General features: G+C 42.2%; 5 protein-coding genes and 1 pseudogene across 12 annotated transcripts; 1 reads left to right on the top strand and 5 right to left on the bottom strand.

Moving 5' to 3' along the window:
* Positions 1 to 81,506: 81,506 nt before the first annotated feature.
* On the bottom strand, positions 81,507 to 82,444 carry LOC101135230 (pre-mRNA-splicing factor 38A-like; annotated as a pseudogene).
* An 85,114-nt stretch (positions 82,445 to 167,558) lies between these two features.
* GATA3 (GATA binding protein 3) lies at positions 167,559 to 189,695 on the bottom strand. 3 transcript variants are annotated; one of them, XM_019035610.3, is made up of 6 exons: positions 189,555 to 189,695; positions 187,440 to 188,049; positions 184,486 to 185,022; positions 179,189 to 179,334; positions 173,709 to 173,834; positions 167,559 to 169,578 (listed from the first exon to the last, which is right to left on the bottom strand). In XM_019035610.3, exons 2-6 carry the CDS (start codon positions 187,678 to 187,680, stop codon positions 169,294 to 169,296), a joined length of 1,335 nt encoding a protein of 444 aa, XP_018891155.1. In that variant the 5' UTR covers positions 187,681 to 188,049; positions 189,555 to 189,695; the 3' UTR covers positions 167,559 to 169,293. The 3 variants fall into 3 exon arrangements, with proteins under 3 accessions (XP_018891155.1, XP_004049093.1, XP_018891156.1); XM_004049045.5 differs by lacking the exon at positions 189,555 to 189,695 and adding an exon at positions 188,443 to 188,679; XM_019035611.4 differs by lacking the exon at positions 189,555 to 189,695 and adding an exon at positions 188,443 to 188,679 and having other exon boundaries at positions 179,189 to 179,331.
* A 35,472-nt stretch (positions 189,696 to 225,167) lies between these two features.
* TAF3 (TATA-box binding protein associated factor 3) lies at positions 225,168 to 424,577 on the bottom strand. Of its 4 annotated transcripts, none has more exons than XM_031015617.3 (7): positions 424,197 to 424,577; positions 418,463 to 418,705; positions 278,144 to 279,972; positions 266,574 to 266,656; positions 234,490 to 234,742; positions 229,956 to 230,062; positions 225,168 to 229,153 (listed from the first exon to the last, which is right to left on the bottom strand). In XM_031015617.3, exons 1-7 carry the CDS (start codon positions 424,360 to 424,362, stop codon positions 229,039 to 229,041), a joined length of 2,796 nt encoding a protein of 931 aa, XP_030871477.1. In that variant the 5' UTR covers positions 424,363 to 424,577; the 3' UTR covers positions 225,168 to 229,038. The 4 variants fall into 4 exon arrangements, 3 of the variants coding, with proteins under 3 accessions (XP_030871477.1, XP_030871478.1, XP_055209731.1); XM_031015618.3 differs by having other exon boundaries at positions 278,144 to 279,969; XM_055353756.2 differs by lacking the exons at positions 418,463 to 418,705; positions 424,197 to 424,577 and adding an exon at positions 369,043 to 369,062.
* Positions 424,578 to 435,299: 10,722 nt separating this feature from the next.
* ATP5F1C (ATP synthase F1 subunit gamma) lies at positions 435,300 to 455,028 on the bottom strand. Of its 2 annotated transcripts, XM_004049042.5 has the most exons (10): positions 454,819 to 454,975; positions 446,935 to 446,969; positions 445,921 to 446,052; positions 443,906 to 444,110; positions 443,185 to 443,328; positions 443,009 to 443,073; positions 440,678 to 440,833; positions 440,249 to 440,345; positions 436,091 to 436,127; positions 435,300 to 435,442 (listed from the first exon to the last, which is right to left on the bottom strand). In XM_004049042.5, the coding sequence occupies exons 1-9, from the start codon at positions 454,872 to 454,874 to the stop codon at positions 436,121 to 436,123; spliced, it is 897 nt and encodes a 298-aa protein (XP_004049090.1). In that variant the 5' UTR covers positions 454,875 to 454,975; the 3' UTR covers positions 435,300 to 435,442; positions 436,091 to 436,120. The 2 variants fall into 2 exon arrangements, with proteins under 2 accessions (XP_004049090.1, XP_004049091.1); XM_004049043.4 differs by lacking the exon at positions 436,091 to 436,127 and having other exon boundaries at positions 454,819 to 455,028.
* Positions 455,029 to 455,059: 31 nt separating this feature from the next.
* Positions 455,060 to 487,275, top strand: KIN (Kin17 DNA and RNA binding protein). 2 transcript variants are annotated; one of them, XM_019034814.4, is made up of 13 exons: positions 455,060 to 455,262; positions 459,907 to 460,001; positions 462,781 to 462,824; positions 462,910 to 463,032; positions 464,062 to 464,243; positions 467,321 to 467,369; positions 468,229 to 468,289; positions 473,724 to 473,853; positions 476,967 to 477,017; positions 479,272 to 479,340; positions 480,503 to 480,602; positions 483,075 to 483,175; positions 486,930 to 487,275. In XM_019034814.4, the coding sequence occupies exons 1-13, from the start codon at positions 455,149 to 455,151 to the stop codon at positions 486,990 to 486,992; spliced, it is 1,182 nt and encodes a 393-aa protein (XP_018890359.3). In that variant the 5' UTR covers positions 455,060 to 455,148; the 3' UTR covers positions 486,993 to 487,275. The 2 variants fall into 2 exon arrangements, with proteins under 2 accessions (XP_018890359.3, XP_063565934.1); XM_063709864.1 differs by lacking the exon at positions 459,907 to 460,001 and having other exon boundaries at positions 455,164 to 455,262.
* A 6,089-nt stretch (positions 487,276 to 493,364) lies between these two features.
* ITIH2 (inter-alpha-trypsin inhibitor heavy chain 2) lies at positions 493,365 to 542,303 on the bottom strand. Its single transcript, XM_019035440.4, has 21 exons — positions 542,100 to 542,303; positions 540,437 to 540,511; positions 538,387 to 538,419; positions 536,429 to 536,598; positions 532,315 to 532,419; positions 527,793 to 527,955; positions 524,591 to 524,698; positions 523,777 to 523,905; positions 521,359 to 521,475; positions 517,808 to 517,976; positions 517,098 to 517,223; positions 514,807 to 514,988; positions 512,950 to 513,135; positions 512,469 to 512,608; positions 509,833 to 510,002; positions 504,176 to 504,313; positions 499,651 to 499,764; positions 498,615 to 498,813; positions 497,933 to 498,105; positions 496,196 to 496,307; positions 493,365 to 493,698 (listed from the first exon to the last, which is right to left on the bottom strand). The coding sequence occupies exons 1-21, from the start codon at positions 542,181 to 542,183 to the stop codon at positions 493,551 to 493,553; spliced, it is 2,841 nt and encodes a 946-aa protein (XP_018890985.3). The 5' UTR covers positions 542,184 to 542,303; the 3' UTR covers positions 493,365 to 493,550.
* Between the last annotated feature and the right edge of the window lie 34,413 nt (positions 542,304 to 576,716).

Raw genomic sequence — 576,716 nt, 5'->3', positions numbered from 1 at the left:
ACCCAAGCCTTCCTCCTCAGCTCTAGGCCAATTGCAAGAAGATCATTCAGGTTTTCCAGGCAAGATGTTTCCGGGCGAAAGGCCCTGAGTTCTGGCATGGGTTGTTTTGTTTCCTCATTCAGCCGAGCGGCTACTGACAGCAGCCCATAGCCCAGGCCCCCCGGAATTTGTTAATGATCAAGCGAGGACTGAACCAGACCCATGGTTCTCAAACCTGAGGTCTGAGATTCTTCATTTTTAGCCTGTTCCCTGGTGTCAGCCTAGAGACTTCACTTTAAGAATCACTAAATGAGAGTGTGGGTAGATAAAAGCAAAGTACAATGCCCCTTTCGGGAAAAGTATGCAAAATGCATATCTAAACAAAGGCCTGTTGGGAGCATCGGTCCTTGCTGAAGCTGCACCTCCTAGCCTAGGCGGTTATATTACATCATTTTACTAGGTGTTCAGCATCAGGAACTCAGGAAGTCTCAAAGACCTGGCTCCACTAAACAAATATTTCTTGAACCCCTGCCATGGAACAAGGGCTTTGCTGTGATATCATCCCACTGCAATGTTCATCTCATTTCGACGGGTCTGAGCTAAACTGTGCAAAAATGATTCTTTGAGTTGACACAAAGGGAAGCGGGGGATAGACATGGATCTTGCATGAGATTTGAGACACACACACACCACGCACCCTGAAGTGACCTAGCACAGGAAGGGGTGGAGGCCAGAAAAAGGGACCAAAGAGAAAAAAACAACTCACGGCAGACAACAGATAAACCACTTTGCGGTTAGGTCCAGAGTATAGGAATTGAATCAATTCTGGAAAGTGGTTTCCTCCCAGATCTGCTTGATTCTCACCTTGCACATTTGTGACGAGCATTTTCTTCCTTTTTAAAAAAAGCTACTTAGCCATAAAGGCAACCTTGCATCCCATTTGCTATTTTACAGAGCCTCTTACTGAATTCCTATGGAGCAGATAGACACTCACCCATGGCAAATCTGAGCTCATCCTTGCAATGAAGACCAGAGCCATTCTCTGCCAGCAGAGCTGCTTTTTATTTCTTTTTAATGAGTGAAGTTGAAAAATAAGTTCATCAGCTGAAACTGCCAGGGAAATTTGAGACAGCAAATGCAATTATCAACTCAGTTGAAATGTATTATTAAGAATAATGCCCAGCTCTGTTGTAGCATTTTCTGGCTTGAAAGCCATTTACAAACATCAACTAATTAATCCTTACCTCAGCATGGTGAAGCAATTAAGTATGATTATCCCCATTTTACAGAGGGGGAAACTGAGGCACCCAGAGGTTAAGCACCTTGCCCAAGGCCACAGAAAGGATGGGGGTCTAGAATCACAGGCATTCTCTGACTTCAATTACACACTGAAAAGCTCTCATGGCCAAGGAAAAGTGAAGTCCATCAGCAGAGAGCGTCCCTGAAAAAAAAAGGAGGGGAGACTGATGGAGAAATCTTTAGCCCCTGCTTTCCATAGCACCTTTTTACAAATAATCAGAATTTTATTTTTCTTTAGTGTTTTCCTTCCTCATTAACTTTTTTAAAACATGCTGACTTGGGGAAAATGCCAAAGCATTTTAATGATGTATGAAATAAAATAATAATAATAAAACCTTCTGCCCACACAAAGAGAATCCGAGCCTGGTGTTTGGAATGGTGCTTTTCTTCTCCCCTCACACGTTCATAGCACCCCATTTCTGTGCCATGTCACTCAGCTGCAGCCAGAAACTTATTTTTATTATTTAGGGAAAATAAAATGAACATTGAAACTCAGCAGGCTTGGCCAGAAGAGCAGAACTTTGCCTTTTCTACCCTTTTACAAATCCTATATTCTCTTCCATTCCCATTCCCCTGAACTTTTCACCAAGCTGCCAGCCCCACCAGAAAAACCTATGTGGGTGTTTTGTTTGTTCCTTGCATTTTGCCTGATTTTCTCTCATTTTCCCTTCTGTTTTCAGATCTTCATCAGGAAAGGTGAGTGCTGCGACTAAGTCTCCCCTCGTTCACGTTAAAGGCCCCATGGTTGATAGTTAAGGGTCCGAGACAGGCTGGAAGCACCAGTGTCACATCACAATGTCCCAGGGCCCACAGCTGCTTTTGAGCCCATCACCATCGTCTTCCTGGGCTTTAGTGGACTCCTCTTGCACCTGTCCTTGCAGTGGTGAGCACAGTCTCCTCTTCCTTCAATCGCCCACTGATGGCAGATAGGGAAGGCAGAGGGGATGGGGTGAAGGCACCGGGTCAGCTCCCCCACACCCTGCTCCTGCCAGGTAGGAGCCCCCCACAAGTCTTCTCTCAATCCTGCACCCCAGCTTAAGCTTTTCCTGCTGCACGAACCCATCAGCACTATCCCCGAGCCTGTCTGTTCACCAGCGGTACTCTCTTCTCCTTGGGTTCATGTAAAGTTGTCTCAATGAGTTTTTAAAATGCCGTACTGTTTAAAAGACATATATAAAAACTCTTTTGAAACAGGCAAAGTTAAACTTTAGGTTGGTGATGAGGGACACCCATTTGGGTGCTAAAACTAGAAAGAAAATAATAGCACAGAAATAATTACCACATGGATCGGGCACCACTCCTGGACCAGGAAGCTTGGATCAGGTGCTGCCACCACTCCTGATGCAGATGCCACTCGGAATCCACAAAGCCAGCTAATGGATACCAAAATATGGCAGTGGAAAAACTCCATGTCTTCACCGCCATATCTGTGGTGGAAAAAATCACCAAATGTCATGTCAAATCACCTGAGTAGTGAAATCTAATTTGCATCCAGAACCCTCGCTGCAAGGGAGTCAAATAACGTGTTCTTCAGCTTCCTAATCTCTGCAGTTCAGGAAAACACACCAGAAAGGGATGGAAATGGATTCTGAGAGTCAAAGACCCATATTCACCCCAAGCAGTGTATAAACGTTTGCAACTAATAAAGGCTGTGAAAATTTGTCCTTTAGAGGTGCTTGTGCCTCATGAAGCAGCAAAGGCAAGCACCAAACAATATGACAGAGCTATCTTACAGGAAAACAATAGCACAAAGGAGGCAAGCCAGAAGTTAGGACCTACAGCTGTGGGCCTGGCACAGTGGCTCATACCTGTAATCCCAGTGCTTTGAAAGTCTGAGACAGGAAGATCGCTTGAGCCCAGGAGTTCGAGACCAGCCTGGGCAACATGGTGAGACTCTGTCTCAAAAAAAAAAAAAAAAAAAAAAAAAAAAAAAAAAAATTAGCCAGGCATGGTGGTGCATGCCTGTAGTCCCAGCTACTGTGGAGGCTAAGGTGGAAGGATAGCTTGAGCACAGGAGTTCAAGGCCGCAGTGAGCCAAGATTGTGCCACTGCACTCCAGCCTAGGTGACAGAGAGAAAAACCCATCTCTTAAAAAAAAAAAAAAAACTACAGAGACCCAACTTCTGATGGGTAGCTTTGTCTACTCTATCATAATGGTTTCCTCATAAGAATGTTGCAATGATTCAACAAATTGATGCATGTAAAGTATATAGGATACTGCTGGGCACTTAAAAAGTATTATTAAACGTTAGCTATTGTTAACATTATAAACATTAATAGTACATGTGAATATAATACTATTAATATTAATTATTTGTGCCTGGTTTTTTTATATGCCAGACTTTGACTAAAATTGGACTGAGAGTGATCACCTCGTGCCAGACTTACCTTCTGCCCTTATAGATCCCCAGTCATGCCCAGGAAATAATCACAGCCTTCATTCTAAAGAATAGTGGGAGACACTTGCTTCAATATAAAAATAAGCGCCGTGTGCTTACTAATTCCCCTTTAATGCAGCACACTCTTTCTTTTCTTCTCCTGCATTGGAGTTGTCTATCGCTTGGTCTCTGGAAATGTGGGACGGGGGGGTGAGTGCCATTCCCCCCATGAGAAATATCAATATCAGCCTTGATTCTGTATGATAAACTCGGAAAACAAGGCCCCTTGCGCCTTGGCTCTGCCCTCCCCACTTAGCTCTGCCCCACTCTGCTCAGCCCCGCCCAGCCTAGCCCCTCCCACCCTGCATAGCCCCGCCCCATCTCGTCTAGCCCGGCCCTGTCCCATATAGCCCCGCCCCACCCAGCTTGCCTCCCGGCTCCCGCCCCCCCTTCCCACCCCCGACTCCTGCCCTCCTGGTTGACCACACCTGTGTGAACTGTTCCTGCAGCCTCCTCCACACAGCAGCCATCACTGTCTGTCAAGGTTCACCTTAGGTGCCTTCTTCAGGAGCCTTCTCTCAACCCCAGAGCTCAGCCAAGTGTCCCGCCTCGAACTCCGTCTTGACACAACCGCGTTCAATGGAAAGTGTCTGTTCCGCGTCAGTCCCTCTCGCTAGACTAGGGGAACATCAGGGTTGTAGCTGGCTCTTGTTCATTTCAACATTCTCGTGCCTGGCATGCAGCCAGCACATAGTAGGTATTCAATAAATGTTTGTTTAATCCAAACACAAGCGAACAATTGATTGGACCCTGCCTTCTACCAAGGTGGCAACGACGAGGCCCCTTTTTCCGTTTCTGTCTGCCTTCTTGCACACACACCTCTCCATAGGGGCCTCCCACACTCGTCCATCACCATGGTCATCTGGGGAGAGTTTCAGATACAGATTTCTAGGCCCCCACGTGGAGATTTTAAAAATCTTTCCCCACATAATTCTGATACAGAGACAGGTTTTGGAATCATTGGTAAAGTTCGGTGAGATAAATCTGAAATGATGTAAAAATGATGTTTCTGGAGAAATGGAAATGAAACAGTAACATTCACATAAAACGCTTGACAAGCCATGGCCAGAGGGGAGGGGAAAGGGGAAAAAAATCTTGTCTTGAGTGCTGGAATTTTAGATTTGTAGCGCAAATAACCTCAAGCAAAATAAATTTAGTCGAAGACAGTGCACAACACCAGGCCACCTGTCAAATACACAGTTTCTTCTCTTTCAAGAAAGCAGGAGAGAGAGAGAGAGAGAAAAGTAGCAGTTCTCCTTAGTGAAAGCCTGCAAACTTGAATCTTTGGTAAACGCCAGAATATCTTCGATAACACATTTACACACCTATAAAAACAAGAAGTTCGGTCAGAAATGCCAATAAATGATTCTGAGCCTGTCTTAAAGCCATACAGCTGCAAAAACATAAAACATCTCTCAGACTTTTAGAGCAACAGCTTCAGAAGAAGAAAAAATGCCCATATACAGTCTAAAGTAGAATGACTTTTTGAAGTTTTTATAGTAAAAAAAAAAAAGACAGTCTTCGCCGTTTTATTTTGTGTATTTTATTTCTTTTTGCAAAATTGACTAAAGAGATATACAAAGACTAGAAGTTTACATAGAAGGAGAGAAGAGTGTGTGATCAGAGCCGGAGAAGAGGAAGCGAATGGGTTGAAATTAAGTTGAACTTTTTCTTGCTTAGTATCCAGCCTGATTCCAGGCTGAAACTTTGCCATTGGCACAGATTAAAATAAAGGAGATTATTAAGAGGAAACTGTGAGTAGTCAAAGCCAGGTACAAGAAGAATGTCCCATGCCATCTTGACATTGAACCAAGCCAGTGATGGGTAGAGAAGAGATCTGTTAAGCCCTCAAGATAACATTTCAACACCCGCCATCCTAGCCACTAGCCACCCTTGGATCTGGGTTTCCATGAAGCCACTTTCAGCTGTCTCAGATGTCGTTCTACCCATTTCTGATCCGACTGGAAGTGCTTGTTTGTTCAGCTTTCCCCCTTCGGCACAGCAAGAAGTTACTCTGTTGTAATTCCAGTTCTAGTGAGCTTGGTGCATCTTTAACAGTTCTTGTGTTGCTATTAACTTAGTGACTAACTGAGAGGTGTTTAGCTTTTGAAACAGTGCCACAAAAACTTCGCCCTCATCTCTGGGTGATGTCAGCCCCATAAACGGGAGCACTGGAGGGGACAATAGAGATTGCAGTGGTAAATTTTAATGAGGTGGACCCTTCTTTGCCCCAAATCTGAAATTACGCCCAGGTTTTGCACCAGGCAGTGAAATGTATCTCTGAAATAATTTAGGATGTAAATTCTGATTTAAGAGTAATTTTGGTGCTTTGGCTTTTAAATTCCATCGGGGGGAAAAAATCATCAAGTCTTTTTACATTCTCCACTACCAGATGATTTCAAGAGACTCATAAAGACTTTATGAGAAGAAACTGCTGATTTCTCAATGGAGTTGGCATAGATGGTCCAAACAAGCCTTAAAGCAGCTCTTAAAGGTAGGAGACAGTAAATTTAGCACGAGAAACTAAAAGACACTAGCCTCGGAAAGCCTCAGTGAAAACACCCAGCAAGCAGACAGTTCAAGGTGAGACCAAAACTCAGCACTCTTCTTTATAGGGACCTAGATTCGTTCAGAGTTAGAGAAATAGTCTAGACATCAATGTACCCTAGATGGCTATGTGTGCCCAGAAGAAAGACACAGTCGTGATCTTAAATCCATAGTTTAACTTCACAGTCATGATTTTAAGTCTATGTTTTAACTTTACAGACGAATCATGAAATTCAGCACCCATGTTGACCTGCTGACAACTAAACCATAATATTAATTAATGGTTCATGGGACCCTGGCCAAGGCCTACATTAAAACAGACAATGCTTATGCTGACGTCGCACAATCTCTTCAATAAGTACAATTAACTTTTCACTTTTTTAATGGTTTCCTCCAGCCAATGCCATAAAGAGGCGTTTCCGTCTATCTTCAATGGCCTCCCAGTCACTCTCAGGCCTTTATATCCAGCAAAAACAAACAAGCTACATGATGCTAAGTGTTGCAAAAAATAAAGAGTTTAGGAGCTCAGTCAAATGCATGGGTTTGTATTTCTAAATTCCGAGTTTGTTTTTTTTTGTTGTTGCTTTTTGTTTTTTTTGTTTTTTGTTTTTTGTTTTTTGAGATGGAGTCTCACTCTGCTGCCCAGGCTGGAGGCAGTGGCTCGAACTAGGCTCACTGCAACCTCCGCCTCCTGGGTTCAAGCAATTTTCTGCCTCAGCCTCCTGAATAGCTGGGATTACAGGCACCTGCCACCATGCCGGGCTAATTTTTGTATTTTTAGTACAGATGGGGTTTCACTATCTTGGCCAGGCTGGTCTTGAACTCCTGACCTCGTGATCCACCCACCTCAGCCTCCCAAAGTGTTGGGATTACAGGCGTGAGCCACTGTGCCCAGCCGTTTTGTTGTTTTTGAATTCTACTTCTTATGCTCAATCACTTTCTCTGGTAGTTATTAGGCTCCTAAGAGAATTTGATTTTAAACCCAATTCCAAATAGCTAATGTAAATGATGAGCATCTCAAGAAAGTTTTCTTTATTTATTATGTATGTGAAGTCCCTTTTGCTACTGTTGACTAAATGACCCCGTGATAGAATGGGCCACCATCCCAAAATTACAGCACAGATTGAGAATTTCTAACATGAAGAGGCAAAGTACCTGTGCTTTGCTGGGGAAAGTATCTCATGCTATCACCCTCATTTTTTCTTAGCACTCTATCCTTTTTTATTTGTTTTTGTCTCAGTTTGTACCTTAGCATCTAGGACTCCTTGGAATAGTCAGCCTGTTTCCAAGTAGCAACTGAGACCTGAATTTTGGAGCCATGCAAGGGATTTTAAACACACGGTTTTATATCTACATGTCAAATAACAGAATCCGCATTACCATAGAATGACCATAAACTTGCGGGGTTTTTTTTAAGTTCTTCACTTAAATAAATGCATGTCTGTCATTGAAAAATAGCCACTCCCCAAGATACAAATAATGCCACCACTTTAATGCAGAGCTAATATAGTCCTAGAAGCCCCTTTGACATTGAAGAAATCTTCTTGAAGCAATGTCTAGAAAGTGCGTCCATAGATAACTCTCAGTCCACAGAGGGTATCTTCACAAGCAGGTGCCAGTGAACTGGCTGAAATATCAAGATGCACTTTTCGAAATAATGAGAATCTATAACAGCTAGAAACCATTCAGTCATTCTTTTTTTCCAGTTCTGCTTCTTCTAATGTGAGTTTTGGGGAATGGATATTGATAGGTAATAAACAGCAGCTGCAATAATGCTATTGAATGAATATAGCCATTTTTCTTCTATAGTGTTCTATCCATGGGCTCAAGATCCTACAAACTAAAAGACAGCAGAGGCAGCATTACCAGCTTACTAAGGACCACAAGCGTGACTAGTCCAAAAGTTTAACAGTATTCGTTTCACTTATTCCTAAACCAGGGTTTTCTTAATCCCACTGTATCGTATCTGCAAAGTAATTAAAAATAAGTCTTGTGAATTATGCCCTAAGGAAGGCTAGCTTTCCAGAAATTAAAAAAAAAATCAGGCAGAAAGATGTGAAATGGTTTATTTAGCATAGGCCAGAATAAAGAACTGCCAGCTGCATCTTTCCTCATCCATTGCTAAATAAATCCCATTAATTTTCTCAATCTGATAAATTACTGATAAAATCAAAGGGAACATGAATCCCAATGTTCTTGTCTCCAAAATGAGGCCTAAAATCTGTGTTTGTTTACATATGCATTTCCAAAATGAGTAATTTAAGATTGCATTGTTTATGTCATTTGGTACAGGCTGCCTTTAGGCATGAAGGACACCAGCATTTTAGTGGCAAATGCTGCCCCTGTCACCTGCACCAGCCAAACCTTTCAAAGAGAAGCCAGAGGAAGTCTTGGTGAAGAAGCTGGAAATGTTAGCACAAGACAGGATCTCCTGCTTCCTTCCTGTGCTGCTGATTCAAGATAGATGGTGGGCATGGGACTGGTTGAACAAGCCTGTGGGTGTAAGGAAATCACAGCTTGTGTGTACGGCATAAATCATTAGAGAAGGGTACATCAGCCTGACATGGGTGGTTAACACCCAGCCTGGCTCATTCTAAATAGAAAAGAAAATGAGACCAGGCACTGGTGGCTCACACCTGTAATCCTAGCACTCTGAGAGGCTGAGGCGGGAGAATCACTTGAGCCCAGGAGTTTGAGACCAGCCTGGGCAACATAGCAAGACCTATCTCTATTTTTTTTTAAATTATAAATGAAAAAAAATTTTAAAGAAAAAAATGACATCACCTGACCCTATGATATTATTGGCCTTAACCAATGCAGCAAACTCAACAGAAACTGGTTATTATAAGCATAGTGGTTGACAATTACTACAAATTATTACTCACAGTGATTGAGTATTTACTAAGTATCAGATACTATGGTGTTAAGATAAGTTGTCTAATTTCATCCTCCCCACAACCTTTGCAAGTGAAGTCATAAAAAGAATCAGTATGGAATGAACTGGGAATCCGGTTAAAGCTCTTTCTCTTAGCAGGCATGTGATGTTGGGCAACTAACCTTTCTAGACCTCAGTTTCCTTATCTGAAAAATGAGACAGTAATGCTGCATGCCTCACAGGGCTCTTGTAAGGACTGAGCCAGCTGATGTACATAGAGCACTAAGCATATCATAAGCACTGTTTACTTTTAATTTTATTTATTATTATTATTTCTTTTTTAAAAAAAGACAGAGTTTCACTCTGTCACACAGGCTAGAATGCAATGGTGCAATCTCGGCTCACTGCAACCTCCGTCTCCCAGGTTCAAGTGATCCTCCTGCCTCAGCCTTCCAGGTAGTTGAGATTACAGGTGTCCGCTACCACACCCAGCTAATTTTTTTGTAATTTAGTAGAGACGAGGTTTCATCATGTGTTCCAGGCTGGTCTTGAACTCCTGACTTCAAGTGATCTGCCTGCCTTGGCCTCCCAAAGTGCTGTGATCACAGGTGTGAAATCCCATGCCTGGCCAATTATTTTATTTTTAAGTTTTGGGGTTTTTGTGTTTTGTTCTTATTGTTTGTTTGTTTTTTGAGACAGGGTCTTCCTCTGCTGCCCTGGCTGGAGTGCTGTGGCTAGATCACAGCTCACTGTAACTTCTGCCTAATAGGTTCAAGTGATCCTCCCACCTTAGCCTCCCAAGTAGCTATGATTACAGGTGCATACCACCATGCCCAGCTAACTTTTTATATTTTTTTTTGTACAGACAGGATCTCTCTATGTTGCCCAGGCTGGTCTTGAACTCCTGGACTCAAGCAATCTTCCCACCTCTGCCTCCCAAAGTCCTGGGATTACAGGCATAAGCCACTGCACCCTGCCCTTTTAGTTATGTTTGATTTATGCTTAGAAAGTAAATTGACACTGAGAGTGCAATATCTTTCGAAAATATCAAACATAATATTTTTCGTGAGAAAAAATGCACAATAGCGAGTATAAGTATCCCGCCATTGATTGCCAGAGAGTTCCGTTTCTGTGCCTGGCTGCAAGCTTATCGCTTTCCTCCTTCATGACCACCATGAGTGTCCCTCCCATGGTCTTGCTGTTTGTGCAACAACCTGTCCAGGTTGGACAAAACCGTGCTTCTGTGAAAGATACACAAGCCCCTGCACTTTCCAGAAAAGTGAAAGAGAAGGTTAAGGATGGCACAACTCTCTCAAGCTCAAGTGCAGTTCAGGTGTGTCCTGCAGTAGCTGCCTTGGCTCTCTGTGCAGCCACAGCTCACACTGCTCTGTGTCATCACCGCACTCTCTAGATCTGCTGAGATATGGATGTTTATCCCCGTAGCCTTATAACAGAGTGAAGGGGCAAGAATTGCTCTCCCTGTCTTCACGAGGTGATTATATTAAAACCTTATTGCCAACATGACCTCCTAATTATTCCAGAGTGCCAAGATCTGGCCTTCCACAGTGCCTTTCCACACAATTACCATTGAGCCTGATGACCCTGCTCTTTTCCTATTTTCAATTTCACTTTTAAAATTACCAGGTTCTCTCAATCCGATGAAGGACTACCTCCACCATAAGAAAACAGCATATAAGGCACTGCATTTTCTATTTGTAAATATTAAAATAAAAGGGGGACTTCAGCCCCTGTCGATACAAATGTCAGCCTTGGGCTACAACCCCTGATTCCTCTAAGATTTTTGTGTCCCCATCCTCCAGGGAATGGATACAACTAATTGCACCAAGCAAGGTTGGAATCGCCATGCTGGCAACGTGGTTCTCTCTAGAATTGTGCCTGCACCTAAAACCATTTCCTAGAAGCAAGGGAAGGTGAGACTATTGGCCTGTGGAACAGTGAGTTTTCTATCATTTAATGCTCCCATCTTGTTCCCACTCACAGAAGAGCAAGCATAGGAAAATGTGTTTTCTATGAAAGTTCATTCTTGATCTTTTTTGAGCACTGGAATCACAGGATGAACTACTTTCTGAATATATTGTGTTTAAAAAGAGAATAAAGCCAGGCATGGAAATGCACACCTGTAATCCCAGCTACTTGAGAGGTTGAGGCAGGAAGATCACTTGAGCCAAGGAGTCCAAGACCAGCCTGGGCAACATAGAAAGACCTGGTCTCTTAAAAAAAAAAAAAAAAAAAAAGAGAGAGAGAGACAGAAAATAAAACTAGTATGCCCAGTAGCTCTGATATTTGAAGGTGGGGTGGGTGACGGTGAATAGGTGAATAGAATGTATTTTTGAGGAATATTTCTTCATTCTTCCTGGCAAAGGAAGAATCATGGAGAGGGCTGGGATTCTCTTTGCTCATTTTTTTTTTTTTTGAGGCAGAGTCTCACTTTGTCACCCAAGCTGAAGTGCAGTGGCTTGATCTCAGCTCACTGCAGTCTCTGCCTCCCCGGTTCAAGCAATTCTCCTGTCTCAGCCTCCAGAGTAGCTGGGATTGCAGGTGTGCACCACCATGCCCAGCTAATTTTTGTATTTTTAGTAGAGATGGGGTTTCATCATGTTGGCCAGACTGGTCTTGAACTCCTGACCTCAAGTGATCCACCTGCCTCGGTCTCCCAAAGTGCTAGGATTACAAGCATGAGCCATCATGCTCCGCCTGTCTTTGCATTCTGAAAGCCTTCATGATGGTGATCTGTAGGGTGTTGAAATTTAAATGCACAGACTCTGAAAAGGTCAAAGAAATAAATGCTGGGTTCTTTTTGGTGCTGTCATTAGATACCATTTTACCAGCTTCATGGCCCTCAGAGGTCGGGTAGTGGAAGCGTGGCTGTCAGAACGTCAGGGTTTGTGGATGGTGCTTCTAGTACCCACCTATTTAGGATCTGTCACTGGTTCACTGGCCTTTTGGGCTGCCACTCTGGGTTTCTGGTTACTCACCTGTGAAGGACAAGTAATAATACCTCCTTTACCTTCCTCCAAGGGACATGGCTGCCCAATATAATTAAGAACTTTTAAGGTTCTCGTATTAAAGTGTTAACAAGAATCCCCCCAAAATGGAAAAAAATAAACAAGATAGGAGTTCGTGGCTGCACTTGTCTGTTACTCCTGAGTACCTCACAACCATTAATGGCTAAAGGCAAGAAGACGCCAGGACTGATGTCACCGGCTCTGTAGTTCAACCGTCTTCTCCCCTGGTATGCTGGGAACCCTTAGGCAATTGACTTAAGCACCCCATGGCTCAGTTTGCTCACCTGTAAAATGGGTATAATCATACTCACTACCTCATTCATAGTTAATGATGTATAAAGTTTTTGAAACTATAAAATCCAATGTATGTGCTAATTATTATAAATCCAAAAAAGCACCACAGTTCAATTTTTAATTACCTATATATTTTATTGAAAATACATAAAGCACATAATAAAATTAACCTAAGTGTCAAAAATTACTGCTTGCCTGTGCTGTCTTGTCCATCTCTCTGCCAGAATTACAGGAGCAATTTTCTAAACTAGATTAATAATTTCATTTTAGTGGTAGAAGTTGAACCAATATGACCAGGCCTAACCTGTGATTTAATGTGTTATAAAATAGCATCTCCCATTCTTGCCTCAATTTCCCTTAGTTATTATAACTCATTTAATATAATACTAGAGCCTATTACCAAAATGTTGTAATAAAATTAAATAGAGATTTATGTCAATTTCATGTTAAGGGGTTTAAACACTGAAGAATGATCACATTTTAAATTTAGATCTTTGAAGAGTAACCTAAAATATTCCATACAAGGGAAAAATATTTTTAAACTATTTTAAGATATAATTTAGAAGGAGAAAATCTACAGGTACCCGTCTTGGGCTTCTAACACTCAATTACCAAAAAAAAAAAAAATGTCATTTTCTACATTCTTCACTTTCTCAAAAAAGAATAGATTCTAGATCATAACAGTGAACACAAGCCCAGCAAACTCTGGGCTTATTCTTGTTTAATAATCAGTGGCCCATGGACATTAGACATTCAGAATTTCAAGTCCAAGAAGAGGACAAGAGATACAAAATGAAATTTTGGGTGTCGTTGGCCTTTAGAAGATGAGAGTAAAATTAATATCAGCCACATTTCTGAAGCCCGTTAGAATAAAATACTATAATAAAGCCAGGAAGACCAAGACCATATGGCCCCCTGTTTCAAATTAGTTAGCAGGTAGCTGGGAGATAACACCAAAGATTTCAAGAAACAACCTGAGACTCGTCTGAAAGGCGTATGTAGGAAAGGCACATGGTAGCTGAAGGAATGAAAGAATGGGAAATGGAGGAATAAGTCCGTGCTGCTGCTAAGGGAATTCAGTGCAAGGAAAAGAGCTCTGTGAAAATTTCTGGGGGCCAGGCATGGTGGCTCACACCTGTAATCCCAGCACTTTGGAAGGCTAAGGCAGGAAGATGGCTTGAAGCCAGGAGTTTGAGACCAGCCTGGGCAACATAGCGAGACCCTGTCTCTAACAAACATTTAAAAATTAGCCGGGCATGGTAGCATGCGTCTATAGTCCCAACTATTTGGGAAGCTGAGGCAAGAGGATCCATTGAGCCTGAGAGTTCAAGGCTACAATGAGCTGTGATTGTGCAATTGCATTCTAGCTTGGGCAACGGAGAGAGACCTCGGCTCTAAAAAATAAAAATAAATAAAAAGGGAAAAAAGAAAAATTCTGGGTGTGTGTTCTCATTGTAGCCATAAAGAAAGGATGAGATCAGGAAGGGTACAGAGTTAGGGGAAATTAAGCTCTGCAAGGGAGTGTGTGATCCAGGTGTGGACGAGGGACCTTGGGAAGGAGGAAGACACATGAGGCTGCCCTTCCCGTGAAACCAAGCAAGCTAAACCAGCAGCGTTGCTCTGCACCCTGTCTGATTATATTTTAAGCTACAGACAAATCTGCAGCTATTACGGAACCACTTCTTCTAAGTGCCACCTTCAGTTGGCAATTCTTGATGGTACTGTCTCATTTGATGGTAAGTGTGTCCCCCAGAGGGTTTAGCATAGGTGACAATGAGTGAAATTAATTCCTATGCTTTTAGCAGCAAACATGCTGGGTACTGCTTGGAAAAGTTGGCCCTCACTGTTGTTTGTCTTATCCCAGACTCCCCCTCACTCCCACTCTCTCCTCTGCTGGCCACAAGCTGCAAAAGGCACAAGACACATAATGTGTGCAGTTGGACTGGACCCAGAGCCATATTGGTTGCAACTGCATCATTGCTATGGCTTAAAATCACATTATGGGTCCATTCAGCACACATCCAAGGTTTTGGGGGAAAAAGCACGAATTGTTAAGTGGGGCAGTGGTAGGTATAGTACATAAACCGTTAGAAGAGGAAGCTAATGTTCCCAGAGTGAGTAGCTCCCCTGCTTCAAATATAGGTAGGCTGAGGAAGAGAGAGGAGAGATTTAATCAGCTTCCTCCAGAGTTGTTTTTTTTTAAGAGCTTGATTACGATGCATATGAAACATTTTAAAGTTTCAGTGCTACCTATAAACCTGTTCCCTTTTTGCTAATTGCTCTCCATAAAACTAGATCAAGAAGTAGGACTCCCAGCCCAGTTCAAGTTCTAACATGCCTGCTGGGTACACGTTCAGAGTGCCTAGGTGCTATCTGACGGGCCCTCTGGAAACAGATAGCCTGATGGATAGTGATAAATAGGCAGATGCATTATATTAATAGGTAAATGGCCGTGCAAGGAACTCAAGGTGATGGAAAATAGGATACAATAAACAGTTTGTCATCACAGATATTTCCTAAGAGAAAATGCTTGGGAGGGAGGAGACACCATGTTGCACCTGCATGATTCATCGGCACTGCGGGCCGCTCCAGCAGGGACCCACACCAGCCTTCTAACACCTTTGAACTGGAATCTGAACAGCTGTGTCAATGGCTGGCACACAAGAGCAGGAATCCAAGTGAACCGGCTCGCAGTCAATTTCCCCCGCGTTAGTGGCAATCCATAAACAAGGTGACTGTGGGACATCCCTGAGTCTTTTGCCAAGGATTTCACGAGAACAGCCACCAGCTCTGATCTTTGACTCTGCGACACTTTAGGAAACCAGGAGATCCAAGGGCTGGCCAGATCTGAGCAGGACCTTGGAGCTCTTCCCCTGGATTTGGCAATTCCGATGAGTTGGTCTCAAAAACGTGTGCTTGTTCAGGGCATCTTTCATACAGAGTGAGGGGCTTAGATCCTTGGTTCTTCCTCATCACAGCATCTAACAAGCCTGACAAAGTGTTGTGTACCTTGTGTGAATCCCGCCCGCTCCAGTGGAAGCCTATGGCTTCTGTTAAATCTTAACGTGCACACTCCTTCACAGAGAAACCCCTTCATGGACCCACAGTGGAATATCTGCTAGCTCGTTTGTAATCCGTCCCAGTTTTCTATAAGAATGGCAATCAGTGCGGATGATAAAAACCAATGCCTTTGGCTTACACCACCAAGCCCTTGTGAGATGGCATGATTTGTGATGAGATACCATTGATTCTGTCTAGGCCATTCACACACCATCACAACAAGCAGAATCAAAGCTCTTACGAAGGCTTTTAAGGAATGTGTCCCTAAAACACTGATTTATTAAAGAGTCTCTCTGTGCAGTATTTGGAAGGTAAGAAGAAAGGAGGGTGTGTGTGTGTGTGTGTGTGTGTGCGTGATTTTAAGGTGTTAGCACTAACCTGCTGACAACAACTTTGGATCAGATGTAGCTTTCCCAGTGGTTCTTATGCCAGGATCCAAGATTTAACACACAGAAGGAATGGGGCAATGTGCCTACAAAAATTAGAGTAACTGATCACATGAATTTTAGGGTCATGAGAGAAAGGTAACTGATTGCATCTCTCAGCAATTCCATCAGAGTTTCACAAACATTTAAAAGATGGCCTTTTTACATCCTTGAAGATGAATTCTGCAAGAATTGCAGTACCAGAAAAAGAGCTCCTCAAGTCCCAGCTCCCAGGCCACTGGAAGGTGACCTAACGTGCAAAGATTGAGCATGTCTCTGAAGTGGCTTATTGCTAAGGATTAAAATAGCATGGAAAGTCATTTCTCACTTGTTCATTTGGAGGAGCAAAATGTATGCCAGCTTTTAAAAAATAGTAATGATTATTTTCTGAATTTTACTACCTGGGTGATACTTCTAGGCAGGCCACAGCAAAACTAGTTGGGACTAGACATTATATAATTATTTGTAAAGCTACTTTCTGGATTTTGTCAGGTGCATTTCTCTAACTTAAATAATATTGCATTTGTAAAGAAAAAACCTAAATTTCTCACTTTTGCCAATAGGTTAAAGCCTTAAAAAAAATAGGCACAACTTAAAGAGAACATTGGGGAATAGCAGGATTTCATTGGGGCTGTTGAAAGGCAAGAAATAGGCTAGGTGCAGTGACTCATGCCTGTAATCACAGCACTTTGGGAAGCCGAGGTGGACAGATCACTTGAGGTCAGGAGTTCGAGACCAGCATGGCCAACATGGTGAAACCTCGTCTCTACTTAAAATACAAAAAAAAATTAGCCAGGCATAGTGGCTCGCACCTGTAGTCTCAGCTACTTGGGAGGCTGAGACATGAGAATTGCTTGAACCCGGGAGGCAGAGGTTGCAGTGAGCCAAGATCACGCCACTGCACTCCAGCCTGGGCAACAGAGCGCGACTCTGTCTCAAAGGAAAAGAAGAAAAAGAAAGAGAGGCAGGAAATGAGTTCTTGGACAGAAAAGAGTCAGATGACTTACCAGCATCCCCCTTGGCATGGCACTGCAGTTTCCCTCCCCATCTCAGCATCCCATGAAAGCAAATCATGAATTTGATTCCTAAAAAACTATAGCTTGACTGATAACAGCATTACAGAACATTGAATGTATTCTGACTTCAAATGGGTTCGCTTTCTTTGATTAAGGAAAGGAAGTGACTTAGATGACTAAGTAAAATGTAATAGCATCCTGGAAGAACTAATATTCCCAAACTAGTTCTATCATAGGTATGGATTCCAATCCTGTATAATGTGGAAAATAGGTACACCATCAGTACTAATCAGCAGAGAATTGACGGTGTCATGCCCAACAACTATACTCAACATAAAAATTGTGTCCAGAAAATAGTTGTATGGGAGGCCAAGGTAGGAGGATGGCTTGAGGTCAGGAGTTCAAGACCAGCGTGGGAAAACAAGACCCAGTCTCTACAAAAAAATTTAAAAATTAGTCCGGTGTGATGGCATGCACCTGAAGTCCTAGCTACTTTGGAGGCTAAGGAGGGAGGATCACTGGAGCCCAGGAGTTGGAGGCTGCAGTGAACCATGATTGCACCACTGCACTCCAGCCTGGGCAACAGAGCAAGACTCTGCCTCAAAAAAAAAAGCTGTAATAAAACAGTCCCTTCTTAATATTCTTCTCTATTAATTTGGTACAATTCTCACCCCTAAAATGAACGATTTTACCTTCATTCTCTCTGCAGATGAATCTGGAGATCAGGAATATGAAGGGAAACATTTGCCTACTTTCAACAGAAGGATAGTCTCAGAATTGTGCATTCTTTTGTTGTCCTATATGCTCAAAGCCAGTGAGCACTGTAGGGAAATAAACATGTTTTCAGAATAACCATTTAAGACCAACTGAACCTAAACTAACAGGACTAAGAATAATATTGTCATAGCTATTCAAACTGATTCTGAATCCCATGGGAAGTTGTAGATAATTCCTATCACATATCACAGCAATCTCAGCTTCTCAGCGATGGGAGATGATTAACATTTATCCAGAATCTTCTATGTGCTACACACTGTACAAGGCATTTTTACTTGTATTTAATCCCCAATCCAGGGCTGATGTTCAGCTGGTCTGCTCCAATACAAAGTCCTGGCTGACGTCCAGTACAATTGGCCAGATATCACTTCTGATTGGTCTGTGTCCCTAATGACCCTTCAAGAGTACTGTTATTATTATCTCAATATTTACAAGTAAGGAAACTGGAGTTCAGTGAATAACTAACTTCCTGAGGGTCACATGGATTTTAAGGGAAAACACAACTGACCTCTTCTTATGCTTCGTTTGTCTCTTTAGGGACTCTATTTCATGTTTTTACTCTGCCAGGAAAGTTGAAGCTGGATTTTGGTTTCATTTTTCCCCAATATATGCTCAGGGAGGTGAATAGTGTCACTCGAGTACCCTCATAAGTATTCATTGAGGACCCTGTTTATAAGGCAATTGAGTATGGCCTATTATGTATATATGAAAGGGATTTTTATTTTTTTAAATATCTTTAACAGCATTGAGTACTTTTTTTTTTGAGATGGAATTTACATTGTTTCCTTTTTTTCTTTCTTTCTTTGAGACAGAGTCTTGTTCTTGTTGCCCAGGTTGGAGTGCAGTGGCGTGATCTCGGCTCACTGCAACCTCCGCTTCCCGGGTTCAAGTGATTCTCCTGCCTCAGCCTCCCAAGTAGCTGGGACTACAGGCACCCGCCACCAAGCCCGGCTAATTTTTGTATATTTGGTAGAGATGGGGGTTTCTCCATGTTGGCCAGCCTAGTCTCAAACTCCTGGCCTCAAGCGATCTGCCCACCTGGGCTTCCCAAAGTGCTGAGATTACAGGTGTGAGCCACCACACCCAACCATTATGAGTATATCTTAATTGATACTGAACAAAAATAAGAAAGATTGGTGTGCAGATATACACGCTGAACTGTGTATTTGGTTTCCCAAGGGTTATGAGGTCATTCTTTTTAGAATCCATAACCCAATTCTTAAGTATCTCAAATTCATATTTTCCCTCCTTGGAGAAATAGCCCTGAAACAGGAAGACTTAGAAGCCTTATCTGCTGGGATTGAAATTATAACTGTGACTCTGTGGTGTCTCTTCCTAATTTCTTTCTTTTTTTTTTTTTCTTTTTTGAGACAGGATCTCACTGTCTTGCCCAGGCTGAGGTACAGTGGTATAATCACAGCTCACTGAAGCCTCTATGTCCTGGACTTAAGTGATCCTCCCACCTCAGACTCCCAAGTAGCTGGGACTACAGATGCACCACCACACTCAGCTAACTTTTTTATATTTTGTAGAGATAGGGTCTTACTGTGTTGTCCAGCCTGATTCCAAACTCCTGGACTCAGGCAATCCTCCCACCTCGGCCTCCCAAAGCATTGGAATGACAGGTGTGAACCATGGCATCTGGCCAGTCTCCTCCTAATTTTAAAGTCGGCCTGAGGACGAGTGAGGTGACAGGTCATGATGATGAGCTCCCCTTCAAGTGTCGCTCCTTGGATCTTCCTGTTCTTTTGTTCTTTAGGTAGAAATCCGTCCTAAGAAATTTTGTAAAAGCCCAAAACTCTCATCAGCTCCCTTGTCCCAGGTTATTCATACAGACATGACAAGAATTAAAGGTGCTCACTGGGCTTCTGTTATTTCCTTTTCTCTTCTTTATTTTCTTTTTTTTTTTTCAATATTTTGCATCAAAAGTGTGTTTTTTTTTTTCCTGGACGCTTAGCAGGTTTTAATTTTATAAAACATTGTGCAACCAGGTACCTTAGGGAACAGTAATTAAATGGGATTATGTTTTCGTTTCAGTGAATTTTAAATGAGAAGACTAAAGACTGATTTTCGTCTATCGCCAAATGGGAAAACACACAGCTGTGATCATTTCTTAAGTATATTCCTTTGCTTATGATAAACATTTTCCTAGTGCTATTTGCAATCTGCCCCCTTGCTTAAACAGGCCATGCCATGGATTATTTAATATAGTGAAAAATGTTTACTTTTAATTTTAATACATGTTCTTGGCTGCCTCCAATCTGCCTTCTTCCCACCAGGGGCTGACAACTACCCCAAAACAAGCTAGAATATCTGTTTTTTACTTTTTTATTTACTTATTTATTTATTGAGACAGGGCCTTACTCTGTTGCCCAGTGCAGTGACATGATCATGGTTCACTGCAGCCTTAACCTCCTGCATTCAAGCAATCCTCCTCCCTCAGCCTCTCAAGTAGGTGGGACTACAGGCATGTACCATCATGCCCAGCTAATTTTTTTTTTAATGTTTTGTAGAGAAAGGGTCTCACTACATTGCCTAGAACAGTCTCGAACTCCTGGCCTCAAGCAATCCACTCGCCTTGGCTTCCCAAAGTGCTGAGTTTACAAGCATGAGTCACCTCTAGAATATTTATTTAACAAGAATTTTTTTGCGCATCTGCTGTGGGCTAGGCATTGTTTCAGGTGCTCTGTATTGCAGTAAATACAGCATCAGTTTCAAGTTGAACTCAAGATCACTTCAAAATGAGGATTAGAAGATGAAGAACTGTGGTTGCATCTAAATTATATACTAATTATAAGTTCAGAGAAAGAATAAACCTTACTGGTGTGACATCCCTGCAAGGTAGTAGCAAGCCTTGGAGTTAACTTGATTCAAAATCCAGTTCTACTATTTCCTAGATATTGATCTTGGACAGCGAATTATTTCCCAAGCCTCTTTCTTCATCTGTAAAATGGGAAAAATAGTTTGCCATCCTAGGTGGCCATTGAAGCATTTAGTGAGATACTGATACTCAATATGTGGCAACTATCATCCTCCTCATCATCATCAATCACATGAAACTCCAAGGAAACTTCCCAGTGGGCAGAAAATAGCCACTAACTTGCAGCTATTGCTATTCTGTCTACACAGTGAGAAGTCTCTGATGGTAACCTCTGTAGAACAGATCTATATGCACACATAGGTTAAGATGATCTTTTTATCTCTGGCCTATGTCTCTCGCATCTTGTAACCAAAAGATCACAATAAAGTTTTAATTTGAATAAATTCTATATTATGTCAAGAAATAGTCATTAATTATGAATATGTCCTATGAATGATTTTCTTGAAGAGTGATTTTATTAATTTCAAGTTCATAAGGCAATCAAACTAAGCTGGGGTGATTTCTGCTAGCAGTCCTTAGGCAACCTGTTTTAACCAACAAATGGGAGACATTTATAGCGAACCTGCCAATTGCTTCTCTCTCTATGGGTCCACTCTCACAAGGCTTTAGGTACAGAAAACAAGCTTGTCTTCTCATTCACAGTGTTGATGTCTGTGATCTGTGCAGAGTTTGCTGTATAAAGACACAGTTCATCTTGATGCCTGTCTGAATTTTAACACGTTTTTAAATTTTTTTCAGCTCTATTGAGGTATGATTGCAAATAAAAATTGTATATATTTAAGGTGTACAATATTATGATTTGATACACATATATATCTTGGAATGTGAGTAACACAATCAAGCTAATCAACACATCCAACACCTCACATAGTTATCCCTTTTTTAAAAAACACTGAATAAAGAAAATGTGGCACATATACACCACGGAATACTATGCAACTATAAAAATAATGAGTTCATGTCCTTTGCAGGGACATGGATGAAGCTGGAAGCCATCATTCTCAGCAAACCAACACAGGAACAGAAAACCAAATACCACATAAGTGGGAGTCGAACAATGAGAAAACATGGACACAGGGAGTGGAACATCACACATCAGGGCCTGTAGAGGGGTGGGAGGCAAGGGGAGGGAGAGCATTAGGACAAATACTTAATGCATGCGGGGCTTAAAACCTAGATGATAGGTTGATAGGTGCAGCAAACCACCATGGCACATGCATACCTATGTAACGAATCTGCACATTCTGCACATGTATCCTAGAACTTAAAGTAAAATAAAAAATAAAATAAATAAATAAAAATAAACAAAAACACATTTTTCTTTTTAAAAATTTTTGTAGCTTATTCTCTATTTTTTATTTTTCATTTTTGTGGGTACATAGTAGGTGTATACATTTATGGGGTACATGCAATGTTTTGATATAGGCATGCAATGTGAAATAAGCACATCATGGAGAATGGGGTATCAAAATCACATTTTTCTTAATAAAGCTCCACTCTGGTCTCTGTACTAATAAGAAGACAAGCAAATTCTGAAGTGATTTTAACCAATTAGGATCATTATCTCAGAATGGAATGAAATGTTCTTGTTTGTGGCCTCTTGAAAGGAAGTACTTGTGTCCATCTTGGTGTGGGGAGACCCTTGCACCAAGGCAGGGAATAAAATGAATGCCCTTCGGTTGTGCAGCCATGACTCTCCTAATGGAGTTTGGTGGCCAGACTTTCAGGAAGTTCATAGGTTCAGACAGTTCAAGTGGGTCTCTGAAAAATGGGCCAAACGACTGATGGCCAGTGTAGGATGAAAACAATGAAGGTGTCAACAAGTCACTCTCATCTGCCCATTAGTGCATGTCCCCCAAGGACTTTTAGCAGGCCATATTGCCAACTTGAGTTGGATTACTAGCTTGGGTGTTAAGAGGATGTAATAAAAAAAGGCATTTCTTCCAATAAGTCTGTTTCTCATGTAGTTTTTAAATAAAAGCACACCTATAAAAAAAAAGAAAGAAAGAAAGAAAGAAAATACTTTTGCCCCACTTTTTGAAATGTGACCACAAACTATATTCTTCACCCCAGATCACTCTCCACACCATCACTATCAAAGGCTTAGGTGACAAAATAACCTCAACTTCAAAACCATGTTATTTTTCTCTATGCTTCTCCCTTGAAGGTTAGTTCTTAGAAACAAGAACTCTCTATTTGAAGTTTTAAACTTGCAGCATAGACGTATAACCTTAGCAAGAAACAGAATATTTAAAAAAATTTACACTAGTATAACATTATGAGGCTTACAAGTAATGTTACATCAAACATTTTGCTTGATACATTATTCAGTAAAGATCGACCCAGTCACTGCTATTCAAGTACTAGTGGGAGGCACCAGACCTACAAAGCAAAGGGGATCCCAGTCCCCAAAAGGTTCACAGACCACCCTTGAGACAGACAGGATATTATTATTCTATCCATTTTGGGTGAAGGAGGCTAAGGGACATGCCTAAAGTCACATAGCTAGAGAAAACCCAAGCTGGGCCAGGTGCAGAGGCTCATGCCTGTAATCCCAGTACTTTGGGAGGTCGAGGTGGTGGATCACCTGAGGTCAGGAGTTCGAGACCAGCTTGGTCAACACAGTAAAACTCCGTCTCTACTAACAACACAAAAAAATTAGCCGGATGTGGTGGCAGATGTCTGTAATCCCAGCTATTTGGGAGACTGAGGCAGGAGAATTGCTTGCACCTGGGAGGTGGAGGCTGCCATGAATCAAGATCACGCCACTGCACTCCAGCTTGAGCAACAAGAGCAAAACATCATCTCAAAAGAAAAGAAAGGAAGCAGGAAAGAAAGAAAGAAAGGAAGCAGGAAAGAAAGAAAGAAAAAAGAAAGAAAGAAAGAAAGAAAGAAAGAAAGAAGGAAAGAAAGAAAGAAAGAAGGAAAGGAAGGGAGAAAAGAAAGAAAGAAAAAGAAAGAAAGAAAGAAAGAAAGAAAGAAAGAAAGAAAGAAAGAAAGAAAGAAAGAAAGAAAGAAAGAAAGAAAAAGAAAGCAAGCCAGAAAAAAGAAAGAAAGGGCCCGAGCTGGAGTTAAAAGTGAAGTCTTTCTTCACTAAGTACTTTGTTCATTTCTTTCTACAAGGCTGCCTGTGCATGCTCTCACAATGGAGGGACTTTCTCTGACTCTCACTGATAGAAATCTTCCTCATGTAGTCAACACTAGAAATTGGTTGGAAATTAATGAGGATTCAGCATAACTAGAGTTCCTTCTGAAAAAGACATTTGTCCCATATATGCCCTGAGTTTAATCTCAAGCCTACTGCAATATAAGCTATAACCCATGTGTAAAGTGCCAGGAGTTTCTTAAAGGTTTTTGTGTGGTGCAAACTGGAGAAAAATGTTTTAAAATGGTTAAGTGGAGTTTTTTCTGCCTCATCTATGTAGATTTTAATGCGCAGTGGATATTATCTGACTTTCTAACATCTCTTTCATGGGACTTTCAAATATTTACTCTTCAAGAGTAAATATGATAAACTTGTCATATGCTCAAAAATAATTTCATTTATTTTTAAAAGGTGTCATAAAGAAGCTTTCTATTTTATCAGCATAAAAAATATGATTTGCCAAAGAAAGATTCTTGCCTAATCAAGGGCATAAAGGAAGCATCTCATTAATTTGAGGAAGACATTATGCCTATTAAGGCAACATCTTAATTGTACTGCAAGAAAAATAAAGATAGCATTACATGAACAGGAAAGAAACCTCTGTGTTCTATATGCCAATCAGTCACAGGAGCACACTAAGTAAGAAGAACTTCTAAGATATAATAATTGTTTTCATAACTCAGGAACTCCCAAGCACATTCAGCCTAGGCTATGGCATTAGTCGCATAGCCTAATGATTATGTGCAAATCCTTCTTGAAAAAGCCACGTTCATCAATTTTACACGTGTTTTTTGTGCCATTCTTGTTGCCTTTATTTTCTCTTATACTTGTAGGGGGGAACTCTGAGTACCTTTGTGCCCTCTTCTGATTCTTGCCACTGGGACTTTTTCAGCATCTGGTTCATAACATTTCTCGTTTCCGTTGTAATTTCTCTGATACAGATAAAAACAAAAGAATGGAGTCAATGCAGTAAAATGTCATCTAAAGAGACCTTCAGAACATCTTGATATTGTGTTGATATATCTCCTGCCACTGGAGCCAGGTCTAGATCAAAACAGAAGAGACAGTTACTAAGGGCACTGTTCTTTGGAGGACAGCTACAAGGTTGTAATGGGTGAGGAGAGCACAAATAGCCAGGCTGCAGTGGAATAGTGACTGCCATGCGAAGAGGTAGAGGGAAAGTTAAGCACTGTCCAATATGGCAGCCACTTGCCACAAGTGGCTAGGTGGAGCATTCAAAATGTGGTTAATCCGGCTGGGCTTGTTGACTCATTCCTGTAATCCCAGCACTTTGGGAGGCCCAGGCGGGCGGATCATTTGAGGTTAGGAGTTCATGACCAGCCTGGCCAACATGGCAAAATCCCGTCTCTACTAAAAATACAAAAATTAGCAGGGTGTGGTGGTGTGCTCCTGTAATCCCAGCTACTCAGGAGGCTGACACAGGAGAATCACTTGAACCTGGGAGGTGGAGGTTGCAGTGGGCCAAGATTGCGCCACTGCATTCCAGCCTGGGCGACAGAGTGAGACTCCATCTAAAAATAAAAATTAAAAAATATGGTTAATCCAAAGTTGATGTGCTGTAAGTAAAAAATATACACAAGATTTCATATTCAAAGAAAACAAAGAATGCAAATATCTCTCTAATAAATTTTGTATTGATTACATGTTTTTGTTTGTTTGTTTGTTTGTTTGCTTTTGAGACAGGGTCTCACTCTCTCACCCAGACTGGAGTGCAGTGGCACAATCTCAGCTCACCACAACCTCCGCCTTCCAGGATCAAGTGATCCTCCTGCCTCAGTTTTCCAAGTAGCTGGGATTACAGGCATGTACCACTACTGCCTGTCTAATTTTTGTATTTTTAGTGGAGATAAGGTTTCACTATGTTGGCCAGGCTGGCCTCAAACTCCTAACCTCAAATGATCCACCCACTTCAGCATCCAAAAGTGCTGGGATTACAGGCACGAGCCACCGCCAGATTGCAGTTTAAATGAGATGTTGGTTATCTCATGTTAAAGTACACTACTAGAATTAATCTCACCTGTTTTGTTTCACTTTTTAATCTACTAGAAAATTGAAATTACATACATGACTCACATTATATTTCTATCAGACAGAACTGTTATTGACTGTCTAGCTTGTCTTATCTCTATCTAAAACAACAAACACATCTGAGGATCAGAAAATAGACACATTACTCTGAAGCATTCTGTCTTGGCTGAGAGATCCCAAAGGGCAAAAGAAAGAAACAAAGGTTTGATTAAGGAGACTTGCCTTCACTCTCATGTAATCTTTCTCTTCCTCCCAAGCAGAAATGGCCTCTTAAATGCTCTAAGAAGAGCGTTGTTGGGACAGGCATGGTGGCTTATGCCCTTAGTCCCAGCACTTTAGGAAGCCAAAGCAGGAGGATCACATGAGTCCAGGAGTTCGAGGCTAGCCTGGCAACATAGCGAGACCCCATCTCTACAAAAATAAAAATAATCATCCAGGTGTGGTGGTGCATGCCTGTATTCCCAACTACTAGGGAAGCTGAGGTGGGAGGATCCCTTAAGCCCAGAAATTCAAGCCTGCAGTGAGCTATGATCACACCATTGCACTCTAGCCTGGGCAACAGAGTAAGAACCTGTCTCAAAAAGAAAATAAAAAGAAAGAAAAAAAAAGCTGTTGTCACAATAGTTTCCTTTACAGTGTCCTAAATAAGATCAGAAAGAGCCTCCAAATCAAGAAAACCTCAACTCTAGAGAGCCTTACCTTCTTAGAACCATAACATTCCAACAACTATCTAAACTTTAAGGTGATGAGCCAATCTAAAATGAACAATTAAAGTTTGAAAACACCATTTCTAGATCAGCGTTCAGCCCTATGCTCTATGTGGCTGGGAGTATTTAAACCTTGGACCATGTGAAAAAACGAAAGAACAGTCATTCTCAAAGCATTTTAATCCTGTTGAGATAGTTTGGGGAAAGAGCTTCTCACACTTGGATGCCATATGGAAGAACATCAACGCACTTTCGTTAGCAATTACTCTAAAATAGCTTTGGGTCTAATTAGTGACACTTGAAGTGCTCATCATAGTAATCTGTAGTTATCAAATTTTCATCAAAGAGTAAGACAGATGCAGAAATTTTAAAAATGGAATGAATCAGTGCTGTCATTTATTTGATTACAGGTCACAAATAAAATCTGGTATTAATGGCTGGGCACAGTGGCTCACACTTGTAATCCCAGCACTTTGGGAGGCCAAAGCAGGTAGATCATTTGAGGTCAGGAGTTCGAGACCAGCCTGGCCAACATGGTGAAACCCTGTCTCTACTAAAAATACAAAAATTAGCTGGGTGTGGTGGTGTGTACCTGTAGTCCCAGCTACTCAGAAGGCTGAACCAGGGAGGCAGAGGCTGCAATGAGCAGAGATTGCACCACTGTACTCCAGCCTGGGCAACAGAGTGAGACTCTGTCAAGGAAAGGAAGAAGAAGAGGAAGAGGAAGAAGAAGAACAACAAGAAGAAGAAGAACAAGAACAAGAACAGGGACAAGAACAAGAACAAGAACTAGTAGTTAGAGGCTTAATATTTTCTTCACATAATCAGAGATCTGCAAGTGGGCCATCCATAGGTGATGTTGCTGCTCTGGGCTGCCATCAGGGATCCAGGCTCTTTTTTTGCTTTGTAATGGAGTCTTGCTCTGTTGCCCAGGCTGAAGTTCAGTGGCACAGTTATGGCTCACTGCACCCTCAATCTCCTGAGCTCAAGCGATCCTCCCACCTCATCCTTTCAAGTACCTGGGACCACAGGAGCACACCACCACATTCAGATAATTTTTTTTTTATTTTTTGTAGAGATGAGGTCTTGCTCTGTTGCTCAGGCTGGTCTCAAACTCCTGGGCTCAAGCAGTTTTTCCACCTTAGCCTCCTAAAGTGCTGGGATCACAGGAATGAGCCATCACACCCATCCTGGGCTCTTTCTACATATCTGCTCAATGACATTTAGCTAGTACATCCTCATTGTCACACTTGGTACCTTGTAGTTGCAAGATGGCTGCTGAATATCCAGATAGGGGTATTTTCTGTTTCAGGAAAGCAAAATCCCTCCCAGAAACCCTCAGACATAAGCTAAGGGTTTCTGCGAGGGCTTTTGCTTTGCTGAAACAGGAAATACCGCTATGTGGGCATTCATTAGTCAGAACTATGTCACATGAGCTGTCCTGAGGGAAGGGAGGTTGAATAAACAAGTGTTTTTTGCTGGGCTGGCCTCTGTCCCCCAGGCTGGAGTGCAGTGGTATGATCATAGCTCACTGCAGGCTTGAATTCCTGAGCTCAAGTGATCCTCCCACCTCAGCCTCCCTAGTAGATGGGATGGCAGGCATGTGCCACCACACTTGGCTAATTTTTGTAGTTTTATTTTTGTAGAGGTGAGGTGTCACCATGTTGCCCAAGCTGGTAAGGAAGAGGAGGATGCTCTTGGGTGGGCAATAGCAGTTCCTGCCACAGAAAGATCTGCAAAGGTTATTCAATCACCTTAGACACAGTGAACCTCAAACATCTAATAACACTGACCTCTGACAAGTATGAAAAAGTGGACCAAGAAAAGTATACAAACTCCCAAGCACCCATCAGATTTATATATCTGGGGAAAGGCAAATAAGCCTGAGAGCTATCTGGGGACTAAGCACTTGAAATCAGATTTTTATTGATTTAATGATGGTTTTATGAACAATTGGTATAACTAAATTTGAATAATAATGGGCTCATTTGATGATTATCAGAATAGTATTGAAGAAATAGCACTGGATTCTAAAAGGGCATCTAAGAGTTTCGTGGCCAGGAAAGCAATTTGTAAGGGAAGAGACTAAAGGAAAATAACCTGTTGAGTCCTAGTTTTCTTGGAATACTGTCTTTCAAGCAGCCTCTCTAACAAATTTTTAAGCATTTGCCCCCAAGGAATATATAAATAGTCCCTTCCAGTCTGGTGATTAGAATGGTGTCAGTTGAATCACTGAGATACCACAAATATTGTGAGCCTACCAGGAGGAAATGACGTAGCCACTCTGGCCATTGATCCTGGGGCTCTATGAGGCATGTCCTTAGAAGACCAGGAGTGTGATTTGAGAGATTTCTACTTTTTTGAAAACCTTGCAAGGGAGACAAGTCTTAGAGCAGTGTTTTTCAAACCATAGCTCTTGAATCACGTGAATTGTGAAATGAATATTTTTTTAAAGAAATAGAATTGAATAGAATAATAGAATAGAGTGGAGTCCATCATGTGCAGTAAGGATGGTATCACTCCAAGAACATTCCATGTCAATTATGTATGTCTGTGTGTACTGGGCACCATGTAACATGAATGTCTTTCTGTAAGCCATGGTCAAAAATGTTTGCAAACCCACTGCTAACCGGGTGTGGTGGCTCACCTCTGTATTCCCAGCACTTTGGGAGGCCAAGGTGGGAGGATCAATTAAGTCCAGGAATGCAAGGCTGCAGTGAGCTATGATTTCACCATTGCACTCCAGTCTGGGTGACAGAGTAAGACTCTGTCTAAAAAGTAATAATAGTAAAGAGAAGCCACTGCTTTTGCAGTTTCAGGACACCTAAGAGAGCCGTTAGCACAGGTCACCAAAAAGAAAACACAGCCCTGAAAACAGTATAAAAACTCAAAACAAGAAATGAGCCCAAGAAAATGGAAGTCAACATAAGGTAATGCAACCTCCACACCTCAGCATGAATAAAAAGTAGTAGGAATAGCAATAGAAAGGATAGCAAATCTTTATCCTATCATAATTTATCTTCATTCATGGTGAATAAGAGAAGATATGACAATGGCGAACAAGGAGCCGTGGCATCCAAGAAGAAAACGACACCAGTCTGAAAGGACTTTAGAAAAGCAGAAAGACTGCAATTCTGACCAGCCTTCTATGACACTTGCTACCTAGAGAGAAAAGATCAGCAGTTAAACAAGACTATGCTTGCAGGAGTCCCAGGTAATTAGTTGTGTTTCTGTCTCTAAATTAACAGTTACTGCACTGTGTTGTTTTTACTCTTTGCAAGTAATTACTTCTGTTGTTTTCTAAAGTCATGAGTTAAAGAACACTGTCAGGAACGTTTCATGAAAATGCCTGATATGGTGGACCTAATATTTTTTCCAGAATTTACCATGGGAATGAATGCCCTGTAAGCCAGCACTCCATCACCATTACCCTGGTACTAACTGTTTTACACATAGCACCCAAACAGGAAGTGGCCCTGGACGAGAACTGCATGCTGTTTGCATAAGCCATGTTGAGTGGCTCCAGAAAATTTAAAGATCAGATGCCACAAACCAATATCCTGTAAACATTTCTTCAGTATTTATTCAGGTAAGAAGCTGAGCTGTGGAATCCTCTGCTGCAAAACTCACATACCCACTCAGCAAATGCAAAGTTGTAGGGTTAACCAGACCTGTCCCTTTGAAGGTGGTTTAGCTACCACTTAAGCCTGGCCCTTGCCTCAAGCAGCTTCTAACCAATAGAGTATTTTCCCTGAGGTAAATTCTATAAAATAAAGTTCTCTCCATCTTATCACATTTCCAGTGATTGTGAAGTTCCTCTTTTAGTTGGATCCAGCCCAGCCTGCTCCTGATCTCTCTTTTTCTCTACTTTTCTCTAAATGTCCCTACCACTTGGGTAAAGTCCTTGTTCTAGCCTTTGCATGAAACAAGAGAGTCGCTGATTGTCAATGGTCCACAGTAATCTTCCCATCACAACCAAGGTGCCAAGGCCGGACTACTCTCTCCTCCATCCACAGATTCTGCCCTGCTAGGATTTCATTACCCCCTTGATATTTGCTTGACCAAACCTTAGCTACATAAAAATGTTTACGATAGAAAAAGGATAAGCTATGATATGTGCAAGTTCTAAAGAAAGCCCTTAGCTATTACCCTCCTTGAGGAGGCTGTATTTTCTGAAATAAAACAAAATCCCCTTTTAAAAAATCCAGGAAAGTACAAAACTACTTAGGTAAATACCTAAATGAGCTTTGAAAAAAAATCAATCCTAATGCTAAGAAATATCTTTGTCAAATTCACAGCAATTGAGTCAAATTTGTCTACTCTTGTAGACAACTATTCTCTCTGTGTGTTTAGCCACCTGGATTCTGCCACCACCACCACATGTGCCCAGCCATTTATTTGGGGAACTGCTCCTTCTCCACTCCAGTTGAACCTGTGTCAAGCTACTAATCAGATGCTGAAGCCCCCACCAGAGGAATGAACCAATGGCAGTTGGGGGCTATCACTGAGATTGTTTGAACTGAAGCCTATTGGGTAAAGAGGCAGATGGATGTGCACAGGGAACCATAGTGGCTCTCTTCCCTATTTGAACCAAAAGTCTCTCTGAAGGAGAAGAGGAGGAGGGCAACTCCAAGTAACAAACAAACCCAAGAAAGAAAGCAAGATGATGACCTTATATGAGTTTCTGAATGGAGTTGTTTCTAAAGCCAGACTTCCCAGCCAATGTGTTAGCCACTACATTGCCTCTTGGCTTAAACTAGGTGGCGTTGAGTTTCTGTCACTTACAATCACATGAGTTCTGTTTGAGGGTCCTTGTATATTTCTCCACTCTAAGCCTATGGCTTACTCTGACAGATATATGCATACTACCCACTCAACTTCTCTGAGCCAAGACTCACTTACCATGTTTCCTCCTCTAGAAAGCCTTCTTTGACCTTCCAGGGAAAGACAAGCATATTCTCCCATTTTCCCAGAAGGCCCTGTGCCTGCCTCTTTCCAGCTCTTCTCTCCTGGTCAGTCTCTCCCTTTAGACCATAAGCCTCTGGAAAGACTGATTCACCCTCCTTTTTACATCCTTAGGTCCAAAGCTGTGCATGGCACATGACAGATATTCAGTAGAAGTCCACCAAGTAATGTTTGTTAAATGAAAGCCAAAGAACTTGCCAATATGAGATATTCAGACAAAGAAATAGCTCTCTATAGAACTGCCACTAAATAATATCTTCTGATTTAAAAACGATAGGTTAAATACAAACATCTCCCTGGTGAACTATAAAAGTTATGGACCTATTTTCTTTCCACCTTCATCGACTCTGTAAGAATAAGGAAATATCATTTATAGCTAATTTTTAATTAATGTTTCTATTTGCTCAACAAATGTATCTATTGAGTACTCAATATTAAACTCTATAAATTCAAAAGTGAGATTGTCACTATTTATGTCAGCCATCCAAAATTGAACTTATTCCATCATGCCATTGGATGAAGGAAACTAGGTTTACAAAATGGGATACAGGCCGGGCACGGTGGCTCATGCCTGTAATCCCAGCACTTTGGGAGGCCAAGGTGGGCAGATCATGAGGTCAAGAGATCGAGACCATCCTGGCTAACAGGGTGACACCCCGTCTCTACTAAAAATACAAAAATTAGCTAGGAGTGGTGGTACGCGCCTGTAGTCCCAGCTACTCGAGAGGCTGAGGCAGGAGAATCGCTTGAACCCGGGAGGCAGAGGTTGCAGTGAGCCGAGATGGTGCCACTGCACTCCAGCCTGGTGACAAAGCGAGACTCCATCTCAAAAAAAAAAGAAAAAAGAAAATGAGATACATGCAGATCAATACTTCTATTTTCTCTCTTTGATGCTTTTAGATCTTCCAAATTCTTTTAGAATTTTCAACACTGTAAAAACTGTGTGCGTGGCTATACTCTGATTTTGCATCATCAGAAGCCCAGAAGTAGGCAAATTAAGGAAGACAATTTGCATCCACCAAAGTTGACAAAACTCACCATAAGGTTTGCAACCTGTGAAGTCTGTGGTGAGCCCTAAGATTTTTAGCATGAAGTACAACTGGCATGTTTTCACTGCTGCCATTTCAGGGCAATAGCAGAAGTCTGAAAAGTATCTTCATAAAACTATCCATAAAACCAGATAGTTATCTCCAGGATTTCACTATGCTGATCATGTAACCAGATTCATCTGCTTATCAACCCACTCATCATTATCTATCACTACATCTAGGTGAGAGTAGCACAGATCTGGAATATTTCATCAGGGCAAAGGTGTCTTAGAGGAGAGGAAAACCCTAGGGGGACAATAGTTGTGTCATTTTTTTAAATGACAGACTAACAAACATTTATGGTGATTGCAGGATGACCACTAACACAATGGTAAGTACAGATAGTAATAGATTCTAAAGATCATTCTGCTCTTTCAGCCAGAGGACAAGTGATTATCAAAATTAACCCAAGCAAAATGAATGCAACTCGAGGTAAAGCAAAATAAAACCCCTCAGGAGTGTCCAGGAAAATCATATAAAATTCTATTTTCCTATGGACCAGTACCCCAAGTTTTGAATGTTTTCTCAACAGAGAATTCATAGTTGTAATTCTACCGTTAAATGTGCCAGCAGTTCCCAAAGTGTGGTCGAATAAGCCCTATGGGTCCCCAAAATAGGCTCAGGGGGATGGAAGGGCCTCTCTTTTCCAGCTACATAGACATGTGAGGCCACCACCAACAGAATACAGACATGAAAATCCAGCTGTTTCTACTGAATCCAGACAGTAAAGAGATGTATAAAATCAAAAACAAGGCCACTCTTCTCACTAATCTTGTTTTACTTTGGAAAACTCAATTATTTCTCATAAAAATATATTAGTTATGTTACTTCATATGTTTTAATTTATTAGAGTGACATTTAAATAAATTTTAAAATAAGCATTTTTAAAGCATTCTATTTAAAATTCTAATGGAGTAAAAGCATAGATATAACACACATAAACAAAAGCAACCGTGGTCCTTAGTAATTTCTAAGAGGGTAAAAGGATCCTAACATCAAGAAGCTTGAGAACTACTGAAATATACATTCTAATTAAATTTTTCAGTATCATTCCAAATAGTTTGATGCCTCTTCTTTTTTCTTTTTTTAAGTGGAGATGGGGTCTTGCTATGTTACCCAGGCTGTTCTTGAACTCCAGTGTAATGGCTCAAGCGATCCTCCAAGCTCAGCTTCCTAAACTGTTGGAATTAGAAGTGTGAGCCACTGCACCTGGCCTTTGATGTCTTCAAAGCTACTGCCTTACCAGTTTCAAAACACATAAGAGAGCCATTAGCACAGGTCACCATAAAGAAAACACAACCTCGAAAACAGCAAAAGTACTCAAAAAAAGAAATGAGCCCCAAAAAATGGAAGTCAACATAGGGTGATGCAACCTCCACACTTCAACATGAATAAAAAGCAGCAGGAATAGCAACAAAATAGATAGCAAATCTCTATCCTATCATAATTAATCTTCATTCATGGAAAAGATATGGCTCTTGAGAAAAGGAACAAGACTGTTTTCTTAAGCCTTTTTTAATTCTTTATCTTTTCTTTTTTATTATTTTTTGCTTGTATGTTTGTTTTCAGAATCACCATCTGTTCTGATTTCTTCTTCTTTTTTTTTTTTTTTTTGAGACAGGATCCCACTCTGTCGCCCAGGCTGTAGTGCGGGTGGCACAATCTCGGCTCACTGCAACCTCTGCCTCCTGGGTTCAAGCGATTCTCATGTCTCAGTCTCCTGAGTAGCTGGGATTACAGACATGTGACACCACACCCAGCTAATTTTTTGTATTTTCAGTAGAGGCAGGGTTTCACCATGTTGGCCAGGCTGCTCTCGAACTCCCAGCCTGAAGTTGACCCACCTCGGCCTCCCGAAGTGCTGGGATTGCTGGTGTGAGCCACCGTGTCCCTCCCACTCTAATTTCTTCTTAACTTTATGCTTCATCAGTTCACTAAAGAGTAAGCCAATACAGGAATCTTACCAATTCAGCAGATTAAGTCACAGTAAACAAACAGTGGTCGACAGCCTACTAAGTGCAAAGTATTACATAGGTACACAAAGACCAAGGCAGATATCTATGTGCCAAGTCCTTTCCTGGAGATATTTGCTCTGTAGTAAATTTACAGTATGTAATGCATACAACATTTTCCTGGATTTAGATCAACCATGTGGAAGGGTTCACCTCTGAGCACATACAAGAGAAAAGCCAGAATTTCTTAGAACAATTAATTCTGTCACCTAAAACAGGAACCTGATTATTTCCTTCCAGGGCTTTGTAAAGTGTGTGGCTCTTCTCTACCATGTTGATGGATGGTCTTTTTAATCATAAAAGGACAAGCCGAAACACAGATTCCTAATTTCAAATAATATCAGCACACTTCACATAGACACGCCCATTGCAAGCGGCTGTGATGTAACCTCTTATTGCACATGATGCTTAAGGAGTGACCAGTTGTCTTACTTCAAGGATATTGGAAGACCAGAAAGTAACTATGCATAAAACAAACAGGAAATGCGAAGAATAACAGTCTGGGAACAAAATTTCATCGCTGGGGTCTTTCAAAGCATGTTGTCAAATGTCTGTAAGAACTATGTCCCACTTGAATTCAGTTTGAGAGATTTCACAAAATCCACCTAAAACATAGTCTGCACTTTCCCATTCATTACCATGACAGCAAAAATATTACATAAAGGTGACCTACCCAGAAAACCTTTATACGCCTCATACCTTACAAATATGTCCTATGAATTTCTTTAAATGTGTAAAAGATGGTTAATAATTTTTTCTTTATTATTTAGAGACGGGGTCTTGCTCTGTCCCCCAGGCTGGAGTGCAGTGCCATGACCTTGGCTCACTTCAACCTCAACCTAGTAAGCTTAAGCCATCCTCTCTCCCCAGCCTCTCAAGTAGCGGGGACTACAGGTGCATGCCACAACTGGCTAATTGTTGTCTTGTTTTTCCAGAGATGGAGTCTCATTACGTTGCCCAGACTGATCTCGAACTCCTGGGCTCAAGCGATCCTCCTGTCCCAGCCTCCCAAAGTGTTGGGAATATAGGTATAAGGTACTGCTCACAGCGGTTAATCATTTTCCAAACAAATTATGGGAAATTAGTAAATTCTAACCAGTTAGTTGTAACTTACATTTTATTTTATATTATTAGAGAACTAAGTTCTGTCCATGCTTCTTTACAGATTATTATTTTATTTTATTAAAGAAACAATTTGTGGATGATTTCTAGAAACTTCACAGTACTCTAGGATAATTACACAATTTGAAATCATTTCAGATAATTTGGTATGGACAGAATTAAGGAAAAAGCAGCTTGTGCCTCTGGATTTTTGTGTAAAAATAAGTTATTGTTTATTAAATATAGCTGTTTAATAAACATAATCAATTAGGTGATAAATGCTTTCTACATATTGGGTGCAATATTTGGCTTGGTGGTAAAAATGTACTGGTAACTACCTTGTTTATTAACTGAATTTTAATGGCACTATTGTTAAGAAATTATAGTCAGACAATAAGCCCTATTCTGTAACTCTTGTTATTTTAGAAGAAGGTAACTCTTGTTATTTTAAGAGATTTTCCATGGAAATAATGATCAGTCTTGGGAATATAGGATGAAATTCAGTTAAATCTCCCTCTTCCTCCTCTTCCTTTCCTCAACTTCCTCTCCCTCTTTCCTTCAACTTCTCTTTTTCTATGTCTCCTTTTCTCTTCTCTCAGTTCATCATTAAATAATATTTTTGTGTGCACTTCGCCACATTATAAGACCTCGAAATTATTCTGTGTGCTTACCTGGTTGGCAATTGGTCCCTGTGCCACATTCGCAGTGAGAAGATAAGCTCTTAGGCTAAATCTTGGCCAAAGACTGGCACATAAGCGAAAATCACTTCTTGTATCAAATTATATTTTTTGCAAGTCTTCAAAATTAGTGGAACCTCATAAACATCTCATGCCATTGATGGCAAATGCCATCAAAGACTTAAGGTAAGATGATTTTTTCAGCTCTGAAATGCTACCAGCAGAAGGCCAGATTACACCTGCTGAGCCGATCAGAAGAGCACAAACTTTTCCATTGTTTGAGAGCTTTTCCTCAAATCTCAAAATACTGGGATTTCTGTCATGTTTCTAAAAGCTCAGTGATGCTCAATATCACTAATCATCAGAGAAATGCAAATTACAACCAGAATGACATATCATTTTGTAGCCAGAGCGACTATTATTAAAAAGTCAAAAAATAACAGATGTTGGCAAGGTTGCAGGAAAAAAAGGAACACTTATACACAGTTGGTGGGTATGTAAATTTGTACAGCCTCTATGGAAAACTGTATGGAGAATTAAAAAACTAAAAATGGAATCACCAGTCAATCCAGCAACCCCGCTACTGGATATCTACCCAAAGGAAAAGAAATCAAGATATCAAAAAGATACCCGCACTAATATGTTTATTTCAGCACTAGTTACAAAAGCAAAGCTATAGAATCAACCTGTAGGTCCATCAACAGATGATTAGATAAAGAAAATGTGGTATGTATACACCATGAAATACTATTCAGCCATGAAAAAAATGAAATCATGTCTTTTGCAGCAATGTGGATGGAACTGGAAGCTGTTATCTTAAGTAAAGCAACTCAGAAAAAAGAAAGATAAATACTGCATGTTCTCGACTGGGCACAGTGGCTTATGCCTGTAATCCCAGCACTTTGAGAGGCAGAGGCGGGCCGATCACGAGGTCAGGAGATCACGACCATCCTGGCTAACTCGGTGAAACCTCATCTCTACTAAAAATACAAAACATTAGCCAAGTGAGGTGGCACGTGCCTGTAATCCCAGCTACTTGGGAGGCTAAGGCAGGAGAATTGCTTGAACCCAGGAGGCAGAGGTTGCAGTGGCAGAGGTTGCCACTGTACTCCAGCCTGGGTGTCAGAGCAAGACTCTGTCTCAAAAAAAAAAAAAAAGTACTGCATGTTCTCATGTATAAGTGGGAGCTAAATAATACGTACACTTGGAAATAGAGTCTGGAATGACAGACACTTAGGCTAGGAAAGGTGGGAGGGTGAGAGGAGGTGGGAGATCAGAAATTACATAATGGCTATAATGTACATTATTCAGGTGATGGATACACCAAAAGCCCACACTTCACCACTACACAGTATGTCCATGTAACAAAACTACACTTATACCCCTTAAATTTACACACTAAAACATAAAATAATAATTCACTAATGCACTTTCGTAGGCCAGAATTGGCAGAGTTCTTTAAACTCTCTCTGTGGAGGCAAATGGAAACACGGAATTAAATCTAAAAAAAAAAAAAAAGTCACGTCAAAAGCAATAGACTGACCCCCTTTCAGCTTACACAATGCACCGAGACACAGACATATTAAGTCAAGCCTGGAGCTCTAACCACTTCCAAAAGAAAACTTTTCTATAAGTAATAGCTGACACTTGTTTTTTTGAAACTTTTTCACCAAAAGGAGATTTGAACTAATTTTCTAAAGAGTTCAGAAAGAAAATAATTTTAAGGCCTGAAATATCTGGACGTAATGTGCCAAAGTCGTTTACTTTCCAAATGATTTAAATGAGGGATTCGGTTTTTTATTTTTATTTTTTGCTCATATAGGAACATCTCTGAAATTTTTTGTCGTTTATGTCTTCAGAAACAATATCACAAGTATGCTGTGAAAAAAAAATCCTTTATCAAACAACCACACTTTAAATATTTACTTAAACACCTACTATGTGTCATCTGTGCTATGAAACAGAATGGTGCATAGAACACGCTTAGAACTTTGCCTACAGTTCATTGCTCCTTTGTTAAAATCACCATCCGTTTTTTTTTTTTTTTTTTTTGGACGGAGTTTTGTTCTTGTCACCTAGGCTGGAGTGCAATGGCGCAGTCTCAGCTCACTACAACCTCTGCCTCCTGGGTTCAAGCGATTCTCCTGCCTCAGCCTCCCGCATAGCTGGGATTACAGGCGACCACCACCACGCCCAGCTAATTTTTGTATTTTTAGTCGAGATGGAGTTTCACCATGTGGGCCAGGTTGGTCTCCAACTCCTGACCTCAGGTGATCCGCTTGCCTCGGCCTCCCAAAGTGCTGGGATGACAAGCGTGAGTCACCACACCCTACCTTCTTTTTTAAATCTTTAAATTCAAAATCATGTATTCATCATAAAGTGATAAAAATCTTAGAGTTGAAATGGACGTTAAACGTCATGTAACCTACTCTTTTAACACAGTAAAATTACCTAATGATTTTCACAGATGACAGTACTATGCTTTTATAAAGGCCATTTTGTAATTATAAAATCAATTATAACTGACCTATGGAAATATCTCTCAAGTGAGTTTCTAAGCCCTTGAATCTCATATTTTAAAATTTGTACATAAACTCATTATCCAGGAAGCGCGGATTGAATTACTCCTATTGGATTTTCTTGGCAGCAAGCTCGTCTTTTCCGAGCAGTGCCCTGCCAAAATCTCCAACTCCCACCTAGCGTCACTCCTCAGAAAGCCATCATATCTTTTATCAGTTGACTAAACAAGAAACCAACTAAAATCAGTTTTTTTAATCAAGTAAGTAACTTGGAACATTTAAGGGATAAGTCACTGCATATTTAATTATTATTATAAATTAAATATATATAAATATATATAAATTAAATAATAGCCAATACGCTATTTATAGAAAGCAACAGAAATAGGTTGCATGAAGAATATTTACTTCCGAAGACTGCTTCAGAGCTTACATCACAATAATCTCCTTTATCTATGCCTTTGCTTTCCTGTTGTGTCTGCTTGGAATTTTTTTTCCAGCCCAGTGAGACCCCTCCTCCTTTGAATAGGACTACCATAAAGCATTCTTGGATTCTGCCAAGACACTGCTAAGCACAGACTCCTCTGAGCACACGTATTCACTGCAGTTCTTACCACATAGTTCTGTAATTATGAGCTCTTACTCATCTTTCTATCCTTAAGTACCTGATACTGTTCCTCTGCAAGAGAAATATCCCCCTGAAACTCCTAAAGCAGCAGCTCTGCGAGTGTGGTCCTGGGACCAACAGCACCATCTGATTCTCTGTATCACATGGGAACGTATTATAAATGCACATTTCCAGTCTACACCCTGAAACTACTTGAATCAGAAACTCTGGTGGGAGGCCTGACGCGTTACCCTGTAATCCCAGCACTTTGGGAGGCCGAGGCGGGCTGATCACCTGAGGTCAGGAGTTTGAGACCAGCCAGCCTGGCCAACATAGTGAAACCCCGTCTCTACTAAAAATACAAAAATTAGCTGGACATGGTGGCATGCCTGGAGTCTCAGCTCAGGAGGCTGAGGCACAAGAATCGCTGGAACCTGGAAGGTGGAGGTTGCAGTGAGCCGAGATCGCGCCATCGCACTCCAGCCTGGGCAACAGAATGAGACTCTGTCTCAAAATAAAGAAACTCTGGTGGGGGTCGGGGAACAGTGAGGAAGGGACAGCAAGGTGGGTTGTAACCAGCTCTCCAGGTCATTCTAATGCATGCCAAAATGAGGGCTTTATCTCTGAAAGAAAATTTCCCAGGTGGGGAAATGCCCCTGATGCGAGGATTCTCAGCCCTTTTCCCTGGACTTTAATCTTGTCCTTGGGATTCTGTCACTCTGACCCCACTCGCTGCTATCACACATGGATTTTCCTTGAAAACTCTGACCATCAACAAAGGAGGATGGTGTGTATTTCTTCATTCCCGTTAGTTTAGCTGGCACAAGCCACGGTTTTCAGACTTTTCTAAATGCAAAGAAAAGCAAACGCTTAAAAAGAAAGAAAGAATAGGAAACAAAGCACAGTGAAATTTGCAGAGCAGCTGATTATCCTGCAGTTAACTTTAACCAAAAAGAATGACTGTCCTACTCCACGCCCTTTCTGAAAAAGAAGCAATTCTGATATCCTAGAATTCCAATAAAGTGGCCGTCTCACATACCCTGCCAGCCAAGTCATGTTCCCAAACACAGCCTCATAGAGCAAACCCACCTGGGTGACGCAGAAGTAGCTCTGGAGGTACAGACATCAGGGGGTCTGCCTGACCAGCAGAGAGACTTTTGAGCAGGTTATTAAAGTTTTTAACCTCTCTTTTTGCTTCCATAAAATGGAGATAACACCTTTTATACATGATCTAAGAGCTAAATAAGATCATCTCTGAAAAGGCACTTTATAAGCTGTGAAGCGTTAAGGCATCATGTCATATCTATATGACAGGTGTGATATAGTGTATCATACATAGAAAGACGTTATATGTAGTTACATAAAATCGATACATAATATTAGAAACATGTATAATTATATTAAGGTTTGCTTACTGTTAATATTTACATGGCAAGTATTAATCATGTACCCAAAGATCAATATAATTAATTAAGTTTATAAAAACAGTAATAAATTTCTTTTCTTTCTTTTTTTTTTTTTTTTTGAGATGGAGTTTCACTCTTGTTGCCCAGGCTGGAGTGCAGTGGTGCAATCTCGGCTCACTGCAACCTCTGACTCCTGGGTTCAAGCGATTCTCCTGCTTCAGCCTCCCAAGTAGCTGGGATTACAGGCACTCGCCACCACACCCAGCTAATTTTGTATTTTCAGTAGAGACCGGGTTTCTCCATGCTGGTCAGGCTGATCTTGAACTCCTGACCTCAGGTGATCCGCCTGCCTCAGCCTCCCAAAGTGCTGGGATTACAGGCGTGAGCCACCGCACCCAGACTTCAAAAATAGTAGTAAGTTTCAATGTCTGATAAACTTTGATTTTTACAATTGCATTGCATTCTCCTCCCTTTAAAACCTTTTTTTTTTTTTTTTTTTGAGACAGTCTCCCTCTGTTGCCCAGGGTGGAATGCAGTAGTACTACCTTGGCTCACTACAACCTCCGCCTCCCAAGTTCCAGTGATTCTTGTGCCTCAGCCTCTTTGAGTAGCTGGGATTACAGGTGTGCTCTACCATGCCCGGCTAATTTTTGTATTTTTAGTAGAGATGTGGTTTCACCATGTTGACCAGACTGGTCTTGAACTCCTGACCTCAAGTGATCCACCCACCTCGGCCTCCCAAAGTGCTGGGATTACAGGCATGCACCACCACACCTGGCCTAAAATCATATTTTTTATTGGAGAAATTATGGGAATTTTGAAAAAAAAAACAAGAAAAAGTAAAAACACTTGTAATATCCTAGTCAGAAATTAACAGTTAATATTTTCCATTTTTCTATACATCTCTGGTGTAGAATTATAACCATATAGTAAATAGTGTATTGTAATCTGCTATCTTCACTAAGCAACATATCCTGAATCTTTTTGCTATCTGGAAACATTCTCTCACGGAACTATTTCTATTAGCTACATAGTAGGCTATCATAAGGATACACCAGAATTCATTTCACCAGTACTCTTTGTTAGACATTTGGATTGCTTCTAGGGCTTCAAAATTTAAAATTTATATTTCATATATTTATCCTTTTCCCGTCTCTATTTCCTAAGAGTAAATTATTAGAAGAGAAGCAAAATTGTTAGGTTTGTGTTATGAGCACTTTTAAGACTTTGAAATCTTAGAGCCAACCTGCTGTACCAGAAAGTTGCATCAATTTACACTCTTGCCAGCGGTAAATGAAACTCCTTCGTTTCTCACATTGTTGCCCAATATAGTGTGATTATTTCTTTGGGCTTTGCCAATTTTGTAGGGTTGTAATGCTATCACATTTTTATTTCTATTTACATTCATTTGATTACAGTAGAAGTTGATATAGGTAAGTTGTTGAGAGTATTTTAGAGTTAATAAACCTCCAAAGGAGACTATTTTAAGCTTAAAACAAGAAAATCAACATTTCATTTATCAGAAAGAAGCATATAAATAATGTTTATTATAGGTATCACTGAGATCAGAAAGGCTGACTGCGGTGGCTTACTCCTATAATCCAGCACTTTGGGAAGCTAAGGTAGGAGGATCACTTGAGCCCAGGATGTTGAGACCAGCCTAGGCAACATAGCAAGACACCATCTCTACAAAAAATGATAATAAGTAATAAATAAAAATAAGTTTTAAAAGAATCAGAGCCAGGTGCTGTGGCTCACACCTGTAATCCCAACACATTGGGAGGCCAAGGCAGGCTGATCGCATGAGCCCAGGAGTTACAGGCCAGCCTGGACAACATGACAAAACGTGGTCTCTATAAAAAAAAAATACAAAAAAAAAAAAATAGCTGGGCTAGGTGGCATGCGCCTTAGTCCCAACTTCTTAGAAGGCTGAGGTGGGAGGATTTCTTGAGCCCAGGAGGTTGAGGCTACAGTGAACTGTGATTGTGCCACTGCACTCCAGCCTGCGTGACAGAGTGAGAAATAATTTAGATAGTATAACTACAGATTGTAAATAATTAAATTCATGTTATGGATGTGTACGTAAACATGAATATAGATTATATAGATAGAGAGAGAGATCTGTATCAAATGCAACTTTATCCTTAGGATCTTTTATAGTTCAATTAAAGGCCATTTTATTAGGTCTTTGCTGGTGTTTTAATGGGTATCTTCATGCTAGTCCCACAAACACCCCTAACATATGGTAATATCAGAGGAGCAACATGGCAGATGCAAGAATTTAATCATAAACAATAATGGCAACCTTGCCTTCAAACCACTGTCATTACAGTGATAGCTCTAATTTGCATCATTGCAATTTGTTCATTCTTTTCCAGGAGGATTACATTTTACATGCAGCTAAAAATTGAATCCTGCAGGGTGTAGTGGCTCACACCTCTAATCGCAGCACTTTGGAAGCCAAGGTGGGAGGATCGCTTGAGTTCAGGAGTTCAAAACCAACCTGGGTAACATAGTGAGACCCTGTCTCTACAAAAAGAAAGAAAAAGAGAAAGAGAGAGAGAGAAGGAGGGAGGGAGAGAGAGAGGGAGACAGGGAGGGAGAAAGTTTAAAACCTGAATCTTTGGCTGAGCGCAGTGGCTCATGCCTGTAATCCCAGCACTTTGGGAGGCCAAGGCAGGTGGATCATTTGAGGTCAGGAGTTCGAGACCAGCCTGGCCAACATGGGGAAACCCCATCTCTACTTAAAAAATTAAAAAATAGAATACAAAATTAGCTGGGCATGGTGGCACATGCCTGCAATCCCAGTTACTCAGGAGGCTGAGGAAGGAGAACCGCTTGAACCTGGGAGGAGGAAGTTACAGTGAGCCGAGATCATGCCACTGCATTCCAGCCTGCTGGGCAACAGAGTGAGACTGTCTCAAAAAGAAAAGAAAAGAAAAGAATCTTCAAGATTTACGCTGCATTTCTTAAAACCTGCATTCTGCTTCTCTTCTGCACTTTATGACCATAATTCAAAAATGAGAGCTTTGTATCTTTGTAAATGTGATCCAAGTTAATCCCAAGAAGCTCCTTATGTTCGCTAGGATGAAGAGGGTCCCCCACAGCTATTTGACTGAGGATTTACTAATGCCTTTATTTTCATTTTTTGGCTTATAAGTATAAAAAACAGAAGTGGAACGCCTATAATCCCAGCACTTTGGGAGACCCGGACAAGTGAATCACCTGAGGTCAGGAGTTCAAGACCAACCTGGCCAACATGGCGAAACCCCGTCTCTACTAAAAATACAAAAATTAGCTGTGCATGGTGGTGCGCACATGTAATCCCAGCTACTCTGGAGGCTGAGGCGGAGAATCGCTTGAACCTGGGAGGCAGAGGTTGCAGTGTGCTGAGATCACGCCACTGCACTCCAGCCTGGGTGACAGAGCAAGACACTGTCTCAGAAAAAAAAAAAAAAAATTAGCCAGGCATGGTGATGCACACCTGTAGTCCCAACTACTCAAGAGGCTAAGATGGGAGGATTGCTTGAGCCCAGGAGGTAGAGGCAGTAAGCCAAGACTGTGACACTGCACTCCAGCCTGGGCCACAAAGCAAGACCTTGTCTCAAAAAAAAAAAAAAAAGAAAAAAAAAGAAAGAAAAGAAAAGAAGCAGAGGTTGACCATACATCCAAAAGAAACATTCCCTATTTGTAAGTTTTTAAATAGTACCACAGAAAAAGCAAGCAATGAGCTTTCTTGAAGTAAATTAGCCATCACATGTGGCATAGCAGTGGACTCAGAAGTTAGAGATGATGAGTAAGAAGACAGTGAGGCGAAGGCTGAGAGAGAACATCTGAAATGTAAAAAAGAAAAGTTTCTTGAAAATCTACCATGTGCTATGTAATGGGTATGGGGTTTTACATAAATTGACTAGTATTTCAAATGCTGGTTCTCCAGGGAATATTACATGAGTTGTACAGTACACATACACAAAATATATGCCCAAGGGTTATGTCTCCATAGGAGGGTTCCAAATTGCTTTTGGTTTTTGTTTTGTTTTATTTTATTTTATTTTTTGAGACAGAGTCTCACTCTGTCTCTCAGGCTAGAGTGCAGTGGTGCGATCTCAGCTCACTGCAGCCTCGAACTCCCGGGCTCAGGCTATCCTGCCTCAGCCTCCTGAGTAGCTGAAACTACAGATGTGCACCACCATGCCTAGCTATTTTTTTTTTTTTTTAGAGATGGGTTCTTGCTATGTTACACAGGGTGGTCTCAAACTCCTGGGCTCAAGCAGTCTGCCTGCCTTGACTTCCCAAAGTGCTGGGATTACAGGTGTGAGCCACATGTTAATAATATGTTTTTTAATACTAAATACATGGTAAATTATAATAATGGTAAAAGCGCACTCCCTCAGACAGATTTGAAGTATAGGAAAATAGGAAATCCTGATTCTACAAATACAAGCTCTGGGTACAAATTTTTTCAGTGCTACAGGACAGCATCTTAAGCATGTTTCTGATTTGTTACCATTTTCTTAGATGAGTCTTTTCAGGCCCTTGGCACTGCTCTGTGGGTGGAGACATAGTTGCTACATGCGCAAATACAGTACACCTGAGGACAAAGCTTGTCAAATCACATCAGCTCCTAGGTGGGTCTGTTAGCTGTTGAATTCACACGAGAACATCGTTGCTCAACCCTGTACCCTTGCATATTCCTTAAACCAGTCTGGCTTTAATTGGATTGTAACTAAGCAAAAAGTGTATCTACTCAACATTTACTTGGAGTGCTCTAAAAGAAGGCTTTTCATTTCAGTCGTATTCTGGTTTAATTCTATCTCTCAGGAAATAAGGAGTCTTCTTCAAGATAACGAATATTGTTTGCATCTTAAATCTCCTGCCCTCTGTGACAAGCCCTACTCGGTCAGCTAGAATTAGGGAGAACTACTAGGAATGCGCTCTGCCCTAAAGGCAGTTTTAAATGTAGGTGGGCTTATCCCCTGAATTCAAGGCGTGATGTAGGGGGACTAATCCCCTGAATTCAAGGTGTGTCGTGATTCTTATGCTGTTTGTCCATGAATATGGGTGCTAAGGGCTAAAGACTAAACAGCAAAGGAATGACACACGTAGTATTTTCCTGGTTAGTCGGAGTTATAGAATTTTAGAAATGGAAAGAATCCCAGATATTTATCTAGACTGATTCTCTCATTTCCAGGTAAGAAACCCACCTACAAAGGCTATGACTCACTCAAATTCATACAATACATTAGGGAAATCAATCCTTCTCTCTGCATCAAGAGAGTAAAGTTTTAAAAGATAAATGATACAGAAAATACCCTCCCCCAAAGTGGTTTCATAGAGAGTTATGTTTAATAATTTGGTGAAAATAAAGCAATTATTTAAAAATGAAAAACTAGGAGACTTCCCCGCAGTGAGTGTTTACTCCCTTTATTTATTTATTGTCCCGCTGAAACTTAATTTTTAAACATTTTATTATGAAAAATCTTAAATGTATACGATAACAGAAAATGGTCAAGTGAGCCCTTGGGTACACATCAAGGGTCATCACTTATCAAACCACGACCAATCTTGTTTAATCTAAACTCTCCACTCCATCTCATCATTTTTGAAGTGGATATCAGACATTCTTGTCATTTCATCTGTAAACATTTCAGAGTCTATCCCCAAAAGATAAGGATTCTTTTTTTAAGCATCACCATGATACCATTATCACTCATAAAAATTTAACAATAACTCCTTAATTTAAATAGACTTTTTAAATTTACATAAATTATCCTTGGCCTTAGAATTGTGACATACTACTACAATTTGATAAATACTGCTTCACTGATTTATTCATTCAACAAATAGTGGCCAGGCACGGTGGTTCAGGCCTACAATCCCAGCACTTTGGGAAGTCAAGGCCAGTGGATTACTTGAGCTCAGGAGTTTGAGATCAGCCTGAGCAACATGGTGAAACCCTTTCTCTACAAAAAAATACAAAAATTAACCAGGCGTGGTGGCATGCACCTGTAGTCCCAACTACTTGGGAGGCTGAGGTGGGAGATTCGCCTGAGCCAGGGGAGGTTGAGGCTGCAGTGGGCCGTGATTACTGCAGTGGGCCGTGATTACGTGCAGTGGGCCGTGATCACTGCACTCCCGCCTGGATGACAGAGTGAGGCCCTATCTCAAAAAAAAAAAAAAAAAGTAAATACTTAGTGAGCATTTACAAAAACACCCACATATGTTTTATTTGCATGGAAGGCTTGGGAGGAGGCCTAGATTCTTGCTTCTTGAAAGAGAGTAGAGAATGGAAGGAGAAAGAATTCTGGAATGAGGCAGAGTTGAGTTAATAGCTGTGTAAACACAAGCAAATTTCTCAATCTCTCAAAGCCTCACTTTGCTTATCTGTAAAATGGAGATAATGATGCCTATTAGCAGAGCTACTAGGAGGGCTAAGTGAGATTAGATACATAAGGTTACAGAGCCCAGCACAAGTCAACACTCAAAAAATAGCAGCTCTTTTTCTCTCAGACACTTTTGAAAGATTGAGTTACTAATATTTGTTCAATCAGATTTATTAGCGTTAATTAATTGGATATGTACTTTAAGGCTCATTGTTCTCTGAGTTGTACACACAATGCTTTAAAATAACTAAAAGGTCTATTCTCACTTATGTTTTTTGTTTATTTGCTTTTAACTTATATTTTAGAGACAGGGTCTTGCTCTGTCACCCAGTCTGGAGTACAGTGGCACCATCATAGCTTGCTGTAGTCTCAGCCTCTCAGGTTCAAACAATCCTCATAGCTCAGCCCCCTGAGAAGCTAAGACTACAGGTGCACGCCACCACATTTGGCTAATTTTCATATTTTATTTTAGAGATGGGGTCTTGCTATGTTGCCTAAGCTGGTCTCAAACTCCTGGCCCCAAGCAATTCTTCTACCTCAGCCTCCCAAAGTGCTAGGATTACCAGCATGAGCCACTGCACCTGGCCTATTTCTCACTTACGAAAACTGAAAGCCAGTGTATCAATGGCCAGAGAGGTCCAAGAATTATCAGAGATTTGTTAAACACTGTCAGGTTCAACAAATAATATTTGATGAATTAATGAGTGAATGAGGGAATGAGGGAATGAGGAAATCTCCTCCTTTTCCTCAATATCTTCAAGAAAAAAAAATCCTTATCCACATAGAATATTTAAAAGGCTTAAATGATGTTTCCTTTTGGACTTCTTACTGTGCACTTTTTCAATACATGTTCCTATTATTAAGGGGACAAGTTTTTATCCTAGGTAACTTGTGAAAGTAAGCTGTTGTTCTGAGATTTAATGCTAGAACATTGCCCAACTGGCTTTTACCTTTGATGAAGATGTAATCTCATTTCATAATTCAGCATTCATGTAGCACTAATTGCTAATAAACCCTTTACCATTTACTGTTCAGTTGTTTTATTAGTGTATTAGTCCATTTTCACACTGCTTTAAAGATACTACCCGAGACTGGGTAATTTATAAAGGAAAGAGGTTTAATTGGCTCACAGTTCTGCATGGCTGGGGAGGCCTCAGGAACCTTACAATCATGGCAGAAGGAGAAGCAGTCACGTCTTCCATGGCAACAGGAGAGAGATAGGATCCAGAGCAGAGAAAAACTGTCTTATAAAACCATCGAATCTTGTGAGAACACACTCACTATCAAGAGAACAGCATGAGGAAACTATCTCCATGATCCAATCACCTCCCTCAGTCAACATGGGGGAATTACAATTTGAGATGAGATTTAGGTGGGGACAGAAAGCCAAACCCTATCAATTAGACTTTTCTCAATGTGCTCCTCTAAGGTAAGCCACTATTATTATCCTAACTTGGTAAACAAAGAAACTGAGGCACAGAAAATTTAAATAATTTGTTTCAGGTAAGGAGATGAGTCACTGCATAGAAGAGCCTAGAACTCCTGTGTTTCAGCAGATCTCACCAAGCTAAGCACTGAACACACAAGGCCATTCAACACAGTGGTACTCCGACACCCCTGTGTCACGACCCCTGTGTCACCTCTCCCACTAGCTTGGTTGTACTTCCACTGTAATTCATTTTTGCAGCCCCCGTTGCTAACATATACTGGGTATACAGTAGGTGTTTAATCAGTGGTTGAATAATTGATTTTTAAAAAATTATTTTTAGAGATAATGTCTGGCTTTGTCACCAGGCTGGAGTGCAGTAGTGCGATCATAGCTCACTTTAACCTAAAACTCTTGGGCTCAAGCGATCCTCCTACCTTTGAAAGATGTTTGTTGAGAATCTACCATGTGCTATGTAACGTACCTGGAGTTTTACATAAATTGACTAGTATTTCAAATGCTAGTTCTCTGGGGAATATTACATGAGTTATAGAGTACACAAACAGAAAATGTATATACCCAAAGTTATGTCTCTATAAGAAGATTACAGATTTTGATTTGTTTGGGCTGGCTTGCTTTCTTCCTTCCTTCCTTTCTTTCTTTCTTTCTTTCTTTCAGACAGAATCTTACTCTGTCACCTAGGCTGGAGTGCAGTGGCATGATCTGGACTTATTGTAGCCTTGACCTCCTGGGCTCAAGCAGTCCTTCCACCTCAGCCTCCTGAGTAGCTGGAACTGCAGGTACATGCCATCACACCTGGCTTTTCTTTTTTTTTTTTTTTTTTTTTTTGTAGAGATGGGGTCTCTCCGTGTTGCCCTGGCTGGTCTTGAACTCCTAGGTTCAAGCAATCCTCCCAAAGTGCTGTGATTACAGGCGTGGGCCACTGCACCCGGCCATGGTTGAATAATTGAGATATAGTGCCCACTGAACTGACTGCCCTGATGAGGTACACAGCAAGACACTCTGCTAATACCTCCGGGAGTCAAAGGCACGCCCGTCAGCCCATTCTCCATTTGTGGCTTGGATCCCACTCTCTCCTGCCTTCTTGAGAAGCGTCTATTCTTTATTAGTTCGTCTCTCTCAACTCCACTGTTCCCCTTCTTCCAGATCCTTCCATTAGCATTAACATGCTCAAGCCTCTACATCATCTCTAGAGATCACATGGATTTGGAGATTTTAAAGGAACTGAGCTTCAATTACACACATCCTCCAGAGACTGCCGCTTTTCCCTTTACCTCTTCCAGACCTTCCGCCTCCATTTCCCGCCCAGCCCAGCTTCCATTCCCACTCTCCAACTGCAGGGGTTCTCAACAGCCACCAGAGCTACGTAGATCTCACGTTACAAAATCCCCTGGTAGTTACTTTAATGCTCAAGCCTTCCACACAATGACCCCACCCTCTCCAGCCATCCTCCTCTCTGCGGCCACCCGACCCATCCGCCTTGCCAGTTTATTCTGCTTGACTAGGTGATTAAATGGTAGAGATTCTGAAAAGACTCTCTCTCTTCTCATCCTGTATTCTTTCCCTCGGCAATCTCTGCCATGCCCGTGGTCTGTTTGCCAGATGAATATCATTAGATCAGCGACTTCCCAAATTACATCTCCAGCCCAGAACTCTTCTCGGCATTCTAGATCCATCTATCAAAGTACCCATCCAATGACTGCACGCTTCAACCTTCCTGTTTCTGAAACCTCCCCCAAAATGCCAGATTCTCCGCTCTGGACATGGTTTTCCTCTCTGTTTCAGGAAATAGAAAGACAATCTGTCCAGTTGCAGAAGCCAGAAACCTAGGAATGGCCTTTGTTCCCCCTCTCCGCTCCCACGCATTTCAAGTCATTCACCAAGCCCCATCAATATCACTTCCTGAAAATCTTCCGGTGTGCCCACATCCCTTTCCGCCCCTCCCTTAGACCCTAACTCTTCTCTCCACACTCACTCTTTCTTTCTCTCTCTCTCCTTTTTTTTTTTTTTTTTTTTTTTGAGACAGAATCTTGCTCTCTCTCCCAGGCTGGAGTATGATGGCATCTCAGCTGACTACAACCTCTGCCTCTTGGGTTCAAGTGGTCTCATGCCTCAGCCTCCCAAGTAGCTGGGATTGCAGGTGCGCCACCATGTCCAGCTAATTTTTGTATTTGTTTGTTTGTTTGTTTGTTTGTTTGTTTGTTTGTTTGTTTTTTGAGATGGAGTTTCACTCTTTGTTGCCCAGGCTGGAGTGCAGTGGCACGATCTCGGCTCACTGCAACCCCCGCCTCCTGGGTTCAAGCGAGTCTCCTGTCTCAGCCTCCCAAGTAGCTGGGATTACAGATACCTGCCACCACACCCCAGCTAACTTTTGTATTTTTAGTAGAGATGGAGTTTCACTATGTTGGCCAGGTTGGTCTCAAACTCCTGACCTCAGGTGATCCACCAACCATAGAGATGGGGTTTCAACACTCTTGCTCAGCCCTCTCCCCACTCCAATCCACACTCCACACAGAAAACACTACCCTGACCTTGTAACACATATGCCTCCCTTAAAAGCCCTCCAGTGTCTGCCCCTTGCTCTGAGATTAAAGACCTAAATCTTCAGCATGGCCCATTAGGTTTGCAGGATTCGGCCTCTATATCCACCTGCAATGTCATTCCCTCCCACTCTCACCCTGAACTTCTGTCTTCCATCCTCTGACCTTCCCCCAGGTTCTTAATTGTGAAGTGCACCCTTCCCCTCAGGACTTGACCTATGCCGTTCCCCCACCTAAAGACCTTTCCTAACAACCAGCGACCTTCAGATAATAAACAAAATACATTAGATCAAAAAACAGCTCAAATATTTCCTCAGGGAAGGCTTTTACGATGTGATCTCCCAGATTAAATCAAGTCCCATAGTCTCTGTGACGTGGAGTTTTTCCAAAGAAATGAAACTTTCATGGGATTCAATTTCAATGACATGCCGGGATAACAAAGTAATTCCACTATGTTGTTTCTATGAGCAGAGTTCGAATAACCAAATATTATCACTGGAACAGATTTTAAGGTCCTTCAATTCAACTGTACCCCACCTGGTTTCCACAGTGCTCTGGTGATTAAAGCCACTAAGGAAAAGGCCCATCGGCAGGACTTTGCATTCCTTTACCCCTGTTTCACCTCTGTCTTCATCAGAAAACTCTACTGTTACAGGGAGCCTCTCTGTACCTATTCTGGTTCAGGGACTGCTCAATTTAAAAAAAAAAAAGGAAAAAGAAAACTCTACTATTATAAATTGAGATTCCATAGAATATTCTGCAGGAGGAAATGGTTTAGCTACTAAAAGGGATTTGAAATACATTGGTCTAGCCCAGCTATTTCACGATCTAAATTGGGAGGTTGAGTCCTGCAAACAGAAAGTGACTTGCACCAAGTCCCAAAGCTAATTAATCGCAAGGTCAGGGTTGCATTCCATAGAATCTGTGCAAAATGGTCAGCTTGCAACCTGGAGAAGAGCTTCCAGCAGAACTACTGGCCAGAAGTGTAAAATGAGTGAGTTGTTCATTGCGAGGAAGAGCCAGTAGGCTGAGATACAGGGCGTGGAACACATTGTGAAATAAAAGTCAGATATAAACAATTCTGGAGATATGTGAATCTTATTTTACTGGCTGTCATTTTCAAGATTACAAAACCCCAAACTAATTTTCTCCTTCAGCCTTTGTTGATACAAAGATGCACATATCTCAAGTATCTAGCCTAATCTCAGTGAGTACAATAAATATTATGACAAACAACTACTTAACAAATTTTCCTTAGGCCTTATACTGTCAATGTCTCCTGGATCCAAAAAAAGAAAAGCAGATGGATTGAAAACCCACAGTGATAAGGTGCTATCACTGGCTAGTTCAGATGGCCAGAGTACAGTGTGACTAAGGCCTGGACCTTGCAATGCATCTCTTTTCCATAGCTAACTGTTCCCTAATCTTTGGCCAACAGATGCACCACTGGGTCACTGACTACCAAATGCTACTCAATCATCCTTCAAGGTCAGCTCAAGCATCTCATTATACTGTCTTCAATGTGGTCTCCCCTCTGACTTCTTGTAGGTTTTAGTAGCCATAGTATTCACTTGGTGGCCAGGCTCAGTGTCTCATGCCGGTAATCCCAGCAATTTGAGAGGCCGAGGAGGAAGGATCACTTGAAGCCAGGAATCTGACAACAGATGGGGTCACAAAGCAAGACTGTGTCTCTACAAAAAATAAAATAAAATAAATTAGCCAAGCATGGTGGTGCACTGTAGTTCCAGCTACTTGAAAGGCTGAAATGGGAGGATCACTTGAGCCCAGGAGGTCGAGGCTGTAAGTGAGTCGTGATTGTGCCACTGCACTCCAGCCTGGGCAACAGACCCTGTCTCAAAAGACAAAACAAAATAAAACAAAGTATTCACTTGGCATTTATCTTGGGATACTCCACATTGTTATTTAATCCATTAGCATATGTGGTCTTCCTAATTAAATTATAAATCTCTCTGCTACAAAGATGACATCTTATGCTTCTCAGCAGATCTTATACCCTGCCCCACTGATGATAAGTACTCAATAAATGTTCATTGATAATAGTAATGATAATGCTGACAACAATGAGAGATGAACCAAGAAAATTTCCCCTTCATCCTCTGCTGGAAAAAACTGCTCCAAATGCATACCCTGCTGTTCAAGGCATTTCTTATGAAAGCACAATGGATAAAAAATAATAATAAACATTTGTGCTTGCTTTACAGTTTATACACATTATCTCACATGAAAGCTCCTCTTATTTTCTCTGTTTTCTGGGGAAGAATGTTGAGGCAGAGAAGAATTAGGCAGCTCTCTCATCATTCCATAGAGGCCCTGAAGAAGGAAGAGAAAGCAATGTTTTCATATTGGTAAAGACCAGTAGGAAAAGAAAAACCATCACTAAGTAGACATCTTATTTAAAATTTAGCAAATAAATAATCATGGAGAAATAAGTTCCACATTGGGAGAAGCATATAAAAGGAGACATATCATTATTGCGATTAAACAAATCCTTCTTTCTCTGTTTTTTGTTTGTTTGTTTGTTTTTTGTGAGACAGGGTCTCACTCTGTCACCTAGGCTGGAGTGCAGTGGCACAATCACAGCTTACTGGAGCCTTGACCTCCTGGATTGAAGTGATCCTCCCACCTCAGCCTCCCGAGTAGCTGATATGACAGGCACACAGCACCATGCCTAGCTAATTTTTTTTTAATTTTGGTAGAGATAGGGGTCTCTCTATGTTGTCCAGGCTGGTCTTGAACTCCTGGCCTCAAGCAATTCTCCCATCTCAGCCTCCCAAAGTGCTGAAATTACAGGCATGAAGAGATTACACCTTGCATAGGAATTACATTTTGTGTTTTAAGAGCACAGAAAATAAATTAAGACATCATGCCAAACACAGTGTTTCATGCCTGTAATCCCAGCACTTTGGGAGGCTAAGGCAGGCAGATCACCTGAGGTCGGGACTTCAAGATCAGCCTGGTGAACATGGTGAAACCCCGTCTCTACTAAAAATACAAAAATTAGCAGGGCATGGTGGTGCACACTTGTAGTCCCACTTACTCAGAAAGCTGAGGCAGGAGAATCACTTGAACCCAAGACAGAGGTTGAAGTGAGCTGAGATGGCACCAGTGAACTCCAGCCTTGGCAACAGAGAGAGACTCGATCTCAGAAAAAATAAATAAACAAATAAATAAAAATTAAGACATGATCCTGTCATTCATTTATTAATTCAATGGATATTTATTAAATGCCTGCTCTGTGCCAGCATTGAATGAAAATAACACTTGACTACCAGACAAAAGACCTAGATTTAAGACTGGCTTTGTTATTTAGTAGCTGTGTGGCCTCTCTTTGCCTCATTTTCTTTGCCTGCACAGTAGCAATAATAATAAAACTGACCTCACAGGTTATTCTAGATATGAAAAGATAAAACACAGCCCCCAGCTTGCAGGAGGCTGCAGAAACACCATGGTGACATCTGGCTCAAACCCAGACTTAACAAATAAACTTCTCAATATTTGCCGCATCAGAACACGTGATTGCTATTGCTTTGGGGCTATAAAATTAGGGGTGCTAAAAAAAAAATCAGAGGTGGTGAAATACACAGAGTAAGATACAGAGTAGGGAAGACAATGGCAACCTAGGCACAGAGAATTAGAGAGCCAAAAGGAACCTCGGGGCTGGTCCAAGGCTCTCACTTTTCTTGTAAGGAGACAGCACAGGCTTTGAAGACAAAAAGTCTTGGGATCTTTTTTTTTGAGACAGAGTCTTGCTCTGTCACCCAGGCTAGAGTACAGAGGCAGGATTTCGGCTCACTGCAACCTCCGCCTCCCGGGTTCAAGTGATTCTCCTGCCTCAGCCTCCCGAGTAGCTGAGCTTACAGGCATGCGCCACCATGTCTGGCTAATTTTTGTGTTTTTAGTAAAGACGGGGTTTTGCCATGTTGGCCAGGCTGGTCTCGAACTCCTGACCTCAGGTAATCCATACACCTCGGCCTCCCAAAGTAGATCCTTGGGTTCTAATCCTAGCTCCCATACTTTCTAGTTGTGTGGCTTTGTGTCCAGGACAACCCCTTTAGCCTCATTATGTCATTTAATGGGAATAATCACGACTACAGCACAATTGTTGTGTGGATTCAGTAAAATAGAGCATGAAAATGTGGAATGTAGTAAGCTAACAGTAAATGACATATTCTTTTTACCATTTAGATGTTTTTGAAATATTTTTGTTTTCTGGGATATTTTTATGGCCAGGAGAGGGTGGGGTGAGTTACATGGTAGCCGAAGAGAGAAAGACTGGAGTCCGGAGTAAAGACTGGTACAGAAAGAAGATGCCAGATCGAGTTCCGTTCCTTTTTCTGCTGGGAATTCTGACAAATCCAGGGACAAGAATGGTATAGAAACTGAGTCATAACTGTGCTATAAGACTCTGCTGTATTCTATGAGAAATGGAGTCAACTTTACCGGGAGAAGACTGTAATCTAAGCTAGAAGAGAAACTACAGCCAAGAAAAGCTGTGCTCTCCGGGAGCAGGCAGCTAGTTATTGATGGAGCTGGAGTTCACGTGCACATTTTTTCAGGATACCAAGCTTTGTACAATCCATTTATTCATTCATTCAAAAATAAATAACGGCCACCATCCCAGTACCTAGAATCATAATCATAGGGTAATATACAAAACTCAGCTTACCAGAAATGTACAATGGCAAGCAATGGCCTCAGTGAAAATTACCGTAATCTAGAAACCCAAGGAGAACAAATCAATGCTGCCTCTCCGTGCTCATTATCCACTGTGGATTTCACACCAATCAGAAGAGATGTGCATGCTGGGAGAACACTGAGAAGCTAGGAGCAGCAATCTCTGCCAGCCACTTGTGACTTCCTGTTCTGTCTACTGTGCTTCAGGGAGGGACTTTCCTAGGTGGTATGCTAACCTATATTTTTCAAACAATTAGATTGTCTTCAAACCAAAACCTGCCAAAACAGAAGAAACATTTTAACAAAACCAGCGAAAGTAGCGTATACCTTTTTTTTTTTTTTAATCCACAAATGTAAAAAGTTTTTGGTAAGCTTGAATACTCTGCTACCAAATATTACATCCAATTCTGTTGTCTGAGAAATGTTTGAGGCCACACGATAAGAGCACCACATCCTAATGAGTAATGAGGGTTACATAACAGCAGAGATAAGCAACACCACCCGCAGATTGCATGAAAATGCTAATACCGACTTCTTGGCCACAATGTGAAGTAAAAGGAAAGAACAAAACCTCCAAATATTACTCCCAATTGTTGCAGAAAACCATGCTTGGTTTGACGTGAGTGCTGATGACACTTTTCTAATTGTTAGCTCTTTGTTTGAAAGGTCACTTTTTTTCATTCACAAATCGGAGTGTTTAACAAGAACCTTAGGAAAGTTGATTGAATGAGAACTGAAACCATGGTTTGTGGACGATGGAACAAAAATTCTGGGAAAGGAAAAATCCTAGAGTCTTCCTCATTCAACTGTGACACAATTTCACAATGGAAAGCTCTTCAATATGTCTAAGTTGAAACTCCCTTGCTGAGACACCAAGGGGACAGCTCTTCAAGAGAATAAGTGAAGATTAAAAGCATGGACTCCCTGAGGCAATGTTCCCCTAACTATCCTCCTCAGAACACCAGCGACTTAAGATAATAATAACAGTGAATTCCCTTGAACCCAAAATAAAACTTGGAAAGAGAAAAAGAAAGTAGAGGGATAGGTAAAGATAGCAACAAAGTAAAATATGCTATTTATATAAAATATGTTTTCCCAGCCAGTAGCTTATCTTTTCGTTTTCTCAAAGACGTCTTTTGGTAAAAAATTTTTGATTTTAGTAAGATGTTATTTTCTTTTATGATTGATGTCTTTGCATTCTATTTAATAAAACTTTGCCTTTAACCTGCCCCCCAAAAAATAATAATCATAATGAGTTTGTGGGGGAAAGATTAACTATAATTAAAGGAATTATAATTAAATGAGTTAAGTAAATACTATATTCCCACCTTAAAAGTTTGAAATGTACTATTAGCATATTAAAATTTTTCGGAAGTCCAGTAGTAATGATGCCCACATAGCCTAGTTTATAAGCAGGGTCCTTCCCCCACCCCCACCCCCAGACAGTTGTTATTAGTTCTTGAAATTTCACTGCAAAATGCACATTGGGAGATAGTGCTTAAATCCCCAGGCCAATATCTTTATTTTATGATTAAGGAATTTAGAAAGACTGTAACTTGCAAATGTTTTGTATGGAAAAGTTATCAACCCTTCCTGAACAAAAATATCACTTTTTTTATGCTTTGAAATTGCAGATCAATTCCCTTTTGCAGGGAAGAAGTCTCTCATTTTGTGCACTTGTCCCTAAAATACAGGAGCTGCTTAAAAATAATTCACCTACATTGGAAGCCTGTGATCCCAGCTTAAATCTAGGCCCATCTCAGATCACCCCCTTCAGTCAGCCAGTGCCTGGTTGTGTGAGCTTGTGTGTGACTCCACCATTTACACACACTGGGTAGGTGTGAAGAGGCCTGGCACACAGCCATGTCAGGGCTAAAAGGAGCTTAGAGATCATCAGCCCTGATGCCTTCACTTTATAGCAATAAGGGAACTGTTGCTTCAAGAGGGAAGTTGGCGTCCCCTAAGACAGTTCATTCGTAGCCAAGCCAAGACTTACCTGAATCTCTCCTGACTGCCTCTCCTGCCTTCTCTACATTCACCTTCCCCAGGGTTACGCAAACCTGCTCCCTGACCTACAGACTAGAAAATTGGACTCGGCCGGCAGAAGCACTTGCTTACCTAAGAGTATGCCGAAGCCAATTTACTGTTAATGCCGAGTTGCTTTATTCTAAGTGCAAAGGTGAAATGATTTCCACTCCTGACAGCTCTAGAAGAATAACGGGAGCATGGAGAAACACTGTCTTCGCCGATGCCCCAACTCAGTCTTCTCTGTACAGATCCATCAAGTTCCAGGTAACTCTCCTGCGATGTGCATAAGGTTAAGGATTTAGCTAAAGATGAAAAGGATGTCATTTAAAAGCAAAAGCTATGAAGAATTCAATACAAATGTCCTAGGAGCTTACAGCTCCCTCTGTATGTGGCGGTAGATTTTAGCATTGAAATTTGATTTTTTTTCCACTTTGGGTTTTTATTTTATATCCATCACTTGACAAGGATTAGCTCCTTCTCTTCATTCACCCCCTGGGAGCATTTAAATGATACTTTGTTCTTGAAAATGAGCATTTTTACTTTTAGCTATTGATTTCAGAGTTCTATGAACTTTCCCTTGAAGTCATTTCCTCAGACCCCTCTACAAGCTCAGGGACTCTCATCCCTATTCCACATAGGGTCACATTTCAACAGATCTTCTGCCCTCCTGGTCCTCCTGGTGCCTGACCCCCGGGAAATAAGGAGCATGTTGCATTGAGATAGCCATTATGTATCTCCACTCACCAGAAACACCATCGCCAGGTGGCAGGGATACAGGATGACAAGAAAACAATCCCATCTTTCATTTCCCAGCTTCTGTCACCATCACCCTCCAACCTGAAAAAGGACCAGAAAAATCCAGTGAGAAAAGGTTAGAGAGCTTCTGTACCAAGGTGAGGAGGAATCGCAAAGGCCCACTGTTGCCTGCCTGGAGAGAAAGCGTTCGAGTGAAAGAGAATAAATCGTATTCACCAAGCAAATCATTCATCTTGACTGTTTAGGGCAATTCCCTTTTGATATTTTTGTTTTCTCTAAGCTTGGCCTAGCCTTTAAAAAAAAAAAAAAAAGAACTGTCATTTCTATTCAATTAACTGCTTCTCCCTCTGACTTTAAATCAAGGGCAGTGTCTGTTCAATCTAATTACTTTCCAAAGAGGCTGTGTGGTAAAGCAGCCACCACAAAAGCAAAAGAGCCATATGGTGCTTTACAAGGCAAGAATTCGATATAATTTAAGGATATTCTCCTAACAGAAAATGCAATAAAGCTGATTTCCCCCCTGCTGTTTTTCTAGCCACTTGACATATAATATGTTTGTAGGTCAAGATTTCAGCTGAACAATTCAAAGCAAGTAAAATGAGGAGAGTGTCATTTACCTATGGAAGGTCTACAGAAGAGAATCATTGAAGGCCTTGCTGTCCCAACTGTTCTGATTCTGCGTAAAAAGTGACCTTTTTATTTAAGAAGGGTGCTTATTTGTATTATGTACATGCACAAAATTTTCAGATATAATGGCATTAATAATTGCTTCACTTTTACACTGTTGGTGGGAATGTAAATTAGTTCAACCATTGTGGAAGACTATGTGGAGATTCCTCAAAGATCTAGAACCAGAAATACCATTTGACCCAGCAATCCCATTACTGGATATATGCCCAAAGGAATATAAATCATTCTATTACAAAGATATATGCTTGCATAGATATCTTTATGCATATATTCACAATAGCAAAGACATGGAATCAATCCAAATGCTCATCAACAATAGACTGGATAAAGAAAGTGTGGTACATATACATCATGGAATACTATGCAGCCATAAAAAGGAATAAGATCATATCCTTTGTAGGGACATGGATGAAGCTGGAAGCCATTATCCTCAGCAAACTAACACAAGAACAGAAAACCAAACACCACATGTTCTCACTTATAAGTGGGAGTTGAACAACGAGAACACATGGACACAAGGAGGGGAAAAACACACATTGGGGCCTGTCTGGGGCTGGGGTGGTGGGAGGGAGAGCATTAGGAAAAATAGCTAATGCATGCCGGGCTTAATACCTAGGTGAAGGGTTGATAGGTGCAGCAAACCACCATGGCACACGTTTACCTGTGTAACAAACCTGCACATCCTACACGTGTACCCCAGAACTTAAAATAAAATTGTTTTAAAGGCTGGGGACCCAAATGTCACTTTAAGTAATAAACAGAATACCTTTTGGTTTAAACAAGAATTGCTTCAACATTACGAAACAAGATTAGGCCAGAATTGTGACGCTGAAGGGGAAAAATTGCAGAAATATAGTATGGCCAGAACACCAACACCCTAATTCTAAGCTTGACTTGGACACCAACGAGCTGTGGAACGTTGAGCAAGTGGCTTTGCTTCTCTGTGTCTGTGTTACCATCTGTGAAAAGAGGGACCTCCATTAAATCAACACTAGGACTGTGTCTGTAACATTCATTAAGACTATCGGATGACAGCACGGCACCTACCAACTGCCAGTTACAGTCTAAAATGAAGCACTCCCCTCCCCCCAGCAGAAGAATCAGCATGAGGACAGCTTCAAGCAATGACATAAACCTAGAATATCCACAAAGACGTAACTTAGAGTGAAGCCACCTGAGAAGGAGTTGCTTGCTCTGTGGCCAGACTCTGGGGTGCAGTGGCATGATCTCAGCTCACTGCAGCCTCCGACTCCCCAATTCAAGTGATTCTCCCGCCTCAGCCTCCCAAGTAGCTGGGATTACAGGCACACACACCATGCCCAGCTAATCTTTGTATTTTCAGTAGAAACGGGGTTTCACCATGTTGGACAGGATGGTCTCAATCTCCTGACCTCATGATCCACCTGCTTCAGCCTCCCAAAGTGCTGGGATTACAGGCAAGAACTACTGCACCCGGCCAGAGTGGCTTTTTTTAATTAATGGCATCATAGGCTCCAGAAAAATGCCGGTCAAAAGATGAAATGGAATGTTAAGGCATGAGGAATTGCACTTTTAACATGTTAATTTACACGGTGTAATCAGATATGCTGGGATTCAATATATTCTGTCCTTGGGTAAACTTTTTCATTTATGTACACTGTACATAATACAAAATTTGTATTACATAATGTGTAACAAGGTACATCATTTCACCCAAGTTATCTATAGTCTTATGTAGACTCCTCAGTTTGGTCTGTCTACATTAGATAACTACTTAAGATTATAGGAAGCAAGTGAGAATCAAAGAAATATACACACGTTTTTAGTAGAAAATTCCCCTTGCAGTATACCAGCCAAAAATGATGGATTATCTAGTAAATCAAAAATTAATTAGATAGTCTCAAATTACTCAGTAGGTCTTTTCCATGTCTTCATATACATTCACCCCTGAATAAAAATGTCACCCTTTTATTCAAATGATAATGATGTGTTTTGTGAGTTCAACACAAAAGTGATCCGCCACTCAGGTGTAAAATCCCAAGACAGATTATGCTCTTTAGGCTTAGGTTAAGTTTGAATTAATCAAAATCTTAGGCATGTTCTGTGTAATAATATATATATATTTAATGTAAATGACTCAAGGGGACCTTAATCTATGGATTCTTAGTCTTTCCAGGTCTCAAGTTCTGTCCATCATTTTTTCTTCATGTTGGTATATTATTGTATGAATTTGATTCAAAGGCTGGGTAAACCATGCTCTTGCCCATTTTCTGTGTGGCTCTGTTCTCAGCTGTCATTAGCCTTTGTTAGCCAGGCACAGTGGTTTACACCTATAATCCCAGCACTTCAGGAAAGCAAGGTAGGTGGATTGCTTGAGCCCAGGAGTTCGAGACCAGCCTGGGTAACATAGTGACACTCTGTCTCTCAAAATGAAGACAAACTAGCCGGGCATTGTGGTGCACATCTGTAGTCCTAGCTACTCAGGAGGCTGAGGTGGAAGGATCACTTGAGTCCAGGAGGTCAAGGCTGCAGTGAGTCATGATTGCACCACTGCACTCCAGCCTGGGGGGAAAAAAAGCCTTGGTTTAACTCATTAAATGAAGATGAGGTAAGGGCATGAGATAGAGAGAAATCTTTGTAAAATGAATCAGTTGGGCTGGGTGCGGTGGCTCATGCCTGTAATCCCACCATTTTGGGAGGCCAAGGCAGGTGGATCACCAGAGGTCAGGAGTTCAAGACCAGCGTGGCCAACATGGTGAAACCCCGTCTCTACTAAAAGTACAAAAATTAGCCAGGTATGGTGCCAGGCAGCTGTAATCACAGCTACTCAGGTGGCTGAGGCAGGAAAATCGCTTAAATCCGGGAGGCGGAGGTTGCAGTGAGCCAAGATAGCGCCACCGCACTCCAGCCTGGATGACAAGAGCAAGACTCCGTCTCAAAAAAAAAAAAAAAGAATCAGTTGATAGTACAGCCTTCCGACAGAACAGTAAATAATTTAAGACACTATCCAAACACCTCCTGGAAAAGATATTCTACTACCTACTCCAATTTTAAACAATTTTGATAATATAAAACAAAATAGCAAATTTGAGTCTTTGTTGTTGTTATTAGAGATAGGGTCTTGCTCTGTTGCCCAGGCTGGAGTACAGTGGCACAATCATAGCTCACTACAGCCTCAAATTCTTTGGCTTAAGGGAGCCTCCCACTTCAGCCTCCAAAGTAATTGGGACTGCAGGCTCACACAACCATACCTGGCTAAATTATTTTTACTTTTTGTAGAGACAGGGTCTCAATATATTGCCCAGGCTGGTCTTAAACTCCTGGGCTCAAGCAATCCTCCCCACTTGGCCTCCCAAATTGCTTAGATTACAGGTGTGAGCCACCGCACCTGGCCAAATTTGAGTCTTTTATACAGTTATTTCCCATGAATGGCAGATAACTGTAATTTTTATGTATGTTATTGCTGTAAATTCACAACATGTATTTAGGCTCTGTAAATCAAATATGGATTTTCTCTTTGCCTAAATGCATCAACCAAATGCCAGTGGAAAATATCAACCAATTAATTAATCAAAAACGTATCTTGTCAGTGCTGCTCTGGGCACTATCATATTTGGTCCATATCCAAGCAGGTTTATTATATATTTGAAGATATAGGGCTAAAATACTTTTTTTAATTATACATATTATATTCATAATGATATGCACCTATGACACAGAGTGCAAGAGTTTAGAAGGGAAAAAGAATAAGTGCACGTGAAAAGAGATCACATGATGTGTGTTCATGCCATGGAAACTTTTTATTGTATATTTAATATAGTTTTATGTTTTCACAGGTCTCACTTGTAGTCTTTTCAGTAATGACTTTTCAGCTATGGGTTCTAAGTTCTTTAAGCTGCGTAATTAGTTACTTTGCAATGAAGACATCACCTTTACTGGACTAATGAATAGCTACAGAGAGTAATGATATAGCTGAGTAAGACCTTTCTTTAGAGGGTAAGACTTTACAATAAAAGAGCTTACTCTTTCAAGTATTATATTCCCCAAATCATAACATCTTTTATTTATTTTCTAGGCTATCCCTCCCTATTTTTATAAGATTTACCTAACAAAGTTAATGTTTGCTATGAGACAGTGTGGTTTAATTAGACTGTGGTTCCAGGTAAAATGTAGTAGGAAACAAAAGAACACTGTTCCAGCTGCAACAACTTTCAGAAGCCAGATAAATTACTAAAACCATATTGTCCAAGACATCAGAAAGCTATTAAAGCAAAGGAGACTTAATGAACCCAACCCAAGACAGAAGAGCCCTTCCAAGTTCAGTGGGCAGCCACTGGCTGCTTTCTGCCCTGGGAATAGTTGCCATTTCTGAGTGCAAGATGAGGCTCAACTTGGCATAAATACAAGGACATTACTGTGAGAAAGAAAAACTAGAAAGCTGTTGGAGGTTGTGTGGGGCTGAAATGACAATTTGGAAACCTCACAAGCCCTAAATGCACAAGACTACTTTCCCCTGTAGTTCACTTGCTGGTTGAGGGGCACATAGAATATTTGAAATCCTTAAAATAAAAGACAGAAATACATGAGGGGTCCTCAAAAAGTTCATGCAAGGTGCATATTATGAAAAAACGATGCATGAATTTCAAAAAAATTTTGCAACAAAATATACTCATAGTAACTCGTTATACCATATCTAACAGAATCTAGATTCAGGGCCTAAGAAGGATGAGATGTCGATTTGAAAAGACCCCCTATCAAATGAATTCTGCAAAAATTAAAGCAAGAACAAACGTCAAACTGATGGTGAAGCTTGGGAAAAAGAATGGTGAAATCGCTGCTTTAAAAACAGTTTATGAATACAGCGTCCCAAATAAATCAGCAGTTTACAAATGGATAACTTGTTTTAAGAGGGGAAGAAGCAATGTTGAAGATGAAACCAGCAGCATCAGATCATCCACATCAATTTGCAAGAGAAAAAAAATGCATCTTCTTTGCGCTCTAATTGAAGAGGACTGACAATTAAAAGCAGAAACAGTAGCCGACACCATATACTTCTTAATTGATTCTGCTTACCCAATTCTGACTGAAAAATGAAAGTTGAGCAAACTTCCACTTAGTGGGTGCCAGAATTGTTGCATCCAGCTCACCTGCATACAGGAGCAGGAGCTTTCAATGGAAATTTTAAACAGGTGGAATCAAGATCCTAAAGCATTTTGAAGATTTGTAACAAGAAGTGAAACACAGCTTTCCCAGTACCATCCTGAAGACAAAGCACAACCAAAGCTATTGCTACTGAGAAGTAGAAGTGGCCGAGTCAAAGCAAAAGCAGACCAGCCAAGACCAAAGATCATGGCTACAGTTTTTTGGGATGCTCAAGGTTTTCACTTGTTAACTTTCTGGAGAGCCAAAGATTGTAACACCTGCTTATTATGAGAGTATTTTGAGAAAGTTAGCCAAAGCTTAACCAGAAAAATGCCCAGGAAAACTCCACCAGAGAGTCCTCCACCACAGCAATGCTCTTACTCATTTCTCTCATCAAACAAGGAGAATTTTGTGAGAATTTCAATGAAAAGCATTAGGCATCCATCTTACAGTCCTGATTTGGCTCCTTGTGACTTTTGTATGTTTGTTTCTTAATCTTAAAAAAACTTTAAATGGAACTCATTTTTCTTCAACTAATAAGGTGAAAAAAAAGAGTGCATTGACTTGGTCAAATTCCCAGGACTCTGGTCCTTTAGGGGTGGACTTAATGGCTAGTATCATTACTTACCAAAGTGTATTGAATTTGATGGAGCTTATGTTGAGAAATGAAGTTTATAGCTTTTATTTTTACCTTTTCATTCAATTTTTCCATCAACTATTTGAAGCCCCTTCATAGTGTCACAGTAATGGAAAGACAAAGTTGCTGTCAGGGAAGAGCGTCTGCTGCAAAAACACAGCCAGTCTCTTTCATAGGTATTTGTCAAAGTTGGGAGAAGCAGGCGGCTGGAGACTAGACAGCAAAATTCAAAACAGCTGAAAGGAAGACAAGTTACTTTGTAGTCCTGGCAGGCAGAAATGGGGAAGGCAGAGATCTGCTAGGCTAGTAGTAAAAAACCATACAGGGTCTTCTCCACCCTAAAATTATATTTTTTAATTTTATTCATTTATTTATTTTGAGACAGGGTCTCACTCCATCATCCAGGATGGAGTGCAATGGCATGATTACGGCTCACTGCAGCCTCAACCTCCCATGTTCAAGCAATCCTCCCACTTCAGCCTCCTGAATAATGGAGACTACAGGCACATACCACCATGCCCAGCTAATTTTTTTATTATTTGTAGAGGTGAGGTTTTATTACGTTGCCCAGGCTGATCTCAAACTCATGTACTCAAGGGATCCTACTGCCTCAGCATCCCAAAATGCTGGGATTACAGGTGTGAGCCACAGCACCTGACCTAAAACATTTTAAACCAGAGATAAACAGTTTGACTAATGCCTTATCCATGACTAAATCCTCAAAGAGCAAATCCTTTCTGGACCAAAGAAATACAAACTTTATTCTCTATTGTCCCTTTATGCACAGTGTCCAGCATAAAGTAAAAAGTTACAAGACATGAGAAGAAGCAGAAAATGGCTAATTATCACAGGAAGAAAATAAACAGCCATTTGAAGCGACAGAGATGTTACACATGTTGGAACTAGCATTTTAAATAAGTGCTGTTAATATGTTAAATAAAATAATATTTTATTCTATATAAAAAAGAATCAAAGGATTCTCTACAATTAAAAATTAAAATATCTGGAAGTAAGAATTCATTGGTTAGGTTTAACATCAGACTGGCAAGTTAGAACCCAGGATTGGCAAACTCAAAAACAGGTGAACTTTAAAATATTTTTTTAAAAAGTACACAGAGAAAAAAAAAAAGAGCAGAAAACAAAGGACACACAAAACATAGTCAAATGATCTAACAAATGTATAATTGCAACCTCAGAAACAGAAGAAAATGGGTAAAAAACAATATTTGAAAGAATCACAACTGAAAATTTTCTAAAACTGATGAAAGATGTCAGTCTGTAGAGTCAAACAGCTCAACAAATTCCAAGCAGGATAAATATAAAGAAAGCCACACATGAATTAATTGCTATGGGGCAAGATTTGAGCATCAGTGTATTTTAAAGCTTCCTAGACAAATAATTCTGTATAGTCAGTGCTGAAAAACACTGGTCTGGGGAATGCCATATTTTAAAAGTACGTACAGTTTGTTTAATGTGTTATGTTTTCAAGGGAACATAAAACGAAGCAAGTCATAGCCTCTTTCTTCTTAAAATGCCCCCTAATAGGAGCCAGAAAACAAGTTAAAAATCTCAGTTATCATCTCCATACCACAATTCCACAATTTTTTTTGAGATAGAGTCTCTCTCTGTTGCGCAGGTTGGAGTACAGTAGTGCAATCTCAGCTCACTGCAGCTTCTGCCTCCCGGTTCAAGCGATTCTCATATCTCAGACTCTTGAGTAGCTGGAATTACAGGTGTGCACCACCACACCTGGCTAATTTTTGTACTTTTAGCAGAGATGGAGTTTTGTCATGTTGGCAAGGCTGGTCTTGAACTCTTGACCTCAAGTGATCCACCTGCCTCAACCTCCCAAAATGCTATGATTACAAGTGTGAGCCACTGTATCCGGCCGATTTCACCATTTTTAAATCAACATCTTTCTCTCTATAATCCATTGATTATCATGGAAAGAAAAGTGAAGTGGTATAGAATAAATCTGGCTGGAAGTTTTCTGATTGAAAAAAAAAATTCAGAAAAATGCTGCAGGAAGGAAGGAGTACAAAATAGGCTTTATATAGCACTTGCTATATAAAGGAGCCCTGTCACTTGACATGCGTCTTCAGAGAAGACTCCAAAAGATCAAAAGAAGGTAGATTTTTATCCTGGGTGAAGATACTTAACAGTCAAGTCGACTAAAGCTTGTCTCTTAACTGGATAGAACAGCCAAAGCAAAGGACAGTCTATGTGAGACCGAGGCTGATGAATGACTAGAAAGAGAAGACAAATCCCAATGGGGCTTTGGGCACTGGGTTTGCTACCATCTCAGATTTGGGGTCCATTTCCAGAATAAGAATTTAGAGCTGAGAAAGAAAGAGTTGTTTTTGTCCAGTCTGAAGGTAAGATTACATTAAATCATGACTAACAGCATGACAAAATTTGATGACAAAAGTAGACATTTTGAGTTTAAGTTTATTTTACATAATTGTTATGCATTATGTGTTTGTGTGTGTGTGTGTATGCTTAAAAAAAAAAGGAAAAGGCTGGGTGTGGTGGCTCAGGCCTGTAATCCCAGCACTTTGGGAGGCTGAGGTGGGCGGATCACTTGAGGTCAGGAGTTTGAGACCAGCCTGGGCAACGTGGTGAAACCCCGTCTCTACTAAAAAATACCAAAAAATTACCTGGGTATGGAAACGCATGCCTGTAGTCCCAGCTACTTGGGAGGCTGAGGCAGAAGAATTGCTTGAACCTGGGAGGCAGAGGTTGCAATGAACTAAGATCGTGCCCCTGTGCTCCAGCCTGGGTGATAGAGTGAGACTCTGACTCAAAAAACAAATAAAAAGAAAAAGAAGGAACAGAAATTGTAGCATTAAACGTAGACTGTCCCAGACCTAGATCTACTAGGAGAATCTTCTTTTTGATTTTTCAAGACATGATCTCCCTGTCACCCAGTCTCAGTGCAGTGGCACAATCACAGCTCACTGCAGCCTCCACCTCCTGGGCTCAAGCCATCCTCCCACCTCAGCCTCCTGAGTAACCAGGACCACAGGCATGCATACCACATCTGGCTAATTTTTTATTTTTTGTAGAGACAGGGTCTCACTATGTTGCCCAAGCTGGTCTCAAACTCCTGGAAGCAAGCAATCCTCCTGCTCCAGCCTCCCAAAGTGCTGGGATTACAAGTGTGAGCCACCGTGCCTGGCCAAAAGGGAGAATCTGTACAATCAGGAGCACGTGCTCTAAAGCAGCTCCTGCATTCTGTTAACCCAATTTCTTTGTCCTGGGTAATAGCCCCCCAAATACTGAATTTACCGAAATTTATAAAAGTGACCAAAATGAATGTGAAGTTGTTGCCCTTGTAATTACCAGATTTTAAAGTCCAAATAGTGAATCAGCACAAGACAGAGCATTTCCTGGTATAACCAGGTATAAACTCTCCACCAGGCAGTCCCAGAGAGCTCCTGGCCAGAGGCCCCTCCCCATGCACTCCCACTTCCCCCACCCGTGGCCCGCCCCTCACCTTCCACTGCGTCCAGCTTGCAGGAGCTGTCCCCGCGTTGGTCCAGCCAGGGCTGTAACCTAATGCTACGAATTCTCATGGGAGACAGCTCTGCTCTGTAGCTGCCCACATGTTCTACACAGTCGCAACAGGAGGTACCGCACTTCTCATCCATTTTTCATGTTGCATCAGCTCCATGTGACAAAATAATTTGCTGTTGATGTGGGGTTTTATTATATTCCCCTTCCCAAGACGTATCCATTTTTTCTGCTTCTAAATATTACTTCAGCGAATGTGTGTTGTACATGAAATCAGCCTATCTTGCCCACGCTGTGTTTTTGCCATTTACCCTTCCACAAAACATATGATGATTACATTTAGTCCTATCCTCAGGGCCACTACTTTACATTTCCTTTCAAAATTCTCAAAGTGACTCAAAGTTTGCTGGTGCTCCTGATCTGTGTAAGACCTTGAGCCGTCTTTGTCCTCAGCGCCCATTTCTGTAATGCACTATGCCCAGTCACTTTTGACATACTGGTTCAAGTCATTTACCTGTAGATTAGTTCAAAAGACTAAAAATACCATTGGAATCCCAAGCTTTTTCTGCTAGTTTTACTTGTGGGGTTTTCGTTTTGTTGTGTTTTGCTTTGGTTTCTTGCCGCTCACTACAAAGTGGAAATCTGGACAAATTCCTTTTAATGCGTTTTCTTTATTGCTCATCTTACATAAATCAGTTGCCCTTAACCTAGATACTAGCTGCCAAATGATTACAAATATAAAAGAGGTTAATGCGTTACCTTTGAAAGAAGAAAATTATTTTTCTTTCTCTAGACCCACCATGTTTTTCTAGAAAGCTTCTCGATAAGAGGATTTTGTGTTAAAAATATCTATTTATATACCTATTTCTACCACTAGGCATGACACGTGATTGGCCTTAGTCCATGGTGGATGAATGAACGACATTCCCTGCACTCTCACCACTGAATGTCATGTGACCAGCCATGAACCATAAACCTGAACTTTGAGCAATTCAGTGGCATCCTACAATGATCTTTGGCTCTTATATTTATGAGTTTGTTTGTTTGGTTCAAAACCATAAAGACACTAAGAGCTTCTTTGTCTAAGCTTTATATATAACAGAGGAATCTGCAGGAAAGGTAAGAACAGAAAGTTGGCATTTTGATTTTAAAAATTGGAAGGCACCTTGGATTTCTTCAAGGGAGCAGCATGGGGTGAACACTTGGCTGCTATTTACATGTACCCGGATGGCAGGCCTCCTGCAGCCCTGCAGTGTGTCTTCCGTGCCATCCTCAGGGGACAGGAAAACATGAGAATCATCACTGTTGTCCCACACAGGTTATCATCAGGGTATTGACACTCCTCACTGTCCAGAGTCCATAATGAGCCACTGCTCTGCAAAACAGAACTACTCTTTACTGATTCTGATGCTAAAAACCTCTAGCCCTCCTCTCTTCCCTGAACCAAATTTATATAAATGTCTAGTAGCTTTTTACAGGAACGTTCAGGTGGCTGCAGGTTGCAGTATAGTTGTCCGGTTTATGCATTGCACAAGGCGGCTGACACAGGGGAAAGTGCAGTCTGAGGTTCAGCCTGTGTTTTGTTTGCCAAGCCCTGAGCCTTGGCACTGGCATGTGTCCATGTGGAAGAAGAGATGCTTTTTCCGCACAAAAAGATGTAGTCTCCTTGCCAAGCCATGTGCCTGTAGGCCCAAGGATGCCTAGGGGTGGCTCCTTGTTCTAAATTGACTGTCCAGAAGAGAACCTTGCTCTAGTTCACACACAGGTTCAGTATAGGCAAGTGGAAGCCTGGGATGGTCATTCAAAGTGTGTGCATGTGGCCGGGTGTGGTGGCTCACACCTGTAATCCTAACACTTTGGGAGGCTGAGGCAGGCAGATCACTTGAGTTCCAGAGTTTGGAAACAGCCTGGCCAACATGGTTAAACCTTGTCTCTAATAAAACTGCAAAAAAATTAGCCGGGCGTCATGGTGGACGCCTGCAATCCCAGCTACTTGGGAGGCTGAGGGAGGCGAATTGCTTGAACCTGGGAGGCGGCTGTTGCAGTCAGCTGAGATCACAGCACGGCACTCCAGCCTAGGTGGCAGAGCAAGACTCCATCAAAAAAAAAAAAAAGTGTATGCATGTGTGTCTGTGTGCATGTGTGTGTGCATGCATGTGTGTGTGCATGCGTGTGAGTGTGCGTGCATGTGTGTGCATGCGTGTGAGTGTGCGTGCATGTATGTCATGGTGGGGGTGCTGCCCAGGGGTACTGTGCACGTGAGCCCACCACTTCATTCCTTCTCACTGTGTCAAGGGCACAGCCTTATTTCCTCAGCCTTGCCTTGGGCATCACACACACATGTTCTCAAGGTCATCAGAGAATATTCATGCCCTAACTCTCCTCTTTTTCTTTCCAGATTTCTCTTCTCATAAACTCCACCCCATCTGAAGTCCCTTTTCCCTTGTGCCCCGCGATGCACCAACTCTACCTGGAAAAGGATAAAGTGCTAAGATCCTGCTCCCTCCTTGCATCTCGCATATTCCAAGATTGCAGGTATTTGCTGAATGCCAGTGGCATTCTACTAGCAATCCACTGATGCATAATGAATTACCAAAACTTAGCAGCTTGAAACAGCAAAGATTTTTCTCGAAACGAACAAGTTCTCTGTGGGTCTAGAATCCAGGAGTGGATGAGCTGGGTCACTCATGAAGGTGGAATCAATCAACCAGGACGCAGTCATGTGACAGTTCAGCAGCGTCTTCCAAGCTCCCCCACATGGCATTGGCTCTAAGTTCCTCTCTGGCTGTTGATTTGAGGCCTTAGTGTCTTCCCACCAAGGACTCTCCCTAGAGTGGCAGCCAGCTTCCCCAGAAGCCAGGGACCCAAGAGGGATGTAGAGGCAATGAGTGGAGAATGCTCAAGGTAGAAGCCCGAGTCTTTTATAACCTAATCTCAGAAATGGCACATCACTTCGCCAAACACTGTTGGTCTTGCAGACCAGCCCTGATACAATGGGCAGCAGGGGCCCCTGGGGGCCACCTTGAAGGCTGGCTACTACAGAGTCATTCTCAGTCCATGCCTACTAGCTCACCAGGGCAGGAAGGCAGAGGCAGGCAGTGAGCTCACATTCTTCAACTAGGTGTTTACAACACTATGAAGCAAATCCCAGTTTTCTTTTCATTTTGTTTTGTTTGTTTGTTTATTTGTTTGTTGCTCGTTTTGGAAATGGGGTCTCACTCTGTCACCCAGGCTGGAGTATAGTAGCATGATCATAGCTGACTACATCCTCGACTTCCCAGGCTCAAGCAATCCTCCTGCCTCAGCCTCCCAAGTAGCTGGGACTACAGGCGTGCACCGCCACGCCCAGATTGTTTTTGTTCTCATTTTTCAGATGAGAAAACAAACTCTAGGAATGAAATAATTCATCCACAGACCCAAAACTAATAGTAGACAGAATCTACTCCATCCTTTCCTAAGGACAATGTCTCACCTTTGGAATATTTTTCTCTGCCCTCCTGCCCACCCTCGGTACATTTACCTGGGTTATCATCCTACTCAAAATAGTTCCATCTTTCAGTTGAATAGAAGAGAGGATCCCATCTCCTCATAATGGCATTCAAACTCTTCTACAGTTTTGGTAGAACCTACCTGTGACAATTGATCTTGTGTGTCCACTTCGCCTGGCCATGGTGTCTGGATATTCAGTCAAATAATATTCTGGGTGTTTCTGGGAGGGTGTTTTGGAGTGAGATTAATAGTTAAATCAGTGGACTTTGATTAAAGCAGATCACCCTCCCTAATATGGGTGGGCCTCATCTGATCAGTTGAAGACCAGAATAGAACAAAACCGCTGAACTTGCTCAAGCAAGAGGAGCTTCTCCACAGACACCTTCAGACTGCATCTGCAGCAGGAGGTCTTCCTGGTTTCCCAGCAGACAGCCTTCATGCTCGAATGACAGCTCTTTCATGAGTCTCCGGCCTGCAGACCTCCATCATCAGATTTTGGACTCACAAGACATCCACAATCACTTGAGCCAACACACACACTCACACACTCACACTCACACACACTCACAATCACACACACACACACTCACACTTACACACACATTCTCCAAGTTCTGCTTCTCCAAGAACTGTGACTAATATACTCCTTTCTAGCCTTTCTTTTTACCATGATGCCCATCACCATCTCCTCAGCATCACAGTTGCTGCCCACACACTCACACGCATGGCCACGAGCATACACTCCCACACTCAGGTTCACCCACCCAGGACACTCAGCATTTCCCCAGCATGTCCTGCATCTTCCCATTTCCATGTCTTTGCTCAAACAGCTACGACCTCTCTTATAAATGCCCTCTCTCCTGCCCCTACCCAGTCTGTTCCACACCTATAATCTCACTGTTCTTTGTTGTACATCCTCCACTACAGCATTTATCACTGGGTTCTCCAGTATAAAAGTTAATATTGGCTGGGAACAGTGGCTTGTGCCTGTAATCTCGACACTTTGGGAGGCTGGGGCAGGAGGATTGCTTGAGTCCAGGAGTTTGAGACCAGTCTGGGCAATATAGCAAGACCCAATCTCTAAAAAAATTATTAATTAACTGGGTGTGGTGGTGCATGACTCTAGTCCCAGCTACTTGGGTGGCTGAGGCAGGAGGATTGCTTGAGCCTAAGAGTTCAAGGCTGCAGTGAGCTGTGGTCACACCACTGCACTCCAGCCTGGGCAAGAGAGTAAGACCCTGTCTGCAAAAGTAAAATTTTTTTAAAAGTTTTAATGCCTATCTCCAATACTAGATTTGGAGCTTCTGGAGGGCAGGAATGATGCCTTTCATCTGTCTTCAGCACACCCCAGTCACAAGTACAGTGCTTTACTCGCGAGGACTAAGTATCAATAAATATTTTCAGAACTGAACTCTTCATCAATACTCACTACGTGTTGAAATCTATAGAATCGCATCTCATTGTATCCAGGGCAAAATTACACACACACACACACACACACACACACACACACATATAGTATATACATATATAAAGTTACCTATATACATATCATATATACATATATAAAGTTACATATATATGTATAGAGTGGGACAGATATGCTAATAAATATCTTTTGAAATAATACAGTAAAAGCTCTTGGAGAGGTATTATGTCCTATAATTGCCACTATTTAAAAATGAAACGGGTACACGCTGGAAACATGGTGTGCTTGTCTCCTAAAATGGCTCACTTGCTGAAAAGAACTAAAATTCCGCATGAAAAGAAATGTCATCTCCTTAAAAGAATCAATGAGCTGGCAAATCCATATCGGGTAAAGGGTATAGGAGATGAAGGCCAGGACCTGCCCAAGGTGGGCACTTTCTCATCTACAGCCCCAGAGCAGGGTCTAGGAAGAACGGGAATGCCAGACCCTGAGTTCTCATGACAGGCTAGCCCCAATGTGGATTTGTAGCTTGAATTTATTGTATCTAAATATTGAGACAGAGGGAGAGAGGAATAAAATTTTTTTAAATACCTCATATTGAGAATGTATTTAAAGTAATCCCAAGATCAATAAAGTACAGTAAGCATATATAAATACTCTCTGAAGAGACTCTCCTTCACCCCCCACATCAAAGAATTACCAAAAATAAAATTCCATGGATCATGAGCAGCTCAGAGGGAAGCAGTCACTAAACACTTGATGGAGAAACAGAAGACACAGCAGTCAGAAGAAAAAGATTATGAAAGTTTTCAGATATTGGAATTATCAGAAGCAGAATATTAAATAATTAAGTTTACTATGTCTAATTAACAAAGAACAAAATTGAAAATATTTGGAGGGCCTAAAAATGTATAAAGAATTATTACATAGATTTGAATAATTAAATAAACCTATTAGAGATAAAAATAAGAATAATTAAAATTAAAACAAAAGCAGGTATAAGAACAGATTAGACACAGGTGAAGAAAGAATTAATGAACTGAAGGATGATTCTGAAGAAATTATTCAGACTGAAGCAAGAGAGAGAAAGTTACAGAGACAAGAAAGAGAGAATAAGAAAGATGGGGATAAGATAGAGGACTAATAATGCTCCCAATTTTTAGGGTGTAATCAGAGTTCTAGAGGAAGAAAGAAAAGTAATGTAGAAGACACAATATTTAAAAGAGATAATTGAGAATAACTTTACAGAACTGATAATAGACATCACTCCAATTCAAGAAGACAAGAGAATCTAAAGCAAGATACATAAAATGAAATCCACAGCTAGACATCATAGTGAATATGCAAAATGTCAAAGAAAAAGATTTTTAAAGTAGCCAAAAAGAAATGACAGATAATCCTCAAGGGAGTGACAAACTAACAGCTAGCTTCTCAACTGCAGCAAGAGAAGACGTTGAAATTACATCCTTGATGTGCTGGGGGAAAAGAAAAGACTATTAACTTAGAATTCTATACCCAGCAAAAATATCGTCCAAGAATGAGGACAAAACAAAGACATTTTCAGACATGCAAAACCAGAGAGTCTGCCACCAACAGACCCTACCAAAAAAAAATCTAAAAGTTGTACTTCAGGAAAAAGAAAAGTAATTCCAGACTGCAAGAGAGACTCTCCAAGCTTCAAGATGGAATATATTATAATGTGGGAAATCAAAACTAAGACTGCATCAGGCAATTAAAATGTCCTGAGAGATTTAAAAAATAGAATTAAAATACAAAACAATGATATCAGATAAATTAGGAGAAATATAATTGCAGTTACTGTGTTCTAAGTGTCTTTGAGAGGAAAATGAAGATATCATTTAACTTAGGCCTTGTTAAACTGATAAGCATGTTTTAATTTCTAGGCTAGTGACAAAATGGAAATAATATATACAAATTCCAGGTAGAAGAAAAAACAGAATGAGAAAAAAGGCAAGAAATAAGAGAAAGAAGGGACAAATAGAAAATAAAAAGTACTATAAAAGATTTAAACACATATACATGGGCAATTACATTTATAATTCATAGACTAAATGCTTCTCATTAAAAGACAAATGTTGATATACCAGTGATATGGTTTGGCTCTGTGTCCCCACTCAAATCTCACCTTGAATTGTAATAGTCCCCACGTGTCAAGGGCAGGGCCAGGTGGAGATAATTGAATCATGGAGCTGATTTCCCCCATACTGTTCCTGTGGCATCTAATAAGTCTTATGAGATCTGATGGGTTTATAAATCGGAGTTCACCTGCACAAGCTGTCTTGCCTGCTGCCATGTAAGACATGTCTTGCTTCCCTTTTGCCTTCTGCCATGATTGTGAGGCCTCCCAGCCATGTGGAACTGTGAGTCAATTAAACCTCTTTCCTTTATAAATTACCCAGTCTCTGATATGTCTTTATTAGCAGCATAAGAACAGACTAATTCAAGCAGATAAAATGAAATGAAATTTGACCATAAGCTTTTTGCAAACAGCACATCTAAAACAAGATAAAGAGAGGTGAAAAATAAAAGGATGGAAAAGAATATGCATTTAAGTATTGGCCAAAAGAAAAGTATATGGTATAAGATATATTAATCTCAGCTATTTAATTTTTAAAAGATCTCTTCATAAATATGAGAAAATAAAGTCACAAAGAAGATATAATAATTGCATATCTGTTTGTATCTCATAGCACAGTCCTAAAATACATAATGCAGAAACTGACAAAATTGTAAGAAAAAACAATCTAGAATCATAGTGAAAGATTTTTCACACAACTCATTCAATAACTGATATATCTAGCACATAAAAATAAAAAAGAATAAGAAAGTTTTGAACAACATAATAAACAAGTCTTACCTAATAGACACATGTAGGACCCTTCACCCAGTTACCGTGGAATACATGTTCTTTGCAAGCTTGTGCACAGATTGACCATATGCCGAGCTATAAAGCAAGTTTCAGCAAGTTTCAAAGATTATCATAGAGATTCTCATTATCTCATCACAACCTAATTAAGCTACAAGTCAAAAATGAAAAGTTAACTAGAAAACTCTTGGGTATTTGGAAATTAAGAAATACACTATACACAAATGCCAATTCTGGGTTGATTAAAATACCTAAATTTATAAGGCAAAACTATACAACTTGTAAAAGGAAAAATAAGCAAATATCTTAATGACCTCAAGGTAGAAAATACTTTTTAAAACATGACATATAAAAACAAACCATAAAAAATATGGTTGTTAAATTCAACCACACTGCAGTGAAGAACTTCAGTCCATCAGAAGACACCATGCAGAGTGAAAAGACTAAGAATAAAGATCTTTGAAATATCAGCTGGGCTCAGTGGCTCATGCCTGTAATCCCAACGCTTTGGGAGTCTGAGGCTGGCAGATCACTTGAGCCCAGGTGTTTGAGACCAGCCTGGGCGACATGATGAAACCCCATCTCTACAAAAAATACAAAAATCAGCCAGGCGTGGTGGCACACACCTGTAGTCCCAGCTACTCAGGAGAATAATTTGTGCCTGGGAGGCAGAGGTTGCAGTGAGCCAAGATCATGCCACTGCACTCCAGCCTGAGCAACAGAGCCAGACCCTATCTCCATAAATAAACTAAGTAAATAAATTTTACATAATTTCCATGTGTCCTGAAATATTCTCTCTCAAAAAAAAAAAAAAAAAAAACGTGATATGCACTACCATGAGAAACGTGATGTGGTTAGAAACAGGGAGGAGGAGTGAGAAGCAATAAAGGTATAGATAAGCTCTGAAGGCTAAGCCAACAGGATCTGCTGACAGTTTAAATGTGGATGCGGGAGAAAGAAAAAAGTCAAGGATAACTCCATGATTTTTGACCTATGCAAAGGTAGAATTAGCATCCACCAAGGAGCCATGAGTGGGGCTACAGCTGGGGTGTGTTTGGAGGAGTTAGCCTTGGATAGAAGTTTGTGATGATCGTGAGACAGTCAGGTAGAGAAGTCGAGTTGGCAACTGAATACATGAGTCTGGAGTTCATGAGACAGATCTGTGCTAGGGGTGTAAATGAATTTTGGCCTAAGAAATGAAAATAGTAGCATTTCCATGAGCTGAGATGAGGAAGGTTGTAGTGGGAATAGGTTTGGAGAGGTGATCATTTGGATGTCAGTTTTAGACAGGTTAAATTTGAAAACCCAAGTGGGAATCTTGAGGAAGCAGGTCAAAATATGAGTTTAGAGTTCAAAAGAGAGGTCCAGTCTGGAGTTGTAAATTTTGGAGTCACCAGTTTCTAGATGATGCTTAAGTGCATGAGGCAAGATGAATCACTAAGGCACAAGTATGGATGGAGAACATAAGGGGCCAGGCACAGTGGTTCACACTTGTAATCCCAGCACTTTGGGAGACTGAGGTGGGAGGATCACTTGAGGTCAGGAGTTCGAGACCAGCCTGGCCAACATGGTGAAACTCTGTCTCTACTAAAAATACAAAAATTAGCCAGGCATGGTGATGGGTGCCTGTAACCCCGGCTGCTTGGGAGGCTGAGGCATGAGAATCGCTTGAACTTGGAAAGTGGAGGTTTCAGTGAGCCGAGATCGTGCTGTTGCACCCAAGCCTGGGTGACAAAGCAAGACTCCGCCTCAAAAAAAAAAGAGAGAGAGAGAACATAAGGGGCCAAGAGAAGAGCCTTAGGGCATCCCAACATGAAGAAGCCCAGGAGGTGGGGTAGGAGAAGAGCCAGAGTAGGACACCATGCAGGAGGCCAAGAGTAAAAGCATGTCCAGGAGTGATCCACTGTGCGAAAAGCCATCAGCCATGATGAAAATGTCTTCACAACAATTACAAAATATTTGGTGCGAGTCATTGAAGACAACACCGAATATTAAAATCCCAAACCTAGGCTATTTCATTCATTTTTTCTAAGTTTTAGTTTAAGTTCAGGGGTACAAGTACAGGTTTGTTAGGTAAACTTGTGTCTCAGGGGGTTGTTGTACAGATTATTTTATCACCCGGGTATTAAGCCTAGTACCCATTAGTTATTTTTCCTGATCCTCTCCTTCCTCCCACCTTCTACTCTCCAACACGTCCCAGTGTGTGCTGTTCCCCTCTATGCGTCCATGTGTTCTCATCATTTATTCCCCACTTATAAGGGAGAACATGAAGTATTTGGTTTTCTGTTTCTGTGTTAGTTTGCTAAGGATAATGGCCTCCAGTTTCATCAATGTTCCTGCAAAGGACATAATCTCATTCTTATTTATGGCTGCAGAGTATTCCATGGTATATATGTACCACATTTTTTTATCCAGTCTATCACTGATTGGCATTTAGTTTGCTATTGTGAATAATGCTGCAATGAACATATGTGTGATTGTGTCTGTATGATAGAATGATTCATATTCCTTTGGGTATATACATTCTTTACATTGAACTTCTTATTCTCATTCTTAATGATTCCATAAAGTCCACTGCTCTGTAAAAGTTGGTTCAGTATTTAAATATAAATCAAATCAATCAAACACCCAGAGTGATTAACAGAGAATAATTTAGGTTGCCAAGCACAAAAAAGATCCAGATACTGTCCAAAGGCCTGAACCGAGAAGATACAAAAGGAAGGGAATTGCAAACTACTTGTTGAAAAAACGTCTCCTATTCGTCTGTTTAGCATCTACTTGATGGTGAATGTACTCTCCTTTGAGAAGATTTTAACATTGCATTTCAGTAGGAATACTCTTAAAAGCAGCATTAATACCTATGATTCAGGAAGACCTTTTTCAGAAATACCCAGAGCAATGAACCATTGTCTCTCTTCTCCCTAAGAGTCTCCCCTCCTCCTCATTTTCGGTCCCAGAGAGTATTTTCCCAAGCCAGCTTAGGGAGCAGAACTATGCTACCTTGACAAAAATATTCCATTACCTTTAGGTGACCTTTCTCTGAGACTCAGAAATTGAGTGCTTCAACTGTAGGTCAGGCACAGGATGACTTTACTAGTGCTCCCTGAAAGACAGGGCTGATGAATGGCATTTGAACCCTGCTTCCCTAATCCTTCAGGCAGAATTAGAGGCTCTCCATAAGGGTAATCCTGAATGATTCATGATGCCTGCTTCAGCACAGTCACACATCATAGAAATACAAATTGACAGTTCGCACACATTGGCCTCATGGTGGTATTTACTTAAAATCCTCTCAAGTACACTTCCAATGACTGTTGTGGGGACAGCTCTCTCTGGAAGGCTAACAAACAAAGAAGCACTAACTTGTCATATCTGGCCACCAGACTTGCAGGTGCACAGGAGCCTTTGGAATATTCTGCTCTTTTTGTGCCACTTGGCACTTACCTCTCATTGGTTCAGGCAATTGGTTTGTTGGTTGACTGCAAGGATAATCCTTTAAAAAACAAAGAAACAAAAAAGGCAGTAAAACTGAGACCTTTGGATGACCCCTTTGGCTTGTCCTGGAGTTTAAGTTGGACCAAAAAAATCAAGGCAATGAAACAGTAACAGAGGTGAGGAAGAGATGGACTGTTAATAACATGGGAGGAGGAAACAGGACACACCTGAGTGTGTTCATAAGCTCTTGTCGGTGAATCTGTAAAGAGTAAAATTGAGATAGAGATCCCCAAGAAAACATATAAGTCCATTATTTTTCAAAAAAGAAAAGGTGGGTAGTATTGAAAAACCAATAGGCAAGTGTCAACTGTTTAATATCTACATTTGTGTTCTCCTCACCAGCAACCCCACTTCTGTGTCAAAAACAGAGGCTGGGCACGGTGGCTTATGCCTGTAATCCCAGCACTTTGGGAGGCCGAGGCAGGCAGATCATGAGGTCAAGAGATCAAGACCATCCTGGCCAACATGGTGAAACCCCATCTCTACTAAAAGTACAAAAATTAGCTGGGCATGGTGGTACACACCTGTAGACCCAGCTACTTGGGAAGCTGAGACAGAACCCGGGAGGCAGAGGTTGCAGTGAGCTGACATTGCGCCACTGCACTCTAGCCTAGCAACAGAGCGAGACTCCTTCTATTTAAAAAAAAGGAAAGAAAGAAAGAAACACTTGTCACTTTGAGAAATATTGAGGTCGCCCACACCATTGCATCCTGATGGCTAACCCTGGATCCAGGAAGAAAAAGAAAGATACAGTATTTGGAAAATCATGGAAGTCATGTCAATAAAATCAGAACCCACTCAGAACTGCATCAATACCAGCTTTTGCATAGACCCCTTTGGTGGTTAAACACGGTGAGAAATAATATTTTTAGTGGTAGTGGGGAGCTTCATTTCCATTGTGTGTAAGCCCATAATGTGTTGACTTGAAAGAACTCCCCTTCTCCTTTCTGGCTTTCTCTGACATTCACCCTATAGCTGGCCCCTTTCCTGTCCAGAGTATGAAGCTGCATCCTTTGGAGATTAAGGAGGAAAGAAAACACCACACAAGCAGATCAAGAGGTGGCAAGGCTCCAGGCAAAAACCTACAGGAGAGAAACTGTATTCTTCAAGTCGCCTGTCTTTACCCTTTGTGCGTGACCTAATTAGGTTTTTGCCCTTTTCGAATTTTTTTTTTTACAGGTGTGTCCAGTTTAATAAAAAGGGAAAACGTCACCAGGTGGACACATCCAATCCTTGTCATTCATATCCCCAACCTTCAGATCCTTTCTACCCTCATAAGTTTGAATACAGTCAAGGTAAGTTGGGTCAGAAACTGTTGTTGATTATGATTAAAAAGAGATATAAAACTCAGCACCTCCTTCATTGAAAATAAAGGTTGAGAAACTTGATAAGAAAAAAACTAAAATATTCTTATAGCTGCCTGGGAAGATCTTAGTCCTTCCACATAGACAGATATCCTCATATCCACAGGAGCCCATTTGGACTAAAGCCAAACTGAGTCCATTACTCATTCCCTCTCCGGCTCTTCTCGTGGCTCTTCTTAGACCTTTTGGGAGACTTTGAGTGGCTCCTGTGTCTGTGACTACGGTGAGGATCTGGGGACTTGGAACGGGATCTGTGCCGCCGGTCTCGGGATCTGCTGCGGTGATGTCTTGGACCCTTGCTCGGATGCCTTTCTCGGCGGGAGAAGGGGCTTCTACTTTTGGGAGATCGATTCCGCCTTCTGGGAGACAGACTCCTACTCCTTCTGTAGCACAGTGTGGGAGATGGACGGGGCTTGTCCAAGTCTCCGTAGCTTCTCCGGAGGCGATCAGGTGATGGCACTCTTTCCAACTTCTCATCCTCCTCTTCTTCCTCTTCACTGGACTCCACATCATCTATGTCCTCTTCCAGAGCACTAACTCAAGGCTCCAGTTGCTCAGCTTCCTCTAATACCTAGCGTTTCTGTAGCCGGGGAAGAATGATATCACAGACTCTCTCCCTGTGCACCAGTTCATCAATAAACTCATCTACATGCATCAGCTCAAACCCCCATTTCTGTTCTGGCTCTTGATTTTTCGGTAGTCATTGTACAAAGGTTCCAAGTACTTGTAGCAATCAATTGCAGTGCCCGTCAGCCTCATGTAAAGTGCCCCCAACATGTGGACATACTTGAAATCTTCATTTTCTATAAACTCTGCAGTGATACCTTTCTGGGATTGAATTTGAAGCATCTTCAAGATTAAACACAGAAAGTGTGTTGGTTTTATGTTGCCACCCTAGACGCCACCCACAAACATTAACTCCATGGCTTTACCGACTACAAGTTCAGCCATAAGTCCAAAGCACTCCTCTTTCCAGTACTTGGACTCGCAGATTCGCGTTCGAATGATCTTCCCCACCAGATATTGAGGGTTGGTGCCGCGGACGCTGTGCGCATCCTTCAGTGTACGGTTAGCCATTTTAGAATGCCTTCGATTCTATTTGCGTCGGGTCCTTTAATGTGTTACATCCAGGTTCAGAAAAATAAATAAATAAACACCTAGAGGGATGGAGAAAGGTGGAAGAAGTTTCACTAAACAGCTTAGGAGACCATCTTGAAACTGGAAACACTGCAGCGCTCAAATTCTTAAATAAATTCCACTTACTTTTTTTTAAGTAGGTACAATATTTTTATTACGGTTAACTGGTGATCAATCGTTTTTACCATGTAGATAGCCCCTTTGGCTTAGACACACTGTCCTGAAGTTTAGATGGTAGGAAAAAATCCAGGCAATGGAACAGTAACAAAGATGGGGAAAAGATGGACTACTAATAACACAGCAAAAGAAAGCCGGACATGCTTGAAAGTGCTGATAAGCACTAAGATGTGTTGTTGACAGAGCGCCACATCAGTGCTCTACAATCTGCTTACTGCACTCTGATGATTGCATAAACAACCTTCTAAGTTACCCGGTGGTGGGCATCAGGGCTTTCCTGGGTTCTGATTGGTTGGATGTGCTTATGGTTTGATTGGTCTGAAGTTGCAGATGTCCAGGGATAAGAGTATAGGTTAGAGTGGCTGTTCTCACAGAAGAAGTTACCAAATGCTATGGTTTGAATCTATGTCCCCACCCAAATTTCATCTCAACTTGTGATCCCCAGTGTTGGAGGTGTTGGAGATGGGGCCTGGTGGGAGGTAATTGGATCGTGGGGTGGGATTTGTCAGGAATGGTTTAGCACCATCTCACTGGTGCTGTTTTCCTAATAGTGAATTCTCGCGAGATCTGGTTGTTTAGAAGTGTGTGGCACCTCGTCCCTCTCTCTCTTGCTGTTCTGGCCATGAGAAGTGCCTGCTGCCCCTTCACCTTCCGCCATGATTGGAATTTTCCTGAGGCAGAAGCTGCCATGCTTCCTGTACAGCCCATGGAGCCAGGAGCCAATAAAACCTTTTTCTTTATAAATGACCTAGTCTCAGATATTTCTTTATAGCAATGTGAGAATGAACTAATACACCAAAGTTTTATATTTTATATCAAATATCTATGCCTCAACCATGGCTCTTTACAAGGTAAAGGTTTCTGAGTCATCCACAGAACTGACCTCATCCTGGGCCAGAAGCATGTCTAAAGTACTTCTTCTTAAAGCTGAGGTATTTGATATTTACTCTTCAAAACCTACTCTACTTTGTGTTTACTCCTCAAAACCTACTTGTAAAGTGAACCCTCAAAGGTTACACAAGCCCACTCTCTGGCCCTTGAGCCCTTTATGACTAATGTCATACAGCTATAATTAAGCTGTGCTATAATCAACAAGCTGACAATTCAGCCAAAACTTATCCCTGGCAAGAGCTTCTGTATGGCACAGGAAGTGCCATCTGGATGACACAGGAAGTGTCCTTGATTGATGGGTGAAGAAGGATTCGTGGAAAGAAAGACAAGGGAGTACAAGACGGTGTCATGGAAAAGGTAAAATATGGACTGTGATGTTTCCCCTGTCTCCCCACTACTAAGTTATAAAGTGTGCCTTCGTGTGTTCAAAGTAACCTAGGGATTCCTAGATATAACTGAGGGTGTGCCAGAGATAGGATGACTGACTGTCAGATTTGGAAAGAATGCAAGTAAGAGCAGCAGAAGTGAGCTCTCGGGAAAGTGAGACCCGGAAGTTTAATTGCCTGTGAAAGAAACCAGAGTAGAAGAGCTAAACCAAGAAGTTTCCAGTAGCTTCGTTCACCATGAGCGAGGTCACCAACAAAAATGGGGAATTTGATGACAGAGGGGATTTTGGCTCCCAGGTGCCACTGCCTGACTTTATGTTAATTTTATGTACATTTTCTTCCCCTCATGTTTCTGACAAAGGCTAACAAAATAATTGTGTTCACCACACCAGTCCCATATCTCAGATAGTTCTAGAGGCATTGGGAAAAGAGAGGGAACAGGGCAAGGAAGATTTCAACACTGAAAACCCGGAACCAACACAAATACTAAAGTCAATGTTTTCCTGGCCAGGATTTAGTCTTGATCTTGTTAGAAGATCTTGTAGTACAGTAGACAAATTTGGCCACCTCAGCCTTTTTAATAATTTGAACCTTTGAGTTTACTTTGGGAAAATACCAACTGTCACCATTCTCAAAGTGTTCATGACAACATTCCATCCTTTAACTACAGTCCTTCATCCGCAGTCATTTGATGTCTTTATTTTTCAAGCAGACAAATCGTGGTACTCAGAAGAGCAGAATCATTTGCAGTTCAATAGAAATGTACAAATAATTAAAAGACATTTTAAAGCTCCGCGGGAAATGCTACAGTGGAGCTCAAATAGTCTTTTACTTCCTATATATCTCGGAATATGAGTCAACCCAGCCTAGAGGTTGACCTGAATTCTGGCATAATTACCTATATAAAAAGTTGGATTTCATCCCAAACTCAATAAGTTGCCCTTCTGATGGCAGCTGCTGCCTTCCAAGGCTGGGAGATCTCTAATTCCCACTAGAGAGACAGCCCTGGCAGGATTCAAGGCTGGCTGAGGTCATCTCTGCCCAGTCATTCCTGACTAAACACAGCATGGAACTGGAGGAAAGAACGGGGCTGAGGGTGCACCCAGGAGAGCGGTCAGCGTTCACCAGGGCTCTGTGTTGCACACTCTAACTAGCCTAAGCAGAAAATTTATTAAAGACTGTTAGGAAGCTCACACAAGTTCCTGGAGAGCCAGAGAATTAGGCTCAAAAGCTATCCAGCCAAGAGCAGTCCGCAAATTGTCCTCCCTCTGCAAACTGCTGAAGGTACAGTCCCAGAACACTGGGTCCACCACAGCACTTTCCAGAGAGGCTCAGTGTCTCTACCACCCTCCCCAGCAAAACGGAAACTGTGCCCATCTCCAGCCTCTGAGACTCACATCTAAATCCAAGCCTCACGTGTGGCCATGTCCAGCTGATAAAATCCTAGCTGGAAAGGAGCTGAGAGGGCATCTTCTGGCTTCTTTCCACCTGTCCACCTCGAGGCAGAGATCATGGTGTAGGAAAGTACAAAAAATTAAACAGACAGACATGATAGACAGATATAGAAGATAGATAGACAAGAGAGATAGAGAGAGAGAGAGAGAGATGATAAATAGATAGATATAGATATTAGATAGATAGATAACATATATCTGTGCTAAAAGGGAATGAGCTCTCAAGCCACAAAAAGATATAGAGATGTAGGTATATTTTCATTCTTGCAAATTCATGGTAATATTGTGAATAAATTAACATAAGAATCCATCTTCTCCCTCTGCAATTTTAATTCACACTCATTTGTTCAAATAGTCATTTCCTGTAAGAATATAAAATCCTAGTGGGTAGGAATCTTTGGAGTTTTTTTGTGAAGCTTTCTGAACCTAACAGCACAATTCCAAGCACACAGATGTGCAACAAATATCTGTTGCAGATATTCTTTTAATTTAGATTTAATTTAGATTGATTTCATGTCTACTAGACATTGTGGATACAAAGGTAAACAAGACAGAGTCCCAGAATCTAACCTGCTTTTGGTGGCTACTGAACCTGGGTCTCACGGGAAGGATAGTAGTCACCAAGACCCTGCGAGAGGCACTTTGACAGCAGAAGGACAGGATGGAAAGTTCAGAAGAAGGTCCCTATTCTGGCGTTGGGAAGAGAGTGTCTGTAAGGACTTCCCAGTGAGGTAGACAGAAGGGTACAGGGGAGCCCAGGCAAATGGAGCAGTGAGAGAGAGAGTCTCGGACCACAGTCATTCAATGTGGGCATCATTCAACACCCACCTCTGAGGAAGCTGCATTCAGCCTTTGGATTTCCACCCAGCTACACGGTCACACCAAGGACAGGGAGTGAAAAAAGAGCCAAGTTGTGGTGGAAATCAAAAATTATTAATAACTTCTCAAAATGCTGCTTTGGAAGAAGTTGTCATTTTCAGCAAATCAGTCACAGACAGTATCACCTCTACAGAGTCAGTGTCAGACAGTGTCACTTCTACCTGGCTCAGTAACATGATGGACAGTGTCACCTCTACCAGTTCAGCACCGGACAGTATCACCTCTCTCTGGATTGGTGTTGGACAGGATCACCTCTACATGGGTCAGTGTTGGACAGTGTCACCTCTACCTGGGTTGGTGTTGGACCGTGTCACCTCTACTGGGGTCAGTATTGTATAGTGTAACCTCTACCTGAGTTTGTGTTAAATAGTGTCACCTCTACCTGAGTCAGTGTTGGACAGTGTCACCTCTACCTTGTTCACTGTTGGACAGTGTCACCTCTACCCTGAGTTGTTGTTGAACAGTGTCACCTTTGTATTGCTGAGCTGGCATTGGATATTGTCACCTCTACCCTCAGTTGGTGTTGGACAGTGTCACCTTTGGATTGCTGAGCTGGCATTGGATAGTGTCACCTCTACCTGAGTTGGTGTTGGACTGTGTCACCTTTGGATTGCTGAGCTGGCATTGGATAGTGTCACCTCTACCCTGAGCTGGTGTTGGACTGTGTCACCTTTGGATTGCTGAGCTGGCATTGGATAGTGTCACCTCTACCTGAGTTGGTGTTGGACTGTGTCATCTTTAGATCGCTGGAGCATTGGTTGGAACTCCCTTTCCCATTACACATGGGCAAACTGTGGTCAAAAATACTTTTTCAATAAGAAAACAAAAAGTCCAGTTTTTAAATGGGCAAAAAATCTGGATAGACACATCACTGAAGAAGAGCTACAGATGTCAAATAAGCATATGAAAAGATACTCCTCATCAAATATCATCAGGCATATGCAAATTAAACAACAGTGAGTTCCCACTGCACACCTATTACACTTACTAGGATGGCCAAAATCCAGAACACTAACAACACGAAATGCAGGAGGGGACGTGGAGCAACAGGATCTCTCCATCCATGGCTGATGGGAATGCAAAATGGTGCAGCCCCTTTGGGAGACAGTTTGGCGATCTCTTACACAACTAAACCTACTCTTACCATATGACCCAGCAATTGTGCTCCTCGGTATTTGTCCAAAGGAGTTGAAAACTGGCATCTACCCAGAAACCTGCAGATGGATGTTTACAGCAGCTTTATTCATGATTGCCAAAATCTGTAAGCAGCCAAGATGTCCTGCAGTAAGTGAGTGGATAAATATACTGTGGTACATCCAAACAAAGGAATATTATTTGGCTTGAAAAAGATACGAGCTATCAAACCCCAAAAGTCATGGAGGAAACTTAAATGCATATTACTTAGTGAAGGATGCCAGTCTTTAAAAGGCTACATATTATATGATTCCAATTATATGACATTCTGGAAAAGACAAAGCTATAGAGACAGTGAAAAGATCAGTGGTAGGTCAGTCACAGTGGCTCATGCCTGTAATCCCAGAGCTTTGGGAGGCTGAGGCAGGAGGACCGCTAGAGCACAGAAGTTTAAGAACAGCCTGCACAACATAGCAAGACCCCGTCTCTACTGAAAATCAAAAAAGCTAAAGCAGGAGGATTGCTTGAGCCCAGGAGTTCAAGACTGCAGTGAGCTATGATCACACCATTGCATTATAGCCTGGGCAACAGAGTGAGACCCTGTCTCAAAAAAAAAAAAAAAAAATCAGTGATTGCCAGGGACTTGGGGAGAGGGAGGGATGAATAATCTACACACACAGGATTTTTAGGCCAATGAAACCATTCTGTATGATGCTACAATGGTGGATGCATGCATGTCATTATGCGTTTGTGAAAACCCATAGAATGTACAACACCAAGAGCGAGGCCTCATGTTAACTCTGGAAAAGTGGTTTTTTTGTTGTTGTTTATTTCTTTGTTTGTTTTTGAGACAGAGTCTCACTCTGTCACCCCAGGCTGGAATGCAGTGGTATGATCTTGGCTCACTGCAACCTCTGCCTCCCAGGTTCAAGCGATTCTCCTGCCTCAGCCTTCCAAGTAGCTGGGATGACAGGTGCACACCGCCATGCCTGGCTAATTTTTCTATTTTTAGTAGGGACAGGGTTTCACCATGTTGGCCAGGCTGGTCTCCAACTCCTGAGTTTGTGATCCGCTGGCCTCGGTCTCCCAACGTGGTGGGATTACAGGCGTGAGCCACCGCGAAGGGTGGAAAAAGTAATTTTCATATACTCTTTTATATTCATTCATTCAATCAGCAGCTATAGAGGCACTCACACAATCCCATCAAGCAGTGTGTCTCACCATTTTTAATCCACGCCCCTTTTGATACTGTCATTGAAAGGGTCCAAATAAATGTCATACTAACCTAAAAAATAAACAGGAGGTAATTTTTTTTTTTTTTTTTGAGACAGAGTCTTACTCTGCCACCCAGGTCGGAGAGCAGTGGCACAATCTCGGCTCACCGCAACCTCCACGCCAGGGTTCAAGCAATTCTCCTGCCTCAGCCTCCCGAGTAGCTGGGATTACAGACACCTGCCACCACGCCCAGCTAATTTTTGTATTTTTAGTAGAGACGGGGTTTCACCATGTTAGTCAGGCTGATCTTGAACACCTGACCTCAGGCAATCCACCCACCTCAGCCTTCCAAAGTGGTGGGATTACAGGGGTGAGCCATCGTGCCCGGCCTGGTAATGGCTATTTTTAATAGTCTGTTTTAAACCACCGCAGGGCCTGCCCACCACGATTCTGATATTCGCTCCTCTCTGGGGAACTCCCCATCTCCACCCAACCCTCCCCCAGCCCTGCCCTGGCCCAAGCAGGTTGGTCCCTGTGTGACTCAAAATCTCTGCCTGCTGGAGTAAAATACAGTGTGTGAGGAGAGCTGTACGAAACGTACAAAGAAGGGGCCAGGCGCGGTGGCTCACACCTGTAATCCCAGCACTTTGGGAGGCCGAGGTGGGCAGATCACGAGGTCAGGAGATCGAGACCATCCTGGCTAACACGGTGAAACCCTGTCTCTACTAAAAATACAAAAAATTAGCCGGGCGAGGTGGCAGGCGCCTGTAGTCCCAGCTACTCAGGAGGCTGAGGCAGGAGAATGGCGTGAACCTGGGAGGCGGAGCTTGCAGTGAGCCAAGATCGCGCCACTGCACTCCAGCCTGGGGGACAGAGCGAGACTCTGTCTCAAAAAAAAAAAGGAAATGTACAAAGAAGGAATTCTTCAGAAAAATAAAGCCATTACCACCTGGAACTAGTAGGTGTCACCTGGACTGGGACTCTCAGAAAGGGTGGAATTTGAAAAGCAGAAGTGGAAGAAAGAACACTCATAAAAAGAAAACAGCCTAAGAGAAAACACAGAGATGACTAACCACAAATCACAGATGAGAAAGCTGAATTGTCTAGTTCGACGAGAACAAACTATGTATGTCAGCACCTCGCATGGTGTCCTACACGTAATAAGAATTCATTAAATATGGGTTGATGAATCCATGAATATTGTGGAGTCTGGAAGGTTAGACAGGAAAACAGATTGCCACAAGAGAGTGAAGGAACTTCACGATGGGCAGAAAAAGGCTGGAGTTTATTCTGAGGGATCATAACAGGAATTTATGGTTTTTGAACAGGGATGTGGCATGATTGTATCTGTGTGCTTCAGAAAATTTATCTCGCCACTATCTATGAGATGGAGAAACACCTGGCAGAAAGGCAGTAAGCAGAAGTATCTACAGTGATCCATGTGTAAGAATAACTCTGAGAGTTTGCATTAACTCTTATAAGTAACTTTCCTTTGAAATTGCATCTTAAGGCAGGGCATAGTGGCTCACGCCTGTAATCCCAGCACTTTGGGAGGTCCAGGAGGGTGGATCCCAGTAGCTGGGATTATAGGCGGCCGCCACCAAGCCTGGTTAATTTTTGTATGTTTAGTAGAGACGGGGTTTCACCATGTTGGCCAGGCTGGTCTCGAACTCCTGACTTCAGGTGATCCACCCACCCTGGGCCTCCCAAAGTGCTGGGATTATAGCATGAGTCACTGCGCCTGGCCAATTCCTTTTATTATATTTTCTTTCTGCTTTCCAAAGTATTACGTGTTTTTGGCCAAAAAAAAATTGTAAAATACAAAAAAAGTATTCATCACCTGCAATTTTATCACCTATGGAAACTGTATATATTTTGTTGCATTTATTTATGATCCATTTTTTTAGGCATGACAGACATACATAGCCACACATGTGATAAGACCATTTTCCACATAATTATTTTATAATCTGGATTTTTTTCCTTTAAAAGTGAATGGTTTTAATTAATCTATAACTGTGAAAGTAACATGTTCATTACAAAAAACAAAAACAATGAAAACTGTGAAGAAGGAAAATGAAATCATCTAAAATCCCACCATCGAATGAAACTGCTGCTGTCAACATTTTGTCGTAGAACCTAGGTTTTTCTTTCCTTTATATCACTTTTCACATAATTCTATATAGACTAGATATATATAAAGATTATATATAATTAGATGATATGCATAGATTAGATACATGATGTTTTTTTAATGATCATACTTCATTCATTCTTGTGTAATCTCTTTATCTAACAATCTATAAAATGGACATTTCCCCACATTGTTAAATATTGTTTTACAACGTGACTGTTTAATGACTGTACACAGTTTCACCATATAATTGTTTCATAATTTAGTTAACAATTCATCCATAATGTTCAGGTAGTGCGCAGTCTTTGCTGTTGGAAACACCTCTACAGAAAACATCAATGTCAGTTACTCTTTGCTCAAATTCAAGATTTTCTTAGGATAAACTCATGTAGGTGAAACTGTTCATTAAGAGACTCCTACTCTTGTTCATTTACAAACTCCTAAATTCAATGCACATAATCTGCTAAAATACTGTACATCGGATTTATTTTTGAGATAGCTCTAATTTCTAAATGGAGCAGTTGATCACTCTTCTTCAGAATACCACAGAGATATTAATTGATGCAAAAATAAAGGCAGTAACTAGAATGCGAGTTATCCATCACTACCGGAGCTCTGGGCTAGGGGTTGGGAGAGCTTCAGCCACCACCCAACAGAGGAGAGGCTATCCAGTGATCACTGCCTGCCCCACTGGGATCTACCCCCACATCATATTCCTTGCAATGTGCTTCATGGAGCCCAGGGGTGTCTTTGTTTCCTCCCTCCTTCCCTCATTCATTCATTCCATTCATTCATTCATTTAACTAACGCCAATGCTACCCCAACCTTTCTTTCTTCTGTATTTTTTAAACATCCCTCGCCCACTTTTTTAAGCTCCCCTCCCATATTTTTACTCTTCTAATCTCTACTTTTATTTTGTATTTTTTTTATTGGTTTTTTTTTAATAAAAATAAAGTTTCTTTTTAGTCCTCGCAGAGCAGGACCACCCATAAGTACCCCATAGGGTGGTACTTATACTTTTTTAGGATAAGTGCCCAGAGTAGCCTAATGTCTGCTTTTAAATCTTCATGTATTGGAGGGAGAGAGAGAGAGAGAGAGAGAGAGAGAGAGAGTGTGTGCACGCGCACGTGCATATGTGTGTACACAGATTATTATGTGAACAGGGCATGTCTTTCTCAGCCAAATGGGTGATATAACTGACTGACATTTGGCTCCATTTATTCCATGTGGCAAGTCTAAAACACTGGGTTTGCATGCACCAACCATGAGTTGAATGCACAAACCATAGCTATCTAGGATTTCTAAATATCACGGAACACAAGTACAAACAAAACTATCACACTAAAGATTCCAAGTATTTGTATTGCTAAAAAATGTCGATACAACAATCGACTAACATAACATTGGAGCATTTTTTTTTGAGTCGGGATCTTACTCTGTTACCCAGTCTGGAGTTCAGTGGCACAATCATAGCTCACTACAACCTTGAACTCCTGGACTCAAGCAATCTTCCCGCCTCAGGCTCACAGACAGCTAGGATTATAGGTGCATGCCACCACACCAAAGATTAATGATGAACAAATTATGAAATTTTTAAATAAAGACAGAAGCGTTCATTTTACAATTTTTCTTATGTTGCATTCAAATATTATTTATCTCTGTTACTGGGTTTGTGCCCAAGGCAATGACTCACTGTCCTCACCATGGTCCCTAAAACAAGTAAGTGCCAGCTTTGAGTTAAAACCTAGTCTAAGGCCGGGTGCAGTGGCTCATGCCTGTAATCCTAAAACTTTGGGAGGGCAAGGTGAGAGGATCTCTTGAAGCCAAGAGTTTGGGAGCAGCCTGAGCAGCAGCAAGACCCTGTTCCCACAAAAAATTTTAAAAAATAATTTAATTTAAAAAAAAAATCCTAGTCTTCTTTCTGTCTAGGAAAAGAAAAAGACAGTGGGAAGAGCAGCTCCCACCCTACATCCCTGGGAATGTCTCAGCCCCACAGGCCCTTCCTCCCCTCACCAAAGGGGCTCTGTGTCTCCCTGAATTTAACAAATAAAAACACAGGGCACTCAGTCCCATTTGAATTTCAGATAAACAAGGGTACTTTTTTAGTATAAGTACATCCCATGCAATGTTTGGGATATACTTATGCTTAAAAAAAAAAAAAACTCCACGTGTTTATTTGAAATTCAAATGGCACTGAACATCCTGTAGGTTGTCTGCCAATCCTCTCTCCATTCCACCCCCACCCTCCACCCCCCAGGAAGGCTTCCCTAAGCCCAGACAAGAGTTTCTATCTACCCCAGAGAGACGGTCACTCTGAAGGCTAATAGCAAGAACAAAAGAAATAAAAATAACAAACGGACTGAAAACTGCCCAGCACGGAAAGAATGTTACAGCACATTTGCTGACAGAGACGGAGGGAGATTTCCAACATAAACAAGGAAATTTAATCTCTCATTTGCAAAAGCTTCCCTTGTGCTAATTTGTTAGTCACTCATGTAAAGACACAGAACCAAGTGCATTTTTATTGAGCTGCTTTTTTCTTATATTATGCAAATCAAAGCCATCCCTGCTGATAAGTGCAGTTAGAGATGCGAGAAACAGCGAGGTGAGGGCTGTGCCCCCACAGGCTCGAACCAGTTTTATGAACTGAGCAAGTCCATCAAATTTAGCTTCTTTTCCCAACCACATTGGTTGTTTGGCCAACCAACTGCACGAAGTACTTCAGTCAAACGTTGTGCATTTTGCCGTAGCTCTGAGGCTGCAGATTGCTTCAGACCCCGGATCAACGTGCGTCTGACTATTCTGCTCATTTTCGTTCTTTAGCCTGCTCGCTGGCCCCAGGTAGGAAGAAGGAGGATTGTAAACCATAAGAGGAAAGCTACCATCTTGCAGGCACCTCTGCTGCCTCAGAAGGTGGCCAGGGAGGGCTTTTGTCCCCTCCTCAACATCAGCGGGCACGCTAAGGCACCTAGCTGAAGCAGAATGAAGGCAGCAATGGTTTTCATCTGAAAATCAGAGTTTTCCAACTAAGGATCTTCTTTATGGTTTCCACATTTGAGCGACTGCTACTCATGATACTAAGTACAACTGCTGTCCTCTGAACCTGGCTCCCAAGGAGATGTGCCTTGATCATATGGATGTAAGCTGAAAGTCGGCTAGAAAAGCCTCTCTCTCTCTCTCACTTACTTCTCATTATTTTCTATGTATTTTTTCTTTGTTACAAAATTTCAATTATTTTTTTATTTTTTCATTTTTTAAAAAAATTGAAATGAGACCTTGCTCTGTTGCCTAGGCAGGTCTCAAACTCCCAGGCTCAAGCGATCATCCCATCTCAGTCTCCCAAGTGCTGAGATTACAGGCGTGAGCCACTGCACCTGGCCTTGGATGCAACTTTTATGTGTAATTTTATATTCTATTCACATCTTTGCTTTTCTTATTTTTATTTCCACCTTTTTGAGACAAGGTCTTGCTCTGTCACCCATGCTGAAGTGCAGCGGCAAGAAAATAGCTCACTGCAGCCTCGAACTCCTGGGCTCAAGTGATCTTCTTGCTTCAACCTCCCAAGTAGCTGGGACCACAGGCATGTGTCACCATACCACACTAATTTTTTTTATTTTTAGTAGAGAAAGAGTCTCACTATGTTGCCCAGGCTGGTCTCGAACTCCTGAGCTCCAGCAATCCTCCCACCTTGGCACCTTGACCTCCCAAAGTGCTGGAATTACAGGCATGAGCCACTGTGCCTGGCCTACATCATCACTTTTTTAAACTAAAAATAAACAGCTCTCCACCTCCCTAACCATAGAAAGAAACAGAAGGACCTATGCACTCATAAAGATTCCAAACAGTCAATGATTGGCCAAACTGTCCTTAAAAATAGATAAAACTGCTTCTTTTCCATTTGTGGCTAGAATCAAGGTCTTGTCCCTCATATTGCCTGTGTGACCTTGGGTGAGCCAGTTCACAGCTTTGGCCTTTGTATATTCATCTAGAAACATGAACTAAATCATTTTTATAAACACTTCCAGATCTAAGATTTTAAGGTGAAAACCGGCTTTCAGTAAGTACTATCTTTGGAAAGTTTAAGAGATTTGGGCAATATGGGTATTATAAAGAGAAACATTGTCTAGGATCTCCCGCCATCTCCAACTGCTTGTTGAATTTGCAGAAGCTTGAATTGATAGATTAGGGGAAAAGGTTAAGAGAAAAGGGATCATTTCCACCCCTCTACTGCATGGAACGTTCATCTCTTGAAGACCAGTCAACTTGCAGAGATTGCTTAGATAGTAGCTACAGTTAGCACCAAGGGTCGTGCAAGCCTCCCTTGAGCCCAGGAGGTCGAGGCTGCAGTGAGCTATAATTGCACCACTGTACTCCAGCCTGGGCAGAAAAAAAAAAATTAGAGATCTGTTTTAGAATTCCAACACAAAGAAAAAAGAAAGGTGGAGTGAGATTATCAAATACATTATTCAAGAAATTTTCCCAGAATTTAAGTACGTGGGTTTCCAGATTGTAAAAGCTTGAGTGCCCCCAGAGAATGAATGAAAAGAGACCCACACCAAGGTAGAGCTTTGTGAAGCTTTAATCACTGGAGACAAAGACAAGATACTAAAATACTGAAGGGAGAAAACAGAAAGCCAGAGGAGGTTCTCCAGCAAGTGAAGTGAGGAAAGGAGGGGGAAGACATGAAGACACAGCGACCAGGAAACAGGGCTCCAACCCCCTAAAGGGCCAAAGAGTATCTTTAGGATGAGGGGAAGGGAAATTTCAAGGCCAGAGAGCAGTCACCAGGTTGTCAATCACAAGCAAAGAGCTTTCCAAAACATAAATTTATTGCACACCAGATGAATGTGAACACATGGAACAGAGATTAAAACAAGCAGATGTTTCAGGGCTTATTTATCTTTATTTTATTTTATTTATTTTTTGAGACAGAGTTTCCCTCTGTCGCCCAGGTTGGAATGCAATGGTACTATCTCAGCTCACTACAACCTCCGCCTCCCTCCCAGGTTCAAGCAATTCTCCTGCCTCAGCCTCTTCAGTAGCTGGGATTAAAGGGGTGCGCCACCATGCCTGACTAATTTTTGTATTTTTAGTAGAGACAGGGTTTTGCCATGTTGGCCAGGCTGGTCTCAAACTCCTGACTTCAGGTGATCCACCCACCCCAGCCTCCCGAAGTGCTGGGATTACAAGCTTGAGCCACTGCACCTGGCTCTGATCATTATTTTAAAAAACTAAATAAAAATAAGACAATTATTAACTCCAAGAAAGTGAAAACGTTTTGTAAGAAAACAGGGTAATCATAGTATTTTAAAAGTCTTGGTTGTGATTAACACTCACGTAAAACAGCATGACCACATTTACTGCATAACTGTAGTGGAAGAATGGGGAGAGGGGAGTGAATGTTGAGAGGTAATCAGAGGTAGCTGAGGGGCAGATTTGGTGAAAGAGAAAGAAAGTTTCATCTCCAGCAGTGGAAAGAAAACAGAAAATGCCTAATGGTGAAATTCAATAAATAGCATTCAAAACATGTTACTTAGAGATAACGGAGGTGAATACCAAAGGAACAATTAAAATTGTTGAAAAGCATGCCTGCAGTCCCAGCTACTCAGGAGGCTGAGGCAGGAGTTTCCCTTGAGCCCCAGAGTTCAAGACCAGCCTGGACAACATAGTGAGACTTCATAAAAAAAAAAAAAAAAAGTGATATTCTCTGGGGATTAGGAAAGTGTAGGAGGGTTTTGGGCAAGGGATTGCCATTTTTCATAATAAGCTTCATAATCTGACTCTCTAAACTATGTACATGTGCAACTTTGATACAAATAAAATCAAAAATATTAAAATTCAGATGTCATTTTATATCTGCATCATTGAGATACCCAGGGTAGAATGTATAGAGCAGGGAAAAATTATAAAGAACATTGGCGGTCACAGGGAGAATACCAGCAAATATCTGGTGGCTGTTCTTAGGAACGTTTGCTGGAATTCCTTGACTCCGCAATTGAATGAAAGCTAGTTTTTGATCGTCTGTCTTGAAAAGCAATATGGCCTCTTTCCAAACACGTGTGACTGCCCATGTGCTGGGCATTAAAAGCAGTAACAAAGCTAATCAAAGGGGCCTCCCGCAAATATTTTCACGACATAGACCAGACCACAACATTTTTCCTACACCTACTAATCACAGCAAAGGTATGTCAGTGGCGGGAAGCTGTAATGACAGAGGAAAATCTAGTACAAGGGGAGGGAATAGTATCCTTATTAAAGTTCATAATAACCAAGGGCCACAGGGACAGAAAACAACCTGCCTTCCTCGGGGAACTGACTGTAATTCCACTCGAATCTAAGTGAGTTGAATAATGAATTGAAATAGTTAACATGTACTGAGCATCAGTGCGTTAACATTTATTTATTATATGTCGTAAACTTCTTATTGCTTTGTGTATATTAAGTCCTTTAATCCAATAGCAACCTAATGAAGTAGGTATGATTCTTCTCCTCATTTTAGAGACGAGCAAACCAGGGCACAAAGAGGTGAGATAACAGGCTCAGGATGGACTAACTGGGAAGTGATGGAGCCAGGAGGGGCACAGAAGTTCCAGCCGCATTGCCTGTGTGCACTCAGGCATTTCATCTCCACCCCTCATTGCAAGGCTTCAGTCCCCATTTCTCCCTTGGGAGTACTAAGTCAAACATCTCAAAGAAGAGGGAGGTAGGACAGCATGGGATGAGGCCCAACTGCCCAATTCCAACACCTTCAATAGTCCAGATTTATCACCACTGATTCTTTGCTGTGCCTGGCTCTGGCTGTGTCCTTTCTGCAGCCAAACATCATCTGGTAGATCGGATAAACCAAGCACCCCAGGTGCAGCAAGAAATCAGTGTGACCAATATCCAAACACCAACAAGGAGGGCATCTAAAGCAGATGGGACTGACATCCCTCGAGCCACTCTTGCAGGCCAGGGCTGCTCCAACCTTGCAGAGGTGGGGAAGCACACTCCCACTTTTCTTCAGGACAGCAGCCCACCTGTGTGGATCCCCTGAAGCTGGTCACAGCCATGAAACAGATCCTTAAAGCATAAGAAGAGATGCTATTATTGAGTCCTTAGCACATGCCAGTTCTCTGCTATGCATTTCACAAGAATCAATCTCAGTTAATCTTCCAGCAATCCTAACAAGTAGGCATATTACCAGGCCGGGCGGCGGAGCTTGCAGTGAGCCAAGATCGCACCACTGCACTCCAGCCTGGGCGACAGAGCGAGACTCCATTTCAAAAGAAAAAAAGAAGTAGACATATTGCCATCATGTCTGGATGGGGAAACTGAGGCTCCCAGATAGTGAGTGACTCACTCAAGTTCACAGTTACTAAGTGACAGAGCCAAATTACAAACCCTAACTGTCTCATTCCAAAGCCCTCTGCCTTTTACAAACACAAATGATTGACAGAAAAAAAACGACTGGTAAAGTTGGAGAACCCAACAGGAAAGAACCTAGAAGTTCTTTGAGGCTAATAGGATCATAGTTATTTCCCATCCTTACAACAATCGACAAGATATTCTTTTATTTAGACTTTTGTCATTATTGTCATCATTGCCATTCTTGTTGTTCAAAGATGACCATTTGCTTAAAATAAAACTGCCAGTCTGGGACAGAGACAGAAGTAGAGGCCTGCAGTCTCCATACTCTGTTTATAACCCTCCTGGCTGACTTTGATGCTTGAGAACACTGATTTTCCATGGCAACTTTGTACATATCCCTAGCAATCGCTAAGAAAACATCTATTTTCTAGCTAAGGCAGCATTTACTCAAGAGAGGTCAAGGTAAGCACTTCCATTTTCTAGCATACACTGCAAGTTAAAGGCAAGTTACAACCCAGATCCTCATATATGTTTATGAACTCAGAGAAGAGAAAGAAGTGAAAGAAAAGATTACACCTCCAGCTAAAGGGTGGGCTTCTTTCCTCCGGAACCAAGGCTTCTGGGACAATCAGTCCTACGGTGTTGCAGTTTTGCTTTCTCTGAACTCTGACAGCAGTCTGTCTGTGTCATCCACTGGGTCCTCACTATATATAGTGACTCTGTCCTTTCTGTGACCATTTTAGTCTTCTCGTGTGAGAATCTTACTTCCTAAGAGGCACCCAGGGGGCTTGGACTAGATCTAACCCACTTTGTCTCTCCCCGTGCCCTTATACAGCACTGGCTGTGTGCAATCTGGAACCGGACAAATGTTTGTTGGATTTACTAGTTCCTGTAGCAGGAGAGAGAACTGGAGGTGCTTACGAGCAAATCCAGCTCAAGCATTGAGAAAACATCTCAGAACAGCATAATCTGCTGATGTATTTCTCCTTTGTTGACACTGCTACAGAAAATGCTCTCTTGCATAATGAGGGCACATGATGGGAAGGAAAAATGACTACAATCTTGCATGTGAGAATCCAACTTCACAGACTTTTCCATTTCAGCCAACAAACCAGAACAACTTCTGTTTCTGATCTTTTCCCCGTCTACCCAGCCCGCCAGAGCACAGTGGGCTTTCATGCGTAAACGTTTGCAAGCCCTTCAAGAAGCAGAATGAACCATACCGTGTGATTGCAGCATTTTATCAAGAATCAGCGTGATTTTGCAGGAATAGAAGCAATCATAATCAGAACAACTCGTGTTTTGTTACAAAAAGAATTAGGTCCCTTTGTTTTTTCTGAGTTTTAACAGGAGCATAAAGAACTAATGGAGCATCTGTCTACAAACAGAGGACTTTCAAAACTACAGAACTGAGGCCTCAGCAGAAAGGCGCACCTCCCGGAAAAAGCTCATAGCAGCTGTGACTTGCTGCAATGACAACCTCCAGGCAACCTCAAGGAATTTCTAAATGCGAACGGCCACAAAGAGGCATTTCTTCATAATGTCTTCCTGTGAAGCAAAATAAAGGTAGACTTAATGATCTTTCAGTAATCCCTTTTGCTTTAAGAGTTAAAAATATTTGGTATTTCCCCCACATCAATTCACTCCCAAATAATTCATTGTTCCACTAGGAGTTGAATGGAAATTGTCTTCTTGCTCTTTATTTTCCACCAACTGCCCCTCATACCAAACCTCCTCTCCCCAAACAAATGAGCAAACAGATACACTCTTAGGGCCCATGCCACTGAAGGGCCAGCCATGGGCTCAGTAAGGCCAGGTGTGGCCAGTGACAGGCCTTAAGCACCAACCCAGATCCCAGGAGCCAAAAGCTTCTACAGCTTTGGAAATTGATCTGAACGTTTTGTCCTCTTCGAGTCCCTTCCAGGTGGCCAGTACAGTGTGCATGCTCACCTCAGCTGGGACCTGTCTGTCGGAATGCTGACTCCCCAACTCAAAGCCCCCAAGCCTTTGGGCACCATCTTGGAAGGAAATAGACAAAGGCCACTTAGTCATTAAAAAATGCAGACCTAGACCTGGGAAGCATTTTTGAATGCAGCTCGTGGTCAGAGGCTGCCAGCAAGCTCAAAGGGCTCACTTCCTACGATCAAATTCCAGTTCTTCTTCCTGAAAGGAAACACTGAAGCATCCTTTTTTCATGGCTTACAATAAAAAAAAAAGAAAAATCAGATGAACAATGATAGAAAGGAGATGTTGACAGGTCATACTTCCCTCTGAGCCCAAATAGATTTCAAACCTATCATGGGCAGGTTCTCTAAATGCAGGGCAGTACCTCCCACAGAAATTTGCCTCTGAGAGGATGGCATCATTAACCCTCTGAACCTGAGACAGGCTTCCTCTCACCACATCCCCCAGCCCCACACATTCAGGACCCCTTCAGGGGACATGGAGTAAGGGCATGTTTTCTGTAAGTCAATCCCTGTGTCCTCTTAGGCTGGAATCTTGATACCTCAACACTGACAACCTATTAACATGCTTTTTTCAATATTCCCTCCAAAAAAAAAATCTTTTAAAAATGTGACCCATTCATTTGTATTTTTAATTGCATTTTCTGTGCAAAGAGATATAAAAGAAACTAGACAACAATGATAGAGAATCATGACCTCCAAAATGAGGTTCATCCATCGCTGGTGGGTGCCAGGTTACAAACGATGGCCTCTGCCATAGTGGGGAATGTGATTGACCCAACATCTTGTTTCAAGAACCTACCAAGTGCAAGGTATTGACTGGACACAGTTCAGGCCTTCAGAGCTCTTCACATTCAGTACAGGAGCGATGATGTATTAAATGAATGACTGTAGCACGGGAACAAGTATTAGAAATACCACAAAAGCCAGGCTCAGTGCCTCATGCCTCTAATCCTCATACTTTGGGAGGCTGAGGTGGGAGGATCGATTGAGCCCAGGAGTTCAATACCAGCCTGGGCAGCCTGGCAAAATCCCACCTCTACAAAAACTAGCCCAGCATGGTGGCATGAACCTGCAATTCCAGATACTTAGGAGGCTGAGGCAAGAGGATGGCTTGAGCCCAGCAGGTCAAGACTGAAGTGAGCTGTGATCGTACCACTGTACTCCAGGTGGGGTGATAGAGTGAGACCCCATCTCAAAAAAAAAAAAAAATACTACAAAAGTGATACAGGGAAAATGTAATGGGCATTCAAATCAGGAAGAGATGATAGGTTGCCTGGTACACGTCTACAAGCTAGAGATGCTTATACATTTTGTTCATAAGTTTGATTTACAACCAGCTCTGAAACTCACCAGACTCAAATCCAAAAGGAACGGGAAGGTTCTGGAAAAACATAGCCTTGCTATACTTCTCAGGTCCCAGCTCCTTGGCCAAAAAGATGGCAATGTCAAATCTTCCTACAATTATATTGGAACAACAAGTTGGAACAACCCTCTTCCCCAGGCCCCTACACTCTTCAAAAAATAAAATAAAATTAAAACCACTTCCTAAGCTTCAGAAATGGTTAACGCTAAAGCGCCCTGTCACAGAAAATGATGGATCTGCTTCTCCGAAGGGTTTTCAGAAAGATGTCTATAGTCATTTCTCTGAAGCGGCTTAGTATAGAGGCAGCAACTTTGTTCCCAGACGGTGGGCAAACCTCAGTGTCTCAGCTCTGCCATCAGTCAAGGGTGATCTGTGAGGCCCTTTCCAGCCCCAACACTGCGTCTTCCCTTGACTCTAAATCACCATCTGAGGAGCCTCACAGGCATCAGAATCCACAGAGCTTAGAGGCCATAGTTGCTAAACTCCAAACTACTCCTGAGAACCAAATCAAAAGAGGTACAAGGGGAAAAACCGTCTCACTCATTAAAAAAAAAAAAAAAAAAAAAAACTACATAAAAAAATAGAACCATTGCTTAGCTCTAATATGAAACAAGAAAGTTAAGCAGAGTGGGGGTGGGGATGGGGGTGCGGTGGGGGGCATTTTTCCAGAACCCGTTTGCCTCTCCCAAGTGGCAACACCCATGTGCCTCTCACTGGAAGCATTGCAACACTCCATCCCTGAAACTGACCTAGTTTGTGGCTGGTTCTTTAAGAATGTGCTTCTTGCTCCAAAGATGGTCCTCACCTTGTCCAGGTACAAGGAGAGGGAACCTATACCTGGACACTCGCTAGGACTCTTTCTATCACTCTGGAGGCAGCTTTGGGTGAGATGAGGAAAATGCCAGTCACTGCTCTACAAAGACCCCAGAGCCCCAAAGAGAGACGGGGCACCTCCCCAGCCACATTGCTCACAAGTCCCAGAAGCCACCTGCATTTGTTTCTCACCTAGCCTGGGATCACTTGTGACCCAGAAGCAGCTGTCAGCCCCGCCCTGCCCCGGGACCCCGCCAGCGGAGGCCACTCTCCCTCAGTCTCTCTGTCCCTTCTCATGGGCACAGACCTGGGACGGGAACACCAGACTCCACTGTGGGTAGAAACACAGCTTGTTTTTAAGTTGCAAGAAACAGAAATGAGCTCAAGCTTTTGTACCCAGTCTCCCCTTCTTGCACCCAGTCTCCTCCCCCCCAGGAAGCTTCCTGAAGTAGGTAGGACAGGTCTTGGCTCCTGCCTGCCTTTCACTGGCCTTGGCCTTGTTTCTTCTCCTCCAGGGGCCTTCCTCCACCATGCATCAGCCTGAAGAGCAGCAGTGGCCTCAGCCTCGCCCCTCCAAGGACAATCTCTCCCAGTGTCCTGTCCTCCTGGGACACACCCAGGCCTCCCACACCTCCTTGCCAATGGAGACTGCTTTTCCACCCATCCCTGGCTTCCAGGGGAAAACTTGGCCTCAAGAAGCAAAGACTCCAATGCCACTGACAACTCTTTCCCTGTCCCCACCCCAGCTCCTGTCTTCCCTCAGGTGGGAGCACTGACCTACTGCCTGGGTGACCTTTTCCCTGAGGCTCCAGCATTTCCTTCCGAAGCAACTGGAAGAAAAACCCAGGCCACACCAGTTCCCATAGGACGAGGCTTTCACCTTCCCTGAATTCCTGTACTGATGCCGAGGGCCCTGGGTCCCATGCCCTGCTCCCTCACCCCACATTTCCCCAGGAGTGTCCTGAGGCCAGAAGATCCCCTTTGTTTGAAGCCCACCTTACTAAGTGGTGTTTCTACTTTAGGATGTGATAAGGCTTTCTAGACAGCTGATGAGTCAAACCACCATCTCATTATTCCACTGTGTGAGTGGTATCAAGAAGTCAGGGCTTAGTCGGCACTGGATTCAACTCCAGATCTCAATGGCATGGGATCAATGAAGCATGCTCCTTCCCTCGCACCATTCCCCTCCTTGATTTAGGAGCTTCCTTCAACCCAGTCATTGTCCTCCGCTCTCCTGTGAGGGTTGCACAGACACTTTAAAGGGGCTACTTCCCAGGGGGCAAAGAGCAGAGTTCACATTTCTCTGCCTCTCTCTCATCGGGACCTAATACGATGTACAGTGCTTCCTTGGGGCTCATTGTATGGGGTCTTGCTGATTTTCTGAGGGAAGCATTTGGGAAATGCAGGCTCCAGGAGCCAAAAAAACTTCTTTCCAGTGGTTCTCAAAATGAGGTCTTGTGTCCACGTGCATCAGAATGTCCAAGAGCCCTTACTCAAAATGCAGATTCTTCAGCCGAACCCAAGACCTGCTGGCTCAAAACACATCAGGGTAAGGCGGATCCTAAAACTACTTTTTTTTTGAGATGGGGTCTTGCTCTGTTACCCAGGCTGGAGTGCAGTGGTACAATCATAGCTCACTGCAGCCTCAACCTCCTAGGCTCAAGCGATCCTCCCAACTCAGCCTCCCAAGTAGCTGGGACTGTAGGCACACCCCACCATGCCTGGCTCATTTTTCTTTCCTTTCCCCCCCACCCCCCTTTGTAGAGAGGAGTCTTCCTATGTTTCCCAGGCTGGTCTCAAACTCATGGACCCAAGCAATCCTCCTGCTTTGGCTTCCCAAAGTGCTGAGATTACAGGCATCATCCACCAGGCCCAACCTACATCCTTTAACAAGCTTCCCAGATGAGTCTCCTGTGCATCAGAGTTTACTGAGCCACTAATTCAACTCTATTTTCACTGCCTTGAGACTTTTCTGGGTAAGAGGGAGGTGACTTTTGACTGAAGGAGGAATATGGAAGTGGTTACAAGTCCCTTAGCAACTACATCGTGTACATGAATGGCCTCCTACTAACTGTTAAGGTGAGATGACCTTGCCTTGAGCTCTTCACATATAACCTCCAGGCCTCCCTGATCATCAATTCAGCCTTCCTAAGGTGACCACACAGGAGCAAGGGGGCCAGCAATTCCTGGTACATCTCCCACTCGTTATTTGCCTGGGCGAGGCAATGGTGGAGACCCCAAACCTTGCCCAGGTGAAACAAACTCCACAGGTGTGTGGAGGGTGGGGTGTACTGGGCCATCCAGCCCCAGTCTTTCGTGTTAGGATAAGGGGAGGGAGAAGGAGTCTATAGGACACAGAAGAGTTCATTCCATTTTAATCTATTTGATGGTCATGTTTTCTCCGGGACAGTTGCTTTGGCTTATATTTACTAAACCACAGAGCAGTTGACCCGTCCATTCAGTCAAATCAGTCAAACAGGTAATGCACCCAGGCCCAGCTTTGTGACAGGGCATCAGGACAAAGAAAGAGATGAATACCGAGAGTAGTGGTCTCTGCCACTTGTAGCTGAAAGCTCTCATCCTCTGTCCACCTGCAAAATAGTGGGACTTGCCTGGGAAGTGCTATGTGATGCAAATGAAAAGAAGTGGTAAGGGTGCAATATGTGTCCAAGGAGAGACACGTTTACACTTCAGCTCTGTACAGAGGGTGAAATACAAAAAAAAAAATAGATGAAAAGAGATAGATTTGAGCCTCAGGACATAATTAATTCATTTCAGCATTGCAGTAGAGTACATCCATTCCTCCTTTATAACCACATTTTCGGTGGCACAAATTCTGAGTCTTTATCCCTAATGACTCAGATGGAAATGACTCAGAGTCTTTATCCCTAACAGCTCAGATGGAAATACTCCTTACTTAGAAATACACCATGACTTCTGAAAGCATTGGAAAGGCTGAATTGTGGAAAGCCTGGGCTCACACAGGGGACAGAGAACGGGCCTGGCGTAAGGTGGTGCAGAGGCCAGGCACAGTGGCTCTCACCTGTAATCCCAGCACTTTGGGAGGCAGAGGCAGGTGGATCACCTAAGGTCAGGAGTTCAAGACCAGCCTGGACAACATGGCAAAACTCCCATCTCTACTAAAAACACAAAACATTAGCCAGGTGTGGTGGTGCACCCCTGTAATCCCACCTACTCAGGAGTCTGAGGGAGGAGAATCACTTGAATCCAAGAGGCAGAGGTTGCAGTGAGCCAAGACCACACCACTGCACTCCAGCCTGGGTGACAGAGTGAGACTCCACCTAAAAAAAAAAAAAAAAAAAAAAGACAGAAATGTGGCGGTGGTGTGTGTGTGCGTGTGTGGGTGCACTTGTGTGTATCTGCATGCATGAGTGTGTGCATGCACGTGTGTGTGTCCATGCACGTGTGTGTGCAAGCACACATGCTCTCTTAAGAGACAGGTGCTATTTCAGACTTTCTCACTTACAAATAAGTCTCACTAACAAAGAGTCCAGAGCTGAGAGCCGCTGTGTGCCCATCTGTTGACAGGCTGTTCAATTAACTTATTGTTACCAGTGAGACAGCAACTCAGTGTCTGGAGAAGAGGAAGTCCCAGGCACGAAAGGCACAGCCATGAAGCTGCTGGCAAGGCCAAGAAGGCAAGGTGTTCCCTCCGAGGCACGCGGCTCCGTCCCTCTCTCAGCCTCTTCGCCTCCTTCCTCCCCACTCCTGGTTACTTCCTCGTTTTTTCTTCTCCTGGTTCCTGCTTCTCTCCTTTTCTTCTCACTCTCTTCCTTCTCTCATCATGGTCTCACTGCTGGGGAATAGAAAGTGCCACCTTCTCCGTGGCAAGGATGCACTAATTCCGGAACAATAGGCACTGACGAAACAGAAATGGGCTCAGTTCTGAGAACTTGGTAAAGCTTCTGCTTATTTGAACAGAGCCAAGGAAGGAGAAAGGGGGAAGATGGGTTTTTGCCACCTCAGATGAACTTCAAACTCTTCCCCGCCCTTCTCTCACATGGAGGAGATTGTATTTTCTAATCTCCTCCCTCCCACCCTGTAAGTCATTTCTTGGTTTCACTCTTGAGGCAAAGAAGCCAAAAAGGTGGAGCTTGTGGGGGCTGGAACATTACCCAAAACAGAGTCATTGGACTACAACAGAGCCCTGGTTCAACTAAAAAGGTGTGCATCGCCCAGGGATATAGATGTGAACCAACCTTGGGGGAATGGCGATTTCCCATGTGGACACAGCTGGCTCTGTCTTGACTCATGGCCACAGCAACTGCAAATTTCAGGTTGCGCTGAGATGGCTGCATTTATCAACCTGTTTTCATGATCTATGTCCATTGGCAATGGCTCAGAGGGGAAAATAATCACCCTTAAAGGAAAAATGTTAATGTGATATACGTGGACATATTCTAAGCATTAGACCAAATTATAAAGAATGAATCACAAATTTAAGCATCTTAAATATAGACATAAAAAGAAATAATTAACCCTCAAACAGGAAGCTGCTGCACTATCAGATTGCATCATTTGAGAACCCAAAAAAAAGCAAGTCAGCACACTGAAAGCATGAGAAAGGCAGAGGTTACTCTTCTGGTGGGGTTTCAATATTCTGTTCATTTCTACAGATACGTTAGGAAGGTCCTTAAATGAGCAGAAGAGTCTATTCACGGGACTATGAAACTACCGCGGTGGAAACGCCCTCTGTTCTTTGGAAAGCGGCACTCTTCAGATGGGTCCAGCCTTAATCCCTCCCATCAGGAGAGCATTGCATTGCATGAGGCGTTCAGCATTGTTGTTATAAGGAAGCATCAACCCCAAAGCAGACAAACACCACAGTTTTATAAAGAAATTTCACTCGTGTGTTATTTACCCTCAGCTCCATTTCAAACACTGTCTAAGAATTCTTTATTGTCATTCTCTAGATAATCACAACAACTATTTATCTCAGATTAGAAGATCCTAGAAATAAGAGGTCGAGGTCTCATTCAACTAAGTCTTATTGTTTTCCTTGAAGAGCCAAAAATCCCAAGGCAGAGCCATATGGCATTCACAGATGATGGTGAAAATGGGCTTGATGGTTGGTGCCACATAGTGAAACCCACATCAGGAACCAGAAGCCGTGGAGTCTAGATTCAATTACTTTATCTGCATCTTGATGATGGCGGAAGAACAATACCTCATCTCACCCAGTCTCAGTATAGTTGTCTGTAAAATACAGATAACAAGGACTACCTTACTTCTCCATACAGGGCTCTCACGAAGTCCAAATGAGATCATTTCTTGAGAAGAGCTTTAGGACGGGTGTGATGGCTCACACATATAATCCCAGCACTTTGGGAGGCCGAGGAGGGTGGATCATTTGAAGCAGGGAGTTTGAGACCAGCCTGGCCAACATGGTGACTGAAACCCTGTCTCTACTAAAAATACAAAAACAATAGCTGGGCACGGTGATGAACACCTGTGATCCCAGGTACTCAGGAGGCTGAGGCAGGAGACTCATTTGAACCCGGGAGACAGAGGTTGCAGTGAACTGAGATCACACCACTGCACTCCAGCCTGGGTAATAGAGTGAGACTCTGTCTCAAAAATAAAAAAAGAGAGAGAGCTTTGAAAAATTATAAAACCATATGGGTCATGTGCTTGTGACAGGTAGCCTAAGAAAGTTCTAAAATCCAGTACAATTTTTACCCCATTTAAAGTAAGGTGTTCATGTCCTTGGAGTTCACTTTGTGTCCACCTGAATGAAAAATAAATTTCTTAACTGGCACAGTGGCTTATGCCTGTAATTCCAACATTTCGGGAGGCCAAGGCAGGAAGATTGCTTGAGCCCAGAAGTTTGAGACCAGCCTGGGCAACACAGTGAGGCCCCATCTCTACAAAAAAAAAAAATTAATAGAAAATATGAGCCAGGCATGGTGGTGCATGCCTATAGTCCCAGCTACTCAGGAGGCTGAGGTGGGAGGATTGTTTGAGCCCGGGAGTGTGAGGCTGCGATGAGCTGTGATTGCACTCCAGCCTGGGTGGTAAATAAAGTAGAAAATACATTTTTTGGCACTTCTTGGTATCTGTGGGCTCCTCCACATCAAAGTCTGAGAGAATAGGAAGGATTATCTCTTTTACTCCTGTTATAGTAGCTTAGATTTCAGTTTTCTCAAAATACCCCCCTCTCCCTAAGAGCACTCGTGTTGCTGCTTCTCTCTGTCTTTGGACCCATCTTGACATTTTCCATTCACAAGCACCGAGCGCCACGATGGCTGGCAATGTCCTCTAAATCCACACTTCACTTCTCCACGTGTTGATTGCCTTTAAAAAGTACCTAAACTGAGTGCAATTCCACCATTTTATTTTTATTTTATTTTTATTTTTTTATTTTTATTTATTTATTTATTTTTGAGACGGAGTCTTGCTCTTGTCCCCCAGACTGGAGTGCAATGGCGTGATCTCGGCTCACTGCAACCTCCGCCTCCCAGGTTCAAGCAATTCTCCTGCCTCAGCCTCCTGAGTAGCTGGGATTACAGGCACCTGCCACCAGGCCCGGCTAATTTTTGTATTTTTTAGTAGAGATGGGGTTTCACCATGTTGGCCAGGCTGGTCTCGAACTCCTGACCTCAGATGATCCGCCTGCCTTGGCCTCCCAAAGTACTGAGACTACAGGCGTGAGCCACCGCACCCGGCCAATTCCACCATTTTAAATGGCATTTTAGAAACATATACTTAATATGCTCATAATACATGGTTATTTGAAAAGCACAGGTTACAAAATTATATGTACTATAATCCCATCTAACACACACACACACATCCTAAAAAAGTGAGAGGATGCACATCAAAACACGCTTATACATAGTTATCTCCAGGTAGCAAGATAAAATTTTAATTTATTTTTCTTTGCGCTTATCTGTATTCTCTATAGTTTCTAAAATAAGCATATATTTATTTCAGAAAAAGAAAAGAATGTTATTTTTAAGTGCTGTTTCTCTTCTTCTGTCGAAAGGAACATATTGTACTAAATAAACCAAGGACAAAGCATCCTCCTCTAACTGAAATTGCCTTCATCATGGCTGTAATGATCTAGAGAGAATAAAGTAATCACCTATCATGGTGACCCGCAACCTTTTTCCACCATAAGAAAGTTAATATTGATTTAATACATACATATGGATATATATGTGACTGAGTGAAAAATCTCAAGAAAGAGCATATGCACTGTTCTTACATTTGAGGAACTCTGACATTTTTATATTCCTTCCTATTGTAGTATTTTAATGCTAGTTGCATTAAATTGAATTCCCCAACTATGGTTGGAAACGACCTGATCTATTGCAAATTCCTTGTTTTATAAAATTAGGAGCCTTACCATCAAGCTCAAGTTTGCTTTCAGGAATGAAAAGCAAGTCATCATAAAGAGTATCCTTTGGTGACATTGTTTCTCCATCTGTTACCTGAGGTCTCTCCAAGAGTGAATTACACTACGGCTCTCTGATCCAGATCTACATGTGTTCAATGCCCAAATCAACGGATACCAAGATACATTGTCAGACCACTGATCTCCTGTGAGGATGTTGATGAGACCAGTTTCTTGGTTCTAGACATGATCACATCAGAAGTGATGCTCTCTCTTGGAAATGAGCGTAAGCTCCCCTGAGCTTGGAAATTGGTATGAATAAAAGTGGTGAAAATGAACCCAAATCTCAATGATAAGCTGGTGTATTACACAGGCACAACTCATGGCCTTCTGTCCTCATCATCTTCCTGTCTTTTGGTCAATTAGAAAACTACACAATGATCATCTTCTTCAAGATTATAGGATCCAAGTCACCACGCAAGTTACGCTGAGCTAAGGAATATCATTATTTCTAAGACCAGTCCCTTCCCGAGTACACAGTTTCCCTTTTTGGTGTCACCACACAAACAATGGCACTCAAACTAGAAATGCAAGGAGTGGACGGAAACAGCAGTGAATAACAGCACGCTAAGATTCTCGGCTTGGAGGACGCTGCTCCCCTACCAAATCAGGATGGTTCATTCACATGTTGATGTGATCAACAAACACCAACAAATTCTTGTGGTGCCTTCTTCACTGCTCTGTAGATGAATTTCTAACCGATGTGACCGACATTTATGGTCAGAATGCTTTCTAGAATGATTCTGCCACTGAGAGTGTGGTTGTGGCCATAATGTCCCTAGACTGAGGTTTCTGGAGTTTCCATTCGTGGTCTGGGCTGAGATGATGTGATTAAGCTTCACATCTGCTACGGGTTTGAGGTGGAGGAAAAAGGGAACTGGAATCGTTCTCACCTCATCAATTCTGACCACATCCTCCCTCTCCAGTTACCCCAAGAGAAGGAAAAAGAAAGATACCAGGAGGAGAAAAAGATGACGGGAAGAAATAGAATAGAAGAAAAAAAGAAAAGATTGGGGAAGGGAAGAGAAGAAGGCTGGAGGGAACCTCCAAAATGGATTATTCTCAGAGATGAAAGCTCGGAGCTTAAGTCTCTAAAACACCGAAGCACTAGTGATTCTTTGTTTTCGTTTTTGTTTCTCTTCCTTCCTTTTTTCCTCAAGCTATCTACTAACTATGAAATTTTAAATGACTTATTATCTGTGAGCATTCAAAACAGGGTCTTCAGCAATACATTATGTGTAGTAATGCTTTTGTAAGCACAGCACCCAGGCATACTTGTCATAATGGTGGCATATTAGACAATAACAGCTTCCAGCTGGGCACAGTGGCTCACTCCTATAATCCCAGCACTTCAGGAGACCAAGGTGGGGCTAATCATCTGAGGTCAGGAATTTGAGACCAGCCTGGCCAACATGGTGAAACCTCGTCTCTACAAAAAATACAAAAATTAGCTGGGTGCAGTGGCACATTCCTGTAGTCCCAGCTACTTGGGAAGCTGAGGCACTTGAACCTGGGAGGCAGAGGTTGCAGTGAGCCGAGATCGCACCACTGTACTCTAGCCTGGGCAATAGCATAAGATTCTGTCTTAAAAAAAAAAGAAAAAAATAAAAAGAAAAAAAAACCTTTCAAATAAAGATTTTTTTTTCCTAAATAAGGACACAATATTACTCTGTCATACATATTATTTTTCAAATAATGTTCATTTCTTTGGGTTTTTTTGGCTAGTCAAGTGATATAGTGGGCATAAAGACGGAACAAAGAAACCTGTAATGGGCTGGGCATGGTGGCTCACGCCTATAATCCCAGGACTTGGGGAGGCCAAGGTGGGAGGATCCCTTAATCTCAGGAGTTCAAGACCAGCCAGGCTACACAGTGAGACCTTATCTCTACTAGAAATTAAAAAATTAGCCAAGCATGGTGGCATGCGCCTATAGTCTCAGCTACTCGGGAGGCTGACGCAGGAGGATAGCTTGAGCCCAGGAAGTTGAGGCCACAGTGACCTGTGATCATGCCACTGCACTCCGTCCTGGGCAACAGAGCAAGATCCTGTCTGAAACCCAAATAAAAGAAAAAAGAAAGAAAAGAGATCTGCAACTGGTTGTGATCAATTGACACTCTGCACTCGGACCAGCCTCAGATAAAGTTTCTTTCTAAGTACTTTAAGTAGCCTAGTGGTCTTGGAACCCGGTGAAAGCGGCAAGCAGGGGAAGTAGGCAAGTGCAAGTTAAGGAGTGAAGAGATAAGAAACAGAGCCCCATTCCCTTCATAGCACTGCACACTTCAGAGTATTTTACCATGTCCCTGAGCAACAGGTACACCTTATACCCACAGTGGGGCACAGATTCTCAGAAGCATTGCTATTATCCCATCCACTACTTCCCCTTTCTATTTCAGGAAATATCTGACAAGGAAATTTGCGTAACCTGCCGAAGGCCAGGTGGTGGCTGGGTTGGATGTGTAATTCAAGTGTCCTCCTGCTTCTTTCTAATCCTGTCTTCTGACCACCAGCCAGAATTATCCCTTCCAATGCCACTTTGAGTCACATGGAGTCTACCTCTGCCGAGATCAAAACCACCAGTTCAAAAATGGAAAACCCAGTAGACCAGTTTGTTTCACCTACATGCAACCGAACAACTAGTCGGACGGATCTGAGTCACCAACTGGACTCATTTTTTTTTCAACGAATGAAACTAACTTTTCTGGCAGGATAGAGACTAAGTCATAATGAGTCACCAGAGCAGAAGTTATGGAACACTATTCAAAATAGCAGGTGATCAGAATATTACCATTTCAAGAGATCATTGTGATGAGACCCTCCCTTAGCCACCAACAGATTGCATGACTGAAAAACATAAACAAAGCCTGTCACTGGCTTTAGCAGAATATCCCAGAAAGTGATATCTATAAGCAACCACACTGAGGGGGGTGATAGTTGCTAGTTTCATTCACTCCTGCATTTGCCCATTCATTTGTATTGCATGCCTATTGTGTGCCAGAAACTAAGCTAGATGCTGTGTAGCATTCGAAAATAAGCAAACATGGTCCCTGCCATCATGCAGTTTACAACAGAAAATTAGAGATTAGATACAAGTTAGACAGGATAGACCAGGCACAGTGGCTCACACCTGTAATCCCAGCACTTTGGGAGGCTGGAGTAGGAGGATCACTGGAGCCCGGGAATTCGAGACTAGCCTGGACAACATGGTGAAACTCTGTCTCTACAAAAACTACAAAAAAAATTAGCCAAGCATGGCGGTGTGCGTCTATAATCCCACCTACCTGGGAGGCTGAGGTAGGAGGATCGCTTGAGCTCAGGAGGCCGAGGCTGCAGTGAGCCAAGATTGTACCACTGAACTCCAGCCTGGGTGACAGTGAGACCATGTCTCCAAAAAAAAAAAAAAATTAGACAGGATAAAATAAGGGCTAAATTCTAAAAGCCTCTGTATGCATCATGAGATTGTAGAAGAAAAAGTAATTGATCTCAGCAGTGACAGCTCTGCCAGGAGGCATTGGTATCTGATCGGGAAACTCTGGAGCCAGGAGATCCAGGAGCATAGGAACTGAAGCCCTGAATATCCGTACATGAGAACCAAGGCCTGATCCAACGCAGGAAACCAAAGGAAACGACCCCATGGAAGAAGCAACCCAGGTCAAAGACCGAACTACAAATTCTAGCTTCTCCTATAACTCAAAAAACAGTCAAAGTGAGGGTAAAAGTAATAAACATCAGAGTTTTGAAAAGGAAAAATAAAAAGAAGTTGTGGGGGAGGTTACATGTTGTTTATTGCCATGTGTAAAGCAATATGCTAGAGCATCATATAGGTTATCTCATTTAGTCTTTGCAACAATCCTACCAACTGGATATCTTTATTCCTATTTTACAGATATCATCAGTGATTCCTACAGAGCTTTATCAGTGTACGAGGGACTTTCACATGTAGTGTATCATCTAATCCTCACATTTCCTGCCCAATAAGTAGGACAGGAATATCCACTTATGAAGGAAGAAACTGAGGCTTTGGAACCTAAGCAGCTAGCCCAGGAGAGTGGTAAAGCCACTGCAATATTTCCATTCTGTTGCTAGCCTTTCATAGCCAACTACAGAGCCGATTGACCCACTCACTTTCTCCCCAGTTCAGTTTTTATCTATTTTACTAGATAATCAGTCCAGTTATCTGAAATCCAGCTGACATGATCCCAGATTTGTAAAAGCAGCCTACAAATGGCTCATGGAAGAGTTGGAAAATTCAGCATTCCCCATTCTTGGAGCAGCCAATGTTGAGTAACATCCCCATAGACATTTTAGGGATACATGACTGTGCCCTCTTACTTGAGAATGACAGCTCAGTCTGAATGTGTTGTCAGATCTACATAGCCCAAGTGAAGTGCCACAGCCCCAAGAGACTGCAAGATTATTTAGGGAGTATGTTGCAGATTGACCTGGAAGAAAACCAAATCATGATTTCCCAAGTCTCAACAAAACTTAAAAAAAGAAAAAAGCAAGTCTCGCTTGGCAACTGTACAAAGACCACACCTTACCCTACACATACCTGGCCTTCATCATTCTTGCATAAGGGTGTTTCAGAACATCCAATAAAACATTTCAAGATAAAGCTCCTTCGACTTTGAGCACTGTTTTAAAAGTCCTCAGGCAAAGCAGGTCCTGAATTTCTCCAAAAACATAATTTAGCAACCATAACAAATAAGCCAGTGATTTGATAAGCTACAGCCCATTGCCAACAGAAAGCTCAGGATCACAATTTCCCATTAAATATCTCTGTCACAAGGGTATTCACCCATTGAAATTCACCCCCAAAGTGCTATTACGAGTCCAAAAAGCATAAAGATACAGGGAACCATGAGAGACGATTTCTCCCATTCCTGCCTCTCAAGAGAATCACTTTCTGATGAAGAATCACTCTTTTCTCAGAGATCTCCCAAACCAAAAATAAGTCCTAGCCATGGATTTGATTCTGATATGCAACTTGCTCACATCTCAGCAATATTCGAGTCCAAGCTCATACTATAAACAGCTCCCCTGAAAAATAAACACCACCTAAGGCAATAGGCCAAAGACTACAAAAAAAAAAAAATAGTACGAATCTAATGGGAAAAAAGGAAAACAAGCTCTGATGTTCTTGTCTCCCTATATAGCTTTATCAAGAAAGACTATCTGCCTAGAAAGTCACAAGAACCTACCAAATTAACACGCACAGCACCACACCTAGCCCACTGTGTACTTGTACCATAGAGCCAACCATCTCATCACTTTGAGCTCCCATTTCCTCATGTGTAAAATAAGGATAATAATAGCTGTTTCCTATTTACTCTACAATGGTATATGGAAGATTAGCAAGATACTGTTTGTAAAAGTACTTTGATCTCTTCTGAGATAGGGTACTAAGTAAATTTCAGCCGGCGTTACTGCCACACGTTGGCACACATGAAACCTCAATGGCCACTGGGCAATAAAGAACTGGTCATCATACGGTAGAAACAGAAAACAGGATAAGGTGCAAGGAGAGCAGAAATCCAAGATGTGTGATTAGAGTGAAAACAGAGGACTTACATCTGATCAACAGAAGAACCCAGTGAGGAAACAGAAATGAATATGTCCAAAGAGAGAAGCACATGGCAGGACAACCTGACCCAATTCTTGGAAACCAGTCACCAGATCAGAAATCAAAATAAAGTGCACTGGATGTTTATTCAAGAAGCTCCTAAAATCTGGACTTCTCTAGAAAGGCTTCCCAGCCTCATAGAAACATGGCTAGCCAATTCTCTCATTCTACCCTTTCTGTTCTGGGGAATCTCCTTCTGGAATTTACCATGATATAATTTGCAGTTTTCCCTGCACTTAGGCTTAATGGGAATGCTGTTTGTGAAGAATTTTTAAAAAACGAAAAAGAAAAGAAACTTTTTTTTTTTTGAGACAAGGTCTCCGTCTGTCACCAAGGCTAGAGTGCAGTGGCATGATTATAGCTCATGACAGCCTCAGTCTCCTGGGCTCAAGTAATCCTCTCATTTCAGCCTCCCAAGTAGCTGGACTATAGGTGTGTGCCACCACTCCTAGCTACTTTTTTTTTTTTTTTTTTAGAGAAGGGGTCTCACTATGTTGCCCAGGCTGGTCTTGAATTCCTGGGCTGAAGCAATCCTCCCCAATTGGCCTCCCAGAATGCTGGGATTTATAATGTTAGTTTCTTCATTTAATATGTTTCTGTGCTATTTTCTGTTTTTTTCCTTCACATTGCTTCATCCCAATATTGTTATGTTTTCTAATATTTTCAGACAAACACTCTGTCCAAACAAAATTATTTCGACCTACCCAACTTGTCATTACTTTGCTCAGCCTACATACATTGTGCACCTACTATGTGTCTGAAGGAAGCTACCAGAATGAGTTTTGTGAACAGGTAAGTGCTTAAGCATTTAATCTTAATAGTGATCTTAATAGTTTTATGTTCCTTGTAAGCAATAAAATATTCTCAATTCAGCTGTTAAAAGAAAAAAACAGCAATATATCTGCATGATAACATCAGAACCATCAAAAACACAATGCAAATACTCTAGTGTTGATGCTCTGAACTTCAGAAACATATCCCCATGATGAGTGGGGCAAATGTCACCAAAATTACACTTCGATATTTGTGTTTGTCCTTCTCTGGCCTTCTCCAACTCTAGGACAACTTGAATCCCACAACATACTCAAGAAATGAGGTGGGATGCAATGGTTCATGCTTGTAATCCCAGCACTTTGGGAGGCCGAGATGGGAGGATCAGTTGAGGCCAGGAGTTCGAGACCAGCCTGATCAACATAGCGAAACCCCCGTCTCTTATAAAAAATAAAAAAATAAAATAAATAAAAGAAAGAAAAAGAAATGAAACTCTTTTTTGCCAAAGCATGGATGAGGGTGTCTATTTTGTTCTCAAAACTCTTCTGGTGGAACCAGGAAAGACTCAATACCTGAACATCCACCAGGTGCTCAATAAATAAATCAATATCTTGTGGATTGATTACTTGTCATTCAGGAGTCTCAGAGTGGTCCTGGACCACGATCCAGGTTGCTATGTGAGAACTCCGGGTCAAGGTTTCTGTAACTCGGCTTTGGTCTGTCGCCTGGGTTCATTCACTTCCTCTCGTCCACACAGTAACACAACCTGCTGCTTTTCTGCTTCCTTGCACTCCCCTGGGCTCTCCCTGCTCTTATTCCCATAGCATTTTACTGTCCAAAAGAGCCACCTGTCATTGACACACTTGGAGATTCTATCGTGAGCTCATTATGACAAATGGCCTCGAAAGAGACTGAAGACCAGGCAGAGTAAGCCCAGGCCTCTAGAGTTGTGTTTTTCCATCTTGCATCCTTGTAGTCACAGGGGGTATGTTATGCTATATGAAGAAGAAGATTGAAGTCAGACAAGTCCTAGGTGCTTTTTCCTTTACCACATCTCTTCCTGGGTGTTCTGATACAGAACTTTAATTTTCAGTATCATCTACATGGTGATGACTCCCAAATTCAGATCTCTAGCCCTGGCTTCCTATCCAATTCCAACTGGATGTCTTAAAGACACTCAAAATTAATGTGTTCAAATGACAACTCATGAGCCGGTCACAGTGGCTTGTGCTTATAGTCCCAATTACTCAAGAGCCTGAGGCAGGAGGATCTCTTGAGCCCAGGAGGTGAAGGTTCCAATGCACCATGATCATACCTATGAATAGCCACTGCACTCCGGGCTGGGCAACCTAGTGAGACCCTGTCTCAAAAAAAAAAAAGAAGGCCAGGCACATTGGCTCATGCCTGTAATCCCAGCACTTTGGGAGGCTGAGGCACGTGGATCACTTGAGGTCAGGAGTTCAAGACAAGCCTGGCCAACATAGGAAAACCCCATCTCTACAAAATAAAGCAAAAATTATCCAGGCTTGGGGGCATATGGTCCCACCTACTCAAGAGGGTGAGGCATGAGAATCACTTGAACCTAAGAGGTGGAGGTTGGAGTTAGTTGAGACCACACCAGCGCTCTCCAGTCTGGGTGACACAGTGAGACCTCTTCGAAAGAAAGGAAAGAAAAGAAAGAAAGAAAGAAAGAAAGAAAGAAAGAAAGAAAGAAAGAAAGAAAGAAAGAAAGAAAGAAAGAAAGAAAGAAGGAAAGAAGGAAAGAAAGAAAGAAAAAAGAAAGAAAGGAAGGAAGGAAGGAAGGGAGAAAGAGAAAGAGACAACTTTTGATTTTCCCATCTTAGCCTATCTTCCCATAATCATCTCATTCAAGGAAATCACCATCCACTCATTTGCTTAAGCAAACAACCTTGACTGAAATATTAAAACATTTAGAAAATAGAGGCTGGGAGATAGAGCAGATTTCTTTGATTTCCTGGGTTGATTCTTTTTATATGCATAGGATCAGCCCTATGGTAAGAAAGCATAGAAACAAAATAAGTTTTAACAAGACTGCTAGACCAAAATCTCAAATCAAATAGAATAAACTCTCCTATTTTCAATTATATAATGATACAAACTCTTACACGTGTGACTTCTTTGGTTCCTTGGAAAACCTCTTAGCCTCTCTATGGTTCAATATAGAAGACAGTTGTTTGCACTTTAAGCAAATAAACACGTGTGTTTGGTCCTATGTCCATTTTAAAGCAAAATTTTTTAAATTTCTATATAACATGCCTGATGGATCTTGTGAGAAATCATGTTGCAATACGCAAACGCCTTATCTAAAGTATTAGATCCACTTGGTTTGCCTATTACCATAGTTCCTGTTAAGACTTGTTAATATAAAATTGACAGTTTCCAGACTGACCAGCAATCAAACAATGCAAGCAAATGGGGTCATTTGATTCAATCACTAAAACAACTAAAATAGCTCAGACCACTGACTGGAGCACACTAGAGCCACTTCTCGGTAATTTGTCTGCATTAACTTCCCACATTCACTATGGTGCTTGGTGCAGATGGAGCCATGCAGTGCCCAAAGCCTGAGGCTGACTTGAGAGTCAAACTCCCCTCCATTCATTTTCATGTATGTCAGGCAGCACCTACAAAAAACAAGAATAAGGCAAGATTTCATGTTCATTTCTTATGCTACGGTGCTTTTTTTAATTAATTTATTTATTTTTTTGTTTGTTTGTTTTGTTTTGAGACAGGGTCTTATTCTGTTGCCCAGGCTAGAGTGCAGTGGCACAATCACGGCTCATTGCAACCTTGACCTCCCAGGCTCAAGAAATCCTTCCACCTCAGCTTCCCAAGTAGCTGGGACTACAAGCAAGTGCCATCATGCCTAATTTTCGTGTTTTTTGTAGAGACAGCATATCACTCTGTTGCCCAGGCTGGTCTTGAACTTTGGTCCTGCCTTAGCTTCCCAAAGTGCTGGATTTACAGGTGAGCCACTGCACCCAGCTAGTGCTTTTTTATGTATCTGGATTTCAGAGTAGGCACGCACCTAGGAGTGAAATGGAGTTCCTGAAGACTTTCTTTGGAAAGGCATAGCTCTACCACCATCCAAGTATCTTCTCACTGCTGGGAACTTCAAAGCAAACCCATTAGCTGTCTCTGAGGTTTGTTTTAAAGACTTGGATTGGGCCGGTGCTGTGGCTCACACCTGTAATCTCAGCACTTTGGGAGTCCGAGGTGGGCAAATCATGTGCGGTCAGGAGTTCGAGGCCAGCCTGGCCAACGTGGTAAAACCCTGTATCTACTAAAAATACAAAAATTAGCCAAGTGTAGTGGCAGGTGCCTGTAATCCCAGCTACTCAGGGGGCTGAGACATGAGAATTGCTTGAACCCAGGAGGCAGAGGTTGCAGTGAGCCGAGATCGCAGCACCGCCCTCCAGCCTGGGTGACAGAATAAGACTCTGTCTCAAAAAAAAAAAAGAAAAAGACTTGGGTTGAATGATACTCCATAGAAAATTCATGTTTTTTTCTGTACATGTGTCCTAACTGGTCTCATGTCTGTGGTAACACGACCATGCCTAAATGACCACCTTCTTGGGAACATCATTAGTGCAGAAGCTCTACAGAAAAAAGCAACCTTCCTGAAGACAGTGAGGGCAGGCACAAAAGCTAGGGCAGACTAAAAGATCTGGGCGAGCAGAGCCACCTGGAGTGGGAAGTCATTTCCTCCCTCCTATAGCAACACCGGATGACATGCAAACGCCAGCAAAAATACATTGCTTCCATTGAAAAGTCATGATTCTGTGCACGTACTTCATAACTTTCATCAGCTCCCTAATAGCATTTGGTCTTTGAGTCCTTTTCACGTGTAGGAAACTGGGTCAGTGACCACAGGATACTACCAAGAGAGAGGCTAAGGCAGGAGGATTGCTTGAGCCCAGGAATTTGAGTCCAGCCTGGGCATCCTAGCAACATCCCACCTCTAAGATAGATAGATAGATAGATAGATAGATAGATAGATAGATAATTGATAGATGGGTGGATGAATGGATGGATAGATAGATATAGATAATAGATTAGATAGATAGATGATGATGATAGTAGAGATAGATGATAGATAATAGATAGACAGATGATCGATAGATGGGTGGATGGATAGTTAGATAGAGATAATAGATAGATTAGATAGATGATAGATAGGTGATAGATATATGATAGATAGATAGATAGATAGATAATAGATGATTGATAGATGGGTGGATGGATGGATAGATAGAGATAATACATAGATAAGATAGATGTTAGATGATAGATGATAGATAGATAGATAGATAGATAGATAGATAGATAGATAGATAGATAGAAGATAGGAAAACCAAGAGTGTAGACTAGCAATGAAACACAGGCTAAAAGGAGCATTTTTGTCTATGGCCCAGTCCCAAAGGAATTAAAGAAAACCCACATTTCTGTGGATTTGCCAGAGAATGAAAAGAGTCAAGACAGGATGGATTTGAATGAGTTCCTTCTAAGATGTTGGTGATGTAAACCAGGCGTGTCTAGAAGCATGCAAAGAACAGGCTGCAGGGAAAACTGTTTCCCGCAAAGCAGTGGAGGCGCTCATTCAAATCATACTGACTCTCAATGCAGAGCAGGGTAGGTTTTGTTTTTCTCTTTTTGGCGTTTCCGAAGAAAGCCTAATGGGACCTTTTTCCATCACTTTTCTACAATTCTATCAGAAGCTGTGCAACCCAACAAAACCACATATGGAAACGTGTTTGGGAATTGTAAACTATACACAAATACATGTGGGTACACAAATATGTATATCCACGAGTATGTGCACCAATATAATATTCCAGAAAATATGACATTAGAACAATTTCCAAACCATTTTCTACAAACAATGAAATATAATTTTAAAGTCTTAATTCACTAATTTTGCGAACTTTTATTAAGGACCATGACATGCCTTTCTCTTCATGGGGCTTTTGGGGTGGAAGACATTCTTTGCCCTCAAAGAGCTCACAGTCCAATGGGGAGGGCAAAGAAGCGGATTCTGTTCAATGTTGGATAAATGTTTTGACACAGATAAACATATGGTTCTGCTGGATGCAGCAAGGGTTGGGCGTGGTGGCTCACACCTGCAATCCCAGCACTTTGGGAGGCTGAGGTGGGAGGATCGCTGGAGCCCAGGAGTTCAAGACCAGCCTGGGCAACATAGCAAGACCCCATCTCCACACACACAAAAAAATATCCAGCAGTAGTGATGTGCACATGTAATCCTAGATACTAGGGAGGCTGAGACAGGAGGATAGCTTGAGCCCAGGGGTAGTTTAAGGCTCCAATGAGATCAGATTACACCACTGCACTCCAGCCTGGGTGACAGAGACCTTGTCTCTAAAAAATAAAAATAAATCTCCATTCCAGATCTGAGGGCAGGAGGAAGTTTGGGGAAGGCTTTCCTGAAAAGGTGACAAGTGAATCAGGTGAAGGGGTCAGAAAAGGTACAAGATGAAGAGAGAGCTTGCGGAGCACTGCAGCGTGGCCCACAGGCTGAGAATGAGTGTGTGGACTGAAGACGCCTGTTGCTGTGGCATCCTGTGAAGGTTGCATGCTGTCATGAACAAAGTGAGTAGCTAGTGCAAGTTGCTAACCAGGGGAGAGGCATACTCATATTTGCACAGTAGAAAGCCCCCTCTGGCAGCAATTTGGAGATGACTGAAGTGGGCTGAGATGAAAGACCAAGAGACCTGTTAGAACACTGCTGAAAAAATCCAAGCTGAAAAAATGATGAAGGCTTGAACGAATGCCATCCGAATACTTCTTCAGGTAATATCAACAGGATTTTACGACCAATTAGAGGTGAATGAGAAGGACTCGTGGCCAACTGCCAGGCTTCCGGTTTGGGTAGCAGGGTGGCTAACAATGCCATTGGCCAAAATAAGGAAATAGGGTTCCCTCACTCTGCCTGCAGCTCTTTCTGAACTCTGTGTGATCCTATCTCTCATAGTCTCCACGAACTACAGGAAAATTCTGTGGCGATAGCTAATCGCAGTCCACTCCTTTCAGGCAATTTGGATCCTGGCCTTCTTTCTCCAAAAGGTGAGAAGGCGTCAGGAAGAAATTTTAACTGTGTGAGGCAGGTACATGAGACGCAAACCAACCAGCCCAGTGAACTGCAGGCCAGGCAGAAATTTCTAAATTTCCAAATTTGTAAATTTTCAAAGGGAAGCAGGATAAAATCCTATGGCACAAGGAAGAGTTTACTACAGAGGTGCTGGCCTTCACTCAGCATGCAAATGTTTATAGAGGTTGATTCCAAATTCACTAATGTCTTCGCAGAAATAAAGCCAAATTTGTATCTTCACTAAGTATACAGCCAGTGTGTGTGTGCGTGTGTGTAAAATGTATTTATTTTTAGAGTTGGGATTTTGCTCTGCTGCCCAGGCTGGAGTGCAATGGTGTGATCATAGCTCACTGTAACCTCAAATTCCTGGGCTCAAGGGATCTTCTCTCGTCAGCCTCCACAGGTGCACAAGCTCACATGGGTTATAGAATTAAGAGAAAACAGACAATGAAATAGAGGTATTCAATGTATTCTTCTCTGAGATGGGCGTTTAGTAAAAAATAATAATAATAAAATACTGTATTCAATGGAAAATGGTATACATCTCAGAAAATATGGCATATCTCCTTGGGTCCTATTTTATACAGTCCTACTTTAGAGCATAAACTATGTTAAGGTTCCCACTCATTAGTTTTTATTGTGCTCAGAATTTCTTGGCTGGGCACAGTGGCTCACGCCTGTAATCCCAGCACTTTGGGAGGCCAAGGCGGGCGGATCATCTGAGATCAGGAGTTCAAAACCAGCCTGACCAACATGGAGAAACCCCGTCTCTACTAAAAATACAAAAAATTTAGCCAGGCGTGGTGATGCATGCCTGTAATCCCAGCTACTTGGGAGACTGAGGTGGGAGAATCGCTTGAACCCGGGAGGTGGAGGTTGCAGTGAGCCGAGATCACACCATTGCACTCCAGCCTGGGCAACAAGAGCAAAAAACTCCATCTCAAAAAAAAAAAAAAAAGAGAGAGAGAGAGAGAGGATTTCTTCCAGATCAATCTGTATTCATTTGGCTAACATGTCTAGATACACCTCCTATGTTCTGGTTTGGGAATTGTACATTTGAAATGACGGCTGCACCACCACACAAAGGTGAAAGATTTGGGGAAAGAAATGTTTCCTGATACCTCTGCTTCCCTCTCATGGGGAAGGAAGATCCTGGGACCTACCTGGCGGCAGCATTTGGAAGGATTAATGAGTGTTTGTAGAGCACTCTCAGGTCTGAAGATGAAAGACATCCTATGAGCACACAGTCTAATTGATGTTTGTTATTTTGAATGTTTCACTAAAGGACTTTTCTCCACATAAATGAACTCTCAGCCAGGAGCTTTGAGAAGGACATAGGATTGAAGAGTCTCAAGTGTGGTCTTTTACCAACTTTTTTTTTTTTCAGCAATAATTTCAAACATGGCAATTTCCCACTCAGTAGTGATTATCTCTGCTAAAGAAGAAGATTGGCTGCAGGTGGTGTGATCCTTAGGCTGAGTCTATTTACAGCCAAAACAACCATTTAATTCCATTTCTTCGGTAGTAAATTAATACAGAAATAAATAAATAAGCTCAGGCCTTTGATGGGCTAAATGAGCTACTTTTCTACCTATTTTTAAGCGGTGTTGAAACAGTTTTATTTCTCTTATACATGGGAAATAAATAGATGATCAAACATTTGAACATTATACTGTATATTTGGCTTGGCTTCATTTTCCAATAAGTTGTTTTCATAATTCAAAGGCTCAAGGGAAAATCAAGTTGGTTCATTCCATTTTCAAGACAGGCCCCATTTTACTTTATAATTTAGCCATAAGTTGTTGACCAATACCCAACTCATTCCCCCACTCCTGGTCAAATGTCTGTGGGTCCCAGGCTAAGGAAGACGCATCAGTGTTAGGTCATACGTGGGCACTAAGGCAATGGTGCTGCCCTGAATCTAAGTAGAAGAAACTTTTTGCTTCTCCCAGGCCAAGCAAGCTAACAGTCTTCCTTCCCCATTCTTCTCTTCTCCATAATAATTCATATTATTTAGGCTGGGCATGGTGACTCACACTTATAATCCCAGCACTTCATGAGGCAGAGGAAGGAAGATCACTTAAGGCTAGAAGTTCAAGACCAGCCTGGGGCACATAGTGAAATCCCATCTCAAAAAATAAATAAGTAAAAAAGTAAATAAATAAATAAAAATTCATATTATTTAAGACTGAAGAAGGAGATTACAAACTCAACTTCAAGCACATCCTCCATCAAGCCAGAGAGTTCAGTTCCTAAATCAGCAGATACAAATGAAAGGACATGAGTGACCACAGATTAAATGCCGTCTCTTCAGATTTCTTTGAAGTTGCCAACAATGAGAGAAGCAAAGACACTCTATGGAACTTGGCCACCATTTACATAGATCTTTCAAAATTTAATTTCACCAACCAAGCTTTAGGCCAGCTCTCCTAGAGTTAGCCATGTCTGAAGAGATTGGACTTCAGGAAACGTCTCTAGGAAATTCATGTCTTTATCTGTCATGGGTCCATCTGTCTCCAAAGAAAACACCTGCGGTTTAGTTTCAGTTCTTGGTGGACACATCTCCAAGGTAAGGCAGAAAGCCTGGTCACTCCATCCCCAATCTCTGCCTCCACTCCTGCCCTCCAGTCTAGAAAGGGTACTCTTCAGGCCTTGCCTTTGTTATGTTTTTCTCCTTCAAAGCTTTCCCTCTGTGCTTTTTTTTTTTGACAAGGTCTCATTGTCGCCCAGGCTGGAGTCAGTGGCTCACTGCAGCCTCTTCCTAGTGAGCTCAAGCGATCCTCCTGAGTAGCTGGGACTACAGGTACCTGCCACTACGCTTGGCTAATTTTTCGTATTTTTATTAGAGACGGGGTTTCACCACATTAGCCAGGATAGTCTCGATCTCCTGACCTCGTGATCCACCCACCTCGGCCTCCCAAAGTGCTGGGATTACAGGCATGAGCCACCGCGCCCGGCCTTGGTATTAAACTCTTGGCCTCAAGTGATCCTCCAACCTTGGCCTCCCAAAATACTGGGATTATGGACAGCAGCCACCACATCCAGCCCTCTGCTTTTTTTTTTTGATATCATTTTGCCTTTAAAAATATTGTCTGGGCCAGGCACAGTGGCTCACGCCTGTAATCCCAGCACTTTGGGAGGCTGACGCAGGTGGATCCCTTGAGCTCAGGAGTTCGAGACCAGCCTGGGCAACATGGTGAAACCCTGTCGCTACAAAAACATACAAACCAGGTATGGTGGCACACACCTACAGTCCCAGCTACTCTGGAGGCTGAGGTTGGGGGATCTCTTGACCCTGAGAGGCAGAAGTTGCAGTGAGCCAAGACCACGCCACTGCAGTCTAGCCTGGGCAACAGAGTGAGATTCTGTCTCAAAAATAGAAATAAATAAATAATGTTTGTTGGAAAGGATCAATACACAACATGACTGCCCCCTGGGCACTATACTCCCTCCAAAGATGGCCCTGAATCTTAAACTGGAGTTCACCTCAAAACAGAGTTTTGTCCTGAACTACAGATGAGTCGGGGACTCTCTCGAGCAGTGCACAGCCCTTGTCAAGCTAGGGCTGGAATCGCACACACAGCACACGAGAGACAGGACAAGGCGCTGTTAGAGGAATCCAAACAACATAAAGCTCCATCCTGAAATCAGATTTCCACAAATAAAATTAAGCAAACGGCAGGGCAATGATCATCTATCTGTTAGAAAGGATGCCAATGACAGTAAAAGCTCTGTTATCAGACCACTGTGGGGAGTGACTGCAGGTCTGCTAAAAATTCAGGCTAGCTAAAGCTTTACGCCTATGGCCTCGGGAGCTTTGCCTCTTATCTCTTCCCTGGCTCTCCCTTTTAGAAATGAAAGAAAGTGGATCTGGTTTGTGTGCAAGTGGCCATTTAAAGACTGCGGAGATGGAGAATTCATCTTGTTTCTCCAAAACCAGCAGGCAGAGTCGATGCCACTCCCCTAACCACCCTGCCCTGACTCCCCTTTGTGCCTTCTACTCTGGTGGGCTTTCGCTGGTGACCAGAGTGAAGATTTTTTGCCCTGGGCCATTTCTGGAATTCAGTTCTAATCCAGAGCTTTTTAAAGTGGTATCTAATACTTTGGAGTTGATTTTACTACCAAAACTAGGTTTAACTTTCTGTTAAATAATCTTCAAGTTATAAACTGTCAAAGCAGCATGGAAAAGTGAGCTCCAAGAAGTAGCAGAGATTGGCAGGAGCCTGGTCTCCTGGTGTCCACGTGGCTCCCCTGCCTTCGCCACTACCATCTGTATGGACTGGAGCAGTCGGTAAGCTTCCCTGCTCCCAGTTTTCCCATCTGTAAAATGGGAACATTAGACTAGGAGATCTGTGGGGCCCCTTCTCATCTAGGATTCTCAACACAACGGTTTTTTCTTTATTTTTATGTTTTTGTTTTTGTTTTGTTTTGGTTTAGTTTGGGTTTTTTTGAGACAGAGTCTCACTCTATCACCTAGGCTAGAGTGCAGTGGTATGATCTCGGCTCACTGTAACCTCTGCCGCCCGAGTTCAAGCAATTCTCCTGCCTCAGCCTCCTGGCTAGCTGGGATTACAGGTGTCTGCCACCGTGCCTGGCTAATTTTTGTAGTTTTAGTAGAGACGGGGTTTCACCGTCTTGGCCAGGCTGGTCTTGAACTCCTGACCCTGTGATCCACCCACCTCAGACCTCCAAAAGTGCTGGGATTACAGTCGTGAGCCACCACGCCTGGCCAATTTTATTTTTAAAGACAGGGTCTCCTTCTGTCTCCCAAGCTGGAATACAGTGGCGTGACCAAAGTTCACTGCAGCTTTGAACTCCTGGGCTTAAGTGATCCTCCTGCCTCAGCCTCCCAAGTAGCTGGGACTACAGGCAGATGCCACCGCACCTGGCTAATTTTTTTTTTTAATAGAGATGGGGATCTCACTGTGTTGCCCAGCTGGTCTCAAACTCCTGGCTTCAAGCCATCCCCCTTTCTCGGCCTCCCAGTGCACTGGATTACAGGTGTGAACCACCATGCCCAGCCTCTACATACTTTCAAGGGAGAAAAGTCTGTACTCTCGCTTACTCTTCAAGAGCCTCCAAATGAGTGTTGCCATGACAACCCACACCCTCTGAAAACTTTTACATTAGAGAACATGGCTAAGTCCTCCGGAAAATAAAGCTGGTTTTAAGTCACTAGTGCAAATTCTTTTAAAAGCCCTTGACATTCAAACTGGTCCACCCAAGATCATGAATATCTGTTCATTCTCTTCTTTCTGAAAATATAGAGAGGACCTAGTAAAACTTGGCCTCAGCCTCTTTCTTTGAAACCAAGACACTGCATGCTGGAGTCAGAAGAAATGGAACGGGCTTTAAATCGCCCCAAGGGGATGCAGATGTGAGACCACCTTTCACCAAAAGCAGGGCCTTCCCACTCATTTGGAACAGCATAGGGATCCCCGTCAACTCAGATGTGCGTTGTCATGCAGCCTGGTGAAATCGGAGAGGCAGCTGCTGTGAGGTCAGGAAGTCCTGGAGTTGAAGCCTAGTCTATCATATATTGTGTAACTTTGGGTAAATTACTCAATCTCTCTAAACCTGAGCTTTCTTTTGTAGATAATAATAACTACCTTTCAGAATTGTGATGAAGATTAAATGGGATGATCTGTAAGGTGCCACACACAGTGCCTTGTACATACTAAATACTTGACAAATTGCAGCTATCCGTGTTCCAGTCAGTGGACTGAGGATATCCAAGAGTGGCCTACGCAACTCCTAGAAAATGCTGGTGCAAAACCATCTTGCGTTGGCCAAGGAAGACAGGTCCAGATTACCTCAGAGGCATTACTACCCCTCAGAGACCACTAAGAAATAAAGAACAGAAGGAGGCAAGGTTCTCTTTGTTAAGAACCTGAACTGACTCCTTCCTCTCACTACAGGGAAGAGAGGGACTGAGAAGAACTTTAGGAATGAAGGGAATTAACCCATGAAGCGATATGGCAGTTATCAACATGCTGATAACAACAGGGAAGTGAAGGAAACATCTGCATTTAAAGCTCAAAAAAGACCCAAGGAGCTGGGCGTGGTGGCTCATGCCATAATCCCAGCACTTTGGGAGGCTGAAGCAGAAGGATCGCTTGAGGCCAGGAGATCAAGGCTGCAGTGAGCCATGATTGCGCCACTGCACTCCAGCTTGAGCAGCAGAGCGAGACCCTGTCTCAAAACAAAAAAGCAAAAAACTCAAGGAGTGCTCTGTAAGAGATGAAGGCATCCATCTGGAAGAACCTGGATCATATTTCCCTTCAAAGTCATTTATTTTCCTCTCTGGTGTAGAAGGGGAAAGGTTAGTTGTTCTTGCATAAAAGGAAGTAGAATAGAAAAAGCGAACTGGATACAGATCCGGTGGCTGTCAATCAGCACCATATTGGCTGCTGTTTAACTGCCTCCTCCCAACCTCAACCCAGAAAGGTGGTGCCTGGAAGGGTCCTGCCATAATAGCATCAACCTTCATCAACAACACATCTCATCCCAAGTCTAGCAACACCCAAAGGAGAGAAGGGCGAGTCAGAAACGGGGCTCAGTGGCATTCGCCCTCCTGTTGAGCTTCAAGGATTTGAGTAGGGTCCCACTGAAAGACTCAGCCTTTAGGCTTTCAGAGACATCACTTTTTCACGAACCCAAAAGATAGAAAAGCCTGAAGAGCAAATGCTCCCTAGACTTTAGTGACGTCTTGTCTCTGTGTGACTGTCTATCATTAAAGATAATGGGGTAAAGGAGCATGTCATTAAGTGGGAAAGAGAGGTCATTATTTGTTACACCACCTCCCTTTAAAGGGAATATTTAGAACAAAGAGCAATGACTAAAAGTCTTTAGGCCAGGCTCTTGACGGCAGCAGACATGTTATTGGTGACCCCACACCAGGTTCTAGGGTGTCCAGACAGACCCCAGGCCAATTCCCTGTAGGAGGCAAAGTGGATTATTCCATCATCAAGAGCACTAGGCTACGAGTCAACAGGCGTGGGTTCCAGTCCCAGCTAGATTGAAAATGCGCTGTGAGACTCAGAATAGCCACCATGTCATGGGGCCCTTTCTCATCTAAACAATGACGAGGCCATACAGAGCAATTCCTCAGATTCCAAAGTTAATAGTAACCGAGAGCACGGGCCTGGCCCTGGGTTGAGTCCCGGATCTGCCCCTTTGTACCTGTTTGACCTTGGCAATGTTCCGTAAAATGTCATGATAAGAGTATCTGCCTCGCAAGATTTAGGAACATTAAATAGTGAATGTATTGGGTATACACTCTAACGTGATTAAAAAAAAAGAGAAAGAGAGGGTCTCTGTCTTCAATGTGTTTTTAATTTAGAAGTGGCACTGGAACAAGCACATTTGGTAGAAATTAATTAAAGGAATAAGATAGGTGTGTGGGTATTTCTGTGCTTGTATGTGTGTCTCCTTGGGGGGGGGGCGTGTGTGTCTCTGTGTGTGTATCTGTGTGTGTGTCTCCGTGTGTGCATCTGTGTATGTCTATGTGTGTGTCTGTGTGTGTCTCTGTGTGTGTGTCTGTGTGTGTGACTGTGTGTGTGTGCCTGTGTGTCTCTGTGTGGGGGGGCGTGTGTGTTTCTGTGTGTGTATCTGTGTGTGTGTCTCTGTGTGTGCATCTGTGTATGTGTCTCTGTGTGTCTCTGTGTGTGCATCTGTGTATCTCTATGTGTGTGTCTGTGTGTGTCTCTCTATGTGTGTCTCTCTGTGTGTGTCTGTATGTGTGGGTATGTGTGTCTGTGTATGTCTACGTGTGTGTCTCTCTATGTGTGTCTCTCTGTGTGTGTCTGTATGTGTGGGTATGTGTGTCTGTGTATGTCTACGTGTGTGTCTGTGTGTGTCTCTGTGTGTATGTCTGTGTGTGCGGGTGTGTGTCTGTATCTGTGTGTCTGTGTCTGTGTGTCTCTATGTGTGTCTCTGTGTGTGTGTCTCTGTGTGTGTCTGTGTGTGTCTCTGTGTGTGTCTCTGTGTGGATGTCTGTGTGTGTCTGTGTGTGACTGTGTATGCGTGTCTGTGTGTGTCTGTCTCTGTGTGTGTGTCTGTGTGTGTCTGCCTCTGTGTGTGTGTGTCTGTGTGTGTGTGTCTGTCTCTGTGTGTGTGTGTGTCTGTATGTGTATGTGACTTGGGTTGGTACATTTCTTTATAAAAACTCCTTCTTAGCTAACAATTGCTGTGATGCTCCTAAAAGGCCTGCCTTAGTAGTTCTATGGAGACGCATGCTTCAGCCTGTGACACACAGCAGGCCCTGGAATAAGTGGGTCAGAATTTGTACAGAGATTAATGCGCCAGAGCTCGGTGTTGAAAAAAGGCACAGTTTATAGGGACTGATGCCCGTGGGTGCCTGCTTGCAAAAACAGGAAGAAAGAGAAGTAGAAATGAGACAGAAAATATTCCAAGCGAAATGAATGGGATTCTGGAGGTAAAATGGCAGTGGGAGCTAAGGAAACGCCAGCCTGTTTCTCGGCTGGGGCTGAGGCCACAGCCAGCAGGAGTAAGGTGGGTGAACCTTATTCCCAGGTCAGGCCCAGTGGCAGGCCGTGGCTGGCCAGGGCACATTCCTGCGGGCACTCCAGGCTCACAGGGAAGGGAGCATGATGGCCCCACAGCATCAGCCTTAGCTGAAACAACCCCATGCAGCATCGCGTGCCTCTCCCAGGCCAATATCCAGTTGTAGAGGGGAAAAACGTACACCCAGAGAGGTAGCAGCCAAGAAACAAAGCAGGGAAGAGAAACTTGAGGTGAAAACCATTCAAGGCCAGGCCCAGTGGCTCACGCCTGCAATCCCAACACTTTGGGAGGCAAAGGAAAGAGGATCACTTGAGCCCAGGAGTTCAAAACCAGCCTAGGCAATATAGCAAGACCATGTCTCTACAAAAAAAAAAAACCCACAAAAATTAGCTGGGCATGGTGGTGCATGCCTGTAGTCCCAGCTATTTGGGAGGCCAAGGCAGGAAGATGGCTTGAGCTCAAGAGCTGAAGGCTGCAATGAGCTATGATTGCACCACTGCAGTCCAGCCTGGGCGACAGAGCAAGACACCATCAATAAATAAATAAATAAATAAATAAATAAATAAATAAATAAATAAATAAATAGGTAAACTCTCACAACCAACCTGAAGAGGAGGGCAGTGCCCGCCCAGCAGACAAAACCTCCCAAGCCAGCTCCTTCACCTTCCAACCCCCATGGTCTCCGCACAGGTCCCAGGACAAACACTTTCCTGGGAGGAAGCATCTGCTGAAGTCTGTGAGGTTAAGACAGGAGACCCTGTGATGTTATGAAAATAAACCTATGTTACTTTTATAATAAGAAACTAACATTAAAAAAAGGAAGAAAAGAAAAAACCTGTGATTACAAAAACCAATTTTGATTGTTCTTCTTTTATTTTTTTTCTTTCTGCTTTTGAGATGAGTCTCGTTCTGTTGCCCAGGCTGGAGTGCAGTGGAGTGATCTCAGCTCACTACAACCTCCACCTCCCGGGCTTAAGCGATTCTCCTGCCTCAGATTCAAAGTCAACCACTTATCAATGGCATGGCTGGCTCAGGCCAGGATTCCATATCCCTTGAGAGAAAAGCAAGAGGGAAATATCTCTGTGCCATTCCATCGTCGTCACCGTCAACTCGTGCCCCACTCTCCTGACTTCTGGAGAACCCTCCAGCTCTTACAGCATTCTCGAAACACTGCCAGGGTTGATTTTCATACTTCAACTAGACTGCAAATCTTTTGAGGGCAGAAACTGTCTTTCCCCCCTTTCTGGCTGCCTTGGTATGGAATGAGCATTTGTTCAATATCACCAATATGGCCTTTCTCTGCCCATCCCAAGCCGTCGGCCTGGCCCCAGGTTCCCCCTCACCTCCTTTCTGCCTGCCAGGATTGAGCACCATTTCTTGTGATTTCTCGAGAGAGAAACAGCTGCAGTTTGCTGATCTCTGTCTAACCAGGTGGCAGCATGTGTCAGTCTTCCCCAGGGCCCTGGTGTTTTGAATCCCAACTTCTGTGGACATCAAGAGATGATTCCAAACCCATCAGTCTCCCCAGGGCCGGCTGCCTGGTGATGTGGTCCACCTAATAATCATCTTATCCTTCAACCGCAGCTTCTATAAGCCTCTTCAAAGCCTTTTGCGATCATTAGCTAATTAAGTCACAGCCCTGCCCTGGTGACTACAGTTATAATTCCCACTTTACAGATAGGGAAACTGAGGCAGCTTTTAAGTGAGCTCCCTCAGGCCAGAGTCAGTGTCTGAGCCAGAATTAGAAGTTACAGGTGTCTAATTCTGTGTTTCAGCCGCTATACCTCACACCCTTTTTATTCTAAATAAATGGTTCCTGAGTACATGGGTGGAGAGGTCTCTCCCCTAGGCTGTGTTCACAGTTTTTGAGAGAATAAGAGTTGAATTGTCCCATTCAGTACTTTTGTGGCTCTGCAGGCTCAGGTTGAGTTTAGCTTCAAACAGGGGCCGCAAACAAAGAGTCAAAAAGGACCAAAAATGGGCTTTCCCTGGAATTTTTATTTACTTATTTATTTATTTATTTGAAACAGAGTCTCACTCTGTCACCCAGGCTAAAGTGCAGTGGTGCAATCTCAGCTCACTGCAACCTCTGCCTCCTGGGTTCAAGGGGTTCTCCTGCCTCGGCCTCCTGAGTAGCTGGGATTACAGGCCCGCACCACCATGCCTGGCTAAATTTTTTTTTTTTTTTTTGTACTTTAAGTAGAGACAGGGTTTCAGCATGTTGGCCAGGCTGGTTGCAAACTCCTGACCTCAAGTGATCCTCCTGCCTCGACCTTCCAAAGTGCTGGGATTGCAAGTGTGAGCCACCATGTCCAGCCTATTTTCTTAAAAAAGAATTATCTGCTACACCTTTTTTTTAGCATATTTAAAATGCATATGGCATTTTAGAGCCAATTAAATATTGTTACCCACTTCTTGCCTGAGCCAGCTTCCTCCCTGAATGAGATTTAAGAACAAGAAATAAAAAGAGAAATAAGGAGATGTAACAAAACTTGAAACTACAAGAATCCTTGACTGGTAGCAAAAATAATAATAATAACTAGCCGCAGTCCAGTGATGCAATGTAGCATACAATTAGGAGAATCAATACTTCTGGCCTTTGAGGTAAAGGTGTTAAGAAGGAAAACTTGATTGATTTGCTTGGCAGAAAGCTCAATGAACTTTCTGAAAGAAAACCCAAGACTCTTCATGACTGAGCACAGATTCCAAGCATTGGCACAGAATACCGCCACACATCTCATCCAACATGGCGGGCTTTGGGATTCTGGGGTGGGGGTATGTGTGTGTGTTAAGACCAGGACAGGAAACAAATATTTGAGAGTCCTATAAAAACAAGGTCCCTCTCTCTGGTCAATAATAGTAAACTAACTACATTCAGAGGACAGGAACGATGGCAGAGCTGTGGGTTCCTGAAAGGCACCTTCTGGAAGGCTCTGGCTTGCTAGGGGTCTATACAGATGATAAGGTTGGGTTACTAGGAATGGGAAGGCGCGGTGAGGACATTCCATGCTTAGCATGCATGAAGACGCAGAGATAAGGAGGAGGAAGGGGTCAGGGGACCTAACCAAAGGGAAGAAAGCCAAGTTGAGGAAAAACATGTTTATTGACTTTTTTTCCTCTTTTTGTTTCCACACTATGCCGACGTACTTTCATTTATTGACTTTTAAATAAGACAGTTTTCTGTGGTCCTGAATCATGGCAACCCCCATATAAGAGTGCCCCATATAACGTTTCTTGGAAGGAGGTAGGCCGGGCATGATGGCTCACACCTGTAAATTCCAGCACTTTGGAAGGCTGAGGTGGGAGGATTGTTTGAACCCAGGAGTTCAAGACCAGCCTGGGCAACATAGTGAGACCCCGCCTCTACAAAAAAAATTTCTAATTAGCTGAGTGTGGTGGCACTCACCTATAGTCCCAGCTACTCGGGAAGTTGAGGCAGGAGGATCAATTGAATCCAAGAGGTCGAGGCTGCAGTGAGCTGTGATTGTGCCACTGCACTCCAGCCTCAGATACAGAGCACGACCCTGTCTCAAAAAATCAAAAAGTTAAAAAATGTTTAAAATAAGCTTGGTAGAGATAATCTGTTAAACCATATAGGCCTAGTGGGTTTTGAATGGATAGACTTTAAATTATAGGTCTATTTATTTTCAAGTCTAAAATGCATACAGGCTTTCCATTTCTAAGTCAATTTTATTGACTGTGTTTTTCTGGAAATTTGCCCGCTTAATCTATGTATGTATTTAAAATCTAATCTATGTATTTAAATTTATCATAAAGTAGTTTTTTTCTTTTTCATAAAAAAAAGTTTAAAATTAAAATTTTTCAGCCGGGCGCGGTGGCTCACGCCTGTAATCCCAGCACTTTGCGAGGCCGACACGGGCGGATCACAAGGTCAGGAGATCAAGATCATCCTGGCTAACACGGTGAAACCCCGTCTCTACTAAAACTATAAAAAAAAATTAGCCGGCCGTGGTGGCGGGCGCCTGTAGTCCCAGCTACTCAGGAGGCTGAGGCAGGAGAATGGCATGGACCCGGGAGGCGGAGGTTGCAGTGAGCTGAGATCGCGCCACTGCACTCCAGCCTGGGTGACAGATGAGACTCCATCTCAGGAAAAAAAAGTAAATTCAATTAAATTATAATTTTTTAAAAAAGATAATAGCAGGCAGCTCCAATCTAAACCCCATAAAGTACATACTTCTTGTGTTTTAGAAAAAAAAAAAAAACGTGTTTTGTGTGTCCAGAAGAGCTTAAAAATGAATGCTGAGCAGTGAGCATTTGCAGCCTGTGCGTACTTCCATTTATAACTCCCTGAGGAACTAAGTCGAATTCATCCGATGCTTCTTAGCAACACGGCAGAAAACTCGGGGCAGAGCAAATATTCTAGGACAGAATCAGGGTTTTCCTGTACAGGGACAGTGTAACTTTGTTCCCAAAGCAAATACCAAAGGAAATAAAATCATAAATATTTAAGTCACAAATTCCCTCCTTAGGCATTACATGAGAGGTGTTCACGAAGAATAGGGAGTTGAATTTAGATTTTGGGGGTTTTTTGCTTGCTTGGTTTTTATGGAATTAACTTTTGGAATTAAAGGAATTAAACACTATTACCTAAACAGTTTTTGATTATTCTAATAGCCCAAGCTTGAACCAGGTAGGTTCCAGCTGGATTTCAGGTCCTACATATATTTGGGCCTTGAACTCTGTTTTGTTTCTCATGGATGGTAAGAGGAGTTAGGAAATAAATACTGGGTGGTTAGAAAAAGAGGAAGATTAATCCTGTGAGAACTTGTGTCCAAGCTGAAACAGCCTGGGCACAATGGGAGGCTCACAGTACCTGAGCTTGGTCTTTTTCACCCCCAAGCCTCTGAGCATAAAAGAGGCTGAGATAAAAGGTTTGAGAGGACGTGTCAGAAAGGAAATATATGAGGGCACATATTCTCTTCATCCTCCCCTACACAGAGTGGCTGGGAGACACGGCAGGAGAGATCGGCTGGCTATGGAAAAGTTAACATTTTCTGCATCATAGGTAGGTTTGCCAGATAAAATACACAACTAGGGCCAGGCACAGTGGTTCATACCCATAACCCCAGCACGTTGGGAGGCTGAGGCAGGAGAATCCCTTGAGCCTGGGCGATAGAGGCTGCCGTGGGCCTATATCGTACGATTGCACTCCAGCCTGGATGACAGAGTGAGACCCTGTCTCAAAAAATAAATAGATAAATAAAATGCATGACTCTCACCTAAACTTGAATTTCAGGTAAGCAACAAATAACTATTTACTATAAGTATGGACCAAATACTGCATGGGACATACTTATACTAAAATAGTAGCCATCATTTATGTGAAGTGCAAATTTAACTGGGTGTTCTGTATTTGTATTTGCTAAATCTGGCAACCCTAATCACAACAAAAAGTTCACATGTATAAAAAAAGTGAAAAATCAAAGTACGGGAATAGAAGCACACGGTTTTGAGACAGGAAGAGAACTATCTCAATAAACAACTGAAAGCATGGAAGTAGCTTCCTCTTGGTATCAGGATTTGAGGGTGGGCAAAGTTCCAGGCAAGGAACTGCTGTCTTTCTTAAGCCTGAGCAATAAAGTTTGGATATTTTCATCTGTGTACTTCCATAACTTAGACAAAAATTAAAATTTAGTTTAAAAAAGGGAAATAGCCTTCAATGGTTTTCATAACATCTTTTGCCCTTCCAGAAAAAAACTGGCATGCCAAGTTGCCAAGTTTCAAGGGACTATAAGGAAAACAGCAAAAAATAAAAATAAAAAGAGAGACAGTGAAAGTTTTCTGCTGCATCTTCTCCCTCCCCAGTGAATATCTGGGGTCCCTCATCATTTCCTCCACAGTGGGCAGGTAGATTCAGACCTCCAGCCTAGAGGATCCCCTCACAGCAGCTTGCAGACGAAGGAGGTAGGAGGAAGGTAGGTTTTCCAGCAGGGAGAGTGGGGATTAGGGATTTAGCTAGTCATTATTGAGTGCTTGCTAAATGCCAAGCAGTATGCAAAGAACTGGACTCCGTGTTTGCTCCAATCCTTCCAGGAACCCTGTGAGATACTGTTATCTTCACTTTCAGATGAGGACATTGAGGCTAACTGAGGCCAAGTGACTTTCCAGAGATCTCCTAGTTAACAAGTGGCAGAGCTGCTATTGGAACCCAGACATGTCTGCCCCCCAAAACTGCACTCACATGCATGTTCAGCACAGCACTATGCACAATAACAAGGCGTGGCATCAACCTAAATGCCTATCCACCACGGACTGGACAAAGAAAACGAGGCCCATGTACACCATGGAATGCTATGCAGCCATTAAAAAGAACAAGATCATGTCCTTTGCAGCCACATGGATGGGGTTGGAAGCCATTATCCTAAGCAAACTAACACAGGAACAGAAAATCAAATTCCACATGTTCTCACTTATCAGTGGGAGCTAAACTTTGAGGACACATGGACAGAAAGAAGGGAACAACAGACTCTGGGGCCTCCTCGAGGGTGGAGGATGGAAGGAGGGAGAGATCAAAAAACTATCGTGGGTGAAGCATAGTATCTGTATGACAAAATCATTTGCACGCCAAACCCCCAAAACCCACAATTTACCTATATAACAAACCTGCACATGGAACCCCTGAACATAAAATAAAACTTTAAAAAAAATTAAAAATTTTTAAAACTCTGCACTCAACCGAAATGTTACACCATGCTTCAGGTGGGATACCAGCATGTGGAACTCAGGGAGCCATCGTTCTTCAAGATCGCCAAATCTAGCTGTCGCCAGAAAGAATGACCCAACACTGGCCTTGCTATAGCCAATGCCTGTTGTGCTGGGAAAGGAGACACTCAGGCTCTGATGGCCCAGGACCCTGCTGTGTTGCCTCGGGGGTCTCATGATAAGCCCACCCAGAAAAAGAACGCTCGTCCTGTGACATTCCCACAAGGATCCTTCCCCGGACTGGGCTTCCACCCGGAACGCCTCCCACAGCGGGTAAAGGAATCTAAGTGGCGTCCTGAGCGCTGCCTTCCCAGGAGCCTCTGTAAGCCTGGGCTTTTGGAGAGCACCCCCTAAGAAGGTGCTGGACCTCATGTTCTCCCTGTTTGTTTCCCTCGAGTTCCCACCGGGGGAGAGAAGATGGAAGAGGAGATGTGAGCATTGCTGGGGAAGGGGGTAAGGTCTGCCAAGGGCACAGTTCAAAGCCAAGAAGAGAGAAGACGGCTGGAGTTTGTTGTTCCGTGCCTGGGTATTTTCCAACTTGTGTTTCTAGAGAAAATAAGCCTAGGGCGGCCAAGGCTGTGGAGACAATATGGGCATGTAAACGCTGTCACTCAAATTAACACTTTTCGTCTCAGCTTTGATGCCGTCCAAGCCACCACACCTGAACATGATAAACTCATGAAATTATCTCACCAGATCAGAGTTTTGGGAACTGTCAAAGTCCTGTTTCCTTCCTTCAAGATGGTACAGATCTATGGTTAGAGAGAAAGGACACGATGGGGGTGGGGGTGAGAGGGGCTGCCACTGTCCATCCATCGTTATGACTATGACTTGCAGAAAGGCCAGCTGCACAGTCAGCAGGGTTTAAGCTCCCAGAACGTCGTGGGGAATGCCCCCTGGTGATTCTCAGGGCTCCCTCTTGCCAGCATCAGATAATGACCAGGATGATAAGTTTCACCTACCTGGACTGGAACCTCTTCCCGTATTTGATCCCAGTTAGGGATCTGATTCCCTCCTAAGGTGAGTTGCCTTTGATGTCTGAGATTCTCCCGGGGATAAGGGAGAGTCTTCAGGGATGACTCCTTGGCCCTGGCCGGCTGGATACCCTGCCTGGCTCCATGTGGAATCCCTGTAGCCCTTAGGAGTTTCTCCCACCCTGGAGGCCCCTCACTTCAAGCAGCCCGTTCCCTGAGGTCTACAGGGAAATTAAAAATACTTTTTTCTAAAACAAACATCAAGAAAAAGCTTTCTATTTTTATATGCTAAGGATGTGAGTCTTTAGCCAGCAAATAGGAGGTTTATTTTTGTTTGTTTTGTTTTTGTTTGTTGTTTTAGGAAGCCAAAGATGAAATGTTTTTAAGATTCTGGCTTATAGAAGCTTCCATGGGACCTCACTCTCTCACTGAGCAGAATTTCTGTTCTGTTAGCCTCTTTCCCTAACTATCACAGATATTTCTGAGAGGACTGGGAGGCTCTTGCAGGTGTCTCAGGGTGGGCTGACGCCTCCAGAGAGAAGGATGATGGCTGGTGGTGTGGAACCCACTCAGGGAGCTCTGTCTGTCGTTTTGTTTGTTGAGTCACTGAAAATCCCCAAGCTGTTAGCGTGAGTTGGGAACTAAAAGAAGAAAACAGACTTTAGGTAGCTCACTCTTTCCCTAATCCTTGGCTGGCATTTGACACTGATTGGCACAGTTGCTCACAAGTGTTTCAGGGTAGAAAGGGGCTTATTCCGAGTTCTCAACTTCTGGACCAAAAAAAAAAAAAAAAATCCCGTATTAGCCAACTGACACACATGCACTCTAAAGAACATCAGATGTCGGACGTGATAAGCCACATGGGGTGAGGTGCGTACATGGAGCATCAAACACCAGCACAGAAGTCACCTGGGCTCTGGGCTGTCCTAACCAGTGCAGAGCCAAGGGGCTCTCTTCAAATCTAGTTGACCCAGTTTTCCCCAAGCGGGAAGGCCACAGCACTTCACAGCACTTGGGGAGGTCAGGAAGGTCAGGCAGGACAAACTAGACAAATCCTCCGCTTTCCATTGCCCCCACGCCCCATGAAGAATGAAGGTGGGGTTGGGGGAGAGAACAAGCTAGACCACGGGGCAAATTCCGACAGGCTGGAGGAAAACGCTGTGGAGGACAGGATTCTTTCGCCTCTAGTTCCTCCTTCCAAAAGTGCATTTTTCCAGATTCTGAATCTTCTAAATTAGGAGCAATCCCAGTGGCCTAGAAAATTCTGGCCAAGGTTCTCCAAGGCAGCATCTGCCACCCTGAGATCTGCTCCCAACTTCTTGAAACCTTGGCAAACATCTGCCTGTTCTCAGCTCCCGCCAACCCCCCCGCCCCCCCCACCTCCAGCCTCGGGCCCCCCAGGCGGGCATGCAGCAGCTCGAGATAGCAGCTCCGCCCTCTTCCCGGGAGGGAGGCAGCAGCCCTAGCAGGTGTCTCTGGCTTTTCTCCTGCGGCAAGAGGCATATGCAGGTGCCTCCTGCCACTCCCTTTTTCCTCCCAGTGGGAGTGGGCGGCTAGGGAGGTGTCCCAGCCACTCCCTCTGCCTCCCTGGGGCTGGTGGCTTAGGGAGGCACCTCAACTCCTTTCTCAGAGCAGAAGGCTGGAGTCCCTGAGCCACACCACACCCTCCCACGCTGCTTTTGCACCAGCCCTTCCAGCGAGCAGCACTCACCCTCACCACCTCTGAGGAGCTCTGGAACTCCCCTTACAAAGCAGAAAATCCCCGTAGCCATTGGGGACCCCATGAGTTCTCCTTTCTAGACTCCATCAGCCTGTCACTCAGGCTCTCCTCTCCCATATCTGATTCCCACATTGAGAAGAAAAGAGGAGAGAGAATTCCTCCTCAAGGTTGTGTAGGTTGAGGGTGGATGATAACAATCCAATCCTTTTTTAGAAAGAAAGGGTCTTGCTCTGTCACCCAGTCTGGAGTGCAGTGATGCAATCCTAGCTCACTGCAGCCTCAACCTTCTGAGATCAAGCAATCCTCCCATCCCAAGTAGCTGGGACCACATGCATGCACCACCATGCCTGGCTAATTTTTTTTATTTTTTTTGTAAAGATGGGGGTGGGGGGGGTCTTATCATGTTGCCCAGGCTGATCTTGAACTCCTTGGGTCAAGTGACCCTCCCGCCTCAGCCTCCCAAAGAGCTGGGATTACAGGTGTGAGCCACCATGTCTGACCAGATTTTTTCAATTCAATTCTCCGCTAAGACAGAACTTGAGGCCTGTAATCCCAGCACTTTGGGAGACCGAGGCCGGCAGATCATGAGGTCAGGGGTTTGAGACAAGCCTGACCAACATGATGAAACCCCATCTCTACTAAAAATACAAAAATTAGCCAGGCATGGTGGCACACGCCTGTAATTCCAAGTACTCGGGAGGCTGAGGCAGGAGAATCGCTTGAACCTGGGAGGCAGAGGTTGCAGTGAGCCAAGATCGCACCATTGCACTCCAGCCCGGGCTACAGAGCAAGACTCCGTCTCAAAAAAAAAAAAAAAAAAAATAGAAACAAAGAACTTCAGGTCCAGCTCATCCATGTCTGGAGGGTGATGGCAAAAGAATGAATGAGTGAAACATGGGGCCCTTCCAGGAAATGGCTCCCGCATGTGTGCCTCCATCCCTACCTCATTTCTGTGTGCACTTCGGGGGCTACCAAGAGGAAGCCCAGGTAGACAGGTTAGCCCACCACAGCACAGCCCACCCAGCCCCCAGTGAAGGGCCATGGCTCCGTGACAGAGCAAGTTGCCTTACGGAGAAGTGTCTTGCCTCACTGGGAGGGAGCTACCCAGAGAAGTAGAGTTCCAGGGACACAGAGAGCCCCTGAGAGCCCAGCCTCCCAAACGCATATTACAGAAGGAACCCTGGAGAGGAGAAGGCAGTCGGTGGGGAGAAAATGCTCCAAGGAAAATCTGCTAGGATGGCAGTGACATTTGGTTAAAAAAAAAAAAAAAAAGAGGAACAAGAAGGTAAGAAGGAGTTGACAGTGATAACAAAAATGACCCAGCCTAGAAAAAGCACCACCCCCCCACCCAAAAAGAAGGGTCCTGGCATTCAAAATAATTGTAATTTTTAAAAAACCAGGATAATTTGTTGTTCTAATCCAAGGATTGGTGACTTTTTTACTACAATGATGATGTCCTTTGTTCCTCGGTCCCCTGGGGATATCCAGGCATGGCCTGTGTCTGTTCTATTCTGGATGTGAACGAGCTCACACCTTGGTTAGCTAGGCTGAGCTTGAACTGAAATTCCAGGAGTCTTCGGCTAAAAATCCAGTCACCAGACACTTGGGTAAAGGGGGCATTTTCCCAGGAGCTGTTGACCAGGGATTTGGGGTTCAGTCTTAAAGACAATCTCTCATGATTAAGCCTCTGACCTCATCCCTTTTCCCAAGATCTGTCTGTGAGACAGAATTGCTTCATTATGAAAGTGGAGCTTCTTTGGTCTTTCTTTTCATCTAGTGCATCTCCCTCAGCCCAGTGCAGTTAATAATGATCTTCTGGCCAGGCGCGGTGGCTCACGCCTGTTAGTTTCAGCATTTTGGGAGGCTGAAGGGGGCAGATCATGAGGTCAGGAGTTTGAGAACAGCTTGACCAACATGGTGAAACTCTATCTCTACTAAAAATACAAAAATTAGCTGGGCATTGTGTTGCGCACCGTGCCGGGCACCTGTAATCCCAGCTACTTGGGAGGTTGAGACAGGAGGATCATTTGAACCCGGGAGGCAGAGGTTGCAGTGAGCCAAGATTGCACCATTGCACTCCAGCCTGGATGATGGGGCGAGACTCTGTCTCAAAAAATAAAAAATAATCATCTTCTACCTTGCACAAGTGTTCCATGAGTCAAACAAAGAATTGACAAATGAACCATCTTACAGACAGGGAAACTGAGGTGCTGAAAAGGGAAGTGTTGCACCTTAAAGATGATAACAGCCACAGCAAAGAAGCCTCCTCATCTCCACGAGCCTACATGTGACCTAGAGTTTTCACAGTCCAGTGTCTGGGCGGAAGAACTTCAGTTTCCCTCTAGGTCCTGCAAGAGGAGTGGGAATGTCAGTAATGTATGATCCCTTATCTTGGGTCAATCCAGTCTGGGCTTTTCGTACCCTTCCTGGAAGTATGTAACTATGAAACAACACTGTCTTTTAGAAATGCTGTTTCTTACCTCTATGCGTTCTGTGAAATTCCTTAAAACCCATAGAACTGTAATCAGATGAAGTAAAATTCCAAAATCTCCTGTGCAACTCCCAAGAGAGTCCCAGCCTCCTATCCACATAGCTGAATGTGATCAAAGAATGAGGAAATTAGGTCGAGAATGACCTGCACAGACTCTCTAGGACATACTTCTGATTAAAGAGATGAACAAAGGGCATCGAAGGGCTATGGGATTAGCCCAAGAACAGCCACTAGGAATTGACTGAACCAACATGAGTCCCAGTCTCTTGACTTCCCATTCATAAGAAGATGAAATTAGCATTACCAGAATCAGACAGCCCCTCTGTAATGGTTTACACAGAATAATGCTGTGAGCTCAGTGCTGATTAGCTTAACCTCACTCACAACCACAATTTGAGTTCCATAATACTGTCAGCAGCATCACCTTTGGGGTGACAAGATAGTCCTACAGTCTCCAGAGAAAACATGGCATTGGGGTTCCTGATAATACAGGCATGTGCAGGTATGCCTTACTTCCTGAAAATTCTATGCTACTGAATTCATATTGAATTTTTGTAATGATAGCATTTCTTTTTTTATATACTTTTTTTATTATACTTTAAGTTTTAGGGTACATGTGCACAACGTGCAGGTTTATTACATGTGTATACATGTGCCATGTTGGTGTGCTGCATAGCATTTCTATGCACTGGGAAGTTGACTATATAAAATATCCTACGGTGATTTCTTATTATTAGCAAAGCATCTTTTTGCAAAGCAAATCATTCCTCCTGATGTTTATAAATAAGTTTTACTTAAAGTGAACTGTGTATCTGTACTGAAAGCTAATCTCCATATTATTCTAAGCACAGCTCAGATTCCATAAAGGACCTCACTTTGGGAGCAGCGTGGGAAGAAACCATTTGAATAAGAGCAGGTCCAGGAGAGAAATCAGATAGATCCACCTCTTTCCTAACTTCTCCCGTCTTCTAGGTGTCTCTTTATCAGAGCAAAGTCCCAACCATAATGCCCAAAATTAAGATTTTGGAGGAATTTCATGGGAGGAAAATAACAATTTTCTTAATTTTTTTATTTTAGCATCTGAGTCACCACACTAGAAGAAGAAAATAATTATTAACATGGTAGACAAGAAAGCCTATCATTTGGTGAAAAATAAATGGCGTCATTTATTTTATTGGGAAAGTATTCCCAAATTCTCAGCAGCATTATTCCAAAGCAAGGACGGGAGAAGCAAGATTCTACATATATGCAGAAAAGATTAAAAGGAAGTCAAAAAACTGTTTAAGAGATTAAGCCCATGGGCCTGGTGTGGTGATTTCACACCTGTAATCCCAGCACTTTGGGAAGCCAAGGCAGGAGGATCACTTAAGGCCAGGAGTTCAAGACCAGCTTGAGCAACATAGGAAGACCCAATCTCTAAAAAAAAAATTATTTTAATTAGCTGGGCATGGTGGCAGACACCTATAGTCTCAACTACTCAGGAGGCTAAGGTGGGAGGATCACTTGAGCCTGGGAGGTTGAGGCTCTAGTGAGCCATGATTGCACCACTGAAATCCAGCCTGAGTGAGAGAGAGAGAGACTGCCTCAAAAACAAAGAAAAAGTTAAATACATACATACATACATACATATATAAATAAATAAATAAATAAATAAATAAATAAATAAATAAATAAATATCCAGGCCGGGCATGGTGGCTCATGCCTCTAATCCCAGCACTTTGGGAGTCCGAAGTAGGCAGATCACCTGAGGTCAGGAGTTCAAGACCAGCCTGGCCAACATAGCGAAACCCATCTCTACTAAAAATACAAAAATGAGCCAGGTGTGCTGGCATGTGCTTGTAATCCCAGCTACTTGGGAGGCCGAGGCAGGAGAATCACTAGAACCCAGCAGGTGGAGGTTGCAGTGAGCTGAGATCGCACCACTGCCCTCCAGCCTGGGCAACAGAGCAAGCTCCTGTCTAGAAAAAAAAAAATCCAGGAGTTTGAGAGATTAAGCCCATCATAGGAGTCCAATAAATACTTTAGATCGATTATCAGATTTGTTTGCTGGCATGGTTGGTTGGTTGGTTGGTTGGTTGGTTGGTTGGTTGGTTGGTTTTAAGTGGGAGCTGTAAGGAAAAATTACAGGACCAGGAATTGCACTGGGTGTGAAGTGAGATAGGGTACGCTCAGAGGAGAAAGGAAGCCATTGTCTTCGTTTTCCCCAAAGAGAGGGATCTGGTGAGCACACAGGAGGCTAATGTCATGCTAGAGTTTTCTTTCCCTGATTACTAAAGCAATATATGCTCATTGTAGAACATCTGAAAGGAAACTGTGAAGTAGAAGTCACCATGGAGGTAACCACTGTTAACCTGGGGACAGACTTCTAGAGCTCTTTAAAGGCAGAAAATGTTCTTTCTTTCTCGAATGGTGTCAATGAGGCTCTGTTCAGAGGCAGGACAGCGTCCTGCTTCAGCGTCAGGGAACCCCAGGGTGCTAAGCTTCGGTTCCTGCTACAGGAGCCTTTGCATTCCGTGCAGCAAGATGACTAAAGCAGAGGGACCTGGAAAATAACAACCCCATATTCTCAGGGCCCCTGCCCCCCGCAGAGCAATGGGGCCCAAGCCTGGGGAGTTGTCGCCTGGCTTGATCCCCACCTTGCCCTCCTGCAACGTGAGACATCTGTCCAGGTGAGGGTGGAGTACGCCAGGTACTGACAAATGGGAAAGTATCACCCTGAGGCACTCACAGCTCCTACATGGAGCTCTCGGTTCAGGGAAAAAAATAAACCAAGGGAGGAATTTTCCACTGTCCCATTAATCAAGAGAGCAGCAGGCTCGGTGCAGAAAACTCATTGTAGGCACTCCAGGTCTTGGGACCCGCCCAGCCCCACCACGAGTCAACACTTCCCTGGTGGGGTTGCCGTCTGTTGTACATGGTCGCTAATGCATCTTCATGTGTATAAACAGCTTCTGAATATTTTTTACCTAATACGGGCCTGCAAGATGGGCCAGGTGGTCTTAGCTCTTTGCACAGCTGTAGTAGGAGAAGCTACTTGAAGAGAGTTAGGAGAAAGCTCGCCACCACACATCTTCCCCATCTTGGTTCACAGTGGCTGTGAACACCCCTGAGATTCAAATCCTCAGCTGGAGGCTTTCCCAGTCCCTCTAAGAGTGGATAAGAGGTCGCTCCACCACTAACTAGCTGTGCAGTTAGTAGTGGATAAGAGGTCGCTCCACCACTAAGTAGCTGTGCAGTTATTGAACCTCTTTAAGCCTCTGTATCCCCATCTGTAAATAAGTTGTTATTTATCTGTAAATAAGTTGTTATCCCCATCCCTCATTAAGTTGTTACGAAGATTCAGTGAGATACACACATGGAACCTGGCACATCCACGCTTAGCAAATGCGAGTTGTGAATATCCAGCAACTCATTTATTCAACAGCTACTTATTGAGAGCCAACATACTTCTGGGGACACATGGTTTCTGCCTTCAAGGATGGCATCATATAGTTGGGGAGAGAAATGTTAAAAACCAACAATGACTACATGCCGTGATCACTTCTGTGAGGTGTGTAGAATAATCACCCTTTTGTGGCCTATCACATATATCTCCCCAATGATGCTACAAGGCACATATTAGCATGCCCATCTTACAGACGATGAGTCTGAGGCCCAGAGGTCACCTTGTGGACTTCAACTCAGGTTTGACCACAATGCTCTTGGTCCACATTCACTGGCTCCTTTTTATTTATTTATTTTTTTAGACAGAGTCTCACTTTCTTGCCCAGGCTGGAGTGCAGTGGCGGCTCGGCTCACTGCAGCCTGCACTTCCTGGGTTCAAGTGATTCTCCTGCCTTAGCCTCCCAAATAGCTGGGACTACAGGCATGCACCACCACACTCAGCTAATTTTTATATTTTTAGTAGAGAAGGGGTTTCATTACATTGGCCAGGCTGTCCTTTTTTGGGGGGGCAGGGGTGGGGCGGGAACAGAGTCTCATTCTGTTGCCCAGACTGGAGTGCAGTGGCACCATCTTGGCTCACTGCAACCTTCACCTTCCAGGTTCAAGCAATCCTCCTGCCTCAGCTCCCCCTAGTAGGTGGGATTACAGGCATGTGCCACCTCACCTGGCCAATTTTTGTATTTTTAGTAGAGACAGGGTTTCTCCATGTTGGCCTGGCTGGTCTCGAACTCCTGACCTCAGGTGATCCACGTGCTTTGGCCTCCCAAAGTGCTGGGGTTACAGGCGTGAGCCACCGCACCCAGGCTTTTTTTTTTTTTTTTTTTTTTTAATATTATAGGATCCACCAAAGCTTCAGGTGGACCTACTCAGGATAACTCACGTGATCCCTTGACGCTGTACACAGCTTTAAATCTGAACCCAAATACACTCACCCATTATGCAAGCCACACTGCCGGGTTGATGCAAAAATCCCTGCAGATTGTCATCAGTCGTGGTTCACGCTGTGGTCACCGCAGCTGTTCTTTGTCATTGCAGAATTGCAACCCTGCATGTCACTCTGGGACATATGGCCCTGGGCCTATAAACTGCCACCAGGCCACCGACGGCTGCTCCTCACCGCCTGACAGTGATGATTAAACATGGTCTATTTAGAGGAGCCGTAAAGAAGCCAGATATCCCTCGCAGAGGAGCAGAGGGGCGCACAAACAATGGGACAGATTTTCCTGTCTCTCGGGAGAGTCACTCTCTCATCTTTCACCGAGAGAAAAAAGTCATGCAATGAGAATCTGGCAGGAGAACCCAAGGGGGGTTTCGGGGCAGGAGAGGCAGCCAGGACATGGATGCCCGCCCAACGCTTCCGCTGCCCACGCTCCCACTTCCAGCGAAGAAATGGAAAGCACTTTTATTTCTTCTGAACTCCCGGCCTGTGCCGCTAGTTTCGTTCATTTGCTGCTCTTGAAGGTAGGAATCCCCCAGCCCCAAGACAGCCCACCCAGCATGCCAGGCCTGTCCAGTCTCCATCCAGTTTCTGTGCCCTGGTACCCAAATTTCAGAGTACACCTGCAGAAAGCCCCTAACTTCACCCAAGTCCACCCAAGGGCTCCACCATCCTTCAGTCATCTCCCTCGGATTCCCTGCTGTGTTCCCTGGGGAATTCCCTGGACTCTCCAACCTGCCCAGCCCTGCTGTTCTCCCCGTAGATGGCCTGGCCTCTTCCCGCCATGACCGTCCTCAACTTCCCTGTTCATCATTAACATCAAACACCCAGAGACGCCACAGCCATGTGCAGACACTGCCTTGTCTACCCCACTCCTTACCCCAACTTCTGAATTTTTTTCCTTCTCTTTTTCTCTCTCTTGGGAGAGGGCCTTTGTTCCTGATCCTTTTCTCTTCCATCTCCTGGAGGATTTTTCGCCATTCGGCTCCAACAGTCTTGCACTTTTATTTATTTATTTATTTTTAATAGAGACAAGGGCCTCACTCTGCTGCCCAGTCTGTTCTCAAACTCCTGGCCTCAAGCAATCCTCCCACCTTGGCCTCCACAAGTGTTGGGATTACAGGCGTAAGCCACCATGCCTGGTCCTGTTTGGTACCTTTTATCCTTGTCTTCACTCCAGTCACTCCTTCTCTTCTGCTCGATAACTTGATTGCATCACTTCTAATCTAAAAAACTTGAGAGCAACACTTTCACCCCCTCAATTTATTAGTTTATTACTTTATTTAGACATTGTCTCGCTCTGTCACCCAGGCTGGAGTGCAGTGGTATAATCGCAACTCGCTGCAACCTCCCTCTCCCAGGTTCAAGCAATTCTCATGCCTCAGACTCCCGAGTAGCTGGGACTACAGGCATGGGCCACCATACCTGGCTAATTTTTGTATTTTTAGTAGAGACAGGGTTTTGCCATGTTGGCCAGGCTGGTCTTGAACTCCTGACCTCAAGTGATCCACCCACCTCAGCCTCTCAAAGTGCTGGGATTACAGGCATGAGCCACCGTGCCTGGCCTCATCCATCAGTTTAATACCCCAGTCTCTTCTCTGACAAAGATTTCCAGGATAAATCTCCAGGACTTCTTCCTCTCTTCCAACATGTGCTTTTTCCCCTAACCGTCTGATGCCTACCACTACCATCTCACTGAAATTCTTTTCCCAAGTCAAAATATCCACCTCCTTCTAAAACCTAGTGATCTCTTTAACCCTGATTTCTGCAACATTTCACTTTCCTCCTTGAGCTGCCTCCTGGCTTGGCTTCCAGGAAACAGGTCTTCCCGGAGGCTGCTCTCACCTCTCAGACTGCCTTCTCATCTCCCTGTCCAGCTCCAGCGCTCTCTGCCTTCCACCTCTTATGCAGGGTGATTGTCAAATCAATGGGATTCCCCATTGATAAATCCATGCTCTCCACTGTCAAGGTCTCTCTTTGTGACCTCACAGCCTTCCCATGACTGCAAGGGGGATTCTGGGCAGACCGCCCCCATGCATATCTCTTCCTAACTCCACTCTCTGCCTGTTGAACCACTTGATCAAGATACCCCATCAGCAACTCAAGATGTCTGAAGCTCAGTTTATCATCTCTTCTCAAACACTGCCTTCTCGGGACTTGATATACCCTTCAAAGAGGCTCCAGGGGTGTTTGAGAAAGCAGCATAAAGGAGTCGCTTCCCCGTCACCCAGCATAGACTCATTCTACCTCAGTCTACCTCATCCAGTCAATTTCCAGGTTCCCCTGATTCTCCTTTGCAAGTTCTCTCGCATCCATCCCCATCTCTCCAAGTTGCCCTCTTAGATGCCCCCTTTTACCTGGGCTCCTGCAATGGCCTAGGGCTAGTTTCTCCTTTTCCCATCTTTCTACCTGCTAATCCATCCCATATCCATTGTCAAATGTGGAGCTGTGATTAGATCACTCCTCCGCTAAAATGTCTTTAATGTCTCCATATTGAATACAAAAAAAGTCCCAATTCTTTGTTTTGTTTTGTTTCTGAGTTTTTTTCCTTGAGACGGAGTCTCGCTCTGTCGCCCAGGCTGGAGTGCAATAGCACAATCTCGGCTCACTGCAACCGCCGCCTCCCAGGTTCAAGCGATTCTCCTGCCTCAGCCTGTTGAGTAGCCAGGATTACAGGTGGATGCCACCACGCCCAGCTAAATTATTATGATGATGATTATTTTGAGACAGAGTCTCCCAGGCTCAAGCAATTCTCCTGCCTTAACCTCCCGAGTAGTTAATTTTTGTATTTTTAGTAGAGACGGGGTTTCACCATGTTGCCCAGGCTGGCTGTGAGCTCCAGACCTCAGGTGATCCACCTGCCTCAGCCTCCCAAAGTGCTAGGATTATAGGTGTGAGCCACCGCGCCCGACTTTTTCTTTCTTTCTTTTTTTTTTTTTTTTTTTTGTATTTTTAGTAGAGACGGGGGTTTCTCCATGTTGGCCAGGCTGGACTCAAACTCCTGACCTTAAGTGATCTGCCTGCCTCGGCCTCCTAAAGTGCTGGGACTACAAGTGTGAGCCACCGTGCATGGCCTGATTTTCAAAGGTATTAAATATATTGATAGTCAGGCATTGTTTTTTTTAATAGAGAGAGACAGGGTCTCGCTGTATTGCCCAGGCTGGTCTCAAACTCCTGGGCTCAAGCAATCCACCCACCTTGGCCTCCCAAAGTGCTGGCATTACAGGCATGAGCCACTGCACCCAGCAGGGCCTATTCTAATAATAATAGTCACTATCTATGGAATATTTACTCTATGCCATGCACTAGGTTAAATGTTGTACCTATGTTGTCTCATTTAATCCTCATTGCAGCTCCCATTTTACTGGTAAGAAAATATATTTTCTACAGTCTAAAAGTATGTGACTCAGTGATCCTCCACCCCTGCCCCACTCCCAACCAGACCTCCATGGCCCTTTGCTCCACTTCAGCTCTGGAAGCTTGGGGAGTTAAATGGCAATTAGTCTTCATGCCTAATTTTAAGAATATCTGAGTTTATGCAGCCACTAATTCTCTTTATGAAGAGCCACTCATATAGAATCTGCCACTGCTGTTAATCAGCACTAGCCACGAGTCAGTAAGATAACAGGCAGGAGAAGCAATCAGACCTGTTTGTCTTAATGTGTCTGAATCATTTCTACTTCAGTATTGAAGTTTTATGCATCTTTCATACCACAGGGTCACCCCCAAAGGTACAGCACAATGTCTGGGCACAGTGGACACTTTATATTTTTATTGAATTTTTTTTCCTTTTTAGGGTGTAATTGAATTTTTGTACATGCACTGCTGTCATACATGCACTGCTGTACATACACACAAGTCTGCCTTACTCACATGGAAACACATCTCTAGATAGTGCAGAAGAGAAAGTATTTCCCTCCTCTGCCTGCCCAGGACTCTAAAACCTTCATATTTTAAGAGAGTCAAGAGATCTGAGTGACGGCTGACTGCAGCCCTGGCCTGAATGCTTTGGGAGACTGGTCTAGGTAAGAGGTCAGGGCTTGATTGGCCCTGAAACAAGGAGCTAAGGGCTCTTCCCAGTCTCTCTGAGCTCCATGGAAAGCATGAGGCCAGCACCAAACAGAACAGAAACCTGTCTACACAACAGATAGCACACTCCCCTACACCTGCCTCACCAAGGGAGAACAGGGCCCTGAACTTTTGGGGACCTTGTCAAAGCTGGCCTCCAATCCAAACATCAGCGAATCAGGGTGGATCTCACTGCCTTTTTCCTACTTAAAGAAAGGGAAATGCTAAAAAATATTCTCGGCCGGGGGTGGTGGCTCACGCCTGTAGTCACAGCACTTTGGGAGGCCAAGGTGGGCGGATCACGAGGTCAGGAGCTTGAGACCAGCCTGGCAAACATGGTGAAACCCCATCTCTACTAAAAATACAAAAATTAGCCGGGTGTGGTGGTGGGCACCTGTAATCCCAGCTACTCGGGAGACTGAGGCAGGAGAATCGCTTGAACCTGGGAGGCAGAGGTTGCAGTGAGCTGAGATTGCGCCGTTGCACTCCAGCCTGGGTGACAGAGCAAGACTCCGTCTCAAACACATATTCTCTTCCCCACCCAATATTGAGCTTCAGATATCTGCTCTGATGGAAGAAGGAAAAAAAATACAGGCACTAAACTAATTTAAATTTGGATTTGGAATGTCAAGGTGAACACACAAACATGTAAACACTTGCACATCCATTGAGAAAGACACAGGTACACATTCTCCAGACGTAAATACTCACTTTTGTAGCCATCTGACATGTGACTAACCTGATCCTATTATTGGGGGCCAACGCCTTGATCACATTAAGCTATAAACTTTCTCTTTTCTTTTTCTTTTTTTTAAAAGGCAGGATCTCGCTCTGTCACCCAGACTGGAGTACAGTGGTGTAGTCATAACTCACTACAACCTTGATTTCCTGGGTTCAAGCGATCCTCTCACCTCCACCTCCCAAGTTGCTGGGACTACAGACACCACCATGCCTGACTATTTTTTAAATTTTTCTGTAGAGACACGGTCTCACTATATGTTTCCCAGGCTGTTCTCCAACTCGTGGCCTCAAGCAACCCTCCCATCTCGCCTTCCCAAAGTACTAGGATTATAGGCATGAACCACCACTCCTGGCCCAACATTTTCCTTTTCTGAGGATCCCCTGAGTTCATACGGGGCTGATGTCCACACCACTGATATTCCACTCTGGATGCCAAGAGTACATTTAGACGTTGAGTCGAATAGCACGTTGCATTGTGACATTTTTCAAATACTGTCCAACTATTTGACCTCACCCTAGGCTGGAACAACAATTCTTGTGGGGGGGTGGTCACAAAATAGGCCGCCATGGACAACATATTCTTATCAATACTCCCTTCGCCAAAGATCCCACAAGCTACAATTACCATCGTATTCCACTTTCTTGAAAGGAGAAAACTGTAGCGCGAAGGAAGTCAGCCCCTGGTCTGGTATTGTGTAACAAGAGAAACTTAGGACAAAGACGGTGAATCTCTCACGTTCTGCATATTTTCATCACTTTCTTTCATAAACCCAGTGATTCCAAGAGGAAGAAAAGAGAACTTGAAGGATCAAATCCCAGCCCTTGGTGGGCATCCATTTCTCTTCATAAGGATGATTTTCCTTCTTGCCTTTTTATAGCATTGACAGGTGCTATTAAAAAAAAAAATGACTTGTACCTAGCATTGCCCTACTCATCCTTCCAACTCTAGGGATTTTTTTATATTTTTAAAAAGGAATTTCAGACACTTAGAAATTTGACTTTATTGATCTCATAAGTGGGAGCTGAACAATGAGAACACATGGTCACAGGGAGGGGAATGACACATACTGGGGTCTGTCAGGGGGTTGAGGGAGGGAGAGCATTAGGAAAAATAGCTAATGCATGCAGGGCTTAATACCTAGGTGATGGGTTGATGGGTGCAGCAAACCACCATGGCACACGTTTACCTGTGTAACAAACATGCACATCCTGCACATGTATCCTGGAACTTTAAATTAAATTAAATTAAATTAAATTAAATTAAATTAAATTAAATTAAATTAGAAATTTGACTTTATTGGCCAATTCCTGGTGGGTAGCAGCATTCATATTCCTGTTTATTGCCTTTTTATGACTGATTCTTTCATTGTCCAGTAAATGGCTTAATGAAGTCCAATAGCCACCTCTCAGAAGGCAAGTTGTTTTTATCTTCATTTAGTTTTGCTTTGCTATAAATGCTTCAGTTTGTTCTGCCATCCCTTGAAGGATGTCACGTATAGTAATGACAGAGTGGGGCCACCTATTTTATGCCACATGGGAATGTTTGGTTTCACAGGGTGTGCTAGGTGCAAGAGTAATTCAGGACAGTGACTCCTAATACCTAGCCTAACCTTGGATATCACAGAGAGTTCATAAGTCTCCTTCACAACCCCTAAGAAATATAATGGGGGGCCGGGCACAGTGGCTCATGCCTGTAATCCCAGCATTTTGGAAGGCTGAGGTGGGAAGATCACTTAAGCCAGGAGTTCAAGATCAGCCTGAACATCACAGCAAGACCCCATCTCTAAAAAAAAAAAAAAAATTAAAAACAAGCTTAGCATGGTGGCATGTGTCTGTAGTCCCAGCTTCTCAGGAGGCTGAGGCAGGGAGATCTCTTGAGACCAGAAGTTCAAGGCTGCAGTGAGCTAGGATCAGTCCACTACACTCTCGCCTGGGTGCCAGAGCAAGTTCTCTCCTGTAAAAAAATTTTATTTATTTATTTATTTTGAAATGGAGTCTCTCACTGTCAGCCAGGCTGGAGTGCACTGGCACAACCATGGCTCACTGCAACCTCCGCCTCCCAGGTTCAAGCAATTCTCCTGCCTCAGCCTCCCGAGTAGTTGCGATTACAGGTGCCCACCAACACGCTATAGAATAGAAATAATTTTTCTATTTTTAGCAGAGATGAGGCTTCACCACATTCACCAGGCTGGTCTCAAACTCGTGACCTCAAATGATCCGCCTGCCTCGGCTTCCCAAAGTGCTGGGATTACCAGCATGAGCCACTGCGCATGGCCAAAAATTTAAATTTAAATTTAAATTTTCAAAAAAACTTCTGTCTTCATATTAATTCTGTTCAACCTCCAAAAGGGGGAGTGAGCAAGGCTAAGCCCACCGCTTCCACTCCCCAGGACAGAGAAAGTAGGATGGGATTCGCAGTGAAAAACAGACAAACAAAACATTGCTGCTTCTTTTTCTAGATCCATGTACAGTTATAACAGGGCCAATCATGCTCGCTAACATTAATTAACCAGTCAGCCACTCTCAGATCTGGAATGAAAGGCAAGAGGCATGCAGAATGTACCTCTATTAATATTATTATGGTTATAATTATATCTTATGGCAGTTTCCCTACCCTCTACTACTCAACACTGGTTAATTTCTCCGTCATAAAAAGAGGGTTCTTTTATGGGACGAAGTGTTTGGTGATTAGTTTGGTTTGAGTTTTATCAGCCTAGACCTAATTCAGGGTAGCAAGCCTCCACGTGGGGCCTGAAATCCGTTATGTGCTTAAGTGTGTGGGCAGGCAGGCAGTCTGAAAGGAAATGGCCACTCCCTGCAGTCTGTCCAATAGGAAACCACATCCTCCTTCAGCCTTAGAAGGGGATTTTCTTTTTTTAATTTATCTTAATTTTTTTTTTTAAGAGACAGAGTGTTGCTCTGTCTCCAAGGCTGGAGTACAGTGGCACCATCACGGCTCACTGCAGCCTCAGACTCCTGGGCTCAAGTGATTCTCCTGCCTCAGCCTCCCAAGTAGCTGGGACTCCAGGCATGCACCACCATTGTCATGTAATTTTTTAATTTTTTGGTAGAGATGGTGTCTCTCTATGTTGCCCAGGCTGGTCTTGAACTCTTGGGCTCAAGTGATCCTCTGGCCTCAGCCTGTAATCTCAAAGTGCTGGGATTACAGGCATGAGCCACTGCACCTGGCTATGGGAGGGGGATTTTTTTTTTTTTTTAGACGGAGTCTCACTCTGTTGCCAGGCTGGAATGCAGTGACATCATCTCCACTCACTGCAACCTCCACCTCCCAGGTTTAAGTGATTCTCCTGCCTCAGCCTCCCGAGGAGCTGGGACTACAGGTGCATGCCACCACGCCCAGTTAATTTGTGTATTTTTAGTAGAGACAGGGTTTCACCATGATGGCCAGGATGGTCTCCATCTCTTGACCTCATGCTCCGCCAGCCTCGGCCTCCCAAAGTGCTGGAATTACAGGCATGAGCCACTGTGCCCAGCCGGGAGGGGATTTTTTTAAACCAGAGCTTCCAAATTGGAGATGATGCTAGGCTCCTCAAGCCTATTAAAGACCAACAAGAGATCAAATCTAAACTTAACCTACTTCTGCCAAGAACATTCCCCAACTTATTGCCTCTTCACAATCCATCTCTTGGTAAAACTCATGGTTCTTAAAGTCATCATCCCACACGTAAGTGCCTACAGGAAAATAACCAATTTTGTAAAGGGGAAGATCAAGCGGGTGCAGTAGCTCACGCGTGTAATCCCAGCACTTTTGGAAGCCAAGGCAGGAAGATCACTTAAGCCCAGGACTTACAGACCAGCCTGGGCAACATAGCGAGACCTTGTCTCTACAAAAAGTCAGCCGGGCATAGTGGTGCATGCCTGCAGTCCCAGGTACTCAGGAGGACGCCCAGGCCTGAGCACCTGTGGCTGTGAGTTTTCACCCCAGTGCTGATTTGCTTGCAATGTTGGGCAAATAACCTCTTGGGATGAAGGGTTTAATGGTCATGCTGCCTTACAAGGGAGAAACTGCAAGGCAACCACTCAGCAGAAAGGACCAGTGGAAAATACTCTACGGAAATCCAGAAGCCTGGGGACACAGGGCCTCAGGCTCCTTTTTCAGTTTCTATTTGAGGTTGAGGAGGGATGGCCTCCCTCAGTAGAAAGTAAAGGTAGTGGTTGGGTGCAATGGCTGTAATCCTAGCACTTTGGGAGGCTGAGGCGGGCAGATCACTTGAGGCCAGGAGTTCGAGACCAGTCTGGCCAACATAGCAAAACGCCATCTCTACTAAAAATACAAAAAAAAATAGCTGGGCGTGGTAGCAGGCACCTGTAATCCCAACTACTTGGGAGGCTGAGGCAGGAGAATCACTTGAACTCAGGAGATGGAGGTTGCAGTGAGCTGAGATCACACCACTGCACTCCAGCCTGGGCGACCCAGGGAGACTCCGTCTCAAAAAAAAAAAAAAAACAAAAGAAAGAAAGTAAAGGTAGCAATACAGCTCTTCGGTCAAAGCTGCAGTCCAGCGATGAGTTAATTACTCAACTTAGCTTCTCTAAGCCTCTTTGTCCTCATATGTAAAACAGGGATGATAAATAATAATACTTACATCATAGGATTGTTGGGAAGATTAAGCGAGAGCACTTATGACAGCACATGGTAAACGCTCAGAATTCAGGGTGGCCACTAAGTCTAGAAACATCAGGGATGCAGAAATGCTGTACTGATATAATTTCCTTACGTGATAAAATCACTTCTGTGTTTCCAGACTTGCTGGTCACCCTGCACATCAGCTGACAATTATTATTCGACAAATTACACTCTGCTAGGTGTTGAAAGACATCTCTGCCCAATACTATTGTATCTCCCCTGGTGCCCAGAACTCCCACAGGATTCACTTGCTTGCTATAAGTTTGAAGGCATTAAAGGCTTCTTTTACATGCAAAGCTCAACAAAGAAGGATAACATTAAGCCATTAAGAGTCATCAATACCTTAGCTCAAAAGAATGTATCAGCTCAGACTTAGCGTGGAGCAGGACTCTGAACAGCTCAGGTTTATTCTGAGGGGGAAGGATCGGTTGACGAGGGCCCAGGGTACGGGCTCCTATTTGCATCAGGGTTCCGCAGCCGAATGAGGAAACTGTACCAGGGGCCCAATACCATTGTGACAAATACCAAAATTTGTCACTATGTGGGGGCCAGAAACTGGAAGATGGAACTAAATCTAACTTCATCTTCTTGAGTTGTCGCCTCTTCACAATCCATCTCTTCGCAAAACCCATGGTTCTTTTTTTTTCTTTTTCTTTTTCTTTTTTTTTTTTTTTTTCTTTGAGACAGAGTCTCACTCTGTTGCCAGGCTGGAGTGCAGTGGCACAATCTCGGCTCACTGCAACCTCCACCTCCTGGGTTCAAGCGATTCTTCTGCCTCAGCCTCCCGAGTAGCTGGGACTACAGGCACGCACCACCACGCCCGGCTAATTTTTCTATTTTTAGTAGAGACGGGGTTTCACCATGTTTACCAGGATGGTCTCTATCTCTTGACCTTATGATCCGCCTACCTCGGTCTTCCAAAGTGCTGGGATTACAGGCGTGAGCCACCACGCCCAGTCCAAAACTCATAAAGTCTCCATTCCACAACATAAGTGCCTACTCTACCCTGTCCACCTGCAGGAAAATAACCAATTTGGTAAAAAAGGGAAGATCAGCCAGGCACAGAGGCTCATGCCTGTAATCCCAGCACTTTGGGAGGCTGAGGAGGGAAGATCACTCAAGCCCAGGAGTTTGAGATCAGCCTGGGCAACACAGCAAGACCTTGTCTCTATAAAAAGAACTTAAAAATTAGCCAGGCGTAGTGTGAGCATCTGTGGTTCCAGCTACTCAGGAGGTTGAGGGGAGACGATTGCTTGAGCCTGGAAGGTCAAGGCTGCAGTGAGCTGTGATCACACCACTGCACTCCAGACTGTCTCCAAAAAAAAAAAAAAAGCAAGCAAGAAAGAAGAAGATCAAGTTCATCCCCCTCTTAGCACAGCAGTCCACTTTGACAGTGACATCAGAAGCCTTGGTGAGATTTCTGCATTGTGGCAAAGTTGCATCATCACTGGGAACCCATCTCAGATATGGAGAAGGATAATCCTCCCCCTCCTGTGCATAGACTGTTAAGTATTCTGTTTTGTTTAATTACCTAAGACTTCTTTAAAGGGTCCTCTAGATGTTCAGCCAGGCCACGCCTATGCAAGAGCAATAGACAGGGTGGGATCCAACGTGAAGCTGGAGCCATGGTAATTACAGGGCAAAAAGGTTGGTCTGACGGGGTACGTGGGGTTTCTGTATTAGACATTTCATATTTCATGTGGACAAGTTTGATCCTTTAAGCTCTGAAAACACCCAGAGGGCAAACTGTCAGCACCATGCACAAGAATTTTGCCCTGAACAAAATGACCTTTGAGTTCTTAACTGGTTTCATATTTTCCAGGTCTCTGCATACATATTCCTCTTTGGTCACTCCCTAACATCTTAAACGCATTTATTTGCTGGTAGGGTTTGGCCTCCCTGGCCAACAGCCACTGATTAACATCTAGTCTGCAAACCATGTAGAAATGTAATCCTTAACAAAATGAGGGAAGTTCCCAGCAAGCCAACACATTGTATTGATTTGCAAACTTCAGCCCAACTTGAGCATCCCTTCTTACTAAATTACAGCTGTCTGTCTTCAGAGAAAATTCATGTTTGCCATTCAGACTCTAGGATCAAGCTGGAACTCTTACTGGTCACACCTTCAACAGGCATTAAGTTCCATCGTACAAAGCACAATTCAAAGACTTTTAATGGGCATCCATTGACAAAAATGGGACTTTTTCTTTTCTTTTCTTTTCTTTTTTTTTTGAGACGGAGTCTCGCTCTCTCACCTGGGCTGGAGTGCAGGGGCAAGATCTCGGCTCACTGCAGCCTCTGCCTCCTGGGTTCCAGTGACTTGCCTGCCTCAGCCTCCTGGGTAGCTGGGATTACAGGCATGCACCAGGACACCCGGCTAATTTTTGTATTTTTAGTAGAGACAGGGTTTCACTATGTTGGCCGGGCAGGTCTCGAACTCCTGACCTCAGGTGATCCGCTCACCTCAGCCTCCCAAAGTGCTGGGATCACAGGCGTAAGCCACCACGCCCAGCCCAAAAAAAAATGAGACTTTTTAAAATCACAAATCAAGGTGACAACTTTTATTTGGGATATTTCTATCTAGATGTCAAACATCTATTTCTCAGTCCTAAGCCAATACAGCATTTCCCTCAAATTTAAGATTTACACTGTGGGCTTTTCTTTTCTATTTTTTATTGTTAGTGCTGAGAGCAGATATACCAACAGTCTCACAATCTAGGACAGGCCCTTGGGGACAAGGCTTTCTGTGTCCTTGGGTAACTCCGACACATCCCAGAGCTTCAGTTTCCGGGGGCGTGACAGAGAGGCCAGCAGTCTACCTTAGAGGACGGTGCTGATGGAAAAAGTGGATTGATAGACGCCTCTTTTTCTCCTCCTCTCCTTTCACCTTTGGCCAGCCAGCTGGCTCCGAGGGCAGACATTCTGCCAGCACACTTCTGTCTGGGGTAATGGAAAGCAGAGACACCTAATCCTCAAACTTCATCTTAGACACAACTGTAGTTTAAAACCTCTGCCTTCATCGGAGCTGCTGGTGATCCGTCCGTGCGGCGGGCAGCGATGCCGCTGCCTCTCCTTCCCCTCCTTCGTGGATGTGCGACGTAATGGAGGAGTGAGCTGACTCTGGACTCTATGAGGAAACCGTGCAACAGGGCCTGCGTCATGAACAGCCTGGACAGCCAGCCTCGGATGGAACTGACGGTGTGCGGTGCTGGCCAGAGCGGCAGCGAAGTGAATCAAGCTCCAAGTTCCATCCCTTCATGCCACCCACAATCACATTTTGAGAGCCCAAGTGGCAGCTCCAAGCCCCCGATCCAATTAAGAGGCACGGCCCTCCTGTCTTCTGTTAGAAGAAAGGGAGTGAGTGTCCCCACTTCCTCAACCAGTCAGCCAGAGCCACATTCATGACGTAATTGTTCTCAGGCACATCTTGTCACCCCAAGGAGATTGTAAACCTCTTAAGGGAAGGGTTGACTTCACACGTAGCTGGATTAGTTGCTCAGTTACTTGGTATAATTTATTGGGAGCTGAGAGAAAGCTGTTTCCTGCTACTCACCCACCATAGTCTCTGAAGTTTCATTCTTTTTTTTTTTTTTTTTTTTTTTTTTTTTTTTTTTTTTGAGATGGAGTCTTGCTCTGTCGCCCAGGCTGGAGTTCAGTGGCGCAATCTCAGCTCACTGGAAGCTCCGCCTCCCGGGTTCACGCCATTCTCCTGCGTCAGCCTCCCAAGTACCTGGGACTTCAGGTGCCTGCCACTGTGCCCGGCTAATTTTTTGTATTTTTAATAGAGACGGGGTTTCACCGTGTTAGCCAGGAAGGTCTTGGTCTCCTGACCTCGTGATCCGCCCGCCTCGGCCTCCCAAATTGTTGGGATTACAGGCGTGAGCCACCGCGCCCAGCCTGAAGTTTCATTCTTAAAAGAGCCTTTCATTGGGTAGAAATGCTGTCATGAAAACGACTTCATTTATAATTTTACAATTAAAAGGGGCAGAATAGCAGAAGTCCCTGTCATTTTCCTACACTCCACCATTACAGAAAGTCCCCATGTAGCAAGAAGCAATATAGAAAGAGGGCTTTCCTCCCTGCCCTGCTGAGAGATCTTGCATGAAGCCCTCTCCCTAATGCACCTCAGGACATTCATCACACAATGACAAAGATCACACTCTCACCTCACCTTGGGGTCCAAGGGACCAGAGTCATCCTGACTCTGAGATTAGAAGACATGTATAAAACTGCCCTGGGCTTAGGTAAAGGAATTTCTTCAGTTTCTTATGTCTTTAACCAATACTTTGGTATCGGGTACACCCACAGTCAGTGAGGCCAAGTTCAGTTGATAAATGCCCTCAGCAAATACAGCCAAGATTGAGGGCCCCATCTCCAGTTGGGGTTCACTAGTGAACTCTGCAGAGGAGAAAAACTCCCCAACTTCACCTATCTCATCTGACCGCAAGAGCCCTTCCCCTGCTGTAACCTCTAAGCTGTATCTTTCTCCAGAGCGAAGGACAGCCAGCTCCTCTTTTTTGACAAAACATGAGCAGGAGATGTGATAACAGAAGCAAGAGGTTGGCGCGACGGCAGGAAAGGGCCATGCACTGAGGAATGCAGGCCGACTCCAGGCGAGAGAAGGCAAGGAAGCAGATTCCCCCCCTGGAGCCTCCTACGGGAACCAGCCCTGCCAACACCACGACTTTAGCCCAGTGACAGTGATTGCAGGCTTCTGACCTCCAGAGCTGCAAGAGAATATGTGGGTGCTGTCAGAGGCAACCAAGTTCAAATAACCATTTGTGAATGACAAGTGTTATTTACATGTTAACATGTTAAATGTTATTTACAAATAATATTTGTTATTTGGAAATAACAAATAACCATTTGTTACAGCAGCTACAGGCAACTAAAACAGATGCTGACTGCATCGAGACCTGGGACTGGACATTCCAGGAGAGTGTGCCTAGAAGCTGAAGATCTCAGCATTCTGTGGGTCTGTCCCCAGGCCTCTGAGGGTCTTCAGACACATCCTGTCTGCCTCGCAGCTTCCCAGGACCTGCTATCTAACAAGAATCGGGGGAGACTGGAAGCCACTGTTCCTGATGGGTGATTTCAGTTTCGCCTCCGAGAAAGGGACCTATTTGTGTTTAAGCAGCATAACACTGGCATTCATGTATTCAACCAATCCTATTGAGTGGGTCTTGCCTGCTGGCCACTGTGCTCCTAGCAGGATTCTGGGAGGAGCAAAAGGGACCTGGCACCCTTCCTTACGTTGAGCTCCTGTTTAGGGGCAAATTACTTATCCTTTCTATCCCATGATTTTCCTACGCATAAAATGAGGGGAGTAATCTTCCCACATTCCAGAGCTTTTCTGAGTCAAGTGAGAAAATCTCTCCAAAGAGTTCAGCACTGAGCGGGTGCTCAATGGAAACACCTGCTGTCATTTGCCGGGGGTTTGATGCGTTACAAGCTTGGTTTGTTAGCCTCTGTGCACTGCGTGATGCCAGCCTCCCAGCCCATTTTCTCAGGTGGATTCCTCTCATCGTCCAGGCTGAGTGAGTCCCAACGGTTGCACCAAACAAATCCATTCCCTTGTCTTTCTAGGATGGCCCCATGGGTCTACGCAGTTGTCAGAAGTCCGGAGGTCTGGTTTTCAGAAGAGTGAGTCCAATCCAGGAAATTGAGAATTTGCCACCGGAGGCCCATCTTGCGTCAAGGCACTTCAAGTCACTCTGGCAAGGGAGCCCGAAGATGTTCAAAGTGAAGAACAGGGTGTTTTCACACACCTGGGTCTCGAATTTATCAAAGACGGGCCAGTTCATGTGCCTGGCCTGGGAATGGTCTACCTGGAGTGGAGGAAAGTCACAGAGCTCCTGGCTCAGGATCATCGGGTTGGCGATGGCGGGAAAGCCAGGCAGCGTCTGCTGAGAGTTGGCTGTTACTGTGGGTGGAGGCTGTCTTGGAAGCTGCAGATGGTTGTGGGGTGGTGTGGGCCACTTGTCGCCACTGCTCAAGCAGTCCCTGTGCTATCCTTGGCATGGTCGTAGCCTAGTAGACCCGATAAAGAGGAACAGAGACTCCCCAACGGTAAGAAGAGAGAGGGTGGCCACAGTTTACGAGGTGGCTTTTACTTAACGACTCCTTCCAGTTCATGAGATGAACTTTTAATGACCCTCAAAAAAACAAATGCTATACGCAAGTTTCCCCCAACCCCGCCCCTAGAGGCCATCAGTTTCAAGACAGCATTCAGGATAAACCCTTCCTAAGACTGCACTGCACGTGGCCAATTCAACAGCAAGGAGGAAAACTCTGCGGCTTCTTCTTATTTTATTTTATTTTATTTATTTATTTATTTATTTATTTATTTATTTATTTATTTATTTATGTAGAGACAGACTCTCGCTCTGTCGCCCAGGCTGGAGTGCAGTGGCGCGATTTCAGCTCACTCCAACCTCCGCCTCCTAAGTTCAAGCGATTCTTGTGCCTCAGCCTCATGAGTAGCTAGGATTGTAGGCGTGCACCACCACACCCAGCTAATTTTCATATTTTTACTAGTGACAGGGTTTCACTATGTTAGCCAGGCTGGTCTTGAACTCCTGACCTGAGGTGATCCTCCCGCCTTGGCCTCCCAAAGTGCTGGGATTACAGGTGAGAGCCACCAGGCCCGACCCTTCTGCTTCTTTTAAAAAACAGTTTGGTACTTTACAAGTTTGGTCAACGAATTATTAACTAATTTTATAATTTTGTTAAAAAAGGAAAGAAAACAAAACTTTAATTTTTCAGAAATGTCTTATGCCCACAGGCAGCCCACACCCAATCCCCTCAAAACAAAAAAACAAAACCAGATTGGCTGGTTTCCCTGCAGAGCACGTGGTAGTCTGGGCATTGTGCAGCCCGCATCTCTGCAGCAGGGTCCTCTTCAGACCTGTTCTCTGAATGAGGACCTGGTCCTGGGAACCTCAATTCCGCACACAACATCCCTGAGTTACACAATCCCTGGCCCAAGCACAAAGCCTCCTCCAGGTGTTCACACATCTTTCAGGCTCTTGCTGGGGACCCAGCTGGGCCACCAAAGGCAGGGATGAGATGAGTGCTTTATACGGCATGGCTTTTGTTTAGCTTGAGACCTGTGGGGGTAGGGAAGGGCGAGGGGAGAGGGCCCACTCTCTAAATCCCTGCTCCAATGTGCAGCCTGCCGAACTGCACACAGACATGACAGGGGATTGTAAAAATGCACCACAGACAATGTAGCTAATGGACCAGGGTCCCCTGCACCGGAGCTCAAGGGCGTGTCAGGAAGTGACTCGGGGACACCACGATCCGAACAGAGCATCCTAAAAGGAACCACTTTTCTGAGCACTGATCCACTTCCTTCGTTGATCCCCTTCTCCAAAGAGAAAGAGAGACAGGCAGGACAAGGGAAAAAAAAAAAAAAAAAAGACTGGACTCTGGCTATAGCCCTAGAATAGCCTGTAAGCAATTCAGGCAGAATTTCTTTACACAATGGATGAGAGAAATATGAACCAGGCTGCCAAAATCAGCAGGACAAGCAAGTCCTGTGTATTCAGCTCGAGAGGGGCCTGGACACATTTCAGAAAGAGCAGAGACTCCTAAGACTGAGGCGCTGACTCCTATCCCGGGTTGACAGTCATAAAATACAAGTTAATTTGCAGTTCACAAGATGGCACTAAGGGCAGATAGAAGTGAAATTCCCCCAACCCATCTGGAATCTTTTTTTTTTTTTTTTTTTTTTTTTTTTTTAGACTGAGTCTCACTCTGTCGCCCAGGCTGAAGTGCAGTGGCGGGATCTTGCTCACTGCAACCTCCACCTCCTGGTTTCAAGTGATTCTCCTGCCTCAGCCTCCTGAGTAGCTGGAATTACAGGCATGCACCACCATACCTGGCTAATTTTTGTATTTTTAGTAGGGACAGTATTTCACCATGTTGGCAAGGCTTGTCTCGAACCCCTGACCTCAGGTGATCCGCCTGTCTCAGCCTCCCAAAATGTTAGAATTACAGGCGTGAGCCACCGCACCCGGCCTCCATCTGGAATTTTTAATGGGCTAATCTCCCATCAGGCTTTTCAAATACCCTGGTCAAAATTATGGGCCAGGCGTGGTGGTTCATGCCTGTAATCCCAAGCACTTTGGGAGATCAAGATGAGTGGATCACTTGAGGCCAGGAGTTTGAGACCAGCCTGGCCAATATGGTGAAACTCCATCTCTACTAAAGATACAAAAATTAGCTGGGCATGGTGGTGGGTGCCTGTAATCCCAGCTATTCTGGAGGCTGAGGCACGAGAATTGCTTGAACCCAGGAGGCGGAGGTTGCAGTGAGCCGAGATTGTGCCACTGCACTCCAGCCTGGGCAACACAATGAGACTCCATCTAAAAAAAAATAAATAAATAAAAATATGGCTGGGGGTGAGAAGAATCTTTTCCTCAGAAAAGTTGTTCTTAAAAAAAAAAAAATCTCCAATAGGTCTTAGAGAGTATCTCATCTAATTACATAGATAAGAAGTGTGCTCCCAGAGAAATCAAACAGGGAGCCTCACATCATCCTGTCAAATGGCAGCACAGCCAAGAACGAAGCCCTAGTTTCCAGACTCCTAGGACAATAGTCACAGCATGTTCAAATGATCAATGAATGCCTCAGAATTCCAGGGTTTTCCCCTTCCTGGGCTCTTTGCAAAGCGTATGGACAAGTCAAACCTGATGATGTCAAATCTGCTTGAGCTAGAGGGTACAAAGAAAAATGAAGATGTTTTCCAGAAGTTTGCTTCATTTTGAAGGGCAAAAGGTGTTGGTGTGTTGCTCTGCTGATTTAGATAATGGCTAGAATTTTTTGTTCTATGGATAAGATTATATGCCATTGTTCAGACGTTTTCTTTTGGTCTTTTAATCTCTCCTTAGCTTGGAAGTTGCAGAGGGCTCACCAATGTCCTCTGTCCAGGCATATCACAAAAATGGCTCTGGGGTGGATTTGGGGTTGAGGATGTGGACAGGGGAATGGAACAAGAGAAAATGGAGTAATAATATCTCTACGTCTCCAAAATGTAAATAGGACAATTTACCATGAGGAGGAAAATATCCAAGGCAGGCAATGGATTGCATTGGAGTTTGTGGGCTTGAATTTGGGGAACAGGTGTTTCACTAAACTCGAGTCACGTATGCAGTATCTGGAAAGAATCTGCACCCTTCACACACTTTTAAACTTATGAAATACCAAAATGAAGTCTTGTGATGAGGAGTACACTTTAAAAACAACTTTAAGACCTTAGAAAGCTTTAGAAAGCAAGGGTCAGGTGCGGTGGCTCATGCCTGTAAACCCAGCACTTTGTGAGGCCGAGATGGGTGGATCACCAGAGGTCAGGAGTTCAAGACCAACCTGGTCAACATGGAGAAACCCCATCTCTACTAAAAATACAAAAATTAACTGGGCGTGGTGGCGCGTGCCTGTTATCCCAGCTACTCAGGAGGCTGAAGCAGGAGAATCACTTGAACCTGGGAGGCGGAGGTTGCAGTGAGCCGAGATTGCACCATTGTGCTCCAGCCTGGGCAACAGAGCAAGACTCCATCTCAAAAAAAAAAAAGAAAGAAAGAAAAGAAAAGAAAGGTTTAGAAAGCAGACACTGATCTCAGAAAGCAAGCTCTGGGTAACCCTAGTTCCATCACAACCTGTCTGCTTAGCGACTAACCCAGAGGCCCAATGAGAAGCTCACCACAGTTCAAGCAGTTCGTTTTAAAGGGGAACAACAAAATAAATGTCACAACGTAAGAATGACATCACTGGAATCTTGATTTCTCTATTTCCTGATCTGTCTTTTAAAAATTTTTTTAAAAAAAAGGTCAACTTAGACACTTGGGTATTTGTTGAATAAATGAAAAAAGTGCTTAAATCCAAAAGCACTATAGAGGAGTTTATAAATAGCAAAACTGTTCAATTCATATGTAATTTTTTCTATTATGTTGGCTTTTTAAATGTTTTAAAGAAATAACCCAAATCCTCAGATATTTTCCAAAAAAAAAAAAAAACCCCATATTCTCCTATAGATGTGCTAATACAACAACTTCAAAAGTGAGGTGAAACAGATTGGAAATTAGGAATACAATCGACTCAAAAATTTTTTAGCCATATTTTAGGTCTGCAATCTTGTTCTACTTTTCTAGATTAAACCCGCTTTAGTATTGCTCCTCTACTGTGTCTTATATTTTTGAAAAGAGAAAAAAGAACCAAACCATTCTGGCCATTAAAATATATGATAATATTCCAAAGAAGAAACTGAATCAGCCGGGCACGGTGGCTCACGCCCCTAATCCCAGCGCTTTGGGAGGCTGAGGTGGGTGGATCATTTGAGGACAGGAAGTTGACACCAGCCTGGCCAACATGGTGAAACCCTATGTTTACTAAAAATACAAAAATTAGCTGGGCATGGTGGTGGGCACCTGTAGTCCCAGCTACTTGGGAGGCTGAGGCAGGAGAATCGCTTGAACCCAGGAGGCAGAGGTTGCAGGGAGCCGAGATTGCACCACTGCACTCCAGCCTGGGCGACAGAACCAGACTCTGTCTCAAAAAAGAAAAAAAGAAAAAGGATCTGAATCACTGTTATTATATATATATTTATATTTTACAGCTGTTGCATCATCTGCTAGAAACATCTTAGAAGGTTCAATCAATGCCCACAACAATGAAATGACATTTCTTTGAAGAAGGAATGGGATGAAATGTACCTAAAACAAAACGTAGCTGAGATACTGAGTTTGGGATTTTTCCACGTGTCCCCCGCCCCTTGTCCAGCCCTAAGAATGTCAAGAATTTGAACTCCCTGTTCTTAAGGTGAAAGGGCATTAACTCAAATCTGTTCATGAAGCAAAGCGGTGGCAAACTTTAAGACATTGGAACTATATGACAAAACCTCCCAAGTTTACCACAGCCAGCAGTGATTCTTTCCTTCAGTGTTTAAAAAGTAATTGGAAACAACAGTCGAGTTGTAGGTCATTAATTAGGAGCCAGAGAGAGCTCCATTTGCATCTCAGTAATGCTCTACACCTTTATTTCAACATTTAGCTTTAGGTTTAAAATATTTGCTAAGATAGTGCAGAGGCAATTAACAGAGATTTCATTTAAATGTGTGCTGTAGTTACACACTCCATCCACAGGAAAAGAAAACTATACAGCAGAAGTTACAAAATGGTTATTTTGTGTTTCGAAAACATTCCAATAATCCCTTCACTGTAGTGGTATTCATTCAACAGTAGAAAAGCAAAACAGAAATGAACACGAGCAGCCGGCTCGTTTCCATCTCAAAGAGAACCTCGAGGAACGCATCAGCTGCAGTTTGCGCCTGGGAATCTCAGCGTGGAAATCTTCCCAGTCCTCCTTCGAGGGCAGGAGGAGAACAGGAAGACACACTGCCACTCACTAGGGGACCCCAGATGTCACCCCGGCCCCAGGATAAATTCCTCCAGGTCGCATGTAGAACTCCAAATATTCCCAGTTCCCCCCAAAATAGACGTTGACTCTCTGGGGTTAGCATCGGTTCCTAGTGAATAACTTAACATGTCTGGTTGTTGTTTCTTTTAACTCCTTTCTCTGAAATTAGCTAGAGCTACCAGATTCTAGAAGAGCTCGGCCACCACGTGGATACGATGTCATTTTGTAGTTTTAAAATATTTTCACTTTATTATTATGCTTATAATATTATTCCAACAGACTGTATTAAAGGCAGTGATCACTAACACAGAACACGACAGGGTGAAGAGGCAGCCGGGCCGCTTGCAGGACGTGGCCTGTCGGGCCAGGGTCGCTGACATGCACGCTGGTAGCTCATACACTGCTACCCTCAGCACAGGCTGCAGGAATAGGGACAAGACAGATGCCGCCGGACTCTTAGAAGCTATTTAATAAATATCATCCAAAAACAAAATGGAAAAGAAACAAGAAACCCTCCGAGCACAACCACCTTAGGCCAACTGAATGTAATCTAGTTTATTCAACCAAAAATTGAGAGAGAAGGAAAATATTGAAACAAACAAACGAAAGAAAGCAGTTCTTAAGACTAGCAGTAAATAAATTTATACAACAATTCAGTCTGTATAATATGATGAAATAAATCTACATCTTTTCTTATTTTGGTGCTTTGAATTATACATACAAACAACAATTACAGGGACTTGTTCACAAAGCATGTAGGCCTAGAAAAAGGCTCTCTGAAACCCTCAATGGCAACTGGTGAACGGTAACACTGATTGCCCAGAACTGGTATTTCCTTTGCAGAGGCCAACAGCTTTGAACAAATGATTCGCCTACAACTTTTTTCTTTTTTTTCTTTTCTCTTTTTTCTTTTTTTTTTTTTCTTTTAATGCATCAAACAACTGTGGCCAGTGAAAGGAAACAAAACTGGCAGTTTGTCCATTTGAATATCAGACCTAGTTTCTTCTTAATTTCCACACTCTATTTCTCCCATATTCCTTAAACTTCTTGGCATCCTTCATGCCTTACAGCTACCCAGATGCAATAAAGTCATTGTACAGTATTTCTTACAATATAAGTTATATGCAATGTTCAGCATTTTTTTTTTCACAGCACTAGAGACCCTGTTAAATAGGGGATATGAGTCAGAATGGCTTATTCACAGATGGGGTCCAGATTCAGTGGTTGGAACACAGACACCACAGTGAGCTCCTTTGCAAAGTGGCAAACATAATTTTGCTTTCTGCCTTCAAAAACATATATCCATCGCGTTTAGGCTTCATGATACTGCTCCTGCAAAAATGCAAGTCGAAAGGGACTGCAGGGACTCTCGCTGGGGGCCCTGTGAGCATCGAGCAGGGCTCTAACCCATGGCGGTGACCATGCTGGAGGGGTGGTGCGGTCCAAAGGACAGGCTGGATGGCGGGTGCATCGGCGTGGGCGTGGTCAGCATGTGGCTGGAGTGGCTGAAGGGCGAGATGTGGCTCAGGGAGGACATGTGTCTGGAGAGGGCGGCCGGGTTAAACGAGCTGTTCTTGGGGAAGTCCTCCAGTGAGTCATGCACTTTTTTGCACTTTTTGGATTTGCTAGACATTTTTCGGTTTCTGGTCTGGATGCCTTCCTTCTTCATAGTCAGGGGTCTGTTAATCTAAACAAAGATCAATTTTTTTTTTTTTTTTTACTTTTTTTCTGCCTCTGAAATGCACAGGCTTTTGCACACCAAGAAGGGTTCCACTGGCCGCCCCGGATCAGGGATCTGTTTCCATTTCAGCCGGCCCCTTCCTCCCTCCCACCTTCTCCTGTCTCCTTCCCAGGGACTGAAGAACTAAAATACATACAGTTACCAGATTACAGCCCCATCTAGTACGATTGTATTTCTCTGGTAACGAAAATAGAATTCACTTGTCTTATTTCTTTAGAACTTCCTTAGACTATTTCATAAGAATCGAGGTAGTGAAGAATCTTCAGGAGGGAAATGCCATTTTTTCTACTTTGACAAATCTGCTTCAGAACTTGAAAAGCACTCCCCAGGTCATCAGCCTCTAGGTGGTTAAGGCTGTCTGCCTTGAAGAAATGAGGACTGTACTGCTCTACTGAGTAACTTTCGGTTGCCTCTCTTCTACCTGGCCTTTAAGAGGTGCCATAAAATCTTCCCCTAGAATTTATATGTAGCTGGGTTGTATTTTATGAAACCATGCCTTTCTTAAAGGTGATCTTTTTTTTTTTTTTTTTTTTTGAGACGAAGTCTCCCGCTGTCGCCCAGGCTGGAGTGCAGTGGTGCGATCTCAGCTCACTGCAACCTCTGCCTCCCAGGTTCAAGCAATTCTCCTGCCTCAGCCTCCTGAGTAGCTGGGACTAGAGGCGCCTGCCACCACACCTGGCTAATTTTTGTATTTTTAGTAGAGACAGGTTTTCACCATATTGGGCAGGCTGGTCTCGAACTCCCGACATTGTGATCTGCCCACCTCGGCCTCCCAAAGTGCTGGAATTGCAGGCATGAGCCACCGCGCCTGGCCCAAAAGTGATCTCTTGCCTGTGTGACTCCAACAGCAGCTGCAATGGTTGCAAGTGCTATTTCCACCTAGCTCTGACTCTCCACTTCTAACCAGACAAACAGCCAACCAACCAATCAACATGTGTTTAATAACCACCTATGGGGTGCAAAGCACAAAAGGGCACTCATCTTGAAAAGGAAAGACCAAGAATGTGCTAGAGTAAAGAGATAGAGACCAGACCCTACTCTCAAGATCAAGAGACTTCAGTCTCGGAGACATCTACCATTTCTCTCTTCTTGATAAACCTCATTTGCCTTTAAAAATACATTTGCTTTGGGGTCCCGGAATCAAGAAAGGAAACTTTACAAAGTAAACAGAAGTTACTCCCCACAGGGAGGCAGAAGCAGATTAACCCCAACAGCAGACATCTGCCCGGAAGAGCAAACTCCACATCTGGCCATGTTCCCAGGGGAGGGTGGCAAACAGACTCAAGGAGTGAATGTCAGTGTCCTGGCCATTCCTGACTTCCCGGGCTGACAGCATCGCCTTCCGCCACAGTTCTCAAGGGTGGAGAACCCTTGGCTCTGGGTTTTACCTGTCTGTTCCCAAAGCCAGAAAATCACAGCTAAGAAAGGAAGAATTCAAATGGCCAACCTGCTGAGAGCAGCCAACACCCAGCTTCCCGAAGCTGAGCTGGGAGAGGTCACCTGGAGAAGGAAACAAAGCCCCACACTGGAGCTGAGACCTTATTTTCCCCAAGCCCAGGAAGGCAACGTGACCGATGGCAGGAGAGCACAGAAAGGTCACTGCCAGAGGAACATCTCCAGGTTCCTTCTTCAAAGTTATCATCAAGATAAAGATGCAGCCTACAGAGATGACAGGAATCTACTCCCACATCAAATCTTCACCAAGATAATGTCCAGATACACAGCTCTGGATGCCGATATCTAGCTATACATAGCCAGGTATCTAAATATAATATCTAGTTACACCAGTAGCCACACAACCCCAGATAACCAGTCACAACACCACTGAGAGATGCTGATACCGAGGTAGGCAGTTATCTCAACACCTAGATAAGAAGAAAGAGCTTATGGCATCCATGTAGAGATGTCTGGAAGGGCAGAGCAAAACGCAACGTGATGACAATGTTAATAGATTATTATCTCTTATTGTTCAATACACATCAATCGCCTCCTTTTACAAATTCCTGGTAAACCAGAGAAGACAGAAAAACCACTCTTGAGGATGAGGAAGTTTCTGTCTCCCACTCACTGGAGCCCAGCCATGAAGACCAAGCTCATTAAGATTGAGGAGGTAGAAGTGAGCCATGGAGAGGATTCCTCAGCTTTACTTTGATTTGAGAAATTCATGTTCTTCAGAAATATATATATATATGATCAGACACAAGTGAGATCATATCTCATCCCAGCTAACTATTCAAAAAAACATATAGCTAGTTAATCTCCTGTAATTCCTATACTTCCACGAATATAGGGATGAAATATACACACACACAATTTGTTACAATTTTGTTATACTCTAAAAAAAGAGAGCATTCCCTTTCCCCTGGTTCTCCTCTTAGTTCTGACACTGCCAACTTCCCAGGAAAGCCTCCTGACTCTGAAATGGGTCCTGACTGTTATACTTTCTCAGCCACGTTACCTTGTGCAAGCAACTTGCTTTTCTGAGTCATAACTCCCTCAAGTAAAACTGAAATGAAAATAATTTCTGCCCTGTCTAAATCATGGGACTATCTCAGGCTCAAATGTAATCAAGTAACATGAAAGTTCTTTGAAATCCATAAATTACAGCCCAAAAATAACTTCATAGGCAGTGCTGATGACTGGATAGCTAATAAACCCTAATGCTAATAACCTAATAGCTTATAAGCCCAAGCCTTCCAGATTTTAATCACGAATCTCTATCTCTACTGTAGTCAGCAAGCAAATTCCCCAAAGTGAAAATAGAACTTGGATTTAATTGCTGATAAATGTATATAGACCACAGTCCCAGGACCTAAGGGAGAATAAGGGATCGTATAAGACTCTAGTTTCATTCACTGCACCAGGGCCACAGCGAGACAGTTGGCACAGGCAGGGAATGAGCGTACAGGGCTCCTCGGAATCACAGCAACTTGCTCCCAAGAAGTGAAAAAGAAGCAGGGTGCTGGGGTCACCCTGAGAAGTTCTTTATGACTCAAAAAATCCAACCAGAAAAGCTTCCTCCCCAATTCCCAGGTATTCCTGAGTAAGATGAGTTCATTGCCAGAACCGCCGCCAGCAAAAGTCCCTGTCTCCTCCCTGTTCAGCCCCGGACTTTGCCAAAGTCAGGTTGGCCAAGAGAATTTAGGAGAATCAGAAAGAGCTAAAAAGGAAGGAGAGAGAGAGCAACACAGAGGAAGACCAAAATAACCATTTTTGTCTTTAGAGTTAATGAAAACTTGAAGCCTCACTAGAATCATGGCCTGTGAGCCAGAATGATTTCAGGGAAAAAAAAAACTGAAAAAAAATTGTTTAAGATTAAGATATATTACAAAATGAGAGGACCCCAAATGGAAAGATCAGAAACGACACAGCTAAATTCAGGTGACTGGCAATTACCGCTCTGCTAACATGATATAAAAGGAGAAAATGACAGTTTATTTTCCCTGGTATGGTAACATCCCCCAGGCCAGCCACCTTCCTCAGGAGCTAGCTCTCTGCACGTGAAAGTTGGTTCGGACAAAGACATCAGATGAAATCTGTCAGACATTTTTTTCCATGTCTTTTATACAGAGGATCCATTTCAAATTTGTAGCCCAGATTTAGCCAAGACTTTTTACCTCTCAGTAACCAAATGGGTCCTCTTAGTTTCCAGACCCCCTGCCACACATTACAATTCTATTTACCTTTCTCTTTCATTCTCTCTTTCTGCAAAGAATTTAAAATGTAAGGAAACAACAAAATAGGACCGGTGGCTTTTTTTGTTTTCCAAAAGGAAGATTTTTTTTTTCCTTATAAACCACACAGGCCCACTCAGCACATCGGATTGCTGCACCGTATGTGGAGTGTCCAATGCATACCAAGGGGGTCATGTGGCTGCCGGGCTGCGAGCCCCCTCGGCCTCAGCACGGCTATGCTAGACAAAGTAGTTTTCCAAGCTAGGTCCTATTGCATCAATTATTTGGAACCTGTCATCTGCCCCCATGGTGAGCGATTCACTTGGAGAGGGTGGTGGTGACGCTGTTTGCTGGTCACCATCAGGAAGCGAGCCCTGTTCTTGCTGGTCCCAGTCCACTTACATTGTGAAGCTTGTAGTAGAGCCCACAGGCATTGCAGACAGGGTCCCCATTGGCATTCCTCCTCCAGAGTGTGGTTGTGGTGGTCTGACAGTTCGCACAGGACGTCCCTGCTCTCCTGGCTGCAGACTGAGAGTGGGGAGAGAGGAGAGGGTAAAATCAAAACAAATGTTAAATGTGTTGTCATCACTATGAAGACAGGCTTGAAAAAAAAAAAAAAGGAAGGAAGAAATTATCATTGAAATCAAAACTAGCAAGTGGCCCACATGAAAGTAATACAGATCCCCAAAATCTGCCTCGAGAAGAAAAATGTCGCCACTCCAGTGGAGCATGTCAGGATTGCACTAACGTAGTCAGAATTTCACCTGCTGCTCCCCGGTAGGAGCAGGAAGCCGGGGCCTCCTCCCTGGCAGTCTTAGCCTCCTACCCTCATCCCACAAAGTACACCAGAGGGTTAATTTTTATGGGTGGCAATTTTGAATTAGCCAGCCTCATTTTGGAACTGGGCTTTCAGTTGCCTTTTTCACCAAGTCCAGGGCCACAAGAGGTTGTTTTCAAACACAACTCCCAAGACTATCCATCCTCAAACAGGCTCCAGACATCAGGATGCACTCACAGCAAAGGAGGCGCAAAGCCAAGCACCAAAAACACTCTGGATCGCAAATAAAGAAATGCTGAGTTATAAAGAGAACAGTGTGCCAACACAACAGCAAATTCTGCAAAGAATGTCTGTGCAAGTGTGTGGCACACACACACGGGTGACACACCTGAGGAAGCGCCGAGTAGGACATCCTAGGTCAACAAGACCTCCTAAATTTATACAGCCTGCACTTTCTTTTTTTCTCATTTTGAGATGGAGTCTCACTCTGTCACCCAGGCTGGAGTGCAGTGGTGCGATCTCAGCTCACTGCAACCTCCACCTCACGGGTTGAAGCAATTCTCCTGCCTCACACTCCCGAGTAGCTGGGATTTATAAGCACCTGCCACCATGCCCGGCTAATTTTTCTATTTTTAGTAGAGACAGGGTTTTACTATGTTGGCCAGGCTGGTCTTGAACTCCTGACCTCAAGTGATCCACCTGCCTCGGCCTCCCAAAGTGCTGGTATTACAGGCGTGAGCCACCACAGTCTGTGCTTTCAAGCTTGGTCACTTCCCATTCACAAGACAGCCACCCTCACTCTCTTTAGCTGGCTGTCACCTAAATTTGATTCACCAATCAAACAAACTCAAAAGACCAAGGAATGTTGCCACTCATCAGGAACCCTGGATCCCTCGCCTCCTCTGATACCAGTCCACCTTCATGAAATCAGCCATTTCCTATTTGCTGTTCATGGAGTAGCATAGTTGCAGGTCAAAGGTCAGCCTCAACTTGAATTTTGATTCCTTGGTTGTGTTACTGCCCTCATTTCCTTTAAAAGAGAGATTTTTCTTTCACTTTTTGACATATTTAAATTGATCAGGTGACTATTCTCTGTTCACGCTTTAAAAAAATAAAACTGAAAAAAACCATTGGAAGAAAATGGAGTTGGGTCACTTCTAATATAAACCTCTCTCTCCTCCTCACCTTCCATCATAAAAAGAAAATTTTAACTGCAAAATTATCCCCATTCCTGGATCAAAAATATTATCAAAGGAAAGGTAAGAGAAGAAAGAGTTTAGTCTCTGTCTGTGAAGAAAATTCTGGTATGGTTATAAGAACACAGAACAAGAACTATAGGGATCCTGGTACAGTTTTGTTTTTTGTTTTTTGTTTTGTTATGTTTTGTTTTGTTTCTGAGACGGAGTCTCGCTCTGTCGCCCAGACTGGAGTGCAGTGGCGCGATCTCGGCTCACTGCAAGCTCCGCCTCCTGGGTTCACACCATTCTCCTGCCTCAGCCTCCCGAGCAGCTGGGACTACAGGCGCCCGCCACCGCCCCGGCTAATTTTTTGTATTTTTAGTAGAGATGGGGTTTCACCTGTGTTAGCCAGGATGGTCTCTATCTCCTGACCTCATGATCCACCCGCCTTGGCCTCCCAAAGTGCTGGGATTACAGGAGTGAGCCACCGCACCCGGCCTGGGATCCTGGTACAGTTTTATATCAATATTTTATCAAGCAAAAAGTTGAAGCCAACACCCGAAGCTGCCAGATATGGAGAACCCAGTGACAATTTTGAATTAACCTGAGTGACCCTTTTTCTTTCAAACTTGCTAAATTGTTTCACAGATATGCTTCTGTGGGATGTAAATAACAGAGTATATTATGACGTTTTTTAAAAAAATTCTTTCTTTTCTGTGTTCTAAGGAACTGGAAACTAAAAACTGCCCTGGCCTATCATAAGGGAGAAGATGGGAGTCTTTTGCTGTCCATCTTGAATGTAATTCACATTGTCCATGAGTGCTGATCTAACCCCATATGCCTCTGCCCGACTGCCTTTATGAAACATGGTAATTTAATGCTTAAACAACTGTTTCATTTGTGTACTTTTTGGGAGAAAGTACTACATAAAACCAGTGCTTAATGATTTTGACAATTAAATTATATGTGATTATTATCTTCCTATAGTGTTTTTTTTTAGAAGAGCTACTCAGATATAGCAGATTAATATCACTCAGGCACCTGGGTTTCCTAGCCCAGCAATTCTGAACGTACACAGTACAAGCATATAATGCCAACTGGTAAAGTCAGAGCTCCAGATGACAAGGTACAGCATGTAATCTTTTGCAGTCTATTGACAGCAATCTAAATAAAAGCAAAGGAAGATGCTTCCAGTACTACAAACTTTATGGGAACTTAGGGTCTTTCAAAGCCACACTGTTTGGGTCACTAGCAGGAGGTACAGTATATTAAAGCAAGCAGCTCAGCCTCTCACTAGTGGTGAGATGTATGAAAATCCTGGCAATGCCAGGGGGAAAAGAATTTATGAGTCTTCCCTTCGGTCATCTCTCCTATTTCTTGCATTAGTTTTTTCAGGGTTAAATACGCATCTCACAGAAGAGCTAGCTATATATGGGCTGGGTGGTCTTCAGTGAATCTGCAAATGTATCAAACAAAAATAGCAAGCTGGAACTGGAATAAAGGGTCAGGGAATACAGGAAAGAAGAAAACAAAGGGTTCTAGGTGTTCAGAAGTCAAATACATCTCAGGGCTAAAAAAAAAAGAAAGGAAGAAAGACAGAGAGAAAGAAAGAAAGAAAGAAAGAAAGAAAGAAAGAAAGAAAGAAAGAAAGAAAGAAAGAAAGAAAGGAAGAAAAAGAAATCTGAATGTGTCCTGTGTTCTACCTCCCTGTAGCTTATGAATTCTATAGAACTAAAAACATCAAACCACTGAAGGCAGATGATTAAGAAAGAAAAGACAGATGAAAATGTGACAGTCATTGAACTCTAAAATTCAAAGCAATTATTACTCAGAGTTCTAGAGATTTCCTATGAAAGGTTAGTGGAGACAAAATTGCATAAAATGGAATTATGATCCTCCTCTGCAATCTGACCAGACAGAGGAAGAAGACCCAAGAAAATGTCAAATAAACTTTTGCTCACCAATCAGCCCATGCCTTGAGACTTTTAATCGCTCTTTTTCCTTCTTTACTTTTATTAGAAAAAAACAAAAAAAACCAACTATAATGGTACCAAGACACATTTTAACAAGAAGGTTTTTGTTTGTTGTTTTTTTTTCCTCTCTCTCTCTCTCTCTTTTTTTTTTTTTTTTTTTTACTAAGGCCAGGTTTTTGAGTGATTCAAAACATTCTTTTGTGGTGTGATCATATTCATTCTGCACTAACACCTCTAGCCTTTTTTTTTTTTTTTTCAAACGCTTCTTGTTCTGATACGTTCAAACATCTTGGTGTTTAGGTTGGGGAAGCTGAGTTGTTGTTTATGAGTTATCTCCAGTGCTCAGATATCCGGCAGCTTTTTCCTAGGAAGTCAGCTTTGCACATGAGAGAAAGGAAAAAAAAAAAAACCAAACTGCAGGAGGAGAGGTGGGGGAAGGTTGAGAAAGTTGGAGAAGGGGGCAAAGATCAGAAAGAATAAAGCCTCGATATCCAGGATTGTCAAAGATTAAAGTCATGTGGACATTTCCATCCCTAGAAAGTTTTCCTTCTTTGGCCGGGAGCGGAGGCTCATGCCTGTAATCCCAGCACTCTGGGAGGCCGAGGCGGGTGGATCACCTGAGGTCAGGAGTTTGAGACCAGCCTGGCCAAAAAGGGAAAACACTGTCTCTACTGAAAATACAAAAATTTGCCGGGTGTGGGGGCGGGTGTCCCTACTCCCAGCTATTCAGGAGGCTGAGACAGGAGAATTGCTTGAACCCGGGAGGTGAAGGCTGCAGTGAGCCGAGATCGTGCCACTGCACTCCAGCCTGGGTGACAGAGTGAGACTCTGTCTCAAAAAGAAAAAAAAAAGAAAGTTTTTCCTTCTTCAAAATAGGATGTGAAAGGTGTTGAGTTGCACTACAATCTGATGGGGAGGGCAAATTATTCTTTAAAAAGAATACAGAGGTGTTCTTTTTCCTTCCTTAGAAATTGATGGATGCTAATTTATCCATTAATCTGCGTGGGGAAATTCCCCTCCTCCCATCTAGACTTGGTGAATGTCAGCACCACATAAAGCATTTTGATCTCTTAGCTGTGGCTAGAGTTGTTATTTGTCTGTCACATACATTCACTATTCAAACTTCCAAAGAGGAGCTTGCAAATGAATGTCCCCTATGAGTCTTCCTTATAAATGCTTGACAGAGCCAGGTTTTCTCAAGGATCCCTCATGCTTAAAAAGTTTTTAAAAGAATAATGAGAGAGGAGAGAAAAAACTATCACCCTACTGGTAGTAGTTCAAAGAGAAAATAAGACCAAATGCCAGGTATGAGAGGACTCACACGACGTTTCCCATAGGAATTGCCTGTGGAAAGTTCTCAAATGCTGAGACCAAGAAAGGAGGAAAGTGGCATTAGGCTCACTGGTTGCTGGTGAAGCCTCTGAAATTCATTTAATCAGCTCCAACAATTTTGAAGCATTAGCATAACAAATCCATCCATTGCACTGAGTCTGTGATCCTTCCTGGGAAGCCACACACCACAACTTCAGGAACCCATTCTGGATGGTTTCTGGAACATTCCATCCTCATACTAAATGTCTCTATCTGTCAAACAGTGTTCATCAATGCACTTAAACCAGCTGCTCTGGTCCTGTTCATACCATTATTCTATTCAGGAATACACTGCAGATTTGATAACCAAGAATTCAGTCTCCTTAAAATGTTCACAAGCGACTTAAGAAACATGGATGGGGAAAAAGAGGGGAAAAGAGCTGTTCTGTGTATCAAATTTGAAAAAAAAAAAAAGAAGAAGAAAAGAAAGAAAGAAAAAGGAAAAAAAAAAACTGTCCCAAGCCAGCTGACATGATTGGAGGCTATCCTGTCAATTTCCTGCAGAAAGCTGTCCTTCCGGAAGAGAGGAAATGAGAAACCCAGAATGGTCAGCGTGGAATCCATCCCTTCCCGAGAACTTACCAGCCTTCGCTTGGGCTTAATGAGGGGCCGGTTCTGTCCGTTCATTTTGTGGTAGAGCCCGCAGGCGTTGCACAGGTAGTGTCCCGTGCCATCTCGCCGCCACAGTGGGGTCGAGGTTGCCCCACAGTTCACACACTCCCTGCCTTCTGGAAACAAAAGCACAGATAAGCCACTTAGGGAAGGAAAACACGCAGGAAAGCTGACAGCATTTGGAACTGGGGGAGAAAAGTAAAATGGAGAACTTTTTTCCTTCTCCCTCCTCTTTTGGGGAGTGTGTCCACCCCCACCTCTTTCCAAGATGCTCCAAAGTTGAGCTGGGGAATGCTGTCCTGGCATGACCGTTCCCCCGACACACATGGAGGCGCCCGCAGAAGGGGCAGATGCATCGTTGCAACAGAACCCTGTTCTTGGCTTGCCCGACTTGATGGAGAAGATCGGGCAGGACCAAGGAGGAATGCAGATTCCAGCTACAAATACTTCCCCGAGAAAATCCTGAGCCCTGGATGGTGGCAAAAGGCAAACATTCCATTCATTTCCCTCAAAGGAAAAAAAGGAAGACAAAGGTGACCCATTATCATCATGGGTCTGTCTATAGAGATTGATTAAATAATGAAGATTAGGATAGGGGGAAAGGAAGGATTCATCAGTGGCTAGATATGTGAACAGATAATAAATAGATGCATAGATTGATCAATCGGCTGATTGATTTCACTAGCTAGGGTTTTAGATTTTACTTCCAATCAAACTGTAAATGTCCCTGGCTGGAAAGGAAGCGATTAGGACCCAGCAGGGGTTTCCATAGCTTTCCAGCCGCTGTTACGGAGACTGAAGTTAAAGTATGACCCCAGCCAGGGGGTGCAAGGGGGAAATGCAAACTTTAGGCAGGGAACCTGGAAGAGGGGGAGGGAGGGAAAAAGGAAAAGGGAAGGTTTGGGAGGACAGAGTGAAGCCAATCAGAGGAAGATCAGGAGAAGAGGCAAGTTAGCAAAGCGGGGTGGCTGCTCATTAACCAAGGCCTGCCTACAGTTTCTCTTTTCCCAAAAACACAAACAAACAAAATAAACGAAAAACCGGCCAGGCCGGTAGGAAGTTTGAGCAGCATTCACTCCCTCAGCCCAGGCTGGAAAGCGACCCAGACCCACCCAGAAAGCTCCTTGGAAGAATCCCTTAAATTACCATTTCAAGACATGGGGGAGTTGGCTAACTGATTTCAACTTTACAGGAGGAAGAGAAAGATGCTTTCTAGGAGAATCTCCTTGGTTTTGGGGGACCCAGGGACACACGGGTCTCTAGTGCCCAGTTCTCTGGGTGCCCAGAGAAAACCAGGACTCCCCTTCCTTGCAGGAACAGGAGGCTCAACTCAAGTTGGTCCCCCAGAGAGGGGAGACCCAGAGGAGGACCCCGGAGGGTAGGTAGGGAAGAAAAATGAGCTCTGAAGACTGTTTTATTTTAAGAGAGTAATTAATGACCTCCAACCTGCCTGGACCACTGGGGTAGAGGAAGAGAACCCAGTAGGGTGCTTGAGAATTTTGATTCCCCTAAAAGGAGGAAAAATCTGCCTTGGCAGATATGGGACCTATTGGGCCTTTGGAAAGCCCCAGATCAAGTAGGAGGGAACTAGGGGGTTCACACTTGGGGGCCTGTGATCCTCTCCAGGGGTAAGTTCTTCAGGAAAGTTAAAGACTTTTGCAAATGGAAGAGGGTCTTGCACCCTTGAAAGTCAGGGATGGTGCCCACTAGTTTTTGTCTACTTTGTTTTTAAAAAAAAAAAAAAAAAAAAATGAGGATGTAAGAGAGGTTTTTTTTTGCTCCACATTCCAAAAGGTTCTTAGCCTAGGGTCCCCAGAGAGCCTTCGCTGTGCCCCAGAACCCCTGAGATCAAACACAAACACGCTGCAGTGCATGCCAAAGGCGCCTTCCTAAGTACCCAACGGCTCTTCTCAGTTCTTGAAAAAGGCTCAGGCCTGAATCACACCCAGACACCTTTCAGTTGGGGTCAAAAGCCTGAGGGATGTGGCAGACTGGATGTGGGGGAGGCTGGAAAGAAAGAGTGAAGGGTGAGTGGGCGAGTAACCGGCTGCAGCCCAGTCAGGCCGCAGGCCTGCCTTTTTGTGTCCCTGGTGGCTGCTGGGTCAGCCCCTTCTGGGGCAGCACTGGCCCTGTCCCAGCTAGGACTGCAGGCCCACTCCCCACCCTGCCCAGACAGGGGACCCCCTCGGGCTCCTCCCCTACTTGGGCACTGGGCAGAGGGCAGTGTGAGGAGAGGCCGCTGTGGTTGGAGGCGGGGAGCGTGGTTGCCACCCGGCTCCTGGGCACCCTGGTGCTGGGGGGCCTCCCAGCCTGACATGATCAGTCTGATTTCCTCTCATTTGCAGGGTGGTGGGGAGGGTGATAGCTTCCTTTTCAGAAACACCTTGAAAGCTAGCAACGGTTACCTCTTCAACAAGGTTCTGCACACTAGGGTAATTTTCTGTCTTGATTCACTTGGCAAGTTTGCCATTGCCTCCTATGGGCTTTTCTTCTTCTTTTTTCCTTGCTGCCTCTGGTCTGTGACTTCAGCAAACAGCCAATTTTCCTAATGGAGGCCCTGACTCTCTCCTGCCTTCTTTCCTCCCCTCTCCTCAGCCCTGCCTGTCGTGAGCTGCTCAGGCAGACACCTCTCTCTTAGGTGACAAGAACCACAGAGCGGCGAGGCCTCTTGACATTCAACAGCTGCTGGCAAATGCCTCTTGCTCCGCCTTGGCCTGAAACCCTTAAACCAGGCTGTGGGAGGGGGTAGGGAGCAGGGCAGGAGCTCGATCAGACGACAGTGGAGGGAGATGCCCAACTGGAAAGGTGGCAGGGGAGCTAACAAGCGGCCCTGAACACAAAGACTCTGTCTTTGTTTGCAAAAGCCTTGTCCCAGCCCCGAAAGCCCAGGCGTTAAGACAGCAATAGGTGCCCTAACCACAACTTCAACCGTTTCCAGCGACAACCCCAAAAACTCTCTCTTCTCTGTGTCCTCCTTCAGCAAATGCATTTGCAAAGAAGAGGTTAAAGGGGGGAAAAAGAGAGAGAGAGAGAGAGCAACCACTAAAACCAAGAGAATCCCCTCCTGAAGAATTCCCACCACCTCCACCCCCTGCACAAGGAGGGGCTTCTCGAAACTTCCCCTCCACACTCCCAAAAGTCCCAGCTCGCTCGCCGCCCCCGCCAGGTGTGCTGTTCTTGGTTTTCATGACTGTGAGAAAGGAATTAAGAAGGAGGAAGTAAAAAGGCCAAATTGAAATGGCCTCCTCTCCTCCTCGCCAAAAAAACCAAAATCGGTGTATCGGTATTCCTAGCTCTGGCTTAGGGAAACCACGGCCCTCTCTTTCTCCCCTCCATGTTCAGAGTCTTACGGAAAGAAATGAGAGGAAAGAAAAGACTAAACTTAAGGCAGAAAGTGTGCACAAGATGGGGAGAAATCAAACACGGAAATGAGGGTAAAGAAACCAGAGTATCTTGGAAAAGTCACTCTGTCCCCTCCCCCAGCACAAACCACTACCCCGGCCTCAGATACCACGAGCTCTCCCCAACCTCATAGCCTTACCAGAAAAGAGAACTTAAAAAAAAAAAAAGAAAGAAAAAGAAAAGAAATCCCATCACAACCTCAAAATGCACAGGTCTGCTCTCTTTCGATTCAGCGCCCCAGCCTGTGTTTCTGAGTCAAGCTGCACCCCACTTCTTAATCCTTCCCTCCACCCCCAAGCCCAGCCCCTGCCAGGCACCGTGGCCACTTTGTGCCTCCGGCTCTCCCGGCCTCTTGCTTTCTTTTTGACTCCACCAGCTAGCCTGCCTCCCTCTCCCTCCTGCCTACTTTCATGTACTGAACATGCAGGTCTGAGTTCTTCTGTCAGCCTAACCGCATCCGGACTCTATTAAAGTTCCTGGCTCGGGATAAACAATGCAACTGTCGCGTGCAGCAGTCTGAAAATAATTGGATTAGCTAAAACATATCAACTAAATAGAGACAGTCCTGCTCAGGCAGTCGGAGTGAATGTCACCCTGGAAAAAAACCCTGAAAACTGATCTCATGGTCACTGGGCTCCCAGAGTACTCCCTCTGAAGTTTTTCAAACCCGAGCTTTGGGAGCTCGGTTTCAAGGCTGCTCATCTCATCCCTAAAAGACAAGTGATTTTCACGATTGCTTTCTATATAGGATCTGTAGAGAGAGAGCGGAGGCAAGATACCTGGAGCCGATCAGAGAAGAGATGCCCACTCTGAAATGGACACGCCTAAGGAGACATCAAAATCTTCACCAAACCCTGTCTAAAAATACAGTTAAATCAATATCAGAGAATTCCTAGCTCTCTTTTGACTCAATTACTTTGTTTAGAAATGGAATTGGTGATAGATCGATTTATTTTTAAAGCCAAAGTATTTTGTGTGGGGTTTTTCTTCATGCAAGTAATGACACCAATTGAATAAAAATGCAGCGTGCTGCTAGGCAGCGTTTGCATTTTGGAAAGGAACAGAGCACAGGAAGCTGAGATACACACCTGGAGCACTTTTCCGTTCCTTTCTACCTCCTCTGGCTGCAGCTCAGCCAAGCAATATGTCCTAATACGGCTTCCTGCCCCTGACTGCACTGAGAGCTCTAGGAGACGCTGCAGGTAACTAACTGGGCCAGGCGACATTTGATTTTCATTCAACTCTGCTTCCCCAATGCAAAGCCACCGCTTTCTCCCAGTTCAGCTGAGAGCCCCCTTTTGCACGCAGAGAATATGCGTGCAGCTTTGGCCAGGCTCATGCACACACACTTTGTGTCTACCTGTCTAATAAAGGACTGTCCTCACTGCGTGGTCCCCTTTGAGCTGAGCGAGAGGAACAGTCAGAATGACAGAGGCCAAAGGGGTCATAGAGGGACCTGTGTTTGTTTAGGCTTGAGGAGGTTTCGTTTTAGCATGAAACACTCAAGATTTATTCCCTCGGCCTTCCATTTGGTCTTGGAAACTGACTAAAGGTTACCAGCCCAATCCAGAAGTCCTGCGACAGGCAGAAGAGGGCATGACTTTGTTTTTGTTTGTCTTTTTTCCTATCCCAGCTCATTGGGGGGTTTTAAATCAGATCCCACTTCCCCTCTGCTTCCGAGGCCAGGCGTGAGCTAGGATGGGAGGACATGCAGTGCCTTCCCGGCAGGAAGAATGGGAAGAATGGCATCTCAGCAGGCTTTGGGACACCCCGGCTCCCCCGAGGGGTCCCTCTGGGTGCGGCCCTGGATTGAGGAAAAGGGGAGGAGGAAGGAGAAAAGGCTCCAGGGGAGAGCTGGCTCCTACCTGTGCTGGACCGGGCCTTGGGCCTGGACTTGCATCCGAAGCCGGTGGGGGAGCCGCCCAGCAGGCTGCTGGGCGGGAAGAGTCCGGAGCTGTACTCGGGCACGTAGGGCGGGTAGGTGGTGATGGGGTGGTGGGCCGACGAGGAGGCCCCACCCAGGGCGGTCATGCTGCCACGGGAGTGGGACGACTCCAGCTTCATGCTGTCGGGCAGCGGCACCTGATACTTGAGGCACTCTTTCTCGTCCTGCCGGGCCGAGCCGGCCGAGCCTGGGGCGGACAGCGATGGGTCCGGGGAGACGTCCTTCGGCGGGGTGGGCGGGAAGGTGAAGAGGTGCGGGCTGGCGTGGCCCCCCGACAAGGAGGAGGACGAGGCCGGGGGGTAGACGGAGAGGGGCCCCGGGGAGCCGTGGTGGATGGACGTCTTGGAGAAGGGGCTGAGATTCCAGGGGGAGGCGGTGTGGTGGCTGCCCAGGGCTTTGCCGCCGTCCAGCCAGGGCAGGGATCCATGAAGCAGAGGCGGGCGGCACACCTGGCTCCCTGTGGGGCAACGGGGAAAGGGCAGGAGAGAGAAGGAGGGTGAGTGTGGCCCTGGGAGGCCGTCAGGGACCCCTGGGGAATCTCTACATCGCATCGGCCTCCCTTCCAGCAAAAGCCCGGGCTCAGGCCCACTCTCTCATCCCGGCGGTCCCCGGAGTACCTGCCTGGCACACCTGGGGGTCAGGCTGGGGACAGAATCCTTCACCCATCTCTCCCACAGAGATGTCCCATCAAACGCAGCAGAATGAAGGGCCTGTGGCTGACACCCGAGAGGTTGCTGCAGAGGGGGAGAAGGGCCCCTCTGCTTATTTGGCCTCTCCAGATACACTGCCTAAATCACATTCCCCAAGGTCTCTCTCTAGAACCTGACTTGATTTATGGGTTTCCTTCAATGGCCCTGAGTTCCCTGACTCGGACTTAATCCCAGCCAGCCTGATAAGAGAGCCGGCTGTGAGTGAGGAGGCCTGAAGGATGGAGCCCGGCCACACAACTGCTCCACACCAGAAAACGACCCTGGAGTCAGGCCCAGCTCCCAGCACCAAATGCAGGAAGGAGAGGCCTTGGGACAGAAGTCAGGAGACTTTCAGGGTTAGTTTCCGGAAACCTAACCCAGTGCTTGCTCAGAAACGGCCAGGCTGCCTGCAAAAGGCCTAAAATGGGATTTGCAGGGACATTTTCATTGCTCGGGCTGTTGGAGAAAGTTCCCAAGGCTGGACCCTGGGATGGCCATTTTCTCTGCTTTTCTCACCCTCCCAAATCAAAGAAGAGGGAGATAACGTAAGCCCCATGCACCCTCAATAAAGCTATGATCCCACCAGTGCCATAGGTGAATTTTCACCTGAGCCCCTAAGACACAAAATTCCAGTTGATGTGTATATTTTAAATGAAAGATGACGCAGACACAGAGTCTGATTAGCCTTCATTTAAAACGCACAATCTTAAGGTGGCTGTAACTCATACACTCTGAGGGGTACATTTAAAAAGCAAGTGCAAATCCACACACTTCTTGATCTTTAAATCCGGTACCTGCCTCAGCATTTGACATTCGATTCAACCATTAAGAACAATACTGAAACTAAAATCTTAAGAGAGAGGAAGGGGAGGGGAGTGGAGAGGGAAAGAGAGTTCTCTGAACACCAAGGGTCAAGATTCATATTATGCAGGAAGTAGTATAGTAAATAATATTAAGTCTGCCTCCACCGCATTTCCACCTAACTGCTGATCTGCACAGAACGTGGGCAAAGAGCGCCCCATCCGCAGAAACGATTGTTTAAAACCTGGCGACAGCACGGTAGAGGACGCCTGCTGCCGGAGGGGCTATGTCATCCGTGCCAAGGCAGGCTCTGAGTAGGGGGATCAGGGCAGAATTCGGTCTGGCTGGACTCAGGAAGCCCCACACTTTTTCTGCCCGATGTTTTACCCCTGTTTCTTCTTTAGGAACAAACTTAGAGCTGGAAAGTGTTCGATCTTTTTTCCTCAAACTACACAGGCCTGGTCTTCTTTTTTTACATTTCAGAACTCTCCTGAAATTCTCCAGGTGAAAAGGGGAAAGAGGTGGTACTGGAATTGCCTTTATTTAAACGGGAGTGTATGCTACATCTTAGGTGGGAGGCTAATGGAGGGCAGTACCCAGAGACAGAGTAAGGCAAGAGTTGCAGGCAAGGAGGCAACTTGAAAGCAAAGACGCAAGAAAATTCTGTGCAGCCGGGAATCTGGGAAATCTCAGATCCCTCAAACTTAAGACAGGGGTCTTCCCCCCCCAAACCCCTTCAGCATCAGAATTCCATTCCTGAAGCCAGGAGGTAAGAGACCTGTCTAAAAACCAAAGGCACTAGCTTTGGGAAAAGGTCAAGGAGAAGGGTGTGAATAAATAGGTCTCTGGGGCCTTTCTGAAAATGTGCGAATTGAGGCACGCTGGCAGAGGACCCCCCCCCCCCCCCACCCCGCCCACCCCGCCTAGAAAGAGCTAGCGGGTAACAGGGAACGCCAGGTTTTTTGAAAGAGCCGGGTTCCAGCCGTGCTTGGCCGGCGCCGGCTACCGGGCCCAGAGAGCCCGGACCCGCAGAGGCAGAGCCAGGGCACCCCGCGCCTGGGGACATCCCGAGACACCCCCCCCCCCAAAACCTGCAGCCGCGCAGAGACGGAGGGTTGCGGCCTGGCGCCCGCCAGGTGAGCGCCAGGCCCCAGGGCCACCAGCCGGGAGAGGCGCCTGCTGCGACTCTTTCAAAACACACTCTCGCGACGAGCCAGAGGCCTTCCTCGCCCATTTCCGGGCCCCAATTTTTTTGTAAATGAACCAGGAACGGCAGATGGGGGCTTTCGCTTGACCTCTCCCCGCCCTCAGGTCCCTCCCGACCTCCCCGAGCCGGGACGGCTGAAGCGGTCGGCGGGAGCCCCGGCACCCCGGGCGCACTCACCGTGGTGGGTCGGAGGGTACCTCTGCACCGTGGCCCTGACCGAGTTTCCATAGTAGGGCGGGACGTGGTTGCCTTGACCGTCGATGTTAAAAAGCACATCCACCTCCTCCGGCAGCGGGTACTGCGCCGCGTCCATGTAGGAGTGGCTGAGGCCCGGGTGGTGCGTGTCCGGATGCTGCCCGTTGAGCACGGCGGGGTGGTGGTGGCTCACCCAGCGCGGCTGGTCCGCCGTCACCTCCATGGCCTCGGCTGCGCTCGCGCCCTCTCGCCGGGCCCGGAACCCGCGCGCGGGGAGGGAGGGCGGTCCGCCTGGGAGGTCGGGGGGCTCCTGCCGTCGGAGGGTCGGGGGTCGTTGAATGATTTGCTTTCGGTGGGGGGATGGGAAGGCTGGGAAGCAAAGGTGAGCAAAGGAGAAGGTTTTTTAAAAATTATCTTGGAGGGGTCGTTTAGCAAAGAGAAGAAGGGGAAGACAAAAATCCAAAAACTGGGTACGGCAGGATAAAATGGGACCAGGTTGTAAAAAGGGGCGACGACTCTGCAATTCTGCGAGCCAGGCTCCTCTGCACCGGGGTCCTCAGCCGCTCGGAGGCGGAGTCCCTCCTCGGGTCACCTGCAAGGGAGAGAATGGGAGACCTGGATGAGCCCCTGAGTTGCTGGAGTGGCACAACCTCCCCTCGCGCCGCCCGCCCGCCCAGCGCACCCGAGACCCGCACAGGAGCGCGGGGACACGGCCGCGGAGCCCGCAGGGTTCTCGGGGACGTCCCTGCAGCCCGGCTCGCGGGAGCCGGGGCTGGCTGAGCAACTTGGAGGGCAAGTCCCAGGGCTGACTGTTACAACTTGGAGGACAAGTCCCTCCCTCGGGGACACCGGTCCCGGGACCGTCCTCCCAGCCCCTAGAAAACCTCCAAAAGAGGAGAGTTGAGTTTCTAAAATTGATTTAGGTCCTCCCAAGTGGTTGGGGGCAAAAAATCAAACTTAAAAAAAAAAAGTCACCAGTACCAACCTGGGTAGCGAAGAGCAGAGAGGAGGAGGAGGCGGCGGCGTACGACCTGCTCGGTCAGATTGCGTTGCTCGCTCTGTCTCGCTCTCCCTCCGTCTCTCTCTCTTCTTCTCTCTCTCTCTCCCTCTCTCAGTATTTTTTTTTTTTTTTACAGGGAATGCATTCTTTCTGAAAGTATCAAGACGGCGCCAGGCAGCTCAGTGTTCGCAGACAGCTGTGGCGCGACGCAACTTAAGGAGGTTCTAGTGTCATCCGCGCCGGGGGGGAGGAGCCTGGCGCTGGCGAGTAGGGGACAGGATCCCCGGCACAAGGAAACTGCAACCCAAACCCGCTCCAGGACTTCTCCCCCCGCCCCGCACACCCCCGCCCCTCCTCCCGCCCCTCCACTGACCGGAAAGGGGCGCCGCAGAGGGCGGCCGCCGGCGGAGGGGCGGCGGGCAGGGTGGGCGAGGCCCGCGGGGCTTGGGGGCGGACGGGAGGGAACGCGCGCTCTGGCCCTTTAAATGTAGCCGCGGCTCCTGCCAATTCATTCGGGTCGGGTGGACGATTCCGTCCCGGTGCAGCCAGCCTGCCCCATTCATGAAGTTCATTTCGATAGGCAGAATTTTCTTTTTCAGACTTTTAAAAAATAGGCACGCATGGATCATTATTAGGATCCAATGCAGGGTGTTTGGGAGAGCGCATCGATGTGGGGAAACGTGAGCGTTAAATTGATCAGAAAAACAAAATGTTTCATGTCAAGGTATTTTGAGATTTGCCTCTCGGGCCGACTTCCTAAGAGGGTGAGTCATCGGATAAAGGGGAGATGCCTTTGACTGGAGCGTCCGCGTCAATTTTGTTGTCATTGTCACCTCTTTCCCGAGCCTTCTGCGCTCTCAAGCCCCCAGAGTGAACACGCTTCAGCTTTTGCAGCTGCCCTTTCCAGACCTAATATTTGTAATCAATGTGTGCTTTTGACTTGAGTGGCAACAGTAAGGGATGAGAAGGGGGGAGGGGAGGAAGAGACTGGCTCTAACTCATTCCCCGAGTACGCTCAGTGTAGACGGACAGAAAGAACTCGGTCTTCACTCCAGGGACCCAACTTTTCCTTTCGCCCCGCCCGGAGCCCTACTTACTCCGGCTCCCGGCGTTTCTCCCACAGTCGAGGAAACCAGCCCTCGGTCTGCACCGACCCCAATCCCGGCCTCTGGTCGGGACTCCACGGCGACCTTCCCCGGCTCGCGGGTCTCCAGGCCACGCTCTGCGCAGTGGCACCCCGGGGCGGAGGGCACGCGGCTCCGAGGTGCCCCAGCGAGAGGGGCGGGGCGAGCGGGGGCGGGGCCTGGAGGGACCAATCAGCGGGCGAGGCCTTGGCCGAGCCGCGATTGGTCCGCCCCGCGGGTTTCAACCTGCACGGCCCGCTCGGTCCTTTGAGCCACTGCATCCCCTAGCGGCGCCCGGGTGGCTGCAGCCGCTGGCCCGAAAATGCTGCTCGGGCGAGCAGGGGTCAGGCGGGAAAAGAAGACTCCAAATCCACTCTCTGCTCGCCCCCAGGGCAATGCTGCCAGGAGAGGGAGTGGGTTCCCCCGCAGGCTATCCCACCGATGGGGCTGAGAGCTTAATTTGGGGTTTTATTTGAATTGGAGACATTGTTCCCTCTTCGCTCCTCTACCCCATAAAATTCCCTACAAATGCAAAAATTCGAGATAGAAGAAGCCGTCCCTGAAAGTAGGTTCTGAAGGATTCCTTTCATGCGGTGAAGGAACAACAACAATATTCAACTTCACCTTGGTGTGTGAGGGTCGTCGTGTTTTAAAACACTATCCCTGTAGAAAGATTAGTGAAATGTATTGGAAGAAGTAGTGGAAACGTGAATCTTCCTGGTCTTGCGTTTGGATCTTCTTTGGAGTCCTCACCTTCTTAAATCTGATGTTTGTTTGAAATCAGGGCTGAGTTTCCATATATAGGACAGAAAGAAAGAACCCCAATTTTTTAAAGAAAGCTCCCCCCCCCCACCCACGTTTCTCCTGAGCCCACTTGGTCTCCCGTTATTAGGCGGCCCAGTTAAGAGGCATCGATTTTCCTTTCGTTCTCTGACCACTCGTCTCTCCTGGGCCAGCCAGGCTGCCCGCATCTTCTCCTGCTCACAGCGCTCTCTAAACCTTTTAATTATTTAGTTGCTGTCTAACATTCACCGGAAACCTCTCCATAAACAAGGAGAAACGAACGCACACGCATTTTTGCTAAGAAGCCCGGGATTAAGATTAAGGATACAAGCTGAAAGAAAAAATGAAAAATGCTTCTCCGCGCGTCAATCGAGGGGTGGATGCGCCACGCAGCGCGAGCCCAGCTCACAGCCACGCGTAAGACCAAAAGCTGCCATGGGTTCTGCCCGCGGAGACCTCAGAGCCGAAGAGAGAAGTCCCCGCGACAGAAACGCTGCGGATGCCAGGTCTTGAAAATGCTGACTTCTGAGGCTAAGAATTATTTCAAAGACAAAAAGAAAAGACTGGTGAGGAGGCCTTCCGGTGCAAGGGCGCCTATCCGCTAATTTTGGATGGGGAAGTGGGGATTATTCGTTTAAATTCAATCGCCAGCACCAAGTTGGACTGGCCGGGGATGGAGAAGGGCAACCCCCACCTTTAGAAAAATAAAAGATCTCGAAGGTCCTTCTTGGTCTGGGTGGTTTGAGGCTGGCAGAGAGGGGTGGGGGGCCTGGGGCTGGATGCCCCGGGTAATGGAGCCAGCCGGTAGGGGGTATTTAACATTTAATTCCCAGCCGGTCCGCCCCAGTTCCCGGACTGACAGTGGGTAATTGGGAGAGAGGACGTTGCTCTTTTGATGGCCCGCGCCGGCCAGTCTCGCCGACGCCACACTGGGTTTGACGTCACGGGCCCAGCCCCGGAGCCCGGAGCACAGGGCAGCGGGGGAGGGAAAAGGATGGGAGGGGGATGCCGAGGAGGGAGGGCCGAGGTCGGCCTCGGGACCCACGGGGAAGGAAGGGGGAAGGGAGCGAGGCTGGAGAGGCTGCGGCGTGTGGCCTGAGGCGGAGAGCCGGGCTGCGGGGGTCCGGGCCAGGCCAGGCGCCGGCCTGACCCGCCTCGCCGGCAAGAGCAGGCCGGGCTTCCTCCTCCCTTGGCGGGCGGGGGAGGGAAAGGGGGCTCCTGGCCGGGGGTAAGGGGGAAAGGTGGTCCTGATTCTCCCTGTGCCACCGCCACAAAGCTGATCCTGGTCTCCTGCGGAGAAGCCTGAGCGCCTTCCCGCAGACCTGACGCGACCCCCTCCCAGGTACCTGGGCCTCGGCATGGTCTAGCGAGTCCCCTTTCTCCCAAGGAGCAGCCGGCGGAGCTCGGGTGGAGGAAAGCGAGGAGGCGACCAGGAGGATGCCGCCGCCGCCGCCGCAGGGCCCGGGGCTTCTGCAGGGCGCAAGGCCTCCCTCACCAGGGTAAGGGGCTGGCTATCAACCTGGACGCCTGGGACCCTGGGAGCAAGCATCCCGCAGCCGAGCAGGCGACGGCGCGGCCACCGCCTGGAGAGGAGCCGGGGCCCGGGGCGGCGTGCGGGTCGGCGGCAGCCGGCTTGGCCTATCCGAAACCCCAGGCCTGGAAGCGGCTGCTTTAGGCGTCAAGTTGAGCGGGGTATGTGTGTCCTCTTGGGGAAAAGGTGAGAAATGGAGCCGGACTTTCTCCGCTCAGTAGGGGTTAAGCTACCACACACACCCCCAAACACATGCCCACGTGCAAGTCCCTCCCACCCGCCCTCCCAGGGGCGAAGAGACCCTTGTCCCAGTGGAAGTGGGGAAACCCAGTCGGGTACAGAAAGCAGAGGCCATGGCGCAGAGAGGAGGCGCGGCTTTCTGGGGCTCAGCCCTAGGGCTACAGACCCAGGGCGCGGAGATGCTCGCGGCCGGGCCACCCACCAGAGCCAGGCAACTGGCGCTTCCAGGCGAGCTCCGCGGGGCCGAGGTGCCGGGAGAAGCGGCCCCGGGCGCCCGCGCGCTGCCCGACCTGGGTAACAGGCAAAGCGGAGCCCCGGGGTCGAAGTCCTAAAGTTACTAATCCCGCGGAGGGGGAGAGAGCGTGCCTCGGGCCGCCCGGGGCGGTCATTTGAGCGTGTTTACTTAAAGACTTTGCAAGCAGAGCGCGCGCGAAATCGTCGGATTTCCAGCGAGGTAGCAAATATTTGCAGGCAGGAGAAAGAAGCGGAGCCGAGCCGAGCCGCCGAGTCCCTCCCCCCCGGAGCCCCGGCGCCTGCCTGGGCGGTCCCGGCCGCGCAGTTAAAGACAGAAAAGAAGCCGGGAATCTGCGGGGCTGGGGGGCGGGGAGCGACACCAAAGGCCAGAAACTGCAGCACGGCCCGAGGCCCTGGCGAGCTGGGCCTGGGGGAGGAGAAGTCCCTTCCCATTCCAGCTCGATCAATCTTGCTGGGCTGCGATCGGTCAATAAAAACGGTGTGAAGCGGCCGCTGTCGCTGTGAGTCTGGGGAGGAAGTGGAGGCCAAAGGTGTCGAGGCCGGCGCCAGTACCCCGCACCAGCCGGGTCCGCGGCCCCGCGGTCTGCACGTCGCAGGCCGGGGGCCAGAGCTTTGCCGGCAGCCGAGAGCGGCCCAGCGGGGCCTTTAATTGGGTGTCTTCATTTTAATAGAGGCCATTGTTCGAGCAATTAGCGAAAGACAATAACCGCCCAGAGGCGTTTAATTCGATTCCCTGCGCCCGCCGCAGTACGCACCGGGGCGCTCTGGAAGAGTGGCCGAGGCTGCGCGGAAGGGAGGGTCCGCTTGGGGAGGCGCCGGCTTCTTTCCTTGCTTGCTTTGCCTTCGGTGTGGGAATTGTAAAGGGCGACTGGGGCAAGATGAAAGCGGGGCGAGGGCGACCTGAGCCAGGCCAGGGCCGGCCTCTCTAGCCCACGCCGGGCGCCCGCGGGACCGCCGCGCCTTTCGCGGCGCGCGTCCAGCTGTGGCCGCCGCGGAGGTCCCCAACGCCTTTTCAAAGGAGAGAAGCCGGAGGACTGGGCCGTGAAAACTGGCCTCCTTCCTCCTTAGCCCCGGGTCCCCATTTCTGTCACCCGAACCATGTCCATATTTCCTTCCCTATGGTGGGAGGAGGGGCAAAGGAGAGATCCCGGGTATTGGCGCGCGCACACCTCCGTCTCCAACCCAGCCAGCCTCACCGCCCCCTCCTCCGCCTCGGCCCCTGGATTAGGTTACCCTGGCCGAGCGAGGGTTTTTACTGGATAGGACTATAGCACAGGTAAAGCTGTATAAACAGCTCGCCGGCTGCCGGGCGGGAGGGTTATGCCGGGGACACGGCTCCAGGCGCCGCCGCTGGCCCCGGCTGCGCGGGCCACACCGCGGGGAGCCCGCTGCGGCAGGGCGCCCCGGACTGCGCAGGTTAAATACATATTATCTCTGCCTCTGCCACTCGGGCCCCCGTTTTCTTTCCCTTGCGAGCTGAAATGCGGAGAGCGGGGAGCAAGACCTAAACGGGAAGAAAAGGCAGCCGGGCAGTGGGCAATGCTGGTTGAGGATCCCGGCCCAGCAAGGCTGGCTCTCTCCAAACAAAACCCAGAGAGCAGGGAACTTGGGGGAAAGCAGAGAAAGAGGGACCCTAAAACTCACTGGCAATGGGAAGATGATGGAGGCGGGTGCGTCCAAGGGGCAACTCTCCTCGCGGCTCCCACGCCCACGCGCCCCGGGCCAGGAGTCTACCTTCCCCGTGAAATGAGCTATCGTTTTGGGGATGGTATGTGATTTGATTTACCCTTTTTTCTTTTCCTTCCTTTAGTTCTTTTTTCTTTTTCTTTTTTCTTTTTTTTCTGTTTGTTTGTTTGTTTTGCTTATTCATCTATCACCGTTTAAAACTCGGAAGGAAACCCGCCCAGGCGAGGAGGAGCCGCGAGCCGTGGGGAGAGTCAAAAAAGAGGAGATGCGCTGGGAGATTCCCCCCGCCCCCGCACTCCGCCCCCAGCCCGGCCCCGGCCTCCACTTCGAGGGATCCTGACCCTCCCACCGCCACTACCACCTTTTCCCCGGTTGAGAAAACCCCTGATTGTAGCAAGATAAAAATTGGGTAGGTAGGGGTGCAGCGGAAAGGGGGAGACAGGAAGGGAGAGGGCAGGGGATTTCTGCTTTCGGGTTTAACAACTCACACGTGAGGCGAGTGGCAGCTGGGGGGAGCCCTAGGTTGGGTGGGAGAGAAGGAACTCGCCTTGAGGGTGAGTGGAAAGGAATTGGAGTCACCCTGGAGGAAAAGTGCCCTTTTCAGCTCTCTCCCTCCCTCCTGGCCTTGGCAGGTGGGGGGACAGGTGGGTGCCACGGGAGAAAAAGAAGGGGTGGAGGCAGCCCAGCCGGCGTCCCTGGGTCTCCCGGGCTTTGGACCTCTTACCCTGCCCCCAGTGGCATCAGTGACTCTTAGCCAGGGGCTTGCTACTTCTAGACCCGACCTCTCCTCCGTCCCAGGGGGCCCCTCAGCCACACCGCTATAGCACCCAGGACTCCGGCCCCTGCACCAAGGAAAGGCTCCAGCCTGGCAGAAATTCACCCATTTCAAGGCTTGGCCCACCAGGCCTTAGCATTGCCGGGTGAGGTGGGGTGCAGGCGGTGTTCAGTCTGGCCAGTCGGAGTCACCTGCTCCACTCCCCCGGCCTGGTCACCCACATCCTCACAGCCACACAGCTCCTGAGCCCCCTGGCCAACCACAGCCCCAACCCCCAGCGCTGGCCTCAGCCGAGTCTCCTCCGTCTGCTTCAGTTTGGCCTTTTAGGAGGAGAAGGAGGGCTTTATCTGGGGACTATTGTGTTTTGACTCATCTAGATTAGCCTAGGAGCTGGAGTGTGATTGTAGCGGGACACTCTGGCAGGGGATGTGTTCACAGCAGGGATAGGAAAAGAGGGGGAGGGGGACTCCATTCAGATCTTGGAGACAGTAGAGGCGCGCTTTTAAAAGCACAAACCGTTCTTGTCTTCCTTTGGACATGCTAGAGACCACCTGGTAAAAAAAAATCCATGTTTGTGCCCGACTCAGAGGTGCAAAGGAGGAGGTTTGGCATGCGCACCCTTCTCCCGGCCTCCCTTGGTCCCGGACTGCCCCCTACCCGCAGCCCCTCCCTCCGGGCAGCTCAGCTCTAGGCTGCCTTCCACCTCGCGGACCCTAAGCAATTTGTTATATAAAACAAAACAGCAACCAGACGCATGTGCCTGTTCTTCACTAACGCCAGCAGACCGGCAGCGACGGACACCCGGTGGACCTCAGCCGGGACGCCTCGGGCAGCAGCTTCTTGCCCGCTGCCGCACCCACCTCTGCACCCCAGCTCGGGTCAGCCCAGCAGCCAAAGCAAAAGGGGGATTCCTCAGTTTGCTCCCTTGGAGGCTACAAAGCCTCTCTCTGGTTATTCCAACCATTAAGTAAAAAAGAGGTGATGGGAAAGATTTGGTCTGCACACAAAGATATACCAGGAGAAGAATGCACATTTATGTGTAAAATGGCTTAGGCACCAAGAATGAGACATCACTTCAGTGCAGCCTAGAAATAGTTAAAAATAACTGAATGCTAGAGGACAGAGGTGGTTTTGGAATCTGCCCCACACTCCTTATCAGGATCCCTAATTCCCTGCCACCTCCTATGGTTCCAGGACGCAAACTGCTTTAACCTCCAGAAGAGGGGTTTTCAGCCACCTGGCTCCCACCTACCTGACGGTTCCCCAGGCACTCTGTGTGACCCAGGGCAACTGGACAACCCAACAGAAAACCCCTACCAAACAATGCTTAGGGCTTCCCACTCCCATCCCTTCTCTGCGCCCCTGACTGTCCCCACCTCGTTTATATTCTGCAAGAAGGCAGGGTGCAAATGTCAAATAAAGAAAAATGCAGCTTGCCAGGTCTTCTTGCTTTCGGTGGGGACAGAATAGCCCCAGTGCTGGGGCTGGCAGAGATCTCTCGTGCAGAGTGGAGGATGGGCCCGTGGATTGCAGCCGCCCCGCATTTTCTAAGCCCTGCGGCTTCTTGGGCCAGGGACTTAGGGCTTTACGGGGCAGCTGGCTGGGAGCTGCAAGCAGGGCCTCCTGCTTGATCCCACCGAGAGACTCCATAATCAGACCCCCTATACGACCCGACACCCAATGGGGTCTTGGTCTGAACTGACACCACGCCCCGACTGGGTTCAAATGGGTAGAAAACAATTCCGTTCTTCTGAATGGCACAAACATGTCATGGTAAGCCCCTGAGACACACAGACACACACACACACACACACACACACTGCCAGCCATTTGGGCCCCCAAGCATCTCATTTACAGATGCCTGGATGGACTCAACCTGCCTGGCTAGACCCCCCGCCCATCCACTGCCACTGCCACTACCTTCTCGGCAGCAGCTGCTAGGCAGAGGAGGCTTTGGAAATGCTACTTCATCATGGATCCCTTTAAAGTTCTTAATCTCCCATCTGCGACCCCAGCATCCTGGTGAGCATGGACAATAGGGAGGAGAGAAGGACCAGGAAATATGGGAACCAAGCCGAGGGAGATGCCGCGCCATTGGACTCACTTTCCCCCCTGCCCTTGCCAGAATCACCAGTGTCACTTTCCTCAGGCACCCTGTTGGTGTCCGAGAGAAAGAAAAGGCGTGTATAGCAGCTGTCCTGCCCAGATTCACTCCACTTCCTTGACATTTTAACAATATCTGTCTTCAGGGGGGAACTGCCTCTGAGTGACTTTTTGGAGGTCTGTTGGTCTGCTGTCCCGGGAGTTAAGTCCAAATCTTGTCCTCTCTGCCCCTTCCGCTTCGGATGCCCCTGGGCACCCTCTGGGGAGGCTGCGGTTTTCTCACCCACCTCAGGGTGCTCCTGGAAGCAAAGAAGCCTCCGGACCCCTAGCTTCCCGGGGGTATGCCAGATGCAGACACATCTGGGTTCCAACTTTATCTTACAGCGCAGAGCTGTTTCTTTAATTATATGCAGAGACAATGAGCCTCAACACACACTTTTAAACAGAGGAAAATAAACATGAAATTGACACAGAAGCCACCTTTAGGAGAAGGCTCCTGAGCACAGGGGTTGTTTTCCCCAATCCTCTGCCCTCCTTGCAGTGGGAAACGTGTCTCCGGCCCTTTCCAAGCATTCCCACGGGCTCTCATTCTTCCGTTGGGTTTTTCTTCACATCCCTACTTCTACCAGCTCTTTCCTGCAAACGAGGACATCCACACACTCACACACCGTACCCGCCCAAGGTCACCACAGAAACCCAGAGATTTCCAGTGACCAAAAAGAACAATAAGAACTGGGTTCTAGTTTAATTTCTTTCAGAGGGAGTCTGCCCTTTGGAGAGGAGGCCTCCTCCTAACTCTCTCCACGTGGAGCGGGCAGAGGGAGTGCGGAGTTAGAGAGGGAAGAGAGTGATATTCACTGACCTGGGCAGCTCGCTCCCGAGGGCCAGCTGTTTTTTATTTTTTTTCGTGACTCGCCCGGAGATCTGAAGGCAGAAATGACAGGCAGAGTTCGCCACTGTGGCCGCCGCTGCCGTCCTGGCCGCTGGAACTGCTCACCGCATCTCAGGCGGGCTTCCAGCGAGAGGTAAAACCTGGGCGATGTGCGTTCTTCCTGGGAGCCCCCTCCCCTCCGCCTTCTCCTGCTCACTGTAGAGAGCGGAGCTCTTCCGGGTTGCGAAGAGGGAAAGGGAGGGAGGGAAGGAGAAACAGCGAGGGAATGAATTTCACCCCCTTTTGCAAACAGGCAAACCGCACATCAGGGGTGTGTGAAACTGACAGATCTGGCGGGGGTGGGGAAAGGCGGCCTGAAATGTGACCGGCCCCTGGCGCCTGCACAGCCCGCTGTCTTCTGGCAGGGTTGGAATTAACACTATACATGTCATCAGAAGTGTTGACTAGGTCATTACCATAGGCATAAACCCATGCATGGCATTTTCCTTCCACTTTTGGGAGCAGTGGGGACCCAGGGGGAGCCTGTCTTGGTCCGGCCAGTGGCATCCATTAGCAGGTCGAAGGAGCTAGGGTCTCTGCCCTCCAGGGCTCTCCCTCTCCCTTCCGACTATTTCTCCTGTTTCTGTCTATGCTGATGCCTCCAAAACGCCCCCATTCTACTTTCATCTCTCCTGAGCCGTAGTTGCCCCGTAAAAGTTAGGAGGTGCAGGATGCTGGGTGACTGGCTGCTACCCTCTGACCCTCCTCGGAGTAGACATAAGAATATTTGGAGATGGGGTATCCTTGGGCACACATACCAGAGGTTGGGGGCACTCTCTAGGGGTCTCAATTCTTTTTAAGAAGACTTCTAGGGAAAATCTGCCTTCTAGGAGAGTGAGATAAGAAAGCAGGAATCAGAGGTCGCGCTGGAGATAAAATGTCAGAAAGAAAATGATCCCGCTGGGCCACCCATAGAGCCATGTAAACTCCAGCCCTCCCTGCAAAACCACTTCTCTCCCGTACCATCCCTACCCCTGCTGGTGAGGAGATCAAAATAATCCACGGAGAGAGAATCTGTCATGAATAAATTTCGGCAAGAGTAAAATGAAACTCCATAAACATTGGGGTAGAAAGGCCAGAGTCCATTTGTTTTGACAGGTAGAGTTTTCCCTTCACAATATTTATACAATAAGAATATGGAGACTGACTTTAAAAATAAATAAATCTTTGGGGAGAAATAAAACAAAATTTGTCTGTGGCTGGGCCAGGAAGTTAAGTTTCTTGTGCTCCGACCGGTTGGGTAGGAAGAAGTTGCTATTTTCATGGGGCAAAGGGCGTGGGGGTGGCCATTTCGTGGCGGGGAGGCCGAGGCACTTGGTCCCTGGAGTCGGGAGAACTGGGGTGTGGACAGAGGTGGAGGTGGTTTGAGGGCGAACCCTCGTGGACATGGGGTTCAGAGAGCAGCTGAGCGCGATGCCCAGGCTGGGGGCGCCACTCTAGGAGCCGGGCCGCAGCTCTGCGCGGTGGGCCCTCCTGCCCTCTCCTCTGGTTCCATGGCCTGCCTCCAGCCGCCAGAACCCCAAACCAGCCTCCACCCAGGCGCACCCCAGCCCGTCAGCCAACCCCTGTGCGCCTCCGCTGCACACCCTGGGGGTAGGTTTAGGCCGAGGGTCCAGGGAGAGGGATTTATGATTTGCCAAGCTGGCCAGGTCTGTCTGCCCTCTGGGGAGTCCCTAAGTCCTTCCTCCTCTGCCCCCCCCCGTCGTCACGAATGCAGCCCCTCCTCCACCTTCCTGCCCTGTGCCTCCCGCCTTCCGCCACCAAGTGGCAGAGCCACGTTCTTGGCGCGTTTTGAGGACGCAGGGAGAAGGCCATCTCTTGACAGCTTGCACCCAACCTGTTGCCCTGACGAACGGGGTCGGGGGGTTGGGGGCTACCTGGCCTGTCCCAGGAAGGCCCCTGCTGCTGGGAAGAGAAGTGTCGCTGGCATTCCAGACCCCCAGAGGGTCCCAACAACGCCCCTCCCTTCTGGCGCGCTGCTCCCCCATGGGGACTAGGGCGGGGGCCCAGGGAGAGGGCATCCGTCACCAAGGCGGCGACAGTTGTCTCCTTGGCCCGGGCATTAACTGTACCTCAACTAGCCGTCCACTAGGCCGGAGGGGCCACTTGCGTCTTCCTCCAATCTCCCTTCTCTGGCTTCTGGTCCTCATTCTCCTGCCCCTCCTTCTCCCTTCCCCGCCTTTGGCTCTCCTCCCAGGGGAAAGCCCTTTTCCCTTAGAACCTGCAGCCCGCAGCAGCACCCTCTGAGACCCAGGGCGGGCTCTCCTATCTCTCCTCCGTCCCCCGGGCCACCCCGACCCTGAGCGCCGACGACCCTCTCTCCGCCTGTTTCCCGTCGATCTGGCGGCCTCGCTCCCCGTTCCTTTTCTGCTGACGCGGGCACTTGCTTTTCTCGGGTCTAAAGTGACTCCTTGGTGAGGGGTTGTGAAATCTGATGGCCTACACACATCTCCCCATCACCCCAATTCTACCTTTAAGGGAAGATGCCTTGATGGAAGGAAATTTGACTGCCAAAGAGACTCAGGTTTTAAAAAGAAAATCCAAAGGGCTTAATAAAAATACAGCTGTTTTCCAATTTAATGGTCAGACAGGGGCAAATGCTGCCAGCTGGACATTTCTTGCTGTCTTGATGGGCTTAGGGGTGGAAATCCTGCTGATCAGGCCGAGGTATTCCAGGAGAGTTGGGGCAGGTTTGAGGGTGGGGAGGAAGTGGGGGAGGAAGGAGATAATTTATTCCGAGAAGGAAGCAAAGTGAGAAAAATCCTCCCGTCAGTAGCTTGGTCGGACTTCCTGGGCAGTAGGGCTGAAGATTTATTTCTGACGAGTGGACACTGGGCCAGGCACACGGCAAAGATACTGCTTTAACGAAGCCCCAAGCCGCTTCCTGAATTTTAAAAGCTACCACTCTAGCTCACTGATTCATGGCTCCGGTTTCTGTGCATGTAAATATACTTGGGGGTGACAGAGGGCGAGAAGAGAAGAGAGAGTAAATGACATTCTGTATACAGGGACAACTGTCTATAGCTTACACACTAAGGAGCAACGGAGCCCAGTTGCTCAGAACCCGCCCTAACCTAACATGCCTGAGGGGACAGGGGTGGCTTTGCTCCGAGGTTTTAGGACTTTCTGGGAGGGAATCTTTTCATTGAAAAGTTTTTGAGTGAGGTGCACGCCTAGAGTCCCAGCCCAGGCACGGAGCCACTCACAGCCACACACAGACACGAACACCCACTGCTGGTCACCTCTTCCTCGCACCCCATGATGCCGCACCCTGCTTCAGACCTCCCTGGCTCCATTTACCCTCCCTGAAGCACCTACCACCAGCCTTTTAGCCCTTTGTCCCTGGACGGGCGTTCATGCTTCTCAGGTGTGGATTCAGAGCTGAACCAGCTAGAGAGACGGACCAGAACCCTGGTCCTGGAGTCAGAGCTTGGCTTTGGGACTCTTCCTGAAGGCAAGCGCCTCATCCTAATTGGCACCGGCACCAGCCACTTTTAATCCTGTGGTACATCCTGAGAGTTTTATGAGACCACGTTTCTAGAAGCTCAGGCATTTGATTGGATTTTAAATATAAAGGGAAGTCACCGGACATGTGGAGGTAGAAGATGGATCAGTAAATGACTGATAGATAATAGAAACAGTGTGTCCAGATCTCCACGATGGCCACATAGATATGAAGTTCACCTGTTGGATAAAGAAAAAGGAGATCCTGTAGGAAGAGGTAATCAGTGGCAGAATCTCCAATCTTCCTAAGAACGTGTGGCCACATAGAGTAGCTCTGTGTAGAGCTGCAGAACCAACATATTTATTCATCCAGGTTTCCAACATCTTGTTTCTTTTCCCTAAAACAGATAATATTTTTCTTTCTGCCTATCAGTGTTCAGCGTCACCCTCCCTTTTCAATTGTTCTACCTTCCTACAAATACTCAGATTGGTTTAGTTCCTTAAAGTGCACTCTGCCACACAACAACACCCACCACCGGGTTTGAAAGTTCTAATCTTCCAATTCCACTCATTGAGATTTATTTTATTATAAATATGCGTGGGGGTAGGAATTGAGAGGGCATAAAGGAGGTATCACATGGGAACAACCCAGTTTTCTGTTTCTTCTTATAAAAGAACATTTTTGTTAAACTCTACTTTCAGGACCGTGACTACGACTACATTTCCGGGACCAAGAACTGTAGCCCGGGTGGGGCGGGTGGGTGGTGAGGGCCTAGGTGGTCTGAAACTATAGACATCGCAAATGAAAGTTTCAAAAGCAATGACTGAAAATTAAAAGAAAAAAAAATCAGACCTATTCCACCCAGGCGCCCTAAATAAATAGCCCCGTTTGCAAATTCCTATCAATTATTACGTGATGGGAAAAAATCCTATCTGAAAATAAAGCACGTGGACGTGGAGAATTTTAATTAAATCTTACTGTGGATATAATAACATGGAAGTGATTTTTCATTCGGCGCTTGCCTGCTCACCAGTGTTTTATGGCGTTTTCTTGCCTCTGACTTTATTTTAAAATATTAGACGAGGTGGAGAATTATAAACGACTCTTTCCTTATCTGTGCTGCTCACATATCCAGGATCAGAGGAGCTGATTAAGAAAGAAGTCAGAGGCAACGTTGGATTCATAATGATTTGGAATAATGAATCCTTATCTCTGCTTTCCAGATTATCTGCCTTTCAGCTCCCAATGTTTTGTTACATGGGATAATTTATTGCATCTAATACATCACAATGAATCTGATGGTAGAAAGTGATGGCCCATGTTGTGAAAAGGGGGCCCTTATTTTTTATCCTGGGGCAATGAAACTGCTTTTCGCAGTTTTTAATTGGGAAAATATAAGGTAGATCTGATAAAAAAAAAAAAAAAGCTGGGTATAATCTTGCCTGCTCGTGCTTTACCACGCTGCTCTTTAATTAGTGTGTCAATTTCAGGCTGAAATTAACAAGATCGACCTGAAACTAGTGCTTAGTTTCTCCCCAGCGTGGAGATCCTAATTTTTAACATGATTTATTTTTATGAAAAAGGAGATAATTAATCATAAACACTGACTAAAGCACAGGGCCAAGTTAAGATAAAATGCCATTTGCATCTTTATATAGAAAGACACCAATAATGTTAATTTTTCTGAGATTTTCTCTCTCCTCACCAGAGCTCGCCCCCCCAACAGCTCCCACCCTAACTGCTGCCCACTCCAGCCCCATTCCAAGTAAACAAGAAAAAAAAAATCAATTCCTGGTTCCTCTCCATGTTTATTGCTCTTTTTTATAAAAGTATGCGTGTGTGTGTGTGTGTGTAATATATATATATGTATGTATATATATATCCTGGCTTTGTCTGTTAACACTGGCGGAATATGCATAGGTTTCCTCTAATTAGATCACAAGGGTGGGAGGGTGCTCCTACACCCCACCCCACACCTAACCTCATCAACTTCCCTCCATTTTTGAGTTAGAGAGAAGAGGATACACATCTCATTTAATGGTTAATTAGGTCCAATAATTGGCATTTTTGTTTCTTTTGTCTTTTACCCTAACGCCGAAGGAACAAAAGCCACCTCAACGCAACAGGCTTTACTTGCTGCCTCTTACAGGATGGATTTCAGAATCCAAGGCTGTACGGGGAGTCCCCTCCCAACCACTGACAGCACCAGAATCTCCCGGCTTCAGGAAGTGGAAGGGGCAGGAGTCATTGGTAATTTGCTCTTTAAGCTTTTTGTGCCTGTTGATTACTTTCTGGTTGCTTGGATTAAACAATCGTTGCAAATATGCAAAGCAGTGAGAGGAGATTCATACATATTCGTTCTCCAATTGTTCCTCCTGACGTCAGATCATAATTTCCTGGTAATTGGATGGCTTGCACCGACTAATGCTCTCGTCTGAAATTCTCCACCTTTCCCTAGGTTGCAGCAGATTTTGTACCGGGAAATGGGATGAGGACTTTTTTTTAAAGAATTATTTTCTGTTCACTGTAGTTCCCATTGTCTCCCTTCTTCCCTGTACTTAAGAACATTTATTCCTGAAGTGTGAGGATCTGGAGTTTATTTCCTGGGAGTGTCATTTCCCAGATAGTTCTTGAGTAGATTGAAGAAGGTTGACATGGGCCAGTAAAGATGGAGGAAATGGGTCTGGTTGGGGCAGAGGCAGAGGTGAGGTTCCATACAGCAAAGCACCCTGCCTTCCCTCTGCTTGGGTCCAAAAGAGCAGCCTGGAGTGGTCACACCCGTCAGCCACGCGGTTTTCCTCCCCTGGGGTAACCTAGGTTTCTCATTTAAGTAACTCATGAGTTGAGTTCAAATCTCAACTCCTGACTCTGTCCTACACTCTCAAGCTAAGTAGGCAGCCAAATAATTATCGACTTATTTTTTTTTAAAGCTTGAATCTTGATCAGAAAGATATTTCAGGTTTTAGGTGGTGGTAGAGGGAGACCCAGAAAATATCCCAGATTTTCTGGGATATTTTTTCCTTTGTCTTCCAGTTCGTTCTGGCCTCAGCACAGTGGACTTCAGACTTCAGATTGCAATTCTGTATTCAATAATGTGTGACTTCCCTCTTCTTCCGCTCTCTTCTTTTCTCCCTTTCCCTCTCCCTTTTCCCCCATTCCTCTCTTCCGTCTCTGTATGACACATCGCTCCAAGAATTTCAAGTATCAATTATAAGTAATATTAATTTCTCAGCCCCAACCAGTGAAGTGCGGATGATCTGATAGCAGCATAAAAACGGTGCTTCCCTAGATGAAACAGACCAGTGGAGCCTACTGGGCCGTTTCCCATGCCCAGATGAACATTCAATTTTCCGGCATTATCTCCGCACTTAAACTCGCTTTCTCCATTTCTGTGCCAAGATAAATTTGCATAATATTTGCAGCTGTAATTAGCTGATGAGCATCTCCCAGCCTCCCCCTTTTGTTTCCCCCTGCATTTGGTCTTCCATTGATGCTACGTTTGATCTTTAATATCACAGGATTCCCGATAGAGGATTGCATATCTTATCTTCCCGGCTCCAAAATCTTTTAAGAAGGAGAGAGAAAGGAAGAGAGGGGGCTTGGGGGAAAAGCGTGAGTGAAGAGAATGAAGCTTCTACTAATCAGAGTTTGGAAAGGTTACATTGGAAGAAGCTATGGGGAGTGACAGAACAAATAAGATAAATGAAAAGGAGGGTGGAGTGGGGCTGGGAGAGGCTGGACCAGCCTTTTGGAATGAGAGAGCCTGGGATAAACATGTTATTATTTAGGGACTGCGGGAGTGGGGTTAAGGGCGATTGGGAGCAGGGACTGGACAGTGGACAGATGACGGTGTGGGAAGTGGGGTTTGTCGCCAGCCTCAACTGCGGGACCAGCCTCCCTTTCCGGAGCAGCATAACTGCCACGCTCTGAGTGAGACGTCTCTGTCCTTTGCTCCCTTTAAGCAGAAACTGGAACTTTTGAAACCAGGTGACTACCTTATCTGCTCATCTTTTGTCTCTCGTTAATAGACAGCACAGCACTCCTGAATTCCTAATATGTTACGGACACTTTTCATTCTCTCTAGCCCAGCTAAAAGAAATAACCGCCCACCCCACCCCACCCCCAAAAAAAAGTAGGAGAAAAAGAAAAACGATACAAGGAACTGAAGAAGAGGAGGCAGCGAGTAGGTGGCGGATGAATGGTGTCGCCTCCAGGAGTGGAGCAAAACCAGAAGAGGTTCCCCCCACTGCCCCCTCCCCGCGGCCCCGGCCCCGGCCGGATTGTCAATGTTGTTTTCTTATTTTTCTCCAGATCGGGAGTTCTTCGGACTTGGGTGGCGCCTGGCAGGAGGGGAAGGCGCAGTGCAGGAGCCGCTGGTTGGATTAGTATTTGTGGGAATCCGGAGGGGGAGAGGGAGAAAGGAAAGGAAAGAGGGAGAAGGAGGAAAAAAAGAAGACAAGAAAGAGTCGATTTTCATGCCAATCATTGGAACAAATAGCTAACATTTAACGTTTACACCCGCACTGGCGGCGCCCTGGCGCTCCGCGGACCCGGAGCCAGGCTAAAATGTCCCGAAAGCCTTTGGAGAAAACGAGTTTCCAGCTATCAGGTTCTCCCCGTCTCCCCCCTTTCAAGAGGCTTCGGTTTCAGGCTGGACTTGTCCAATGTCTACGTTACCGCTGCGAGCTCCTAAATGAGTGTCAAGGAGGCTAATATCAAATAGCGCCGGGGTCAGGGCGATTGAGTTAACCATTGGGGCCTCAAGACTGGAAACCTGTGTGAGACTCCTTGGGGAAGGGGAGGCGGCGGAGGGAGGGCGAAGGAATAAATGAATGAATGAATAAAGTGGCAGAGGGGAGCGCTGGACACCCGGAGAAGAGGGCCCAGGCTAAGCTGGCCTCAGCCACAAGCCAGCCCCCTCCTCCAGTCCTGGCCCCTCCCTGGGCAAACTTAAGGCTCTCAGTCTGAGAAAACTTTTCTTAAAACTTTTTTTGCTGTCTTTTAAATAGGACCAATTTTCCCAACCGAAGTTTAGAAAATTGGGCTCTAACCTCGTCCCTGTCAATGGGTGGTTAGTAATTTCGTCATCTCCAGGCTTCAGTTTCCCCATCTGCTAATGGAGAGAATTGGACAAGAAGGTGGCGAGGTCTCTTCCTTTTGGGAAAAAGAGCAGGCTGTGGGCTTTGGCAGGAAATAGGGAGTGCGGGTTCTGCTGCCCCGACCCCTGTCACCCCGGGCACCTGGTGCCACCCCTAGCCTGGCCCTCGGGGGCTGGCCAGAAACCCGGGCAGAGAGAGCCGCTGAGCTTCCCCACCTCCAGCTGAACCCCAGTGCTCAGCAGATGGGACCCAGTGGTTATCCCGGGGTCACCCCCCAGGGAGGCCCCCTTTCCCCTATTCCAGCAGACCCACGTACTTAATGCGTCCCTTCCAGGGTCTTGTGCTTCTCAGGCATTTCCAAGAGAACCATCTCTCTCTTTTTGGGGGGCTGGAAAAGGGGGAGACCCTCTCTTGGGGTGGGTGCGGGGGAAGCGGATTGAGGTTTATGTCAAAATTCCTGACTCAAGCGCCGGAGCGGAAGTCCAAGCGGACTCAGCCAAGCGGAGGGGGTCACTGAGCCGCACCACAGGCGTGTTTGAAATCGATTAACTAAAGCCCGCTTCTTCGCGCTGTAAGGTCTTTTTTTTCTTTATTGTTGAGACCCCCATGTCACGTGTGCAAAGTCTGCGTGCTTGGGCGTGTGTGTTGGCTGGGGGGGCAGTTGTGTTACAACCTGGGGGAGGGGTGTGCACCAGGTTCGATTTATTTCCCCAGCGCTGAGCGGAACATCGAGACAACCAAGGCAGGGGACAGCCTACAGGGTTTGCTGCCAAGGCGGCTGCTGAGTCCTCCGGGCCCAGGACCGGCCCCTCACTGTCCTTCTTCACCCCCTCTCCCCGCACCTTCCGCGCCCCCGGGGCGCAGCTCTAGGCCCCTTTAGGGCCGAGCAACGGGCGCGTGCCCCGCAGTTGGGTGCCGGGGAGGAGACGGGCAGCGGAACAGGAGTCCCCCCGGGAGGCAGGAGGGACCTCAGGGAGGGACCGAGAGGGGTGCAAGAGCGAGGTGCCCAGACGTGCTGGGCTGGGGTGGGGACTCCTGTGTCCTTAAATACCCCTCCTTTTTGTGATCCCTTCCCTCCCTCAGTGTAATTCTCAATGGTAGTCATGAAGAATAATCACGATGATACTTTCCCCTTCTTTCTCAAATGAAAAAAAGAGAGAGAGGAAAAAAAATACGCACCCAACTCCACTACCATGCGGGTTCCGGAGAAATTCTCAAATAGAGCAGTGAAATTTCTCAGTTGATTTTGATTGACACACTGTCCCTGGGATCATGTGTTAATCCCTTCTTCACTCAAGCCTTTTCATAACTCATTTCTCTCTTGCTAGATGGGGACTCTGATGGTTACCGAGGCAACGATGATAGCACTAAGCTATTTCCCTCTCTGCAAGGAGACCATTATTCCGCATGCATAGGCCATTTGCAACAGAGGTCGTCACAAAGTCATCCACAACACAGCACACGTTTATTAAACTTTTATTCGCTTTTTTTCCCCCAACACAGAAACTAGTTTGCACTTGTACGGGGGGGTGCGGGGTATCGTTGTCCTGCTCTGTGTTGGTAAGGATTGCCCTGAGTGTCACGGTCATTGACACAGCGACACAGCAGGCGCGAGGACCAAGGGGCTCTCCACTGACCGATCCGCCCGTCGGGGTCTTCTCTGACCACCTCGGGATGGCTGGGACCTTCGGGATGAGAAGAGGCGGTGGCCACGTCTGTGGTCAGAAAGGACCCCGGCTCCCAGGCCGCGCCATCTCTGCTGCGCAGGACTTGGTGACCCACGCCCCTTTCCTGGCGTGCCTTCTGAAATAAAGCCTTTTGTCCCACTTCCTCAGAGGCCACCCCCCAACCCTCCCGCAACGCCGTTTTTCCCCTCCCCTGCTTCGGATCTGCCGCCCACCCCCACCCCCGCCGACGCCAAGGCCCTCCCCGGGCGCCCGCGGACGCCAGGCCGGGTCCCGAGGCGCCGCCCGGCCGCGCTGGCAGCCCTGGCTCCGCTGAAAGCCACCTGCCGGGATCGCGCGGTTCTTAGGTTTCTTTCCCCAGTTTGTCCAGGAAACAGGGCCTGCTGGTGCGGGCAGGTTCCTGGGAAGCGGACGGATGTGGTCCTCGGCTTCTCTGCGGAGGGTTGGGGCGGGAGGGTGTGGGGGAGGGGTGGGTTCCCGGAACATCTGGGGACAGTCAACCAAGAGCTTGCCAGGAGGCCCGTCTGAAAGCGAACATGGCAGACTCGATTCCCGGCCTGCAAGGCCACCAAAACCAAAGGGCAGTTATGGACATAGGCCACTGGTGGCCGAGGCCCCTATTTCCCCTCCAGCTTTCCTCAGTAGCCCGCACTCCCTTTTCAATTTCTTTCCTTCCACACCCTCCCCCGCCCCCGTCTTTGTTTTTTATGGGAGCAGAGGACCCCCTGGGGCTCTGGGGCGCAGCCCAGGCCCCTCCGCCTCTGTGAACTTGACCCGGGAGGGTCCCCCTCGTGCCAGAGCCCCGCCCCCAGGGACCGCCTTCGAGGCCGCTGCAGCCCCCGGAGCGCCCTGCTGTCGCGTCGTCTCGCAGCCAGGGGCACGACCTCTCCGGGGCACGACCTCTCCGGGCCACCCCGGTCGCTTGTCTGTGTGCCACCCGCAAGCCAGGACCAAGACGCGGAGTTGGCTGGGGCTCCGCAGACACCGACTGGGACCGGAGCTGGGCTGACCTAGATATGTGGCGCTGTAGAGATGCGAACTGGGCTCCTAGGTGGCAGGTGGAAGGACTCCTGAGAGCTCCCGGGATCAGCCTCCCTCCCTAAGCCCGGGACTGTCCGTCGCCTAGGCTGTCGTGACCCCGCAGGCGGAGGGGATACCACGTGCCCAGGGCGATCCCATCCTGGTCCTACTCCAAGAGCGTGGGAACCCTGAGTTCCGCCATAGAAACGAAGTTGGCTGCCAGCTGGGAACTCACTTGGCTCAGAAGAGCCGGGGGTAGGTCCCCAGGGCCTCCTTCTCGGCACCCCACCCCAGAGGCAGTGGCCTAGAGCAGGGGAGTTGGGAGGGAAAGGGAGGCGGCGAGCCTTGCCCTGGGAGTCAGCTGGCTGCTCCCTTTCCCACATCTACAACGGTTCCCGTGAAAATAAACCAGAAAACAACGCATCGCCTTGGGGTGCCGGTGTCTAGAGCCTGCAGATCAGGCAGGGCCAGGCAGAGAGGGCAGATGCGTGGTGCTGGCTGCACTGGTGGGTGCAGGGACTAGTGGGGTGTGTTGGTGTCTGACTCAGCTTTTTTAAAAGAAGCCCCCAAGCCCCTGGAGTGCAGGTTGAGAGCTGGATGTGGGACCAGGAGGAAGCAGAAAGAGTTGGCTGCTGGGGTTCGGAGGGTCAGAGCAATGTCAAGTTCCTAACTGCTGTTGACACGGTCTAAGACAGAGGGTCTGGAGACCTGGGTCTGGGTGAGTGGGGCCTTTGGAGAGAGGCTATAGATCTAGGAGGGTGTTGGGGGTGTCCCCACCGTGCTGTCCAATGGAATTTAAGCTTATAGGTGAATGGAGGTAAAGCTAGAATTTTTGTTTGTTTGTTTGTTTTTGAGACAGGCTGGAGTGCAATGGTTCAATCTCGGCTCACCGCAACATCCGCTTCCCGGGTTCAAGCAATCGTCCTGTCTCAGCCTCCTGAGTAACTGGGATTACAGGCTCATGCCACCATGCCCAGCTAATTTTTGTATTTTTAGTAAGGACCAGGTTTCATCACATTGGTCAGGCTGGTCTTGAACTCCTGACCTCAGGTGATCTGCCCACCTCAGCCTCCCAAAGTGCTGGGATTACAGGTGTGAGTCATCGCGCCTGGCCAAAATAGAAATATTAGGACTCTGGTCACCTGGAGTCTTTCCTGTCAGCTTTAGATCTGATCAATCTGCATTTTGTGAGGTTTTTGTTGTTGTTGTTAGTTTGTCTTGCTTTGTTTTGTTTGAGACAGGGTCTTGCTCTGTCGCTCAGGCTGGACCAGTGGCACAATCATGGCTCACTGCAGCCTCAACTTCCTAGGCTCAAGCAATTCTCCCACCTCAGCTTCTTGAGTAGCTGGGACTTACAGGTATGCGCCACCACGGCCCGGCTAATATTTTTTATTTTTAACATTTTTTGTAGCGATGGGATCTTGCTGTGTTGCCCAGGCTCATCTTGAACTCCTGGCCTCAGCCTACCGAAGTGCTGGGATTACAGGCATGACCCACCAAGCTCGGCCAGAGCCAAATGTCTTAAATACAGGTCTCTCCTGTGTTAATATATTCATGACAGAAAACATGTCTGGCTTTTGGCTAGATGAGAAGATTTCAGCTCTCTCTCCTCCCATGTGCACCAAAGAAAATATCAAAGTGCTGGGATTACAGTGTAAGCCACCATGCCAGGCCTGCGTTTTGTGTTAAGGCACCATATGCCACGTGATCCTTCACCAAACTGAGTTATAATCTCGGGAAAACAAACTGATGGAAATTCTGTCTTACAAGAAAAGACCACCCAAATTACTGGAAGCTTAGGCACTTGCACCAAAAGGCATAATCATATATACATATATAAAAGTGCTGGGATTACAGGCATGAGCCACCGTGCTTGGCCGATCATATTATTATAGAACGACAGTAACTGCATTCATCATAAACTAAGTAGGTTACAAGCATCATCTCACCCAATACTCAGAACATCCTCTAAGTTAGGTGGATCTCGCCCCCCACCCCTGCCCCCGCCAATTATTTTTTTTAATGAGTGACACAGTCTCTCTGTCCACAGCCCCAGCTCTCACCACCACTCCTTGGATTTCCTTCTTTCCTTCCAGCAGATCTCAGTGTACACCTAGGCATATGAGTAGATTCAAGAGCGCTGGTGTCTATTCATCCATGATCCTTTCCTTCCTTCATCATGGTGTTGAATAGGCCCCCTGCCAAGCTCTGAGACTACCAAGTAGGCAACTTTCTCTGTCCTCAAGATGTCCCCCAGGTAGAGGGGCAAGAAAGACAAATAGATCATTTTTGATGCAATAACTATGTGAAAAGTCTGGCCCAATGATGTGTGAGCCCAGAGGGAGAGTGCCAAGAGGTGCCCTCAAATGTTCCACCAAAGGGGCAAGTGTAGTCTGGCACACAGAGGAGGCCAAGGAGCTTACAGAGCAGAGCAAGGACAAAGAGGATTCCAGGAGGGAAAAGAAAGAAGCAGTGGCACAGGGCAGAGACAGAGAGAATGTCACAGACCCTAAGAATGCCGTGTGTCCTGAGTAGGGGACAAGTGAGGGAGGCAGATCCATGCCACAGGGAATTGACTTCATAAGTCAAGCTAAGTGCCTTTATCCTGCGGGCTGTGGGGACCCAGGGATGGGCTTTATACAGAATGGCAGCATGCTCAGAAAGAGTTAAAGAGGTAGAGATTCTAGGCCAGGAGCGGTGGCTCACACCTGTAATCCCAGTGTTTTGGGAGGCTGAGGAGGGAGGATTGCTTGAGCCCAGGAGTTTGAGACCAGCCTGGGCAACAAAGCAAGATCCCATCTCTACGAAAAATTTAAAAACTTAGTCAGGTACATGGCATGTGCCTGTAGTACTAGCTACTTGGGAGGATGATGTGGGAGGATTCCTTGAGTCCAGAAGTCTGAGGCTGCAGCGAGCTATGATTGTGCCACTGTATCCCAGCCTGGGCAACAGCGTGAGACCCTGTTTCTGAAAAAGAACTTATACATTCTTGATGCCATTCTGGGAACTAGCATCTCCCCTTCCCTCATCCACATGCCCAGTGTTTGTCTTGGTGCTTCAAATTTTGTAAAATAATGGGTGGTGACATTGTTTTTGCAAAATGCTTCATCACACCAAGGCTGTGTTTCTCTGTTTTTTCAAGAAGACCGCGTGGTCCTACAGGGTTGTGTATGTGTGATGAGAAGAACAGCCCTGTTCATTGACTTTGTTTCAAAGTCACAGCCTTGCCTGGACCAAATGTACCCTGACAGTTTCCCTATGGCAAGGGGGACAAAGCAAAGCCCAGAAGGTGAGCAGAGACACCACCTGGGAAACCACATCACCGTGCACCTGTCCGTGATGGGAGAGAGAAAAGAGGGCAGCGCGCTGTCATGAATATATGGCAGGTATCTACAAACCCTCCTGCTAATTGATGAGCTCTCTATATATCATCCTAGATAAAGGGCCACTGTGCAGTAAACGCTGATGTTTAGAACATCCTGATAGGGCTTTGTTAACAAGAAGATAACAGAAGAGCAAGATATGTTTGTTTAGCTGCCTATAGATAAACCCAATAGGTCTTTGTTAACTTTCCATGACTGATGGCAACCACTAACCATGATAAATACTCCTGGAATGGCGAACTTTATTTAAAGGGCTAGAAAGGGGACCTACATTTTTAGCTTTTCTGAACAAGGAAGAAGTATTTTCTGAGTGTGACTATATATGTCCTTGTACACCAACATCTGCTTTTCTGTTAATACTTTTATTTTTATTTTTTTTTAAACAGGATCTCTTCATGTCACCCAATCTGGAGTGTAGTGGCATGATCACTGCTCACTGCAGCCTTGACCTCCCAGGCTCAAGTCATCCTCCCACCTCAGCCTCCTGAGTAGCGGGGACAAAAGGCATTCGCCACCATGCCTGCCTAATTTTTAATTTTTTTGTAGAGACAGTCTTTCTACATTGCTTAGGCTGGTCTTGAACTCATGGGTTCAAGGGATCCTCCTGCCTCGGCCTCCCAAAGTGCTGGGATTACAGGTGTGAACCACCGCATCCAGCCTCTCTTAATAATTTTAAACCATCAGCTGAACCTCTGAACCAGATTGACCCTTGATACTTTTTCAGGGTATGCTCTGTTCCTGTCACATGGAACCTGAGCCAGTCTAAGAATGGCATTTTATAAACAAGTCTTCAAAAGATTGGCAGAACCTTGAGAAATTGATGCAAATGTTTTTCTAGCAACTGGAAACAGGTACAAATATAAAAATATGCTTTTTTAACATTTGTGAGGTATATGAGAGCCAGAGGTACTTGTCCCTGCAATGTGGGAAGTGAAGTCTTACACCAAACCGACTGCTGATTTTTTTTTTTTTTTTTTGAGATGGAGTCTTGCTTTGTCACCCAGGTTGGAGTGCAGTGGCAAGATCTTGGCTCACTGCAACCTCCATCTCCCGGGTTCATGCAATTCTCTTGCCTCAGCCTTCCGAGTAGCTGGGATTACAGGCATGCGCCACCACGCCTGGCTAATATTTGTTTTTTGTTATTTTGTTTTGTTTTGTTTTGTTTTGTTTTGTTTTGTTTTTGAGACAGAGTCTTGCTCTGTCGCCCAGGCTGGAATGCAGTGGCATGATCTCAGCTCACTGCAACCTCCGCCTCCTGGGTTCAGGCGATTCTCCTGCCTCAGCCTCCCGAGTAGCTGGGATTACAGGCAGGTGCCACCACGCCCAGCTAATTTTTGTATTTTTAGTAGAGACAGGATTTCACCATGCTGGCCAGGCTGGTCTCGAACACCTGACCTCGTGATCCACTGGCCTCGGCCTCCCAAAGTGCTAGGATCACAGGTGTGAGCCACTGCACCCGGCTCAATTTCTGTATTTTTAGTAGAGACAAGGTTTCACCATATTGGTCAGGCTGGTCTTGAACTCCTGACCTCAAGTGATCTACCCACCTCAGCCTCCCAAAGTGCTGGGATTACAGGTGTGAGCCAGCATGCCCAGCCCCGATTGCTGATTAAGGACTGATTTTTAAAAGCTGAGGAAATGCAGGGCATGATGGCTCACACCTGTAATCTGAGCACTTTGGGAGGCTGAGGTGGACAGATTGCTTGAGGTCAGGAGTTCGAAACCAGCCTGGCCAACGTGGTGAGCCCTCATTTCTACTAAAAATACAAAAATTAGCTGGGTATGATGGTGTACACCTATAATCCCAGTTACTCAGGAGGTTGAGGCAGGCAGTTACTCAGGAGGCTGAGGCAGGCAGTTAGGAGGCTGAGGCAGGCAGTTACTCAGGAGGCTGAGGCAGGCAGTTACTCAGGAGGCTGAGGCAGGAGAATTGCTTGAACCTGAGAGGCAGAGGTTGCAAGGAGCCAAGGTTGTACCACCGCACTCCAGCCTGGCAACAGAGCGAGACTCTGTCAAAAAAAAAAAAAAAAAAAAAAAAAAAAAAAAGCTGAGGAGGTAAATTGTTTGTTTATTTTGTTGTTGCTGTTTGAAAGTGATGTCTTGTCTGCTGAGGCATGTCATTCCTTTAATGAGATAGAGAGACAGAGTAAGGCCTGCTATGCCCAGAACCTACCCAAAATGAAAGTCTCAAAGCACAGTGGAGCCAGCTGTTTCATGAATCCAGTTACAAAGAGAGCAAACTTTTGTGCTGTTGAAAAAAGTATTATTATACTGTTATCTTTAATGCCATCTTTTAAAAGAAGGCAATCATTTTTACTAAAAACATCATTTGAATTTTATCTTTGCTAAAATACTCGGGAGGAGGGAGGGGTTTGACCTGACCTTATAATCTTCCTGAACCTGCAGACTAATCCATTTTGATGGAAGAAGTGATATTGGACCTCCGAACTTAACCAGATTTGCCACCAGTAAATGGAGGTCCTGGGTGAAATGGTGTTTGAGTTAATAAAAAGAATATTAAAATAAATTCATTCTTTTTTTTTTTTTTTTTTTTTTTGAGACGGAGTTTCACTCTTGTTACCCAGGCCGGAGTGCAATGGGGCAATCTCGGCTCACTGCAACCTCCACCTCCCAGGTTCAAGCAATTCTCCTGTCTCAGCCTCCCAAGTAGCTGGGATTACAGGCGCCTGCCACCACGCCCAGCTAATTTTTGTATTTTTAGTAGAGATGGGGTTTCACCATGTTGGCCAGGCTGGTCTCAAACTCCTGACCTGAAGTGATCCGCCCACCTCAGCCTCCCAAAGTGCTGGGATTACAGGCCTGAGCCGCTGTGACTGGCCTTTTTTTCTTCTTTTTTTCTTTTTTTCTTTTTTGAGACATAATCTCACTGTGTCACCCAGGCTGGAATGCAGTGGCCTGATCTCAGCTCACTGCAACCTCCGCCTCCCAGGTTCAAGCAATTCTCCTGCCTCAGCCTCCCGAGTAGCTGGGACTACAAGTGCATGCCACCACACCTGGCTAATTTTTTTTTTTTTTTTTTGTATTTTTAGTAGAGACGGGGTTTCACCATGTTAGCCAGGATGGTCTCAATCTCCTGACCTCGTGATCCGCCCGCCTCGGCCTCCCAAAGTGCTGGGATTACAGGTGTGAGCCACCGCGCCCGGCCCAACGAATTCATTCTTTTTTTTTTTTTTTTTTTTTTGAGATGGAGTCTTGCTCTGTCGCCCAGGCTGGAGTGCAGTGGCGCAATCTCGGCTCACTGCAAGCTCCACCTCCCGGGTTCACGCCATTCTCCTGCCTCAGCCTCCCGAGTAGCTGGGACTACAGGCGCCCGGCACCGCGCCCGGCTAATTTTTTTGTATTTTTTAGTAGAGATGGGGTTTCACTGTGGTCTCGATCTCCTGACCTCGTGATCTGCCTGCCTCGGCCTCCCAAAGTGCTGGGATTACAGGCGTGAGCCACCGAGCCCGGCCAAATTCATTCTTAATGTTGAAAAATTTCTATTCCCAAAAGCCACAGGTTAAATATGTTCTAAAGTACTAGGAAAAGGGTGTGTGTGTATGTGTGTGTGTGTGTGTTTAAATGTGTCACAAATTAGAGGGCTGTGGTAGCACACACCTGTAATCTCAGCTACTTGGGAGGCTGAGGCAGGAGAATTGCTTGAACCCGGGACGCGGAGGCTGCAGTGAGCCGAGATTGCACCACTGCACTCTAGCCTGAGTGACAGAGCGAGACTCCGTCTCCAAAAAAAAAAAAAAAAAAAAAAAAAAAAGTGTCACAAATAAGAAAGAGCTATTGTAATTCAGCTCCCTTTTTGGTTCTCAGAGAAAACTCCAATTTGAGTCATTCTGTGGGGCAGCTTAATACTAAAAGCATCAGGTTTGACTTCCTAGACTCCCTGGAACCACAAGTTCACCTCCCAAAGGGGCTGGGCTCAACCCTTCCTTCTTCCTATGCAATAATAGCATGGAAACCAGGTTATCTCTGTGGCCAACTTTCAGGAAAGACCTTGAAAACAGAGAGGAGGGCGGACCTTAGTGACCACGTGGAGCTTCCCATCACAGTGGGAGTTTGCTGTAGGGGTGGCTGGAACTATTGGGGCCGGGCAGCAACTAAATGCCACACTGATCCCAAGAGATAACTCAACTCGGCTTTTTAATAGCAGTCCATTTAAAAGGCTGCGCTAGACTGCTGGGGGGAACCGGCTCCACTTACCTTGTGTAAAGCCGTTGGGTGGCTCCATCAGATTAGGTGTGAGAGCGTCGGGGAATTTGGAATGTTGACTTTCATGGCCAGGATTGGGCGGTATTTCTATAGTGCCTTCCTATCTTAGCACTCTCTGTTTTCTATCCCTGGTTTGTGAGTTGGCTTGGGTAGAACACGATTAACGGCTTATTTTGGGTGTTTGATTTTTGGTTTTGGTTTTGTTTTTTTGGCTCAAAGATCTGTCGTCCTAGCCTGAGTCTAAAAACTGCTGAAATTCTAGCATGCTTTTTGAAACCTTGTGCTGTTTCTTTGCATAAAACTGTTTCCACTCGCCTTCACACACCGTTTGCCTAATTTTGACATCACTCCTCTTAATATGAAAGATCAGCTTTTCTTGTGAAAAAAAAAAAAAAAAATCAGACAATGCCAGTGAAGACAAGCAGACAACTGTGTAAAGGTGTGTTTGCTTTAGTGAAGTGGGCTGTCCCCACACCAGAGCAGTGACTGAAGGGAAGAGGGGAGGGACTCATCTGGGCCTTTCCTGAGTTTTGCTCCAAAACTTTAATTTTTCCTCTGATGTTTGAGCACTAACGAAACACGATGAAGAACTTAATGAAAATTATGAGCACACTCTTATCAACCACACCCTTGTTTCTGAGTGCATTACACATACTGTAAATTTAGACATGTCGGCCAGGCATGGTGGCTCACACCTGTGATCCCAGCACTTCGGGAGGCTGAGGTAGGCAGATCACCTGAGGTCAGGAGTTTGAGACCAGCCTGGCCAACATGGTGAAACACATCTCTACTAAAAATATAAAAATTAGCCAGGCCTTGTGGCATGCACCTATAATCCCAGGTACGCAGGAGGCTGAGGCAGGAGAATCGCTTGAACCTGGGAGGTGGAGATTGTAGTGAGCTGAGATCATGCCATTGCATTCCAGCCTGGGTAACAAAGCCAGAGACTCTGTCTCAAAAAAAAAAAAAATATATATATATATATACATATATATATGTGTATATATATATATATGTATATATATGGCCATGTCGTGTGACTTCTGTATCTGGAAACTACACAACTGCAAAAATTTCCCATAAATGTATAGAATATGAAGTGATGTCAGCTATATTGACATCTATATTCTGCATTTTTATACAAACATCCTTCACATGAATCCATATACAGAAACGTAGGTGTGCTTCTGCAAGACCGAGTGGGCAAGTGTCAGACATCACTGTTACTTGGGAAAGGGGGTGAATAACCCTTTACGGCATGAATACCATCTTCTGAATTCAGCCAGAATTCCTACTGCATTAAATTACTGTATTGTCTGTGACTATACACTGAAACACGGGGCTCGCTTTGTTCGGGTAGTCTGGTAATTTGAAGCTCTCAAGCAGGTTTCGCTATTTTGTAATCCAAAGGCAAACCTTCTCTATTGCTTTTAGTGATTTGAAACAAAGTTTATTGACAATGATTTGCACATAAAAACATTTGGGAAAATAACTAGCCATTTAAGAAATGGAGTAGATGTTGAAAAAGGGCTAAATTACCTCCTAAATGCTAGAAACAGCATGGAAGCAGTTGAGATGCCCGTAGCTTCAGTGTACGTATAGGAACAAGTCAATCTATGTTCACATTAATGGTTAAATCAAGGCAATAGAGAATTTTCACTACCATTGGATACAAACCACTGACAACTGATACTTTGTATGTAGGTGCAGGCTCCTGGATACATAAAATACACACTTAATTAAAAGTTGTTAGTAAGTTGAAAATGTCACACTATCTGTCCATTTCCCTTCTTTCATTTTATTGGCAATAAACCAACAGAAATGCCTCTGCCCTGTTTTGCCCAGCCTTTTGTAATTAAGGAGACATGCCGGGGTGGAGGAATTTTTTAAACGCCCTCACTCCCTCAGCAGCTCTCGGTCATTCCGCTTCCACCCCCAAGACAGCCATTTCTACAGCTGGAGACATTTCCTTCTGCTCCTGTTTTTACCTTCTGCTCTTGCAAGAGGTAACTAACCTGGGAAGGATGGCGTATGCGCCCCCTTTTTGGAACCTCATTTTCTTCTCTCTCTCTCTCTCCCCGCCCGCTCCCTCTTTCTTTCTCTTTTGAGACAGGGTCTTGTTCTGTGGCCCCAGGCTAGAGTGCAGTGGTATGATCACAGCTCACTGCAGCCCCAAACTCCTGGGCGCAAGTGCCCCTCCTGCCTCAACCTCTCCAGCTGGGACTACAGGTGTGCACCACCATGTTGGGTAATTTTTTGTTTTTTTGTAGAGACAGGGTCTTGCCATGTTGCCCAGGCTGGTCTTGAACTCTTGGGCTCAAGTGATCCTCCCATCTTGGCCTCCCCAAGTCCTGGGATTATAGGTGTGAGCCACCACACCCGGCCCTTGTTTCTTTTTCTTTCTTTCTTTTTCTTTCTTTCTTTCTTTCTTTTTTTTTTGAGATGGAGTCTCGCTCTGTCGCCCAGGCTGGAGTGCAGTGGCGCAATCTCGGCTCACTGCAAGCCCCGCCTCTCGGGTTCACGCCATTCTCCTGTCTCAGCCTCCTGAGTAGCTGGGACTACAGGCGCACGCCACCACGCCCGGCTAATTTTTTTGTATTTTTAGTAGAGACGGGGTTTCACTGTGTTAGTGAAGAAGGTCTCGATTTCCTGACCTTGTGATCTGCCTGCCTTGGCCTCCCAAAGTGCTGGGGGGGGCGGGGATTATAGGCATGAGCCACCGTGCCCGGTCCCTTATTTCTTTTTTGACTTTAAGCCTATTCTTTAATTCAACCAAATTCACATTTTAAAAACTTCAGGTAAGTCAATTCTGTGGTTCCATTCACACCACACGCTTATCCCTTCATCTCTTGATTCCAGTTGTAACAGGCATTGGAGTCACTTGCTCTGACACAGAACTGATTTATTTATAAGTTTTCAAATCTCAAACACAGAATGTTATAGCTACAACAGCATGGAGATCTCATGTGACCTCTTGGTTTCAGAATGTAAGTACTGAGGCCATTGGGAGAGTGATGGTTAAATCAAGGCAATAGAGAATTTTCACTACCATTGGATACAAATCACTGACAACTGATATTTTGTATATAAGTGCAGGCTCCTGGATACATAAAATAGAGAATTTTCACTAACATTGGATACAAACCACTGACAACTGATATTTTGTATATAAGTGCAGGCTCCTGGATACATAAAATACACACTTAATGAAAAGTTGTTAGTAAGTTCAAAATGTCACACTATCTGTCCATTTCCCTTCTTTCATTTTATTGACAATAAACCACCATGCAGTTGGTGAGGAAGTGTGGCTATGCTGTGAGTGCTTCCTGGACCAGCCTCCTTCCTGGCCATGGGAAAGATGAGGATGACAATGAAGGAGAAGGTGTATCTACTTTTGTGGCTGCTCTAGTAGCGCACTGTGCAGTATGGTAGCTCCTAGCCACCAGTGGCTGTCGAAATTAAAGTTAGGCCAGGTGCGGTGGCTCATGTCTGTCATCCCAGCACTTTTGGAGACTACGGTGGGTGGTTTGCTTGAGCTCAGGAGTTTGAGATCAGTCTGGGCAACATAGAGAAATCCTGACTCTACAAACAAACAAACAAACAAAGAAAATCAGCTGGGCTTGGTGATGCCCACCTGTAGTCTCAGCTACTCGGGAGGCTGAAGGGGGAAGATTGCTTGAATCCGGGAGGTTGAGGTTGTGGTGAGCCATGATCACACCTCTGTACTCCAGCATGGGCAACAGGCTGAGACCTTGTCTCAAAATAAATTCTTTAAAAAAGGATAAATAAATAATAAATTAAAATTTAAAAAATTAAAAATCAGTCTCTCAGTGGCAGTACACTAGCCACATTTCAAAGGCGCAAATCACCACCTGTAGCAGTGGCTGCTGATGGGAAAGTGTAGAAATTGTAGAGCACTTCCATAATCACAGAAAGCTCTGTTGACCAGCCTGAGCCCCTGCATTGAGCACAATGATTCAAACACAAAGATTTGGGCCAGGGGCAGTGGCTCACACCTGTAATCCCAGAACTTTGGGAGGCCGAGGGGGGCGGATCACAATGTCAGGTGATCAAGACCATCCTGGCCAACAAGGTGAAACCCCGTCTCTACTAAAATACAAAAAATTAGTCAAGCATGGTGGTGCACGCCTGTAGTCCCAGCTACTCAGGAGGCTGAGGCAGGGGAATCGCTTGAACCCGGGAGGTGGAGATTGCAGTGAGCCAAGATCATGCCACTGCACTCTAGCCTGATGACAGAGTGAGACTCCATCTAAAAAAAAAAAAAAAAATATATTATATATATATATATACACACACACACACAAACATTTGTATGCTGAACAGATCCCTAAATATCTGTCAGGGAGAAGGAGTGCCGTGATGTCTCCTCTACTCTATAAGTGAATGCATCCCTACAACTGGCCTACATCGAGAATGTTTTGAAAATCTCTCCTCATTTTAAGCATAAGTTGGGTTCTTACTTTATCTGATGCATTTATCTGATGTGGGTTGTTTGAGAATGGAAATGCAAGCATGGACCTGCAGAATGTAGGGGAGGCCTACCCCTGGCCTTTTCTCCATGATTTATTATTCCATTTAGTCCTCAGGGATTGTTGAGTGCAGTGCTTCCAAAACACCGTAGCCAAATCCATTCCACATCAACCTGCTGCCTGTTCACACTGGTCGTGAGTCCTGCTATTGGCTGCATTTCCTAGGAGTGGGGCTGTGTCGTGTCTATCCCTCTGCTCTTCACCTCGGTACCACACTGACATGTGTCACGTCCAACTGGTTGCCCACTCAGAAGTGCACTGGGAGAAAGCCTCTTTCTTCTGGCCATCTCCTGTATCGAATCAGTCATTTGTTCTTACAAACTGCCTCGTGAATGAATGTCTTGTCCAGCTTCCCAATCCTTGATTGTAATATTAAGATCACTTATTTGTATGAAATGTTGAAATCTAGAATTGGAGACTCATGGAAAACCCGGAATTCATGAAAACATGGGGAAAAAGCCACAATAGATACTATAGCTATTAATACCATTTATCCAGCTTTTACCACGTGAAATGCTTTTTATATGGCCAGGCACGGGGGCTCATGCCTGTAATCCCAGTACTTTGGGAGGCCAAGGCAGGCCGATCACTTGAGGTCAGGAGTTCAAGACCAGCCTGGCCAACATGGTGAAACCCCATCTCTACTACAAAAAAAAAAAAGGGGGTTTTATATGACCAAAGTTTTTTTTTTTTTTTTCTGAGATGGAGTCTCACTCTGTCACTCAGGCTGGAGTGCAGTGGCATGATCTTGGTTTACTGCAATCTCTGCCTCTTGGATTCAAGCGATTCCCCTGCCTAAGCCTCCCAAGCTGGGACTACAGGTGTGTGCTACCACTTCCGGCTTTTTTGTATTTTTAGTGCAGATGGGGTTTCACCATGTTGGCCAGGATAGTCTCGATCTCCTGACCTCATGATCCACCCACCTTGGCCTCCCAAAGTGCTGGGATTACAGGCATGAGCCACCTCACCTGGCCATATTTATTTATTTATTTATTTAGAGACAGGGTCTCGCCCTGTCACCCAGGCTGGAATGCAGTACTATGATCATGGCTCACTGTACCTTCAACCTTCTGGGTTCAAGCCATCCTCCCACCTCAGCCTCCAGATGAGCTGGGACCACAGGCGCATGCCACCTTGCCCAGCTGGTTTTTAGTTTTACAATTTTTCTGTAGAGATGGGGTCTTGTTATGTTGCCCAGGCTGGTCTCAAACTCCTGAGCTCAAGTAATCCCTCCCAACTCCCAAAGTGTTGAGATTACAGGCATGAGCCACCACGCCTGGCTAGATTGTTTTAATTGTAAAACAGCAAGCAGAAAAATGGCTAAAACTGATATACACAGTTTTAACAAACAGATATAAAGAGAATCCTGTATAACACTGCCCAGGTCAAGGGGCAAGATGTTCCTTGTCCCCGGGAAGCTGCCCTGAGCTTGCTCACTCCTTCCCCATCAAAACTCCCTTTCTTCCCAGAGGCAGCCGCCACCCTCACTTTTATTAGGAACTCTTGCTTTCCCATCTTTTCACGCATCCCTAAACAAGACAGTGTGGTTCAGTCTCTTTAAAAACTTTCTATACAGGGAATCCTAGGTATTCTTTTTATTCTCGAGATGGAGTTTCGCTCTTGTTGCCCAGGCTGGAGTGCAGTGGCACAATCTCAGCTCACTGCAACTTCCACCTCCCGGGTTCAAGGGATTCTCCTGCCTCAGCCTCCCAAGTAGCTGGGACTACAGGCGCCTGCCATCATGCCTGGCTAATTTTTGTATTTTTAGTAGAGATAGGGTTTCACCATATTGGTCAGGCTGATCTTGAACTCCTGACCTCAGGTGATCCACCTGCCTCAGCTTCCCAAAGTGCTGGGATTACAGGCATGAGCTACCGCGCCCAGCCGGAATCCTATGTATCCTTATGTTTAATGTTGCTTTACATTTCGTGCTATCTCCTTAGTCTCATTGACCTACAGCTGAACACTGGTCAAACTGAAGGGAGAAACAATCACCTTTCAATGCACTTCTGGTTTGCACCCACTTCTGAGGTGTGTCCTGCCTTTGGGTACGTAGCCTGTGATGGCTCTCTGCAGCCCTGGGGCACGCTGTCTCCTCCACCGCTGTATCCCCACAGTGCACAATGTGTCTTGCTCAGAGCAATATCTGATGAACATTTTTTAGAGAAATGTATGAATATGGGCCGGGCGCGGTGGCTCATGCCTGTAATCCCAGCACTTTGGGAGGCCGAGGCGGGCGGATCACAAGGTCAGGAGATCGAGACCATCCTGGCTAACACGGTGAAACCCCGTCTCTACTAAAAATACAAACAATTAGCCGGGTGTGGTGGTGGGCACCTGTAGTCCCAGCTACTCAGGAGGCTGAGGCAGGAGAATAGCGTGAACCTGGGAGGTGGAGCTTGCAGTGAGCCGAGATCGTGCCACTGCACTCCAGCCTGGGTGACAGAGTGAGACTCTGTCTCAAAAATTAAAAAAAAAAAAAAAAAAAAAGAAATGTATGAATATGGCTGAGTGTGGGACATCCTGGGCCTAATAATATTTATTTTTGTGAATGTTGTAAATAACAATGTCAAAATAAATAAAATGAAGGAAAATGAAGAATTGGCTATCAAGAAATCAGCTGTAAATAATTCACTTTTTGGCTGGGCGCAGTGGTGCATGTCTGTAATCCCAGCACTTTGGGAGGCTGAGGTGGGCGGATTGCCTGAGCTCAGGAGTTCGAGACCACCCTGGACAACATGGTGAAACCTCATCTCTACTAAAATACAAAAAATTAGCCGGGTGTGGTGGCAGACGCCTGTAGTCCCAGCTACTGGGGAGATTGAGGCAGGAGAATCACTTGAACCCAGAAGACGGAGGTTGCAGTTAGCCGAGATCGTGCCACTGACTTCCATCCAGCCTGGGCTACAGAGGGAGACCCTGTCTCCAAAGAAAAAAGAAAATTCACTTTTTGGCCTGGTGCAGTGGCTCATGCCTATAATCCCAGTACTTTGGGTGGAGGCAGGAGGATCACTTGAGCCTAGGAGTTCAACACGAATCTGGGCAATCCTGTCTCTACAAAAAAATAAAAAATTAGCAAGACGTGTGGCACATGCCTTTGGTCCCAGCTGCTCAGGAGGTCGAGGCCGCAGTGAGCTGTGATTACACCACTGCATTCCAGCCTGGGTGACAGACCCTGTCTCATAAATAAATAAATAAATAAATAAATAAATAAATATTCACTTTCTAAAAGCTAGCAGAAAAAATGTAATCCACATCCCAAACAGTATAATAAGAAATAATCAGAATATAACTTGATAATGTTTTTGGATGATTTGAACTTCCTCTGGCAAGTACTTCTGATGCTCTAAATGAGTTAACTAGATGAGAACAAACATTTTCTTCAAACCATTTAACTTGGCAATAGTTAACTCATTAAGGATAATAACAATGACATTCTTCAGGTTTGTGTTTTTTTTTTAAAAAAGGATAGTCCTATTCTGAACGTTTCATTAATCAAAAACAAGACCAACCCCCCCCCCCCAAAAAAAAACAAAACCCACGAAACTTCAAAAGGTGAAAATACCGACTAGGTTCTAAGGATATGGTAGGAAATGATTGCTTAGGGCTATGTACCTAAAATGAACTTCTGTTCTGCAAGCCGAACACAAATTTTGTGGTACCTGTATCTATCTACATATATTTTCTCACGTCATGTCTACTCTGCTAATTCCTAGGATAGTTAATGCAAACATTTGGTAAGCTCTTATTTTGTTATGAATGTAAAATTTAAAAGCATGAAGCTCTAGTAACATTAAAAAATAGTTGCAGTCTAAGGTGGATAGAAAGATGCTGTATGGAAAAATGGGAAAAGAGTAATATGGAATACGCTTAGAATTTCATGCAATACACTTTAATACATAGTATACTTTGGGAACAATTCCAAAATCATGGAGCCAGAGGAAGGGCTAGAGCAGCTCAGAAACCAGGCAACTGGAAATGAACTTGGTTCTGATACATCATTGCCATTTCCATAAAATGTGCGTAGCAAATGTGGACGAAATGAATGAAACCATTTAACAATGTTCTTCAAACTAAATTGAAAACTGAGTTGCCCAGAACGAAAAAAATAACCAGTAGCCATTTTAATAACTCATATGTAGATTAAATGAACAACCTGTCCACCTAAATATCTCATTTCGATGTCATCTACTCGCCTGCACACATGGATTAATAGTTACTTTATACTTTTTAGGCTGCATCGAATGCAAGATTCTCAAAGAAATAGTTTCCTAACAGAATGACTGATACCATTGTGGAAAGAGACATTATTCAGGACATTATGTGTTTCATTCTTCGGTCAAGATAACTCATCTACTTTTAGACTTACACTTCTAAAGAAAACTGCTATGATCTAAAGAGATTGGCCATAAAACTATTTGTATTGAAAACACAGCCAGCGTGGCTTTAGTGAACTTTCTTCATTAGCATTCTTAGTGGCAAGGTTTCCATATCTCAGTGTTCATTTTATACTTTAATTTGGTTAGTAGGTCTTTGTGTAATCATCCCATTGAAAGGAGAACAAAGGCAGTTTAGGTGATACAGGAGAGTAATGCACTATATTTTATCTCTGAAAAAAGCCCGACAAAGTCAGAAGACTCCGATAGCCTCTGGTTTTCTCCAGGACATTTGGAACCACAAATCAGTCAGGGGATAAAGATCCTCACTGTGCCTCACTGTAGACACCTTTGGAAGAGAAACACCTTGTCAGCCACAGAAATTAAGCTCTGCCAGTTCCATCTGGCTCTGACGGCAGATTATCACACCAGAAGAGCGTCTCGGTTTCATGAGGTGAGGGTCTGTTTCTCAAATACCATCTCCCTCAACAAAATCACTAGTCAGGACAATCCCCGCCCCCCCACCCCCATTACTTCTCTTAATAAAGTATCGATGCTATTCAAATGATAGTGCTGGGCTAAATTAACACCGGTCAGGGTTTTGCTTCCAACTGGAAAACTGCAAGCCCTCTAAAGGGAAATACTTCTCATTCCTTTGTGTCTAATTCTGCTACAGTAGTTCCTCAAATTGCTGCTGTTGCGATTTCCTTCTGCCTCAAAAGTCAAAACCCATTTTTTCCTAATGTTTGGGTCCCTGAACTTTTTCTTCTGATCAAATCATCCTCCCCACTTAACCCTCTCCCCTCTCACCCAATATAGGCTTCTCTTTTCCGGTTTTGCTTGACTTCATTAAGGAAAGTAAATTAATCTCTGTTTGTCTGTGGTATTTGTAAGTTGCTCTTTTTTCTTCAGTATTACTTTCTGGAGAATGACTACGCCCAACTTTCTAACTTTTTCTTTGTAATGTGGATGTTTTATTTTCTAATCCACATTTCTCTTTGCAGTTTCTTGAACTTCCTTTGGTTGGTGTCACAGCCAGCCACCCAATAGAGACTGAGACCACCAGTTCACTTCACACAGGCCACTGAACAGTCAGAAGATGGTGACAACTTTTGGTCTCTAGTGACCTGGACTGGATCCGACTCACTGACCTAGAGGTGAAAGGCTCTGTATTCCATTACTAATCCCTCGAGCTCCCCAGCCCCCTGAAAATGATTCTTTGGTTTTATTATTGCAAAGACCATTTATAAAATCATGAACTGGATTTAGGAAAGCAACCATGAAATAGCAAGGGACAACAAACTGATTGAAATTCCTTAAATGTAGCATGGGCTGAAGTCTCTCAGACAGTAAGATTGGGGGGGGAAGTTATATATAGGCACCTCCATTCTGATTTCAGTAGCGTGACCTGCTCACTTAAACGTGGCAACTTCAGATCATGGACCATGCCTCAAGGAACTAAATCCTAAATAAAGAAAATGGAAAAGCAAACTATGAAATAGCCAATAATCTTTATTTTGCACTTCCCCCACCCCTCACCCCTCTCCAAAAACCACTAACGCGCATTTTTGTGCATGTGAAAATATTGTATAAAGTATTTAGAATGATCTCAAATTAATCAAACAAAAAAACACATATCTCAACATAGATGCTTTGTTTCTTTGCGGGGATAGAAAAATTCTGGCCTCTTGAACAACGAGGGCAATGACACCCTGTGCTCCAAAGAGGTCGACTCCATTTCCACTGATTTGCAACTTAACATTCATGGCAGAAAACCGCATTTCTCTAACCACATAATGTTTTAAAATATGACTAATTCATACACTAATATCAATTTACTTGGCATTTAAAAAATCACATTTTCTAGTAATATATTTGTATTAGGTTCAAAGCCCATATTCTAGCATCCAACAGATCCAGCACATGGGCCTACACTGGGATTATTTCAAAATCAAGTAAAAGTCCGTATTTATCCCAAAGTTGCTAAAATATGCTAATAAAGTTAAATTTGATGTTTTTTTAACATTAAAAATAAAATATTTGGTTTACCTCTCAGACATCTATAACATATAATAAATAGTGGGCAGTATAATAATATAATAAAGTTTTGTGATACCCTGAAATTTGATGAGTTTTCTTAAAAAAATTCATAATATACTTCATTTCAGCCTTAAAGCACAATATTAATGAACAGATTTGTAGAAATAAAACAATATAAAGACAAAATGCTACAGTATATGTGGGTTTTTTGTGTTTTTTTTTTTCACTTTCATGGAAACTACATGTCCTTTTAGTAAAAGTCTGTCAAAGAAATTTACAAAAACAAAATAGACAACAAACAAAACAACTTCAAATCATAAACTCTAAATTTAAATTGCCTTGTTTTCCTTCCAACTGCTCGGGCCCTTTCCCCCACGATATTTTCGGGCACTGCACAGGTTGATCTCAAGGGAAATTTCTCTGAACGATGGCTTTTTCTCTAGCCTTGTTTCTGTCCAGCGTCATTACAGACCTGGCTGAAATCACAGTGGATTTCAGAGAAAGCCAGAATTAAACACGATAAAAATTTAAAAAATAACTACTTCATAAATATTTATTATTTACATTAGGGGCAATCTTTTAGTCTGAAGAGTTTTTATACAAGTTGATGAAATGTACAAGCAGTGAGAAGAGACTCCAGCAGTTTAAAGAAGGGCAAAATTAGAATGCAACGAAGATATAAAATACATTAAACAAAAATAATTTGCACAAAAGCAAACAGGACATGATAGAAACCTTTTTCTTAAAAAATATAAGGTATTTCACAAAAGCCTGAACGTTTTACATGTTAGTACTAAAAACAGGGGAAGGAGGGAAGCTTCATATATTCTTATCACAAAAATATTTACCGGTACTCCAACTGGAGTTTTCTTTTATGTTATTCTGATTATCTTACTATAGAGGGAAAGGGGCTGAAAACTGTATACAGACTCTATCATCCTTAAATTACAGTTGAGGCAGTTTGTACATTATCTTCTCATCTAATACCTCAATGAAAAGGCCCTGGAGAGAATAAAGGAAATCAAAAGGGAAGATGTACGCTCTTTATTAATAATACTTGTCACCGGTATTAGAGAAGTGGAGGAGGGGCAGCCCCCAGGCCACGCCTCTGCTCGAGTTTCCTTCTGTCGCACTGCCACGGAGCCACAGGCCAAGGCGGCTCGGGAGTGAACAATCCAGGTGCGCGGTGTGTTCCAGCCTCAGTCCTCCTGGGTTCTTTATCCACAGGCATCTGGGGGTGGATGTGACGGCAGACTTGCACCAGCTCCCTTCCAGAGGCGCCAGGGAAGAAGCCCGGGCTGACCCCGCTTGGTCCAGCCCCTCGGGAGCCGTCAGTGGGCTCGATGTTTCCTCTTCTTGTGCTTTTTGTCCTTCTTCTTGTTCGCACACTTGGGGCAGAACCACTGCATCTCTTCTGGGGGTGCAGTCATGATTCCAACACAGGGCCTGCACGTGAAAACAAGCTCAGATAAGCAACTTTTATACAGACATCTATTCTTCTCCCTTCCATGTTTTAAAGTAATTTTTTAGAGTCTATGACATGTTTACCCGAAATCAAAGTCAAGCAGCACTAACTTGTGTGTAGCACTACTGTTGGGCATGCGGACTATGGTATCACAGATGCTCCCTTTACAGGCCCCCTGCAGAGATTCATCCGTTCATTCATCCTCTCAGCCAGGAACAGAAGTCTTCCGAGCCACGGCTTTGTCTTTATCTCACAGATATCGTATATCATAACTGAACAGGTTGCTATCTTTTTTGTATCTGACATTTTAAAGATAACACGAGAAGATTATCTGCATAAATTTTGGTTGAGCTTTTCAGTTTTTAGGAACCGTTGAAGGGGTCTAAAAAACAGATAAGCAGTCTTTAGTCCTGCAGTTTGTACCACCTTTACAAAGGCGCTGCCTCTTCGTGGTCCTGGCCAGTGCTACAGCTCCTACAGAACATTACTGGAAAGGAAGGCCAGGGAAGCCCCTGGATCTCCTTTTAGTATTATTATTTTTAATAAGAAGGATAGATAAGCTAAGCAGAATATTCAGAATTTAGGGTGAATAACAATAGTCTAAAGACTCTTGGGTTTTGCAGTTAATTGCATTTCACAGGCTCAGTGATTTGACTCCATGTACTGTCCCTAGGACAGCCCTGGGTCAGTCCAAAGGCAGGAATCTACTCAGTGGATGCTTCATCTCAGGAGCGGCTGATGCTGCCTAATGAGTGTGGCCGGCAGGGCGCCCTGGGCACTCACCAGTGGTACCAGTCATCGCAGTCGTCACAGCCAATCATGGGACTCCCATCGTCAGGCTTGTTACACCCAGGGCAGATCCAGATCTGATTGCCCCACTCATCTCGGATCTGATGTTTGCAAAGCGGAAGCGGCAAAAATGGAGGGAATGGGAAAAAAAACAAAAAGAGGCCAGATCAGAATGATTACTTTATACTGTTAACCGAATAAGCAGGCATATTAAACTAAAAAATATAGTAGATCAGCACTTCATTAATGCCATGATCAGCGTCATCACTGTTCTAGAATGATGAAACAGAAAAACGCTAAGTGTTCAATGATAAGGCATTTCTAACGAATATTCTAAGCTTTCTTTTGTAAGTCATAAAAAGCATTTTATGATCATCTCTGTGAACAATATGACCTGTAACCCCTTTCATAAAAAAAAACTATAACTATGTAAATTCTTAATGATTTGGGTCTTTATAAGGGTGGTAACAACTGATTTTTTGAAAGTTATAGAGCTCCACTTTATATGTGGTTTTCTCAATCGCATTCATAGGCATGGAATTAATATAGACAGCCAAATGTGCATGCACCACCTTATTACTTATTAGCCAAGCCCTTCTCCTGAAGGAGCTGATAAGATCAAGGATATAAAAGAGTTGTTACTAAGTAACTTTCCATTCCCTTTATGACATTTTTAGTAAAGTACAATCAACTAAAGGGCAAATGAAATAAGGGGATAGGGAGGCCACAGAGCTACAAGGTTCAACATTATTTTGCTACATATATTGTGTACTCTAGAGTTGACTTTATTTAACTTAGCAGTTCTAAAGAGGGAACATCCTATTAACCACTTCCTCAAACTTCACATGAACAGAGCCAACCTGGAAGAATTAATTCACTGATGGGCATTCAACACCAGCAATAAGAAAAAGGTAACTTCCAAAGTGTTTACAATAACAGAGCACATTATTGCATCCGGTTTATTTTGTAAGGGATAGTTCTTCCCAGACTTTCAAATACCACACTGACTAGACATGCTTTTAGAAAGGCTTTCTTTGTGTGTGACAGGTGCATTGGTGGTCCATATATGTTTCACTGTAGTGATGGGCTTCCTTTAAGGCAACTCTACAAAGGCAAACTACATTGACAGGAAAACTTCCTAAAGAAATCTGTGGGCAACTACATCTCTGACCCGCCGTAATTCCAGGAGAAAAAGTAACAAGGGGTGAGAACCAGCAGTCACCCGTACCCGCTGTCTAGAGGCCAAGGCTGGTGGAACATCCTATGCCCTGAAGCTCCCACGTGTGGCCAGTCCTGCTGCTGGCTGACCTTGCTTGAAGTCAGAAGGCCGTGACTCTGTGTGCCGCACAAAAACTTCACCACGGCATCCACAGTAACTAATACCAAATACCTCATAGCTTACTAAATTCTTCTAAACATCTCATTTCATTTAATCACTGTAAAACAACCTCTGGGTAGCTTATGAATGGGGAAACTGGAGCTAAGGGAATTTAAGTGGCATTTCCAACACCACACCATTAGGCAGTGACAAAATTTACCTTTTTGCTCTCTAGCCTTTGTATGTCATCTAAATCACAAATTTTGTCCTCTGACCACAAAGCGTCTCTCTTCATGAGGTAGAAAGCTTTTTTTAAATTTTCATTTTTATTTTAAAGACAGGGTTTCACTCTGTCACCCAGGCTGGAGTGCAGTGGTGTGATCATGGCTCACTGTAGCCTTGACCTCGGTAGGCTCAGGTGATCTTCCCAGCTCAGCCTCCTGAGTAGTTGAGACTACAGGCACATGTCACCACGCCCAGCCAATTTTTGTATTTTCTGCAGAGATGGGGTCTCACTATGTTGCCCAGACTAGTCTCAACTCCTGGGCTCATGTGATACAGCTGCCTTGGCCTCCCAAAGTGCTGGGATTATAGGCGTGAGACACTATGCACAGCCAGTAAGCTTTCCATCTACATTGTCTATTCCAGTTGGACTCATCTCCAGGAAGTGGGTTAGCTCAAAGATCTACTGGAAAACCAGGACTTTTAGAGCTAGAACATGCCACAGAGATTACCAAGTTTAACACAAACTCCTTAATTACAGATGAAGACACGAAGCTCAAGGAGGTTAAGTACAAAATCTTTCCTGATCAACCCATTTGGGGGTGATGTTGCCTCTAATTAAACACCTACAATGATTGGTCCCCGAATGGACCAATTTGATGATCACACTTTTAGAAGTTCCTTCCAGAACTCCTTTAAGGAAATTTAATAATAGGCCAGGCGTGGTTGCTCACACCTGTAATCCCAGCACTTTGGGAGGCCAAGGTGGAAGGACTGCTTGAGCCCAGGAGTTTGAGACCAGCCTGGGCAACATAGAGAGACATCATCTCCACAAAAACCAAAAACAAACAAACAAAAACAGCCAAGAAACAGCCAGTTGTGGTGGCAGACGCCTGTGGTCCCAGCTACTCGGGAGGCTGAGGTGAGGGGATCACTGGGGCCCAGGAGGTCGAGGCTACAGTGAGTGGTATTGTGCCACTGCATTCCAGTATGGACAAGAAGAGTGAGACTACCTCAAAAGAAAAAAAGAAAACATAAAAAAAAGAAGTGTAATATTGTACAGTTTATAACAACAAATACCATGAGTCCTACCCAGCCACTTTCCAATCATATTAGTACCTAGCTAGTTACAAGGTCAGGGCCACCAGTAGGCTAACACATCACAGTCTGCAGATTTGGTAGTCACAGCAATGGCAATGGCTCCACACACCTTAAATATTTCGTTGTGTGTTTGTGTGTTTAATTCTATAGTATCCACAGAACATAATCTGTATAAATACTTTACTGCCAGAGTGTATTCAGGGTTTGAATAAGACCTAATTCTATTAAGTAAGAGGAAAGAAACTAAAAAACAGTCCCAGAACAATGTGGACTCATTCGACATGGTGGGATTTACAATTTTTTTTTTTCTTGAGATGGAGTTTCACTCTTGTCCCTCAGGCTAGAGAGCAGTGGTACGATCTTGGCTCACTGCAAGCTCTGCCTCCCGTTCAAGCAATTCTTGTGCCTGAGCCTCCCGAGTAGCTGGGATTACAGGCATGTGCCACCATGCCCAGCTAATTTTGTTTGTATTTTTAGTAGAGATGGGGTTTCACCATGTTGGCCAGGCTGGTCTCGAACTCCTGACCTCAAGTGATCCATCTGCCTCAGCCTCCCAAAGTGCTGGGATTACAGGCGTAAGCCACTGCGTCCAGCTGGTTTTACAATTTGAAATCATGCTTGGATACTCAGGAGTTCTGTGGTCTCAAAGTTCATTTCCATTTAATATGCAAGCCCTGGCATATTCTGGATCATAGCCAATAAAATATAATTAGTGCTATTATTCAGAAACACCACCTGGCTCATAATATCAGTGTACATTCTATAAATTATACTCTTAAGTGAATAACTGAATTGCTTGATCAAGAAATTCAAATGTGAGATTTCAGTACCACCATGCGTCTCTACATTTACAGATTGACATTACTGTATATATGTATATAGTCATATCCCAAAACAATATAAAAACAAGCTTTGATATGATTTTTGGAGGCTGACTATGTGAACATTGTGATGTAACTTTTCAGCCAAAAGCTTGAAAATGCAGTGAAAAACTGCAATGAAGAAATGCATCTTGGCTGGGCATGGTCGTTCATGCCTGTCATCTCAGCACGTTGGGAGGCAGAAATGGGTGGATTGCTGGAGCTCAGGAGCTCAAGACCAGCCTGGGCAACATAGTGAAATCCTGTCTCCGCCAAAATACAAAAAACTAATCGAGAGTGGTGGTGACTGCCTGTGATCCCAGCTACTCAAGAGGTGGAAGGATCGCTTGAGCCTGGGAGGCAGGGGCTGCAGTGAGCCGAGATCGTACCACTGCACTCCAGCCTCGGTGACAGAGTGAAATCCCCTTTCAAAAAAAAAAGCCGGGCGCGGTGGCTCATGCCTGTAATCCCAGCACTTTGGGAGGCCGAGGCGGGTGGATCACCTCAGGTCAGGAGCTTGAGACCAGCCTGGCCAACATGGTGAAACCGTTTCTACTAAAAATACAAAAAATTGGCCAGGTGTGGTGGCACGTGCCTGTAATCCCAGCTACTCAGGAGGCTGAGGCAGGAGAATCGCTTGAACCTGGGAGGTGGAGGTTGCAGTGAGCTGAGATCTCACCACAGCATTCCAGGTTGGGCAATAAGAGCGAAACTCTGTCTCAAAAAAAAAAAAAAGAAAAAAATAGAAATGTGTCTGGCCAGGGGCAGTGGCTCAGGCCTGTAACCCCACCACTTTGAGAAGCTAAGGCAGGAGGATCGCTTGGGCCCAGGAGTTTGAGGTTGCAGTGAGCTATGACTGGGCCACTGTACTCCAGCCTGAGCAACATAGGGAGGCCCTGTCTCAAAAATAAGTAAATAATAAAATTTTGAAGAGAAATGCGTCTGAAATTCGATAGTGATTCAGAGCACACACTTGTCTCGATCTGAAAACGTCTCCATGCTAACCGCGCGGGCGGCAGGTACTCACCACGTAGGTGCTGACCGTCTCAGTCACCACGCTGCGCACGGGGGCTTTGGCACTGGCCCCGGAGGCGGCGGGACCCGGGGAGGGCAGCAGGGCAGGGCCCGCGGCGGCCTGGGCGAGCAGCGGCAGCGGCACGGGCGCAGGGCTGACGAGCATGGGGCCGGGGGCGGGTGCGGGGGCCGGCGGTGGGGTCTTCGGCCTGTTCTGCGAGGGCGCCGGCTTGGCCTCGGGGGCAGGGACCACCTTGCTGATGACACTGTCAACAAAAGAGGAGAAGGTAAAAGTCAAAACAGGATCATCATCGAACCAAACCCGTGCTTAAAAACATGATCGCAAAACAGCTTTTCTTCCAGTAGCGAAATACTTCAACGTCCAGAGGCAGCTCAAGAACTGAGTTCCAGGCCCTGCATCAAGTGGCCTCTCCACTTACTCAGACGAATTTTTCATTTTCCAAACTTCCCCTCAATGGCCAGATAGTTAGAAATTTCTCGTACCAATACACATGCACTGTTCACAGAAATATGACTTCAATTGCCTGTTCCTGTGCTGGGGCAGAAGCTCTGACGGCTTCAGAGGTGGCGCTCCCCACCCCCACCTCCGCTGAGTCCTCCGGGGGCCCCGACAGGGGCTGCTCCTTCCACTGTGGCTCCATCTGGAGAGGACCTGGAGCAGCCTGTGCCCCACACTGGAGATGGGCAAGAAAGATACATTTGCTGTTGGAAGCCCTTGAGATTTTTGGGTTGTTAATTACCATAAACCTAACCTGGCCTAAGCTGCTGGACAGAGCAGCTTAAAAAAAAAAAAAGTTTCTATTTCTCTCTTCTCAATTCCAATGTTTCTTCTTAATACTCTCAATGCCATTGTCAATAAAACTGTGAAGACTTTCTCACTTCTGGGTTTGGCTTTGATTGCCACGTTTTAAAGATTGACCGTTCAGGCTGGGCAAGGTGGCTCACCCCTGTAATCCTAGCACTCTGGGAGGCCGAGGTGGGTGGATTACCTGAGGTCAAGAGTTCAAGACCAGCCTGGCCAACATGGTGAAACACTGTCTCTACTAAAAAATATAAAAAATTAGCCGGGTGCAGTGGCGCGCACCTGTAATTCCACCTACTCAGGAGGCTGAGGCAGGAGAATCGCTTGAACCCAGGAGGCAGAGGTTACAGTGAGCCGAGATCTCACCACTGCACTCTAGCTTGGGCTACAGAGTGAGACTTCGTCTCAAAAAAAAAAAAAAAAAAAAAAAAAAAAAAGATTGTTCCCAGAGGGGCTGCAGAGGTAAGGAGGAGGTAATGCAGCGGCAGCTTCTGTCCTGGTGACGCTGCCGCAGGTCGCTAGAGCTGTGGTACTGTGACCCTGCTCCTCCACCAACAGCATCCCCTTCACACAACTCTCGCCAGTGGAAGCAGCTCTGGACTTGGGGCCAGGACATCTGAGTTCAAATTCTACAGCCGCCAGAGACTAGACCTGTGGCCTTGGATTACTCATTTATTATAAAAAGCACTATTTATTGAGGACCTATAAGAAGTTAGAGGTTATACTAGGCACTTTACAAATATCATCTCATCCAGTCCTTATGAGAACATCAAAGAAGTAATGATTACCCCATTTTGTAGATGAGGAAACTGAAGATCAGCAAGAGAAAGGAATTTGAGTAAATGGGTGGCAGCTTTTGAACCAAAGTCTACTTGATTCCAAAGATTGTTTTTAAGCTTCTTTATTAAAAAAAAAGTATATATATATATGTATATATGTATACATATATATATATATAATTTCACACACAGAGAAAACAATATAACAGACAGCTAGGTAATAATCAGAGATAAAATATGTTAGCCTTTGCCATATTTATTTCAGATGAACTTCCTTCCCTGCCCCAGAGCAACCACTGCCCTAGGACAGGTATGTTTTTGTTTATTGTTCTTGGTACTTTGTTTTTTTTCTCTGTACCTTTCCTGCCTTTGTAGGTGTCCATAAACAATACATACTGCATTACTGTTTGCTGTCTTTTAACTTTTATACACACAATGTCACACTCCAGTTATCCTCTGCAACTAGCTTTTCCCACTTAGTTTTATGTCTCCTGATTTATCCATGCTGACACATAGATATCTATATTATTTATTCTAATTACTATATTGTATTCCATGGTATTAGTAAGCCAAAGGTTTTTGTCCATCATCCTACTGAAAGTAGGACACATTCACTTGTAAACTTACACACTGACTCATAAATAGAACTCTTCAAGGATTTCTCCAAGCCCCATCCCTAGAAATGAAGTTTCTGGGCCATGGAATATGGCCATCCTCACCTCACCAGGAATCGCCAGCCTGTGGACTGTCCCAGCTTGTCTCTTTCTACTATTCCACACAATTCTTTAGGCCTTGTTTTTCTCAGCAACAAAGTGAAAAGAAATGCAGTGGCCTCAGAGGGTTGTAGTGAGAACCTCAATATGGAGAAACACTTCAAAAACTGCATCCAGATGGGAACTGCCGGCCCCGTGCCATGTTCACGGCTGTTGCTCACGACAGCCTCTGGCCTCATTGCTGCCAGCCTTCATGGTTCCACTTCCTCACAGTCCTAGTTTAGAAACCACTTTCACCAAAAGGCACTGACTCTTTGCTATTCTGATCATAAATTCATAAAACATTAAGTTACTTCAAAAACTTCACCATTATTTCAGCAAAGAACTTCATTACTGCTGTCTAATTGTTCTCTATTTGTTTCCTGCAAGGGTGATCATCTTCCTAACTTGGATACAGCCAAAGATCAAGAGACTTTAACAAAGACTTGTTGGTGCAGCAGACACTTGATAAATGCTTAACATCATAACTAATGACTATTTATTGAGCACTTACTATATGTCTGACTGTCCTAAGCAATTGCAAGCCAATTGTGGGCCAGGCACCACTGTGTTAAATATTTACTTGCCTTGCCTTATCTAGGTTTTTTTTTTTTTTTGAGATGGAGTTTCACTCTTGTTGCCTAGGCTGGAGTATAATGGCGCAGTCTTGGCTCACTGCAACCTCCGCCTCCTGGGTTCAAGTGATTCTCCTGCCTTAGCCTCTCGAGTAGCTGGGATTACAGGCATGCGCCACCACGCCCAGCTAATCTGTGTGTGTGTGTGTGTGTGTGTGTATTTTTTTTTTTTTTTTTTTTTTTCAGTAGAGACGGGGTTTCTCCATGTTGGGCAGGCTGGTCTCAAACTCCCAACTTCAGGTCATCTGCCCACCTCAGCCTCCCAAAGTGCTGAGATTACAGGCGTGAGCCACGGTGCCCGGCCTTGTTTGTTTTTCATAATGACCACATGAGGCAAGCTATTATTCTGCTTTTTTAAATGAAGAAACCAAGGCACAGAGAGATTAAGTATCTTGCATAAATTAACACAGGTTACTACTACATGGCAGGGCCAGGATTTAAACAAGGCAGTCTGATTTTAGAGCCTGTGATCTTAATAAGTATATGACACTGTCTCTCAATGTGTACTGAGGTTTGCCTTACATAAAAGGCATGTAATGTAGGAGTTCAAAGTTATCGCTATGGCATTTATATCCAGAGGGTAAGCATTCTCTATTTTTATGGTTAGACTAAAATTTTAAAACACTACTTCTAGAGGCAGTTTCCCATACTGGTTGAACACACAAGTGATGGAACCAAAGCTAAAGGGAAAAGCAGGAACCCTGAGAGGTAAGCAGAACACAGATGCTTTACCCCAAGGGCATTTACGCATTAGGCAAGTCTGATCTTTGGTTATGATGAAGAGGACGAATGTCAAAGCCCAGGATCTGCCCAAAGTGGAAGGTCTAATAGAACTCCCTCCCGACACTAAGGATTCCCAATGGGCTATGCCCATAAGGTAAAGATGCACGAGAATGTCATGAATTTTCACCTCTGGTGTTCTAGGATACTTTACATTTAAAGTAATTTGGACTTGCAATGTGCCCAGGCACACAGCACAGTCCTGAGGGGAAGTTATCTTAAAATCTAGGTCTCATATTAATACAGATAATTATCTTTAAAAAAAAATAAGCAGCACATAATCAAAGATAATCAAATCTATAAGGAAGTAAGGTGGGATCAGGGAAAACTGTTAAGAAATAACAGCTAGTATGAAGAGACAAAGACCACAGATACAAGAATTATCAACTATAAAACAACTTTGCTTACAATGTTAAAAAAATAATAAAAGGCAAAGGCTAGAAATATAGGTTGTAGGAAGTCACAGAGAGTGACTTGATCTAGTGGATTTGAAAAGAACCAAACAGACCTTCTAGAAATTAAAAAATACAGTAACTGAGATTTAAAATTGAAAGGAGGGATTTAACAACAGATTGGAAACAAGACAGAACTATAAACTGAGTATTAGGACAAAATAAATTTTCGGAGCATAGCCTAAGAAGCAAAGAGAATACAATAAAAGGTCTAATTAGTGCATGTTTGATCATAATTCTAGAAGAAAAATGGGGCAGAGACAAATGTTAACAAAGAGTACCTGAGACTTTTACAGAACTGATGAAAGATACCAATCCACAGATTTATGAAGCCCAACACACCCGAGGCAAGATAAATAAAAATAAATCTATATCTAGGCACATCAAAGTGAAGCTATAAAATATCATAGATAGAGAGGAAAAATCTGAAAGGCAGCTAGAGGGAAAAAAGAACAATTCCTCTCAAAGAAGAAACAGGTGACAGCTGACTTCTTAATTAGCAATGATGAAATCTAGAAGATAGTGGAATAACATCTTCAATGTGCTAAAGAAAAATAAACTATGTCTTTGAAAACATCTTTAAGGAATAAAGATGAAACAAAAACATTTACAGGCAGGCAAAAGCTAAGAATTTGCCACCAGCACATTTAAAAAAAAATTCTAAAGCAACAATTCTCAAATTTTTGGTCCTAGGGCCCCTTTAAATTCCTAAAAATTATTAAGAACTTAAAAAATGTGCACTATATCTGTCAATATTTACCATATTAAAAATAAAACTGGACCAGGCACATTGGCTCATGCCCGTAATCCCAGCACTTTGGGAGGCCGAGGTGGGTGGATCGCTTGAGGCCAGGAGTGATTCACCATGGCCAACATGGTGAAACCCCATTTCTATTAAAAATACAAAAATTAGCTGGGTGTGATGGCGCAGACCTGTAGTCCCAGCTACTCCAGAGGAGGAGGCAGGAGAATCACTCAAACCTGCGAGGCAGAGGTTGCAGTGGGCCGTGATCATGCCACTGCACTCCAGCCTGGGTGACAGAACAAGAATCTGTCTCAAAAAAATAAAAAAAATAAAATAAAAACAAAACTGAAAAGCTTAACAATATTTAGTAATTCATTTAAAAGTAACGACAATGAACCCATTATATGTTAACAGATAACTTTTTTTTAATGAAAATAACTATATTTTCCAAGACAAAAAACTTGGTAATGACTGGCAATGTTTTGGTTGTTTTTTCTTTGATAATGGCATCTTGCTCTGTTGCCCAGGGTGGTCTTGAACTCCTGGGCTCAAGCAATCCTCCTGCCTCAGCCTACCTAATAGCTGGGATTACAGGCACATGCCACTGTGCCTGGCCAAGACTGGCAATGTTTTAAATTTTTGCAAATCTCTTTAATGTAGGCATATGTAACTAGAGAAGGGAGGAGTATTTTAAAAGATTTTTTGGATAATGGTGTAAGTTCTTCTTTAATGCTGCATTAAATGCAACAAATGATAGTTTCTTATAAGTTGGTTGCAATGTGTAATCTGAAATCATATCAACAGACATTCATATTCTGTTACATTAAAATTTATTGCTCTGTTTAGCACTATGAACACAAAATTTACCCATGCATAATTTTATAATGTCATACATTGGTCATTTGGAAAATACTGGTTCACTGACTTATAAAGATCTTCCAAATGTTTACATAATTCATTACACAACATAATAATATGTAAGCCAGTAATGGGTAAACAGAGCTAAAGTATTTTAATGTCCCTCTATTATATAAAATGTAGCGTAAAGGTAGTGAATAAAGTATGGTAATTTCTAGGGTAACCACACAAAAATTACAAACAAAGTATAATATGAGGAAAAAAGGAACGATCAAAAAAAACCTTGGTCTGATAAAAGAAAGGAGAGAGAGAAAAAAAAACCACTGAACATTAAAGAAGTAGCACAAAATAATAAGGTAGATTTCAAACTCAAAATATCAATGATTATATCACATAAAAGGTCTAAGTGATTCAGTTGTCAGGCTGTATAAACAGTGAAACGCAATATATTCTAATGCCCAGAGGAACATCTAGCAATAGAAGGGCTGAAAGTGAGAGGCTATAAAAAGATGTATACAAATACAAAGAAAAGTAATACCACACAAAAAAGACTTTAAGGCAAGAACCATCAGTAATAATAAAGGCTACTTCCTGATGATAAAAGGTTCCAATTTGTCAGGAAGCTGTACCAGTTTAAAATTTGTATGTACCTAATAACATATCTGCAAAACATATAAAGCAAAAACTGACAGAACAGTAAGAAACAGATGAATCTGCAATCATAGCCACAGATGTAAGCATATTTATCTCCCTGCATAACTGACAGAATAAGCAGTCAAAAAACCAGCAAAGATATAGGTTTGAATAAGAACAATGAAATTGACTCAATGGACATTTAAAAAAAATCTGTCTTCATTCAGTGCAGAATATTCGTTCTTTTCTAAAATATACTGAACAATGAAAGAAACTGACCCAATTTCTTAAGGCTAAAAAACAATTTGAATAGTTTGTACACAGATTTGTTACCCCTGCTCTATCAGTAGTTCCTCAAAGGAACAAAAAGCCTCTCTAATTTCTATGTCCTCAGCGTTTAACATGATGGTTATTAAAATAAAATGTGTTAGAATTCAAACTAAGAAACAAAAGCTGATCCAGAAAGTAGTAATTTTCCAGATGACATGATACTTTTAGTGTATTTTTCTATCCATTCAAAATTATAGCTCCCCCCAAAAAGCATAATAATATGCTTTATGATGTGGGAAGGGATAAAGCACAGGTGAGAGAAATATGGGATATCAATGAAAACAGAAAAAAAGAAAAGAGAAGAAACAGAGCAAGTGAAAGAATTACAATTTTAGGTCAGGAAGCGTGAGGACAACCCAGGCATTTTCAGTTGTTGGTTAATGGAGTTAATTTCAGGGGCAGTAAAGAGAGAGAGAGAACAGAGGATGATAGGAAGAAGAAAAGAGAGTTGTGATCAATAAATATGACTGCAGGCAAAAATAAGCCTAAAAACGTAAGTTATCAACAAGAGGAGGTTACTCAAGGGAAACATCTTCTATCTTACAATAGCCATTCACAGGATCGATGGATGGGGCCTTAGAAAACTGCTTGCAAAGAATTTGGTTGTCACTTTGTTTTAACTTTACTGTTTGCCGGCTGTCATAGTGGAAAATGTTTGTTGGAGGTAGAGACTGAAGCTATTGTCTACAATAATTTTCAGATGTTCATGTGCTTTACTATGCAATAATTACGCATGTGCAATTGAGAATTAGCTCAATTATGACTTGTTGGATGGTATAGTTAATTAAAGAAATCCCTCAAAATCGGAGCTGTATCACAAACCATAAATTCTAAACGTCTTAAAAATTAGGTAAAAGAAAACAAAACCATAAAAATTCCCAGAAAAGTAAGTAAATATAGATGTTTTTAGTCTTGGGGTAGGACACAATTTCTAGTATCTCACCAAAAGCTGAAGCCATAAAGGGAAATGCTGATTTGACTGCATGACAATTTTATATGGCATAAAATAAGCTCAGCAAAGTTAAAAGGCAAAAGACAAAATGAAGCAAACTACTTGCAACAATAAAGCATTACTCCTTCTTATATAAACAGCTGTTCTGAATAAAAAAGAATTAATGTTCTTATTCAAACATGAGCAAAGGAAACAGCAAGCAGAAAATAGAATAAAAAACCAAAACCAGCCACTAGACAAGAAAAAATGTTCCATTTTCATAGTAATCAAAGATATAAACATGACAATTTAAGGCTTCTTTGGTAAAGATGAAAAAGATTGACAACACCTGGTACTGTCAGGCTAGGGGAAAGGGAGAGATGGTTGGTCCAGTATTTGAAATGATTATGGAAAACTTAAAAACGTGCAAGCTCTTTACCAGCAATTCCGCTTCTAGAAATGTATCCTGAGGCAACGTTAGACAGCTGTGTAAAGGTATGGGGTAAAGAATATGATTTGTAGCACTGTCTATGGCTGCAAAAAAATAAAATAAAAAAATAAAAACTAGAATAACTGCAATTTAAAATACCTTAGAATAGGAGATCGGTTACATAGATGATGAACAAAACACCATGTTGTTATTTGAAGTGGTGATACACATGTGTGCACACACACAAATGATATGTTTATCCAAGAAAAAGGGAGGTGTAAGATGGAATTTTTCTAAGAAAATAAAAAAAGCAAACAAGAAGGTCTGAGTGTATACTTAGAAAAAAGTTTGAAAGAATATATACTAAAATGTCCACCAATTGCCTTTACATGAAAATTATAGATGTTTTATTTATTTATTTATTTGAGACAGGGTCTCACTCTGCTGCCCAGGCTAAAGTGTGGTGGTGCAATCTTGGCTCACTGCAACCTCTGCCTCCCAGGCTTATTTGATCCTCCCACCTCAGCCTCCAGAGTAGCTGGGACTACAGGTGCTTGCCACCACGCCTGGCTAATTTTTTGTATACATATTTTTTTGTGTGTAGAGACGGGGTTTTGCCATGTTGCCCAGGCTGGTCTGGAACTCCTGGACTCAAGTGATCCTCCCATCTCGGCCTCCCAAAGTGCTGAGATTGCAGGCATTAAGCCACTGTGCTGGGTGGATGCCTTTTTTCTCCTTTTGATTTATCCATAATTAACAAACATAACTTGTATAAAAAAAAGAAAAAGGCCAGGTGCAGTGGCTCACACTTGTAATCCCAGCATTTTGGGAGGCCAACGCAGGCGGATCACCTGAGGTTGGGAGTTCGAGACCAGCCTGGCCAACATAGTGAAACCCTGTCTCTACTAAAAATACAAAAATTAGCTGGGCGTGGTGGTGCACGCCTGTAATCCTAGCTACTCAAGAGGCTGAGGCTAGAGAATCGCTTGAACCCAGGAGTGAGCTGAGATAGTCCCACTGCACTCCAGCCTGAGCAACAAAGTGAGACCCCATCTCAAAAAACAAAAAACAAAGCAAAACAACGAAAAAGATGAAAACGCCTGTTACAATGTATACGTCTAAACTGTTGCTAGGAATTTTTAAAGGATGGCTTGAGTTATACACTTAAAATTAATTCACTTTTCTGTGTGTATGTTACACTTTATTAATTTACTGGGGAAAAAATGATAGCTTGGTTAAAAAACCTTCCAGACAAATGTTGACCATAGTCTAGTCCTACTATGATTTTGTGAAATTCAAAGCTCTGAGTGAGATCAAGGAGCTGCACAATCGAGTGCGTCTAAGTTGAGTGCATCATCCATGGCAGACCAACAAGGACAAGGTCAAAGGAGGGGGAAGAGAAAACCTCCTACAACGATGGTATTTTCGTACATAAAGTAATACATTTGGGCTGGGCACGGTGGCTCACGCCTGTAATCCCAGCACTTTGGCAGGCCGAGGCAGGAGGACTGCCTGAGGTCAGGAGTTTGAGACCAGCCTGGCCAACATGGTGAAATCCCAGTTCTCCTAAAAATACAAAAATTAGCCGGGCATGGTGGTACCCACTTATAATCCCAGCTACTTGAGATGCTGGGGCAGGACAATTGCTTGAACCTGGGAGGTGGAGGTTGCAGTGAGCCAAGATCACACCTTTGCACTCCAGCCTGGGCAACAAAGCGAGACTCCATCTCAAAAAAAAAAAAAAAAAATTCTTTCTTTCTTTCTTTCTTTTTTTTTTTTTTTTAACAGCCTTTAGATATTAAGGTTGGTACGTAGTTTTAGGTCTTGCCTTTTCAAAGAAATACATTGCCCATAGTTGCTTTGTGTCCCAGTTGTGTGCAGATCTGTCTCTATCATCCACATTAGACAGTCAATTTCCTAAGAGTAAGATTTGTATCTTGTCTTTGGATTACTTGCAGTATTAAACACAGCAGCTCAAGAAATATTAATCAGCTTTAAATAGAATACCTACTACTGCAGTGAGAACACTTCTGTAAAAGAATTATTTTTGCCTGTTTAAAATATTTTAAAATACAAGACCATTTCCTCTGTTCTTTCTTCCCTGCCTACCTTCCTTCCATCTGCTTAATGAGTCACAGGACCACTGAGATTTCTGTTTGCCAACACAGATTCCAGTTCCTCAGCCACCTAGTCATTCCCAACACCAGGTACAATCAGATCCTGAAGGCTTTGTTCTGTTTTCCGGAAATGGTTTTACATTGTATTCAGCTATACCAAACACATAATGAATATTATTTGCCTTACCTGACTCTTTTCCAGTGCCCTTTAATTTTCTCCCTACATTTCTTTTTCTTTTTTTTTTTTTTTTTGAGATGGAGTCTCACTCTATTGACCAGGCTGGAGTGCAGTGGCGCGATCCCGGCTCACTGCAACCTCCACCTCCTGGGTTCAAGCAATTCTCCTGCCTCAGCCTCCCGAGTAGCTGGGATTGAGGGCATGCACCACCACACCCAGCTGATTTCTGTATTTTTAGTAGAGACGGGGTTTCACCATGTTGGCCAGGCTGGTCTCGAACTCCTGACTTCAGGTGATTTGGCCTCCCAAAGTGCTGGGATTACAGGCGTGAACCACCACGCCCCGCCTCTCCCTATGTTTCCTAGATTTCTCCGTTACCTATAAGGCCTGATAATGGCACCCATTAGAATGGCTTAAAATTAGCAGTGTGGCCAACAGATAGAAACAGATTGTTGACCAATTTTATGGGTTAATAGTTAAAATCTCAGAAATGTCTGCTTGTGCATATGTTCTCACTTTTTTCAATTTAGAGAAATGACATTTTGCTAAAAATAACTTTGTAATAATAAGATAATCCTTCAAAAATGCCTAACATTCCCAGTTCAATTACATTACCCCTTTTAAATTAATATATATTATATATATTATATGTATATTATATATATACATATAATATATATAATATATATTATATAATTATATATATATTATTATATATTATATATATTATATATAATATATATATAGTTCTCACTCAGATTTTCTGAGTAGTAAAAGAAAAAAACATTAAAGTGGCTACTCAGTGTCGACAAGACAAACTTTTATCCTAACTTTTTGTTTTCAAGGGGTTAGACTGGTATAGAGGCACTAAAGTAACCCATTTTTCCCAACTCTTTTGAAATTCAAGAGAAAATTCACTGGAGTTTGAAAGTTTGACTTAAGCTAAGGTTATTTTTGTGATGACCGAAAACAGTTTTAAAAACAATCCTTTTAATTTTAAACAAAACATAAAAACATTTAACAGTATAGCATGATATAATTTTTCATCACTTGTGAGATAAACTATCATCACTTAATCTAAATTGATCGTTGTAAAAATAATTTTGAATTCCTACTGGCCTTTATTGCCAACCATTATTTGTTTCATACTTCTAGACGGTGCTTTGCTTCTCTATATTTTTCTCTCTGAAGTATCACTTTTTCTCTCCTGTTTAATTGCATAGTAAGTTCTCGTCCAGAGCTTTCTGTTGAATAAGCAACGTCTCACAGAGAAACCAATACCGCCCACAGCTGGTCCCACAATGGCTCCATGCTGCTAGCATTACAGCTTTTGGAGGATTTGATCACAGTGCCCTCACTGCTATAAACACTGGCGTTATTCATAAAAACGTGCAGAAGGAGGGATTTTCAGCAGGATTTCTTTACCTGTTTCCCCACCACAAACCAGTGACATAAATAGAATGGGTCATGAGCTGCTTGGCCTGTAATGCAAACTCACAGCTTGTCAAGTCAATAAAGAGCCCGTCCTCACCTCCCCAGCTGCACAGAGCCTCCAGGGTTAGCAGCAAACACAAGTTGGATATGTCTGCACAAGAAGTTTAATGATCCTCATTATTCAGCTATTGTGTGCAAACACGATGAAACCAGTAATCCAAATTATCAAAGTCTGAATAGCTGGCTACTAAACTGCACACAAAGTTCCTAAGTTCCCTTACAATGGCTTACTTATTTACTTCTAAAAGTGAACGGCCATTATTAAATGGTAACAAAATGATGCCACAGGTAATAACTATTGCAACCACTTCCATGAATTTTACAGAAACTTTTGAACAAGAAGTTCAACATTTGGGAGGAAAATCACGTCGATGAAAAAACATATTGTTTACACCAAAACTTACTTTTCTTCTTCAAATTTCAGTTTTTGATCAATCTCAGAAATACCAACCACCTTGAGAAACAGATTCCCATGTTGTATTTTAAACTAACCCTCTCCTCGGCTGGGCCCAGTGCCTCATGCTTATAATCCCAGCACTTTGGGAGGCTGAGGCAGGCAGACTGTGTGAGCTCAGGAGTTTGACACCAGCCTGGGCAACATAGGGAAACCTCGTCTCTACAAAAATACAAAAAAAAAAAAAAAAAATAAGAGTGTGGTGGTGTGTGCCTGTAGTCCCAGCTGCTTAGGAGACTGAGAAGGGAGGATAGCTTGAGCCCAGGAGGTGGAGGTTGCAGTGAGCTGAGATTGCACTATTGTACTCCAGTCTGGCTGAGACCCTGTCTCAAAAAATCCCAGAGTGAGACCCTGTCTCAAAATAAGAATACAGATAACACAAAAAAAACCCCCCTCATAACAAATACAAAAAAAAAGACATTGAAATTTCACAATCATATTACTATAAAACCTCATATCTGGATCAGTGATACCCACATACACATAATCTCCATATTTTTGCTTTCTGATTTTTATGAAAAGCCCCAGAAATACTAAGCCCAAGTGTGGTGGTTGGCCTCCTGGCATTCACACACTGGCACAGTTCCCTCACGGACTGGACAGGCTAAGCTGGATGGCTGGCAGCACATGGTGAAAATAACCACATGTCACCTCCAAGGATAGGTCATAAAACAGGCTGTGACTTCTATGGGGACAGCCAGCTACACTGTGGGGAGGATGCTGAAGCTGCCTTATGAAGAGGTCCCCGGGGCCTCCTGCTGACAGCTGTATGTGAGCTTGAAGCCGCTTCTCCACCCTCACAGAAGCCTCTGGATGCCTATAGTCCCCGTCACCAGCTTGAAGACAGACCTGAGCCAGAACCACCCAAATCCCTAACCACAAGAAACTAGGAAGCAATTGATGTTTATTGCTTCAAATCACTAAGTTTCAGGGTCAATTATTATGCGGAAATAGAAAACTAACACACCAGGTGTTCGATTTTTCTAACTTAGGTATGTAAATAAATATTCAGAAGTTGGAAGAAATTATATTTAGAGTACCAGTCCTTAAGACGCCAAACTGTAACACAGTTATTTCCATATTTCAGATTGGATCAAAAAACACCAAATACCCAAAGACAATTATGAAAATCAGTTTTATGTTGATTCTTCAAGTCAATCGTTATTCCTTATTCTTCTTGATCCTCACAGCTCAAATTTTAGCATTCACATAATTATAACACAACTATAAATGGATTTAATTCCTGAAGCTCGTGGCCTGCCTCTTGAATATTTACATCATCTCATAAAATGGTTATTTTATCTTGTCATAACCCAAGTACATATCAAGTAGCAAACATTTTATCTTTTAATGCAGGCATGACCTATTTGAAAAATGAAACAAATTGCATGAAGTAATTAGGGGAAAATATAGCCATTATAGAATCTCCATGTCCAAGGGAGATGCTTAAATGATTACACTTCTATTGTCAAATGTTCCGAATCATAAAATCTCTAAAAGGGCATTAATATTCAGGTAAGAAATATATAATCCACATTTCCTCATATTTGCAATGAGATACACTAGAAAGATAATAATAAAAAAGAAACCAAAATGGCAACCTATAGAATAAGGAGTATAAAAGGGCATAGGGAAAAAGGCATGAAAGCAATACTTCTCTGAATGTATTTTGTTATACAGCTTCCACTTTGGAGTTAGGTAAATGGTCCACATATTCAGAAAGTTAAGTTTTAGAAAAATTCCTTATGAATCAAAACTAGATGAAATGAATGAACCTCAATGTATATCAAGCTGATGACATAACCATGCAGAAACAAAAATAATTACAAGTGACTCTAGGACAGCATTTTGTAAGCATATCCATAGTGAAATGTATTTTAAGAGCAAATGCTGAAAAAAACCTTAGTCTTTAATTTCATTTAATAATCTTGGTGGTAGTAGTGATAGTGGTACTATTACTTTTGGGATATTTTATATAATTCTTGTTGAATAACTCAAATAATTATAATAATGCTCTTAAGACTCAGGATTTCTTTTTTCTTTTCCTTTTTTTTTTTTTTTTTTTTGAGACAGAGTCTTGCTCTGTTGCCTGGAGTGCAGTGGTGTGATCTCGGCTCACTGCAACCTCCACCTCCTGGGTTCAAGTGATTCTCATGCCTCAGCCTCCCGAGTAGCTGGGATTACAGGCATGCATCACCACACCCAGCTATTTTTTTTTGGTATTTTTAGTAGAGACAGGGTTTCACCATGTTGGCCAGGATGGTCTCGATCTCCTGACCTTGTGATCTGCCTGCCTCAGCCTCCCAAAGTGCTGGGATTATAGGCGTGGGCCACTGCGCCTGGCCAAGACTCAGGATTTCTAATGTGAAAGAAAAGATGTGGCTGGGCGCGGTGGTTCAGTCTGTAATCCCAGCACTTTGGGAGGCTGAGGAGGGAGAATCGCTTGAGCCCAGGAGTTTGAGACCAGCCTGGGCAACACAGTGAGACCTCATCTCTATTTTTTAAATAACAATAAATAAATAAGTAACAGTAATATTAAATCTGAACTGGAAACAGTATAAACTCATAGTTTTTTTTCTTTTCTTTTCAAACCCATCTATTTCCTATTTCTGTCCCTTGTAAAGGCCTAGAATAATGACATCCCAGTAGCAATGGGCATCTCTAGTGACAGATTATGATTCCTAAACACCATTCATCAACAGAATGAACCAATATTCCTTGGAGAAATTGCTAATTCCAGATCTGTGGAAATACACAAGAATATACCGGAAATATGCAAGATAAACCTGGAATTTTTTTTACCAGAAAGTAAGAAAGCTATCCAACACAAATGAGGTTGTGTCGAAACCCAGTAGGTAACATGAAGGAATTCACGTTGGTCAAGATGGTACAATATGAACATGAAAACAAAAGAGAAAGAGAAAGCAGAAGGGCGACAAAGGAAGAGGGGAAGTGGGAGACAGAAGAAGGGGTGGGGGGAGCAGAAAAAGAGAGAGGGGGAGGGATGGGGGAGAAAAAGAGACAGAGAGAGACAGAACCCTTCCCCTTTCCAAAACCCTATGCTCATCACTGGAGATAACTATATCAGCTCCATCAACTCTTTTCACTGAATACTGGCAAGTAAAAAAAAAAAAAAAAAAAAAAAAAAAGATTGTATATTTATCCTGCCTCTCCTGTATGAGGTGTATTTCGGGGTCGCTGAGGTTCACCTTTAGGGATGAATTTCAGCTAATACATGTGAAAGGAATGACTAGACTAAAAAATAATTTCCCAATGAAATCATTCAGTATCACTAAGAATGTGACAATCAGACATTCCATGCCTACTGATCTGAAGTAATAAGAAGTATATAGCAGCAAAATACCCTTTAAGAAAAAAAGAATGAGCTTAAATCTAATCAAGTACTTAAGACTAAATGCCAGTTACAGGGATAGAACAATAATTTAAATGACACTACAAAGGAGTAAACAGACAAATCCAGTAAGTGAGATATTCTGCTGAACAAAAGATCTGGTTTCTTCAACAAATCAATTGCATGGCAAAAAGGAAGTGGCTGGGCATGGTGGCTCACGCCTATAATCTCAGCACTTCGGGAGGCTGAGGCAGAAGGATTGCTTGAGCCCAGGAGTTTGAGACCATCCTGGGCAACACAGCAAGACCCCATCTCTACAAAAAATAAAAAAATTAGCTGGGTGTAGTGGCATGTGCCTGTAGTTGCAGCTACTTGGGAGGCTGAGGTGGAAGGATGGCTTGAGCTCAGAAGTTCAAGGCTGCAGTGAGTTATGATCGTACCACTGCATTCCAGCCTGGGCGACAGAGTAAGAACTCATCCCCTTCCCCTGCAAAAAAGGAGGAGGGGCATAGGAGTGTGGATTAAAAATAACAGGTCTAGATTACAAGTCCTTACGAGATATAAGTCTGGTTTGAATCCTGGTTAAACTGTTGAAGATATTTTTGAGACAAATAAAGATATCTGAATATGGACCAGGTATTTGATGGTAACAAGGAAAATGTCTGTATATTTTATGTATGATAATAGCATTGTGATTATATGAGAAAATAACCATATTTTTAGAGTTGCATACTGAAGAATATAGAGGTGAAATGATATTAAGTTTTGAATTTGTTTGGAAATGCGTTGGGAATAAAAAGACAAAAAGAATCAAGTATGGCAACATTTTGATAACTGTTAAATCTATCCAAGTTGCCAGCAGATGAAAGTGTATCATTTTACTCTTTTATGTTTGAAAATATTAATAAAAACTTTTTTAGAAGTTGGTAATATGCATTCAATCTAGAATGATTTCAGATCATTAATCATAAAACTAGGGCACATATGAACTACTAGGTCAACAGAATACTATGGAAATTTCTTAGGGGAAAATGTGCATTCATTATTTCACTCCATACATCTTTGCTTTTATTTTTTTCTTCACATTTCTCCATTTCTAAATTTTACTCACCCTAAAGGGCTCTACTCAAATTCTACTTTCCCCAAACCTCTTTAGCCCTTCCTAGTTGGGAGTAATCACCTTGAACTTCTTTATAATTTTAGATGTATCTCTTCCAGCCTTTAACACTTCCTACCGTCTACTGTGATATTTACTTATGCTCCTGAGAGAATTAACATCTGATCCAAATTCACTATTTTCAAGTCTACTACCTTTGACATGGTTACATTATGTATGTAATCAAAATCAGTATGTGTTAAATGCAGATCAACTTTCCAAAATGTAAACCCAGAGAGTGTTGTCTGGGGTACTTTGAGGGTTCCTTTCAAAACCAAATTCTCTGGAGTCAGAACTTCTAAAAGATTTTGTGATTTCAGAAAGGCTTTTGCTGCTCTGCAGCAAACAAGAGGGTGCTTTTACTACAAAAAAGCAAAGCCAAATGAAATTGAACATTCAACATGGATGAAACTTTACTTTCTGTAGTGCCTGAGCCTACAGTCTATAGAGGAGGATGGGTAATTATTTAGTAAAAGATGCTTTCACATGAAAATGAATTTGTAAGTTAGCCATAAAAGATACACCTTTACTTTTTATTTTTAGGATCAAATGACATCCCAAGTTATTTGAAAACATTAAAGGTAATAAGATGATATGCAGTGAACTTGAAAAATGAACAAGATTGTGATTAAGATTTGTATCTCACTGGAGAGTTACAAAATTCAGTTATTACTGAAGTCATACTTGGAAAATCCAACATTACCACTTCAAAATATATTAAAATTCAAAAAAGCTGCTAGGTCTTCACCAAAATCACCATGCTTTATATGAATTCTTATTGTACTTTGTAAATAGGATGGAAAAAATATAGTGTATATATATTTATTTAGAGCATGTGATATAGACACACACATACATATACATATATTCATCTGTGTGGGCTAAGAAGTGACTATATATGTTTATGTATACATGTGTGTATGTGTATAAATCTATATCACACTCCTGACCTTTGTGCTGTCATTCTGCTCTGAGATTGCCTGTTTAATATTATATCTCTGCTAATAAACAAATGATCTTCCAAAATGAGAATGAAGAGGATTTTAACAATTTGTTTGGGAAAAAAAACAATGGTGCAATAGTAACTGTAAAATATAAGATGAAATAAAATAATGTGTTTTTCCATACTGCAAAGAAATAAATTAGTTACAAAAACATTAATAAATTATTTAATGAATAATCATTTGAGTTGCTTTAGAATTTAAATAATTTTTATGAAGATTAATTTTAAAAAAAGGTGTCCAAGGGAGTTTGAAGCAAAACCACACACACACATACACACTTATTATACATACATGCATACGGATGTGTATGTATGTATATGTGTGTGTGTGTATATATACATATATATGTATGTATGTATGTACATAAGAAAGTTTCCAAAATTTTCTCTGAGGCAAGAAGAGACGACTGAAATTATTACACTGACTTCAGAGTCACATGAAAGATCATTACAAAAGAGAAAAAAAAGAAAAGAGAAGGTCACTGCAGCTCCTAACCTTGAAGTTCTTAAAAGGGTTGAAGGCATCTGAGACCTGCTTTGGGTCCCAGCCCTCTGTCTCCTCCAGGTTCTGCCTCTAACATCTAGGACTACGGAGAGGGGCTCGAGAAGTTTCCAGCCTCAGCTGCGGGGACATGACAAGCAGGCAGGACAGTGAGTCAGCCTGGTGTCTTCTGTGAGGAGGTCTATGGGATAAGGGCTCAGAGCAGGACTCTCTAACACACCTCCTGTGCTCCTCTTCCTCTTCACTCCACTCCCACCCATGTCAACAATACAGGCCCTACAGAGACCTTTGAACTGATGGGGAATCTCTGAATTGTTTTAATTTAGATGTAAAGGGAGCACAAATAAGCAGAACAGCCAAATGCCAGACAATCTAAAATGCATTTCTTATTTAAGAGCCATTTTTCTTCTTTTAATGTACTTTCTTTAAAACTATATAATAACCGTAGAGCACATGTACTGATTTACAGATGTATGCATGCATACAGAAAAACAGTTCATGCTAGCAAGGTGAGAAAAAAGATGTAGCGGTCATTCAAAATTTACCCCGACCACGTACTTTGAAGGCAGCCTCCATATAAAGCAGATACAAATTTCCTTGTATTAAATTATAAGCTAAATAAACAAAATGACAAAAACAATAAAAAGGTAGCCAGCCATTCTGCCTTGCTCACTTGGCTTTGAATGGTTTGATGAGGAAAAAAAACTAGAACATGGCCATTTACCACTCACAATTGTGATTTACTCATTCTGTTCATTCCGTTCAGAACAAATAACCCTAATGGCATTAGCGACTCTCAAGGTTCCTCAGTGTTTTAGCAGAACTCACGTATTCATATACAGATCAAGCAGCATTTCTCAGTTGGGTTATAACACACATTAGAGATATATTCAAAACCAGGCTAATATCAAACATTAGCCAGAAGTGCTCTACTAGTTAATCTAAACTAGAAACTAAAACAATCCCTTAAAAACAGATACAGTTAATTTTAACTGGGTCTCTTAGAAAAAATATAATTTTAAAGGGAATTTTAAAGATCTTCTAATTATAATAAACTTTAGAAAAATATTATATTCAAGATGCATGTACAAAGTTATAAAAATAAAACCAGGTAAGTATATGATATCACAGCCAGAGTTGACATACATATACCAGGAACATTACGCTCCAAACTTTGGCCAATGGACCAGTACCAGTCACCATCTCATTTTCACCTAACTAACAATCATTCTCTGCATCTGGAGTCAAAGGGTTTTATACCAAACGCCGAGATACTGTTAAAGAAATGCTGAAGCTTATGATTCAGCATGGGAAATATTGGTAGATCAGAATCTCCAGAAACTAGGATGTTAGCTTTTAAATATGCCCATACAGTAAGGTAACACAAATTTTGTAATTTCTATCAAAAGTTTTAATTTAGAATCTATGATGTATACAGCACCATGTGCGAAAACAATATTACATTTGACTACGCAATATCGTGATACTTAAAAACGTATTTCATAGGAAATTTAAAACAGCAACACAATTTATAGAAGGAATGATTCACAAATAAATAATGCAAATAGATGTTTCTCAGCACCATGAAATATATATAAATAAACCCAATGGCTTTGAGCATTCAGCATACCAGAGGTCTAGGCTCAGGGCATCTGCTGGGTTTGCCTGTCTCTACACAGCACCCATTTGCCTTGCCCCTGCCTTCAGCCCTCTCTCTCTTCCTTCTTTCTGTCCATGTGGTCTGAGTGGGCTTTATCCTACCTCTAGTTCCAAGCAACACATATGAGCCAGGCCAATCAGAGCCACCGTGTCTCCACAGGCACAATGATTGTTTCAGTCTGGTCACGTGATCTCAGCTGGCCCACTGAGAGCTTGCTCTGGGACTTCCAGGCCCATTTCCTCTGGGTTGAAATCTTGGTAGATCACATGCTTTGAATTCACAATAGACCAGCCCTGCCACCACTTGGGGCAAAGCTAAGTCTGATAAAACATATTTTATAAAACACCAGGAAAGAATCTATACAATGACTAAAAAACAGGCAACAAATAGGACACACATTTTTTTTACAGAAAAAATTTTTACTGTGATATTTATACAAAAATAAACTTTTAAGTGCAAAGTACAAACAATGTACCATTTTACACAGGGATTTATAATAGATACTTATTTCCAAAACAGAGGGGTACTATAAAAAAATAAATAAATAAAATAAAAAACAAAGAAAATGCCTATTTGATAATCTTGATTTTTTTTTTTTTTTTTTTTTTTTTCTGAGAGACAGAATCTCACTCTATTGTCCAGGCTGGAGTGCAGTGGTGATCACAGCTCACTGTAGCCTCAAACTCGTGGGCTCAAGTGGTCCTCCTGCCTTAGCTTTCCAAATGGCTGGGACTACAGGTGCACACCATTATACCTGGCTTCTTTTTTTTTTTTTTGAGACAGGGTCTCACTCTGTTGCCCAGGTCTGAAATGTAGTGGCACAATCTTGGCTCACTGCAACCTCTACCTCCTGGGTTCAAGTGATTCTCCTGCCTCAACCTCCTGAGTAGCTGGGATAACAGGTGTAATTTTTGTATTTTTAGTAGAAACAGGGTTTCACCATGTTGGCCAGGCTGGTCTCGAACTCCTGATCTCAACTCATCTGTTTGCCTTGGCCTCCCAAAGTGCTGGGATTATAAGCGTGAGCCACTGTGCCCAGCCCCGGATATCTTTTTAATATTTTATAGAGACACCATCTTGCTATGTTGTCCAGACTATTCTCAAACTCCTGGCCTCAAGCGATCCTCCCGCAGTGCTGGGGTTATAGGCATGAGCTACCCTACCCAGCCCTGATAACCTTGATTTAATAGCAGTAACAACATCAAATATATTGGCCTTAAAAACTGTTTTTAAAAATTGGTTACTTATAAACATTACTTACAAACATAAGTTACTTATAAATATTATGACTAAATTCATAATATTTCCCAGGTTCCTTCACAGATGAATTTGATACATGTACTCCAAAGCACAAACACTATCACAGAGAAGGCAATTCTCTGTAGTATTACGTTCACCTGAGTAGTGCACTTAATGAAGAAAAACTCACCTGAGACGGAGCCAGCACCAAGGACCTACAGATTTCAGAAGAGATCTGGGAATAGCCTGAATAAAGATGTTAACTATTCTTCAACCAATAGCTTCCCCCAAAGAAGAAAGGATTTCTATGAAATGAACTCACAGGCCCATGAGGGAGAAGAATGGATCTAGCTTTTCATATAAATTCACTACTAGTTGCCCAGAGTCTTGTTCAATTTTAGAACAATAGGATTTCACTAATTCTTCTTAAATATAGGGTCATTTCATCCTCATTTACTGCTGGTGAGAATTTTAATTGGTATAGCCTTTTAGAAGATAATTTGGCATAATAATCTCTTAAACATTTTAAATGTTTACATTCTTTGACCTAGTAACACTGAATAAACAAAAATCTATATATGAGGATGTTGTTTCTTTATTTGTTATAGCAAAACCTTTGACAACTTAAATGTATGAAAATTGGTGACTGGAAAGATAAATGATGATACAACAGTAAAATGAAATACCATGTCATACAGACATGGGAAAATGTTCATGATCTATTAGAGGGGAGGGGATAAGCTGCTGAACAGTATGTGTAAGATAATTCTAAGTTCTTTTTCTATTTTTTTTTGAGACAGGTTCTCACTCCTATTGCCCAAGCTGGTGTGCAGTGGCATGATCACAACTCACTGTAGCCTCGATTTCCCAGGCTCAAGTGAAGCCTCAGCCTCCTGAGTACGTGGAACTAAAGGCGCATGCCACCATACCTGGCTAATTTTTCTATTTTTTGTAGAGACAGGATCTTGTCATGTTGCCCAGGCTGGTCTTGAACTCCTGGGCTCAAGTGATCTGCCCGCCTTGGCCTCCCAAAGTGCTAGGATTATAGGTGTGAGTCATCATGTCCAGCCCCTAATTTGTTTTTATAAAAATTGCTGAAATACACACGGGACAGTCAGCAGTGATTAACTCGGGGGAAGGGTGAGATGTGGGGGAAACTTCTGCTTTCTAGGTTACATATTTTGAAGCAGTTAATCTGTTCTTTGAAAGCCTATTATGTCCTGATCAGACTTTTAAGTGTTTTGCTTCTCAGATCTTCTTATGTAATCTTCATTTATTAAAATCCTAGCTACATATCCTTTTTTCCCCTGTTTCTTAGCTGAAGGTATCTTTGCTTGGGTTGAGTTATGGATCCCTGTGAATAAGGATATGGACTTCTTTCTCTCATTGGCTGCTACTGACCTGACCATTTGTGTCTAGACAAGGAGGAGATAGCCAAGCTTGAAGATGTTGAGCGGAAGTTACAAGATGCTGAGAGTTCAAGAGAATATCAAAGGAGACTTCTAGGACAAGGCCTTTCCTTGGTTTTGTTCAGTTTGGGAAACTTTTGGAGCTAAGAAGACATTTATCTTTGTTTTCAGGACACCCAGTCTGACACTATGACATAAAGAAAATCTCCCAATTCTATTAGATAGTTTTTGCCTCCATTCAAGTTACCCTAATGCCCAAAATGGCTTGAAAATGGAGGCACTGGTCTCATCATCAACATATACGAAAAAGAAGAAGAACCACGCTGGGGGAAATAATGCTGGGTTCAATTTTGGAAATGCTATTTTTGAGGTGCTGCTGGTTCACCCAGGCAGAACCTTCCAGTAACTTGGCAGATTAGTCTGACTCTTGAAGGAGAAATATGAGCTAGTAATAAAGAAATGGGAATCATCATTGCATAACAAACCTAAAGAGAAAATGAGAACATTTACGAAGAAGAAACAGAGTTACTGTACCAAGGGCAAGAAGAAAAGAAGGGGGAAAAAAAAATAAGTCCATAAAAGAAAAACAAAAGGAATCCATGGTAAGAGAGAATGAAAGGCCGGGCATGGGGGCTCATGCCTGTAATCCCAGCACTCTGGGAGGCCGAGGTGGGTGGATCACCTGAGGTCAGGAGTTTGAGGCCAGCCTGGCCAACAAGGCGAAACCCTGTCTCTACTAAAAATACAAAAATTAGCTGGGTGTGGGGGCAGGTGCCCATAGTCCCAGCTACTCGGGAGGCCAAGGCAGGAGAATCGCTTGAACCCAGGAGGCGGAGGCTGCAGTGAGCCAAGATCACACCACTGCACTCCAGCCCGGGCCACAGAGTGAGATTCCGTTTCAAAAAAAAAAAAAAGAGAGAGAGAGAGAGAGAATGAGAGACTGAGCCTAGCGTAGTACCACAAAAATCAAAGGAACAGGAAGTTTCTGAAAGGGCTTAGGGGACAGTGTCCAAACGGCAGACGGGGTTTGTACAATAAGAGCTGCTGCATGTTCTCTGGAACCGGGAATTGGGAAGCATCTAATGGTCTTAACAAGAAGCTGTAGAAAAGTTTCTAGGGCAGAAACCAGAATACAGAAGGTTTAGGAGTGAACAATTAGAAGAAAGTAAAACTAAAGAATAAGTTTTGAGAAGCAGCATGAAAAGCAGATGTTACATAGCCTTTTTCTCATACAGAGGGAAGGCTTGATGAAGGTGAGGAGGGTTAGCATGGGAGAATGAAAGGCTGGACAAAAATGAGAAAAAAGAAGAGGAAGACACAGAGGAGAGGAGCTAAGAGAGGGAACGAAGTTCCAGCCGGGGCAGGCAAGGTGGGAATGGAGGCAGCAGCTGAGGAGGGCTGACCATAGACACATACTCTTTCCTAGAGCCTGGACGACAAGCCGTGGGGGATCCAAGTAGGTTTGGAAGCCAAAAGGCAAGTCTAATCAGCTGGGGTAACATGGCGAGGCAGTTCCACATGCTGAGACTTGCGGCTACCACATTAAAAAAGACTGTGCATATTCTAAATGACAGCAGTCCTGCAGTGACGTGGATATCCACTCTAGAAGCTATGCAGGCAGGCGTGGGAAAAGCGAAGAGATGTTGCACCATGCAGCTGCAATCTTTATGTAAGTATCTGAACACAGTATAGGCCCATAACATAACAGGAAATAACAGAATGCAAAGGATTGAAACGTTCCATGTTCTTGGTAATAAAGAGTGCCTAAGTGTTTCCATCTGTAGGAAACATATTCTTTTTTTAAATGCCAGAAGTGTGAGTAGTTTGATCTTTAGGAGAAATTATAATCAGATAGCATCCAAAAGGTTTCCATGATACAGCTAAATTATCTCTGCCTGTCACAGGTTAAGGAACATTTAAATTCTGGAAGTCCACATCAGCTTTTTCTAGATAATGAATCTTAAGTACTTTCCTATATTCACTCAATTAGTGATCGTGGACCTTGATAACACTGCGGAGAGAAAGTTTCCAACTATCATTCAAATCATATCTAAAAAGGTGGTCATAAATATTTTAAAACCTAAGGGAACTAATAAGACCTGGACCCATTAAGGATAAGATCTTTTACAACAAATTAAATAAAACAATTTATTGAAGTCTGGACTCAAGATAAGCTAGATTTACTAGCTGACCTTTTATTCATTTAAAGAACAAAATTAGCTCTAATTGCATTAGAATGGAATCCAGTAAATTTTCCTGAGTCTTCTAATGCGGCATCTATGTAAGAACTGCTGTAATTGTTTACAAGTAAGATGGAAATGCTTTGATTATAATCTCTCCACTTGTTTTACTGTGTAGTAAAAGTATTTCTGAAAACCTAAAGCCAGTTTTTCTGACAGTTTACTATTTTTTCTAGTAAACATATTGCATCTTTGGTGTTAATGAATAAACAGTATTGTGCCGGGGTAAAAACTAAATTTAGAGACTATGTCATTATTCTAGGTGGTAAAAATAAGACAGTAATATAAGGAAGTCAAAAACTCCTTTTCTGGAAAAATCAGAAAAGGGATGAAGATCTATGGGTTTGGGACTGCTGAATTTGTAAGTACAGGAAGGTAGCAAGAATGACGTATCAAACTCACAACTTTTGTTGCAGTTGTTCAGAGCCTAGGAATTTCACTGGTAATGTTAGCATCTTTCCCTAGCATTAAAAATAGGTCATTTGAAAATTTTAAATACAGTCATTTAAAAATGTTAAATGTCACTTGTGAACTTCACCACAGTCATTCTTAAAATTCTTTTTGTCATTGTTGTTATTTTGCTTTTTAAAAATTTATTGATTGATTGATTGACTGATTGTTTTAGAGACAGGGTCTCACTCTGTCCCCCAGGCTGGAGTGCAGCAGTGCAATGACAGCTCACTGTAGCCTTGAGTTCCCAGGCTCAACCAATCCTCCTGCCTCAGCCTCCCAAGTAGCTGGGAGTACAGGTGCATGCCACTACGTCCAGCTCATGATGTTTAGCTTTTAACGTAGGCAAAATACCTATGAAATGTTTCAGTTTCAGTAGCAAGTTAATCAGGGAAAAATAAAACTGCAACATTCTTTAATCTTTTTTTGTGTTGTTGTTTTTAAATCAAAAGCAGACAGTTTTATTAGAAAGAAAATATTAAAAACAGAAAAGCAAAAGGCCTTCCAAGTCTGACAGGATGACGTTCTGAAATGTTCCCAAACGTTACATCTAAAGTATCCTTTTGTACACCAACTAGGTTCTTTGCCCTGCCTCCCCAGGACACTTTTATAAAAAGGCAAAACTGACAGCCTTTTCCTAACTACAATAAAACATATAAATCGCCTTTGCCTGCCTCTTGCCCCTTATTCTGGTGTGAGCCCTCCTTTCCTTCTGGAACCTACCACTTCCCCTTCTGACAGGGCAGCCTCCCTACCACAGGGGCTGCTGAAGCGAAGTCCTTCATGGGGGCTGATAACGGAGGCCCGGGAAGCGGGGCTTCGCCAGGGACTTTGAGCCCCAAGAATCACAACAGCCTGAGTGGCCAGGACCACCTCTGCCACCGCAGAGGCCAGATGAGAAGAGGAGGGTGGGCAGAGCGCTAGGATACTCGGCAAGCCTGCAGGTGGCCCCGCCGAAGTCACATCCACCCCTGCTGTTTTCCTCTCTAAGACGGTTTGATTTGGATTTCTGTTACTTGCCACCAAGAGTCTTGATTAACACAGTTCAGAAAAGGAAATAGGAGTGTTTCCACTAGAGATGAAGAGGTGCTTAAGAGCTGTCAGCACTGAGCTGTTCTTTCATGCTTTCCTCTTGGAAAGTGTGCAAAAGTCAACAAAAAATGCCTTTGGGTCACCTATAAAAACTGCTGTGGAGGACACCATCCTTGTCATCTGCTCCCACATAGAAGTTAATTTTTAAATTTACTGCCTTGAAAAACTCTCTCCTGAGAAAGTAAGACACCTTCCTTTAAAAAAAAATGTATTTCAGTCAAGCAAGATTGCTCACACCTGTAATCCCAGCACTTTGGGAAGCCAAGGCAGGTGGATCACCAGAGGTAGGAGTTTGAGACCAGTCTGGGCAACATGGTGAAACCCCATCTCTACTAAAACTACAAAAAATTAGCCGGGCATGGTGGCACATGCCTGAAATCCTAGCTACTTGGGAGGCTGAGGCCGGAGAATCACTTGAACCCGGGAGGTGGAGGTTGCAGTGAGCTGAGATCACACCACTGCACTCCGGCCTGGGCAACAGAGTGAGGGAGGCTCTGTCTCAAAAAAAAGATAAATAAATAAAAACAAATTAATTTTAAAAATGTATTTTTTTGCCCTTACTGCTAGGAAGGTATGATCATATTTGACCTACAATCATTTGCTTCTTTTTTCTTCCCTTGATCTTAGGGAAGAAGATCTATTTCTATTTCCGACTGTACTATATATACTCTCTTTACTTTCCCCTAAATTTGTTTAGACTAGGAAAAAAGTTATATATGAATAAAAAGCACTTCAAGTATAGAAAGGAAAATTCAGAAAGTGAGATAAAAACCATTTACTATTATTTCTCTAAAGAATGTTTCACTAAAATACCACCGCAAGCTTCACTCTGTTGAATGTCATTTGGCTAAATCTGGCTATATTTTAAAATATAAAATGCTTATTTTCCTTAAAAATATTTTAAATGATTATTTTTATAACTGCCCATGATTATTCTTCACTACTATTGTCAAAAAGCATTAATTGGAAAAGTTTAGATCACTCAAAGACAAGTGTCTATACATATTGATTTTAAAGATTAATGAGCAAAGCTTTAGCTCTCATTTTCATTATATATAGAAAAAATTTAGACATTACAAGTATTAAAAAGCCCCCACAAGGCGTAAGCTAAACTCTGTGAAATGCAACAACAAAAAAAGTAAATGACATGTAAAGGAAAGCATCACATTCTCAGCACTTTTGTTAGGACGAGGACTGATGATGAAGTCACTGAATTGTAAGAAATCAATCCACTTGCCACCAGAAATCAAAATGTCAGCAGAAAGAAAACTAATGCCAGAGGTAAAGTGGTTTCTGAAAAATATCTTGACATAATTTGTATATTTTGAAAAAGGAGTTATATTTGTTAAACAGAATACCTACTGTGAACTCTCAAAGGGAATTTAGAATTACCATTGATAATAATATTGTTCTCTGAAAGGCATCTCAAATGGTTCCTGTATCACCTGATCCAATATATTATGAGATATTAATTAGAGAAAACATGACCATGCATGATGGGATGTCTAGAGGGGCCCAACCAGTCACCCCTTCTCTGGCGCTTGCTGATAAAGGCAGGAGTGCTCTGAAAGCAGGAGGAGGAGGAGCTGCTCACCATGGACCTGGGCATGGGGGACCCACTGCCCGAGGGCAAGGGTGGGTGAACAGATGGAAGAGGGCGGAGGCATCCTCTTCAGTCCTTGGGAGAAGACAGCAGCAAAAGAGACGTTTGAGAAATTTGAGGGGAAGAATGCTTATTCCTCTACCCTATATTCACCCCAAAATCTTTATGCAAATTTGTATTTTTTGTTAATACTTTACCAGTGTTTCACCTTTTTTTCACAAAGCTCCTTTACCTGAATTTGAGCTTTATAGAAGAGTTGCAGGCCCTATTCAGCCAAGTCTTTCTTGACAGTTCCATCCAAACAGCCCCTGTCCCTAAAATCCATCACATTACCTTGCTCCTATTTTCTTGACAGAAATGAGGAAAAGGATGAACACTGTAAGTCAGCCAATTCTACCTACACTTGCTCAAAATGACCAAACTCAATACACAGTAAGGTGTGGAGGACAAATAACCTGGTGCCTGCTTTGCCACCTGCCCTGCCCTCCATGGTGGCTGTCACACTCACCCTGCTCCCAGCCCCAAGTCCAAGTGGGACCTCAGGATCCCATCAACAGAGTTCCAGGCGGCGGTGGCTCTGAGGCAAGCTGAAACTTACTTGCTATCCCAGCATCAAGGCAAGGCTTCTGCTAGGCTGGACCAGATATTTCAGCAATTCACTTGAATATGTTGTCTCTAGGTGTTGAGACTGTAATTTCAGGGTTAGGTTTTGGTTTTATCTTCAATATGGACTACAGGGAACTCTGGACACCCATTACTGGAAGACCTGTTAAAGAAATCTGAGGTCCTTGGAAAGTCATCTTGAATTTTAACACTATCAGGAGGAGGTCCTGGACTCACCATTGACTCCTTTAGAATACAGTTTCCAGGAATGTTAAATCAAGGGAAAAACAAGTTATTCCTGTCTTGCTTCAAGGAACAATAATAGGGAACAGAGGAAACAATCCAAGCTCAAAGTACTTTTCTGGATCAAGGGCAGAAGACATAACTGCTTTATTTAAGACTCAGAAAGTAAATACTGTCTTAAAGATCTTCCAACTAGAAGGTATAATTTGAACCCTGTAAAGCTTTTTCGTTTTTCCTAATTTCAAAAGATGATTCTGCCTGTTCTTCAGCAATAAATACCCCCCTGGACTATTCAAACTCCCTCTTTTGAATCCCAGTCTGCTCATTAATTTCACTTCAAAAGAGTATTATTCCCCCCCAAGGTGTGTGTAAACTGGGTAACCACAGGCACAGTGACAGGAATCTGTCACCTCCCTCCCCATTATCACCATGGACTAAGCCATGTATCATGCTACAACCACGGAGGATCACTGAAATTTGAATGTTACATATTTTCATGTGTCATAATACATTCTTCTTTTAATTTTTTTCCAGCCACTAAGAAATATAAAACACATTCTTAACTTGCAGGTCACAGAAAACAGGCAGTGGCCTGGATTTGGCCCACAATTTGCTGACCCCTGATTTAGAACCACCCCACCACCCCACCACCCCACCACCCCACCCCACAAAAAGCACTTTACTGAATAAGTTTTATTTTACATAAAATTCTATTACTATTAGATTTAGTCCTCTTTCTTTCTCGCTCTTTTTTAATTTAAAATGTAATCTATTTCACTTCATTTATCTCTTTGTTCATTATAAGGATTTTCTTGCATCTGCCTTTGGTCAAATGATTAATCCTTCATATAACATGGTGGTTATTACCTACATATCTGAAAGTTTACATGATATATAATATGCTTTCAAGGGCAATTTGTCTAGAATACCTGGGTATTATAATTTCCCTGATACTAGACATTTTGTTCCAAATAGGAATTCTCACATCTTTCAATATCTCAGGTGTATGAGTGATTTATTGAGGGGGAAAACAGAATAAATAATCAACAGAATGACTGAAAGATGCTTAAAGGCAGGTGAGTTGAATATAACTATCAATGCCTTTTTTTTTTTTTCATTTTTTTTCATTTTTTGAGACAGAGACTTGTTCTGTTGCCCAGGCTGGAGTTCAGTGGCATGATCTCGGCTCACTGAAAGCTCTGCCTCCCAGGTTCACACCATTCTCCTGCCTCAGCCTCCCAAGTAGCTGGGACTACAGGCGCCTGCCACCACACCTGGCTAATTTTTTGTATTTTCAGTAGAGAAGGGGTTTCACTGTGTTAGCCAGGATGGTCTCCATCTCCTGACCTTGTGATCCACCTGCCTCGGCCTACCAAAGTGCTGGGATTACAGGCGTGAGCCACCGTATCTGGCTGCCTTTTATTTTTTATTTTTAGAGACAGGATCTGGCTCTGTTGCCCAGGCTGGAGTGCAGTGGGCACGATCATAGCTCACTGCAGCCTTGAACTCCTGGCCTCAAGAGATCTTCCTGCCTCAGCCTCCCAAGTAACTGGGACTACAGGCATGGCCTACCACACCTGGCTTTTCAATGCCTTTTAACAAATCTTATTCCTCTAAAGGGTATGAGCAAGCCAAACTTCTGTGTGGGAGTCAAGATTAAGTAATGGTGAGTTACTGAGACACGGGAATAAATATAAACTGCAGGAGAAAAGTACTTGTTGAATGATGGATAACAACATCTTCCTCTTAGAGAAATGAGCCCATATGCAGAATTTGCATGGAGATGGAAGATTTACTTTGGTTGGGTCTTCTCTGAGCTCTACTGGTTAAGGGATGAGGACATTCTTCATGCTTCTGTAGGTAAGATAGGGGCACTAGGTATACCAGATAGCTGGTTTCAAAAGCACTGAATCCACAGGATTTTTGCTGCATTTCCTAGATCTCTACTGGCACAACCAAAAAGAGTAATGTGGAAATTATCCAGAGAATTTAGGTGAGAAAAACAGAAGCCATCAGATTTTCTCCTTTAAATCTTCAGAGGGGTATACACTCCCCTGGAAAACCAAGTTGCCTCTCTGCTGACATTCATCAGAATCATGCTGGACTTTTTCTTTGCACTACACGTGAACTGACAGAAGCAACAGTATCAATACATGTAACTTTTAAGATGAAATGAACCACTGAGAATACAAAGCAAATTTTCTGTCCTCTCTACTAAATAAATTCATGGCTCCTACTCTCACATTTATGGCTAAAAATTGAATGTAAATGGAATGCCTTGTAAGCCTATTTTCAACATAATATTTGATTGCAATGTAAACTGCATTTTCAGGCCTAATGGGAAAAATAAGGTTGTAGAATTTTTATCTTGTGTATTTTATTTAAATGATGCATAATATGCTTTTAGAACAAGGAGAATGATTTTCAACATGAGTTCCAAAAAAAAAAAAATCAATGTTTCATTATCTTATTAGGATCAGGTAAGAGTACTGTAGGCCTTAATGCTTCCCCAAAAAATGAACAAAAGAAAAATATCCAACAGATTAACTGTAAAGACGAGTGGGTTGATATGATGATTCCATGAAAATTAAGACAAATAAACAGCAAACGTGGGGTTTGCATTTCTAGGGCTTTCTTTAAAAAAAAGTGGACTAAGTCATCAGTTGTGACTATTACATACTGTCTCTCCAAGCCTTTGGCATTTCTTTGTTTTACAGGTACAGAATAAAACCATGTGCCATCTGAGCAAAAAGAGAATCTTTGTTCTTTGTCATGGTGACAGATACTATGTACTTGAGAAAGTGTAACATTGCATCCACCTGGGTGTAATGTGGCAGTAAGTCCATTCAGTACAGAGTTTCTTATTTTTCAGATAACTGGGACCTTAAAGACTATGCAGAAATAATGTCAGGCGCTAGTCTTTAAAAAAGAGAAAAAGAACAAGAAAAAAAAATCCTTTAAGTCAAATAAAGCAAAAAGCATTTACTCTGTGAAAGAAACCAATAAAAACTTGAAAACGAAGAGTTCTAAAAATAAAGCTTGACCCTACAGGTTCATACCTGGTAGAAGCTTATGGAATTCTAAGTCCCTTACGAAAGAGTAGAGAAGGTTAAATTTCATTTGTTTCACTCTGATTCAAAATGTTTATACTTACATCTTGTCTTGGCCAGCACCGACTCGGAGAGTTAATCTGGGGATAACTGGACTCGGGGCCAGAGCGACTGGTTCCACTTTTATCTGTGGAAGTTAGCACATTAAGGTTCAATATGGTTTTTCAACAAAAGTACCTCCTACCACTTCTCCTACTCTCCCACTCCCACAAACTGAGTTAAAAAGTTGAAGCCTTAAATATGGCTAAAATTTAGACAGAAAGACAATCTGGGCCATTCTGTACAACTGAAGGCTACCTGGCATCATGAGAAATTCTGCAAACTTTAATCATGCTATATAAATATGGTAGTTATTTCTATTTGTTTGGGTTAACTTTTGTACTTAATTATATTGTTAAAATTTTTAAACAAAAATTGCTACCTAGATCATTTCTGGTGGAGCATTTAAATAATTACCAGACTTAATATAAATAGAAAAAACTGCAATGATGTCTTCCCTATAAGATAAAAGCATCTGTTTATGGAACTTGACAAACATTAAACTCATCTTCAGTTTGCGTCATCAAATGAGAAAGTTGAAATACTAAGTGTAATTGTACCATTCAACTGTTCAATTTTTGGCTAGGGGTAAAACAATCTGAAATGCTGTAAAAGAAAACAAAAACAGGCAGGGTGTGGTGGCTCACGTCTGTAATCTCAGCACTTTGGGAGGCCTGAGGCAGGCATCACGAGGTCAGGAATTCGAGATCAGTTTGGCCAACATGGTGAAACTAAAAATACAAAAAATTAGCTGGGCGTGGTGGCAGGCGCCTGTAGTCCCAGCTACTCAGGAGGCTGAGGCAGGAGAATGGCGTGAACCCGGGAGGCGGAGCTTACAGTGAGCCGAGATCATGCCAGTGCACTCCAGCCTGGGCAACACAGCGAGACTCCGTCTCAAAAAAAAAAAAAAAAATTAGCCAGGCATGGTGGCGGGTGCCTGTAGTCCCATCTACTCAAGAGGCTGAGGCAGGAGAATCGCTTGAACTCGGGAGGTGGAGGTTGCAGTGAGCCGAGATTGTGCCACTGCACTCCACCCTGGGTGACAGAGCAAGACTCCACCTTAAAAAAAAAAAAAAAAAAGAAAGAAAGAAAGAAAACGAAAACAGATATTCTCTTTTGGAATGGATTTGTGGTGAAGGCAATGGCTGACAAATAAGATAAAGACCTCAGAAAGATCTGACCTGTTCATCAGAAGAGAACACAGAAACTAAGTCTGATGTTAAAGGGTCTCTTCACAATTGTTGGTTTGCAGATCATATAACCAACATTTTGAATTAACAAGCTAAACAAAAGCTCTGCATTTCCAAATTATTGTCTATCTCCGAGTCTTTCAGTGGGGCTGTAGGATTGGTATTTTTGGTGAGATGGTTCTTTGTTGTAAGGAACTGTCCCAAGCACTGCCAGATGTTTAATGTCACTGGTTCACTGTTAGTCACTGACTAGTTGCAACATTAATTTATGTATTTCAAGCTCAAGAATTACATCATAATTGAACAGTATAGTGGTTCTAAAGGGGAACACAGAAAATAATGATCAACATATCATAAAGTTAATATAGTACATGTAGATCAAATCTATTATTTTCTCTCATGTATTTATCTGTCTCTTCCTAGAGTTGTTTTTCAAATCCCTCAGCCCATCAAGATCTACTTCTTCGACAGCTCCCTCGCATGATGTCTGCATGCGGGAGATGCTCGGCAGACATTTGTTGAATTATCAACTTATCTTGCCCCAACCCTTTTACCTCTTAGTTATTCCACCATACATCCAGGACCAACCTAAAACCATCCCCTAGAGCACCGAGTGATGCCAAAGAACATTTTTAATTCCAGCTTCATGTATGCCTCCAATACTAGCTGTTTACCAGCTAACCCAGCCAAGGGCAGGGACCATGCGCGTTTTGCTTACTGCTATTTTCTAGTGCCTGTTTCAGGATCTGACACTAGTAAGTCTTAAGATAAGTGTAAAGCATGAATATGAAGCAATGATTTCAATCTTTAGCACTTTCAAGACTCTTCCCATGATCTTCTTTCCCGTTCTACACATCCAACTCCACAGGAAATACCGGTGAGGCCACCAGTATTGAAGGAGAGCTCCTTCAATTCCCTACAAACTTCTCTGTGCCCACAATTACACTAGCATCTGTCTTCTGCTGTCTTCTAAAGAAGCTTTCTCTATCATCTGCTTATTTACAGTATCTTCAGTCTCTCTGTTCCACGAATTATTTTCATCTCACTCTTTTTTTTTTTTTTTTTTTTTGAGACAGAGTCTTGTTCTGTTGCCAGGCTGGAGTGCAGTGGCAATCTTGGCTCACTGCAACCTCCAACTCCCAGGTTCAAGAGATTCTCCTGCCTCAGCCTCCAGAGTAGCTGGGATTACAGGCAGCCGCCACCATGCCCGGCTAATTTTTGTATTTTTAGTAGAGAATGGGTTTCGCCGTGTTGACCAGGATGGTCTCGATCTCCTGACCTCGTGATCCGCCCGCCTCGACCTCCCAAAGTGCTGGGATTACAGGTGTGAGCCACTGTGCCCGGCCTTCATCTCACTTTTAAACGTGCTCCACTCCATCTTAAACATTTTCTTAACTTCTCTTCAACCTCTAGCTAACAATTTCTCACACATTTCAATCTTCACTTCATTGTCTGTTTTCTCACTTCTTCATTCCTCAACCCTTGCCAACGTCCTCATGTCCCAGTTTTCCCATTATAGGTCTTCTCATGCTCCTTCCTTCTCCTTTACAAACTCCTCTTCTTTCACCCAACCTTACTTGGCCCTGTCCTCTTGTCATGCTACAGTTTCTTTAGTGATCTCATCCCTGCCCACAGTTTCAAAAGTAAGTTTAAAATACGTCTTCAAAATTTTGGTCTGGATTAGCACTGATTGACACTAAGGCCAAAATATGAAGATGCCTATTCAACATTTTCAACTAAATATCCTATAAGTATTTCATCTCATCACACTGAAATCTTAACTTATCAACTTGCCCACAAACCGCCCCTTCCCCCTAGCCAACTTCACTCTTGGCTGATGTCTCCTTCATTTACCTGGTCCTGCAGACAGTATGGTCCAGGGTCAAGGGTCATGACGGGGATGGGTGGTGGGTGGAGCAAGACCCATGCATAACTAGTTAGTGTTCAAGTCTCGTGTGTGTGTGTGTGTGTGTGTGTGTGTGTGTTTATGTTTGAGAAGGAATCTCACTCTGTCGCCCGGGCTGGAGATCAGTGGCACGATCTTGGCTCACCACAACCTACACCTCCTGGGTTTAAGTGATTCTCCTGCCTCAGCCTCCCGAGTAGCTGGGATTACAGGTGCATGCCACCATGCCCGGCTACTTTTTGTATTTGTATTAGAGACAGGGTTTCACCATGCTGGCTAGGGTGGTCTCAAACTCCTGATCTCGTGATCTGCCTGCCTCAGCCTCCCAAAGTGCTGGGATAACAGACGTAAGCCACCGTGCCTGGCTGTCTCCAATACATTTTTTAAATGAAGAGTTTTATATCTAAACAAATCTGAAAACAAATGGTCCAGTCTTATGAACTATTTAAGACTTCCTCATCTTTCTGTGTTATCTGTGGAAGAATAAACAAATATAACAAAAATAAACAAACATTTACAAGCTACCTATAATTTGCCAGGCATTGTGCTTGGTTATATTCCCAATGTGCTCATTAAGGTTTTTAAAAAACAAACATGTAGGGTAGATAATGTGGGTTTCATTTTACAGGTAAACTGATCATATATGGAGAAACCATTTTTCCTTTCTTTTCCATTTTGTTTTCCTTTTCTGTTCTGAGGTCACACAAATAGCAAAACTGAGATGGAATGCAGTCTTTTTGATTCAGAGAATGAAAAATTATATGAAGTTCTTATATTCTTCAACTCTAACAATTTTAGGGTTACATAGTCATCAGTGATGAGGTATTAGAAGTGATATTTCTTATTTCTTCAACTGACAACACTAGCATGTCATCATCAGTGATGAGGTATTAGAAGTGATATTTCTTATTTCTTCAACTGACAACACTAGCATGTATGCATTCCAATAACCTTTTCTTAAACTCAATTTTAAAATAAAGCTGTTTGACCTACCTTTAAAAAAATTCTGCTCTACTATTATTGAGTTGTGTGTTTGGCTCATTTTTATTACCGTAACACCCAATAATGATAACTTACACTTGTATAGCACTTGGTGAACTGTGTCCTATTTACATTATTCAACTCTATCTTCACAACTCTATAGGGTAGGTGTGGATGGTGTTATTCCCACGTAAGAGCTCAGAAGGAGTAAGTGCTTCACCTAGAGTTACAAAGTTAGTAAGTAAATGGCCTAAATCCAGGTCTCCTGACACCAAATTCATCCCCTGTTCACCCTACTGCTCCTTAACTCTCTGATGCACATTGTGAGTCCTTTTTCTGGTAATACTGATGGCTTACATGGAGCTATTCACTTTATTTGTCAATATCTCTTATGATAAATATTTGTGAGATGGCTGGGGTTAGTTGTAAATTTTGTTCTCCATGGGAGGCTAACTAGTTTATATGGAAACTGACATTAACCTTGGCCCCACCTTCACTCAACTAACCTAACTGGGTTTTCAACGCTGTCTTAAATGGCTTGGCAGGCCAAAGGAATCAAAAAATGGTCTGTTTATTATCCACTGTAAAAAAACCCTAAATAATGCAATATGTAAAAATTAAGTAAACAAAAGTGGAAACACATAAGTGAGATTTAAAATGGTATAAATGTGCCCGGAAGGCAACAGGTATTCAGTCAACTGGTTGAATGAATGAATGATTCACAACCTGCTATCTTGGCTCAAAGTTTCATCTGTAATTACAGTGTTTGTATCATCTAAACACAGATGCCTCTGACAGGAAAAGAGGGAGCTATTAATTATACCACATAACTGGGATTGTCCCAGGCAAACCAGGATATATCTAAAAACTACTTAAATACTTTTATTTCATTCCTAAAAACAAGTTAAATTATATTTAACTTGAGAAAATTCAAGGGATTGTAGAAAAAGATTAATGAGGATGCTAATAATACACATACAGAAAGTACAATTTCGAAATTAAAATTTCTTCCCGGATTTTTGTTTCCATTAACTTTATCTGTGTGCTCACCAAAATAAAAACAGAGGCATTTCCTACAATCATAAGATAATTTCTCACATGCACTTACCAAAAATAACAAACAAAAGGATGGCTTCAATCACTTAGACGACATGACTAATGCCATCTTTTAATGGCATCAAGCCAAAATCTGGGGCCACGATGAGCTTTCAAGGGTTAAAATAAAAGAACAGCACTTTGGAGTAATGCTGAGAATTGGGGCACACAGAAGAGCATTTACAGTGGATTACTAAGCTTCCCAATTCACCAAAGAGGTAAAGTCCAGCAATATAAGACTCCTTTGTAGCTAACTAAAAATACATTGTCAGTGGATTTGTCCAGTTTTATGTAGAAGCAATACTTCTTTCACCTGAACTAATACTAGTAGTCATATAAGCCCCTTATTGCCATGTGCTGCATTTTTTTTGTTAATCTTCAAGGATTTAGCTTCTTCGCCACATACCTCAGGGCACCAACTGATAAAGCTCTAACTCTCCATTTTTCCAGGACACCAGCAGTGCGGCCTTGCAAAAAATGAAAATCGCTCAAGAGATTTAAAGGGGAAATTTATTTTTAAAATCCTGACTTGAAGCAAAGAGGTGGATTTTTAAAAAGCTTATCTATAAAGAATCAGTTCAAATTTAAATTCTATCTTGGAACTCTTTCATGCATTCCAGCTTTAAAGTTTATCTTTTGACAGGGACTTTCTGCAAAGGTAATGGGCAGCTTTGTCAATATAATCTGTCCAAGGTTTTTTATTTTTTTATTCTTTTAATGTTAAACTCCTTTCATTAAAAAAAAAAAAAACACCATATATGTATACTAGCTAGGGTAGCAGCAAATTTAGCAAGTGCTAGTTCAGATTCCCATCTATGCCGGTATGTTAGAAAAAAACTCACAAATAGTACTGATGAAAGCTCAACAGAATAACCTAACATTTGGATGCTGAACTATGGCTGTAACCATCTTGTATTTCTCAGCAATTAAGGTCTTTACATTATTTCCATTTAGAAACACAGTCTAAGTAAACTCTGATAACTATGTAAAATATTAAACAGAGAGTCAGAAGATGTGCAGTTGTGGTTAAGTATAACAAGTGCCACCCCATGTAGACAGCTGAGACAGAATATGAGCTTTCCCGTCCGTGCTCAGAGTGTAGAGTCAGAAAGGCTGGGAGCTGGCCTTGGGTAAACTACAAATTTAAATATACTCATTTAAACATTAAGTTTCTTGTTTTCTCTTGGAACATACAGTTATGAGAAACAGGAAGGAAATATTTCCCTCCCCTTTATTGGGTTTATTTACAAAAAAAACCCTTCATTTCACGAATTAATTACAATAGCTGATGAGAAAAGACTTGGAATGAGACTACATTACTTTAAACAAAAGGGGAAAAGGATGAAAACCCTTCCTTAAAGGTACAAACCAATTAGATGATTTATCATTCTCTAAAGAACAAACCGTTTAAGTTTAATAAAAGATTATTTGGGGGCAAATCCTACAGGACTTAGGGATAAAGAAACATTAAAATTTTTAATTGTTCTGATTGCTAAAGTCATCAAAGTGTAAAGGATATCCCTTTCCTGCTCTTTAAAATATGGCAGTTCAACAGGTGCTCTCTAAGGTATCTCCAGGAACTAACATTTTATAAAATCATGATGTGCCCTTGCCATCAAGCATCAAACCATTCCTATCCCCCTCATTTGCATTTGTCACTTAGGTCACAAAAGCAGACTGAGGTAAGTGGCTGAGAAGGCCATTCTGGGCAGTAAAGGACACAGGCCTCGGGCAGACAGGCCTGGGCCCCCTCCCTCACTGGCTGCAGCAAGGTACTCGACCTTTCTATGCAGTTTTCTCAACTGTAAAACAGGAACCACTATACCAAACCCTCAGAGCTGTTGGGAGAATTAAATCATTGAATTCTGGCAAGGCCTGGAACCTGTAGGCACTCAAGAGGTGGTAGATGCTAACATCACTTACTATCGAGTTAGTTTATTCAGTAGCCAAAGTTCAAATAAAACAATTTCTCAACCAACAGGATAAAAAATGTTGAGAATCCTTTCTAGAATTTATGGGCTTTCCATTATCGACAACTCCCAATTATGCAGGGGTTGATCATCAACACTATTGGATATGTGTATGAAAATTCAGGAACTGTTGTAGTCCTCTACTCATCTTAATTAAATGACACAAACTGCTCTTCATTTATTGTTTTCTAAGAGAAGGCAGAAGAGAAAGCCTCTGAAGCCAGAATATTCTTCGAGAAGGTATGAAACTACTGTTTTTAAGCAGAGATAAGTTAAACTTTAGAATGCTGCTGTCTCTTCCTAGTTTTGAATGGGAGGAAGGAGACGGAGGAAGGAAGCAGAGGGTCTGCGAGGATGAGAGGTTGGTGAATAACGAGTAAGTGGCAGAGCTGGAATTTCCACCCTGGTCGGTGTGGCTGCCAAAGCCATGCTCCCTCAGCCAGCACTGAACTTACTTATCTACAGATGGTGGGTGATGTCAGCATTTTTGGGGTGAAACTCTACTGTGCCTTTCCAGATCATATTCGAATGTAAAAACAGATTCCCCACTTTGACAGATGGATTTTGGCTTACCTTCTATTTAAGAATATAGGTATAACCATCCAGTTCCACTAACATAAATTTAAAAATGCATTTATTTTTTCAAAATGATCCTCCCTCCAAAAATCACTTAAAAGAACAAGAGGGAATTGTAATTAAAGTAATCCTGTATACTCATCCAAACCCCAAAGATCCATGCAATATATACACCAAGCCACACAGAAACAAAAATTTTAATAAAACATTTTTAAAAATTTTACTTAATCCCAAATGTGACAGTATTAATAGCAATTTTAAACTGTTCTGAAATGTAATGTTAGATTTATCACTGCTACAACTATTATGGCTGTGACTGCAATTGGGTAATATAAGTGCTCTTAACATGTCTTTTTTTTTTTTTTAAGACAGGGTCTCACTCTGTTGCCCAAGCTGAAGTGCAGTGGTGCTATCCTCCTGCCTTAGCCTCCCAAGCAGCTGGGACTCCAGATGTGCAACACCATGCCTAGTTAATTTAAAAAATAGGTTTTTGTTTGTTTGTTTGTTTGTTTTTTTGGAGAGACAGTCTCACTACATTGCCTGGGCTGGTCTCAAATTCCTGGCCTCAGGTAATCCTCCTGCCTTGGCCTCCTAAAGTATTGGGAGCATGAGCCACTGCACCTGGCCATTAACATGTGTTTTATAAAAAGTTAATGTGGTTCTATTTTAAATAAGTGACAGTCTAGAGTCCCAACCCTGACTAGGTGTCTGACTGCCCACAAAGGGGAACTAAAAGCTTGCACAACTCACCACTCTCTGGATTTATCATCACTAATAGAAAAACAACTTGAACTTCTTATGGTGAGTTACCAACCAAATGATTTCACTTATCCCATTTTAACATAATATAGAAAAGTGTGGTAGTGAGGACCATAAATTATAGCATCTGACAGCCTGGATTGAAATTTTGGCTCCTGTTCAATCACTTACTAGATGTGTGATCTTGGGCAAGTCTATTAATCTCTCTAAGCCTTAGTTTCTCATCTTAAAGTGATAATAATTACAGCATCTATCTTAGAGGGTTGTGGTAAGGAATTAAAGTGCTTAGCATGGTGTTTGGCACATAGTAATTACTCAGTGTTAACTATGACTGTTTTGCTGTTTTTAGTGTTCTTATCATTATCTCTAAAGATGAAATACTTAAGGATTAAAGAAGCTCAAAAACTTGTCCTGGATCTTATTCCAGGTCTGCTGGATTCCAAAGCCCAAAGCTCCTTCTACCTACCATGCAAATTCCGTTTTAATTAATCACATCTTTATTGGTTCTTGGTATCGGCTTTATAAGCAGGTAAAATAAATGTGGAGATGGAAAAATTTAAACAAATGCTCTTGCTTGCCGATCTGGGTCAGTGTCTGGGAGAGTTGCTCTTGGTCAGGATGATGAGAAGGGAAAATGAGATTGTGGCCTTCATTCTTTTGGCTGAAAACATTTTCTTGGGGCAGCTTAGATATGTCTCACTTTAGTTTAACCTTTGGTGCCTTACTTCTGTAGATCTGTAGGAAAATTATTGGACCATATGGAACCGCATTTCAGGTGTATTTTTGTTTACTCATATGCCGTGGTGCTTGGGGGATTTAAACGGGGTTGAAGAAAGGGAAGTCTTAACATTTATGTTACTATCCCAATTTCTACTCCTTATCAATGGCATTTCCCTGGGTTGTCCTAACCTTTATCCTTTCCTATTTGTATCAAGGGCTAATATTCCAAAGAATGCCAAGGAGGTAGAATAATTTTTAAAACCTATTAATAGCTGACCTGCCCATATTAACACAGGCTAGCTGATACGGACCAATGGAGCAGCAATCTCCAGGTTCCTACATTTTATAGTTTGATTCAGAATGGAACACCCTCTCCATCTACTGACATTTATGCGTCAGATACGGTACTAAGCACACCCTGTATGTTCTCATTTAATCCTTATATAAATGACTTACCCATTTTACAAAAGTCAGGATCTGAACTCAGGTCTAATTCTATAGACATTACTATTTATTATTTATAAAGGTCTTATAAGATAGCTGAATTTTCTACATTTTTATCTTTTGCCATGTACCTGCTCCATAGCCCATCAAAACTGATCCAAGAACGTGTATCTTTCTCTCAGGTGGACTCTGTGCTTCGAGGGACTGAGCCTTTGCCTTCCACCAAGGTGGTCTGGGGGACTTTTCTTCCCTAAAGTCAGGTAGATGCTGTAGAAAGGCATGGGACTGCTGTTACAAACCTAATCTGATGGCTTCACTCAAATTCATAATGGCTGTTGAAACAACTCCACTGACTTTCCAAAGTGAAGATGGTGGTGACAGGAACAGTCCCCTGTTTGATTTACTGAGGGCTCAGCTGCCAAGTTACTAGGTACAAGAGGGATAAATGACTAACTGCTGTCAGGCAATATCTCTAACAACAAACACCTCACCATGTGAAGTCTCTCTGCAGTGTAACTGACCTGGCTCTTGCTAGCTGTGTCATCCTGATCTTGGACAAGTCACTCTCTCAGGCTCAGTTTCTCTTCCATAAATATCGATGATAATACCTGCTGGACCTATGTCACAGGTGTGTTAGGAGGAGAAAACAAGGTGTATGGATCTGCTTTAAAACCTGACAACTACTATATAGAAATTGCATAATAATATAATAAAATGATTTTTAAAATGGAAATAAGAGTTGGATTTCTGTGTCTTGTTAACTTGTCAATGTTCAGTTATTGATATCAGAATTCCCATTTCACTTTTTTATATTTTAGGATAGCCAAAGAGAACAAAGAAAGAATCAAGGTAGGCAGAAAAATGGGAGTTGCCATTACTGCTGTCAACTACACTCATATTTCTAGGTAAGTTTGAAGTTAAAAATACTCCGAATTTATTGGTAATATATCTGCTGCAGGTCAAATACATCAAATTTTATCATATGAACAAAATTACTGGGTATTATTTTGTGGCCAAGCTCAAAGAGGATAACTTTTAGAGGGCAGGGAAAGGATCATCAGGAGCTCTGGGGTGGCACTATGAAGAGATACTTTTTCAGAAAGTTTATGAGAAATTTTCAAATAACCCAGCCGGCTGCTGTAATCCAAGAAACCACAGACTGAAAAGCAAAGCCGGGTAAGCAGAGGTCACAGCCTGAGGACTGAGGCCCCATTGCCTACAAAACTGCAGGGTTTCTATCAGTTTCTCGGGCTGTATGCTATGAAATGAAGTCTGACTTACTGAGATGGTCAAACATTTCTGCCATGTGGGATTACTTTCTGCCCACTCACCAGGCTGCCAGATCAGCCTAGATACTCAGAAATGTGCCCTTATCTTATTAAAGCAGAAAACGGAAGGAATAAAAGATGCTACGGAAAGTTCTGTAGACAGGCATAATCCTAAACACATGCCAAAATGGCTCACCAAAAAGAAAACCAAGGCAGTGGTCCTTCCACGGGCCTTGCTGTCCTCTTAAAATAGTGCCGTGGTTTTGCATGCTTTTAGAAACATGGATGCTGCCTTTCTCAGTATATGGGTGCAAAACATAATGCAGGACACTTGATAATTCACATAAATATTATTCACAATTTAAGAACCCAGATTTGTTTTTTTTAAGCTGCCAGAGATCACTATAGCTAATAGAGAGTTTATAGTCTGTGATTAGATGCCTCTTAGGCTATGAATTTTTAACATCTGCTAGTGCGTTGAGGGCTTGATTACAGGTTTATGGGTTTTAGAATTAAAATCAAATTTTGTAACCTCATTATAAACATATTTCCACTTAAGTGATGGGTGATTTACACCCAGAATACAGATATAATTGTGGGCTTTGTTTACCTGTGTTTCTCACTAGGACTCTGTTCAGATAGGGCCAAAAATGAGAAACTGCTTACTTTTTCATGCTTGTGTTTCTCCTTCTCTTTTTCTCTCTTCTCTCGCTCTCTCTTCTCTTTCTCTCTTTCCTTCTCCTTCTTCTCCTTCTCCTTCTCTTTCTCCTTCTTTTTCTTCTTCTCCTTTTTGTCCTTTTTCTTTTCTTTCTCCTTCGGCTTCTCTTTCTCCTCAAACAGTTTTTCCGGAAGCACTGGCAACAAAGATGGCAGCATGGCCGGGACCCTGGAGGCTGTGGCAGGGCTGAACAAGGGCAGGGCCAACTCTTTTGGGGGCAACACCAGTGGGGGTGCTGGGGCTTTCATCTTATCTTCTCTGCCTTTATCTTTCACTTTTTCTTTCTCTCTCTTATCTTTATCTTTCTTGCCTTTCTCTCTATCTTTCTTCTTATCTTTATGCTTCTCTTTCTCCTTCCTCACAAGTCCATCTTTCAATTTCACTTTGGGATCAACATCTTCAAATTCTTTGATTTTAAACTTGTAGGGATCTGCCTCTTCCTCTTTAAGAAATTCCTTCCAGGGATACTTTGTTTCCCTGCCAGCTTCCTTGTCTTTCTCTTTCTCTTTCACTTTATCCTTCTCCTTACTTTTGTCCCTGTTCTTGTCTTTTTCCCTCTCCCTATCTCTCTGCTTTTCTTTCTTTTTCATTTTAGTCTTTAGTTCCTTTTTCAACTTCTTCTTTACCTCCACGGAGGAAGGCAGCTTGGTTTTCTCTTCATACACCTTGTGGAGAGGTTCGGGAGTGGGAGGAGACACTGACGGAGAAGAGATATAAGGAAAGTTGGGGGGCATATTTGAAGGTGTTCCCAGTTTTGCTTTACGTACAACCTCATCAATGGAGGCATCCATTGTCCATGAGTTATCGGAACTTGAGGTTCCACCGGAAAGAGGCAGAGGAGTGGATCCTGACTTTGTGAAATTGTTCGCGGAAGTGGAAGCTTTGGGAGTAGTACACTCCGGGCCTGAAATTCTCTTAGGGCTAGTAAAAATGTCTCCTTCAGATTCCGATCCAGAAGAAAATTCGAAAGGATCTGGCTCTCGCTCAGCACAGGCTCGTGCAATCACAGCATCGATAGAGGCCTCAATCGTTTTATCTGCTACCACAGCCTTTTTCGGCTGATTCTCACTGTTCAGTTTCCCAGCATCAGGGGGTGTCTGTATTTGTTTTACCTGGATAGTCTCTTTACTGATTTTTTCACTGAGTGTAGCTGAAGGAGTCCTGTTGGGCGTTTCAGGTCTCACAGGTGTTTGGGGAATATGAGTCGTGACCTTGGGGCTCTTGGGACTCTTGGGGCTCTTGGAACGTCCAGGTGATTTCTTTTCTTTGGATACAGTTTTTGGTGATCGAATAGGACTTCCGACCATTGCTGGTGACTGGGCGGTTTTAGGTGATTTAGTCTTCTGTCCTGGAGAGCTAGTTTTAGTCTTTGTTTTAGGTGTAAATGACTTTGTTTCTAATGGTTTTGCAGTTGGCATTTGTGATTTTGCAACTGGAGCCAACATTGGCGGCTCGGGTGAGGGAGGTGCCAAGTCTGTACTGTCCTGTACGTGGACTGGAGAAAGCATTGGTGGGATCTTTTGAGTATTTATTGAGCTGAGTGGCTCTCGAGCTTCCAATAACACAACATCTAGTGTGTCCCCTTTAGTGCTTAATAGTCGAGGCCGCTTCATGGCTGGCAGTTCTTCAGCTTCAGGACTATCCAGTGGTCTCTTGCCCAGGAAATTCTCATCATTAATAATTTCTTCCTCCTCCAATTCATCATCTTCTTCCAAGGGAACCTGCATGGCTTCTGCTGATGTGCCTCCATCAGTGGGCACCTGCTCTTCTTCTTCTTCTGGTAAAGGAAGAAAAAGGAAGAAAAAAATAAATATTATTGGAATGTAACAAAACCTAAGAAATAAAAACAATGCTTCAAACATGATTTCTTTTTTCTTTCTTTTTTATTATTATACTTTAAGTTCTAGGGTACATGGGCACAACATGCAGGTTTGTTACACAGGTATACATGTGCCCTGTTAATTTGCTGCACCCATCAACTCATCATTTACATTAGGTATTTCTCCTAACGCTATCCCTCCCCCAGCACCCGACCTCCCAACAGGCGCCGGTGTGTGATGTTCCCCTCCCCGTGTCCACGTGTTCTCATTGTTCAACTCCCACTTATGAGTGAGAACATGCGGCGTTCAAACATGATTTCTAAAAAAAAAAAAAAAAAGGAAATTATTGACAGTGTTTAAAAAGTAAAAAGTAAGTTAGTTTTCAAGGATCTTCCAAACATGTGTGCCATCATTCTTAAAAGAGTGGCAGTCAGTAACAGCAGATGTACAAATTGATCATTGTCCTTTCACATGGTCTGGCCCTAACCTCAGGATCTGGAAATTGCTCGGTATTTCCAGTTGGCCTTCTGTTGTTTACTGAATTAATTATTTTCCTAACCAGTAAACGCTGGTTTCTCTATCTCTCTCTCATGCACATAGAAGCACACGTGCGCACCCACACGCCCTCTAAAAAATCAAGAGATGGATTATTATAGGACTTAGTATGGATTATTATTATCAGGAATGACAGAAAGGTATTTTTAGGACTTTTATAACAAATTCATATACTACTTATGTCTTCTATTTTGCTTGCTTGATGTGAGCCACTTGGAGAGGGAGTATGGTGCAATGAAATACACTTGGTTTAGGCACTTGACAAATGGTTTTTCGGCTAGAGTTACGGCACTAGAGAGCAACCAGCCTTAGGGACTCTCTCAACCTCTCTGAGCCTGTTTCCTAATCTTTCAAAAAGGAGCCGATGTTACTTGCCCTGCCTACTTGGCTGAGTTTTTCTAAGATCAGATTATTTCTCCCAACACATTTTAACTAAGCATATAATGTACAATGATAAAGTCTAAAAGAGCCACTGAAATAAATCAGAAATAAATCATAACTAAAAGAGCTCACAGTTTAGTGCAGCAATAACGGATATGTCTAGCCCACAGAAAGTGATCAGTGCCACAGACAGATAAAGTGCTACAGCAGGTCAAAGGAGAGACAGATCTCAGCGAGGTCAAGCATGCGGAGGAGGCTTGATTAATTATGCAGCGTTTGGGATAGTTGGAGACTGGAAGTGGTGAAGTCCAGGACAAAGGGTCAGATGACAAAGAGATGAAGGTGAAACACGGGGAGTGCAAGAGAAACAGAAAATTATTTGTCTGGAAAGTAGAGTGCAAGGTGGGGAGCAGTAGGAAGCAGGTTTAGTAAAGTTGCATCCAGATCCTAGGACTTTTGAATTCCAGAAAAAGAAACATAATCTTTATTCTACTGGTAGTTTGGACCTAGAAGGATTTTAGACAACAGAGAAAAACGTGTGGGGTATGTGTTGGGAAAAGTCACACTGGCAGGAACATGCAGGATGGATGCGGGTGGGAGGTGATGTGTACTGAAGGAGAGCAATAACATGAGTTACTGAAGTGATGTGAGAGGCAGTAAGGGTCAGAGCTAGAACAGTGGAAACGATCAGGAAGCAGCAGAGGTGAAGGATATTCTGAGGATAGAATGGATAGAATCTGATAAATGATTAGGGTATAAGACTTGAGCAAGGACTCAAACACAATTTCAAAGCCTTGAGCCTGGTCAGGCATGGTGGCTCATGCCTGTAATGCCAACAACTTGGGAGGCCAAGGGAGTAGGATTACCTGAGCCCAGGAGTTTGAAACCAGCCTGGGCAACATAGTGAGACCCCATCTTTACCAAAAAATACAAAAATTAGCTGGGTGTTGTGGTGCGTGCCTGTAGTCCCAGCTACCTGGGAGACTGAGGTGCAAGGGTCATTTGAGCCCAGAAGGTTGAGGCTGCAATGAGCCATGATTGCGCCACTGCACCCCAGCCTGGGCAACAGAGCGAGACCCTATTTTTAAAGAAAAAAAAAGGGAAAGAAAGCTTTGAGCCTTGGTGAGTGATAAATGTAGTGATGAACAGAAACAGGAAATAAGGAAATAGAAAAGGACAATGATTATTAGCTCAATCCCTAGACACAGAGTTTGATGAACATTTAGTCTGCAATGCCTACTCGGCAGCTGAAATGTAATACAGATGATCAGAAAACAGGACAGAGTGCATGAGAGAAAGAGTGTTGTTGAGATAACTAAAGTCACCATGATGGATGATATGAACAAGGAAGAAACAAGAGGAAACAGGTTCAGGTATTTTGAGGAATACCTATATATAAAAAGAAGAGGAAGAAGAACTAAAGAAATACATGGAGGGTCAGATGTCAAAGAGATCAAGGGAGCAAGAGTTTTATGCAGAAGGCAGGTGAACAAAGCCAAATGCTTAAGAGGTCAACGAGGATGAGGCCAACAGCAGAAGCCATGCTGCAAAAGCATGAAGGATGCACAGATGGAGAACGCGTGAGATGATGCATGGGAAAGTACTTAGTAAATCATAAAGAACATCACAACCTCATCAATTATGCTACCGATTCGCGATAATGATGGCATCACCCACCAGGTCCCAAGTCAGGAACCTGGGGTCATTCTAGATTCTCTCCCATCTTCTCCGCCAGATCTGAATTGACAGCACAAGTTTTCAACTCTGTTTGCTTTCATGTGCTTTTCCCCTGCTTCTGTCTTGTTAATGTCAATATTCAGCACCTCTTCTCTGTATGGCTGCAAGGACCTTCTACCTAGTCTCGGCCTCCAGTGCAGCTTTCTCAGAACCATCTCTCACGTCGTCTTACGGTGATCTTCCGAACACGCAAATCTGAGCGTGTGGTTCCTCATCTTAAAAACCTTTCACTGCTTCCTTCAGAAGCAGTTTGTAAAAGGCATCCCTTGGAAATTGAGGGTTTGTAGAACCCCTTCTGCGGCTACTGCACAGTAGAAACGGCTGTTCTTTATTACACGGAAGAGTTATGCCTGGGGTTATCTATTTTACATGCAGAGCTTCCACAAAAGCTTTTGTTGTGAGGCTAAAACATGTTTGAAAATCACTATTCTAAAATACAAAAATCCTCTCCATCTGGGAAATTGGAGGAAAAAATAAAATATAAAAATCCAATTTCTCCAGTATGACTGACAAGGTGCTCCCTCTAAGCTAGGGAAGTAACCTCATCATTCACAGTGAGCCCCTGCGTGCTCTACCCATTCCAGCCATGCTAACTTATCTTCAATCCCCAAATACGTGGTCACACTCCTGTACCTCTGCACATGTGATTTCCCATGCCTGAAATGTCTTTTCCTTCCTAACATGTTGGCGACTTCTAAGGCTCTCAAGTATTACCTCTTCTGTAATGCCTTCTCTTAGCAACTAGAAATAACCACGTACTCCCTTTGGGGTCTACTGTGTTCCAGTTATACATGCAACAAAGAAAGCCTAGAATATTAACTATCCAGCTCTTTACAAAAAAAGTTTGCTGACCCCTGTCCTAGACCTACCACATTCAGCTCATCTAAACTTTTCCCTCCCTCCCTCGCTTTTGCTATCAGAATGACAAGGCGGACTTCAGATCTGCTCAACTGCCAACAGATAAACATGAGAAAATCAGAAAGAAGACAGCTTTAGGGTATTCTGAAAGTGAATGAACATTCACTTATTAATATTACATTTCTAAATTTCAAAGAACCTCCTCCTACTCCACAGAGGTTCATAAATCCCAATGATGCCAAAACAGAATGATAAAGGTTTGGCTTAGGCAGGATAACGGGTCTTTAGAGTATGTTATGGTGCATCCTGCTCTTCTAACTCTGGGGACTAATCTGGATATAGCTCAGCTCTAACAGTGTGTGTTCTCCAGGGAAGGCCTTATGGATACTGGGAGACCAGAGGGAAACTGCTCTACTCTAAGCATTCCCTAGAAAGGGACTACAGGGGATACCCAGGACTACTAGTAAGACAGTTTCAAGTCTTATGGATGTAAGGTCTGCTTTATAGTTAGAATAACTTGAAAATTTGGATTTTTCTGTATAGTAAGATATATTATTTTACTAATGTGCAATTCTATCAGATTAGAACTGGCAAAATGGCTACAAGATAGGCCTTTGAATGAAGGAAGAATGTGAGGCTTGGCTAGGAAAACTGGGATGGTTTCATACAACTACTTTAGAAAATATATTGGTTTACTTTGAATTTAGAGCTCAAATAACTCATGACGGTATCAAAAATTAATGATGGTTGTTTGTGTTTCAGTAAAAAAAAATTAACATTAAGCTTGATTTAAAGTAAGACTCCACAAGCTAGGTTTATTCTGTTTTCGTTATTTTGTTTTTTATTGTTTATTTTCACTTTTGTTTTTCAAGTTCCTACTGCAAAAATTTATATTCATTCCTTTATGTTACTTAATACTGCAAAAACTTGTATTCATTCCTTTATGTTATTTAAAGGAATAGAAATGAATTATAAAACTAAACCACTTCAAGTGTTGGTTTTAGGAATACTTAAAAATACAAACGTTTTAAAATAGATTTTTTTTTTAGAACCAACAAAGGTTTCTTATTTTTATTTGTTTAATTTACACTTTCTTATTTACTTAAGATTTTATAAGAAAGCTTCAATTGCAGCATCAAAATCAATTAAAATGAACAAAGGGCTTCGTCAGAAAAAAAAGCCTGAAACTTTTTTTTTTTTTTCTTTTTTTTGTGAGACGGAATCTCGTTCTGTCACCCAGGCTAGGGTGCAATGGCACCGTCTCGGCTCACTGCAAGCTCCGCCTCCTGGGTTCACGGCATTCTCCTGCCTCAGCCTCCCAAGTAGCTGAGACTACAGGCGCCCGTCACCACGCCCGGCTAATTTTGTGTGTGTGTATTTTTAGTAGAGACGGGGTTTTACCATGTTAGCCAGGATGGTCTCGATGTCCTGACCTTGTGATCCGCCCGCCTCGGCCTCCCAAAGTGCTGGGATTACAGGCGTGAGCCACCGTGCCCGGCCAAAAGCCTAAAACTTTTAATAAGAAAAGGAAAAAGTGTGAAGATACTTAAACAATTTTTAAAATTAGAAATGATCTGATACCTACCAGCAGGAATAAGTAACGCGCATGGAAGTTACGAAGCATAATAATCAGTGAATACCTGCGAGGCCATCGCCTGCTTCAGAAGAGCATGAGCAGGGCCCTCCCAATCCTGTGGCTCCTTTCCCATCCACCCCTGCTTTCTCCACTCCTACCCCAGCCCCCAGGGAACTACTACCTTGATCTTCAATCTGTTTCCTTTGTAGTTTTACCATATTTGTAGGTAGTTTGCTTGTTTTTGAACTTTACATAAATAATATGATACTATAATATTCTTTTTTTTTTTTAATTTTTACCCAACATTATGTTTCTGAGATTCACCCAGATTGAGGCAGGCAGCTGTAGTTCACTTATTTTCACTGCTGCAGAAATGTCCAATGGTAGCTAATCCATTCTCCTGGTATAAAAGTTTTCGACTTGAGTGAATATATTTTATTTTAAAAATATTAGAATTTTTAAAATTAAAACAAATAAATACAGTTGATCTAGCTTCTGCCTGCTCAAATGCAGACTTGGTTGATGGTTACACATAATGAGTATCTGGCTTTTTACTACATGAATAATTTTAATTCTATGTTTTAAGTGTTTGGAATAAGATAAATGTGTAATGGCTATTGAACTGTTTAGCCTCTACCACTGGTAAAGGTGAATTTCAGTTTCATAATAATTGAATGGCAACAAAGTATTCTTTGCATGCATGTGTATAATGAACATCATTTATTAATAATCTGTAAAATATCCTACAAATGTCTTAAAAATATTTTCCTATACTAATCTGTGGAAGCCTGTGTATTATAAAACTGCAAATTTGGTCAGCATAAGCTTAATATTACAAGATATCTAATCTTGATATGTTATTGCAAAAATAATAAAAAAAAATTTGGGTCACAGGCCCTTTCTACTTTAACACAAATATAGACATAATAATAATAATAGCTGTGTTCCAACATCGAGAGAGAGAGAGAGAGAGAGAGAGCGCGCTAGAGAGAGCGTGAGACAGACAGCATGTGTATATATGAAATATTTCAAAGATTTTTATTTCCAGAGAACTAAGAACTCATTTTCTGTTATTTTAGTGTTCTGAAACGGGAGAAAAGGACTCTTCTGTATATATGTGAGAAACAAATATTGAAAAAAAAATTTAAAAAATTGATTGTTAGTTGTAAGTTTTCACACAAGTTCACCTTCTTGGCGCATTAGTTCATTGATCAACAAGACCAGTTCTTTAACACCATTTATCTTGAGAGCATTCTGAAAATTAATCACTAAAGGTAAGTATTCAAACTTCTAAATAATAATACCCATCAATAATAGAGATATGCCTTGGAAAGTTAACCTTGTAACCCTTTTGAGAAGATTAAAAAAACAAAAAACAATTCTCCTCCCCGCAATCTCTGTAAAACCAATAGCAGCACACATCCAGGGTTAGCATCTGTGGGTGATGCGAATTCACCTCAGCCGTCTGCCCTAATCGCCCCATCGCTCCATGAAAGCAATCCAGGGCTGTTGGGGAAGCTTTGAAGGACAGTGGGTATTTAACTAAGGAAAGGTAGTTCTGGATAGGTATTAATGCTCATGTCCCTAAAGGCATAGTAAGGATTATTCACAAAAGTGATGTCACCTTTTCTGCTTGTGCTAAAGTTTGGTTAAAGTTGATAGTGATATGACTTTTGATTTGCTTTTCCCATGTGTGAGAATGTATTGAAAATTATGTGTTATAATTGATTAAACTGTCATTCATCAAAGAATCCCATAAATTATTATATAACCCCTATAGTTCTAGTAGAAAAAAGACACTAACAACAACAACAAAAAAACTAAAGACATGAAGAATCACACCTAAAACAGTGTGGTAATACCTATTTTCAAAAAAATCTTAACTAAAATTCATGTCCCCTCTTAACAACCCTATTTTTTCATGTTTTTCACACAGTCACTAAAATGTGAATGCTATAATTCAAATAAGAAATGGCCACAGTAAGAAGGAACTCCTCATTCTGCCAAATGTTTTGCATGTCTGGTATGCCTTTTTCACCAGTCCAAAAACGGAAATGATGTGAAATCATGAATGACTCAGCACAAATTCATCACCACAGCTAGAGATTCACTTTTAGACAGATATTTAATTGGTAGCTGGGTATCTGATCATAATGTATACAAAAATAGGGAGACAGAGATGCTTTCTAAGATATCTTCTTATTTAAACAATCAATGGTTCCAGGTCAACATTTGACTGTAAAATTATTTTAAAATTATTATTATTTTTTGAGATGGAGTCTCACTCTGTTGCCCAGGCTGGAGTGCAGTGGCACGATTCCGGTTCACTGCAACCTCCACCTCCCGGGGTCAAGCGATTCTCCTGCCTCAGCCTCCCGAGTAGCTGGGATTACAGGCACGTGCCACTATGTCTGGCTAACTCTTGTGTTTTTAGTAGAGACGAGATTTCACTATGCTGGCAGGCTGCTCTCAAACTCCTGACCTCGTGATCTGCCCGCCTCGGCCCCCCAAAGTGCTGGGATTACAGGCGTGAGACACCGCGCCCGGCCTATTTTTTAATTTTTAAATTTGAAATAATTTCAAACGTAGAAAAGTTGTAAGAATACTACAAAGAATTCATGAATACCCTATAACCCGATGCACTAATTAACATATGTATTATATAACTACATCTATTAATATAATTACATAAATATAGTATAATTTTGGGAAACTTTGAGAATAAGTTGTAGACATCATGATCCTTTACCCTAAAAGCATCAGAGTGTGACTGCAGAACAATTGTCAAATTCCTTTTAATCACATAAAAGCAACAAAATGTATCCATATTAATCCCTATCTTTCAAAAGCTTTACAAATGTTGATGGGAGCAGGACACCACAAACTCCATTTCAATTTTCCTTCATTAATAACACAAACAAATAATCCACACTCCCTACATTCTCCTGAGGAATAATGAGAAAAACATGCTTATTTTCTAAACTTCTCAGACAAAAACAGAACAAGGCAATAAGGTCTGAACACACCAAAAGGATTTTTGGGAGGTTAATTCTAAGCTACTATAAATATTGACTTAGAACAAAATATCTTTTTAACTAGAATAGTAAATGCCTTTAAAGAAACACTATAATCTAAAAAGTTCATAGACATTAGGAAATAAAGGGAAATTGTTTGCACATGGCATAGAAGCTTTTTATCTGACTAACTACACAGACGCATGCAACTTTAAAATTCAGTGGCATGTTCTCCAACTAAGCAGAAAATATGCTTGTATTCTTAAACTTTAAGCAAAGGAACAACAAAATGCTATCTGCATATATTTCATCAAAAATTAAACGTATTTAAAGCTAGACTTCTTATGATTGGTTAAAAGTGTACACACAATCTTGTGTCAGAATCTGTAAATGAAAAATGTATGCAGATGTAGAAATTAATTTCTACAATGATGCACAAACTTTCCTATTAGTCCATACATGTCACTGTTTTTATAATAGATTCCTCTTTTACTAGCAAATGAAAGGATCATTTAAATGAATGCTTAGACAGCATGGGAGAGGTGGGGCAGAGAGGTTGAAAAACAAAAAAGCATACTTTTTTCAAAAAATACCTTTCTATTCGTCTGAATTTAGGTATATTTATTGTAACCAGTTCCTTGAAGTGACTCAATGCCACTAAAACTCATTCATTAACATATGGAGTGCACTCTGAATCTCACTATGGAGAGCTCTGTGTTAACTGGGACTAATTTATTCATTCACCTATGGAGTGCACTCTAAATCTCACTATGGAGAGCTCTGTGTTAACTGGGACTAATTCATTCATTCACCTATGGAGTGCACTCTAAATCTCACTATGGAGAGCTCGTGTTAACTAGGACTAATTCACTCATTCGCCTATGGAGTGTACTCTGAATCTCACTATAGAGAGCTCTGTGTTAACTAGGACTAATCCACTCATTCACCTATGGAGTGCACTCTGAATCTCACTATGGAGAGCTCTGTGTTAACTAGGACTAATCCACTCATTCACCTATGGAGTGCACTCTGAATCTCACTATGGAGAGCTCTGTGTTAACTAGGACTAATCCACTCATTCGCCTATGGAGTGCACTCTTGAGTCTCACTATGGAGAGCTCTGTGTTAACTAGAACTAATTCATTCATTTGCCTATGATGTGCACTCTGAATCTCACTATGGAAAGTTCTGTGTTAACTAGGACTACAAAGACAAGACATGATTGGCCGTCCTTAATCAAACACATTTTATGGCCATCAGTTCACATAGTAGGCAGGAATCTGCACAAGGTACACACGGAGCCACATCAAGGGGTATGAAGGCAGGAATGGAAATGTTGGCTGGGCAGGGAACCTAACTGAAATGACACCTGGGATCGGTTCACAGAGCCAAGTTCAACCCAGCACAGCCCATTTCACCTCCCAAGACCTAAGTTTTCCAATCTGTAAAGTGTGAATACTGACATCTGACCTCCTCCAAGAGATGAAGATCTTTATTATTAGGGCCATCTCTACATGTAGTTGGCCGTGTGTGGGATGATCTAAAGGGCAGGACAGAGCTACTACTGCCCCTAAATATCTCACTGACCAACAAGCAACAGTTCCTGAAACTCTACCACTTGATTTATGTGTCTGGGTAAAGGCAGTATCTTTAAAATGTTGCTGTGAAAATATTTTTAAGACCATGAAACTAACAAATGAACAACTCTATCCTACTTTTTGAAGTGAGAAGACTGGGAAAATGGAACCGAAGTGAAACAACGTGATGGAATGTTGAGGATTAGGTGAGTGTAGAACACAGGGTATTACTACCAGGAAGGTCAGGGTCAGGCCCAGCTGGGAAGCTGCTGTGAGGAGAAGAGGTTGGGGCAGTCAGGAAATAATAGGAAAACAGGCACTCGATGCTGGGAAGGAAAAGAAGGGCATGACGTCAAAAACAATCATAATCCACTTCATCATTATATCTTCTAGTACTAAATGAGGCTAAAAAATAATTCCATTGACATCTCCTTATAAAATATTTTAAAATTGTCCTGTCTATAATGTAACAGAAATTAGACCCTTAAAACACAACTCAACATGTGTAAGTGGGTATGTATTTTTAAAATAAACCTGTTTACTTAAAAAATGAAATTACTAGCAAAGACAAGACAATTAGGCAATGACAATTCATACATTACAACCAATCAATAACACAAGAAATTAATAGCAGAGTGAATATGATGCATTATAAATACCTAGATACACAGTGACCTGTAAAAAAGCACTATTTCACTAACATTCTGCACAATAAAAAACTAAAATGCTATATAAGCAAGCCAACCTGAAATGACACCTAGTATTATAAATGGCCTAATCTATATGTTAATACTGTTGTATCACATAACTGCAGCAAGACTAAGATAACAATATGACTTTGGGGTTTCTATGGCTACATCCTGGGCTAACGTGCCCGAAAGGGCCGGCTGCTGACACCACACAAGCATTCTGAGTGCTTCTTTTTGGTTATTTATGATATGATTTATGATAACGACAACATCTCCTATTTTCTCTCCTCCTCAGATACAATAAATTGCTATCGTTAATCACTCTTCTTGGTTCAACTATGATTACAATAGCATAATAGGGCCTGGCTATGGTAATATTGTGGATTTTTTTTTTGCAAGAAATAAATACAAGTAGATCTCTTCAGACAATGTCAATATCTCTAATATTTTAATCATCTTCCTTTAAGTCTTTCAGGATAAATTCTGTTACAACTAAGATTCCATATCCAGGATGTAGGCCCTTTGTGCAAATCAAATTTATAATCAAACACCACACATTCACAAATCACTATCATCATGATTTTCCTAGACTTAAAATAGTAAGACTATGCACGGGATACAGTTTATTTTACAGACAATAGTATTGTTCTGTAGGGATGAAACTAATCTCATCGCAATTCCTTTCCCCACCCCAGGAATAAGACAAATTAGGCAAATTAGCCAGTTATCTATCAGAAAGCGAAACAGTAGAAACAGAATAAAAACCCTACAATCATAGAGACATGTATCATGTGCCTCTGCCAATTATTGGCTATGTGGTTCCTTCATCCTTCTGAACTTCAGTTTCCTCTTAATGCCAGTTTGGGTTAACAGAAAGTACTACCTCTTTGGCTTTTGAGTAACAGTAAGACAAAGTATGTAAAAAATGAGTTTGTATGTAAACGACTTAGTATGAGAAGTACGAGTCAGACTGTAAAAATGAACAGACATTCTTCCCCTCCCTGCATCTATGCCCTTCCACTGGGCTTCTACAGCTGTTCTCATCAAGAGGTGGACATGATTTTGGGTGGCCGTGTGACTTGCTTTGGCCAATGGGCAAATGTGAAAGAAACAGAGGCATGGAAAGCGGCTGCACACTAAGGACTTGCCTTCCTGCTGTTCTTGGGAAACCTGCAACCACTGCCACAGGAATGAGCCCAGGTTAGCCTGCGGGGTGATGAAGTGTGTGGCCCAGAGCCCCAGCCAAAGCACCAGGCATAGGAGCAAAGCCACTGACCACCAGCCAACAGTAAATGTATGGGTGATCCCAGCCTCGTCCAGCAGAAGAGCCGCATGGCTGAGCCAACCCAAAATGCAAACTCGTGGAATTGTAAGCTAGTAAACGGTTGCTGTTTTAAGCTGCTAAAGTTTGGGGGTGGCTTGTTACACAACAGCATGTTAGCTATGTATTCATATGTACACATACTGTCACTTGTTATTTGCAGTAGTTATGGTAACACTGAACTAACAAATACTGAACCACTGCTCTTAAGAGAAATACAGGGTTAGGTTCCTATAAGTCTCTGGTCACAACATTTTCATCAGCTAATCGATGCATACCTTTGTTTTACATGTGCTTCTGCTTAAAGACACCTTATCTAAGATATTAATGATGCATTAACATTGAACTCCCAGTGCACAGCACTGTAACTCATGCCTAGAAGAGGCTTATGTAACACATGCATTTTCTCTATGAGGCATATCACAGCCTCTGGCACTGGGACCACTAGACAGGACTTCAGCACTATGTTTTGGGGCCATTTTAAACACAAAATCACCAACAAAAGCACAGAATGAGAAAAACATGGCACTACTGAGATGGTGAAAACCACACTTCCTTATAGTGCGAGAGCTGACACCAAAGGCAGAGTGCTGCCTTGCTCGACCTCAGCTGGGAACAGGCAACGCACGCGACTGAATTTTTGCTGCTCTGCATGTCTACAAATGATCGTGAGAAACAGAATCTGTGCATAATGAGGATAATTGTATATAACTACATGGATATACACTCATCAACATCCAGTACTTTTACGGACTACTGACTTAAAAGATTTTGCTTGAAAGTGATTCCATCCTCAGAGGCATTTCATGAAAAGAATAAATATGCTTCATGAACTAAAACACTATGACTATATCTGGTAAGATGTTTCTCTAAATCCAAATTAGGACATGTTTGAGTTTAATTCAAAGAACTAGCCATGTGAGGAACTTTCTGCTCGAGACACACAATTATTCTCCGAACTTCTGTAAGGTGCCAAGGTCTTTCCCTCTGCAGGGTCTTCATGCCCACATATTCTGCTCCCCTCCCATAGGAACGCTCTTCCCTGGGTCGTTCTATATTTCTCTATCTCTCTCCCTTTAAGTCTCAAGAGTAATACTGTCTTTTCAAAGACATAGTCTCTGGTCATTCTACATCCCCAAAATAAGGAGTCGCAATTTATAACTGTTTGACTGTTCATGCATTTCTTGTCTGTTTCCCCAACAAAGCTTCACTGATACGGGAACCACATCTGCCTTCTGCTGTTAAACAACCATTACAGGCTAATAATAAGTACTTTCTCCAGCAGTGCTATTATTAGAAAAATGAGAGAAACGATTTCACCATGTATCACTGACTCTAATTTATTAAAATGTGAAAACAAAAATGTGCATCTCTAAAATTGGGCCATCTTTTCTAACCAGTAGTATCTTCCTATCTTTATTGGACAGGCAGTGGTGACGCAGCAGTCACTGCCTGCCGATGGGTGAACTTGACTGTTACTCCTGGTAGAATGACTGGCCACTGCAACCCTTCTATGTTTCAGTCAACAAACCATTTAAGAAATTTGAAGTATTTGGTCTATGCAGTTAAAAAAAATGTTTTATAGAAGAAAGAATTGCTTCACAGTCTAATTGGCAATGTTTTGGTTTTGTTTGTTTGTTTTTACCTTAGTGGTACATAAATGAATGGTGTGTCTTACAACTGATATCTCAGGATCAACGGAATTTTACAGTTGTTTCAAGTTACTATTAAATTCTTACTATGTTTCTTCTATGTAAAATGAAGACATCGTTCTAGTTATTAAAGCAACATGAAAGTGGACATCCTAAAATCCAAGTGTCAAAGAAGGGAGGACTTACATAGTGCGATGCAAAGGGAAAGGCTAGGACAGGTGGGGGCCTGCTTGGCTGTTGCTCTAAGTGCTCCATTCTCTCCCTTCTTGTGTCCACCTGTATATAAGACACCCAGGCATCCATAAGTAAGCCTGGTACACAATCCTGTCGAAGAGGCTGACTTGCCTGCCACATGGCCTCTGTCCCGGGGACAGTGCTAAGCAGCACACTCTTTATTTCCGGCTGTGCTTTATTATTAAGGCAGCATTTCGTTACAGTGGAAACAGCAAAGGGCAAGTGGACTCTGATTTACAGAACCAGCCCCTTCCTGTTTCTCTGTGATGGTGAGCACAAGGTTCTTCATCTGCGCACACACAGACACTCAAACAATAATGCTGAGCCCACTTACTTCACAGGATCATCAAGAGCAGTCGATAAAAAATTAATGGGAAATCATCCTGACACTGTTGACACGAGAGCGGCTGTCAGCAGCAGTGGCAGCAGCCGGGCACAGCTCTTGCTCCCCACCCGCCCAGCACCTCTGCGCGTCAGTCCCTCTGGGGAAGCTGTTCCTACACTTGCTTTTTTCCCTCTTTTCCCCAACTATGCATGTATAATCCTGGAGATTTTAACAAAACCATTTAATAAAGAAAGCTCAGTATAATGACACAATGACTGTTAGGAAGCAAGATTCGAAAGAAAAACAAATTTAGAGTGACTCAAGTTTGAACTGGTAAGATAAACATTAGTTCAGTACCCAGTGATAAATTTGATAGGGAAAAAGATCAGTATTTAAGCTTTTGGTTGTTATATATCTATCCCTGTCTCATTCCAACAACTCCAAACATCTTCTTATTTAGGAGACAGCCTGTAAAATCTGCTGCTAGTCTCTCAAAATTTGGTGAGTCAAAACACCCAACACACTAGGAGACCATCCATATGCAAAAGCCACAAAACAAGCAATTCAGGATTTAAAGATTATTATGAGAAAAATGCTATGAAATTACAATCAACTCTTTCCTGGCCTGGATGAGGAACCAGGGAGAGCAGCAGAACAGTTCATCCATCTATGAGTAATAATAGAAAGTTATCACATCCATCATATACAGAATAAACATTCTTAAAATCAGACGAAGGCTGGGCGCACTGATTCATGCCTGTAATCCCAACACTTTAAGAGGCTGAGGCAGGAGGATTGCTTGAAGCTGGGAGTTCAAGACCAGCCTGGGCAACAAGAAAGATCTTGTCTCTAAAAAAAAAAAAAAGAAAAGAAAAGAAAAGACAAGAAAAAAAAATTTAGCAGGGCCCAGTGGTGCCCATCTGTGGACCCAGCTACTCGGGAGGCTGGGGCCAGAGGATTGCTTGAACCTAAGAGTTCGAGGTTGCAGTGAACTATGTTCATACCACTGCATTCCAGCCGGGGCAACAGAGTGAGACCCTGTCTCCAAAAAAAAAAAAAAAAAAAAAAAAAAAAAAAAAAATCAGAGTCATAAAGTACTATATTTAAGAATAAAACCACTTGAGACAATTTAAACTTTCTTTAATAAAAGGTATGTCAGGAAGTTATAGTGCATCAACATAGAATTGTGAACGTCATTTCCTGTCTGTACATGGGTGATTTTAGTTAGACTGTTGGCTAAGAAAATGCTAAATATGACCGCTGCTTCTTCACGTAAGGCCATGTGATGGATGAGGCTGGAATTGACTCTCCAACTCCAAATCCTAAATCAGGTCATTTCCCTGCTCAAAAGCCTCCAGTGCTTCCTGTCACCACTGGAATAAAGCCCCAGCTCCTTGCCATGGCCTCTGAGGTCTTGGAAGGTCTGGCCCCATCCTCCTTCTTAGCTGCCTTCATCAAGCCATGCTGGCATCTTCGATGCTTCTCAAACTCACCAAGCTTCTCCCCAACGCTCTCGCAGCAGCCCCAGTGCTGTTCCTCCAGGTCGGCTCACGGCTGCTTCTCTCGTATTATTTGGCTCTCTAATGTCACCCCTCAGTGAAGCCGTCTCTGATCACTGCACATTGCAATCAACTGGCCTCCCAGTAGCTTTCTTACCTGGCCTCATTGCCACTGCACTCCCTTACCTAACACCACAGAATGTTTGCTTAGCTATTTTTTGTCTCCCTCACCAAAACGCAATAAGCTTCATGCTGGAAGGAACTACACCTTTTAGACTATTCCCAGAGTCTAAACAGCGCCTAACCCAGAGAAGGCCCTCACAGCTGCTGACGGAAAGCTCTTAACCACTGCACTATCTGGCCTGCGGTGGGGGCTGGAGGGGCTGTGCATGCAGGAAAGGTGACCTGCAGATTGCACAGCAGAGCAGAGAACCAAGGGCAGGATTCTAGGGCTGCCGACATTTCAATAACAGCAGAAGAGGGGCCGGAGAAGGAGATGGGACAGCCAATGAGTTGGAGGAAAATCAGAAAAGATTAAAACAACAACAATGAAGAGAAAGTATAAGCAAGTATAAGAAAGAAAAGTTGTGGCCAGGCGAGGTGGCTCACGCCTGTAATGCCAGCACTTTGGGAAGCTGAGGTGAGAGGATCTCTTAAAGCCAGGAGTTCCAGACCAGCCTGGGCAGTGTAGCGAGAATCCGTCTCCAAAAACAAACAAATAATTATTTTTTTAAAAAAAGAAAAGTTTGAACGAGTAGGGTAAGTATTCCATTGTGTCCAATATTAGAAAAGCATCAAATATACAAAAAAGTTGTTATTATCATTGTGATACATGCTTTGAAATAAACAGGATAAAGGAATGGAAAATAACAACTGGGAAGGTGGTAGTGATGTAGAGTGCCACTTTCCTTCTTTTTTCTTCTTTTTTTTTTTTTTTTTTTGAGACAGGGTCTCACTCTGTCACCCAGGATGGAGTGCAGTGGCGCAATCACGGCTCACTGCAGCCTCCACCTCCTGGGTCCAAGCGATCCTCCCACCTCAGCATTCCAAGTAGCTGGGACCAAGGACATGTGCTACCACGCCTGGATAATTTTTGTATTTTCATACAGATGAGGTTTGGCCATGTCGCCCAGGCTGGTCTCAAACTTCTGAGCTCAAATAATCTGCCTGTCTCGGCCTCCCAATATGCTGGGATTACAGGCATGAGCCATGGTGCCTGGCCCACCACCTTCTTAAATAGAACGAAGCAACTATGTGAATACTGATTAATGAAACTGAGATGGGAATAACCAAAACAGCCAGTCAGAGACAAGCCAGGGAAAGTACTCCAGGTGCAGGGACAGCATGTGGACAGCCACACTGCGTAACGAGTTTTGTGTCTGAGGCATGGGAAGGAGCAGGTGAAGGAAAGAGGAAAGGAGGTGGGTTGGGTAGGTCAAGAGAGCTTCATGGATCATGGGAAAGAGTGTGAATTTTATTTGAAGGGTATAGGAAGTCACTGGTAGTTTTAAAATAGTTTGATCTAGTTTCGAGAAAGATGACTCTAGCAGCTGTGTAGAGGATGCAGTGAGGTTATGGATGACCTGAGAGGATGGCTTCAGCCCCATAGAGGAGGCCAAGGCAGGAGGACAGTCAGGGTCAGGTGTGCATAACAAGGTCAAGGCAATCTCATCCATCCATTCATTCAACAAATATTTGTTAAGATCTGTGTCCGCCTGGCAATGCGGAGGTTAACAAACAAAAGACAAGGTTTCTCTATTCACAGATTTTACTAGCAGGGCAGATAGGCAACAACAAATACAAAAGGAAAATTCACAGTAAGTGCTAGGGAGACAGTAAAATGGGATCATGCGTGTGGAGAGAAAAAGGGCGACTTTAGACAGGACAGTCACTGTCTAAAGATGGAGAAGAGATGTTTCAGCTGAGAGCTGATTCAGGAGGAAGACCAGCTGTGTGATGATGTCATGAACAAGCATTTCAGGGGCAGAGGAGCAAAGGGCACACCCTTGCTGCTGGGACAGCCTTCTCAGGATGTAGCCGGGTGGGTAGTTATTGTGGGGGTGGGAGGAGGTAGGCGGCTGCAGTGCGAGGGCAGGCCTGGCCTCCCTGCGGCATCTAGAGAGTGTCTGCGGCCAAAGGGAATCCACTTAACTAGAAGAAGGGAAGATACCAAGGAAGGCAGGTAGAGAAAGCTGAGGAAAGGTCTTAAAATGCTCACTATGCAGGTAAACAAGATAAATTAGGTAAGTCAAACAAACAAAAGACCTAGAAAATAACAGTTTTTTTAATCCACTAATGGGAAAAAAAGGCCACAGTAATAAGTAAATAAGATGACTGGTCAGATTTAAAACAACCATACCCAATAGGAAATCAGTTATTCTGTGAAATGGCACACAAACAAAAACTCACTAAGCAAACAGGATTAGCATCCCTCTGTTCACATTTCATAAGGTGAGACAAACTGACCTAACTCCAAAAACTGCAATCCAGTCCTCTAATGCCACGGGTGCCAGAGGCCAGTGCACTTCAGACTGTGCATCGGGAAAGGCTGCCCATCTCTGGGACAAAGCCTTATCCTATTTTGTGCAGTTTACTACCAAAAAAAAATGAAAATAGAGTAAAAAATTACAATTACAGTTATGTAGTCCGATGCTATGTTTTCATGCTGCCCATATTTCTAGGTAGAGACTAATATATATATACCTTTAACCAAATCTTTATTCTAATGTAAGATTATCCTAGTGCTCTAAATGACCTTGACAAAATTCTGGAAAAAAATATCTCAAGACCTGGGGCTCTAAAGCTATTTTAGAATTAACTCTGAATAATTGTCCCAAAATATGAGTTTCTTGATTAATTGCTTAAGATAAGGTCTCCCTTTCCTTGTGGCCTCCAGTGGCTCCCTCTAGTTCCCATAATCACTTTTGTCTAATTCTTCTATACCCTGGAAGGCTAAGAGAAAAATCAGAGATACACCAATTCCATTACTTGAGGACTGGCTAAGAGATAACCCTTTGTATTCCATTACTGACCATTATTTGAGTAATTATTCAATAACTATGGTACATTTGAAAGATGCACTAATTGTTTTCTGAGGCTCATTCCTGCTCTATCTCAGACAAAGTTAGACCTGCTATGTCCTTTAACATTGTAAATCTACGTTTGGGTTACATGAAAAACATGTGTAGTAACTTTTACTGCGTTTCATTTTTTATTTCTTTCTCTTAATAAAAAGTAAAAGCTAAAACAAGAATAATTAGTCTGTTGATGGTCTTACTGACTAACTAGAAAATTAGGACTCTATTTTTGACCAGATTTATGTCTTACAAGAGTCAAATTTCTGCATAATTTAGACAGAAAATTGGCAGGGGATGGCTGTTCCATCTAATTTCAGGAAAATTAGCATTCAGCCACCTGAATTTTTGGCAGTATTCCAGTATGTTTATCCAACGCAGTAAGTAGACAGAAAATAAAATTGACAATCATGCCTAAACAAGGTAGTTTTTTATCTACCTTTCCCTCCCCCCACAACACACACACACACACACACACACACACACACACACATACACACACATACAAGCATGAACATTTTAAAAAATCAGTGAATAATTTCAAAAGTACATTTCATGAATGGATTCATGGTTTTGCATTCTTCCTCTTATGCATATCAATTGCAGAAAGAACAAGAAAACCCACCCCCTTTTCAAAGTATAAAGAACCCTATTATAATGAGCTGACTCATCTTGGTTTACTAGGGGTAATGATTTTTTAGAAATTGCTCATCCTCCAAATAAAGCAATTCAGTTATATCAGTTCCTGACTATCTGTGGTAATAGATGGAAATGATAGTGACAGTAATTCCAAATTCATCGTTATTTCGCTTTGGAATACATCCTAATAAAAAGCTGAAAACGCACACAACTAATTTTTGCTTACCTTTCTCTCCTTGTAGAATTCTACTTGGTTGGTACAGAAGTGAAAAAGCCAAGAGGCACAAATTATGCATTTAATGTGTACTGAGCACCTACCATCTGTATGCCTTGAGCTCAGAGGAAATGACAAGTATTTATTCTTCAAGCCCATCTTAATTTTTGTCTAGCAGTGTGTAAGTTTGGTGGCTCTCAGACACTCCTGGCAGCTAGAACAGAACTGGCAAGGACAATGAAGCACGGTGTGAGGTTTGGAAGCTATGGTTTTAAGGCTGGCAAAAGAGGGGCTCCCACTCAGCAAGTGTATCTTGTACACCTACTATCAAGGTGTACTAAGGTGCTAAGTATCTTGTACACCTACTATCAAGGTGTATCAAGGGTGCTAAGAAGGCAAATACAAAAAACACCCTCCAAATGTTTACCCAGGAAAAACTTACGAACTAGGACACAAACGTATCATCTAAAATGTCAGAGTCTGCAATGCTAAGGAGCAAGCAGAACGTGATGCGTAGGAGCCAGAATCAGAAGACAGAAGCCAAGAAACCAAGCAAGGTGAGGCCAATATTGAGAGCCTGTTTCATTCAAGGCAACGGCGAATGCAGCGCTGGAGGCCAAGTGGAGTTCTCAGAGTCTCACGGAGCTACAGGGAACCGGAACCACAGGATCGGACTCCTTTGATCTGAGCAGGATCACAATCGCTGCTAAGTCAGGACAGACTTTCGGGAGTAAACAAACACAGACACAGAAAGAAACTGGATTGGACGGCAACTGTAGCAACTCAGGAGAGATGACTGTGGTTGAATGGGACAGTCAGGGCTGTGACGAGGGTCAAATTCCTGTTAAGAGCAGAAGACCCGCACAGACAGCCTACGGCTGAAATCCAACCTGCACATGTGATTTTTGTGTATGGGGGCTGCACAATGTTCTAAACATTTTAAATTCACTTCTAAGAGTTAAGAGCCCAAAAACGACAAAAAAATTTTTTTTAAACTAAATTTCCTGCCTTTACTAAAACATCACAAGATCTAGAACTCCGCGCCCACATGCCTCGGGCTGCCCACTTGGGATGGGGCCCCTGGACTTCACTGTCACCACATTCCCCAGCTCTTCTTGGGATCTGTGTTTGCAATCCCTAACAAGAGAGTTGGAGATCGACCTAGCCCAGGATTTTCTCAGTCAGCAATGTCCTAGGACTCGCTTGGATTCCCTCAAGTTTTCTCCGGGAAAACCCAGCGGATTTTGTTTCAGAAAGCAAAGCTTATAATTTTATGGGTAAATCAGCAAGACTGTGTTACAGTGCTGTTACTCACATAAAGCAACGTCATATAAACATACAAGTACATTTTGAAATGTTCTGGCTGAAAAAAATGTATTATAATTTTCAGCTGAAAAAAACCTGAACTACCAGAGATAAGTTCTATAAATAAGCCAATGAAATTTAATTAAAGCAGATGGCTTAAAATATGTTTGATAAAATATTTACCCTAAGTATCTTTTCAGATAAGTAATATTTATATACTCATTCTATATGGGAAGCTCGACTGAAATCGACAAAACGCAATTTATGCATCGTCACGGGTGATTGCTAGACTGACTCTCCTTTTCCCCGGCTCTCACAGAGGGATGTCTTCCAAATCAGAATTATAAGAACATAACTAATAGAACATTACAGAACTTAATAAAAATGTCAACTTGTCACCTCTTGAGATATAACTGAAGTGGAGGCACATGATACAACCCCACTTGTGAAGCAAAAAAACTGACCTCAAAACAAATATTCCTGACTCCTAAATTTGACACTTTGGGAGAAAATGACGAGAAGTAATTTAATATATAATTATTAAAAACAAAAAGAGTTCCAAAGTAAAATTTTACTGACTTTAAGAAACTAGGACCCCAGAGCCAGATCCAACACAAGGATGTCTCTCCCCTCTGTTGCTGACACACATGCTCCAGGCTCTCTAAGACCAAACACCCACGAGTGTAAAAACCCAGCTACCACAACCCTGCCCTTTTCCTCAACACTGCCACCCAGTTCAAGTAAATAAGTTCTTGTATTTACTGACTCCATGAGAACTTACTATTTTCCCGACCTAACAGACACAGTCAGAAGGAAAGGATTTCACAGCCTCGAAGGCATCGGCGCAGCAAGAAGGATGTCCAGGATGATGAGGATACAGTAAGGCAGTGGCGAAGCAGAGGGCAGCGGCTCTTCCTCCTTTGTCAGATTGTGCCAAAGAGCACATTTACCTTGATTACTCTACTTCACGGCCCACTCAACTCTGAACTCTTCACTCTCTGACCTGCCCCAGCCATTCACTGGAAACACTTTCCCCATGGTCCCCTGTAGCATCCTCATGTGCAGTTACAAATAATCCCCACCCTGCTGACCTGTATCTAGCAACAACTGCTGATCACTTTTCCTCTTTCTTGAAATTTTATTTTGTTATTCATTTGAAGTTTAATTCAACAAATATTTACTGTATGCCTATTCGATGCCAAACAGTAAAGAAATACTAGAGAGGAAAGACATTCTACCTGTCAGCAAATTTGATCTAGCAGGCTAAACATGGTCACTCAGCTTGCTGGATTAATCCTCCTGAAAGACAGCTCTCCCAGTGGAAATCTCTCAATGATTCCCATGCCTTACCTTCAGCTTCATATTTGTGGCTCTCTATGTTTCCAACTTAACTTTTACTCTTATCTTCCTTGACTTTTCTTCCTTCCAGCAGCACTGCACCACTTCAACAGGTCATGAGCTTTCCACACTTCTGTATTTTATATTGTTTTCTTTTTCTTTTCTTCTTTTTTTTTTTTTTTCTTTTTTGAGACAGGGTCTTGCTCTGTCTTCCAGGCTGGAGTGCAGTGGTGTGATCATAGCTCACTGCAGCCTCAAACTCCTGGGTCCAAGCGATCCTCTTACCTCAGTCTCCCAAGTAGCTGGAACAGCCGTGCGCCATGATACCCAGCTAATTTTTCCATTTTTAATTTTTTGCAGAGACAGGGTCTTGCTCTGTTGCTCAGGCTGGTCTCAAACTCCTGGGCTCAAATGATCCTCCCATCTCAGCCTCCCAAAGTGCTAGGATTACTGGCATAAGCCACCATGCCTGGCCACTATGTTATTTCTTAACTGGAATGCTTTTTTTCTCACACCTGCTTATTGAAATCCAATCTACTTTACAAGAACTGTCTCAAATAATAATTCCCTTCATAAAACTGCTCCCAATCTGATTTGCACTATCCATTCCTCAAATCTCCACGGCAGTTTCTAACTTTATGAGAACTGCACACTGTTTTTTATACAGTTGCTTATCTGAGTTATCCAGGATTAGGAAACTATAAGCTTATCAAAGGCATGGACTGTGTCTTAAATCATTTTTGTCTTCTGAACCTTTTAATTTAAATCTATAAATATTCATCAGATAGTTATTATATGCATGGCATCTTGCTAAAAATATACTGGGTGCTTAAATATCTATTAGATTTAATTAAATTTAGACTGAATCATCTGGTAGTTTCCTGATAAGAGATGTATGGGAATAAATGTTTTCAGACTCCACATGTCTAAAATGTCCCTATTCTACCCTCTGACCTAACAGCGTGGTTGAAAACAGAATTTAAGGTTGAAATTATTTCACTCAAAATTCTGATGGTATGTACTACCATCTTCTAACCTTCACTGCTGCTCCTTCATTCTGACTCCATTATGAATTGCAGTCCTTTGTATGTGACTGGCAAGCACATATAATTTCCTCCTAATCTCTGGTTTCCTCTAATTTGCAATAATGTGCCTTGGTATGCATTTTTATTCAGTCATTGTTATGGGTACCTTTTAGACTCTTTAATATAGATTTATATGTTTTTCTTCTGAAAAATTTTCTTGTGTTATTTCTTTGATAATTTCATTTCCTTTAGTTTCATTGTTCTCTCTTCTTAGGACTCCTTTTAGTTGGCTATAGGACCTCATGAATTAATTCTGCAGTTTTCTCACACTTTTTTCTCTCCTATCGTTCCTCTCTTTATCTAACTGTTCAGGTTTCCTTGACTTTATCTTAAAAACCCCTCTATAGAACATTTTCTTTTGGTTATTATATTTTTAATTTCTAACTTGCTCTGGCTCTTTGACAGCTGGTTCCTCTTTGACATTTTCTGCTCTTGTCTCTTGGAAGGGGTGTAGGTAGGGGTGTGTGTGTGTGTGTGTGTGTGTGTAGTTTTCTTCTATTTCCTACATTGTCTCTATTTCTGAGGTTTCAGCTTCTGCTTTTCATGTGGGATAGCTTTCATTTCTGGTAGTTACTGGGTGTTTAAGCGTGAGTCGCTGGCCACTCTACATGTAAAATATTTGGGACTTTGCTAACTGGCAGGCTACATTGTAAGATAATCTAGCTCTAAAATGTTATTGTCAGTATGTATTTTCCCTGGGAAAGCTCAGTTTTTTCAGAGAATCCTCCAATTTCCTACACAGTAGGAATCTGATGGAGAAAAGGGAGGAAAGTCTCACCTGTTCAGTGTGGAGACTGACACCTAGACTGCATTTCAGTACTAGGCCCAACTCAATACTTGGCACTCAATGTTTAGCCAATAAACTAAAATGTTGAGTTTACTAAAAATTCAAATGTTTTTGCTAATAAACAAACATGCACAAACAGACTTTTATATCTTTTACATCCCTGCCTTCCGGAGTTCCTGATGACCCCTGTTTCTGAACTCTTGGAGAGCAATCATCTTGTTTCCCATAATCTTCTCTGCAGGCTGGTATGTTTTAGCTTCCTTTACTCTGCTAAGTCAGTTCCCACTTTCCATCTCTTCCCTTGCTCTCTTATCCTTACGGCTTTATACATTTTTTAGTATCTTCCTATCATTGTAGTGGGGTTTAGGAAGAAGCACAAATGAACTCATGGGTCAATCCACAATGACAAACAGAAATCTCCGCTCCCTCAGGATTTAACTCCACTGTTCCTGAGGTTCAGTTATTGATCAACTTGCAGTCTCTTTCAACACTTAACATTGGGCAGTTTCATCTCTTCTCATGAGCTTAGCTGTCACTTTAATGTTGCTGACTCCTAAATCTTTATCTTCAAGATTCCTCCTCTCTTATCTCAGTTTCATTTGCTTTGATTTCCTACTAGGCATCTTGGCTTGACTATTTCACTATCATTTCAAATTCAACAGGTCATAAATTGGCCTCATTATTTCTCTGTTAAAGGAGGCTCACGTTTTCTTTTTTTTGTCTGACTGGCCGTTCAAATTCTCTCAGTCAACTAGAGACATGAGTTTTCAAGCCTTCCCACTCACCATCCATATCTAGTCACTAAACAAGTATTATTCATTTCCCTTCAAAAAATCTCCTGTAATCACCATTTTCTTTATTATTCCCATTGGCTACCTTAGGCAAGGCCCGCCCATCACATTGCCCCTGAACTAAAATGTAACAGCCTGATAACCATCAAGAGTCCACTTCCACCCTGTCCTCCTGCGCAGTGGGGCCCATGTCCTGCCAATGCTGTCTTCTTATCCCCACACACCTCCCCATCCCTAGCCACACCAAACTCCCAAGGCTCTCCACTGCTTCAAGTGAGGGATTTTTAAACTCCATGAATCTTTAGGCAGGGATGCCACAAATGATTTAACCTATCTAAAAATATATGTTTATTGTTTTAAATCATAGGACTCTAAGTTTTATTTTGTTGAAAAAATGTTTTATTAATAAAGACATTTATACTTCACATCTAAATACAGGTATCTTATTCTGGGATTTAAAGCACTCAACAAGCTGGCCACCATCTATTGCAAAATCCCCTCTAAGCGGCCCTCAATATAAACCCCACTTTCCAAGCAGGATGTTTCACTGACTGGTCTTAAAAGCCGGCTCTGTTCCTTCCAAATTATGCAGCCTTGCGTACCTTATTTAACCTCACTGTTCCTTTGCCGACACTTCTACAAAAGAGCATAAAAAAAGTACCCCTTTTCTAGCTAAGAATAAACAAGTGAACGCATGTAAGAGTGCTGAGCACAGGGCCTGAATCATAGTAAGTGCTCTTGAAATGTTAGGTGCTGTGACTATTACTATTCCCTGTGACCTGTGTGTGTGATTCCCTCTCACCTGTTACTCATCCTTCAGGATGGAGCACAACTGTGAGGAGAAGACAAGCCACAGACTATGAGAAAAATATATTTAAAAGGCGTATCTGATAAAGGACTGTCACCTAAATATACAAACAAACTTTTAAAACTCAACAACAAAAAAATGAACCATTCAATTTAAAAATGGGCAAAAGACCTGAACAGACACTTTACCAAAGATATATACAGATGGCAAATAGGCACAGGAAAAGATGAAAAGATGTTCCACATTATATGTTATTAGGAGAATGGAAATTAAAACAACAATATCCCACTACACACCTATTAGAATGACCAAAAGCCGAAACACTGCCAACACCAAATCCTGGAAAGAATGCAGAGCGACAGGAACTCTCATTCATTGCCAGTGGAAATGCAAAATGATACAGCCAATTAGGAAGACATTTTGGCAGTTTCTTACAGAACTAAACATACTCTTACCATAGGATCCAGCAATCACACCCCCTGGCATTTACCCAAATGAACTGAAAACTTATGTCTCCACAAAAACCTGCAAACAGATATTTAAAGCAGCTTTATTCAACTGCCAAAACTTGAAAACAATAAAGAGGTCCCTCATTTGGTGAATGAATAAACTGTGCTACATTCAGACAATGGAATATTATTCAGCACTAGAAAGAAATGAAGTATGAAGTCATAAAAAGATATGGAGGAATCTTAAATGCATATTGCTAAGTGAAAGAAGTCAAACTGAGAAGGCCACATACTGTATGATTCCAATTATGGCATTCTGGGAAAGGTAAAATTATGAATACAGTTTCAAAAAAAAAAATCAATGGATGCCAGCAGGTACAGGGAGGGAGAGATGAAGAGAAGTAGCAAAGAGGATGTTGATAGCAGTACAACTAGTCTGTATGATACTGCAATGGTAGATACATGTCTTTATACGTTTGTCCAAACCCATGGAATGTACAACACCAAGAGCAACCCCTAATGTAAACTATGGTCTCTGCTGACTATGATGTGCCAGTGTAGTTTCATCAGTTATAATAAATGTGCCACTCTGGTGGGGGATGTTGATAGTGGGGGAGGCTGTGGAGGGAGCAGGCAGTGGGTGAATGGGAACCCTCAGTACTTTCTGTTCAATTTTACTGGGAACTCAAAACTGCTCTAAACAATAAAGTCTATTAAGAAAAAAAAAAAAAAAGATGCAGCTCAGGTCCTACCCTCTTCTGATATGCCAATCCATAGAAATCTGCTTTTTCTCAACTCTAAAAGAATTTGCTGACATTTGATCCTTAATCGTATAATGCTTTAAACTGTAAGAGAAATCCCCATCTTATCTCCCCAACTAGAAGCTCCCAGGGATGACATTTTATAGCTTTTGACAGACCCCACAATGCCTAGTAAATTACAAAAAAGAAAAAGAGAAATGAAAAATTTCAATTAAGCAAGGATTGTTTTACTTCAGGAAAATATTGTTACTGTGCTTGTTTCATTCCCAGAGTCTTGAAAGCAACACGCACACAGCTCATGCTCTGTCTTCAGGGCCCGTCTTCCTTGTTGTCCCCTGGGTTCACGTGTTATTTGAATACTGTGGTTAGAGTCACGTCTTCTCTCTGTTTTACGATACAACCACACTAGTCCAGGACACCGCCGTGTCTCTTAGATTAACCCCACAGCCTCCATCAGGACTTGCTGCTTCCCTCCGCGAGCCCCTACAATCGGCAGCCCAAATGAGACTCGAGAGTGCTCTACTCCTCCACGCAGGGCTTCCCCGGGCTTCCCATCTCCCAGTCCTACCTGAAGCCCTCGTCATGGTCTATAAACACCCTCTGTACTAGGCCATTTTTATCTCCCTCTCCCTCATTCAGGTCCAGTTGCACTTTTCTCCTGAATCAATGAGAAGTCTTCAGCCTCAAGGCCTGGAATCTGTGCTTCCTCTCTTTGGAATGTGCTTCCCCAGTGGACCTGTAGGGCCTCTCCCTGATTCCCGTAAGTCCCTATTTAATTCTCACTTATCAGAGCCCCCTTCCCTGAATATCTAAAATATGAACCCCTCAGTATTCTCTGGCCCTCTACTTAGCTTTAGCTTGCTTGCTTTATTTATTTATTTATTTAAGACGTTGTCTCTCTCTACCACCCAGGCTGGAGTGCAGTGGCGCAATCTCGGCTCACTGCAAGCTCCGCCTCCCGGGTTCCTGCCATTCTCCTGCCTCAGCCTCCTGAGTAGCTGGGACTACAGGCGCCCGCCACCACGCCAGGCTAATTTTTTGTACTTTTAGTCAAGACGGGGTTTCACCATGGTCTCGATCTCCTGACCTCGTGATCTGCCCGCCTCGGCCTCCCAAAGTGCTGAGATTACAGGCATAAGCCACCGCGCCTGGCCGCTTTATTTTTCTTCTATTTATTTATTTATTTATTTATTTAGAAACAGAGTTTTGCTGTTGCCCAGGCTGGAGAGCAGTGGCATGATCTTGGCTCACCGCAACCTCTGCCTCCCAGGTTCAAGCGATTCTCATGTCTCACCCTCCTGAGTAGCTGGGATTATAGGTGCGCACCAGCATGCACAGCTGATTTTTGTATTTTTAGTAGAAATGGGGTTTCACCATGTTGGCCAGGCTGGTCTTGAACTCCTGACCTCAAGTGATCCACCGTCCTTGGCCTCCAGAAGTGCTGGCATTACAGGCATGAGCCACTGTGCCCAGCCTCTTCTTAGTATTTATTAATATTTATTGTTTTATGTGTTTTTTCCCCCAGACAAAGCTTCATGATGGTACAGACTTTGGTTTTATTCACTGATGTATTTTCAGCTCCTAGAACATGCCTGCCGCATGGGAGGGGCTCAATGAATATTTTTGAAATGAATAGATTAGTTAGTAAACTGATCGCATTTGATGTTTACAACTGCAATTATTACTGCTCTATATCATAGTACTTTTAAATATTAAAGGAAGGGAGGCCAGGTGCAGTGGCTCACACCTGTAATCCCAGCACTTTGGGAGGCCAAGACAGGTGGATCACTTGAGGTCAGGAGTTCAAGACCAGTCTGGCCAACATGGTGAAACTCCGTCCCTACTAAAAATACAAAAATTAGCCAGGCGTGGTGGCAGGTGCTTGTAATCCCAGCTACTTGGGAGGCTGAGGCAGGAGAATCACTTGAACTCGGAAAGCAAAGGTTGCAATGAGCTGAGATCGTGCCACTGTACTCCAGCCTGGGTGACAGAACAAGACTCTGTCTCAAATAAATAAATAAATAAATAAATAAATAAATAAATAAATAAATAACAGTAAGAGAATGGAAGGACATTAAGATTTTTATATAAGGACGGAATGCCTACCACATTTCATTGAATCTAAGATGTCATCAATTATAAGACACACTTATTTTACGTGCTATTAATGAAAAAACTCCTGCCAATTAAATTCTGACAATGCATGTTTATCACTTAGGGATTTTATTTTAGACTAACTGAACACTTACGTAGATTTTCTTAATAGATCGCTCATCCATACATTTAAAAAAAAGTGAAGTAACTTGGTTAAGGTAGTCCTAAAAGTTCTTTCCTTTCAGTTTCTAATTCTTCTGAATGATTTTTCAACCTTGAGTTGTCAGAATTCGTGCCTTGCCTCACAGTATCAATCTCTGTGCTATCGAGAGTGTTAGAAAGGCGGCATTTTGTGCTGAATGAGCATCTCTGGGATTTTCCTACAAGCCACTGACACTCATTCTGCAGGTTTCGGTGCATGTGTGCAGGCGGTGACGACCATGTCATGACAGCTGCCAGGCAGTGACTGTGAGATGCATCTGGATTTCAGAAATGCTAAAATCGGGGTTAAAACGTGCATCTTTGAATCCATAAAACATGTTTTTTTCTCCAATATTATAATAGCCAAAGAACAGGCTTAAGATGTTTTCCATAATTTCATAGTCTATATTGTACATTCTTTCTCTGTATAGGCTTTTTTCTTTTGTCCCCTGCCCCTTTGAGGATTGAGGATTACAGCAGAAAGAATCATCACTAGAGACCTATGAAAGACAGCACTGATGTGTATATGTGCATGTGCAAACGTTGAGGACATTTTCACTATCACTTCACCACTAAGAATACTGTCCTACTTTTCTTTCTACTTGGATTTGGGGAGGAGGGAAAGACAGGATGAGAAGGAGAGACAGGAAACCCAGCACAGAAACTCCCTTGAAGATGTTATCACAACTGAAACAGTCACCTTCAGTCACACATCTGCTGTCCAACAGCCCAAGTGAGGTGTCACCAATGGTTGCATCAGAGCTCGCCGTGCAGCCTTTGGCTCCACACTGGATATTTCCCTTCCTCAGGTGGGTGCCATGCATGAAGCTGCTGCTCTGGGGAGATGCAGAGTGAGCAAGATGTGATCTAACTCTTTCCACTATGTGCCTCTGATCTGGAATTTATTTCATGTAATCACTTGTATGTTCAGTGAGCTGACATTTTAAAAAGCAAAATGCCATAGTGTTCGCATTCCTACAGTGAATTTCTATGTACATGTTAACTGTTTCAATAACATGAAATATAAAGGTAATCTTGAAGAGAATATAATACCTACTTATTTCAAAGTAGCCAGGTATTTTTTTTGGTTTGCTTTATCTTATCCCCCCTTCTTTTAAGGCAGTACGCTATTATATCCAACTATAAGGATTTAGGCAGAATTGGGTTTCCTTCTAGTCTTGCTCATTTAATATTAAGTGGAACATAGGCTGGGCACAGAGGTTCACGCCTATAACCCTAGCACTTTGGGAGGCCAAGGCGGGAGGATCACTCGAGCCCAGGAGTTCAAGACCAGGCTGGGCAATATATTGAGATCCCCGTCCATACAAAAAAATTTTAAAATTAGCTCGGTGTGGTAGTGCATATCTGTATTCCCAGCTACTCTAGGGGCTGAGGTGGGAGGACTGCTTGAGCCTGAGAGGTCGAGGCTGCAGTCAGCCACGACTGTGCCACTGCACTCTAGCCTGGATGACAGAGCAAGACCCTCTCTCCAAAAAAAAAAAAAATTAAGTGGAACATAAATCAACATCAGCTACACACTTGTATTTTGGACTAAGAATGGGGTTAACAGAACTGATCTTTACATTGGGAGTACTTCAAGTTAGAGAATACAGGAATGCTTTGTTTTGATTGGTGATTCTGGTTACTCATTTAAAACATGACCCCAGACTCATAATCAATCTCTCTCCTCCCTCTCTCACACCCTGCTTCTCTTTCTCTCAGTCTGTCTCTTGACCTTTGGATATTTGCTGTAAAAAACACTGAATCAGTACTTCCGGCATGTGTGCTATCTGCTGGAATACTAGCTAGCTGAGATGCCATTCCCTCTCTGTGGTGGACTGTACACACAGCATTCCATGAGATTTTTGTGTTTTCCAAGAAGCGGGGAAAAGAGAATTATCTGCCCAGGTGAAAACTGACACTACCCTTTAGTGCACAGGTCTATTCCTTATACTATTTTAAATAGGATCAATTGTCACACTGACTGATACAGGTAGCATGTTCACCTCCTTTTACTTTCTAAAACAGTGACTATACTCCCAGTATTGAATATGCTCCGAGTTAAATTTCTAAGACTCAGTTTTTCCAAGAAGTAACTAAAACATAAATCCATAGGGGATCTCTGCATTTCTGTATCTCTATATAGGGTGGTATAATAATTTGCTTGAATAAAAGTAATTATAGGAAAATATATTCTGGTTGCATATCTCTAGCACTTTGTACTCCTCAAGACCCAGTACATTTCTATTATTTCATCTGCCACATTACATTGTAATGAATTCATTTCTGTTTTTGTCTTATCCATGAGGCCAAAGACAACAAAACAATACTTTGAGCAGGTAGGAACTGTCAGTCATTTGTATATCTAGTCCTTTACATATAGTTAACTGCCCAGAAATGTTTGTGGATTAAATGAAATAAGCACTCAGTATTAATACTTGTTGCCTGATTGACTACCCAGAACTAATTTACATAATAAAATTGCAGAACATACAATGAGATTTGAAAACATAACATGGGCTTTTTATCTAAGAAATCCATTTAAGACTCTTCAAGGTATAATTACCATTTTCTTGCTTTTAGAACCTTCATGAAAATCTGTGGTCTGTTTATTTTACAGTTTCATTATGTCAGAAGTGTAGAATATTGAGAACCTGTCCCTGTGGTCTACCAGACTTAAATGATGGGCTGAAATTCCCCGAGATGCAATGTCACAATTAACAAGAATTTCAAGTATCCATGGAAAATCTATCGCAGGGGAAAATAGTAAGGGAACTCTGTCATAATGAATTTCAGGGTCAGCAGGAATATAAATATGGCATAGTGGTTAGGAACAGGGTTTCTTGGGGTTCAAGGACCAAGTTTGCCATTGATCAGCAGTAGCACACACAGAAGTTACCTGACTTCACGGTGACTTCATTCATCATCAGTAAAATGAAGATAATAACAAAACTGACTCTGAGTTATTATGAGGGGTGAATTAAATGAGATAATGTGATACATATTAAACACTCGATGCATTTTGACTACCATGCAGGTGGATTAATCAAGTATAATATCTAAATAAAGCAAAAATTAAAAACACCAGGCACTGTTACTATTATTATAGTATTAGATGCTTTTACTGGCATCAGATGGCAACAGACTTCACTGGTACCGTAGAGTCAAATTAAGTTCTTCTTGTTCTATTTATAGTGTGCAGCACAGATTTGGTAGAAACAATTCTGTAAAGACAAACTTGTGGGACTTATAAAGATCCTTTTCCTTCTAGAGATATTAACATCTTATAGGTGCTACAAAAATATAAGCCCTTGTATTTTTATATACAAAAGTATAAAAATATATATTATAGATAGCAATATCCTCTGCTACTTTTGTAGTGATAACAGAAAAAAAATGGATACCAGTATAGAGTATATCTATAGAACTGCTGACTATAAATTAATCAAAATTATTTTCTCACCTGGATTCTATTTCTTAGGGAATACATGACCTATTCTGATCAAATGGCGCTTAAAAATATTGATGACTGTACTCAGGTACTTTTCCCTTAGTGTCCAACATAAAATAAATTTGACTGCCAGCTACTATATAGAATTAAGTTCCCATTAACTAAACAAAAAGAAGCAATTGTGGTGTAGTTTAATACACTCCTTATAGCTTTAGAAAGGCACTGAACATATACATTTACCTTTTGTTCCAGAAGATTGTGTTAGAGGAGCAGAAAAATCAATTTGTACTCCCTACTCTAGAAATAGAGCTGGACAAGCCTATATACTAAATGGTCTGACATTTAGCATTACTCACTAATAACCTATTCATGGATGATTAAGAATTTGTTATATATAATTCAAGTAAGTATCTATTTCTCTTTTTCCTCCCTTTCTACCCACCCACCTCTTACCTACATATGTATCTTGCTTATGTAACTGCTGGCCTTTTAGGATTTCTCTTAGGCTGTATCTTTTTGTTTGTTTGTTTTGAGAGGGTGCTACTCTGTTGCCAGGTTGGAGCGCAGTAGCACAATCACGGTTCACTGCAGTCTTGACTTCCCTGGGCTCAAGTGATCCTCCCGCCTCAGGCTCCTAAGTAGCTGAGACCACAAGTGTGTGACACCCCACCTTGCTATTTTGTTTTTGGTAGGGTCAGGGCCTCCCTATGGTGCCCAGGCTGGTCTTGAAGTCCTGGGCTCAAACAATCCTTCCACCTTGGCCTCCCAAAGTGCTGGGATTATAGGTGTGAGCCACCACGCCTGGCCCTAGCCTGTATCTTGAATACTTATACAGACATGTAATTTCTTACTTGGACCTACTCTTACTGTTCTCTTTTCTTGTCATGCCTGGACATTTTTTTTTTCCATCTTACCACTTTAGAACCACTGTAAAATTAAAGCCTAGATCTAAAATGTGCAGAAAGAGTACTCCATATTCTTATTTATTGGTAATGTTGATTAAATAATGTAACCTTATTATATTTGATACAGATAAGCAATGTGAACATTAAAAAATATATAGGGCCAGTCACGGTGGCTCACACGTGCAATCCCAGCACTTTGGGATGTTGAGGTGAGTAGATCACTTGAGTCCAGGAGTTTGTCTATAAAATTACAAAAATTAGCCGGGTGTGGTGGCACACGCCTGTAGTCTCAGCTAACCTGGAGGCTGAGACAGGAAGATCACTTGAAGCCAGGAGATGGAGGCTGCAGTGAGCCAAGATCAGAAGCACTCCAGCCTAGTTAACAAAGCCAGACCCTATCTCAAAAAACAAACAAAAACAAAAACAAAGCCCCCAAACAAACAAAAAACATCCATAATCCTACTATCCAGAGGTACTACTTCCCTGTATGTATCTTACTTCACACAATCATTCCTTAACTGTAAAGAACTGAATTGATAACGGTAGTCTATTAATAGATTTTAGAAGACTATTACCAAAAAAAAAACAAAAAAAAACAAAATAAATTACTTCTCTCAATTAACACAAATGAAGAGATTTTCATAATTCTAGTTATAGTATAACTATAGTACAGTATAGTTGAAGACCTGTCTCTGTATAAAACATTTTCTAATATTTAGAAATTAAATCCTTCTAAGTGGATACAGAACAGTCTGGAAGGCAAAAACCTCCCTTAAAAACCAAACCTAAAATACAGTTATTACATTAAATTCAAGTTTCTGCTAATTCTGCTTTGCAACAAAAGAATAAATATTCTCTTCAAGACTCCAGTTCTAACAGTAGGGGCAAATGCAGAACACTTAAAAAAAATTCTTCTGTGGAGATGAAAATTTTGACATAAGCACAATGCTTTCAACTACACAGTGTAACCTACTTTATAATATGCCTACTTCTCCAGAGGTCAGTCTTCAAGAAGTCTCGGTATTTCAAAATATAGTTCTCTGAACCTGAAAACAAAAGCTGCTAAATGACAGCTACAAGTCCACTGCATTACTTGATAAGAGAAAGGGCCCTAGTCTTGGGCCATTACCTAGGTCATCGTGAGTAGAATGACAGAAAACCCCAGAAGGAATAGAAAAACCATTACAACATTCATCCTTATCTGTTCTAAATCGCCAACACAACAGTTCATGGTTATTAACACAAGGGCAATCCTACAAGCTTCACTGGCCCACCTAGGAATTACAGTAATTATTATTGATAATGACACCCTTGAGTCAACAGGCAAAATATGTTTGAAATATTCTAGTTAGGAAATTCATAAAAACTATGTCACAATTTGAAGATTTCCATAAATGCATTAAAATGGCATTTTTTGACACAAAAGGTAAAATTACATGAAAAACACATTTATGTGACCCACCCAGTTACCTAAAGATGCAGGATTAAGGTAATTCTACTATAGTGTAACAATATCAATTAGCTCACTCAAAAAATACTTAAGTACTTCCTATATGGCACTAGGTATCAGGTACTGGGACACAGCAGTGAGTTAAACAGGCAAAAATGCCTGACCATTGAGACTTATATTTTAGTGGAATATACAAAACAGTAAGAGTAGTATTTACTTCCTTGTCCTTTCATTGCGGAAGGTCAAAGGTCTCTAAATCAGTGTTGCTACTCCCACCTTATAGATCTAAAAGAGGCACAAATGGAAGAGCTCTTAATCCTTTGTTTTACAGCCAAGTTTTAAAGACTAGTCCCTTTCAAAATAAAATGTTAGAGGCCGTAAAACAAATAATTCTTCATCAAACATTCAAAACTCCAAAAAAAAAGTGGGGGAGCCAAAAAACAATGTCCAGATTTTGAGAAGAAAATCTTGACCCTGTAATTCCAAGGGTGATGACACTTTTAAACATATCCCGTTATTTCTGCAACTTCCTTGTTGCTGAGAAGAAAGAAAAGGAAACGGTGCCTCTTCATAAGCAAAACATGATTATAACTCTTATTTTATTAACATAATTTTTATACTTTCTTTTATAAATCTGGTCGGGTGGTACCTATTGTATTATCAACTACATATATTATCATATTTATTTCATCACAATTAAACATCACAATTTAAGGAGGAAGGGGTTATAAGTGATTTTTATGAAGTAGGGTCTGAAAAGATTCTGGGCATTATCTGACGTTAAAATATAGAGCAATCATTTTTGTAGATTGGTTGTTAGGCAACTCATAAAATATTCTGATTCCACGTTACCTACAACCAAGTATGGAGAAACTGAGATACTGGTGGAGGAGGGAAGAAAGGACATTTGGGGAAGACAGTGGAGGGAACAAAAGAGAGGCAGAGTTGGGAAATTCTCTTCCACATTTTCAAGCCTAGGCTTTAGAGGTGACAATTCTTAAACATTTAAACAACTAGCAAAGGACTACTTGAGTGACTTCCAACCACCAACATGTTAGAAGATGTTCAGAAAAACACATAGAAAAAGGTCAATGTGAGTGGAGAATGGAGAGAAGAATGAGAATGGCAATTACATGGCCACCATGGACAAAATAATTTGTGCTCATTATCCTCCCCTTTGCAAATTTAATGACTCAAAACCATTTGAAATTAATTTTAAACTCATGGACATGAAAGATGAGTATATAACATTAACTCAGAAAGTGTTCTCTGAATGAGGACCCTCCACAATACTTGGGCATGACCAGTACTTGTTTCTTTATCATTTGATAAGTCACCTAGTTATCCCATTGTCATGATCTTATCGTTTTCTGTGTTTATCCCCCACCCCATGTGTAGTATTTTCCATGGTAGGCCACTTTCATCTTTGGATTCTCAACCTCTAGAATACCACTAGTGATAATATATATACACGTTGAACCAAACAGTAAAATACTCTTAATTCTCTCTGACATTGTTAATACTAAAATGCTACAAAAAGTTACGATAAAGTAAATTTACCCATGATTAAATAGCAGCAAAGTTTAAAAACTATTGCTTACTAATCTTAAACTTGACAGAGAACTGAAAATTTCATTTTAGATATAATGGGCTCAAATTCAGATTCTAAAAAGGAAGAAAAAAAGAATTACTGAAGTAACCGTATTAGTGGATAAATTTTAAAGACATATTTTGTTTTAATTTTCAATTGACCAGAGTAATTATACAGATTTTAAAAGAACTTATTATAGATGTAATGCTGAACCTCCATAATAGACAATAACTCATGTAAGAAGCAGCAACAATTGCTCACATATAAAAAGCTAATCTCATAAAGTCTTATAAGAACATTTTGTTCTTTTAAACTGTAAAATACAAGCACTTTGCAATTCTGTTTATACTATATGGACCTGGTAATACTTTTTCCTAATCAGATACTTGAAAAGGGATTTTTAGCCCAAATGAATCATCAAAATTCTGAATTAATGAAGTTTAACTTTTACTCAATCAAGTATGGCAGGACTTACTGAACATTCACAAAATGTACAACATCGTAGTGGCCAATCCACCTCTTCCTTGGCTTAATAAAAAAAAAGTTTGATATATTAAAATATGAACCAATAACCCACTGAGGGAGAAAGTAAAAGAGGAAAATATCATACGATTATTTAGGTCATTCAAAAAACACCTACAAATTAATTTACCCTTTCTGAGTCAGATCAGTAACATCAAAAGTTAATTTTTTTTAAAGATCAGAGATCTTCAATATTTATAAACAACAAAATCCTTTCTAAAAGCAAAACTTTGTACATAAGTATAAAAGGCAGTTGCCCAGGCTGCTCTTGAACTCCTGGGCTCAAGCAATCCTCCCACCTTGGCCTTGGCCTCCTAAAGTGCTAGGATTACAGGCGTGAGCCACTGCACCTGGCCTTACCAGTCTTAAGAGATTATTACAATCCCAGCATATTCTTCAATTAAACTAATCAAGGTATTGAAATTGTTCACAAATCTTACTTTTCCTTCCTTCCTTTTTCTTTTCTTTTTTTTTTTTTTTTTTTGAGATGGAGTTTCCTTTTGTTGCCCAGGCTGGAGTGCAGTGGCACAATCTCGGCTCACTGCAACCTCTGCCTTCCAGGTTCAAATGATTCTCCTGCCTCAGTCTACCAAGTAGCTGGGAATACAGGCGCACCACCACGCCTAATTTTTTGTATTTTAGTAGCAACGGGGTTTCACCATGTTGGCCAGGCTGGTCTCGAGCTCCTGACCTCAAGTGATCCACCTGCCCTGGCCTCCCAAAGTGCTGGGATTACAGGCGTGAGCCACTGTGCCTGGCCAGAAAGTTTAGTTTTCAAAGACCACCATGTAAGTTTGCTATAAATAATCAAAGTCAGACAAGAAGCACTCCATGTTTATAAAAGAGGTTAACACCTCCATATTACCATTGTCATCAGGACGAAACATATTCACATGCATTTAGTTGTTGCCTACAACTAAGCCAAGGTGAGTGCAAAGCCAAGGTGGTAAGTCAAGGCTGAGCCATTATGGCAGAGCCTCGCCTGACCTGCCAGAGGGTCCACACACATGTCCACACCAATGTAAGCTTTCTGGTTCCATTTGATGAGTAAATGTGTAATGAACATAGTTATTTAAAAGATCAGCAAAGAACTACAATTCTAGTCAAGTACACATTTTTGAAGTTTAAAAATAGACTTTTATCCCAAGGTTCACAGAAAACTCGTTAAGTTGCCAGTATTAGTTAATACCTCTGTGGTCTCCTAAGGGTTGAAATTTGGTACCCTACACATTTGAAAAAGTGAATTAAAAAATTATTTATATAGTTTGAACCTTACAAATCTAGAGTATTTCTCACTTTTAACAGCATGAAACAGTAGTAAGATAAGGTATCAGGAAACTAAACTGACATAATTACCCCAAAAGTAGAACCCTTAGCCATCTATACTTTCTAAACAACTTACGTTTTAAGTGAGATATGAACATGTTTGTGTGATATGATAAAGTCAAACAAATGTGACAACCAGAGAACTAGGGGTTTTTCTTTAAGTTTAAAATTCATGTCCCTCTCTCACCACAAGAAAAAAAAAAACACAGACAGTGTTCTGTTGGCGTGGTGAGATTATGAGCGCTTTTCTTTTACAATTTTTCTGTAATGCCACACATATTTAAAAATAAAAAAAGAATAGATTTTTAAAGGATATTTGTTCACTCACAGGATCACTACCAAGATAGCGCATTCTTAACTTCTACCAAAAGAAATAAGTTCCGTGTTAGGAAAGGTTAAAGAGAAAATGGTAGACATGCCCACATAAAGATGTGCAAATGACCTACACACTTGACTTTGATGTTTGTTATTGTTTGATAGGCAGATCCCCGGACTTAACAAGCAAAGCTCACAGGGAATTTCAAACTCCTAAATGAAAAGGCAAGCATAGACACTTACTAAGTCAAAACAGCTACATTACAGAACAAAAAGCCCATACTACTCAGACGACCTTCTAAAATCAAAACATGCTAGCAGAGAACCACCGCTTTCTTTCATGGTTTCGTACCAATATGCTTTCTCAGTGGGTTAGCACAAAATAAAACAAACTCGGTGCACTCTACCAAAAAAGAAGTTTTGGCTTTCCATTTCTCCCTCACACTTTCTCAAATACCCTGGCACCACATTTAGAATAGTCAGTCACAAACACTGTCTAAGAATGATATATTCAAACGTAATAGTGTCAACAGTCAAGACCTTAGAAGCATTCTTTTGAATGGCATTGGTGTGCGCAAAGAGAATTTTATCTTAATGAAAGGATGGCCTAAATACTGTCAACTACAGACTTCAACTGTCTGAAATTTTGTTTCTATCAAATTTTTAAAAATTCAAGTACAAATTATCCTTTATACCTTGGAATACTCCTTTATTTTCAAAATGAAATTGAACAGTTCCATTCTAACTTCATACCAAATGTTAGCTTTATACAAATTTCTTAAGATATCTTGCCTTGCTTTCTGTATTAAAAAGTCAATTATGTGCAAAAATTCAATTTTTCCCCATTTATTCTAATACAATGGATGATCAACTATAGCAATATTTGTATAGTTATCCAAAAAATTGGGGGAGTCCTTTTTTTGTGTGTATTTAAAAGCAGGGAGGTACTCTTTTCAAAAAAGTTTTGCCATCAGGTATCCGCTACTCTATTGAATACAGGATGAAAACCAAAGCAACTGTTGGGGGAGGGTTTTTTTTTTTTTTTTTTTTTTTTTGCTATACAGCAGATACAGCAATACTTCAAAACTAAAATAAAGCCAGAAAAAAGTGATTAAGCTCTTTCTGAGATATTTTAAACATAAAGATACGGCACATACTGGAAGAATAAAAGTTAGCATTAGTTTTCATGTAATATTACAGAATACAGATATTAAAGTTCCACCCCGCCCCAAAGGACACGAGTCCATTTTCATAACACACACAAAACCTATAACAAAAGGTAATAAACAGACATATAAAACACATTTATATTATTTCAGATGTGAAACAAAGCAATTTTAAATTACATCTGACACCCTGTTCTTATCACTACTCTATTTTTTAAAAAATATTTTTTTAAACACTAAGTTGAATGAGACACCGCTCTATTTCTGTTCACATACCAGGAATCAAGGATATAGAATGTTAGCCTCCAACATGCATGGTTTTGCTATTGGAGAGTTCTGTCATACTCATAGTAGAATGTAAATACAGTTGCTTATATTTAATGACTTTTGTTTATTCATATAGAAAGAAAAAACTTTTAATAATGATAGCATGAGATAATTAACTGTTTGGTAGGCAGACCAGAAGCCCTACATAGATGATTTATAATACATTAAGAGAAACTAATGTTATTAAGTGGTTTAAGTGTAGAATCTGGAAGATACAAGTTTTCTAATAAGCCTATTATTTGTGACAGATGAAGACACTGCTCCAATTATGCATTTTAACTGCTTTTGTTATCTCTAAAGTGATAAGGCTGAGATAAAATGAACTCCAAGTGATTTCCAAATATTTCAAGAAGTAGCATTGTATTCTAACATCGCTTGAAAACAGAATACCTTTTATACATTCCAGTATGTAAAACTGGCAGTTAGTTATGAAACACCAATAACTTAGTAATAAACTATGATCAAGGGACTGCCAGCCATCTGTTTACAAGCCTATTATTTAAATGAGGACAGGGTACAACAGAGTCAACAATCAAGTCTCAGTCACCAGGCAGTCATCTCAACATGTCATGCTTTTATTCAAATAGTTTTACTTAACATAAGAACAACTTACTTTATTAATCAGCACATTGTAATTTGCAATGTCTTGGGATTTAAAAAGATATTGAGGTATCTGTTTGCTATTTGGAATATCACTTGATAATCATCTATGTTTTACAGAAAAGAGAGGCTTGGAGAAATTGAGGAATGAGATTAAGACAGTACAACATCCACAATGGAAAAGTCCCACAAGTTTCTAACTCACAAACTGGTCCTCTGATTCTATGAAACAGCAATAAAGAAATCTACCACATTAGGACCCAAATAAAACCTAGTCTAAAACCTTTTCACAATTAACATTAGTGCAGTGATAGTTTGTTTATTCAATGAGTAAAAACAAATTCAAGTAGACAGAAGTACTCGATTATAATAAGGCTTGAGAAATCTGACAAGATTCAAGAGGCAAATATTTCTTTTAAAAATTCCTTCGAGTTTGAATACTGAGAGTTGAATTTATTAAGTAAACAGGCCATCACTGTTAAGGAAGTAACATAAAACAAATATGAACATAATCTATTCCAATTCAAGTCTGACAAAAATTTGTGATTCTTGGAGATGGAAAATTATACCTTTATATTTCAATATATCTATTAACTAGCATATTCTTAATAAATGTTCCCTGAAATAAGAGAAATATGATTTATCCTTAGCTCTGGCATTTAAGCTTTTGATCATATGACAATGTCAGAATTAGAAAAGAAAAATCATTTTAAAATAAGTAGTTTCTTAAAAAAAAAATTCAGTCTTCCAAATTTTCTTCTACAATATTCAACTAACAATAATATCAGCCATTTGGCTGAAATCTCAAGATTTAAAAATGCAAATGCTTGCAAAAAAGACTATACAACCTTACCTGAAATATTCTCTGTAGTAATCATTTTCAAACTTTGGTGGTGACCCACAGTAAAAGGTATTTTACATTTTTCAATATAGATTCACACAAATATGTCTGTGTAAGTGCAACAAAAGTTGAAATAATACCTTGTCTTACTAGGAGCTATGTATTATTTAATTTTTTAAAATGCTGGTTTCAACTCACTAAACTGATTTAACAACCATTAATGGGTCATGACCTGAAGTTTGAAAAACACTGCTCAGAAAGTTTAAATGGGGGGAGGGGAGGTATCAAAGAAAGTTGATAAAGTACTTAATTTAGCTTTGAATAACAATATTTTGGCTAAGTAATAGATGACTAAAAAGTGATAATTTTTAAAGGCAGTAGGGTAATAACCTCACTCTCAGTAGCCTACATACTACATTATATTTCTCAGCAACTAAAGTGGAAAGGATAGAAAAACTACCAAATAAAACTGCTCTTCCCTTCTACTTCAAAGTAAAGCTAATTATGTATTTTATTAATTAGATTTCAGATAGTAGACATTATTAACAAAGCCAAGGAAGAATTAAGAAATATATAATATGGCATTGCAGTAAAGAAAGAGTAAAAAAAAAACCTTAAAAAATAAATATATAATGTCTGAGACAGCTTCTGGCCTAGAAAAGAGCTCCTGAGAATTATCTAGGGATTCCAACTTCCCTCAAACAGAACGCCACTAATATCCTCCAGATTGGCTGGCCCAACCCCTAACCACCTCAAGAAAATGTTTACATTAAAGCTAGGTTCAAATGGAAGGTCAGCTAGCTTTAAGATTTGGGAAACCAGCAACAGCTTTTTAGCTACAGTATAAATCACTGTTAAAAAAATTATTAACTTTCTAAATTGACAAAAACTCTATTTCAGTGCTACCAAATTTCCTTCAAATATCTGGTAAGATAAGCTTTATTTCAAGAATGTTTTGCCCACAATTCAAAAAGCTTTTCAGATTTAACCATATTATTTTAAAGAATGACAACAATTAACTGTGATTTTCATCTCAATTCTGACTTTTAAAATGGCAGTTTATATCAAGTAAAGATAAGGGATTTATATCATACAAATTCAGATTTGTTCTTTAGAAACTGTTTCTGTGAATAATACAGAATAGACACCAGAAGATTATTTTCTATTTCATTATAGGCTACACAAAAATCAACATGACTTTATTTGGAATAAGACGGCCAGAAATGTTTTTATCATTTAAATTGCAGAACAAAATGCAAAGCATAAAAAGCTCAACTTCAGGAACGAGATTGAAATCACACAACGCACCCATAGCATTCATCTAGTAGGGGAGAAAACTCAACAAATGAACCAAGCATTTACACACACACACACACACACACACACACACACACACACACACGTATGTTTAAATTTTTTAATTTTTAAAATTAAAAAATTATTTATTTACTCAAGATATAAATTTTGTTGCGCAGGCCGGAGTGCAGTGGTGTGATCACATCTCACTTGCAGCCTCGATCACCTGCACTCAAGAGATCCTCCCATTTCAGCCTCCCAAGTAGCTGGGAATACACCCACATGCCAACATGCCCGGCTAATTTTTATTTTATTTTTATTTTTTGTAGAATGGGTCTCCCTGCATTGTCCAGGCTGGTCTTGAACTCCTGCGCTCAAGTGATTCTCCTGCCTCACCCTCCTAAAACACTGGGATTACCGGCATGAGCCACCACACCCAGCCTAAGTTTTAAATTATTTGACATTAACATCAACAAATGAAAAACTCATTACAGAATATGAGGGGGGACTAAAAATGTATACAATATTTTTCTATGTACATACAAGAGAAAAAATGTCATTAAGCATACACAGTCAGCCCTCCGTATGTGTGGGTTCCACATCTGTGGATTCAACCTACCGTGGATCAAAAATATTTGAAAAAAATAAAAAATAATAGCAATAAAAACAGTATAAAGACTACAGCATTTATACTGTATTAGCTGTTATAAATAATCTAGAGATGATTTAAAGTATATGGGAGGATATATGTAGGTTATATGAAAATACTATACCATTTTACATAAGGGACTTGAGCATTTGAGGATTCTCTATGGGGGGTCCTGGAACCAATGCTCCACGGTTATGAGGGACCACCGTACTATAACCCTGTTCCCATTGGTGCTCTGTATGCATATTATCATTTAAATACCTGCAAGGCTAGTATTCATTCTAATTCTACAGGTGAAAACATCAAGCTTGGGAGGACCACAGACCTTGCTCACGTGTACAATGACCCTAAGTAACACCAGGACAGTACACCCTGCAAGATTTCAGCAAGGACTTGGTAGGACCATCCCTCCCCGGGCTCAATACTGTCCACTTCACCATCACAAACTGCTTAAGAGACCAAGCCCCAGATGGGGCCTGCAGAAAACTGAGTATCACTTACCCCTACGAGATAATCAAGACCGATACATTTCACATCCCCCATTACCTTAGCCAGAAGCTAGGCCTCCTAGGACATCCAACTAGATTCTAATTCCTACACGGTTTTCTGGCCCCTAGTCGCACTCAATCTCCCATTTTTTTCAGATTCTGTGCCCTCCGAAATGCACAATCTGTCATTAGCAAAATCTCCTCTATGTCCAGGGGCTTTTCTAACTGTTCCCTTCACCTTCCTGTTAAACCTCTGAGGAGTCTACCTCCATCACAGCCCCCTCAACTGGTAGCAATTTCTTCTTCTGTATACCACGCAGCAAGCTGTCCGGAGGTGAGGTGAGTGCCTCCTTGCTCTTGATTTTGCTTCTAGACTATTTTCCCTCCTTCCTTCCACCTGCTATCCCTCCTTGCAGCAAACATCTTGGAATGAAAGGGTTATGCCTCTTCCTTTTTTGAAGACTTTAGTACCTGGTTTACTGTTCTCTCCACTTCTACCCAAATGTTCCCAGGCAACAGATAGAAATATGGCAGAGATACGGTCTACGGAATATAATACATCCAAAACCTAGCTAAGCTTCAGGCTGAGTGCCTGGGTCAGAGGTCCCAGCTTGCCCCTTCCTGACTGATGTCTGGAGGCCTGCCCCCTGGTGCATCCGCTTCTATATCAGCAACAGGAGGACAAGCACAGAATCAGGCCCAACTCCACCCCAGGACCCACATTCCCGTCATGCTCCCAGCTCTTGTTCCTAGCTGTGCCACAGACTGAACTTGAACTAGCTCACAGTCTCTCCCTCCCATGTGCCTCTTCCTCAACATCACAGTCACCTGGCCCAGTCCCAATCCCGGTCAAATCCCACTCTTCCCTTACTCTAAGTCTACATGTGGCACTGCATTGGACCCTCTTTAAACACAGAAACATACATTCCAAATGGGCCCACAGCAATGCCTGGCAATCCCACCTCTTCCCTGGATCATTCTCTCTCCCACTCTTCATGAAGACCATTTCATACATTCTCGTCTCTCTTCAAACCTTCATCATGCCCCTTCTCCTTTCCCCACTCCCAGTCCTTAACTGTTTCTTGTTTTACGCATTTCATTAGTAAAAACAACCAGAACTACCTCTTCCCAAGTCAGCCAGTGTACTCAAGGCCTCTGTTCTTCCACTTATCCCCACACTAACCATCCATGAGCATACAAATACGCCATAATATCCGAATCCTAAAAACAAAACAGAACTAACAAATGCCCCGGCCCAGCTACCTTCCTGTGTCTGCTCTTTGTCATGTCTAAACACTGAAAGTGCCTGTACCTGTTGCTCCTTCCTACCTTCCACTCCTCTCCTCGGTCCTCTCCAGTCAGACTTTTGCCCCAACCATACACTCAAATTGCTCTTGTCAAGGTCCACAGTGGCCTCTCTCTTGCCAAATCCAATGGTCCATTTTCAGTTTTCATCTTATATAACTTCAAAAGTATTTCCTTCTTCATTCCCATCTTTCCTCATTTCCTCTCTTCTCCTCGCACCCCGTATCTAGTCCAGTAGCACAACTGCTTGTTAGGCTTTCACGGCCACCTTGGTGGGGCAAACCCCCATTCCCCCATCCTGTGACAGCCTCAGAACCCGACCTATTCTCCAGAGAGCAGGCCAAGTGCACTTGTTAAAAGAGAAATTAGACCATGCTGCATCCTTGACCAAAACTCCTTTTAGATTAGAAAAAAATCCCACGTCCATTCCATATCATGGCCTATAAGGCCCCATAGGAACTGGCCCCTGCCTCCCTCTCAAATCCATCGGCCGTTCCACAGTTATCTCCCACCATTCTCTCTAGATTCAGTCCTGCCACAAAGCTCACTCCCTCTCATGCACAGCTGGTTTCTGTGTGACAGCATCTATACTTGCTGTTCCTCGTACCTGAAATGTTTTCACCTGAGCTATCCATGTGGACTTCTTCCCTTCAATTTGCTTCAATGCCATCCTGATGGCTCCACCAACTGCAACTCCTCTCCGACACTCCATCCTCGCTCTCTTTTCCCTCCTTGCTTCTTCTCACAGCACTTATTACTGCCTGAAATTTTATCAAATGTTTACTTTTATATTGTCTGTCTCCCCAGCTAAAATGTGGGTGGCACTACATAAGCAACCTCGTTTCATCCACTGGAATATCTGCCATGTCAAAGGACTTACTGGGACTTACTGAGCACAGAGATGTTCTCAATGAATATTCGCTGAATGAATAAACTTAGTAAGTAGTGGTGAGGCTCTGAACCCAGATCCCTATGAATCCAAAGCCTATGTTCTTTCCAGCATACAACAGACAGTCTATATTTCTGAAGAAAATAATTGAGTACGAACCCAATTACATTTCTTTTTGTCAATTAACTTACTTCAAAATTATTATGTATTAAGATAAACAATATGGCTCAGATAGTAAGTACATTGAAAAGCACCATTGTTGAAAGAAGAAACCTACTTACACTCCTGGGTTGGGTTAAGGCAACAAGATATATAACCATCCACATTTATACCTAAAAATAAAAATGATTTTTAAAAAGATTCCCTTAAATATCAAGTTGTGCTAAAGCAGTTAAGCCGGGCTTTGATCTACAAAATTAAATATATATATATATATATATATATATATATATATATATATATATATATACTTTATTTTTAAAAGCTCACCTATTATTAAAAACATGTCTTTTGCAAGTTTAACTGCCTTGAAATTTCCATTAAAAAGAAAATTATGTGTTAAACATGATGTTAGTTATTATAAACAAAGTGTAATAAAATTGGGAGACATATAGGTATATTAGCAGATACACTGACATATTTTTAGAATGAATTCAGTTCTTGCATTCTTAAAATTAACAGACATATTTATCCAACTTCATAGCTAACTAAAATCTACATGTGATGCTGATGAGTTACAGCAGGGTGATGGTGCATAAGGCTAATTACATGATTCATTCTACTTTTGTATAAGACAGCTTTATGCATGTATGCAACTTAAAACATGGTCAAAAATAGAAATACATACATTAATTACCTGAAGGAGATTAAGACAAAGACATAATGTAATAATCCATTAACAAAGGAAACTGTCTAGCTCACTGAAAGCAAGGTTTCTATCTTCTAAAGAACCTGAACAAGTCACTCCTGGGTAGCATCCAAACCAAACACTTTGGGTTAAGAGGTGGAGCTACACTAAAACATTTACAATCCATTCACTCCTCTGACACAATAAATACAACAGACTGTTTAGACTCCTAACAAGACTGGGGCTTTAAAAACTACATGGTATTTTTTTTCTTTTTTTAGACAGAGTCTTACTCTGTCACCCAGGCTGGAGGGCAGTGGCGCAACCTCAGCTCACTGCACTCTCTGCCTCCCAGGTTCAATCAATTATCCTGCCTCAGCCTCCCAAGTAGCTGGATTACAGGTGCCCACCACCAAATCCAGCTAATTTTTGTATTTTTAGTAGAGACGAGATTTCACCATGTTGGCGAGGCTGGTCACAAACTCCTGACCTCAAGTGATCCGCCCACCTCAACTTCCCAAAGGTGCCGGGATTACAAGCGTGAGCCACTGCGCCCGGCCTACATGGTATTATAAACCTAGGGTGCCATGATTCTTTAGGAGCCTAAAAAGCCCTCACCTATACTGTAAGTGAGACTTCGCCCCTCCGGCAGTACAGGAAGAGCAAAGGGAAGAGCGCAGGTTCTTCATGAAAGGCTGGGGAGCGGCCAGGCGCGGTGGCTCATGCCCGTAATCCCAGCACTTGGGGAGGCCAAGGCAGGCAGATCACAAGCTCAGGAGATCGAGACCATCCTGGCTAACATGGTGAAACCCCGTCTCTACTAAAAATACAAAAAAGTAGCTGGGCGTGGTGGCAGGCACCTGTAGTCCCAGCTACTCAGGAGGCTGAGGCAGGAGAATGGTGTGAACCCAGGAGGCGGAGCTTGCAGTAAGCCAAGATTGCGCCACTGCACTCCAGCCTGGGCGACAGAGCAAGACTCTGTCTCAAAAAAAAAAAAAAGGCTGGGGAGCAGGGAGGCTTTCGGGGGCATGAGGTGTGGCAGGCACATGTGGTCAGATGTGTTTATCATATACAAGGAAAAGGCTAATGGGTCAGTGATTTAACAATACACCTTTCACTCTACCTGCAAGACTAATGACAAGTGCCAACCACTAAAGAAACTACTATTTAAAATGGGTCATATTTGAGTTCTCAAGAATAAAAGCTTAGGAAGCACTTACTACCCCATCCCTCAGAAAAAGGTATACAAAGAAACTAGACATTTATAATAGATTTTATTAACAATTTACAGTAAAAGTCCAAATACAGAAACATCAAAATGCAAACATCATATGAAATAAAATTTCTTCTCATACACTCTTTTGAGATGCATTTACTGAGAACCTGCCACAGTCAGCAGTATACCAGGCTCTGAGTATAAAGTGGGCAACTAGGGATGGCTCCTGTCCTTCTGGAGTTTAAAGACTGAGGTAAGAAAGACAATAAATAAACAAAATACTCTTACCGACAGATTATAAGTGCTGTGAAACAAACCAACAGAGTGAAATGATTGAAATAGGACGGGGAAAACACCTGCTTCAAATCTCCCCCAAGGGGTTAACATAAGCCAATACCTGAAGGATGAGAAACCAACCATTTTCCTCTTACCCCGATGTCGTTTAACACAAATCTTGGACATCAGATTATTTCACCAGTAAGCAATTCCATACGTATTTCTAATAGAAAAGATATTTTAAGAATATGTATAACCACAATGCCATCATCACACCTAGCAAAATTAATGACAATCTTAGTACCCAGTCTATATACAAATTTCCTCAAAAAATTGCAAAAAAAAACTCCCGACATTTTTAAAGTCAGTTTCTTTGAATCGGTATCTAAAAGAGGACCACACTGCAATTGGTTGATGTCACATAAGTCGTTTTTGAACAATCATGGTTCCCCCCTGCTCTCTTTTTTTCATGCCACTGATTTGTTGAAGAAACCAGGTCATTGCTTTGGCAGAATATCACATTCTGGATCAAGTTGTTTCCCTCCTCCTGTATCACTTAATCTCTATCTGCTGTGTTTCCTATAAGCATGTAGCTAGATCTGAAGTCTTGACTGCACTTCAGGTTCAATGTATTTGGCAAGAACAGTTTATAGGTGATGCAGTATACCTCTTACTGTATCCCTAAAGAGGCACAAGTATCTGCTGTCTCACTTTCAGTGATGTCAAGATTCATCAATGGGTTGATGTGAGCAGAGGACAGAAGAGTGTCCCTGGCACAGCGACCACATTGCATGACTTAGACAAGGACTACTGGGGAACAAAGGATGCCAACAAGCTGGAGAACACAAGTTTATACAGATAGGTTTGCCAGATTGGGTGGTGAGTTCCCCATCCAACAGGATTTTAAAAATTAATCTTAAAATACCGTGGCATAATAAATGGGTGGGCAATCTTTTAAATGCAGGATCAAGCTTCTGACTTCTCTATTTCTATTATTTATGAGAAAAGGGGGTAGAAAAAGGCTGCAAAGTATTGCCTGGATCAAGCCTGGGCGAATGAGAGCTGGAGTGGCTGCTGTGTGACTTGGGCTGCTTCCCAGGCACACGCTGCATTTCAAAGAAACCCTGGTTTCCTTTTCACTGCCATCTGCTATGAACTCAATCATGTCCTCCCAACACTTCATACCTTGAATCCCTAGACCCCTGTGTGCCTGTATGTAGAGACAGGGCCTTTAAGGAGCTCATCAGGGTTACATGAGGTCAGAATACTGGGGCCCTGATCTGACAGCACTGGTGTCCATAGAGGAAGAGGAAGAGAGACATCACGGGCGTGTGTGCGGAGAGGAAAGGGCCCACAAAGGCCCTTGTGTGAGAGGCGCCCACCTGCAAGCCGAGGAAAGAGGTCTCAGGGGAAACCAAACCTGCTGACCCCTCGGTCCTAGACTCCCATTCTCCAGAACTAGGATAAATCAACTGCTGTTGCTTAAGCCACCCAGTCTGTGGCATTTTGTGATGGCAGCCCGAGCAGACACCAACAAAAAACCTAACAGGTGAAGGTAACCAGCGTAAGGGATTCTGGGGTCCAATTCAGAAAGGAAAAAAAAGCACCGGTGCCTCACCAAACAGCGTTTCTACAGCCACAGAGGTCCTGGACTGACGCATTAAGCCACTGGCAATGAACCATTGAACTGGATCTGGATTTGTAGGGAAATATTAAATGATTTGTTGTACTAACTCTGATATCTGCGAAAGTCTCTAAACAGTAAACCTACAAATTCCCAAAGATTTCTAAAGGTCTCTACCTTCAGAATTACCATGTATTTCAGAAATTAAGAAAATCATAGTTTTTTATAACCAGAAGGGTTAGGTCTTGCTTTTCAGTCTTACTTTTATAGATAAAACCAATATCTACTGGTTACTGAAATGTAAAAATAGTTAGTCACATGACTGTTCCCAGAAAAAAAAAAGTATCCTAAATTATTATCTTTTCCACTATTCCATGTTGTTTCTTACCCATAAAAACTATCATTTTTGGCCAGGCTCAGTGGCTCATGCTTGCAATTCCAGCACTTTGCGGGGCCAACGCAGAATGATCGCTTGAGCCCAGGATTTTGAGACCAGCTTGGGCAACATCGTGGGACCCTGTCTCCATTTCTTTTTTTTAATAAAAAAACTAAGCTATCATTTTACAATTTTTTTCTCCTACTTGTATTTGGTTTAGTTAACATAGATGGCTTCAACTTCATATTTTATTGTAATTGTTGGCTCTTTTATTTTCCCATTTCAACTATTCAAAGACATCTTTCCTGGATGATGAAATAATGAGGATAATATGTTTCCTATTCTACATAAAAAATATCTCCCAAAATACAATGACATAAAAGCAATAAGTAAATCATGAATAATCATTATGATTTCAGAATTCTGGATGATCCGAAAGTGCATATGACTCGTTGTGGTAGCCTGGGCATGATTTAAAGTAAGGGCTTTAAACTTAAGTGCCTTTAGGAACCAGAAAAATGAAGCGAACGAGTAAAGCAAGCTAGGCCCATTACAGAAAGGAGTCCTGAAAAAGGAAAAGAGAAAAAAAAGTTTTGGCCCCAGGTCATTGTGGCTATCGACCAAAATGGAAGCTCAATGTTCCCAAATCTTCAAATTTCTAAAGAAAGATGTAAACACTGCTTATTTGCTACGTAAAATTTTTCCGATTTAAAAATGTTGGCAACAAAATCAGAATTTTAAAATACACAACGTGAGACAAACTAAGCGTACGTTCAGGATGAATGAAAACTCTGTTCCACAACCCACCTCCTTTGCAACCTCTGGTAAACGTCCTGCTGCTGCCAGCCATTGAAATCTATCAAACAAAGCTAAGGATATTCCCTAAGTATTTTTGCAGAATAATACGACACGAGGTATGTACTATCACACCAAGTACACCAGCCATTTCTTAAAATGCATTACTTTATTTCCTTTGGGTCTGCTTCTCTGCCATGTGGCAGAGGACTTGCAATCTTCCATGAAACTCAGAAGCAACTGTTCACTTTTCTATGCAAATAATTTCAGTAACTTAAGTATTTTCTCTTAAAACTCTAAATATGTTTTCTTAAACGATAATAATTACTGTCCCAGATTAGGCCAGATTTCACTGACTGACTAAATATAATCAAAATGCCTCATGGGTTTGAATACTCAATCCCTTCCTCATGTTTGCTTGTTGCCATTTCTATTCCCTAAAGAAGTGAGTCTTGATCATATCAATAATTAACACCACTTTTTTCTTAAAGCTCCTTCTTTAAAAGATCTAGATAGCAAGACTACACTTTCAGGTGTGAGTCTTCTCCCTCAAAAATCATACAATTAAAGTCAAAATACCATCTGCACCCCAACACATACATTTCATTTAGTACTAAGAATGTGGCAAATAAAATATCAAAGACACTTAGAAGCTAAGGTTAAGCGGGTCCAGAGCTCTACATCACAGGTGAAATATCACTCTCAGTCAGATACTATTTGTTTGCATTTTGTTCTTATTTCACAACTTAAGAAAGCATGTATTATTTCTGGCTTGAACTTATTGATCTATTTTTTTAAAAATCTAGTCTGGTTTGTGATTCAGTATACAAGAAATAAATTCAGTTTAGAGCTCACCGAATTATTCCTGTCTTTTAGTTAGTAGCCAGGTTAATATCCTTGAAAAAATAATTTTAGCTTTATACCCAGAATTAAACATGTTTAAAATTTATAAAGCAGGCTGGGTGCGGTGGCTCACACCTGTAATCCCAGCACTTTGGGAGGCCGAGGTGGGTGGATCATTTGAGGTCAGGAGTTGGAGACCAGCCTGGCCAACATGGTGAAACCCTGCCTCTACTAAAAATACAAATATTAGCCAGGCGTGATGGCGGGCACCTGTAGTCCCAGCTACTCGGGAGGCTGAAGCAGGAGAATCACTTGAATCTGGGAGGTGGAGGTTGCAGTGAGCTGAGATTGCACCACTGCACTCCAGCCTGGGCAATGGAGCAAGATTCTGTCTCAAAAATAATAATAAATAAAATAAAATAAAATTTATAAAGTAGAAATAATTTCAAAAGTCCTGATATTTAGATGTTTGTATGTTGTAGCAGTATTTTCTATTTGCAGTACGTCACACTATACATCTTTATTAGACACTTCATACTTAAATAAAAGTAGGAAAAGTTCAGTGTTTACAAATACTAAGTGCTCAGTATAAGGAGGGACTGAAGAACTCTAAGAGTTCAGGGAAACAACTGGTCTCTGTACCCTACCTACAGGCTGTGCATCCTTGGACTCAACCAACTGCAAATACAAAATATTTGAGGGGAAAACACCAATAAAAGTAACAATACAACAATACAAACCTATAAAAATACAGTATAACAACTATTTACATAGCATTTATGTTATATTAATTATAAGTAACCTGGAGATGATTTCAAGTATACAGGAGGATATGCATAGGTTATACGCAATCACTATGCCATATCAGGGACTTGAGCAATCGTGGAGCTGGGTATCTGCAGGGGTCCTGGAATCAGTAGTCCACAGATACTAAGGGACTTCTGTAACCATCACTACCAGCGAGTAGGAAGAATAAAGGTTTCAATGTTATAGGCTCAACTCCTGGCTCTGCTGATTCCTATTCTGCAAATAAAGATACCTTTATAAAGATATAAAGTGGTAAATCTCCACTTTGCTATGAGAATCAAATGGGCCTAAGAAAGTATCTGGCATACATTAGACTGTTAAGCACTATAGTTTCCTTTTGCCCTGGATTCATTGCTATCAAGCATAAATAATATTTCTAAACTTTAATTCATCACCCTTTCTAAATATTTGGCTCTTCCTTCCATCTTCTGGCCTTCTTTGCTTTGACTCACTTTTTGAAATTAAGTTGTTAACAGATGTAGCAGTTTATCCAATGACACTAGTTTATCCAATGGCACAGTGAAGTCCAAGGAAGCTTCTGGTAGAATCAAGTCTTTAATTTGGCAGAAGTGCTGTTCTGAGGGGCAGACGGTGGTGGAGGCCAAGTGCTGAAGATAGTGAATATGGTTCTATCCATAGGTGGTTTCCTAAACTGGCCTCCACCTCCTGACTAGGGTGCATGTACACCAACAGTTCTCAAACTTCAGCATGTACAAGAATCAACTAGAGCCGTCTCAGAAACCCAGAGCCTGGGCCCCAGAGGCTCTGATCCAATAAGCCTAGAACGGGTTATGAACCTGCATTTATGACAAGCTCCAGTTGAGGCTGATACTGCAGGTCAGAGGCCCACACTTGGTCTAGATGACCAAACACATTCCAGCAACGGCCCCTGGCAGGCCTCCACGGGAGAGGTGACAGGCCCAGTGATGGCTGTTAAGGGACATGTCTCCCTCCTGGCCTTTGTACCTGCTAGCCACCAGCACAACATTCTTCACTGTGGACTCCCAGCCCTTAGCAGCATAGCAGCATCACCTGGGAACTTGCTAGAAATGCGAGTTCTGGGCTCCATCCCAGGGCCACTGACTCAGAACCTCTGGGGCTGGGCCCAGGCACCTGTGCTTGGACAAGGCCTCTAAAGGCTTCTGATGCAGTGAGAAGCACTGCTCTGGGAGACAGGCAGCTCTTCATAACCACTTCAAACACAGCAGATCCAAACTAATCTGTCTTACATATCAGGTTTCCCTGTAAACGTTTGTTGAAGAAAGGGTTCTGTGGCTTGAAAAATGTTTGAGATCAGCTTCTGCCTCATTATGTGCTTTGTGGCTCTGGTGGCATAGGGTTAGCTGGATGCTTTATACAGATAAAGCTCTGTGCTACTTTCCTTCAGAAGCGCTCGGTAACCCAGATTTAGAAGAGGAGGTGGGTATGAGGGTGGGGACAGTGACCATGATGGTGTTGGGTAATGCCAGATGACATTTATAAGGTGTTAGGTCTATGGTCTTTCATTTATTAACCCATTTAATCTTCACAGCCGCTCACATGAAATAGCAATTGTTAGAATTTAAAGTTGCCAATGCTTAAAGTTTAGGAGATTTTGATTAATTATATGACTTTCCAATTTTTAATGTTAAAATGGAAAAACCTGGCAACATAGGGCTTGCATTCCTGCATGGGAAGAGTCAGCTGAGCTAAGCAGTAGCCGTGGCCTTCAGGCAGAAAAAGCCCCCTCCAGTTCAAAGATCCCCACCACTAGGCCCTCTGAATCGATGCCTGAATGCTTGGTTCTGGAAGGCATCTGAGTTTGTGACTCGTTTTGGAACAAATGCACATGTCTATGTACACGCAAGAGGAAATGGCAATGGAGAAGGCAGGGAGCAGTGGAATGAAAGCAGGCTGGAAATGTGGAATAAAGGACTTGATGGGAGATGACCCAGAGCTGTGGGCACAGGGCGAATTCCATACGCTGCTGAGCAAATCTGCACCACTGCCAACTTCTTCTACGTATCTCCTGAACTGAGGCTCTTCTTTCTATTCCTGCTGCTGCCGCTCCAGATTCAGTCCCCATCGACTCCTGCTGGTTGTCACAGAGCCCACTTCACTAGCTCCTGCCCTCTTGGCTTTTCCAGCTTCAACCCACCCTCTGTGCTGCCTCAAGAGGAGTCTTTCTAAAACACAGATCTAATCATTGGCCCACTCACCAAACACCTTTCATGGCTCCACATTATTATAATAGCAGCTTTCATACTTCAAGACACAGAATCTTCCCTTGGAAGAAAGAGCTTACCTGGGAGATGCATGTATTAAAATGGGCAGGGCAATGGATGAGGCATTAAAGGCTCTGCTACGAATCACCCATCTAAGCCATTTCATACCAAGTCAGTATTGCCCAAACTTCTGGCTATTGTATTACCCTCATAATTTCTTTGCAATGTCAGCATGACATCTGAATTCTTTGTTATCCCTTTATTTCTCTTAAATTGGCTTATTTTTACCACTCACTTTACCCTTGTCCTAAGCAGTAATAGCCATGAACTCACTGGATCCTTGAGCTAATTGTATTTTTCTAATATAAATTAAATACAAAAAATAAATCTAAATGCCCATTTGTTTTTTATCTAAAATTATCTCATCTGCCAGCAGGGATAGGAATAGCACACTTTGGGCAATGCTGGATTTCAAAGACCTCATCTGGCATCACAATTCTGTGATCTAAGTCGCACCAATGACAGCCCTGCAGAAGGGCTGTGATTCCGAGGGTGTTGCGAAGCTCTGATGCAACTGCACCCCAACACAGGTGTGACTGTGCCCCTACTTTCAACTCCAGGAGATCCAGCGTGTGCTGCTGCTACTCCATATGTGCCAGACCTGGCTTTGACATTTTACAAAAATTGCTGTAAATTATTCAATCCTACAGAAAGCTAAGCCAGGTGGCCCTACGAACACTGTCCACCCAATGACAGTCACCTAAATTTCAGCCCAAAATGAATGGGAGAAAGTAAGGGGTTAGGGAAAGGCTACACTTCACATGCAAAGTCTTAGATAAGAATCACGCTGTTAGGTTAGGAATGTCAAGAGGCAAAAAGAGACCAACAGAAGAATAAGGTGTACGCTGGGCATGGTGGTGCATGCCTGCAGTCCCAGCTTCTCGGGAGGCCAAGGCAGGAGGATCAGTTGAGCCCTGGAGTTTGAGACCAGCCTGGGCTCAACTGATCCTCCTTTACGAAATAAAGGCATAAGGTGCCTATTGGTAGAATTTCAAAACTAAATCTTACATGCTGCTTGCGCTCTTATTTAATTCGTTTGGTTCCTTCATTACTTTCGTAGGAATAAATTTCAATATTTTCCTGTTTGGGGAAAGAAAAAAAAAAGCATAAGGAGTCTTTGTCAGTGTCACATTTGTTCAGGTCCATAAAGCAAATTAATTGTGTCTTAGCAGAAACCTCTAAGGTTTCATAAAACAGCCACCCTAAATCTTTTTGTATTTTTCTGGCTTTTCTCCTCCGAAAGGAGAAGAGAGGTTTAGAATAGTAATCTTAATCAGCAAATTGTTCCCCTCCCCAATGCAGCAGCAGGTTTTTCCTTTGAATAAGAATCATGTAGCTGTAGTTACCACCTGTTTCTGATAGCTTTGTCACTAAGCAATGGATATTGAATAATCCAGTCCTGCTCTATTTAAATGTGGGCATTATCAGATATCTTGTTTGTTTTACTCTTTGGTTAGGAACAGGTGCCAATAACTTGAGAGAAATGTTACCATCCAATACTGAAATTAAAGATAAGACACTGAAACTATAACTTCAGTAGGAAAAATAAAGGAAAGTTGAGTTGGAGGAGAAAGAGGAATTGGACAAGAGATGAAATATCATATATATATTCTAAAATACTCAAGTAACAAAAGAAAACTCCTTTCATAGGATCAACTGTTATCCACGAGCACTTTTAATTATCCTGACGCAATACACTAAAGCACATTCTATTACATTTCCTTTTGCCTGATCAGCAGTTGCCAACAAACTTTTGAATATAACTTTCTACCAAAATTGGTGCATTTACCATATATTTGATAAAGTACAAATACATAAAGCAGAATCTTTGCTAAATTTTTTTTTTTTTTGAGACAGATTCTTGCACTATCACCCAGGCTGGAGTGCAATGGCATAATCTCAGCTCACTGCAACCTCCACCTCCTGGGTTCAAGCAATTCTCCTGCCTCAGTCTCCCGAGTAGCTGGGATTACAGGTGCCTGCCACCACGCCCGACTAATTTTTTTTGTATTTTTAGTAGAGACGGGGTTTCACTATGTTGGCCAGGCTGGTCTCGAACTCCTGACCTCGTAATCTGCCCGCCTCAGCTTTCCACAGTGCTGGGATTACAGGTGTGAGCCACCGCGCCTGACCCTGCTTAAGTTTTTAAAGGAGTATATTGCTTTGCAATGTTTTTAGCCCATGACTTGCAAATTTCATTAAAAACACTCAAAAAATGGGCTGTAACACAGCTATGTCCAGCCATCTGAACTCGTTATCCAAACTAAAAAAGTGAATGAAGTTGAATAGCAATAATTACTTACATTTTCATCATGTATGAAAATAAAGGTTTTGTCTAAAAGAGAGAAAATACTTAATAATTTATTTGAATTAAATTAAGAAAAACTCTAATGTCAAAATCATTGGCTTCCCCTGAACCAGGTGCTTCTCTAAACTTTGCTATTTATAGTCAAGGCAGCGCGTGTCACTCTTCTGTTTACCGCTTCATCTCTTACTTGTCAGTTTCTGTACGGTCTACCCCAGGGGTCTCAAACTCTAACATAGGGTGTATTTCATAAATAGCCCCCCTTGAGTTGTATTCTTACCATAGAGACACTCTATTTGCATATTAAAGACTAAGAATATTCTTCACATTCTCAAAGAAAATGCACTCCTACTATTTGGAGCCTTTCAGTCTATCTTTGGTTTTTCCACTTCTCAAAGAGACACGGATACAAGAAACGTTTCACTTTTCCTCTCACCTCTAGCAAAAGAAAAAGGGCAGTGTGAGGGAAAGGATGAAGGGCAATGGAGAGCTCAGTGTGGAGGAGGAGCGGGTGGTGGAGGAAGTGCGGGGAATTGGGGTTCGTGTGTGCAGCCTAAAGGGAGCACAGCCAGCTTCCACGAGCTCCGCCAGTTACGGTCGGCCCCGTGTCACCAGATCTTCCAGTTTTTCCAGAGAAGGTGGAAAAAAACCCAAGTTTCAAATGCTGGTAACTACTCCAAATTTCTACTAAATATCATGAAAGCCAACGCTGTGCACACTACACAGTTCCAGCCCACCCACCTGCCAGTTGCAATGTGTGCTGGGGCCCTTCTCTCCTGTTTATTCTAACTTTCCCCTTCACTACTATCTACGTATCAGCAAATCTGTCCCTTCCTTTATTTACTCCTTCCTTTGTTATTTCACTCATTAATTTACACACTCATTTATTTCTCAGTCATTTAATTATTCAACAAATATGAGATAAATGCTGTGTATCAGGCACTAATAGACTACTAGGTATAGAATATGCAATGATGAACTGGACAGACAACGTCTTTCTCATGGCATTAACAGTTAATGGGGGTGACAGGCCTTAAAGAAAAAAATACATCAAAGATCATTTCATTTCAGTTGTATTAGGGCTACAAAGCATAAATAGAAAGGAACCAGTCTTCCTTGGTTAGGGAGGGCTCATCAGAGAAGCAACATTTCAGGGCCTCTGGAACTCTACTGTGTGGGCCACTACCATACTGCCCAAGACAGTCTCTATTTGAGATAACCCACTGCCTCTGAAGAGCGTGTCCCAACCTCACTATGCGAAACTGAACAGGCTCTCACTGCCGCTGGAATTCAGAACAAACTCAGTCTGAAGTTCAAGGCCTCTCTAAACTGGTTTCTTCTTATTTCTAGCACTTCTGCTGCTTCCCTCTGTGGCCCTTGTTTCCAAGTACATTGGACTCTGCTCCAACTCAGACACACCGTGAAACTTCTCAGACGCCCTGACCCAGATCTGCTGTTTTCCAGATCTGCTCTCTGTTTTCCAAATATCTACAATACCGTAAAATATTCTCACACTTACTGTAGGTTATCTCACGTTATGTATCTCTGAATACTTGTCTTATGTCCCTTATGTCCCCTAAGAGACTGTAAGCCCCTGAAGGGGAGGATCTATATCCTACTCATTTCAATACCCACAGAACTTCCAAGCAAAATAATACATATTTCTTAAACATGGGCTAAATAAAACATATTTATGTCTGCCTGGAAAAGATGATTAAATTCAAAGGAGAAGACCAACACTTTGATCTTTCCTTTAACTGTAGTCTCCTGAAAATCGTGCTTCTATAATTCCAATTTTTTATATATGGTGCAATGCTAAACTGCATCAGCTAAGCAATTCCAAAGATGAACTAATCAAAACATTTCCTGGTTTTATAGGTAAGAAGTTATTTCCTAAGATAAAAACATATTAAACCACAGGCTTACAATACAGTTAAACACCGTTGTCCTTATTAAAAATTTTAAATTTTGCTAAATACCATTTCCTCACTAAAAGGAGGTGGGCTTCCTGGAGAAAGAGTTGCTTCCAAGGCTGAGACAAGGAAAGGAAGTACACAGTGAGCCTGGGGCTTCTTGTGCCAGAAGAGTAAGAAAATGTTCAAAAGCTGTGATGGACACTTGTCAAAGGACACAGGGGTCACCTGTAGGGGCCTCTCATTTGTCAAATTTGGGACAATTTGAGCAGCAGCATACATGATGACAGAAATGGATTATTACATTTTTGTGAGACAGAGTCTTGCTCTGTTGCCCAGGCTGAGAGTGCAGTGGCACAATCACCACTCACTGCAGCCTCGACTTTCTAGGCTCAAGCGATCCTCCCACCTTACCCTCCTAAGTAGCTGGGAGCACGGGTGTGTCACCATGCCAGGATAACTTTTTCTTTTCTTTTAAGAGATGGGGTCCTACTATGTTGCCCAGGCTGGTTTCAAACTCCTGGGACCAAGCAATCCTCCTACCTCGGCTTCCCAACTAGCTGGGACCATAGGTGAGCACAAGCACGACTTTATTATATTTAAACATTAAATAAACAAAGAAACCTGAGTCTATTCTAATCACTAAAAAAGGGTACAGAAGTGGAAGAGAGACAATTCTTTTTTTCTTAAATGGAAGAATTTCAATACAGAAGTGATAGAAAATCAACATTCTACAGCCACACGTATAATAACTGACAAGAATCATCAATAAATGCTAAATGAACGTGGAGGATCAGAACATTTGCAAAGTCTCACAGTATCACTCAGCCTATTACTCATTAATTATAAAGGGAGAAAGTGACCTTTACATGAAAAACATCTGATAGACACCATCTGAATTACACAGTCATCCCCCAGCACCCAGAGAGCCTGACAGTATATGCCTCCTGATGTAACACACTGAAAAGGAAACAACAGCACCTATGAAAACCCTGAGAAACGTTTTTCCCCTGAGTTTCGTCACGAGGAAACATCCACATGCAGTCAATATTGGCCCGGCCTCTTAATAACATCTCGTAAGAAAAGATTCTTTTTTTATTTTTTTTTTTAAGATGGAGTTTCGCTCTTGTTGCCCAGGCTGGAGTGCAGTGGTGAAATCTCGGCTCACAGAAACCTCTACCTCCCAGGTTCAAGTGATTCTCCTGCCTCAGCCTCCCGAGTAGTTGGGATTACAGACGTGTGCCACCAGGCCTGGCTAATTTTGTATTTTTAGTAGAGACAGGGTTTCTCCATGTTGGTCGGGCTGATCTCGAACTCCCGACCTCAAGTGATTCACCTGCCTCAGCCTCCCAAAGTGCTGGGATTGGATATGTCCAAACCGAACATTGGACAGTGATGTTACATCAATGTTAAAGTCCCCAAATATGTTAATTGGTGGTTATGGAGAAGAAATGTCCTGGTTCTAAGAAAACACACACACTGACGAACGTGGGGTGCGGAGTTAGTGTCTGCCAGTACTCTCAGTGGTTCCGAACATAAAGTCTGGAGGAGCGTCCACGTGCACACACAAATCTGTCAGTTCAAAGGGAAGAAAGCCAATGTGGCAAAATGATAAGATTATCAAATTTGGAATATACCTTCCAAAACATAGGAAGGAAACATCCACAAAATATCAGAAAGAAAGGCAATGAAAATACCTATTTTCTGAAAAAACAAAGTCATTTAAATGTGACCATCACAGCCTTAGCCATTCAGCTGTAAAGTGCTTTTAATACCATTGTATTTCTGAAGCGTCTTAATATAAAATATTAATTTAAGAAGTTTACTGGGTATTCCCAATACTTTTTAGATGTTAATTCCAACACGAAATACACAAAATAACTGTGCTCAATGCACACCTCATAGTGAGTCTAAAATATAACAAGCCATTGAATTCAAAGATCATGGGAAAAAAGCTGATGGCCAAATGGAACTGGCCATCTAAACAGCCACACATAATATTGTTTTCTACTCAAGCCCAATTTCAAAGGAAAGTAGTTTTCAATGGTTGGTTGGTCAAAAACAACATTAAATAGCAAGCACTAAAAAGTTAATTGAATGTTTGCCAGAAAGAGTAGAACTTGTTTTCATACTGGATAATTAATTTCTTTGTTTTTATAAGAATTTTAAAGAGTGACCAACATGCACCCTGTGGGTAATTAACTTCATTTGAGAAAGACCCCTTACTTCTGTGGCATGGACTATGCAGAGGTTTGGAAACATTCCAAGAATGTATTTATGTATTTTAAAGTTTTCTTTTTAAAGTATTTTCTTCATCCAAAGGATATGCATTATAGTTTTATGTTATTTAAACTTAATTACAAATAGCTTTAATAAAATCATTGACAGCCAACACCTAGATAAGTCCCCATAAAAGATACAGGTTTATAATATGAGGGCATTTAAAAATAAATTATAATCAAATGCAGTGGATCTTAGTAGCTTCAAATGTGTAACCAGAAAACTAATTTTTGGATGATCAGTCTAGGTTTAAAAAAAAAAGTGAACACCTGGAAAGATTCACCACAAGCACACCAGAAGAAATTATAAATATCTACATACACCGCTACTTCAAGAAGCACCCATTTAAAAAATAATTTAAAAGATTAATATGGTATCCTAAACGTGAATTGTTTTGTGATAAATTTATTATGATTTTTAAAAAGTTTTATGATCTGCTAATGTAGGAGAAAATCCATGTGCTTCTAATCAAAATCTTTACCTTCTTAATACGGAGCCTAAAGAGCAAAAAGTTCAGTAAAACAGTGAAACACTACCCTACCCTATACCTTCCTTATGTAACCTCCTCCCAAATTGGGGAAACTGCTACTTAAATGTGTTTTAGAAATAAAAATTTTTATAAAAATAGTTTTTCTATAGTAATTAAAAGAATCTGAATCATTTCATAACTTTCTACCTTTTCCTAATTGAGATTCGATTTCATGCCCCACATTATAGGGGCACAGGAGTTTTCAACAATGCCAGCATTGGTGTGTGCTTGTTTTCTTGGCTCCTTTCAGGACCACACAATAGTGGTTGGATAGCTGGGCCTCTGAGCTCTCTCCAGCCATCCAACGAGGAATAGCAGTCATGTACAAAGCTGTCACCCTTTTTATCTCCAATTTCAGGCTACCAAAATAATTCCAAACCCAAGAAATAACACATTATCATATGTTTCTTTATAAGAATGATTTTGAAACAAATGCCTCTATTAAAAGTATAATTTATCAATAATTGCTACAAAACACTATTTGTATTCTTCTTCATTTCTTGACTTTTTTAAAGAATAGAAGACTTATTTTGGCAACAAGAAATAACAGAGAAAATGGTAGGAAGTGGCTAAACTATGATATTCAAAGCCTTAGGAAAAGGCAAAAGTACTGGTATAACTATTCTAAGTTGTAGCAGTCAGTGGATTTTATACCATTCAGTGTAAGCTTTACACCATTACACAGGATGGATATCTTTTCAAAATATTTTAACAGACATGTAATGGGGAGGCAAATAAGAAGGGAGTTGGATATGAGTGGACGCCGCCTAACATGTCCACTGAGGAAAACGAGGGGAAAGGCAATCTTCACTGTAGTTCAAAAGATACTTGCCTTTAAAAATCACCATAACCCCATAATCTAGAAAAGTCACTAATACTGCAGTTTACATTTTCTTAGTATTTTTCTGTGCACGTGTATATTCATTTCCCTACATAATGGAAATCATACTAAACAGTTTTGTTTATTTTTACAACATACTATAGAGCACATCCCTAACGTGATCTTCAAAAACATGATTTATTTAATGAGCACTCAGTAGTCTATCATATACATAAATCATTTTATTTAGTAATATGTTTACTGTGAACATCTAAGCTTTTCCTCTGATTTCTTCCTTTGTGTTCTTCAGTATCAATGGGAATGGAAGCTTCCTGAGCACAGGCTGTCTTAACCTCCCAGTACCAAGCACAAAGCTGCACATGGAATATAAATAGAGAGCAATGTTCTAGAAGATGGAGAAGGGGTGAATGGGTGGGTTTAACTGTAGAGGGAAAGAAACACTGCAAAGAGAAATGCAAATGTGTAAGTAAACTGCTCCTCAGGACAGAATCATGGAGGAGTCTGGGGATCAAAGACGCCAGGTCCCTGGGAAGATGGACATGGGACTTGCTGAATGTGTGTGCTGGAAGCCAGCCACCCAGATGACCATCACAACCTCAAGTAGCCAGGCAGCGATTCCTTCTTCCCTTGGGCAGAAGACATCTGGGGAAGGGAAGGAGGCAGGAACAGATGGATGGAGGGACCGAATGAGAACGGCTCCAGATTGAGGGAGACTGCGCACAGGCAAGGATGTAGGTGAGGCCCAGGATCGAAAATCGCAATACTGAGTAAAGCTTCAATCTGATCAACAAAAATATCAACCTTCTAATGCCAGTCTCTTAAATGCTCTCTTAAAAATGCTAGCAGCCGGTTACAAGAATCCCTCCCTTCCAGGTAGATTGGGGGAATATCACCTAGAATAAAAGAAAAAACCTATGGGAACTGACATTAATGGTTTTTAAAGAAAAGGCCAATTCCCAGTCACCCTGAAGTTCAACGCACCACTTGCCATCCCTGACCGTGCGCATGAAACTTTCACTTGGTTTTTGAGTGCCTCACTCGCAAGTCTGAAACCACACCCAGCAATCCACAACATTTGAGATCATCTCCACCAAAAGAGAAAAAAAAAAACTCAAAGAAAACAAAGACAATTTAATAAGACAGTTTCAAAAAACAACACAATATTCTCAGAGTGAAAGGAAAAAACATTAATTGTCTGAAGAGCTTAAAGAGAGTCTACCTCTTTCTTTCTGCTTTTGCACAGCGGTTTTATAAGAACCCAGTGCTTGAAGAGCTTCAGACATCTTACAACTGAGGGGGAGAGAGAGGCTGTCACACACCAAGAAAAATAAGGAAGAAAGATGGAAGAGTTTGATTTTTTTTTTTTTTTTTTTGAGACAGAGTCTTGCTCTGTCGCCCAATCTGGAGTGCAGTGGTGTGATCTCGGCTCACTGCAACCTCTGCCTCCTGGGTTCAAGTGATTCTCCTGCCTCAGCCTCCCAAGTAGCTGGGATTACAGGCACCCGCCATCATGCCCAGCTAATTTTTGTATTTTTGTAGAGACGGGGTTTCACCATGTTGGCCAGGCTGGTGTTGAACTCCTGACCTCAGGTGATCCACCCACCTTGGCCTCCCAAAGTGCTGGGATTACAAGCATGAGCCACGCCACCCGGCCTAAGAGTTAGATTCTTCATGACACCTGTTGAGTCCCTGTGTCAATTTTGGGAACATAAATTCCTCAGTCCTATTTACATTTAAAAAATGAATTATTACTGTTGAAGCCATTTGTACTTCCGTATTCTATTACTTGGAGTTGAAAGCATACCAGTTGATACAGAAGGGTTGATAGATAAAATCAAGAAAAGCTTTTGAAAAGAATAATAAAAGGCAAAGACATAATAAAAAGAGAAAAAAATAAGAATATTAAAAGTTCAAGAGATTCAACATCCAACCAATAAGAATTCCAAAAGAGAAAACAGGGACCGGGTGTGGTGGCTCATGCCCGTAATCCCAGCACTTTGGGAGGCTGGAGATGGGAGGATCGCTCGGCCCTACAGTTGAAAACCAGCTTGGGCACCAAAGTGAGACCCTGTCTCTACAAATAAATCAAAAAGTTAGCCAGGCATGGTGGCACACGCCTATGGTCCCAGCTACATGGGAAACTGAGGCAGGAGGCTCGCTTGAGCCCAGGAGTTTGAGACTGTAGTGAGCTGTGTTTGCACCACTGCACTCAACCTGGGTGAGAGTCTCAAAAAAAAAAAGAAAAGAAAGAAAGAGAGAGAGAGAATAGGAAATAGGAGAAAGGAAGTTAGGCGAAAATAAAACAGGGAAACTTCTAAGAACCGAAGGGTATGGATTATCAGATTAAAAGAGCCCATCAGTTGCCTTAGTGGTACCATGAAAAAAACAAAACACGCATGAAGGCAAATCACAGTGAAATTTTAAAACATGGCTATAAAGAGAAGAATCTAAATTTGCTAGAGAGAAAACTCTGACAGTATACATAGGATTGGGATTCAGAACGGATCAGAATTTCTCAAGTATACTACTCAATGCTAAAAGACAATGGAATAATTTGCTAAAAATTCTACCGGAAAGTAAATATCAACATAAAGTTCTTTATTCAGTCAAATGAGCTGTGGTAGCCAGAATGCTAAAAGTGACCCCCCCCCCCGCGACCTGGCTTAAGTGTGATTCCATCCTCTTTGGGTGTGGGTAGACCCTGCGAAGACGATAAGGTGGCGCTCCCAGGATGATGATGCACAAGCGAGACTTGCCAAGCGGGCCTGATCTCTTCACATGAACCTTTTAAGTGCAGAGTCTTCCCTGGCTGGTAGCAGAAGAAGAAGTTGGGGATTCAAAGCACAAGGATTTGACGAGTCACTGCTGGCTTGAGGATGGATGGACCATGTGGTCAAGAATGTCGGCAGCCTCTGAAAGGAGAGCCCAACTACTGGCTCACAGCCAGCCAGGAACAGGTACCTCAGTCCTACGGATGCAAGGAACAAAAATCTACCAATAAAGAAGGTTGGAAAAGGGCCTTCCAACTGGGCTGACATCTGGGCTCAACTGGGCTGACATCTGACTTTGGCCTTGTTAGACCTTAAAGAGAGAATCTAGATGAACCACAATGAATTTCTGTCCTACAGAAACTGTTGAAAATAACTCAGTGTTGTGTTAAGCTGCTAAATTTGTGGTAATTTGTCATGTGGTAGTAGAAAACTACCAGCTTATTAATCAAGTATTTTGCTATTATATATGCTCCTCTTTTCCTAAAAGCTCAATACTGAAGGAAAAAATATCTACTTTATGAAAGACCTCTGTCTCACTTACCGCAACTTAGCTAAATCTGTCCCCAAATGCGACTGCCGAATGAGAGGTTACAGAACGTGGCATGCACGTTGTGTGGGGCTATGGCAACTAGCGATCTATGAAGCAAACATTCCCAGCTGGCTGAGTGGGTGGCAGGAAGTGGCTGGTGACAAGCGGTGGTCTCAAAGACAAAGTTGAAAAGCCTCCTCCTGTCCTTCTCCCTTGTCGTAGGACCTCCTCCAAGTTCCTGGGAGTAGTTGCACAGGACAGCATTAGAACTTACAACCATCCCCAGAATGAAAACGGTTCTGGCAAGAATTGGTTTTGGTCTACGTTTTCCCCCCATTCACGGAGTCACAAGAGTAAAAGATCTGAGAAAAAGAATATAGAGAAGGGTTATTATTTTATTAGAAAACTGAAAGGTTCAAACAGAGTTGTTTTTTACCTTACTAGCATACACAATAGAACAAGGTTCCAATATTTCATTTCAGGGCTTGGTAAACTGAGGCCCAGGGACCTATCAGCAGCAACCAATGCAGTTACTTCAACTATCATTGGTAACCCACTCCTTTTCCTTCTCTGAATTCTCCTATTCCATTCCCACTCCTGCTACTCATATATATTTTACTATTTATACTATTTACAGTCACTGGCCCAACTTGGAATTTCCACCCCCGCATGGTCAGCTTCGGTGTTCACTGAAGGCATTTGATTCCTGTCACGTGATAACTAGGCGCAGGGGTGGGGAAAAAGCAACCCTGACATTGGTGAATGCCTACTGAATGCCAGAAAAACTGCGTACATTTTCTCATTTTATCTTCACTTCACCCCTAAGAAACAGATACTGTCATCCTCATTTTGTAGATGAGAAAGCAAAAATTCTATAACTGTAGATAGAGGCCACACAATTAGTGGAAAAAAATGTGTGCAATGGAAAGTCTCATTCCAAAGCCCAGGCCCTTTTCAATTAGAATCATGCCCCAATTTCCCAAGACTCAACCTGGAGCCCTCTGCTTTTACCCATTTCCTTGTGATTATAAATAAGACTCTTATACTTATGACCAAAAGTCATACTGACAACTCAGCAGCATAGATGTGGCAGGCCAAGGTGTTCGTGCCAGGACCATGATGTCAGTAAGAAAGTGTGATGCATTGGTTTCAAGAAAAGCATTGTCTGTCTTCAAAATGCTTAAAAACAGAGCCGTGGGATGTCTAAGGAAGAGATAAGAACTGTCTGCTGGCTTCAGAAGAGAAATAATTGTCACAAAATATAAATTTAATGGGAAACTGAAGCCATTGCTGTACAGATACAGCAAAGAATTTTCCAGAAAAGTTGAAATCACTGAAACAGAAGGCACTCATGCTCTAGGCAGATGTCCAATGGGCCAATAAAAACAAGGGGTTAGGACTCACTAAAGCTGTTATCAAGTTACCAAGGAAATTGCCCCTCATTTAGGATTTACCTTTCAAAGAGAGGTAGACTGTAATCCCAGAACTTTGGGAGGCCGAGGCAGGCGGATCACCCAAGGTCAGGAGCCTGGCAAACATGGTGAAACTCTGTCTCTACTAAAAATACAAAAATTAGCCAGGAATGGTGGTGGGCACTTGTAATCCCAGCTTCTCAGGAGGCTGAGGCAGGTGAATTGTTTGAAACCAGGAGGCAAAGGTTGCGGTGAGCCAAGACCATGCCACTGCACTCCAGCCTGGGTGGCAGAGTCTCAAAAACCAAAAATCCACAATGACAACAACAAAAAAGGGAAGTAGAAGCTTGAGCACATCAAATAAAAAACAGAAGAGCAAAAGTTGGAGGCATCTTCAGTCAAAACACCATCCATCCTGTATTTAAATAAAGTCTTAGCCTACACTCCAGCCCAGGGGAAAGCATACAAAAATAGTTCCATTAGTTTTATTAAATATTTGATTTTATTTATTTAACAAACATATATAAAATTTTCATAGATGATTTTGGCATTTATAGTAAGTGTTCAATAAATATTAATTGGCTAAAAAAATGAACAGAAAATAGGTTCCCAGAAAATGAATTCCAACTTCAAACAATGACCAATTAAAAATCATTGTTCTACTTTTAACAGTTCAACCACCTAGGTCCAGTCACCATCTAGGAATCGATCAGGTCACTGACGCACCACACTACACTTGCTAGGATGAAGATATGGATACCACCTCTCCACCAGTGACCTAACTTCTCCAAACCAGATGGCGCTGAGACGTAATGCAGGCAACGAGTACTTGATGGATTTTGATGTTCTGTATAAAACCTGTCTACCTTAGGTGGTAATTTTTTTCACATTTGCTCTGTGACCAGCTGTGTTCCCTGAGGGCCAACTGTCCCTGCTGACAGTAACTCCGTCATGGGAGAATTTGTATTGGTTAGGGGAAGGAGAAGTGGAAAAAATGTGCCACATTCCAAAGTCAAATACAGAGAGGGACTCTAACTTTGGATTACAAACCACTGCTTCCATTAGAATGGCTAACTGTCAACTGAGAGCTTACTGCAAGACCATATAAAAGGGGAAAAGAAAAAGGATAATTTTAGTACTAATAAAACAAAATGTGCAATTCCTTTGATGATACAGGGTAGAAGACTACAGCTGGAGTAACTTGAGTTTTGTACCTACTCTGCTGGCGAAAACATTAAGTTAAAGAAGGGAGAAGAGAGAAACAGACTGGTTCTGCCTCTTTCTGTGTTTCTTAAGGGGTCTTTTGAGAAGGATGATGAAATGAATATGCGTATATAGAAATATTAAAGGAGGTGGTAATTAAGAGGATCAATATATGTAAGAAGGATCCTAATAAAGATAAGAGAATAGCTGATAAAATATTGATATGGGCAAAACAGAGGTGAAAAGCTGAAGAAGGAAGGGCAGGGGAAAGAGGGAACCTTGGTGAGCATACACAGATAGGCCAGGCCTACGCTAGAAGCAAAGGGACGATAAGAAGGAACTGGCAAGAGTCAGGGCAGAAGACACTTGGACAGATCTCGCTACGGGAGTGAAAAAGATGGGACAAAACGTGAGGTGGAGCAACTAGCTACAGCAACAAAAGCCACAGACAGGCAAAGCACAGAGAGAAAAATACCTGAGGATATGAACGTTTGGTACAGTAAGAGGAAATCTTATCTTATAAGGGATTCTGATGGGTCACGACGTAGACAGAACTTGCAGAAATTTACAAATTGCACGGCTCCTCCCTGCTTCTTCTCTGTTTAACTGATCCTAAAAGCAACGTATCTTTTAAGTGATAAACTTACCAAATCCAAAGGCACAGATTTAAAAAAAAAGTTTCTCTATTAGGCTTGTACTAATTCATCATTAGTAACTCATTATTAAATAACAAAGCTTTCTTTCAGGAATCTAGGGCTTTACATCATTCTTTTAAAAGATATTAAGTTCTAGAAGTAATTTGCAATTTTCCCAATATATATCCCAAATACTCAAAGACTATATGTTAAAGTCTTTTTATAAAATAAATTTTAAGAAAATATATTGAAGCTGGGCACGGTGGCTCACGCCTATAATCCCAGCACTTTGGGGAGCCAAGGGGGGTGGATCAATGGAGGTCAGGAGGTGGAGACCAGCCTGACCAACATGGAGAAACCCCATCTCTACTAAAAATACAAAAATTAATGGGGTGTGGTGGTGCATGCCTATAATCTCAGCTACTCAGGAGGCTGAGGCAGGAGAATCACTTGAACCCAGAAGGCACAGGTTGCAGTGAGCCAAGATCACGCCATTGCACTCCAGCCTGGGCTACAAGAGAGAAACTCCGTCTCAAAAAAAAAAAAAAGAAAAAGAAAAGAAAATATATTGAAATAATGAATCACTAGTTCTATTTCAGATTCTTGGAAATTTCAAAGTAAAGATGGATAGATAGACTAACTGACCAACTAACTGGCTGACAAACCAAAAATACTGTTGGAATTTTTCTAAGAAACAGTATCAACCCAACCTTTTCAAAAACCAACCCAAACTTTACAGCAGAACTGATAGAGATAATAAATATTTTCATTTTATAATTTGACAATATATTCTATTTTACCAGTTTAAGATTTACTATGTTAATATATTGAAAGATATAAAATGCTATATGCTGCTTTTAAAAAAATCGTCACATCTTATTGTAACAGAAGAAAAACTAGAGCAACCCAGCAAGTTTTCAATTGCTTTTTGACTATGTTTACAAAATTTTGTAATCAAGTAGAACAAAGAAAAGTACATTATGGTTCTTTCTTATGAAATCTGTACTTGAAAAAAGGAACATACATTCCATGAAGCTGAAAACTCCTCAGCAGCTCACTCACACTGAGCATGCTTTCTAGCCCCCAACAGGCAGCACATGCTAAATTTGCTTATTGATCTTTTCAGTTAGTTCAATAATCTATTTCCTAGCCAAGTCCTTATGAAATAGACAAAAGAGCATAGAAAATTTGAAACTCTTCCAGAAAGAAGCAAAGGAGCAAAATAAGCATTCATAATATGCATCTGAATTTTGTAATGTATAAAGTTGTAAATACACTAATTACTCAATAAATATTTAATAAATGAATAATTAAACATCTGGGTTTTGAAATTAAATTTTTAAAAGAAGAAAATCTATCTGTTAATGAAAATTGGTCATAAGTTAACTATCAGCAAAAGTCATTCACTGTTACAATTTATATACATATTGTAATACTATATAACACTATTGTACTTGAGTTAACAAGCAAAGTAGATACTCCATTTATATTGGCAATGTTCCACAAACAACAAAGCTAAGTCCGGTAGATACAACATTTTCAAAATGCATGTAAACTATTTAGATGAATTCTTTCTGCTGACAATCCCAGAGGAGAGAAGAGAAAATGATGTGTTTTACCCTAAGAGCTCAAAGCTCTCCTGGGAGGTAATTCAATTGAAATTTTACATTCAGTCTAGCCAGGCAGTGATAAACAGATGCTTAAGTTAGCTGCCTTATACTATAATCAAATATCTTAAGAAAAAAGTTTCTAACAAAAACATAAGAAGGTAAAGACAGAAAAGAGGGAAAATAAAACATTTTTTTAAAAGCTTACTGGTATCTTCAGAAAAAACTGTTTTCATAAACTCTTCTGTAAGTGGTATGCCATATGACTTAACCATGCCTTTCAATACATTTATTGCTTAGTTTGGACCATAGTGCAAGTTAGCACACAAACAGTCATTTAAAAATAACTACCTTTTTCATATTAAGTTTTTTAAAAATAATTTATAGGTTTTTTTAAAAAGTGGCTATATGCACAAAATTTAACTTGTATCTGTGTCTTTTACTATGAACACCTTAATCATTCCTGAAAGTACCTCAAGGTAAAAGCAAATAAATCAATAAAAGATGAAGGTTGAAACAGACTCAGAAAATTACTCCTTTATATCAAAATGGGTAAATTGTAAAATCAGCTAACAAATAATAATTATACCAGCAACCAATGGGAGATAACCTATATCAAAAACCTGCAGCCTCTGTTCAATTGACTTACTAGATTAACAAATGTCCTCTCCATTTTTCTCTAAAACACATCTGCTGTCACTCACTGCCTGCTGCAGACATGCAAAGGGCGGGGCCCCAATTCAACGCTTCCACGTGTACTGGCATCCGCAAGTTCAGCTACATGCTTAGCAAAATTCAGCTATGCTGTTCTCAAACTAGTTTTTCCCAGCTGGACTTGTTACTGTAATTGTGTTACTTAATTAAATATTAACCAAGGAAATATGAATGTAAAAAGAGACTTATTTCTAAGGAAACCTAAATCGAAAGCTTTGGAAAGAGCTGATATAGACTAATCACTTGGGAAAAAAATGTATGACGTAGGTGTGAGGAAGTATCTTAAAAATAAACCAAAAGAATTAGAAGTTAAAATTGGAAGAATTCTGCACTGATTGCTTTGTAAGCTTTTAAAGTTCTAATTTCACTTAAAAGAAACTGAAACTGGAGATCATAGGTGATATGCTAGAATGTGTTTTATGCAAGAAAAGCAAGGTTAAATTCTAATCAGACAATCAACACTCACAGAAAGAGTCTTGACTGTACTGAAAAGATAGATGAATGCACATATTTATATATCTTAAAACAAAATGCATAAAGTTTTCATAATATGAATCTTTTCTTCTTTAAACAATTGCATGCTTAAACTTCTTTTCTGCGATTAACCAACTCTAATAGGATAAGAGGCTTCTACTCTACTATGATGGAACGTAGACTACAAACACAAGCTGCTCACTACCCAGTGGGCAAGACAATTTAGCATAATAAAGGGCTATACCAGGAGCATCCAATTAGGCTTGGTACCTGGGAGAGGCTAAGGAGAATCTGAAATGAACTGAATCTTAAAAGGGATACAGAAGTTTAGCAGGCAGATAAGAAGAGATGGTCCTTCCAAGAACAGAAAAGAAAGGCAGGCAGGTGAGAGCCATGGTGAATTTCAGCTGGCTGCCGTCTGGTGAAAAAGAGAAAAGTCCCAGCGACGTGACTGAGAGTGAAACTGGGCAGAAGCCGGTTCATGAAAGGTCTTACCTGCCATGGCCAAGTGTTTGATTTTTATCTGGAAGTCAAAATAACTGGAAAAATTATAAATACAGCAGTAACCAAATAGATTTCTGTTTCAGAACTGTTGCTCTGGCAGCAGGATGGAAGATAAACTAGAGGAGGGAGGAAAACGACACTGGAAGAGGGTGTAACTGAAAATTCAAAATCCAAATGAGAACAGGACCTGTGGCATTAGAAAATAATATGAATTTAATATTTAGGAGGTACAACTGACAGGAATTAAAGGCAGCTGATGAGATGAGTGTGAAAGAGAAACAATCAAGAGGCCACCCAGGCTTTTACCACAAGAAACAAGACACAAGACGAGGCTATTTCACAAGATAGGGATATAGGACAGGACCAGGCCAATGGAAGAAATAATTAATTCCTTCTTGGGAAGAATAACTAAGAGATGGAATTTGCCCAGTAAGCCACTGAATATGAGTCTGGACCCCACAAATGAGGTCAAGGCTTGAGGAAGTGACAGGAGGCATACATTAGCCCTGCCCAAGAGTGGTTAAAATCAAGGTTCCTGGAGTCAGAGTGGTTGTGAATCCAGTCTCTGCCATTTACTACCTCTGTGACCAAGGGCCAATTATTTACCTTCTTTCTGCCTCTGCTTCCTCATCTGTAACAGACAGATGTGAATAGTATTTGCCTTATAGGGTTGTTGTGAAGATTAAATGAGTGGATGTGAAGTGTTTACAACAGTGCCCGGCATGGAGCACGTTTTACTGAATATTAGTTGTTGTTGCTTTTGTTGTAACCAAAGATATCTGTACAGCTGAGATCATTCCCCAAATGTGGAGAGTGAGAAGAGAATCAAAGACAAAACCCTAGCAATACTAAGATTTAAGAGGAGGAAAACGCAAAGGCTGGAGCAGAAGAAGGAACAGTACTGTCATGGAAGGCAAGCAAGTCTACAGTTTCAGAGAAGGGAAAAGTCAGTAATGTTGACGTCCACAAGGATATGAAGTAAATAAAGTTCTGAAAGTGTGGATTCGAACTGGGAATTAAGCAGTCACTGGAGATGTTAATAAAAGCAGCTCCAATATCCCACGTGTGAAAAAAAAAAAGTGCCTCAACCATCCTGTCTATGTATCCTTATAAATTATAGCATATGCTGCAATCACGGGCTAATCTCTCAAGACACAATATACACCAGAGGAAGTGTGCATACACCAACAGTAGAGAGGAAAAACTCTACTTCAAATAGTTTTACTTACAGCCTTGAATCTGGCAGGCCAACTTCTTGTTAGGTTAGATGAGACAGTCATCTTAAAAGCACAACATGGCTAATGACAAGCAGGGGCCAGGAACAGATGCGAAAGCTCTGTCACTGTCTTTTTGGTCAACTGTCTTGCATTATAATTAGTACAGTATATTCGACCAAAAGCTTTTAGGCTAGCATCTTTTAAAGACCCTTTTCCATTTGGTGAGGGCACTTACATAACCTGTAAATGCACCTAACTGGGCATGGATAAACTGTTACACATCACTGTAGACTGAAAGCAAACCAATGAGTGAATGAGCCTGTCAACCCTCCACACTGCAGACCTCCGCATCTTCTTTAGAAGATCTCATGCCTGTGATACGACCTGAGCCTATTACTAATTAAGGGGTGTCAATGTTTAAATGTATCAAAAGTAAATGAATTAATGTATCAAAATATTCAAGAAACTTTTTTTTTGTAAATTTAGATAAAAATAAATAGAAGTTAAACACTTTCTCCACTGTCTCAATGAATCATATTATGTGCACCACTCTGGAAACCATTGTTGAAAAGGTTAGAGTGAGGAAAGCTTAGGAAGGTTAAGGAGTAAAGAAGCAAAAACATGTGCTTGGACAGTGTTTTAGGAGGCTTGGTTGTAAAACAAGGAAGGGGTGTAGATCCTGGCCTACAGGAAGACAGCGTTCAGGAAAAACTTTAAACATTTCATATGGGAGAGATCTGAGTGCGCTTGCAGGCGAGAAGAATGAGCCAGTGGAGAGAAAGAGCTGGGGATGAGAGTTGACGGCTGGCTGCAGAGCAAGGGAACCTAAGCTGGACAGATGGGTGACATTCACCACAATGGTGGTGGTGGCAGGGGCACTTTAAATACGAATTCAAGGGCTTGGAAAGTTCCATTAAAAATGTTCTTCGACTTATTCTGATATTGCTGGTCTGTGGATTGGAGCTGGAATCCCTGGCCTGGAGCTCAGAAAAGCTTCCAATGCTTCACTTTCCCAACTCTATAATTTGTTTTTGTGTTCTTTTTTTTAAGTGGCCAATTAAAATTATAAAGAATTTTAATAACCCAAAAGGTACAACCAGGGATCTTCTTCTCTATCCTTAACTTTCCTTTATCACCCCCGATTTTAGCTTGGATTGAAGCCTTTTCTTGAGGTTTGTTCTCAGACTTCAGGTGATTCAGCATCAAAACACTCCCAGCGGCTCTTATCTGTTTCAGTCCCAGGCAGTCAATTCATCTTGCCTAAACAGTTCACACTTATCACTAGGAAAGTCTTATGCTGCATTTTCATCTACTCTGCTCTTTCATCTCCGGCTTCCTTTCCCTACAAGCAGCAGAAGTGAGGAAAGAAAAAGAAAAGAAACAGAGAAAAAGAGAGAAGAGCTACATCCGGAGTCTCTCGATGGTAAGGATAAAGCCTTTCTTGACTCTTTGCAATCACAAAAAGTTCTTTCCACACTTGCAAAAATTTCCTAAGCAACATTTCAAGCCGGGTTCACAGGTCAACGATTGTACACAACAACCCCTTCAACGACAGCATCAGTTCATAAACTGCTTTAGATTCAGTTTTCCTCATCATTTCCTTAACCAGCTTTCTTTTTTTTTTTTTTTTTTTAAATACAGAGTCTGGCTCTGTCGCCCAGGCAGGAGTGCAGTGGTGCGATCTCGGCTCACTGCAAGCTCCGCCTCCCGGGTTCAAGCAATTCTCTGCCTGTCTCCCGAGTAGCTGGGACTACAGGTGCCTGCCACCACGCCCGGCTAATTGTTTTTATTTTTAGTAGAGACGAGGTTTCACCATGTTAGCCAGGATGGTCTCAGGCTCCTGACCTTGTGATCCGCCTGCCTCAGCCTCCCAAAGTGCTGGGATTACAGGTGTAAGACACCGTGCCTGGCCCTCTTAACTAGCTCTTATCACTTATATATAAAAGATAACATTTCAAATAAAATTTAAAGATACTCTTAAAGATGGTATTTAAAATTTTTCCAATTCAAGATTAGTCTATATTTTTTCTATTAATTTTGTAAGCATAAGTTTTGCTTCCTGAATAAGGCTTACAAAAGTACAGAAATACGAAAGTACATCTCTCTTGAAGGCAGAGGTCATGTTATAAGTGTTGAGGTTAAAATGCGTATTAGGAGTAAGGTGTGCAAATGGGAAGGGACTTACTATTTATTGGATGTCCGCTATGTGCTATGATGTATATATGTTATTTCACTTAGTTTTTACACTAACCCCATGAGATATTATTACCCTCATTTAACTGATAAAGAAATTTCAGATCACAGGTCTTCACAATGTCATATAGCCACAACGTGGCAAAGCTAGAATTTTTAAGCCAGGTCTATAAATGCAAAAACCAAACCTTTCTTTGGTTATTATATATCTCGTGTAAAGAAAAAAATAGTTACATATTCATGATTAAAAAATAAAGGCAAATATGGAAGAATTGTAATAAAGGACAGAGGTGAGAGAAAGAAAGAAAATGAAGAACATGCAGAAGGGGGTTTGGAGAAGGACCAGGTCATGCCAGTCCTTCAGAAGGGAATGAAACACTTGGTAAACATTAGGGAGCGGCTGGTTATGTCTAATGTGGCTGACTGATCTCAAAGTATCAACAGGGCCAGGTGTGGTGTCTCACACCTGTAAACCCAGCACTTCAGGAGGCCAAAGCAGGAGGATCACTTGAACCAAGGAGTTTGAGACCAGCCCAGGTAACATAGTGAGACCCCCTCACATCTCTACAAAAAACAATTAGCCAGACATGGTGGTGGACCCCTGTAGTCCCAGCTACTCGGGAGGCTGACGCAGGAGGATCACTTGGGCCCAGGAGGTTAAGGCTGTACTGAGCCATCATCGCACCACTACACACCAGCCTGGGGAACAGATTGAGACTGTCTCAAAAAACGTAATTTAAAAAAAGTATCAACAGAGGAAGATGTGGCCCAAATGGGATTCTCCAAACTTAAAACCCTAAAAACAGGTAATCAAAAATAATAACATGACGACAAGCACCCACAAAGAGTAGTGGGTCAGCTCAAGGAGCCGCCATTTAGAGAAAAGATGGTGGTGAAACTAAGACATTAGCTGACAGGAGAGAACATGTGTGTGTTTATCCCTGTAAGGAAGAAAGGTTGATTATTTGGGAGATAATGAAGACTGTGTGGAAAGTAACAAAAAGGCACAGAAAGAAGCATTTGAATTAGAAACATGGATAATTGAATATAGATGCAAAGGAGAAAATAAATCCGAAAGAGACAGGAAGGATAAAGCAGAAACTAATGAGACTGGTTGCCTACAGCAGTGGATGGGGCCAAGTGGAAAGGATTCGGTGAGGAGGGAAATGGGGCAGATAAAATGCAGGAGCAACACTTCTCTGAATATACCTTTTTTGTATAATTATGACTTTTTTGGAGCCATATTAATATTTTACGTAAGAAAACTCAAGCATGAGAGGAAAGCCTAAAAAAGAAATATAAATGGAAATAAACGAATCTAACTATATTTCAAATAAATAACCTCACTAACTACACTGGGGGTAGGGGAAGGAATTAGTCACTTTGTGTGTGTGTGAGTGTGTGGGTGTGTGTGTCAAAATTTATATAACATAAAATTTGCTATTTAAAATATTTTTAAGTATGCAATTCAGTGGCTTGATTATTTTCACACTGTCATGCAACCATCACCACTATCTATTTTCAGAACTTTTCATCAACCCAAACAGACACTCTGTAGCCACTAAGCAATTACTCCCCATACTCCATTCCCCACCCTCAGCCCTTCCAAGTATCTTGTGAACACAAAGTTTTGACTATATACTTTCAAACTGCAAATTAAAAAAAAAAAAAACTGAACAAAAATTGAACTCCAGATATATTGGTATGGGTTAGCAATTCTGAAACTGTTTTCTGTATATTCTAGAATTACACAGATAGTGAGCTGTATGATATTAAATCAGAACTGGAATTATTAATATGAAATCATGCTTTTAATACATATGGAAATATTATTATGGAAATAGACATAGATGTATGTATGGATATGGATAAATGCACCCTAGCTCTGCTAAGGTGAACTAAAAGCAATGACATTGTAATAGCAATGACCAGTCCTAGTGCCCTGGATTCTAGACTCTATTCTTCAAAAAAAGGAGGCAGGCCAGGCGCAGTGGTACACGCCTGTAATCCCAGCACTTTCGGAGGCCGAGGCAGGTGGATCACCTGAGGTCAGGAGTTTGAGACCAGCCTGGCCAACACGATGAAACCCCATCTCTACTAAAAAAAACAAAAATTAGCCAGGCATGGTGGCGGGTGCCTATAATCCTAGCTACTCGGGAGGCTGAGACAGGAGAATCGCCTGAACCCAGGAGGCGGAGGTTGCAGTGAGCCGAGATGGCACCACTGTACTCCAACCTGGGCAACAAAAGCAAAACTCCATCTCAAAAAAAAAAAAAAAAAATGGAGGCAGAGGTCTTTGGAGAAACGGCTGCTTCCAGGGCTAAAGCTGGAAGTACAAGAAGAGCCTAGATCATCTTCTTGGGCCAGAAAGTAAGGGACTGTCCAAAGAACAATGACAACATGCCTAAGGACATAGGAGGGAGTTTGAGGGGCTCCCAGGGGCCAAACCGGGTACAGCTGAAGCAGTGAAATAAATAATAACAGTAAAGGAGCATGCTACGGTTTGAATGTTTGCCTCCTCCAAAACTCATGTCGAAACCCAGTCCCCAGTGTGGCAGTATTGAGAGGCGGGGCAGTTGACAAGTGACTGGGTCACGAGGGGTCTGCTCCTGTTACTGGGTTAATCCACTCACAGATGAATGGGTTATCATGGGAGTGGGACTGGTGGCTTTCTAAGAAGACGAGGGTCCTGGGCAAGCATGTTAGCATGCTCAGCCCCTTGCCATGTGATGCCCTGCGTTGCCTGGTGACTCTGAGAGTCCCCTCTCCCCGCCAGCAAGAAGGCTCTCACTAGATGTAACCCCTCTATCTTGTACTTCCCAACTGCCATAACCATAAGAGATAAATTCCTTTCTTTATAAATTACCCAGGTATTCTAAGCAACAGAAAATGGACTAAGAGTATAATATACTGAGTAAAATAAGTATCTGCGGATATCAATACATGAATAAATAAGTGGGAAGGAGGGGAAAATCTTCCATAGAGTAGAATGCCAACTGATAAATGTAGAAGGAAGAATGGAATTAGAAATTTACCATCCAGCAACTATTAGGAATAACTAATATGAGTAAAGATCACCAATGGATGATAAACTAGTAGGTAAAAGTTTGATGAGAAACAGAGTATTTACATAGTCTCAAAGTATCTCTCCACCAGATAGCTATCAATGACAAAGGAGAAAGTAATAACTTGACAATGGAGAAACCTGGAAGTCACCACTTTAGCCAAATAAAATTACCATCAAATCAGTATCACAGGACTCATCACACGAGGCATTAGAAGAACACACCACCGTCTGCGGTATTTCTGATGAAAATAATCACCCTGAATTTGATGAGGAATATCAGACAAACCCAAATGGAGAGACATTTAACAAAATAACTAGTTTGTTTTCTTCCAAAGTGGTGAGGTCATGAAAGGCAAAGACAGGCTGAGGAACTGTTCTAGATTGAAGAACTAAAGAGAAAGGCTGACTGAATGCACCACGGGACTCCTAACTGAACACAACCAGACAAACTGTCCTTTCCTTTTGCTACGGAGTGTATTACTGGGACAACTGATGTAATCTCATTGTAGCTTGTGGATTGGATGACAGTATTGTATCAATGTTAATTTCCTTATTTTGATAACTGTTCTGTTACATATGAGAAGCCACTCATTTTTAGAAAGTACCCACTGAAATATTTAAGGACAAAGGAGCATCATGTCTGCAACTTACTTTCAAACAGTTCAGAAACAAAAAATAACATGTATCTACACAGAAACAGCACAGAAAAAGCAAACGATGTAAAGTGTTAGCATTTGGGGAATCTGCGTAAAGAATACTTAGGAATTCTTTGTGCTATTCTTGTATCTTTTCTGTAAGTCTGAAATTATTACAAAGGAAAAATAAAGCCCAGGTGTATTACCCCAGTGGTTGCGTACTACTTTCTGCAAAACCCTCATCAAGTGATCACTTTGCAAAGCTTGCTCATTGTGGGAGTGATCTTACTGCTCGCTGTCTTCTGATAGGAGCACTCCACCTTTAGACACTGACTGTTGGAGAATTCTTCCTTATGTTGAGTTCAAGTATACCCCTGAGTAATTTTCATCCAATAAACCTACGTGTCTTTTCCTGTGGTTACAATGTTATTTCTCTAAAGCCTTTCAAGGGCTTTCCATCATCCTAGGTTTAATTGTAACACATTCTTTTTTTTAACGACCAAACTTCTCCCTCTCATTTCTTACTTCTGAAGATTCCTTTTCTCATCCCTGTAACAATTATTTCCTCTGTTATAAAATGAGGTAGATGGACTGGATGACCTCTAAGATCCTATTGAGAGACTGACTTCTCAGAGGCAAGGACTGTGAAGTATATGTATGTCTTGCATAAAATGTTGTAAATGAGGAATACACGTTAGATTGGCCAAAACTTCCAAATCTAACATGCTAAGATTGATGCTTGACGGTCTCCAATAAGATGATCTCTGCACTAAGCCACAGATTAGATAAAACCTTCCAAAATTTGAATAAGAAAACATCTTGAAATTTATAATTGTTTTCCCATAATTCAGTACAATTTATAACACATCAGTATAGGAAATAGCTGTGTTCATGAAAACTCACAGACAAATCAACTCTGCTCAGTTTAGTTTTGAACTCACTGTAGGTGCCCAATCGACACCTGTTTAACTGCACTTACTAGTTCCTTATATTACTGATTCCAGGACACGCTGGTGAATTTACAAGAACAGCCAGTGTGGAAGTCCACCAACATATAAAGTCTCTGGTGAAATCATCTCTGCTCAAGAATCACAAAAATCAGTTATCCTTTTCTTTTTAATGAGTTAACTAGGGCACAGAGAAGGTAAGCAACTCCTCCAAAGTTACACAGTAAAGGAAACTGAAAGTTGGAAGGAGAACTCAAGCTGGAAAGCTCTTCTGTCACAGCTCTTTCTGCTGCACATCACTCTACCAGCTGAATGCTAACATGCTTCCTCTAGGTCAATTTTTTCATTACATCTAAACGCATGATTGTTACTCTATCAAATTTCAAGGGGCCCCCTAGAAATAGAAGGTGTCTTGCTCTTTTTATTTGTAAAACATATACCTATTTGATATAAAAAACTTATTACGTTCAAGCTTCATTGCTAAATTTTATACTAAACCTGCTATCTAGTGTGTGTGTGTTTGAGAGACAAATGTCTTTTACTTGATTAAACTATTGTCCTTTTAAAGAGAATTTTGAAGTTTTCATATACTGCTGACTTGGAGGCATTAAAGGCATATCTTAAGGTTGAGGAACCTAGGATATTGAAATATGACTGAAGATTCTCAAGATACAGTAAAGTAATGCGACACATGGTGGGAAAACAGTATATTAAAAGAGCTTGTGGTTTTTTTTTTTTTGAGACAGGGTCTCATTCTGTAGCCCAGGCTGGAATGCAGTGTTATACTCATGGCTCACTGCAATCTTGACCTCCTGGACTCAAGTGATCCTCCTGCCTCAGCCTCCCAAGTAGCTGGGACTACAGATATGCACCACCACACCTGGCTAATTTTTGTATTTTTTGTAGAGATGGGGCTTCCCCATGGTGCCCAGGCTGGTCTCCAATTCCTGAGCTCAAATCAGCCTCCAGCTTCAGCCTCCCAAAGTGCTGGGATTACAGGCATGAGCCACCATGCTTGGGCTAAGAGAATCCTTTTGTAATGTGAATCATTTCTCTCTTATTTCTGTTTGTTCCTCTAAACACAGATGTGCTGGATTAGCAGAAAATTAAATATGCTAATATTAGTAGGTATATCGTTTAAATATACATCTGTTGCACGCATCATCAAAACTAATCTTTGCCAAATTACAACATAAATGGCTTAGTGATGAGTAGGTAAGGAGTTGATTCTGATAACCTTGGTGGTCAGAATAGAAACTACTAAAAAAAAAAAATCCACCTAGATGAGGGACTTAAAGACATGGAAAGATACAACATGTACTGTGTAGAGTAGCTTATTCTAGGAATATAAACGCATTTATAAGAAATGGCCCTTAAAGGAAACGTCAGCAGGATGATGTCTATCATACAGGCAGAGAGTGGGGTAGTCTAAGAAAATTCCAATACAGGTTTCTGTTACTTAACTACGGCTCACTTCTCTTCAATACTGTGGCACACTGTTTGCTCAGGGTGCTAGTCAGGATAGCTGCATATTTCTTATTTCTCACATCCACCAATTCCCTCCAGACTACCACCTAATATATTAAATCTCATAACAAGTGATCATATTAATTCAGAAATAGTTTTTGTTTTCAGATGTGCAAAAATCTGTCAAATGAAGGCACTCTGCTAAATCAAAGTTATTTCCCCAAAAAGTCTAAGGAGTAAGTTACTTGGGTTTTATTTTTTATTTTTTCCGAGACAAGGTTTCACTCTGTCACCCAGGCTGGAGAGCAGTGAGTGATATAGCTCACTGCAGCCTAGAACTCCCAGGCTCAGGTGATTCTCCCACCTCAGCCTCCTGAGTAGCTGAGATTACAGGTGCGTGCCACCAAGGCCAGCTAATTTGTTCTATCTTTTGGGTGGCCAGCTAATTTGTTCTATTTTTTGGGTGGCCAGCTAATTTGTTCTATTTTTTGTGAGACAGGGTTCTGCCATATGCCCAAGCTGGTCTCAAACTTCTGGGCTCAAATGATCCTCCTGCTGCAGACTCCCAGAGTTGCCAGGATTACTGTTGTGAGCCATCGTGCCCAGCCAGGTTTTATTTCATTTACTGGGTCTTGTTTCTCCCAAACTAGGAAATAAAATACATACTTGGAATTTGAATACTGAATGTTAAAAATCCAAATATGTATTTTATTTAATTGCATCATTATTTTTAATGATACAAGTCTATAAGACTAAGAAACAAGGCCAAAATCAAAACAATATTTTAAAAGCCACCCATAAATCCAGAAAGGTAAATAACTATGGCCCATCAGATGAATAAAGTGAGTTACCCAATAGGTAGAGAAGAAATACTGAATATCCTAAAAACCACCTCCCGTCATTTCTATGCTGTCTGAATTGTCTTACAAAAAGAGCCGGTGTTTACACTTTGTATTTCAGGAGTCCATATTAGGGCTTATTAGTATAATAAATTTCTAAATGTTTTCTAAAATAATGCCATGTCATTTTCCAAATAAGACAGTTCACTGTTGTTCCTTTTAATCTTGTACAAAGATGAGGGTGGGTATCATTATTTCATTTCACGTATAATAAAAATATTTCTGACTCAAAACCTTATGAGATAAAATATATAATCAATTACGCATGAGTATGTTACCAACTGAAACCATAGTTACGTTTCATTGTGTACAGTTCCAAAAATCTTTCATAGGTAAGTTTGTAATTAATAATCTACCATACAGTTTAACTATAATTGGTGAAAGTAATTTTATAACAAAGGTATAATCTCTCAAAATAAAAAGGGCAAAGAGAACATATGTCTTATTAATCTACTATTTAAAAATAACACTTCAAAAAAACCTCTAAACATGGCCATATTAAACATTTCATAAAATTATAAATTTTTAAACTCTTAGCTTCAAAAAGATATCTGTATTGGAAAGAGCCTAAATGTGTAGTAACACTAAATTGGTTGAATTTGCCAGGCGCTGTGACTTATGCCTGTAATCCCAGCATTTTGGGAAGCTGAGGTGAGCGGATTGCTTGAGGTCAGGAGTTCCGGACCAGCCTGGCCAACATAGCGAAACCCTGTCTCTACTAAAAATACAAAAGTTAGCTGGGTGTGGTGGTGTGTGCCTGTGGTCCCAGCTACTTAGGAGGCTGAGACAGGAGAATCACTTGAATCCAGAGGCAAAGGTTGCAGTGAGCCCCAATCATGCCGCTCCACTCCAGCCTGAGCAACAGAGCAAGACTCTGTCTCATATACATACATACATACATACATACATACATACATACATACATACATACATTGGTTGAATTAATTATAGTGCATCTAGAGAGGGAATTTCCTATAAGCTAGTGGCCTCTGGGTTTCTCACTTACAGGACTCCCTTCCAATATAGCTGATTTAAATACTCTTGTTAAAGTATAATAAACACATACAAAGTTAATATACCCTAAGTGTGTGGCCTGATGACTTTCCACAAGCTGAACACACTCAGATCAAGACAGAGAACATCACCTATACCCTTACTCCTCCCGTCACCCCTCCCTCCCCCGGCCCAATACTCCAAGGCAACCACAGCCAGTCTTCTAAGAGCAGAAGTGCTCTGAGGGCCTGGATTCTTTCACTCAGTTCAATGGAGGAGAGATGTTTTTCACACTGTGTGCAGTTGGAGAGCCTTTTATTCATTGCTGTATAATATTTCACAATCTATTTACCCAGTCTACTACTGACAGGCCTTTGAATCTGCTTTTGCATTTGCTATTTTATATTACTTTCTTTAAAAAGGCTCCCAAAATTGTACAAGCTTTAGGCCTCACAAAATCAGGATCTGCTCCTGGGTACATCCATATGATTAAATGTATTGTTTTAAAAATCATGTTTTAGAATTAATAACACAGGAAGGTCAGATGCATAATACCCGTTCCCTATTATTTTGCATGCCAGAGGCACATGGTACATACTTAAAAAAAATGTTTACTGAATAAATGCCAAGTTGCAAAGTACGCGTCTACTCAAAGGACACTGTGACAGGTAAGGTGACAGAAACATTAGCTCCAATGTATTTGAGATCTGAATTGCCGTTACAGTATACAAACTAACTAGTCCCTTCTCAAAATAACACACACGGTGTATAAATGGTACTAGAAGGAGAGAGAGGGACACAGAATTGAGCATGTGGTTAAAAAAAATGGAGTAAGAACCAAGAAACCTCACTCTATATGTCTGTCACTAATGAGCTTTTAAGATCTTGGCCAAGTCACTTCATCACAATGGGTCTCAGTTGTCTTATTTTTTAAATAGTAGGGTTGTAATCTCAGAGGGCACTTTAGCTCTAAAATTCTTAGATTCTCTTACTACAAGATAATGATAAAGGGAAAGCATTTATATTATTCATTATATCAAAGCAATATTGGAAAATTCTAACAATAAATGCCATATTCTCATTACATTCTTATTCATATTCTAAATATTTAGGAATTAAATAACAAGGTGCCTTCTACGACAATTTTTTCTATGTGTCTTAAAGAACTGAGCAAGAAATTCCAACTTTCATTAAACATTTGTGGGCTATTCTGGGCTAAGAAATGTATCTACTTATTTTACACATAGTTTGTAAAATATTGAGAAATTATTATGTGAAATACACTCAAATATGAAAGAAGAAAAATCTCCCAGATTTCCACACCACCATTCTCACCACCTCAGTCCTTAATGATGATCCCCAAAGTCACAAATTCAGGTAGCTTTTTAAAAATTATGAAATCAGTATAAATTATTTCTAAAGACTCATGGAGACTGACAATTTTCTCACTTAAGCTAAGCAATTATCACCTAAATTTGTGTTTGCCAAAAGGAAGTAACAGATAAGTTATAAAATAAAAAGTATTTTAAAAATCCAAGAAAGGACAGTAACAGCGTAAAAAATAAACCTCAGATGTGGAATCTCCATTAGGAAAAAAAAAAAAAAAGTAGTGAGCAGATAGGAAAGTGGGCAATTTGAGTAAAGGAAGTTCAAAGAGAGATTTGAAAATCAGGATGACAGTTTTATTCAGATTTGCTAAAGATAAAGGCAGCAAATCAAAGTACAAGTGATAGGTCTGGCACTGTCCTATTTCTAGTACAAGAAAAGAGTCTGGAGGAAGAATCATGCACTTCCCAAAGTTTCAACAATCTGCTGGGGGAAGAGGAAAAATAGTTTTAATAGATGGAAGAAAATGTAAAGCACAGATGACAACTTCAGTGGAAATAATGACTTTGGCTATGCTCGAAAGATAAAGATAATTAAGTCAAAGAACTTTCCTGACTTTTAGGACAATATAGCTGTATTTTCAAGTAAGCTGAGTAAACACACAAAATGTCACATAACCACTGACCCCCGTGATTCTGTATACGGTGCTCACCTACAGGAATAGGTAAGACTGCCTCTCTCCTCTTTCTCCTATGCAGACAATAAACTCATTTCCAAAAACAGCATTACAGGAACTCCTGCTACAATAAATAAGTTGTTCTTTCATCTTCGATTCTTATAAAACCAACAAGAAAACTTTTAGAAAACAATATGTACTTTAAAATACCTGCTTATGGCCCATTTCATTGAAAATACCTCTTTACAAGGGTCCCTAATTAATTTTAGAGAAAACCAGGCCCACAGTCTGAAATACGAGGACCTCTAAATGTGAAGCTCAAGTATTGCTTTCAGGTAATAATTAATCTTGTTAAATTTAAAAACTGCTTCACAATATTTCAGAAAATTAAATTTATCTATGCACAGATTTGTTCTTTTGGTCATTAAGCGTCTCCCTTTATTATACAGACAAGATAAATTATAAGTAAAAAGGAGGAAAACAAACTTCCTTTTTATAAATATAAATTTAAAAGTTTAATAGTATAATAAAAAAACTTAAAGAGAAAAATAAATAAAATAAAAGTTTAATAGTAATATAAGATTACTATCACTTGTTTGGAGTTCAATTATTTTCTGTCGGTAAAATTAGTCGTACAAGAAAAAAATGAATACTCTTAAAATTTGCTGCTTTTATTGCCTTCTGGATTAAAACAGAATTAAAATGTTTTCCATAAAAGTAAAAACTTGCCACTTTTTGCAATTTATTTTTCTGCTAGTAAAGATTTCTCCTCTTTCTTTTCTTTTTTGAGTAATTAGACACCAGAGGCTTTGGGGGGTAAATTCACTAAACTGGATATATTTTAAAAGGACCATTGTTCTGGTTTTTAAAGCTCTAATTTTCTTAATATTGCATTAGGACCACCACACAAAGATAACTTTTGAAAAGAGGTAGTCAACTTCTCTTTCATGCTACTTTTCAACTGGAGGCCAACAACCCCTTCATGCCCGCTGGCTCTGGAAGGACAGCATCCGTTTTCAGCGGAGGTTTCCACACGTCCTTCTGTACCTCTTGGTTTTCTCTTTCTTATAACACAATCAATCTAATCCAGCAATAAAATAAATTGACCTAATGTTGAGGAAAAATTATCACTATTCAGCCAGAAAGAGAAATGGCTAAGTAGGTGGAAATGTAGACCAATATTATAAAGATTAATAAGCCAAAGGCTCAAAGAACGTCATTTATAGGACTTTAAAAAAAAAGTTTACAATTTCCAGAAAGGATGTCACGTGCTTATATTACCTGCAATTTAAATGGTTAAATAAATAAACAATGTATGGAGACAGAAAAAAAATATCGAGAAGGAACAATTATGACAGCAATGGTAATTATTTACTACCATATAAATAGTGACTGATAAAGAATACATAAAATCAATATGAAGATTGGTTTCAGTCTCTTTATTTCAATTATCAGCTAAGATAAGAAAGCTTCACTTAAAACAAGGAAAACCTACAAACTGCTATCTATAATTGAGTATCAAAAGAAAAACAGCACATTTTGAAGAATTAAGAAGCACAAATGCAAGCAGGCACCACAAAATTCCAAACTAGAAGTCTAAAAAGTTTAGAAAGGATTTTTTAAAATGGCAGTACTGAAGAAGGAAAAAAACCTGAGCTCAATACATAATTTCTTTAGTTTATGTGTTTTGAACAGTTACATGATACATACAGCTAAGAAATCGATGAAAAAACTTTTCCATGTAATCTGCACCTAGAAAAGAAAAGAAATGCAATCTACATTTCACCTAATGTTGTGGTCATGTTTTGGGCCACAGAAAATTAACTGAAAAAAAAAACTAAGACAAAACATATCTGTTAGAGTCCATATTTTTAATATATTAATTAATATAATCCATAAAAACTATTCCTTTCAGTAAAAAAGAAAAAAAATCAATGAAAATGTTTAGGATATTTTTGGCTTTAAATATATAGAGCTTATAGAGCTTATTTATATATTTAGGCCAGAACAGAAATTCTAAAATAATGAAATACTCACCATCATCCCTTGGTAATTATAAAAGATCTTTTTTTCCACACTATTCCCCACCTGAGGAAGCAGAAATCTGATTTATGCAGGAAAGCCCAGGGGTAAGATATATATAACTTCAAAAAATGATTATCTTAACAAGTAAACTCAAGTTATATTTGTAATTTATAAATGCTGTCTACTAGCTGTCCTTTTGCATTTCTTTAAAAATAATTAGCCTCTAAAACTTCATCAGTACAAGTTTAAATGCAGAGCAATTAAGGATTTCCAAAAACATTGCTTTAATCTGCCCTTAAGTTTCTTTACTCTTTCTTGAAATGTCCGCAAAATTAATTGGACTCCTGAGCTCCATTCAGATAGATAAAACAATAAGAGGTATATTTTATATGACAAGCTCACAGCTTTAAAAAATCATTAAGAGCTTGGCAATAATATCTTCAATGCATTTACTATTACCTATTGATCCTAATGCACTTGACTTATCTGTAACGATAAAACTTATCTTGACCTTGCTGAATACAAATAGCCCAGACTAAAACCTGCGATGGCCTCTCGAGGGGAAACACAGTGGTAATCATGACCAAGACGATACAGGGAAACTAAGTGCTCAATACAAATGTGTCAACAGAATCAACATTTGTTTCAGTCTCACTTTGGTAATAAGAAATGAGAAAGCAACAGTTTTTTATCTATAAACAGCATTAAGTTCTTTTCTCTAATCAACCTTACACATTTTAATCAAGGAAATAGGACAGCCTCTGTCACGTCCTTCTGTTCTTTGGCTGATTCTTCAAAATATCTGGTCCCATCTGCTTTATGACGTACCCTAAGGACAACGGAGTGGGGGACTCCCCTCAAATTCGACACCCCCTTTTGACGGGGGGGGGGGGAGAACTCGGATGTCTTCCCTTGGGGACATCCATAACACCAAAGAAACTTAGATTTAAAAAACGACACTTTGTTCCAGTTCTACTAAACTATTCTAAATTTGCACCTACAGTGACTAATGCATAAAAGATATTCCTAAATGTTTTTCTAAAATTACATGACAGGTTCCTCAACCATCTCGTTCATCTCTCAAATTTTACCCTACATTTTTATTGTCAAAGTAAATCACTAAGTAAACATTAAATTACCTGCTTTCCTAAGTCTGTGGATACAAAGTAAGTCAATGAAAGCCGTTTTCCACCTTTTAAAATAGGTCTGTTAGAAACACAATTTCAACAGAGCCAACTTTTTAGCTAGAGTATTTCATAAAGTTAGAAAAAAAAAATCTTGAAGAAAATACTAATTCCCTAATTTGATATGGCTATCGATTAAAGATTTAAAAACCCTAAGATTCCAGATTCTCAAATATTTTACAAATATTAAAGCACAGAATGAAATTAATTATAAACATATTAAATTATTACTTTTAATTTTTTCAGTTCCAAAAAATTGTATAGCAAATAATCTATAATTTAGTCTTGAAATAAGATTTCTGTTTGTTTTTAAACTACTTATAGAGACTTTGGGATTTATGGATAAATTATAACTTCATGAATTACACCTCTGACAACTCAAAATTCAGGCTTGGATTCTCTCTAAACTCCCTGCCCCCAAATATTTCCCAAGGCAGCCAGGCAATGAATGCACATTTAATGTTATTTTATATAACATATATGTCTTTTAAGAAAGAAAGAAATAACTTTAATTGTGCTTTAATACTATTTTAGTAGTTTGATATCTGTATCAAAATTGTATGATTTTAAGGCAGCGTGAAAAAGAAATTATATAAAGAATTTGCTAAGTAGATCAGTGGCTTTCTTAAGCAGTACACTAATGCAGATATAGTTTTGAAAACCCTGCAAGAATTAGTTGTCCTGTATTATTATTCAGGGCACCTGAACGCAAGATATTATAACTATGGCACATTAACTCTGCTATTTCTCAAGATAGAACCAGGAGTTTTAAACGTTCCCTATTGAGTAATTTGCTCAGAGCACCTAAATGAAACATACTGTAATTTTATATATTTCCATCTACAATATTGCTTAGTGCTGATAAACGGCAATATAACTTCCTATATTTTAATAGGCAACAGTTCTGGCCTTGGCTATACACGAACACAGACTTAAATAATAACGCCATCCACAAACTCTGCCACAAAGAATAAGGCTCCATTGCTAATTATACAGGGAAATGATTTTAATTACACAGAGAACATTGCTTTTAAAAAACACTTTCCAAACTGCAAAGGCGGAGGGGCGGGTAGCTAGTGGGAAAGAAAGAAAAAAAAAAAAAAAAAATCAACCCAACACTTCTACCATGTTACAACAGTGCCCTCTACTGGTAAACTGGAAACTTTGCAGGTTAAAAAAAGATTAGAAAAATTAGAAAAGAATGCCAGGAAGAACAAACTTTAATTATGGAAATTTCGCTGACTTTCTTTAATATAAATAATGAAATTCAACTTGTGTCACTTTAAACCTAAATCAATATTTAACTTGACATGTGAAAAGCTTCCCCATTAAATTTATAGTTTTGAAATAACTGTGAATTTCAGAAACGTGGTTTCCCACTATATATCATCTGGCTAAAAGACAAATCATGTTTATTTTAAGTGATGAACAAATATTAGAAATATTTGGATAGTTAATCAATATTTCTTAATCTAAAATTCACATATTTAGTAAAAGAAATTAAAATCTAATTCATTAAATGTATGAATTTTTACTTCTCAGGCTGTCATGCATATAATGTCATGTCAAAATAGCAATAGTTGGCCTGGCGCGGTGGCTCACGCCTGTAATTCCAGCACTTTGGGAGGCTGGGGTGGGCAGATCACCTGAGGTTGGGAGTTCAAGACCAGCCTGACCAATATGGAGAAAACCTGTCTCTACTAAAAATACAAAAATTAGCCAGGCATGGTGGCACATGCCTATAATCCCAGCTACTTGTGAGGCTGAGGCAGCAGAATCACTTGAACCTGGGAGGCGGAGATTGCAATGAGCAGAGATCACACCATTGCACTCCAGCCTGGGCAACAAGAGCAAAACTCCATCTCAAAAAAAAAAAAAAAAAAAAAAAAAAGCAGTAGTTAGTTGTCATCAATTTAGATTCAGAGAAAATTTACTATCAATTTATTTATTTTAACCAGTAAATATTTCTTTAAGCCAATAAATATTTCTGTAAGAATATCTGGTTTTAGGACCAATTAATATATGCTTAGCACACAGATCTCAATAATGAATTAGCCATCATTACTAATATTTCCTTTGTTTGAAGTAGAAATTCTACCACATATGCAAGTCTGATTTACAAGAAATAACAATACAAGACTTCCAGCTACATGTATTTTAAAATCTTTGAATTTTATATTGTATGATAGGAAACTTTTAAGCGAACTAATAAAGTTTAAGAACAAGTATATTAAACAACTGACTACAGTGTATTACTATTTTTAATTTCTAGCAAAAATAAACTGTTATGTCTAGACTAAAAATTTTCTGTTGTCTTTCCTTATACAAAAATAATTTCTATCACAGATACATACAATCTAAGTCATGAAAATTACACTTCTGAAAGCAATATAAGAACTTAATAGCTTTATAGGAAACGAATTTTTTTCATATTACAAGAAACTCTGAGCTTCAAGAAAGGTAAGGCTTAGAATACATTCTTTTAGCATCTTAAATATGGAGTGGGGGTGGCAGGGTAGAAGAAGGGATCAAGAACAAAATGGCCCCAGCAGGAGATTGTCAGGGAAAAATGTTAAGTGGGGGCAGGCATGAGTGTTAAGACACTCAAGGAAAGGACTTAGAGAAGAAGTGAAGGAAGGCGAACTCAGAAGTGTGTCGAGTTCTGCCGCTCGTTAAGGCCTAAAAACTCAAGTCAGGAGTCTGTAGAAGTTTAACAAGTTACCATCCTAACTCTTCAACAACAGACCACCATTTTTCACTAACAGTTACAGTTTCCAATTGTATAATGGAAATCAATAGAAAAATGAAGTTTACATTTAAAAATGTATTTTATAATGAACCACCAGAAAGTATCTTCCATCAGGCAACACCCATGTAAATAAATTATATTCTAACCGACCACTGGAAGAAAAGAAACAAAAGTAATTAGGAAAGCAGCAGAGAATTAACTATAAGTAAAAATGGAGAGAACATATCCTGGTGGATCTGAATTCGTTTTTTAAACAATATACTCCCGGAAAAGTGAGAATTGGTTTCTAATATATAGTAGTTCCAAAGTACAACCAATGACTGATGAGAATTTCATGCTCAAAGAAGAAGGAACGATGGACTTGGGATCAGAGTTTTATGATTTCCTACTCATAAGAATGAGTTCAAAGTTAAACCTCTATTCAGTAATGTAATGGGAAAGACAGGTCTTTAGAGCGAGTCCTTAAAGCAAGTTTTGTTTTATGCCAATACCTACATTACTATTCATATACTAATACAAGCCGTTTTCATTTCTCCTAATTATCTAATTTTTTTAAAGATGCTCACCTGAAATCCCTAAAAATAAATTTAAATATGTAAAACTTGGGGTCAAAAGTAGTTCAGTAATCTCTGGGCCAACCAAAACCCAGGAGTCAGGCGTGATAAAAGAGGCAAAGAATTTTTAAAGAGCAATTTATAATGGAAAAAGTACAAATAGTTTATAAACATAAATATATTCATTGGTAATCAAAGGCATGCAAGACAGAACTATTTTTCACCAGTCTGCCAAAGATCAAAAAGGATAATATGCACTGCAGATGCAAGCACAGGGAAGGAGGCAGTCCATGCTGCTGCAGAGGTGCATGCTGGGACAGCCTTTCTGGAGGGCAACTGAAATACGTATCAAAAGCTTAAAAAGGTGATAATCAACACAGCAGTTCTTCCAGGAATTTCTCTTAAGGAAATTATGAGAAAATGCAAATGGATGTGTGTGATTAAGAATGTTAATAGAAGCACTGTTAAAATAGTGAAAAATTCTACACAATCTAAATGTCACAACAGGGAACTACGTAAATTTATGATGGCACACACAGGTAATGCAACACTATGCTCCCACGAGGATAAGTTAACAGACATGGAAAGACCTTCACAATAAAATAAGCTGGGGAGAAAACCCAAATCAGAGCACAGAACATATGGTGTGATCTCATTTTGGAAAAAGAAATCAACATCTATGTACGTATGTATTTACGTGTGTGTATGTGTGTGTGCGTCTCTACACTCCCGCCTCCAGTCCACACACACACAAACACACACAGACACAAACACACACACACACACACACACACACACGGTAGAAGTCAGGAAGGATTATTCTCCATGGGATTATATGTGACATCTTTCTTTTACCTTATCTGTAAACATTTTTTATCTACATTTTAAAATTTTTCTAAAGTTACTTTCTTCTAGAATAGTTTTTATTTTTAAAATAAGTAGAATATAATGTGAAATCTTTAGATTAACAAGCAAAATAGGGAATTGTTCTACGATGTATTGTTTCACACTCTGAATTAATTATGAATCCAATGATCTAACTTCCAATCTTGGAAGGACCTTGCTAGAAAAAAATATGGAGTTATGATTAAAAGCATAAATTCTGGAGTCAGACCTTCATAAGTTTAAACCCTGCCACTGCATTTCCTAGCTCTGTGATCTTAGGAAATTTAGAGTTCTCTAAGTATGTTTTTCATCTGAAAAATGGTGATGTGAATACTTGCCTTATAAGTAAAACAGATAACAAAATCATAATTATTATATTAAATGTATTACTGTTCTTGTTTACTTGGTACTTTCTAGGTGCCAAAAGACATGGCACTAGGATCTTTATATAGATGATCACTTCATCTTCACTACTACCCTGTGATGTGGGTACTATTTATGATCTATATTTTCCATAAGAGGAAATGAGATTTGGAATGTTTCAGTAACCCACCCAATAGAACATGGCTACTAACAGGCTGCTCCAGGATGTGAATCCAAGATTGTGTGCCTACAAGGCACATGGATTAGCCACTATGTCACACTGCCTCCACTCCTGATGGTCACTAGAGCTTGGCTGCTATGTCACACTGCCTCCACTCCTGATGGTCACTAGACTTGACCGCTAATGTCACACTGCCTCCACTCCTGAATGGTTACTAGAGCTTGACACTATGTCACACTGCCTCCACTCCTGAATCACCAGAGCTGGACCACTATGTCACACTGCCTCCACTCCTGAATGGTCACCAGAGCTTGCTGTTCTTGTTCTTCTTGTTGTCATTACTTTTGTTGGATGATGACTTTCTATTATTCTTATTTCAGAACATCTCGCTTGTCAAACAATACAGTTGACCCTTGAACAACATGGCTTTGAACTACACATGCCCCCTTATATGTGGATTTTCTCCCGCCTCTGCCACCCCTGAGACAGCAAGACCAACCCCCCAACCAGCCTACTCACCATGAAGATGACAAGGATCAACAACTTCATGGTGACCCACTTCCACTCAACGACTAGGAAATACATTTTCTCTTCCTTATGATTTTCTTAATAATATTTTCTTTTCTCTAACTTAATTTATTGTAAGAATACAGTACATATAATATATAAAATACGTGTTAATCGACCGTTTACATTATTGGTAAGGCTTACAGTCAACAGTAAGCTATTAGTAAAGTTTTGGGGGAGTCAAAAGTTACACATGAATTTCTGCACAGGGGTCTGTGCCCCCAACTCCCATGTTGTTCAAGGGTCAACTTTGTAATAAAAATCTAACTGTTCATTTTGGCTAACAAATACATTAATCTTGCTTCCTATTCAAAGCTGCGCAAACTATCCTCCCTATCAAAAACTGCCAGTAGCCATCCTGTCTCCACAATATTGAAATACCATACAGGATGAGTGTGTACCTGTCTCCTCCATATTCAGACATCAGACAGAATGAGGGTGCCCCTTCCTTATATTCTACACACCCTCCAGAACTACACAGTGGATCTCCTAAAGGCGAAACAAACACACACCCTCCAGAGCTACACTGTGGATCTCCTAAAGGCAAAACAAACACAAATGGCTAATTTCAGAGCCAGGGTGTAATTTTTAAATGAATCAGGAAACATTTGCGAGCTGTAATTTAAACACTAGGTTTCCTAAAATCTCAGCATCAGCATTAAAATTCTAGAAGAAACAAATGACTAAATACTAATTTCTTCCTCTAAAATACAAAATAATTTTAAAATGCATACTTAAAAATCACATCTTTTTTTGGTGGTTTTCGTTTTTTGGTTTTTTTTGGTGTTTTTTTTTGTGAGACAGTCTCACTCTGTTGCCCAGGCTGGAGTGCAGTGACATGATCTCGGCTCACTGCAACTTCTGCCTCCTGGGTTCAAGCGATTCTCCTGCCTCAGCCTCCTGAGTAGCTGGGATGACAGGGGCATGCCACCATGCCTGGCTAATTTTTGTATTTTTAGTGCAGATGGGGTTTCGCCATGTTCGCCAGGCTCGTCTCAGACTCCTGACCTCAGGTGATCCGCCTGCCTCGGCCTCCCAAAGTGCTAATTCCAGGTGTGAGCCACCACGCCCGGCTGAAATCATATCTTTAAAAACTGCTTTCCTCAGTTTGGAATTTAAATTGCACACTGATCTAAAATTTATCTTTTAAATTTGGAGTTCCCATTTCAGGGAGATTACTTTTTAGAGCGTACCATAAAAACAAATTAATAAACCACTTCTCTTTGTTTTCAACCTAAGCTTTATTTAACCTGATGCGTCCAACACTGCAGGGTTTTCCTAACACTCGCCTCTAATTGGGCTTTCTAGGGTCTTTTTCCACCTGGCAACTTTGGCTTTTTCTATAGCTCTCCTTTCTAATAACTTAAAACTCTTCAATGGTTTCCCATTGCACTTAAAACAAAATCCTCATTCTTCTCCCTGATTACCAGATAAGCACTGACCTCTGCTTCATCTTACTCCACGCTCCCTCAGTAGATTCTAGGCATGTGGCCTTATTGCTGTTTCTTGAAAACATCAAGTTGACTCTCACTTCAGAGGTTTTGCGCTCACTCTTCTCTGTCTAGCACGCTCTTCTTTGCTGGTCATGATGACTGGCTCTCGTCACTGAGCTATCAGCTTAAGTGCTCCCTTCTCAGGGAAGGCCTGCCCTGAAATTCCGTGGTCAGCCACCATCACAGGCCCCTACGTTCATTCTCTTGTGCGTCGCACTCAGCCTCATCTCTCATCTTCTTATTTGGATGATTAGCCCACATGAGAATGCGAGCACCATGGAAGCAGAGCCTGCCTATTTATTGACTGCTCCATCCCCCGTGCCTGGAAGAGTGACGGCACAGAGTGGACATGTGCTGAAAGAAGGGAATTTCATTCCATTTACTAATGATAAAAGGAACATATGCATACTGGAGGAACTTACAAAACACAGGAGAGTTTCAGAAATTACTTTACGATCCAGAAAAAACTGCTATTAAGTGTTTCCTTTATCCATCACTAAGATGACTCTCAAATATTCTTTCCCACCAACAGGAAAGAGCTACAGGATATGCTATTGGGTAAAACGAAAGTCAAGGTGCCGAACACGGTGCACCACATGCTCCAGTCTGTTACACATGATGGGGAGGATGAAGTACGGTCATAGTTGCTTTTCTCTGCATAAATCAACACTGACAAGATGCGAGAGACATAAAATGGAGCAGCTAGAAGGAGCAGAAAGGAAGAAAATGGATAGGGGAGGTGACGGGAGAGTCCTTGTCAGTGTCTATCTTCTGCTGGTGTTCTAGGTTTGACCTCAGCGCAAGTACTGTCCATTCAAGAGAAGCACATTTACTAAGCAACTTTCTATTTTTCCTTCACCCCTGCCTGTGAAAGCCTAACTCTAAGAATGAACCTAGTTGCTACTTTCCATGTGGCTGCATCCACCCTGCCAGGGGCTGCTAAAGCCAGTGACACAGCAGGCCTGTTACTACTGCCCACCTCCAGGGAGGCCTCACACAGCTCAGCAGGCACCAAGGGTTTCTAGGCAGCTTGCTCCCCTACTTTCTGTTTTTTTGTTTGTTTGTTTTTTTGAGACGGAGTCTCGCTCTGTCACCCAGGCTGGAGTGCAGTGGCGCGATCTCGGCTCACTGCAAGCTCCGCCTCCCAGGTTCACACCATTCTCCTGCCTCAGCCTCCCGAGTAGCTGGGACTACAGGCACCCGCCACCATACCTGGCTAATTTTTTGTATTTTTCAGTAGAAACCCTGTCTCTACAGTGTTTCACTGTGTAAGCCAGGATGGTCTTGATCTCCTGACGTCATGATCTGCCCGCCTCGGCCTCCCAGAGTGCTGGGATTACAGCGTGAGTCACCATGCCCGGCCCCTACTTTCTGAACCACTATTCCCTGCCCTCTCCACTCCTCAAGCTCCTGACCCCCAGGCCCCACTCACTTCCCTCTGAAGCTTCCCACGAGACACCACTGATGAGGACTCCCTCCTCAACCCATCGCTCTATCCACAAATCCACCGGCATTTCTACCAAGCTTCTCCCATAGCAATGGAATTCAACAAATGGTGCAGGGATCCTTTGACATTCATTCTCCCAGCCACCCACCCCAGCCACCCAAAACCTAAAACTATAAAACTTCTAGAAGATAACATAGGACAAAAACCTTTGTGATCTTAGGCTAGGCAAAGATTTCTTAGGGCACAAAGAGTACAAAACATAAAAAGGAAAAAAAAAGATAAACTGTATTTCCTTAAAACTGAAACATTTACTTCTTGAAAGATAATGTTAATAAAATGAAAAAAACAAACCACAGGCTGAGAGGAAATATTTGGAAAACACATAGATGATAAAAAACTGATGACCAGGATAGGTAAAGAACTTTCACAGCTGAATAATAAAAAGACAAACAAGCCGTATAACCCCACCATTCTACTCCTGGACATTTATCCAAGAAAAATGAAAACACGAGTCTACACAGAAACCTGTACATGAAGGACACATTATCACGCTTAGATAGGAGGAACACATTTCAAGAGATCTGTTGTATAGCAATGTGACTACAGTTAAGAATAATATACTGTAGTATTTTTTAAAAATGTAGAGAGTGGATGTTAAGTGCCCTTACCACAAAGAGTTAACTATGTGACACAATGCATTTGTTAGAGTTAACCATTCCACAGTGCCTATATACTTCAAAATGCCATGTTGTACACAGTAATAACATATAATGATGATATCTGTCAATTAATTTCTGAAAAAAGTAAAACTATGGAGACAATAAAATGATCAGTAGTTGCCACAGGTTGGGGTAAGGGAGGGAAGAATAGGTAGAACACAGAGAAATTCTAAGGCAGTGAAACTAGTCTGTATGATGTTATAATGGTAGGTATTTGTCATTACACATTTGTCAAAACACATAGAATGTACAACACCAAGAGTGAACCTAAGGAACACTACAGACTCTGGTAATAATAATGTGTCAAGGCAGGTTCATCAGTGCACCTACCACGCTGGTTTAGGATACTGACAGGGGGGAAGGAGAAGGGGATGAAGGAGCAGGATGAATCTAGGAACTCTGTACTTTCTGCTCAACTTTGCTATGAATCGAAAACTGTTCTTAAAAATATTAAGTCTGTTGTTAAAGAAAAAAACTATGTATGCCATGTAAAACATTGAAAATATGAAATATTTATGGATAAAGTTTATAAATTATGTATAAGAGATGCACTGAAAACTATAAAACATCACTGAGAAAAATAAAAGAAGATCTTTAAAAAATGGAGAGATGTGCCATATATATATATATATATATATATATATATATATATATATATATATTTTTTTTTTTTAGACAGAGTTTTGCTCTGGTCATCAGGCTGGAGTGCAGTGGGGCGATCTCAGCTCGCTGCAACCTCCGCCTCCGAGGTTCAAGCTATTCTCCTGCCTTAGCCTCCTGAGTAGCTGGGATAACAGGTGTATGCCACCACACCCAGCTAATTTTGTATTTTCAGTAGAGACGGGGTTTCACCATGCTGGCCAGGCTGATCTCAAACTCCTGAACTCAGGTGACCTGCCTGCCTCAGCCTCCCGAAGTGCTGGGATTACAGGTGTGACCCGTCATGCCCAGTCTTATATTCTTTAATCAGAAAATTCAATATTGTGAAGATCTCAACTCTCTCCAAATTGGTCTATGGATTCCATGCAGTCCCAGTACAAATCCCTGCAGTCTTTCTTGTAGATGATACATTGATTTGAAATCTTACATGGAAATGCAAAGGACTCAGTGTCAAGAATCATAAAGGGTCTGAAATGCTGTCCTACTTCCAAGAAGTTAGTCCGCCACAGTTTCCTGGATTTTCACAGAAGACATCAGACTCCTAGGTCATAGATAAAGCATAGCTTATTGTTCACAGCCATTCCATTCCTGGGTATTTATCCAAGATAAATGAAAGCATAAATGTTCACATCAACTTTATTTGAAATAGTCCAAGACAGTAAAAAATCCCAATGTCAATTAACAGCTGAATGGGTAAAGAAATTGTGGCATATACACATAATGGAACAATACTCAACAATAAAAAGGAGTAACTTATGGATATTTGCAAAATATCCAGAATTTTGGATGAATCTCAAAATAATTATGTTGGTGAAAAAAGGCCAGACCAAAAAACAGTACATATCATGATTTCATTTATATAAAATTCTAGAAAAATGCAAACTAATCTACAATGACAGTAAATAGGTCAGTAGTTGCCTGGGGATCCCCCTGGGGAGGAGGGAAGAGGAGATATGGATTGCAAAGGGCTTGAGGTAACTTTTCAGGGTGATGGATATCTTCATAATTTTGACTGTGACAATGCTTTCACAAGTGTATACATATGTCAAAACTTAAAAATTTTATAAACATGTACAGTTTACTGAACATAAATTATGCCTCAATTAAGGTAGAAAAAAATAAAGATAATAGTCCAGAAAACAGACACATATACACACACAAATCAAAACCTAAACAGATTTCTGCTGCTGCCCAACATAGGAAAAACAGCTTGGAGTTTGAGTTGAGCTAAGGTAACTTCCTGCTGAAACAAAAAACAAACACTCATCAGGAAAACAGCAGAATCCACCTTCTCTACAAACTACACTCACAATGTCAAGAACATAATCCAAAATTATTAGACATGTAAAAAAACAGAAAACTTTGATCCATACTGAAGAGAAAGGCAATCAAATGAGACCATCACTAAGAGGAGCCCAAGAAGCTATTATTACTATTTTCAAGAACATAAAGGAAAATATATTCACTGGCAATCTCAGGAGAGAAACGGAACTATAAAAACAAACCAGATGGTAACTCTACAACTGAAAAATATTATATCTGAAATTCAAACTTAACTGCATGTGTAGCAGAAAGCTCAGTGACCCTGAAAACAGATCAACATAAATTATCAAATTGGAAGAATGGACAGAATAAAGACTGAAAAAAATGAGCAGAACATCAGTGACTCTATGGGACAATATCAAAAGGTCTAACACAAGTTTAATTGGAGTCTCAGAAGGAGATGATAGGGAAAAAGTATTCAAAGAAATAAATAGCTAAAAACTTTCCAGTTTGGAAAAAGACATAAATACACATTAAAGAAGTTCAGTAACTCCCAAGCATTGAGAAAAAAAAAGAAAGAAAACCACACCTAGGCACATCCTAGTTAAATTGGTGAAAGCCAAACATAAACAGGAAGGCCTAAAAGCAACCACAGAAAAACAGCACATGAGATCCATGGAACAGTAAGACAAATGACGTCTGACTTCTTATCAGAAACAATGGAGGTTATGAGACGGTGGGAAAATATCTGTAAAGTGCTAAAATGAAAAAAAAATCAGTACAGAATTCTATAATCATTTTTTATGGACTTTTTTGAGAAATGGCTGATTTCACGTCTCAGTCATGACATATACAAGATGAACCTGACTTGTCCCATCAGATAACAAGGAACCTATATCAACAATCACTAGGATCTAGTCAAAAGGAATAGAAGCAAAGATGAAAAGGCTCCTGTTGGCTGGGTGCGGTGGCTCATGCTTGTAATCCCAGCACTTTGGGAGGACAAGGTGGGTGGATCACAAGGTCAGGAGTTCAAGACCAGCCTGGCCAAGATAGTGAAACCCCATCTCTACTAAAAATACAAAAATCAGCTGTGCGGGGCCGGATGCGGTGGCTCACGCCTGTAATCCCAGCACTCCAGAGGCCAAGACGGGCGGATCACGAGGTCAGGAGATCGAGACCACCCTGGCTAACACAGTGAAACCCAATCTCTACTAAAAACACAAAAAAAAATTAGCCAGGCGTAGTGGCAGGTGCCTGTAGTCCCAGCTACATGGGAGGCTGAGGCAGGAGAATGGCATGAATCCATGAGGCGGAGCTTGCAGTGAGCCGAGATGGCACCACTGCACTCCAGCCCAGGCAACACAGCGAGACTCCGTCTCACAAAAAAAAAAAAAAAAAAAAAAATTAGCTGGGCATGGTGGTGGGTGCCTGTAATCCCAGCTACTCGGAAGGCTGAAGCAGAGAATTGCTTGAACCCAGGAGGCAGAGGTTGCAGTGAGCTGAGATCACACCACTGCATTCCAGCCTGGGTGACAGAGCGAGACTCTATTTCAAAAAAACAAAAGAAAGAAAGAAAGAAAGAAAGAAAAGGCTCCTGTTAGCTAAAGACTGGGCAACTGGACTCCAATATGGACAATAATTGAGATGGATTAAAACCCACTAAAAATGTTTAAATCAGTAAGTTCAGAATGATATAAAAATTTAATTGGTACCTTTTGTAGGTGACAATGAGTCATTCTGTTAAGTTGAAAACAATGTATAAAAGAAATCAAGCATTTATCCTTTTTGTTTTTTTCTATATGAACTACACCTCTGGGCAAGCAAGTAGTACATGAGGGGAAGTATCTCGAAATAATTCCATAAAATGTACAAATACACTCATAAAATAATACATATAAAATGTGTGCACTAAAAGTGTAGGGGTTACTTTTGGAGGAAAGAAGAGGCTGTGATTGGGATGGGGCAAAGGTACAACCTTATTCTCTCATAGATCATATGCTCCTATCATACCAACCATGTATAAAAACTAATTTTCAAACGCTTAATAATTCATTTCTTGAATTTTTCTTTTTTTTTCTTCTTTTTTTTTTCCAGACAGGGTCTGGCTCTGTCACCTACCCAGGCGGAAGTGCAGTAGCGTGATCTTGGCTCACTGCAACCTCTGCCTCCCAGGCTTCAGCAATCCTCCCACTTCAGCCTCCCAAGCAGCTGGGACTACAGGCATGCACCATCACACCCAGCTAATTTTTGTATTTTTTAGTAGAGACAGGGTTTGGCCATGTTGCCCACACTGGTCTTGAACTCCTGAGCTCAAGCAATCTGCCCACCTTGGCCTCCCAAACTGCTGGGATTACAGGCATGAGCCACCACTCCTGGCCAAACTAGAATTTCAAAAGGTGAATTTCAACATATGTAACTGCCATTAGTAGCCATATTTAGGATGAGATGGATTGAGAGGCACGAACCAAGGATGCATAATAATCATTATGAAATAAATAATAAGTTATCTGGGAAACGGCCATTTGTCCAACATTTACTAAGTGCCTACTAGGCACTGTACACCATTATAAGTGCTAGGAATGAAACAGTGAATAAAATTGACAAAAATATCTCTTCTCGTGGATTACATTCTAGTAGAGGAAGAAAACAAACTAAATGAGTAAAATAAAGTGCAGCCATAATGCCCCAGTGGAAAAGTGGAATACAACACAATGGGCAGATGAACCGTATCCTGCTCCCTCACTTCATTCTCAAATGGAGGGCAAATGGAGGGTGTCTAAGGTTCTTTATCAACAGCAAAGACATGAGGTAGGAATGGAGGAGGTGAAACCCAGCCAGTGCCCAGTGGACAGCTCTATCTCAGACTTGACTTCAGGAACTGGGGATGTTGTAATATGGGTCCCTACTATTCTCCCCCAATCTGGAATGGACTGAAGAAAAGGCCCATGTCAGATGATTTCAGAAATCCCCGCTGCCCTCCTGGAACTCAGAATCCACATGGCAGGATCTGAAGGCAGGATGTGTATATGTAGAAAAGGCATCACACTTCTCTTTTATTTATGTATTTATGTATTTATTTATTGAGATGGAGTCTCGCTCTGTCACCCAGGCTGGAGTGCAATGGCATGATCTCGGCTCACTGCAAGATCCGCCTCCTGGGTTCACGCCATTCTCCTGCCTCAGCCTCCCGAGTAACTGGGACTACAGGTGCCCACCACACGCCCAGCTAATTTTTTGTATTTTTAGTAGAGACGGGGTTTCACTGTGTTAGCCAGGATGGTCTCGATCTCCTGACCTCGTGATCCACCCACCTCGGCCTCCCAAAGTGCTGGGATTACAGGCGTGAGCCACCACACTTTTCAATAAGGTGTTCTAGAAAGGCCTCGACAAGATGACATACGAATAGAGCCCAGAAGACGCGGAAGAGGTCAGCAGTAATGGAGGAGGATACAGGCACATGTTCATATGCACACACGCACACTCACACGTACACTGAGTGACATGCACGCGCGCACACACACACACACACTCGCAGCAAAAGGCTCTGGTGTCATCACCAAGGCTCTGGCCATCTTAACTTAAACAGAAGAGAAAGGATAATTGTTAGAACCCCTATGCACCCACAATTGTCATTCATACTTGTTTGCTGTAAGATTAATTAAGAAACAGTAAAAACAGGGACCTGGGCCATCATACAAGCCTGGCTTTATAACTCGGATCTCCCATGTAGGAAACGTATAAGTAGCAGAGCCAAAGTCACAGCTCCAACAGCATTCTCATTTCACTCTTCCACAAGTAAAGTAGTAACCTGGATGACTTAAAAGCAAAAACAACACACACACACACACACACACACACACACACACACAGACCCTATAATGTACCAGTGAAATCTGATGATGATAATGTTGACATTAAAATAATTCATAGCTGCTAATATGTGCTAAGCATGTGAATATGTCCTGGCCACGGTTCTAAGCATGTTATACACATTAAACTCACTGCAATCCTAAAATAAGTTCTCATTAACAGTAGATATATTGAGAGGTAGAACACACAAAAAGAGTGAACTTAGTTAATAATCTAAGACAATGTTCAACATGACACAAATACGAACTTGCCAATCAATGACATTTTTCTGCCTCCCAGTTCAGAAAGTACCTAATCAGTAAGATTCGGAACTAGTGAAAAAACAGTTAAGTATAGATGCAAGAACAACCCCTGCTAATGATCATAATTGTAGCCTAGCTAACATAAACGATTGTATCATCCAGGAGGTTCTAAAGGATCAAGCGCCAGGAAGAAAAACTAAATATACAATTCAGGAACAGAACCAGAATCCAAGTCCAAATGATACAATATTACTGGCAATTGCTTGTAACATCACTCACTTCTTTGATGACCTGCAGACCAGTGGCTTTAGAATAAAGAGGAGGATCTTATATTCTATCACAAAAATTCTTTGGGAAAAGACAGTGATTCTTAACAGCCAGGCCAATCGTTATTTTGATTATATATTTTGAACTACATCCCATAGTTCTTTTACTATGGGATATAAGAGAAAGCAATATGATTTCATGTCCCTATTTGTAACAAAACAGAGCCCAAATGTTAATATTCTACTGAGGCCATTCAAACCTCTTTGTAAGCTGTCAACTCCATAAATCCTCAAATTCCACTCTTCCCTACTCCTACCTCCTCCAAATAATTCAGCTGGCAAAGTTTCTGAGAAACCCCTAAGGTTAGCAGAAAAAAAAAAAAAATCAGAAATGTTGAAAAGAACCCTGGGGTGTGATATAGCTGAAAATCAAGAGAGTTTCTTCCCAATGAATTTAGAAAGCTAATAGTACTTTCATAACTTCTCTAATTTTCCCCTACCTTTTTCTTTCTTAACCTTAACAAAAACATCACTTAAGATACTGAGGTAAATAATCACATAAAAAAGCTGACAGAAAGCTAAGAGCTTTTCTTAGATATTCATACCCGTGTGAAAGAAAAAAGTCATTATTTCCCTCAAATCAAAATACAATTACCCTTTCATGAAATAACTCACAAATAGGATGAAGAATGCAAGCAACATAAAATCAAAATGCCCTTTAAAACATTAGAACAAGTCTGAGTAAAGGCTTGTGACATCCACAAATGATAACACTACCCAGTGTCCACCTCCACACTCTGAAGACTGTGTGGCACCAATCCCCTTCCTCTCTGGGGGTACCCATGGCTACTCTGCAGGCGTCCTGCCAACTTCTCCTCCAGCTCCAGAGAACTTTCTCCCAGACAGACTGTTTAAGGGGGCAGTGGGAAGAAACTGCTCTAACTTGCTAATGGGATAAAACTATGTACCTGTGATAGGGAAGGTAAAGTTTCAGAAATGTTGAAAATGTAGATTACATTTATAAGTGAGCTGTGGCTGTTCCACTGTGAAGAACACAAACAGCTGAGGAAATATTCTTCCAGTATTCAGAAACTAGTATCCAATTCAGCAAAAAAGTCACTCATATCATTAAGCAAGGAGGGAGGTTTTGACATTCGTATGTGTTGTTTCACTTTTGTCTTCCTCATTAACATAAAGGAAAATATCAACCAACATTCACGTTGGAACTATATTCATCTGTCAGTTCTAATAGTGGTTTGCTTACGGACATGAAAGTTGGGAAAATTAACAAAAGCATTCTCTGAGAATCAGTTGGCTACATGGAATTTACTACGAAGGATATTGCTTATCTCATTAGTATTTGTAAATGTTTTACTACACATTTTTATGTTAGTAAAATAAACTTGTGAAGCATTCTTTCTGCTTTTTTTTTTTTTTTTTTGAGAACCAGCTGTTAAACATTTACCAGAACACCAGTGAGTGGGACCGTCTTTAAGTTGGCTTCGGAGTCCTTTAGATAAAACCCTAATCTTTGGTAGCTTCCTTGCTACTTGGTATAACAAAATGTTCCAAGTCACTTTGCAGATTTTCTGCCCTAGATTTGGAAAAAGCCATTTTTCTAAGGAGCCCTTGTTCCTTTTAGAGGGAAATAAATTCAAGGCAACAATCTGGCTTTATTGGTCCTCAGTGTCACACGGATGGTCACTGTTCCTAGGCTTCTGCTCTGAACTTTTGTCATTCAGATATTAGACTTCCTGGACTGGTTCTATAATTTTTAAAAAATCTTTTCTCTTTTAAAATCTATTTTTTAATTTATTTTGAGATGAAGTCCTGTGTCATCCACCCAGGCTGGAGTGCAGTGGCATGATCTCGGCTCACTGCAACCTCCACCTACTGGGTTCAAGCGATTCTCCTGCCTCGGCCTCCCGAGTAGCTGGGATTACAGGTACACACGCACCACCACTCCTGGCTAATTTTTGTATTTTTAGTAGAGACAGGGTTTCACCATGCTGGCCAGGCTGGTCTCGAACTCCTGACCTCAAGTGATCTGCCCACCTTGGCCTCCCAAAGTGCTGGCGTGAGCCACTGCGCCCAGCCAAAATCTTTTCTGATTCTGCTTTTTCTAGGATTTCCTTACCTTTATTTTCAAGTTCTCGACTGCATTTTAAAAAAATTTCTGCTGCCATGATTTCCCATTTCCAAGAGCTCTTTTGGCCTGGAATGCTGCTTCTGTGGCTTCCCCTTCTTCTTTTCCCCCATTTCCTCCTTTAAAATAGCACCCTGCTCTTGCTTCCTGGTTATCTTTTCTTGTCCTCTCTTAGAATACTAGTAGAGAACTATTACGCTTATTTGTTTTTTGTCTTTTCTTTTTCCTTTTTGTGGAGAATGGGGTCTCGCTATATTGGCCAGGCAGGTCTCAAACTCCTGGGCTCAAGCTATCCTCCCGCCTCTTACCTCCCTGAGAGCTGGGATTACAGGCGTGAGCCACTGCGCCCGTTGTAAAGAACTATTTCAAATTAATTCCTCTTGCATGACTGTTTCCTCTAAGTTGCTTTTTAGTTGGTTTTGCTCCCTTTCATATCAGAGGTTTTCTTCCTTTGTCTGGTAAGCCTTTAGAATGGAACTAAAAAAGCTGTCTGGGAGCTCTGAGTATGTCAGAGGACTCAGGGCTTGGGAAGTGGGGACTCCACTGTAGAGGAATTGGATTGAGCTATTTATTTGGGAAATGCCTACCATCAATATCTTTGGGTATTCTATCTTGGTTTGCTCAGAATGCCTAGAGAAATCTCGAATCTCCTCCCCAAAGGATGAAGAAATGGCTGCCAGCATCTCAAATGGAAGGAGGCTGGACATCTCGGCATCCGGTGTATTCACATTCCATGAATTCCCCCTTGTTTTCAGGATGCCATCCCTGCCTTCTGGTCTGGTGTGTTATCACAGGCCTCAACCCACGGTCCCTTTGTTTGGCCCTTTGAAGTCAGTCTTTTGTAGAGGCAGCTGCTCAGCTGCACCAAACCAGGGAGGAAATCCATGTATCCATTTGCTTCTTAAACAGATTTTCAACCATTTCTCTCCCTCACTTCCAGAAGTACCTGGAGCCACAAAGCCTGGGGCTCTGGATGGGTCTTAGGTTTCCTCATTGCTGGCTTGGGATTCAGTTGTATTGGGTCGGCTAAGTTCTTTACCGTTTGACCCTCGACTTTCCAGTTTCAAAAAATGGGTTACTCTTGCCTTTTATCCCATTCTATTCATTTTTTTAGACTTACAAAGGTAACAACTACAACAACACCTTAAAACCCCTTCACTGTAATTTTAGCATGGTGATATAAGGGAGCTTAGGTGAATACATAGATTTAATTCTCCATCTTCAACCAGAAGTCAAAAGTGTTTTACAAACACCACTTTTGCTGTCTCATTCTGTTCATCCACAACACTCAGTGGTTCAAAAGTTCACACTACAATCTAAATGTTCCAAATGGCTTCCATGCTACTGTAACATACTACTGATCTATGTATGGATCTGAATACTTAACTGTCCTTCACAAACCAGGAAGCTCCCTTCGAATACACACAGAAACATGCACATATTTTCTTCCCTAGCTTCCTGATTTCCTAGTGAAGCTCCCCTCCCCCCACCCCCCCATTAGAGGGCTCTTTTCAGTTCTCTTCACTGAAATTTAAATCTTATCCTTCAAGGTCCAGGTTCAGGTCAAGATCTACCTCCTCCCCAGGCTTCTTCCAGTTGCTTTACCTCACAGAAGTCTTTCCCCATTCTGAATCCATACTATACTCACTGCAGTAATGAAAGTGTTTTGTATATGTTAGTTTTGTCTCTTTCGCATGTTAACTTCTTAAGAGCCAAAAATCACATAGAGCTTCCATGTGTGTATCTCGCTGCGCCTCGCATAACAGTGTGGACCTAGAAATTGTTTTGGGGCAAATAATTCCTTCCAGTTATCTTATGTAGGCAGTTTGGGGGCTGCTATTGCTAGAAGTCAACAACTAACTTAAAATATAAACTCTATGCATGTTTGCAAATATGTGTTGGCTGACCAGAATTCCTGTGCAGTACTAAATTCTCATGAGCCTTGAATATATTATCCCTGTAAAACTGATGGTACTTACTTCTTATTCAATTTCCAAATATCTCATTCAAGGGGTTGAATCATTTCAGTAATGACATCGGTCACTGGATCCGATTGCAAGTGTATTGAGAGATATGCTGGTAAATGTTTAACAACTGGCTGAGTGGGGCGAATGATTGTGTGTGTGTTTCTTCTAAGTTTTGTTGATATAAAGGAGACACAGCACATAATTTACAAATAAAAAGAACACTCTTTATTATAAATTCCATGCAGCCAATTGATTCTCACAGATGTTTTTATTGATATTTCCAAAACTTATCTATCAGTGGCCAACCTGTGGTTGCAACTGATGGATGAATGCAGTTTGGCATGAATGTTGGTTTAGACTAGAGAAGAGCACACTTATACTTAAAGGACCAGATGGTAACTATTTTAGGCTTTTGGGATATACAGTCTCTGTCACATCTCATCTCCGCCATTGTAGTGCCAAAGCAGTCACCCATAATATGGAAAGAGATGTGTTCCAATAAAACTTTATTTACAGAATCAGGCTGCAGGCCAGGCAGTTTGCTGACCTCTAGTTTAATCTAAAGCAAAACAAGGAAGGGGTATGTCAGAATTTCACTTGTCAATGATGTGAGCAACTTCTTTGCTGAATCAGATAACAGTTGAAGAATATTTCCTCATTTTTATACCATTTTTGGTACTACTTACAATGGAACAGCTACAGATACTATACATGTTGAAGTTTAATCTACATTTTTCACCACCACCTCCTGACGTCTAGACAATAAAAAAGACAATAAATCATGCCATGATCTGTAGCATTTGCTGACTGCTATGATGTAAACACTCCTACAATGGTCAATTTCAAGCCGCCAATGTAATGCCCCCACATGTGGAGTTGGGAGGTGTTCAGAGGCACAGTTATATAGTATTTTCACCCAACTCTACAATAAACTTAACCTCAAAAATAAGATAACTAGAAAGTGATGGAGTTTGAGCGCCTTTGCTTCTAATATAATTTATTTAATTATAAGTTTATATGATTTTTTAAAATAAAGGCTGTGTTTAACAACCAGCCTATAAACTGACTGAATACTAAACAACATTTGCCAACTCACTCTCAAAAATGGGTATGAGCCAGCTCCAACACACCACTGGTCTCATATGCCAAAGATGGGACAATTTGAACATCAATGGATAATAAATGGACTAATATCTATCAAATCTGTTTAAATCCATGAGACCATAATGATACTTTCAAAAAGCATATGCACAACTAGTTGGTGACTATTGGAAGAACGTAGGAAACAAATTCATTATTTTGAAAACTGATGAATGAAGAAAAGGGATCAAGCATTTATCCAGCTTTTCATATACAAACTCTACCACCAGGAAACCAAATAGTAGATGATAGGAAGTTTCTCTTTATAGAAGCACTCCAGCTTGTGAAGAAAACAGAATTAGACTGTTACCAATTTGCAACTTCTATTGACTTAATGGTTCAATGTTTGCTAAAATCACACCCACACATTCACAAATGATATTATGTTGATATTATGTGTACTCTGATGGAGTTACACACCCCCAACTATGAAGTAGTCTTGCCAAAACAATTGAACATGACATTTCATCAAGCTCTTAGAACCAACTATACCAATTTATGGGATAAACAGAGGACCAGGTGAAACAAAACCATTAGGATGCCATAAGCAAAATTCAGACTATTTTTAAAAAACTCTACAGGACAAACAACGCAGTTTCTGCAACAAATATGAAAATGTAAAAGGGAAAGAGACAGAGAATGAGAAAGAATGAGAGAAGGAGAGAGATCAACCAGTCACAATGTGTGGATATTATTTGGATCCTAATTCAAAAAACAGTACATAATAAACCAATAAACGTTTATAACATTTGAGAGAACATTTAAAATGTGAAAAGACTGGTTATTTGATGACATTCAAGAATTAGTGGCTGGCGAGGTGCCAGGCATCTGTAATCCCAGCACTTTGGAATGCTGAGGCAAGAGGATCTCTTGAGCCCAGGAATTCGAGGCTGCAGTGAGCTATGATCACACCACTGCACTCCAGCCTGGGCAACAAAGTGAGACCCCATCTCTGGGAGATGGTGGGGGAAAGGCTGGGCATGGTGGCTCAGACTTATAATCCCAGTGCTTTGAGATGCTGAGGTGGAAGGATCGTTTGAGCCCGAGAGTTCAAGACCAACCTGGGCAACATGACAAGACGTCATCTCTACTAAAATTAAAAAAAAAAAAAAAAGCCAGGCATGGTGGCTCACGCCTGTAGTCTCAGCTACTCAGGAGGTGGGAGGATTGCTTAAAGCCTGGGAGTTTGAGGCTGCAGCAAGCCAGGACTGTACCACTGCACTCCAGCTTGAGTGCCAGAGTGAGACCCTGTCTTGAAAACAAAAGGAAGAAAAAATAATTATTAATTTTAAGGGTGTGATAATACTATCGTAGATATGCCAAAAATAGTTATCTTTTAGAGTTATATGCTTAAAACATTTGTGGGTAAAATAAAATAAGGTCATCAGGGCTTTTCATCAAGCCAACATGAAAGGGGAGAAGGGAAAGGGGCACAGATGAATAAGACTGGCCGTGAGTAGATACGGGTGAAGCTGGGTGATGATGGAAGTTAACTGTTGTAGTCTGTTTACTTTTACATGCTTGAAAATTTCCTATGATTAAAAAAAAAGTTGTTTTAACATGAAAATGCTTCAATTCCTCTCACTGAGAGTAAAAGTCAAACTCCTGCCACAAGGCCTGCCATGATGATCTCTGGTGCTACCTCTTGATCCCTCCTCTCCTAACACTCTGCCCCAACCACCCCCTGTTCCAGTCACACTGACCTCCACACTGGGCCCAAACACCGCAGCCATGTGCCCTTTTGTGAACCTTACACTAGATCCTCTCTGCTTGAAGTGCTCACTCCCCAGATGGCCTGCCTGGCTATCCCTCTCCCCTCTTTGAAGTCTTTGCTAGAATGTTGCTTTCTCACTAGTTCCCCTGACTAGCATATTTTTAATTGCAACTTTCTTTCCCACACTCTAGCATTTTTATTTCTCCTTAAAATGCTCTATGTTTTTCTCATAGTACTTATCCTCTTCCAAACATACTATAGAATTTACTTATTTGTTATGTTTATTATTTCCTTTCTGTTCCACCCATGGAAGTGTAAACTCCACAAAAGCAGAGATTGTTTATCTGCTTTGTTCACTTACATATTTTCTGTGTTCATGATAGTGACTGGCACACACAATCAGAGAACAATAAATATGTGCTGAAAGAACTGAATAAAATGAATAATAAGTACCATAACATACACATGTACAAAGCACCATAAACATAGAGATGACAGTACAGCTAACTTAGATGTTTGGGCGAACTGGAAAATAAACCTGAAACCCTAAAGCTAAACTTTTCTCTCTTAAATATTAGAATATGTATTGTGAGGCTGATATTTTAAATCGTATTAGTGTATGTATGTATGTGTGTGTGTGTGTGTGTGTGTGTATGTATATGTATATATATATATATATATATATATTTTTTTTTTTTTTTTTTTTTGAGATGGAATCTTGCTCTGTTGTCAGGCTGGAGTGCAGTGGCACCATCTCAGCTCAGCTCACTGCAACCTCTGCCTCCTGGGTTCAAGCAATTCTCATGCCTCAGCCTTCCAAGTAGCTGGGATTACATGCATGTGCCACCATGCCTGGCTAATTTTTGTATTTTTAGTAAAGACAGGGTTTCACCATGTTGGCCAGCCTGGTCTCAAACTGCTGACCTCAAGTGGTCTGTCCGCCTCAGCCTCCCAAAGTGCTAGGATTAAAGGCGTGAGCCACTGCTCCCAGCCTTAAATAGTATTAAATTTATGTATGATATACCTTTTGCCTCTGACATATGGCTTCTCCAAACTGACATCATGAATTGTCCTATCCATCGCAGAATAAAATGAATGCAGCATTTTCTCACTCATGAAAGCAAATCAATGAAAAGAGTAGTAGCCGTCCAGTTTGCTTCTTTATTAAAACACAGTAAAGATTTAATCCACAGGTACATCACTAAGAATAGAAAATAACACTGAGTTTTGTTGCTATTGGCTATGCAATTTACCCTGGCCCAGACAGAGAGGACTTATCAGGAAATACGAGGATCCATATTTTAAGCAAAGCCTGTAACTTGTCACTCAATGAATCCCAACAATTTTTAACAAATAATATTCCCTATTTTTTAACATCAAAAGTTTTCACGAGGCCAGGCATGGTGGCTCACGCCTGTAATCCCAGTACCTTGGGAGGCCAAGGTGAGTAGACTGCCCAAGCTCAGGATTTCAAGACCAGCCTGGGCAACATGGTGAAAACCTGGTATCTACAAAAAATACACAAATTAGACAGACATGGTGGTGCATGCCTGTGGTCCCAGCTACTTGGGAGGCTGAGGTGGGAGGATCGCTTGAGCCTGGGAGGCGGGGGCTGCAGTGAGCCAAGATCGTGCCACTGCACTCTAGCCTGGGTGACAGAGTGAGAGACACTCTCTCAAAAAAAAAAAAAAAAAAAAAAAGTTTGCATGAACCCCCCCAATAGTTGTTATAATTTTAATATATGTTAATTGGGGGCAATACATAATAACAGAAAGCTATGAACTAAGCAATACTAAATGAAGTTTAATTTTCCAAGCCACAACTATTATGCACATTTAAAACACAATTACATAATTTTTTAAAATTTAGCCTACATACAATGCTTATACAACATAAACTCACACATCCCATGCAATAACTCTAAATGGTCCCAGAAGTACAAGATCTACAGGATGACACCAGTGGCATAACGTATCCCAAATCTTCCTTATGGATCACTGAACCTTTAGGATGATGCCTTACAAACGGGAATATCACTTGTAGTAATAGAATCTAAAGACAAAAATAGCTCAGTAATTTTTTTAAAAAAGCTCTTTAGAGTCAGACTGTCTGAATTCAAATCCTAGATCTACCAGTTTCTAACATACCTTAAAAGTTATCCCTACACCTTATTTCCCTCACCTATAAGAAAAAAAAAAAAGATAATACTAGTACTTCCTTCACAGGATTATTATAAGGATTCAATGAGTTAATGTGTGTAAAGCACTTGGTACCTAAGGAAACATGTAAGTGTTGTTGCGGTTCATAAGTTTAATTCTAGAGTTTAGCCTCGTGTCCCTCAAAGTGTGATATAAACTCACCATGTTTTATTTCCTTTTGTTACTACCATTCAGAAAGATAAAGCTGAAACAGGAAAGTCTCAAAAACACCCTACTGGGAAATTAACATATGTTTACTAACAGGCTGTACTGACACAGTAGGCTACATACCATTTTGGCAGGCCTGACAACTGTGCAGTATTTATAAGAAGAGTTATGAAATGTGGCATATAGATATATAAAAGCATATCGGCATAAAGTTTATGCCAAACTTTAGGCATAAACTTTATTTTTTCCAGAGCATTTTTCTTTAATACCACTGAGGACAATTCTAGCTGCCCCTTCCTTTCCAACAAAGCCAGCTTCAATAAAAATGAAAACACTAACAACTTCATTTGAGGCTGAACTTTAAGAAATCCTTTAAATGCAAAATTAAGTCCATCCCTGCTTCATATTTAATTTGCAACAGGATATCTAGCAGCTGTCGAGGGACCTGGAAGGGGTTGCTGGCTGATGACTGGGTGCCTGCTGAGATGGGCTCCATATACAGGTAATACTCAATTGCAGACAAAATCTTAAGACCTACATCTCACTCTCCTTTAAAGTTAATCTGAACACACTGTACATGAAAGGAAATGAAAAAGGAGTTTTTCTCCTTTACCATGGCATTGGGACTTCCTGAGTTTTTCATTCCATTACTGATTGGTCCAGAATGATTTCCTTCTAACAATCCCAATTGTGTATGTCAGACATAATTAGGACTGTACACCAGAGAAGTGTTAAAATGTAATAATGCCATTAAATCTGAGAAATATTTTTTACTTTAACCCTCAGTATATCAGGAAGAATAGCCAGTACCAGTCAACATCAGGCTCCAATGGAACCTTTATATTGTTAAGCCATTTAATGAAGAATGCATAGAAGTATGAATAAAAAGATAGTGAAAACAATTTTATTAGAAATATAGGCTGGGCACAGTGGCTCGCGCCTGTAATCCCAGCACTTTGGGAAGCCGAGATGGGTGGATCACCTGAGGTCAGGAGTTTGAGATCAGCCTGGACACCATGGTGAAACCCCGTCTCTACTAAAAATACAAAAATTAGCTGGGTGTGGTGATGGGTGCCTGTAGTCCCAGCTACTCAGGAGGCTCAGCCTCAGGAGAATCACTTGAACCCAGTAGGTGGAGGTTGCAGTGGGCCCAGATTGTGCCAGTGCACTCCAGCCTGGGAGACAGAGCGAAACTCTGTCTCAAAATGAAGAAAAAAAAAAAGTTTTAACAAGAATCTAAACATACCAGGCATGGTAGCTCACATCTGTAATCCCAGCACTTCGGGAAGCCAAAGTGGGAGGATCACTTGAACCCAGGAGTTTGAGACCAACCAGGGCAACACAGCAAGACTCTGTCTCCACAAAAATAAAAAAAAATTAGCTGGATGTGGTAACACATGCCTGTAGTTCCAGCTACCCAGAAGGCTGAGGCGGAAGATCCCTTGAGCCCAGGAAGTCAGGGCTTCAGGGAGCTATGACTGCACCACTGCACTCCAGCCTGTACGACAGGGCAAGACTCTGTCTTAAAAAAAAAGAATTTAAACCCATGTAACCTTTTGTGTCAGGTAAATTTTGGTGCTTAACAGCATAAAATATTTTTAAACTCTCATATATTCTTTCAGAACAGGATGGTCTAGGTTCTTGTCACAAAAATATTATTGCATGATAAAGTCCTTTTGAATGACTAGATGAGAGACCATATTTCTTGTTTGTTCTTAGAAATATGTCAATTCATAATGACAAATATGAAATATTATCAGATGCTATCCTAGAGGAATTTTCTTATAATTCTTCTAGGATGTTGTGATCTGAAGATCCAGAGTCTGAAATTTCACTTATATGGCCAATTCCATTATAATCCTCATCAGCCAGAAATGCTATCTCTTTGCATTTATTTTGATTTGTTTAATAACTGTGAAACATGTCAATTTTTTTCTTGTCCATTTTAAGCTGAAAATGAAAAATTCTAAATTTCAACTGTATTCAAATGAAAGCTATAAGAAGACTAAAAAGAAGGTGTTTCCAGTCCTTTTTAATCTATTCTTGAAATATAATGTTCTGGGTCTCACACAGTAGAAAATGAAGGATGACAATCTATTTCACTATTGTATCATTATTATTTAGGTGATTTCATCATTCTTCCACTTATTATTTTAGTCTTTTTTAGCATATTTGGAAATAACTGATGAGTAATGATGAACGATAATAATTCCTACAACGATAAAATAGTAAAATGTTTCAAGATGCAGGAAATATGATCCCTGAAGTCTCATCATGTCTTAGATTTATAGGAGGTCCAGTGGATATTTGGTGACAGCAAAAGAGAATGAATTTTTTTCAGTTTTTTTAAATGATCAGTTTTCTCCTTGTTCTTTTGGTAGCCTCTAGGAAAGAATAAAAATCATGAAATGCCAATCTTTTCAACTAGTCAAAACCACTCAAAACTGTAATAGTTAAAACTGTTCAAAAACAGAACTTGAAAACTAAACTGGAGCCAATGGACCCAAACAGTACACCAAGGGTTAAGAACACTTTCCTCAAATTATGTTAAATGTTGGTACCAGAAGAACTAAAAATCACAAATGCAAATAAAGCAACTATCAAATTAGAAACATTATTTTAAATGAAAGGACAGAATATAATGGGTATTCTATATTACCAGTAGTACTGTAAATTAATACAATACTTTTTGAAGAAATTTTATCAAAAACTATTTTTAAAAACTTCATCCTTTTGGCCGGGCGCAGTGGCTCATGCCTGCAATCCCAGCACTTCGGGAGGCCGAGGCGGGCAGATCACGAGGTCAGGAGATCGAGACCATCCTGGCTAACATGGTGAAACCCCATCTCTACCAAACAAAAAATTAGCCCGGCGTGGTGGCAGGCGCCTGTAGTCCCAGCTACTTGGGAGGCTGAGGCAGGAGACTGGCGTGAACCCAGGAGGTGGAGCTTGCAGTGAGCCGAGATTGTGCCACTGCACTCCAGCCTGGGTGACAGGCGAGACATTGCCTCAAAAAAAAAAAAAAAAAACCACACAAACCACTTCATCCTTTTAAACTCAGAAATCAAACTTTTTCAACCATAAGAAATAATCTGTTGCCTTCAATGCATTTGAAAAGAAACAAATAGAAATAAAAATTAAAAACAAAAAATCTGAAATGTCAAGAAAGCAATGCTATTCACATAAGTTAAAAATCAGAAAAGACTAAGATGCTCAATACTAAGGAATGGCCTCTCACACAGCCAACTGAAAATGATGCTGAGATTATACAGCCACACGGAGTAAGGCTCTTCATCTTCATTTCAGATAAGACCTCTCACCTTCACTCTAAATCTGATCAGATACTGCTATAATACTCACAGATATTCACCAAGCAAGCATTTAAGATAAAAATATTTCACAAACATAAATATTTTCACATTACCACCTATCTCAAACACATTCTCGCTTCCACATACCCTTTCGTGACTAACAGAACCACCCAAACCAAATCATTTCAGTGCATTTTATGCAGTTTGGGTTCACCCCTACCCCTAGCACTGCCCAGCAAATAGAAATTAATGACTAGCATATAGTAAGTGACTTAATTAAACGAAAAACGGAGGACATAAAATTCAACACTACACTTAAGCTATGCTAAAGCAGGAACCGTGTGCACACACACACGCACACACACGCACACACACAAAGACCTGGAGGGCGGCGTCAAAAAAATAACAGCAGTTATATTCCAGTGGGAGATTTTTTTTTTTGGTAGTTCCCACATTTCAACTAAAAATTTTAAAACAAAATGACACACCTCCCAAATTGTTTAATCTAAGCTAGTAAAAAAACAATACACTTTGAAATGCTATTCCAGGGAGACTGCTGGGACACTGGTGTAATCATACATTCATTACGGCACTGTAAACTGATACAACTCTTTTGGAAATCAATGGGTAATATGTGTCAAAAACCATAAATGTGTTTATACCTTTGACCTAAAAACTTCTACCCTGGGAATTTATCATAAGGAAATAATATAAAAGAAAAACATGCACAAAGATATTTGATGCAACATTGTAATATTTTAAAATATTAAAAATGCCCAACAATAAGAGATTGGCTAAGTAGCTAATGGCATATTCTTTTAAAAATAGGAAATACAAAAAATACACAGGAACAAGGAAAACATAACAAATGATATGTTAAAAAAAAGCAGCACATAAATAACGCTGAATAAAAAGAGCAAAACTAAGTTGTGTTAACTGATCCAGCTAGCTAAATATTATGTTCATAATGGAAAAAGACAGGCATAGACTAAAAAGAAGAAAAGCTGGCCAGGCATGGTGGTTCATGCCTGTAATCCCAGCACTTTGGGAGGCCGAGGCAGGTGGATCACAAGGTCAGGAGATGGAGACCATCCTGGCCAACATGGTGAAACCCCATCTCTACTAAAATACAAAAAAATTAGTTGGGTGTGGTGGCACACACCTGTAATCCCAACTACTCGGGAGGCTGAGGCAGGGGAATTGCTTGAACCCAGGAGGCGGAGGTTGCAGTGAGCCGAGATCGCGCCACTGCACTCCAGCCTGGTGACAGAGCAAGACTCCGTCTCAAAAAAAAAAAAAAAGAAGAAGAAGAAGAAGAAAAGCTGCTGTGTCAGAATGAGAGAACTGTGTTAACGTTTTTAAAGTATGTTGTACTGGGACTCTAGTAATAATGTTTAAAAATCAAACATGGAAGGAAAATGGACAATAATGGACAGTAATTTAAATTTCTGAATAGAAAATCTACAGTTTCAGATAGGATATCACAAAGCCTTTATTAAAAGAAATTGTTTTAGATAAGTTTCCTCAAGGCAAATAAATATTAAGTATATTCATATGTAACTGTTCTCACAAAGTTCCAGAGACGCTAAATTATGAACAAATTGTTACTATCCTTTCTAAATCAAGGCATCAATGACTAAAGTTGTATGCTTTTTCTCAAGATTTTAAAACATTCTTTGACATTTAATTGGATATTCATTAACACTAACAGAAATTGAAAGAGTGCCACCTACTGAATTGTAATCACTTCCATATAAGAGTCTGTTTTCTTATTTATATTGCAAAATTTGAAGTCCACAAAGAGTAAAACGGATGATAAAATTTAACTAACAAGAGAAGAGTGTATTTAACCATTATATTTTCACTACATAATATGTAGTGAAAATGAATTATAAATTTAAACCAAGTCTGATTACATGGGAGAAATAATCAATTAATGCATGTTAATTGTACATGTGACATAAGCACAAAATATCAATAATTAAGCAACACAATTATCCAACGACTGATCACAGTGCTCAAAAAAAAAAAAAGCGAGAAAGAGATAGGGGAGACACACAACAGGGAGACAGAAATATTATTATACTTTTTTCCTGTGGTAAAACTAGATACGAATAACTACATTTAAGTAGTATTTTAAATAAAACATCTTCAATATGTCTAAGGGTTCAAAAAAGATTAAAAGTTACTTAAACCTGTAGATGACTACAACTAAAAGCAGATCAAAAAATGATGGAAGACAAATGCAGACATTTAAAAGATGACTGTAAGCTGGGAACGGTGGCTCATGCCTGTTATCCCACCACTTTAGGAGGCTGAGTGGGGAGGATCGCTTGAGCCCAGGAGTTCAAGACCAGTCTAGGCAACACAGCAAGAGCCCATCTCTACAAAAAAAAAAAAAGTTAGCTGGGCATGGTGGTGCAAGCTGGTAGTCCCAGCTACTAAGGAGGCTGAGGTGGGAGGATTGCTTGAGTCTGGGAATTTGAGGCTGCAGTAAGCTATATGCACTCCAGCCTGGATGACAGGGAAAGACCCTGTCTCAAGAACATATTCACAAGGTCTGGCCTGTGCAGCTTCTGCACAGTTCCATGGGAAAGGCAGAGGAGAGCCTCACTTAACCAGAATGCGGTAAAAGCCCCAGACAGACACAGACTACGCCCTAGCAGGTGCACAGCATGTCAGAATTCCCAGATTAGAAAGAATTCTGGTGGATATTATTACAAATGCATATATTTACTGTACTGTAAGCGTTTCTTCAGAAAACATAGTATGACAACCATTATATTCAGTGCTGAGATTTTTCAGGAACAGACTGTAAATGTGGGCCTGCCCTTGGAAAATCATATCTAAGATCTGTAAAAATATATGACATTTATATCTAATTTGATTACAATAATTATCCAATGGAGGTTATTATTCCCATTTTACAAATGATGGAATTTGGGCTTGGAAGAGGAAATAACAGATATATCTTATTGGGGAGAAAGTTAAAACATGGCTTTGAACTGTCACGCTTCAATGACATACCAAGCTATTAAATTTTTGGTAGACATGACAATAGTGACCATTAGGTATCATCGGACAAATATATATATATAGCTTTAAGCCCGCATCTAAAAAATTTAAGGTTATTGTTTAATCTTTTAGAACAAAACTGATTTTAGTTCTTCTTTTACAGCAATTCTGTTCTAGGAACTCAAAGAATATTAATTCAAGGCTGGGTGTGGTGGCACACACCTGTAATCCCAGCACTTTGGGAGGCCAAGGCTGGAAGACTGGTTGAGCCTTGCAGTTCGAGACCAGCCTGGGCAATATACTGAAACCTCATCTCTACAAAAAATTAAAAACTTAGTTGAGTGTGGTGGTGCATGTCTGTGATCCCAGCTGGTGGTAGGACTGCTTGAGCCTGGGAGGCAGAGGTTGGAGTGAACTACGATCGTGCCACAGCACTTCAGCCTGGGTGACAGAGGAAGACTCTGTCTCAAAAAAAAAAAGAATATTAATTTCAATATCCTACAATGACAAACAGGGCCATCTTTAATTAAATAGGGTACTCACGCAACTCAATGAACGACAGGAGGGCCTCTGCCTCCCACATCGGGCGTGGTGCCTGGCCAACATAGACAGTCATTTGGTAAAAGCCCATCATCCACCTGATTTAAAGCAAGTGTACCTGCTGCCCTTAACATAAGCAACCAAGTCTGCCCTGGGTACGAGGTTCGTGTCATGTTTTATAATCCTGAGCTCTACCTGATTATTTAAAAAAAATAAATAAAAAGTTTTGTTAGAGGATTGCCTGCAGACTATAAGGTCCATTCTAAATTCTCACTCCAGATCTGGCCAGTCTGTTTAAGATCTGGATATTTAGATATCTGATTACCCAGCCAATTTCCCAAGCTTGAAACCTAGGATCCTCTCTGTAGCACATCCTCTACAATTTATCTATCTCCAAATCCTGACCATCCAATAGCTCCCAAATTTGGTCCTTCCTATCATCTGTCCCTTGGGTGACTACCACAAGCTTTATCAAGACTCTTCCAGTGACATCTCCTTGAGTCCATCCTTCTCAGTACCAACAGAATTTATAATGAAATCATCCTAACCCCCTACTTAAAAAATATCCATTGATTCCCTTATTCCTGTAAGCACACTAGGTTAGAGACCTCTGATGTTTATAGTACTGGAGCACTCTGTTTTCCTTTAAGAATCCCAAATTATAATTTTAAATAGTATATAAACATGAGTCCAGCCCTTCTTTCCCCAAGTAGACTGTAAGCTCTAGGAAAACAGGGAAGGACCTCTATTTCTTTACCTCTCTCTTCAGAAATAAGCAGCGAGCCTGCAGACAGCAGGCTCTCCACAGCTCCTTGACGAATGAAGGAAGGAAACAATTATTTTGAATTTACTTTTGGCACCAATGGCACACCATCAGTATATAACCACCGTAAAAGAAGCAAATAACTTGCTATTATTTTATCTGAAATAGGAAAGCTCTAGGCCGGGCGCAGTGGCTCACGCCTGTAATCCCAGCACTTTGGTAGGCCGAGGTGGGCGGATCACCTGAGGTCAGGAGTTCCAGACCAGCCTGGCCAACATGGTGAAACCCCCTCTCTACGAAAAATACCAAAAATTAGCCAGGTGTGGCAGCGTGTGCCTGTAATCCCAGCTACTTGGGAGGCTGAGGCAGGAGAACAGCTTGAACCTGGGAGGCGGAGGTTGCAGTGAGCCGAGATGGCACCATTGCACGCCAGCCTGGGCAACAAGAGCGAAACTCCATCTCAAAAAAAAAAAAAAAAGAAAGAAAAGAAAACATGAAATAACAAAGTTCTATGTAGCTGTAAGCAGTCATTAGCTAAATAAAAGGCAATGAGTACACTGTTCAATTTCAGATTCAAATTCAAGAAAGCAAGACAAAGTAAGTCCTAACTTACAGCAAAAGTACTAACTTTGGGGTCTTACACTGAGCCAGCCACAAGCATGTATTGCCTGCTCCTCCTTGATATTCCCATCTTCCCCTCACACACGTGGGAAAATTTCCAAAAACCGTAAGCACAGATAAAGAAATGTTAAATTTCTGGCAAATTCTAAATTTAGAAAAAAAAACAATCTTTTTTTTTTTTTTCATTCTGGATGCCTAGAAGAGAGAAGTAGACAAATTTGGTGTTTATAGTAAATATCAAAACACTCATTTTCCAGGCCGGGCGCGGTGGCTCATGCTTGTAATCCCAGCACTTTGGGAGGCCGAGGCGGGCGGATCACAAGGTCAGGAGATCAAGACCATCCTGGCTAACACGGTGAAACCCCGTCTCTACTAAAAATACAAACAATTAGCCGGGCGTGGTGGCGGGCGCCTGTAGTCAGAGCTATTCAGGAGGCTGAGGCAGGAGAATGGCGTGAACCCAGGAGGCGGAGTTTGCAGTGAGCCGAGATGGCACCACTGCACTCCAGCCCAGGTGACAGTGTGAGACTCCATCTCAAAAAAAAAAAAAAAACACTCATTTTCCTAAGATACTTCATAGAATTACTTTGTTAATTTAGAAACATTAAAACTTAAAAAAAAAAAAATTTCAATCCCTTAAATACTCCCCCATCCAAAAATCTCTTACTATAGCATTGGAAATGTGCTTCTGTTTTTATAAATCTAGATAAATTAAAGGAAAAACTTTTTTGAAAGGAAGAGAATTTTGGCAAAGTCCATTTAAATTTGTAAAGTCCCTCTCAATCTGTGTATGCTGGGACTTCTACTCTCCATGCCGACTGCTGACATGTATACACCTCCGCTGAGGCGCTAAATCTTGCTGGCCTGAATGTAAAGCAAGAGACACAGAGATTTCTAAAAGATCTACTTCAATCTTTATGCTGTCAGTAAAAAATCATTCCTGAGGATAAAAAGAATAAGCAGAAAAAGTAACCTGAATAGAAGAATAAGATGTTAACAAAACACAATTTAAAAAAAAATAATTGTACTCAAGAAACCAATTTGAAAGGAAAAGAAACAAACGAAGAGCCACAATACAAGCCTTTGTTCTTCTATCTGTGCCCTTGAGAATAATGCCAGGGCCATGAATGATACACAGAAGATGGGGCCAAGACTATGAAACCTGGGATCCCACTGTCACCTCTATCACTTCGCAGCCATGTGACTTTGGACAAGCTAATTTTTGCGACTGTTCCCCCATTATTCTGAAAAACTTTCCCTAAGAACAGGAGTCAGTAAGTTTCTCCATGTCTTGAATTCAACTCTCATAGAGTAGCAGGACCATAGGTTTTCTGCAAAAAAAATGGTGAAATGGAGAATGAGTGTAGGACTTAAAGAGAAAGCAAGACCTGGGTAAGTTACAGACGCAAATAAAACCAGCAATTATAACAAAATACATGAAGTATGATGGTAGAGATATATATTATACGGGCGCTCAAAGAAGCTAGGGTGGGCATGGTGATGGACGAGAACTCCATGCCAGCATGAGCTGACCCAGGTACATAGTTATTTTTGGGAAACATCAGCAGTTTAATGATTCTGGAAGGTAAAGCACGAAGCAACGAGGGGCAAGAAACTAACATGTCAAGTGGGCAGGAGTCCGATCACACAGGGCCCTGTAGGTTTATGCTAAGAAACGTGTGCGGAACACCACAGGCATATCCCAACATCAGCCCTTGGTATGATTTCAGCTGCAATTCTCTGGCTCAGATGCTGCTGGATTTAAAAACAAAACAAAACAAAACAAACAAACCAAAAAAAAACAAAAAAACAAAAAAAACAAGCAATGCCTCCAGACAACTTACCTAGATACACAGAAGGAACATTCCCCAGACCCTGGAACTCCAGCCTAACAACGTAATGAACAGGAAGGTATCTGAGAGGGCCAAGAGAGAGGCAGCCAGATCCCTAACTAGGAGGCTGGGTGTGGAGGAGGCTTGCAGCGTCGGATGTTAGGGGGCCAGAAGGTATTCAAGAAGCCTGCCTGCCCATTAAGAAAACCAGCTTGGCCAGGCACAGTGGCTCATGCCCATAATCCCAACACTCTGAGAGGCCTAGGTGGGTGGATCACCTGAGGTCAGGAGTTTGAGACCAGCCTGGCCAACAGGGTGAAATCCCATCTCTACAAAAATTACAAAAATTAGCCAGGCATGGTGGTCCACACCTGTAATTTCAGCTACTTGGAAGGCTAAGGCAGGAGAATCGCTCAAACCCGGGAGGCAGAGGTTGCAGTGAGTCGAGATCATGCCATTGCACTCTGGCCTGGGCAACAGAGTGAGTGAGACTCTGTCTCAAAAACAAACAAACAAACAAACAACAACAACAACAAAAAAAAAAAACACCAAAACTGGCTTGGTAAGGTACTCTTCTGCTTAGGACAGTCCTGGCCAAGCAGGGACTTCCAAACAACAGCAGAAAGGCCAAAATGGGGAGAGAGGAATATCTCACTCATCTCTCTATATTCAACACCAGTTCCTTGTGTAGGATCCGACTCATGGCAGGTACCCATACACACAGCACTGAACGGAGTCAACTAAACCCTAATCCAGCTTTGCTCCCACTTCCCAATGCAACACGAGGCAGGTTAATTCAATTATGATTTTTAAACTTCCATTTCTCCTTCCATAAATGGGAATGATAGCAGCATCTGCCTTTAGGACCTGTTTCAAGATTAAATGAGATAATGTTTATGAATATATTATGTGATATCAAGGATAAATTATTTGATGGCTGCTTTTACATATACAAACATTATTTTAGCAACTGAAAGCCATGCAAATATCTTCATTAACATTCCTCTATTAAATCAGTAAGTAATCTACGTTGTAAGAATAAACATCTTTTCTCTTGAATAACTACAGCTATTCTCTTTTTATTTTTTTGAGACAGGGTCCCACTCTGTCACCCAGGCTGGAGTGCAGTGGCTCACTGCAGCCTCAGCCTCAACCTCCCAGACTCAAGTGATCCCCCTACCTCAGCCTCTGAGTACTTACACCACCTCAGCCTCTCAGGCTTACACCACCACTCTTGGCTAATTTTTTTATTTTTTATTTTTTCTGAGACAGAGTCTTGCTCTTTTGCCCAGGCTGGAGTACACTGGTGCAATCTCAGATCACTGCAACCTCTGCCTCCCAGGTTCAAGCAAATCTTGTGCCTCAGCCACCCGAGTAGATGAGATTACAGGCACGCACCACCACACCCAGCTAATTTTTGTATTTTTAGTAGAGACGAGGTTTCGCCATGTTGGCCAAGCTGGTCTTGAACTCCTGGCCTCAAGTGATCAGCCCGCCTCAACCTCTCAAAGTGCTGAAATTACAGGCATGAGCCACCACACCCAGCTGCCTTTTTTTTTTTTTTTTTTGCCCAGACTGGAGCACAGTGGTGCAATCTCGGCTCACTGCAACCTCCACCTCCCTGGTTCAAGCAATTCTCCTGCCTCAGCCTCCCGAGTAGCTGGGACTACAGGCCCATGCCACCATGTCCAGCTAAATTTTGTATTTTTAGTAGAGACAGGATTTCACCCTGTTGGCCAGGCTGGTCTTGAACTCCTGACTTCAAGCAATTTGCCCACCTTGGCCTCCCAAAGTGCTGGGATCACAGGTGTGAGCCACCGCGCCTGGCCAGATTTTTTAATTTTTTATAGAAACAAGGTCTCACTATGTTGTCCAGGCTGGTCTCAAATTCCTGGGCTCAAGCGATCCTCCTGCCTTGGCCTCCCAAGTGCTGGGATTAGAGGCATGAGCCATCACACTCAACCAAAGCTCTTTTCATTTTGATGCAAAAAAGAAAACTCCTCTCCATAGGTATTTTTGGTAACTGTAAGCAGTTGGAGAGCCAACAAAGTGTTTTATAATGTGGGATGTGTTAATTTTTTGTCTAATAGTTTCATTTAGAGGATAAGGACAGTTCAGACAAGAGATAAAGGTTTAAACAAACGAAGTGATGGAATAATATTTTGGAAATTTTTTAAGAAAGAAAATTAGCAGAATTAGAGATAGGGAATGAAGGAGAATGAGAGAAGAGGTCAATGCTAATTCTCATGTTTCCAGCTTAGGTGACTGAGTAGAGATGGTGCCACCAACTGAGATAGATAATACAGGTGTATTCATGGTAAGAAAATGTGGAAATGGGCCGGGCGCAGTGGCTCACGCCTGTAATCCCAGCAATTTGGGAGGTCAAGGTGGGCAGATCACCTGAGGTCGGGAGTTCAAGACCAGTTTGACCAACATGGAGAAACCCCGTCTCTACTGAAAATACAAAATTAGCTGGGCATGGTAGCTCATGCCTCTAATCCCAGGTACTCGGGAGGCTGAGGCAGGAGAATCACTTGAACCAGGGAGCCGGAGGTTGCGCCATTGTACTCCAGCCTGGGCAACAAGAGCGAAACTCCGTCTCAAAAAAAAAAAAAAAGAAAAAAGAAAACGTGGAAATGGCCAACTGCAACTGGTTGCAGGGTCTGAGAGGTGGATGTAGAGGGACAGTTTGGGGAGGCATCAGCATACAGATGGGGGTTCAAACTATGAGAGTAGGAAAGTCAACTCTGAAACTAAGTAACGTGAGAAACACAGTAGGTGAAGGGTAAAATTTTAGAAGCACCAATGTTTTAGCAGTAGGAGAGCCAGGGAAGATGTGCCCAAGAAAGGCCCCAAGATGGAGCTCATCATATAAGGAGAGTTAAGGGAGTATGATGGCGCTGAAGAAAAGCAGCTTCAGGAATTGCCCAACAGTGATGAAAGCAGCAAAAAGCTTCAATAAGGGGAATCCTGGGAAGAAAGTGGTAGCTGGGGCAAGGTAGTTTGTGCATCTTCCCAACATAACCAGGTGACAGAGTACACCCATCAGTGCCAAAATACATGCAGGTGACAATATGCCACTAAGTGCCATGAGACCCGAGTATGAGGCATCTATGCAAGGGAAACAGTGAGAAGCGACGGGAAGACTGACCTGAAACAGGAAAACCCCAAAAGGGCCACCAGGCCTCTGCTGGAAAGCCCAGCAGGCCAACCCGAGAAGAGCGGCTGAGGCTGGGAAGGATGGGACCACTTCAAGTACAGGGAGTACAAGGGGCTGAGTGAGATCCAATGGGGCTAGAAGTTGAGCCCAGGAGCTTTCAGACTTGACCCTGGCTGCTCTCTGCCAGGACAAAGCCTTGCTGAGAGGACACAGCTGGCAGTGGAATCACAGCTGGCCAGAAAAAGGAAAACTGACATGAAGGGAAGAGAAGATCCAGGTAAAAGTGGTGGAGGAAAACAAACAAAAAATCTCAGTGAGCAAGTTCCCATATTTGGAACATTCCGCAAAAACCAAAGAAGAGGGAGCACTGCAAAGTCAGAGGAGCTACCCTGAATCTCCTTCTAAAGCAAGCTTGTCCAACCCACGGCCCATGGGTCATATGCGGCCCAGGACGGCTTTGAATGCAGCCCAACACAAAGTTGTAAACTTTCTTAAAACATTATGAGTTTTTTTTTGTGTGACTTATTTTTCTAACTCAGCAGCTATCAATGGTGTCAGTGTATTTTATGTGTGGCCAAAGACAATCCTTCTTCTTCCAGTGTGACCCAGGGAAGCCAAAAGATTGGACACCTGTGTTCTAAAGGCTCAGAAAACTAACTCACATATAGTTTCTATAAAGAAGAGAAGACTAAATAGCAAAACATCCCTCCAGACAATGAAAGTACGAGAGAAACACACACTCGAAAAAACTGATGAACCTATAATGTTCTATCTCTAAAAGACATGAAAGTATATAAATCAAAATCAGAAAAAACTCAGAAATTAGGTAGCAGAACTCAAGACAGTAGCTATATGATCTGACAAGATACACATGGTAAAATGATAGAAAATTGGTTTCATAGGACAGAATGAGCAAAAAAATTTTTTTTTACCTGTTTCAGTAATCATGAATGATAGTATCAGTTGCAATATTGTACGTGTAATCTGGGATAAAGCAAATGAATAATTATGGAATATTCTAATTTTGTCATCTTCTTTATTCCTGAGAACCAGAATTCTCAGTATGGATGAAAGTATTTATGGATGTAACATAAAAAATAAAAACCTTGTAGTCCTAAATATGAATTGGAAAATCTGCATGAGCTCAGGAGGAACCCTATCCACCTATCTATCTATTCACACACATCTACACGTATATAAATATTTATTTACTTATTGCCTAGAAACAATGAACAACCGAGTTATATATAATAAGTATCCCTTAGCACCAAGACTGTGTACTTGAAATGCTATTTCCCAGCGTGGAGACAACTGGATATCCATATGCAGAAGAATGAAATTGGATCCTTATCTCATACCACTTAGAAAAATCAACTCAAAATGGAATAAAGACCTAAATGTAAGACTTGAAACTACAAAACTGCTAAAAGAAAACATAGGGGAAAAACTGTAAGACATTGGTCTGGGCAATTATTTTTTATATTTGGCCCCAAAAGCGCAGGGTGACAAAAACAAAACTGAACAAATGGGATTCCATCAAAATAAAAAGCTTGGGCACAATAAAGGAAACAGCAGAGTGAAGGCACAACCTGTGGGTTAGGAGAAGAATACGTGCACCCACACATCTGACAAGGGGCTCACGTCCAAAACATGTAAGGAACTCAACAACAACAAGAGCCACAACAACCACCAAAAAAAAAGACAAAATATATAAGGAACCCAAACAACTCTATAGAAAGAACAGTCTGGCTGTTGTCCTGTGCCAGAGGACAGCAGGCAGCCATGGTGCCCAGCGGGAATGGCAAGATCTTGAAGCCCCACTTCCACACGGACTGTGCAGCGGCTGAAGGGGTACTGCTCCAAACTCATCCTCTTCCCCAGGAAGCCCTCGGCCCCCAGGAAGGGAGACGGTTCTGCTGAAGAACTGCAATTGGCCACCCAGCTGACAGGACCAGTCATGCCCATCCAGAGTGTCTATGAGAAGGAGAAAGCTAAGGGTCACCACTGAGGAGAAGAATTTCAGAGCCTTTGCCAGTTGCTGCACGGCCCGTGCCAATGCCTGGCTCCTCCGCATATGGACAAAAAGAGACATGGAAGCTACAGAACAGGATGTTGAAAAGAAAAACTAAAGCCCTCTTGGGGACTTGTAATAAATCAGCAGTATTGCTGGGTCCCCAGAAAAGGAAAAAAGAAAACCCTACAGAAAGAAATAATCCAATAAAAAATGAATAGACATTCCTCAAAATAAGACATACAAACTGCCAACAAATATATGAAAAAATGTTCAACATTACTAATCATTACAGAAATAAAACCACAGTGAGATATTACCTCACACCTGTTAGAATGGCTACCATAAAAAAGATGAAAGGTAACAAGTGTTAGCAGGGATGTGGAGAAAAGGGGGAATCCTTGGACACTGTTGGTGGGAATTTAGATTAGTAGTCATGGAAAACTATGTGGAGTTTCCTCCAAAAACTAAAAATAGAATTACCATATAATCCAGCAACCCCACTCATGAGTATTTACCCAAAAGATATGAAAAGATTATGTGGAAGAGATTCTGCTCTCCCAAGTTCACTGCAGCACTGTTCCCAATAGCCAAGTTACAGAAATAACCTAAGCGTCCATTAACAGATAAGTGGATACAGAAAATGTAATATATATACACCACAGAATACTATTCAGCCTGTAATAGCACAACAGGGTGACTAAAGTCAACAATAATTTATTGAACATTTTATCTCGAACTCCTGGCCTCAAATCATCCTCCTGCCTCAGACTCCCAAAGTGACAAGATTACAAGTGTGAGCTACTGCACCCTGTACATTTAAAAATAACTAAAAGAGTATAACTGGAATATCTGTAGCACAAAGAAATGATAAATGCTCGGCCAGGTGCAGTGGCTCATGCCTGTAATCCCAGCACTTTGGGAGGCTGAGGTGGGCAGATCACTTGAGGCCAGGGGTTTCAGACCAGTCTGGCCAACATGGTGAAATCGCGTCTCTACCAAAAACACAAAAATTAGCCGGGTGTGGTGGTGGGCACCTGTAATCCCAACTACTGGGGAGGGTGGGGCACAAGAATCACTTAAACTTGAACCCAGGAGATGGAGCTTGCAGTGAGCTGAGATCACACCACTGCACTCCAGCCTGGGTGACAGTGCAAGACTGTCTCAAAAATAAATAAACAAATAAGAAAGAAATGATAAATGCTTCAGGTGGTAAATATCCAATTTAGTCTGATGTAATTACTACACATTGTGTGCTTTTATTAAAGTATCTTATGTACTCCATAAATATTTATACTTACTGAGTACCCATAAAAATTAAAAAGTATTATTATTCAGCCTTTAAAAAAAGAAGGAAATTTTGTCATTTGTGACAACATAGATGGAATTCAAACAATTCTGCTAAGTGAAGTAAGCCAGGCACAGAAGGAGACATACCACATGTTCTCACTTATATGTGGACGAAAAGAACCAAATTCCAAGAAGCAGAGAGTAGAACAGTGGTTACAGAGGCTGGGGCAGGGGATGTGGGGATGTGGGGATGCGGAGATGATAGGCAAAGGGTACAAAGCCTCAATGTGACAGGAGGAGTACTTTTTTTGATACACTGCACAGCATGGTGAAAATGAAAAATAATAATGTATTACACATTTGAAAATCATTAAGAGAGTAAGTTTTAAATGTTCTCTCCACAAAAAACGATAGGCATTTGAGGTGACAGATATGTTAACTAGCTTGACTTAATTATTCCACATTGTATTTATAAAACATAACATCGCTTTGCACCCCCCAGATATATACAAATGTAACCTGAAATTTTATAATTAAAAAAAATTAAAATTAAAAAAAGAAAAGAAATACTACTTTCCAAGAAACCAGGGTTTCCTGGACAGATAATTTATACCAAGCATAGAACATGACTATACATGCTGAGTCTAGAACATTTTGATATACCAGAAGGTGAGGATGTCACCAAAGCCAATTAGGGTCATGTGTCAAAAGGACTCAGAAGCAAGAGTGAAGAAGCTGCCACTGGCCAAAGATGCAACAATTAAAGCTACAATACGGGTAAAAAACTGTAATGAGGCCGGGCACGGTAGCTCACGCCTGTAATCCCAGCACTTTGGGAGGCCGAGGCAGGAGGATCACAAGATCAGGAGATCAAGACCAGCCTGGCCAACATGGTGAAACCTCGCCTCTACTAAAAATACAAAAATTAGCCGGGCGTGGTGGCACATGCCTGTAATCCCAGCTACTCGAGAGGCTGAGGCAGGAGAATCCCTTGAACCTGGGAGGCGGAGGTTGCAGTGAGCCAAGATTGAGCCACTGCACTCCAGCCTGGGCGATGGAGTGAGACTCCATCTCAAAAAAAAAAAAGTAATGAATGAAATCCGTCAAGTATGTTTAAATCTGTCAGTTCATAATGATAGAGTATTAAACGAAACTAGTCACCTGCTAAGGATAACAAGGAACCAATTTATTCTCATGAAAACTGGGAATATACCATATGAAAAAAAATCAAGCGTTAACTCTGCTTTCCCTATATAAACTATGCCATTAAGTTACTAAATAGTGGATGAGGAAAAGGATTTTCTTATAAAGTTATTTCAACTAAAGAATGAAATAAAAACAAAGTGATAGTATTATCATTACTTTGTAACCCCTAATGAATTAATGGATCTAGGCACTGAGCATCAGCACTGCTAACACCAACAAAAGTGAAAACTGGACATCATTAGCTGATATCTTGCCAAACCTAAATCTGGTCAAGCCTCAGATTCTTGCTGCCAATTTTGAGAAACACACTGAGCTGCATTATGAGTGCACAATGCGCAACATCCAACCGTGGGGCACTCTGCAGATCAAACAACCCAGATTTCTAACAAATAAACTGTAAGACAAAGAAAGGAATGGAAGGAGAGTCACAAACTAAAAGGCAAATGACATGGCTGGGCGGGGTGGCTCACGCCTGGAATCCCAGCACTTTGGGAGGCCGAGGCTGGCGGATCACTTAAGGTCAGGAGTTCCAGACCAGCCTGGCCAACATGGTGAAACCCCGTCTCTACTAAAAATACAAAAATTAGCCAGCCACAGTGGCATGCACCTGTAATTGCAGCTACTCGGGAGGCTGAGGCAGGAGAATCGCTTGAACTCGGGAGATGGAGGTTACAGTGAGCCGAGATTGCAGCACTGCACTCCAGCCTGGGTGACAGAGCAAGACTCCTTCTCAAAAAAAAAAAAAAAAAAAAAGACATGTAAAGTAAAAAAGGGTGTGCATGTGTGAAGAACATTAAATTAATGTGTCTAGGGATACGCATTTGGCTGATAAAAGCTAAGAAATAATTCCTACAAAGCCAGGACAGTGGTTGGTTACTTTTGGAGGGAGGGAGGAAGGGGTGGGGTGGGGTTGGGCACATAGAAGCTATTCTGAGATAGCTGGTAAAGTTCTGTTTCTTGAACTGGGAGAAAGGGTTTAAATTTCCTTCAGATCAACCATTTAGATAGTAATTGGTGTTCACAGCAAGAACTGCTTCAAGAAAAGAATGGCAGGAGCTTAAGAAAGAAATGCCAGGTACTGAAGTGGACATAGATTCTTGAGTCCAAGGAGTGCAAAAGGTCACACGGGAAGATGCAGAGGAGCCCCATCTGCCAACTAGGTTATTCTTGGGAAGGGGGAGGAAGGGAAGTGAAGAGACACTTTCATTTCATAACGAATTCACTTGGCAATATATTTTTTCAGCAAGTTTGTATTACTTTTGTTAATTTTTTCAAACATGTAAATGTTTACTTTTAAAGGGTTTAATAATAAAAATAGAAATCTTAGTGGGGAAAGACAGAAATCCCCATGCAGAAGAGTTCCTAACAACGTATGCAGATATTCCACCTTCAAAGCGGGACACATAACTCCTATTCCTTAAGGGCGGGCTACGCGCAGTGACTTCTTTCCAAAGAGCACAGTAGGGAAAGAGGGGATAGAAGAGAAACTTTACTGTGGAGAAACCAGATAAACACTACCCCAGCCATGTGATCACCATCAATATCAACAGTGATAAATTACGATGACAGGATAGACCTTTGATATGACGTGATAAAAATGGCCCTTGACATCTGTGGTCTTTCTCCCCAAGATCTCATAACCCCAGTCCAGTCATGAGGAAAACATCAGAAAAATTCCACTAGAGGGGCATCCGACAATATACCTAACCAATAATCCTCAAAACTGTCAAGGTCGTCAAAAACAAGAAAAGTCTGAAAAACTGTCACAGCCAAGAAAAGCCTAAGGAGACATGACAACCAAACACAATATGATATCCTGGATGGGATCCAGAAACAGAAAAAGGACATCCAGTAAAAACTAAGGAATGTCAATACAGTGCGGGCGTCACTTAATAACATGTCAATATTGTTCATTAATTGTGATACACGTACCATAGTCACATAAAAGGTTAATAACAGAAGAAATGGTTCAGATGTGAGTGAACTCTCCATACTAACTTCTCAATTTTTTCTGTAAATCAAAACTGTTCTAAAAAATAGTCTATTTTAAATTTTAAAAAATAGAAACTCTAAAAGTGGCAACCTCACAGTATCTTTACCAAGTTTAAGTTGAGCTTGGTAAGTTTCCTGCAATAAGTTAGGGTACATGGTTTATATATATTTTTTTTTTTGAGACGGAGTCTCACTCTGTCACCCAGGCTGGAGGGCAATTGCGCGATCTAGGCTGACTGCAACCTCTGCCTCCCAGATTCAAGTGATTCTCCCATCTCAGCCTCCCGAGTAGCTGGGACTACAGGTGTGCACCACCACACCCAGCTAATTTTTGTATTTTCAGTAGAGGCAGGGTTTCACCATGTTGGCCAGGCTCGTCTTGAACTCCTGACCTCAAGTGATCCGCCCACCTCGGCCTCCCAAACTGCTGGGATTACAGGTGTGAGCCACTGCACCCAGCCTATATTTCTCTCTTATGCAAATATTTTGAACCAATCAACAGACCCCCCCAAGAAGACCCTCATTGACCAGTGATCTAGAGACCACACTGTGAGAACCAACAATGACTTTGGCATAGTACGCTGTACTATTTTCAGACATTCCTCAGCACAATAAAACAGGAAGCAAAAAAATATGGTATTGGTGTGAATCTGAAAATATGTATGGCAAGCTGGGGAGAGAATGTTCTTGGATAAAACACACTGGGTACCAGCCATCAGAACTGTAACAGTCCAAGCAAAAATATGCATGTATAAAATATTTTCAAAGAGGTCTCACTTCTAAACATATAATCAGATACAGCAGGCAATAACTCCTTCCACATCATCTCCTCATCTGTCATCTTCACACTGCGGATAATCACACAGCTCCTCAGTCAAGTACCTATCCAGCCCAGCTAGTAAGTCTGTTCCCTCAGATCCTCAGCACGTGATGGTAACACTACTTTACATTTATTTGTCTCTTTTTTTCAGAGACAGGGTCCTGCTATGTTGCCCAGGCTGAAGTGCAGTGGGCATTCACAGGCTCAATCATCGCGCACTACAGCCTCAAACTCCTGGGCTCAAGCCTTCCAAGTAGCTAGGACTATGGGTGTGCCACTGAATGCAGCTTGACACCAATTCCCCTTATAGCGTGACTTCACTAATGTATATTGTATTTCCATTCAAAAGTAAATTATTTAAGAGCAAGAAAAGAAAAAGGGGAAGAGAACTAATATTAGCTGTCATGTGTTTTTTTTTTTTGAGACATGGTCTTGCTGTCACTCAGGCTGGAGTGCTGTGGTGTGATCACAGCTCACTGCAGCCTTGACCCCTGGGCTCAAGTGATCCTCCCACCGCAGACTCCGATAGCTGGGACTACAAGCATGCACCACCATGCCGAGTTAAGTTTTTGTTTTTTTTGTTTTTTTTGAGACAGAGTCTCGCTCCGTCACCCAGGCTGGAGTGCAGTGGCACAATCTTGGCTCACTGCAAGCTCCGCCTCCTGTGTTCACGCCATTCTCCTGCCTCAGCCTCCCAAGTAGCTGGGACTACAGGCACCCGCCACCACGCCCAGCTAATATTTGTGTCTTTAGTAGAGACGGGGTTTCACTGTGTTAGCCAGGATGGTCTCGATCTCCTGACCTCGTGATCCGCCCGTCTCAGCCTCCCAAAGTGCTGGGATTACAGGCGTGAGCCACTGCGCCCAGACAAGTTTTTTATTTTTAGTAGAGATGAGGTCTCATGACGTTGCCCAGGCTGGTATCAAACTCCTGGGCTCAAGTTTCAGCCTCCCAAAGTGCATAAGCCATCACACCTGGCCCACTGTTATGTATTTTATATGTTAAACACTGTCCAATTTTATATAAATGTGTTAACAAAAAAAATTACTTGATTCTCCATTTCCCCAATGTGGTAGGTGTTATTACACTTATTTTACAGATGATGAATATAAAGTTCAGAAAGGTAAAGTGACTTGGGAAGACCAGAAACTCAGTGACTCGCTGAGTCATGTCTCAGTGATGCCGTGAGGTCCACGCCGTGCCTCTCACAGCCTGCTGCCCCTTCAGGCCTTCTATGTGTGCACACTCGCCAGCTCCAGCTGCTGTGGAGGGAGACATTCACAGGCTTTTTTGACGTGAACCAAGCTGAGTGGCTGATAAGAGGGAACCCCATGGAAGGACCTTGCTAATAATATTTTAAGACCAAAGTCTAGCCTGTCTGTGGCTCTTAGGGAAGTAAAAGGAAAATAAAGAGCATGGTGAACAGTATCATTATCAAAGGGGTTCACCTCTGTACCTCACTTTGCACCACTAATCAGAATACCAGGAACTTTCTAACATGCTGTACCCATGAAAAAAAAAAATACTTCAGATTGTAAATGACAAGAAATGGTCTTGTATGGTTATATTTTTAAATGGTAACCAAAGAATTGCATTTTATATCCTTTTCTTATGAAGAGGAGCACGTTTTGACAAGCATCTTACTGTACTGCCTACCACTTACTGCATCCTTATAAACCATATGCATATATTACAAATCAGCAATATTTTTCCTTCTTAATCCACATGTGTTAGATAAAAAGTGAAAAGTAGTGTTCTCAAGATTTATGTTATTTTCCTTTTAAAATGTTTATAATTTATATTGTTTGCATAAAACTAAATGAGATTCTTTTTTTGCTTCAAATAACCCAGAAAAGAAACCCAAAAATCTATAGTAATATAGTGATTTCAGCCAGAAGTCAGTATCAAAACAACACAAAACAAAAAAAAACACTAAATTGTTTTTCATACTTCTTCACTACCTAATCTAAACCTGTTATCTTAGTTACATTTCCTTGCTAGTATTTAAATATGATAACCATAGCACTTTAAGAGAATTTTATTATGGAATATTTGCATGCTATAAAAATAAGACAAGAAGGACCAAATAGTTAAGTGTAGATTATGATCAAAGTCCTAGTTTTGGTTCTGGGCTGTCGGTGTGTTAGTATCATTCAGTAGAACCCACTGCAGCTAAGATCCACGGCGCCTAAGTGATGAGCCACCAATTCACAACAAATCCCTACCACTTAGGTCCAGTAGCTGTCCAGTTTTTCAGATGAGGCAACCCTGACACACAGACCGTAAAACAACTTATGTCAAATTTAAACATAGTTCCTGAGACAAATAGGTAACACTTCAAAATGCTATTAAAGTAGAACCGATTCTAAGAAATGAATTGCAAGAAATTGGAACCCTTGGGCACTGCTGATAGGAAGGTTAGATGGTACAGCCACTGTGGAAAACTTAAATAGTGTGGTGCTTCCTCAAAAATTAAACAGACAATTACTATATGATCCAGCAATTCTACTTCGAGGTACAGACCCAAAAAAAAAACACTTGAAAGCAAGAATTTGAACAGAGATTTGCACACCAATGTTCATAGTGGCATTAATCACAAGAGCCAAAAGGTTGAAACAACCCAAATGTCCATCAGTGAGTGAATGGATAAACAAATGTGGAATGTACATATATTATTCTGCCTTAAAAACACACACACACAACGAAATCCCGACACAGGCTACAACATGAATGAACCCTGAAGACATCATACTAAGTGAAGTAAGCCAGTCATAAAAAGACAAATACTGTACAAGTCCATCTATAAAAGGTACCTAGAAGAGACAAATTCAGACAGAAAAAAAAGGAATGGTGGTTGCCAGGGGCTGGAAGTGGTGGAGAATGGGGAGTTATGTTTAATGGGAACAGTGTTTCAATTTGGGAGGGAACAAAAGTTCTGGAGAAGGATGGGGATGATGGTTGAATAACAATGTATACTTAATGCCACAGACCTGCACACCTTTACAATGGTCCATTTATGTTATGTATATTTTACAATAGAAAATCATAAGTAAAAGTAATTGCTGGCATCATTTGCATTGTCCTGAAGTATACAGGTTTTAGAATTTTTTACAAAATGAAAGAACTTATTGCAACTTTTCCAACTCTTATAAGAAAAAATATCGTGTACTTGTGTTAGAGACCACAAATTACTTAAATATCTCCTTAGAATCTTAGTGAACTTAGTGATCAACATCTAAAATTATGCAGGAAAAAAGGGAACTCTGCAATGGGACTGACCATTGTACCTGATTAGCTATCATTTTATAATCAAAAGTTCTATATGATCAAACAATAAACATTGCTCCTCATCATAAAAAACAGAAGTCTACACAATGTCACTGAATACTCACGATTCACTCACTGTTTCCAGTATAAAGCCATGGCATTCAACTCATGGCCTGAATAATAAGCGAGGAGGAAAAGAGCTACCCCAATTTTTCTTTTTGTTTCAAATGTTTTCTAATTTACCTAATATCCCATTCTCATATAATAGGGCTGTTGAAAGGCTTCTCTTTGGCTTCACTGTTCTCCTCTACTTGAACTTTACAAACAAGATAAATGCTTCATACATAACCTTGATTACACCATGACTCGGCTTGGTAATGTCAGTTGCAAGTTTGTTGGTTTAAGGGTTAGAATAATTTGTAAGTAACAGTAAATGTTTCTATTGTGTTTCCAGAATTTATAAAGTTGACATAGCATGGAAAGCTAAGAGGATTAAAAATCCATTAAAATAGTCACTAACATATGAAGAAGAAACACTCACAAACCTTCTTGAGAAGACACAATGGGTGGCAGGTAATCAGGAATGTATTCTTTTCTTTCCTCTGCATCTTTACTTCCAGGTTGAGGAAACTGAAGTACATTGTTCTTGCTAACAGGAAATGACGGAATTTGGTGTGGGAAGGTGACAGGCTCAATGTTGTGAATATAGTCTTCTAGTTCATGTAGACTAACCCCCATCAGCTGGAAAGCTTCACCAACATCATCCAAAATTGGGTCTGTTCGGCCATCTGAAACAAAGTCAAAAGCAAATCAAATTATTTGAAGAAATCCCACGAATATATTTTTAAATATTAAGAAAAAGTAGTAAGTAAATATGCAGCTCAGAATCAAACATTTTAACCCAGTTATTGGAAAGAATTTAATAGATTTTAAAGAGTATCACAGAATCATGTTTAAGCTGATTATTAAAGTCAAGTTTAAATATAATCAGACAACTAGCCAGAACACCATAGAAAAATCACACTCATGATTAGCTATTATAGAACAAATTTCAAAGTAGTTTACAGATGATCAAAAGCATCTGGAACAGCATCTGACACACAGAAAATGCCCCAAAAATAATAATAATAAAATAGTGTTTTGTCTTTTTTTTTTTTTTTAGGAGATGGCATCTTGGCTGGGCGCAATGGCTCACGCCTGTAATCCCAGCACTGAGAGGCCGAGGTGGGTAGATAACAAGGTCAAGGGTTCGAGACCAGCCTGGTCAACACGGTGAAACCCCGTCTCTACTAAAAATACAAAAATTAGCCAGGCGTGGTGGCGCACGCCTGTAATCCCAGCTACTCAGGGGACTGAGGCAGGAGAACTGCTCGAACCCAGGAGGCAGAGGTTGCAGTGAGCCGAGATCGTGCCACTACACTCTAGCCTGGGCAACAGAGCAAGACTCCATCTCAGAAAAAAAAAAAAAAAAAAAGAGATGGCATCTTGCTTGTTGCCCAGGCTGAAGTGCAGTGGTATGATCACAGCTCCTTGCTGCCTCAAACTTCTAGGCTCAAGCAATCTTCCCCTCTCAGTCTCCTGAGTAGCTGGGACTATAAGCACATGCCACCATGCCTGGGTAATTTTTTTTTTTTAATTTTGTAGAGATGAGTTCTTGCTATGTTGCTCAGGCTGGTTTTGAACTCCTGGCCTCAATCAATCCTTCTGCCTCTGCTTCCCAAAGTGGTGGGATAACAGGCATAAGCCAATGTGCCTGGCCTTTTTTTTTTTTTTAAATCATCAAACAAGTAGTGTGCTGCGCTGACAAAGTCAATGTTGGTTACATTTCCTCTGTTGTTCCCTGATGCATCTGCAGAATCTTAAACAGTGGCTGGCACATAGCTGGCACTCAATAAATACCTATTGAATGAATTATACCATTAAATGAATTTTTAAAATCTAAGAATATTTACAAAGAAGGCTTAGATCATAAAAGTTTGGTTTTTGTTTGTTTTTTGAGACAGGGTCTCACTCTGCTGCCCAGGCTGGAGTGCAGAAGGGCAATCATGGCTCACTGCAACCTTACCTTCCCAGGCTCAAGCCATCCTCCTACCTTCGCCTTCCGAGTAGCTGGGACTACCAGTGCACCACCAACATGCCTAGCCATAAAGATAATTTATCTATAAATTTTCAAATGTAATTAGAAAACACCACATAAAACAGAGATAAAAAGTTAGATACAGAGATTTTTTTCTTTACAAAAGCAAGTTTTTCTTATGCCTATTCTTAGCAGAGCTTAAGGTCTCTACATCTTTAAAAATGTCCATGAAAATTCCATTTTCTGATTTTCAATAGCCTAAAGGATTTAACTGAAATCCTGACTTTTTAACTGAAATCCTGAAATTTGATCACTTCAAACTCAGTATGTCTGAAATTAAATCACACTGTAAAATGAAAAAGAATCCAAATATTGCTAGAATTGGATGCATGTGTAGTAATGCATACAGAAACCTCTGGAAGGATATTCAGCCAATGGTTAACAGTTCAAGGGGATGGAAGCTGCAGTAGAAGCGAGGGCTATCGTGGAAGCAGGAAACTGACTTCTAACTCCACATACTTCTGCAGTCTTTGATTTTTTTTTTCTATAAGTATGGGTTACTTCTGTGATGTATTAAAAAAAGAAAATAAATAAAACGAATACTCTTCTTCTTACTGAACGTAAACAGGCATTTCAACTCTTCTATTCCTATTAAAGCTATTATTACTCTCTCAGTCTAAAAAATATAATAATCTTAAATTCCTCCATATGCTTTGCAGCCTCAAACCAAAACCTGGTAGTTTCTAACCCTGTCCCAGTCCCCTTCGGCCACCTTTTTTTTTTTTTTTTAAAACCATGATTTCAGATTTTTTTCCTTTCTCTCTATTCTTACTGTCACTGTCTCAGTATAGTCTCAAGTTCTGCCCACGTCAATCTCTTGTGCACATCACTGTCAGTACAATTTTCTTAAAATACCACTTTAATCATACTATTCCCCTACTTAGGAGTATGCAATGTTTTCTACTACATTTTAATTCTTTCGTCTAGCTTTCAAGTCCTTCCATAACCTGATCTCACTCTGTTGAACATTTTCCTCAGACACCCTTGGAATGAACTAGCTGCATAGGGAGCTGAACACCTTACTGGTACTTTTATTATGCTTAATCTCACCTGGACAGCTTAGTTTATGTGATTCTCTAAGCTGGAATACTCTATACCTTTATACAACCATACTTCATAGCTCAACTCAAATCTTATCTTTTCTGTGAAGTAATCCTACCCCAGAATCTATAGCCTACAGCCATCTCTCCTCTTATCCCTTTTACATTTACTCCCTGTACCATGCAAAAAAATATTACAGTACTGGTGTTGAAGAGTCAGTCTGAAAGATTTAGCACCTGCTTTCAGTACATGCCAACATATTTAACATATAATGTGACACCGACAGAGACATCTGCCCTTGAATGCTTGGAGACATTGTTACCCTAAGGCAATTCTGAAGTTCATTATTTGTTCATTATTTGAATTAATGGTAACTTCTAATACTTGCTTTAACTTGAGAACATTTCTTTTAGAAGAAACAAACACCATCAGTTTGTTGTTTCCTGACATTCTGGAACTCTTGAACACACCTTATGGTCAGGAATTGTATCTTAGTACTTAGTACTTAGACATACTAAGTATCTTAGTACTTAGACATACATAGTATGTCTCCAATGCCTAGTACAGGGGTTGGTTCATAAGTGATGCTCAGTAAGTGTTTGTTAAAACAACAGAAAGGATTTAAAGGAGTGGAATACAAGATTCCATAGTGGTAACCTGGAGCTACAGAATTTGACTTTAGAATAAGGCTGGTATAGAAAAAAGAATCTAAAAATATCTAATAAGTATACCAAAATTAGCATTAAAAAAAAAAGTCACCAAATTACGTGGGAATAATGAACCTGACAATCTCATTCTCACTGAAACCAAGAAACTGGCTATGGAAACTTGGTAATTAGGAACAAGGTTTACACTGAAGAGCTGCAGTGACCCCTGGATGACTTTGGAATACCTAGTCACATAGAGTGGCAGCTCCCTTCTGTTTTGTATAAACGGCAGTAAAGGTAACTATGTATTCAGGAGACATTTTGAATATCTAAAGATACATGGTAGCAAACATAATCTGGACTATGCCTAGCCTAGCCTAGCCTAGCCTATCAGTAACGGTATACTCAAAGACCACTGCAGCGGAGGCCAGAGGAAAAAGAAACAAAAGCCAGAAGAGCAGTCAGCTGGTGATGTACTTTCAAAATAAAAATGCACGCATATTACTTTGTGGTTACACATTCAGATGTATCAGTGAGCTGGGCATGGTGGCTCATGCCTGTAATCCCAGCACTTTGAAATGCTGAGGCAGGAGGATCACTTGAGCCCAGGAGTTTGACACCAGCCTGAGCAATATAACCAGACCACATCTCTACAAAAAATAAAAAGATTAGCCAGGCATGGTGGCGTATCCCTGTTGTCCCAGCTACTTGGAAGGCTGAGGCGGGAGGATCACTTGAGCCCTGAAGTTCGAGGCTATAGAGAGCTAAGATCGCACCACTGCACTCCACGCTCGGCGACAGAGTGAGACCCTGTCTCAAAAGAAGAAGAGTAATAGAAGTATCAGTGAAATCAAGCATTCAAAACATATACATTTTTGGAACTCAATATGTAAAGTCAATAAGTGGCTTTTAGGGTAGTGGTTTATCAGTTCATTCATTTATTCAACAAATATTTCTCAGGTGCCTATTATATAATGGCCCTACAGGTTACAGAATACAAACATAATCAATTTTTCTCCTGGAGAGGGGAAAGAGACATACACAGGTGATTACAAAACAAGATGACAAATAATATAAAAGAAATATGCACAGAATTATGAAAGCAGATAACATGAGTTCCCTAGAGCAAGTGATAAGTGCATCTGAAAATAAAAGTAATACTATTGGTGGGCCACGGGCAAAGGACACTCTAGGTAAGAAACAGCACGCATGTAGGAATGGACAGCTTAAAACATTTTGGAAAAGGCAGGTAGCTCAGCGTGGTCGCAGATTAGCATGGCAGGCTGGCAAAAGATAAGCAAAATGCTAGCTCGCAAAGGGAACTGTGTACTGCTAAGAGTTTCGATTTTTAGCCTGTAACCAACGAAGTATAGTTAAAATGTTTTTAAGAATAATGAGAGGATCAGATCTGTACTATGGACAGATTATTTTGGCAGCCCTGTGGAAGCGGGAACGAAACTTGGGGCCTAAGAAATACAGCGTGTGTCTGTGAGTCTCAATTTTCCAGTATAGGAACCACTTTAACAAAACAAAATATCCTATGAAACACTTCATTCAGTTCTCCAGCTCACCACCTTAAACATCATGACTTGAAACTAAAATGAGTGGTAGTTTCCTCTCCTCAACAAACACACATACAATGCTTCACATCAACAAGATAATGTGGAGCTTCTATTAAAATATTCCATTCCTTCCATTAAATTATTAAATACCACTAGCTATAGATATTACCAGACATTCATTTAAAACCCATAAGTACTGTAGCCCAGATTACCTGGAGAATCTTGTCAACTGCCCACGGTCCCTCTATCCTACTTCGATAGCCACTGACATCTCACTGGTAACCGAGACGTAAGTGAAAGTACATCTAATCAGCGAAACTGACAAAGTCAGCCTTGGAAAAACAGTAAATGGAGATGTCGTTCACGAAACGAACAGATACAGAAAGACGAGGCAGTGTCCCTAACGGAGCAGAGCTGTCAACGAGTCTATGTAGTTAGGAGCCCAGGAATGGCCAGTCTTGTAAGAAACGGCCGGTAGACGGAGCGCCTGTGACAACTAGTTGTAGTAGTTTGCGGGCAAGGAAGAAAAAGGACCGAGGTAAAAGAGGGTGTAGGGCACGCTGGGGGTGGATCTACCCGCAGCAAACAGGAGACAATGAGAGAGATCCAGACACATTTCAGAGCGGAGGAGCGGTAGGAGGGTGTGGAGCTGGGAGCGAAGACCCGGCTCCCGGGCTGGTGGCGGGAAGTTAGCGGACGGGGAAGAGGCACCCGAAGGATGACTAGAGTTTGGAGGGGCAGTGGAAGCCCAGGGACGTGGGAGGCCGAGGAGACAGCAGATCTCGAGGCGGGGTGCGGGATGCACACGCCGGGGACGCGGAGGGACAGGGAGAGCGAAGGTGTCACCCTTGACTTGCCGGGGCAGCCCTCCCGCACCCAGCCCGGTACTCACAGAGCTCAGAGTACCGATGGCAGCCCCGGCCCAGCTGCTGCAGATAGCGCTGCAGCACGTCCGTGAGGAGGTGGCAGGCGCTGAGCTGCACCGAGTCCCAGCCCAGCGCCTGGCAGATCTGCGCCACCGAGACCCTCAACAACGACCTGGAGTAACTCTCGCACATCCCGCTGCGTGGACGCCACCGCAGCCCTTGCTGCCACTGCTCTCCAGCCCCGCTGCCAGACCTTAGCAGGGTCCCCGATTCATCCTCTAGGGCTTCCGCAGCGGGGAAATGGTCCCCCGGACCCCCGGCGACCACCTCAAAGCCCCAGCAGCACGGAGCGCGCCAGCCTGAGAGCCGCCATTTTGGACTCGCTCCGCCTCCCGCTGGACGGCCGCCGGGGCGAGGCAGCATGAGCCGAATGCCGAGCGCGGCGATGAGAAAGCTCCGCCCCTTGGGAGCGGAACGATTCCTCGGGATCGCCTCTGAGGCCTGGAAGCCGGCCGGAAGCGGGCGTGGGGCGCGCAGGTGGAGGAGGCGCCCAGGGCGGCAGGTGCTGGGGCGGTCACCTGGGGGACAGCGGTGACGAAAACGCCAGTGTTTTAGAGGCAAACGAGGGATCTGGGATACGACATTGACAGGTTAGAGAGTTAGCACTAATAACGTTAGTCATATTAGAGGGTTATGTGCTAGAGAGAAGTTTGGGGCGTGGGAACTTACGGAACTCGCCAAACGCAAACCTGCGTTGGTGTTGCCTCTGCTAAAAATCTGTGTATTGAGCTGCTTGCCACTGCAAAGATTAAATAAAGTCCAAGCTGTTCCGCATGCCCTTCAAAGCCCTTCGCAATAGGGCAGGAACTAGGAGGAGGACTCTGTGCCAAATTAATGGGGGCCCCAAAAAACTCAGTCATCAAGATCGATAATATTTTAACAGTTTTTTTAAAAAATCCAAATCCATGCCATAAACTCCTGACTCACTCATGCCATTCTAATCCCAGCCCTGGTTCCAATAAAACTTTAAAAACAAACAAACAAACAAACAAACAAACAAACAAACAGGTAAGCTGCCTGTGCGCTGTAGTGTGCGATTTGAGCATCGCGGCTGTGATCTATCGGGGGATGGGGACCTCGGCTGCCTACAGAGGCCAAACCAGAGCCTTAAACCGGTGTCGCAGGCCGAGTGTCCTGGGAACGGTTGCCTACCCCAGAGCCTTCTCCCATCTCCATCCAAGTATTGCCAGAAATCGGATTTAGGGATAAATATCTTGATTTTTAAATACAGAATTGGGAACACATCTCAAAAGCCAAACTGATCCCACGGTTAGTCTAGATTCAGCCTGCAGGTCTCCCGATTGTAGTGGCTGAACTATGCGGTTTCTTAAATATGCCCTTCTGTACTTATCACAGTGTGTTTAGTTTATGTGCTCCTCCAATAAATTGCGAGTTTATGAGTGGCTCTATATTCCTCCGATAGGGACTATTCCAGAACTTTGAACATGATATTCACATTTTTCAAAGTCTGGGAAACTCAATAATAGAACTGAAATTATGGTTCTTCAGCTAAACGACGATCTGCAGAGAAGCAAGGTACTAAAGGGCAAGGTGCCTGCATTTACTCCATGGACACTCTGTCCCCAAGTTATCAGGAACATTGTGTTGCTAAATCTATGAGACATTTTTCAGTCCTAGCCTTACTTGATTATTTTGTAGCTATTTGATAATGTTGAACGCTTTTGTAACATTGAAACTCTCTTGCGCCTTGGATTTCACAAATCTGTCCCGCTACCGCCGCCACCCTGGGTGTTTGTTCCTCTTCATTTGCCTTTCTGTGTATAGGGGAGGGGATTTTATTTCGGAAAATTTCAAACCTACAGAAAAGTTGAAACAAAATCATAGACTCAAGTGTACACTTCAACTAGATTCACCAATTGTTAACATTTTGCCGATTTACTGTATCTTTTGTATTTATATATGCACGCAGGTATTTTTTTTCCAGCAGTTTGAAAATAAGCTGCAAACTTCATGACACTTAACCCCACCACACCTCGACATGTATCACCCCAAAACAAGAACATTCCCCCACATAACTATACACAAGACCATATGTCACAGGCTTGGTTCCCCAGGAAGTCAACTCTGAAATAGAGATGAGCCTGCAGAAAGTTCGTTGACGAATCCTCCTGGGACTTGGGGGAAGGAGTGAAAGCCAGGGTGCAGTGAATTCCTTGGCAAGGAAAGCCTCAGCCAAGCCAATGCCATAGTGTGCAGAAGCTGGAGTGGCCCTTCAGAGCTTCCCTGAATCCAAACAAGAAGGCTGGACCTTTATATTCCCATAGGAACAGGTCACTGCATGAGGGCTACCTGGGAAAGGGTGTGTGCTCTCAGGCAAAGGAACACTGCAGCTGAGTCCATTCAATTCCAAGGACAGCTGAAGTCCTTCAGTCCTGAGGGGGCTCTGAGCAGTGGATTAGAGCATTCATCACAGTTCATCTATTTTACCCTCAGAGACACTTCTTGGTTTGAGGAACAGCTCCTCCAGGATTCTGGAGGGGGCCCTTTCCCTGGGGAAAACATTAAAGAGGAAGCTCAGGAGACAAATTAGAGCCCCGACTGCTGCAGCCAGGCCTCAGCTGATACTCAGTATTCTCCTCCTCAGGCCTACATTTCTCTCATTTCTGGTCTCAGTAGCTTACTTGGTGGCATGATGCAGACCCTCGTGTGCAGGTCTGAGCCCCTGGTTTCCAGGCCCTTTTCAGACTGTGGCTGCTGAACTCGTCCTTATACCATCAGAATTGGGGAAGAGAATACCCAAAATTGGGCAAGAGGCACCCAAACAGACCATCTGGAAACCAAACACTCCACCTTGCCTCCCACTCTGTAATAGGAGCCCATCCCCCTCCTAAAGATGACTCCTCTCTTAGCTGCAGTCTCAGTGGAAGTGCCCAGGCAGCAACTGTAGCTAATGTTTCAGTGGGACTCCTGCTAGGTCCTCTGGTGAAAGCATTCCCTCTTTTGGAAATGGGATCTGTAAACCTGGAGAACCCAGAGTGGCAGGACAGGAAGAACAATTGCCCACGTGGATCCCTGGGAGTGATATAAGTGGAGAAACCCCAGTCTCCAACCTGTGTCATCTACTTATTGGGAACCCAGCATCACAGAAGTCATTGACTTGGTGGGGCACAGTGGCTCATGCCTGTAATCTCTATACTTTGGGAGGCCAAGGCAGGTAGATGGCTTGAGGCCAGGAGTTCAAGACAAGCCCTGGCAGCATAGTGAAACCCCCATCTCTACAAAAAAAAAAAAATTATATATATATATACATTTATATATATATATATACATTTATATATATATATAAAGAAATTAGCCCCAGCTACTCAGGAGGCAGAGGCCAGAAGGTAACTTGAGCCCAGGAGTTTGAGGCTATGGCGAGCTATGATCGAGTCACTGCACTCCAGCCTGGGCAACAGTGAGACCCTGTCTCTACAAAAAGAAAAAAGTTTGTTGGCTTAAAGAGTGCACAGCAGCCTAGGGGATCAGGCCCATCCTCAGAAGGTATTGCCTGTGTGCTGGTGCTTTCATTGTGCCTAAAAAAGGCTATTCCATTGCTCTGCCAGGCTGACAGCTTCTGAGTGGTGTGGTGTGTGATATGACCAGTGGGTTTCATAGCCTTGCGCCCACTCCCACATCTCCTTGATTGTAAAATGGGCCCCTTAGGCTGACATAGCGTGATATGGGAACCCAGTGGCTCAAACAAGATGAGCAGGAAAGGCAAATCCATACCCAGAGTATATATCTATTTCTTATCACAATGAATGTTTACCCTCGTTATCACATGGCTGACTAAGAATTGTGGCTCACAGCCTCTGTCCGGCATCATGAGAGAGCATGGTACCACATATTGCTAGCCTGAGAAAAGATCAAAATTCAAAGTGTGGTTTCTACTGAATGCATATTCCATTTGTACCATCGCAAAGTTGAAAATCATAAACCATCGTTAAGTTGGGGACTGTCTGTGTATGATGACACAGGGTGAGAGAATTAACATAGCTCTAGGACAAGACCAAAATGTATACTGTTGTCTGTTCCAACTGAATAGAAACTATTTCTGATCCTTTCTATTTGGGATGGAAAAAACAACTTTCATCAGCTAATGACCGCATGCCATATGCTTGAGACAATGTTTATCTGTTCTAGCAAAGACACCACATCTGGCACAGCAACTGCAACCAGGGTTACTACTTGGCTAAGTTTACAACAGTTCACTCTCACCCGTAAAGATGCATCTCATATTTGCAGGAGCCAGACTGTCAGATGAAATGAAAATATAGTGACCCACAGCCTCAGCATCCTTTAGGTCATGATTTCTGCCCACCCCGCCCCAGCTGCAGGGGCAGTTTCAAAGTCATCTCCTCAGCCCTCCCTTGCCCAAAGTTCTTACCTATGGGCCAAAGAACCAGCGTAGGGGTTGTGCCAACATCCCAGTATGTCCGTTCCAGTGACACATTCAGGAATCAGGGAATTGGCCACTGAGTGGATCTAAGTGTGGGCTGAGTCTGGGCCAAGACTCCAGGTGCCACTTGGCCTCAGATGCCCCCACTCTGACAAGGGACTCGTGATGACTCCGCGTCTCCTGGTTTCATTCTCAGCTTCCTCAAAATGTGTGGGTTTCCCTTTCCCCAATGGACCGTTACCTGAGTAATGGCCGTAGGTTCTTTTGCAAAATGAGTGGGGGGATCATTACCTTCGCCGTTTGGTGCTGCAGCATTCTTCTTCCTGAAGACTCAGCCTCTTCTTCAGTCAATAGGGTTTCAGTCTGAAAGCTGGCTTGGATCCAGGAATGGGGCATGGAATCATGACTGGTTATGGGAGTATCTGCCCTCACCCCCTGACTACCCATCCTTGAATTATTTTGATGGACCAGATTGAGTAGCCCACATGTTGGCGTCCATCCATTTCGCCCAGGGACCCCTTATTCTATGAATCATCCCCGTAACTCACCAGGTAAGCCCACACCCCTCTGATTGCTCTCACGCATAATTGCATTCACTTGGCTTCAGACTGCTGAATAGTTAAGTATTGCCACCTGGTTTCTATGATTTTTTGGGGTCCCATGAGCTCCATATTTCTCAAATATCTGGTACATTCATACATTGTCCCAGCTTGCTTCCACTGTTTTACCACCCTGTTCACCCCTGGTGGAAGTTTTAAGACTTGCATATTCAGGAACTGCTGCCTTGTGTCAGGTAGCACCTCTGTACTCCATCCACCACCCATACTGAAGTCCTCACCGCCAGCCTGTTGGGGAATCCAGCTCCAAAATCCCGTCTTGCATCTGCTCTCTCAGACCTCTCCGGCACCAAATGTCCCAAGCTGGACTCCCCAGGAAGCTGTCTCTGAGATGAAGATTAACCTCAGAGGAGGGCTCTTGGGGTCACCGCCTGGCAGAGAGAAGAGGAGGGCAGGCAGGAAGCAGGACTAGGGAAGGGCAGTGTTGAGAAGGGAGGGGCTTGGGGAGGGGAAGGGATGGGGAGAGGTTGAGGAGGAAAGGTGGAAGGGAGAGGAAGGGGGATGGGAAAGGGGGGGACGGGAAAGGGGAGAGAGCAGGACTGGGATAGGGAGACATTGGGCTCCAGCTCACAAAGGCCTCAGTCAAGCCCACAGAGAGCTGTAAGGCTGGAATGGCCCTTTGCAGTGTCCTGAGCCAGGCAGGGGGTCTTTATACTCTCATACTGATCAGACACTGGATGTAGGTGCTTCCGGAGGGGGCCATGACCTTGGGCAAGGTGATCTCCAGCTGAGGCAATTCCAACGAGGGTTGGCACCTGGGGGCTGTGTGCTTCCACCATTCCCAGTGGAAGGTCCTTCTGAAGGGGGATCTGGATGGTGCATCACAGCTCCCACCTCCCCATAATACCATGATCACACTCAGCAAACTAAGATTGACACAATAATATCCCACAAAATAAAGTGCGTGTTCAGATTTTCCCATCGTCCCCAAATGCCTTTTATGGCTTTAAATTTTATTTATTTATTTATTTATTTATTGAGACAGAGTTTTGCTCTTGTTGCCCAGGCTGGAGTGCAATGGCGAGATCTTGGCTCACTGCAACCTCTGCCTCTCCGGTTCAAGCGATTCTCCTGTCTCAGCCTCCCAAGTAGCTGGGATTATAGGCGTGCACCACCACACCTAGCTAATTTTTGTCTTTTTAGTAGAGATGGGGTTTCACCATGTTGGCCGGGCTGGTCTGTAACTCCCACCTGCCTTGGCCTCTCAAAGTTTTGGGATTACAAGGCATGAGCCACTGCGCCCAGCACGGATTCTTTTCTTTAGCTGGTGTGTCATGATCCATTACCTTCATGATTCTCTTGCTGCTTAAATTGTCCCGTATTTGGCCAGTGGGAGCCCTTTCCAGCCGGCCACTGTATTCTTGTACTGTGTCACCATCATTCATGGAGGACTTGCCATTTGGTGCCAGTAGATTTTCCAGGCTCACCTTGTGCTTCCCTTGCTCTAAGCTTGGAAGTAGACATCTCTCTGAGGAGCCCTGGTTCTTCTTAGAAAGGAATATTATTTAGAACCCAGACGTGTGCTAGCTGACCTTCATTACTACAGGGAAATCATTGCTTCAGGGCCCTTGTAGTGGAAAGAACTAAAAAATATGTATCTTTTTTTTTTTTTTTTTTGAGACGGAGTCTCGCTCTGTCACCCAGGCTGGAGTGCAATGGCTGGTCTCGGCTCACCGCAACCTCTGCCTCCCGGGTTCAAGCGATTCTCCTGCCTCAGTCTCCCGAGTAGCTGGGATTACAGGCGCACGACCTCGCCCGGCTAATTTTTTGTATTTTTAGTACAGATGGGGTTTCACCATGTTGGCCAGGCTGGTCTCTAACTCCTGACCTCAGGTGATCCGCCCACCTTGGCCTCCTAAAGTGCTGGGATTACAGGCGTGACCCACTGCACCCAGCAATATGTGTACTTTTGAAGTGCAAAGTACACACGGATGCCTCTAATTCAAGTCTAACATTACATATCCCTTTTCTCCTCCCATGTCCTATTTGCATATCCTGTCTCTCCCAAAGTGAGAAACCTGGCTTCAATATCAAAGATTTGACTTATCCTGCAATGTCTTTGCCTTTTATTACTTTTTTTGTTTGTTTTTTTTGTTGAGACGGAGTCTTGCTCTGTCACCCAAGCTGGAGTGAAGTGGTACGATCTCAGCTCACTGCAACCTCTGCCTCCCAAGTTCAAGCGATTCTCCTGCCTCAGCCTCCCAAATAGCTGGGATTACAGACATGCACCATCATGCCTGGTCACAGCTCACTGCAGCCTCGACCTCCCAGGTTCAAGCAATCTTTCTACCTCAGGCTCCTGAGTAGCTGGGACCACAGGCACATGTCACCATGCCTGGCTCATTTTTGTCTTTTTTGTAGAGATGGGTTTTGCTATGTGGCCGAGGCTAGTCTCAAACTGCTGGGCTCAAGCAATTTGCCCACCTCGGCCTCCCAAACTGCTGGGATTACAGGCATGAGCCACCACACCTGGCAGCTTTTGTCTGCTTTTACAGTGTTTGTTCTCTTTTCATAGGATTCACCTCAGTGGTTCATCATTAGCTGTGTAAAGATGACTCCTTAATATAACACTTTATCTTGGATTGTTCCTGAGTGCTATACTAGCGTAGCTAACTGCACCTAATGACTAATGTCTGCTTGGATGTCCAATATATCACTCAAATGTAATTAATGTTTGAGTGATGTCCGAAACTAAAATCATTCTATTCTTTGCTGTATACTTTGCGGGTGTAGAGGCAGGATCTGTGTTCGTCTCATTCACTAGTAAATAGTACATAGCAGTTAGTCATATTTCAGTAATGCCTTTTAGCACAATTCATCTTGCAATGATACAGAGAGTGGATTAGAGCACAACTCTGAATATATGAAAAACCACTGAGTGGTAGAATTTAGAAGGGTGAATTTCATGGCATGTGGATGATGTCTCAGTGAAGCCACTCTTTGAAGAGAGTAACTAGAAGTGAACAGTGGAGGCCAGGAATCAGGAACCTGTTCAAGAGCAGGAGTGGCAGAAATGGAGAGCAGCTGCTTCTTTAGCAGTGAGACTGCACACAGCTTAGCGGGGCATGAGATCTGTAGAATGAAATTTCTTCCTGAGATCAGAGCTCAGACTCATCCAAGAGGCCTGATCCTTATCATTCTGTCTTGGTGGACAAGGAAAAGAACCAAGAGCAATGTGGGAAAGGTGAGTACTGGGGCGTAGCCGTCAGTGCTGACGAGGGTTACAGTTGAGGACCAGTGAGCCCAACTTCAGCCAACGGCAGCACTTTTTCTTCAGTTGGTGCCAGGAGCTCAGTGACTGCACAGTTCTTAAGCTTCATTTAGAGAGTTTTGAATAATGATAATAAAGTTTCTGAAAGCTTCAACTATTCCATATTAAAGCACACAGAGAAACAGTTTCCTAAAGGGCACATTATAGACAACAGTTGTAATGATGGAAACTCAATCCTAGAATATTCAAATTAACAGACCTAGCCCTTTAGGTACCGTGTAGGTGTTTGCAGAAAATAGGATAGCCAGGAGCAGTGGCTCACTCCTGTAATCCCAGCACTTCAGGAGGCCGAGCCAGGCAGATCACTGAGGCCAGGAGTTCGAGACCAGCCTGGGCAACATGGCAAAACCCTGTCTCTACTAAAAATACAAAAATCAGCCAGGCATGGTGTAGTCCCAGTTACTTGGGAGGCTGAGGTGGGAGGATGGCTTGAGCCCAGGAGGTGAAGTTTGCAGTAAGCCAAGATCCTGCCACTGCACTCCAGCCTGGGTGATAGAGCCAGACCTCATCTCAAAAAAAAAAAAAAAAAAAAAAAAGCAGTTTGAATTATGTAATAAACCTTACCAGTGGACATTTATCACTGTAATTGCACTGTGTTATGCCACTTAGCAAAAGGAGAGGACAGAAGTTGGGGGAAAATTTCAAGCTTACTCTTTGATTCCTTCCTACATGTCTAAACCACACAGCATGGTACACTCACCTTTCCAGATTTATCTTGCCTTTCTCGTTCTCTGTATTAGCAGTTTTCAGAATGTGCATTTGAATAGAATTTGGTCTTTGCTTTTTCTGCTTCCTTGGCCTGAAATGCCTTCCCTCCCCACCAGTTAGCTCTAGTAGTTTAATTTCTACTGTTGGTCACTGGTCCTTGAGGACTGTTTAGACCTCCCTTCCTCCAAGCTGGATGGCCTTCTCAGTCCCCTTCATCTGTTCCCAAATTGAGTCAGTGTCCCTCTTGTGGCTCACCAATTGTAACTTACCACATTCTGTCATTTGCTTGTGTTCCCTCCAGACTGTAAGCTCCTGCAAGGAGGCGTTTTGTTATTGTATCCTCAGAGAGTCAGAGTGCCAGTGCACAGAAGAGCATCACTAAAGGCTACAGGGAGCTGATTAATTTTACATAGAGCAGACATTTAACCAAGAATATAGCACTTACTCCCTGTCAGATTCTCGATATTTTAAAATATTAGCTCATTTAATCCTAACAATCTTTTAATCTCCATCTTATAGATCATAAAACTAAAAGATTAAGTAACTTGCCCAAGGTCACAGCTGTTAAGGGCTGAGCTAGTATTCCAGTTCAGACACAGACTATTCTTACTTATGTTGACTGATTTCAAATTCCTGCTTTTCCTCCTTCCATGGTGTCTAGGACACTCAATTCACCCTCACAAATGTGTTCTGCTCTCCGGAAACTGGAGGTGGGCCAAGCCAAGCTTAGAAGCAAAATACAAAACAGGATGGGCATGGTGGCTCACACCTGTAATTCCAGCACTTTGCAGGGCTAAGGAGGATCACCTGAGCCCAGGAGTTCAAGACCAGACTGGGCAAAATAGCAATGACCCCATCTCTAAAAAAAAAATTTTTTTTTAAATTAGCCAGGTATAGTGGTGTGCACACAGACACACACACACACACACACAGCCTCCAGAGGCACGCGGTTCGTTGCTAACATTCCCAAAAGGTATCTTGTACTGGTTCACACTACACTTCCATCTGATTCCTCAGTTGTGAGCTGTTTCTTTCTCCTAGTCTCAGCCACCAACCCCTTCAGAAGTGGCTCCTGAAAACTTTGAGGGGAGTTAGAAAATGACTTTGAAGCTCTGGTCAGTTCACTAAACCTTTTTATTCATTACCATGAATATAGCTGTAAATACTTAAAGAATCCATTCTAAATACATGCATTCATTTGTTTTTAAAAGAGGAGCTTGTTAAGAATGGGTTTTATATTGTTTATAATTTTATGTATTTTGGAATTTATATATTACTTTTGTAATTTAAAAAAAAACAAAAAACTAAGTTCTCAATTTTAAACAAATACGGAAAAGCCTGAAATTTTGGCATGGCCAACTCAGAGTGTGGAGTCAACGCAGGCATCTAATCTTAATCGTGATCTAAATGTGAGTATCGTACTTTTCTCAGTGTTTAGAAAAGATGTTTTAAATAATTTAGAGTAAGTATATGCTTGCAATTTTGTATCCAGAATTCCAAGCAAATGCCTCCTGTGGCATTTTTTTTTTTTGGAACAGAGTCTTACTCTGTTGCCCAGGCTGGAGTACAGTGGCGCGATCTCAGCTCACTGCAACCTCTGCCTCCCAGGTTTAACCGATTCTCCTGCCTCAGCCTCCTGAGTAGCTGGGATTACAAGTGCGCACCATTTTTGTATTTTTTTTGTTTTGTTTTTAGTAGAAACAGGGTTTCACCATGTTGGCCAGGCTAGTCTCAAATTCCTGACCTCCAGTGATCCACCTTGAGTCTCAGTCTCCCAAAGTGTTAGGACTGCAGGCATGAGCCACCGTGCCTGGTCTTGTTGACTGTTCTTTCAGGCTGTAATAAGGCACAGAACTGGGCTGAGGCTGTGGCTGCAGCCCTTTCCCTCTATGTTGTCCCCATAGAAGCTAGACATTTTAAGGTCAGTGGAGCACTATCAAATCAAAAGAGCCTCTTAAATTGTCTTCTACTAAAAAATTTTAATAGTAGCATATTAATATTTTTAAATGTTTTAGTATCATCTCATTTCAAAAACTATATCTATTGTTCTTATATATAAGAAAAACAATGATTTTATTTTAAGTTGTTTATTTTAAGATAATTTACAAATATCTTGCTGTCTTCAGTAATTCAAATAATGGAGGAACAGTTTCTTCGGACAAAGACAGCAGTAAGCTAAAAACAAAATCAACTGGCTGAATTTTCCTTCTTTACCTGAAAAACAAAGTACAGAACAAGTAAAAAATCAAACAGCATTTTTTGGGAAAATAATGTCAAGAGATAATAATACATATTTAAGTGGGGTACAGAGAACTGAATTTACACAATAAAGTGTTACTCTATACCAGTGATTCTAAAATTTTGGTCTGGGGAACCTTTCATGGGGTTCATGAGGTCAAAACTATTTTCATGATAATGTTATTTTGCCTGTTTTATTCTCATTCTCGAGCATACAGTAGAGTTTTCCAGAGGCCACATGATCCATGACATCACAACAAAATGAATAGAGACAGATGAAAATCTAGCTGGCTTATGCTACATCAATCAGACATTAAGGGGTCCAGAGACCATAAAGTGTGACAACCACCACTCTTCACAACCTATATATAATATCTCAAAATAATGTTAATTCTCTATCCTCAAAGTTTATTTCTTTATATCTACATTTTCTATGATCAACACACTCACTACAAAAAAGTCCACTAGCGTTGCCCAGGTGCTCCCGTGAGTTGGCTGCTACTATGAAGTGGCCCATCCATCTAAATCTCTCAGAGGACAATTCTAGGATTACTAAATTAGCTTAACTTATATCTGAATAGGTTTCTTTTCTGAAAAGACATGGGAAGAATGTGTGAACTTTACCTCTTGTCTGAGGATGGAACTTGATTTTCATTAATCCCTGGTTATTATATTAGAAGAAAAAGACAAACACAAAACAAGCAGGTCAAGAAGCAATCCATGCTAGTTAATCACATATGCTTTCCAATGAAAAAAAGGCAATTGTTAAACTTGATACCTTGAGTACATCATGCAAAAATACTTACCACAAGATTCCTTTGAAACAGACTCAATGACTGTTATAAAAAGTCATAGATTTCAATCCAGGTTAGAAGCAATAAAAACATGCTCATGCAAGTAGGCAAGACTATGAATATGTAATTTAAATTACAATTTTTCTATAAATTAACACAATATATTTAGAGGTTTTTTTTTTTTTGGAGATGGAGTCTCGTTCTGTTGCCCAGGCTGGAGTGCAGTGGAGTGATCTCAGCTCACTGCAACCTCCTCCCGGGTTCAAGTGATTCTCCTGCCTCAGCCTCCCGAGTAGCTGGGATTACAGGTGCCCGCCACCATGCCCAGCTAATTTTTGTACTTTTTTAGTAGAGACGGGGTTTTGCCATGTTGGCCAGGCTGGTCTGGAACTCCTGACCTCAGGTGATCCACCCGCCTCGGCCTCCCAAAGTGCTGGGATTACAGGCATGAGCCACCGCGCCCGGCCATATTTAGTTTTTAGGCTGGCAACTAATACTTGGACCTCGAATACTATGGTTTACTCATGTTCTTAATTATATTACTAAATAGCCAAATATGTTTATTTTGTTTTGTTTTTTGATCTTTTTCTTTTCCAAGTATGTTTAAATATTCAAGTCTTGATTCAGAATAACTGATAGGTTACAGAGCATGCAAACCCATTCACAAGCAATCCAACCTTGGCACTGCATAGCTAAGTTTTTGTATAAGGATTTACACTACCTTCCTAGGAAGCAAAAACTTAATACTCAATTTCCAATTATGTGGATTCCTTTTTCTAAATTCTTGGTTTTGTGTAGTGGCACGATCATAGCTCACTGCAGCCTAAAACTCCTGGGCTCCAGCAATCCTCCTGCCTCAGTTTCCTGAGTAGCTAGGACAACAGGCACATGCCACCAGGCCTGGCTAATTTTTTCATTTTTGTAGAGATGGGGTCTTGCTATGTTGCTCAGGCTTGTCTTGAACTCCTGGGCTCAAGCAATCCACTCGCTTCGGTCTCCCAAAATGCTGGGATTACAAGCATGAGCCAATGCACCCAGCTGTTTTTGTTACTTTTAAATAGGTTTCCTGCATTTCTTTCTTTTTTTTTTTTTTGAGACGGAGTCTTGCTCTTTTGCCCAGGCTGGAGTGCAGTGGCGCAATCTCGGCTCACTGGAAGCTCCGCCTCCCAGGTTCATGCCATTCTCCTGCCTCAGCCTCCCGAGTAGCTGGGACTACAGGCGCCCACCACCACGCCCAGCTAATTTTTTGTATTTTTAATAGAGACGGGGTTTCACCGAGTTAGCCAGGATGGTCTGAATCTCCTGACCTTGTGATTCGCCCACCTCTGCCTCCCAAAGTGCTGAGATTACAGGCGTCAGCCACTGCGCCCGGCCAGGTTTCCTGCATTTCTAATGAAGAAATAGGCTGGTCCTCAATTTTGCAGAAGTTGTATCATCATAGGTCATACCTAACATTCGTTTTTCAAGAGCAAAAAAACCCCCTTGGGTTCTCCGGATCTCACACAGCCCACAAACCTTCAGAATGTGGTTCCTTCCCCCAGGCTTTGTCACACTTAAGATCCAAGAACAAATCAGCCTGGCTTTAACATGGAGTAGATGGCAAGAAGGATAATGGCTAATAGAAGGTTTTAGTCCTTGTATTAGTCCCCATGTTACAGATGACAAAGCTGAGTAACAGAGAGAGTATCCTAACCAAGTTCATCAAGCTAGACACCATGAGACAGTATTCTGTGATGCTGATAGAACATTGGTGACCAGGCTGTGAATGGGTTAGTCCTAACACAGCTGTGCTTAGAAAGTAAAATAAGAGAAGAAGAATGCTTAGGATAGCAAGGCTGATGGATCCAACTAACAACTTACACAAAGGTCTCTGTTGGCTCAAAAAGTTCTAGTTGTGTCTCTCTGGCATTCTGCCCAGTTTCTGCCCTTGAAAAGGAACACTTAAGGAACACTTTAAATAGTGATGAACTTTTCCCTGACTCTTAAAACCATGGGCCCACATTTTCATACACCCAATAAAATGTTATTTGTCCCTCTTCTGAACTTCCAGTTCTGAATACACATGGCATTTCATTCATTCATTCAACATTCACGAAGGAGGTATGTACCAGGCAATGGGGACACAAAAGTGAATAAGATATGGTCCCATCCTAGCCTCGAGGAGCACACAGACAAATAAAAAGCCAATTCCTGATACAAGGCTGTAAGAGCTAAGCTAAATGGAAGACAGGATGCTACAGAAGGCTGCCTCACTCAGACTGAAGGAAGGAGTGTTTTCTGGAAGAAAGGATTACCCCAGCTGAGTAAGGAAGGATACACAGGAGGCAGTCAGATGAAGAATCAAGGGAGCAAGGGAAGAAATAGTGGCTTTTCAGGCTGCAGCACATGCCACTCCCTGGCCGCGAGAAAGAGTGACAAATCTGTAGATCTGGAAGTAGATCAAGGTGGCTGAGGTTCAAGGACGTGAGAAATGGTAATGGTAAGAGACTGGACTGGGAATAGTGCTGGTGACCAGAAAACATAGGATCACATACGTCGAATGTTTCTGCAGAATGAGTGTATAACAGAGAATGGATTTTGTTATTTTCCTCATAACACTGTCACAAGAATAGGCAATTTTTTTCGGTGAAGGGCCACACAGCAAGTATTCTGCGCTCTGTGGGTCACACGCTATCACTCTCCTTTTTCTTATATCCCTTTAAAAATGCAGAACCCATTCTTAGCTCCAGGCCACAGTTTAGCAACCTCTGTTCTGCTGTGACTTCTTATTTAGTGTCTGCCTTTACTGTTAAGACTGAGTTCTCTGAAGGCAAATACTGTTACCACTGTATCCTCAGTGTCTAGCACAGGGCCTGACACTTAAGGGGCACTCAAATAATTACCTTTTTGAACCCAGGAGAGAAATGACAAGGATCTGCATTAAGTGGGCATAAAGAAGGGGGAAGATTCAAGAGATAGTTAGAAGGTAAAACTTCAAGAGCATGGTAACTGATTAGCAGGAGGTAAGAAGGAACGAGTCAAAAAGAACTTACTACACGTTTTATCTAATCACAATTACTTGTATGTTTCTTATCCTATTAGAATATAAGTGCCTTAAAAGAGAGAATCACATCCTTAACACTGTGTCTAGCACTGTACTGTGCACATAGTGGGTATTCAACTTAATAACTTTTTGAATAAAATTCCCATTATCTTAACCTTTTTTTCATAAACATTAAAGTTTTTCAACAACTAAGAAATTTTCTTGAGGAAAGCAGTATATAGTTGGCCCTCAGTATCCATGGATTCAACCAACAGCCGATGTAAAATATTTGGAAAAAAGACAAAAATAATGATAAAATAATAAAAACAAAAACCAATACAACAATTTACATAGCATTATAACTAGAGATGATTAAAAGTATACGAGAGGATGTGCATTTGTTATATGTAGTACTGTGCTATTTTATTTCAGGGACTTGAGGATCTTCAGATTTTGGTATCCTGGGGGAGGTGAGAGTGAGTTCTAGAACCAATCCACTGCAGATACTGAGGGATGGCTATACTATCTTTTGGTACTGATATAGAAAACATAATGATTAAAAAACATAATGATTAAAAAATTCCTGGACCTTCCCAACATGCAATTGTTTATAGATTTATGTAAAACCAAATCTGAAACTAGCCCTGTAACTCAGAAAGCTTGGCTTACAATTGTTTAAATTCCAAAAAAAGATTTCATAAATGATACTGAATTATCCACATCCCATTCCTAATCCTTTAGAAAACCGAAAACTAAGCCCAAGTGTTTCCAGCTGAAACAATAAAAATAAAGCAAAGAGATCTCATTTTTACCACATCTTTATAGCCTAAGAGTTAGGATGCAAGTTTCAGCAATGAGTCATTTCAACTTCAAAAGACAAAAACGAAAAACTTTTAAGCATCCAAACAAGCAGACACAGCAAGAGGAAAAAAAATTCTCTGAAGGCAACAATCTACAATTACTCACAGAGCTGCAGCACCAGAGATAATTTCAATCAACTCTTTTGTGATGACAGCTTGGCGGGTACGGTTGAATGTCAATGTCAATTTGTCAATCATCTCAGCTACAAACAAAACAAAAAGATTACATAAGAAATCTGAAACTAGAGTAGAATAACTTCTTAACTAACTTCTGTTGCTTAATTTAAAAATAAGAAATTTTTGGATACCAAAATTGGCCTCTCAAATAATGTTATGAAGATATTTTTACATCTTCCATAGGATACCTTTTCACAGTACTTACAAATCAACTACCTATCAAGATATACTTTCTTACAGGTACAGGAATATCATGTTAATGTTGTTGATGCTACTCTCGGCCACGGACTACTCTCAGCTGAGATTCACTGTGTGCTCACAAGCATTCCTGCTGACACTGTCCATACTGTGTACTTACAGGCATTCTTGCTGGCATTGTCCATGGCTGTCATCCTGGCACTCTGCTCACTAGTGGTGGACTCCTTCAGAGAGTAGTAGATGATGTTGGCTAGATTGTATTCTTGGTAATTTTGCAGCACGTCAGCATCAATATCATCATAGATACTCATGCTGTCTGTTAAAACAAGTGATGAGTTTCTTTGAAGTTATATAGAAGGAATACTAATTCATCAAAAACAGCTTTTCAGTGTAAAACTCCTTTATAATTAGAGCAGAAATTAATGCTAGATAAGGTAAATGAATCTGTTCTAATAATGTCATCTATTTCCACACTACAGATGATAGCATATTTTTAGCAAAATATAATGTGTAAATAAACCATTTGATATTCTACTCCACATGTGTAACTTTATAAAAATTAGGTCAACATTTGAAATAACTGCACTATATTTCGTGGTTATGAAGCCCTCTGGACAGCATTAGCATGTGCCTGTTACAAAGCCAGCAAGCACTCAATGCTTTTTCCAGTAAAAAAGAATAATAATGAATTGAAACGAATATAGTGTAATACAGGTTGAGCATCCCTAATCCCAAAGTCCAAAATCTGAAGTGCTCCAAAATCTGAAACATTTTGAGCACTGACATGATGCCACAAGTGGAAAATTCCACACCTGACCTTGTGTGATGGGGTGCATTTGAAACTTTGTTTCATGCAGAAAATTCTTTAAAATATTGCATAAAATTGCCTTCAGGCTATGTGTATAGGGTGTACAGACTCAGGTCCTGTCCCCAAGATACTGCATTATGAATATGAAAATATTCTGAAATCCCAAACATTTCTGGTCCTAAGCATTCACACAAGGGATACTCAACCTGTGCAGTAATTCCAACTTAGTCATTTGATTACTGAAGAAATCTGAATGTATCAATCTGGAAAATGAGAGAGGGAAAACCTTTCAAAGCACATGAAAGAGTGGGAGAACTAGAAATTGGTATGAATCGTAGTTTTAATGTCGTAGAAATTTAGAAGTACATTTCAAAATTCATTCATTGGGGTCAAGTGGTGAGACAGTACTATATATTATCAAAATACTATATTTCATTAAATGGTACTGGTTGTAACACCTACTTTATTTCTCATTAAGAGAGAAAAAAATGTACTTAATTATAAATGATGTTCCATTGGCTGGTAGAGCCATCTCAATTTCAGAAACATTAACGTGTAAAGTACATACTTGAAAATAAATGAAGTATTAGAAAATACATGGTATATACAAGGGAAAAAAGCCTTAGAAAACTAAAATCAGTTCCAGAATATTATTCCAGGATGCTTCAATGATCAATGATGACTTTATTCCAACAATAAAACAAGAGAATTGAGTTGGTCAATGTAAATTAGCTGTGAACACTGTTCAACTCTCTATTCTAGAGCTTCTGTTTTATTGTAGTTAGAGGTCCCAAACATAAATTGCAAAGCCAGTTTCTAGCTACGCTCTTCAATCCTTGAGGACAAAAAAATCTAATGATGAACCTCAATAGATACTGACTTTTCAATTAATGACAGAATAGAGCAGGAGTTATCAAACAATGACTGAATTAAGTATCATGGAAGTCAAAAGATGGCACTTCTCAGAAACAGCCCCAGATCGGCCGGGTGCAGTGGCTCATGCCTGTAATCCCAGCACTTTGGGAGGCCAAGGCAAGTGGATCACCTGAGGGCAGGAGTTCAAGACCAGCCTGGCGAACATGGTGAAACCCTGTCTCTACTAAAAATACAAAAATTAGCCAGGCGTGGTGGCGTGCACCTGTAATCCCAGCTACTGGGGAGGCTGAGGCAGGAGAATGGTGTGAACCCGGGAGGTGAAGGTTGCAGTGAGCCGAGATCATGCCATTGCACTTCAGCCTGGGTGACACAGTGAGACTCCATCTCAAAAAAAAAAATAAAAAAATAAAAGGCTGGGCTCATGCCTGTAATCCCAGCACTTTGGGAGGCCGAGGCGGGTGGATCACGAGGTCAGGAGATTGAGACCATCCTGGCTAACATGGTGAAACCCCATCTCTACTAAAAATACAAAAAATTAGCCGGGCTTGGTGGCGGGTGCCTGTAGTCCCAGGTACTAGGGAGGCTGAGGCAGGAGAATGGCGTGAACCCAGGAGGCGGAACTTGCAGTGAGCCGAGATGGTGCCATTGCACTCCAGCCTGGGAGGCAGCAAGATTCCATCTAAAAAAGAAACAGCCCCAAATCATTTGCTATAGCTACCACCAGATATCTTGACACTGCCTGCCTTAGTGTACAAATCTCTCCATTCTATATGCCAAAAAAATATGTATCATAGAAAAACTACTTACCAGCACTTGCAACGGTATTAAGGGAAAAGATGGGCTTTTCTTCTGTCTTATAGGAGATGACAGACCTAGAATTGACAAAAACAAATGTAAATCTCAAAATAATTTTTAAACTGTTATTTCAAAATATGAACAAAAGCATGAACATAAAAAAGCTTTGATTTCTAAATCTGTCTTGCCTGAATTTATTAAAGATGATGGAGCCTTCATCAAATTCATATCCAGAATTTAGTAATTCAAGGGCAATGACTGACGCATCTCCGAAAGTGGGGGGCTTTCTTCCCACTTCTTTGAATGCCACCAGAAACTGGTCAGAATGAGTCCTATAAGAAAAGCAAGAGCTCACGTAGCTAGTTTAACAAGATTTCTGCTGAAAGAGCACAGGGGACAGGCAGGAGAAAACATTGTCACCATGGATCAGGTCTTTTGGGGTATGGGTGGTGGTGATTTCCTGAGTTGTTCCACACACTATCATAATTCCTTTCCTTCAGCACCTGCAAAGAACTAAGAACTAAAAATGAGGTCTGTTTTATATTCTTTTTCCCTTTATTCCTCTCCTTCTAATCCTAATGAACTATTGCTAACATTTCCAGGCTGTAACAGCTCCTCAGATGCCTCATTTGGCTTAATGCCGATAGCTTTTGATATTCACATGGCATTCAACTTATGATCTGGATGAAGAAGCAAAGGTAGAAAACGGGGGAAGGAAAACAGAAATGTTCCAATATATCCTGGAAAAAAGAAAAAGGAAACAAACACCCCCTTGTGAATATACCAAAAAAGGCCCCGAAGAATATACCTTGTTATTGATGAAGGTTTTGAGAGTTTGTCAAAACTTTTGAGAGAAGATTTATTCGTGCTTACATCTTTATGAAAATAAACAATATATATTTAAATTACCTATAAAGTATGCCTCTGATTTTGTCACCAATTCCAACAAGCATAACTTCTTTCCCAGCTGCTGTTAGTGTAGCAACCTCGCTTTTCATCTGTTTAGCAATGGAGGAATGAATAGCACCACACAGTCCTCGATCTGAGGACACACCAATAAGGAGGTGTTTCTTCTTGTCTTCAGGCCCCTTGATATCAGCTTTTTCATACAGAGCTTAAAAACAAACAAAAGCAGTAATTTTTTTATATGCAATACACTAAATACAATAAATCTCTAATTTACAAAGCAGTTGGTTATTTCCAAAATATGCATTTAAATTTAGCTGGCAACTGCCTAGTGTAAGCAAGTGTTCTTAGGACAGCTGTAAGCTGAGGCCGGGCACAGTGGCTCACGCCTGTAATCCCAGCACTTTGGGAGGCCGAGGTGGGCGGATCACCTGAGGTCAGGAGTTTGAGACCGGCCTGGCCAACGTAGTGAAATCCCGTCTCTATTAAAAATATAAAAATTGGCTGGGCACGGTGGCTCACGTCTGTAATCCCAGCACTTTGGAAGGCCAGGGTGGGCAGATCACGAGGTCAGGATATCAAGACCACGGTGAAACCCCGTCTCTACTAAAAAATACAAAAAAATTAGCCAGGCGTGGTGGCAGGCGCCTGTAGTCCCAGCTACTTGGGAGGCTGAGGCAGGAGAATGGTGTGAACCCGGGAGGCAGAGCTTGCAGCGAGCCGAGATTACGCCACTGCACTCCATCCCGGGAGACAGAGCTAGACTCCAACTCAAAAAAAAAAAAATACAAAAATTAGCCAGGTGTGATGGTGGGGGCCTGTTAATCCCAGCTACTGGGGAGGCTGAGGCAGGAGAATCGCTTGAGCCTGGGAGGGGGAGGTTGTAGTGAGCTGAGATTGCACCATTGCACTCTAGCCTGGGCAACAGAATGAGACTCCATCTCAAAAAAAAAACACAAAAAGAAAACAAACAAAAAACAACAACAAAACACACACACACATAAAAAAACAAAGGACAGCTGTCAGTTAAGATATTGAGGATTTGGTAGATAAATAGGGGGTTCACTGCATGATCTTCTTTACTATCAAATATGCATAAATCTTCCTTAAGTTAAAAATTCTTTTAGATAGCCTCAACTCAGGATAAGACAGCATGATCATAAAAAAGTTAAGAGAAAGAATGTAATTACAAGTTAAAATAGAAACTTCTTTCCCATTTCCAGCTCTTTACAACTTTATTTCCAAGATAAATTCATAATCAAATAAGTATAAAAGCATCTCAAAACACAATATACATTCTTTTTAGACTGTCATATCTCATCTCTTTTCCATTAAGAAGACTAATTAAGGATGGATTACATAAATTTCTGAAGGAAAAATGTCTTCATGCTTTTGAAAAGATAAGAATGGTGATTAAGTATCTTGAAAATGGAGGTTCTCAGCTGCTTTTCCTGCTTCAACATCATTCGGATTCTCAAAACACCATCATGAGTCATATCCATGACCACAAGGTCAGCTCTCCACTGCAATGCCCCCTACCCGCCCCCGCTGCAGTCCTAAAATGCCACACTGCAAGGTCATAGGATGAAATTAACCCTTGCATCTAACACACGGTTTCCAAGTTCTTCTGATGGTATACTTAATAACTGGGAAAATTTCAGAATATTTTAAAAGTTAACATGGTCACGTATAATGGTTAACAAATACACAGACTGGACACCAAACCACATAGGTCCAAACAGAGGCTCTTCATCCTTTTATATGTGATCTTAGGCAAGTTACTTAACTTCCGTGTGCTTCAGTTTTTCTCACTGGAAAGCAGGGATTCTAACAGTCCCTACCTGTACTACCTACACGAGTTGTTATCATTACGTGTCAAGTGGATGTAGATGAAAAATAAGTACGTGTCAAGTGCTCAAATAGGCTTGACATCACTGTAAGCTCTAAATGTAAGTCATCAGTAGTCTTCCTTGTGTGAAACAGTTCTTCCCAATTTGTGAATTACACTGTTCCCTTACCTAAAGATCCCAATCCATATATTCGAGCTGGTTTCAGCTCTCTCTCAGCTCGGGCATATTTTGCTGCTGCTACCATTTTCATAGACTTGGTAATTTTCTGGATGTTTTTGATGGACTTTAGTCTCCTGGTAACTGAAAAATAGAAGTACTGTGTTAAGACAAAGGAATTACAGTATAACTTCCTTGTGAATTTATTGAAATATTTTTCTAAAGTGCAAGGCAGAATAATGAGCGCTTAGATAAACAATAAACAGCATGATGCTAGTACTAATAGCCAGGCGGCGGTGGCTCACGCCTGTAATCCCAACACTTTGGGAGGCCGAGGTGGGCGGATCATGAGGTCAGGAGATCAAGACCATCTTGGCTAACATGGTGAAACCCCGTCTCTACTAAAAATACAAAAAATTAGCCAAGCGTGGTGGCGGGCACCTGTAGTCCCAGCTACTCGGGAGGCTGAGGCAGGAGAACGGCGTGAACCCAGGAGGCAGAGCTTGCAGTGAGCCGAGATGGCGCCAATGCACTCCAGCCTGGGTGACAGAATGAGGCTCCATCTCCAAAAAAAAAAAAAAAAAAAAAAAAAAAGAAATAGTACTAATAAAAGGAAGGCAAAACTAGCTACTACTTAGGACAAGCAAATGGCAACATAAGACAATAATATACATTTAAAACATTAAATGGTATTGAAAGTTGCCTTAACCACATATTCCATAACATTATTTATATATAACATGATTTACCCCTTCCCACACATACACCCACCTACACCAACACTGGTATAATTTTTTCTAGTTATATCATGATCATTCTACAAACAACAGAACACAGCTTTCTCAGGTGTCCTTTCTTACTGGTCTTTTCAGAACAAGTCCAATGTCCCAAACATACAATGGAAATCCATTTGGTCAGTTTTGATCAAATACACAATGGGCTAAAGCAGTATGTTTTTGAAAGTATTTGTATTTGTCAAAATTTAGTTTTTCTCAATTCACATATTGAGACAAACAACATACTTACTATCTTTCAAAGTTGCCATATTTCGAACTTGAATCCTGAGGATAAAAGTTTTAAAAATGTTTCAGTTTTTTGAAAAATAGTTCCATTATACAAGAAAAACTTTCAGTTAATATATTTATTTAAAGAATACCCCATAAAGAAACAATCTATCAAATACAGGACTCAGAATGTATATGAATAGACATATATTTAAATCCCTTAGTAGTGGCGCGAATCCCTGTATTGAAGGCCTCCTTTTATTTGGCCTGTCTGTACCACCACCTTCCCAGAAGTCAACATGCTCTATTGACTCACACATGCTCTATTCCCACCTCCATATCTTTGCTTATCTTGTTTCCATGACAGAAAAGCCCCTCCCCTTGTTAAGCTGCCCAACTATACTTCGAATCAAGGCCAGCCACTCTAAAAACTTCCTTAGCTCACGGCAACCTCTTCCAGTAACAGAGTCAATGATATAGTCAAACATGACTACACGTGTAAAAGTAGTTTATATAAACTGATTCTTAACTTTTTCAATTTAGCTCAATAAACATTTACCAAGATGCTCTAAATTCCAGGCACTGGTAAACACGACATGGTCTCTGACATATTGTTACCTTATAAACAAGTTTCATAAAAAATTACATTTACATAACATTTAGTATTTTTTTTCAAGTCTTTAAAATTGAAATGCTAATGTGCAGAAGTCAAAATGATTAGACTTAAATGAAATGTTGGTAAAAGATGAATATGAGAGAATTCCTGGCCTAATGGGGGAAGACATGCTAAAAAATATCAGATGATCTTTCTGCCTTCAAATCCATACAAAGTGCCTGTGTTTGCAGGCAAAGCTACACAGGAGAACTGAGCATGATGAAATGTGTGCACAAAGTAGAGATGTAAGGAGGGGATTCTCGGGAACAGAATGTCATTTTAAGAGCATTCATGTTCAGGAAAGAGTGAGAAATGGAGAAGGGGAAACTGGACACATGAGTTGGGTTTGTTACTTTAAATAATTAATATTTTTAAATATTAAAAAAAGCAAATCGGTTTAAATCTTATTTGTAGGTTAATAGGGAAATGAATGTTTATAAGCCCACAAATCAGTTTAGTATTTCAGCAAAGTATCTCACATGGCAGTGACAAGCGTAAAATGAGGTTGGAGTTTTGATGAACATGGAAGACATGGGGATGTAGGCTGCCACAGCCTCAGGAGAGACCTCAAGAACCTGGATGAAGATGCTGGCAAAGCAATAGGAGACTAGATTTGCAAGCATTTAACTTCTTCACATGTGCATTCGTAGTAGAAAGGAAAGCAGTAAGAATGATCTAAGGTTTCTCTAATTGAATGACCTTGGTGGACAGTGACTAATATCTCTCATGAGCAGAGGTTAGAGGCAAAAATCCTCAACAGTGTATTAGCAAATCAAATCCAACAATGTATTAAAAATAATTATACACCATCACTACGTGGGATTTACTCCAGGTATGCAAAGCTGGTTCAATATTAAAAAATCAAATAATATAATCTATTATGTCAACAGGTTAAAGAAAAAATCATACAATCAATAGGTGCAGAAAAAGCATCCAACAAAATCTAACACCCAGTCATGATAAAGTCTCTCAGCAAACTAGGAATAGAGAACTTCCTCAACCTGCTAAAAAAAAAAAACAACACACAAAATCTCTGATTTAATGGGAGAGGCTAGGAGCTTTCCCCATAAGATTGGGAACAAGACAAGGAAATCCCCACTCATCACTCTTCTTCAGTATCATACTGGAAGTCTTAGCTAATGCAGTAAGACAAGAAAATAAGAGGCATAGAAATTTGAAGGGAAGGAATAAAACTGTTTTTGTTCATAGATGACATGATTATCTATGTAGAAAATCCCAAAGAATAAAAATATCCCCTCCTAGAACCAATAAGCATTTATGACAAGGTTGCAGGATATAAGGTTAGTGTATATAAAAAGCTAGTTGCATTCCTCTGCAGCAGCCCTGAACTACTGGAGTATGAAGTTAAAAATGCCCGCACACAATTGTATGGTTAAAATGATAAACTTCATGCTCCATGTGTTTTACAATTTTAAAAATCCATTAAAATCTCAGCAAGTTTGATTTTAGTTGATATCTATTTTGTGGATATCAATAAACTGATTTTCAAGGTTATATAGGAAGGCCAAAGACCTAGAAAAGTCAAACAATATTGTCAGGACTGACACTACCTGACTTTAAGACCTCCTCTAAAGTTACAGTAATAAAAAAGCAACAGCAATTCAAGGAAAAAAGGATATTCTTTTCAGCAAACAAATGGCACTGGAACAACTGGACACTAATATGCAAAAATATTAATCTGTACAATGACTTTACAAATTTAATAAAAATTAACTTAAAATGAATCACAGGCCTAAATATAAAATGCCAAACCATAAAACTTCTACAAGATACTACAGGAGACAATCCAGGTGCCTTGGGTTTGGCAATGAGTTTTTAAACACAACACCAAAAGCATGATCCATGACAGAAAAAAATGAGTTGGGCTTTATTGAAATTTAAAACTTCTGTCCTGTGAAAAATACTGTGAAGAGAATGAAAAGTCAATCCACAGGCTGGGAGAAAATATTTCTAAAACTCATCTCTGATAAAGGACTTGTATCCAAAACAAACAACTCTTAAAATGCAATAAGAGAACAAACAACCCAAATAAAAAAAATGGGCAAAAGATCTGGAAACTTCACCAAAGAAGATCAACAGATGGCAGGGCCAGGTGCGGTGGCTCACGCCTATAATCCCAGCACTTTGGGAGGCCGAGGCAGGCGGATCACGAGGTCAGGAGTTCCGAGACCAGCCTGACCAACATGGTGAAACCCCGTCTCTACTAAAAATACAAAAAATTAGCCAGGCGTGGTGGTGGGCGCCTGTAATCCCAGCTACTCAAGAGGCTGAGGCAGAAGAATCGCTTGAACCCAGGAGGTGGAGGTTGTGGTGAGCAGAGATCGTGCCATTGCATTCCACCTGGGTGACAGAGCAAGACTCTGTCTCAAAAAACAAAAACAAAAACCAACCAGATGGCAAAAAGCACATAAGATGATGCTCAGTATCATGTCATTAGAGAACTGCAAGTTAAAACAGTAAGATATCACTACACACCTGCAAGAATGGATAAAACCCAAGAAACTGACCAGCAAATGATGATGAGGATGTGGAGCAAAAGGAACTCTCATTGATGGCTGGCAGAATGTAAAATAGTACACAGCCACTTGGGAAGATGTTCTGGTAGCTTTTTACAAACCTAAACCTAGTCTTAACTTACCCAACTGAGATGAAATGTTATGTCCACATAAAACCTACACAAGAGCATGTAAAGCAGCTTCATTCATGATGCCAAAAGTTGGAAGCAACCCAGATGCCCTTCAATACATGAATGGATAATCTAACTCTGATACATCCATACAATGGACTATTATTCACCAAAACCACAAAGGAGCTATTAAGTTATAAAAAGGCATGGAGAAACCTTAAGTGCATACTGCTAAGGAAGAGAAGGCCATCTGAAAAAAAGCAAATACTGTATGATTCTGGCTATATGACAAGCCAGAAAAGCCGAGGATCTAGCAATAGTTGAGAGAAGTGGTTGTCAGGGTTTTGGGGAGAGTAGAGGAGGGATTTTTAGGGCAGTGAAGCTCTTTGGCATGATATTGTAATGGTGGATACATGTCATTATGCATTTGTCCAAATCCGTAGAACTGTATAACAAAAAGAGTGGATCTTTGTTTTTGCGGTTTGAAGACAGGGTCTCACTCCCCTCACCCAGGCTATAGTGCAGTGGTGTGATCATGGCTTCCTGCAGTCTCAACTTCCTGGGCTCAGGTGATTCTCCCACTACAGCACGAAAAATATTAGGTTTGGTTTTAAGAATGAATCTACTAAAGGAAAAGATAAAAGCTGGCAAATCCTGACAAGCTCTGTTATTTCAGAGCACAAACTACCTGCCATGACTGTTCTACTACAACAGCTTTTCATAATCACACTTGAAAAGTAATACCAGTTTTTGGCCAACCTTCCTTTTTTGGTGTAGTAATGACTTTTCTCCCTGAACACAAAATTTATGGGTTATAACAAGTCACTCTTGGATATTATTGTTTTAGGCAGACACTTCAACTGACACAAGTTTCTAGTCAGAGAATACCATATGGTATAAATTTGAATTGCGTACCATATTTGGACAAACACAGAATGTTTTGGTTTCCTTAAGTACTCCAAGTCAGAGGTATGAAGAGGTAGCATCTTTTGTGATAATGCTATGCATTTGCCCTAATTTCATGTGTTTTAAAGCACTCTCATGTTTAGCTTTCATTTAATTCTGAAAATGTTTATGTTACTACTTTAATTTTTAGGTACAATTTGAGTAAGAACAGTGATGAGCTAATTGAACTCTCTTTAGGGATAGCTTCCTTTATTAAATATAAAAGTTTTGCAAATGAGGAGATAAAGCTGTGAATCATTGCACGTCCTGAGATCCTCGGGAGACTAAGAAACACAGTGGAGGGAGAATCAAATGGACTGTGGATTACCACTATCTACCACGATTCCACAGCGCTGTTATAACAGCTGACGAAGGCAGTGGAGGAGGGAGTCAGGAATGACACCCTTCCAAGAAACTATAGTTTGAGAGATTTTTAAGGAGTATATTAAGATACATAAAAACTTAAAAAGCAAGCAATATTGGCTAATTCTCAACGAAAAGAAAATTATGAAGTGACTCTAATTCTGATATTAAGCGTGTAAAAGTCCATTACCTGCCACCAGCAAAAACTGACTCCTTCACACTTAACTAACCCACACCCATGACTGCATCATCTTTTTTTTTTTTTTTTTTGAGATGGAGTCTCACTGTGTCGCCAGGCTGAAATGCAGTGGCACGATCTCAGCTCACTACAGCCTCCCGGGTTCAAGCAATTCTCCTGCCTCAGCCTCCCGAGTAGCTGGGACTACAGGTGCGTACCACCACGTCTGGCTAATTTTTGTATTTTTAGTACAGACAGGGTTTCACCATGTTGGCCAGTATGGTCTTGATCTCCTGACCTTGTGATCCGCCCGCCTCGGCCTCTCAAAATGCTGGGATTACAGACGTGAGCCACTGCGCCTAGCCCGACTGCATCTTCTTTTCCTCTTTTCGCAAGTCCAAGCAATCTTCTTACATTACATTTGATGTAGAAACTGTACTTAAAAACTCTTCATTTCTCTACTGATATACAGCATTTGGATCCCTATCAGCATTTCTCCCATTGTCCTACATGCTTTGCAAATACTCTAATCCTCACACTAACCCACTGAATTGTGCACTTTTATTGCATATATTTGACAGATGAGGAACTGGTGGGACAGACACTAAGTAACCTGCCCAAGGTCACAGAGCTGCTAAGTGGCAATCAGAATTCAATCCCTGCCGTCTGAATGCAGCCCTTCAGGGCTGGCTACACAGTCTCTCTCTTCATACAGTACTACACTCTGCTGCCTCACATTTTTTACATTTATTAGTAAATATCTGCCCTCATGGTCTCAGATGACAATTTGTCTTTTCTCTCCTGAAATGCCATCTCCTTATCGGTATCTGTAGTTTATGACTACTGACACGTTATTAAAAAACAGTTCCATTTTAGAGACTACTGAACTCTAAGAAATAGAAATGTTTTTCCCAAATTTGAAGACAGTAAAATCCGGGGCTCTTTCTCTCAAATTTTTAATTTCCATTTTCTTATATGCTGCTTTAAAAAAGAGGTTTAATTTCCAAAACGTTAGAGTATTTTGCCGATACCCTAACAACTATTAAAATAACCACTGTGAATTTAAGTAAGCCTAATGTTTTTATGTTAGTATGGTAACCTCTCTGAAAACAAAAACTAAAACAATAACAAATTGTACTTTAAAAAACTTCCAGTAATCAAGACAGAAGCATGGAAATCTGCCTCTTCACGGTTCGTTAAGACAAAGGTCTTTTCTTCCCCTTCCAAATTAATTCTGTGGAGTGGTTTTAATTTCTGAATTCAAAAGGCAATTATAATTCATGGAAAGAGAAATGGCAGAAGAGGAAGGAAAGACATTAAGCACCAGGAGTGAAGGAATACATGAAAAGAAGAGGACAGAATATGCTTTCATAGTGGAACACTGTTGATTGATGATTTAAAACCAATATTCCAAAGGGATTAAGGTCAGGATTAGGACCTTTATATGCTGATTGTGGTTCTGATTTAAGCTCCTAACAGTAGTTGTCTTGAACTGAGAGCTCTTATTTAAAACAATCCTTCACTAAAAGAGCTTCAAATTATCTTACAGGTGCTTTAAAAAAAGATATTTCTAAAATTTTTTGTAAAATATTGTCTTTGTTTCAGAAACTCTTTCCACTTTTTTAAAGATCAACTTAGAAACTAAGGTTCTAAAAATACTGACAGATAACATTAATGCGTGGCAAGAAGGTAAGGCCAGGAGAGCTGTTCGCAGAGCACCACTGCATGCCAGGCACTGTCCCAGGAAACTGACTGAGACCTTATCTATTTGCTCACCATCACATTTGGGCACTTTCCAAGTACCACCGGGTGCAGTGGAAGCACTCAGCTAATGTCTGCTGAGTGGTTAACAAGTGGGACAACCTATACAACTGAGAATTCAACTACAGTGACCTTTTAATTCCCATGAATGTTCTTTTTCCATATTAGAGAAAAAAAAATCTGACTTCCAAGGCCAAGCCACCAAAAATTTTATGTGGCTAATTCACATCAGATATCATTCTGAAAATCTCGTATATTACTATCAGTTATTTGCTTAATGAAAAACCTATTTATTTCAACTAATGCTTTATGGTCCCTTCATATAAATTAGGATACGAAAATCTAGTTTAGCACTGTAGCGCCTTAGAAATCCTCCACACTGTTAAGAGCAGGGAATTGCTACGACACAGCCTAGAATCCCCTTAGCAGCGTGTCTGAAATTCTTCCACATTCTGTCAAGCTTCAAAACTGAACAGCACCACCCACAAACCAACTTTTACCTGCCCATTCCCGGGCCTTCTAATATGCATTTCCCCCAGCCCAGGTCCCCCTACCCGGAACTAATGTTTAAAATTCTCGAGGCTCGTGGCACCCTTTAGCTGCATGTCAGTTAACAAATGCCACTTAAAAGCCCACCAAACTCCTCCCCCAGGACCTGGGGGCAATTTCATGACCTTGCAGGGTTACGGTTTCAGCAAGTGGTTTCAAGGTAGTGCTAGGTGTCCTTCCCTTCCCCGCCCTCAGACAGATCTGTACGGTCCCTTCTGCACCAAAACCACCCTCAGAGGCATCTAGGATGTTCCCCTTTGCTGTTGCAGCACCCAGCAAAGCGTCTGCAACACGGGAGGTGCTCGACGGCCGCGCTCTCTGACTCGATCGAATCTTAAAGGGTCACTCTGTCCAGCACTGGAGGGTTTCAAAGGGCGTCAAGGACAAAAAGCACGACTTAACCTTCCCCTGGGCTATTGCTCAGGCTCCCGTCACCTTGCAGGCCCTGAGACTGGGGGCCTGGCTTGCAGTGGAAGTGGAAGCTCAGGAAGGGCTGATTAGCTGAGGGAACTCAAGACGGCCCAGACGTCAATTTGGACTCAGGCCGCAGTCCCGAGGTCCCAGGTGGCCCTCCGACCTCAGGGAACCGGGCGGGACCTTGCTCCGCCGGAGCCCGGCCCTGCGCACACCTTGCCGACCTCAGAGCCGCTTCCTGCAGCCCCCGCTACCCGGCGCCTCCGAAGGGCCAGGGGCCCAGCTAGGCCCTGCGACCCCAGATCTGCCCCCGCGCCCATCTCCTCCTCCCTGCCCCGTGCCCAAGCTCTTCCATCCCTTGCGGTCCTGCCGATCTTCCCGCAAGCTGCCATACCATTGCGGCTGCAAGGTCCAGGCCGACAGCCCAGCGACGCCCGCGCGAGAGAACATGGTAGCCACAGCCCTGCTGAAGGTCGGTCAGGCAGGCCTCAGCGCGCATGCGCCGAAGCTCCCCAGCGCGCCCCTCCCACCTCGCTCTCTTCTTCAGTCTCGTTTCTTCGCGCTACGGCGAGGGGAGTCTCGCGACCGTTGCAACCCAGTCTTCCCAGGCCCCACCTCCTTCCGCCTCTCAGCTGGGATTTGTCCCGCCCACCGCCGCCAGCCCGGTTCCGTTTCCGGCTGGCTGAGTACTGAGGTGCAGAAAGTGATCGCTGCCGTGGTCGCCATGGGGAAGTCGGATTTTCTTACTCCCAAGGCTATCGCCAACAGGATCAAGTCCAAGGGGCTGCAGAAGCTACGCTGGTATTGCCAGATGTGCCAGAAGCAGTGCCGGGACGAGGTGAGTGGGCCCGGAGTGGCCCCGTCTTCCCAGGAGGGCCCCTGGCAATCCAGGATCAGGTCCTGGACTCGGGGCTGAGGGCGCGGGGCTGGGGCTCCCGGGGTCCGGGTCGTGAGGCTTCTGAGGTCTGCAGTGAGCGAGTCAACTACTCAGCGCACGAGAGCCGTCCCTCCCCGCAGCCCCCGGGCCCAGCGGGCAGCCTGCGTTCTGCGACCCCTCATTCCTCCCCAGTCCGATCCCCACCACCAAAGAAATGAAATCAGAAAAGGTTTTGCACCCCTCACAGGGGCGGGGATACTGCAATACTAGACGCCCGGGCAATGCCAGTAACAGTCATCAGCTCTGACTTGACTTGACTCTTAAGAGAAACAGGGTGGTTAGGATTCACTCCTCTTTTGGGATCAGGTGAAAAAGGAGAGCTAAGCTCTTCCACACTACTCATCTAGCAAGCATTTATTGAGCACCTGCACTGTACCGGGCACAGAATAATATTGTGGTTAAAATTATGGATTTATCTGGTTTATGGATATATCAGACTGTCAAAATTTAAAGTCAAGCTGGGCCACTTACCAACCGTGTGGTCTTGGGCAAGTTATTTACTTATATTCCCCTTTACTTATCTGTAAAGAGGGAATAATAATTTCACCTACTTGTAGGATTGTCGCTGAGTTTTAAATGAGTGAAGTATATATAGAGTGGCTCAAGGAGTCTGGGCAGATCTCGAAAAGCCTTATATGCTGCACTACGGAATTTACACTTTTCCCCACTAAAGAGGTGGTTGATTGAATGCTGTGCAGGCTAGTGATGTGATCATATTTTTCTCCGGAGATTGGACTGGATTGGGTAAGGGTGGAAGAACACTGAGGCAATTGGAATAATCTAATCCAGTGTTTCTGCAAGTGAAGGAAGAGGTATTTTAGGTAGGACTCATACTAATATTGATACAGTTACTCTCTTTAGTTCTATTAAGGAATACCTGTATATCCATTATCTAATGTCTTAGTCTGCTTGGACTGCCATATAAAGTGCAGTATACTGGGTGGTTTAAATGACAGAAATTTATTTCTCACAGTTCTGGAGGCTGGAAAGTTCAAGATCAAGGTGCTGGCATGGTCAGATTCTAGTGAGGGTCCTCTTCTTGGTTTGCGAAACTGCCTCTATCCTCACAAAGCAGATAGAGCAAGCTCTAGTAGAAACTTCTCTTCCTCTTTTTTTTTTTTTTTTTTTGAGATATGGTCCCACCCTGTTCATCATGCAGGCTCTACCCTTGTGATCTCATCTAAATCCAGTCATCTCCAAAGGCCCACCTTTTAATTCCATTCCCTTGGGGGTTAGGCTTCAATATATGAACTTTGAGGGGACGCAGACATGCAGTCTGTAACACCCAGACTTAACACTTTAAGTAATTTTGCCGTATTTACTTTTTAAAAAATATTTTAAGGTAAATACCAATATCAGGATATTTCACCTTTAAATACTTAAATAGGCATCTCTAAAATTTCAGGATACTTTTCTATATAACCATAGTATATGTCATCAACATAACAAAATTAATAGAAGTTCCTCTTTATCATCTAATACACATTCACACTTCCTCAGTTGTCCTCCAGCTGCTCCTTGAAATCAAGATTCAATCAAAAGCAATAGACTGTTATAGGTTTGGTTATTAGGACCCCCGCTCTCCTCTCCAGTCTCCCTCATCATCAACATCCTGCAATGAGGTGTTATATTTGTTACCATGGATGAAACTACATTGACACATCAGTATCATCCAGAATCCATAGTTTACATTAGGGTTCACTCTTGGTGTTGTACATCCTATGGGTTTTGACAAATGCATAATGATATGTATTCACCATTATAAAATCTCACAAAATAGTTTAACTGCCCAAAAAGTCCTCTGTGCTCTGAGTTATTAGGACTTTTAGTTTTCTCTAAATTTAATTTTCTCTATATTCTGAATTTAGAATATAACCCATTTTCCCTCCACCCCTTTTTCTTTTTTTTTTTCCAGACAGAGTCTCGCCTATCTCACAGGCTGGAGTGCAGTGATGCGATCTCAGCTCACTGCAACCTTTGCCTCCCGGGTTCAAGTGATTCTCATGCCTCAGCCTCCCAAGTAGCTGTCCCAGCTACTTTACAGGCTGGGATTACAGGTGCCTGGCACCACACCCGGCTAATGTTTGTATTTTTGGTAGAGGCGAAGTTTTGCCACGTTGGCCAGGCTGGTCTCAAACTCCCGACCTCAGGTAATTCACCTGCCTCGGCCTCCCAAGGTGCTGGGATTACAGGTGTGAACCACCGCACCCAGCCTTCTTTTTCTTAACATTGACTTGTTGAAGAGAGGAGGCCAGGCTGTTGTCCTGTAGCATCCCATATATGTTGACTTGTTTCCTCTGGTTGTCTTTTGCCTTCTAACTCATAGTTTCTGTCAACTGGAAATTATATCTAAAAGCTTTGGTTGGGTTAGATTAAACATTTTGGGGAGAAAGAATACTTTGTAGGTGATCTTGATAGATTAATTTCAGGTTAAACATTTGCAGGGAGGAATATGATTTTTTTTTTTTTGAGACAAGGTCTCAGTTGGTAGCCCAGGCTCGTGTACAGTGGCGCGATCATGGCGCACTGCAACCTTGACCTTCCCAGCTCAAGCAATCCTCCTCCTGCCTCAGCCTCCCAAGTAGCTGGGACCGCAGGTGATTGCCACCATGCCTAATTAACTTTTTTATTTGTATAGAGATAGGGTCTCACCATGTTGCCCAGGCTGGTCTCAAACTCCTGAACTCAAGCACTCCTCCTGCCTTGGCCTCCCAGAGTGCTAGGATTACAGGCTCAAGCCACCATGCCCAGCCTATAGTATTCTTTATAGGTGATCTTGTATATCTCATATAGCATCATATAAGGAAGCCAATAATGTTTGGTAGTAGTTAAATTGAGTAAAGGTGACAGCTTGTAAATAATATTAGAAAGTATTATTTTCCCACTTGTAAGAGCAAGTGAGTATTGGGGTAATACTTAGAAATCATACCTATATATCTAGTTTCCCATTAACCTTTTACCTGTGTGTTTTAGCATCCTTGCCTGAGTCAGTTATTTTATTAGGAGTTGCAAAGAGGTTATTTTTCTAATTTTTTTTTAACATTTATGATTGGCTGCCATGCTTTTGTACAAATGAGCTTTTGCTCATCAACTAGGGCTATTTGGTTATCCTTAAACTTATTTTTTTTGTTTGTGAGACAGGGTCTTACTCTTGCCCAGACTGGAGTACAGTGGCTCGATCATAGCTCACAGCATCCTCCAACTCCTGGGCTTAAGCAATCCTCCCACCTCAGCCTCTCAAGTAGCTGGGACTATAGGCACATACCACCCATGCCTGGCTAATTTTCAAAAAATATTTTGTGGAGATGGAGGTCTCATTGTGTTGCTCAGGTTGGTCTTGAACTCGGAGGCTCACACAATCCTCCTGCCTTGGCCTCCCAAAGTGCTGGGATTACAGGCATGAGCCACACTGTGTCTGGCCATCCTTAAATGTTATACTGAGATGCAATTTTTTGGGGGAAAGGAGTAAAGGATTAATTCTTTTCTGTAATCTCCTGATACTGGAAGGCTGAAGAGAATGAAGGTCAGAGCCAGGGTATCCCCCCAATCTACTCCTGGGTTTCTAGGATTTAGCAACTTTATTGTTTGTTCATTTTATTTTATTTTTTAATATATGGAAAGCGATACTGTTTATTTATGAGGCTGATACCAAGTTTCTTTTAAAAATAAATTTAAATAATAACTATGACTCTTATAGGGCACAGATGAGGCAAAAATTGTGTAAGAGGTCCACGATATAAGATTAGGAAACTATTTGAAGCAAAATCGAGTGTGGAAATCTGGACGGTGTCAGTGAGATTGATCAGAAGGACTGGATATGGGTTATTAAGAAGCTGAATAGACTTCCTATTAAATTGGAGGTAGAAAGAGAAGAAGGAATCTAGGATGTTGTCTGGTTTCATGGCTTGGGTGCTTGTGCTTCAGATAGAGATAGGGAATACAAGAAAGGCACATTTTTCGTTTCTATTACTAGTGAAGAATGAGGTTCAAATATTAAGGAGAGGTATACTAAGTCAAAACTTGTATGTTTTTTCCTGTCATTTTAAGAAGGTACAGATTTAATATGTTTAACAAGGTTAATATAATATGTAGCGATGTATTTTGGATAATGAGCTGAAGTAGAGGAAAGTGAGCGAAAGTAGTTTCTGTGGTGGAAATTCACTAATGACCCATTTTACTCCTTTGAGCACTTGTCTGACACTTTGTATGAAGTATGTGCTCAATGAGAATTGATTAACTTAAGTCTGAAAAATGGAATCTCTCTTCTGTTTCTGTGCCTGGTATGTTTCTTATTAATGTCTGTTTTCTACAACACTCTTTTGCTGTCTCTTTGATCTCAAGGATTATTCTTTGATTAGCAGAGTTGAAAGCTCAACTCTATAAAAAATTTTTTTGAAAACCTGATAGAGTAGTTACAGCTAATGATTTGATTACATTTTAATTTATCATCAAAGAGCAGATTTTTTGGGTTTTAACTAAATACTTCTATTTAGAGCCCATTTTGATGACCTAAATCAGAATTTATTGCTTTCACATTTTTTGTAGAATGGCTTTAAGTGTCATTGTATGTCCGAATCTCATCAGAGACAACTATTGCTGGCTTCAGAAAATCCTCAGCAGTTTATGGATTATTTTTCAGAGTAAGTAACTCAAAGAACTCTTTATCTTATAAGCTTTATTCAATTAAACATTTAATAGATGGTTAATATTTTAAATATTGGAAGTTCTATTATTTCTTATATGTTAACTGTATTCTCTCTATGCTCAGTTTTTATCTTCTTTTGGAAATTAATCATAGTATAAAACTGTTACAAAATTATTTCTCACAACTTAGTTTTTCGTTTCTTCCACTTCAAATATACAAAACTGTCTTTCATTCTAACACAATTGTGACAAAGAACATAGGTTCTGCATTCAGACTTCCCAAATTCAAATCCTTCTCCATTTAAAAACTGTACGCCTTTGGATGACCTACTTAAGTTTTTCTGTGGTTTATTCTCCTCATCTCTAAAATGGCACTAAGAAGCCAGGCAAGGTGGCTCACACCTGTAATCCCAGCACTTTGGGAGGCTGAGGCGGGTGGATCACAAGGTCAGGAGTTCAAGACCAGCGTGGCCAAGATGACAAAACCCCGTCTCTACTAAAAATACAAAAATTAGCTGGACGTGGTGGTGGGCACCTGTAATCCCAGCTACTCAGGAGGCTGAGGCAGGAGAATTGCTTGAACTGGGGAGGCAGAGGTTGCAGTGAGCCGAGATTGCACCATTGCACTCTAGCCTGGGCGACAGAGCAAGACTCTGTCTAAAAAAAAAAAAAATTGGCACTAAAAATAGCAACCTCTTCTAAGTGTTGCTGATCCTTCATAGAGTTTATATGAAGGTCAATGAATTAACACTTTATGAGTGCTTAGAAGAGTGCCTATATTCAATTCAGATTAGCTGTTCTTATCATTACCATTAATAAACATCTCTTTGCTTCTTACCATCTCTTTCTTTCCAAACTTCTAGACATTTTGGTCCTAGGACCCCTTTATACTTTTAAAAAATATTGAAGACCCCAAGAACTTCTGTTTATGTGGGTTAGATGTATCAACACATGGAAATAAAAACAAGTTTTTTTAAAAAATTGGTTTATAAATTATTATTATTGTTATTATTATTATTGAGACGGAGTTTCGCTCTTGTTGCCCAGGCTGGAGTGCAGTGGCACGATCTTGGCTCGCTGCAACCTCTGCCTCCTGGGTTCAAGCAATTCTCCTGCCTCGGCCTCCCAAGTAGCTGGGATTACAGGCATGCGCCACCACGCTCTGCTAATTTTTTATATTTTTAATAGAGAAAGGGTTTAGGCATGTTGGCCATGCTGGTGTTGAACTCCTGACCTCAGGTGATCCACCCACCTCAGCCTCCCAAAGTGCTGGGATTACAGGCGTGAGCCAACACGCCCGGCCTTTGTTTTTTGTTTTGTTTTTTTAAGACAGGGTCTTGTTTTGTGGCATAGTCATGGCTTACTACAGCCTTGACCTCCTGGGCTCAGGCGATCCTCCTGCTTCAGCCTCCCATGTAGCTGGGAACATAGATGCACACCACCACACCTGGCTAATTTTTTGAGTGTGTGTGTGTGTGTGTGTGTGTGTGTGTGTGTAGACAGGGTCTCACTTTGTTGCCCAGGCTGGTCTTGAACTCCTGGGCTCAAGTGATCCTCCTGTCTCGATCTCCCAAAGTCCTGGGATTACAGGTATGAGCCATCATACCCAGGCCAAACAAAATTATTTAATGCTCTTCTATTGACTGCACAAAACTCAGCCTCTTTCGCATGACATTCGGGGTACTTCAAAAATTAGCCAAACCTTATTTTGGTTTCCCAGCCACCTCATCTCCCTTATTCTACTCTACCCTCACTCTCACTCTCATTTTTATCAGCCATAAATTTTAGTCAAATTAGGCCATTTCTCAGATATGTGAGGCTTTCACGTTTCTGTGCCAGCTGGAAATAGCTTTCTCTTGCAGTTCACCTCTAGGGTTCTACTTATCCTTCACCGACCACAATGAAATCACCTCTGGGCATCTCCTGTGACTCCTTCAATGGTATTTTGTTACATTGCTTTTTCAGTTTAACTTTTGTTATGATTGGTTATGCTAGATTGTAACCTCCTTGAAGGTTAAGATTTACGTCTTATTCACCTACGTTTATCTAGCACTTAATACGGTGTACCCAGCTCAGAGGGACATATTAAGTGCCAATTTCATGTGGAATCAGGGCAGTTTTGTTGTCATAGATAGACTGGGGTCATTATGCCACCATCAGTGGCACTAACAGACTTCATGAAGGACGCATTCCAAAGGTATGTGGTAACTGTTTCTATGACTGCTTTACCAAGACAAAAAACTTCAACTCCCAACTGACTTTTAACTTAATCCTTAAAAGCTATAATCTTTTGGAGTTCTTCCCTTGATCAGTTTTTAAAGGTTCATAGCCATATTCATGTAGATGTTTCATATATCATTTGGACATTAAAACTATACTACTGGCTAGATGCAGTGGCTCACGCCTGTAGTCCCAGCACCTTGGGAGGCTGAGGCAGGTGGAGATGACCTGAGGTCACGAGTTTGAGACCAGCCTGCCCAACATGGTGAAACCCCATCCCTACGAAAAATACGAAACAAAATTAGCCAGGCGTGGTGGTGGACCCCTGTAATCCCGGCTACTTGGGAGGCTGAGGCAAGAGAATCACTTGAACCTGGGAAGTGGAGGTTGCAATGAGCTGAGATCACGCTATTGCACTCCAGCTTGGGTGACAAGAACGAGACTCTGTCTCAAAAAAAACAGAAACAAAAAACTGTACTACTGCTTAAATTTCAGAAAGATGATGCTATATGTTTGTAGAAATTACCTTAATGCTTTCCTTTCTTTCTTTATTAGGGAATTCCGAAATGACTTTCTAGAACTTCTCAGGAGACGCTTTGGTAAACATTTTAAATATTGTGCAAATAACAGCTTTATAAATGGCATAATCTTCTGAGGATCATCAGTGTCATATTTTGTTCTCAGGCACTAAAAGGGTCCACAACAACATTGTCTACAACGAATACATCAGCCACCGAGAGCACATCCACATGAACGCCACTCAGTGGGAAACTCTGACTGATTTTACTAAGTGGCTGGGCAGAGAAGGTAAGAATGAGATTTTAAAGTTGCTTTTTCTTTCCCATTTCTAATCTTCATAGGATGAGATGTTTGGGATAAGAAAAGAGAAAAAACATTGGGTCAGTGTTTTGCTTTTTCATCGTGTTAGTTGATTCCATTTTGGGAGCATAATTTCTGCCTTAAGTTAATAGAACATCATATAACCGTTGGACATTAAATACTTAGATAGAATTGAATAAATACTATGCAAGATAATACAGTTGTCTCTCAGTATCCGTGGGGGATTGGGTCCAGGACCCCTTGCTGATAACCAAAATTCACAGATACTCAAGTCCCTTATATAAAATAAAATGATGTAGCACTTGCAAGTAACCTATATACATCCTCCCACATACTTTAAATCATCTCGAGATTTCTTATAATATTTAATACAATGTAAATAGTTTTTATACTCTATTGTTAGGGAAAAATGGGAAGGAAAAAATGTCTGTGCATGTTCAGTACAGATGCATCCGTTTTTCTTTTTGAATATTTCTCACCCACGGTTGGTTGAATCCACATACAGTATCTAAATTTCATTAAATATAAATACGGAAAATCCCATTTGCTGCATGAATTTGTGTATTTGAATGTATTTTAATGTATTTGGTGTTTTGTTTTGTTTTGTTTTTGAGACTGAGTCTCGCTCTGTTGCCAGGCTGAAGTGCAGTGGTAGGATCTTGGCTCACTGCAACCTCTGCCTCCCGGGTTCAAGTGATTCTCCTGCCTCAGCCTTCTGAGTAGCTGGGATTACAGGTGTGCACCACCACGCCCAGCTAATTTTTGTATTTTTAGTAGAGATGGGATTCACCATGTTGGCCAGGCTGGTCTTGAGCTCCTGACCTCAAGTGATCCACCTGTGTCGGCCTCCTAAAGTGCTGAGATTACAGGTGTAAGCCACTGCACTCGGCCTGATTTGAGTGTGTTTGAATGAATAAATATGCAGAGATGAAACACATTCATATTTATGTTTTGCTTTGTTGTATGCTAATTTATGGCGGTGGCTGTTTCTTTAAGGCTTGTGCAAAGTGGACGAGACACCAAAAGGCTGGTATATTCAGTACATAGACAGGGACCCAGAAACTATCCGCCGGCAACTGGAACTGGAGAAAAAGAAAAAGCAGGACCTTGATGATGAAGAAAAAACTGCCAAATTTATTGAAGAACAAGTGAGAAGAGGCCTGGAAGGGAAGGAACAGGTGGGTAAGCAACATCGTCCTGAGAAGCAATGTCCAGAGGTCTAAAGAAGCACAATGGCTTGGTTTTTTTGTTTGTTTGTTTGTTTTTGTTTTGTTGTTGTTGTTGTTGTTGTTGTTGTTGTTTTGGAGATGGAGTCTCGCTCTGTTGCCCAGGCTGGAGTGCAGTAGCGCAATCTCAGCTCACTGCAACCTCCGCCACCCAGGTTCAAGCAGTTCTTCTGCCTCAGCCTCCTGAGTAGCTGGAACTACAGGCGCCCGCCACCACGCCCAGCTAATTTTTGTATTGTTAGTAGAGACAGGGTTTCACCACGTTGGTCAGGCTGGTCTCCAACTCCTGACCTCGTGATCCGGCCGCCTCAGCCTCCCAAAGTTACAGGATTACAGGCGTGAGCCACCGCGCCCAGCCAGCTTGTGTTTTTTCAGCATTGAATCAAGTTCTGTGGGCACTGTTCCTGAACTAAGAGGAGAACCAGCCTGGTGTCAAAAGCACATTTTTGGCATTGACAAACCTTGGTTTAATTCCTGACGTACTAACTTCATAATCTTGTATAATTACATAATATTTCCAAGCCTCAATTTCCTTATATCTAAATAGAGACGCTACCTAATGGGAAGACATATACACAGATAATTTCAACTGATTATAATTAATTCAGCACTGGAGGTAAACGCAGCATGTGGAAACATAGGGAAGCAATGTTTACTGTGGCCTGGGGAGGACAGAGTATTTGAGGGTGGGTACAACCCCAGTGCCCAGGAGTCTTGAAGAATCAGCGGGTGCAAGCCAGATGAACGGGGAGGGAAGGAGCTGAGGTGTTAGAATAACCAGGTTGGGGCATTTATTTCAACATATATTTATAAGCGCCTCCACTGTGCCAGGATTCTTGTAGGCACAGGGAATACTCAGTGAACAAAACATACAAAAAACTGTCTCCTGTGGCTTACATTTTTTTTTTTTCTTTGGGACGGAGTCTCACTCTGTCGCCCAGGCTGGAGTGCAGTGGCGCGATTTCAGCTCACTGCAACCCCTGCCTCCTGGGTTCAAGCGATTCTCGTGTCTCAGCCTCCCAAGTAGCTGGAACTACAGGCACAAGCCACCATGCCCAGCTAATTTTTTGCATTTTTAGTAGAGACGGGGTTTCGCCATGTTGGCCAGGTTGATCTCAAACTCCTGACCTCAGGTGATCCGCCTTTCTGGGCCTCCCAAAATGCTGAGATTACAGGCGTGAGCCACCACGCCCAGCCTCCTGTGGCTTACATTCTAACACTTGTGTGTGAGCAGGCAAATATAGCCTGGTGTGTATGTGAAACTGAGTGTTTTTTGAACTGTTTATTGAGCTCTAACATACATTGATTAAAGTATGAGGTGCATTAATCTTATGTGTACAGTTCACTGAAGTTTTACAAATATACGTGTGTAGAAAGAGTGACAGATAACCTGTGGAACCACCACCCAGATAAAGATATAGAACTTTTCTAGTATCCCAGAGGGTTTCCTCATGCTCGTTGCCAATTAATACCCCACCTCCCAGACGTAACCATTGTTCCAGTATACCACTATTGATTATTCATTAGTTTAGTCTGTTCTTGAACAGACTTAAAAAAAAAAAGCTTTTGCTTTTCCTAAAGTTTATTGACTTATATTTTTGTTACTTCCTGTTTAAGTTGTAATAGAAATAAAAATATAGGTAAACTTCTGCAGTTTGGCATAGAAAAGCTGCTTTTTGGTATTTAGAATAATTCTCAATTGGATAATATTTGCAAAGCATGTAAGTTCTATTTTTTTTTTTTTTTTTTTTGAGAGACTGTCTCTCTCTGTCACCAGGCTGGAATGCAGTGGCATGATTACAGCTCACTGCACCCTTGACCTCTGGTGCTCAAGTGAACCTCTTGCCTCATATGAGTAGCTGGGACTATAGGCGTGCACCACAATGCCTGGCTAATTTTTTTTTTTTTAATAGAGATGGGGGGGTCTTGCAGTGTTGTCCAGGCTGGTCTCGAACTCCTGGCCTCAAGCATTCCTCCTGCCTGAGCTCAACCTCCCAAAGTGCTGGGATTATAGGCACGAGCCACCATGCCCAGCCAAAGCATGTAATTTCTTCTTTTTTTTTTTTTTTTTTGAGACAGAGTCTTGCTCTGTCACCCAGGCTGGGAAGGGCAGTGGCATGATCTCGGCTCACTGCAACCTCCGCCTCCCAGGTTCAAGCAATTCTCCTGTCTCAGCCTCCCGAGTAGCTGGGATTACAGGCGCCCGCCACCATGCCCGGCTAATTTTTGTATTTTTAGTAGAGACGGGGTTTCACCAAGTTGGCCAGGCTCGTCTCGCTCTTTCACCCAGCCTGGAGTGAAGTGGCACGATCTCGGCTCAGTGCAACACTCACCCCCTGGGTTCAGGCGATTCTCCTGGCTCAGCCGCCTGAGTAGCTGGCATTACAGGCGCCCACCATCACACCCGGCTAAATTTTTGTATTTTTAGTAGAGACAGGGTTTCACCATGTTGGCCAGGCTCGTCTCGAATGCCTGACCTCAGGTGATCCACCTGCCTTGGCCTCGCAAAGTGCTAGGATTACAGGCATGAGCCACCATACTGGGCCAAAAGATGTAATTTCTTTTTTTTTTTTTTTTTGAGACGGAGTCTCGTTCTGTCAGCCAGGCTGGAGTGCAGTGGCACAATCTTGGCTCACTGCAACCTCTGCCTCCCGGGTTCACGTGATTCTCCTGCCTCAGCCTCCTGAGTAGCTGGAATTACAGGTGCATACCATCATGCTCGACTAATTTTTTGTGTATTTTTAGTAGAGACAGGGTTTCACTGTGTTGGCCAGACTGGTCTTGCCCGGACCTCATGGGTTTCACTGTGTTGGCCAGACCTCATGATCCGCCCACCTCGGCCTCCCAAAGTGCTGGGATTACAGGTGTGTGCCTCTGCGCCTGGCCAAAAGCATGTAATTTCTTAATTAGGATCTTAATCACTTGCGTATTAGAGCTGCCTGGGAACACAGGTAGCAAGTCATAATTTAGGCCTATTGAATAGTGATAGTGCACTGTACACCAAAACCTTAAAACTTTCTTTTTTTTAGGAGGTCCCTACTTTTACGGAATTAAGCAGAGAAAATGACGAAGAGAAAGGTAGTTTTCTTTTTTCTTTTTTCTTTTTTTAAACATAGATGCCTTTATATTGGCTTTGTTAAAAATGCAACTTGTCAGCATATCTGAGAGTAAGACATCTAATGTGTCTGAGTTACATTGTTCTTATTAATTTAATGAAAAGGTAATACTAATGAATTAATTGGATAGGATAGCTGAAGCTACAAGTAACAAAACTGACTACAATTAACTTAATCAATAAGGAAATATCTTGCCATAATAAGAATCCCAGAGGTAAGGTGGTTCTGCATGCCGTATGGACACAGGGTAGCTGCCAACACTCCAGCCATCACATGCAGATTCTTCATTGTCGTGAGGATGGCAGAGAGCATCTCTGGATGCTCTTCTAGAATCTTGTTAGGAGCAAGGATACTTTTCCAAGAAGACACTCCTCCCTTCAATAGATTTCCTTTCAAATGTCATTGGCCAGAACTGTGTCACATGTCCACTCAAAAAGCAGTCACTGGGATTATGTTGATTGGATTAGACAATCAGAATTCACCCCAGAGATGAAAATGGTGTTATGTCCCCTGAGCGGCAGGCAAGAGGCGTGGAGACCTAAACAGAATTGGAGTACTGTTCCCCAGGGGAAATGGGGGTAGAGCGGGGAAGCGCCCGTGTGGTCTGCCACGGTGACATGGTGTGCAAGTTCCTCCTGTTCTATGGCTTTCAGTCTGGGACGTTTTACAGGAATGTGTGGTCTCCGCATAGGAACATTTTAGCTCTCATTTATTGAAAATGTCCTGGAGTTCCTCTGTGAACACTTTGTAGTATCTTATCTGAGAAGTTTTATTATGATTTTCTTGAAATGTACGTATGGAATAACATTTTTTTCTTCTAGTCACATTTAATTTGAGTAAAGGAACATGTAGTTCATCCGGAGCAACATCTTCCAAGTCAAGGTGAGCTGCATCATTCACAGATATCTTAAAACATTAGGATTTTTGTGAAATGTTGGTTACTGCATTTTAAAGTATTGTGAATCATTTTTTTCTAGTTGTAGTTTTCACCTGGTTTTGGTTTTTCTTGGTCGCGTTGTTTTTTTAGCCATTGTTCTTTTTTTTTTTTTTTAAGAGATGGGGTCTTGCTATGTTGCCCAGGCTGGCCTCGAACTCCCGGGCTCAAGGTGATCTTCCTGCCTCATCCTCCCAGGTATCAATAGCTGGGATTACAGGCACACCCTACTGTGCCCAGCTAGCAACTGTTCTTTTCCTATTTGCCTGTGATGAGATGATTGTGTTTTTTGATGAAAGCCTCATTTTGATTATATGTTTCACATGAATAAACTTTTGCTTCTCCGTGAATCCTTCTCCATTTAACGGTTCCTTATTCACTATATAAAACTGTTTCTTTTCCTGTCTTAGCCCACTTGTCACAGTTTAAATGTTAGCTGGATATGCATTTTTCTTTTATTTGCCGCATTGTGAGTTTTCTGAGAATAGAGATTGTCAACCTCTCTTCTTAGCCCCCAGTACAGTGTAAATACACCAGGAAACACTCAGTAACCATTGCCTGCCCTTCTAGGTAGTCTAGCACAGGGCAGGGGTCAGCAAACTTTTTCTGTAAGAGCCACATAGTAAATATTTTAGGCTTTTTGGCCAGATGTCTTTGTCACAATAACTGAACTCTGCTGTTGTAGTGAGAAGGCAGCCATGGACAGTGCAGGAAGGAACTGAGCATGGCTGGGTTCCAGTACATTTATTTACAAAAGCCGGTGGCAGCTGGCATTTGGCCCTTAGGCTGTCGTTTGCCAAAACCTGGCATAGCATGTGGTCAGGTAGTTCTACCTACTTTCTACATTATCTTCTCTTGCAATTTTTATGTATTCTTTCACCAAATCTTTATTCACTATTTCTGACATGCAGTACATTCAGTTTTGTTATGGAGGTTAAAAAAGATGAGTAAGACAAAAGAGTCAAGTACCAGTATCTACTGGAATTTGCTTTTAAGCCGGATGATATTTTCTATTTTACTTAGTACTTTACATGTTGTTTTTTTAAGATCTAAGTTTTTCGGGTTTGTTTGTAGGTCATTGTTTATTTACACTATTGAATAAGTGGCTAGGAGTATGGAAGGAGATAGGTAGGCTGAATCAGCAATATAGATCAACTTTAAAATGATTTGCCAGATGTCTTAACTTTGATCAAAATAACATTTCAAAATTAACACCTACGTTAGATATCATCAAGAAGTTGGTTATTTGGGTTCTACATCTGGGTACGTTTCAGAAGAATTGTCTAACATTGGCATGATATGACCTGGAAGATCGGCTCAAATATAACACACATGCCTTATACTTTTAGAACTTTATGCATTTCTGTCTGTTCTTTTGAAGTATGTGTTATTCCTAGATGTAGATGGATGTTAAAATTGGTTCCAGTGTTCCCCAAATTGACCTCCCTTGTATTAGTTTTCTATGGTCGCTGTAACAGATTACCACAAACTGGGTGGCTTAAAACAACAGAAATATGTTGAGGTCATATTCTGGAGGTCAGATTCTGAATCAGTATCACTGGATTGAAATCAAGGAGCCTGCTGGCTGTGCTCTGGGGAAGAATCTGAGCTCTGGGGAAGAATCTGTCCCTTGCCTTTTCCAGCTCTGTTGGCCGCAGGTGTTACTTGGCTCATGGTTGCATCTCTCCAGTATTTAAGACGAGCATCTTCAAATGTCTCTTTGCCCCATCCTCACATCACCTTTTCCTCCAGGTGTCAAATCTCCCTCCACCTTACTCTTACAAGAAAAGGGATGATTGTAGTTAGGGTCCACCTTGATAATCCAAGCCAAGTTCGTCATCTCAAGATCTTTAACTTAATCTCATTTGCAAAGACTCTTTTCTTAGATAATGTAACATTGATAGGTTTCAGGGATAAGGACCTGATATTTTTGGGGGTCTATTCAGCCTGCTGTACCCCTATGCCAAACCTTGATATTAGCAAAAATATTAGTTTTATTTGACCAATGTTGATAATTTATTTGATAAGTTATCTATGTTAATATGTTGTGACCTGAGTCCATGAATAAGGAACAATATTTGTATAAGAATGTAGTGTCATAGGTAATACAATCGAAAGACATCTAAAATTTTTTTTATCTGAAATTATGGTACATAATATAGTTTGGGATTCATTCTCCTGTGGATTTATGTCTCTCATATATCTAAACCCTAGAAAAACTAAATGATGTAGATATCAAAGTGGACATTTTAGGCTATGTTGAGGCACAAAAATGAGCCCCCCTATTGCTTGAAACAGTTTACTTGATTTTCATCTCCGTTTCTCCTTTGGACTTCTTTATCTCCTTTAAGAAGGGCTAGAATTCACTCTAGTTACTGAAAGCAAAAATGAGGGCTGTTCAAGGAACCTTGCTTTCCATTTTCATTCTGCTCATATTCATATCTTGCTTTGATTTTATTTTAACTCTGCCTTACCCCTGTCTCAGTCTCTCACCCTTCTAATGGAATCTTGATATTGCCAGCAAAAGGACCTTTCTAAACTTCAGCTCTTACCATGTCACTCATTTATTAACATCTCTTGGTTTCAGCATCTCTAAGATGACCTCGAATTTTTTTACATACTATTAAGTGACTTTTGTGATCCTGTATGTCTCCTGCCGTTTGCTCTCAGCTGTGCTCATTGATTTGTGCTTTCCTAAATGAGCCTGGGGTCTCGCCCTTTCTTGCCTTTACATCTGCTGCTCCCCTTCCTGGAATGCCCTTTACATCACCCTGATATCTTGCTGGGCTCTTCTGGTCATCTTTTTCCCCATTATTGTCACATTCTAAGCATTTAATGATGCTGAGTAAATTTTCTTTTTCTTTCTTTCTTTTTTTTTTTTGAGACGGAATTTCGCTCTTGTTGCCCAGGCTGGAGCACAGTGGCATGACCTCGGCTCACCACAACCTCTGCCTTCCAAGTTCAAGCGATTCTCCTGCCTCGGCCTCCCAAGTAGCTGGGAGTACAGGCATGCACCACCATGCTCGGCTAATTTTTTTGTATTTTTAGGAGAAACTGGATTTCACCATGTTGATCAGGCTGGTCTCAAACTCCTGACCTCAAATGATCCACCTGTCTCAGCCTCCCAAAGTGCTGGGATTTCAGGCATGAGCCACCGCGCCCGGCCCAGTTGAGTTTTAAGAAGAGTAAATAATAGCCTTAAATAAACTCAAGTGTCTAAGCTGAGATTAATACCAAAATACTGAAATAATTTATAGATATATTAATATTTGGGGACTCACTGTTGAGAACCTCTGAGGTATCATGGGGATTGGTAGAGGAATCAGAAGGCAGAAAAATAAGCAAATATTTTTTTTTAAGTGGAGAAAAGTCTTTAGAAAACAATAGATTAATAAGCATTTCCAACAGATTATGATAGGAAGTAGGTGGTTTGTGAACATGAGACGAGGAAGTGGTGATCACTCAAGCCAAAAATAACCGCTTAATCCTAACTCCTCTTTTGCTAGGGTTATTAGTGCCTATTTTGTAGACATATTGTAGTTGATTATGATCTGAATTATACCTGGATCCCTAGTTCAAAGTACACTTAAATCTAAAGAACATTTAAGTAGCAAGTTGAGGAGCTTATCTTTACGTGGATTTGGCCTGTTCAAAACCCATGTCCATTATTTATAGCTGTCACACCCTGGGTAATGCATTCAGTAATAGAATCAGAGTTTAAATATATGTTCAGTGGGTTGAATTACAGGTCAAAACCCAGTGAGTAAAATTTTACAAAGGTAAATGGAAAGCCTGACAGTTAGGTAAAGAAAAACAACCCCCATAAAAACAGAGTGACAGAGTCCTTACCTACAATTCTCCATAGAGAAAAGAAGTAGGGGTTTTAGTTGACTTCAAGCTTAAAGTAACCCAGCAGTTCATCAATCTAATGCTACCTTTAAATGCATTTTTTAAAGTCCAAATAAAGGAAAATAATAAATCTGTTGTATTCTCTACTAATCATATATTTTTTTCTTGGTTAGCTCCATGGTAGCTTTGTGTAAATATTTATCCTTTGCTTCATCTTTTGTAAATATGACACATTAAATGATTAGATGGGTAAAAGTCATTTGATCAGCCAGTATTAATGGAGCATCTATTTAATGTGAGTTACAAGATAGTTACTGCTACTTTGCAGGAAAAAATAGATGCTTCCTCCCTACTACAAGAGAGGAGTGGTACATACAAATGATTATCATACAAGGTGCAGTGTGATGCATGCCACAAGGTACTGTGGCAGTTCAAAACTGCAAGATCCAAGAACGCTCATGAAGAATGGACCTTAAAGAATTTCAACAAATGGAGATAAAAGGAGAGATTATTTTAGGTATAAAACAAGGCATGTGCAAATTTTCAGAGGCTGAAAGCATAGGGCATGGCTCAGTCAATAGCAAATTGTTCTTAGTGACTGGTGTGCATAGTAAGTCAGGGATGGTGACTAGAATGGTATTCTGGGGCCAATGGTGACAGTTGTATATTGGCAGTAAAGAATTTAGAATTTACACTGTCAGCGAGGCACAGTGGCTCATGCCTGTAATCCCAGCACTTTGGGAGGCCAAGGCAGGTGGATCACCTGAGGTCAAGAGTTCAAGACCAGCCTGGCCAACATTGTGAAACCCCATCTCTACTAAAAATACAAAAAGTAGCCCAGCGTGGTGGCGGGTGCCTGTAATCCCAGCTACTTGGGAGGCTGAGGCACGAGAATCGCTTGAACCTGGGAGGCGGAGGTTGCAATGAGCCAAGATCGCGCCACTGCACTCCAGCCTGGGCGACAGAGTGAGACTCCATCTCAAAAAAAAGGATTTACACTGTTAACTCTGGGCAGTTGGGAGCAGTTAAAAACTTTTAAGTAACACGTTGAGAACTTTGCTTTACAAAACCAGAACTGAGAGTAACGTGCTAGACTTAAACCGGTCATTTGAAAACATGTCATTTAATTCTTGCATTTGTGTTAAGAGCTGGGTCATGTTATTATCTTCATTTATAGATGAAGACTTGAGGCTTAGGAAAGTGAACTACTCCAGGTCCTAATAGAAGTAGCCTCAAACCCTGATCTGCTCAACACCAAAACCTAAGCTGCCTACCATCATTCTACTATACAAAGTATAGTAGCACTGACCGAAGGAGTGAGGAGAAGGTACAGAGAGTTAAAGACAGCACGGGTTAAATGCTCACACAGTGCTGATAGTTCTGTAAGAGATGTGGACAGGTACTCCATGGTTTTCACTAATCTCCTGTAAATTAATATGTCACACATTTATTCTATATTGTGAAATTTGCACATCATAAAGCATTCATCTGTGTATGGTTCTTGGTAACAAGCATGGTTCTCCTGTTCATCAGTACTCTGGGACCGAGTGCACTGAAGACGATAGGAAGTTCAGCATCAGTGAAACGAAAAGAATCTTCCCAGAGCTCAACTCAGTCTAAAGAAAAGAAGAAAAAGAAATCTGCACTGGATGAAATCATGGAGGTACAGTTTATGGACTGCGTGTGGACACCTTAGAACCCAAGGAAAATTAAATCATTTCACCATTTATTAGATTAATAGAAAATTAGGAAAATTATCATGTACGGACTAGGGAATAGTGACCTACCTACATACAGTTCCCCGAACTGGAGTTGGAGCCCCCCTAAATAGGTTTATTTATTTATTTGTTTTTTATTTTTTTGAGATGGAGTCTCGCTCTATTGCCCAGGCTGGAGTGCAGTGGCACAATCTCAGCTCACTGCAACCTCCGCTTCCCAGGTTCAAATGATTCTCCTGGCTCAGCCTCCCAAGTAGCTGGGATTGCAGGCGCTTGCCACCATACCTGGCTAATTTTTGTATTTTTAGTAGAGATGGTGTTTCACCATGTTTGCCAGGCTGATCTCGAACTCCTGACCTCAAGTCATCCACCCACCTTGGACTCCCAAATGCTGGGATTACAGGCATAAGCCACCATGCCTCACCTAAATAGGTTTCTTTTAATGCCTCAGGTGCTGTCTTTGAAACTCCCTGCGCTTGTTACGGTCAGTAGAATTCAGTTAGAAATTGGAGTCCTTCATGGTTGGCCGCCCTCCTTCAACTGCTACTCTCCTGTTGACTTTGACTTCCACTTAGCACCTCCTAGCGAACAAGAGAAACCTGTGACATGTTTTTTTTTGGTTGCTGTTTTTGTTGTTGAGACAGTCTCTCTCTGTTGCCCAGGCCAGAGTGCAGTGGCACAATCTCGGCTCACTGCAGTCTCTGCTCCCCAGGTTCAAGAGATTCTCCTGCCTCAGCCTCACCGAGTAGCTGGGATTGCAAATGTGTGCCACCATACCTAGCTAGTTTTTGTATTTTTAGTAGAGACAGGGTTTCACCATGTTGGCTAGGTTGGTCTCGAACTCCTGACCTCAAATGATCTGCCTACCTTGACCTCCCAAATTGCTGGAATTACAGGTGTGAGCCACTGCACCTGGCCCAGTGTGACATGGTTTTAATTTGATTTAGCCTGATGGCTAAGTCTATGTGAAAAATCCTTGGAAATACATGATTATCCATATTTAGGGCCATACTTGGGCTCTAAATCTACCCAAGACTCTAGAGTAATACTGCAGGAGATTCTTAATTTACTCCTAAATATCCCCTTCTCCATTCTAACACATAGCCTACCTTATCAATGAATTAAGAAAATAGGTGGGAGAGAAGAGGCAGGATAGAAGAGAAAGGGTAAATGAATACAAGAAGCTAACTTCTTTTTCTTTAATATTATTTCCTCTGTCTCCTCATTTATTTTCGTCTTCATTGTGAAGGGATAGAAAATGCCGTCCAGTCTTTTTTTTTTTTTTTTTTTTTTGAGACGGAGTCCTGCTCTGTGTTCTGTCGCTCAAGCTGGAGTGCAGTGGTGCAATCCCAGCTCGCTGCACCATCTACCTCCCAGGTTCAAGTGATTCTCCTGCCTCAGCCTCCTGAGTAGCTGGGATTACAGGCACCTGCCACCATGCCTGGCTAATTTTTTATATTTTTAGTAGAGGCGGGATTTCACTATGCTGGCCAGGCTGATCTTGAACTGGCCTCAGGTGATCCACCCGCCTTGGCCTCCCAAAGTCCTGGGATGACAAGGTGTGAGCCACCGCACCCGGCTGGCTGTTAGTCTTCTCTGTTCCTAGTCCTCACACCATGCAGGATGATCTAAAAAGCTTCAAGTATAATGTTGAGATGAAACTTACTATGAAACTGAGTCACTGTTCCATGCTGCACATTGTGCAAGCCCCGGGTCTGTATACTAGAAAGAAAAACAGTCCTTGTTAGTCACGGAGCTTTCATTCTAACAACAGAGCTGTTCAGCAGTGAATCAGTGAATGATCACAAAGTGCTGAGTGCCGAGGAGGTATGAGGGTAGCGCCTGGGGAGACATCCTGTGAACGGTACCTAGACAGGAACGATCAAGCATCTGAAGGAAAGGCCCACGGGACTGGAGTGCAGCAAGCACCTGGTGGCGTTTGAGGTCAGAGAGCCAGGAGGGCCAACACCACAGAGGTCTTACATGCTGTGACAGGGATTTTTAAAATTTAATTTTATTCAAAGAAAAATGGAAAGCCAAATCGACCTTCTTTGAATATAATGCATACTAATTTTAGAACACTGTTTGTTGAAAAGGTGAAGGATTTAAAATGAGGTTTTGTTTTTTTTTTTTTTTGAGATGGAGTGTCACTCTGTGGCCCAGGCTGGAGTGCAGCAATGTGACCTCGGCTCACTGCAACCTCCGCCTCACAGGGTTCAAGCAATTCTCACGTCTCAGCCTCCTAAGTAGCTGGGACTACAGGCATGCACCACCACGCCTGGCTAATTTTTGTACTTTTAGTAGAGACACGGTTTCACTGTGTTGGCCAGGCTAGTCTCAAACTCCTGACCTCGTGATCCGCCCACCTCAGCCTCCCAAAGTGCTGGGATTACAGGCATAAACCACCGCGCCCAGCCTAAAATTAGGTTTCAAATCAACCAAGGGATTATTACATTGTTTGATCCCATTGAAAATTGGTACTTAGGGTTAACTGTAAGCAGTTGAGAAAGAAAAAGATTCGATATTTTCGCCATACAGCCAGACAGCGCTCTTTTCTTTGGTCACTCTCATTTATTTATCTCTTGGTGGTATTTTTCTTCCCTTTCATTCATGAGCTTTACTGTCATTTTCAAACAGGGAGCCCCCTGTTTGCTACCAGGCTGTATACTTAACCACACTGTGCTACATTGATCCATGTGTTACGATTTTACTGCATGAAAACGTGGCCTCTTTTCCAGCTCCTGACAGTCACATGGGAGAAAGTGGGTGAGGGCAGGTACTGGCTGGTCTTGCAGCTGAATAGGAGTTGTGTCTGTTTGCTTCCTAGGTCAGTTGACTTGCTTTATTATATACTTTTAAAAACTGAAGTTTTTTTTAATCAAAAACTAATGACAAGTAATGTTTATTTATATTTATCAGAGCTCGCAAATTATGTCATTGGTCTTCTGTGAAGTAGAGGACTTCACAGTTTTATGGTGTTATTTTGCTAAATAGAATGGTATTTTGAAATCCAATGAGGATTTTAGGGAGATAATTTAAGACATTATGTGTTCTACAGATTGAAGAGGAAAAGAAAAGAACTGCCCGAACAGACTACTGGCTACAGCCTGTAAGTATTCAGTTGGAGTTTCTTAAGTTCTAAACGTATGTTTAAGTGAATGATTTAACTAGCATTTGGTATAAGTAACTAAACTTTTCAAACACGTATAATCTATATAGATATAGTTATAACTTATAATGACTTTTCTTCCTATTAGATCATTAATTATTGGTTGCACCTCTATTGGAAAGTTACTTCATGCTTATAGACTAATAATGTTCTTCAAGTTTAGTGCTAAACTTGTTTATGGGCATCTTAAATTTGAGCCAGGAATTTTCAATTTTTGCTATAAGACAAAAGGTTATGTTTTCAGAAATGAGTTCAAAAAGTAGAACTGTAAATGCCCAAGTGTTGGTTTTCAATTTATAACTTATTGGAACTAGAATGTCCATTTATTAATAGGTACATTGTGGAGAAAAGCAGGCTTTAATTTCACAAACTCAAGGGAGTTTTATATTTTATTGCTTATTTATTATTGCTTATTGTTTTAAAATAATTTAAAAATAGTTTTTAAACATTTAACGATATTTTGAAATGATTATTTATTGATGCTCTATTTTAGACTTACTGAGACATGACGTTTTCATAAAACTTTCAGAGTGTCTTATTCTTTTTTTTATTTTTAAATAGAGACAGGGTCTTGCTCTGTTGACCAGGCTGGTCTGAAACTCCTGGCCTCAAGCGATCCTCCCACCTCAGCTTCCAGAGTAGCTAGGACTATAAGCGTGCACCACTAATGCCCTGCCAATTTTTGTATTTTTTGTAGAGACAAGGTTTTACTCTTTTGCCCAGGCTGGTCAACATAGTAGCCTCAAGTGATCCTCCTGCCTCGACTTCCCAGGGTGTTAGGATTACTGGCCTGAGCCACTGTGCCGAATTTTTTTTTTTTTTTTTTGAGATGGAGTTTTGCTCTCGTTGCCCAGGCTGGAGTGCAATGGCGCGATCTCAGCTCACCGCAATCTCTGCCTCCTGAGTTCAAGCGATTTTCCTGCCTCAGCCTCCCTGGTAGCTGAGATTACAGGCATGGGCCTCCACATCCGGCTAATTTTGTATTTTTAGTAGAGACGGGGTTTCTCCATGTTGGTCAGGCTGGTCTCGAACTCCAGACCTCAGGTGATCCACCTGCCTCAGCCTCCCAAAGTGCTGGGATTACAGGCATGAGCCACCGCGCCTGGCCCACTGTGCCTAGTTTTTAAACTCAGAAAGGAAATATTTTTAACAGATCTACTGTGGACAAGGGCCAATAAGTACAGTGATGTAATGAATTATCTTCCAATTACTAGAGTGTGAACCCATGAGAGCGTTTGAGAAATTAGCCCAGAAAATAGTATGACTAAATTGGAGAAGTTGTTTTGGCATTAATTGGCTTCATTTAGAAAGTCTTAAAAGAGAGACTTCAGAATAAGACCGTTCACATTTTTCCGTAAACCTATCTTTCTACTATTAAATACCCTCTCCCCAAAGTCCTTCCTAAAGTTTTGTTAGTACGATTTTAAGCATGGCTTTATGAAATACTTGACCATCTCTTTGATATATTCACTTGAAGTAGCAAATATAGAATCACTGCAGTGAATATTGCATTGTTAGGCAATTTAATTTTCATTATTAGCTTGTAGACAACTAATCCAAATCAGGAAAAAATGGTAAAGAAGCAAACTCTGAATTCATTCATAAGAAGTAAGCCCAGATTTCCCTCCCATTTGAGAATTAGATGGTCAGAAGAACAATACCTTTAGCTATAACTAATCTGGAGGAATCCCAATTGTATGAAAATTCAAAGCAACTTAATGAGAAAGGGGCGTAGTGAGAACTGTCCTGCATAAGCTTGCAGCCTCAGTGCCTTGCAATTTCCAGTGAGTCTCTTGCAATCTGAGTTTTTATCAGCAGTGAACAACTCAGTGCTTTTCACTTCCTGCAGTGGAAAGAAACTATCTACGAAAGACAGGGAGTACTGGAGTTGAATTTTACCGATAACAGTCCTAGATTTCCAGAAATCTGCAATGTAGAAATCAGACATTTTTTATATATATGTATATATTTTTTTCCTCTTGCTAACCACGTTGAACAGAAAGGGGAAGAAGGAATAAAAGATTGCTAAGGAAATGTTTGTCATTGTTGGGAAGGCAGAGAACTCCAGCATTTCTTATTTGGCAGGGCAGTTACATTTTCCTGTGGTTTTGGGTGAACATAGTTTAAAAGGAAGAAGTAAATGACAAACGATAACTTCTGTCTTTCCTTTCATTTTTTTGTTATTATTTTCTAGGAAATTATTGTGAAAATTATAACCAAGAAACTGGGAGAGAAATATCATAAGAAAAAGGCTATTGTTAAGGTAAGGACATGCAATTATGAATGGAATTTGTGAAAAAAGCTTGGGTCACTGCGTGAAGCTATTTTGGTATTTCTTGAAAATCAAGTCCTAGTAGCAGAAGTACTATGTTTAAAATTCTTGATTATTCCATGAAATGGAAGCTGAATTCATGATTGTTGGAGAAATATTTCTTTTTCATCCATAGTTTCTACTCAGCGTTGATCTGTTTTCTTACTAGGACAGATAGTATGTAAGAAGGCCCATCAGCACCTCTTCAAAACCTCAGCATGCATGCCTTGCTTGTCAGTAAAATGTACTTTATTTTTTATTTATAGGCCATATATTAAAAGTAATGGCAAAAACTGCAATTACTTTTATGCCAGCCTAACAATTATACTGTCAGAGGTCCCACGAGGACTTCTTGTGTTTTGCTTGAGAGACTGTCTTTTGGCTACTCTGGGATTTTATTTATTTTTATTTTTATTTCTGAGACAGAGTCTGGCTCTGTTGCCCAGGCTGGAGTGCAGTGGTGCGATCTCAGCTCATTGCAACCATCGCCCCCAGGTTCAAGTGATTCTCCTGCCTCAGCCTCCCGAGTAGCTGGGATTACAGGTGCCCGCCACCGCACCTGGCTAACTTTTATATTTTTAGTAGAGACGGGGTTTCACCAAGTTGGCTGGGCTGGTCTCAAACTCCTGACCTCAGGTGATCTACCAGTACTCAGCCTCCCAAAGTACTGGGATTACAGGTGTGAGCCACCGCACCGGGCCTACTCTGAGATTTTAAAGTTTGTATCAATATTCTAGGCCTTTTCTCCCTTTTTGCCTTTCCTAAATTTAGTTTTATTCTAGCACCCAGCCTTGTGCATGCCTATTGCCCTTCTTCCACTGTACATTAAGCTAGGCAAAACTACCCCTCTTGTTAGATTTCTTAAAGTCTTATTCCAGGACCACCAATCTGTTATTCTTTCCAGATGAAAACCTTTACTAAGCTTTGAATTGAGTTCTTTATTGAGAACCATAGACTGGGAAATCATGTCTGGAATCTAGAAAATAGTGTCATTTATAGAAGGAGTTACTCTTTCTTTTGATTGATATTTTGTCTTCATTTCATTTGCTTTTGACCTTTTAAATGAGTGTGCACATATTTCTTCTATTATAAAAGTGTTCATTTTACATGACAGGAAGTAATTGACAAATATACAGCTGTTGTGAAGATGATTGATTCTGGAGACAAGCTAAAACTTGACCAGACTCATTTAGAGACAGTAATTCCAGCACCAGGTAAATCTGTTTGCAGACCATTTAATACATATGCCATCAAAATGAGCGGTTCCATTTTTAAACCACTGTATTTTGACAGTACTTGACGGTTGTTATTTTTCTGTCTTGGCGACATTAACTGCCAGCGTAACTCGTCTCTGTTTGGATTCAAGGGCATCGTAGTTTACTGGCTCTCTGATGAAGCTGTTTTGTGGCATCAATGGATTTTCCTTTCCTGGAATACTTTTTTTTTTTTTTTTCCTGAAGCAAAACGTAGACATATATGGATAGCATTTGTTATATTAGGCTTATGGTTATAGGTTGAGAATCTCTCATCTGAAATGCCTGGACCAGAAGAGTTTCCAATTTTGGATTTTGGAATTTGCATATACATAATTGGATATCTTAGGGTTGGAACCCATGTCTTAACACAAAATTGATTTATGTTTTATTTTATTTTTATTTATTTATTTATTTTTGAGACACGGTTTCACTCTGTCACCCAGGCTAGAGTGTAGCGGCACGATCTTGACTTACTGCAACCTCCATCTCCCAGGTCAAGCAATTCTCCTGCCTTAGCCTCCCAAGTAGCTGGGATTACAGGCATGCATCACTACATCTGGCTAATTTTTGTATTTTTAGTAAAGACGGGGCTTCACTGTGTTGGCCAGGCTGGTCTCAGACTCCTGACCTCAAGTGATCCACCCACCTCAGCCTCCCAAAGTGCTGGAATTACAGGCGTGAGCCACCATACTCATCCTCATTTATGTTTTATATACACCTTACACACATAGCCTGAAGGTAATTTTATACAATATTTTAAATAATTTTGTTTGCATCTTGACAGTGGCCTGTCACAGGAGGTCAGGTGTGGAATTTCCCACTTGTGGCATGATGTCAGCACTCAAAAGATTTTACATTTTGGAGCTTTTCAAATTTTCAGATTAGGAATGTTCAATCTGTAATGTATTTGTTTAGCTCTCTGCGATAGTCAAGTGAAAGTCTGTGTGATTTTGCTTTTTTTCCCCTTAGGTGTCTTTGCCTTTTGGAAACTTACCCGTATCTGAGTACAAACACTACTTTGACCAGGTTGTTTACCTCTGACTCAAAATCTTCCTGGGGGTGTCATTGCCAATGTAGTGATAACATCAGTCTCTGGAACTTCCAATCATCATATTCTTTATTCTTTTTCTCCCTAAAGTAAAAATTCTTTTTACAGATTAGAAAAATTTATGTTAGCTTTATTGTGGTAAAATTGATGTACAATAAATCACACATATGTAAAGTATACAATTTCGTAAGTTTGAACATGTGCCTACTTCCATAAAACCATCACTACAATCAAGCTGATGAATAGATCCTCTCATTTCCCTTTCTAATCCCTCCCTCCTACCTTCTGCTCCTGCATCCTCTGTCTTCCTCGGCATCTGCTGACATGTTTTCTGTCATTATAGTTCAGTTCATATTTTTCTAGAATTTTATATAAATTAAGTTTCTATAAATATAAATGTGTCCTGTTTTCTGGTCTGTCTACTTTCAGTCAGCGTAATTATTTTGGATTCACCTATGTGGTGGAACGTATCTGTAGTTCATTCTTTTTTCTTGCTGTATGTCATTGTATGGATATGCAGTATTCCCCCTTACCCTATACCTTCCAAGACCACCAGTGAATGCCTGAAACCATGGATAGTACCAAACACTATATATACTATGTTTTTTTCCTACATACATACCTATAATAAAGTTTAACTTATGAATTAGGCACAGTAAAAGATTGAGAATAATAACTAATAATAAAATAGAGCAATTATAATAATATAGTATGATAAAAGTTATGTGAATGTGGTCTCTTTCTCTCAAAATATTTTATTGTACTGTACACACCTATTTTTGGACCACGCTGACTGAGAGTAACCAAAACCTGGGATAAGGGAGGACTACTCTACCAGTTTGTTTATCCAATTATCTGTTGATAGACATTTGGCTTATTTACAGCTTTTGGCTGTTAAAAATAAAACTGCTGTGAACATATACGTACAAAGCTTTGTGTGGATATCTGGTTTCTTTTTTCTTGGGTAAATACATAGAATGGCTCAGTCACATGTTAGGTATAAGTTTAAATTTTTGTAAAACTGCCAAACCATCTTATGAATTTTGCAAAGAGACAAAGTAAGCTAAATTGTCTCTGATTACTTCTGGACTCTGAACATTTTCTCCAAGTACCTTATATTCTTTGCAGTCTAAAAGTAAAACGTATATATTCCTTTAACAAATAATTGGGGGAAAAATGAGAAGTCTTATAATGTTCGAGTAGTGAAAGTATCCATACACCGCACTAAAATACTACACACTTCTTAAATGATTGAGAACTTCTAAGAAAAAGGGTTTTGTTTTTTATTATGTTTATTCAGTGTAGTACATTTTGCTGTAACAAGTCAGAAGAAAAGTGGAGATATTTCTTCACATTAATTTTTATATTCTTTTCCACCATAGGAAAAAGAATTCTAGTTTTAAATGGAGGCTACAGAGGAAATGAAGGTACCTTAGAATCCATCAATGAGAAGACTTTTTCAGCTACTATCGTCATTGAAACTGTAAGTTTGTTTACACAAAGACAGAAATTTCAAAATGCTTTAAAAATGGGCCATAGTTTTTTTAAATTGGATTGTTTTTTATTTTAGAATTTGAGTTTTTTGTTAGCCTTCTATCCTATTTGGAAATCTGTAAGCTTATTTTCTCCAGTGACTCTGCCATTGCTAAAGTATTTTATTTTCTGATTACAAAAGAAATGTGTACTCATGCATAAAACCCAAAAAAACATAATTTAATATAAATAATTATAAAAATTAATCATAGTCCCCCAGCCCAACAATAAACTCCATTAATATTTTGGTCTGTTCCTTTCCAATCTGGGTGTTTTATGAAAGTGTGTGTAATAGGTACAGTTTTATATCCTTTTTTCCCCTCATATCGAATATAAAACTCAATTTGGCATAGTAAAGTTAGTGGGGGAAGTAAAGTCATTGTCGAGAGGGAGGGAACCACAGAGGTCAACCACTTTTTAAAATGTCTTCCCTTTTTTCATAAAGGATTTAAGGTAGCAGAGATCAATACAGTAATTTAAAGAACTGACTTATAAATAAAGTTGGTTATTGACTTAGAACTGATATTTCACTCACAGGTCTGTGAGTGAGGTCTGAGATAGCTTCAGAAAGAAAGTTTCCTTTTAGAACTCTGAACTACTGCACTACTGCATATCTTTGATGCTAAACAAAAGAATTTTTTATCTCCAGTACAGTCAGTTTTAGTATTTCTGGGGGAGCTTGGGAGTAATAGATCACTTAGAGAGTTTAATGAAAGTTTAGACTCTTCAAAACATTGCACATAATTGCCAAATTTTATTTGTTCTCTTGGGGAGTTTATAGGCCCCCTAAGCCCATGGACCTGTTGGAGAATATGTGTCTAGGAAGGTTTTCTGGAAAAACCATTTAGGTCCTTATTTGAGAGAACTCTCATTTCAGTAAATCAAGCTTTTCTCCTTTTTTTTTCTCTTTCTGATCCTGACAATGCTAACCTAGAAGCTGTTACTCGCTAACTGTTAGTAACGTAAACTAAGGGGAAAAAAGGGAAAAAGGACTCTTGGCATTGAGGAACATGTCAGTCTGACTAAATTGGCAGATTGAGTTTTAACAAAAAACTCTATAAGATTTTCTCTGACTCTGTCAGCATAAGGCAGTAGAAAATCCAGTATTTCCTTGACAACTTGCTTATCCTTCCCTTATTAATTTTTTTTTTTTTTTTTGCATGGACCATGCATGAAACTTACCTTATTAATTTCATAGTGCTCTCAAATGCAGATCCTGTTTCATGTTTTCATCTCAGGGAAACACAAAACAACTGATTACTGTTGAGGCTGTGTTGAGTTCCATCTCGATACCTTTGGTTCGCAGGTTGTGTCCATTCATCAAAAACTAATTTCTCACCTTCTGCACTGTAGACCCAGTTTCATCTTCTGTACTGAGGTAGAACTTAGCAGCAAATCCACATGAAAAGCCTTTCTGTTTGATTGCAAAGCAACATGTACTTCTTTTAGAAGAGGGAATCTACCAGCTTGGCATGGTGGCTCATGCCTGTAATTCCAGCACTTTGGGAGGCTGAGGCAGACGAATCACCTGAGGTCAGGAGTTCGAGACCAGCCCGGCCAACATGGAGAAACCCCGTCTCCACTAAAATACAAAAATTAGCTGGGCGCAGTGGCAAATGCCTGAAGTCCCAGCTCGGGAGACTGAGGCAGGAGAATCGCTTGAACCTGGGAGGCAGAGGTTGCAGTGAGCCAAGATTGCGCCACTTACTCCGGCCTGGGTGACAGCGAGACTCCGTCTCAAGAAAAAAAAAAAAAAAAAAAGGGAATCTGTCTCCTAATTTTTTTTTTCTTCTTTTCTTCAGCCTGTCCTCATAAAAAACAAACAAAAAAAAATCTCTGTATATGCTTGTGTCATCACTTGAACTTTGCAAGTGGTCATTTTTATCATTTCTGGCACCTTAAGTTTTCATGTCGTTGATAATATTTGAAATGTATGCATATATCAAGCAGATTTTTAACATCCAATAAATTGTTCCTAAATAGCTTCAGCTTTTTAGCTATTTGCCCTATAAGCCCAAATGTCTGGCTCCCTTCTTATTCTCCAGATTTATGGTACTTATCAGAAAAATGTAATTGACCATAGACCATTAAACATGATAATGAAAAATCTAACCTAGGTTATACTTTATCTGGGAACTTAATTCCTTTAAATATGATAATTATTTGTTGTGAAGGGAAGCAGTAAAAAAATGTTAAAATCTCAGTTCTAGGGTTAGAGTCATCATCATTGTCATCATCATTATTGTCATCATCATCATGTTATATTTTGCAAGGGAGAGGATTAACTGTCAAGTTTTATTTTAATTTTAATTTAATTTTATTTTATTTTATTTTATTATTTATTTTCAAGACAGAGTCTCGCTCTGTCGCCCAGGCTGGAGTGCAATGGCGCGATCTCAGCTCACCGCAACCTCTGCCTCCGGGTTCAAGAAATTCTTCTGCTCCAGCCTCCCAAGTAGCTGGGATTACAGGTGTGTGCCACCATGCCCAGCTAATTTTTATATTTTTAGTAGAGATAGGGTTTCACCATGTTGGTCAGGCTGGTCTCAAACTCCTGACCTCAGGTGATCCACCTGCCTCGGCCTCCCAAAGTGCTGGGATTACAGATGTGAGCACTGCGCCCGACCCAACTCTCAAATTTTAAACAAAAGATTAAATAATAATTAGAGTTGAAAATTATCGAGCTCTCACTCATGTTAAATTCCAGGTCTAGTCACTTTATATGAAATAACTCATTTATATTTCCCAACAACCCAATCATACAGACATTACTATTATTTCCACTGGGAGATAATAAGGCACAGAGAGGAAACTGAAGGACAGAGAGGTTAAATCAATTGTTGAAAGTGAGATTTGAACTTGGGGAGTGTAGGTTCACAGCCCATATTCTTAGCCTCTGTGTTCCCAGGTTATATCCGCTTTTGTGATAGAAAATATCTTTCATTAATTAAGTTTTCCTCTTTCCCTTTTTGTTCGATATGAAAGAAGAAAATAAATTTAAAGTTGGACTCTTTTTATAATCTGGACCAGTGTAACTATCACAGCCAACCTAGACAAACATGTTTGAGTATCTGTAATGCTTACAAAATGATATTTCCTGTAAAAAAAAGAAAACCCCAGATGGACAATGGCACAAACATGGTAGAAGTTAACGTTTCACTCTAAAAACCCCAAATGGGTATTTTTGATCAGGGAACTCTTTCTAAGTGGCGATTTGTGAACCCAGGGTCCTTCCAGCTAGTGCCTCTACTGCCCTCAAGTGGCATCTCCAGTTGCCATGTCTGTGTGCATTGGGCAGGCAAAAGGAGCTTGGCAGATTGTGTGTCAGGGATAGCACGTCTGGACCGTCACTTCTGTTTGCTTTCATGGGCTGGAGCTCCATGCATGGCCACAGCTAACCACAAGGGAGCTAGGAAACTGGCTATTTATCCAGGAAGCAGAGGAGATACTGAACAGCTAGCAGGTCTCTGCCACAATATCTATTGATAACATATGTCAGATGTCACAGAAGAAAATATGGTAGTTCTTAATGAGAATGCCATAGATTATTCTTAAAATTCATAGATGTATACAAATGTTAACAATCTTAATGGTATTTTAGGGATGCGGAAAAGGCAAATTTGTATCCATAAGTATGGTGTCATTTTTTTTGTCTTTTAGGAATATGTGTTTTTAACCTTATTTTAAATTATTTTAATTTGTAGGGCCCTTTAAAAGGACGCAGAGTTGAAGGAATTCAATATGAAGACATTTCTAAACTTGCCTGAGTTTGAAAATTTGTTAACAATACATTAAAATCTTAAAGCATCAAATTGGTGTTCGCCAAGGCATTATGAGACTCTACTGTGTTAGGGTATATTCTTTTGTATAAAACAAACAGGTTTTTGAAAATATTACTGTATAGTTGTTCAGCTAAACTTTGAGAAGAATTTAATTATGTCTCATGAGGTATCAAAACTATGTAATTTTGTTCTTGTTATTTTTGTTTCCTTTGTAATTGACTTGATGAATTTATATCTTCATTAAAGAGTGTTATTATGAAGTGTTTTATATATGACAATTTAGAATCATGTAATTGGAGGAAATCCTTCATACACTCTATATTTTCAGTCGTAGAGTAGTAAAGTTGAACTCTAAGTGTGACTAAATTTTAAATGTCAAACTAGAAATATAGAAGCAGCTTTATTGTGGTAATAATTCATATACCATACAGATCACTCATTTAAAATATACATACAATTCAGTGGTTTTTAGTATTTTTGCAGAATTGTGCAGCCATCACCACTGTCTGATTTTAAAACACCTTCATACCCCAAAATGGAACCCTGTAATAGTCAATCGCTATTTTTCCCCTCTGCCCTAGCCCTAGACAGCCACTAATGTACTTTCCGTCTCTATGGATTTGCCCTTTCTGGATATTTCTTATAAATGGAATCATATAATATGTGATCTTTTATGACTGGCTTCTTACACTTAGCATCATGTTTTCAAGGTTTATCCATGCAGTAGCATGTAGGCGTGCTTCATTTGTTTTTATGGCTGCTTAATATTCCACTGTATGGATGTACCGTATTTTGTTTGTCCATTCATCAGCTGATAAACATTTAGATTGTTTCTACTTTTTGGCTATTGTGAATAATGCTGCCATGATCACCCATTTACAGGATTTTATGTGAACAGAAGCTTTCGCTTCTGCCAAACCCTTCCAGAGCAGCTATACCATTTTACAGTCCTACCAGCAATGTTGAACTATAGTTTTATTTGTTTTTAACTTTTTTACTTTTAGAGACATGGTCTCACTGTGTTGCCCAGGCTGCTGTCAAACTCCTGGGCTCAAGTGATCCTCCTGCCTCAGCCTCCCAAAGTGCTAGGATTGCAGGTGTGAGCCACGGCACCCTGCCTAACTATACAGTTTGAAATAAGTAGGGCAGTGTATTATTAGGGAATGCAAAAGACAGGAAACCCACACTTGCCTGTGCCAAAGGAAAAATGAAGCGATATTTGTAGTGCACATGACTGAAAGGAACAGATGCTAGCTTCCAGGGCAGCGGGACTGGGTGTGAACAGCCTTCCCTGGGCTTTCGCTCTGTCTCTGGCTCCTGTGCTGGCTCTCTATGTTTACATTCTTGGGCACTCTAGGTTTACATCTTACCCTTCAGCAGCACCAGGAAGAGAGAGATGATCTATCTTTTCTTTTTCTTTTTTTTTTTTTTTTTTCTGAGACAGAGTCTCACTCTGTCGCCCAGGCTGGAGTGCAGTAGTGCGATCTCGGCTCACTGCAACCTCCACCTCCCGGGTTCAAGCCATTCTCCTGCCTCAGCCTCCTGAGTAGCTGGGACTACAGGCATGCGCCCAGCTAATTTTTGTAATTTTAGTAGAGATGAGGTTTCACCATGTTGGCCAGGATGGTCTCGATCTCTTGACCTTATGATCTGCCCACCTCAGCCTCCCAAAGTGCTGGGATTACAGGCATGAGCCACTACGCCTCTTTTTTTTTGTTCTGTTTTTTGAGATAGGGTCTTGCTCTGTCATCCAGCCTGGAGTGCAGTGGCACAGTCATGGCTCACTGAAGCCTCGTCCTCCTGGGTTTAGGTCATTGATTCTCCCACCTCAGCCTCCCGAGTAGCTGGGACTACAGGCATGCACTACCATGCCTGGCTAATTTTTTTGATTTTTAGTAGAGATGAGGTCTTGCTGTGTTGCCCAGGCTGGTCTCAAACTCTTGAGCTCAAGCAATCCTCCTGCCTCGGCCTCCTAAAATGTTGTGATTACAGGTGTGAGCTACCATGCCTTGCCTGAGTTGATCTTCTACAAGAGTTCAAACAAAAAACAGACCATACCAGGATGATCACTTCAAACATGAGGATGGGTATAAGCTGACGTCAGACACAGGTACGGTGCCAACCCCTGGGATCTCTCTCTTTAACTGAGAGTCAGGGAGGGCTGATTGCTTCTATTCTCAGAAGGTGGGAGAACATGTGCTGTTAGCAGAAATGTAAGAGGCAGTAAAGAAATACTAATAGGATGATGGCAGAAGCTTTACAGAAAATGTTCTTCAGGGATGAATTAAGGTTTTTCCAAAGTAACCTGACAGCACATTATGGAAAGCAACTGGGTTTTGGGTGTGGGCAGTCTTTAGATCAAATTCTGGCAGTTCTGTTCATTGGCTTTGTAATATTAGAATGTTAATGTTCTTGAATTGCAATGTTTTTAATGTATAAATTGTCAAAATGTTTTTCAGCAGGGTTGATGGGAGACCTACAGAAAATACATATAAAGCATCAGACATGAAGTCCAGCAATTCAATAGGTATTGAATAAATGGCAGTGAGTGGTCATGTCCAGAAATGAAGCCAAGAAGTTGAGCCTGGACTACTAAGAATCTGGTCTGAAGAATTTCAAAAAGGAGAATGGTTCTCACTGATAACAAATAGTGATGAGTGAAACCAGACAAATTACATATGCCTCCCCCAAATATGTAAGTTTGGAATCAACTTGGTGGTTTTCTTCAGAGAAAAAATGTTTCATGTCTGCCTCCCACATTTAATTCTCCAGCATCTTTCTGAAATTATTTCAGAATGAAATGAGGTAGCATACTTGAGGTTAAATTCAGTAAAAAATATCTGAAGCATAAAAATACGATTATAGACTTCATAGTAGTTTTTTCCCTCTGAGTCTGTAGAACTTGATAGAGTTTATGCTAAGCAAAATGACTGCAGATAACTAACAACAGGTCTCATATTAGACTTTTATTTTTGAAGTATCATAAGCTATTTTTCTTTTTTTCAAACATAGACTTTACTTTTTAGAGCAGTCTCTGTGGGTTTTGACAAATGTATAATGATGTGTATCTGCCACTGTAGTATCACACGGAACAGTTTCACTGCCCTAGAAGTTTCCTGTGTTCTGTCTGTTCCCTGTCTCCCCCCAAATCCCTGCTGACCGCTGATCTTTTTACTGTCTCCCTAGTTTTGTCTCCATCGAAGGTCATATAGTTGGAGTCACACAGGGTGTAGCTTTTTCAGATTGGCTTCTTTTACCTGGTAGAATATATGCATGTAAGGTTCCTCCATGTTGTTTTGGTTAGGTTTTTGTGGCTCGATAGCGCACTTCATTTTAGCACTGAATATTCTATTGTCTGAATGCACCACAGTTTATGCACTCACCTACTGAAGGATATCTTGGTTGCTTACAAGGTTTGGAAATTATGAGTAAAGCTGCTGCAAACATCTGTGCGCAGGTTTTTTGTGGATAGACATTTTCAACTTATTTACATAACGACCAAAGAGCACAATTGCTGGACCATATGCCAGGAGTCCTCTGAGAAACTACCAAACTGTCTTCCAGAATGACTGTACCATTCTGTATTCGAACAAGCAGTGAATGAGAGTTCCTGCTGCTCTGCATCTCCGTCAGCATTTGATGTTGTCAGTGTTCTGGATTTTGGCCATCTTAGTAGGTGTGCAATGGGATCTTGTCATTGCTTTAATTTGCATTTCTTTGATGAAGTATGATGTGGAGCATCTTTTCATGGGCTTATTTGCCACCTGTATGTCTTCTCTGGTGAGATGTCTTTCAGGTTTTTTGCCCATTATTTAATTGGGTTACTCATTTTCTTATTGTTGAATTTTAAGAGTTGTTTGTATGTTTCAGTTGTGTTCTTTATCAAATGTGTCTTTTGCAAGTATTTTCTCTCAGTCAGTGGCCTGTCTTCTCATTTTGTTTTAAGCTGTTCTTTTTTAACACCCCAAGATTTTCATCGTTACTTTTAAGACCGCTGTGCACACATAAAATACTAAGAAGCTAAACTTAATATCTACAGGTGGAAGTTTTAAATTCAAGATTTTAACCAAATAGCAGAGTTAATGCTAAAATCTCACTTTTGAAGTTTATGTTGAATATTAGCATTCTAATATTTAATATTTTTCTATTTTTGAAATAGGAAATGGAAAAGATGCAGCAGATTTTTCAAAAGGGTATCATAGGTGAGCACTTCTTATAGAAGAAGAAAACTAAGAGGTAGTGCTATTTACCTCTTCAGCACTAAGGTTATCTTTATTTTTATTTATTTCTATAAAGAGATGGGAGTCTCACTATGTTGCCTAGGCTGGTCTTGAACTCCTGGCCTCCAGTGATGCTCCTGCCTTGGCCTCCGAAAGTGCTGGGATTATAGGCATGAGGCACCACACCCAGCCAGTAATCTTTAGCTTCTAGAAACAATCAGATTTCCTTAAGATTTTGCAATTAGGTTTAGAGGTGCTCACTTGCTTTTTCAAATATGGGTTGGATATGTCCAAAAAAAGAGTTTTGCCTCTACAATGAAAAATGATTTTTACCAGATTATGGAAAGGAAGATTCATAAAAATGTGCCTTTAAAAAGCTTTTTTAAAGTGCAAGTTCACCAATTTGACTTTTGAAAATACGTTCATTTTAGGAATTGATTTTTTAAGGAAAGTTGTAAACACAGCAAAGCACAGAATTACAGTGGTTCAGACTTGCATCTTAGCACCAAAATCCACTATACAAACGCAGACAGCATAAAGTAACCTAGTTTCGCTTTAAATTTGTTGCTTATTTTATTCTCCCTTATAAATGTCATTGGTCTTTTGTTAGAACGTAATTTACTACTTTATTTTGAAATAAAGTCTAAGATTTAGCATGTAAGTGGTATTACTCAGAAATGGTTTAAATGCAAATGAAATAACAGTTCTACCAGGAGTACTAAAAAAGATGCTGCGTTCAAGGTATATTAAATTTGTGTGAAACTTGATTCACAGACACAGAGGGCTTCCAGAGAATTTGGAACTATGATTCAGAATTCATTTAGCAACATTAACAGTGTGTATAATTAGCCATCTGAGGTAACATCCTGAGCGATTTTAAATATGTGCAGAATTTGGGAGCAACAAAAACTCCAAGTGGGGCTGGGCATGGTGGCTCACGCCTGTAATCCCAGCTACTTGGGAGGCTGAGGCAGGAGGATCGCTTGAACCCGGGAGGTGGAGGTTGCAGTGAGCCAAGATTGTGCCACTGTGCTCCAGCCTGGGCAACAAAGGGAGACTCTATCTCAAGAAAAAAAAAAAAGGAAAGCAAATCACCCTCCCTTGTGTGGGTGGGCCTCGTCTAATCAGTCGAAGGCCTGACTAGAACAAAAATGCTGACTTCCCAAAGTCAGGGGGGATTCTCTAGTGTACGGCCTTCGAACTTCATCTGCAGCATCAGCTCTTCCTGCCTGATGGCTTTTGAGCTGGAACACTGGCTCCTCCCTAGTTCTCCTGTACCATCAGCCTACTCTGCAGATTTTGGATTTACAAGCCTCCATAATCACATGAGCCAATCCTTATTGTAAATCTCCTATGGGTTCTGTTTTCCTGGAGAACTATGGCTAATCCAGGCCTCATAAACTCAAAAGGGACCCAGGGACCAACACTATGAAGAGAATCTTGGCTAAAAATACTGGGCTATCACAGGTACCATAGCAAGGCTATCCTTGCTTTAGTATAAATCTCTACAGAGGGTAACAGGGCTTTAGTATAAATCTCTACAGAGGGTAACAGGGCTTTAGTATAAATCTCTACGAAGCACCTAAGATCAAGTAACCCCCATTCGTGTTCTATGCTCACCATATAACCCTCTCATAATCGTACTTCCCATTAACTAGCAGTGTAAAAATGGACGCGATCTGCAAGGTTGAGGACCTGAGACTCAACAGCAGTGAAATGATCAGCTGGGCATGGTGGCTCACACCTGTAATCCCAGCACTTTGGAAGGCTGAGGCGGGAGAATCACTTGAGCCCAGGAGTTTGAGACCAGCCTGGGCACCATAGTGAGACCTTGCCTCTGCAAAAAATAAAAATTAGCCAGGCATAGTGACATGGAACTGTAGTCCCAGATGCTAGGGAGGTTGAAGTGGGTGGATTGTTTGTGCCCAGCTTGAGGCTGCAGTGAGCCATGATCACGCCACTGCACTCCAACCTGGGCAACAGAGGGGGACCCTGTCTCAAAAAAAAGAAAGAAAAGATATTAATAAATGATCACAGTAAACACCAAATTTAAGGCTCTGTCCAGACGCTGGCTTGTCTCGGCACCACCTTGATCCACACACTTCGGCATCTAAAAATGCAACAAAATCCTAAAAGCTCATTTGTAAAATGTTTATTTTCTTAGGTGTGTTTACAGGCTTTATAAACCACCCTGATATCTGGTTCATTTTAATTAACCACCCTGATATCTGGTTCATTTTAATTATTCAAACCGAAGAATATCTGCAAAAGTGACAGGGGAAAGATGTATATTAATATATATAATTTCCCAAACTATAAACCTTTAAGGCCGTTTGAGAAAGCTGTAGAGCTGAGGCACGAAGTAATCCTTGTAATGCCCGTCGATGAATCCTTTTCCACTGTTGTGCACAAACCAGCAGGTAACGTCCGTTCCAAACACTAGATCCGTTCTGTAGTCTTTCTGTAAGCCCCTGCAAGGAAGCAAGGCATGTGGTTAGGGGGAGACTGAGGGACGGGTGGCCAGGCACCTCTAGACACAAGACCCCCTCTTTTCCTTGCTGTTCTTCGTGTTCCTTCTGTCACCACATCTGCCGCCCCCCACCTATCGCTGCTCCCCAAGTCATGTGAAAAAGAAACACCAAGTCTGGGGCTTGGTGTTGGAAGCACAGAGAATCAGCGAAGCGTCCTTAGAGAACTCAAAGAACCCTTAGAGTTGACCTATATGGGCTTTTCCAGCAAGGGAAACAGTAGCCAATGGAAAGAAGGCAGGAACAAGACTCCACAGTGTTGAGGCTGACCTCACAGGTCACTTAAAGAATGAGTCAGCAGCCAGGCATGGTGGCTTATGCCTGTAATCTCAGAGCTTTGGGAGGCTGAGGTGGGCGGACCACTTGAGGCCAGGAGTTCAAGACCAGCCTGGCCAACATGGTGAAACCCTGTCTCTACTAAAAATTAAAAGAAAAATTACCTGGGCATGGTGGTGTACGCCTGTAGTCACAGCTACTTGGGAGGCTGAGGCAAGAGAATTGCTTGAACCCAGGATGTGGAGGTTGCAGTGAGCCCAAGATCACGTCACTGCACTCCAGCCTGGGCGACAGAGCAAGACTCTGTCACTGGAGAAAAAAAAAAAAAAAAAAAAAAAAGAATGCATTGGCGGCACCTCTTAACTGCACTTTCTCTGTGTTTAAGGGTGATACCTGCTGTTTCTGAGCAGATTCATGTCCTCCACTTGAAGGGCAAAGTAGCCAACAATTTGTTAAGGATCTGGCACACTGCGTGAATGAGCCTTAAAAGTATCACTGTGCCCAGCCCACGGGACAGCTCAGTTTCAGTTATGAACCATGAGGTGCTTGCAGTGGACCAAATGGAGGCCCAGCATTTACTTTTTGTCATTATAGTAAATATATATATATATATGTATACATATATTTATTTATATATGTATACATATATTTCTATATGTATATATAAATATATATACATATAAAATGGAGTCAGGCTGGAGTGCAGTGGTGCTATCTCTGCTCACTGCAACCTCTGCCTCCCGGGTTCAAGTGATTCTCCTACCTCAGCCTCCCGAGTAGCTGGGATTACAGGCGCCCGCCACCACACCCGGCTAATTTTTGTATTTTTAGTAGAGATGGGGGGGGTTTCAACATGTCGGCAAGTTGGTCTTGAACTCCTCACCTCAGGTTATCCACCCACCCAGGCCTTGCAAAGTGCTGGGATTACAGGCGTGAGCCACTGCGCCTGGCCTATTTATATATTATGTATTTATTTATGAGACAGGTCTCCCTCTGTTACCCAGGCTGGAGTGCAGAGGCACAATCATAAGTCACTTCAGCCTCGAACTCCTGGGTTCAACGAATCCTCCCACCTCAGCCTCCTGAGTAGCTGGGGCTATAGGCAGAATCTACTACACCTGGCTAATTATTTTTATATTTGTTTTTATTTTTGTAGAGATGGAGTCTTACTATGTTGCCCAGGCTGGTCTTGAACTCTTGGTCTCAGGTGATCCTCCCACATTGGCCTCTCAAAGCATTGGGATTACAGGCATGAGCCACCATGCCTGGCAGTAAATGCCCTTCTACCAACTTCAGATAACTTACTATTAACATTAATAATTTGTGCTCACCATTGCTTCTGTGACACATGCTCACTGATTCCCGTCAGTACCTCCCATAAACTGATACTAATTGAATGGTATATTCACTAAGAATCCACTGTTTCAGTTCACAAATCTACTTTCATGGCAATACTTCCGACTACAATTTTATGTTACAATGTTATGGTTTAATTAAGTATGTCAAAGCCAATGACATTTGTGTGCGTGAAGAATCCTTTCTAATAAAGCAAAGTTGGCTGCTTTGTAAAAACTCTAAAAAGGGGTAAGCTGCTTTAAAACGGTATCAAATTTGGCATGGGTGAGACAACTGTAAAGGACTGGGAAAAAATACCAAGATTTGTAAGACTTTTATACTCAGAATGCGTTATGAGCGTCTAAGTTCTCACTTCAGATGAAGCATATGGGGGTGGTTTGTGTAAGAAAAGCTACAAAAAAAGCAGTCAGAGATCCATGTGCAAAAGGAAAACTCTAGCCTGATGTAAAAATCTACATTCATTCTGCAGTAGTATGGTAATAGGTGTTTTATGATTCTCTCCTTTGATCAACGTGTCTGGTTATCCAACTTGTGAAGCTCTTGTGAGGGCTTCTAAAGTATGAAGATGAGAACAACAGGTTAGTTAATCTTGGCATTGCATGACCCTAGATACCCAATCATTATTTGCATTTAACGTGGGATATCAGAAGTGTCCTTATGCGAATGCTGTGTGCGTCTATTCCTAATGAACTGCTTAGTGTGATGTAGATAGTGCCTACAACACTTCTTCTTTGCTCCTCTATTTTTCTGTGTGGGTCTAATTCTAACACAAGGCCTTTTCGTCACTGTCCTTACACCCGAGGCCTACCTGGTGATGATCAGCTTCTGCCCCTTCACTTCCATGCTGGCCTCTGGCTTCTCAGGGTCCTTTCCTGGTCTCTCATTGAAGATGTGTATCTTTGGCTCCTGCATGAACTGGCCTAGCAAAACAGAATCAGACATTGATTGACATGTAATCATAGTTAAATAGAAAGACAGGCTCCTTATTGACTCCATGCTACCTTTCGGTCCTCCCTCCAGGATTTCTAGGGTGGAAAGACAAGCTGAGAGGAAAAAGGAGTGGTGATGGGAGGGAGGGTCCTTCCTGGGAGCATATTTGTGCTGCTCACCATCTTTTTTTTATTTTTATTTTTTTAATTTGAGGCAGGATCTCCCTCTGTTGCCCAGGCTGGAGTGCAGTGGTGCTATCTCAGCTCACTGCAACCTCCACCTCCTGGGCTCAAGTGTTCTTCCCACCTCAGCCTCCCAAGTAGCTGGGACCACAGGCGCGAGCCACTACGGCTGGCTAATTTTTTGTAGAGACAGGGTTTCACCGTGTTGCACAGGTTGATCTTGAACTCCTGGACTCAAGCGATCCACCCACCTCAGCCTCCCAAAGTGCTGGGATTACAGGTGTGAGCCACTACTCACAGCCTTTTTTTTTTTTTTTTTTTTTTTTTTAAATTTAAGAGATGGGGCCGGGTGTGGTGGCTCACACCTGTAATCCCAGCACTTTGGGAGGCCGAGGTGGGCAGATCACCTGAGGTTGGGAGTTTGAGACCAGCCTGACCAACATGGAGAAACCCCATCTCTACTAAAAATACAAAATTAGCTGGGCGTGGTGGTGCATGCGTGTAATCCCAGCTACTTGGGAGGCTGAGGGAAGAGAATTGCATGAACCGGAGAGGCGGTGGTTGTGGTGAGCCGAGATTGCGCCATTGCGCTCCAGCCTGGGCAACAAGAGAGAAACTCCATCTCATAAATTAATGAATTAATTAATTTAAGAGATGGAGTCTCCCTCTGTCACCCAGGCTGGAGCACAGTGGCACAGTCACAGCTCACTGCAGCCTCCAATTCCTGGGCTCAAGAGATCCCACCTCAGCTTCCTGAGTAGCTGGGACTCCAGGCAGGATCCACCATACCCTGCTAATTATTTTTATTTTCTAATTTTTTGGTAGAGATGGGGTGCCCAGGCTGCTCTTGAACTCCACAAGCAAATCCACCTGCCCAGGCCTCCTAAAGTGCTGGGATTACAGGCACGAGCCACCATGCCTGGAGCTTATGGTCATTTTATACATGAGGTTGGTCTAGTGGATTGTAAGTAAATCGAGCACCCTGATGGCAGGAGAGTGAGGTGAGCACCTGAGAGTATAGCTCAGATCACAGGAAGAAGGTTTGTTTGTGATGTCACAGGCTTTATATTTGAGCCCATCTTAAAATACTAGGGACAGTTGTCCAGAGTGTTCTGCTTGTTATCACAGACCTCCTAAATGGGTTCATCTTGCTTCAGTTAGAAAAAAATCTTTAACATAAAACTTAAAATGTATCTGTCCCTTCTCTTAACTTGCCCAGTTTGTGATGCTGAAATCCTGGCCCTGGACAACCTTGTCTGGAATGGCAAAAGGTCCTGGCTGTCACATTCCTGAGTGACCCCACGCTGCTATGTTAGTCCTCTGTGCTTATGAGTCCACACCTGCCATGTCCTCAACTTGTAACCACTGTCAACCAAAGCTGCTAAAGAATTAGAGTGGCCCCACCCTTGTCAGATGGTCAATAGACACTTTACCTATTAGTCCGTGGGCTTTAGGTGAGAACTTGTTTGTAGAGGGTATGTAGATTCCCAGAAAGTCAACATTGACGGGATGCTTCTTCCAAACACGATGAAGTAAAACAGAAAAGGACATCTCTTTATTCAGGGTGATAGTTACCACTTTTTCTTTCTTCACTGAGATCTGCACCCTGGTGTGAAAGTCCAAGAGGAATTAAACCATTCCAGAAGAGACCTTTTGAGAAAGTCATTCTTCTCACCCCTAATATGAACTCTTCACTCCTCCCAGACAATTCCGCTAGTTATCTAAGCGCTTGCAACAGTTTATAGATAAATGATGGATTAACAGATACTCATTGGGAAGCTTCTACGCAGAGGACACAATCATGGCGTTTGGAGCTCACTCTGCGATAGAGTCAGTATGGATTTCAGCTGGTGAATTTGTTCACTGATTAGCACATACACAGTGAGTGTTTACTGATGCCAGGCACTAGACTAGGTCCTGGGACCCAACGGTGACCAAAAACACACAGTGCCCACTGCCAGGAACAGAGTAGGGAGTGAGAACAATTTTTCTGAACCTCAACTTCCTTATATTTAAAATGATTATTTTTTTAAATGTTGATGTCACTGATGCCTGGATTTATTTATGCAGTCGTGTGTCACGGACAGGCCCAAGTTCAGATGGAATCATACTTGCCTCTGATTCATGACTTGAGCCGTGTCGGACCAGGACAAGGCGAATGTGCTAGAACCATGGCTCAGGGTGATGGTCTCAGTGCTGATTTCTATTTTTATGTCTTCACTTTGGAAATAAAATCCCAGTTTTCCAAAATAGGTGCTTAGTTTTCCATTGTTGGGCTTCTTGGCACCAACAAGCTGACCGTTGACTACAATTCCTACAGGAAAGAAAAAAATGATGTTTTCTCTTCTGTGCCATTTATTTTGCATGTGTGGGTACTATAATTCAAATTTATAAAAACTTGGCAATATTGGAAAATTATTATAATTTTGCTTCAAGATTTACATTAACATTTTCTTCTTTGTGATTCTCATTTTATAACATATGTTAATATAACAGTTATAAATTTTAATAAAATTTAATTTAATAATTTTATATCAGTTATAAAATTTAATTGTCAGTTTATAAAATTTAAATAATTGACTATCATATAGTATTTAAATTTTTTGTTGTTGTTGTTTTTGACACGGAGTCTTTCTCTGTCGCTCAGGCTGGAGCGCAATGGTGTGATCTTGGCTCACTGCAACCTCCACCTCCCGGGTTCAAGCAATTCTCCTGCCTCAGCCTCCTGAGTAGCTGGGATTACAGGTGTGTGCCACCACGCCTGGCTACTTGTTTTTGTATTTTTAGTAGTGGGGGGTGGGGTTTCGTCGTTTTGACCAGGCTGGTCTCGAACTCTTGACCTCAGATGATCCGCCCACCTTGGCCTCCCAAAGTGCTGGGATTGCAGGTGTAAGCCACCATTCCTGGCTCATATTTAAATTAATTATATCACAATAAGATCTGCTAGTTCATACTCAGAGACAGAGTATATATTTTGAACTATAATGGTTCAAAATAGTTAAGAATATATTTATAATTTAATTTCTCACTAATATCACTGAAATATATAGAACTTCTATTAAGCTGAGAAAGAAAGAAATCCCAGGCAGTGACAGGAAAGCATGACAATGACCTAATTGTCTAATGCAAATATAATTTGTTTTTATTTTACCTGATTCTGGGTCAGAAACCAGGTTGAGGATTTTTCCAGGTTCTGAGTCAATATTGAAACAAATGTTCTTTTGGCTTTTTGGTAGATAAATGATGAAATGTGGGTCATTTTCAACTGGAAAATATACAAAGAAAACATAAACAAAATCATTAAAAGGAAGATGATTTTGAGCACTATGTCATTCCTGAACATCTTTAATTTAATCAGAACAAATATTTATTGTGCTTCTCCTACATGCTCGGTACTCCTCCAGGTCTTGGGGACCCAGTGGTTCATACTCCATTGTCCCTTTGTCACGGAGCCTTCTTCAGAACCCTATGTTATTTTACAAATATAGTGGATATTTATTTTGTAGCTAAAAATGTATGCACTAGACTAGATGCTAGAGATAAAAAATGAATAAGAAAGACATAAGGAATAAGAAATACACACAAATATGCACCCACAAATATAAGAAACATACACACATGTGTGTGTGTGAATATGTGTATAGACAGAAAAATAGAGTTGGGTGTTTTTTGAGACAGGATCTCCCTCTGTCACCCAGGCTGGAGTGCAATGTCGCAATCATGGCTCACTGCAGCCTTGACCTCCCAGGCTCAAGTCATCCTCCCAGCTCAGCCTCCTGAGTAGCTGGGGCAACATCCATGTGCCACCATGTCTAGCTAATGTTTTGTATTTTTTGTAGAGATGGGGGGTCTCACTTTGTTTCCCAGGCTAGTGTCAAACTCCTGAACTCAAGTGATCCACCCATCTCAGCCTCTCAAAGTCCTGGGATTAAAGGTGTGAGCCGCCTCACCCAGCCTGGAGATATATTTTTTAAGGATCCATATACAATGCAGGAAAACAAAGGAGACACACTATTATTGTTGACATACAGATTAATATGATTCAATTCCAAAAGCAATGAAGAATCAAGCTACTCCCAAGAAAGTACTCCTTTGTTATTGAACCTAATTATTTTAGCTAATCCTTCTTTGCTTCCCCTCCCCTCCCACTCCCCCATCCCCACTCTCTCTCTCCCGCTCTTTACCATTTAACCATTCAACAAATATTTGGTGAAGGAAAAAAAAATCTATGTGTAATCACTAAATTTGGCAATGTTTGGTGTTAACTATAAACATAAGTCATGGTCAGTAACTTCAAGAAAGTAATACTTTAGTGCAAGGGGCAGACATAATCACGAATGTAAGATAGAATGAAGTACATGGTGCAATAATGGCTCAAGTAAAATGCTGTGAGAATGAAGATGAAGATGATTAGTGCCCCCCAGGCAAACAGCAAGGCTGAATGGAGGAGGTGGCTTCTGAACTGTCTTTAAGGTCAGAGGACAGTGGGGAAAGACAAAAGGCTAAGGAGGAAGAGATTTTATTCTGAGTGTACAGAATGAGGAAGGAGTGGAGGTAGAAGAGTTTATGATTTCTTTAGAAAATAACTCAATGCGACCAGAGGACAGGTTCTTGAAGAATGCAGAGAAAAAGAGCTAAAAGTAGAGATCACAGAGACCCTGAAACACGCAAGAATGGGCCTTTATTCTGTTGAGCAGCTATTAAAGGTTTCTGAGAATAAATGTGACGTGACTTGACCCTCATTTTAGGAAAGTTGTTGGTGGCAGTATTACTAAAAGTTTGCAGAGGAGTTACAGGAAGCTTGTGCAGTGGCTAAAGCAGTCACTCAGGCCAGAAATGTTCAGTGCACACCTCCAGGTTCATGCTCTGCAGTCCACAAACACATGGTTAGTTGATTTTTGTGGGAGCCAGACACTACAGGGCATTGTAAAAACACAGAACAGGCCAGGTGCGGTGGCTCACGCCTGTAATCCCAGCACTTTGGGAGGCTGAGGCGGGTGGATCACGAGATCACGAGGTCAGGCATTCGAGACCAGCCTGGCCAGCATAGTGAAACCCCATCTCTACTAAAAATACAAAAAATTAGCCGGGTGTGGTGGCAGGCACCTGTAATCCCAGCTACTCCGGAGCCTGAGGCAGGAGAATTGCTTGAACCCGGGAGGCAGAGTTTGCAGTGAGCCGAGATCGAGCCATTGCACTCCAGCCTAGGCAAAAAGAGTGAAACTCTGTCTCAAAAAAAACAAAAAAAAAAACAAAAAAAACCTTAAACAATCATTATGATATCCTCTTTCTTCCTCTACACAAATATGGTAGTTTGAAATATTCTGTTCGAAGAAAATTGCTTTTATTAAAGACAATGATTGGTTTTGCCATTTAATTAACTCAAATCCCGCCAATCAGACCTTCTGGTAGGCCACAGTGAATCTGTGCTGCCATATTGAGTTGACATAATTCAAGACAACAGAAACGAAGCATCATGTTTAAATGAGTCAGCACAGCTTGACATTTTGATCAGGCGGAAAGTAGATCAAGGACCTCCGTGACTAATGTTATAGATTCCTAGCACCTGAGGTTCATGGGCAGAACACTGGTCAGTGATAACAGCTTCTACTAGGAAGGAGAAACTTGTATCCACCCTGCAGGGAGGGTATTATCATCCCCGTTTTAGAGGTGGGCTGCTTGAGCCCTAGGGAGATTTCAGTGTATGGACAAGGTCATGGGGCAGACGTGTCTCCAGGACTGTCTAACTTTGAAGTCCTCATCCTTTTCACTGCATCATACAACAGAGAAGAGAAACTTGGAAGAAGCACTACAGTCTTAACTGGGAAGAATATTGAAAAGTAAATTAACTTGATCTCAACAATTTTCTCCAAAAGCTTTATTTTGCAAAGCCACAGTTTAAGCACCTCACTCCCTGGGCGTCATGGTAGTGTCTGGCTCTCAGAAACTGGTGGTCAGAAAGGCACAGTAAAAGCAACTGCTCCTCCAGCACGATCAACTTCCGCACGGATTCCCCACTCATGCATGGCTGCAGACGTTTGCCGCTGTTAACTGAGACTTCTGCATGGTTCGTGGGACTCCCTATGGAGCTGGGGTAGGAGACGGGAGTGTTGTACAAAGCACTACCAGCAATGGAGGTGAAGGAGCAAGTTACTTGTGGCCCAAAAATAATAATTTTAGAGATAAGCCCTAAGGGTGAGATGAAGTTACTATTTTATCATCCTGTTTTATCTTATGCTATTTTATTTTGAGACAGTCTTGCTCTGTCGCCCAGGCTGGAGTGCAGTGGCATGATCTCAGCTCACTACAACCTCCGCCTCCCAGGTGCAAGCAATTCTCCTGCCTAAGCCTCCTGAGTAGCTGGGATTACAGGCACCTGCCACCACGCCTGGCTAATTTTTGTATTTTCAGTACAGACAGAGTTTCCCCATGTTGGCCAGGCTGGATTCGAACTCCTGACCTCAAGTGATCTGCCCTCCTTGGCCTCCCAAAGTGCTGGGATTACAGGCGTGAGCCACCGTGCCCAGTCTCTACTTTATTTTTTGAGACAGGGTCTCCCTCTGTCACCCAGGCTGGAGTGTAGTGGCGCAATGATAGCTCACTGCAACGTCGAACTTCTGGGCTCAGGCAAACCTCCCACCTCAACCTCTTGAGTAGCTGGGACTACAGATGCACCACTATGGCTGGCTAATTTTTTGAAAAGGGTTTTTTTGTTTTTGTTTTTGTTTTTTTTTTGCTGGTCTCAAACTCCTGGCCTCAAGCAATCCTCTCCCACCTGAGCCTCCAAAAGTGCTGGGATTACAGATGTGAGCCATGTGCCTTGCCTGAAATAACATTAAATGTCCATTCAAAGTCCTTGCTAAGTTTTCTCTGCTACAACATGGTATTTGGTATGTGCTAGGCATACAACCTGGAGAAGCAGCTTTGAGGCTTTCCTGATGGAAAGGTCTATATTCCAGGCAGTCAAGAAAGCCGCACAATTCTAGGACCAACAGGAGCCACCCTTCTAAATTTCAAACACTCAAGTCAGGCTGGGACTTTGCACCTTCCTTCAGGGAGAGGGATGTGCTCTGTCTTTGAATGTTGAAATTTACTTTTTTCTAATCAAAAGGAAAGTAAGGAAAAAAAAGCTGCACACAGGTTTTCTAGATGAACTAGCTAATTGCCAGCAGCTGTGATCTCTGTGGGTGAAGGCTGCAACGCAAGGAGCTGGGAACAGGAGAGGAGACACTCTCCCTCCCATTTCCCCGGGGCAGCTCCCCGTCTCACATGCTGTGGGAGAAGATGCCAGAGAGGTTGTCAATGGAAAGGCAAAGAAATTGACAATGGAGGGCAAAGAAGTCTGCGACTACACAAGGAAGCCACAGCCACCAAAACTCTCACAAAGAAATACATTTTCCTGGCATGACCACAGCTACTACCCAAACCTCCCACTGAAACTGTTTGCAGAAAGGTTTTTTTAAAGACTGAACAAAACTAGGATTCTGTAAATATATGATTAAAAACAAACAAAATAAGGTGTATTTCTATAGAAAAACAGGTGATCTGCCTGCCTTGGCCTCCCAAAGTGCTGGGACTACAGGCGTGAGCCGCTGCACCCGGCCTCATTCACACAATGCTTCCCAGGATTATGGTCGGCTGAGTTCTAGGACGTGCAAGCAGTGTAGAAGCTTTACCTCTCATCACATGTGGGGGTGGCGTGGACTCTAGCACCTGAGATCCTTGTGCCAGCATGGAGATCACGGGCGTTGGTGAAGGATTGGCCCAAGACGGGGTGGAATCTGGAACCACTTTGCTGCCGTAATACAGGGCCCCTGCGTAGACAAACCTGCATCTGTTAGTTTCTAGGTTTACGTTTCCACGGAAATTGCTCACCATGTCAAGAATCTGTTTTGTGCACCCCCAGGTATTGTCAGCTTAGGTTTTTCTCATCTGTTTTTATTCCAGAGTTCTCTCGGGCTCCCTCTGGCATGTTGCTGAGGCAGGAGGCCTGTGATACAGTTCTCTCTGGAGTCTGGAGCCTGAGCAAGGGTAGCAGTGGGAGGAACCGCTTTATAGGGCCGGGGAAGGGCCCCCTGACTCCAGTGCAGGCCGGGGAGCGAAGTCTGGGAGAAGGCCCAGGTTACCGTGGCATCTTCCTGGCTCCATCCCTATTCACTCACAAACAAGCCGAGCAGTTGAGTTTCCCAGAGGTTTCCTTATTGGTGAGAGAGATTTCACATGACAACAAAAGGCGCTTTTTGCTTTCTGATAGCCAGGCTACCTCGCTGTGAGAAAGCCATGCCTAGAAACTAATCTAGGGTGCGTTTCTCCCTAGATCTATTTAGCTGTGAGGCTCCAGGCTGTTGTCACGGGGACATTACAAGTCAGAGTTCCTTGAACCCTGACCGGTGCAGTAAACTTGGTGTCACGCTTGAATGAAATTAAAAATGCAGACAATCCTTCCATTGTGTACAAAGCGTTCTTAAGAATATATTTCACAGAAATCCAAATACCACATGTTCTCACCTTGGGTACTACATTGAGAAGTCAATACTGGGTACTACGTGGACGTAAAGATGGAAACAATAGACACTGGGGGCTTCTAGAGGGGAGAGGGAGGGAAAGGGGGAGGTGTGGGGGAGGGTTGAAAAACTACTGAGTGCCATGGTTACTACCTGGGTGACGGAATCATTTGTACCCCAAGCCTCAGTAACATGCAATATATCCATGTAACTTGCACATTTAGCCCCTGAAGCTAATATATATATAAAATATATATAATATATATAATTCATATATAACATATATTTATATAATATACTATATATTATTCATATATAATATATATTATACAATATATATTATTCATATATTATATATTATACAATATATATTATTCATATATAATATATATTATACAATATATATTATTCGTATATAATATATATTATACTATGTATTATTCATACATATATGTATGTAATATATATCATACAATATATGATATATGCAATATATAATATATCATATATTATAATACATATAATCTAAATATATAATATATATGATACCATATATATGATATATGATATCATATATATGATATATGATATATGATATCATATATATTATATAACATAATATATAACTATATATAATATATAATATACAACTATATAATATATATAATATATAACTATATAACTATAAATATATAATATATAAAATATGTATAATATAAATACATAATATATAACTATATATAATATATAACTATATAATATATATAACTATATACAATATATAACTATATAATATATAACTATATATTATATATAATATATAACTATATATTATATATAATATATAACTATATATTATATATAATATATAACTATATATTATAGTTATATATAATAATTATAGTTATATATATAATATATATATAATATATATATAATATATATAATATATATATATTATAGTTATATATATAATATATAGTTATATATTATATATATAATATATATAATATAACTTATATATACTATATATAATATAGAACTATATATTATATAGTTATATATTATATAGTATATATAACTATATAATATATAGTTCTATATTATATAGTATATATAACTATATAATATATAGTTCTATATTATATAGTATAGATAATAGTTATATATGTTATATATACTATATAATATATAGTTATATATTATATGTTATATATACTATATAATATATAGTTATATATTATATGTTATATATACTATATAATATATAGTTATATATTATATGTTATATATACTATATAATATATAGTTATATATTATATGTTATATATACTATATAATATATAGTATATATTATATGTTATATATACTATATAATATATAGTATATATTATATGTTATATATACTATATAATATATAGTATATATTATATGTTATATATACTATATAATATATAACTATATATTATATGTTATATATACTATATAATATATAGTTATATGTTATATATACTATATAATATAGTTATATATTATATGTTATATATACTATATACTATATAGTTATATATGTTATATATACTATATAATATATAGTTATATATTATATGTTATATATACTATATAATATATAGTATATATTATATAGTATAATATAATATATTATAATATATCATAATATATAATAGTCATATATATTTATGAATATATAAAATAATATAAATAAATATATAATATATGTAATATAATATATAATATTATATAGAATATATAATCTATAGAATATATATAATCTATAGAATATATATAATATATAGAATATATATAATATATAGAATATATATAATATATAGAATATATATAATATATAGAATATATATAATATATAGAATATATATAATATATAGAATATAATATATAATATTTAGAATATAATATATAATATTTAGAATATAATATATAATATTTAGAATATAATATATAATATTTAGAATATAATATATAATATTTAGAATATAATATAGAATATTATTTAGAATATAATATAGAATATTATTTAGAATATAATATAGAATATTATTTAGAATATAATATAGAATATTATTTAGAATATAATATAGAATATTATTTAGAATATAATATAGAATATTATTTAGAATATAATATAGAATATTATTTAGAATATAATATAGAATATTTAGAATATAATATAGAATATTATATAGAATTTATAGAATATTATATAGAATTTATAGAATATTATATAGAATTTATAGAATATAATATAGAATTTATAGAATATAATATAGAATTTATAGACTATAATATAGAATATATAGAATATAATATATAATATTATATGGAATATATAATATATAGAATACATAATATATATCATATAGAATATATAATATATAGAATACATAATATATAATATTATATAGAATACATAATATATAATATATATTACAGATAATATAATTATAATTATACGTTATCTGTTTTATATATATATATATATATATATACACACGTGTGTGTATATATCATATATGTATATATGTTTCGGTAGGACCAGTCCCCAAGAAAGAGAAAGAAAGAGACGTATAAACCTGAGGTGTCCTAGCCCTGGGTGTGTGCACCCTCGGGGGTGCCTGGATACTTTCTGCAGGACTCAGAGAGCATGGACTGTTTGAAAGGCAATTTCTAGAGTCTCAGTTTAGACACAGACTCGTTCCTAAAGAAAGCCTTTTCTCGTGGTTTACAAGCAGAAGGCCAGTTCTTGTCTACTCTCCTCTGCCAGAGTCCTCCAGGAAGCAAAACATCCATTGGAATACTGGTGTAGGGCAAGAAACCTGATTCCAATGATTGGGAGCAAGTGCTTGTACAAACCACAGGGCTTCCAATTCTTTGCTTTCAACAAAATTGAAGAAAGGCTCACATTGTCAGCTGATAAATTATACAAAATTTTTTGGACGCTAGGTCCGTATGCATGTTTTGGCATATAATACGAAAGAGTTCAGATAAGCGAGTAACTGAATATAACCAGACACTTGCCATTTCTATCCACTTGTCTATACCAACCAATATTTATCAGGACTTCTGCCCATACAAGTTCTCTTAAAAGTAGAATTGATGCCGAATCCTGTCTCTTTCAATCCATTCGTAAATAATACTTACCCATGAATACATGAAAAACACTCAGTCACATTTTTCCCAGTAAGAGGTTATAGATTATTTCCACTCCAGTTTTACTTCTTATGTGTAAACAAATTTATAATCTATTTATATTATTTTGCTCACTTGGCTACTAGTAGTAATATTAATCAGACCCTGTTCAGAAGAGAATTTTGAATACTCAGAATCTTATGGTTATGATGTTTAAATTAAATTTTTAATTAAAATTAAAATTTATAAACTTTTTTCTTATAGATAAGTGAGGTGATTACTAAAATAAGCATAAAAATATATTATAATAGGATATAGTTCTGCTGGGCAAGTGGAGTGGAAATACAAGTTCAACTAGAAAAAAGAATAATATAAAACTTCCAATAATTTTTTTTTTTCGAGACAAGGTCTTATTCTGTCACTCAGGCTGTAGTGCAGTGGTGTGATTGGCTCACTGCAACCTTCGCCTTCCAGGCTCAAGCAATCCTCCCACCTCAGCCTCCTGAGTATTTGGGACTATGGGCATGTGCCACCATGGCTGGCTAATTTTAGTATTTTTTTCTAAAGATGGGGTTTTGCTATGTTGACCAGGCTGGTCTCATATTCATAGGCTCAAGCAATTAACCCACTCCAGCCTCCCAAAGTGCTGGTATTATAGGCATGAGCCACCATGACTGGCCAGTTTCTAGTAATTGTAATATAGCATTTGCTTATGTATTTTTTAAAAATGAATGATAGTGAGTAACCAATTAGGTATTCTGTTTTATTAGATGTATTGAAAACTGACCTGAAAACAGGTCAGGCACGGTGGCTCACACCTGTAACCCCAGCACTTTGGGAGGCCAAGGCAGGTGGATCGCCTGAGGTCAGGAGTTCGAGACCAGCCTGGCCAACATGGTGAAACCCCGTCTCTACTAAAATACAAAAAATTAGCCGGGCGTGGTGGCACATGCCTGTAATCCCAGCTGCTTGGGAGGCTGAAGCAGGAGAATTGCTTGAACCTGGGAGGCTGAGGTTGCAGAGAACTGAGATCATGCCATTGCGCTGCAGCCTGGGCAACAGAGCAAGACTCTGTCTCAAAAAAAAAAAAAAAGAAAAAGAAAAGAAAAAGAAAACAGTGATGTAACAGTTTTATTTTAAAAGGTCAATATCTATAAAATACTATGATTATGTTAGTTGCATAGAGAAGTTGTATTTGTTGTCCAGGAATTGGAGGTTGCAGTGAGACGTGATGGCACCCAGGCTGGAGTGCAGTGGTCCTCCTGGGCTCCAGAGATCCTCCTGCCTCAGCTTCCCAAGCAGGTGAGATTACAGGTGCCCACCATCACACCCAGCTAATCAAAAAAATTTTTCTTTAGAGATGGGGTCTCGCTATGTTGCCCAGGCTAAGATAAAAAATTTCAAATATTGATGTCAAAAATGTTGGAAGGGGTATGCAGGTTTTCAAAAGTTCCTTTGGGAAACATGTGAGCAAAATGGTCAACGACCACAGCAATAATCCGTCCTCCTGCCAGCCGGCAGGAAGAGCTTGGGCCCAGGAGGGCCCAGGGCTGGGATCAAGAGGTGGGCTGGGGTGGGAGAGAGCGGAGGCACCAGGACTTCGCCCACCCCCAGGGCAAGAGAGCTGCCTGGCCACTTGTCCCCACAGGTGCAGCCCTGACCTGAGCAGCAGGAGGGATCCTGCAGTGGGGCATCCGCCAGCATGCGCTCATCCCCAGCCTCGTTCTCGATCACCAGCGAGGTCAGCGGAGTCACAATGTGGTGGTCTAGAGACATCTGCAGGATCGATCTTGTAATTCTTCTCTTGGCGGCAGCTGTAGGAGCCAGGCTTCTGTATTCAGGAAGTGGAGGTGTTATGGAGCATGGCTGCATTGGAGGGGGAGCGCAAGTCAGCTCCCTGACCCTGCACCCCACCACTGCTGGGGTCCAACCTGGGGGTGGGGCGGAGCCGCAAAGTAACCGGGAAACAGACCTCACTGGCTTCGAGAAGCTGAGTATTTTATCTGGCTAAGTCCCAAGACACTATTTATTTATTTACTTATTTATTATCATTATTATTTTTCAGACAAGGTCTCGCCCTGTTGCCCAGGCTGGAGTGCAGTGGCACAATCACGGTTCCCTGCAGCCTCAACCTCCTGGGCTCAAGAGATCCTCCTCCCTCAGCCTCCTGAGTAGCTGAGACTACAGGCACATGCCGCCACACCCTGCTAATTCTTGTATTTTTTGTAGAGATGGGCTTTTGCCATGTTGCCCATGGGCTTTTACCCATGTTGCCAGGTTGTCTCAAACTCCTGGACTCAAGCGATCCACACGCCTTGGCCTCCCAAAGTGCTGGGATTACAGGCATGAGCCATGCATCTGGCTCCCAAGGCATTTTTTTAAAACTTTATATTTTAGAGCAGTTTTAGGTTCACAGTAAAATTATGCAGAAGGTATCAAGATTTTCTATGTCTCCACTGCATACACACGGTCCCCCATATACACGGCCTTCCCCACTATCAACATCCATCCCACATCAGAGTGGTGCATTTGTTACAATGGAAGAAGCTGACACATCATTATCACGCAGAGTCCACGGTTAACGTGGCTGACCCTTGGTGTTGTACATTCTATGGGTTTGGTTAAATGCATAATGACAGGTGTCCACCGTTGGAGTATCATATAGGGTATTTTCACTGCCATAAAAATGCTCTGTGCTCCACCTACTCACGTATCTCCCACTCCCCAACCTTTAGCAACTGCTGATCTTTTTATAGGAATTGTTTTAAAATCAACATTTAACTTCTGCAACAATTTGCTATATACCTGTAAATACATCTAGTGTGCTTCTGTCAGAGAGGGAGCTATTTCTCGTTTACTTCACAGTCAAAGTTTACAGCCTTGCATATTTCTTCTAACCTTATCGACATCAGGGATTTTCTCTATGAGTTCGGTCATACAACTGCATTTCATTTTCCCAGCCTCATTTAGACCCTGTTCCACCTTCCTGAGAATCCTGTCTTATAGACGGAATGAGGCTTGGGAATGGGAACTTTTATCAAACACCTCTGTGTAATTTTGATGCAGGTGGTCAACCATCCATTGCTCTGGGGATATAGTTTTCATGTTGGAGAGTTGAGATGCAGCTCAGCTGAGAAATCAGAGGGGCCATGGATGAGCATGGGGGAGCCCTTCCTTAGGGAACATCATAATCACATAATCATTAAATTCTCTTTGGACAAGAAGCCGTTTTCAAGAGTAAATGCAAATAAATGACTGATACATGAAGCAACCAGAGGGGACATAGATGAGCATAGGGGAGCCCTTCCTTAGGGAACATCATAATCGTTAATAATCACCAATTTCTCTTTGGACAAGAAGCCATTTTCAAGAGTAAATGCAGGGCTGGGTGCAGTGGCTCATGCCTGTAATCCCAGCACATTAGGAAGCTGAGGCGGGCGGGTCATGAGGTCAGGAGATCGAGACAGTAAATGCAAATACATGCCTGATACATGAAGCAACATGGATGAATCTCACCAACATCATATTGAGTGAAAGAAGCCAGGAATAGAGGAATACAGATTGCATGATTATGCGAAATTTAGGATCAGGCAAAACTGATGATCACAGACATTGAAAGAGTGGTTCCAATGGAGGAGGGGGGTGGGTGTTGAGGGAGAACAAGGGAACCTACATCTGGATCTGGGTGGTGATTACACGGATGATAGATATAAAAATCCATTGAATGGTGCACTTAAAATTAATGCATTTTGGCCGGGTGCGGTGGCTCACGCCTGTAATCCCAGCACTTTGGGAGGCCCACTCGGGCGGATCACGAGGTCAGGAGCCTGAGACCATCCTGGCTAACATGGTGAAACCTCGTCTCTACTAAAAATAAAAACAATGAGCCGGGCGTGGTGGCGGGCGCCAGTAATCCCAGCTACTCAGGAGGCTGAGGCAGGAGAATGGTGTGAACCCGGGAGGTGGAGCTTGCAGTGAGCTGAGATGGCGTCACTGCACTCCAGCCTGGGAGACAGAGCGAGACTCTGCCTCAAAAAAAAAAATAAATAAATAAATAAAATAAAAATAAAAAAAGTAATGCATTTTTGCATACCTTACTGTATGTTATACCTCAATAAAGAAGAAAAAGAGTGAACCCAGCTTTCTCTAAAGTGTTCAGAACTAGTGGAAGGTAATAATCCAAGCCTGTGCTAATGTGCTGTCTTTCTTGCTTCCAAACTCTTTTTGTGTATGACTTCATATATTCATGGTGGACATTTCAGTTTTGCAGATCTCGTGGTGTGGGTACTCTTCTTACCGTTCAGCTAGCAGTTGGTTGATGGTTAGATAGGCCCACAGTTTCCTGGTGAAATCGGGATCTGCATGCTTGTCTTTTGATAGAAAATCCTGCAAGTCATCCATCTGGGCCAGGGTCTCCAAGACTAACTGCGTGTTAGCCTAGATGATGGAAGGTTCAGTTGAGAGACACTGGGTAACAGAATTATAGTTCATTGATTCACATTTTTAGTACCTGCTGCGAATGAATGGGAATAAAAAAGAAATGGAAGGCAAAGCCTACTGAGGACGGAAATGCATTCCTGTGCTTGGGATTGGGCTTGGGTGAAAAGGTCAGGATTTATGGAATAGCTGGGAAGATGGCAGAGATATTCTCATGCCTTCTCCATCACTGATTGCTTCTGTTCTACACCCATGATTCCAGGCAGGCAGAGCTGACATTCAAGAGGGACTGTATCTAGGGGGTCAGTTAGTAGATAGAATAAGCGGATAAGTGGAAGTACCGAAGTTGCCGTGATAACGCTCTCTATTTGATCCAATTTAGCAGGGTCAAATTTTCCTGCCACCACAATCTCTGAGCCTCCAAAGTAGTTATGGAAATTGTTTTGAGTGACGTCCGTGACTGACGTATGGGGATAGTTGAACTGAACATTCCGGAGCAATGGAGTGGAGACCTGGTTGTAGAATTTCTACAATTCACAGAGAGAGAGAGAGAAATTATGTTCCTACTGCTTTGTAGATCTAAAGCATTTTATTTTATTTATTTCTTTATTTTGAGACGATGTCTCACTCTGTTGCCCAGGCTGGAGTGCAGTGGTGGGATCTCGTCTCACTGCAATCTCCGGCTCCTGGGTTCAAGCAATTATCCCACCTCAGCTCCCCAAGTAGCTGGGATTACGGGCACCCGCCACCAAGCCCGGCTAATTTTTGTGTTTTTAGTAGAGACGGGTTTTCACCATCTTGGCCAGGCTGGTCTTGAACTTCTGTCTTGTGATCTGCCTGCCTGGGCCTCCCAAAGTGCTGGGATTACAGGGATTACGCCCAGCTGATCTAAAACATTTTACTCTGAGATTCTTCAAAGGATCAGCAGATACCTCTTAATTTATTCACACAGGACGTTTGGGACAAGGGAAAATGCTCGTAATTATCAGATTAAAAACAGAGAGAAGACAAAGACTTGTTGAGAACATTACCTTTGATTTAAGAGCCTGGCATTTTTTTCCCTTTCTGTTACGGTCAGCGTGAAAAACTCTTGGACAAACTTATGATAAAAGTCAGCAGCGGGCATGGTGGCTTGACCTCTAATCCCAGCACTTTGGGAGGCCAAGGCAGGCGGATCACCTGAGTTCAGGAGTTTGAGACCAGCCTCTCCAACATGGTAAACCCTGTCTCTTCTAAAAATACAAAAATTAGCCGGGCATGGTGGCACATGCCTGTAATCCTGGCTACTCAGGAGACTGAGGCGCGAGAATTGCCTGAACCCAGGAGGCGGAGGTTGCAGTGAGCCGAGATCGTACCACTGCACTCCTGAACCACTGCACCGCACCATTGCACTGCCATTGAACGTACTTGTCACCCAGCCTGGGTGACAAAGCAAGACTGTGTCTCAAAAAATAATAGTAATAATTAAATTTTTACAAAAGTCAGCTGGGTTAATAGTCCCCAAATCAGAATCTTGTCTCTTACTTGTTCCCAAATTTAAATACGATGCCTGGTACTGACAAAGAGCAGGGAAAAACATGTTCTTTCCCTACATCATTTTCTCATCTATTTAATCAAAACAAACAAGTAGTTTGTATCTTTTCAATATATGTATTTTAATTAAAAAAATTATCTGTTGAACAGATGGATCTCACTATGTTGCCCAGGCTGGCCTTAAACCTCTGGGCTCAAGTGATCCTCCCACCTTGGCCTCCAAAGAGCTGGGATTACAGGCATGAGCCACCACACTCAGCCTGTATCTTAATACTTAAGAAAATTTACATTGTGAAAAATTGATACCAAGATACCAATGCACGGTAAAGAGAAAACGGTTGGCCATGATGATAAGAAGACCAATTGCTAGTGGGGCAGGAGAGCTACAAGGAGCTTTGATGACGCTCAGAAGACTTTTTGTTCAGGGGGTAGGAAAGCTGTTCCCAACACCCATCTGCCTCACACCTCACTGCTACTGCAGAAATATGAGGGTGGGGGGAAACATGTGAGAAAGGAACTGGGCACTTCCCTGATCCTTGCAACCAAATATGGCTGAGATCATGACCATTTTGAGTTAAGTTCAGTTAGGCATCATACATGCATCAGATATGGGTAGTTAAATGATTTCCAGTGAAGAATAAAAAAAGAACAGAAGAAAATGTTACCTTAAGCTGGGAAGACGTGTCCTGGTTTCCATAAATCCTTTGTGCAATTCCATGGTTTTCATTGGACAGTCTCTTCAAAAAATCATAGTCCACATCAAATCCCATGCCCAAACTGAACAAGGAGATATTGTCTTGGATGTTCTCCTTAACGTTTTTCTGAATTTTTGACAGTTTTAGTTCACCTAAAGTCGGTGATGTCCAAAAGGAAAGGAATGAAGAAGCAATATCATAAATTTTCTGGAAAATCCAGGGAGGGCAGTTTAGTAAAGTGTGTCCAGATTAAAACTGCATTTACCTTTTGACCCAGTAACTCAATTTCTAGTTTTTCTTAGAGATGCACTCATACATGTTGAAATGAAGTGTGGGTTGTGTTGCATAGCAACATTATTTGGGAATTAGCAACATATTGGTAAATATGCACCAATGGGGGCGCTTGGTTAGATGATGATACATTCAAACTGTGAGATACTATGCAGTTATTAAAAAGGACATGGAAACTCCTTATGTATGTATACCAGACAATCTCAAGGGCATATTTAGAGGAGAAAAAAAAACAAGGTAAATATCAGGGTACATAGGATGCATTTGCATGCATGCATGTATAAATGTATGTATGTGTATGTATGCATATACACATACATGTGTGCAAACATGTATATATAGTATACAGGCATGCATAAACTATTTGTGGAAAGATACACAAGAAATTGGTAACCAGTGACTGATTCCAGGGACAGGAACTGAATGGTTGAGAAACAGGAGTGAGAAACCATAATTAAACCAAATTATGGTTTAATTTTTTTTTTTGAGATGGAGTCTCACTTTGTTGCCCAGGCTGGAGTGCAGTGGCACGATCTCAGCTCACTGCAACCTCCGCCTCCTGGGTTCAAGTGATTCTCCTGTCTCAGCCTCCCGAATAGCTGGGATTACAGGCACACGCCGCCCTGTCAGGGTAATTTTGTATTTTTAGTAGAGATGGGGTTTCGCCATGTTGGCCAGGCTGGTCTTGAATTCCTGACCTCAGGTGATCCACCCACCTCAGCCTCCCAAAGTGCTGGGATTACAGGTGTCAGCCACCATGCCTGGCAAGTTTAATATTTTAAACTATATTTCCTTTTCCACCTTATGATTTCATTCAAAACTTGAATTTTAAAAATAATCTGATCTGAGGGAGAAAACATTGGCTCTACAACAAATACATAACGCTGGCTCATTCTAGTCTCGTTATTAATAAGATGGTTGCTCTCTGGCTTTCTAAAGCTCTGACTGCCATTGTTTTTGCCTCGTGCATTTTCATTCCGCTTGGCTGTGTCAGGACATGTTAGACTCGGTCCTAGTCTGTACGACAGCACACTCAGGCAACACAATCTGGCATTCACTATTACTTACAGTGGCCAGAATAAAGACACAAGTAAAACAAAGATAGCTTGGCACAGTGGCTCACACCTGTAATCTCAACATTTTGGGAGTCCAAGATGGGAGGACTGCTTGAGCCCAGGATTTTGAGATCAGCCTGAGCAACATAGTGAGACTTCGTCTCTCCAAAAAAAAAAAGAAAGAAAAAAAAGAAATTAGCTGAGTGTGGTGGTGCACACCTGTAGTCCCAGCTACTCAGGAGGCTGAGGTAGGAGGATCACTTGAGCATGGGAGGTTGAGGCTGCAGTGAGCTGTGTGTGCTCCACTGCACTCCCTCCTGGGTGACAGAGCAAGACCCTGTCTTCAAAAATAAATAAAGTAAACTAATGTAACAAAAATAAAAATAAATAATAGAAGTAGGGAGATGTTGCTGCCCATTTTGTAGAAAGAAAAATGTTTAACTTCAAGTTTGTGTCAGAGAGCAGTCATTTCTCCAGCTGCAACTGGGAGAAGTGTGGAGAATAATAGGGAATATGCTACTGTGGTCTCCAAAGGTACTGCTGGGAGATCTGGGATCAATACTCATCATTCACCACCCCCATACACCATCTTCACATACCTCAAGTTGAGGAAATAGATGCATTTCCCTAGAACGCATCAGCAATCCTCACAACATACTATTAAAATTCAGACTCAGATTTCTGCATATTGTGGAGGTGGAACTGAGGCATTCAAGAGCGCCCTTGCTGAAAGTGTCTGAGCAGTAGCTTAAGGGGTACGGGCTGCAGGATCAGAAGACCTCCTTTAGGAAGCATGGGTTTAAAATGTTCTAGAAACTCAGGCAAATGCCATTAGAGTTCCCCTTTTAGGCAAACCACCATTCCAAGAAACAACAGTGAAAGTGTTTGTCATGAGAAGGTTGAAGTGACACTTACCCACTGTTGGATCTCCATCAGAAACCAAAATGATCAGCGAGACGGAGTTGGGGTCTAACAGTCCCAAGTTCCTGGCTTCATTCAAAATGAAGATTGCCCGTAGGAGTGCTTCATTGATGTTTGTGCCTGTTGAAGTAGCATAATGAAACGTTGGGTATGCGTTCTCGCCACACACAGAAAATCCCATCCTGGATTCAGACTCGTACGTCGGCTGATCACTTATCCATCACTTATTCCATGCCAAAATCATTTCATTGCTTTCTGAGTGACACAAACTGTGCTCAAGCTGGTGGTCCCCCAGTGCAGTGAAATATTCACTTTGAAATAAACTATCCCCTTAGAGATGAATTAGCCCTTTCAAAGCACAGACTGTTAGCTTATTAAACACCAGATTAAAGTATCCAAATCAGCCTTGCCAGGATACTCTGAAGACAGTAACATTTTATGCTTTATGCAGGCAATAAAGAAGGCCAGTGTCACTGAACCTTTTTCTGAGAGACATTAAAACGGTTCAAAGCTTATGTGGGCTGTATTACAAATTCTACTTTCACTACAAACTTAGCATTCATCCATTACCAATAAATGTATTATTTAAGATAGGCCCTCGAACGCTGGGGAAAGACCACTGTGATGGGAATAATGCTTCTTAAGTGAATCATGATTTGAACCCAGAGGAAGTGTCTCCTTGGGCTTTAGCCTAACACACTCACCTCCACTGGGCTGGATTTTCTCAATATACCTCTTGGCATCTGCAACCTGTGTTTTTGTAGCTGAAATTAAATCATTTCTCCAAGTTCGAATGTTCTGGTTGAAATCAATCACAGAGAAATGGTCTTCTGCTCTGAGGTCATCCAATATGGTCTTCATTGCTTCCACGGTCTATTTCAATAGAGAATAAAGACAGGTCCCATTACAGAAAATCTGAGCCTCAGAGGAACTAGGAAGACCAATCATTGGTCCTGGTTATCTTTCAAGTTCTTCTCAAGCTAAACTTCTTCCAGAAAACCTCTCAAGCCCACCTCAGTCAATGCAGACCTACCCCTTATTTATTCTGGGCATGTACTGTTGGCTTTTTGGTAATTTTACTATCTATTTTGCTATGCACAACCAGTTTGACTAGTCTTTATGTTAAGGATCACAAACTTTGAGTGCCACCTTTATGATGCCTGAAAATAAAATACATTTCTCAAGTCCATCTACTCACCCAGTCTCTTAAACTATTTCCTCATCTTTCTCTTTAAACACCACCATCACCCTCTTTCTCTAGCTTACGTGTGATGATTTTGATTCCAACTCCACTGAGAAACTGCAGCAGACAGAAGAACATTCCCACAGACTCCCACTACCATAAAATCCCAACCAGCAATATTTGTACCCATACATTTTTCTTTCCTACCTGATAATAAAGAACAACTAGCAGTATTTCTACCTAATGCAAACCTGTCTATTCATGAACTATTTCATTCTCTCTCTTTGACTAAAGAACATGGCTCCAGGAATTGTCCTTTGCCTCTTCAATTTCCCTATTCTATTGGTACATTTCCGTCAACATAAAAACATGTTATTTCTCACCCTTCTACAAATCTCATGTGCATCCACTTTCTTCATTTCTCAGCTTTCTTCTGCAATAAAATTCCTTGAGGAATTGTCTAAACACACTGTCTCCAAATCTTCTCTTCCTATTCTCTCATAAGCCCAATCCTTTCAGGTTTTCATCCCTGTCACTCTACTGAAACTGCCCTTGTCAAGGTCACCAATGATGCTAATGTCACTAAATCCAAAGGTCCATCTTCATTTCTCATGCACCAGCAAGTGCTCTCATCTCCCTCCTGAACACAAATTCCTAAATTGTCTTCCAGGGCCTCATTCTCTCTTGATTTTTCTCCCTCACTTACTAATTGTTTTTATTAGTCTCTATCACCAATTATCCTCTTCTTCCCAAATTCCCAATATTGGAATGCTCTGTTGTCTGATCTTGGCTCCCTTGTCCATCTACTCCTTGGCATTCTCACCTAGTCCCAATGCTGCCAGTACCTTCTATATGCTGGGGAGTCCTAACTGTGTGTCTCCACATCTCACTTTTGAACACCACGCTTCCATGGCCAACGTGGGTACTTCATAGACATCTCAGACTTTGGATCCAAAACCAAACTGGGACATTCCCTGCAATGTCTGATTACATCTCTGTCTTTGCCAACTCATGGATGGCCACTTCATCCTTCTAGTCACTCAGGCTAAGTCCTGGGGCATCTTTCACTGCTCTTTTCTTCCCTTGCCTCACAGCTAGCCCTTCAGGATATACTGTTTACTCTACCTTCAAAACAGATTCCAGAATCCAGCTCTGATCATGACTGCACAGGCGTTCCATGAGCCACCTTGCCTCTCACTTCTCAGATCTCATCTCCCACTGCCCCTCTCTACTGGCATCTCTCTCTGTTCTTTGCAAACTTTCGACTTAGAACTGTTGCATGAGCTGTTCATTGCATTTAATTCCCTTAGGTATCTGCACAACTCTCCCTTCACCTTCTCAGGGTCTCCTCAGAGGTCTTCTCTAGGAAACCACCTATTTAGATGACACGCCTATTTAAAATTGCATCCCCCTGCAATTGCCACTCTTGGTTTTTAACATATGCCTCTTTTATTTTTTTAAAAAACTTTTGTCAAAATGCTGCCATTGAACGTACTTGTACATTTGTACTTGCATGTGTATTGTTTATTCTCTGTCCCCTATCCCTCAGATGTAAGTTTCATAAGCACCCAGAGGGTAGGCATCCGTTTTTTTTCTGTTTTTTGTTTGGTTTCTGTTTTTATGCTTTGGGTCTGTTTTGCTCATAGATGAACTAAGTGTATGACACGTAGTAGGTGCTTCGTAAATATTTGTTAAATGAATGAATGATGGAAGGAAGGAAGCAGTGAATAAACTGTTGTATTAGAGCAATGTTTCTCAACCAGAGGCAATTATACCCCCCAGCGGACATTTGGCAATGTCTGACGTTATATTTGATTGTTATGATGCAGGGGAGGTTGTGCTACCAAAATTTGCAAATAGACCATAGACCATGCTGCTAAGTATCCTGCAATGCACCAGACAGCCCTCCTACAACAAGGAATGACCCCATCCAAAATATCAATAGTCCCACTGCTGAGAAACCCTGCCTGGGAGTACAGAACCAGGCAGGCAGGGTCTGTGAAAGACAGGGTCTCCTTTTTCTTCTTCTTCGTCTTCTTCCTCTTCTTTTTTTTTTTTTTTTTTTTTTTGAGATGGAGTTTCGCTCTTGTTGTCCAGGCTGGAGTGCAATGGCGCGATCTCTGCTCGCTGCAACCCCCGCTTCCTGGGTTCAAGCAATTCTCCTGCCTCAGCCTCCCGAGTAGCTGGGATTACAGGCATGCACCACCACGCCTGGCTAATTTTGTATTTTTAGTAGAGACAGGGTTTCTCCATGTTGGTCAGGCTGGTCTCAAACTCCCAACCTCAGGTGATCCACCTGCCTCAGCCTCCCAAAGTGCTGGGATTACAGGTGTGAGCCACTGTGCCTGGCCGACAGGGACTTCTTTTAGGTTCCTTACAGATCTTAGGGTAGTAGTGAACTCTTGGGTGGTCAAAAATAGTTGCCCTATGAATGGTTAGTTGGTTGTTCAACTTGGTTGAATGGATGGATGGATTGATGGGTAAGTTAAATCATTTCCTTGTTTGGTCTTTAGTATTGCATCTGTACATCTCACTTACCACTAAGTAAGCCTATATTGAGCTCTGAGCTGGAAAACATAAGATGGATAGCTGCTCTCAAGCAATTACCATATAACTAGAAATAATATGTATATGTTGAATCAATAGTTATATGTGGACAATGACAAGATATTATAATAAAACATGTAGAAGAGCAAAAAGAATGTGACTGATCATTGAAAGAAGAGGTTATATAGAGATTCCGTTTTTCAAAGAGGTGAGTTTTGACACAGTTTTTCAAGGAAATATTGGATAGAGAGTGGAAAAGAGGAAGAGAAGGAAGAGGAAACAGGAAAGAGGAAGAAGAGAAGGAAGGGAATTTTACACTGGAGGAATGATTAGAAGACGGAGGTGTATGTCCTGTGAAATGCAATAATCGCAAAATTTTAGGAAGAGTTGACACCGGCAGTCTGTAACCACAGTCCCTGAGCTTCAGCCCTAAGCAGGGAGGAGGGATAGAATGATTGCATTTTTAGGAGGGGATCAAAGAAGATAGGGAGTCCCCCCAACCACTGCAAACAAGGGGGTACTTACTTGTTTCATTTTAACTCCCCACATGGAGCCACTCACATCGATGACAAAGAGGATGTTTTTGGGAATTGGGTCCAGGTTGTCAGGAGCAAAGAAGTGGACAAAATATCCATTAAACACCTGAAAAATAGAACGTATTTGTGAGTCAAATCATGATTCGTGTTTAGAAGGTAGGAAGGTGGGGACCTGGGGACTCAGAGAAAGAGAGGGGTCTACAGGGAGGAGGAGGCGGAGCTTGATGTGCATTTGCCTCCACATTTTCCTGCCTGCTCCCCCACCTCCTCTCCTGTGAGGGTCAAGAACTTCCTAGCAGAACATTCCACTCCACTCCACTCCATGCTGCTTCACTCCATGCCACACCACGCCGTGCCATTCCACTCTGCTTCACTCCACTCCACTTCACTCCACTCCACTCCACTCCACGCCACTCCACTCCACACCGCTCCACTCCACGCCACACCATGCCACACCACTCCACTCCGCTTCACTCCACTCCATTCCACACTGCTCCACTCCACTCCACACCGCTCCACTCCACGCCACACCATGCCACACCACTCCACTCCGCTTCACTCCACTCCATTCCACACTGCTCCACTCCACTCCACACCGCTCCACACCACGCCACACCATGCCACACCACTCCACTCCGCTTCACTCCACTCCATTCCACACTGCTCCACTCCACTCCACACCGCTCCACTCCGCGCCACACCATGCCACACCACTCCACTCCGCTTCACTCCACTCCATTCCACACTGCTCCACTCCACTCCACACCGCTCCACTCCACGCCACACCATGCCACACCACTCCACTCCACTTCACTCCACTCCATTCCACACTGCTCCACTCCACTCCACACCGCTCCACTCCACGCCACACCATGCCACACCACTCCACTCCGCTTCACTCCACTCCATTCCACACTGCTCCACTCCACTCCACACCGCTCCACTCCACTTGACTCCTCTCCACACCATGCCACTGCACTCCATGCCATGCCACACCACTCCACGTCACACCACTCCATGCCACTTCACTCCACTCCACGCCACGCCACTCCACGCCATGCCAGGGCACTCCGCTCCACACCACGCCACGCCACGCCACTCCACTCCACGCTGCTCCACTCCACCCCATGCCACTTCACTTCACCCCACGCCACTCCACTCCACCCCACTTCACGCCACTCCACTCCACGCCACTTCACTCCACACCACTCCACTCCACTCCACATCACTCAGTCTTTACAGAGAGCCCCTGTTCCGGGCGCCCTGCTAACCAGCGGTGAATCAAGCAGAGCACCCCCCGTCAGGAGGCTCCCAGCCAGCAGAGGATAAGGGTAAGTGGAGGCAATGTGCAGCGCGGTGTGTTCAACACCATGATTAGGAAGTAAAGGGCTCGGCAAGAGCCCCGTGTGCATCTAACGCGCACGCAGGGGACGGTTCTCTAAGAAGCAGCATCTCCACTGGGACCTAAGGGTGAGCTCAGACTCAGAAGCTCTCTTGAGAGCTGGGCCAGGTTGAGATAGTGGGGAATGGGGAAGAGAGTTCCAGACAGCGCAGCCCCAGAGATGAGAAAACATGGCATATTTGGGGCTCCATATGTGGTTCAGCAAGATGGGGCCGTAGAATCCAAGAATTCAGGGAACTAGGTGGAGAATCAGCAAGACAGATCACGAAGGACGTGTATGGGCCACTTTAGAAAATTTGGATTTTTCTTGAAGTTAATGAGAGGCTGCCCCAGCTGGACTCCTGACCATCCTCTTTGTCTTCTGCTGCAGGCTTGATGACTGGCTCACCTAATTCTCTTTTCTCTGCCCTTTGGCTGCCTCTTTCCAGGAAACTACAGCGTCCAGGTACAGGGTGTGTGCTCCGCTTGCTGTGCCTAGAGAGACTCTTGGAGTTTTGCGTACGTTCTAAGAGTCCTCACCTTAGTACAAAGAAAGGAAGACACACATCTGGGACATGACTGAAGGGGAAAGGAAACTTTTCAAGAAACTTCATGATAAACCTTGGCCTTGAAATTCACCGCTGGCTCTTGATCTTTCTAGGCTGTGGATGTGCCTTCCTCCTCACCCCGTAATCTCTGTGCTTTCTTTGATTGTCTAATTGCAAAGGGCCTTGGGAACCTATTTAAAATTCCTGTTCTGTGATTATTCCATTGTTCTTCACATGAGGCCCAGGAATGCCCTCCTGGGACAAGAGCATGAGACCCTATGACCTTTCATTTAGTTTTTAATACATAAAAGATAATGCTTAGCGGTGTATTCAAAGAATATGATTTTAGTCCCTTCTCTGCAGCTAGAAACACTTGCCCTGGCAGCTAGAAACCACCCACAGGCCTGGGAGTTTGTTCAAAAAGGAGCAGCTCTTTGGCACGAGCTTGGCAGTAGAACCAGAGCCAGTGTGCACTCACCTCCAGTTCACCAGCCTTCTCTTCTCTTTTCACGTCATACAGCACCACCAGTTCCCCATCTACCGCAGTCTCCCGGCAGCTAGGGCATATTCTCTGCTGTGCTACTGTGGGCTTGAAGGAGACGTGCGCCTAGAAAGAACAGTGACGTCAGAGCCTCTGCCTCTAGCCTCTTCCCAGTGCTTGGCGCTGCCCCTTCTCCAGCACACAGGGAAGAGGAGCTGCCCAATGGACGTTCTGAATCCCCGCGATATCGGTGGACCCATGACTGATGGGAAGGACATGCCAGGGCTTTTGCAGGGAGCATCTCTAGCCTGCCATGCTGTTTGCAAGGTTTCAGGCCTTTTTAGAAGAAAGCCGAAGAATTTCCTTCATCCCCTGTAGAAGGGCTGACTATGTGCTTTGGAAAGAGTTTGTGAAATGTTTTAATGCTCTTAGAGGAGTTTCTCCTTACAGGAGTCATAGTTGGTTATCACTGGTCATTGAGGCAGAGAGCTGAACATGTCTTGCTATGGTTAATGAATGAAAATCTGCCATATAGGATGTGAAAGCTGTCCTTTAGCTACTGGTTAAGCAGGTGACTGAGGGGGAAATGAGACTCAAAAAGGGACAATCTCTGGTCAAAATGGAAGGAAACCACTGGGACTGTTGTTCTGTGTATCCTGGGGAGACCCTAGGCTCTACTTGGGGATCCCCATTTCTTCAACAGTGTCCTCAACACCAGCCTGCTTTTCTATTCTCCAGAGCACAGAAGGAGAACAGAACCCACAATCCAGAGGCCCCGTGAATGCCTGGCAACACGCAGGGCTCAGGGTACCTTCTGTTGTCCTTTAGAAATGACCGGAACACTATCGAAATGGCCTTCAAATGTGTCGGGAACATGAAGAAATCTCAGTCCCTGTGGTTCGATAACCCACACATCTACCTAGAGATGCAAGAGAAAATTACCCAAAGCATTAAAAGTCTTTAAAGTCTTTTTAAGCAAGAAGTAAGATTACAAATAAGTCCTCTGATGCTTTTCTCCTCCGCAGGTTTCCCGGGCACGACTCCACGATCTCTCCTGCAGGATCTGCAAGTTCCTGCGATGGGATTCATCTCACCACGGAGGCTTAACCCCCTTCTGTCGACTCAGAACTCTCCTTCTGCTGCCTCACTCCCCCAGGAGTCGACTCTCTTCCTCATTCTATTCGAGTCTTTTTATTTATAAGAGCATTTGCATTGTTAGGGAAAAAAAGAATTCCTTCTTTTTTTTCCCTCATTGTTAAATAGCACTGCATCTACTCTGTAGACCTGTCAAAAGTAGACCATTTCCCCCAAATCTTGGGTTGTTTTATTTCTTCTCTGTCTTCTTGCTTTGAACAGACCTCATCCAGGGAAATCCCCTTTGGTGATTCTTGACCAAACCACAGTCATAGCTGCCATTTTTTTCTTTTTTAAATTTAATTCTGTGATTTGTTTATATTTTTGTGTATTTATTCTGAAAAATTTGTATAAATTTAAGGAGTACAAATGCAGTTTGGTTACATGAATATATTGCACAGGGATGAAGCCCAGGCTTTTAGTGCAACTACTACCCAAGTAATGTACCTTGTACCCGTTGAGTAATTTCTCATCCCTCACCCCACTCCCACCCTCCCACACTTCTCCCAAGTCTCCCCACTCCCACCCTCCCACACTTCTCCCAAGTCTCCCCACTCCCACCCTCCCACACTTCTCCCAAGTCTCCCCACTCCCACCCTCCCACACTTCTCCCAAGTCTCCCCACTCCCACCCTCCCACACTTCTCCCAAGTCTCCCCACTCCCACCCTCCCACACTTCTCCCAAGTCTCCCCACTCCCACCCTCCCACACTTCTCCCAAGTCTCCCCACTCCCACCCTCCCACAATTCCGAATCTCCAATGTCTATCATTCCACACCCTATGTCCCCGTGTACACATTATTCAGCTCTCTCTTATAAGTGAGAACCTGTGGTATTTGATTTTCTGTTTCTGAGTTACTTAGCTGCTATTTTTTCTTTTCTTTTCTTTTCTTTTTTTTTTTTTTTTTTTGAGACAGGGTCTCATTTTGCCATCCAGCCTGGAGTGCAGTGGCATGATCATAGCTAACTGCAGCCTTGATTTTTTGGGCTCGAGTTATCCTCCTACCTCAGCCTCCCAAGTGGGTGGGACTACAGGGGAGCACCACCATGCCTGGCTAATTTATTTATTTATTTTCAGTAGAGGTGAGGTATCACTGTGCTGCCCAGGCTGTCACTCAGTTTTTATTAATATTGTTATTATCAACAGTCTCAGTGATTGTCTCCTCCTAGGCTTAGATGCAATCGCATCTAACCATTGCTTCAAATTATTTACCACGGGATTCATGGCATTGAGGAAGAGAATGTGGGTTACTGACACTCATCCATCATCAGTACTGGAAAAATGTCCAACAACACACTTAATTGTACAGAGCATCTTGGCCAAGCCACGTGCCCTGGATGGCGCTGCATTTGCCTGAAGGACGGGCATCTTTTTTCAATTCACGCAAAAGCACGGTATGTGCTAGGAGTGGCCCAGAAAAGAACTCAACAGCATAGACTCTGATAGTGAACTGATGCCAAACAGTGGGCATTATTGATCCCACGAGCAGCTTTTCAAATGGGAATTAAAGTTTCATCGTGATTAATTCATTCCCTTTCATCTCCCGTGTCTCCGGGCAATTCACAACCTGTCTGCTTCACTCTCCCATCTGCCGGGGGAGGGGCATGTTGGCCTCTGTGCTCTCTTAGGTTTCCTCTTGCCTAGCTCTGCCTCTTACACTAAACAGTTATAGGATGTCACAAAGATTTGAGCAAAGAAAAGAGCAGTTTAGTCTTTATAGCAAGAGATGAAGATGACAGCAGAGGTGAGTTCAGATGGATAGTAATGCAGTGGATGCCCGAGGCACTGCTCCCCTGCGGTGATGATGGCTGGGGTGGCAGGGAAGACAATTCACTTAAACTTCATCAAGCTCCTGTCATTGGCCACATATTACAGGAACAGGAAACCAAGTACTGCACATTCTCACTTCTAAGTAGGAGGTAAACATTGAGTACACATGGAGACAAAGAAAGGAACAGTTGACACCAGGGCCTACTCGAGGGTGAGGGAGGGAGGAGAGAAAGGATCGGAAAACTACCTATCAGGTACCATGCTCATTACCTGGGTGGTGAAATCATCTGTACAGCCAACCCCTGTGACATGGAATTTACCTGTGTAACAAACCTGCACATATGCCCCTGAACTTAAAAGTTAAAAAAAAAATAACTGAGAAACAAAAGTCTGTTACAGTACTCTTTGCATAGATGAGACAGCGAAGACTCAGGATAGCTGGTCCTTGAAGATTAGTGTCCTGGGTTGAATGGTGGCCTCCCCACTAAAGATGCGCCCAACCTCTGGAACCTGTGAATGTAGATTTTTCTGGAAAAAGAGTCCTTGCAGATGCAATTAAGGATCTTGAGTTGAGATCATCCTGTACTACCTGGTGGACCCCAAATCTAATAGGTGTTCTTGTGAGAGAAAGGCAGAGGGGCATTTAAGATGCTCGGAGGAGGAGAGGATGCGACCGTGGAAGAAGAGATTGGAGTGATCTGACTACAAGGCCACAAGTCAAGGAAGGCTGGCAGCTGCCAGACAGCAGGAGAAGCAAGGAACGGGCTCTCCCCTGGAGCCTCCAGAGAGAGAGAGCACAGCTCTGCAGACACCTTGACTTCAGACTTCCATGAGAGAATCAATTTCTGTTGTGTTAAGCTGTGGCGTTTGCTGTAACTTGTTATAGCAGACCTCAGAAACCACCATAATACGGCTGCTAAGGAGACCGAGAGCCGTAAGGAAGTGGTGTGGCTGACTCCAAACCCACCATCTTTTCAATACATCCCACTGTCTTGCAGAGTTGAGTGGCATCCAACACCACAAGTGCTAGTGACAAGCAGAAAGTATAAATCAGGGTCAGGGACTATAAAAGGATGGTGTCACTGCCCACCCTACATATCCAGGCTTACCTCTAAGTGTTTGGCCAGCCGTCCAGGTTGCAGATAGATCCTGTGCTCATAGGAGCCCAGCTTCCTCCACTTCACCTCCTGGTAGTGAAGTTCGAACTGCACCTTTGCTCCTGGGAGGACATTTACTTCCGTTCTGAAGTTTTCCATATCAAGAGCGCTGCTCCTAAAGGTGAAAGCCCCCAACAAAAGTCAACAGATACATGATTGAGCGGCAAGACCCAGAATCTAGGCAGAGGGCATGTAGAATTTCCTGGACCGTCTGTTCTGCTCAGTAGTTCATGAAAGTGAACAGTAGGTACACTAGAGATAAGTGTAGCTTCTAGATCAGTTGAATCCCAACAAGAGCTTCAGTCTCCTCTCCTACCCGATCTCCAGCTCCCAGAGCTTCTTACTGACTTGAGTGTTGTCTGCAAAAAACTACCAGGGATTGGCCCCTATCCTGGGCCAGGAATTTGACATCTATCATTGCTGATATAGCAGCTCTGCAATATGGAGATCATTACCCTGACTTTTCAGATGATAAAAAAATTAGGTTTGGGCTGGGTGTGGTGGTTCATGCCTGTAATCCCAGCACTTTGGGAGGCCGAGGCGGGCGGATCACGAGGTCAGGAGTTCGAGACCAGCCTGGCCAACATGGTGAAACCCCGTCTCTACTAAAAATACAAAAATTAGCTGGACATGGTGGTGTATGCCTGTAATCCCAGCTACTCAGGAGGCTGAGGCAGGAGAACTGCTTGAACCAGGACCCAGGAGGCGGAGGTTGCGTTGAGCTGAGATCACGCCATTGCACTCCAGTCTGGGTAACAAGAATGAAACTCTGTCTCAAAAAAAAAAAAAAAAAAATAGGCTTGTAGAGGACCTGCTGAAGACCCCATGGCCAGTCCACTGTGGGACCAGGACTCACACCCAAGGTTGGGTGGTTCAAAGATAACACTCTTCCCATACTGCATTTGAGGCTCACTATAGGAGTTCTTAATATTTCTGAAGGTCTTCAGAAAGAAAAACTTTATTATTGCTCAAATTGAGTATGTTTCTCTTTTTTTTTTTTTTTTTTTGAGCTGGAGTCTCGCTCTGCTGCCCAGGCTGTAGTGCAGTGGTGTGATCTCAGCTCACTGCAACCTCCACCTCCAGGGTTCAAGCTATTCTCCTACCTCAGCATCCCAAGTAGCTGGGACTACAGGCATGTGCCACCATGCCCAGCTAATTTTCGTATTTTTAGTGGAGTCGGGATTTCGCCATGTTGACCAGGCTGGTCTCAAACTCCTGACCTCAGATGATCCACCCGCCTCCACTTCTGAAAGTGCTGGGATTATAGTCTGAGCCACTGCACCTGGCCTGAGTATGTTTTTCTATCATAAGGCCTTATTTTAGTCACATACATACTGAGTTCAATGTGATCATTGATCTTGAGGTGTTTATGATTTAAAGAGAAAACAGCAGAATTATCAATGCTGGTGATTCCAGCGTTAGGATAAACAGGGAATGATTTTTTAAATGAAATAAGTAAATACACTGGGCACAGAGGCTCATGCCTGTAATCCTAGCACTTTGGGAGGCTGAGGTGTGTGGGTCACTTGAGGTCAGGAGTTAACAGCCTGGCCAACATGGTGAAATCCTGTCTCTACTAAAAACGCAAAAATTAGCCGGGTGTGGTGGTGAGTGCCTGTAATCCTAGCTACTCAGGAGGCTGAGAGGGGAGAATTGCTTAGACCTGGGAGGTGGAGGTTGCAGTAAGCCCTGTCTCTCCTAAAAATACAAAAATTAGCCGGGCGTGGTGGTGGGTGCCTATAATCCCAGCTGCTCGGGAGGCTGAGGCAGGAAAATTGCTTAGACCTGGGAGGTGGAGGTTGTAGCGAGCCCTGTCTCTCCTAAAAATACAAAAATTAGCCAGGTGTGGTGGTGGGTGCCTATAATCCCAGCTGCTCGGGAGGCTGAGGCAGGAAAATTGCTTAGACCTGGGAGGTGGAGGTTGCAGTGAGCGAGATCACGCCACTGCACTTCACTCTATCCAGGGTGATAGAGTGAAATTTCATTTCAAAAAAAAAGAGGAAAAAAAGAAAAGAAATAAATAAGTAAGCAAGGTGAGATGTTGCATAATCAGCCTAATGGATTAGGGAGTTGTTGTGGACAGTTAGCTTGCGATATTAAATAATTGAAGAAAAAGATGAGCGTGATCTCGTGCAAAGCTTTGAGACAGAGCCTGCAGTGAGAGACCGTGTTTACCCGAGGGTGCACTAGGATGGGAGCTCTGCATTCCCTGCTGTATCTCCAGTGCCCAGAAGAGTTTCTGGTGGAAGTAAGTATTTGTGTGATGGATAAACAAATAAATGAATGGGTGATGTGGTTAAAATGATGGACAAAGATGGCAAAATGATTCTTTTTTTTTTTTTTTTTGAGAAGGAATCTTGCTCTGTCACCAGGCTGGAATGCAGTGGCACAATGTCGACTCACTGCAACCTCCAACTCCCTGGTTCAAGCAATTCCCCTGCCTCAGCCTCCTGAGTAGCTGGGATTACAGGCACACGCCACCACGCCCAGCTAATTTATGTAATTTTAGTAGAGACGGGGTTTCACCATGTTGGCCAGGATGGTCTCGGTCTCCTGACCTCATGATCTGCCTGCCTCGACCTCCTAAAGTGCTGGGATTACAGGCGTGAGCCACCGCGCCTGGCTGGCAAAATGATTCTTAAAGATAAAAGAACTGATTCACCTGCAGCAAGGCTAGAGGCATTTCCTCTGCTTGGAGCTTCTTCTCTCCATTCTCTACCTGGCTGAATTTTACTACAGTTGGTGCTCTGTATCCTCTGGGGTTTGGTTCCAGGATTCCCCAAGTATACCAAAATCCGGCGATGCCCAAGTCACTGTTATAAAACAGTATGGTGCAGTGGACCCTCCGTATCCACAGGTCTCATCCACAGTTGGTTGAATCTGAGAATGTGAAACCCATGAATACGAAGGCCAACTGTAATCTACTTGGGCTCAGCTGACACATCAGTCCTCTGTGGGGATTTCCTGGACCCCCAGACAGGAGTTCCCCCAAAACGGAACTCCCATAGTGTTTTTTGTGTACCCTCTCTTCCGTATTAGCCCTTGCCCACTACAGATATTGTTGTCACAGGTTCCTTGTCTGTGTCCTGCGTGAGACTGACGGTGTCTGCTTTTGTGTTGCTGCTGCCTCTGACAGAACTGGTACAGAGCTTGCATTTGATGCATTTTTGTTGAATGAACAAATGCATGAATGAAAGGAAAAGAACTTCAACTACAGGTGAGTTTGGGGATGTAGGAGAAGAGGAGAGGAGGAAAGAAACACGGCAGCATTTGGCCTAATAGTGAGCGTGGGCCAGGCACAGTGGCTCACGCCTGTAATCCCAGCAGTTTGGGAGGCCGAGGCGGGCGGATCACGAGGTCAGGAGATCGAGACCATCCTGGCCAACACGGTGAAACCCCGTCTCTACTAAAAAATACAAAAAATTAGCCGGGCATGGTGATGGGTGCCTGTAGTCCCAGCTACTCGGGAGGCTTAGGCAGGAGAATGGCGTGAACCCGGGGGGCGGAGCTTGCAGTGAGCCGAGATCGCACCACTGCACTCCAGCCTGGGCGACAGAGCGAGATTCCGTCTCAAAAAAAAAAAAAAAAAAAATAGTGAGTGTGCAGTGCAAGGAGTGAGAAGGTGAAAATCCCTTTGAAGATTTTTTCCCTTTGAAGAGAAGCTACTTTTTGAGGGTGGCTTGGCATTCCCAGGTCTTACTTAGATTATAAGGGGAAAAAATAAACAAAACCTAAGTGAAGTAACTGATGCTTTAAAAGACCCTATCGCAGCCCAGCGTGGTGGTTTCAGCCTGTAATCCCAGTACTTTGGGAGGCCGACATGGGAGGATTGCTTGAGGCCAGCCTAGACAACAAAGCAAGGCCTTATCTCTACAAAAACTAAAAAAATTCGTCAGGCATGGTGGTGCACCCTAAGTCCCAGCTACTTGGGACGCTGAGGCATTCCCGCTTGGGGCCAGGAGTTCGAGGTTGTAGTGAGCCGTGATCACACCACTGCATTCCAGCCTGGGCAAAAAATTAAGACCTCATCTCAAAAAACAACAACAAAAACAACAATAAAAAAAAAAAACCCTTATCCCTACAAGTAGGCAGAATAAATCATTAAGGCAAATTTCAAACTTTTCCTTCTGCATATATGTTAAGTTTCATAACCAGATCACAAGATCACCAATATTTCTGTAGTTTCTCTCTTCGCTCTTTAGAAAAAGCAGTGTTTGTTTACAGAACATCCATCTACCTGCAAGACAGTGATGTAAGCACAACCAGCGTGGGATCACCCAAAACCCATTGGTTGAAGAGGGACCTTTAGGCGAATAGAAACTGCAGTGCCTAATTCTAACATCCGGCTCCGAGGAGGTTGCCATTGGCTCAGGTGCTGTGCCTTTCCAGAGGCTGCTTTGCTGCTGTGGGAAGGAAGTAGGAGAGGAAACCGCCATTGAGAGGCAAGGGCAAGCCTTGCTCACTCAGGCCTTACCTCACCAAGCCAGCCGTCTTGCCTTTTGCTCTGGCCTGTGCGTAAAGAGCTCGGCCCACAGTTTTCTCCTTAATAGAGCTCCTAAATGTCTTGCCGTCCACAGTCCTAGAAAATGACAGAAGGCAACAAGTTGGTCAGAATAGCAATCTTTTTTTTTTTTTTTTTTCCTCGAGATGGAGTCGTGCTCTGTCACCCAGGCTGGAGTGCAATGGTGCGATCTCAGTTCACTGCAACCTCCACCTCCTGGGTTCAAGCAATTCTGCTGCTTCAGCCCCCTGAGTAGCTGGGATTATAGGCGTCCGCCAACAGGCCAGGCTAATTTTTTGTATTTTCTAGTAGAGATTGGGTTTCACCATGTTGGCCAGGATGGTCTCGATCTCCTGACCTCATGATCCACCTGGCTCGGCCTCCCAAAGTGTTGGGATTACAGGTGTGAGCCACCGCACCCGGCCCAGAATAGTAATCTTAGCAAAACAAACAAGAGCAAGCAAACAACCCAACAAGGCTAATTTAATGAATGAGGGCAATCATTTTGTGTCTATAAGAAATAAGAAGGGAGGCATTCAAATAATTTATGGACAGGACTTCCTTTATTGATTGGATAATGTGGCTTGAGAGAGGTTTGGTAGGCTCCCATCCTAAAACCTTTCCCTCATGTACTGTTGTTTGTTTATAGATTTTTCCTCATCTTTGAATTTCATCCTTTAGATTAAGGATGGTTCTCTTTGGGTATCCCCTTTGAACGACAAATGTGATTGGGAGAGGTGACTGATAAATTCCGAATTATCTCGTTCATCGGGTCATTCTGCAAGCTAAGAATTTGGCATCGCTGTGGGGTATGCAATGGACCGAATGTTTATGTTCCCTGCAAATGTGTACGTTGAACCTTACTTCCTAGGATGATGACATTACGAGGTGGGGCCTTGGAGAGGGCTCTCTCCTCATGAATAGCATTTAGTGCTGTCATAAAAAACAGACTTCGAAGAGCTCTCTCATCTCTTTCCATCTTGACTGAACCAGGAAATGGGCCCTCACCAGACACGAAATCTTTGGGCACCTTGATCTCGGACTTCCCAGCCTTCAGAACTATGAATTTTAAATTTCTGTTGTTTATAAGCTACCCATTTTATGGTACTTAGTCATAGCAGCCAGAGCCGATGAAGACAGAATATTATGCTCCTCTGCAAGGGTGGAAAAGAATAAAGAAAAAGGGGGAATGTGCTGGTGGGTCCCCTGCCAAGGTGGTGTTTATCTGGAAACCATCTCCCTTGGGGACCTCTGTCTTCTATTTGCATCTCATCTCTATCCACCTTACCTTTAGCTGGCTAGCACCTAATCCTTACCAAGTAATGGTTGGTCAGAGTGGTAGAATCCAGAATTTTGGAAGTACATGGGAACTTCCAGTACTCAAATGGGCAGTGTCTTTCCCAAGGAGCAATTTAGAAATGTGTGAAGTTTGGGTTGTTGAGATGACTTGAAAGTGCTGCTGGCATTTGTGGGAGGACACCAAGAATGTTAGTCATCCTGCAATATGAGGGACAGCTCCACTGAAGAATTTTCCTGCCCCAAATGCCAACAGCACGTGTGTTGAGGCACACTTCTGGGTTTGCCCCTTTAGATGAGAGACATCAGACCCCAGGAGACAGGTGACTCTTGCCAAGGTCACACTGCTGGTCAAGGCCATCGTGCTTCTATCGAATCAGAACTAAGTCTCAAAGGCCAAGGAGTCTTTAGGACAAAGGAAATCATCTCCCATAGAATATTCAGGATCTTGATAAAAAGGGAAAAGGGATATTTTGGCTAGTACGTAGGTCTACACAGCTCATTTTAAGTTGGGATAATTAAGCAGGTATCTTCTCTGGTCTTATAGATTCAGCCCAGAGCAGAGGGAGATAAAAGTAAATGCATGTTTCACGATTCTGTCCTTTGTACTTCAAATCGTCTATGTAATGAGATAGTAAAGAAAGAACAGAATGAAGGACGGAATAGTATGCAGCCATAAAAAGGAATAAGATCATGTCCTTTGCAGGGACATGGATCAAGCTGGAAGCCATCTTCCTCAGCAAACTAACACAGGAACAGAAAATCAAACACTGTATGCTCTCACTCATAAGTGGGAGTTGAACAATGAGAACACATGGACACAGGGAGGGGAATATTACACACCGTGGCCTGTCGGGCGGTAGAGGGCAAGGGGAGGGAGAGCATTAGGACGAATAGCTAACGCATGCGGGGCTTAAAACCTAGATGATGGGATGATAGGTGCAGCAAACCACCATGGCACATGTGTACCCATGTAACAAACCTATACATTCTGCACACGTATCCCAGAACTTAAAGTAAAAAAGAAAAAAAAAAAGAAAGAAAAAGAAAAAAAAAAGAAGGAAAACAGAAATAAGAGATCTTTAGAGTAAATTCTGATTATGTGGTTTAAAAATAGGAATTTATTAAAATAGTTTTCAATGTCATTTCTAGACATGGGGTCATATAATACCACTACAGAAAAGCCTTTCCTTCTCCCTTTGCTTTTTAGAAAAGGCAGACAAAAAAAGTGATACATTTTAAAGCCGATTCAAAGGATACCAATTAAAGTGACACAATGCCTTTTTCTGCCTACTTGGTAAGAGTTCACATGACTGCCACTTTCAGCAGCCAAAGTACATGGTGGTTGAACCCTTTACTATTTATCCACAATGATCACTGATTACCTTGGTGTATGAAAGACAAAAGTGGATGAGAAGTAATTCAACCTAATGTCTTCATAAAAAAAAAATAGCCAGACTTTATGCACAGTCCTTTGCTGTGTTCTTGGCAACTTAAGAGGGACATTGACCACCTGGAACATACTCTGGGGTGGCCACCTTGATATTTGGACATAGAAATCATTCCAGTCACTTAGAGGAGCAGAGAATATTGAACTTTGATACACGAAGGCTCCAAGTGGGTAAGATAACTGGTATTAACTGTTTGGAAAGTATTGGAGTAGTTTAACCTTCTTTTATTATGAAAAATTTCAAACACACAGAAAATAGAGGGAATAATATGAGATGTCCATGAAACCATCACTGAGCTACACCATTATGAATACTCAGCCAATCTTAATTTGTCTGTACTCTCATGCTTTCCACCTCAGTTGTTAAGAAGCCAAGTTCAAGGCCAGGCACGGTGGCTCACGCCTGTAATCCCAACACCTCGGGAGGCCGAGGCGGGCAGATCACGAGGTCAAGAGATCGAGACCATCCTGGCTAACACAGTGAAACTCCGTCTCTACTAAAAATACGAAAATTAGCCAGGCATGGTGGCGGGTGCCTGTAGTCCCACCTACTCGGGAGGCTGAGGCAGGAGAATGGCGTGAACCCGGGAGGCGGAGCTTGCAGTGAGCCGAGATCACGCCACTGCACTCCGGCCTGGGCGACAGAGCGAGACTCCATCTCAAAAAAAAAAGAAGCCAAGCTCAGATGGCACATCATTTCATCTATGAACACTTCAATATGTATTTTGTAGAGAGCTTTTTAAAAATTCTATGTGATTATCACTACAGTCATTGGGTAGAAAGTGGAAAATACTTGAAGTATAAGAAAGGACTCTTGACAGAGCTGTCAACCACTGAGTTGATTGCCTTGGGAAAAGTGAGTTTATCATTAAGGAAATCATCACACACTTGTCAGCGGTGTTAAAGAGGAGGTCAAGCACTGGATAAGTAATTGGATTTAATCTGTGGTTCTCAACTTGTTTTTTTTTTCCCATAGAGAAACATATGGCAGATGGCATTGACCTGCTGTGCACACGCTCTTATGTGGTTTCCTATAAGCCAGGGCAACCCAGTATATTTTTCTCCTCCCTAGAAAGTATATTAAAATGCAAGTAAGTAAGAGATTGTTACCATAGAGATAGCCTTAAGTTTGCTTTAGCTTATTAGAAACAAAAAGCAAATAATTCACAAGTTCTAATGCTTTGAAGAGGAGCAAATTATTGGGACCAACCTCACAATGACCCTTGACATCCAGCCGGTCCTCTGGGACAGTTGACCACTAAAGTCCATTCTAACTATGAGGGGTTTTGATTCTGTGAGTACAGCACCTACAATTTCTGGCTCTACACAGAAGTTACTCACATGGAGAAGTTGGAAATGAATGCTCCTTTGGGGATCTGAACATCAAACACGACATTCTGAGGCTGCGGGGAATTGTTCACCACTTTGCTCTGGATCATGGTGGTGGCCATCCGAGAAGTAATAGTAGACTGGACTTTATAGCTATAAAGAGTTACTTGATCAACCTCTTCCTGAAATTGGCAAGAAAGCATAACTGTACTAATAGAAAAATCACACAGAACTTCATCAAATGTAGTGCATTTGATGTTAACAACACTACATTTTACTTGTTTTACTAGCAGAACAATTCCAGGGCCTTGGTAAGGACAGAATTCATGTATGGTTAACCATTCTCTTAACTTCTTGGAACCCCCAATGAGCAGAAGTCTGCCTTGGTTTCAAGATACTTTGAGCTAAAAGGCATTTTTCAGCCCTATGAGTCTATAAATAATGATTTTTCAAAAATTAGAATACAAGTAGAAAACGGTGTGGGAAGCCAGATTGGATTGAGGAAGTCCAGGTAATAACTCCAAATGCAAGACCATCAGCTGGGGAAAGGATACTGGATTGCGAGGTTGAAAGAGGAACCTGGTTGTATCTTTAGTAGGGGTCAGACAGGGGTGCTGTGGGGTGGAAACACACATATGGCCTCCAGCAACACCCCCTTACAGCTCTCTACCTTCTTTAATCTCCTCTATTACAATTTCATCTGCAGTCCTTTTCTCCTCCCCCAAGTCAAAACAAGCTGGGAGAACAGTGACGGGTGTAAGCAAGAGACATTGATCTTGGACAGGGCATTCTGATGCAAGTATTGGTCCAACACTCTGGACCTCCTTACCCGATCACTACTGATTTAAAGCAGCTCCTGTGTGAAGAATCGCATATGTAAGTGTGCTCAAAGGCAAGGTCCTAGAAACCCACACCTTTCAGGAGGTGACTGAGAGCTGCAAGCTCCTTCAGGTCTATGGACAACTATGAGACCCATTAGATTTTGCTTTTTTCTCCAAAAGAATTTACTTATCTCAATACCAGGTCTCATTCCCCAAACTTTGTAGTCCAACATTAAACCTTTCGACTAATTAACCATGCAACTCACCTCAAGCTAAAATAAAATCCAGGCTAATCTATGTGTCCTTCCTCCCCCTGAAGTGTGCACTTCTGGCAGTTTCTGCCAATTCAGGGCAGGAAGCACAACATAAGCCACTTGTCCTCAGGCTGTTTTCTTGCCACAGGATGGTCTACTCTGAACATCTCAGGGAACTGGGCCGTTTTGTGTTTAAAAGTTCCTTCCCACGGGCACTCTTTTATTTTCCAAAGCTGTCAGGTGTCATACTTTAAATCAAAATGGTGCTGGAAGCAATGGCTCATGCCTGTAATCCCAGCACTTTGGGAGGCTGAGGGAGGTGGATCACCCGAGGTCAGGAGTTCGAGACCAGCCTGGCCAACATGGTGAAACCCCGTCTCTACTAAAAACACAAAAATTAGCTGGGCGAGGAGTCATATGCCTGTAATCCCAGCTACTCGAGAGGCTGAGGCAGAGAATCTCTTGAACCCAGGGGGCAGAGGTTGCAGTGAGCTGAGATCACGCCATTGCACTCCAGCCTGGGCAACAAAAGCGGAACTCTGTCTCAAAAAAATAAAAATAAAAATGAAAACGTAAAAATAAATACATAAATCAAAAAGGTTGAGTAGGAATAAATACATAAATTTATACAGTGGGAAGGAATCTATGATATATGGCAAAACTCAAGAAAATCAAGAGAAGGGCCCCTTCAGCCCTTGGTGGCCTCTCTCCTGTCTGTAAAGACTGCACCCTTCAATGCTGAATTTTAGAAACACTTGCAAACAGTTGGGCAAGGCAGTATTTCGAAAGTCAGGTAAATACTCGGTGGTGATGAAAAAAGAGACACCCAGATTGATTTCCTGGTAATTATTAACAGGAAAATCATTCAATCTGTAACAACATCAAGTCAACTTACCATCATTTCTTCCGATTCTCCTGGAAGGCTTCTCTGTGAAAGGAAGTTAGACAATCATTCTTCAACTGTATGTCACTTATTACCTTGAGAGCCAAAACCGTTTTCTCAGTCAAAGAAGAAATTTTATTTTTCTTCAATACTGAGCTGTTATTCATTCACTGGAGTTGAGACATAAATATTGAACATTCTTGAAAACTATTTTCCCACTGGTGAGTTTCTCAATAAGTTTCTCAACCAGTTTTGGTGGCGTGCATGTCATTCTTGGATATAATGCTAGAACAAGTAATTTTTAAATAAAAATATTCAACCAAATGCATCCTGGGTAGCGTATATCCCCTTGATGCTATTTGCTCTATTTTTTACTCAGTTGAATGGAGACTTTGATCCTCCATTCGGCCATGAGGCTGTGGGCATGCTGTTCCCACTGCTTGCAGTGCCCCTGCTAGGTTCCTTAACCCCCATATGGAGAACTCCTACTCACCCTTCAGATCTCAGCTCCAGCAGAATTCCTCCAGTGAAAATCTCTTAACGCCCCAAGACTAGGTCGGTTTCCTTTACTAAGTGTTTTCGCAGCAGCATATTCCTTCCTGCAGGGTGCTCACCTTGTTTCATAATGATTCATTGTATTTGAGGGATTATTTGACTAAAGTCTGTCTCTTCCTTTAAACTAAGCTACATAAAAGCAGGGATTTTCATGTATTTCATCCACAGTGTAACCACTGAGGCAAACACAGTGACTGGCACATAGAAAACTCTATGCTTTTAACCACCATGCTAGGAGATCATCCATATACTTGACTGTCCTGAGGAAATGAACAAAGGCGATTCCCTTGCCTTTGAAAGTGAATGGCTTAAGGGTGGTGGGTGAACATGTAATGTTTGGTGAGCTGTTAATAATAGATCCAAGAAGTCGGGTGTTGGATATAAGCTCAGCTTGCCTGATTCGGGGTGAACTGGGGTTCTGTGCTGTGTGACATGGTAAGGTCAATGGTTGACCTCTTCTTGTAGACTTCTTGAATGCAATGCTCAGTGACCAATTTTTCTCTCTTGTGGCTAAATAAATTGTGACATGAAGTCTTGCTTATTGGATTTTAATATTATTAGTCTACAAAAAAAAAAACCCTGGATTTTCAGAAAGTAAAAAATTCACACCCATACAAAATAAGACATTGATCAGCTTAGGGTTGCTGCTTCCGTAAATACCTCCTCTCTCAGCATGTGGGCTCCGTGGGGAAGAAGCCAAGCCCTTCCTGGTGTTCTGGAAAACTCACCCCCTTAATTAGAGGGTTTTGTCTATACTGCTGCTGGTGGCTGCCAGGATTGCAACTTCCAATGTGGCCAATTCTCCTTCTCAGGTGCCCTCAGAGTGACCAGAGGAAGGAGATTGTGAGGCTGCAAGGGGGAGTGTCTGTCATCGCTAAAATAAGAAAAGTCTTCCTAACAGGAAATCCTTCCGGTAAGGCAGGAAATTATTTCGGAATCTTAAGTTTTGAAGAAAACACATAGCCATGTATTCTTTTTTTTTTTTTTTTTTAATGGAGTGGGGACAGCGTCTCCCTCTGTTGCCCAGGCTGGTGCAATCATAGCTCACTGCAGCCTTGAACTCTTGGGTTCAAGTGATCCTCCATCTCAGCTTCTCAAATAGCTGGGATTACAGGTGCATGCCAGCTAATATATATATTAGCTGGGTGGCAGAGGTAGAGCCTCACTATGTTACCCAGGCTGATCTGGAACTCCTGGCCTCAAGTGATCCTCCCTCCTTGGCCTCTGAAAATGCTGTGATTATAAGTGGGGGCCACTGTGCCGAGTCGTGTATCCTTTAAGGGACTAAATTGAGCATTATGGTGTGAAGGCTGCTGAGCAGTTGTGTGAGTTTCTCTTTTTATTTCACCTGGGTGATCTCTTCCACCAAGGTGTAAGAAGTCTGGACTCTTCTATGCTAAAAAACAAACTCTTAAGAAAATCTAGCAGAAGGCATCTTAACACTTGTCTTCTTCTGCCATAATCTCTTTCACTTTTTTCCCCCTTTTGGGAGTAAAGCTCACTATACCTGATATCTCCGGTTCTCTGCCACCAATCGAAATTTTCCTGGGGCCAGTTCCACAGGATCTTCATAGTCTACAAACTTAAAAAAAAATTAGGATTTTAACTTATTTTTTAAATTATACTGTAAGTTCTGGGGTACATGTGCACAACGTGCAGATTTGTTACATAGGTATACATGTGCCATGTTGGTTTGCTACACCCATTAACTCATCATTTACGTCAGGTATTTCTCCTAATGCTATCCCTCCCCTAGCCCCCCACCCCCTGACAGGCCCCAGTGTGTGATGTTCCCCTTCCTGTGTCCATGTGTTCTCGTTTTTCGACTCCCACTTATGCGTGAGAACATGCGGTGTTGGGTTTTCTCTTCTTGTGTTACTTTGCTGAGAATGATGATTTCCAAAAGATCTAGAGCCAAAGAGATAGCTGTTGGTATTCATTATTTTATATTCTTTCCTCTACCTCTGGGCAATCACAATTTTGTATAAAATGATTTCTTTAGTATATTTCTATTTGCTGGTTACGTCTCAGAGGTGTCCAAATGGAAGGTTACAACACCTTCGCATTTGTCGGACATGGGAATTCATTTTTGAGTTTGCCAGCAGGTGGTAAGACAGAGATCAAAACAACCCAGTGATTAGATGGGTGTCTGGGGAAGTATCTGGGTAGACCCTGGAGGCATTTTCAGTGTCTGACTGGACAGACATGAACCATACATCTCCCCAAGTTAAAAATGTAGGTATTTTCTAAAAGGAAATGCCAATTAGAAATGACTGAAAAAGCACAAACACATTTGGATGTCTTGGCTTCAATTTGAGATTTCCAACACACTCTGGTGGCTTTTAAGTGTTGGAAAATATGATAGTTTCAAAGCAGACAGGGTGATATTTTCCCTCTGTAAATATGCCGTCATATTCTCTGGCATTTTTGTAGGTAATCCACTCTGCAAGTATTATAAGCCTTTGCATTTGCTGGGATGTTCCCATAACATGCTTCGCTTTTCTGGCATAAAAATAGCTCTTGTATGACTTTCAGAAACAGACTTTCAGTCCAAGACTTTCCTTACATTGGAGATGGCTAAGGGACAAAAGTGGAGACCTGTACTCCGTGGGAATTATTCTTGTACTTTTCCGCCCTGCTTGCTATCTTCCGCTTTAATAGGAATACTTAAAGTGCTCTTATTACACATATCACTGTTCACTTAGGTATGAAAAACAGTGTGCTTTGATAATGACTTTTCTTATACTCTTAGTAAAAGAGTCTTATTATTTCTTCATCATCATAACAGCTAGTAATTATTAAGCACTTACTAGTCCAGGCACTCTGCTAGAAGAGTTTACACTGTGTCATTTAATTCTCAAAGCAAACCACTGGGTTAGGTCTATTCTTACCCCCATTTTTTTAGGTGAGGAGTGAGCAGCTCTGCTCCATAAATGCTACACTCTGATGCCTGCCCATTGATCTTGACTTAATTTTCATGCAAAACCTGTTAATGCTTTAAAAGGTAAATATACATTCCAGTAATTATAACAGTAAACACTTGCACTCAGATGAATTTTATCTTAAGTTTCCATTACACACAGAATAAGGCCATTGAATAGCGATTCCAATAGACGATTTACTGAGCTCATGAACAAGCCAACAGCAAGGAGTGATCTGGAAGTACTTACTTCAGAAAGTCCATTTATGGGGATTTCGAAGCCTGATACTTCAGAAAGAAAGAAGCAGATGAAAAAGCACGTGAGTCTTTTCATTTTGCTGGACAGTTTTGCCAAGCTCCCCAAAGCAGATGGTCTGGGGAGGATATCACTTCTTCCTACTGAACCAAGTTCAAAGGAACAGCAGAGGAGTACAGTTCGCTTTAAGAAAGAAGAAAAAAGAAGAAAAAAACTCTCTAACTTTGTTCAAAATTGGGACAAATATTTGTTCTGGAGCTCAAACTTGAGCTGTGTGGGTGGATCGAACACCCAGAGGTTATTCAAACAGCAAAGTCAGAAGCAGTTGCTTACTGTGAGGACAAGTCAGGGGCAGATGGATGTGCTTGAATGTGCTTGTGTGCTTTTATTTTATTTTTATTTTTTATTTCTTGGCTTTTGCTGATTTCTATTGATCTTAAAATCAGAGAGACCTAAAGATAATTGTCATCCTTTCTAAAGGACCAAGTGTGGAACTATTCCAAGAAACAAAATCCTTTGATCTAAATTAAAGCAGAAAAAATTTAGAAAAAGTGGGAGAAGACACAGAAGGGTTTTTCTGAGCAAAGAATTCATTGTGCGTGTTTTCCCCTATCTCTTTGATGACTGTCTACCTGTTACCTATAAAGACCCAGGCAAGTGGCTGTGCAGGATACTAGGGCAGATCTTCAGTGAGAATGCTTCGTGAATGTCTTTGATTAAGGTAACAGTGTCTGTCCTGCTGCCCCTATCAGCTGGGCTCAGGTCAGTGGCAAATCAATACTCCCCAGTCTCAGAATTGGAGTGCAGTGGTGAGATCAAAGCTCATTGCAGCCTCAACTTCCCCCGGCTCAAGCAATCTGCCCACCTCAGCCTCCAGAGTAGCTGGACTACAGGTGTGCACTACGCTGCCTGGCTATTTTTTGTAGAGATGGGATTTCATCATATTGCTCACCCTGGTCTTGAACACCTGGGCTCAAGCTATCTGCTCGCCTCAGCCTCCGAAACTGCTGGGATTCCAGATGTGAGCCCCCATGCCTGGCCTCCATCCTGGTCAGATTCTATTTTTCTTGCAACAAACAGGAAATGTAACTTCTTGGATGCAACACTGAAATAGGAAGCTCCAGCTGTGGGCAGAATTACAATACAAGGGAGGTTGTCTTATCCTCAGGACCAAGCACCCCAGGCCAACTTCTGGGATCCTGGACCTCCTTGCTACATTTAAAGCCCAATTCACAGGGCATGCAGCAGAGAGTTTTCTGCATTTTCCTCCCTAGTTTCCCCTCAGTCTTCGAAATTGCACAGCCGTGTGTCTGCTGGGGAAACATAACTTCTGAAATAATGGAAGGGAGAAAACACATTCTCCCCTCCCTTGCCTAGGTTGGACTAGTTGAGCACCCACTTTGGCCAATGAGTGCCTCAGTGGACCCCTCATGGAAAAATCCTGCCACAGCTTTGCATTCTCGACTGACATACTGTTTCTGGAGAATTAAGACCCAATGGCAGCTGGGCACGGTGGCTCACACTTGTAATCCCAGCACTTTGGGAGACTGAGGCGGGTGGATGACCTGAGGTCAGGAGTTTGAGACCAGCCTGGCCAACATAGTGCAACCCTGTCTCTACTAAAGATACAAAAATTAGCCAGGTGTGGTGGCATGCGCCTGTAATCCCAGCTACTTGGGAGGCTGAGGCACGAGAATTGCTTGAACTGGGGAGGCGGAGGTTAGAGTGAGCTGAGATCACGCCACTGCATTCCAACTGGGCAACAGGGCAAGACTTGGTCTCAAAAGAAAAAAATAAATAAATAATAAAAGACCCAATGGCATGTTCTCCCAAAAACAACAGTGACTTTCAATATCATACCTCCTTCCATTGATCATTTCCTTTCTGATTATTTTAATCTGATATTCAGAATTATCTCAGAATAAACCAAACCAAAAGCAGGCTGGACTTTTTTCCATGCTGATACCCTGTCTTCAGATCCCAAAGTCCTTTTTTTTTTTTTTTGAGAGGGAGCATCACTCTGTGGCTCAGACTCAAGTGCAATGGCATGATCTTGGCTTATTGCAACCTCCACCTCCCAGGTTCAAGCAATTCCCCTGCCTGAACCTCCCGAGTAGCTGGAATTACAGGCGTGCGCCACCACAACTAACTTTGTATTTTTTTTTTTTTAAGTAAAGATGGGGTTTCACCATATTGGTCAGGCTGGTCTTAAACTCCTGACCTCGAGAAATCCACCTGCCTCAGCCTCCCAAAGTGTTGGGATTATAGGCATGAGCCACTGTGCTCAGCCTGATCCCAAATTCTTGAAAACAAAACAAAACAAAACAGCATTTGCTCTCTCTCTCAATGTTCAGAAGCACGACAGCATAGGCTGTGTATTCAGGCTACTGGGTCTTGAACCTGAGACCCTTTCCCCTTGCACTCCCCACCCCACTGCCAACCCCTCCCATCATGCCTGGGCAGCTGTGACGTGGTGAATTGAACATATCCACTGATTTCTAGGATGGAAATCACTACCATAAATGCCACGAGAATATTCACTTTCACATATGTGAAAATCAGTAGGAAATCTACAAGAAAAAAAATCACAATATTTCATAATGTTTGAACAAAGAGATAACATTTAGTACTCATTGGGAACTCTGGGAAATATCAACAAACTTGAGATTCATCACTGAGTATAAGTCACTGTGGCTTAGTTGACAGTATAACAATAGCTGCCTCACATTTATAGCATTCAGCTCCAGCCCTATCATTGTGAAAGAGCATGTTTGTAAAAGTCCAAAGTCAAAGCTGGATGAATTCACCAGAAAAATAGCTATATTTGACCCTGACCTGCTTGTTTGGTGGGTCAGGTTGCACATAACATGGAGCAGGTCTGTTTTCTACACATAGTTGAGCTGTGATGCCTTCCTCTGATTGTGAAGACATTTTGTTACAGCTTCTTCAAGGATTGTCTGTTTGAATTTCCAAAGATGACATTTGATTACTCTGCTACATTCTTTTGTCCTCTGTAATGCAGAGGTGTGTTTTTTTTGGTTCTGTTTTTTTTTTTTTTTTTTTTTTAGATGGAGTCTCTCTCTGTTGCCCAGGCTGGAGTGCAGTGGTGCAATCTTGGCTCACTGCAAGCTCCGCCTCCCGGGTTCACGCCATTCTCCTGCCTCAGCTTCCCGAGCAGCTGGGACTACAGGTGCCCGCCACCACGCCTGGCTAATTTTTTGTATTTTTAGTAGAGACGGGGTTTCACCATGTTAGCCAGGATGGTTTCGATCTCCTGACCTTGTGGTCCACCCGCCTCAGCCTCCCAAAGTGCTGGGATTACAGGCTTGAGCCACCGCGCCCAGCCTGTTTTTGTTTTTTAATGGAGACAGGGTCTCACTCTATCACCCAGGCTGGAGTGCAGTGATGCAATCATGGCTTACTGCAGCCTCAACCTCCTGGGCTCAAGCAATCCTCCCATCTCAGCCTCCTGAGTAGCTGAAACTACAGGTGCACACCACCACACCCAGCTGATTTTTGTGTGAGTGTATATTTTGTAGATGTGAGGTTTCGCCATGTTGCCCAGGCTGGTCTTGAACTCCTGGACTCAAGTAATCCACCCATGTTGGCCTCCCAAAGTGTTGGGATTACATGTGAGCCACTGTGCCTGGCCAGGTGTGAGTTTATATCATTTGAGGCCAGAACATAAAGATGTTTCAAAAGAAAAATATTTGAAACTGAATAGCAGTATCACAAGCCAAAAATGGGAAGTTAGCATGGAACGGATTCTATCACTGGTTCTTAAGCCATGGAAACCTGGCTTTGCTGTCGAGCCATTTCAGTTCTTTCCTATTCTGTGTTCCTTACCTCTGAAGTTCAAATTCAAATCCATTGCCAGAGTACAGAAATCGAGAGTAGAGTAGACATGTGACCAGCCACGATAGGTCAATTCCAGTGTAGCAGCTTTTGCTGTTCCTCCCAGGGTGTCTGGGTGTTTTCTGGCGAGGAAGGGGTCTCATCTGGAAGTGGTCTCACGATCACACTAAGATCTGGTGCTGGTATTTCAGGTACAGGGTGGGAAGCACCTTCATATGAGTAATTGTGGCTCCCTCCAAGGTGTAAACGGGGCGAAGAGTGTGTTTGGATATCTGAGCCACCAGGGATGTTAGAGGTTATCTAGCTGGATCCTCTAATTTAAAAGATGATGAAAGTGAGGCTCAGAGTGGTTAAGTCATGTGGCCAAGAGAGGGGAAAAGATGTAGCAGAGTAATTGAATGTCATCTTTGGAAATTCAAATAGACAATCCTTGAAGAAGCTATAAGAAAATATCTTTACAATCAGAAGGAAGGTATCACAGCTCAAATACGTATAGAAAACAGACTTTCTCCACATTAAGTACCATGCCAGGCTGTGGCTAGAGAAGTGGAGTAGGGTCAAGATACAGGGCCGAGGTTGGCGGTGACGATGGGAAATGGACTGAACAGTGTGAGTCAGCAGTGTCGTCATCAACCCCTTCCCTGGCCTGCCTCTCTGACTAACGAGCTGGGTTCATGACTTTTGGCAAATCTCTGTATGCCTCAACGTCCTCATCTGAAAAATGGGAATAACAAATAATACTCACCTATGAGTATGTATGAAGGACTTAGAGCAGTTCCTGGAACACATTAGGTGCTAACTAAGTGCCAGTTACTAGTAGTAGTGTTAAAACAGGTCAGCACAGTGGCTCACACCTGTAATCCCAACACTTTGGGAGGTCAAGTCGGGAGGATCACTTGAGGCCAGGAATTTGAGACCTGGGCAATATAGCAAGACCTGGTCTCTACATATTTATTTTTATTTTTTTAGATGGAGGCTTGCTCTGTCGCCTAGGCTAGAGTGCAGTGGTGCCGTGTCAGCTCACTGCAGCCTCTGCCTCGTGGGTTCCAGTAATTCTCCTTGCCTCAGCCTCCCAAGTACCTGAGATTACAGGTGCACTCTGCCATGCCCAACTAATTTTTGTATTTTTAGTAGAGATGGGGTTTTGCCATGTTGGCCAGGCTGGTCTCGAACTCCTGACCTCAGGTGATCCACACGCCCCGGCCTCCCAAAGTGCTAGGATTACAGGCGTCAGCCACCACGCCCGGCCTGAAGTCATTTAAATGAATTGTTTCCCAGACTAATTACACGGCAGGGCATAGAAAAAGTTCTGAATTGAAAATGCTTGTAAATGATGACTATTAGATTACTTCAGTTTTCAAAAAGGAAAAAATTTAGATTTCTGTAAATATAGATTGGTGAGCTTATAGTAGACTTGATTTAAAAAATGACATGCAGTGATTAAAAAGATGGTTTGAGAAAACTTTTGAAAAGGAAGAAATTTGACACGTGTGTATGGGAGGGGTTTGACGACTGAGGCTCACTAGCTATGGGGTGGGGACGAAGTGGAAGCTCACTGGGCACTGAGAATAGGTGTGCAGTGGGAGGGTCCTCACACCAATGAGGACAGAGGAAAGACAGTCCAGGAGGTGGGGGCAAAGGGGGCAGAGTCTGGAAATAAAGCTAGGCAGAGAAGATGGTGTTAAGACCCTCTTATTTTTTTTGTAGGTACTGGGTCTCATTATGTTGCCCAGGCTTGTCTCAAACTTCTGGACTTAACAGATCCTCCTGTGCAGGCTTCCCAAAGTGCTGGGATTACAGGCATGAGTCACTGCACGTTGCCAAGACCTTCATAAGGGTCTCAGGAGGCAACAGGAACCACATCTTCAGGCATAGCAGATGTCGGGCTTGAGTCCAAGCCAGAGACATGGGCCCAGTCCTCGTCAGATATTGAGAGGCAGACTAATTTGTCAGCAGACCCAGGAGCTGGTAACACACACATAACCCATAAACGCTTCCCATATGTCATAGCCAGATTCTTCCCTTGGATTTTAGAGCTTGCGAATGGCAAGGGGCCATTTACTGCCTAAAGAATTGGTGGTGACACAGTGCTTGGTTGAACATTAAGTTGAGCTAATTTTACTTCTCTTTGCTGTGCTGTTTCTAAACTGGCAGATTCAGATTCGATAAGCATAGATCGACTGTAATGTGTTTATCATGGATGAGGTGGGAAATGAAAATGGAATGAATTTTTATCTGGTTAATTATAGAACCAGTTGTTTGAACAAATCCAACCAGAAAAGCATTGATGACTACAATGATGTTAACTTGAAGAAATTAATTTAGTGGTAAGAAACAGGGCCCTAGAATTCACTAAAGTTGTTCAAATGAAATATGCTTGAAATAAACATGAATGATGAAAAAGAAGGTATGCTGAATATAAATTCTACAAGCACTAAAGGAAAGTCTCAGTGCATTCTCCAGTGTAGACCATACCTAAAACATCACATTCAATTCTGAGTGGAATATTATATAAAAGATTTTACTAAATTAAACCATTGAAGGTGGGTCAGGATAGAGATTCAAAACTGTTGCACAAGAATATGCTATTAATACACAGTTCAAGAAAAATGAGAAGGTGAGGTAAGTATGACAATGACCCACGTGCGAGGCCTGAGGAGGTTCGTTACGGGGTTATTTTTCTATGGAGACTTCATGCTGGAATTAAGGAATAAAGTCAGAATCTGGGAAAAGAAATCAGAAGTTTGGAGAATGTGCCAGTCTATGTGGCAGAAGAATGCGTGAGGTCCACACTGTGCAAACAAGGCTGGGGCAGAGGGCGTTCAAGTGAGTGAACCCAGGCCATTCTGGCTGTTCTGGAACTCACCCCATGAGTGCTGGGCACCTGCCAGCACATTCCTTTGAGGTGCAATGAGGCAGGATTCACTGGGCCAGGACAAGCTTCTCCTGGTAATCAGTTGGGCCAAACTGCCCTGTGAAGCTGGGCTTAATCACTGTATTTCTAGAGGGTTATTGCCTCTAGAATGCTTCAATTATTGACTGCTGCACAACTTAGTGTTTCAAAGCAACAGTTTAATCTCTCTCCTGAGTCTGTGGGTTGACTAGTTTCAGATGGATAGTTCTTCTGCTGCATGGTCTGTTGGCTGGGCCCATGGTCAGCAGAGGTTCGGCTAGGGAATAACATCCAACTCAGTTCATCCATGGCTGGCCATTGGTGCTGTTGACAGGGAGCACAGCTGGGGCTGCTGATCAGAGCACCTTGGTTCTCCTCTGCGTGGCCTCCCCACATGACCTAGCCTTCTCCCCACATGGCTGAGGTTCAAGAAGGGGCATTCTCAGTGTGCAGAAATGAAGTTGTCTATCTTGCAAGGCCCATCATTTGGGAATTACACTGTTGCACTTCTGTTGGGCAAATCAAGTCTCAAGGACAGCCATGATTCAAGGGTAGGGGCAGGCAATAAACCCCACCTCTGATTAGAAGAATGGCAAGGAATTTGGGACCACCTTTAATCCACTTCAAGGAAAGTGGAGCATGGAAATGGCATAAGGAAATGGGGTTTTAGAGATTCTGAGTCAAAAGTGAAAATGAGCATCTAACAAATATTATGTTATTTAAGATGAGAAATGACACATGTAAAGATCTTTATAATAACTGGAACAGAGCAAATTCCCGTTAAATAGCTATTAATAATATTATTATTATTAGTGTTCTGCTATTGAAGTGTCTAAACAGAGGCTGTAAGACCAGATTTTAGGAAGGGAATGAAGGGATTCTTGCATTGGAGATGGAGGCTATTGAAAGATGAATTCTAGGGACTGTGAAGTTTCCATAATTCAACAGAAAGCTAGAAAAAGCCTTCCTCCCATTACCGTCTTGCCTCAGAGCACCTCTCTCCTCTTGTTTAGGTTTCTTCTTGCTTTATTTGGAGAGTCCATTTGAGATAAACTTTGAAAAGAAGGCAGCATAAAATGCAGACCAACAAGAGAAGAATTTTGAGTCAGTGTGGTTCTAGGGTATTCTTCAAGTTATAGCAAAAAGAAAAACAAAAAAAATTGGCCCTTTAAAACATGTAAGACATTATTTTTTATATAGGACCTGATCTATATAAACAAACTTACCATAATTTGTTTCTTCTAGATAGAAACTAGGTTGTCGGCCGGGTGCGGTGCCTCAAGCCTGTAATCCCAGCACTTTGGGAGGCCACAGTGGGTGGATCATGAGGTCAGGAGATTGAGACCATCCTGGCTAACACGGTGAAACCCCGTCTCTACTAAAAATACAAAAAATTAGCCAGGCATGATGGCGGGCACCTGTAGTCCCAGCTACTCAGGAGGCTGAGGCAGGAGAATGGCGTGAACCTGGGAGGCGGAGCTTGCAGTGAGCCAAGGTGGTGCCACTGCACTCCAGCCTGGACTACAGAGCAAGATTCCGTCTCAAAAAAAAAAAAACAAAAAACAAAAAACAAAAAACAAACTAGGTTGTCAATTTATCTGCACAGTGGGTTCCTATTTCTTATTACTCTGTGTCTATATAGACAAGAAAAAAATATCGTGCTTGAAATCACAACTGATTGAAGCTGCTTTTGTCTTTAAGGAAGGGGTATATCATCTCTCCAGAAAATCCAATTCTGTATATAGAATATTATATCGCAGCAGTCCTTGTTTGCCATGCATGGATTTACATTACTACGATTTAGTTAAATGACACTAGTCCACCAACAACATGGTTTAAGTTTGAATTACTGTAGCATGTCCATGTGAGGAATTGCACAGAGCACACACTTGGCTGCCAGCCCTCTCATCCAAACATCACTATGTGAATAGCAGATGCCGATGATGCCTCTGCTATTTGCATAGAAGCATGATTGGTGACCAATGGCCTCACAGCTTCTCATTCTTTTCCCAGTCTTGGTCACTGCACATCTGTTCTTGGGTTCATGCACAGACAGCAAAGTATGTACTTGTGCTTCTTCCTTATCTCCCAGTGATAAACTCATGTGACACTTTACAAAAATGGATAACTGAAAGAGAGAATGGCTAATAAAAATGAAAGTCACTAAGAAAACTGACAATGCTGGGAGTAAAATTTGAGTTTGATCATAAATGTAGTTATAGAAGAAATAGCTCACCAGGGGAAGGTTGACATTGCCCCCACCCTGCCTCCACTTCAAGACTCTAGGTGTGCAGCCAGAGAGACTTTGAGAAGGTGAATTTACTGACAGAAATAACAAAAGTGGTTGTGACAAAAAGGATGATGTCTTGGAGAAAGCAAGCCAAAGAACACCAGCAAAAAACACATTGTAAAAAAGTTCTGAAGATATTTGACCACTGAAGACACACACACACACACACACACACACAACACACACACATTGGAAGTGGATTCAAACTTAGAAAGGGGTAGGACAATTTCTTGAGGCATAAACAAGTTGCTCACTTAGGATCCAAAATTGTACAACGAGAAGAAAATGAGCCCTGCTCAAACTAGTATGAATAAGTTTTTAAACAAATATATAAAGTACTTTAATTCTTAATATTTTAATATATGGTTTTTTAAATAGTTTTTCATTTTAAAAATTTTCTATGCATTTATAACTGACAGGAACAAAGCTTTTAATATTTTGAAAATGATTTAAAGATCAGTTTATAATTGTAATTTATCCTGTTGATTAAAATTAGTTTGCACAACATCTGCCTCAATGATGATGTTTACGGCACCATAACACAAAGTGAGAACTTAACCTGTGCATGTGAGTGTATGTGTGCATGTATAAATATAAAAGTAAAAATAAACACATATACACCCTTTATTTGTGATAAAAGATGAGTTCCACTTTGAAATATTTTAGAACCATGAGGTGAACTTCCACCAGGGTTCATTTGGGAAATTTATGGAGTTATTTTTTTGGTTGCTATGATGATTGAAAGACTGATAGCAGTTGGTGAGTGAAGTCAGGAATGCTAAATGTCCTGCTATGCACAGGACAAGACTTAAAAATAAAGAATTGTCTTTAGTAACACCAAACATATGAGTGCTGATATGGCTTGGCTGTGTCACCACCCAACTCTCATCTTGAATTCCCACCTGTTGTGGGAAGAACCCAGCGGGAGGTAATTGAATGATGGGGGCAGATCTTTCCTGTGCTGTCCTCACGATAGTGAGTAAGTCTCACACTATCTGATGGTTTTAAAAAGGGAAGTTTCCCTTCACAAGCTCGTTTCTTGCCTGCCGCCATCCATGTAAGATGTGACTTGCTCCTCCTTGTCTTCCACCATGATTGTGAGGCTTCCAGCTACATGAAACTGTAAGTCCAATTAAACCTCTTTCTTTTGTAAATTGCTCAGTCTCACTCTGGTATGTCTTTATCAGCAGCGTGAAAATGGACTAATACAGCAAATTAGTACCAGAAGTGGTATGCTGCTGAAAAGATACCCGAAAATGTACAAGTGACTTTGAAACTGGGTAACAGGCAGAGGTTGGAAGAGTTTGAGGGGCTCAGAAGAAGACAGGAAAATGTGGGAAAGTTTGGAACTTCCTAGAGACTTGTTGAATGGCCTTCAACCAAAATGCTGATAGCTATATGGAAAATAAAGGCCAGGCTGAGGTGGTCTCAGATGGAAATGGGGAAGTTGTTGGGAACTTGAGCAAAAGTGACTCTTGCTATATTTTAGCAAAAAGACTGGTGGTATTTTGCCCCTGCCCTAGAGATTTGTGGAGCTTTGAACTTGAGAGAGATGATTTAGGCTATCTGGCAGAAGAAATTTCTAAGCAGCAAAGCATTCAAGAGGTGACTTGGATGCTGTTAAAAGCATTAAGTTTTATAAGGGAAGTAGAGCATAAAAGTCTGGAAAATTTGCAGTCTGACAATGCAGTAGAAAAGGAAATTCCACTTTCTGGGGAAAAATTCAAGCTGGCTGCAGAAATTTGCATAAGTAACAAGAAGCCTAATGTTAATCCCCAAGACAATGGGGAAAATGTTTCCAGGGCAGGTCAGAGGTCTTCACAGCAGCCCCTTCCATCACAGGCCTAGAGGCCTAAGAGGAAAAAATGGTTTTGTGGGCCAGGCCCAGGGTCCGCATGCTGTGTGCAGCCTAGGGACTTGGTGCTCTGTGTCCCAGCCACTCCAGCTGTGGCTGAAAGGGGCTAATCTAGAGCTTAGGCCATGGCTTCAGAGGGTGCAAGCCCCAAGCCTTGGCAGCTTCCACATGGTGTTGAGCCTGCAAGTGCACAGAAGTCAAGAACTGAGGTTTGGGAACCTCCATCTAGATTTCAGAAGATGTGTGGAAATGCCTGGATGCCCAGGCAGAAGTTTGCTGTAGGTCTGTTTTCCTTGTGGAGAACCTCTGCTAGGGCAGTGAGAAAGGGAAATGTGGGATGGGAGGCCCCTACTGGGTATCCACCTAGTGGAGCTGTTGAGAAGAGGGCCACAGTCCTCCAGACCCTAGAATGGTAGACCTACCTACAGCTTGCACTGTGTGCCTGGAAAAGCCACAGACACTCAACACCAGCCCATGAAAGCAGCTGGGAGGGAGGCTGTACCCTGCAAAGCCACAGGGGTGGAGCTGCCCGAGACCATGGGAACCTACCTCTTGCATAAACGTTACTCAGATGCATGACATGGAGTCAAAGGAGACCATTTTGGAACTTTAAGATTTGACTGCCTTGCTGGATTTTGGATTTGCATGGGGCCTGTAATGCCTTTGTTTGGCCAATTTCTCCCATTTGGAATGGCTATATTTACTCAATGCATATACCTGCATTGTATCTAGGAAATAACTAACTTGCTTTTGATTTTACAGGCTCATAGGCAGACGGTACTTGCCTTGTCCCAGATGAGACTTTGGACTGTGGACTTTTGAGTTAATGCAGAAGTGAGTTGAGACTTTGGGGGACTGCTGGGAAGGCATGATTGGTATTGAAATGTGAAGATATGAGATTTGGGAGAGGCCAGGGGTGGAATGATATGGTTTGGCTCTGTGTCCCCACCCAAATCTCATCTTGAATTCCTATGTGTTGTGGGAGGAACCTAGTGGGAGGTAATTGAATCATGGGGGCAGGTCCTTCCCATGCTGTTCTTGTGATAGTGAATAAGTCTCATGAGATCTGATGGTTTTAAAAAGGGGAATTTCCCTGCACAATTGCTCTCTTCTTTTGCCTGCCACCATCCACATAAGATGTGACTTGCTCCTCCTTCCTTTTCACCATGATTGTGGGGCTTCCCCAGCCACATGAAACTGTAAACCCAATTAAACCTCTTTCTTTAGCAAATTGCCCAGTCTCATGTATGTCTTTATCAGCAGTGTGAAAACAGACTAATACAAGTGCCTTGCCAGATATTGTGTAAGTGTAAGTGAAAGGCAGGTTAAAAATTCTTTGGTCCTGTAACCTAATTCTGTTTCACATAATATTTTTGAAATGTTTTAATATACTATCTTAGGGTGGGCTGCTATAACAAAAATACCACAAACTGAGTGGTTTAAACAACACACATTTATTGCTCACAGCTCTGGAGGCTGGGAAGTCCAAGATCAAAGTGCTGGCAGATCTGGGATCTGGTGGGGGCTCCCTTCCCAGCTTGCAGATGGCTGCCTGCTGGTTGCATCCTCATGTGGTGGAGAAAGCAAGAGCTAGTCTTTCTCTTCTTCTTCTTCTTCTTCTTTTTTTTTTTTTTTTTTTTTTTTGAGATGGAGTCTTGCTCTGTCACCCAGGCTGGAGTGCAATGGTGTGATCTCTGCTCACAGGAAGCTCCACTCCCGGGTTCATGCCATTCTCCTGCCTCAGCCTCCCAAGTAGCTGGGACTACAGGGTGCCTGTCACCACGCTCAGCTAATTTTTTTGTGTTTTTAGTGGAGATGGGGTTTCACTGTGTTAGCCGGGATGGTCTTGATCTCCTGACCTTGTGATCTGCCTGCCTCGGCCTCCCAAGGTGCTGGGATTACACTAATCCCATTGTGAGGATTTAATCCTCCTGAACTCACCTAAACATAATCACCTTTCCAAAACCCCATCTAGTATCATTCCACTGGGAGTAAGGTTTCAACATGGGAATTTTGGGAAGACACAAACATGCAATCTATAGCATATACATTGAATTTTGAGGGAATGCAACGACTGAGTAAATCAAGGTGTAATTGTACTTTGAATCAAGAAGTGTTCACCACTTGAAAAAAATAACATCACAGTTGCCACTGTTGCTCTTAGGGTACGTGAGTAACCCATACCACATATCTCTGTTAGTCTGAATTTGTAGTGTTGCAGGCATAGTGATCCGTATTTGTCGGTAACCATCTGACTCCTTCATAATGTCTTCTCCTGTGGTTATGCCCAAGTATGTGACTATTAAAAATCATATTTTATTATGGACATGTCCTCCTTGATATTACAATTAAAAATTTATATTCAATTTTTAAAATCATGTGTCTAGATAAGGTATATTATCTATTAATTTTATTTTTGGGGTAGCAGAGGTAGTGTCAAAATATTTATTATAAAAAAACAGGACATTAGATCTGACACAGTTGAGAACAACTGGTTCAAGAGGAGACAAAAAGACAAAGGAATTGCTAACATGTTTTGTGTGCTGCAGGAGTTGAGGGGAGAAGAGACAAAAGGAGTGTGGAAGGGTTGTTTTGGCAATGAGAATGGTGGGCAAAAAAATCTTTAAAAGCAAGAATGAATAATGCCTAATTAAAAAATGCTTCCTATATTCCAAGATGCCTTTAGTGAGTAGTATTTTGGAGAATTAAAAAATAAGAGAGTCATATTCCGTGGCTCTATCTGTGCAGGCAAGACACACAGAGGGAGAATTACTTTGTGAAGTGTATTAGTCAGCATAGGCTAGGCTATGTCCTGGTAACAAACAATCCCCAAATCTCAGTGGCTTAAACAACAAAAGCTTGCTTTTTCTTGGACATACTCCTTATCCATTTTTGTTGGGCCAAGGGCTCTGCTCTGTGTGGCCCTCACTCCAGTGGCCCAGGCTGAAAGAGGCAAGGCATGTGGCAGGGAGCAGGGAAACATGGAGGAGCACATGGGTTGAATGCTTCTACCTGGAAGTGTTGCATGGCGTTTTCATTTGTAGTTCATTGGCCACCACAAGGCGCATGGCCATGCTTAATTTCAAGAGGGTGGGGGATTGCAATCTTCCCTGTGCCTGGAAGTAGAAGGAAACCGGATCTTGGTATAGAATAACAGCAGCCACTGAAGGAGAGTGCTGAGGTTGGGAGTTGAACATGAAAGAAAGTCAAAGTAACCATTAGAATAAGCCCCAGAAATTGCAAGAATCTTGGGGAGGCCCTTGAACTTGCTGCCAAGCTCAGATTAGCACATTCAAATAGCATTTGCATAGATAACAAAGGTGAGTGGCTTTAGCTGAGGAAGGGTCACTATGCATCACATATTTATACTTTCTTTTTTTTTCAACTTTTATTTTAAGTTCAGGGGTACATGTGCAGGATGTGCAGGTTTGTTACATAAGTAAACATGTGCCATAGTGGTTTACTATACAGATCATCCCATCACCTAGGTATTAAGCCCAGCATCCATTAGCTGTTCTTCCTGATGTGCTCCCTCCTCCCATCCCCCACCCTCCAACAGACCCGTGTGTGTGTTGTTCTCCCGGCCATGTATCCATGTGTTCTCATCATTCAGCTCCTACTTATGAGTGAGAACATGCAGCATTTGGTTTTCCGTTCCTGCATTAGTTTGCTGAGGACAATGGCCTCCAGTTCCATCCACATCCCTGCAAAGGACATGATTTTGTTCCTTTTTATGGCTGCATAGTATTCCATGGTGTATATGTACCATACTTTCTTTATCCAGCCTATCATTGATGGGTATTTAGGTTGATTCCATGTCTTTGCTATTGTGAATAGTGCTGCAATGAACATACACGTGCATGTTTCTTTATAATAGAATTATTTATATTCCTTTGGGTATATACCAAGTAATGGGACTGCTGGGTCAAATGGTATTTCTGCCTCCAGGTCTTTGAGGAATTGTCACACTGTCTTCTACAGTGGTTGAACTAATTTACACTCCCACCAGCAGTGTAAAAGCTTTCCTTTTTCTCCACAACCTCAACAGCATCTGTTGTTTTTTTGAGTTTTTTTCTTTTTTTCTTTTTGAGACAGAGTCTAACTCTGTCACCCAGGTGGGAGTGCCTCAGCCTCAGACTCCCAAGTAGCTGGGATTACAGGCATGTGCCACCAGGCCCGACTAATTTTTGTATTTTTAGTAGAGAGCGGGTTTCACTATGTTGCTCAGGCTGGTCTCGAACTCCTGACCTCAAATGATCCTCCTGCCTAAGCCTCCCAAAGTGCTAGGATTAAAGGTGTGAGCCACTGTGCCCTGCCGTTTTTTTGACTTTTTAATAATTGCCATTCTGACTGGTGTGAGATGATATCTCATTGTGGTTTTGATTTGCATTTATCTAATCGTCAGCGATGTTGAACTTTTTTCATATGTTTGTTGACCGCATGTATGTCTTTTTTTTAAGAAGTGTCTGTTCATGTCCTTTGCCCACTTTTTAATGGAGTTTTTTTTCTTGTAAATTTGTTTAAGTACCTTGTAGTTGCTGAATGTTAGATATTTGTCAGATGGATAGATTGCAAAATTTTTCTCCCATTCTGCAGGCTGTCTGTTCACTCTGATGATAGTTTCTTTTGCTGTGCAGAAGCTCTTCAGTTTTGTTAGATCCCACAGACATTTGTGCTTTCCGTGACAGCTTGCAGCCTCTCCGGAGGCACCAGGCAGTGACCCTGACTCTGCCGGGAGCCCCTTCCTCACATCGTGTAGAAAGTAAGTCTTTGTGGTCAATGGATGAGGAGAGTGCTCTCTTCTAGAATCACAGAGGGTGTTTTCCTTCCTCACATCGTGTAGAAAGTAAGTCTTTGTGGTCAATGGATGAGGAGAGTGCTCTCTTCTAGAATCACAGAGGGTGTTTTCCTTCCTCACATCGTGTAGAAAGTAAGTCTTTGTGGTCAATGGATGAGGAGAGTGCGCTCTTCTAGAATCACAGAGGGTGTTTTCCGTAGGAAGCTGCTGTGTGGACTCAGGAACAAGGGGCAGCAACCTGGGAGAGTTTGGGAAAATAATTTTAGAGCAGCCACTTATTGGGGGAAACATTCCGGTTTTACTCAGTGTCTGTTGTTACTTTCATGTGGCTGTTGGATGGTGCCCCTATGAGACTCCCATAATTAAGCAATTCCCTTGAAGCGGTCTTCAAAGTGCGTCTCCGCCAGATGGCGTGAGGTGCTCGCCTGTTTCCAGCTGATGGAAGTGACTTGAGCTAAGCAAGGGACCAGGAACTTGAAGGTAAAACAGCGCCTCACGCTGCGGGCTGATGAAATATGCAGTCGGCGGATGTAAAGGACTACGTCGTACTAGAATAATAATACAATAAGGGGGCTTTATTGCAGTGGTATTAAATAAATACACACCCAATATCACTAGAGACAATGAAGTAGTTTTTCCTCTCCAAAAACAGTCATATAACTGTTATTATAGATTGATTCTGATACAAAATGTGCACACAGAATGAATATATAAGGGTAATTCATTTATAAGGTGTTATTCAGAAACGGCACTTACAAAACAGAAGATGTAGATACTTATTACAGGAAACTAAGCAGCCAATCAACCAATCGGTATGTACCGAATATTTCTGCAGGCAGTGCACGTTGTTACACTGTACGGCACGTGAGACAGTGTACACCGTGGTTAAGAGTACAGTCTTTGAGGCCAGACAGCCTGAGTTTGTATTATTTATTAGCTATGACCTTGGGCACATTGCTGCATCTCTCTGGGCATCAGTTTCCTTGTCCGTAAAACGGGAATAATCATACCTATCTCATAGGGTTATTGTAAAGAGTCAGTCTTTGTAAAGCATTTCAAATATAGCCTTGAACACAGTTAAGAGCTATACAAGTGTCAGTCATCATTATAATTGTTTGTTATGACATGGCTCTTCACTTTACAAAGGAACTCATTCACTGTAGGATTCAATGGAACAAAAATGTGTCAAGTACCTATTATGTGCTAGACAGGACATTGATCACTGTGGCCAGATCAAAGGACTATGAGAGAGGCTAAGGCGTGGCTCCTGTCTTACAGGATCTAGGAATTTCATAGGGGAGAAGGATCACACAGTTAACTAACCATGAAGAAATGCAAAGGGTGATGGTACTGATACAAATGACCGTGAAATCTGGAAAGGAGGAAATAGTGTTTGAGTAGAGCTTGCAAAAATGGACAGGGTTCAGTGAGTGGAGGTGCCAGGAAGCGTTTTCAATGGGAGCAGTATGAGCAAAGGCTCCCATGCCGGGCCGTGTGGGCACTTTTGTAAGGTCTGCAGAAGGCTGGAATGACTGAAGTGTGGAGACACATGGGAAGATATGACTGAAAGTATGTCTCCATAATGACCACTTCAGTCATCTTAAACATTTTGAAACCTTTTTTTTTTTTCATTTATTCCTCCTACATTTTATTTCCTGGATTATTTTTAAAGATTTTTAATCATTAATTGTTTTAGAGACGGGATCTTACTGTGTCACCTAGACTGGAGTGCAGTGGCATGATCATAGCTCACTGCAGCCTCAAATTCCTGGGCTCCAGTGATCCTCCTGCCTCAGCCTCCTGAGTAGCTCGGACTACGGGTGCACATCACCACACCTGGCTAAATTTTTGTTGCTGTTGAGACAGGGTCTTGCTATGTTGTCCAGGCTGGTCTCCAACTCCTGGCCTCAAGCAGTCCTCCTGCCTCCACCTCTCTAGGACCTGGGTCTATATGTGTGAGCCTGGGTGCCCAGCTTTTCCTGAAGTATGTTAAAGCAAATTCCAGATATTGAATCATTGCACTTATAAACACTCAAGATGTACCCTCAACTGAGAATATCCTTTTATGTAACCACAACACCATTATTACAGCTTACATAATGAATCATATTTCCTTAATATTACCTATTTCAAGTGGTTTTTGATTTGTTTTTAAGAGCAAGAAGACAATCCTAGTGATAACGTAAAAAGATTAGAGAGGAGAAAAATCAGAAGAGAAACTAGTTAGGAGGTCATTGTGATAGCTTTTTGTTAAAAGCTTTAGTTTTAGACTTTGGCAGTGCACAAAGCAAAAGAGATGACTGAAAATCAGCAAGAAGCCAAGATTGGATGGGAGGGAAGTTTTTTTGTTTTGTTTTGTTTTGTTTTGTTTTGTTTTAGATGGAGTCTCGCTCTGTCACCCAGGCTGGAGTGTGGTGGAGGGATCTCGGCTCACTGCAACCTCCGCCTGAGCCTCCTGAGTAGCTGGGATTACAGGTGTGTGCCACCATGCCCAGCTAATTTTTATATTTTTAGTAGAGTTGGGGTTTCACCATGTTGGCCAGGGTGGTCTCGAACTCCTGACCTCAGGTGATCCACCCGCCTTGGCCTCCCAAAGTGCTGGGATTACAGGTGTGAGCCTCCATGCCTGGCCAGCGGGGAGTTTTAAGAGTGAGGGAGCATAAACTGAGGAACAGAGGGGACCTAGAGAGGGGCAGGAAGATTTAATGAACTTTATTAGGAATTTAAATTGTATGGCTCCATTTAGACAGAATTGGCATATGCATTATTAGGGACAGAGATGCATTGTTTTATTTTTTAATTTCAACTTTTATTTTAGCTTCAGTGGGTACCTGTGCAGGTTTGTTACCTGGATATATTGTGTGATGCTGAGGTTTGGTGTTTGAATGATCCCATCACCAAGGTACTGAGCATAGGTAGTTTTGGGTCCTAGTTCCCCTCCTTCCCTCCTGCCTCTAGTAGTCCCCCATGTCCATTGTGTCCTCAATGTTTAGCTCCCACTTATAAGTGAGAACATGTGATATTTGGTTTTCTGTTCCTGTGTTAGTTTGCTTAGGATAATGGCCTCCAGCTCCATCCACGTTGCTGCAAAGAACATGATTTCTTTCTTTTTTATGGCTGTGTAGTATTCCATGGGGTGTATGTACCACATTTTCTTTATCCAATCCACCACTGATGGGTACCTAGGTTGATTCTGTCTTTGCTTCTCTGAATAACACTTTGATAAACATATAAGTGCATATGTCTTTTTGGTAGAACGATTTATTTTGGATATATACCTAGTAATGGGATTGCTGGGCTGAATGGAGGTTCTATTTAAAGCTCTTTGAGAAATCTCCAAAATGCTTTCCACAGTGGCTGAACTAATTTACATTTCTGCCAGTAGTGTATACGTGTTCCCTTTTCTCCACAACCTCACCAACGACTGTAATTTTTGGACTTTTTATCAAAAGTCATTCTGACTGATGTGAGAAGGTATCTCATTGCGGTTTTAATTTGCGTTTCTCTGAAGATCAGTGATGTTGAGCCTGTTTTTCATGTTTGTTGGCTGCTTGTATATCTTCTTCTGAGAAGTATTTGTTCATGTCCTTTTCCCACTTTTAAATGGGGTTATTTGATTTTTGCTTGTTTAATTGTTTAAGTTCCTTATAGATTCCAGATATTAGCCCTTTGTCAGATGCACAGTTTGTGAATATTCCCTCTCGTTCTGTAGCTTGTCTGTTTACTCTGTTGATAGCCTGTTTACTCTGTTGATAGTTTATTTTGCTGTGTGGAAGCTCTTTAATTTAGCTAGGTCCCAATGTCAATTTTTGTTTTCACTGAATTGCTTCTGAGGACTTAGCCATAAATTGACAATGCTGATGTCCAGAATAATATTCCCTAGGTTTTCTTCTGGGATTTTAATAGTTTTTGGTCTTACATTTAAGTCTTTAATTCATCTAGAGTTAATTTTTGTGTATGGTGAAAGGTAAGGGTCCAGTTTCAATCTTCTGCATGTGACTAGCCAGTTATCTCAGCACCATTTGTTAAATAGGGAGTTTTTTTCTCATTGCTTGTTTTCGTCAGCTCTTTCGAAGATCAGGCAGTTGTAGGTGCATAGCTTTATCTGTGTTCCCTATTCTGTTCCACTGGTCTATTTGTCTATTTTTATACCGACACTGTGCTGTTTTGGTTACTGTAGCCCTGTAGTATAGTTTGAAGTTGGGTAATGTGATGCCTCCAGCTTTGTTTTGCTTAGGGTGGCCTTGGCTATTTAGACTCTTTTTTGGTTCCATATGAATTTTAGAATACTTTTTTCTATTTCGGTGAGAAATGATCTTCGTAGTTTCATAGGAATAGTGTTGACTCTGTATCTTGCTTTGGGCAGTATGGCATTTTAATGATATTGATTCCTCCAATCCATGAGCATGGAATGGTTTTCCATTTTTTAATATCATCTACGATTTCTTTCAGCAGTGTTTTGTAGTTCTCCTTGTAGACATCTTTCACCTCCTTGATTAAATGTATTCCTAGGTATTTTGTGTGTCTGTGTGTGTGTGTGTGTGTGTGTGTGTGTGTGTGGCTACTGTAAACGGGACGTGTTCTTGCTTTGGCTCTCAACTGGAGTATTGGTGTATAGAAGTGCTACTGATTTTTGTACACTGATTTTGTATCCTGCAACTTTACTGAAGTTGCTTATCAGTTCTGGGAGCCTTTTGGTGGAGTTGTGAGCATTTTCTAGGTATAGAATTGTATCATTGGCAAAGAAAAATCATTTGAGTTTTTTTCCTATTTTGATGTCTTTAATTTCTTTCTCTTGCCTTATTGCTCTGGCTAGGACGTCCAGTACTTTGTTGAATAGGAGTGGTGAGAGTGGGTATCCTTGTGTTGTTCAAGTTCTCAAGGGGAATGTTTCCAGGTTTTACCCATGCAGCATGATGTTGGTTGGGGGTTTGTCATAGATGGCTCTTATTATTGAGGTATGTTCCTTCAGTGCCTAGGTTGTTGAGGGCTTTTAATCATGAGGAGATGCTGGATTTTATTGAAAGCTTTTTCTGCATCTATACAGATAATCATATGGTTTTTGTTTTTAATTTTTTTTGTATGGTGAATGACATTTATTAATTTCCACATGTTGAACCAACCCTGCATTCCAGGAATAAACCATACTTGATCATGGTGAATTAACTTTTTGATGTGCTGTTGGATTTGGTTCACTAGCATTTTGTGGAGGATTTTTGAATCTACATTCATCAGGGATATCTGCCTATAGTTTTCTTTTTCGTGTGTGTCTTTGCCAGATTTTGGTATGAGAATGATGCTGGCTATGTAGAATGTGTTTTAAAATAGTTTCAGTAGAATAAGAATAGGTACCAGCTCTTTGTAGAATTCTTCTACGTCTGGCAGAATTCAGCTGTGAGTCCATTAGGTTCAGGGCTCCTTTTTGTTGGTAGGTTTCTTATTACAGATTCAATTTGGGAGCTTGATCTTGGTCTGTTCAGGGTTTCAATTCCTGATCCAGTTTTGGAAGGTTGTGTGTTTCCAGGAATTTATCAATTTCTTCAAAAATTTCCAGTTTGTGTGCATGGAGATATTCATAATAGTCCCTGGGGATTCCTTCCTTCCTTCTTTCCTTCCTTCCTTCCTTCCTTCCTTCCTTCCTTCCTTCCTTCCTTCCTTCTTCCCTCCCTCCCTCCTTCCTTCCTTCCTTTCTTTCTTTCTCACTCTCTTTCTTTCCTTCCTTCCTTTCTTAATTTTTCTTTCTTTCCTTCCTTCTTTTCTTTTCTTTCCCTTCCTTCCTTCTTTCCTTCCTTCTTCCCTCTTTCTTTCTTTTTCTTTCTTTCCTCTCTTTTCTTTCTTTCCTCCCTTTCTTTCTTTTCTTTCTTTCTTTCCTTCCCTCCCTCCCTCTTTCTTTCTTTCTTTCTTTTCTTTCTTTCTTTCTTTCTTTCTTTCTTTCTTTCTTTCTTTCTTTCTTTCTTTCCTTCCCTCCCTCCCTCCCTCTTTCTTTCTTTCTTTTCTTTTCTCTTTCTTTCTTTCTTTCTTTCTTTTCTTTTCTTTCTTTCTTTCCTCCTTCCTTCCTTCCTTCCTTCCTTCCTTCCTTCCTTCCTTCTTTCCTTCCTTCCTTTCTCTTTCCTCTGTTGCCCAGGCTGGAGTTCAGTGGCAAGACCTTGGCTCACTGCAACCTCAGTCTCCTGTGCTCAGGAAATCCTCTCACCTCAGCCTCCCAAATAACTAGACATGCACCACCGTGTTAAGCTAATTTTTTTTTTTTTTTTATAGATAGGGCCTCATTTTGTTGCCCAGGCTGGTCTTGAACTCCTGGGCTCAAGTGATCCTCCCAAAGTGCTGGAATTACAGGCATGAGCCAACACGCCCACTGGGATCTTTTGTATTTTTGGAACACGGCCACATTGAAAAAGATTGTGTCATGTCACAAATTCTGAAACCTGACATTAAACAAATGCATGGATGTCCACACACACGCACACATAGGCTTAAACTCGTAGGGCTTAAATAGTATTTTGGGAAGAAGAAGAAAAACAAAGTAAGCCTACCTTGTGCTGCCACTTATTAGCCATGTGAGCTTGGGCAAGTTCTTAACCTCTCATTGTCTCTGCTGATCTGTAAAGTCAGGATAATCACAGCCTCTACCTTGTACGGTTGTTGAGAGGATTAAATGAGTTAATGTTAGTAAAGCACTTAGAATGATGCCTTGCAGACGTAAGCAAAATAGAAGTGTTTGCTATCATTAGCATGCAAACTCTCACTGCCTTTATTCTGCATTGTGGACTTAATTGATGTACGCATTTAATTTCAATTAAAGTCCCTGGATGCAGCCATATAGACTTCTGTTAGGGTTTCTCTACATCTTAGGAATTAACATCATCAACAAGACATTTAAGATATTTTAGTAGAATAACACATTTGCATCTGGGAATTGCAGGGGCAAATATCTTCAATAAATTAATAAATCTTGAACTGCTTTGAAGATTTCATTCCACAAAAGAACTGTCCTCATTTAAAGAATGTTCATGCCATTGAAGCTCATTATTGGCTGCTGCAAGCCCCTAATAGACAGGCTGCCACTGTGGAGCTCAACCATCAGATTGTCTCAGAAAACACACTCTTCTATTATTTTCCATTTTTCTCTATATCTCCATCCCAGCCTACTTGCAATTGTTGCAAATTTTAAATTCTGAATTACTGTGTCAGTTCACTGTATTAGCACTATTGAAGTATGAGAGATGGTTTTTTCTTTTGTTTTTAAAAATACTTTTTAAACATTGAGGCAAAATGTATATAACATCAAGTTAGCCATTTTATTTTCATTTTTTATTTTAGAAGTATGATTTTTTTTTTTTTGAGACAGGGTCTTGCTGTCACCCAGGCTGGGATGCAGTGGCACTATCTCAGCTCACTGCAACCTCTGCTTACCATGTTCAAATGATTCTCCTGCCTCACCTCCAGAATAGCTGGGATTACAGGTGCCTGCCACCATGCCCAGCTAATTTTTTTTTTTTAATTAGAGATGGGGTTCCACTATATGTTGTCCAGGTTGGCCTCGAACTCCTGACCTCAGGTGATCTGCCTGCCTTGGCCTCCCAAAGTGCTGGGATTACAGGCATGAGTCACAGCGCCCAGGCAACAAGTTACTCCTTTTAAAGTGAACGATTCAGTGGCATTTAGTACCTTCACAATGTAGTGCAGCCACCACCTCTACTGAGAATTGAGAAATTTAACACAGAATTCAGAAGAAGCATTGTGGTTCCCAGAGTCCTTGGCTTATACACTGACCAGCATTAGGCTGGGAGCCCTCAGTGGGGGTGGGTGGGTCTCTTCTTTTTGGTCTCCTCACTCGGAGTCCTCCTCCCTTTTACCAGGTGATATGTTTTCGATTTGTGTCCCTACCCAAATCTCATGTTGAAATGTAATCCTCAGTGTTGGAGGTAGGGCCTGGTGGGAGGTGGTTGGATCATGGGGGTGGATTTCTCATGAATGGTTTAGTGCCATCCCCTTGGTACTGTCCTAGCTCCTGCTCTGGCCATGTGACGCACCTGCTCCCCCTTTGCCTGCCGCCATGGTTTTAAGTTTCCTGGAGGCTCCTTAGAAGCCAAGCAGATGTTAGCACCATGCTTCCTGTACAGGCTGCAGACTGTGAGCCAAATAAATCTCTTTTCTTTATAAATTACCCAGTCTCAGGTATTTCTTTACAGCAGTGTGAGAATGGACTAATACACCAGACATGTTCTGTTGAGAAAGAGAGGAAGGTGAGGACTCGGAAAGAACAGACACAACCCAGCACTGGGGGTGAGATAGTTAATGTTATGGGTCAATTTGACTGGGCCACAGTACCCAGATATTTGGTCAAACAGTATTCTGTTTCTGTGAGGCTGGTTTTTGGGTGTGATTTACATTGAAATGAGATTTGAGGAAAGCAGATTTTCCTTCATAATGTGGGTGGACCTCATCCCATCAGTTGAAGTCCTGAATCAGACAACGACTGAACTCCTCAGAGCAAGAGGAAATTCTCCAGCAGACGGATGGTCTTTGGACAACACACATGGCTGCCAAAAATATCAGGCACAGCAGGTAAAGACCTTTCTGTCCCCTCCCTGCCCCACCTCCACATAGACTCCCATCTTCCACAAAGATGTAGATATGAAAAACTTTACTTTTTAAAAATTTTATTTTGAGATGATTCTAGATACATAGGAAGTTGCAAGAGTAGTCCATAGAGGTTCCCTGTACCATTTACTCAGTTTCCCCTGGTAACATCTTGCACAACTATAGCACAATATGAAAATCAGAGAGATTGGCATTGTACAATCCGCAAACTTACTCAGGCTTCAGCAGCCTCTGGTGCTCTCCTGCGTGTGTGTGTGTGTGTGTGTGTGTGTGTGTGGAGGGAGGTGTAGTTCTATGTCATCTTATCACATGTGTAATTTTGTGTATCCAACACCACAGTCAAGCAACATTTCATCATCTCAGCGATCTCCTTCATGCAAATTCCCTTTGATAGCTTCACCGACCCTCCCTCCCTTCCCCCTCTCTGGCTAACACTACTCTTATTTCTATAATTTTGTCATTTCGAGAATGGTATACAAATGGAATCCTGCAGTAGATAACCTTCTGGGACTGGCTTTTTTTTTTTTTCTTTTTCTTTTTCTTTTTTTTTTTGAGTTGGAGTCTTGCTCTGCTGCCCAGGCTGGAGCGTAATGGTTCAATCTTTGGCTCACTGCAACCTCTGCCTCCTGGATTCAAGCAATTCTCCTGCCTCAGCCTCCTGAGTAGCTGGGATTACAGGCACCTGCCACCATGCCTGGCTAATTTTTTATGTTTTTAGTAGAGGTGGGGTTTCACCATATTAGCCAGGCTGATCTCTTGGCCAAGCTGGTCTTGAACTCCTGACTTCATGATCCACCCACCTCGGCCTCCCAAAGTGTTAGGATTACAGGCGTGAGCCACCGTGCCAGGTGGATTAGCTTTTTCACTCAGCATAATGCCCTTGAGATGCATTCAAGTTGCTGCACACATTGATGGTTTTTTCTTTTTTAATGCTTTATAGTAGTCCATGGGTTCAATGTACTACAGTTTGTTTAACCATTTACCTACTGAAAACATTTCAGTTGTTTCAAATTTGAGGCTATTACAAATAAAGCCCTATAAATATTTATGAACAGGAGAGGTGCGTTATCTCACACCTGTAATCCAGTACTTTGGGAGGCCAAGGGAGGAGGATTGTTTGAGTCCAGGGGTTTGAGACCAGCCTGGACAACAGAGGGAGATCTCATCTCTGTAAGTAACAAAAAAAGTTAGTCGGGCGTGGTGACTTGTGCTTGTGTCCCAGCTACTTGGGAGGCTGAGGCAGGATTACCTGAACCTTGGAGGTCAAGGCTGCAGTGAGCTGTGATTGCACCACTGCACTCCAGCCTGGGCAACAGAGCAAGACTCTGTTTCAGAAAAAAAAAATTACATACAAGTTTTTATGTAGACATGTTTTTATTTCTCTGGGATAAATGCCTAGTACTGGGATAAATGCCTATGACTGGGATACCTGGGTCACATAGTAAGCATATGTTTAATTTTTAGGATTTTTTTCTCTTAAAGAAACTCCCAAACTATTTTCCAAAATAGCTGTGCCATTTTACATTTCCACCCTCAATTCTGACAGATTCAGCTTTTTGTAGCCTTGCCAGCTTTTGCTATTGTCACTGCTTTTTATTTTAGTGGTTCTAACAGGTGGGTAGTGATATTTTTCATTGTGGTTTGAATTTGCATTTCCCTAACAGCTAATAAGATTCACCATATTTTCAAGTCTTTATTTGCCATCTGCCTATCCCCTCTGGTGAAATATCTGTTCATGTCTGTTGCCTATTTACTAATCAGATTGTTTATTTACAGTTGAATTTAGAGATTTTTTTTTTTTGAGATGGAGTTTCACTCTTTTTGCCCAGGCTGGAGTGCAATGGCATGAACTCAGCTCACTGCAACCTCCACCTCCCGATTTCAAGTGATTCTCCTGCCTCAGCCTCCCAAGTAGCTGGGGTTACAGGTGCACGCCACCATGCCTGGCTAATTTTTTTTTTTTTTTTTTTAAGTAGAGACAGGGTTTCACCATGTTGGCCAGGCTGGTCTCGAACTCCTGACCTGAGGTGATCCGCCCACCTCGGCCTCCCAAGATGCTGGGATTACAGGTGTGAGCCACTACGCCTGGCCTAGAGAGTTCTTTATAGTTTCTAGATAGAAGTCTTTTGTTAGGTACACGGTTGGCAAATATTTTCTTCTGGTTTGTAGCTTATGTTTTCATCCTCTTAGCAGGGACTTTTATAAGCAAAAGTTTTAGATTTTGGTGAAGTCCAATTTATTGATTGTTTTCTTCTATAGATTGTGCTTTTGGTGTCATGTCTATGGACTCACTCCTGATGGAGAAGGAAGGAGCCCAGGTTCCCCTAGGTGACCGAGGAGGTGGGATGTGATATGGAAAATCAGCAATCTTGGAGAGGTCTTGCAGGTGGGAGAAGGGGACTTGGGTGGACAGGGATGATCCTTATAACTGGTGGCCAGTTGTGCCACTGTGTGGAGTCCAGCACAGAGGCAGACATGGTTCTAAACCAGATGTGATGGTGCACAGACCAGCCTGGACAGATTTTATTGGTCAGCTCAGCCTTCTATAACAAAACACCACAGGCCAGTGGCTTAAATAATAGACATTTATGTCTCACAGTTTTGGAGGCTGAAAGTCCAAGATCAAGGCCCCAGCTAATTTTGTTCCTGGTGAGGGCTCTCTTCCAGGCTGGCAGATGGCAACCTTCTCTCAGTTGTGGGGGAATGGGGGAAGGAACAAAGAGAGACAGAGACAGAGAGAGTGAGAATGACAGAGAAAGTGTGCAGACAAGAGAGGAGAGAGAGAGAGAGAGAGAGAGAGAGAGAGAGAGAGAGAACGAGCTCTTTGGTTCTCTCTTCCTCTTCTTAATAGGATGCTCATCCTATCATGAGGTCTCCATCCTCCTGAACTCATCTAAGCCTAATCACCTCCACAGGGTGTCACCTCCTACACCATTGCAGTGGGGGTTAGAGCTTCAACATAGGAATTTGGGGGGGACATAAACATTCAGTCCATAACACAGGTGATGACAGGATGAGTGGCTCCTCCCTCACCCCCACCCTATTCCCTGATCACTTCATGGAACTTAGAACCAGCTCCATGGATAGGTGGGAAGGCAAGGAACTCTGAATTGATTAAGTAAGCAACACCTTGATTTTTGAGAAAACCCATACTGATGGTTTATCGTACATTGGCAAGAGTAAATTTTGTTCTGCTCAAGGGAATGGGAACTCAGTATGGAGATAACTCTGACATGTAGGGGAAAATGGATTATGTATTTTGTTCAGTATGTTTGTTCCTGGGTGATGCAAACCTGCCACATGTATTGCAGTGAGAAGAAGCTTTCCTCCCCACCAGCTGGGCAACCTGCCCTTCGGCACCACCTAAAGAACCCGATGATGCCTCATTGTTAGGATTTGGTATCTCTCAGCATCAACCACAAGACCAGCACTGCCTGACGTTAGCCAAAACCCTTCCAAAGACATGCCTGCAGCTTTTGGCGAAAACTCTCTGGACATTCCCTAACATCTGTCTGAAACACATCTGGCAACTCTTCAGGGAGAAAACACACCCTGGGGATTAGCTTTATGTTTTTCTGGCTTCTCTGTTTTCATGCCTTAGAGTAAAAGAAAGCACGGGTCCGGCACAGTGGCTCACGCCTGTAATTCCAGCACTTTGGAAGGCCAAGGAGGGCGGATCACAAGGTCAGGAGATCGAGACCATCTTGGCTAACACAGTGAAACCCCATCTCTACTAAAAATACAAAAAATTAGCCGGGCATGGTAGTGGGCACCTGTAGTCCCAGCTACTCGGGAGGCTGAGGCAGGAGAATGGTGTGAACCCGGGAGGCAGAGCTTGCAGTGAGCCGAGATCGGGCCACTGCACTCCAGCCTGGGCGACAGAGTGAGACTTCGTCTCAAAAAAAAAAAAAAAAAAAAAAAAAAGCACGAGGGTGGGAGACTAGCATGGGATGTGGAGACAGGTGGAACTGAAGCTGCATCATATTCCATAGTGTTAGCACATCCTATGTTCTATCCCTGGTCTTCTGTGATCCCAGGTTAAAGCCTAGAAAACTAGGATGCAACTTGTTGCTCTGGCATCTTCCCCAAAGAAAATAAAAAGGATCCTTGAATTTGGACTAAGATTTTTTTTTTTTCACTATTTAAGTATTTCTGTAGAAATAAATCTTCACTCATCTGATAAATATTTCTTCAGAACTGTTTGCCTGGCACTAAATTGTACATTAATTCAGAACAGCAAAGATGAAGGCAAGTGTTGGCTTTGTGTGTGTGTGGGCGGGGGGGGAATGCACTTTTAGGAAATAAGGGAAAATTAATGCTAATTGTGCCTTCTGATGACTTCAGGAATGTAATAAATGTATTGCTACATACTATGAACCTTAAAATTTTTCAAGAGAAAATTATTTTTAGTGTGTCTGGAGGATGGTTGTACCAGTTTTTGAGAGCAGAGTTTTCAAAACAGGGGGAGATCCTTGAAGAGGCGAGGGCTTGAGATAGAGAAATAGAGATGAGGAAGAGGAAATGCATGGATTCGAACTTGCTTCTTTTGCCACAAAGAATTCAAGAACGTGGGAATTCAGTACTCTAAGAAAAGATTAAGCATCAATATAGTATTACATCAAGTGTGTAAAATTCAGTTGCTTTTTTCCAGTTTTTGTAATTATAATTCCCACAAAATGAATAAATAAAAAAGAGAGATGATGGTGTCCCAACATGTTTTTGGCAATGGAGGAGTCGATATTCTGCTGCTCTTTAAAAATACTCCCCTTTAGCAAGGTACACACTTGGTCTAATGTCTTGCATCCAGTCAATGCCTTTGCAGACTGATGCTAAAGGTATTTCAAAGGAAATGACAACATGAAAGTGTACTAAGTAAACTAAGTCTAGGACTACCATACTAACCAAGTTTCCTTTATTCATTCAACAAACATTTCCCAAGCTCAGGTACATGCTAAATGTGGACAAAGCACACAAAGATGAAAAGAAGATTGCCGGGCACGGTGGCTCACGCCTGTAATCCCAGCACTTGGGGAGGCTGAGGTGGGCAGATCACGAGGTCAGTAAATCGAGACCATCCTGGCTAACATAGTGAAACTCCCTCTCTACTAAAAATACAAAAATTAGTTGGGGGTGGTGGCACGCGCCTGTAGTCCCACCTACTCGGGAGGCTGAGGCAGGAGAATCACTTGAACCCAGGAAGCGGAGGTTGCAGTGAGCTGAGATCATGCCACTGCCCTCCAGCCTGGGAGACAGAGCGAGACTCCATCAAAAAGAAGAGGAAGAGGAAGAAAGAAGAAGACAACGACAGAGCCCTCCACCGGGTCTTGGTTTAGTGAGAAAGAGACACATAGACAAAGAGCTGGGTGCTCTATTGGAGGCAGGAGTGACATTTATCAACCTGATGAGATTTGCGAGACACCCTGGAGGAGGTGACATTTGCAGGGTGGGGTGGGGAGGTAGAGGCAGACATTCCAGAAAAGAGAAGAATCCATGCAAAGCAAGGGGCAAGAAGGAATGGGGGTGCTGAAGAAACCAGAAGGAGTTGAGCATGGCTGGCGTGTGTGTGTGTGTGTGTGTGTGTGTGTGTGTGTGTGTGTGTGTGCATGCGCATGAGCCCAGGAGGGGAAGCTAGAAGAGGGGAGTGCAGTTTCTTCCCACTGTGAGCCACTGAGTTTTGTATCTACCCAGCAAACCCAGGAGAGATAAAGTCTTCAATAACAGAGACCTGAGGGGTCAGCTGTTCTTCTTCTTCTCCTCCTCCTCCTCCTCCTCCTCCTCCTCCTCCTCCTCCTCCTCCTCCTCCTCCTCCTCCTCTTCTTTTGGCTGTAGTTTTAAATTAATTTATTAACCCTGAATATGTAGTACATTCACTGTGGTCAACAATAAAGAATCAAATACTAAAATAATACAGTAAATATGTAATACAGTAACAAAACAAAACAAAACACATCCCTTCCTGAGATCAAATCTGTCCTGTTCCCATCCTCTTACCACCCCGTCCCTGCAAATACTTTTCTTCATGGTTTATGTTTGCTAGAATTTCTTTATGGCAAAACATGCAAGCAAATATAAATATGCTTTCTTATTTTCTTTCTTTCTTACACTAAAGTCAGCCTGCACTTTGCTCTTTCTTCCCTAATTACATGATACTGGCTGTTTTTCTATAGCAAGACATAGAAGCCTTCCTCATTCTTTTGTACAGCTTCATAGTACCACATTGTATCCAATCAGCCTTCATAGTACCACATTGTATCCAATCAGGCTTCATAGTACCACATTGTATCCAATCAGGCTTCATAGTACCACATTGTATCCAATCAGGCTTCATAGTACCACATTGTATCCAATCAGGCTTCATAGTACCACATTGTATCCAAGCAGGCTTCATAGTACCACATTGTATCCAATCAGGCTTCATAGTACCACATTGTATCCAATCAGGCTTCATAGTACCACATTGTATCTAATCAGGCTTCATAGTACCGCATTGTATCTAATCAGGCTTCGTAGTACCGCATTGTATCTAATTAGGCTTCGTAGTACCGCGTTGTGTCTAATCAGGCTTCGTAGTACCGCGTTGTGTCTAATCAGGCTTCCTAGTACCGCGTTGTATCTAATCAGGCTTCGTAGTACCGCGTTGTGTCTAATCAGGCTGCGTAGTACCGCACTGTTATCTAATCAGGCTTCGCTGTACCGCGTGGTATCTAATCAGGCTTCGTAGTACCACGTTATATCTAATCAGGTTTCATTGTACCACGTTGTATCTAATCAGACTTCATAGTACCACATTGTACCTGACCAGACTCCTGTTAATAAACTTTTGGGTTGTTTCCAATCTGCACATTACAAACAAAGTCATGCTGTAATGCGTAATCTTGTACCTGCACCTTTCTGTACATGAGCAGGTTCGTTCATATGATAAATTCTCCAAAGTGAGTTTGGTGGATCACACAGTAGATGCATGAGCAGATTTGATGAGATCACTGCCAGAGGCTTGCGTTCCTTTGGCTTTTCATATTAGGCATATCACATAATTGTATAGAGCTCTTGACATATGACTCTGGACAGGTGTCACAGCCTGGATGAATACTGGATAGGGAGCCAACAGCACTGATGTCATTGGAAAAGTACTGGTGTTCAACTACTCACTTTATACTATTGGTAGTGGCAACCAGCATGGGAAACAGAAATAGTAATAGTTGTTATAAGTTGCATGTGCTACACATTTGTGGGATGTGTGAGCAGGATTTCTGTATCATCAAGAAGGTTATTCTTTTCTTTCTTTCCTGCTTTCTTTTCCTTCCTTCTTTACCTTCCTCCCCCTTTTTCTCTTTCTTTCCCTCCCTTCCCCCCTCCCCTCCCTCCCTCCCTCCCTTCCTTCCCTCCTTCCTGCTTTCCTTCCCTCTTTCTGTCTTTCTTTCCCTCCCTCCCTCCCTTCCTTCCATTTTTCTTTTCTTTCCTCCCTCCTTCTGTCTTTCTTTCTCTTTCCATCCCTCTCTTCCTCTCCCCTTCCTTCCCTCTCCCTCCCTCTCTCCCTCCCTCTCTTCCTCCCTCCCTCCCTCTCTCCCTCCCTCCCTTCCTCGCTCCCTACCTTCCTTCCTTCCTTTTTTTCTTTCTTGATGGGGGTCTTGTTATGTTACTCAGGCTGGTTTCGAACTCCTGGTCTCAAGTGATCATCCTGCCTCAGCCTCCTGAGTAGCTAGGATTACAGGAACGAGCCACCATGCCTACCTAAGCAGGTTTTCCACTGTTTTCCTGAGATCCTGGTTTACCATCCCCTCCCCAACATACATACCTCCCCTGGGGACATAGTCTTTTCACTCTCCACCCCACGGACTCACAGTGAGGCAGTGTTATCAATATTGTTATTGATCAAGGAGTAACAAAAGCCTTAAAGCAGAGCAAAGGACAGTTCTTTAAAGTAAGAAGTTGGCGGGGCACAGTGGCTCACACATGTAATCCCAGTACTTTGGGAGGCTGAGGCACACGGATCACTCGAGCTCAGGAGTTTGAGACCAGCCTGGGAAACATGGCGAAACCCCGTCTCTACTAAAAATACAAAAATTAGCCAGGCATGGTTGAGGCTGAGGCGGGAGAATTGCTTGACCCCGTGAAGCAGAGGTTGAAGGGAGCTGAGATCGCGCAACTCCGTTCCAGCCTGGGAGACAGAGATCTTCTCTCAAAGTTAAAAAAAAAAAAAAAAAAGAAATACACCATGATGACTCAGTTTTCTCCTTTCACAAGCAGATGGAGAAAATGGGGTCAGGAATCTGCTCTGGTTGGCAGATTTGTGTTTGGGATCACTGTGTTATACTTTCCCATTTTTCAGCCCCCCCACCACCCCCCCCCCCCACCAAATTCCACAGGCAACTGCCCAGACTTGAACCTCAGAATTTTATATTGTTCTTTCCCCACTGTCAAAGCCTTTTCCACCCTTGTTCCCCCTCCTTCCTCTGTCTCCTTAATGTTTTCTCTTCTCCACTTGGCTTTCAAAATCAAATTCATGCAAATATTAATTTCCACGTCCTTCATGAAGCCTTCCAGACCACAAATACAATCACAATCTTGTCCCTTCTCCTCTTAGGAAATCACTACTGAGTTCAAATTTTGTCCATTTTGTTAGCTCCATCTTCATATCTAAATGGTAACTTCTTCAAGGTCACGGAGTCTGTCTAAAACTTGTCATATTACACACAACTAGCACAGGGTAACATAATGGCAGATATACATTTTTTCATTCATTCGTCAAGCATACAGCACGTCTACTCTATTCCAGGCCATGTGTCAGAGCCTGAGGATGTCAAAACAAGAATGATAGAATCCTTGACCATGAAGAAATCAGAGTCTAATTTAGGTCTCAAATCTGCAAACCAATAATTAAAATATGGTAAGTGTTACACTTTGTGAACAGTTGAGTTCAGCAATCACCAATCATGTATTAGAAAACTGCATTCCCTATTTCTTCCTTCACAAATCTCTGTGGACAAAACTCAGTGCTTGGTGAAGCAGATGAAAAGTAGGTATAACTAGACTCCTGACAGGCTATAACTGGGCTCCCGAGAAATCATCAAGTCAAAGTCAAAAGGAACCCATTTCCTCCCTAGTAGTCCCCTCTAATCAAGAAAAAAAAAAAAAAAAAAGCCAAGGTTGTAAAAACCTGTAGCGATTCTACACACTTGTCAGCGGGCCAAGAGAAACACACAAGGCCATATAAGTAGATAAAAAAGGAGTAGACCAAGGATGGGGAGAAAGAGCTGTCCCAGATAGAACAATGGCCTTACAGAGGCTCAGAAGGGAGGATGAGAGAGGGAGAGGAGGTGGAGACCAAAGAACTGGGTGGTGGCTTAACTCTAACCATAGCTAGATTTAGGAGCTATGGGGTGTCAGGATGTAAAATCAAGGGAGAGGTTTAAAAGAAAACAAATAGGCAGCCTGCTTTCAACTCTTTAATCTCTTTAAGTCATGGTTGTTTTGACCATGATTTTGGGCCCATCTATTGGTAGTCTCCAGTAGGAGACCAGGATAAAGGGATAACTCTCAGAAGTGTGATTTGACAATTCTGGAATACTTTGGCCCATCATTCAGTTACTTGTGGGAATGATTTCCTAGAAGTGGCATGGACAGAGCAGCATCTCTGGCCCAGGAGAAACAGCTCCTGTTCATTCTTGGACTCTGAGTCCCTTGTCACTGAGCTCTGCCTCTAGATCCTGTCCATGAACTCTGGGGGCCTTCCCTGTGATTTGTCACTCGTGGCACATGGTCCTGGTGAATGAATTGAGCTAGACATCATGCAGGGTCTTTTCTAGCTTTGAGATTTTATGTGTTCAGTCACTGGAAATTCAGCTCCTCCTGGAGGTAAAATGAGAAACATGGAATCAAGGGACAAATGTATGTGGGGACACCTTGGCCCTTATTTATAAGGCTGATATAAATCACTGCCTTTGCTTGTTGACAGTCTTGGAAAACTTTCACTAGGTCTTATTTTTATCACACCTACCTAGATTTTAAAGATCATCATAGAGATACACAGGTGTCACATAGAATACTGAACTATTACAGCTTGAAAATAATAGGAAGTTCAGAAACTCTGTCAAGTGATACAGCTAGGTAGCGGTCAAGTTTGCACTATAGCCCAGCCCCACCTCCCTGGCACAGCCTGGCTCTACCCTCCACACTCATTCCTCCCATCTACTAATCTCATTCATCAAAAGGTCCTTAAGTGCTAACAATATATTTAGTACAGTGCTAGAAGTTGGGGGAGAGGCTTGTCCTCAAAGAACTGATCCAATTGGAGAAACTGGCTTTATATTAAACAA

The sequence above is a fragment of the Gorilla gorilla genome, chromosome 8 (assembly GCF_029281585.2).
Source record: "Gorilla gorilla gorilla isolate KB3781 chromosome 8, NHGRI_mGorGor1-v2.1_pri, whole genome shotgun sequence".
Lineage (NCBI taxonomy): Eukaryota > Metazoa > Chordata > Mammalia > Primates > Hominidae > Gorilla > Gorilla gorilla.
The sequence above is the reverse complement of the archived record's forward strand: the minus strand, read 5'-3'. Positions and strand labels throughout refer to the sequence as shown.

What these genes read in the sequence shown, in the direction of transcription:
- TAF3 (XM_031015617.3), bottom strand. Translation starts at nt 424,362, where the DNA reads ATGTGCGAGAGTTACTCCAGGTCGTTGTTGAGGGTCTCGGTGGCGCAG. An exon ending in CCATCGGTACTCTGAGCTCT is followed by an intron (nt 418,706 to 424,196) that starts GTGAGTACCGGG and finishes ACTTTGTTTCAG; the next exon opens with ATGGCCGAACAGACCCAATT. An exon ending in CATTGTGTCTTCTCAAGAAG is followed by an intron (nt 279,973 to 418,462) that starts GTTTGTGAGTGT and finishes TTCCTTTACCAG; the next exon opens with AAGAAGAAGAAGAGCAGGTG.
- GATA3 (XM_019035610.3), bottom strand. Translation starts at nt 187,680, where the DNA reads ATGGAGGTGACGGCGGACCAGCCGCGCTGGGTGAGCCACCACCACCCC. An exon ending in GTACCCTCCGACCCACCACG is followed by an intron (nt 185,023 to 187,439) that starts GTGAGTGCGCCC and finishes GTTGCCCCACAG; the next exon opens with GGAGCCAGGTGTGCCGCCCG. An exon ending in TTAAGCCCAAGCGAAGGCTG is followed by an intron (nt 173,835 to 179,188) that starts GTAAGTTCTCGG and finishes CCCCACTCTCAG; the next exon opens with TCTGCAGCCAGGAGAGCAGG.
- ITIH2 (XM_019035440.4), bottom strand. Translation starts at nt 542,183, where the DNA reads ATGAAAAGACTCACGTGCTTTTTCATCTGCTTCTTTCTTTCTGAAGTA. An exon ending in GGGGAGTTAAAATGAAACAA is followed by an intron (nt 517,977 to 521,358) that starts GTAAGTACCCCC and finishes CTATTGAAATAG; the next exon opens with ACCGTGGAAGCAATGAAGAC. An exon ending in GCGTTATCACGGCAACTTCG is followed by an intron (nt 512,609 to 512,949) that starts GTACTTCCACTT and finishes TCCATCATCTAG; the next exon opens with GCTAACACGCAGTTAGTCTT.
- KIN (XM_019034814.4), top strand. Translation starts at nt 455,149, where the DNA reads ATGGGGAAGTCGGATTTTCTTACTCCCAAGGCTATCGCCAACAGGATC. An exon ending in ACTTCTCAGGAGACGCTTTG is followed by an intron (nt 462,825 to 462,909) that starts GTAAACATTTTA and finishes TTTTGTTCTCAG; the next exon opens with GCACTAAAAGGGTCCACAAC. An exon ending in CAGACTACTGGCTACAGCCT is followed by an intron (nt 477,018 to 479,271) that starts GTAAGTATTCAG and finishes ATTATTTTCTAG; the next exon opens with GAAATTATTGTGAAAATTAT.
- ATP5F1C (XM_004049042.5), bottom strand. Translation starts at nt 454,874, where the DNA reads ATGTTCTCTCGCGCGGGCGTCGCTGGGCTGTCGGCCTGGACCTTGCAG. An exon ending in ATCATCTTTAATAAATTCAG is followed by an intron (nt 443,074 to 443,184) that starts GCAAGACAGATT and finishes TGTCAATTCTAG; the next exon opens with GTCTGTCATCTCCTATAAGA. An exon ending in TAATACCGTTGCAAGTGCTG is followed by an intron (nt 440,834 to 443,008) that starts GTAAGTAGTTTT and finishes TTGTTTTAACAG; the next exon opens with ACAGCATGAGTATCTATGAT.